The sequence below is a fragment of the Trachinotus anak genome, unplaced genomic scaffold (genome assembly GCF_046630095.1).
Source record: "Trachinotus anak isolate AG129_WGS33_773 ecotype Australia unplaced genomic scaffold, CSIRO_AGI_Tana_v1 ptg000013l, whole genome shotgun sequence".
NCBI classification, from domain to species: Eukaryota; Metazoa; Chordata; class Actinopteri; order Carangiformes; family Carangidae; genus Trachinotus; species Trachinotus anak.
Genome location: NW_027273864.1, coordinates 19,155,689 through 19,705,580, shown reverse-complemented (window position 1 = coordinate 19,705,580; position 549,892 = coordinate 19,155,689). Strand labels below are relative to the sequence as shown.

At 39.9% G+C, this 549,892-nt stretch overlaps 15 protein-coding genes and 2 long non-coding RNA genes across 36 annotated transcripts; 9 read left to right on the top strand and 8 right to left on the bottom strand.

The window, feature by feature from the left end:
- The first annotated feature begins 34,872 nt into the window (after nt 1–34,872).
- slc6a1b (solute carrier family 6 member 1b) lies at nt 34,873–50,449 on the top strand. The gene is made up of 15 exons (XM_071493654.1): nt 34,873–35,281; nt 36,770–37,214; nt 37,525–37,656; nt 37,898–37,998; nt 38,535–38,644; nt 39,118–39,250; nt 40,213–40,347; nt 41,183–41,286; nt 41,865–41,989; nt 42,358–42,470; nt 42,683–42,814; nt 45,114–45,216; nt 45,387–45,487; nt 45,890–46,057; nt 47,819–50,449. The coding sequence occupies exons 2-15, from the start codon at nt 36,971–36,973 to the stop codon at nt 47,930–47,932; spliced, it is 1,815 nt and encodes a 604-aa protein (XP_071349755.1). The 5' UTR covers nt 34,873–35,281; nt 36,770–36,970; the 3' UTR covers nt 47,933–50,449.
- A 43,139-nt stretch (nt 50,450–93,588) lies between these two features.
- Nucleotides 93,589–99,361, top strand: hrh1 (histamine receptor H1). The gene is made up of 2 exons (XM_071495428.1): nt 93,589–93,744; nt 96,068–99,361. Exon 2 carries the CDS (start codon nt 96,314–96,316, stop codon nt 97,952–97,954), a length of 1,641 nt encoding a protein of 546 aa, XP_071351529.1. The 5' UTR covers nt 93,589–93,744; nt 96,068–96,313; the 3' UTR covers nt 97,955–99,361.
- Nucleotides 99,362–102,579: 3,218 nt separating this feature from the next.
- atg7 (ATG7 autophagy related 7 homolog (S. cerevisiae)) lies at nt 102,580–158,163 on the top strand. 5 transcript variants are annotated; one of them, XM_071495422.1, is made up of 21 exons: nt 102,580–102,671; nt 102,967–103,089; nt 103,876–104,087; nt 104,289–104,343; nt 105,325–105,442; nt 105,570–105,647; nt 105,762–105,878; nt 106,680–106,826; nt 107,176–107,264; nt 109,756–109,877; nt 110,315–110,371; nt 111,032–111,122; nt 111,246–111,390; nt 112,853–113,011; nt 116,724–116,918; nt 118,650–118,895; nt 120,552–120,667; nt 122,286–122,361; nt 127,176–127,256; nt 132,287–132,409; nt 156,842–157,013. In XM_071495422.1, the coding sequence occupies exons 3-21, from the start codon at nt 103,916–103,918 to the stop codon at nt 156,872–156,874; spliced, it is 2,220 nt and encodes a 739-aa protein (XP_071351523.1). In that variant the 5' UTR covers nt 102,580–102,671; nt 102,967–103,089; nt 103,876–103,915; the 3' UTR covers nt 156,875–157,013. The 5 variants fall into 5 exon arrangements, with proteins under 5 accessions (XP_071351523.1, XP_071351525.1, XP_071351528.1 ...); XM_071495424.1 differs by having other exon boundaries at nt 103,863–104,087; XM_071495423.1 differs by lacking the exon at nt 102,580–102,671 and adding an exon at nt 102,709–102,865.
- Nucleotides 158,164–161,536: 3,373 nt separating this feature from the next.
- vgll4b (vestigial-like family member 4b) lies at nt 161,537–199,303 on the bottom strand. 2 transcript variants are annotated; one of them, XM_071495430.1, is made up of 6 exons: nt 199,070–199,303; nt 197,109–197,182; nt 175,996–176,233; nt 165,152–165,419; nt 164,658–164,775; nt 161,537–163,834 (listed from the first exon to the last, which is right to left on the bottom strand). In XM_071495430.1, exons 2-6 carry the CDS (start codon nt 197,170–197,172, stop codon nt 163,578–163,580), a joined length of 945 nt encoding a protein of 314 aa, XP_071351531.1. In that variant the 5' UTR covers nt 197,173–197,182; nt 199,070–199,303; the 3' UTR covers nt 161,537–163,577. The 2 variants fall into 2 exon arrangements, with proteins under 2 accessions (XP_071351531.1, XP_071351530.1); XM_071495429.1 differs by lacking the exons at nt 197,109–197,182; nt 199,070–199,303 and adding an exon at nt 182,119–182,546.
- Nucleotides 199,304–200,349: 1,046 nt separating this feature from the next.
- On the bottom strand, nt 200,350–208,192 carry tamm41 (TAM41 mitochondrial translocator assembly and maintenance homolog). 2 transcript variants are annotated; one of them, XM_071494882.1, is made up of 9 exons: nt 207,801–207,831; nt 207,551–207,643; nt 206,429–206,611; nt 206,077–206,169; nt 205,772–205,922; nt 205,161–205,306; nt 203,148–203,313; nt 202,011–202,073; nt 201,076–201,303 (listed from the first exon to the last, which is right to left on the bottom strand). In XM_071494882.1, exons 2-9 carry the CDS (start codon nt 207,554–207,556, stop codon nt 201,212–201,214), a joined length of 900 nt encoding a protein of 299 aa, XP_071350983.1. In that variant the 5' UTR covers nt 207,557–207,643; nt 207,801–207,831; the 3' UTR covers nt 201,076–201,211. The 2 variants fall into 2 exon arrangements, with proteins under 2 accessions (XP_071350982.1, XP_071350983.1); XM_071494881.1 differs by lacking the exon at nt 207,551–207,643 and having other exon boundaries at nt 200,350–201,303; nt 207,801–208,192.
- Nucleotides 208,193–216,058: 7,866 nt separating this feature from the next.
- Nucleotides 216,059–291,102, top strand: syn2b (synapsin IIb). Of its 2 annotated transcripts, none has more exons than XM_071493899.1 (13): nt 216,059–217,077; nt 256,033–256,090; nt 258,157–258,248; nt 263,683–263,839; nt 264,180–264,269; nt 276,834–276,896; nt 278,626–278,768; nt 279,315–279,389; nt 280,633–280,735; nt 283,889–284,065; nt 284,398–284,464; nt 287,799–288,654; nt 289,094–291,102. In XM_071493899.1, the coding sequence occupies exons 1-13, from the start codon at nt 216,638–216,640 to the stop codon at nt 289,245–289,247; spliced, it is 2,475 nt and encodes an 824-aa protein (XP_071350000.1). In that variant the 5' UTR covers nt 216,059–216,637; the 3' UTR covers nt 289,248–291,102. The 2 variants fall into 2 exon arrangements, with proteins under 2 accessions (XP_071350000.1, XP_071350002.1); XM_071493901.1 differs by lacking the exon at nt 216,059–217,077 and adding an exon at nt 244,949–245,164.
- Nucleotides 264,785–276,790, bottom strand: LOC139630445 (metalloproteinase inhibitor 4-like). 2 transcript variants are annotated; one of them, XM_071493902.1, is made up of 6 exons: nt 275,479–276,790; nt 275,001–275,320; nt 268,174–268,271; nt 267,457–267,571; nt 267,065–267,189; nt 264,785–266,674 (listed from the first exon to the last, which is right to left on the bottom strand). In XM_071493902.1, exons 2-6 carry the CDS (start codon nt 275,137–275,139, stop codon nt 266,477–266,479), a joined length of 675 nt encoding a protein of 224 aa, XP_071350003.1. In that variant the 5' UTR covers nt 275,140–275,320; nt 275,479–276,790; the 3' UTR covers nt 264,785–266,476. The 2 variants fall into 2 exon arrangements, with proteins under 2 accessions (XP_071350003.1, XP_071350004.1); XM_071493903.1 differs by lacking the exon at nt 275,479–276,790 and having other exon boundaries at nt 275,001–275,448.
- Nucleotides 279,396–284,972, bottom strand: LOC139630446 (uncharacterized). Its single transcript, XR_011693158.1, has 5 exons — nt 284,835–284,972; nt 284,016–284,072; nt 281,536–281,703; nt 280,654–280,730; nt 279,396–280,519 (listed from the first exon to the last, which is right to left on the bottom strand). It is a non-coding gene; the product is annotated as an uncharacterized lncRNA (long non-coding RNA).
- A 6,014-nt stretch (nt 291,103–297,116) lies between the features above and the next one.
- On the top strand, nt 297,117–332,978 carry pparg (peroxisome proliferator-activated receptor gamma). Of its 5 annotated transcripts, none has more exons than XM_071493721.1 (9): nt 297,117–297,365; nt 314,261–314,554; nt 314,918–315,084; nt 318,930–319,068; nt 324,659–324,858; nt 328,452–328,569; nt 329,145–329,338; nt 330,146–330,389; nt 331,533–332,978. In XM_071493721.1, exons 2-9 carry the CDS (start codon nt 314,263–314,265, stop codon nt 331,778–331,780), a joined length of 1,602 nt encoding a protein of 533 aa, XP_071349822.1. In that variant the 5' UTR covers nt 297,117–297,365; nt 314,261–314,262; the 3' UTR covers nt 331,781–332,978. The 5 variants fall into 5 exon arrangements, with proteins under 5 accessions (XP_071349822.1, XP_071349821.1, XP_071349818.1 ...); XM_071493720.1 differs by having other exon boundaries at nt 314,258–314,554; XM_071493717.1 differs by lacking the exon at nt 297,117–297,365 and adding an exon at nt 297,883–298,021 and having other exon boundaries at nt 314,258–314,554.
- Nucleotides 332,979–341,227: 8,249 nt separating this feature from the next.
- LOC139630472 (telomeric repeat-binding factor 2-interacting protein 1-like) lies at nt 341,228–347,517 on the top strand. 2 transcript variants are annotated; one of them, XM_071493947.1, is made up of 9 exons: nt 341,228–341,347; nt 342,299–342,544; nt 343,131–343,276; nt 343,536–343,750; nt 344,293–344,385; nt 344,491–345,049; nt 345,178–345,281; nt 346,242–346,676; nt 346,847–347,517. In XM_071493947.1, the coding sequence occupies exons 2-9, from the start codon at nt 342,315–342,317 to the stop codon at nt 347,066–347,068; spliced, it is 2,004 nt and encodes a 667-aa protein (XP_071350048.1). In that variant the 5' UTR covers nt 341,228–341,347; nt 342,299–342,314; the 3' UTR covers nt 347,069–347,517. The 2 variants fall into 2 exon arrangements, with proteins under 2 accessions (XP_071350048.1, XP_071350047.1); XM_071493946.1 differs by lacking the exon at nt 341,228–341,347 and adding an exon at nt 341,477–341,613 and having other exon boundaries at nt 346,847–347,210.
- A 373-nt stretch (nt 347,518–347,890) lies between these two features.
- iffo2b (intermediate filament family orphan 2b) lies at nt 347,891–376,176 on the bottom strand. 2 transcript variants are annotated; one of them, XM_071493949.1, is made up of 8 exons: nt 375,323–376,176; nt 358,367–358,427; nt 356,403–356,498; nt 354,768–354,938; nt 353,663–353,811; nt 352,909–353,080; nt 352,666–352,764; nt 347,891–351,281 (listed from the first exon to the last, which is right to left on the bottom strand). In XM_071493949.1, exons 1-8 carry the CDS (start codon nt 375,787–375,789, stop codon nt 351,048–351,050), a joined length of 1,449 nt encoding a protein of 482 aa, XP_071350050.1. In that variant the 5' UTR covers nt 375,790–376,176; the 3' UTR covers nt 347,891–351,047. The 2 variants fall into 2 exon arrangements, with proteins under 2 accessions (XP_071350050.1, XP_071350049.1); XM_071493948.1 differs by having other exon boundaries at nt 350,906–351,281; nt 352,909–353,110; nt 375,323–375,929.
- A 1,640-nt stretch (nt 376,177–377,816) lies between these two features.
- Nucleotides 377,817–381,238, top strand: mrto4 (MRT4 homolog, ribosome maturation factor). Its single transcript, XM_071494501.1, has 8 exons — nt 377,817–377,916; nt 378,542–378,600; nt 378,710–378,813; nt 379,284–379,365; nt 379,472–379,539; nt 379,621–379,772; nt 379,881–379,957; nt 380,058–381,238. The coding sequence occupies exons 1-8, from the start codon at nt 377,889–377,891 to the stop codon at nt 380,202–380,204; spliced, it is 717 nt and encodes a 238-aa protein (XP_071350602.1). The 5' UTR covers nt 377,817–377,888; the 3' UTR covers nt 380,205–381,238.
- Nucleotides 380,883–385,587, bottom strand: akr7a3 (aldo-keto reductase family 7, member A3 (aflatoxin aldehyde reductase)). The gene is made up of 7 exons (XM_071494500.1): nt 385,063–385,587; nt 383,617–383,804; nt 383,304–383,408; nt 382,979–383,075; nt 382,237–382,336; nt 381,961–382,090; nt 380,883–381,091 (listed from the first exon to the last, which is right to left on the bottom strand). The coding sequence occupies exons 1-7, from the start codon at nt 385,352–385,354 to the stop codon at nt 380,930–380,932; spliced, it is 1,074 nt and encodes a 357-aa protein (XP_071350601.1). The 5' UTR covers nt 385,355–385,587; the 3' UTR covers nt 380,883–380,929.
- megf6b (multiple EGF-like-domains 6b) lies at nt 384,813–449,031 on the top strand. 3 transcript variants are annotated; one of them, XM_071494493.1, is made up of 38 exons: nt 384,813–384,985; nt 389,451–389,585; nt 390,579–390,688; nt 398,444–398,548; nt 417,158–417,280; nt 425,089–425,211; nt 427,629–427,754; nt 428,521–428,643; nt 429,060–429,182; nt 429,296–429,433; nt 430,601–430,723; nt 430,974–431,096; nt 432,115–432,285; nt 433,466–433,597; nt 433,724–433,852; nt 433,978–434,106; nt 435,839–435,973; nt 436,544–436,678; nt 436,760–436,885; nt 436,975–437,106; nt 437,505–437,633; nt 437,762–437,893; nt 438,608–438,736; nt 438,847–438,975; nt 439,308–439,436; nt 439,532–439,660; nt 441,484–441,612; nt 441,745–441,873; nt 442,515–442,643; nt 442,766–442,897; nt 442,995–443,123; nt 443,221–443,349; nt 443,567–443,695; nt 443,872–444,000; nt 445,034–445,162; nt 445,265–445,393; nt 445,925–446,053; nt 446,343–449,031. In XM_071494493.1, the coding sequence occupies exons 1-38, from the start codon at nt 384,867–384,869 to the stop codon at nt 446,405–446,407; spliced, it is 4,824 nt and encodes a 1,607-aa protein (XP_071350594.1). In that variant the 5' UTR covers nt 384,813–384,866; the 3' UTR covers nt 446,408–449,031. The 3 variants fall into 3 exon arrangements, with proteins under 3 accessions (XP_071350594.1, XP_071350596.1, XP_071350595.1); XM_071494495.1 differs by lacking the exon at nt 384,813–384,985 and adding an exon at nt 385,963–387,497; XM_071494494.1 differs by lacking the exon at nt 384,813–384,985 and adding an exon at nt 387,539–387,874.
- Nucleotides 447,301–531,162, bottom strand: kcnab2a (potassium voltage-gated channel subfamily A regulatory beta subunit 2a). 4 transcript variants are annotated; one of them, XM_071494498.1, is made up of 17 exons: nt 531,065–531,152; nt 523,360–523,458; nt 500,058–500,225; nt 497,905–497,946; nt 466,336–466,379; nt 465,993–466,030; nt 465,616–465,695; nt 460,350–460,394; nt 459,759–459,803; nt 459,461–459,504; nt 459,102–459,188; nt 457,448–457,533; nt 457,093–457,213; nt 456,327–456,421; nt 454,839–454,959; nt 452,459–452,547; nt 447,301–451,243 (listed from the first exon to the last, which is right to left on the bottom strand). In XM_071494498.1, exons 3-17 carry the CDS (start codon nt 500,132–500,134, stop codon nt 451,154–451,156), a joined length of 1,104 nt encoding a protein of 367 aa, XP_071350599.1. In that variant the 5' UTR covers nt 500,135–500,225; nt 523,360–523,458; nt 531,065–531,152; the 3' UTR covers nt 447,301–451,153. The 4 variants fall into 4 exon arrangements, with proteins under 4 accessions (XP_071350599.1, XP_071350598.1, XP_071350600.1 ...); XM_071494497.1 differs by lacking the exon at nt 523,360–523,458 and having other exon boundaries at nt 531,065–531,162; XM_071494499.1 differs by lacking the exons at nt 497,905–497,946; nt 523,360–523,458 and having other exon boundaries at nt 531,065–531,162.
- On the top strand, nt 512,115–531,597 carry LOC139630789 (uncharacterized). The gene is made up of 2 exons (XR_011693223.1): nt 512,115–522,756; nt 525,279–531,597. It is a non-coding gene; the product is annotated as an uncharacterized lncRNA (long non-coding RNA).
- On the bottom strand, nt 531,400–537,260 carry park7 (parkinson protein 7). Its single transcript, XM_071494502.1, has 6 exons — nt 537,081–537,260; nt 536,446–536,547; nt 535,286–535,345; nt 534,116–534,185; nt 532,345–532,431; nt 531,400–531,929 (listed from the first exon to the last, which is right to left on the bottom strand). Exons 1-6 carry the CDS (start codon nt 537,168–537,170, stop codon nt 531,769–531,771), a joined length of 570 nt encoding a protein of 189 aa, XP_071350603.1. The 5' UTR covers nt 537,171–537,260; the 3' UTR covers nt 531,400–531,768.
- Between the last annotated feature and the right edge of the window lie 12,632 nt (nt 537,261–549,892).

The following is a 549,892-nucleotide window of genomic DNA, read 5'->3' as shown; positions in this document are numbered from 1 at the left end:
GCTGGCTCAATGTCACACTGTTATGGCTTCCTGGGAAAGTTGAGCAGCACAGAGTTAGTGTTAATGTGGTTAGTAACACTTGAACTTTTTCTACTATAAGTCAAAAATGTGTGCTATGAAAAAGGTCCATTGAAAGGACAGGGTCACTTAATGCAGATATCTAGATAACATGTACACAGCAGGTAAGAATATGTCATTCTTGGTACCTCATATGTATTTTCAGAACTATATGTGCTAACAAAATTATTATAAGTCTGGAACTAACACAGTTCAGTTCCATGTCACACCTCCTTTGTATCTCTTTTTTTCTTCTGCATTTCTGTATCTTTACTATCACTATCAAACAAAGGCAACATGCCAAGAAAGAAAGAGAAAAGAAAGTAAGAAATTACAATACTTGTGGCTCTCTGTCATCTATGTGTCTTATGAACTGATGCACCCTCTGCCCTATCCTCCCCTGCCACTAGAGGATTTCTGATTACAGCCTAGATGAGTGCAGGGCCAGCCCTCAGACTAATTATCAAAACACAAAATAACCAAGCTTTTTTCGTTGTATATTACTGTAGCACAGATTAGATGGAATCCCAAATATGTTTCTGAGCCTCCATGCGTGTGTGTGTGTTGAGCATCTAGTGTGCTATTTGTGTGTGCATGTTCAGTCATGCGCGTACATCCAACTGTCACACTTCAGAAATCAGCTTTAGTTTCTTTGATTTGGAGGTGACATCTCGACTTGATCCCGTAGATGATGTGAAGTAAATCTTCCTTTGTTGTTGTGTCACGTTGCCGCTGCATGAAAACTTCTGCCAACACTTTATGGGCTGAAAATGTTTCTGGCCAAGCAAACCCATTCATAGAGTCATGTGAGGGTTAAATGGCTGTCAGCGGGGAAAGCAGTCCCTCTCAAATGCTGTTAAACGACTTTTGCTTTTCTGTTTTTCCTTTTACAGATAAGCTTTATCTAAAACCTTTATCTAAAACAATGTGGCTGGCTGACAGGCATATACTGTATACAATGTAAATAAAATTTCCCAAGGCAAAAATGTTTTATTCCAGTTGAGCAAACTACACTTCACACTATATATACTTCACCAACTCATATTTGTGTCTCGCCTTGCTACAGTAGGTATTACACACTGGGCAAAGTACCCCAGAATCCAGAGATGTAGTTGCCTTGATATTGCCATATATGATGAAATCTGGACTGGACATGCTCCAAGCACAGCACTGTAAGATGTTATTTCAAAAAAATCTCCAGATATGCTCCAGACTCTTGCAAGAACCTAAAAAGGATATCTCCAGATTCTTGAGGTTTTGGCACAGTCACATGTCTTCATTAGCTAACCTTGTCTGCTGATGAGGGTGGCTCAGAGATTACTATGCAAATGAAAGTAAACTTAAGAATAAAAGAAGATTATTTGCACAATAGTAGCCTTTTTCAAAGTTATTTTTACGCCTTTATCTGATAGGAGAGTGAAGACAGTGACACAGAGCAGGGATGCTAGGAGTCATGCCAGCCAGGAATCAAACCAGGAACTTACTGCTTGGGGCAATGGTGCCAATATGGTATGCACCCTAACCACTCAGTTACTGAGTTGATCTTTATATACTTTTGTTAGTATGTTAGTATCAGAAATACTGATAAAGTACAGGTTCGACTCATTAGCTTGTACATACAGAAGAATTGACATAGATAAGCAGACCAGAGCCATTCAGAGGGTGACAATAGCATGAAGAGAAACAATCATGTAGAGACTTGGCAGTGAGATCATGACAAGTAAACCTAACCAGGCTAGGTGAGAGGCAGACAAGCAAGCACATCCCATTATATAACACAGTAACAATTATACAGTACGCACAGCACTAATAGGAAGCCTAACATAAATTCAGATTTATGGGAGACACAGACTGATACAGATGCCACATGACAGACAAGCACACCCGAGACAGCCGATAGAAGAGCAGTCAGAAAGAGAGAGAAAGAGAGAAGCTGCATTCTTCCCTGCAGTTATGGAGAAGGCATAGCAGATTAGCTGACTCACGCACAGTGTTCTGGGGCATTGCTTCAGGACAGAGCCAAGATAGAAACACAACGCACTAAAAGTCAGTCTTGCCTAAAGATCATAGCAACCTAGATTCTTATCCTAATCCGTTGATAAAGAGCGAAAAGGGGAAAATGTGCAAGAAAATCACTTCACTGTAAATGTATAGATATCTTTGATGTTATTTGATGTACATCTTCTGGGGCAAATGCTACACAGGAATTGGCCTAACTTAAATGACTTCCATTTTCTTCACAGTCCCACAGTAATTAAATCTGTCATTAGAGTCAGTTTAGTTTAGTTTTCTTGGCAAATAGATATTAGTGTATGGACCAATGATTGTCTGACTGTTTGTGTGCAAATCTAGACCCAAAAAAAAAAAATTCCTGCCTTGATAAAGGTACTACTACTACGACTACCTCAGGAGGTAGAGTGGGCCATCCACTGACCACAGGGTTGGGAATTCAATCCCCAGCTCCTCCTTCTGGGCACCCATTGAAGTGTCCTTGGGCAAGACACTGAACCTCAAACTGCTTCGGAGGGGCAGGTCAGCAAGTTTCACAATAGCTCCCTGTCATTTGTGTGAGTGTGTGTGTGTGTGTGTGGGTGGGTCAATGAGAGGCAAATTGTGCTGTGTCTTGTTCTTGTCTTGCAGAGGCAGGACACGGGCAGCATGAGAGGGATAGCAGAGATGGAAGGAAGGGACAAATGAAGAGAGGTGGAGAAATTAAGTGAGACAAATACTGAAATGAATGAAGTGCAAATTGAAAGGCAGAAAGCAAACTAACAGAAAGGAGAGCAGAGAGACTGACAATGTGGAGTGTGAGCCTCGTAGAAAAGAAATAAGTTTGTGTTTATAAGTTTGTATTTACACCTTTAAATAATCACAATTAAAATCCAGAATTATAGATAAACATGATTCCTCTGCTTCGCTTTCTACCACCCGAGGGAAGCAATTAAAAACAACTTTCAAGGATTGTCAATGCTGCAGTAATTTCCAGCGGGGGGTCAGTGAATGAGTGAGACCAGATTATTGCGAAACATTTTTGTGAAAAAAATGAAAATGTGAGACAATGTGATTAGGAACAGCCTTATATGTGCAGTAATAAAGCAGGAGTTCATTAACATTTCATACACTGCATAAAGCTTTGATTACACTATGGCTCAGCCAGTAAAAATCTGCCAGAGGTCGTGTTATTGGTTCTTTAAAAAGACTCTGCTTCCACAGTAAAATGTAATAATTTTCTGTTCCCTTTTGATCCCCTGCTGCTGCGACATGGAACTGGAGTTCTTCTTTTAATTTCAGCAGGGGGCAGCAAATTCCAAACTACCATTACTGAACAAGCTTTCACCAGGTGAAAAAAACCACAGTGTGTGCATCTGTGTGTGCTTGTGTATGTGTGTGTGCAAACACCTCTGCATGTGACCTTGTGTCTTTTCATGAGTGGGTGTGTAAACATGCATGCATGTAACTGTGTGAGTGTGTGTGTGTGTGTGTGTGTGTGTGTGTGTGTGTGTGCGTGTGTGTGTGTGTGTGCGCGCAATGCATTTTTCTGTCAGTGTGTCATATGTCAGTGTGTTCAAGCAGCACATGCCCCTGTGTATCTCTATTATCACTAAATTAATAGCTTGCATGCTCACAGTGCCTGACATGGCATCACGTAATATCAGGTATGGTGCATCCTTTGCACGTGTGATGCTGACAGCCTTCCCATGTTGTTGCACATGCATGTATTGCTACATATATGCTCATGAGACATTTCCTGCATGTATCTTCTTCATTGAGTATAGGAATCATGCTTATCATGACATCCCACAGTATCACAGGCACACAAAAACAAAATGAGAGGTGGATGGAAAGTCGATGGACAATGGTGGGTAATAGATGGGTGAAATGAAAAAGCAAAAAAGAGAGGAAAGAGAAGGGTGGGAAAAGGAAATGGATAGGGGAGGGGCATTAGTGAGAGTAATCTTGTGTGTAATGTAAGGAGGCAACACAGAGAAAATGGTTTCTGTACCTGGTGAGAAAGAGAGTGGAAAGGCTGGACAGGTCAGAAAAGGTAACAATGTCCATTGTCCATTGTATGAAATCACCAGACACTGCTCCCAATAGCAGCTGATAATAAATACCTCCATTGCATTGTTTTCAGACAAAAATATCAAATGAACATATTGTATAGGATATCTGTTTTGTGAAAAAATCTGTTTATCATTCAGTCACTATCTCTAAAGCATAAGTACTCACCCATGAAATATTGCTTCATTTGTCAGTTGCAAGCCTTTAAAAAGCTCCATCAATTATCTATTTGTTGTGTTTTGTCCAATGTTATGTTTGGTTGATTTGTCATTTTGAAAAAAAAGTAGGCAAATAATCAGAGAATAAAAAGGTACACAGCCAAACATGAAACTGGGCCATGAGAGAATTAAAGTCAGACTCTGAATAACTCTGGAAAATGTGACTTAAAAAAGCAATTAAATTATGTTACTAGAGCCTATACCTTCTGTATACATATTGATGTAGGGGGAAAAAACTCCAACTCCTTTCCTTTCTTCTTTCACCTCATTCTGTCTACATATCTTATGTTCATTGATCCATTTTCCCCAAAGGTTCTTTGGCTGACCACTGACAGGGGTTATGACTTATTGGATTTCTTAAGCCCATATAACCTCAATTTCCTCTGTTGGATGCTTAGTTGGATGGTGAGCCAAATTCCACTCATAAACCTGAGCTTATGGTTGCTAAATGCTTAGGGTTTATCAATGATCTTCTTTGTCAGTCTTCAGGTTTCTGAGCCATACATCTACTGCTTTGTGGATGTAGAGATCTACTTTCTGTCTATGGTCTCATCATCTCTGTAACAAGGCTACAGAGGTATTTATAAGCTGAAACCTGTTTCAGGGAACCTACACCACTAACTAAAGAGAGAGGCTATCAGCAACTGCTAAGCTAAAGAAACTAGCAGATCTGAATAGCATGTAAACAACAAAAATGCCAGAAACTGGAAATGAGACAATACACTTACTGCAGCACAGCAATTAAAGCCTAAAGAATTATAAGGTTTCTGCCCCAGAAATGCTTGAGGACTTATAATTTTAAAAAACTTTTGCAGTAACTTTAACACAGCAAACAGGAGCGACTGAAAACGAGGCTTCATACCAAAATACCGCCATGATGACTTACTCATATCAAACACAGGGAGGTAGAAATAAAGACCTGCCTGTGATACAAACCTGCCTCAAATAAAAGTCTGTTATGTTCTGTATGTGTGCGCTGTGTGAGAGACAATAAGAAAGATATTCTGTCACTTCTAAATCTCTCTGAGTGATCATTTTATAAGTAATAGAAACCAGACATTGTCTTTTATTTATGTGTTTTAATTTGGTGTTTGGCTTTTGTTATAACATCAGGATTTGACCATAGGCGGTCCAGCCACATACTAGGTTTACAGTATCCCTGCTGGTCCCTTGTCTGCATGTTGAATGGCTCAGTCATATGTTCTAGTTTTATCATTCTGGCTTGAAAGCGCTCGTAAAACACACAAATCACCCACATAAGCCTTTCCAGTATCCCACTGTGCCTCTAATTTATTAAATCAAAGATTTTATTTTGTTCTTTTGTTGTTGTTGTTGTTGTTGTTTGTTTTTAGAGTAAAAACTACAATATAGAGTCCCTCGCTACAATTGTGCTTACATTTAAAGTGTTGCTATTTGATCACAACATGACCTTTCACACTGCAATCCTGCTTGTTCATCCCACAGTCTCTTTTTTCCACCCTGTATTGTATAGGATTTTTGTTCTCTAGTATGGTGTTATTCAGTTTCTAAACTGATCAACCTTTTTGGATTTATTTCAATCACTTAAAATAGTCTTTGTCACTGAGAACAGAAACTCATATTCAAACATACAGGACTCTGGTGTTGCTCTATGTTTAGCATATTTATTTAAAGAGGGAATTAAAGGAGATGACATCCATCTTGCTACAAACAACAACAACAACAACAACAACAAAATTGTAATATTTCATTGTCAATCAGTTCATTTTACAAATAAATAAAGAAGTCATTCAACCAGTCAGTCAATAAATCAATCAATTTCCTTTTACATGAGATCAGTCTAATTGAAAGGAAATAGCACTGTTCGGCCTCTGCTGTGGAACAATAAAAGTTCTCTGACACAACGTAGTGATATGCATTCAGACACTTTTGTCTCATCTATGTACATGTCCTGAGCTGCCTGTATGTGTTCTATAATAGACACATTTATTTCCACTGACATTATTAAGAGTCAATGAAAAGCTATTACAGTGCATGGTGAACCTTGACCCACATGTCAACATTTTCTCTGTATAATGACAGTGCAGCACACATTAGCATTTTGTGTGTGTGTGTGTGTGTGTGTGCCTGGGATAGAGAGAGTGGAAGTGTGTTAAAGGGGTAAGGATGTCAAATGGGACCCGACTTGGCACCTTCTTTGAGGTCTCAGTTCATGGGTCAAAGGAGAGGACGCCTGAGGACACCCAGACATCTTTCTTTCTTTCTATTGGCAGTAAATGAAGTGTGAAATACTCAGCTATGCCACCATCTATTGCTATCATTACCAGCATCTTTGATGCAATAGCATTTACTTAATGAAAAATGCAATTTACAAATAACCAAAGGGGCAATCCAGTGACAGAAAACAGTGACAGATAATATTTCATTTTGTTTTTGTGTTATTAAGATAAATTTCAACCCCTGAGTATCAAAAAATGTTTTCATTATCCTTATCTCTTCACCTCATTGTTGCTGCCGTTCTCACAATTTCATACTTTGATATGAATTACTATTACAAAAGCCAGGCCTTAATTTTCTACCTGTGCGCATCTAGCATGGATGAATAACCATGAAACTGGCAAGGGCCTGCTGCGAAAGGTCAAATTCAGCTGTGTGTGAATGTGGGAAGGAGGGAATTTAGGCGGGTCAGAGGAAGCATGACTAGAGGGCTGAGCATCTTTTAGAAAGCTTTGTTTTTTTCATGCCCGGCTAAGATCTGCTTACCGTAAATTTAATATCATATGCCACTTTAAGGTTTTCAGAGTCTATAAACATTGAGTCAGATTTGTTGTGGTTGATCCTTGTGGTAAAGGTGAGAGAGGGGTATCTCTTTGCTAGTTTGTGTTTCTATCTTTTGCTTGAATCATGCAGAGGAGTGAAGAGAGCACTATATACCTGAAAAAAAAAGAAATTTAGACAATAAATACTGACTGGCAGAAAGAAAATAAATCACAGACGATGATCACGAGCATGAAATGTATTAGTGTCATGCCTGTGCGCTGTAGTGTGTGTCAGTTTATACCATGTGCTCTTTTGTCCATGTGTCCATTTATGTGTCCTTTTTTTACAGAGTGTACTGTATATACACAAATACACGTCGCGTGTGTGCCCCATTTCATGTGTGTTTGCTTAGTAGACTCAATGAGTGGTCTATGCCCATTGGGTAGGGCCAGCGTTACACGGTTCTGCAGTAATGGGTTTTGGCAGCTGTGTAATTTCTGTTGATTTGTCCCTGACCTTGGAAAACTCTTCTTCTGCGGTGCAGGTGTCATTTGTAAGACATACTCCCACACATATTCAGTATATACACACACAAAAGACAAATAAGCGAACATAAACAACAATTTTAATGTACACAGCTACACGATTTTCCCATCTCCACATGTACATCCACTAGCTCAAATTCATACACGAACCCCCACCAGCACCCTCCATCCACACACGTTCACACACACATGCACACACTTGGTGTTAGTAGGTCAAGTCACCATTCAGGGACCAGCCAATGACAATGTTTCCAATTTCACTGTCAAGTAGTGTTGACTGGTTGAATGGGTCACTGGTCAGATGGGACACCAGCTCTGTGGTATTTTAGTAAAGGCACAGGATAACAGCACTATTTGATCTAATATGCCTTGATTAATACAGCATAAAAATAGTATATATCTGCACTATGGAAAGTAATATTAAAACTGTTACATTTCACATCACTACATGTCTCAATTTAATCATGTTTGAATGTATTATCCATGTATGATTTAGTTTTTCTTCAAAATGCTTTAGTATCACAAACATGAGCCACTCAGAACGCTGTAAGAATTTAATGGTATTAGATGTTCATCAGAGCTGATTGTATTGCTCCCCTGGTCTTTCTCTCACTCTCTTCTGTTGTTTTTTTTTTTTTTTTTACGATCCTCCTTTCCACTCCTCACACTTTTCTGTAATTGATCATCAGAACAGTCAATACCTTCTGACTTGTGGTACCACCATTATCACACCTCCCACTGATGGAACAGCATGTGTGTGTCACTGAGACCTGATCGGTAGCAAATAGTTGAAGGTAATAGAGGAGTAAACTTATCGCACCTTCATCATGATATCCAGTAAACAATGGCAAAATGACAAATGAAGTAAAACGACATAGAGAATGTAGAAAGACACTGTTGATGTTTAAAATTATTCCGGTGAGCATTATGATGTATGACAACGAGACCATGGTATATATATGAACATGGTATATATAGTTTGCTCACAATGTCTGGATAGGTTGACCGGTTGAAAAACATTTTTTTAAAAGACGTCTGGGGGTAAATCTTGTCTGGATCTTTCACTATAACACTGATATCTTGTTCCATATGAGATTGTCCAACCAAGAAGCAAGAAACTTCCTTGTGTGACAGAAGGGGTGGTGGTCTTAATCCCTAAACTATGTCCAGAACCATCTTCATATCTTTATTTTCATCCACAGTTACTGTGTCAATCAGAATTACAGCCAACTTGTCCTTTTTTTAATACACTGTTCAGGTCAAGATATCATGTTAAGTGCCAAAGTGTTCTTTTATGAACGTGCACATATAATTCTTCTAGATGTTGCATGTGTATGTGTGCGCTTTTAAACAAGATTTTTACAACCCCAACATCCCCCTCTCACCATCCTTTACTGCTCTAATGTTCTTTTTATGGTGCCACTCATGTTCCATCATCCAACCCCCTACAGGAGCGTTAAACAGCTGTGACTGTCCACTGGACTTCAAGACTTTAGTCCCAAGTGTTGATGATGTTTTCAAGCAACACCTCGTGTACAGTATCTTTGTGCAATTGTTAAATACAATTCAAATTTTACTATCCTGTCACACCGGTATACCTGACATGGCAAATCTGTCTCAATTTTACATGACAATTCAACAAACACCAGCACTTCTTCTGTTTTGATAGAATTGTAAAAGCTGCTATCCATAGTGTTTCAAATTAAGAAGTAATTTGTACATCGGTCTGCCTGCATCACTTCCCCTGTGTTGTGCACTTTATGACTTGCAGTATTTCAGTGTCTTCATGAGTTTTCTGCATTTGCAGTGAGTTTCTCTAAGATGCATTTATTGTGCATTAGTGCTTTCTAAAGCTGCTGTGTCATGATGCTCAGCCACCACAGAAATCACAGTTTGGAATAATACACAAACCAAGGAGAAAATGATTCATAAAATTCTATTGTCAATGATCTGAATGACATAAAGTTTTGAAAATCTTGTTAATAAAAATGGAGTATATCAGTTTAAATGAAATTCATGTAAAATTAAGTTGTATATCATCTGCATAACAGTTGAGGCAAGATTGTCTCCCAGGTGTAGCATATATCTAGAAATCACAACTGCACCATTACCAGAGCCCTGAGGAACTCCAAACAGTATCATGAGTCACCAAACTCATAATAAACTCAAATCTGTGTGAAACTAGGTTCAGTCAGACTGAACAAAGGTTGACCTTGTGTTATTTCACCTTTCACTGTGCTTTTAACAACTTAACAACTTAACAATTTAACAACTGTATAGGCATCAACTCTAGTTAGCAAGCTACATATGTGTTTGTGTGATGGATTGGCTTGATTGAGTTCAAAACTCAAGGGACCTATCAGGAATCTTTTGGGTAATCTTTCTCCATCTATTTTTACCTCCATATATTCATGAGTTGGAATCTTAAAGTTTTTGCAGTTTTAGGGACAGTAGTGGTAAACACTGTTACACTGGATAAAGAAATACAACAGATATGCACGGAATGTAGCTGAAGCTAATTTTCAGCCCCTGGCCTGGTGAGAAAAAGTCTATTTTGGTATTAGTGTCAACAGAAAGGCAAGTTAAGACATGTTGAGGTTGAGAAGAATCTGAGCTCTGGGCCCTTTATAGACAACACACACATTGGCTGAATCTAAAGCAAGCAACTGTGTGGGGTCAGGTGATGACAATGGGTAAAGAGCGAAAGGAGTAAGACAGGGCAGAATTAGTCAGTGAGAGAGAGAGAGAGAATGAGAGAGAGAGAGAGAAAGAGAGAGAGAGAGATACTATGTGTCCAAAAACACCTCTGGCTATTCTAAAATGAAACTCCTCATCATAGCTGTGACCTCTAGCCCCTGTTGTAAAGCACAGGGTAATTGAGGTTAACAGTTTAATTTGACCTTTGAAGCTTCTGTGTCACTTATGTTGAAACATTTCCTGCTAAACTGCAAAAACAAAAGAACTACCACCTTTTAAATATTCTTATCTTCAACTCCAGAAGGACTGTAATGTGAGGCAGTGTGTTAAATCCATGCCACAGAGAGAGAACATCACATGGAGGGTAGATAAAATGTTTTAGAAAAATAAAATGGACTCTGAACTGAGAGATTTTATTGGCAAGTGGTATGATGATGCCCTCTCTCTTTCTCTCTTGCCCTCACATGAAACAACGCTCAGTGCTCTGTGTTAAAATTTGTTCCCCCTCTGTAAATATTCATATTATCTAATGCATTACACTTTGTGGGCCTCGCCAATTCACATTTTCCACCCCCCCCCCCCCCCCCCCTTTCACTTTTTCTTCCTCCCAAGAGGACATAATAAACTATGTGCATCCACCTTTTAGCTTCTCTGGAGAACAGTGGTACAAGAGCCTGAAGCACTACAAAGCTGCAACACTACACAGAGACATCCATACATGCACATGGACCCCTGACACCTAAATGACCAAAAAATAAATAAGAAATCACAGAAACACCCAGCCATGAATGTGTGGCACAAAGAACACATACTCAGACTGACGCACACATGCACACACAGGCACCTTTTGGAGTCCAGGGACTTGAAAACATGCATGTCGATGAGTTTGGCTGCAGGCACAGACACCTCCCTGTGAGTCACTTTTCTTGCCACCCGGTCCCAGCGCTATGCACCTACCGCTTAGAAAGGTCACCATGTAAAGCCAGCAGCAAAAAAATAAATGAAGTTGTTCCTTGGGGTGACATCAGTCTTGAGGTTTGGGTATGTGCTGTGGTTTGGGTAGTGTGTGTGTGTGTGTGTGTGTGTGTGTGTGTGTGTGTGTGTGTTGGGGGTGTGAGGGGGGTGGGGGGGTTATAGTTTTTAATGGTAATTTGGTTGTGATAACCAACAGTTTAGTTGATTAATTATGTTGTAATAGGGAAGATGCTTTCTGGATGAAATAATATATCTGGAGGAAATTACAGAATTATGAAAGCAGCAATGTTGCCTGTGATGAGGTTTAGATAAAAGGAGATGGGGCTAATAATAAATATTTCAAACTATACATATATAGATATAAACCAAAAAGTACATTTTAAACGTGATATATGTACGTTTTTGCTATTGCTACATAGCCAATGTTAGCATGAACAGCTGTTTATTTACTAGTATAGAAGAAACATTGTGTTGAGGTCAGCATCAAACTTCATTCCTTTACTCACAACCTGTCTCTAGCAGAAACATTAGTCAGTACTCCATCCAAATGTCACATAAATTGAAAATTTTACAGAAAACTGGCAAAATAAATGAATGTTGCTAATTCTCCACTGAACCTTTGTTGACCAATGTTAGGTTTAGTTGGTATGGCACTAAGGAAGGCAGTGTGGGTTTATGAGTCACCCAGTTATTCGGACCTCCACTTCGGTTCCAGACTGAAAATATTTAGCAGATTAACATGAAATCTTACAGATACATTTATTAAGACGAATCTTATTGGCTGTGATGATCCTGCAACTCCTCCCTATTTTTTGTTACTATAGCCCCGTAATGTATTTAACATATATAACATTTTGTCAAGGCTTTCTTGCTTTGTATGATAATATGAATTACAGAAGTACCCAGGGTGATGACATGCTGCTTTACTGAGAACTCAGATTTATGATGTATCTCAATGTAAGTGAACTTCTTCATGGCGAGCTGCACTTTCACCTTTAACACCCAGAGTCTCTCTTCTACTGACATTCTCAGATTTTTCTTCTCTTTGTTCCCCTCTGTTTATTGTGCTGTCCTTCTCTCTTGCTGTCTGTCATCATATTTTTATCTCTTTTTTCCCTCACTGTTTTCTTCTATTTATATCTCTCTCAAATTAATATCAAGGAGAATACATCCCTGCAGCATTTGGCAATCTGATAAGAAACTGCTCTAATTTTAAGATTTTAGGAAAAATATTTATGTCTGATATGTTGTAATATGCTGAGACGTGCTCTTCGAAAGACCAAATAGAGAGAAACAAAAGGACTGCTTGCAACATTTCTTTTTCACATGATCTAAAATACTTTTAGCACTTGTTAAAAGAATGAACGTCAGTGTGTAACATTTTTGGATTTGCATGCCGAAACATGTCTGGTGAATGGACTTTCAAATTCAAACTCACGTCTAAGAAACTTTTGAGAGATTCTTAAGGGATATTCATCATGTCTTTTGGGAGATGAAACACTGAAATGAATTCAGCTGGTTGTAGTCAGACGCTTTCTGTCCACCCACAGTGTCTGTGCATTATCTGAAAAAAATAAGATGGAGGCAAGATGGTGCGAGTGTGTTTGTATGAGAGAAAGAGAGAGAATTGATAGCCTGAAGATGAAGTGCCTCCCACAGTTGTGTTCAGCAGCTATAAAATCATTATGCATTCAGTTCAACTACAGTAGAGCATCTGCATGACCATATTTATATGTAAAACACTCTGAAGGACACACTGGGTGCTACAGTTTGGACTGGTGAGAGCAGAGTTTTAAAATGGCAAAATCTGTGAACTATTCATGATTTAATATTTACTGGAAACTGAGATTGTAGAGCTGGGGGAAGTAATTCCACAATGAAGAGAAGAGCTAATTCTGGTGACTGACTGCTTTAAAAAGATTATATATGTGTCAGAAGAAAGTCATGCCAAAGTGAAATATCATTTAAAACCACCTTGTCATCAAAGGGACAAAACTTTTTACTTGATTCAAATTTAAATTCTGAAATCCATTAAACTTGCAGTACTCAAAGAATTGGGGCAAAGGTGCCTCCGGTCTCAGTGCAGTGAACCATGTCTACTAGGTCAGAGGAAGCCAACCTAAGTGGCACCATCAAAGCTAGAGGACCCCCACCTCCTCTGTAGGTTCTTTTAATCAATTTCTCCTTCTTGCTCTGATACTTATCTCTCTCTCTCTCCCTCCTGCCCCACCCCCCAATCCCTGCCTTCCTCTTCCCCTGTCCTCCCTCTGTGTCTGCCTCAACTCTCTCTGTGTCCCACTCTCTCTTGGTAATTTTCCTCTCTCTTCGTGTCATCGACAGTTTCCCCACTTTTCCTCCTGTTAGATAGTGAATCACATGGTGCGGTTTTGCTCCATTAATAGAGTCCTGTCATGTAACGACTCACCTAGCATCATCAAATCAGAATAATGAAGGTTATTAGTCATTTTTAACAATGCCTCAACAGCATACTTTCATTAAAAAATGGCCTCACATGTATAGTTCACTTCTTTATTCCTCATTTTCTCATTTTCTCACTACATCCGCTGGGATGGAGGAGATGTCCATGAATCTACAAACGGTGGTATAGCACATTACCCAAATTCCCAATGCCTAATGGTGCGTCAACATGGATAGGCTATTAACGTATAATGATGTGCTTTGCGATAACGAGTGGATTATTTGGTTTACTATGCCATGAGTGGCTGCATGGAAATAACATGGGGGGGAGAAGAGAGGAGGCTAATTCGGTCCTAATTCGATGCCAAAGGCGATCTTATCCGTTTTGTTATTGTATGTATCAAGTGCCTCTCCTCTCCTGTGAGTGCAATATGGTGAAAAGCTATTTTAGATCCCGTGGATGCAGCGCGAGCATCACATCCTTTCACATTTCCTCAGCACACATCAGATAGTGGACAAGATATTCTTTCCGCTTAATTTTACTGCACACTAAATGTATCAGCAAATCCCTTCTTCTGTTCTTTAGTGTGATCTTATATGTTGCTTGTTCATTCATGTCCCATTAGACTGATATAAAAAAAAAAAAACTGCAGTTTAGGTTCATTCAGTTTAGGCTTATTGTAAGTGATATTTCACTTTTTTACATCTTCATTCTCCAGTACACTGACCTTAATGTGACTCTGCATCGACACTCATCATGTCAGTGAGGTATACATCCACCCCAGAGCCTTTCTGGGATCAAGTCATGCAAAAATAAAAATTTATTGAAAGTGAAAGTGTGTGTCACTTATTGTATGTTGCTATGTCTGTCTGCCTGCTAGTCCTGCAGGCTTCACTAAAGAGGTTGGAATCTTTGTAATTCTCACATTTCCATTTGATTTTGAGTCTTAGCATCATGATTCAGTTCAGAAATCCTGAAAATCCTCGATTCAAATTATTATTATTATTATTATTATTATTATTATTCCACTGCATTGTTTTTAAATCATTCACTTGTGTTTTTAGTCCATTGAACTGCAAATGCAAACGCATTCATTCAGTTAAGCTAAATGGCTTTAATTAAGTTCACTGACCAGCCAAACAGAAAAAGTATAGAAACATTTGATTTAATATGCAGCTTTTTTATTTTTAAAAGTTAACTGCAATGATTTAGAAAAATGTGGGTCCCTGAGTGATAACATGTGATGTACTCACAAACCAACTCAAATCCTTCTTTGAAAGTAGGACAGTAAAATAAAGTCAACAGGCAGGCAGCAATATTCTGATAACTTGGCCTTGGAGAAGACAACAAGAGGAAGTATACCTCTGATTTTAAGAAATGTTTCATTCATATTTACAGTAATATGCAACAATGACTTCACACACTGCCTCAGAGTTGGAGACAGCTATTGTAGTAATCGCTCCCCTTGAGGCTATTCCTTATTTGTTGCATATGCTGAGATGCAATGGTGCACAAGAATGAAAAGATGCAAATTCTGCACAACCATCTACTGTTGCATGTCCGGGTTGCTCTAAGTGTCTGTCGGCATGAGCAAATGGGTGCTCGACTATGTGGTACTATAGGTTGGGAGGGCTCGCTCTTTAAACACACTGAGGTGAGGTTGTGTAAAGAGGGGCAGCTTTATCAAGGTATTGTTTCATCAATAAGACATGACAGAGATTAAACACACCGCGACATACTTCTCTTCTCCACCCAAAGGGCCTTTTCACTTAACCCTAAGAGAAAGTGTTTGGAATACAATTCAATGCTAAACACATGGTAGATGCATGCTGCATGCTAGCAGAGTGAAGCTATGGATGGAAATGTCTTTTGGTCACTTTGGTGCAGATTGAAATAGCTCAACAACTGCTGGATGGATAGCCAGGAAATTATGTACAGACATACACATTCCCGAGAGGATGAAGCTCTGACTTTGGTGAACCCCTGACTTTTTTGTTCATCCACTGAAATATTGTATTGTTGCATCTACTTGATGGACTGGTTCAAAATTAAGCACAGACATTTATGGTCCTCAGAGGATGAATATATTTTCTCCCGTGAATTTAATAATAGGGTGTTAATAATAGTGTGTCCGAGGTTGACATTTTTGGTTTTGAGTGAAATGAGGACTGGATGGATTGTCATTAAATTTGGTGCAGACATCTATATCCCCCCTCCATTTATAAGTCAAAATTACAATTTGCACTTTATGACCAAATAGCCAATCACACTGAACTAAGAATTGCTAGCTGTAGACCCTTAGTCTTGTCATAGAATGGTTGATTCTCTGTCACATATCTACATTTAACAAACCCAAATGTGTCTTTGTCATCTATTGTTTTATTCTAAACAGAATCCCCACGGGGAACTGAAGTGTGTTTAAAATCCATGACATGTAACTCTTAAAACTACAAAGCGATTGAGCCATCTTATCTTTAAATTCATTTCGGACTGTAAAGGTGCCTGCATTTGAACCCATTGTGTTGACCAAGCAGCCATGCATTTCAGTAACCTTTGTTTCTTAAGAAAAATCCATTTGCAAGTGTAGATGTATTCACACAGTATACATCACATGATATACTGAGACATGAAATTGATTTTTGATCATTCTATAATCACCTTAAAATTCATTCATGGTGAAAGAGAGAAAAAACGATTCCCAATCGTTAGTTCCAGCAGAAGCAATCCACTGCCAATCATTTAGCAGAAATTAGCATTGAGAAATTGATATACTGTTATATTGGGGAATATATGAATTGATTGTGGGCTTTAACAGCTTCCTGGATGCTTCACTAGAGGCACTAGACCGACAGACAAGAAAAAATGACACTACACTGTGGCTCGAGGCAGCAATATGGAGATCAGAGTCCAGTTTAGCTTTTCATCATAGAAGAAAGAAAAGAGAACATGAAATGCTACACATAAATTTGTCTCACTAATTCATTAATGTTTAGATATTTCCTAGATTAGTCAAAGGAACTCTACAGCAGTATTTTGAGGCAAACATTTTTTTTATGTGAAATAGCTTCTTCTTATGTGCACCTACCTTTTAAAAACATATTTCTTTGGCCAAAAGGCTTCTTTTTGTCAGCCTCAGTTCCTACTATCATATACAGTAAGTAGTCTTTTTATCTAAGCCCATGTGAACCAATTTATTTTGGATGTTTTTGGTTAAAGCTATGTACAAATGTAACTTAATGTATACTTAATTTTACAGGACATATTTGGAACCAATTGAAGGAGTGAACTGAAATTTGTAAGATGAAGCAAAGAACAACATCACAACCTACTGATGTCCAAGTATGTCCTCAGAAATATTTCAAAGTACAACCACAAATAAATAACACAATGACAGTGCACAACAACCAATGTCCTTGTAAAGACTTTTCATTTGATGACATGATAGAGAATCATCAGCGCGCTTTTTAAGGCCAAACTTCCTGTGTGGAACTTTTCCCATCAGTATGTACAGTAGTCTATAGTGCAGTTATCAGCTGGGCCCATTGTCCTCTTCTTACCCTTTCTAAATGGCAGTGTGACGAGCGCTGTTACTCCAGGACTAATGACTCAGCATCATGCAATCATCGGTGTTCGTTTAAGGTCTCCATGTTGCCCTCCCCTCTCTCCCTTTATCTTTTTTCTCTCCGTTATTCATCTCTCCTCCTTATCCCTTTCAATCTCACTCCAATTTCCACCTCCTTACTTATGCTTCTTTTTCTTTTTCAGTCTCCTCTGTCTGTTCTCCTTATTTTCATTTCTCCTACTTGCTGTTTATGTCCCTTTCCCCTCTCTTCCTCCTCCTCCCCATGCTATGAGTAAAGCATGCCAGTCAAAGCCTAGTAGGCAGAACTGTCAGTACTGTTCATGGTAACCTTTCAGTGATGGAGACATGCAATAGTTAAGCCAGCAGCAGTGCCAAGCTAATGTTAATTCTCAACTGCCTGTTCCCCCTCCAACCCTTCCTCCTATTCTCTGTTTCCTTTCGTTATCTTCGTTCGTGTATCTCTTCACAAGCCATTTTCGTCTCATTTATGTTCCATGGTTGTTGTTTTTTTTTTTTCATTTTTCCAGTCCCTCTTCACCAAACAATTTCACTGTTTGCTCCCCAGTTCGCCCCTTTCTGAGCCACTGAATTAGCTACCTTTCTTACTTTTTCTGGCTCTCCTCAAATTCTCTCTTGCAATACTCTCTCTCTCCGTCTCTATACATTTTTCCGCTTGTCTTTAACCACCAATTGTGTCTCTGCACCACTGACCGGAGAGCGTGAGCAGGCATCCATAGCTACAGCATGGGAGAGACATTTTTTTCAGTGTCAAGCCATCCTCCTAAAGATTCCCATTTCCATAAATAGGATAAATGAGAGAAATGGAGAGAGCAGTCATTAAATTCCCTTTACGATAAAGGGTCACTGTCACGCATGTGGTTCTGGTTAATGAACCAGTAAAGAGGAACCTGACCCATAGTAACAGCTCTGCCTAATCACCCTTACCTCTTACAACTGGACCAGACAAAGACAGATCTTGTAGCTCTGCTCAAACAAGACATGTGTAGTACCGAATAATTTTCATGCAACTGGCATCATCACAACCAATGAGCTTTGATTATCCATACTGTACATTACCTGGAGGATAAAGAAACTCCAGTCATATCTGTATCTGTTTATTCTGCAGTTATGAATTATCATGTTAAGTGTTATTTATGATATAATAGCATATATGATAAAATTTGTGAAAGGAGGATAAAGATGGATACTATCAGTCACAATTAGGCTAAATAGGGAACCATTGTATAACACTATGAGGCCTTTAGGACCTGTACTGAGTGTTAATGAATGAGACCACAAAATAAGAAAGAAAATTTCCTTCACAGCTGTATGTGTTTCAGTAATTATCAGGTATGTGGCTGATTATCATTACTAATATGTTCAAGTCCAAGAATAACAATTTGTCTGGATTCACAGGTGGGCAGCTGCTAAGGGAAACATTCTTGTAGCTGAGCTAAAGGTTGCTGGTTACTTGGGGCATTTTCTATCGTAGTAAAAGAGCTTGCTATGCAAAGTACAAAGAGGCAGCTGCCAACTCCATAGGGGCACTCCACTCATTTTACACATAGAAGTGTAAGTCAGTTTATTTATCATGGTTTGTACTACTCAGCATGTGAAAACAGCTGTATAATGTCTTCTGTGTCAGGCCTTGAGACTTCAAACATTTGACAGCAAATGTGATGAAAGTTTGGGTCATGAAGTTTCAAAAATGAAGGCATTTAACATGCAGGGAAGGTCTAATAACAGATGCATTATGATAATTGTAGAGTTTATGAGGCTTAACCTAAGCTAGGGGGTTAAAGTCGGGATATCTCTTTGTCTCTGCTGCATCAATTTTCACCATTCTTTTTGTGACAGGTTTCTCAGATGTCAACCAACTTTATTAAAAATGTCTGTTCTCACAGGAGCAAAGACAATGCATAACAGTGTGATTTTTCTTGTCAATTAATAAATAACAAACATGCAATAAAAGTTATATTTAGTCCCATAATGGGGATTTTTGAAGGCATGACATCGAAATGGTACACTAAGAATTCAGACAATCCTGAAATGCCATTTACTGCATATACCTCGTTAGGTAGCAAATAGGATGCATCTATGGACATGTATTTGCAGAGGTGTCGTTAATCTTAACTCATTCTATACCGACAGCACTCATGCTGGTTGTCCCAGCACACTCTGTATATATACTCTACAAAGGTGAGTCTGTCCTGCAAGAACAGTATTTTGCAATTTATTTAAAAGTTTTAACTTATTTTAGTTTTATATTCATTTAATGGGCTCAGTGTTGTAAGATGTCACAGTACATTACACTATCTGGCTGTACCCCTTCATAAGCCTGTAGGTTCTTCAGGCAAGGTTAGCTCGGTCCCCGTGTGTGTTCTGCTTCAGCGGGTGGCTCAGCCACAAAACACCCGCTGGAACCTTTTCACTTGTCATTGTCAGTCTACATCACAAGTTGGCCAGACAGACAACAATCCTGAGAGCCATGTCACAATACATCTGCTCCTCATACTAAATGTCTATTTAGAAGCTCCGATATGAAGAAATGCTTGTCTTTTTGTCAAGACAGCTTTCACATTTCTCTGGCATTGACATAAATCTTGCGATTGTCTTTTGTATTTGATGGTAGGAAAATGGCACAGTGCAACATCTGTTTGCCACAGGGGTGTGATGTGCCTTAATGCAACCTGTCATCATTCAGGGACCTGCGCTGTTTTAGTATGTCAATAAGGCACTCTGAAGATCATTGCTCCTTCATCTGTTTCCAAGATGCCCTGAAAGAGAGTAAGGACTGTAAAACTTAATACCAGATGAAAAAAAAAAAAAAATCTATGCTAAAGCTTATGAAAGCTGTACAAGAATCAATATGATATATAATGATAATAATCCCACCATAACATCACGAAATGCTACCTTTCATTATCTAGACAGAATCAAAACCCAGTTTCATTGTTGATTCCTAAGAACAGTTCATTTTTTTCCCCCTTTCTTCTGTAAAGTGAGAAAATCTCTCACTATGTTCTGCAAGAATATGTCTTGTGACCAGCCTGGACTCTGAAGGTATAAATGGATTTCAATATATCCTTATCCTAAAGACTGAATCCTGAAATAGGGCAGAGAGATGATGTTCAAAGAAACAAGTGTCACGCCAATTATCCTTTATCTATGTTTTGATGCCTCTTTGCCATCAGGCTATTATACGCGATCATCTTTGATCACAGACTCAGAGTTGTTAAATCACTGATAAGATTAAAACCTTCCTAAAACCCAAGTGCCAGTGTCTGTTTGATCATTCTCTTTTCTTTCCACCGTTATTATTTCTTCTTCTTCTGTCTCTTTGTAAGGACAATAAGAATTAAAGACTGACAAATAAAAAAAGTAAATAGAAAAGGAATGCCAATTATTACATTACAAAAATTACTGCTGAAAGTCCATAGCAACTGCTTCAGAACCAATGATTGGCCTGGCCAATGATTGCAAAATTTTAGCTGCATTTTTTGTAAACAATAACACTATTGTGAGTGCTCCAACATTTGTGGTTGTCTTTATAATTTTGATATCTATCTTTTGCTACTTGTATTTAGAGCTGAGTTGGATGGGTCTAGAAATTACAGTATATTTTCACTTCATGACTGTCTCAAAAGGAAAATACTTATCTTATAACTTACACTAAAGAATACTCAATAGCTAGCATCTTCATCATAAATAGATTCATGATTGAAAACATGTAGTTTGATTTGTTCCTCCTTTTCACCAATAATCCATATCTCTTTGTGACTACTCATGTGTTCCTTGGAATTGACAACAGCGTAGTCCACTCCATAATTATAACTCTGCATAGCTATCGACCTCTGTATTCATATAATGAACATTTAGCATGTTGGAAAAGATCAATATACTGTTTAACACCCTCATATAGATCTCTAATTGGCAGGATTAATTGCCATTAAGAGTGGGACTACTTTTATGAACATGTTTGTACATGCTTCATCTGCATCAGCATTATACTATGATGATGGACTAAATGATTAAGTCAGAAGAAAGGTCCAGGCTGCACTGTATTCTTCATTGCAAAGTGCAAACCAGAGAACTTATAACAGAAGAGCTGCAATATCAAAGACATCTTGTTGCACCACAATAAAAGTTTTTTTTTTGTTTTTTTTTTTTTTGTCTTAAGTTAGCATCTTTTTTTCTTGACCACTTGTTCGGAGTTTGGGGTGGATTGACCTGTTGATGGATGGTGGTGATTGTATGTCTCTGTCTTAAGAGACATCCCAACATAGTTATCAGTCATGCATCTGTCGAGAGTCTACACACTCTAATTGTCACATATGCTGACAGAGACAAGCTGTCACACTAAGGACAGTGATTTTCTCCTGCAAAGCTGTGTGGACCACTACAATTCCCTGTCCTAAAATCAAAGGTAGTAATCTCTGCAATCTGTTCCTTCCTGTATATCTATCTAAGAAAAGGAATATATCTTAAATTTAAAAAATGTATTCAAACACAAACACACCTCCTCAAAACCACAGTATTGGAGCTGTAACTGAAATGTCAGTGGTTTGCTGGTGAAATATGCCAAACGATGGACATACTTAATGCCTAATGTCTAAAGGAAAAACTTCATCACGTATTAGTAAATGGTAATTCATACTGTATAAGTAGGTAAGATAATCCATTATCAACAGATTCTGCAGACAGCTGTGAACAACTTTCAATTGTTAATGATATTTTTCATTGAAACATTCTAGTGAAGCCTTTTCTCTGCAAAGCCACCAGACATGAATTACAACTAACTGGTTGCTGTCAGCAAGTTGTACACTGCTGGCAAAGCATCTGTATCGATCAACAAAACACTTATCATAGACCGCCGCACAAAAGCTTGTTCATCAGGAGGAAAGACTAACAGTGAAGAACACTGCACACGAACACCAAACAAGAACCTTGAAACATGGTGTAGAATCCTAGCATGGATAAAAAAGTCTAAGGTCAATGCCATGTCTTTAGTTTACCTCACAACAACCCCTCGACATTTCACACTATAACTCTCCTGTATTTTCTGCCCCCGTCAGTGAATGCATCACAAAATGGCATTGCTGCTACACACAACAACGCTTCTTCACTGTCTGACTAATCATCTAGCACACATCTCAGGTGGTGCATACATAACTCTGGGTCTGCAACACATGACAACAGCTTGACGATGTGTGAAGCCCATATCTGTGCAGCCTGATACCATAAATATTAATGCATACTCAGTTTACTGTGACGTGACTTACACTGGCTCTGTTACTCTTTAACTAGGTCTTATAGGAGAGCATGGTCAGCCTGAGGTGGAGCTGTCCACTTCACTGCAGTGCTGAAAGCTATGCACAGGCAGAAGCTTGTTTTCCCTCCCACTATTGGCACATACAGTCAAAGGTATAGCTTGCTTAATTCCAAGAAATGTATTTATGTATAAATTTTGAATTTATGAATTCTGTACTGTCAGTAATTTACAATTTCAGTTTTAGAAGTAGCTAAATTCCTGGCTGTTAATGTCTTGTTGGATTTTAAAAATGGTTTATGTCTTTTTAACCTGTTGAAGATGACAGCACACCATCTTCATTTAAGCATATTGACCGTGTAAGCATGTAGCTGGTCTTGCACAATTTAGGAAATATAGCAAAAGGTGTTTGCAAGGTATTACAGAAATTATCATAAGAGAACACACATTTTTAAAATTCCCACTTTTAGTCTTTTGGTATATTAAGCAAGTGTCTTTATCTCCGTGTTAACAATATAAACATGTATAAACAAAATATTGAGGGATTGTATGCACTTTTTCCGAGCTTCCATACATTGATTGATATATATGTAATATGGTAATGACTCCTGGCAAACATTTCTTGTTCCAATTATCTAACTACTTTTTTCTAATGCTGCTCTGCAAATGAATCTAAGTTTGAAAAGTGGTGAAAATTGGAGACCAAGAGCTTTCAAATCCCTCAGTGATATATTTCATACATACAAGGCTTTGCTCAGTTTTAATTTACTATTATTTCCTTGAGCGGGTGTCCATTATGAAGCCAATGACTGGTGGATTGGCACCAATCATCCATGTGGCAATCCATTCATTCGTCACCATAGAAACAGCCTGGGTGAATAGGGGATAAGTAGGGGAGCATGGAGCGATTGCTGACACCTGCTCTCCTTCATTTCCTATCACCACACACACACACACACACACACACACACACACACACACACACACACACACACACACACTGTATAAATTCCTTGCAAACATATATACATTATGTAACTGCACACACACACACACACACACACACACACACACACACAAACTGCTTAAAGCAACATGAAATGTCAGTGTCAAATTTGTATTTCCTTTATTGTTATTATATTTTTTTATTCTATGCACTTCATTAACCTGAAACTGTTTGATTTCACATTTTCACATCACATTTTCAGAGTATATAGCATGGTGAAACGGTTTCATACGGTTCTTCTCAAACATGATGATTTGATTTGAAAAAACAAATACATGAGACCAATATCTTGTATTAGGGAGTTACCAGAAATTAATGTTTCGATTTCTATGCTTTGACAAAGTCACTCTCCTTCCTATGTCCTGATGTTATTACAGACATATCTGAACTTGCCTCGGCCCCTTCGTTGATGGGAAATGTGAAAAGTGTTCATTAAAGGCTTAAAGGCTGCTATTCAGTTTTGTTTTTGTTTTGTTTTTGTTTTTAATTACCATTGTTGTCTAGAAATAGGAAGTAAACCACACAACATCCTGCTGAGTCAGGCTCTGTCCTACAGTTGGATTATTGCTTATTTGCATCACTACAGATGTCAATGGGATTTTGAGACTCCCAGAAGTTCATGTTTAACTTTAGCTCTCTTTTGACAGATGTCAGTGGTTTCGTTCTTGCTCTGTCAGCGGCCTACAAACAGCTCCTTTAGCATGATGATGCTGTGCTGCATTTTTTTTCTTTATCACACTCCAGAGCTCCGTCTCATGGTTCTCGCTGATGCATCATGTAAAAGATGAAAACCTCTCATTTCAGCATGACTGAGTTAGATTTCAAGTCTGAGGTACAGAGGGTGAACAGGGTGATATGTGTAAGTACAGCGGGATGCCCAGGAATGATGATAGTGCAGTCCCCTGGAACAATGTTGTACTACTCCTTAGCTACAAGTCTGACACACTGCTCAGGCAGGGGACACACTGTTGCCTGTCTGGATAAATAATTCAGGACAGTGTGGTAAATCAACCTTCCATACAAGTAAGTTTTTTCTCAAGCAGTAGTGGCAGGGTGAAAGCGGAAGCACAGGCTGACACACACTTGAACACCAGGTGGATCAAGTTGTGATGTGATCCACCAGGGGAGACGGAAACTGTATTCACCTGATTATATTCAGCAAGCAGAGACATTTGCATAATAACATATCACGGAAAATGTTTAAACTCAATGTCACCTTAGCATAGACATCTCCTTTTAAATTGTTCTAATGGAGCAATGCTGCAGCTGAAGAAAGCTCTGAGGAGTTAGTGGTGTGTAGTAGGTGTGTGATTGGATCATTACACAGCCAATTATGCTGAACTAACCTACACCGACATCTGAGCAGCAAACTCCTGGTACTGCTAGGATAATAAGGCAAGAAAGATAGGTCTGAGAGCACTGCACGGGAACGCTTAAGAAAGCTAAAATATACTTTGGAAGCTAAAATTTTATATTTGTTACTTACTTTTTTTGCATTAATATTATTGCATAAATTGGTTTCTCAGGTACTCCATTTTGAAAAGAGCAAAATATTCAGTGTCCCAAAAGGGTAACATCCCATTACATAATCATCCAATGAAGTAAACATCTTTAGTAAACACTGATTATAACGTGTATAAGAGGCAGTGCGTCTTCATTTGGACTCTCTCAAACCTATTCACATGCACCATGTGTACATGCATTTTTAGCATGTCACAAACCCCAGAAACATTGTTACCAGCCAGGGATGCCCACATGTATCCCTTGAAACCCCAAAGGTCCATTATGAAAGAACTGTGCTATACAGGATTGGATTATAAGAAGCCATATATAAGACATGTTCCAAAACATTCCCAGTGTTGAGTGTGTTGTGTTGAGAATACGTACTTGAAACATCAAATATAAATGGAAGCAGGGGAAGACTTGATGAGGATATGGTTGCAAAATAGAAAAAAATAGAAAAAATGCAAATAATACAAATTCCCCTTCACAGTAAATGTGTATAAAACAAGAATATTCTAAAGTCTGAAATTACAAACTGAACTAAATCACTTGCAGTTATTTTGCTAACGTGGGATGCATATGTCAGATGAGTTAAACACTGCTAGAAGCCATCTATCACATCTAATATAGATATTGTTAATATTGCCTTACAGTGTTTTTTTTTTTTTTTTTTTTTTGCCTTTTTGGATCCTGTTTGTAGTTGCCTACACATTTTTCAACCCTTATCTAGAATCTGTCATAACTGCAATAACAAAATTGAATCACTTACACCGCACACAATATATGGGGAGTCCTCCATATAGTAGCTTTTAAATTTTTTTTTTTTAATGGTATTGAACATTCATTTTTCAAAATAATGTTGTTTTAAAATGAGATTAAAAACTTACTCTGATCTACTAATTTGCATCTTGCTTGAATGGTGCGGGACTGTGTGGATTGTATATAGTACTACTAATTTTAGCAATCATGAGACCATGAAAGCCTACAGGCTTTAAAAGAACATAAAGCATTTGATGGAGCAAACCAAATTCGCATTAACCCCCAGAAACCTCATCTGAGGATGCATAATCTGCATTCAATGAAACTTAACGCAGCCCGTTTCAGCAGCTGCTGCAGCAGTCACGGCGGCCCACAGGAGCTGCACCAGTTCTGACGCTGACTGTAGCCTCAGCCTCTGGTTCCCTATTTCAGCCCTCTCCCTCAAACTATCTGGCTTACTCCTCTGCCCCAGAACACAGACGTAACCTCAGTTCTTGGCCCTCAATCCAAACATCAGCGTTAACTGTCTCCTTCACTCTAGCAGCCTATTTTTCACTCGGATGTCAGGATTTTCACCCACTCTGGATGCTCGTGGCTGCAGCCTCAATTGAGACTTCACCTCAGAGAGCTTCAGTCTATCAATATGCTGCCCATCTTCCCAAGGGCAGTCAGTGCTTCAGTCCAAGACCTTTTGCTAACCTCATGCAACTGCAGCTTGCCTAAATGCAAAACTTTTTTCCTCTGCAGTGTTCTTTATGAAATAATAGTTAATGATCAAATTCCCTAAATTCTTGCTCCACAATTTTATGCCTATCTCTCTTAAGTGACCGCTGTCTATGACCCTTGCCCTCAAAGTGGTCCAGATGGATGTGGTTGAAAGGCTAAAACCAATCAAGCAAACAGCTCACTGCTCTGTTGCCTAGCAACACATCAGTGAATATTTCATTTATCACAGCAGAGATTTGCATTTAAACAGTTGTGTGAATTGAACTGATTTACTTTTCTCCACTTGCTGGCTTGTTTAATGTTGGAGCCTTTTTTTAAACAGCAATTTAAACATGAAACCTTTTCACCTTTGACCCAATTTAATGTTGTCATTCAGTGAATATTTCTGATGACTGTCTCAAATTACAGTAGTAAGGTTACTGTAAACCATCAAACTTCACAGGAAAGAAAATAGGAAAAGGTGTAAGAGAAATCACAACCCCCACTCTTTCTCTCTCCATTGTTCCCTCCCCTCTGTGGAGGCAGAATCAGACAGCCACGTGTGGAGGGTGCAGGTGGCGGCAGATGCAGATTCTCAGAAAGCCATTAAGTCTAAATATCAGTCCTGACTTGTGCATCACATTCTGTCTGTCTCAATTACACTGACTGTGGGTAACTACCCACAAAAACGGTTTTAGGCATTGAAACCAACAGAAAGGACACACCTTCTAATCCCACAGCAGTGTAGGTTGATATAATGAAGATGCATGCCCTAAATTTCTGCTATTGTTTGAGTGTGTGATAGATAACAGTTGGTACTGTACTCCTAGCCCAAATGCAATGCCAATGGAGTGTTGGTTTGAGGTTTAATTTGTCAAGCAGCACGTCTTCATTACAAATACATGAGATTCCACACAAACCATCTGAGTGGAACATCCTAGTTATAGCTCCAATCACTGAGTCCTCTCTCAGTCCAGCGAGATTGTCCCTCCGCTGATTAATATTTCTGTAGCTTTGGCAGCTCCAAGCCACAAACTCAGTCATCCAGCATCCAAAGACAACCCCCCTCCACCCCCCCGTTCAGCTCTGACATTGTAAAAAACAACAGATTGATGTGAAACATTAATACAGAGCAAGAAAACTGCCCTCTGCTGTAAATTATAGTATAACCAGAGGCCAAAGCATATTGATATTCCTATAACACAATCCAACAGCCCTTTGGACAAAAGAACAGCATTTTGTTTTGGTTTTTAATGGTCTGTCAATAATTCTTCTGGTGTGTTCAGCCAAAACTGATACAGATCAATTGTTTGACATTGAACTGTATCCTTTTTGAGAGAAATACTATATTCTGAGGTATTTATATTTCATTTAATTCCTTTTTTAAAATTTATAATAAGCTGATACAAATAAATTATGTGAGAAAGGTGACCAGCAGGAGAATTGGCAGGTTTTGTGTTGATTCATATTTATCCTTTTGATGTATTTTTGTTTATCTCTTCGGTTTTTTTTTATTTTTATTTGCTAGTTTATGAAAGCTTCCTGGATTAAGAATAAAACAGTGTCACTCTAAACATCAGTGATTTGCCAACGCTTCTTACACAATGTACACAACATATTGGAATGGCTGGAAAGTGAGACTCCTTACCTTTGTTTCTTTGATAACTTATGAACCAGACATGCAGGATGTTTTTACAGGCACACAATGTAGCCACTAATCCACCAAGTAGGCAAGTCATTCTCCCTCTCTCTGTCACTCTTTATTGGTTTAGACAGGCAGCCGATCAACAGAGGTTTCCTCCTCTCCATAACAAACGAACCAAAAGAAACAACAAATAAAGCAGTTTCACTTTAGAAATCGGTGATTCACCGATGCTCTTCAGTGGACACAGGTTATCTCAGAATTGATGTATGGACATTCATGAATGGCTGGGATCTGAGCTGCCATTTGCCTGGCTGTTTTCTCTGATAACTTAAAACTTTGAAATCCTTCATCGGGTTAAAGTACATAGTTAAAAAGAGCATCTTAAAATGTAAAACTTCTTCTGGCAAGCAACTGCAACACTTTTTTTCTTTAAATCTTTATTGAAAAACATTGAGGGGAACCATGATGCTGACACATGTGCATAGGGGATATGTCATCATTGACAGGTGACTGAAATGGACTGTTACAATAATTAAAATCACTATTTCTCTGGTTAGTGAATTGCTAGAAACATTTGGGAAAAGGTCCAAAGTCCATAACTCAAAAAATACATAACATGGGTCTCGTCAATTTGACTGTGGAAAACTTATATATTATAACTGTAAGTTTTATTTTACTCAAGTTTTTTTCTCAAGAAGAGTAAAATTTCACATTCAGGAAAGATGCACAAAATTAACTTTCCCATGATTGCACTATGCAGTAAAATAACTTCCCAACTCAGTCAATGCCAGAATCCCATTGGATGCACATTGTGGAAGTAAGTGTATTTAGGGTGTACTGGCTGTATAACCTGATGGATAATTTAGTGCAGAGCCTGTTGTTATGAAAGCGCAAAGCTCTTTCTATTGCAAATATAGGCCTTTCTCAGAGCAATATTGACCTTGCACTTTTGGTTTGAAAGCCCTGTTAGTTGTTACTAGATGATGGCTGTACGTTTGAGTGGTACAGTAGCATATATACATTCCAAGACTGACAATTATAGAGCTAGCACCAATTGCTTATGTAATAATACTTATATTTCAAACAATGGCAAGTGGTTATCATAAAAAAGCTGGACATAATACAAAACAGACCACAGACGTACAGTTCTGTTTCTTCTGCAGTGAGTGTCTGCAATCGCAGGGGTGCTCACACGTTTGTCAGTGCATACAGTCCACGAGTACAGCCACATGGTTTCAGAAAGTATATTTTGGATTTGCTCCAATCAAGAAGGTTATAAGAAACATAAAGTAATTAGTCAGTAAATTAACACAAAGATATAAAACCTGCTTTCTAAGAGTAATTTATAGTTCAGTATTAATTATATTAGAGTATATTAAGTGTCAAAACTTAATAACCCTAAGAGATTTTGATTCAGCCAAGAAAACTGTCATTCAGTGTCCTCCCTGTTCTACATCTGCCCTGATGTTGGGATGACCTCCTGTAATGACTGATGATGCTTTCTGCAATTCAGTGTTACACAGATGCCTACAAATAATAATATGCTTCAAAGACAGTACAGCGGATTGCACTGAGCCTGGATATATCTAAAAGGACTACCACCTCCTCAGAATGTAACGCTCTTAAGGTAACATACAATCTCAGATATATATGCAGTTGCGTATTGTACAAATTCAAACATCCACGATTGATCCAAATTCGGTTTGTCTCTGTGTCTCCAAGCAGTGCCAAATGGGAGGTGGCGATGAATAAACAAATATGGAAATCTAATTTAATTACCATTTTAATGCCTCATTTATTCATTCATAAACTCTTTCATTAGTGTGTAAATAAAAGCATATTAGTGACACAGACGTGGCCACATAATGGGCCTGTTTTAAATGGGTCTTCAAATATTTTTAGCCACGTAAGTGATTCTAGGGTCCATCATTTTAGTTGAGATTGAAATATATATCAACAACCATTATATGGATGGTCATATGTGCTTATTTTAGTGACCCCTGCCTTTTACTCTAGTGAAACTACTTTTGGTTTTTAGTGTAAACAACTAATGGTTGTATTGCCAGCATTTCATCAGTGTAGTATTCTTGTAATACTCTTTCATCCATGCTAGTGGTTTGACTCTGAGAATGGCAGTAATGGTTGGCCCACAACCTTAGTTCAAACTTAAAGGTCATAGGTCATGCAAGCAGCTTACAACAACACATAGTTTTATTGGTCGGTAAACTCGAGCAGCAAAGCAGGAAGTAGGGTGATGTAATATCTAGAGCGACAAAGTCTGCATTAGGAGGTGGTTTGGGTCACCAAAACACAGGACTTTTGAGTGACTTCTGAGTTTGTTCCAATCTTTTCCTAAACCTAAGCAAGTAGTTTTAGTGCCTAAGCCAAACCGTTCCACAACCTTAACCACATTTATTATTATTATTATCATGAAGGGCCTGCTGCTGGTACACTCTTCCGGGGACCAATGACCTATATGGCCGTTTAAGTTAGAGGACTTATTGAATTTACACAACACTTCTAGCACCACCATGATATTTGTGGTTTTGAATGACATTTCTTGACAACTATTGTATGGTTTGCTCTGAAATTTGGTGACATTCATGACCCATGAAAAAGACATGCAATAACCTATGTCATCATGTGGTCAGATTTTTTTATTTGTCCAATACTGTTGTTTATAACCAAATATCTGCAAAACTAATGACAACTGCTAGCATACAAACATGCTTATCTAAGATATGTCACATCAGCATTGGCATCATCAGCATGTCATCATGGTGACAGCATTTATTTAAAAGCACCACTGTGCCTAAGTGAAGAGAGCCACCATCATGGCTTTATACTCTTAATCTTGTTTCTTATTCTTTTACAATTTGGAGGAAAAAAAACTTTGAAAGCCTACCTGAGCAGCCTCAAACAGAAACAGCAGATCACTTTATAATCTGATTTATGCTTGAGTAGGATGTGGGGAAAAGGCAACATTATTTTTGTGGCAAAATATTAGGCACACTTTTCCATTGTTCCATTAGTTTTACTCTTGCCTAGAATACACAGCTTAAAACTGCAGCTTCAAAGAAAGCATTCCCTGCCACAGGTGGTTCAATTAATAATTGCACCCATATTTGCACGATGATACAGTTAATTTAATATGACATATGGTCGCTATGGCTGTCATCAGTCATGGAAAATAAGTGTTTCTGTCTTAACTGACCTTTTACCTCATACATTGAGAATGACATGTTGCATATTCAAACTGCACCTTAGTAACCTTTTGCAACCCCTGTCACTAATATTGCAATAAATCATGACATGGGTCAAAATAATGTCACAGCACCTTTAAAGACAATACATCACTCATCAAATGTACATACATCTCTACTGGACTGAGCTGTCTCTGATCTTTAGGCCATGACAGTTATTTAATAGTAATTGATGAGGGAAAAAAACAGAAAAAGAGGAAAGGGATATATCAATTTATAACTGCCTTTTGGTTTAAAATCACGTGTAATTCTGGGATTTTTTTCACAAACATTTAAATTTTAGGGAATAAATCAAGTTTTCTATTATGGTAGCTGCTAATTTCAAAGATGATACTGCATTATGGTAAAATCTGGCCTGGCAGGAACAGTTTGGCTTCGCTTTTCCGCTATACTCTCTCATCGACTTCTACATTTCTCCCTGACTGTGAGAAGAGTGAGGGAGGCAGGGAGCGAGGCCAGTATTTGTTTTACTTTGCTGCTGTGTTTCCACCCTCCCCCCTTTTTTTTTTTAGAAATGCACCCTGGGTTCTTTTTGTGAATCACCCGGCAACAGACACATCACTTTGTCTCCATCTTTTCACTGGGAGCGGAAACGTCGCGCCGAGGCTCTTCTGGAGAGGCCTAGCAGCGTCCTACCTGACTGACTTACCAATGAAGAGCCAGACACATTCTATGGGTCTGCAGTGTTACACATAACTGGTCCTGACAACAGTCCCTCCTTCTCTGCACCACCCGAGAAGAAGAGAAGCTTCTTAGGTTTAAGAGACATGGAAAAGCTACAGCATATAGTGCTCTTGCTCCCTCTGTCTGTTTGTCACTCTGTCATTCTGTCTTTATCTCTTTCACATGCACCAACACACAAATTAATTTCCATGAGCTCTTAAGTGCAAAACCAACATACAGTGATGTACAGAAATGTTACTTCTTTGTTCATATTTGAGATGCTAAAGTACACTTTGAATTAATTGGCAAGCTTTGAAATTGACTTGGAAGGTGACTGCAAATGATTCATGCCTGTCCCACGGATTCAGAAACAACATGGTCTACCGGTGTGGTAATACCATAAGACTGTAATGTTATGCAGTTACGGTGATAAGGAGACAAGCAGTTTTGCCAGGTTTTGACCCAGTTTGAAGTGTGCTATGGGTGCAAAAGGTCACCACTGAAGCAGTAAAAGTGTTTGCTGCCTCAAAGGGTAAAAAACAAGTTTAAAAAAAACAAAAACAAACACTGTTCCAAAAATAGCATGGATGTTATGTTTTTACTTGATGATTATACTTGAGTGTGTAAACACATCCTGTGCGTTTGCACAACGCTACAGGTACGTTTGAATTTTTAGCCACGCTGTCGACATAGTCTAGTAGGTGCACTGGTCTAGGCTGAAATAGCTTAACAACCATTTGATGGACTGCCATGAAATTCGGTACAGACATTCATGCCCCCCTGATGGTGAAACATGTTAAACATCAGCATATAATATTGTAAATGCAAGCATGTTAATGTGCTGACATTGGCATTTAGCTCAAAGCGTCACAGTGACCCCACAGAGCCACTAGGATGGCCGTAGACTGTGTGTTAATGCACATGCAGACATTTCAGTTTATCAATATACAGTATTCATTTGACATAGATTTAAATACATCCTGCTCAAATTACAGTTTTCTATGAGGTACATGTGAGACGCTGTTATTCGTATTTATATTACACAGATTTATGTTTCATAGAGAGTTGCACTGTGTACGCAAAGCCTCACAGAAACACTTAAAGTGAGAGGCAATGTATTTCTAAAAGGCTCTGTAAATATGCCTACATTATAAAATGCATCTGTCATCATTATCACCGTCACCATCATCATCTGCATCACCATTTTGTCTTTCTCACATGAGCGATAATCTGTTCTACAGTGTCAGAGCATCGTTTTTGTCCCCCACGTCTGAGCAGTGGCACTGAGAGGGGGACAGCTGTCTGCCTGTGTGTTTGCCTGTACTCTACTCTCTATTACTACCACCTCCTTCTGTAATTACAAGCTCCACTGCACACAGGCTCACCATCAGGTGGGGCCAGGGCCACAAGCGCAGCACCACCAGCTCTCATCAGTGTGGCATTTTGAACCCCCCCCTACCCCACCCCGTGTGAGAGCTGCAGGCCAACAGGAGGCTTTTTGCACATCAGAGGTGCCACAGCCCGCGGGCCAATCAGCCAGTTGGGATTAGAAATGCTAAATTTTGTTTTGTATCATTAGAAGGTTAGCTCACCCCTCATTGGTTCACCATCTGGGCGTTCTTTCCTTCGCTCTCAGTGGTGTGGCTTTTCAGTTGTACTGCATCAGCACTGCACAGCCTACAGCAAGGCGCACGGAGACAAAAAGATGGAAGGGAAAGATTTGGGAAGATGATCACAGGAAGGAAGGGGAGGTTGGGGGGGGGGAGGGCTAGAAAAGGAGAAATAGGGAAGGTGTGGAAGAATAGGAGAAGAACTGAAACCAATATATAGGAGAAAATGGAAATAGTAGAGGTTAAGGGGTCCAAAGTTTTTGATACACAGTATCTAACTCATTACATCTAATGACACTGCGCATAATGTCACCTGATATTATAATATATATAAATAAAGCACCAAAATATCAAAAGTCACAATAAGGTGTCACCTGGCAGCTTTGTGACATAATAACAAATACAGGAGAGATTAAATATACCGTCACAGTTTTCATCAGTCAGGAGTCTGTCATTCCCAAAGGCAGAAGAAGAATTTTTTTAAACATTAACATTGGTTTAATCCTTACTCTCTCTCATGACTCAAACGTTATCTGTTAAACCGTGCGAGAGTCTAATCTCCCACCGAGACCCTAATAATTTATCTCGATGTGGGAGTTAAAGTCTGCATTAAGACTGTTCATTTGGGATGTTCCACAAGGGTATTTCATTTTGGAAGACAGCGGGCTAAGAAGATTATAAGCACAGTTTTCAATTTATCTCACACACCCTGACTCCCTTTATTGGCTGGGACCCTCTTATCATGTTTTGCCAGGAGCTGGAGCAGCCATTGGCATCTTCCACTGTATCTGCTACTTTGGAGTGGCTGCATTTGATGGAATATTACTTTTTCCACACAAGATGTTTCACATTAGTTACCCAAATTTTGAATAACTCTAGTGAACAAGTGTTGGTTAAGAGTTTTATTTATGGCAACCTGATGGAATCTAGTCCTCTTTAGAAACTCACCTCAAAGGCAAATAACCCACAGAAGTCTTTAATATGCATCAACTGGTCCTTGAGTGAGTCAGAAAGGGGGAGAGGGAGAGAGAGAGAAAGAGAGAGAGAGAGAGAGAGAGAGAGAGAGAGAGAAGTTGCTGATGTAAAAAAAAAAAAAAAAAAAAAAAAATCAGCAGGAGTAAGGATATAAAACCTTGAGACAAGAGGATGCTCCTCTCTCAAACCCGCTGCCATCTCAGTGGTGGAAATGTTGCAGTTGGGGAGGGTCGACTTTGAGGTGACATTGACGCTGTGTAGATGAGAGTGAGGATCCTGCGCTGCATGTTACGTCTCTGCTCGCTTCAGCTCAGACGGCGGCAGCTCCTTTCCCCGTCTTCTCTCCCCTCCTCTCTTTCAGCACCACTCCTTTAAGGACAGCACCTCGCTCACAAAGACGCATTTGTCCACCATCCTCCCCCCCCCTCAGGATCATATACTATTTGCTCGCCGTCGTCGGATGCAAAAGTTTCACACTGGTTTTATTCTGTAAAAGTACGAGGAAGTAACTTTTTTTTTTTTTTTTTTTTTTTTGGAATTTGGATTTTCCCATCGGGGAAACAATCTGGCACGGAAAGGGATTTCATTGTAAGTATTCTGTTATACTTTGTGCATTTCATATAAAAACAGAGAGTGATTTGTGTTTGTCGACATACTTATGAAAACTAAGGACTACTGAGGAATTTGGCAGAGAACCGTGCAGATGCGCTGAATCTGGCACTGAGCGCGGATGTGCAGCTGCACTTCACTTGATGGCGACGCGGATTTATCTTAAGAGGGTCACTGACGTATTTGCTCCTTCACTCCTGCAATGACAAGTTTAAAATGTGTCAAATGTAAATGTGTAATCTGCCTGCGTGTGTGTGTGTGTGTGTGTGGGGAGGGGGTACCCATAATTCTTCGTTCACCAGATGTCAGTTCGTCTTGAGGTTGTGTCTCTTTGAAGTCAGGTGAACCTGGAATATTCACAACGGATAAAATATGAGATGTCTCCAATGGAAATGTGAAAAGATTCACTACACAACTCTGACTGTAACCATGTTGCTTCATATTCTGCCTCACAACGACGCAGGCGAGCTGATGGACAGCGCTCATCTCGTTTGAGCGGATGTTTAGTTCGCATTTGAAAAAAAAAAAAAAAAAAAAAAAGTTAAAATATATACAAATAAGAAACGTAATTTTTTTTTAATGCGGGGTCTTGATAAAACTGTGTTATTAGATAAACTGTGTGTCTAATTGCTTTTTAATTAATAGCAGTTAATCACAAAGTGAAATAAAATGTATTTTTTTAACTCCGTCCTGTAGCCTATTTGATTAAAAATATCAATTCGGGCTGTGAACCCCGGTGAATTATTGGCCTCTCCAGGTGATTCATTAGACATGATCGTCGCGTCTGACTCCTAAATGTGTTTAATTGCTCTCCTCCTGTACACTAGCAGTGGGAAGTGGGCGATTGAATTTAGAGCGTAATGAATCAAGGAGCTCTAAATTTCTGCTAACATGCATTCACTCCAGGCTATTAAAAGTGATTCTTATTGCATGAGAAGTCTCTATTTGATCCCGTGGGGTTCACGGATCGTGGAGCAGATTGTTTTTGTAATTTTTTTCTCTACCCCTGAAGAAACGTCATACAATTAAAACGGATGCATGCATAACTATTCTGTAAAATTACGTTTTTATCAATATATTATCATCATTATTCATGATATTGTCAATATACAACGTATTTTTCAGCACAGGCCAACACAATGTCCACCTGTAATAAGCAATTTGGTCACATATTTAAAAAATTAATCTTAAAAAAATGTATAATTATTATTACTAGTATTTACTTCCAGAAACAAATTATTATTCAGTTGAAGAGGAAAAAGTAATTCCACTCTCAATGAACTGAAATTCAAAAACGGTTTTTGAAAAAGATGAATTACGCAAATGAATCTCTCATTATTCAGACAATATTTCAAACAAGTAGGTTTTTCATGAGGAAGCACGTAAAATTATCTCATCTAAAAGAGGTCTTCTGATTTTATTTTCCTGTGAAATTTTAACTCTACACATGTTAATTTATATCTCCAGGGTGGCTGGACTGCTGCTAAGGTGCCTCGGCTTCTGCCCCTAATCACTCTCACTGCCCCGATTATTCGTCTCCACTCGGCTGCTGTCTGGGGGCTGGCTGTACAGGACGGAGAAGCTGCTGTTTGTCTATCTGTCTGTCTGGACCGGTGCTGAAATCCCCTCCTCTCCACTGGTCAGGACTATCCGACACGCGCAGTGACCATGGCCACCAACGGGACCAAAGCCTCGGACGGACACGTCTTAACGGAGACGGTGAATGACGCGCCTAGCACCACGCCAAACGACAAACCCAAAACCTTGGTGGTGAAAGTGCAGAAGAAAAAGGAGATACCCGAGAGAGAAACGTGGGGCGGGAAATTTGACTTTCTTCTGTCTTGTGTCGGATACGCAATCGGACTCGGAAATGTCTGGAGATTTCCTTATTTATGTGGAAAAAACGGAGGAGGTAAACAGGAATTCTTGGCAATTTTCCATACATCCACTCACCAAAAGGAGTGCAAAGATCCCGACATCAAAACCTGCCAGTTTGTTCCCGGAGGTTTTTAATTGAAATAAATCTTAAGTGTAATTTCCCCCTCCCCCGCCCCCATCGTAGCCATGCGTAATTGCGCACAAACGAGAGCCTGCATGGTGATCTGGGTGCAGTGTGAAACCAAATAGTCCTTTTACCAAATATATCATCTGGATTATGTTGAATGTTAATAGTTTATGGTTTACCTTTACTTACACACCTTTACGTCTCACCTCTCATTCAGGGGCCTTCTTGATTCCCTACTTTTTGACCCTCATATTTGCTGGCATGCCCCTGTTCTTTCTGGAGACGGCTCTTGGTCAGTACACTTCAATTGGAGGGCTTGGAGTGTGGAAACTGGCCCCCATGTTCAAAGGTAAAAAGACACTTTTGTTTATTGTCTTGTTAATTGGCTGCTTCATGAAGGCCAGGTACAATAACAGAAAAAACTGGATTTTTTTTTTCTTTTCCAATGAGAGATACATAATAAAGAGGAAAAGAGTCTATCCCACATTAACAACTTAAAAAATGAAAAATTACAAATGGTATTTTTGTTTTATTTCAAGACTTATTTCAGCAGAATATAACACCATGCCTGTACTCTCCCATTGTTTCAGGTGTGGGTCTGGCTGCAGCTGTTCTCTCCTTCTGGCTCAATATCTATTACATTGTAATCATTTCCTGGGCTATTTACTATCTGTGGAATTCCTTCACTGCTGTGAGTATTTGATACTTATATTCATGCTGTTTCCACATAAAAACACTGTGCCCTGTGTGTAATAGGACTTGAATACCATTGAAAAATTTAGGAAGGAGAATCCTAAAGTAGTCTGTTTTTTTTTACTGAGAAATCTCTCACAAGAGGCCCTTTAAACCAGAACAAAGCACAGGTTTTTCTTTCTCCTTTCCCAGGTTGTATTTTTACATAGTAAACCTTTTAGTTATGTGGCAGTTTGTATTTGCCAGCACCTCTTATATAACAGTACACAGCCCTTAACAGAGTATGACATTTATTACTTCCTTTCCCACATAATTAGCGCCTTACACAAGGTATTGATAAATGCATTTGGCGATGAGGCATTCACTCCTCTGAGAAAACCATGAAATCACAATGTCCCGAATGAGTATCATGGTCTTGGCTGCTCGACAGCCAGAGAGAATGGGACCCGGTGGTGGGAGAGCGGTCCAAGTAAAAAGAGCTGTCTGTGTGATTTTTTTCTTCTTCTTCTTCTTTTTTCCCCCCTTAATTTTCAGAATCTGCCATGGCAGACTTGTGGCAATCCCTGGAACACAGACCGCTGCTACACCAACTACAGCATTGCAGACACCAGAAACCTCACCAGCGCTGTGGTGGAGTTCTGGGAGTAAGCTGGACATGATAGTCTTTTTAGATCACAAGGATACTGCTCTGGTGTGAACAGTTTAGCTACAGAGAAAGGTCATCTACCCTGCTCTGTATACACAAGGGACAGATCAGGGGTCAGAGTCTGATATGGCCATTTGCATATAGACTTCCTTTAATAACTATTTAAACCAGGATATCACTAGCACAGAAAAAATCTGCACATACAATAAATGGCCTCCAGCAAGCCTAAAGAAAACATTTGATGAGTGAAAAAAAATTGCGTGTAGACATGCGTGCATGCAGGCATGACTTCCCCTAACTGCAGTGCCTTAAAAAAGCTTTAGGGGTGAGAAAAGAAAAGCGTGGAACGGCTCTTTGTGAATATCCAGACACGTGTATGCATATTTGTGCATGCACCCATGCGTGCTGCATGTATGAGATCAAGGCTGCATTTGTGCGTTGATGTAAGACCACTTTACTCCTTCCCTGCAGACGTAACATGCACCAGCTGACCGATGGTCTGGAGAAGTCCGGAGAGATCAGGGTCCCACTGGCTATCACACTTGCTATTGCATGGGTTCTCGTCTATTTCTGTATCTGGAAGGGAGTCAGCTGGACTGGCAAAGTAAGTAGAAGGGGAGGAGAAAGACTGAAACAAGACATAATGGAAAAAACAAAATCAGCTGTGATTTGAATTTGCATCATTTCACTTGTAGGATTCTTCAACAAGACTTCAGTTTCACTGCTGAAGGTCACCAAACTGGCACAATGACATGGTGGATTATTGTTCAAATAAATAGATTTGTGATTACATAACTTCACTTAAACCTTTATTTATCCAGTTTAAGTTTTTTTTTTTTAGTTTCCAATTAGTGTAGGATGATCTTAAATTTAAGTTCAAGACACAGCCTCTTTATGGTTTAATATGGTTTACTCTCATAAATATTTGAAAATCGTAGAAAACATCTATATGACAACTTCTCAAGTTAAACAATACAGAGGCATGATTTTACATGCAATTTCCCTTTAATCCTTAGTGAGCAGCTACATTTTCCACAAAGGAAGACAGAGGCCTAAACTTGGCTGCTGTAATGTTACCCAGTGAGCTATAAAACGATTAATAATGACATTTGTTTTGCTTTCCTTTTATATCAGTGTTGGTCTGTTTCCTTAATGTTAAAAACAAGAACATGACTGATTTCCAGATTTTTAGAACAGTGTCAATGACTGACTCTCTGCTAGTTCACTTCTTATTCTGGAGATTTTATCATGAATGATCTGAAATGTGTTGATGTTGATAGCACAGCGTGAAATTAGTTCATATAAGGAGGGAAATAGCGCACTGGGAGTGTGTGAACCCAACCATTCTGGGGTCATCTTGCCTCAGGGGAATGGCTGACTAGGTCACTGTGCTGTGCTGTGGGGATGGTGCCGCAGTAACACTGCTGAGTGTTGAGTTGAACAACTTTGCAGTTTTCACTTCCACAGTTTTGTTTCCTTGCGTGACAAATATTCTAAGTATAATGCCGCTTGAAAGCAGTGTGACTTTAAAAGTGAATTATGGCGTTGTCACTTTGTGTCTTACAGGTGGTGTACTTCTCAGCCACATACCCTTACTTCATGCTGTTCATCCTGTTTTGTCGTGGCATCACTCTACCAGGTGCATTTGATGGGATCCTCTTCTACATCACACCAGACTTTGAAAAACTTAAGGAGTCTGAGGTATGCTCTCTCTCCTTCCTCTGTTCTCTCTTCCTGCAGGCCCAACTGTTTTTGTTCAGAATAAATCTGTCTGCAGAGATTACGATGAGCCCCAGTTGAATTAATTTGGGCTTTTTTTGGCCAAGGTTGCACTGAGTGTTTACAGGATACAGTTACACCATTGTAGAGCTCTCTTACCTCCATATAATACTGTAATTAGTCACTGTGTGCAGAGGTGCAGAGCATAAACTTATATGAAAAGATTCTGAATAAGTGCACAGGCAACAGTGACGGATAATGTTTGTAACATTCACTGTCAAGTGCATGGGCAGCAAAACAGCAGAAAGGATATGTATTACCACATAGCCATAAAAAAACAAAAATATTACGATTTATGTATTTTCCAAACATTTTCCCTTGAGCCGCAGAGCAATAAGCTCATAATCAAATTTAATTTCTCTGATGGATAGGTACATTTGTATATGTAAAGTTTACTAAGTGTCTCAAATAGCTGTTGATAGGCTGAAGTGTATTTAAAATGATGCATCTATGTCCAGAAAAAGAAAAGCCTATTCAAATGATTGATTTTTAGATGATGCTGTGTTTTTTCTGTGAATACATGACTTAGCCACATCGTGAAAGTTCAAGTAGTACATGAAATGAGGCCAGATCAAGATGGGATCGTGTACTGGGATCAGAGTGGATCAGGACTATGTGAGACAAGACAGCGCTTAGGTGTCACAATTTCCTGTAACAACTCCCCGTTTGTGCCATCTCATCAAAGATTTATACACTTTGCTGGAGCTTGTGTCCACACATGGTTCTTTAAACATCTTTTGTAATCTGTGTGTGTCAGGTGTGGCTGGACGCTGCCACTCAGATCTTCTTTTCTTACGGGCTGGGATTAGGCTCTTTGATTGCTCTAGGAAGCTACAATACCTTCAACAACAATGTATACAGGTAGGTGATGCGTAGTGTGGTGCAATTAAGGTTCATTCATCACTTGAGGTAAATAGGAAATATTACTGTCTCTTAAATGTCAGTCCAGACACATCCTTTATCCTTTTTTTAAATGTGACTCTGCAGACGTCTCTTCCTGGGATTATTTTTGGTTTCCTGGCAACATAGTGTCTGGTCTAACGTCTATTTTTGGACTATTTGAGCCTTCAGCTCGATCAGCGTGTTTCATTGTTTTGGCTCTATCCCCTGTTTCACACTCATAGACACAGTCTTTGGTTTGGTTCAACCAGTGTCACACTGTAAGGTTATCGCTGGTCAGCAGCCCTTCTACTGTGCATACATTTAGGGGTTCAACTATTTTGAAACTGCTGGAGCTCACAGCCATTTTAAAAGAACAGGTCAATATAAATGTATTCAGCTGCTGTGCTGCTGCAGGATGCAAAATGGCTCTTCGCCGCCCCACCCCACCCCCCACCCCCCCATCCCACCCCCACGCCTCTCCACAATGTGTGACGGGTTGATAAGGAATTGATATAGGCGTGACAATGGCTGCCTTGTGCTTTGTCTCTCCCCTACAGAGATTCTGTCATTGTCTGCTGCATCAACTCTTTCACCAGCATGTTCGCTGGCTTTGTCATCTTCTCCATCGTGGGATTCATGGCCAATGTTACAAAGAGACCCATCGCTGATGTGGCAGCCTCAGGTAATTGCAATCAATGTTGAAACCCGATAGTGACAATAGGCACAGGCAAGAGATATTTGCAACTGTGCAGAAATTAGCCCTTGATTTTGCTAGATGTGTTATTTGTGAGTCAGAAAGGAAAGGTTTTAGCCTGTCACTATATGTCAGTTCTGGTTTCTGGGTTTATTGGAAATGAAAAATTGCTCAGTGACTTTGCAAAACTCTCTTTCCTTTGTAAATACTTAAGCTTAACTTTCAGCACTTTGTTTTTTCTCCCAAGGACACAGTTTCTTCTTGTCTTATCCAGTATTGCATACTCATACAACTCATCTTTTATTAGTGTGCCATTTAAAAAAAAACACACGACTGTAATATTTATCCTTTATCAGGACCTGGCCTGGCGTTTTTGGCTTATCCTGAGGCTGTCACCCAGTTGCCCATCTCCCCTCTGTGGGCTATCCTCTTTTTCTCCATGCTACTGATGCTGGGAATCGACAGCCAGGTAAAGATAATGAACCATTATCAGATTATAATGAAAACCAGAAAATGAAAAAAAAAATTGTCTCACTTGTGGATTTTGAACCACAATTATTATGTCTTACTATTACTCTTTTAATTCATCTAAGTTCTAAACCTTAGCAACTGACCTCATGTTTATATTGTGACAAGCATATTACGTAACACAGTTTCGACGTGACTCTGCAATCTCTCCAGTTCTGTACTGTGGAAGGCTTCATCACTGCGCTGGTTGATGAATTCCCTCGGGCTCTCCGAAACCGCAGAGAGATGTTCATTGCAGCTGTCTGCCTTGTTTCTTACATTATTGGACTGTCCAACATCACACAGGTACATACTTCTTTCTTTCTGAATAATCTGCCAAGTTTCAGAGACATCACGGGCTAGTTAGTTCAAGAACACTCACAACAGCCTCACACTGACTGATGAGGCTGATATCTCTTACCATATTCAGAATAGTGTGACTATATTTCGTAAGTTTATAAAGAACAAATCTGCTATCTCTTCATCATGCGTTTAATAAAATTGGCAGAATCTAGTACAAACACTGCATAAGTCGAAGAAGTCCACTTTTAATCAGCTAAAATGCTTAATACTTAAAAATATCTATTTTGCATGTATTACAATTATTATTGTTATGTCATACTTCACATTGCTGGCTTTGGCTTCTAACCTGCAATCATCTGCATCATTAACTCAACCACCACTTTGGTGGTTATGTAAAATCCAAAGAGCATCAAAGTTGAAAGGTCAATCGGTCAGACTCCCTCTAAGAATGTATATACAAGCCAAATTGGTACAGGTCATTTAGCATCACATTTCAGACACCGCAAACATAAACAGCATGAAACAGATTTGCAGCCATGATTCCATTTTACTAATTTTCCCACTAGCTGCAGGGCCAATGGATGGGTGGATGTCCAGCAATTCAACACTTTGGTCCAGAGCAAAATGTCTTTCATCTACAGGCCAGATTGCCATGAAGTATAGTTTCTTTGTCAATGGTGCTCTTACAATTATTCTTAATGACCCTGATGACCACCTGAGCTATTGCCTAGTGCCACCATCAGGACAAAACTTATCCTTGACCAACACTTTGGTCCATGACATGGTATCTCTGATGGCCGTATTTCCATACAATTTGCTGTACATATTCATGGTCCACAGAGGATGAATCCTAATGCTGTTAGTGACCATCTGAGCTTTCTGTTAGCAAATTGTTCACAAAAGAACATTCGTGCCATCTCGTCTGGTCAAGATATCTCAGATTACCACTAAATTTGCTGAGCACATTCATGTTTCCAAGAGATTAAAAACCTTTTGTTTTTAATTACCCCACTGCATGTCCTCTAGCGCCACCCTCAGCGCAATATTCAGATTTGTAGACTCACTCCTGGTAGGACACTACCAATACCAAAATCATCATTATGTATTTTTCTTTTCTCTTACTTTTTACTCCTACACTTTTTTGTCTAATTTTTTCATTATTCAAAGCCAAGATCAAAATGTGAATTGTCTCTAAGTCCACATTTCCTAAGGGTTGAGGCGCACTACAACATTTTATTCCAATTCCAATCTACATCAGTTTTAAAGCAATTATGATTGTAATTAGAGATATTAGTGTCTCTGAGAGAAACATCTGTCATTGTACCTAATGAGAACTTTTCTATCATGATGCCATTAACATTTTGTATTAAATATGAATTCGACTCTTTCAATAATCATTGATTGATCAGCTGTTATAGACAAACATACTTATAACATATTTATTTACTTTGAACTACGAGCAATAAAAATCTGAACTAATGAATCTTCATATAAGAATTATTAACTTTTTTGTCCTGAGATGCATTCAATAATTTCAGAATCAGATACTGGCTATCTGAATTATAGTTTACAATGTTATACAATGGTATAAAACAGGTCAAGAGATGTTTAAAAGCATTTTTGTCATCATTTTTTTTACCACTGCCTTATGAAATTACATCTAGCAACTGCTACACAATGCACAGCAGCACTTTTATTTGAAACAAAAGAATACAAAACGTGAAGAAACCAAAAATTCAGCAAAAAGTAGCTAAGATCCTTTTGCGTCTATCTGCTCGGGAGCTAAAAATCACTGCAGGCCAAGGTCATGTTTGCCTATGACACTTGAAGACTCCGCATTGTCCCTCTACTTCTGCCACACTGGATTCCCATCATGCCACATGCACAGCCCCGTTAGAGTGAGGCAGTTACCCTAATCACTGCTGTGGGCATTATCAAAGTATATCAAGGTTCACAGAGTAGGAGTGGACGAACTGTGGCAGGTCCCTTTGAGCTGATCCTTATATTTGTCTGATTGTGGACAGACATGGTGTTTTCAAGGAGACATTCGATCTACACTGGTCCTGTCTGTGCCACACTATCACAGTAATGCAGTTTACACCAATTCTGTCCTCACCAATGAGACGTCACTAATAAGCACCGGCCAAAGCCGCTGGTGCTCGCGGCCTCAATGTTATTCCACTTGACTAGTTTAGTACTGTACAATACATGCAATACTATAATTGCTTCTTTTATGCTTTTCTCCCTTCTCCATCATCTGTCTTGTTGTATTCTTTTGTTTTCCTCTTCTTTCGTCTTACAGGGTGGACTCTACGTGTTCAAGCTATTTGATTACTACTCAGCTAGTGGAATGTCCCTGCTCTTCCTGGTCTTCTTTGAGTGCATCTCAATTTCATGGTTCTACGGTGAGCCACACTTATGCCTCGTTAATCATAAGGATATTTTTAATCAAAAAGCATATCTGTGGGGTAAGGGGTAAACATTTCTGAACAGAAATAATGAATCGTGGACTCTATCTATATTTACACACAAATATAGAAAAATGTTGCTGATTTGGCTTTATCTTTGGTTCCAGGTGCAAACAAATTCTATGACAACATTGAGGAAATGGTTGGCTACAGGCCCTGTCTGTGGTGGAAGGCCTGCTGGGTCGTTTTCACTCCGCTCATTGTGGCTGTAAGTGTTATTTGTAGGTAACACGCAGGATTTAACCAACAATGTACAGGGAAAATAACACCCCATCCAGGACAATATGCAGTATTTCGAATGCCCAGCTTAAGGTAGAATTTATACTAGGAATGACTACAAAACTATGTGACCGTTTTCCTATCACTGTAATTTGATGGCCATGTGCACACAACCAAAAGCAGTCTAAAAAGTTTGCCTGATGTGACCAAGGATCATTTAAAACTAAAAAAAGACTTTTATTCTGAAGTCTTATTGTAGCATTTCTTCATTTAGCTAGAGCTAAGAATTTGGAATCCAAAAAGCAGTTTATGTACATGCATTCATGATGATGATGATGATGATGATGACGATGATGATGAGATCTGCTCCTCCTGTCTCTTTCATGCACAGGGAGTCTTCTTGTTTAGTGCAGTGCAGATGGTTCCCCTCACCATGGGTGACTATGTGTTCCCAGCCTGGGGTCAGGGGGTCGGGTGGTGCATGGCCCTTTCCTCCATGATTCTCATCCCCGGCTACATGGGCTACATGTTCCTTACACTCAAAGGCACATACAAAGAGGTAAGATCAATGTGGATTCTGTTGTAGTTGATGCATTGGACATTGTACATCAGAAGCAATAAATACTTGTACTAAACTGCACAGAATTTAGGTGTTTTCCTTATAAAGAAAGCAAATAGGGTACACAAAGGCTTATAACAAATGGTAAACATAGAGAAAATACATATAGATTCACGCAAAGAAAGTATTATTACACTTGGTTGGTGTATTGTGGATATATAGCCACATATTTCCTAAAACATATGCATCACTGTACCCACCTCTTAGCATTTCACACATCTATTAGCTGGTTTGAATTTTAATCTGCAGTCGGCAGTGAGGCAGGATCTGTGTTAAGAGTTTCAAGTGGATTACTTGGTATGCAAGATTTTTTTTTTTTTGGGCTCAGAAATATTATCATATACTGGATGGCAGACCTGATGTTGTGTGAGGATAATGTAATATAAATGTGATACACAAGCCCTGAGGATTTTAAAGAAGAGATCAGTTTTAAGCTTAAATGAACATTTAAGGTCACCCTGGAATTTTTTTTTTTACCAACACAAACTGGCTTAAATATGTTTACCAGAATACACTGATCCAGAATTTATATCAACTTCACTTCATTTACAACATTTACATATGGCTGACAATGGAAGTAGTACCTGATGTGTAATTTAGCAGCTTCACACTGGATGTGAAAATGTGCCGGCTTAGCCCAATGTAATTTTGTTCTATGCATTAGAAATGCACTGAGGCACTGTGATTCAATGGTTTTGTAATGAGCGAACACACAGGCATGCTGGGTAAGACGTGATAAATTGCCATGAAGAGTAGAGCGGTGATAAAAGGATTAGTAAAATAGAGTTTCTAATTAGTTCTCTCAAACAATTTTCGATGCCTTTTTACTATAACAACCACTGAGTTCTTAGTGAATTACATTTGTACATTTTATGATGCATGCATTTGTATGCAGCAGAATAGCGCACTGTATTTTTAGTGATCTGATGATCCTAATCAATAGCAGATAATACCTCTTCTGGCATGCCATTTACATTTAGAGCTTTTTGATTTGCAGCCATCCACAATGCGTAGAATAATAGCCATACATCTATACAGTCCCTGGTGACAGATATAGCTTCATAGCCACCACTGACAGAATAAATGGGCCATAATTGCAGACAGTGCAGCAGAGGCTGTGAGAGGCGATGTGCAGGTGTCAGATCCTGCAGTACCATCAGATGGCTGATTGTCTAATTGTAGCAATCAGCTGGCTGATTAGTGCTCTGCACCCAGGCTGATGCTTAGTTTCACAAACACTCCATGTAATACCTACTATGTCACAGAGCCCGGGTCCAATACTATCCATAGTTTAGAACAGAAGATTTACCAAAGTTTGAGATGTTTTGATTTAGATGTGTGGGCTCAGTCACTTTGGCCCACAAAACATATGTTAGTGTCAAAAATAATGGCCTTCATTTTCCTTTGTCAGCCATATTGCAAGCTGTGTTAATCAATATATCTTTACATGACATGTGGGGAAATATATAAATGTCTTGCATCTTGTAGAAGAATGTTTACACTTTTCAGAGCCTGAGGCTATGCATTCATCAAGCTCACAGCTGTGTAGCTGGTGTGTTTTGTTTCAGCTTATGTGTTTGATCAACTTTGCAGCTGTTATCATCACTACTAATGGTATATGACAGAGTCTCATTGTAATTTCATTTTCAGCCATGTGGTATCAGTGGTGTCACTGCTCCCCTATATGTTTTTCCCTCTCAGCGTCTGCGGATGATGATCAAGCCGGTGGTACTGATGAAGGCTCAGGAAAACGGCCCGGACCAGCAGACAGAAAACCAGAACCAGAACCCTGCTAATGAGGAAGCCTACATCTAGAAACCTCTGCATGTCTCTGTCTCGACAGCCAGACTGGCGCTCTGTTACAGAAGAAACGTAATCAAGGTTGGGAACGACCACCAGACTTCCATGTCTGCTTTTATTCACCTACCTCCTGGGGACACGTGAGACCAACCTGATTACACAGTTATTTTTAGGGGTTTTTCTGTTTGTTTATTTGTATAATACAGAGTTATAAAACTTAAAAGGAAAAACAAACTACCCAGCAAAGTTGTTGTGATATTATGAATTTCATTATGCAAAAAAGTTAGTCTTTTTAGTAAAGGAAACGTGACTTAGGAAATTACTGTATATTGAATATATAATTTAAATTTGGAGGCCCACGTTGATTCAATAGTAGGTATTGTGCTACTTTGAAGATATTAATTAATCTACTAAACTACAATTACTGTACAAAGAAAAATATTGGTTAAATGCATTTCGCTTGTACATGAAATAAATACATAAAATGAATGCAGTGTAGTAGGGGAAAAATGCAATTTGAAAGTTTGTAAAATGAAAATTGAATATTGACCAATTTAAGGCAAAGACAATATGGGAATGTGCAACAGGTAAGGCCAAATCTGCTTGTATGTGTAAAATATAATTTAGTCAGACTATCACTCCCTTGCAGGATCCTGCAGTTCACCTAAAATGTTTACCACCCATGTCTGGGGATACCTTTGAAAAGCACAAGTAAAGTATGGAATTTGAAGCGGCCAACTTTGTTTGACTCGATTGAAACCTGTGACCACAGCAAAAATAACTTACATAGGATTACATAGCAAGAGACTGTTATAATTGTTTCTTTGTTTTCTAAAGAACAATAACTTTGTATGTTGTCTGAATCTTTTTTGTAGGATCATTTTTAGGTCATTTTCTATGTGTGAGAGTGAGAAGGACCAAAATCATACTCAAGTTTGAAAGTTCGGTGCAGACGTTTGACCCGCTGACTTTATCTGGATTAAATCAAGCATCCCCCTGTTGTCTCACTAGAGCATCAGTGTAGTAAATACAGCATCCGCCTACAAGCACAATTTGGATCTGTAAACTACCACCTCTAACAATAAATGTGTAGCCATTACAGAAATCCCATGTTTGCACTGTACGCACAATATTTCTGGCTGAGGGGGATTATTTGTAAAATGTAGATTTTCCTTCTCCTAACAACCAGTTAAGTGGAAAGTGTTGCAATAAGCCAGTGCTAATTCAAACTGTGAATGGATACGTTGCAATTACTGCTGCATTGGAGACTGTGTGATGGATTTCTATGATAGCTACCACTATTCTGACTGGAATCGTTTACTTGTATATCTGTTTAGTAACCCACTCCTCAGGAACAAAGGTGGACGTGACCAAATTCTCTCAGATACTACCATTATACACTGAAACAATTAATGCTATATTATAAAAAAAAAAATGCAAACATTGTCAAATTTCTGCTAGTTTCTCCCAGTTATCCAACATATTACATTAAGCAGCAACAAAACATGAACACACGAATCAGATAAATAAACATACTTGGGCACACTCGAAAGCTGATCCAAATTGTTGCCTCTTTTCTGGGTGCTATTCAGCTAGCATCACATTGTTTTCAGTGTAAATGAACTGTGATGGCCGTCACTCAATCATTTTAGTAGAAGCCATGGTGGGTTTCTATCCTGTGGCAAGTGCAGATTTCCAAACTCAGACTCGGAAAGAGAAACTTTGGCTTAGTCAGAGGACAAAGCTGGAACAGGCACTGTTAACACAACAGGACATAGCCACATGCTATATAGGCCAACACCACTGAAACTCCTCCTTTTCATAGGGTAAAGGAAAACCTATTATTACATATCAAGTTTGTTCAGCAATATGAAAATATAACTGTAGAAGCTGACTTTGTGACTGACCACAGATATCACTGTATTACTATGAAGAAAGATTAAGAAAATTTGCTTCTGTGGCAGCTACATGCGACAGGAATCAGGTTGAATCAGTCCCGTTTCTTTTCTTTTATTTATGTTTTTCTCTTCTTTTTTTTTTCAAAGATATGTGAATTAAAATGTGCAATGACAAAGGGTTCCGTGAATTTTGTATAAAGTTACCATACTGCAGTTTTCTCTCTTGAATGATGTTGTAAACTGGACTGTGTAATACATGTATCTGTGAATGTCCGTACAACCTGAGTTTTTCTTTTCTTTTGTCTAAATGTTGAACAAAAAAATGTGATATTATTTGCTGTTTTCTGCAATAATATTATTATCTCAGAAACTAAAGCACATATCTCTCTCAACTGTAAAAATTATAATTACGATAACAGAATAGAGTAATAATAAAGATGAAAATAATAATAATGTAATAGAAATGTCTAGTCAGAGAATATTGTTTTGTATATTTCTAGCTGTTTTATGGGCCTAATGTAAAATATTCTATGTAAAAAAAAATATAATAAATGTCTTTAGATGGTGTTATATGAAAAAGCATGATTGCAATATATGTTATCTGCAAAAATAAATAAAGACCTATAGATTATAATGTCTGTGTCATGTGATCTTTCTGTTGGAATTTTGAGAAGTACAAATAGCACTTTATTTGTTAAATGGATGTGACTCTGAATATCTGCAAGTGCTATGGAAATGCTCTTCAAATATGCTTTCTTCATTGTTGAGTGAGATGGTTGTGCACTGACGCTGACCTGTTCTGTTATGCTAATGCTCAATTCATTACATAAGTGGAAATGAATATGCTGTTAGCTCCATCACCGCAGGAGATGCTCTCTGTAAACTCAGCTGACAGTTTCCGACAAAATGGTTCTTGCCACAACAGTATCCTTGTGACACCTGCACTGAGAGCTGTGCCAGAATACACACTGTAGCTGGCTGTGGCTGACAGCCAATCCCTCCCTGCCACAGTGCACCAGCCATCTCCCTCCTGTTATGCAGTATTAGCCCATGTTTGCTGTATTCCAAATAGCTGCAAAATCATCACAGAATGCAAAGAGATTTATAAAAGTACAGAATGTATGGACATCTTTTTGACAAGGACTTTTTAAAAAAGGGGAACAATAGAGTAAAAATCATGGAGAGGCAGATGAAGTAGGAGGAAGCTTGAATTAAATAACAATGTCTAACTCTCCAGATGACACAGATGGATGCACAGATATAAGAAGGTACTACAACCTCAAAATATGCTGAGCTATGCTGAGTGCAATGCTTGTGTGCATCTAATCAATACATAGCAAGGTCACATCTATTCCATTAATTCTACAGTCTTTAATATACTGTATGTGTTTTTGATCAAAGCAAAAATATTGTTTCTTTGCAATTCTTCTTTGTCTCATTGTTTGTATTGCTCAACACCTTTGAACATAAAGTGTGGCGTCTTGTAAGTCTGTAAGTCAGACAACACTCAAGGAACAGATGTGAGTGGGTGAGTGATGCAAACGCATTATATCTGCAGAGAAGCTCAAAGATTAGGAACTGACAATACAAAAATCCCCCCAAGGTCTCAGAATACTTCGAATGAATGAAATAAAAAAGAAAGAAAAATTTAACTCAGGGTCACATCTCATTGTCTAGAGCATCAAATATATATGTTGCCTTGCATGTTGTTCTGTGTACTATTATTTTACTGTTTAAAGATTTGCTTTATCTCACTGCTTTCTGCAGTTGGTCCTCATGTACATCCAGTGGGATGTCTCATAAGTCTTTTATGTCTTTTTCCAGCAACAATTGCCTTCAGAAAACTTTAATGGACAAAATTTGAATATTTGATTGGGGAGTGACCAGATAATACCAGAAGGGAAACTAAAGATCTCTGTATGCTTCAAACTAAGTGCTAACACCAACTGAAAAACCCCTCTCCAACCACAAAATTACAGCAGGCTGTTTCCGTCAAGTTTGACATTTAAGGTTTTTGAGACAGACAGTCCGACAGTCATGCCCATCTACAGAGGTGTGAAAGTAGGTGGTGTTTTTTTTATTTATTTTTTTTTTTGTCAAGCTCTTTTTTTTACTCTTAACACAACCAATTCCAACATCCTTTGTAGTACAAAACCATGAATGCCTTCAAGGAGACACTGTCCAAAAGTGCAACATCATCCCTTCCAAAGGTTGATGCTGGGTTTGAATCAGATATGCTGTATGAAAAGAAGTATGATGTTGTAGCAGTGATTGCAACAGCTTTCAGGTTAGCAATGCAGTAGCAAGATGACAAATCAAAAGGCTGAGCAGCGCACTGACAGACACTGACATTAGAATACATGTCATAATGCAAAGGGAGCATCGGATATACAATAAAGTAAATATTGAGTGTCATGTTAGAGTAGCAGCAAAGTCCAGCTATCTGAACTGGCTTGCAATATTTGTTCCATTTCAGTCAGCCTAATCACACAGAACAGATTATTATGTGAATGCAGAATATGTATAGAGTTTATAATTGGTATATGAGCTATGACATCATCATTTCTTGCAAGCAAATACAAGCTCAGCAGAGCAGAGATTGGGCAGCGCTGATAATAACGTCCCTCTAAACACTGCATTAGACACAGTGCTCAGCACCAGATATTATGTGGAATCTATAATATGCGAAGCACTTGAGGAACACTTCTTGCAGGCATTTGCCTAAATAAAATCTCAGTCCGCATATCTAGTGAGCGCTGGTTCTGGTGTAAGGCCCAGTTCTACACATTGGCCAGGCAGCAGTCACTGTATGGCTCTTGGCATCATGAGGGGAACATGATCTGACATGAACTGAGATCAAATCTGTAAACCTAGCTATCAAATACAAGTGCAAGGGTATCAGGTTAAGCTCTAGTACAGCTGTAAGCGTAATAATTATTCTAAATATAACCACTTTCAGCAAATAATACTGTACATAAATAAGATATATTACCTCGGGTCTGTGTCCTCCTGAAGACAAAAATACATAAAACCAGGAAATTACTGTTTGGTGGCACAACACACATTAAGTATGTTTACTCTAAACCTTGCCTCTCATGTGTCTCTGGTGTTTGGATAGTATGTAAACATCTTTGTTTTAGAATTAATCATTTCTAAGCATTGGAAACCACTGGTGCAAGTTATAGAATAGTGGATGGTATGGTTGTATGTTTGTGTGTATGTTGGAGCAAGAGGGAGAGATTTAGACAGGAGGAGAGAGAGACGATGATTTTATACCTGGTCAGATCCTCAGTTGTACCATAGTAGTGGTTTAAACTATGTGTGAGTCTGTGTACATGCGTGTGAGCGAGTCAGCGTGTGCTTGTGAGCATGCATATATATACACACACATATATAGGTCTGTGTCTGCTCGTCTGAGTACGCGGCAGGAGTGCAAGTGTTAGTTGTGGTGATGACACAGCCATGAGCGGAGCTGCTCTGACAGCTCTAGTCTAGCAGAGGTAGTAGCAGCTCTGAAGTCAGCTCCGGGGCCCCAACAACACACACACTGATGAAATGGTAATCTGTTTTCCCTCTCGCCAGCTTGGCCAAGGCTCCCAGTAGCATGCACACTCTCCAATCGCATCACAATCACTGGCCACTGACATGCGCAGCACACTGGGGCAGAAAAAAAAAAAAAAAAGTTTAATTAAAGAAAAAAATAAAACTCTGTATTTTTCCACGGTTGTTTCATGTGAAAGATGTAGTGAGGTTATGCATTTGACTTTGCAATATGAGACAGCATATAGTATTGGATAGGCATACAAATGGAAGTATAGGGAGGAAAAACCCAGCTGATCAAAAACACTCACACCCCCTTCTCCTATGAAAGTAATTGTAGTAACAACAATATCTTGTTAACAATATCTCTTCACTGGTTACCAGACAGTGTGTAAGACTGATTAAGAGATTTTACTGACTACAACATGGGCAATCACTGTTTGTTCCCTGTTTTCCAAATAACAGTCAACTGTTTTTTATTTATTTATTTTTTATATTCATGACCATACTTGTTATCTAACCTTAACCAGGTGGCTGTTATTGTAACCATAACCATGAAGGTACCCTAACCTTAAAGTTGTTTTTGTGACTAAACCTAACCAAACTTTAACCATGTCATGTCTTAAAACCGATTTATTTAATGTAATGGTTTTGTAGGGTAGATTAATAGTGTTAGTTTTGAAAACACTTCTATGTGTCAATCTTCAGGGCAATGACAAATGACACTATATATCATTCGCTGTTTAATTGGAATGGAAGAATAATTTCGGAGCAGCTGTTACACAGAAACTGAACATTTAAAGGCTATCTCGTATACACTGCCAAGCCTTTCCTTCACCTAGGATCCTTTTTTCTCCAGCTGACCAAAGCTGAATCAGAATATTAGTGAGCATTCATGGCTCTCCCTCTGTTCACCTTTACAACGGGCTACTGATAGCATATCTGCTCCCAGCAGACTGACAGACAGAGAGGCAGTGAGAGGAGCAAATGCTCTTATCACTGCCTGCCATATGATGGGATTAGCTGGAGTGTTGTCTAACAAAGCATTAATGAACAGTTTTAATTGCCTGCATGTCATACCCTGCCAAGCACTGCCTGAACTACACACACACACACACGCACGCCTCCTCTACAACACAGGGTTGACGCATATTTGTCCCATCTGAAATGGCGTCCAAGTGATACAGAATTTGTATTCATCCCTGGAGTACAAACAGACCATTACTGCTGTCATTCCAATCCACTGGTGTTCAATGGGACAGAGAATAAGGGTTTGAAGACATTCACTTAACTTTAACCTCTTTCACACAATGCAGACAAAATCAATAGATGTTTTTGATTATCTTGTATTACAGTGCAGCCCCACTGGTGATCACAGGACCTCAGCACTGCTGTGACCTTAAACCCCCTGTGATAACAGCAGGGCAGAGGGCGTTTCAGCCTTTTGACTTAACTAAATTTTGGGAAAAAATATCAGCTGTACCTGTTGGATGACTGGAATCGTCATCAGGGTGTAGTAAGGGGCCATATTGTTCTAGATCAGTAAACATTTTATAAACACATGTGGCAACTTCTCTGCCTATTACTGTCTTTATAAGTAGCATATCTCAGGGATTTATGCTTTGCAGTGACACCCATGTGTTGAGCATAGTCAACAACAACAGCATTTTTGGTTTTCTTTAATATTTGGCAAACTGGTAGAAACAATCCTCCAAACAATCCTTTTTTTTCCATTTACCCACATTGCCATCAGGATTTACTTAGAGCCCCACTGAAATACAATTATTATTAGAATAAACATTAGACTTACAGACTAACAAACATAAGGAAGACATTCTCCTCCAATGCTATGTAATTGGAGCCAGAGCTTTACTGTTGTTGCATGCTTGTTGTACAGTGGCGAGATGAATCAAAGCTAATGCATTTCAAACCCGGTTTTATGATCTGACGTGGCATCTTTTAACATGCAGAGTAAGGCACTAACATTTGCATGCACTCTCTTAGTTAGCAGAGAACGAGCCAAGTAGCTCCACACAGTTTTATACCTTTTGCATCACAGACATTTTGACTTGGCAAACAAGTACAAATATCTGAGAGTGGTCAGTAGCTGCAGCACTCCACCAATCATGCTAATAGTTAATCAGATTTATATACTATTTTCTGGTCCTACCTCACAGCACAGGACGACAGAGTAAGTCTCACGGACCAAACACTGGCCCAAGAAGAGGCCCAAAGTATTACACATTGCTCAATCAACTCAAATTTAGAATAGTCAAAGGTGAGGAAAAAATGACTGGAGGGAGCCGCTGTACAGTGTGGGATCTTGACTGACCTCCTGCCTAACAGCACACATGTCCACATAAAGTAAAAACTGGGGATGATAAAATGTAAATGAATGAGTAAAGTAATACCAGGAATGCATAAACAATTTATACAGTGATAATTCTGTATGAGCTATACATACTTGCAGGTAAGCTGCAGTACGAGGCTTGAATCAAATGGTTTCTTCAGACCCTCTCTGTGTTTTAGTGATGAATGGAGACAGAGGAGGTCTGTGTGACAAAACAGGGAGCGTGACTTCCAGCTGGAAACGGCTCCTTTCTCCAGGCACAAAAGAGAAAAGAGCCCCAAACAGAGCACAACGCTCATTCTCTTTGCTCTCTTCCTCTCCTTGCTGGGTCTCTACAGCCTCTTCCCCACATATCTTGTCTTCCCCACACATCTTCTCTTCCCCAAACCTCTTCTCTTCTTTTCTCTTCTCTTCCTGTCTTGCCAGAGCCTCAACCAATGAACCCATCCCATGTCTTCCAGTCTCTGGGGCCTTTTGCCACGCCACATTTATCACCAAATGTACCAGGAGTGCGCTGGTGCGGAGCATCTCAGAGGCAGCCCCGTTGTGGCATCTTCTTCCACAATGAAGCAGAGAAAAAAATAGTACCATAGGAAGTATTGTATGAAGGACACATACTTTTAATTCCAACTGCGAAGGAGATGTGCTAAGTGATGAGCAGACATAAGAGGTCTTGACTGACTCTGAAATCTTTTTATTGAAGAAGGTTTAATTAAAGTTCAATTTGCTGTCAAGAACCATCACCTCATCAACTCAGTGCTCTCTAACTCAGCCAGGTTGTCAATGGTCTCATGTCTCTCCAGAAACATTATGTACTTGACACCATTTTCTGAAGGGTAGTACCCACACAACCAACAGAAAAGGCCAAAACTGCATCAAAAGTGCGTCTATTCAGGATGATGCAATGAGGGATGAGGGAGGGAGAAATGAAGAGTCCAATGCCTTGTATGAGAAAGCAGCTTGTATGAGATTTAGCCACAGTCGTCACCCATGGGAACACTGTGAAATCTTCCTTCACAAGTGATTCGCATGTGTTTGCTTTTGTAAAAGGTTACAACATCAGCTCACAGTATGATATAAGGGTTGGAACATACAGTTTTATTTACCTAGAACTGATGTAGAACTGCGGCAGCAAAAAAGAGTTTTATCTCTGAATCTCACAGAGCCTCTGCATCCTGGTGGCTACTGAGAAAATTTAGTATTCAATCTAAATAGGGATTTCAGAATAAAATCATAAATAAAACAAGTTAAGCTTATATTCATTCTTCTAACTGTAAAGGATGTAGAACAATACTGATAATCCTTCTTTTTTTATATCCCCATTGAGGAAAAATGTCCTCAGGACAACAGAAGTCAAAATTACAAAATAACAATTTATTAGCATTATTATAAACTATTAGTCTAGAGAAAAATATTTTCAAAGTATAGTCACTTCCTGCTCCTGCTACTGAAAGCAGAAACATCAGGAGATCACCAACATCATTAGGGTTCGTTGTGTGTGCAAATATTTGTGCCATCCATGAAGTAGATGTTGAGACATTACACTGGGAAAGTGAAATACTGACCTGCTGATCGTGCTACATGGAAAGCTAGGGGACCACCAAAGTCAATCAGATTCATTCTCTGGGCATCTGCATGCCATTACCTGGATGCCTGGATATATATATAGCTACACTATAGCTAGAATGCTAGTGAGGCTAAAATCTAGATACAATGTACAGTTGTCCCTGACTAAGGCCAGCAAGTGACATGACTACAATGCTTGAGCCAATCCTCAATCAATATTTATCACTCTGAGACACCTCAAATTTAAAGGTCGGAATATACAAACCCAATTCTAGGAATAAAATAAAGATGCTAAAAAACTATCCTTGAATAAATGTCCTCTACGGTGCAGCGATTCATTGCTCAAAAACACGACAACCAACCAAGGATGCATCATATGTCAACACCCCCCTCAGTTTCTCTCCCTCTCTCTCCCTAATGCTGCTTATGCAGAGAGGAAGAAATCTGATGTCATGCCTGCCTGCACTCGGCTGTCAAGCCCTCTGACACACACAAACACACATACATACACAGACAAACGTTATTTACAGTATAATTAGTTCCATGACAGTTCAGATGCAAGCCCATCACTCAGTATTATCAAACTACTGAGGCGTATAACAGTCTATATATAATACAGATGGAAAAAGCTATGAGTTCTGTTACAGATCCACACACATGACCAACAACACAGCCACTGTAATCCATCTGATTTCTACACACAAAACGATTTCTACAGTCATCTCAGAAAAAAAATGTTGACTGATGGAGTTTTTTTTTTCCCTCATATTTGAGCCTATTTGAAATTCCAAAAATCCTAAATTCATGGAGTGACTTTCAATAACACAAACAGAATAACCCATCAGAACTGGATACTTTTTTCCTTTCCTTCTATATCCAATACATTTCAAATTCAGGCTAGTGTGCAGAAATTTGCAGGGAATAGCAGGCAGGGGATATTTCTATGGGTTTCTAAAGGCTACAGTTACTATGCAAATCAAGTGTAGATGACTGAGTGATTGCACTCTCCCATCCTGCTGGTCTCTCTCCCTCTCTCTCTCTCCCCCATAACCTGTGCCACCGGAGCAGAACATGCACTTGTCTTTGCGTCATGCTTCAATTTTAACGTTGCCGAGGGGCGTGCTGAGAGAAATCGGTTGTAATTAGGTGGATGGATGAGAGGCAGTTGGATATTAACATGGGTTTCGCCACACGACATGGTGTTGAATGCCAGGCGCTCATCTCCTGCAGTCACTTTATTTTTGCAGACAGATGTTCTTCAAGGCCCCCCACCCCATACTGAAATTGTGGGACATGAGTACAGATAGTAATTCTTTTAGTACACATTTATGTGATGTGATGTAGTTTGAAAATAAGTTTTTACTTGTTTCTCGCGTTGGGATTCGCTTGGTCATAAACTTTAAAGGCCAGAGAACTGCACGTTCATGAGCTGCAGGGGGCTGCTGTTTATTTCCAATGTGAACCGACAATCGACGTTCTTTCTTATATCAATGACTGTTCGACAACCTTAACCATGTGCTTATTATTGTGACAACAAAGCTCTTCTCACCTTAAGAAAGTGCATATTTAAACCCAAACCAATTTTTTTTTTCCCAACCTTACCAAGTATTTGTTAGCCTAAACCTAACCAACTGTGACAGTTCCACAACCTTAACCACCTGTTTGTTATTGTTAGCATGACAATGAAGGTCCAGTACCCCGGCTGCTGGTATGCTACTATGGGTCATATCCGAGGGTACAGACAAACAATCTATATGGCTGTTTAGGTTGGAGGACTTGTTGCACTGTGAGTATTTTGGTACACTGACGATAGCATTTATTTCAAAGCAACTCTGTGCCGAAGTACAGACTCAGTGTCACATGCATGGCGGTAGACTCTTAGTCGTGGGAATAGTTGGCGGGATTTTAGTTGCCATTAGTGGTAGTGGCCAAAAATGCATGTAGGGATTTAAACATGAGCTACTGTATTTATAACACAGAACTAATAATTTATTGTAACGCCTTGCTCTGTAATAAATACAAAGGGCAATTGTGTGACAGTGATTATTTTCTTTCTTATTTTCTTTTTATTTACTTCGAAAAGTAAAGTTCTTGTGTTGGGAGAGGCCTTAGATGGCAGACAGTCTGAATGTTATTTCTAATGTACAGCATTTATAGCCTAGGTTACACTGCCACCCACCCTCTACCCTGTCTGCTGGCCCGTGGTCGGGCCTGTGCATGTGGTTCTGAATGAATGAGTACATGATTTTTTGTCACTACAGGCATGCTATACCTCGTTGGATTGGTTAGAGTCTCTTATTGTGTCTCTTTCCTGTTGCATCAGCGCTGTGTGTTCGTTAGCTCTCTGTGAACACACTGGGAGCCTCCTTGTAAAGATCAGCTCAGATTTCACTCCACAGTGAAAGGGTGAAGACTACTAGTGTACTTGAGTGAAAATGCGATGACGCGATTCTTCGCGTAGGAGAAAGCACTGCTATTGGTTACTGTCTTTGGCAGGCATGCTAGGTTGAAGCCAGATGTGTCACGTTTCCAATGAGACCAAACCATGGACAAAACAAGAGGGAGTGGGTACTTCTTGGGCAATGCAAATGGCGCCTGAGAGGAGCAGAAAGGGGAGCCTGCAGGCTGCAGTGAGAGCGACTGCTGTGTTAAGAATGGTTTCAAAAGGTTTTTTAGGCATCAAAAGGCTTCAGTATGTTTTCTACTGTTTCTTTTTAAAGGGTTAAAGCATGTTCCCACAGTTTTCCTTAGTTCATAGTTTTTGTATAAAGTATATCTTAGTTATTGTTATCAAATATCACTTCTTTTCGTGCAAGGATTAAAAAAAACATGTATGAGCTGATGTAGTTTAGGTTGGGTTTTAGTCACATGCATGACAAGCACATTTTCAGAAACTAGCAGATGTTACCTTTCAAATATGTTACCTTTCATAAATGCATTTTAGCCTTACAGCTCTTCTGTTATAAGCTTATTATGTTTACATAGGCAAATGTGTGGAAATTAGGTTAAAAACAGGTGGATCTTAAGACGCTACACAACAGACCACTCAGTGTTTTAACATATATGCCGAGGTTAATATTAGACACCACAGGTTAGGTCTATCAATGAGGTAAGGCTCGTAACTAAGAGACACTGATAGCTGGGGATCTGCATCTGGTATACTGTTGGGTTTCACAGTTAGCACATTTGTGAGTTCAGTTTTCTTTGGTATTTCTCACAATATCCAGTTACTCATTGGCCATATTAGTCGGGATATAAAAATGTACATGCTGGTATCCTGATTACTAATTTTTATGTGAACAAAGCCGTGATTGTACACATTACATTTTCTATACATTACATTTTTTTGGCATTAACAAATATATAGTGAACGCCAAACCTTAAAGCTTGAGACTTAGAGTCCTTAATGTAACCATTAAAAACAAGACCTTCCCACCAAAAAGAACACAACCCCTTTCTGTGGCTGTACCAAAGGAGAAAGTCTTGTTGCCATCTTAACAAAATATTTACCGTTTGAAACTCACTGACAACAGTTTTTTTTAAAAGCAGGACCACAATAATTCAGGTGTTTATCATTATAATTATTATAACAACAGAAGACCCTTAACCCTAACAAAGGAGATATTTTAACTATGTCCTAACTAGGAAAAACATAATGCTCAGTATGAACATTTTGAAGCTTACACTTACTATACATGTTACCTCATTACCTCATTGTGTTGATTAGAAAAGTGATTCAGGAACAATTATGTTTCTCATTGCTAAAATAAGCTGTATATAAATAAAATAAATAAATAAAAAAATGGTCTGGCACGCCATGATTTTGGCATGCCAGACCATTTTTTAGGGCAGCATATACAGTATGGAGCATGGAAGAGACCATGCCCCATTATATATATTATTATACATAGATTTGCCAACATGGTTGAAGACAGCAGTAATGGGTACCGCATATTATGGTCAGGGGAAAAATTTGTTTTATAAATCATCATGCCTTATTAAGCAGTTGATAGAAACCAAACAGTGTAAGATGTGTAACCAGATTTATAAGAACAGTTTCACCACTCATTTACCTAAGGCCAACAAGTCTCAGCTAGGTAGCTAGCTTGAGGAACATAAGACTGACACTAACACACACACACACACATAAAAACCTGAACAGGACATGCTACGAAGAAAAATGGCAGAGACAGATTACAGATTAAGCGTGCCACATCCAGCTCTCTAACTCTCCTCTCTGTCTCTTTTCTCATGGTAAATGCTTTCCTTTTCTCTGTTCGGAGAAAGTAGTGGGAAACAGTGAGTCAGGCTGGAGTGCTGAGAGCTGGACCTGACTGTTAATGCTGCTCAATGAATTAAGAGTTGGTTCTGCTGGTTTACCATTTGAATGACTGGGAGGCTTGGGAAGGTGGCGAGCTTTGGACACAAAGAGATGTTTCACAGCCCGAATGCACTTTGGTTCACATCTACATGTCTAAATATTTGCTTCCAGGAACACAGGATGTTGTGCATAAGTGGAAAGACATTATACTGTACAACAAGACAAACAGAAAAAAAATCTAATTTTAATTTGTTGTTGTGTCTAATTTGGTTTTGCAAGGGGCCTAATTATCTTCAGTCCACTTTTAACAAAACAAATGAACACAGTCTCTTGGGCAAACTTGTCATTTACAAGCAGTATTTTAAAAATGTTACAAGAAGGCAAATCAAAAAAATGCTCACAGATGTTACTAATTAACACATTTTTTTCTACCTAAAAAATAAAATAGGGAACCATTATGGACCCAGGTGAAAAACCATAACCTTTAACTAACCAATTTTAATACAAATACATTAATGCCCACTTTCTCTGCCCTGAAGTTGTTTTCTCAGACAAAGCTCAATTCCAAGCTGTGTATTGCCTGTTGCATGGTGAAACCCCACCTAGGTTAGTTGTTCACACAGTGATTCCACTGCACATGGGACAATGTGGGCAGTAGTGGTTCACATAGCTCGAAGTGTTACTGGTTTGCTTTTGTATGGTAAGTATGGTAAGTCGCATGCTGGATTTAGATACAGTGTCCATTTTTATAGCTGCTAACCAGGTGGAATTACTGGGTCCGTCCTGATTGGCGCAATGTCAGCTGCCCAATAGAGCTTTTTGAAGGGTCCAAAAGTGCTCACAGAACCAGGGCTACAATATGTAACCACTCATTCTTTTTTCTAGGGACTTTTTTAGGTACTGATTGTGGGTTGTAGGGTGTAGGATGGTTGTGTGATGGAAAAGTGAGTAACCCAATGCAGGTGAGCACTTGATTCCCCAGTAGGCGCTTTCCTCATCATCAGTGAGGCGAGCCCATCAACCTAGTCCTTATTGCAGAGTGCGTACTTTACTGCAGCCTTCTAGGAAACCCACTGAGGGTGCTATTTATAGAACACAAATGTTCAAGTCACATTTCAGAGTAACTTTTCAACGTTTATAGGGGATTTCAAAAAGGCAGTTTGTGATGTTACTCTAACAAATCTCCAAGTTAACCATGGAGGCCATACTCAACATGGTATCTGCTTGTACCATTACTGTGGCAAAAGATGACACTATACAGATTTTATTAAATGCACACTGGCAAACAAAACAGCTGTGGCAACTGAAGACAGACACACACACACACACCACTGCTCAGTAGGCGTACTACTTATATCAACTTGTTTTATTTAGTCTGATGTCATTTTCAGATGCATGCCACAGTCAGTTAATAGGATTGTGTTTACTATGTTAAAGGATGGGAAACGCATTCTTCTCGCAAGCACTGCTACCCACTTATTGGACAGGAGGTTATTTAACATTAGGACTAAAAAGAACGCTGAAAAAGAAGTAGATAAAACAAACCACATATAAAATTTAATGATCCCTCCCTGAAGTTTGTGCCATTTGAAAAAATGTTTAAACCATGAATTACAAAAACAAACATTAAGATGTTAAGAATCTGGATGATCAAAATAGAGTGGAACTGGTTGCAGTTGCTAATGGCACAATTAATCATACAGGCCACCACATGTGTCACATACTAGAACAACACATTCTTTTCATTTCCACATAGCACAAAAATTCCCCTCTCCAACCAACCTCGCTCCCTTTTCGGCGGCAGGAATATCTCCAGGCAGCCTTGCAAGACAATGCCACACAATTACCCCGAGCAAAAAGCTCTGTGGCACTGACAAATGTAGTTTTTACTGAGCAGCAGACATTATGTTCTCACATCAGAGTTAAATACCTCCTATTTATCTCAGCCAAAGTGAGGGAGAGAAAAGAGCAAAAGGGAGAAGCAAAGCAAGAGGGAGAGAGAAAGTCAGAGCGATCAAGACAGACAGAGAGAGGGGGAAGTAAGCCGTGGGCTGTGGAGACATAGCAAGACGTTCCATGACAACCGAGCAGGAGGATTCTCAACCATTTCGTCCTATTACAAACGTCTCATGCCAAGTGAGGAATTGCACTGTGAGATGGTGCAACTGCGTAATGACCTACAGCTTATTTCTCACACAGAGATAAATGGCCCAGGCTATATTGTGCAGCTCAACTGAATTTAAACTGATGCAATTCAGAAAGATTGAAGGACATTGTCAGGTTATGAGTTGACTGAAGGTTTTGGACTGAAAAGTCTCAGCACTGCAACACGTTTCATCTCTTGCGTCGGTAAGCATCCATCTAATTTGAAGCTATCTTGAAGCTTCTTTAGGCATAAAAAAAATGGTTATAAGATAAGGAGTGTTAATGTCGAACATTACATCAGCTATGGACTAATAAAGCCATTAAAACAAGTCACAGCAAACTAACTAAATACAGAGCTAAATACAAAGAACATGTTAAAACCTAAGAAACAAACACACATTTAAACAAAGAGGCAGTAAACCAACATACACACACATACAGAAAGATGCAAAAAAGAGGCGGCATAAGCACAATAATGAAAGAATATACACACACACACACACACACACACACACACATATATATATATATATATATATATATATATATATATATACACACACACACATGTATATACAACAGGCATTATTTGGGTATTACAGTCATGAAATGTATCCTTAAGAGTAAATCAACACAAAAACAGTGTTATGATCCATTATGCTCAACCCTTCTGCCATAATTACATTCACACACAAAGACTAATTTGTGCTAATGCAAGCAAAAAAAAGATAGAATGAAAGAAACGTGGTAAGTTTGCTGAGTTTTGTTGTTTGCATTTTTTATTATTTGCCAAAAGTTAATCAAGTCCTCATCTTAATTTTTTCATTTGAATTTGTTTATGCATATGCAGTATTTTATTTATAGAAATGCAGTTTCAGCATTTATTCAGTCAATGAGGAATTAATGAGGCTTTATTTAACTTCAAATGTAAAATAATGCATTTTCCAAGAGAAGTCAGTTGCCTGAAGTAAGCTTAAACACGTCACATGAAATATGTCACAAGACCTGGGAAACATGCAAAATGAATATGAAATGAAAATAAAAAAAATGCATTTCTCTATTCCTTTTATTGGTCTAAGGAAATAAGCTCTGAATTACATTTGTATGACACTCCATGCACAGTGTCACACATAATGCAAAGTTGCTGTTTGTTTGCTTTGAATGTATCATGATTCTAATCAGAAATAATGGAGACGTGAGAATTTAGACTTTGATGCTTTGTGTTTACTTTGTTCTCCCTGTATTTATGTAGGTTTCATCCAGCTACACAATTACCATTTAGGGACCCAACCCACCTTTGCCCTTGACAAAACTACTGGCTTTAGAACTAGAGTGAGGACACGTCAAATGTAGAGGACAAATTTCCTCATGGGAGCTTATAAAGAAAGACTTAACTGATGCTCTGGAAACCCACTACACAGAAACATGTAGGTACATACCCATAGTGGCTGGTTTAGTTTGGGGTTTCATGCCCAATTTGCAATTCTGGAAAAAAACAACTTAAGTGCAATCATTGTTGGTGATACCATATTTACTGGGGTTGACCTCATGCCCCCTCCTTGCTACCGCCGGACTCATGAATCAAGGTGTTTGTGGTGACTGTGACCATTAGTCTGGAAAAGGGTCAGGATGGGGGTCACGGGTTATTATTTTTAGGCTCTGCCTCCACAGGCTGTGAATTATAGCTTTCTTTGTTCAAATGTGGACTGTCGCCCACAGCTTTAAGTCAATCGTAGTAAGAAAGGTGTTAAATATATCCTCAACCAAAAATGGAAAAATGTGCAAACATACATGTATGTTAACGTGTACAAATCCAGGTGAAGTTTTTTATATGATTTCAGATGTATGGCCCTTTGAGTCAAAGAAGAATATGATGATGAACATGACCTGGTTGTAATCATGTTATTCAAACTAAACAACAAAATTAAGTGTGTAGGGATCCCATGAAACACTGATAAAGTGTTACGTTATTGAACTTCAGTGTGCTGCAAACACTTACACAACCAAAACACCTTCCTGCAATATTATCATCACATGGTATCTACGTTCCCTACGAGCCTACGTTATAATTTCAAACGACATTTAATACACAGAAAACTAAATGCATCTTGCTTTGTCTCCAAACAGCTGACATCAAATTGAATGTCACGCTGGAAGGCATGACTTGATTTTCTGGAGCAACCAATTTCACAGTGTAACCATAACACTGTGTCTTTGTGGTCCTTCATTTGTGAAGGTTATTGAAATAAGACTGAAATGCTTCACAGACATGGCTCCTGTTTGTGTTTGGTTGCTCTCCAGCAATCAGACGTGCTCTTTCTCTTGTCTTCTTTTCATTTCTGAAGCCCAGCAGTGATTGTGTAAGTCTGGCCCCAGTAAATTACTGGGGGTCACTGCAGGTTCAAGGTCAGTCAAAGCTCTGAGCGAGGTCGAATGGAAGGGATTCAGCCCCGTCTCCACCTTGCCCACCCCCCTCTGTAGGAGCAGCCCCGGTGATTGCAGATAATTACCTTTGCAGTGTGCAATGTTTAGGAGGGTCTACTATTTGTCTCAGTGTGTGCTCTGGCTTATTTTTTACATGCACTTCCAGTATTTGCCCTATTCCTCTCTTCCGTATTTTATCATTTCATTACGATCCTTTATTGTGAGTTAAATACATGAAATATGAGGCCAATTGTTATCATGTTTTGTCATTTCAGGTTTCACTCTGCAAAGTTTGAAAATAACTAACCAGAGGCAAATAAGTTCAATTTCCATCTGTGTCTTCAGATGCTATTAATTTATTCAAGTTTTCCTTAAGCACGATCTTATGAAGTACCCAATGGAAGAGGTGTGTATCTCCCCCCATGATAACGTTCATGTGTATTTTTTTGTCGTTGGCTTTTTTTTTTTTTTTTTGTTTAACAATGCTTTTTTTTTATTTTTGCAAAATCAGCTACATTTAAATTGTAACGTAAACGCCTACAGATACTATATACCAAATATACACTTTCCGTTCCCAGAAAAACTGACATTTGGCCATTATCAAGCATTTTGCACAATGATCATCTTCAGTACAGAAACCCGTATTTTACCATCTCTGTGTCACTGTGTCAGAGTTTGTAGGGCTCTCAGGGCTTTCTGTGAGCTGAGGCATAACGCAAGAAGAAGCTGAAGGCAATGGGTATGTGAAAAGAAAGCTCTGATAGTATTCAGTCTTTAGCATTTAGAGCATTTCATAGTGCAGTGGGCACCGGGGGCTGGAGGAATTAATCCATGGCCTCTTTTATAAAGTTAGTGAATGCCCTGAGTGGCGCTAGGAGAAAAGCACAAGGCCCGGCAGCGTTGGGAACTGATGATCCATGATGCCTTTATGCTATGTTGGTCTGCATCACTATGCCTTCTTCTTCTCCCTCTTCATCTGCTGGAGCTTTATCTGCTGATGGAGAGAACCTGACTGCACTCCATGAATACTGAGAAGCTGTCTTAGTTATTACCAGAAAGCATCTTCTCAAAGACCCTCACAGCTCACAGTTCTTTGTCTTTCACTAATGCATGACGGCGTTAAGTGTTCACAGTGAGGTACATTAACCTCACTGAAAACACTTCACAGTACTTGAGCAGTAACAATATCAGATATGCTATAAAGTTACTATAGAGGCCTGAGAGGTTTTCACTGGAAACAATTGTGAAAAGTGTGAAAAGACTATTGGACAACAAATGGAATGGATTCACAAAAATATAGACAAGTATATACAAACAGTCAGAAGTTATGTTGTCCCTCATGCCAGGAAAAAACAAAGTATCTCCAAAATCAGTGAAATGGCCACATTCAGTCCCCATGCACACAGTAGCTCATCATCATACATAGATAGATAAAATACCTAATTAATCCCTTGGGCAAATTCAGAGAGTAAAAGAAAAAAAAAAGTAAAACATGTAACAGTTAGTCCAGTTAATTCAACATTTACTTGCAATGTTGTCTTAGCAACAGGCAACAGGAAAGCACACTTGCAGTGTTTCAAGGTACTTGGCGTGTGGGTTGTTCCAAGTATCTTTAAGAAGTTGCCACAGTTCCTCTGTATCATTGTCTTCTGTCTCTTCATGTAATCCCAGAATCCCAGACTGACTCCGTGATGTTGAGATCAGGATTCTGTGGGGGCCAGACCATCTGCTGCAGGACTCCTTGTTCCTCTTATCACAAGGTAGCTCTGTATAACCCTTGCTGTGTGTTTGGGATTGTTGTCTCATGCTGCAGAATGAATTTAGGACCGATCACACACCTAGCCGAAGGTACTGCATCATAGATAAGAATCTAAATATCTAAAGTGCAAAAAAAAATTGTAGTATAAAAAAGAGACTTTTATCCCCTACTAATCATTGTTGGTAAAGAGGCCTTCTGTATTTGTGAAATAGCCATTAGCTTGTAGTACATATGATAGCAGTCCTTTGCACATCTTTGATTTTTATTAATTTCTTTGATTTTGACTTTGATTTCTACATTGTTATGTCATTTGTAATGAGCTGTGGTCTTGTGCCTGCTGTAACATCCCCTCACATGGACATTACCCTATATGGAAATCAGCTAAATACGATATTAGTATTTCATTAGGCTGTGTGGCTCTGTCAACCCTCCCCCGCTTACGTTGTCTTCCCTCTTAGCTTTTCTAATTTCCCTGTATTTCCTTTAGGCTTGTCTGGTTGCTTCAGCCATCTCTTTCTATTTCTCTCTCTTTCGCTTTCTCTTGTTCTCTGGAGCACCACTGAACCCTACTGCAACCTATTTTTATATTACAAACACAGCTGAGAGGATCACAATGGCTTTAATGTGAATGTGCATTTGGTATCTCAGTGTGCTGCTTTAAACACAGACACTTCTTGAAATTTCACCATTTTTAGACCCATTGACCTATTGTTAGTGGATTCAAAAAATACACCAAGGCCAGCAACCTTTTTTTTCTGCTGAAAGGCTTACAGTCATAGGCAGGCAAAGTGTCCTCTCAGTGCACAGTACACTCGCAGTTACAGCCTCCATCACAAAATACACAAAGAAGAAAATACTTCCTTTCACTGTCTATGCCCATGGGCAGAATTAAGTTGATATTAGATAAGAGTTCTTTGTGGTGTGTTAGGGTTTGTGTAACTAAAGTCTATACCAGGCAACAGTGCTTCACTCAAGGAGGATACACTTCTCTTTTAATCTACAGAACACGATTTGAGTTTGGTGGAATTTTCAGCTGACATAAGCCATTTCCTTCATTTCAAATGGTTTCTGAAAGCTGTGAATCCCACAGATCATCAAATGACCTAAATGTGGGAATGAAATATCATAGCATTTGTTCAAATAATGGTCATGAAAATGTTTTGTCTTCGTGTCTGACAGCCTTACAGATAAAACATCATTTGGATGTCAATGCTGACAACAGTGTCCCCAAAATTGATAATGTGATACATTAAACACTAAATTATCTTTACACAATAATGTTGAGAGCAAAGGCAGTTTTCTCTTTAAAAAATCAATTTGGTCTCACTGGAGGACAAATCAATTAAAAGCCCGTTCAAACAACATACATCAGTAAACCCCCATCTGTTTTACTCAACATATTTGGCCCCATGTGGTGAAAAGCACAAGATAATTGTTTCATTTTTCCATCATCACAAAGTAGTATCAAAATTGACAATTACATTTTTCTAATTTACAACGCATAGACATAATCATGAAATCAGTAAATGTGGCCTCATGATGCCTGAGGCACAGCAAGTCAGATAGCAGCACTGTTCATTTTAATGATTTCATGCTGCAGTTAACTCATTACTCTTATTATTGTTTGCAGGCTGCTGTGTGTTCCAGGCTCACAGGACCTTTGCTGTAGGCCAGTGTGCAGAAACTAAACTAGTTGGAAGTCATCTACAGTATGAAATTGAGGGGCTGTGTCACATATTGTAAAGTACATATTTTCCAGTTGGCCTTTGCTGGTCGGGGCAGATATTATCCCAGTGTGTATGACGAAATTTAGTGAGTCACCAAAGAGCTGCATGCGGTCTGTCAGTGGAGCATCTCCCTAAATCTGTGCAGCTTGAGTCTTAACTAAATTGAAAGTTTCGTATCGAGTGACTTACGGGTCGGACGTGTAGTCAGGCAACAAGTGTCTCATCACTTCTGACTCAAAAGCAGACCATGCTCTTTTCACTAGTAATTATGTGAAGTGAGGTGGTGGTGAGGCACCAAAATATGAGCCATGTCTGACATTTAAAGCAGAAATCGTGTCTTGGCCAGTTCATCCTCAGAAGTATATTTTTAGTCCACTCCATTAGTACTGTGCCTGTCATACACTTCCCTACTGTAAGTCGCACATAATATGCCAAGATGTCACCTCAGCCCTGAGTGGTAGGTTATGTAATGACATGTAAAAACTTGATATTTTGTACCGTATTGGTGGATAGAGCAGACATCCGGTCTGCAGTAACAAATGGAAAAAGTACTGCAAATTGAAAATGAGCTGAGTGTCCTGTCCCTCTACCAGCCATCTCACCTGCTGATATCATGAATCTCATCACAGTGTAAAAGACTTTTATCTTTTAGTCAGTTTCATTTCACCCCTGACACCGATCACCCACTAAACACTCCTGTCAGAAATCTGAGGTACATCATCCTAAAATTAGAGAGATTAAATCTCATTTAGTTCCCGAACACAGAGCGAGCCTGTGGGGACCATTGTTTGTAAGAAAGACAAAGACAATTTTCCACTCTAGTGGACAGTAAAGTATTCTATGCTCTTCTTTTCTAAACCTTGTCAAATTTGTACCCCATGGCAATGCCATATCAATTAAAGGGTCTTTGGCTTTCCTAAAATGATTGTCTTTTCTGACTTACTCAAAATGCATTATAATCAATACCTTGAGGAATTTACAATTTTGCTGTCACAAGAAATAACACAGTGCTTTATTTTCAAGAGTTTTAAAACTCAGTCCTTGCAACATTTTTGCATCAAATAGTCAGATTGTATGAATTTCTGCACATTTTTACAATCACATTTGTTTTTTTGCATAAAGTAATCCAACGCAGACACAACATCTGGAGCCCAGTTTTTTACCTAAACATTTCAGCTTCTCTGCAGATGCATTATTGCCTGAATTGACCGACACAGTCAGGTTGTGTATCACGCAATCTCCACCAAACAATGGCTTTTTTGTTTTTTCTCAAAAATCACAACACATGTGAAGGAAGCCTGTGCTAGATGACCTAAAGGTGTGACTGGATTTGAATGAAAATTTCCAAAGTTAGTGAGTAAGCCCACATTGCCTGCTTACTCAGTGAGCTGTTGCAGAAGCAGACCACGAGCTATAAAAGATGAGGGCACTCATTGTGCCCTGGGCCCTCATCAGGTCTCAGACCCTCAATCTGTTTAGGCACTTCTTGCCTGGTTGAATCTACCTTTGATTATTCACATGCCAGAAGCAGTTGTTTCTCAGCAGTTGTATTTGGTACTCAGCACTTATTTGAATTATTCAGTGGATTCTTAAAGTTGCTAACTCTCTCACTAGATCAAATACATATATAAACACATGCTACTAACCACATTATATGGATAATCATTCCCAGCATGGCTAGCTAAGTAGCTAATGACAATGTGAAACAACAGTTCGTAGGCAATACCTAGTCACAGTCTTACATATTTTATGTTGTCAGATCAATAAAAAAGGTTAGCCTACAAAGTTAGCAGTCTGGTGGTTTGCGTGAACAGGGTGGGCTGGGATACAAATTCCTGGCCTGAATTGTTGTGTCAGTCCACCCCTGATTAGAACATAACAGTGATTATGTAGTAGTTGCTACAATTTGTAAACTGCTGTGTGTTCATTGTTACTTTATATTTGGGTCTCATGGAGCTTTCAGATACCACGGGCAATGAAAATCAAATATAGAAATGTGCTGTGCTGTGTCATTATTGGAAAATGATGCATAGAAAAAAACTGATGTTTTGTTGATGTTGTTCTACCAACATTTTACTCAGTATGAGCTTGTCGCCGCTCTAAACATTTGCTGTAACAAGCAGCCACAGAACATAAACAGTACATGAGAGGAGGAGAGGTTATGGTGAGCAGAGCTAGCTTAGTATAGTGGACAGGAAAAACTGAGGATAGGGTTTGATGGAAATAAAGAAACAGAGGAAGATAAAGGGGTGTGGGCAGGGCGAATGTCATGAGTCAGGCTGTAGTGTCAAACATCTTTCTCTCTTCACTTGAATGATGCTAATCAGAGGCTATATGTGGATAACTGACCTAATGATGACTGTGCATGTTTGGTGTGCCATAGAATTATAATTAGTAAAACTAACAAGTCATGTAGTTCAATCCATAAAAACTGTCACAGTAACATAGTAAATTAAAGAGCTATACTACTATATATACTATAATTTGTATCCCTGTACTCAGGCATACATTATACTTGAATCTTGACTCACTCAACCCGGCCAAAGACCCAGCAATATAGGTAATTTATATTCTCAATAAATGGATTCATTTTATGAATTATATGTATTGTAGCATTAGACATGTAGGGAAACTCTGTGTGTATGTGTTAAGTATATTTCTACATGGAGTCTGCTGGAAATGATTCAGTTTCCAATGGACCAAAGCATCCAGACTAGCCTGACTGCCTCTGACTCATAGAGAGAGAGAGAGAGTATAGAGAACATGACCTCAAGTCTCCCCTCTATCCATCTCTCACCATTCATCCAACCATTCTTAATGGGATACTCTAACCTGGCTGTTTAACACACATTAACGTCAGAGCTTCCCTCAGCTGGAAGTCTGGCTTTGGAGGCTTTTGGCTATAATAGCCTGTTTGGAGGGCATTATCATATATGTTTGGAATGTCATTTTGTTGATTTGTCACAGATGTAAAATGTCCGGGCATATATGAATTGTTGTGACTTGAAATCAGTGATTTTGAGAAATAGATGCAGATAAATGCATGCATGCGTGTTCATATACAGTCCAAGATCTTATAATAAACATGTATAAAAATTTATAAAAATAAGTTATAAATATATAATATAAATACATTTTAATAGTAAAAATAAATTGGTGTACAACAGCATGGCCAAAAGTTTGTCAACACATAGCCCATGCACATTTCTCACAGTGGACAATGTAATTTGTAAAAGCTTCATCACTGCCACTAGATGTTGCACTAGACAACCAGCATCTCAGACCAAAACAAATGCTTTGTTGGTAACAGCAAGTAAGCTAATGTTATCATGCCCTCTGTAGCCAGTCACTAATAAAAACAGACAATCAACAAGCCATAAAGGCACTTTAACATAGAAGAGATCAGTTCTGAGTCAAGCTGGAGGCCTTTAGCAACTCATAGGGCTCTCCATCTCCAAGCCAGACCAGTATTGCCTCCAAGGTCAGACAAATTTTACATCCTTATAATCAAGCTGAGGAATATTGTTCTCTCTCAGTATGCTCACTGTATTCACAGTATGCTCAATGGTGTAAAGTGTGAATTTCAACAGGGTGGTGTTCACCCAAATCAAACGCCACTTGACTTTTACTTTTCGTTTTACTTTGTGTCATGTGACATGGAATTTACGACATTTCTTCATTCCTTGATCACCATTTTCACTAAGTGTGTAAATACGACAACGGTCCCTTCCCCGTCTTCTACGTTGCGAAGATGGTGACTGTTGAGGGTGAGAAGTGTCCACTGTTTTATACCCAAGTTTTCGACTGTATACCATCCAGTTACTTGTAGTGCACTGCATGTTGCCATATTTGTTAACAGAAATGCACTTATGCACTCAAAATAGTGTATGTATGGAAGCAGGCAACCTGAGACATAGCATACATCATTTCTCCTACCTCTTGTTTTTTGGGGTTAACTCCCTGCCTGATGATGACCAAACCCCACATGTGATGTCAGGAATTATGTCATGTGACTTTGATAATGTGCTTCCACAGCAAGCACAAAGTGCCTTGACTTAGTCGTTTGAGGCCAGAAGTACAATGCTGGCTCCTTATGCTGTCTGAGTTTACCTATTAAAATGAAGTGTAGCATTAGTGTACTCATATAACCTGATAAAAAGAGAGACCTCACATCTGTGTCAACTCAAAACCACCGTCTTTTAATGATCTATAAACAGACTTCAAATTAATACTAATCCACAAATTGTTTGTAATAGTAGGCCTTATAATTTGGTCAAATTAGCCTATCCCTTTAATTTTCTCAATAGCGAATAATAAAGCGTAATCCAAACATTTAGTATGTTTAATGTGCAAGTGGGTGTATCAAGGTATTTAGTTTAATCAAGCAGCAATGTTGGTGCCTGTTGATGCGTTGCCTACAGAACCCCTGTTTATTCTGTTTATTCCACCCCTATCCATGATGGATTTAAGGCCTATTGCAGAATAAAATGGCACCCAGGAACTAGGCAAATTTAAGGAAGGAGTGCAAGGGAGGTAAAATAGAGAGAAACTGCAGAGAAAAAGTACACCTAAAAGGGGAGCAAGGGATGAGCAGGCCACAATAGGTTTCAAGGATTCATGCAGAGACACCCCAGTCTCTGTGGAGTCTAGGCTGCTTGCTTGAATTCAACTGTTGTGGGGCAGTGGTTCAAGACCTATGGGGATACCATCACTCTGCAGCCAAGATGTACAGGCAGTAGGACAGATCTCTGTTTGCGGTAAGTCTGACCATTGACAGAGACTGACAACATAGGGACTGCAAAGAGGAAAAATATGTTGACTGAGATGCTTGCCCCTGAGCTTGACATTTCCTCGACAGTTAACCTGGTCCTGCCAGCAACAGTTGAGCTAGATGTGTATACCACCTTTGACTCCACAGTGGCTCCTTCCACATTTATCCGACTGCTGATACGACGCCTCCAGAACCCAGCAACATAGTCAAGGTGAAGACAATCAGTTTTGATGATCATCACACTACCTACCCAAAAATGCCCCTAATCCAAAAAGATCCAAGCTCCTACATTACAAGTGAGATGCTTTGGCTATGTTCGAAGTGGAGCCAAGGGAAAAGGGAAAATGAAACAACCCAAAAAAGAAGCTGAAAACTGATGTGAATTTGTGCAGCATTTGTGGAGAAAAGTATGGTGACAAAAAAGATCTGCAGAGAGAAGGTGAGTGGATGTCCTGTGGTGATTAATGATTAATGTTGATGAATCAAATGTGAGACTCTGAAAGTTCAAGATCCACATTCTGACTCAATGACAAAATATTTAGGCTACTTGTTGTAAGAAATTAAATTTTGACAATTTTAATTACTTTATGAAAAGATATGAAAATGTTTTTAAAAAATGTAAGTGTTATTATTTTCTTGTCGAAAAATGCAGAACATGGACACACCGAAGACACTTTATTCTCTATATTGCTGACAACGGTGAAGATAGCTGCACAGGTTGAAGTTGTGGTGAAGGGTTCCAGTGAGCCGAGGGGGGAAGCAGGCAGGTGAGGGACAGCCAGAGCAGAGCAGGTTACTGACTTCAAGGCGTTACCATGATATTGCGTTCACAAGGCCAAAAATGTGCTTTGTGAGGTCACAATGACCTTGACCTTTCACCTTTAGCCACCACAACCTAATCAGTTTGTCTTTGAGTCCAGGTGAACGTTTTCACCAGTTCATTCTTCAGTCCAAGTGAATGTTTGTGCCAAATTTGAAATAGTTCCATCAAGGCGTTCTGAGATATTGCATCCACGAGAACGGTACGTACGTATGAACATACATAGAGGCGGACAAGCCGAAAACAAATATGCTTCCAGCCCTGGCTGTTGGCCCTGCTGGCGTGGAGGCACAAAAACTACTTTCTTACTGTCTCCCTTGAGTCCCTGAAATGTTAGCTTTCTGAAGTTAAGTAGAATGAAAAAAAATGAAAAAAAATTATTAAGATTGTTGTTGTGTTTCAAGACACATCTTACCCTGTGTTGAGACAAATAACTAGCTTGACGACAGTAAACACATCCTTTTAAATTTAAATACTGTAAACATTCAAAATCCGACAACAAAGTAGAGTTCGCATTAGCACAACCACTAATACTGCGTCAGCCACAGCCACTTGTGAGCTAACAAACAGCATAAACAAATAAATGCTGACTGCGCTAACTGTTCTGATATGTCTGCTAGTCATTGAGTTTGGTGCACAACAAACTCCTCATCTGAGTGTGGGTCTGACTGAGGTTAGCCACTGTGTTAGCCACTACCAGTTACAAGCTAACAAACTAACTAACCAATTAACTACCCTTACCGTTCTGATTTGTCTTGAAGTTGCCGATTTTGGTGCACAATAAACCGATTCTGGGTCTGACTGAGGCTCAAACATATGGCTGACTCTCTCCGAGCTTTCCTCCGCTAATCACATTGATAAGCATGGGTCCAGATTGTTCAATGAGAAAGCAAGCATAGATGTGCTAACATACCCTGTTTTTGATTTTTTATTTTTCATTTTTTGTGTCGTAAAACCATGTTAAACAAAGTAGTTATCATAGCAGAGTATTTTTACATTAAAACATGACTGAAGGGAAATTTTAATTCATTTGTTTTTATCTTTTCTTTTAAAATGATTCCTACAGTTTTTGTCTGTGTGCTGAAGTTTGATGCTATATTTCCTGTAATGCACTTCATAAATGGCCTTTATTTGCATTGCCATTCACAAAATTAGCAGTTGAGCAGTCCTTTAAGTTATCTAAATGATTTGTAAGCTGTAGAAGTTGGTCCATTTGTATTTAAGAATATGGTGGGCAATGGGAAAGTGGAAAGCATTATTCAGTTATGGGATAGATATAAGGTGAAAAGCAACATTATGGAAAGTAATATGATATTAATCCTATGTAAAAATAAAAAATAAAAAAAAGAAGAAAAAACCTACAGTTACAGAGTAATTATTTCCTTACAGTTACATCAACCAGCCTACATTTTCACATTAGGATATTCCTTTAACAAAAATTAATATTTGTGCAGTTGATAAAATGTCAAGTTAGCATCACAGTGAAAGGTTTTAAAGCAATTAAGAATTCCATATAAAACACTACACCCTAAAGCAAGCAGTGAGGTAAGACAAGTTCCCATGTTTGTTTATGTGTTAATGATGAATATCCATTTACTGAGTACAAAATGAAATGAAGTGCTGCTTGACACCAAGTTCATTAATCTGTAACGAGAAACAGTAGGAGAGTGGTTATTGAGAACATGGCTCCCTGCTGTTAGGAGGTTCTGGCTCGCAGGCATAATGATGTTAGTTTTACATTAACTTGATAATATTCTCCCCCAGAGGCGCTACAAAATATGCTTCCATCAGGGAAGACTGCGATGAAACTAATTGTGTGGCAGCAATCACACAATTGTTATCCTACTCTGCAATTTTTTTTCTTCCATATGTTTTTCGGCATGCTACTTGTCCTACACATTTGTAGTTAGAAACATGACTCCTAAGACATTACCATCCTTAAAAGTTTGTTGCTAATTCTGCCATTTTATTCAACATACTCTGAAAGACACAACTGATTAAATAAAAACAGATTGTTACCATTTCACAGGGCGCTTGTGCACACATTTATTCCTATAAATTACAGCCTGGGCTTTATTGAATTTAGATCTTGCAGTTGTTGTTTTTGTCTGTATTGCCTTTTTCAGCTCATGTTTGATTAATTTGACACTTTGACTTCCGCCACCCATGGGGACGGATACTCTACTATATTCAAGGTTGAGTAGAAAGTAGCAATTAATCTGTCACTTTCAAAACAAGTCCTCTGTGTATCAGAGGGGCCAGTGCCACAACACCCACAATGCATACACACACAAATCCCTGTGCTACTTCAGAGAGGTTACCTTCTGTGAGCCCAGCAGTTAGTAATGTGTGTTATTGTTCCAGAGAGAGACAGCGGCTCCCCTGGTACCCTGGCTGAATGGCCCCCTTTGGTTTACGGCAGGTTGCTGCTCTCCTCTCAGGCCGTATGATTAATGGTTTACCACCACAAATGTAGGTCACCAATGACAGCGTTATTATAACATTATGTGAATAGATTGCCATTATTTATTTTAGGAAAATGAGTTGTCTGTCTGGGAATATTGAGCAAGTAATGCAAAATGGCACCATATTTTATAATAAGGTAAAGCACAAAAGCGAGTACCCTGCCTGTAGGATCATTTATCTCAGTCTTCCTCTGGTGCCTCATAATTGGTTAAACCTTGCTTCACTATTACCAGTGCTTGGAAATATATGCAGTAAGTTAATGCAATAATTTGTGTGATGACAAATAAAAATTTGTCATCACACAAATGGCCTTTTTAATCTTTTGCACTCTGTTGTTAAAGCTCCACAGTGAAAGTTTTTCATGATTATGTGATTTAGGGGCATGCAACGGCTTAGTGTTTTTTAAATGTAGATATGTCTTACTAATCAGAAATAATATGAGTTACTGTACATCCGTCATAACTCAAAATCTGTTGATGATTTTAATGGTATATCTCATCATATATTAGGTTAGTTAACCAATGTGCCAAACGCTTTCCAAAAACCTCAGCCTAGTCAAAAAAAAAAAATACAGGCATACTGTAAGCTCCATAATAGCAGTGGTTTTCAATCATGTGCCATTGAGGCTCAAGAGTCTGATGGTTTCCGTTCCAGCCAACATCCAACACTATAGTAGCTGATTTCACTGATTACAGTTTCAAATGAGTCACAAAGCAAGAGGCCTTCCATTATGTGCATTTTGTGGCATTTTTAAATCCATTTCAAATCCATTTCAAATCCATTTCAAAGATTTTTTAAATAATTCTCATCAAAATAAAAAGAAGAGTAAAGAAAAAAAATGAAATTAGACCACATGACATAATGTTCAGCATGGATAACAATGAAATAAAGACAATGTAAATAACCTTTTCTATACATTCTCCAACACAGATTTTAAAGCATTTTAAAGCCCCCATGGCTGTCTCTAGTGAACAAGTCCAAACATTGATTTACAACTTAACCTTTTTTTCATTTTCATATTAATGGAGCCCTCCAGCATTTAACAGGCCCACGAGTGTGTGCGAACATGATGTTTGACCCTCACATAATCCAAAAGATCAAGGATGGTCATTGTTTGAAGTTGAAACAACATAGAGAAGGCATCACGAAGTGCAGCAAATAGTGCGCGATTATGTCCACTTGAGGTTTCTTAAATTATAGAATCAACACAGTATTGAACAACCAACAACAGAAAATGACAAGTAGCTCATTTCACTTGTCAGGGCATGCTGAAAAAAAAAAACACATGAACATTTTCTACTGGACCAATGGTCAAGGTTAGGTTAAGATTAGCAAACCAAAACACTTGGTTAAGGTTTCAGTGATGGCTGTTGTACTGATGTGTTGTTTAAGAATTATCTAACCATCCTGACCTCCACACTCTCACATTTCAATGTGTAATAAATATATCAAACTACCACCTGCTTTGAACTTGAACTTAGGTCACTTTAAACTGTTTTGAACAGATTATCAGTACTTCCATCTTCACAGAACAATCTCAAGAGCACGTACGATGGTTCGCCCCCCCCGCCCTCCTGCAGTGGAGGCTCATGTGGTCTCTGACCTCAGGCCATGCTGACCATCAAATTATTTTGGAAGTAAGAAGGTCAGGACATAATTTTACCCCTCTATCTCCTGACTTGCAGGACAGCTGTCACTTCTGGTCATGTTCATTTTAAAAGAAGTCTGCCTGCAGAGAGCATTTCTCATTGTCTAGTCTTTAAAAATAACAACACAGTCAAACCAGTGTCCTGAAAAGCCACATCATTAGGGCCCCACATAAGAGCCAGTGCAATGACTCATCACTTTTCTCCCAAAAACATCGACAACATCAGTCGTTTATAACAAGTCCAACATATCCTCCAGGTCTCCTGTGTGAATTCCTGTGTTTTGACAATCCATCCACTCCAACCTCCTCCTAGACTTTGTCTCTCTTTATACTAAGTCACCCGACTTCCTCCTTTGCCTATAATTACTACAGCTGCTAGAGGTCACCTAACAATAAAATGTAACTGTACTTGCACAGATGACCTATGAGCTTGTTTCTCTTGCCCATTGGAGGCGGAAGAAATGGTGCACCGTAGTTATAGATCCACAATATTCGCAGAGAGAGGAAGTTGAATCGGCCAACAAAAAGAGTTAGATGACAGGATCAATACCCCTTTCATATCTGTATGCTAAACAAGAAGCTAGCAAAAACAGGTGGCTAAATTAGCTTGGCACAAAAACTGGAAACGGGGAGAAAGTGCTACTGTCGAACTGGTCAGTAACTGGTTTGTCTCCATTCATTTCTGGGCAAATGGTTTTCTTTGTGCTAAGCTTAGTTAGCATGCTACTGGCTGCAGCTTCATATTTAGCATACAGACATGAGAGGGGTATCTTCTCATTTAACTAGCAAGGGAGCAAATAAGCCTATGTCCCCAAATATTGAACTTTTTCTTTAATAAGCTATTTCAACCTAAGCCATGATTTTTCTCAAACCATAATCAAGTGTCTAAACCTAACCAAACTTTAAAGCGCTGTCTGATCAGAAAATAGTTTTATCTTTGTAATGGTGATTTTAAACAGTTTAAAAGGCTCTGACAAATCTCATCCTGCTGATAAGGCTGTCAGATCAAAAGTCGTTCAGGCAGTATGTGTCCTTCTGGAGGGCAATTATTTTTGCTTTTAAATTTGTAGGACTTGATGAGTTTGTCTGACTTGATGGACCTCATGAGGCTCTTGGAGTAGGCTACAATATAGAAAAACAATAGTTTTTGTTCCCTTCTTGCCCTGCTTCTCAAATGTTTACATGATGGGGGGACTGACTTGTTCCTATCTCATTTACCTTTGTTGTCTTTGTTCACATGCTTAATGTTTCTTTCTTGGCTTCGATTATTAGTGGGTCTTTTTTTCAACAGTCATTTTTCATGTTGAATTCATACTGTTCACTTTTACAAAATAAGTCACAGGTCTGAATGTCTAACCATTTAAACACCTGTGACTTAATTATTCAACCATTTAGAAACCTACTCACACATTTAATCCGATGTTCAGCAGTGTACTTTCATATCAACTTTATTTTTGTGCACTAACTGTGCATGTCAATGTTATGAGATGGTGAGTCTCACACAGGAGCAAAATATTAACAACTTTACAGACACGTCCCAGTCCAGCTGACTCTCATGATTCATCTGTTGCTATGCAAACTGTCTTTTATATTTTCTTTCCCTTGTCAACACAAGGTCAAAATCACAATTGGATAATCTCAAATCCATCATCCTCCTCATTGTGGCGCTAAACAGTCAACATAAAATGTGCTGAACGCTGTACTGAATAGCACAGGGGTGCCATTTCTGGATGACAGCGCCATTGTTGAGCTGGAATAAAGCTATGAAAGGTAATAACTGAGTGTTTCCTGCTTTTTTCTCAGCCAAGATCTGGGTGCAAACTGCCACACAAGACGCTATAAATCAAACTGTCAATCTGTAGAGCAAAGATGAATTTGATTGCACGGTAAGGATCACTGACTCTGAGTGTGTAACAGGAAGAGAGCAAGAGTGTGTGTGTGCATGGGCATGGGGGGGGGGGGGGGTCTTGTGATATATTTTGTTCGGTAAATATATGTGCGTATAGGTGGGCTGCTTCTCTGTATGTGTGTGTGTTTGATATAAGGATTCATAAGCATCTCCAGACTTGTATTTAATAGGTATATTACATTGCCAAAAATAAGTGGACACCCATATCTGATTGTTGAACATCTCATTCCAAAGCATGGGCAATACAAAGGGTGGTATAACAGCCTCTGCAGACCTTCCACAAGATTTTGGGACCTGGCTGCAGGGCTTTGCTCCCTTTCAGCCACAGCAGGATTAGTAAAGTCAGCCACTGATAAGACCTGGCTCACAGTCAGCAGAGAGGTGTTGGACTACGTTAGTGCTATGTGCAAACCAGACAAGATCTTCCAGACCAAACTGAGAAAAACAATTCTTTATTGACTGCACATTGACTGCACATGGTGTGTGCATTACCCAATATGTATTAATGTATTAACCATATTTCTTTATGTGTAAAGATTTATTTCTTTCATAAAATTAACTACAGACAAACATAATAACATTTTGAGAAAAAAGCCTTACCACAAGATCAATCTAGCAGCTTTTGATCATATCACATGATCCTCATCAGGAGATGGACTTTCCCAGATGTCATGGAATCGAATGCTCTGCAACAGCTACTAAAAGGAACTTGTGGTGTATTCTCAATTGCAGATAATAAATGTATGCAAGAACAACTTTAAGCAGCTAAGCTGCTTCTGACACATTCAGAGGTAGGCTAGTTATAGTGGCAAAGCTGTACCCAGCACCAAGCAAGAGTCACCTTATATAAAGAAAGAGATCAGCCAGGGGAAAAATAACTACTACTTCAGTTCTGCTCTTCATTTTGCATCACAGCAGTCTCATGTCATCTTGTCTCTATGCATAAAATAATTTGTCTTATGAAATGAATTATTTTAGTTAACAACTCAAATGTACTTGCTAATTAAAGTAAATTCTCATTATGGTTTCCTCTCCAATGAGAAAAGCAAGAAAGTAGGAGAGATACAGAGACTCAGAGCGTGGAAGAGAAACAGAAAAAAATAAAGGGACGATTCTCAACAATAAATGCACCAACAACAACCACTTCCTCTGCATATATGCAGACAAAGAAACTGTACCATTTTTCTTTCCTTTCTTTGGCAAGTCTTCAAACATCAATAAAATGTGTTACGAATATCTGTCATTTTACAACATTTGTCACGGTGCTCTGCCATAACATTTATTTTATTTTTTTTTTTTTTTGCAAATGCAAAGAACCCCCCCCTCCTTTTCAAACATTACTGTAATGAATTGGCATGAATGACATGAAGGCAGTGTAGTGAGAAGCTTTCTTGTCTCCATTAGCAGGTCCTGTGTTTCCAGAGAGCATCAAAGAGAGAGGAGCAAGAGAACGCAGGGGGGGAGGCAGGCTGTAAGCTTCAAGCTGCACACAGAGATAAAGACCAGACATATCCGTGAGCGTGTGTGTGAGTGTGTGTGTGTGAGAGAGAGAGAGAGAGAGAGAGAGAGAAAGGGATTAGGCTGACTTTGACTGGCTCTACTCCATTGTGACAGCAGCTCCTAAGAAGCTGCACACTGCCACATGACGGACAGGGCTTGGAATTGCAAAGATAACGTATGCCTCTCTCTCCCTCCCTCCCTCAAACTCTCTCTCTCTCTCTCTCTCTCTCTCTCTCTCTCTCTCTCTCTCTGTGTGTGTGTGTGTGTGTGTGTGTGTAGTGTAGTGTCTGTGTGATAATGTCTTTTAGCCCCAGGACGCTTGAGCTTTACAAATTTGTGTGACTGGAAAAACATGCAGAATGGGCCCTGATGGTCATTGGCTATTGAAACTGTGCAAATATATACATTTGGTGTTTTGTATAGGTGTGTGTGTGTGTGTGTGTGTGTGTGTGTGTGTGTGTGTGTGTGTGTGTGTATGCACGAAAAAGAAAGTGTCTACAAAAGGAAGGGTAAAACAGAGAGCATGCATGTCATGACAAAATGTGTGTTTTTGCAAAGATAGGGTACTATTGGACTTTGTGTGTGCTGTGAAAGCAGGAAAGAAAGAGGAAAGACTGGAAGGGGCAGTTTGAAGAAGAATAAAATGGTTCATGTAAGAAACAGACTGAACACAAGAAAAAGCCAAAATGAGGATAGTGTAGAGACATCCAAATGTAAAAAAAAACAAAAAACTGCCCAGATAAAACCCGCCCCTTCTTGTTCTCTTTGCATAGCTGCATTAGACGTTAGTGTACAATGAGGTTTAAGAGTTTTCTGCTGTGCTTTCGTCAGAATGACATAAGCTTGTTTCCCCATTCAGAGTTTTTAATGTTTGACTAAAAACCCTCTGCTAAGTCCTGCCATGCCTGACCCTCATTACCTTCATCACTACATGAAATCAACAGTGACACGCTCTGAAATACTTTTGCAGTGTAACCACGCAGTTGCCAGAAGATATTGTGTGCTGAGGCGTCTTTTCCTTTTCCTCCTACCTCTCCCACATGAATGAGGGGCTTGTCTTTAGGTAGCCTAGTAGGTTTAATGTATATGCTGTTCAAGAGGTTACTAATATTTGCTATTATCTCACTATTTGAAGGAATTACTGCTGCTGAGTGCCAGGGTTTACAAGGTATATTAATGATCAACCATCTCTATTTGTAATTTAATTTTCAACAAAATGCAGCTTTATCCAATCTGATATGTAGTCCATCCGTTCAGATTTAAAGGGGCTATTTTCAAAGTTTTGCGATTGCTACATAGCCAACGTTAACATTAACAGCTGTTTATTTACCAGTCCAGAAGAAACCTTTGGAGTTCAGCATCAAACTTGATTCCTTTACTTGTCAAGAGCTGTCTCCAGCAGTGGAAAGCAACTCACTTGATTTGATTTCTATCGCTTCTGTTCTTCTTCTGAAGTTAGCATGCTAACCAGCTAGCTGCCGCCCAGCCGGGCTGTCTCATACTCAAACCTTGTTTGAGCGAATCCAAAAATAACACGCTTTGTTGAATGCCTAATTTGTAGCGTATTGCTAACCTCGCAACATCTCAAATAAGCAAAATTTGCCTGTAAGATAACGTTGAAGCTGCTTGATGACTTTTCCAGATCACTGCTATCAAGTACTAGCTCTGTCACAAATATGATGGCAGTTGAAAATCATTAACTCCACTATCTCCCAGTGTCATTTCATTGTATCAGTGTCATCATGCCGCCTCTCCAGAGGCTCATCATGTATGGCTTTATTAGTGGTGTTTGACATGCAGCGTAGCTCTGAGCTCAGAACTGCAGACTCTTTGCTTGAAAATACATTTCAGCCTGCCAGCAATTGCGTGACAGCAAATGAGCATTGGCAGCAAGCAAGTACTATCAGCATCATCAGATCAAGGCGCCTTTCTGCTTTGATGTGAACTTGAACATGTGAACAGCTCAACAACAAACAAACAAACCAAAAACAATAATAATAATAATAATAATAATAAGATGTATTATAAGATGGTTGTGTTGGATTATATTTGCAGAAAACTTGCGCTTTTGTCAGTAAATAATAAATAAAAGTTCTTATGTGGTGTTCAGCAATTACAATTTCTCAATTGCCGATATGAAATTTTACTGTATGTCACACAATTTAACCAACAGAGACTCGATAATAAGCAAACTAATATTTCTTATATCATGCTGTTATTAATGAAATGTTGAGGTTCCGCTGAGGAGTAAACTTTCAACATTTGATGTGATAAAGTTCAGGATTTTGGACATTGTAGGAACGAAAGTTGTTTCGTTTTATTTACCTCTGGGCATCGGGTCAGATGCTGTCCTGAGGAAACCTCACAGCTGTCATGCCCAATAAAACACCAAAGTAAAGATATAAAGATGTAAAAAGTCTCTGCAGGACATTGAAAGTATTTTTACAATTCCCCAGCAGCCCCACTCATCTCTAATGTAATTCAAAGAAATTATAGTCATATAGTCACAATATATATATCATTGTGGATATACCGATTATGCTCTTTTAACTAATTTAAACTAACTAACTAACTAAACTAAACTTAGATCTGAAAAATAGCTTTGAAGGAGGTATGTCTTTTTTTAAATTATTTTAATGTTTCATTCTTATTTTCTCTCAGATCCAACTGCATGTAATATGGGGACCCATTTAATTCTTATATCTTCTCATATATATGTAGAGAGGAGCTCCAAATGTGAAACAATGAGGCTGTGTGTGAGCTATTAAAGCCCAGAAACTGTTAATGGGGCCTGCAGGGTCTTGCTGTGTGCATCAATGGGCATGTGTTGTGGGTGCATGTGTGTACAATGCATGGCTGTGTGTAGCAACATGTATGCATGTTTGTCACTCTGTGTGTTTGTGTGTGCTGACGTGTGTGGGAGAGGGCAAGGCTTTTGTCTGTGTCCAGTGCAGTGCATTATTCTTCATTAGAAACAGATGAGTGACTCTGTCTATTCCAGGACTGCCCCTGGGTTCAAGTCAATCCACCACCCAGGCACCTACACACAGACACACACAGACACACACACACACAGACAGACAATCAAGTTATGCACAGTGCCTGTTACAGACAGCGAGAACTGAGTCAGACGCTCTGTAGAAATTAGCATTTTGGATTTCGGTTGTATCTCAGCCAACATGTCAGTTTAATCTCTGTAGATAAAAACAGACAGAACATGGTAAGGAACATTTCCCTGAACTCCTCTCTAATTCTATAACTGACCTAATGAAAACAAAGAGGATTAAATGTTCAACTTTGTGGAATGGAAACATCATGTGATAAAAATGGCCAAAAATACAGTGCAAATAAGTTGTGCAAGAAGTCCTGTAAGTAATTAAAGTTTCAACATTATCTTGGTTTTTGATCATATTTAAGGTTTAAATTTAAAATCCCCATCGCTTTTGGTCTTTTAATTAGCCTAAGTGACAAATTATCTCGTAAGAAATAAGCCTCTCGCAAAAAAAATGAAAGGTGAATGCAATCCACACACTTTTGCAAATACAATTCAAAATATCACTTCCACTCTATCTTGAAATAAAAATAAGTCTTATTTAGGATGTAACACGCTAAAATTCCTGAAGTCCCTCAGTCAGCCAGTTTGCATTCAGACCAGGTTTCTCTGAGGTGTAACTGGAGGAATATAAATTAAATTTCAGGATGGATAGACTTGCATGATGAGCCTCTCTGCTATCTATCAGAAGGATTTGACTGAATATTGCCTACTTAGACATTGCTGACTATTTGCTGGGATGGAATTATCCAATATGCTTTTTCTGCTTAGTCAGGGAGGATAAAGCAATTGGTTTGTTTGTTTGTTTGTTTGTTTTTACCAGGATATGAGACTGTATGCACCTATAATACTCTTGAAAATATTATAGATTATTATGTTCATATTTGGTAACAGAAAAATCACACTGCAACATCATAGATGAGGAAAAAGCTTCTCAAGGCAATGTGTAACTGATTTCTTTGACAAGTAAACAACAGGCCCCATTTGACAGCATACAGTATCCAGCTGTGTGCATAAAAGTGCAGACATGCAATGACAATAGGATTCCTCCACATTAAGACAAGAGGTGAATTTGGCTTCTGTAGCTTCCACACCATTGTCAAATTAGCAGCATTGTTGAGAGAAAGACAGACAAAGAGAGACTGTACGGAGAGAGATTACATAAGTCCTTCACCTCACATGCCTGACTATGTGACTGCAAAATGCCCAAGAGGCCGAGGGATGGAGGAAGGCAGCGAGAGGAGAGGGAGGTGGGGGAAGCGGAGTAAATTGGAGAAAATGAAGTGGAAGAGGGGAGAGAAGAGGGATTTGAGAGAGAGACAGGGTGAGCGAGAGGGAGAACGAGCCAGAGAGAAAGAAATAGAGAAAGAGAGAGAGAAAGAGGCCGATGAGAGGTTTATAAAAAGGAAAGTGAAGATGATGTAGAGGGCGTATGAAGTGGGCCTCTGTCATTCTAGTTAATGCCAGTCGCCTCGCCTCAGCGACGGCAAAAAGACTGCCGCTGAAGAGGGCTCTGATATGCAGCCTGACAAAAGCACTTATCAGATGTAGCACAGCTTGAGAAATGCTGACGTGCCAACAAAATGTTAAAATCAAGTCCATTGGAAGGCAAATTGATGACCTTATTCAAACTGTCTGGCTGACGCAATGTGTCAGAGAATGTGTTTTGTAATCATTTTTTACTCATTTTGGAAACTGCTGCATTCATCCTGCACATTTCAATTAAAAAACAATTTAAATAATGTGATGGAAAAAAAAACCCCTCCATATGCCCTTTCTGAATGGTTTTAGATAAATGTGTCATCAAAATAACATGACTAAGTATTGAAATTAGAACTGTTCACACGGTTCCTTTTTTGAAGAGATTTGATTCATGCTCTGCAGCTACACTGTTACGAATCCAAGTCACTGGTGCTGGCAAGGATTAAGTGTCTTGCTCAAGGACGCATCAGAAGGACATGGTTTTTTCCATTTCCTCTGGCTGAAAGGCAAGCTCACTACTGACTGTCCCACTCCAGTAGTGGAATGTAACTACGCACATTTATTCAAGTGCTGTTCTGACATTTCCATTCCAATGAATCAATTAGTCAGGCAATGTAAAATGATTCTGCAACTATTTTGATTGCTGATTATTTGCTTAAGTCATTTTTCATGCAAAAATGCCAAACAGTATCTGTTCTCAGCTTCTCAGATGGGAAATTAATGCATTTCTTTGTCTAAAATTGCAGTAAACTTGATAGTTTGCTGGTTTGGACAATTGGTTGGACAAAACTCAAGATGTCACTTTGGTCCCTGGGTAATTATAATTATTTCTCTCTGTTTCCATGATAAAATAATGAAATGTTGCTGTCATTTATAATAATAGTTAGAATTTCATAATATACATATAGCATAACAGTCACAGGGTCCATTTTTCTGCATGGAGTACTTTCACTTTTAAAGTACATTTTGCTTATGATATAATATTTTCAATACAGGAGTTGATTTTAGTTGATTTTTTTTCTCAGAAATAATCATAAATGCAATCATAAATGCAATCATAAATAAAGGGACTTGACAGGTAGCTGCAGTGAAAGAGGTGAGGAGGTCTCTAAATAAATAAAATAAATAAACAATATAAGAGAGGAAGAGGAAGGAATATTTGAAGGATGAGGACAGGATGAAAGCAGGGGAAACAAGCAGTACTAGAATGATTGAAGAAATGAAGGTCAACCACACTTCCCTCAGTAGATATTCTAAAATACAGAGGACGTCCCACTGTCCCACTGAATGCAATGATTGGATTCTCCTTCACCACTGATTTTAAGGTTCACCTTTCTGGTTGTTAACAGAGGCTGGAGAAAAGGTTGCAAAGTCAAGTCGGAGTGCTAATAGCAGAGTAAATCCCACATGTGAAGGGAGATTAGCCGGGGATTTTCTCGTCTTATTATTTTTAGAGACACTGATCTACTGGTGAGTGCGATTGATGGTGGAGATTATCAGACCGGCCTTCAGTTTACAGAGGCATTACAGGAGGTTATGTGGATTCCAGCTACTAAAAGGAGCTTTGATCCTTTTCATTAGCTTATAAATGCCCCACATATTGCCACAAGCGAGATGATTGCCACATTGCCGCCTCTCTTTTATAGAATATTTCAGTATTTACAAAATTGACCAGCAGATGGCACTGTTGACCTATAAAACACACATGACTTTTACATGTTGCTATGGCAAGAAACCAAAAAACAGACCTTAAATAGTGATTATTGTACAATAGAAAATACCCAATAGTAGAGCTGTTATTTAATTTATTGATATTCACAGCTAAAGTCAAAACCAGTCACTGGCCTGAGAAGCATATAAATATTGAGTTTAAAATTTATGGGAATCAGTCGCTTGAATAATAAAACTGATTTGTGGCCAATGATTGATTCCTATTAGAAGCATCTGGCTTTAGTTGAAAGATACTATCACCCCATACAACAAGGCACTGTAACTGGCCTGTGTCTTTCCCCACAATCTGTAATCAGAGGCCATTAAGGGCTCCCACAGTACAGATTTACCTTAATGGCATTAGGAAGACCTCTGACGTACTCATTCACACACACAAATTAGAATATACACATTCTCACATGCATTCTGTACGCACGGACACGGCAAACAGGGACCCACACACAAAAGAAATCTGATTACTGACACACAGCTGTGGAGCAGAAATAGATGACCCTTGTCACTACTGCACACTCATCCCACAGTCTGTCAGTTTAAATCTTTGTTCATGTACAGTTAGCATCATGGTGACTGCGTTTAACACAGATCTTGTGTGGATATTGGAAGATAAACTTTGATCATCTCATAAAATTTCCCTCTAATAATTGTCCTTCTCCTCATAGAAACAAACTCATTTTTTCATTCTTCATCCAGAAGAGCAAAATAAGCATCCAGGCCGTTAGGAAACTGTGGCCAGCTCTCTGTTTTCATGAATATATTCAAGCTCTCCAGTGTATGGCCACAGAGCAGCTTCACACAGCTACCTTGATGGTGTTTGTTGAAAGCAAGGTTTTTCCCAAAGGGGTCCAGGAGTCAAACATACACAAACTCCTGGTCTCTTTCTTCAAACTTCCCTTTTTCATCTCACCCTTCTTTTCTCCCTCTCCCCACCCACCCTCTCTTCCTTCCTCACTTTATTTTTGTCACCTCTTCACCTGCAGCTTTTCCTGTGGGCGAGAGCAGGGACGGTAACAGCACTTTATACATTTTCCCCAGCGTTCTTAAATGATTTTGTTTGTGCATCACCTGCTTGTATAGGGGCAGGAGTAACGCAAAATTATACCCTGATGCATTTAAGGTCCTGCACACCTAAAAAGCTTTCCATCATACGACAGCTTCCAGCTTTTATGCAATCAATGCAGCTGTCTACGCCAAATGTGTAACTCTTCACACATTACACAAGCTTTATGCACGTTAACAGTGACCCAGAGCCACTTTTAACATTTCAGCTGAACTCTGATGGTAGAGTCACAGCTTGCCACTGCTGGTGACATGTTGCTGTCGCAGCGCAGCCCACGTGTAGATAATGTGTTCGTCTGACTGATTTTGACATCTCAGGCAGAAGTTCGGCAGAGTGATGTTTGGTTTTTTTGCTAAGGTCACCAGACTCCAGACTCCTGAAGACATAATCTGTCTCACCCTCACAGGTGCAACAGAACAAACAGCGTGAGAGTGAGGATAGAGATGTCAATGAAGCACACTCTGTAAATGCCCACACAGTCCCTGAGGAGACATCTGATCAGCCCAAAATAACTGAAAACACCTGTGTGGGAGTGAAATGGATCCAACGCCTAAGAATCAAGAGACTGTCAAAGTAATACTACTTTTTTTTTTCCAGGGACAACACACAATGATCAACATCAATGTAAATGTGCTAGCATTAGCCAGAAGGCTAATTTACTACTGTTGTCCCTTGGCAAAATGTTAAAGCCATTAAAACAATGATAAAACACACAACATGTCAATTTAGAATAGCAGAGAGCAGGCGAAGACATGAAGCAGCTGAATGGACTGGGGAGTTTATTGGAGTGAGGAAAGTAGCATGCAGATTAGGACAATGATGATATATGACAATCAGTGTAAGCAGTTAATACGTAACGTCATATTATCACAACACATTACAGGAGACAGGTGGACGTTCATTCTTGCATAACTAAATAATCTAGGCTCAAATCTTAATTTACTATCTTTTTGGTGCCTTCAATCTCATCTCACAGTTTTCTTTAGCCAGGTCAGATGTCACCTGATAACAAGCGGTGAAACAATGTCAATATCAATAGAGCTACTTTTGTGTTGTCACTGTGATGTGAAGATTAATGCCTTGTATTACCCCCAACCCGTCAGCACAAGTGAGTATTTCAATAAAAAACATTTTTACTGTATGCACAGTGTATTTCTAATGCACTTACCCTCTGCACATAAAAAGTTCAGCACACTGAATTATTCTTCTTTTATAAATTGCTAAAAATATCAATATGAATGTGATTCCTGCCAGAGTTTTTACACATCGGCCATCAGGCAAAGCTGAACAAAACGGTTCATGTGTTCATTTGTTATCTCAAGATAATGGAATCATTATATCTGATCTCAATAGGCTATGACAGAGTTGAAACATAGCACAGCTGCTCCCAGCTTCCTTATTGTCCTGCACCATTTGCTTTGCAAACACTACTAAGTGTTTTTCACACATTGTAAAAACAATGGGTGAATGTATGGCTAAGGCCCATAAATTATTGTAAAGGTTGAAAAACTATAAAGACATCAAGGTGTGGTGCATTCAAATTATTCTAAAGACTGATTAAATACAATAGGTGAATGTATTCTACATAACAAGAGCAATAGTCCAAGATGGCCTGTAGCAAGTAAGTCTTAATGAGGTTGATACATAAATACTATAGATGTTTGATTTTGTGACTTCATGTAGCCATATAAATTATAAACTATAGCATGAAATTCAGTACACAGTCCCGTTTACAAGATCTGTTGACTTTAACAACACTGGGTCCTTTCTTGTAGCATCATCATTAGGTCAAAGTTACTATTTTCCAAGTCTGTATTTCTTGATCCTGTTACTTAGATACAGGCTATTAAATTATTCACAGTTCACCTATCCAGCTGGAATAAACATGATCTCCAGCGTTACCCTCCATGACGCTCTCAGGCTCACTTCTGAGTTTTTAAATGTGTGTCCTCTGACACCTTATAATAAACACACGCTTCAGTATTTCCTGTATGCATAATACTTGCAAAGAAAAGAAAGCACTTGAGTTTTCTGACCCCATGAACTTCCCCCTGCAGTCACACACACAACAGACTTCCCTTTGACCACGTAGCCATTTCGCAATGGTTCTAAGCCCAGAAGAGTCCAAGAGGAGTTCCAGACCAACTCTCAGAATCAGCACAATGGCGAGATCATTAGGAGCGTCATCACGACACTGCTGTGAGATGTGCTGAATGTCATCAAACATTTTGTCAGCGCTCCCCTGCTGTGCAACCCAGCTCTTTCAAGTGTGGGCATTGTTCCAACAGAAGAACAGAGTTTACAGTCGACAGATGTCGTATCGGTTCAGACAAAACTGGGGGTATATTAGCTTTTGGCAGATGAGGATGTTTGCACTGTTTAAGGAGCAACCTGCTCTGAAGCTGCAGTGTGAAGTATTAGATACTCGTTTGTGTTCGGGCTGTCAGCGATGGACACTGCATAAATCATCTCAATTCAAATGAAGTTATTTACATTGAAAAAGTAGGACAGAATTCATGGATCAGTTGCAATAAAACTTTAAAACAAGTGTCATAAAGTGTTGTGATAAGGTCCAGCAACTGTCCTTCTATCCAAACTTTCACTTTCTCTGCTGCTTTGACACATTAAATGCGCATTTCTACAGTTGTTATTTTTGTTGTAGGTTTGTTGTTCCATAGATCCTTCCACAGGAAATGCATCTGATTCCAACGTCACAAAATATACCTTTTTTAGGATGAGATATGACTTAAGTCCAAAACAGACTGATGGCATACACCCAGTCATCCTTTCGTTCTCTGCAAACCTACACACTGGCAGCAGTGAGACACACATTGGTGCTGGTGGATTCGCTGCCTTAGAGAGTTGGTGAGCAACATTCCTGCAGACTCTTGAAACCAGGTCATCAACATCATTTCCTTTGTGCTTTTAATATAGATTATGCACCAGCATATATAACATATATAAGCAGGTGCCAGTTCTATGCTGGAGTCAGCAGTGTGTTTGGCACTCTACTTTTGAAAAACAGTAATGCTGCCTGGCCTGTTGTACGCTGAGTTTCATCATTGTAACTTGTGTGTCGTGATTGGAGGAATTCATGGTGTCACCATGGTCTCCTGTAACCGCTGTCCAGTCTCCTTTACCGAATACAGATCCCAGCATCACCTCTCTCTGATGCTGGATTTCCATAAAATGGCTCAGCGGTAAATACAAGTGAGATGTTTCAAAAAAGTGAGATTGTAGACCTCAGTATTAATCGCATTCCAATAATTTCCACATATCATGACACACAGGAAGTTAGATCCCCTTGCTCACAGTTTGCGTGTAACTCTATAGTTAATCCCACACACTGAATCATAGCTCTGCGAATTACAATGCACCACTCCATCAGGTAAAACCCCGCCGTTCCGGCAACATGCTCATTTTTATGCCTGCACTTGTTCAGCGGGATATCATGTGGACTCCAAAGTCTGAATTCACTCCTCGGAGGGAGGGGGGGAGCGGGGCGCAGAGCTGGAGAAAGGTCGGTGGTGGGGTGGGAGGTGGACTTCTATCCAGAGCAAACACCTTCTCTTCACTCGTTTTCTGATTTTCCCCGGGAACACAAGCTGGAATAAAAACGAATAAAAGCGGACCTTCCTGGAAATTGGCGTTCAGTGCTGTGGTAAGTCTGCAATTCTCCACCTCCAGACTACTGGTCCAGGCGACCATAAAATCATTCATAAACTTTGTTTTTCTGGGGACTGACAAAAGCCATTTCATTGTCTAACTGTTGTTTTTTTTTTTTTCTTTTAATATTTGCCTATGGTGTTTACACATTTTAAAAGCTTAAAAGTTTTCATGTGAGATCCTTCAGCTCAACAGGTGGCTCTCTGCGCACCGACTTGTAGTATTTCGCATGAGAGCCATTGATCATTTTGATAGATATGCTCCATCAGGACGCAAGATAGCACGATTAATCTGTGTCCGGTTCGCTTTTCTAATTAAATCAGACAGACAATGGTTATTACAGATAATCATATTGAACAATTAGTGTCAGATAAATATCCTGTCCTTTTCTGGTGCGATGTGCAGATCTTTCTCTCTTTTTTTTTTTTTTTTTGTTATCAGTCCCTCTTTACTTTGTTATTCTTTTGAGAATTCGGTGAGTAATAAGGTTCCTAAATATTTGTGTTGCAGAGGCGGTTACTGTGTAAACGCAGAGGGTATAAACAGAGCGAGAAAAATATTTACAGTCACCCATTTCAGCTCAGATAAAAAGCCATAAGGATTTATGAAAGCTAATGATAAATCATGATATGTCTATTAACTGAGTTAGGTCTATTAAAGCTAATTATGTGGGGCTAAAAATATGAACGACAGCATAGAGGTACAACATTGCGTGTAAATGTTGGTTTTAGTTCGCCCTTCACATTTCCTGTGATTGTACATTTGAATTGGATTTTTAGAAATGCCATAAAATAGGCTTCACAACTAATTCAAAGCTTATATCGCTGGAATATGCTGCTGCCAGGGTCTTCACTTGATTAAATGACTTGTAACCTGAAGCTGGAGGGCTTTTGATAAATCCTCTGAACTGAGACTTAAAAATCCATCATGCAGCATCCACAGGGTAATCCCATAGTTCATTAACTGCCTCAGATACTTTCAAGCTCTCTGGCTTATTCATTTATTTATTTACTTACTGAATTGGGGGAGGCAACAAAATGTAAAGGTGGGGGCTCATTAGAATAAAGAAATCATTAGTCTTCCAGCATTGCCCCATTGTAATATCAAAACCAGGATGATGGAGTGAGTCATTTTCTGAGGATGCTCTGCTAAAAACCTTTCAGCCCCCATTACCACTGTGAGTGATTTGCTTTTTCCCACTAAGCACAAAACACTTGAGCTCTTTTTTCATTCCTCCCCCTGGTTGTGTGTCATCAGTTAGTAAGCAGACAGACAGACAGATAGATAGATAGATAGATAGATAGATAGATAGATAGATAGATAGATAGATAAAATCACAATGGTGAATCACCTGTAGTAGATGTAAGATGGTCTTTTTTGAACGGACCCTTACCGCGAGGATGGCCTCCTTTCTTCCAATCACACACTGTCTCTGCTGCTGTGTAGTTGATGGGATTTGCCACCCTGCATTCATCTGAGTGTTAAAGGAAGCCAGCTGGACAGTGAGAGAGAAAGAGCGAGAGAGATTTTAGCCTATTAATATTGCATATCCAAACCCAAAAAGTGAAAAGATTGCAGGACATGTTGAGCGTCATTTTAAAGATACTATAAGTGAGAATGTGAAGCAGCTCACATGTATGTAGCCTGTGGACTGATTTCTACGTAAAAGCCTTATCATCCAGCTATGTTGACATTGATGAGCCTGTTGGTGAAAGCTAGACGAGCACCGATTGATAAAGCTAGCTAGCTAGCTAACACAGACCTATAAAAATGTAGCTAATATATAACGCAATGAGAATGGGTTAGCTCAACAATGTCACAAGCCTATATTATGCAAGCTAGCAAGATTATAACAATTATTACACTTTATAAATCCATAGTCTCATATTATCTCAAACTGTAATCACCATACTTTGTTTTAACACTGTGCCAGCGCTGGAGAGTCAAAGCGCTGGAGAGTCAAATATAGTCTATAGTCTCAAACTATAATAACACCGTGCCTTTAGTTGTTTAGCCAGTGCCCAGGATCCTCGCCAATGCTTACCTAACAGCCACCGGTGTTATTAATAACAAGGTTTTTCTGAATGATACACATACTGTAGTACCTTTAAGTTTCTCTATGTAGGCACTTGCGTCTTGTCTTTTCAGTTTATCACTCATCAGTCTGCTACCTTAAAGATGCTTTCAAAGCATGTTTTAAGACATCTCTAATTGTTTTTCCACTGTAAAAAGTAAAATTGTTACAACTTTTCGGAAAAGAAAGAAATGTGACATAATGTAACAGGAGCCTAATCTGTAATGTTCTTTATGTTTTCCAGGTATTAATTGTTTGGACTTAGGTGACAAATGGACTAAAGATCAACACGACACTTTTCCTGTATTTAAAGGATTGCCTTTCTCCCATTGGTCATTCTGTTTTAAATGTTGGATCCATACTGATTAAATACACCTTCCTCATAATACAAACCCACTGGTTCGTACATGTTTTGGCCCACAGTTGAAGAGACATTGGTAAACAGTTTTCCACGATGTGACTGGATCTAGAGGTGGCCATCTCATCTACCATGATGGAATCTGGTCTGTCACCTTCCACAGACCTACACCTCAACACCAGCAGCTATGTCAATAACAGCAACAGCAGCTGGAGTGGGCTCCTTGACGGTGACTCACTGAGGAGCAATCACACTGTCACCCTCCATGATCACTTCCACAACGCCCTGCTGGGAGTCTTTCTGGGACTCCTCTCTCTCCTCACCATCATTATGAACCTGCTCGTTCTCTACGCCGTGAAGAGAGAGAAGAGCCTCCACACCGTTGGGAACCTCTACATTGTCAGTCTGTCGGTGGCAGATCTGATTGTAGGGACCACAGTTATGCCTCTGAACTTGGTTTATTTATTGGAGGATGAGTGGAAGCTGGGCCGTGCTGTCTGCCAATTTTGGCTTATTATGGACTACGTGGCAAGCACAGCCTCAATTTTCAGCTTGTTTATCCTGTGTTTAGATCGGTACCGCTCTGTCAGACAACCGCTGAAGTACCTAAAGTATCGAACACGGGGAAAAGCTAGTGTGATGATTTCTGGAGCCTGGCTGCTGTCAATGATGTGGATTATCCCGATATTAGGATGGAGGTCTTTCACACATGTAGACCTCAAACCTGAGGAGGAGAACAAGTGTGACACAGATTTCCGCTTTGTCACATGGTTTAAGGTTATTACAGCCGTCTTCAACTTCTATGTACCCTCAGTTTTGATGCTGTGGTTTTACACACACATCTACTTAGCTGTGAGACAACACCTGAGGGACAGAGAGAGAATCATCCGTCCAACCGATTCATTTGGGGAAAATGAGAACAGACAAAATGTGAAAACACTTGAGAAAAATGAGTCCAAATCACTCAAGAGGGAGTGTGAGGCTCCAATCAAACTATCTAAAAAACAACGCTTGCTGGACCAGAACACTTTAGATCAGACATATTCCTTTGAAGATACTAATAAAACCAAAGCTGCTCTCTCAAGCTCTCACAGAAAGACAAAATGCCAGCAGACATCATTGCTTGCCATGACAACAAAACGATTCACAATGGCACGGAAGGCCAAAAGGTGCTCCTTGTCCCCTGAGGAAAAGCAGCCAGATGCTGAGATTCCCCTCAGTCGACCCTCAGTTTCACAAGAGGTCATTTGCTCAGAGGGGAAAAACGAGAACAAACTTCAAGCATCTTTAAATGAATGTCATGTCACAGTACCAAACTCAGTTAGCGGTGTCTGTGATATCAATCAGGTTTCAGACGTCCAGAGGTACACGTCTGCGCTTTATGACAACTACGACCCCAGTCACGCTCTACCCTGGACTGAGGAAGGGGTTGAAGATGCCAAATTGGACCCAGCTAATGCGGTGACTCTGAGAAAGACGTGGCAAAGGTTTATTGACCAATCCCGTCAGCGTATCCAAAGTCTGAGGATCCATAAAGAGCACAAAGCAGCCAAGCAGTTGGGCTTCATAATCGCTGCTTTCATGTTGTGTTGGATACCGTACTTCATAGCTTTCATGGTCATGGCGTTCTGCAGAGAGTGTGTGCACCATGACCTTCACATGTTCACCATATGGCTAGGTTACATCAACTCCACTCTCAACCCTTTCATATACCCGCTCTGCAATGGGAACTTTAAACGGGTCTTCAAAAATATTCTGAACATTCGTTTGTGACAGATTGTGATGGGAAAATAAGCCAAACAAAGTCAGAGGTGTTTAAATGCTGCTGATATTCATTGATGAGGAGGGGGCAATAGTCAAACAGTTGAATGAATCAAATGTCTTAGACACTCTTGTCGGCTTTCAAATTGTAGATAAAACCTTCCATGTATTTTGAGTGTACATTATTTGTGTTTGTTCTGGGTATTATTTTGTAACTTACTGCACTCCACAGATTCATGGCACCAGTTGAGGATGATGTCGGTCTCTAATGTTATTTATTTTTTCTGTTTTATGCTAGAATGAATAATATGTGTCTAGGGGCAGAGGCCATGAACCTAAAATTTGATCTCTATCCAGGGAAACAGTCTTGGTCTGATCCAGAATGAAGGAAAACTGTGTTCAAAGAGTGTTTTTTGTTGTTGTTTTTTTGTTTTTGTTTTTTTTAATGTTTTTTTTATTTATTTATTTGCACTATCAATGTAGAGAAACAGAGATTGAATGTGATACAACAAGATGCTTCATGCTGGAAGCGCTGCCATGCATTTTGGAGTATTTTTGTGACTTGTCACATTGTCATTAAAACAGGATATGAGACATCAGTCAGTCCAGGGAAAACACAAATCTTAGCTGATGTCTTTTGTTGGAATCTGTTCGATTGTCCTTTTATTTAACTGTTCTTTTGAAGGTTTTTAAACATAAAAGCTTTACATGTTTTTTAACACATTGAAGCCATCATCTTAACAAATATAACATAGAAATCATCTGGTCTGGTTCTGTCTGTTTGTGCTTCGTCATCTCTTTGCTGCCATATAGATACCATATAGAGTAGGTGAATGAAGAAATAATATCAACTGTTAACAGAACAAATAATATTAATTTGTATCTACATGTACACTATAAACTCTATGCAGTAGCTAAAGTTTGGATATATATCTGAATCACATTTTCAAAACACTACAGTGTGTGCAGGTCAGCTACTTAAATCCTGCTATCAAACCGCAGAAGGATTGTTTTTCTTCTAACAAAACTGCCCTTTAGCCACTGATCGCTAAGCTTTTCACACTCATCTGTTTTATGATGTGATGTAAAACCTCTTTTCATGTCATTAGACAAGAGGCATCAAATATAATTCCCCAATGCTGTGGAAAAGCAACCATAAATTTGAGACTCCTGTAATGCATTTGTATTGATTAAATATTTGGAACAAACACACAAGGTGCATCCTCCAGGCTCTAGAGACAAAGCATCGCAGTACAATGACAGTATGCCTCAAATAATAGAGGTTAAGCCTGCAATCCTGCTGTGAAAAAATCAAATGGTGACATTATTCACATTTAACCATTCCCATAATATAAATTTAAATGTGTTCAGATTTTCAGAAGCGGTTTATGTGCAATAAATAATGTTTTTCTCATGTCAGAGGCCTATTGCTCATTCTGCATTTTAATATGTGAAGTATAATGTCTGACATAGGGTGCAATGTTTTACCGTAACCAAATGTAGATCAAGAAATGCATGTTTCTTGTGTACAATGAACACAGACGGGTTGTGAGTCACTACTTAGCCAAATCAAACACATCAGAGGGGGTGGTGGAACTGAGCTGGAAGAGGTGATGATGTGAAGAAGCATGTGTGTGATTGCACAAAGTGCATCTCTGACAACAAAATTGAGCCAGTGTCAGGCTGGTCTTCAGGAGAAACGGGTTTTAGATGTTCTTTTGTAAAGTTCTCACAAATCAAAGCTATTAAGTTCTGCCAGTAGATATAAATAATTGCTTATTTACTGCATATTCTGACCCATGAGACGATGCTCACATCATGGTTCATAGTTCCCACTGAATGTTTCGATGTTCTTGTGAATCATGGACATCATGGAAAAAAGTAGTTATTCAATTTGGACACTTTTGTGAATAAATTCCAGCTGCCGTCTGGCTTCATTTCATTCCCTCAAAGTTGTATTGCTGGTAACACAGAGAAAAGGTCTTGGTGTCACATTCTATTTATCAGTTGATGGCATTTAATGGTGTTTTAATAATGCTCTTTGTTATCACAACATGAGCATATCTGTCATATAGTCACTTATTCAAAATGAGCCAATACTAAACAGGCACAGTCTCTGTGTTGGAATATACTCTATTACACTTAGTTGCTGGTTTATGAGGCACACCTAGCTAAAACTAAGGCAGTAATACAACAGCCCTCCCACCTTTATTAAGAACATAAGGTTCAGATTTTGTTGATTTTAGAGAGGTGTTGATTCAACTTTGCGATCAATTTTGGAGGTATAGAATGAATTAATTTTAGCTAGGTGTACCTAATAGTATGCACCACATAAGCACAATTAAAAAGAATGAGGGTATGGACACAGGACATGACAGGTTGACATTACCCCACTACCAAATGAGAACATTTGATAACGTTGTAGTATAGGACTCAGTGGATTATTGTATTATAATGGTGCAAACAAATCTGAAAGTAATCAAATGACCAAAAAAACCTTTTTAGGGCCCCTTGGGGTCAGTGTAGGCCTACTGCAGTCAAGCCAATTTTATTTATGCATCCCACAAATCACAAATTTTGTCTCAAAGAGCTGTATCTGTACAACGTGCATCACCCTCTATCCTATACCCATACTCTTATCAACATGGAAAACACAGTTCTGTATTTTCATAGTGGCTGAAGAAACACCACCAACAGGAAACAGCCTTATGCTGGCTGTTACCATGGAAACAATAAACCAGCACAGTGACAGTTGACTCTGACAAACCTAGTAGATCCTTCACTGTAAGGCAGAACCTCAGCATGAGCTGTTCAAATATAGCCCACGTGCACCAAGTTGCCAAAACCAACACTGGTAATAAAAATGTGGAAATTGAAACCTGAAATATGGGCTCTATGCCCAGTTTAACTCACTGTAATTCACTGTAAAACTACTTGATATGGTGAAAGTGTCAAAACTGTTAGCTTGGTTTTTAGGCCATCCATACCTTAATGACAAGTCTAACACTGTAGTACTACATAACTTGGCAGTGGCATGAATAGAAATGTTTTATATTATACAACCCATATTATATATACAGAGCATAGTGGCCATAGAGGCTGAAACCCTTCAGCTGAAATGTGTCCTTGACCAAACAAACATCACTGTATTTCATTATTATTACTGTTATTGTAAGAAAGCCTGCCAAGTCCCAGTTCAACAAGCGATAACATCATCACCTTTAGTGTCAGCACTGATTCCTGTCAGTGGGTATCTTGGGGAGGACCTTTGCACTTTTTACCTCTTCATCATTCTTTTTTTATGCATGAAGAGAATGAAAGATGTTCTTTATTATTTTGTGGTTGATTTATGATAGGTTATTCATAGTTGGGAATCCATTTTCGCCCTAAACCTAGGGTGTTCATAAATCAGGTGCTTGTACAGTGTGCCATGTTGAGGCTGTTAGAGGTACTTTAGTTCAGTCAGTGTGTTTAAACTGTTTGCTTTGAACACTTGTAAAGTGTAAAAAGGGCTTTTTAAAAATTCATTCATGGACACTCAAATATGTCTGTCTACATCCCTATGAGGTACTTATCCGTTTCATGGATTTCTGAGGTGGATGTCACAGGATAATTGTACTTATTTGTCGAATAAATCTTTTTCATGTGTGAAGTATAAATAGGAGTGGACTGTATGAGGGAAATGTAGCTGACACGGTATTGCTAGACATTTGCCATACCTGCCAGTTGCTAATTGCCTTGATGCCGCATTTATAACAATGTGTAGATTTAGAAATAAACCCCTCTGAAGCAGTCCCATTGAATTCTTGTGAATTCTACTGTGACTCAAAAAAAGACAACAGGACAATGATTAAAGGTGAACCAGAGACTGAAATCATACAAGCAAATATATTGTGAGATAAAAGGACTTGTAGACTAACAACAGAAAAAGTAACGATTCATAGTTTGTTAGTTCTCTATTCGAGTGAGGAGAAGGCTTTAAAAGAGCTTTCACACCGTCATGCTGGGCATTAAAGTTACAGAAAATGTATCTGAGCAGCTACAATACATTTACTCATTTGGCAGATGCTTTTATCCAAAGCGACTTACAAGTGCAGTGGGAAACCTTGGTATAAGTGTAAAGCACTACATCTGTTTAATAAGTGCAAGGAGATTGTATAAGGAGGTGTGCCAAAAGTGCATAGTAAGTACTAGCTGTTTTGTTTTTTTTGTTTGTTTTTTTTGGCAGATCAACTGATATATAAATTATCATCAACATCAAATGTTCAAAATAGACTAAAACTACTTTATCTCTAATTTTCATTCATGCTTATGAAATAATAATTTGTTTTAGTAAGACCAAATCCTCCATAATGGTATAGATATATCTTTATAAACTAGTTGGTAGATTAGACTTAAGTAGTACAAACTATGTTACAGATAGTGTTAATGTCTGAGGACTCATTTTATTTGTATGTGTTTGACTGCATCCTTGTAAATTAAAATTTCCAGCAAGACTTATCTGTGTATTAAGTGGCACAAAATTGTAACATTAATTAATATTTACAATAATAATAATTAAAAAGTCAAAATAAGTTTAATAATTTTTTATTCTTCAGTTTGTGAGTGGGAGCTGGACGTTTTTCCCCAGCGGTGTAGTTTTGAGACGGCCCCTAAATCATTGTGGCACAGCGTCCTACCCAGATGGAGCCAATTTCCGATGTCCCAGTAACCATCCTGGTTAAAATGAGTTCGTAGCATTTCTCTTACATTCCCGTCGTTGTAGACTGTTTCCTGTTGTGATACAGTTACGTTTGGCCTGTGATTTTACCGGTTGAAACCGGGGGTGGTGCGGATTGTGAAGCATACAGACGCTACTTGCTGCTGCCTCACAGTCTTGCACAGATCTGTTCAGTCCGACATGAAAAGAAACGGCGCATACAGGTTTCTGTCTGTTTTCTCATGCTTTATCGTTTGTGTGTTCTTATTTTTATTTTGGTTCTTCATATTTTACTCAATGGTTCTTGCACCTTAACAAAACACAGAGACATATCTCTGTACCTGCTAACCGAGGCTAAACTGACAGGCTACTTACCCATACTGCACCGCTTTATTGACAACTCCCCGCTTGTCACATGATCAACTCCACTAGGAAGTAAAGACATCTGGTAAGTCAACAGAACTCAGCTTGTTAAAATTTGACAAAGAAACGCGTGTCTGGTTTGCTTTATGTTAACCTGGATTATCCGGGTTGAGATATTAGATTTTATCGCTTTATTGTGGTGTGTGTTGTGGAGGTGCTGGTCGTGTGTAAAAGCTTCAGACGATTTTTAGATGCTACTTTCATGTGTGTCTGTGGTAACTCACTGCACAGTAACTTAACAAGTGTGGAAGTCCTGACACAGTAAACATGTAATTGAAACAAATCAACAAGTGTCTTGCTGCTACATTTTTCCCCCAGTAAGAAATAATCCAAATAAAACAAGACCGGTTGGACTTAACTTTGTATTTTTAGTTTCTTCTGGTCTAAAATGTACAAATGTATGTTTACATCAGTAGTGATTGATGTTATGTGCAGATAAAAAGTCATTTAACTAATGAGATGAACTAATTACTCTGTGATGTGTCAAAGGCAATGGCAATTATCACAGGTTGGCCTAAAAAAATGTGTAAAGCTGAAACAATTAGTTGAACAACTGATTTTTTTTTAGTCCTCATAAAATTCACCAGCAGCTATTTTGTTGATGATCAATTAATCATTTAAGTCATGGCTAGAATGCCAAAAAAATTAATATTCCTGCTCCTGCTGTGTGAGGATTTTTCTGTTTTATATGATTATAAACTTGTGCTCGTGTTAAGCCTGTTAGTAACAATTTATGAATGTAACCTTCTACTTTATGACAGATTATAGTGTCTGCAAATGTTTTGTAACCTACAACAGTTTGATTTCACAGCTAGTAGAACTTGGCCGTGCAGCCTGTTAGTGAAGTAGTGATGGCATCTGACACCAGTGGAGCAGCATCCTCCGCTGCAGACCTCAAGCTGCAGTTTGCTCCCTTCAGCAGTGCTCTGGAGGCAGGGTTCTGGCACCAGCTCACTCAGAAGAAACTCAATGACTATAGGTTGGATGAGAGCCCCAAATGTATCAAAGGATACTACTACAACGGTGAGCAGTCTGGTCAGATGGTATCATTGTAATGATGACTCTCCAGCTCCTGTTTTTTTCACTTTTTCTGACAAGTCTGTGCATTATATATACATATTTTTATTATGTGGTGTCACACATGAAAACAAGTTGCACAGCGGAAGCCAAATCGCTAATCTAGATCAGTAGGTTTCAAATAACAATAACATCTCTCTTCCTTAGGTGACCCAGTTGGTTTGCCCACACGTCTGACTTTGGAGTTCAGTGCATTTGATGTGTAAGTAGGATGCAGTACATTGGCTGTGTAAACATTATTCTAACCCTAAATTCTTTGGTTGCTGCTAAGTGTTTAAAAGCACAATGCATAATCTAAATGTAAATCAAAAGATTGTGCTACCGACAAAAATCAAAACACAATTTAGAACCTGCTACCTCAAAACAGATGTGATTTGGAAAGGCGCACACCTGTAGGTATAAGTTCTCACAGCTGACAATGCATATCAGAGCAAAACCGTAAGGTGGAAGGAACTGCCTGCGGAGCTCAGAGACAGGATCGTATTGAGGCGCAGAGCTTCAATTATGCAGGTGTGTGCCTTTCAAGGTGTAGAAACAACAAACAAGATGATCAAGAGAAATGGGAGGCACCTGGGCTTAATTTCAAGTGTCATAGCAAAGGGTCTGAAGACTTATGTCAATGCGATATTCAATTTTTTTCTTTTTTAATAAATGTGCAAAAATTTCTAAATTTCCATTTCCAAGTTGAGACTGCAGCATAACAAAATGCGTAAAAACCGAAGGGGTCTGAATATTTTGCAAATGTGCTGTAGGTAAAGATCGAACTTCAGTCAAATCATACATTTAAGTTTAAACTTTTCAAGGGTCAGAAAAATACAGATTGGGTCTTATGTGAAGCTAATAAATCTAATGAATCTCCACAGCCATGAGTAGCCCATGTTTTAAAAAAAAGACAGGACACACTTATTTTAGTCTAATAATTATCAAATCTGTTTAAAGGAACATATGTACATATATATATATATATATATATATATATATATATGAAAAGCTGAGTGAAGTTTCATTGTTAAGAGAATAATGAATGGGTGAACTCCCTTTAAAGATTAACAGCCAGGTCAGATAAGGTTTGAGCTAAATTTGTGTCAGCTCTCATATCAGGTCATTTATAAGTCTGCAATAAAGCAACTGTGTTCACATTTACAAAATGTAGCAGCTACAGGACATTTTTTTTTGGTGTCAGGGATGGTCCGACCCCAGCCCGTTGCTGTCCTGCTGTTGGAACACTGTACAACACCAACACACTTGATGCCTTCAAGACCACTGATAAGAAGGCTCTGTTGGAGAAAGAAGCCAAGGAGGTAAAAGACAACCATAAACAACATTCAAATACAGACTCCGGTAGAAAATTCAGTGAAATAGACATCATAAATGGTAAAAATAAGATAATTGAATGAGTGTAATTTTTCATTTCCTGCTGTCTTGCAGATATGGGAGGCCATACAGTCTGGGGCTGCGTTGAAGGACCCATCCATCCTCTGTAGATTCATTCTGCTGACCTTTGCAGTGTGTATAAATAAACAATAAATGTGTTAGTTCCATATAGTAATGACTTTAAGTGTTACTGTCTTTCTGGGGGTTTTTTTTTCAGTTTTTTTTATTCATCCCATCTGTTTTCAGGATCTGAAGAAGTACCATTTTTATTACTGGTTCTGCTTCCCTGCACTCTGCTTCCCAGAGGGGATAAAGATTGTCCAGCAGCCTTCTGTCCTTGAGCAAGTTTTCTCAGCAAAACAGGTTGGTTCTTAAAAAGATCATTATACAGTAACTGGGATTAATATCTTGGACAGAGATATCAGTGTACAAAAGTGTTGATACTCAAAACAAATTCTAGACATATGTTGTACAATTGACCTGCTGTGTAATCAGAGTAAACACTGTTAGCTGTTTTCTCATGGTTTTTTATTATATGTTGCTCCCGTTTCCTCTTTAGTTTACTCTTTCCTAACACCAACCTGACACTCTTCACATCTTTCCAAATAAAAATGCAGCTCCTAAAAGTAATCTTTAATGCTAATAAGCTGTCTAAAAATGTAAAGGTTACAAAACAGTATAATGAAGTGAAATGGATCCAAGGAATGAAAAAGCCTAATTAAGAGAGAATCAGAATGACTCATGAACAGCATGAGGCTAGCTGCAGGCCACAGCAGTTGCAGTTTCTCAATTCTCAAACACCCCTCCCCCCATCTCTATTGTCTCGACTAAAATAATCAGTGCTCTGTAACATCTTGTCAATTCATAACTAAGATTCGTAACTTGCTCAAGTTCAATCAGTGCAGCTCTGACTCTGACAAACTGTTGTGCAGCTTACGAAATGCAAAGACTGCTAAAGCATTTTTCTCAGCCAGATGGCATTGTTTATGTAACTTGAAGAATATACACTATAATTAAATCATATCATGTAAATTAGAATTAACACCAAGAGTTAACATTTTAGAGTTGCGGATATTATCCCTCTGTGTGTATATGTGCATATAGTTAATGTACAGTACAGAGCTTTGCATGCATATTGCTGACACCTCATTGTTTCTGTGTCAGATTTCAGCTTTGCAGGAGGCCTATGATGGACTGTTGATCAAAAGAGGGACCAGTGCAGTTCCTTACTTTCTAATGAAGTACACTGATGACACTGTTCAGTTGGCTCCATTTGGGGACTGGGATACATTCTTCACTGATACTAAGAAGGTAGTCATGTTTCTGTAGCCCAGAATGTTAAGTTTCTATTATGTGCATTTTTTTTTCATATATATTTTTCATCTTCCAAAGCAACAGATACAAACATTTTTGCAGTTAGATCAATACAGTATGATTTAAAAAATATCTACGTTTCCCAACTATTTACTGAATCTGTGTTAGTTTAAAAATGTTTGGTCAGAACATTTTTTTTTGCATGTGGAAGATTTTTGCCATCTTTCTTAGATTCAAGTTGGATTATTTTAGTGTCTCCGGTAGAGTCTGTTGTATTTCACACACACACACACACGCACACACACTCACTTTGGTAATGTAAACACACCTTGTTTGGTTTTTATAGGTTACTGTGGGCGTTTATGATCCGTGTACTCTGTCGCAACATCCGGGCTGGCCTCTGAGAAATCTACTGGTCCTCTTAGCTAACCAATGGTAAACCCTACTTCTCTCTGTGTGTGTAAAAGATGAAGTTTTCTAGAGGGCTTGTAGGTCCTCACTGTTCATTTAAAAACACATGTTGTTATTAATTTCACTATGAATGTTTTTCACCTGTTTGATTTAGGCACAAAGCCACAAAGTGAAAGACAGGAAACCCCTGTTTAACTGATTTCCTGACTCTGAAGTGTAGGGAGCAGGTCACAGACGTCGGTGTGATTATGGATACTGTTATCAACTTCCAAAGTTGAGGGCATTGCTTAAATAGCTTCGTATCATTAAAAAAAAAAAAAAAAAAAAAAAAGAATCAAACATTTTCTGTGACAGACTGAAAAAGCACAGTCTGGCTGCTGCTGCTGAGTCACAATGGTGTCATAAGAGTTTAGCGAGAAAGAGGAAGAGATAAACTTGAGTAATTACACTTGTTCCTTGATGGATCACTGACTTGCACAACATGAGTGCTGCTGCTAGGATTTCACTCCATGTCTACTGAGCTGTATATGATAAACAAGATCCATTTTGCCCAAAACCTTACAAACTTTTGAAAAAAAAAAAAAGTGTCTTGTCATCAGTGTTTCAACTCATAAATCGCTGAGTGTTGTCTGACTCACATTGGTGCAGAAATGGTGGTGGTATGTAGATTCTTGTATATATTTTGTAGATAAATTTTACTGAAGTGTTTACAGAAAAAATATTTCAGCACACCACCGGGGAGTAACGGGCGCATCAGATTTATTTCTAAACATTCAATCCAAGCCTCCTTATCTAAGCATATTCGAATATTTACACAAAGATAAAGTGCTGTACGCTTAAGTTGTCGTTGTTCTTGTGATGCAGTTAATATGCTCTGAAAACTAACATTTCAGCTTCCAACAATTGAAATCTGATGGTAGATGGAAGAAGTGAAAACAAAATATTTAGGCCAAATTATGTTTTTAGATTGCAAATGGGAAACGGTTTCAAAAGACTGATGCAATATTAAATTAAAAGATACTGTTATCCATTGATAGGAGAAATTGTTTAGCCACCACGCGTGAAGTAGTTTCAGGTTTATAATAAATTAAGCAGGCCGAAGCAGTATAAACATGTTTATTCCATTTATGACAAATCTCTTACATTTTATACTAGTGCAAACTATTTCCAAAGCAAGCAGCAATGCTTTATATTTATTATGATTTTTTTATTTTTTTAAGATTCTGGGTCGACATTGTTTTTTTCTATCATGTTCAAGTTGACTGGTAGATCGCAGTCTCAGAGAGGACGGGTTTAAATTGTTTTGCACACTGAGAAAACAGTTCACGCATAGACAGCACACATAAACACACATACTAAGGACATGAGAAAAAAAAAGTTAAACTAAACAAGTGTATCTTAAATTTATGCTTAAAAAAATAAATAGTGCAGGTGCAAACCTCAAATCAGGAGGAGGGCTGTTCTTCAGGAGCATAAACACTGAATCTTCTGGTGCCAGATGTTGAATGAATAGTTGTTCTGCCACCTGAGTAAAATCAAGGTCAGAGTTATGTGATAATGCAACTGGCAGCTCAGATTGATATAACAGAGAACAGCAACATGATTTGGACTAAAAATAAAACTCAACATAATCATGACAAGAACAAGCAACTACCACAGTGATCTTTCTAAGTTGATCTTGATACAGTGTAAGAATGAATAAAAACCTTGTTACATCACATTGTGCGTCATCATCCAGGAATGTGTAAAATTATTCCTGGATTCGGTGTTGCATGTTTCACTGCCAGGTGAAACAACCACTTTGGATACAGGCATGCTGTCTATAAAAAAAGTTTAACTCCAAATTCAGTTCCACAATCAGTCATTTTTTGACACACTTTTCTCCAGAGAGCTTAGTTTTTTTTCCTGGTATTTGTGTTGCTATTTTAAAAAAGATTTTTATTGCATAATTATTTAAACAGGGAACTCTCATGGGTGCCAGTACAGCAGTAGTGTTCTGTGATACCAGCGGCTTATCAGCAGCAAATTCTTTGAGAGGGTTTAGGCTTCGTGGGCTGCAGTCCGAGGCAATTTTTATCCAATACAAACCTCATCAGTCTTGTGCATGACTATACTTTCAATCAGTGATAAACATAAAGTGTTGATTCTGGCTTAGATGGGAAAAAGATTTAGAATTACAGTGCAGCCACAATGTCTCAGTTGTTCAGTTGTTTCACTAGGGTTTGTAATCAGCCATTTCGAACCATATTAGGGGAAATGGGATGGTGTGTGGATGTGTGTGGACTATATTGTTGTGAATGCTCATTTAGATCGTTGTTTATTGTACAACAAGGGGAGACAGAGCATTTTTCATGTTAGTTTCAGTATAGCACACTATTATCTGAGATTTTGGGTGGTATTTTCATTGTTTGACTTTCACATCTCCTTTGTGTGTGTGTGTGTGTGTGTGTGTGTGTGTGTGTGTGTGTGTGTGTGTGTGTGTGTGTGTGTGTGTGTGTGTGTTTGTGTGTCTCAGGGGCTCTAAGCTAGACACAGTGGAGGTGCTGTGTTTTAGGGACAGAACTCTGCAGGGAAGCCGCTCCATTCAGCACAGTGTCATCTTCCAGGTCAAACTACCTGATCTTCCTGACAACTCAGGTAATCTTGTTTCCTTCACGTGTGTGGTCGTATTTGTGCACGTGACAGTGTGTAACATGTTTGTTGGTATATCATATATCTTTGTCAGTATATAGATTGTACATGTTTGAATGTGTGTGCACTTGAGTGAATTTATGTGTATATTGTCTCTGATATGAATCCCCAGTCTTAGTTCATTCTCCACTGAAGCTATCTGCTTCCCTTTCAAGCCATACTAATCTCACACAGCTTCTCCATTATTCCTTTATCTGTTGATAAAGGGATGAAAGTAATTTAAATGGTAATAGCAGGATGGGGAAGGAGGTAGCTCTGTGATCTGTGAAGGTTTTGTTGAGTTCAGATGAGGTGTCTTTGTTTACCTCAGCCTACCTCTTCAGCACATTGTGGGTTTTAATTAATTTACAGACAGTATACTTATGCAGCAAATTTTGATTCAGCTTTCATGCAGGGACGACCCTGCATGACTGGACTGAATTCCCCTTCTATTACTAAATGTAAGTCTTCAAATCAAATTTTAATTTAAATAATTTGGGCAGTTTGAAGGTATGAGTTCTGTTCAGTCTGAAAGAATGTATTATAAATTTTAAAAGGGGAAATGAGTAATTCAAATCCACACATCAGTAATACTTTATAAATCTGGGAAGATGAAAGTGTATGAACAGGAAAGCGGTCAGCGGTTGCGTGCATCTTTTCTTTCACTTTTGTTCTGTGGTTTTTTGTTTATGTCACAGGGCAAGTTGTTGTATGTTTAAACAGTCATTTCACCCAAATACACTCACTATGTTTGACACGTTATTCTTCGTTCTTATAGGACTATTTCTTCAGGACAAAGTGGTTCTAATGAAAACTGTTCACAGGGTGGATTCTCCAACATGACATGCTTTTTAAATGACATTTTTGTGCAAGCACCACAAACTAAATTCAGTTTACTGTCATTGTACTGGAGGAAAGTCTGGATCTATGATGTAAAATTTTAGCAAGTAAAACTAAAATGTACTCATGGGTAGACACTTGATACTTGATGTAAGTGAGAACAAAAAGAGAAAGTGATTTTTTTGCTAGTAGGGTGCCCTGACATTACCTGTTTCATTGGTTTCTCACACTCTGTAATACATCTTATGCTTATTTTGCAGTATTAATTGCTTTTTTCACAGCGTGTCCTAAGAGTGTGGGTTGGGAGAAGAACCCTAAGGGGGCCATGGGACCCAGGATGGTCAACCTAAGTGAATGCATGGACCCTAAAAGGTAAAATACAGAATATAAATGTGTTGCAGTTTAAGGGTGTGACTGGGCTTTGCTGGTCTACAACTGTTAGGATCTGTTGCAGAAGATGTAGTCAGGTATTTTAATTGATTTGATTTGATCCAGGCTTGCAGAGTCATCAGTGGATCTGAACCTGAAGCTAATGAGATGGAGGCTGGTTCCTTCCCTGGACCTGGACAAGGTGGTCAACACAAAGTGTCTTCTCCTGGGAGCTGGGACTCTGGGCTGCAATGTAGCCAGGACTCTGATGGTAAGGGTGGAAATACGAAGTGATGGGAAGAGTGATGAAAGAATACTGGAATTTGACACACTTTTTTTTTAGGATCCTATTATTTTGTAATAATGTTTAAAGGTCCCTGTGGAGTTTTTGACTGTCTACGGTGTAGCTCACTACTTTAGTGTGACCCAAACAGTAACTTATTAGACTAGTTACATTATTGTTCCTTGGACAATACTGAACCTCAGTAATCATGAGAATCTATTGTTCCAGAAGAATGTGTGAAACAAGGATATTAGCACTGGGGAAAATTGTCTGTTCTGCATAAAACTCTACCAGTGTCTAATTTTCCCCAGAGATTTTATGGGAGCTCAATTTACTGGAATAATCCTGGTGCAAAACCTAACAATGAAATCAAAACTGTACTCCTGATGGAGGCAGAATTTCCTGATCCAGTTAGCAGTTAGAAGACCTGGAGGAGAAATAAAGGTGCAAGTCAGAATCTCATTGAACTCTTTAATGCCTTGGAAAACTAGAAGATCAGATTATTAGTGAACCAGGACTAACTGTTTACAGAGTAATCAACATGTTTGACAGATTCTCACAAGTCAATACTATTTGCTCTGGAGATGTAAGAGCAGATATCCTTCACCCAAACATTTTGATTTACAGTCAAACTAATGATTTATCATAGTCTTATCTCCTCCCTGGCCACCCACCCCCAGGCCCTGCCCATCGTTCACTGGCTGAACAAGGCACTGAAGTGTACCATGAAATTTGCTGTATACTGTAAATAGTTTATGTTGTTTTGTCTCGTTCATTTACATCATATTCTCGTATGTCATATATTGGAATTTATTTCCATATGTTAAATTATTACCCTAATAAAACATTTAGTTTTCTCTTGATGTGAATATTTGTTTAGATTTATAACATCATAATTTAGGATCCCATTCCCATTATTGTATATAATAACATAATGCTAATTTGCGTGAGAACCTTCTGTCGTTCTGTGTGTTCACTCTTAAAATCTGACCCCCAGCATCAAATAGATGTGCTCTATTCACTGACCAGCTCCAAAAGGCTGATAGTCTGTAGGTTTTTTAAATATTTTTCATACTCCACAAACTGCGAGTTAGGAAGTCACCTTAAGACATGGACAAATATTTAATTTTTTAATTGGGCTGAAATTTGATCAGATTCTCAGCTATGGTGTAATGTACCTTGTATTAACAGAGGGTGATGTTAATGAAAAGCAGCTAGAGTAACTTCAAGCTGTGCACAGTGATGCATCCATTATTTCAGATTGAAAATGGAACTGGACTAAATATTAATTTGTGAAATACACACTGGGCACAACAACCTCCCACTCATTCTCACTGACGCTGCTTACAAATGCTGCATAGAACAAGGTTCATGTCAATAAAAAGTGGTTAAGTATTTCAGAATAATAGGCATAAACATTTCTGACTTGTGTTTTCCCTTTGTTCTCCAGGGATGGGGAGTGAGACACATCACATTTGTGGACAATGCCAAGATCTCGTACTCCAATCCAGTTCGGCAGCCACTCTACGAGTTTGAGGACTGTCTCGGAGGAGGGAAGTCCAAAGCCATGGCAGCTGTTGACCGACTCACCAAAATCTTTCCTGGCGTGGTGAGCACTTGAAGTCAAATAAAACTGCTCAAACTGTGTATATGGTGTTTTTTTTATCTCACCTTTGTGAGCATTGAGTCCCTGCTTGCTTCTCTGAGATCAACTTGGATTTTTTTTTTTATTCCTAAAATTAAATACAATGGAAGGGCTGCAGATGTTTAGATTCTCTCTGTGAGTTTTTGCAGAATCTAACTACTGTACAACTGCACTGACATTTTAGCAATCTGAAAATTGGTAATGCTAGACTTTTAATCATGTTCCTCTTTGATTGGTCATGTCTGAGATGTGATAGCCAAACCATGCAGAAAATGAAGAGTCGTGTTACTTGCATATTAATGCTAGTGGTTCCATTACTTTGTTAATGAATGAGCAGGTTCTCTGGAGGGGATAGTTTTCTGTTTTGCTGTATTACTAAATGAAAAAGCAGCCAAATATTCACAGCAGGCCTCTGGTTTGGTGTGAAAGAGGGAACACATCTGTTATCAAGCCACTTGGAAAACCATAGAGTGAATGCATATTTATGCTGTGAATCATGTCTACACCTGTGTGCTGACGCGTGTCAGTTTAGCTGGAAAAGAAGCTGTAGGCAGTTCATACTAAGATGGTTCACTTTTCGTTCTGCTTGCCCTCTCACTGTCATGTAGTGCTAGGATTAGCGAGCTCACAAAAGTTAAAGTTCAAAGTTGTTTTACATTTGTGCTGTGAGGCAGTGGTAGGCAAACTGGAGCCCAAATCCTGTCCTCCAAGTTTTCCCTTTTTAGTTTACATCACAGCCATTACATAATTTTTCATAAATCTGCTCTGCCTAACAAAGTAAATACACTACTCACTCAAATCCCAATAAATATGACCTTGTAACATCTAATAATAATAGCAATAAATGATTTGCATCTCACACATAAGCAGAACTGAAAAGAAATGGCATGCTGATTTTTTTTATTTTCTTACAACAATATTTTTTTTTCAGTCAACCATAAATTAAGAAGGCAATTTAATTCCTCTACTGCAAGCAGACATCTGCACGTATTAGTCTGTTTCTTTGCAAATTAGTATCGATGTAATTCTGCTACAACAACTCTACTCTAACTTACCAGTATAAAAAAAACATATTTGCCTTCTGATACAATCCTAAAACAACCAGTTTTATGAATCTGTTTTGTTCTTAAATGGAATAAAAGAAAAAACCTTACATTATCTGCCACACCTGTAAGACTATGTTTGCCCCTGCGCTCCACAGTGTTGTAAAAAAACTGGCTCATGTTTGAACCTAATTGCTGATCCCTGCCAACCTTTCTGCAGTGTTCAACAAGAAATTGTTGTTAAATTGTTTAATGTGAAGGAATTGTTCGTGGCCTGCAAAGGTGTCAGTAGCTCACCTTGATATAGAGGCTAAAACAGTGCAAAGTCAGCCACAGTTTTCTATACAGCTTTTTGATCTTGTGAATGTTTTGAAGCATCACATTGAATTCCTATGAATCTATGAGTTTTTTTTTTTTTTTTTTTTTCAGCTTTTAAATCCATGTGGGGAATCAGGAAAACTGGAGCACAGTCTGTGTAATGAAATGTTTACACCCTCTGGGCTTCTAGTCAACTTGTCAGTTTTACCTAAACTGACTAAGAGCAGGCATCACGGAACTCTCCTTCCCCCAGCTCGCCTGTCTCCTCATCCGTTATATCTCACAGTGTGAATCACTCACTGTCTGACTGGTACGCTGTGACGTAATCTGCCTTGACCTCGGTTAGACCGAAGCTTCACTTTGAAGTTACTGAACACGCAAAGCTTGGTCAGAGTTTAGTGTCAGAGACAAGAAGACGCACATACACGCAAACGTGCACTCCCACACACAAATAATTGACATGTCATGACGTCATCAACTTGATATCCAAGCTTCTCTCTCTGCTCTCTGTTTTTCTCTCTCTGTTTCTCTCTTGTACTTGCCAGAATACAATAGACTGTAAAGAATAGAGGCGTAACAGTTGATGTATGGACCTGTGCTGTCATGATGGGTCTAGACTCTTTGTTTGTCTATCCCCTGTACATCCCCTGTGCTGCATCCAGACCTGCCCTCCTATTTTTGTCAGTGTGGGTGTGGATCCGGTTCACTCTCCCTCATGCTTTTTTTTTTTTTTTTTTTTTAAACACGGGGGCATCAGGTGCCAGTTTGAAACAAAGAAAGAAAAAGGAACACTGTGAGCTGAAAGCTCTGAAATATATTAATTGAGTTATGAGGACCTGGTTCAAACGGGGTCACTATATTGAAAATGTCAGAAGCAAATTTCATATTTTGTCAGGGGACAAATACTGTCGAGTGACATTTCCAGGATGCTTCTTTTTTTCTCCTTAAATTTTGTCAACAGTCAGGTCAGAGCAGGTTAGAGATATCAACAGTGGTATTTTTTGGATTGTCATGAAATGTTGTTTATCTTTTCAGGGAAGCTTTTTTCCTCAGTCAGTTTTTTTTTTGGCTGTAGGTTGAGGATGTTGAATCTGAAATATGATTACCATCTCTGCAGCCTGAAATCACCCTGTGATTGCTAAGTAACACTAACGTCATAGTGACATGTAAATTCAAGACTTGGTTAACAGCTCCCACTCTTGAAATGTGAAGAGTGAAGGCAAAAGATCCACTGATTCAGTAAAAGTGGCATTTCTTCTTGTTAAGATCTCACACCTCATCTTTGCCCTTTTCCATCCTTCTCTTGACTATGAAATTACCCCTGAAATTTCCATTTGCCTCGCTGTCAAGTCTGCAACCCTGCAGATAGTCACAGTAATACAATTTTGGCAATGGACAATAAAAGACATTAAGTTATTGAATCTGCAGAAGCCCATCTTAACCCATTTCATTTGACCTCGTCGTATATTTAAAAAAAAAAAATATATATATATATATATATTTTTGGAGTTGGAAGTGGTGATTCAAAGTTTCCTTTTCATACTATCAACTTATACAGGAAAGTCAAATCCACACTGGACCAAAATCAGCTGTGCCGCTGATGTGATTACACAGTACACTGAGGCAATGTTTGGTGACTGCATCTACTATGCTCTCACTTATTTGTCTCGATTAGTATGTCAGACAGCCAGCAGCAAGCACGCCAAAAGGACATATTTGGCCCAAGTTTTGTTTTCAGCTTCTAGTCTCACATACAGCAGCTGATCAGACCTAGAAGTTCTAGAAATGTATTGAAAAGACGGTTTCAGATTTGCAGATTTTCTGATCTATATATGCATATATGCACCTGTAAGAAAAGGAATAGCAGCAGTAGTTTGGATGAGTAGATGTTGCGATGCTGATGTGCACCGTCTAGGCACAAGGATAATAAAAGCTTTTTGATACTTGTGCCACGATAGGTGTAGGTATTTTTATTTGTCAATAAAAGAGACACTCCCAACATTTCCAAACTTTGCAAGCTTCTTTGGCTGTCCAGAAACAACAGTATTTAAAAATTTTACAGAAAATATAATTTTCATTATATGTTAAAATTCTGTAATGACATTTTCATGTTTGCAAATGCACAGATACTGCTGACTTAAAATCCAAACATCAATGTCCATAGAAAAGAAAAGGAAAGTGAACATGAAAATTGAAAACGCCATGGAGTATTCAGCCGCAAATATTAGTTACTGTACATGTCAAGTGAAATTGTAAGCAGTCTTTCTTTTCCTGCCTTTCTTGCTTCCTCTCCTCTATTTTCCTACCTCTTTCAGATTTCAGAGGGTTACAATATGAGCATCCCCATGCCTGGCCACCCAGTGAATTTCTCTCAGGCCACTCTGTCCCAGGCGCAGAGGGATGTCGAGCAGCTGGAGAAACTAATTTCAGAGCATGATGTGGTTTTCTTACTAATGGATACGAGGGAGAGTCGCTGGCTGCCTACAGTGATAGCTGCCAGCAAGAGGAAGGTAAGAACAGTATGAACAGTCACACTGTCACTGACTGGTGGGGTTGGGGTCGGAGGTGGGGGTTGGCAGCTCTTCTGATAAACGCATAGGCAATTATGTTTTGGCTTTGGGTTTGTTCACAGTAACTGTGTTGTACAATGCACCACACTAATCAGCCTTCCATTCTAGCAGCAGGAGGCAGCTGTTGTCAGCTAAAGAGCTCCAATAAAGACCTTGCACGACCTGTCCAGCACCAAACAGCAGAGAGAAAGTGACCTAAACAGTGAAAGAAAAGAAAGAATACTACCAGACTGAGTAGTAGTAGACTTAATCGTAGTACCTGCTAGACATTTAAATAGTTAATTGTTTTATACCATACACTTATAAAGCAAAAATAAGTCAGGGCTGGAGTTTTTTGAGCTTGCAGTGGGGTTTGACGGAAAAGAGTGGTCAGAAAAATCTATTGATCCAACTGTTGTTGGAAAAAGTAGATTTACTGTTCATTACATCAGCTCAAGATTCTGGCATGAGCAACCACCTGTCTGAACAATCTATATTTCAACTTACAATAACAGATTTTTTTTTTTTGTTGAGGGCAGCAGGAACAAGTTGTGAACACCTCACTGACTTTTTAAGTTGATATGGTGTTAACTAAACAGTTGCATATTTTCGCATCCAGCAGCAACATTAATATTCATTGGGTGTTGTGTTTCTGGCCACCTGACAAATGTGAGTTCAGTACTTGCTCTCTTTTTAGGTCCTTCCTTTCTGAGGAAACATCTGGCTCTTTACCTGCTAAATGCCCCACTATGCTCACCAGCTGGTCATAGGTCTGCTGTTTGGTGCTGTGCAGAGAATGTGCAGTCACCTGCTGTGGCTGGAAATGGCACAATGAGAGCAATGAGAGAGTTATGTCCTTGATTGATCAGTCATTTAACATTGCAGTCACAGATATGCAAATATGTATACAAACATGTAGAGTATATTTACTCTAAGTAAGACTGACACTTTCAACAGATACGTTTTCTCAAAGAATACAATGAACCTGGAGTCCCAGCGCAGCACTATGAAAGGAGACATTTATGACAAGGAAACATTTTTGACTTTAACCTGGAACTTGAAATTTGGAAGCCATTTGATTTCTCCTCCAGGAAATGGAAATTGCTCAATAACGTGTTCTGTCTATCACATGGAATTGTATTGGTTGAACATTGTGTCAAGGACTTGTAATGCCTCCAGTGGTATCACTGATGCAACTCTTATATGGCTATATCCACTTAAGTGTGTTTTGGGCTGCTGATTAGGTTTTCCTCATGGCCTGCTCAAATGAGAGGTTGTTTGGCCATTTGTGCCGTGGGGCTGTTTCAGACACAAATTGTTTTTACAATTTATTTCCATTACTTCCCTGAAAGTCTAGATGCTTTCAACATTTTAAAGAGCCTATTAAATGTTTTATGTCATTGTCTTTCTGAAATGATTCAACACATTGCACCATGATTGCTTGTGTAAAACAAGGCATATAGTTAATTTGATTTGTGTTGTTGAAATGTGCTCTGTGTGTGTGTGTGTGTGTGTGTGTGTGTGTGTGTGTGTGTGTGTGTCTGTGTGTGTCTGTGTGTGTGTGTGTGTGTGTGTGTGTGTTCAGGAGAAATGTGGAGAAATATCCCTGTGCAGGCCAAAGCAATTTTTTTTTATTGTCACTGCTTTGTGCATACCTTATATCACCATGACTTGTTGTGTTTTACTCTCCAGCTAGTGGTGAATGCTGCTTTAGGCTTTGACACATTCGTGGTGATGCGCCACGGCCTGAAGAAACCCCCTGTCAGCCAGAAAGTTTCTGCAGGGACAGACTCTTCCCCTTCCTGTTCTTCTGCCTCTTCTTCGTCGTCCACACCAGCCGGCTCCGCGCCCTCCATGCCAGGATCCTCTCTGTTCTCCAACATCCCAGGACACAAGCTGGGCTGCTACTTCTGCAATGATGTTGTGGCACCAGGAGATGTGAGGAAAACGCACAGATACCAAGCACACACCAAACTCATTCACTCACTTTATGCCCTTAAAAAAAACGAACATGAAAACAATGAAAACATAAGAATAAACACAAATCAGATAGGATTCTTTCAGATGTTCGCCTCAACCAACACTCATTTTTAAAGCTGTGCTCATGAACTTCTTTATATTAACTGATCAAATGCCTGCTTGGGTGTGAAAGGTGTTGCTCATGGGGACGAACCTACAAAGAACCCAACTCTGCAGATCTCTCTCAGTAACAGATGCTGCAGGCAATAGATAAATCTATTGTGCGCTAACCTACCCAGCACCAAACAGTAGATAGTCACAGTCAGCGACTAGCTGGTGAACATAATCGAGCGAGTAGTAGCTAAAGAGACAGATATTGCCTTCACCAAAACAGAGCTAAAATTGATTATTGGACTCACGTCACGACTCCACATGAACGCTGATCTGTGCAACAGTTGCTAACATGTTTGCCACAACAACTTTCACAAGGTGATAATATGTCATGTGGAGGCAGCATATATGTTTTATATCAAAAAAACTATTGATGCCGGTTTAAATTGCACAGTTTAGTCCAACGATTGTGAGCATTTTAAAATGGTCTAAAAACATTTTCATAAGCTGGAAAACTCATATCATTGTGAAAGCCTATATTTAATGGCGATGTGAGAGCCACATTTTCTTGCCATCCACATTCTACCTGTGTCCATTTTTTGTAGTCCTGACACTCTTTGTTTCTCTTGGTTGTCATTTTCTCCCCCATGCCCTTTTGATATGAGTAATTTCTGAGAGCCATTCATCAGTTAGTGAAGGCCACAGCCAGTTCTTTGAAACTATGCTTTTCAGCTCTGACTCCTGCTTTAAATGTTGTATGGCTCCAGCTCGCCCTCAAAGATTATATAAATATTAACATTTGAATTAGAGGTAGCCTGCAGCCTCTCTCTGAATTCTAAATGTTAGATATGATTATGGGTCTGCTGAATGAGTGAACAGAAAATTGTAAATAATGCTAATGATGCTAGTGGTGCTTGTTCATTCCTGTGAGCTATGTTTGTTGGTTGAAGCAAAATGCTACTGCAGATTTCAGACACATGTCATCTGTCACTACAGCGTCACTGATCAGCTGTTAAAACAAAACCAAACTAGCTGAAAATGTAAAATTTAAGCTGTGATATCCTTTTTTTTTATTTTACTGCAATGCTTAAACTGTAAAACTCAAACAACTATTATATGAATAACGATGAAATTTGGTTCTGATGAAATTTGTCAGTGTCTGATGGTACCATTCATGAAGAGAGTCTGCCATTGGCAAAAGACCACTTAACAGGACTCCCATACCGCCCACATTTTGACAATAGTCTGCGATTAAGACAGCTGAGAATTGCTCACTCAGCCCAAGTCATTTTGGATAAGAGCATCATCTAAACCTGTTAAAAATAAAATGAATCTGAACTGGTGAAACCCCCCAAAACCTGTCATCTCCTCCTCTCTCCTTAAACTGGAGGAAACCCTGTCAAGATTAAGGGATTGAATCTGACTTGCTCGGAGGGAATCGGGACACGATGCCTGAGGTCGTTGCTATTCTGTATTGCCAGCTGTTTATGTCATTGTTGTTGTGTTGTTTTATTTTGTGAACAGTCTACCAGGGATCGGACTCTGGATCAGCAGTGCACAGTCAGCAGACCAGGCCTCGCCATGATTGCTGGAGCCCTGGCTGTTGAGATGATGGTGTCCATTCTGCAGCACAGTGAAGGGTAAGAAGAGTAGACTTATAAAAGTTCTGCAGGTTGGTTTTAATGGAATCAGTACTAGTGTCAATACTAGTAGTACGAGTGGTAGTAAGAGTCTGGCCAAACATTCATAGTATAGAGTCTTGAGTTGAGTGCATGCGCTTGCTTTGATTCACCAAGAAGGGAAATTGTAGAAAGTCCGTCTTATAGCTCAAATAAGGTTTTTTCTATTTAATATCTCAGCTGACAGGTCAACAGTTAAATAAAATATTATTAAATAAATATTCTAAACAAAATGCACATATTCAGTTTTTATGTGAACAGAAGAACATGAAAACGGTGCGAGTATGAAAACAGGACTAATTGCAGCCAGAGATGTACACCACTCAGAATCGTGCTGATAAATGCTCACTCCTTAACAAATCTTTTTTTTTTGACCGACTCCACATTAAAATCACAATCCAATAAAAGATCCTTTTAGAGTGCTGCAAAGTCAGACACCCACTTACCTCAGTGAGCAGCCCCGATCACCAGTAGGTGCCTGACATCCAGGCACCTACCGCTTCATGCTGGTACCTCACTCCAGGCTTGAAACTAAAGACGACTATGCCTTTGAGGCTCCTCAACTTTCAGGAAGTTCTACTTTTGCTTTTTGATGGAGCAGCGCTGCAGGCAAGGTCTTAAAGCACCACAGGTAGTATCCGTCCTTAATTTGGTTGCAGCACAGCCCGCCAACTTTACTTGAGCCACAGAACTTGTGTTTACTGTAGCGGCTTTGTCATAAATCCCAGTCCTTCTCTTACTTTTATGCTTCAAAATCTCTGCCGCTGCAGTGCAGTCAGCTCTGAAGTTTACTTGGAAAATCTGTAGCAGCTCGATATTCTCGACTCTTAAAAGTGTGTTTCTCATTGCTCACAATGATGAGGATGTTTTCATGCCTATTAAGTGTGTGTTCCTGTGCACGGGAGTGTCTTTGTGGAAATGTAATTGCGTGTGCCTGTTTCGGTGAAAGTCATAAGAAAGTGGCTGCTTGCTCAGCCCGATAAGACAGCCATTTTCTCTCAGTGTTTTGAGATGTTGTAAGCTGTTGCAGAGCTGCTCTGCCTATGCTGGATAAAAAGCTTAGAAAGAAGCAAAGGAGAGTTTTCATGTACTCTCTGTACCATTATCATTGTGTGACTCCTTCCTTCACAACAAGATCTCCCTCTCTTGCATCTGCCCTCTGTGTGTCCTTGTTTTTCACTTCATAACTGTATTTATTCCTGTCTTCCATCTCTTTGTCCCTCGCGAAGGCCCCTGCTTTCATGCGAGATCTTACTTTGTAACAACTGTGGGCTTTGGAAAATTGTCACAGAGGGATTAATGTTGTGTCAGTTTGACAGACATTTCTTACTTTGCAAAACCACTCTCAGCTCAGTGTGAGACGTGATATTTTAGTTATTTTTATCCAGAGAGAGTCAAATATTTTAAACCTGGTTAGATTCACTGGTAAACATAAGCTTTTTGATCTTATTGATAACTTTTAATGTTCAAAAGTTTTAATGTTCAAAAGTTATTAGTTATTTTAACAGTATGTTTGTTGTTTACCTTCATGTGCAAAGAGGCAAATGAAAACACATTATTTTTCTCTCTCTCCATCCAGAGGCTACGCAGTAGCCAGCAGCAGTGACGATCGAATGAATGAACCTCCCACTTCTCTGGGTCTAGTGCCACATCAGGTCAGACACAAACACACACACTTCAACACGCTTGCACAAATCCACATGTTTAATACTAAGAACACCGTTGCTGTGCTGTTCACCCATTCACCTCTACTTGCCAACCCCCTCCAATACAGAGTGTACCTGTGCTAACTGTTGCCCTATATCTATGAGTGATTATAAGGCTGAAAGTCTGAAATATATAGTACATCTTGTACTGATGGGGTTGCAGTAAAAATAAAAGCAGTTCTCTCAGGGATGAACACTTTGTTCTGTATTTGTATGTATGTATGTATGTATGTATGTATGTGTGTGTGTGTGTGCGCACACTTGTTTTAGTTCAGACAACAAGGTTTGAGACAACGCACCTGGTTTGGCTTCACTGTAGTTGCATCGACCACAAGCAAAAATGGTTCATTTTTGAAAGAGGGGAGTTTAGCAACGAGGCTGACTAATAAGGTTATAGCTTTCAGGGAGTGAATGTTAAGTACTGCAGAATCTCCAGGAGTGTGCTGAACATACACTCCCTGGCCACTGTATTAGATACACTTAGACAAGTTATTGCAATTCAGAACAACAGATCTGCGTTTGGCAAGATTATAATGTTCAGTTTTTTTTTTTTCATACTGTCAGAGAGATGTTTATAAATGGGGTGGACTATACATTAGAAACTGATGTGTATAACGCACATCAGTTCAGCACCACTGCAAAATTTAATAATAACTATATAGTTGAATTAATACCACTCTGACAGTGTCAATTAAAACTCAGCATGCTTAAGGTAAAATTCATGGCTGAGGTGCTCATAAAGACCAGTAACTCCAAACAAATATAGTTAAATGTGCAACTGAACTAATAGGATTATTTAAAGAATAAAATATATACTACTGCATTGATAAATTAATTCAAAACGAAATGGCATCGTCTCAGTAGCTCATAATTATATGGTCCACAAGAAGACAGATAAGTTTAGTTTCCAGTTTTCAAAGTTAAGCATGCATCTCTGGTGGATGCTGAAAGTGTTCAGAGGGAGGCTGAAGAAAACACTGCTGCTTGTTTATTTTATTTATTGTTAGAATGGGCAAGAATTTGCATCCTCAGTTTGCAAAACCCTCAATGACATGTATAGGGTAACCAGCTACATGTTTCAAGCCCATAACCAGTTCTTCTTATAATGCAGTGCTGCATAATACAGCCCTGCAGTAAATAGTGCCTTACTTAAAATCTTATGTTTTTGTTAAGACCTCTACTTCAGTTGTTGGTTTGGCATCTCCTTTCTGTGGCACATTTGAAGATCATTTGAAGTAGCAGTGATGCTGGTGCTGGTTTCTATTTTGGTCATTTGATGTGTTTAAAATGAAACACCTCAAACATAACTCAAGATTCCTAATAAAGCCATCATAATTAATAGAAGATAATCTTTTGCCTAGAGTAAGAATCCCATTATCTGTGAGAGGAAGATGTTTTATGATATGCAGACTTTGGCTCCAGATGCTCAAAAGTAGAGAAGGCCCAACAATAAAGCCATGTGGCTCACCATAACATACCATAACTAGATTTGAGGCACTGCTGTTGTGGAGAATAAAATTCATTCAGTGTCATAGGTGGAGGAGCACTGCTGTCTGAGTCAGATCAGAATTAGCTGGAAGCAGTGGGTTATTCAGCTGTTTGGTGAGGAAAATAAATCATAAGCAATATAGTACTATATCAATATTGTAGCTAATACTCCCAGAGGAGAAGAGGTGTGTGTGTGTGTGTGTGTGTGTGTGTGTGTGTCTGTGTCTGTGTCTGTCTGTCTGTCTGTCTGTCTGTCTGTGTCTGTCTGTCTGCGTGTGTGTGTCTGTCTGTCTGTGTGTGTGTGTGTGTCTGTCTGTCTGTGTCTGTGCGTCTGTCTGTCTGTGTGTGTGTGTGTGTTTGTCTGCATGTGTGCCTTCATGCAGCCATTTTCCTGTGGTGTGTCCTTGGCCGTAGTGGGAACAGACAGTTTTGTGGAGCAGCTGCTGTTTGTGTCCAGTTTTAAAGGTCCTTTCCCCAGAACTAGGGACGGGGAAGAGACTGGATGGATTTATTCCTAATAGTCAGTGAATTTCTTTCACTCATCTATTGGTTGATTTGACTGAAAAATCTGTCAAGTGTGAACATGTCGTATGAGGTCAGAGATGTGACATTTTCCAGTGAAACCAACAAATAGAAACACAAAAAAAACCAAAAACTTTCATAGTTGATCAAGAGCTGGAGGTCAGCCCTGTTGAAAACTAAGTGGTACTTTAGTTTGGAAAACCTGTATTTAAGTTCATTTTTTTCAAAAGCATAATAAGCATATTTGAAATAATGATTATATACTCTGGACGAGGTGGGGGAAGCTATACAAACTGTGCCCTTGTTGACTGCTGTCACATTCCTAAGTATCTCACCACCTCTGTTTGCATCAATATCAGTATTCATCACAGACAGAATGTGAATTTCTGCCATTTGTGCGACACCTCAGCTGCTCATGGTATTTCAACCAAATAATCCAGAGAAAAATGGCATACAAATGGGCTGCTGCTTCGTGTGTGTGTGTGTGTGTGTGTGTGTGTGTGGAAAGAGAGCGAGTGAAGGTGAGGAAATTAGATAATGATCACCGGAGAGAAATGCAGAGTTAATAATATGCATGAGAGTGTGAATGTGTGTGTGTGTGTGTGTGTGTATTTATCCATGTATGTATGTGTATATACATACACAAACAGTACCAGTCTGGAATGCCTTGTCCACCAGCAATGGACTGGTAATTCAACACACCCAGCTGAGTAGTCGGAAGCTGCAGGCTGTGTTTTCTGTGGTGCCACAGTGACAGCTTGTGGTGATTTGTATAAACTACATCATATTTTATTTTTATTTATTTTAAGGTTGATTGAACTGTAAGTATAAGGTTTAACTAACCCCTTTTCTCTACTAAATGTAGGATTGTCTCCACTCTCAAGTTTAGGCCCTGAAATTTGTTTTTTAGTCTGGAAAGAAATTTGAACCTCTGTCACTGAAATCCCTCACCAGTCTTTACAATCCAGTCAAATGCTCTGTGCTTGACAAGGGATCCAGCAGACATGCAAAAGATGTTGTGTGTATAGATTAAACGAAAATGGCTAAATTAAAATATTGGAAATTCAGGATGACAAAATTATAGATTGATTGTAAAGATGTGTGAAGAAGAAGATCAGGCAGGAGGCCGAGCAACTGCTAGGTGCTGCCAAACAGTCACATATCACTTCTTTCAAAACTAAAAATAGTCATTGTCAAAAGCTAAGATCATAGATTTTACGGTGAAAGTAACTGGTCTTTAATCCAGTGCTGTAAATCAGTTTGTAAACAAAGGCAGCAGTTTGAATCCAGGACTCCATAAAGCAGTTTCTGAGTTGGACTCCATAAAAAACCCAAGTCTACAGTGTCTGAACAACTGTCCTTCATTTCCATGTATTATTCCACAACATAAAAATGAGACCTTTGCCTATGGCTGTCTGAATAAGTACAGTAAGAAGCTGAAAGCACACTAGCTGGTTATATTTATTCATCATACACATGTACCTGGGCTCTCTGTAGTCAAGGTATTCTCTCTATAAAGGCCGTGCAGTTTTATCTCACTTGCTCACGCTCGGCCACTGGTCTGACTCACTTATCCACTCACCCCTTCATTTGTTAATTTATTCACTGGACATGTTTGCTTGGTCGGTTTTCTTCACACATTCATGTTATATCTGTGCTGCCTCTTACTGCATTTAGTCTTTCAATCCGTCCGTCCCCTTTTCAAGCCTCTCTCTGTGTGTCCTTAAATCAGTTTGATTGAAATGATCAGCACACAGAATGTAAAACGAGTCTGCGGCTTTTGTGCAGTTGTAATAATTTACAGTGTTGTACGAGATAAAGCACTTTACCATTCTAATTGCTTATCAGTCACATAGTTTGAGATGTACATCTTAACCCAACAGCCTTAGGTTACCACGCAGCCTGGGCTGAGGTGAAGAGAAACGTCATGTAGCCAGCACCCAAATATCCCAGCCAGGAACTGAGAGCTTCTAATTTCCATCCCTGTTCACTTGCTGCACGTTGTGCGGTAATTGGTCACAAATGTTCCATGTATTTGTCACTTTCACCACCAGATAATTATAGTCAGGAAGTCATTGCATCCTCTGGTCTATGTGCGTCACCAGAAAACATAATGAGTGAAGCTTTTATTAAAAAACAGGAGGATGTGGGTACAAGAGAGGAGGAGGGAGGCGATGGGGAATATACTGGTCATGAGTGGTGTTTCAACACGTGTCGCGAAAGAGTTGTTAGAGTGTGTGTGTGTGTGTGTGTGTGTGTGTGTGTGTGTGGAAGAGGCTCTTTAGTCAGTAATCAAGGTTAATTAGCCATAATAACTGTAGCCATAAATAGGAGAGAAGGCTTTCAGCAGTGAGGGATGTGCTGAAAATGTTTCACAATCAAGCGTTTAGCCTGTGTGGCACCAGAGGGCGCTGTCAGCTTGCTTTTAAAATGTTTAAAACACAGAAAGTCAAATGCTAGATTTAATGCATGCTACTCTGCTACAGTTGTTTACGAGAAATAAAGCTGTCAAAAAGACTTTCTCTCACAAATTAGAGACACTTGTTTAAGACCCAAAAAACTGCTTATTGTCCTCCTCAGTTGTCTTGTGTTTTCATCACCTTGTGTCTCTGGTTAGACTTTTTTTTTTTGTCTTCATATAATTCAAATGTGCAGTGTTTTTTTTAAATACTGTGAATGTGGGTTTGACAAGAGAGTGTCCTGCTCCTCTGTTTCATGTCAGCTAAGTTTGTGACGTGTTGACTTCTCCACAGATCCGAGGCTTTCTTTCGAGGTTCGACAACGTCCTGCCTGCCAGCCTGGCCTTCGACAAATGCACTGCCTGCTCACCCATTGTAAGTGGCACGAAGTGTAACTGAATGATTCAAACTATGTGCGCTCCAGTCCATCATAGCAACAAGACGGTGTTTTGAGGGTAAACTCCAGTTTGTCAGAAAGATTGAAACATAGATGAAGATAGGCAGGCTCTGATTTACTTATCGAGATTAGATTCTGTTACTATGCAGCAATTTTGTTTTGAAACACAAATTGCAGCTTTAGCAGAAATGGGGGGGATTCCCATCTCTCCCATTTCCACATTGGTAAGTCAGTGAAGCTGTGTTGAAATGTTGTTCCTTGAGGAATACAGAAGAAACACACACATGTGCGCGCACACACACACACACACACACACACAGAAAAAAGCTGGTTAAACCATATGGTAACAATCATGCAGCAGTTGCTCATTGATGTCATTGACTGTCGTATGAGTGGAATTAGCTCCCACCACTGTGCAAGCGTGTGTGTGTGTGTGTGCGTGCTGAGTGTGTAGAGACCGTTTGTTGAAGGGTCTATGTGTACTGAATTGGCCAAGTGGGGTGGGAGAAATTGCCTTTGCGTCTTTTTACCGTATTGTCATTGATGTCCACAGCCAAAAGGCCAATCAGCGTCCCAGGTGGCCCTGCGGTTAACAGCATCCACCAATGTGATTGGCTGGTGTTCACTAGTGTAAGACCAGGGGGGAGAGAGAAAAAAAAACCCCACAACTTAGAGAGGGAGAAAGCGGCAAAAAAGGGAGAAAAGGCAGAAGGGTGGGGGGAAGAAATAAAGAGTGGAAGTGCAGGGCTGAAGAAAGGGTGTTGTGATGAGCGGAGGGCTGGTTCACTCTCCCTCTTTCTCCCCTGATCTCAATGCAGTCTTTGTGTCTATAAAGAGGTCATAAAGCCCCAGATCTATCACTTTCATGTGAAGACAGAGCGAGAAACCAAGAGGCAGAGGGGGGAGGGAGCTGGCCAGCTTGTCCTCTAAAAGTTTAAACTTTTCTCCACCTACGCTGCTTCTGAGAAAGAAGTATGACGTTCCACCCCATCTTAAGGTGTCATGTTTCTGCCCGTGTGACTGATGAGATTATTCGGTCTGCACAGAGGGCTCATATGGTTTGATAGGGATTGGGTAAAGCCTGTGTAGTCAGGAACAATGAACAACATGATTTAGGAAAGACGATCCTTTGCTGAGGCAGGGATAAAGGTTATGTAGTGAAATTGGTGAATATGTTTCAGTTCCACCCACACATCTTTTCCCTCTCTGTTTTACATTTGCTTATCTGTCTTTCACTCTTTTCTTTTCTACCAGCCTTCTCCTATTTCACTTCTCTCTCTTCCCTGCATCTCTCAGCTCTGTCTTTTACCTTCTCTCCCTTCCTGTTCTCCCTCCCACATCTCTCTCCCCCCTTTGTGTGTCCCCATGTCCATCTATCAGTCCGTTCACTGTAATGTGTGTGCCTCTTTGTCTGTGTGTGCATTTGTGTGTGTGTGTGTGTGTGTGTGTGTGTGTGTGTGTGTGTGTGTGTGTGTGTGTGTGTGAGCGAGTGCGTGTCTGTCTGTGTGTCCTCCTGCTGCAGTCAGCTGTGTGCTGCCAGGTCACTATGGAAACAAAACAATTCAGCCCCTGTCTGGGCTGGAGCAGTTCCTGTAGAGTTGGGGCTTTTCACTCTGTGTTTGTGTGTGTGTGTGTGTGTGTGTGTGTGTGTGTGTGTGTGTGTGTGTGTGTGTGTGTGTGTGTGTGTGTGTGTGTGTATTTCCTAACTCCTTCTGGGGCTGCAAGCCAATAAAGCTACACGCCAGAGAGTAAATCACAGCTGACGTGGCTTTGTCTAAAACCATGCCAGACACCTCTTACTACAACTACTTGTACTAACACTACCAAATATGCTCCCACTATTTATAGCCAAATTGTTTTCATTAAACCTTTGAATCATGTTAAAGATTAAAATCTGATTCTAGAATGCAGGTAACTTTTTGTTGCAATTGTGTATCTAACAGTTATTGATCCCATTGTTTTGATTGATGTGCCTATAGTTACCTATAGTAACATGTGGTCTGTTATGGGATTTATATAATTACCCTGAAGGCATGTATCAATATTATATCTGCTTTTCAGTGTCCTGGCAGTCTCACCATGAATTCAAAGTCCTTCCAATTTTGATTAACTATTCATTTTAGAGCTGAAACAATTAATTAATCAGTCGATCAGCCAACTGACAGAAAATTAATTGGCAAAGATTTTGGTAAGTGATTAAGTCAGCATCACTGTAGTACGTAGTAGCATCCTTCATAACAGCTTCCACATTAAAAGCTGGTAACACCGATAAAACCAGGAAAACCTGAATATTGCATATATACTGTGTGTTACACATTGCATCAGTGTTTCACATTCATCAGTAAAACTGACAAGTAGTCAAGTAGATTAATTGATTAAGTGAAAGATCAAGCAAAAATGCTTTTAGCCTCTCAAATATAATCTTATATAATCGTTAATTACAATTCCTCTGGATTTAGAAAAAAAACAAAAGGTTTCAGACAAAACAAGCTGTTTAAAGAGCTCACACTGGGCTGTGGGAATATTTTCTGATGATTTATAGACTAAACAGTCATTTGATTAGTCAAGAAAAAGGATGTTGATGATGGTGGGATTTTTTATATGCATTTTATCAATATTCATCTGTCAGAAATTTCTGAATTCAGATTTTTGTGTACTGTATTGTTCATTACAGTTTTAAGACAACTTTAATTATCATCGATAATGCCCTTCTCATTAGTACCAGCATTTATTTTTACACACATTTTCGAAAATGACTCTTTTCATACTGTTTTTACATATGCTGTTGACACATATGTGTGTACAGCAACCACAGTATGTTATCTAGACATACTTTATCACCTTTTCTTCCTGTGCAGTGGGCCATTTCTCAGAAATGGTTACTTGATGAGTCAGTATGGAGTTTGTGTGTTTTTAAGGCAAGCGTCTAATCTGGCATGATGACCAGACATACTGATAGGGGAAGTCAAGGCCACTGAGTCACCAGGAACTCTTTGCTCATGGTAGTCACTGTAATGTCAGTGTCTGATCATTGCAAAACCACTAACTAGGACCCTCCCCCCCTCCCGCCCCACATCCTTATTGCTACTACCAGTAACATCTGTTACTGATGTTTGTATGTTTACAGCTGAAGTTAAAGACCCCTTTAGCCACCAGACCACCCCGTGTATGTTTGATATGTTTAAGGATGCTGTGCAGAAACACGCAAAAAAGCTCACACATAACGCAGCCTGTGGTGAGTGATACTTTCAATTAATATCCACAGTATGCTGGATCCACAAGCAACTTCAAATAGACACATCACCCCTGTCAAATAAATACAGAGGGTAGGCATTTATGTGGCTTTATGAGGAAGGAAGCTTTAGGACAAGTGCATTTGTGCATGCGTATTCCATATGTGTGTGCTTATGTACAAATTTGTAGCACACCATGTAATCCAGATGTTGATAACTCTGTCAACAGCATGTGATCACTCCTGAAACCCATCAGTGTCTGCAACATCTTGTAAAAGTTCCAGGTCTCTTCTGTTGTATGTATGTCTACATATGTTTGTGTCTTTATTGTATATTTCCCACAGTGCATTTGTCACAGTGATGCTAACTTTACAGTTCAGTTTAAATTAATGAAGTATTAAGAATTCAGTATCAACTGTACAAGGAAGTAAGAGCGCTATTACACACACACAAAAAAACCAAAAAAAAACAGCGTATCACATTTTTTTGTGATATTTTTTGGTCATAGTTCACAACCCCATCTGCTCTCAGTGGTTTTCAATTTCAGTTTTCCTCATGGTCTGCTATAGAAATGGACATCAGTGAATGATGTAAGTGTGTTTTGTGTGTGTCACTGTGTGTCTGTGTGCATTGCTTGTGGTGACTTTATTAACGTTATCACAAGATCATCACAGTTATCAAGTTTCTGTGCCGTGAGCAGCTATATTTCAACAAAGTGGGTTTTGGGCCGTTGGCGTGTCATGTAACAGATCCCATAGATGGAAGTGGAGAATCAAAGAAATAAAAGTGAAGGAAGGAAAGAAAAGACAGGTTGAAAAGATGAACAAGGGGACACGTCAGTGTGTATTGTGTGCGGTGTGTCTGGCTCCGAGACTAGACGCCAGGTCAGTCTGCGAACACGCACGCACAGGCAGAGATGCACGCAGAGTGTGTTGATGTCTGAGGCAGAGGTAACCCTACACCTGCAGAGGAGGGTCTGTGGGCGTCCATGAAAGGCTTGGCCAAGCTCACGAAGGCAGTCAAGAGGGCAGAGGATCTGTGTGTTGTGTGTCTGTGTGTTTTGGAAAGAAGGTGTGGGTATTTGAAGTCAGTACTGGTAGGAGATCAAAGTAAACATTGTTGAGTTGAGGTATTGCAGGGTTGTGCCTGAGGACCAGAGCGACAGAGAAGCATTTTTATTTCATCCAGTTGAAATATTATTATCTGCTTTTGAGAGAAAGTTGCCCTCCTGCACTGCAGATTCAAAAATGACTCTCACCAAGCAGGTAATGTTTGGTGAGGAAAAACACTTTGGAGATATGTGCTGGTCAAGATGTGATATTTGACTTGAAAGTTCAGTACAAGTTGAAGAGGTGCATCTGTGTTAGGGAACGTTTTTATCCTTGTGACTTTGATTTCGGTTTCAACTTTCGCACATGAGCAAATTGAAAGGGCATCATCTCTCTGGTTATGTCATTTACTGTTTCAGGTAGGGCAAATGTATAGCACCTGCCTTGGTAAAACAAAGGACCCATAAACACAGCTATGTATTTTCCTCTCTTTTGATCAATTTTGCAGTTACTCTGTAGGTTGCTGTTGATGATACATTCAGTAAAAAGTATAAGTATAAAACATAGGCTCTACAGTGTGATTCTCAACACGGATCTTGGACCAAGACAATGGTATAACTGTCTGTAGTGTAGATGTGTGGACGTATTGTTACCCTGGCAATAGACATTACATTTCCTGTTAAATAACCTGTAATTGTCCTTTGTTCATGTTGCTTTTTTGTCCAGGTCCTGGACCACTATGAGAAGGAAGGTTTCGACTTCCTTTCCAAGGTTTTTAATTCTTCCCACTCTTTCCTGGAAGACCTGACAGGGCTGACATTGTTGCACCAGGAGACACAGGCAGCAGAGGTGAGTCCCACCCTCATATGCACCTGCGCCAACAGGTAGAGACATGCTCACAAAACTGCTGCAGTAAGAGACACAGGCCACAGTGTCAATGTGTATGTGTGTACATGTACACAATGTCACAGTCAACGCACACACAAAACAACACTGTTTAGTCGAGCGTTAGCATGTTTGTATTTTGTATAGTGTGTGTGTGTGTGTGTGTGTGTGTGTGTATTTCTCTCAACCCAGTTTTATGAGAAAAAAATGGAGAATTAGTGCCACCAGCTGTTTATCTTGATGAACCAACTCTTGATATTTGCAGTGGATAGAAAGCACACAAATTGGCACTTAACCTGCTGGCACTATGACCTAGTTAAGTGGGCTGGATAAGCAGACAGAAAAAAGGCTGGAAAGACCTTACCATGGTCCTTCAGGAGTTGAATAAGTTTTATGACCCTGCAAAAGCCATACAGAATTTTTCATACAGTTTGAAAACAGCTTTGTCGTCCTCTTGAAGGTCTTCTGTAACAATTTCGGTAGCAGGAGCTCTCTAATTAAATTTTGAACAGGAGAAACACTGCTTTAATTCAAAGGCAGGGATATTTTTGTCCTGTAACCTTCTGCTAATTGTTGTGTTGCCATAGCACCTCACAGTTGTTGTCTATGGAACAACGAGCAGCATAAAGTTCCAGCAAACATCCAGAATACTTAGTGGTGGAATATGGGTGGTTTTCCTCAAGACTCCCCTCTGACATGAGACAGAGGGGAGTGGAGGGAAAGACAGAAAATGAGCGTGTGTGGGTGGTGGGGGTTGGGTCCGATCCTGCCGAGCTGTGGGAAAATCCCACGTACTTTCTCCCCAAATGCAACTCATAACACACAGATGGAGAAGAGAAAAGCATGGAGGCAAGAGGGATATGAGAGGGGGAAAAAAGAGGTGTAGATAAGAGAAACAGTGATGGAGGAGAAGAAAGAATGGAAGAGAAAAGAAGAAGAAGAAAAAGAAGGAAGAAAAGTGAAAGCCAGTGAAGAAGAAAATAATTTCAGCTTTGTCTATCTTTCCTCATCTTTCTCCCCTACTCTCTCTCCCTCCCCCAGGCCTCTTTCCTTTTCTCTTCTTGTTACTGTATGACTCATCCCCTCTCCTGCTATCAGCTGCCTCATTCCCAATCATTCTCTCCATCTCTTGGTGCTTGTTCATTCCCTCTCTAGATAGAGAGAGCGAGAGAAAGAGAGTGTACCGGACGTTTATCCAGTCAGGATTGTAGTGTGCAAAGAGGGAAGTGATTAGAATATTAGATAAAGAGGCAGCCCAACTGCATAAATGCCCTGAGCAGCGGGAAAGTCATTCTCCTTACTCTCTTTCACACATTCATTGTCTGTTCCCCATAATAATGCCCATAAAAATAACTTTTAAAAAAAAGAAGAAAAGGTAAGTCCCAGTTTAAAAGCAGTCAGTTCAGGTGATCAGATATATTCAAATGTTGTGGTAGTCCTGGTGTGCAAATCGGAGAGTGTTAAGAATAAATAATAAAGTCAAGTTTAGTCCACAATGTCAGCTGGCCTGGCAAAAGCAAATGAATTGTAGAGTCTGATAGCAACCGACAGGAATTGCTTCCTGTATCGCTCCATTACACATCAGGGTTGAATAAGTCTGTTGCTAAAGGTGCCTTTAAGCCTCACTAACATGTTGTGTAGGGGGGGTAGGAGGCGTTGCCCAGGATCGCCAGCAGTTTTGCGAGCATTCTGCCGTCAACCACCTCCTCCAGTGTGACCGGCTTAGATCCAGCGACAGACCCAGCCTTCTTTATGAGTTTATTCAGTCTGTTGGCATCCTTTGCTGTGATGCCTCCTCCCCAGCAAACCACAGCATTGGACATGTAGAGCATCTTGTGGCATGCATTGAAAGACATGAGCCTTCTATTCACCCCCCTCTCCCTGATGAAGTGTGTAGAAGAGTCTGGCGCAGGTCCCTTTCTCCTCAATCAGAAGATGGAGAGATTGTTTTGATTGCTCAGCCCACATAGCGCCAGAAGTCTTAGCGCCTGTTTCCTGTACACAGATTAGCTATTCTAAAAAACTACTGCTCTTGGAGGACGTCCCTTCAAGTTTTTTTTTTTCCAGTTCCAGGAAGGGACAGAAGTTATTCCCTCGCTCGTGAAAGCATATTATTACTTATTTCATGCGGGAGCCCACTAGAAACAGGCCTTTGGCTCATTTCAGGTCTTCACCCGTATTTTAAGAAGTACTGGCCTGAAATAATGATGATTCTCAATGTAAAAATTAGGGGTTTAAAAAGCCCTTTTTTTTATGTGTATGTATTGGAATTGTATACAGCTATGAGTCATCATTGGATGATGATTCCCACTTCCAGTGTCTTTTTCAATAACTTGCTGCTTTGAGAAGGTTTGAGTTTATCTATAATGTGTAACAAGATGATTCAGAGTCTTTTGTTGTTAATTTATTTGCCTTATTCCTGTATCATTTGTTTATAAGTTAGACGTACAGTAGGTTTGTGATTTCAAAACTGTGTCAACCTAAATACTGTAGCATTGTTCAGGCTTGGATAACAGTGGACTTCTAGGTTTTTATTTTCATCAGTTGTTATTTTTACAATGTTCTCGTCTTTCCTTAAAACATTTCACTGAATTCATTACAGGCCATGTGTGTAACTGTGTGTGTTTTTGCTCGTGCAAGCGTGTGTAACCATTCTAAACTATAATCTACGTCACCAGATAGCAGTACTATGTACTTATGGCCTATTTTGGGCGAGTTTGTAACCTGAGAACTACTTTTTATGCGGTCACCACAGGGTTTTGGGGGAGTTCAAGTTCGGTAAAAGTTTAGACTGTGTGTGTGTGTGTCCGTGCGTGCGTGCTTGTGAGTGTGTGTGTGTGTGTGTGCATGGATTTCTCTGTGAATGGTGTCTTTGTGAGATCAGCCCTGTTGAGATTTCAAACTCTGGAAGGAGCATGGCAGGATGGAAAATATAGTATGAATCTGGCGTCTGGCAAATTAGTTACATGTATTTGAAGCTTTGTTGAACATTTGTTTTAGTATGCAACGTGCTCTATCTGTGGCCTCATGAGACCGTTTATTTTTGTGGCAAGGAAAATCAAACTTGACAAACGATTTTTAAATATTTATGACCTGATCTGCACTTGTACTTGATTTTTTTTCCCCCTGTTACTCTATAATTTGGTATGGCCAGTTTCTCTTGTGTACTGCAGTCCTTGTAACTATAGTGATTCCTTTACTGTTTGCCAATTTAAGTCCCCAGTATACTTAAAATTAAGTGTTTGTTTATCTAATAGTTTCTGAAATCTCCTTAACTCCACGCAAAATCTGACATTCATGCAAACAAACCTCGACGTTGTTTGACCTTGGCATTTCGACTGCCACTCATCTCGACTTATGTACATGTTTTCTTCAGCCACTTTTTTTTCTTCATTTCACTATTGGTAAGTTAGGTGGTTGGTGAAATGGAACATTACAAACATTAAACATATTTACCATGTCTAACAGAAATATCCGTTCCCCAAATCCAGCCTGTCCAACCTGCTTTCCACCAGCTCAATACCTGACCGCTACAGCAAGTGTAAGCCGAGACATTGTGCTGGTCTAAAGGGGGTATCGGGCAGGTTAGTTTAACTAAACTCAAAAACTCAACCTTGGTCTGAATTCACAGCTATTTTAAACCAGGCAACTGTGTCATACCGCAGATACGTGTCAGCATGTCAGAACAGGGTATTGTGTTGGCTGACTGGTCTTCCTGAGTATAACCTTACTGTGTTGGGCTGGCTCAGACAAATCAACACACACACACACACACACACAGATAGAGCCTGAAAGGAAATGAGTGTCTGTACAGGATGCTGTACCTCTCCTCTGACGCCCACCCACTGTCTTTGGCTCAGCAGATTAAGTTATGTAAAATACTGTATATATTCATCCATACAGGCTAATCCGTATTATGTAAGAAGACAGAGAGCAAAGGAGATGAACTTTTATTTTATTGAAGGGCTATACCATAATGAAAACCCACACACAATTATTATGTGGTCCCTTTGGCTTCAGTACAAAAGTTCTGCTCTACTCGCACAGTCAAGTAATGTATGGTATGAAATTATACAGTAATTGTAGTGGGGGAAATGTTACATCACAATCTGTTACTTTCTCACATTAAAGTTTCTCAGATGAAATTACAAAGTAAGTCAGTTAGATCAGTTTTTGTATTTGTTGTTCGCAGGTCCTTTAGGAAGAAAGATGAGGTAGTTAAATCAAGCTGTGAGATTTCCCCCTACAGAAAATGTCCTACCTTTGTTGTTAAAGATGTACGCTGCCATGCTGCTCTTAAGTTATTTAGATTAAATAACATCACTGAAATTGAGAAAAAGTGTGCGATTACTGTATTTCCCAGTGATTATTTTCAAGGTCTAATGTACTTGCTTCTACATCTGATCTCACGGAAACCCCATGGCCATTGGTCATTCTTGACGTTATGTCGTCCTATCGTCATTTTCAGTAAGTGATGCTATTTGCTTGCGTGTATTCGTGTGTTCCCACACACATTAATCTGTCCGACTGTAAATGCCCCAAACAGAGGAAGTGTGACCCTCCCAGTACAAAGAGTCTTTCTACAGAGTTCATGCTCCACTCCCTTCCCACCTACTCCAACTGGCACTGCCAGTAAGTCACAAGATAGAGACGTTTGCGTTGAACTTAGAGAAGAATGTGTCACTTGTCACCCTGTTCTCTTTGGGTTTGATCTTGTGACATGAATTTTCTCGTCCTCATTTGAATACAGTGACAGCTCCGCAGTTTTTCATCAATGGTTTTCATAACAATTTTATGACAAGGGCCTCATATGTAAGGGACACATAAGGAGAAACAGTCCCGCACTTGAGATTTAATTGTGCAAAAACACTCTAGAGGGTGTAACCTGTGTTTTTATAACATCATCCTCTCGCTATTGTATTTTGAAGTGAAATCATTGTGAAATTACCTCAATCCCTACTTGAGAATATGGAACCTTCCTGGAAATTGAAGCTCGTAGGACTCCTTGGGGTCTGAGGCCCCTGATTAGGGAGCCATTTGTTTTTTAGCTGTTACTCCAGATATGCAGGGTGACATATCATGAGTCAGCATCTTGCTTAAGAAGAGTTCATTTACAGTTGGGAGGATTGAAAACACGATGGACAATTTAGTTTGACAGCAATCTTTCTGCCGTTTACTAAATTATTCTGGCTTTTACTAGATGATGACACAAGTCTGACCCATACTAGACGTCCAGCTAAGAAAATCTTAGTGTTGATAAAAATCTACCTTCCTCTTTTGGCTTGATTCCAGTAAAATGTGTTCAGTAAAATATAGTCAGTCTCTGCACCATCAGATGCCACTAATTAACACCTTGAGTCATACCCATACCCCGAAGGAGCAGAGGTTACTCAACCATCCCAGCTCTGCCTTGCTCTGCTCTGTGCTTCTCCACGTAAAACACTGTGCTGGCGATAAAGATGATTTTAGTTACGCTGGCCCGCAACCCAACAGCTTGGAAAACATACAAGTGGGAGCATGTGCGTGCACAGCAACACACACTCTCTCCCCTCACCAGTCCCATGCTCTCTCTCTCTCTCACTCTCACACACACACACAGTTACTCCTGGAGCGTCAGAGGGCCCCATGTATGTCAGAGCTTTATCCAAACACAGCTACGGTTGCTACATGCTACAATTATTACCAGATGGGCTCGGGGAAAACATATTAGGTCTGCTTTTTCATTAGCACACTGCAAACCCGCCTGAGAGATGGAGGGAGATGTTTCAAAATGTGTGCTTAATTTCACATTTTAAATTGAGCATAACTGACTGCTCGTCCCCGAGGGTTGGATATTTCCATTTCCATTAATTTCACAATGACATGATAACTAATTTTTCATTTGCTGTGTTGTCAAAACATGTGTGTTTTATGTCTGTTTATATCAACATCCCACTCATTCTTCCTCTTCTCCTTTTTTATCATACACTCGGAGTATTTAATGGGTCTGGTTTCTGGTCATTGGGATGTAATTACACAATGTGATCAGGCCAACCCGCCAAATAAAACAGTGGTGCTTCAAGTTGATTCACTGATTTGTTGATTGTTACATTAATTTAAGAAAAATCCCAAACATCTGGTTCCAGCTTCTCATTTAGGACACGCTTTGCTTTCTGTTCTATCATGGTAGATTGAATCCCTTTGAGTTTAGAACTGTTGGACAAATCAAACTAAATGAAGATGTCGCTTTGTGATCTGGGAAACTGTGATGGGTGCTCTTCGCTCTTTTTTCCCCATTTATAAAATTTAGACTAAATTATGAAAGGTGCAGATGATTGAAGCACGCCCCTCCTCTGCATCCTCTTCCCTTTCTTTGCAAATGGGCTTGATGGAAAAACCGAGTGAGTTTCAAGGACAGAGTCAAGACCATAGTGTCAGTGTAAATTCTGGATTCTCTGTCTTGCTTACATCTCAGATCATGTCCCCTTTTTAAAACTATATCCTGAGCCAACATCTCGTTCCAAGCAGAAACCCCAGAAGAAACTAACAACTCAACACCATTTCTTAGGAGCTTTTAATTGATTTATAGTGTGCGTTAGAGTAAGACATAGTGAGAATTGAAGGCGTTTTATATTCAGTTTGGCACAGAGTAACCAGCAGCTGTCATGTTGTAGTTTCTCAGAGAGAAATATGTCATTTGGTCCTAAAATACAAGCACTGCTCTCAGAAAGTTAGTGGAGTTAGTTTGTAAGTGATTGTTAATTTCCTCATGGATTTCCCTGACAGAACCCAAGTAAATATCCATTCATTATTCATTTATTATTGGAAACTTTATTCCTCCTTTATGTTGAATTGTAATCTTTTCAGCTGAGAATGTGAAAAATAGTCTCTTGGGTTAGTTAGGTCACTTAATTAGAAAAGATTAATTTGAAGTCAATTGAGCACTGATTAAATTTGTTCCGTATTTTAGTTCTTCCCAGGAAATTATTAGGAAAATATTTTGACATTACAGTCTCATAAAATACCGAATATATTATCTTCTCACATGGCGCTTGTATTCCCACATGTTAATGATGGTAAAGTGGGCATACGTGCACATACATGCCAGTGCGCATCATGTATCACTGCTCCCTAAGCACGTGTGTATTTATGTACCGTATGTAAGCTAGCTATGCCTGCTTGACATCTATTGCACTGCTAATTATAAATGTGTGCTCCGCTTGCAGGGATGCATGTCTGCTATGTACAGACACATCACACCTCCTATCCTTCCTTTCCTACATAGTTCCTATCGCTCATATGCCCGTGCATATACACACTCACACTATACATAGTTAGTCTAAATCTCCCCAGTTCTTTACAGGCTAAATTCAGAAGCTTTGTGTCAGTCAGTGGCTTGACTTATAACCTCAGTTGCTAACCTTCCTAACCCTCTGTGTTGGAAGGTCATTCCCTCTTGTGTGTGCATGTGTGTGTCTGTTTGGTAGTAAAGATTCGTGTGCACAATTCTTTACCTGTAAACTGTCATGTTTCTGGAGTCTCCAGGTTTTAACAAGCCTCTTGTGGCGTCCAGGTTAAAAATGATCCAACATTTCTTTTGTTATCGAGAAATATGTTTAAAAAATGTCTTAACAGTGCGACTCCAAGGGTGGGCTAATAGTATGGGATTCTGCAGTTACTACACTGAGTACCATGCTAGCCAAATTAAATGATATCAATTTTAACATGTTTTTATGTTTTATTATGTTTTTACTGTTTTTAATTAGCTGTGCTTTTTTAATCCCTCTTTTCCAACTTTTTAGAGACTATGTCTTCATCAGTTGTCTGTATCTGTGAGCTTCTGCCCAAAGTCATATTTTTCACTGTGTACTCTAACTACATGTACACAAATTCTTTTCCTGGTGGACTGACGTCAGAGTGAGCAATGACAAATGTATACAAACAGAAATCAAAACATTTTAAGTAAAAGCAGTTGGATGAATGTCAAATAAGTTTAAGAACAATAAAAAAAAAAAGTGTTAGTAAGTTTTCTGGCATTTTCCAACCTTAAAATCTGAAAAATAATTGAAAACTCACTCCATCCAGTCATCGTGTTAAATAGCAGACATTCTGTGTCAGGGCAGCTTCTCACTCAGGACTTAGGTCAGGTGGGACAGCTATGTCATCATTCCTTTAATCCCCCTATCCCACCTTTCTGTTTCTGTAGCTGAGGTAATAAGAGTCTCAGAGCTAGCATAGCCGCTAGCAGGGTGCTATCTTCAGCAAAATACCAGTTAAATATACAAACCCAGGATACATACAGTGCATATAAAAAAGTATAAATATTTAAATATCCAGTCAGTGATGTATCTTGTTTTCTTGTTGCTATATAAGCAAAATATTCCTATTTTCCACTCTGCATATGTTTAAGTTTGCTATGTACTAGACTACCTATTACTTTATATCTATCTCTGCTTTGCATTATTTATATTTAGTCTTTTTTTCCTTTAGGCTTGTCCAAACAGTAGGGACATAACTGAGATTTAAAAAAAAAAAAGATGAAGGGATCGTGTGAAGAATAAAAAAGATGAAGGGATAGTGTGAAGAATAAAAAAGATGAAGGGATCGTGTGAAGAATAAAAAAGATGAAGGGATCGTGTGAAGAATAAAAAAGATGAAGGGATAGTGTGAAGAATAGCAGGTGATAAGATCTCAGCTTCTTTTGCGAGCACTCTACTGGGATACTACTTTGGTGGGCTGCATATTATTAATACACTTGTACACAGGGCTGGAGCCGGTGAAGAGGTGTTCTGTAGGTGGGGGGCAAAGGGGACACATGGCACCCAGGACAGCTGTCCCACATTTTTAATCTAAAGGGGCCCATACAGCATTACCAATCATCAATCATAGGGGTATTATTTTCATAAGACATATTTAGGTCCCATAAAGCCAACTTTTCCCTCGCTACATGGGAAAACTTGCAGCGGCCCAGCGCCTATACATGGCTTCTGCTCCTGGCGCCAGTCAGTCCAGAGTGATGCCAGCTGGCTGTGTGCATGGACAGACAGACAGACAGATGACTGGGTTGCGACAGACTGAGTAGTAGTCTTGACGTCCCTGTTTAGCTCCTACTCTTCTTCCTCTTCGGCAGCTTTTAAGGACTATTTCTGTATCTGTGTCAGCGTTGCACTTTTAGAATAGACTTTCACTTCCGAAAGCCCCAGCCCCACTCTCCCACTCACTTGCGTATCATGGAGATCATTTTGTGAGAGAGGCTGATCTTTTAAAGTATGCAGCTGATAATAATGAAAGTGCATTCTTTCACATGAACATCTTGATGTAAAGGATAACCAACACATTTATTTTCAGACATTTGAAAATAGCATTTTTGCTATTTTTACCATTTTATTTTACAAAAAGAGGTGTTTTGAATTACTCGCTGATATCCCGGACAGATTAATAAACACTGGACAACAGTTTATAATACTGTGAGGACAGATTTTAAAACATAAAGTTAACATGCTCATAGTAATTTTATTCTCCGTTGCCATGATCTCAAAGTAAGTGGTGGAAATGCAATGTTCATGTTACCTGGAATGAACACTTCTGAGCACTTATTTGATTGTCCAGTGCAGCACCTTGATGTCCCACTGCAGGAAAAAAGTTGAGCCATTTTCACAGATTGTGTGACAATCAGTGTCACCCAATGATAATTATAACTGGTCATAGTGGCATTTTAGTACGAAGCCTTGTTTTGATCCACTCTTGTTTAAGTTACTACATAACCGCTTTATTTCTTACAAGGCCTTTATTGCTGTGCTGACGTGCGTCAGTAAACATATTGTCTCATTTCCAGTTGCTGGAGTTTCTGTTGTTTATATGCTAGTCAGATCATAAAATATCAGTTTATGTCACCTATTGTTGCTCAAGTAATGCCTATATTCATTTTTTAATAATTATTTTATTTTGGTATTTCAGTCCTCCATAGATTTCCAGTCTACAATTCTACAGAAAAAAAATAAAATCACACCATAGCTAGAAAGTTTTAAAAATAGTTTGATAAAGTTTGTAGATACCAATGGTAAAAGATGGAGGATGTTTACCCGACTAACTAGTTCTTGGAGGTCAAGTGTGCCACCTGCATCCCACTGTGTACTGCTGGGGAGGTGATAAATCTTTTCATTGAACACTCAGGAAGTGAATGTTATCAGTATGTGGAGCCTACATTGTGTCCTGTTAGTGTTTTATTGTTTGTGCTCAGCTGACAGTCTTAAATATATCAAGTGAGTCTTCGTTTGCAGTGTATCAGAGTGTGTAATAAATGATGGTCAGGAATCCCAGCAGCCTAAATATACAGTATAGTCCTAAATATGAAGTCTGAGTATAAAGTAATTATTATTAATATTATTATTTAAAGCTCCTATGTGAGGTGAATGCCTACTGAGTGCAGGACTGTTTATCCCTCTGTTCCTGGCTGAGCTAATCTTTGATACAGAAAAACTCTGCAGCTGCATCAAAGACATAGATAAGAACTGGCTATGTGTGTGTGTGTGTGTGTGTGTGTGTGTGTGTGTGTGTGTGTGTGTGTGTGTTTGTGTTTGTGTGTGTTTGTGTGTGGGGGGTCTCGGATAGCCTGACTCTGGCCTGCTTGGCTGGTCACAGGTAATCTGCCCTGGAGCTCTGGCCTGAAAAAGAAACACACACATACACACAACTGCGCACACACATTTGCACACAAACACAATGCACATCTGGTCACAGTGCCAGTTCTTATCTTTTTCCCCTGATGCTGTTCTGCCCAGCACATGGAGGGCAGTGATAGCATCGAGCCTCTGGTTCAGATAATTTCTCTCTCACACACACAAACAGAAATAACACACGCACATATGTATATATGCAAGTTTGCATTTGTGTTTCTGCTGTGTACTGCATACGTGCGTGTGTGCCCCCGTTTCTCTGGGGCACAGGAACACTTTTGCTGTTTTTCACGCACGTCTGTGACTGGCATCATTTCCTCTGACCTCATTTTCCAGTGAAAACAAAAGGACTTTAATTAAGTAAAAACAAAAAAAAAAACTGCAGGTCAGCCCATAATGAATATGTGAATATAGTGTGACACTGAATATTGAAACCATAAGAAAAAAAAACACAAACCGTATTTGTATTTCACTATTTAGGAACATCTATGCGTAGCCTGTGGAGCCTCATGGTCCCCAGTAGTCAAAAAGCTCATGGCTGATTGTTTTCTCTCGATTATGAAAATGGATTTGGTTTGTTTGATCAACAGATGAACAAGGATTGTTTTTTCCAAAATCTTCTGTCACAGCTACCGCATCTCATTTTAAAACCTCATCTCTGAAGTGTTAAAATGTAAAGTTTTGGTTGTTCTGTGAAAAGAAGTTGCCGTCAGTGATTGATTCGCAGTGTGAAGAAGTCTTTTGTAATGAAAGACTGTGACTGTCTGGTGTTCTTAGCATCAGATCAAAAGATTGCCTTGACTGTGGTTTACTAGGCACTTTGCCCTCTTTTCTCCAGTGTGTGTGTGTGTGTGTGTGTGTGTGTGTATTTGCCAGGGCATGTTGCTTCATAAATATTGGTTAGTGTGAAACTGAGATCTTTTAAAACAAGAGAGAGAGAAAGTAGGAAAAAAAGTTTTGATTTCATAATTTTTACTCCCTTGAAGGGTGTTGCATGTGTGAGAGAGTGTGTATGTGTATGTGTATGTGTGTGCATGGATGCCTGAATGTGCATGCATGTGCTTGTGCACGTGCCCATGGGGCCCTGCTTGGGCTACTTGTATTTGATTGCCCCTCTGACCACATGTCAGTACGTCAGTTGGCTTTGACTCACAGTTCTAATTAAACCATGGGCAGGTCTGAACTGGCAACGCAAAAACATACACACACACACACACACACACACACACACACACACACTCTGTCTCTGAAGTTGATCTGTTATTGCCATTTGGTTAGTTCCATGCTCAAAACGGTTCATTAGGTAGAGTTTATACTGGTCGCTCACACGCACACACACACACACACACACACACACACACACACACACACACATTAATGCTTCACCAAAGACAACAGCTAAATTAAATAGAGGCTTCAAGCTGTGAAGGACTTTTATTTCATATTTAACTGTGATACGAACAAAGAAGCTGCCGTCAGAATTATGGAGGTACAGATAACTTATAGGATTATGAAACACTTGAGTGACTCAGAAACTGTGCTGATAACCCTCTCTAGTGTACAGGAAATGTGTCAGAGGGGAAAGGGGGCCCAGGGGGAGATACAGAGGAAGAGGGAAGGGAAGAGGGAGATGGGGACTGACAGATTAAGTGAGAGAAAGAGCAGGAAAAACAGAGCGAGGCCACACTTTTAAAAGAGAGAGGATATGTAAGTTGTTTGACAAAGACAGTTAAAGAGCAGTACCTAAGAAGAGAGGGATTCATTCAAAGGAAATCAGAGAAGAGGTCAGAGGAAAGCAGATAAGAGTTGCCCCCTGAAAGGACAGGAATCCTGAGAAAGTGAGAGCAAAATGGCTAAAGATTTGAGAAAAAAAAAAGGAAAGGACACGGGGGGGGGGGGGGGGTTAGGGCGAGCAGTCAGTTGGTGTCTCAGGAGAAAGAACAGGACCCAGCTGTTGCTCCGCAGGCCACCACACCCAGCTGAGAGAGACTCCATTTGTTGTTGTAGCTGGCCTTTATGACTTTGAGAGAAAAAGACGGAGAAAGGGGTGGTGGTGTTGGTGGTGGTGGACAGGGAGTCTGACTGACTCTTAGTAAAGAAAAGAAAAATAGGGAAGAGGAGTGAACGGCTGCACTTTTATTAGGAAATGGGAAAAGGAGGGAAAAGAAAGGAGGATGCTGCCTCACTTCCTAGTTTGCTGTTGCTCTGTTATGATGTTTGGTTCCAAGCTTTGCTATCTGGGCGAGTGTTGTGAGTGTCGGTGCTTTGTTTGATTACCCCAAGACTCAGGAGTTTATGAAAACACAGCCAGGGGACATGACCTCAGCTGGGACCTGGACACTATCTCTGTTCCCACCAGAGCTCCACTAAACCACCTCTTTTCCTCTTTTAACCAGCGTCCAATCACTCTCACTCCCAGCCATGTTATCCCTCACCCTCCCTCTGACGTTACATTTCTATGCCCGTCTTCAACCTTTTGGCCTCATCTCCTCTGTCAGTCAGCCTTTCCCTCGCGTCACCCTCGTACCTCCCCTCTGCCTTCTAATTTTAATAGTTAAATGTATATTTCAGAACGTGAGCCACAGGTGGTGGCGCTTTATTTTGCAGGACAATAAATACCTTGTGTGTGGTAGGTACTCAGAAACAAACGAATGAAACAATGAAACAAATGAAACACACATATCAATGTAACAGCTCTGTATAGTTAAAGGGGAACTCCTCTCATTTTACACATTAAAGTTGACACATCTTGGGGGGTACTACTGCATATATGGTCGAAAAGCTGTTTAAAGCCTTAAGCTCAAGGCTTCATTATCGGCTACCAGCATAATGCACTCAAACCGCTGGCTGAACTGATAGCGGTCAAGTTGCATTGTGGGTACTGTAGTTCGCAAGGTTTTGCCAAGGATGAGGAATCTGTGGATTTAAAAAACAAATCTCTCTGTCTCTGGTTCTGCTGCATTGATTTTTGATCATGGTTTGTTTTAAATCAAATATGTATTGTCTTTGTTGCCACAGCCTGATGTACCTTATTCCTCTGTGCCACTGAGCTCCATTGTTGTCCAAAAGCACATCATTGAGCCACACTGTTGCACCGGCTGATGTGTTCTGTTACTCTATACATATGTGACCCATTTTAAAGATTTATGTCCTAAACAGGAACAAGTGGCCTCAGGGTTGAGAGCCACACACAGGGTAGGGAAGCGGGGAAGTGTTAAGGGACTGACCAACACATTGTAGCTTCTGGTTTGTTTGGGTTTGTATTATATAGAATAGAATTATACTTTATATAGTTTTAGTCTTAGCTCAGTACCTGTCATGCCTTTATGTGTTTCTAGCCTTTATAAAGCACTTTGCTGTGGTGGTGAATCAAGAAGGTTTTAAGAGGCAATGATTTCATTTGTTTTCTTAAGTTCAGAAAAACAAAAACACTCAGAAACAGGTGTGTATTATGTGGAATCGACCACACAATTACAGTGTCTAACACCATGATGTCATACACTTTTTATGATCAATATGAAGCTGTTGTCCTTGGCTTTTGTGTTCAGTGTGGGTGTATGGGTGAGTTTTTGTAACCCTGAGGACAGAAAATGTGCTGCTGAGAGAGCAGGTTAGGTTAGTGGGTGCCCCTCCTCTTCCTGTCTCCACCCATGTCCTCTTCCTCTTCCTGTCTCCCATGCACACACGATTACACACCAACACACTCTCGCCTGTTCATTGTGTTTCCCCCTGAGAGCTTGTAGCCCTGGAACAACTGGAACCAGAGGGAACACAGAGGATCACTGAAAAAAGTGGAAGAGCACAAAATGATCCTTTTAAAAAAAAAAGGTTTGAGCTGAGGTTTGAGGTTTGAGTTATTGACACCCTGAGTTGTTGAACTCTTGATTATGATGTTTTTAGGGTTAAGGAACATATACTACATAACGTTTGGGCTCCACTGGATCACTTGTGTCGTAATTTGTCAGCAGAGACAATGGAGACACTGCCCTTCAGGCAACAGGACACACATTACAGTTGTCCAATATGTGCTGCTTTCTGACAGTCAAGACAAACAACAGTTGTGTATTTCGGAGGAAACAGTTGTTATGTGTGGGATATGTGGCATGTCAGAAAGTCTGTTCCCGGTTTTAGGGGACCCCCTCTACATCCAAATGGGACACACCTACAACTTTGAATCTGGATCACACAGTTCCAACATCTTATATCCATTGAGGCATCTGGAACTACTTTATCAAATGAGTGTTTTTACTGCCAAGCAATATTAGCTAAAGCTCTGCTTATTGTGTGGAACTGTATATGCTGCCTGAGGACATTACTTTATTAAACAGAAGGCATTAGAGGATTTAGAGTCCTTCAGTTGTATGTTTTTACTGTTGGATGGCTTTGGATAGCCTGAAGTGGTAATGAGTAGAAAATGAAGGCCTGAAAAAGCAGCATACAAAGAACATGACGGCTCTCCTGACATGGACTCCGACTTGTGTCACCTCAAAAGACCCACAGTGGGAATGTTTAACAGATTACTCATATTGGAGGCATGTTTTGGATTAGAGCATGACTTGCATAGGGAAAAAGTGTTTGCGATGGACCATGACCCCTGGAAGATCTTATTTCTACACCTCTGTTTTATATATGTTTTTTTTTTTGTTTGTTTTTTTTTTAACTCTACCAAGCCTCTTACCCGTTGTATACTTTTGGTACTGCAGTAAGCCCCATGTTGTACACAGAAGATCAGCATCTGCTTAATTTATATTAACACATGAAAATGATGTGAACCATGTGCTATGGTCACAGTTACCAGTTACATATCTTCCAGAAGAATAGATTTTCATGATGCTTGAAAGCTGTTCTAGCACCTTGTGGTGTAACATCTTACTCAGGAACCTAATGTCCATTTTTCCTTGAACGTGTCACTCATCTGTACATCAGAGTTGAATACTGGACATTCATCTGTAGGATTTGTTTCATTGTTTTTCTCTCATTGTGTCTTTCTTGATGTCCGTGTGCCTCTCTCCGTCACTACGAGGCTCTCATCAGCCTGAAACGCACAGATTCCGGTCACAGCCTCACTTTTTTTCCCCTGACTTTGTACCGGATTTGACCTTTTACCTTTTCACCCTACATTAAACTGCCTCTCTGCCAGTGAAATCACCACACTGCAAATTCCCGCCACATTGTGCAGGAATGTCTGAGGGGAATTCAGGAATGCAGTTGGGAATGCAGTGTGCTGCAGCAGCAGTTGGTGTTGTATTGGGCCGCATGAGGTCATTTTCTCTGCTGACATAGTCGCCGATGCACTAATCAGGGTCTGTGTCTGAGAGCATTTGCTGCATGTACTTGCACATGCGTGTGGGAAGATTTAAGTGTGTTACTGGAAGAGGAGACTAGGACACAACAGGGTTTACCACCCTTAATCCCAGTTAATGTTTTTACTGGAACATGACACACTGTCTTCCCAATATTTATTTAACCAATTACATTTCCAGCAGTGTTTCATTATAATTGTGTGAGAGACATAATGGATCAGAAATACTAGACAACTGGATTATTAGGGCCTTGAATAGACTTGTTGCCAGCCTGTTGTATAACCCACAAAAACAAGAGACTGTTCTCATATTTTAGGACCCAGGCTGTTAAGATTGTCTTTTTTCTCAAAACTAAATTCAGCAACACTTTACACACACAGATACATAGCTACACAGCCCCACATATGCATATACAATATAATATAGAAATCTACATATTATTAGATAATAACCTAAGATCCATCTCACATAAGATGGTAACATTTTTAAGGGGTAAATGGAGATGGCATCAAGGTGATCCCAAAACAATATGTAAATGAACAAATTCTGCTGAGCTTGGAGACCAAATACATCCAGTGTTTGCACACATCCTGGGCTAGAAATGGACCACTCAGATCTGCTGCAGAGTCACAGTCACTCTTACAGGCTTCCCACATTACTCCAGATAACAAGCAGCACCTCCATCCTGGTGACAGGTGCTGCTTCAGCTGGACAGGGTGTCACAAGATGGGTGATATCTCAGGCCTGTGTGTCCTTCTGCCTGCCATAATTATTCTTGGTAATAAACACAGCATCATAGAATAAATATATGCTGTACAAATGCAAAATGCATTTCAAATTACCCTTGTGGTAGTTCTAGATGACAAGTCAAAGGATCACTAAAGTTATTAGGACAACAGACGTTGCTATCCCTGAAATTTAATTTGCCCACCGCAGACGGGCCGTGCTTCAGTAGATGATGCACAAAAAAAGAAAAACTTTGTCTGCCACATGAAAATGACAAAGGCAGCAAGAGTCTCAATGAATCCAGTCACAGGGGAAATCCTGCATTCAATAGATAAAGCTCCCGCTGTTTTCACACACTGGTACCTAGTTTGAATTGAGCTCAAAGTTAATATTTAAAAAAAAGAATAGCTAGGTGTTTTTTTCTTCTTTTTCCCAGATAAAAGATTCAGGTTCCAGCCAAACCAGATAAAGGTTGTTCCCTCAGGTGGTTGTAGACCTTATCACACCTTTGTACTTCAAAGTGTTGCCATTTCACAGCTGAATACTCGTCCATACCGGAAACCGAATCCTCAGAAAGGCTACACCCAAACTACATTATTTATTTACATCAACTGGCCTGACTCCACAGCTCATTTGGTTGTGTGTGTGTGTGTGTGTGTGTGTGTGTGTGTGTGCACGTGCTCATCAGTTGGTGTGTGAACAGGATTCATGTGTATTGCCAGGGTTGTAAAATTGTTTCAGCATAATAAAGTCAGCAAACACACACATACACACCTGCTATTGTTGTTTAGGTAGTTTCCAATGCAGCAGTGTTTTGTAGGTATTACAAGTGTTTCCAGGATGAGTGGATTGTGGTTAACCAGTGGAGAGGACGGGAATATAAAGGAGAAGAGAGGAAAAAGAAAGAAGGAAGCTATAAAGGGGAAAATAGATGAAGAGGGGAATCTTTCATCTCCAAACAGTTTTGCCTTTATCCTCAGCTGCCAAACTGTTGAGCTGAGAACATGTGAAAACGTGTCTGTTTCCTTCTTTTATTGACTTGCCAACAAGTTCATCTCTCTTTGATAGTAGAAGTAGCTGTGCGGGTCTTCCTCCCCCTTCTTCATGTAAAACCTGCCCTCAGGGGGTCTTATGGGGGGGATGAAAGGGGAAGCATCCGCCCCTCTTTAACACAAATCATCAAATGTATCCCTGTGGGTAACAGATGTTGGTTCATTTGTTTGAGGAAACAAGAATTTCCATGGCTGCCACCCCTTTGTTTGAAGTAATTCCCCTGTGCTGATATTTCAACAGCATATTTCTAAGGGTTTTCTTATAGATCAGAAAGCAGGAATTAACACAATTTGGTTTTCATTGAACATTATTGATGATTGTGCAGTTTTCAAGAAGCAGACAGTCTGAAACACCATCACATTTCCATATTTAACAACTGTAAAGAATTAAAAAGGAAAAATCATTCTCAGTCATGTTTTGCATACATTATTTCTTAAATCTGAATATGAATGATTCTCTGCCAAAGCTTCAATTAGTGTTATTAAGAATCAACAAATTCTGGACGTTCTCCAAACGCAGCGAATGTATTAGCCTTCACTTTCACTGTGCTAGTTTTTAATTCACTGAAGTGCTGACTAAAGCCACTTTCAGACATGCTCCTCATCATATGCAGTAAGCGAACAAGTCATTTTTTTTCCCTTAAAAGTCACAATGGAAGTCTCAGTCCATCAGGGTTTCTAAGATTTCCATAACACTTCCAACACGGCACAAGTCTGAGCTGAATGCTGCCACATTGCTTTGAAGGCCACAGTAGCTCAAAGTCACATACACAGAAAACTGAAATTAAATATGCATCTTGTTACATATCTTGTTACAAAAAAAAACTGGCGAGTTTTATATTCATAAAGAGATTTTTTTCATGTAAACTGTTATTTTTCCCCTTTATAGTGCTGCGCAAGACAGGAAACAACCCTCAAACATAATAATAGTCAAACACTGCCTCCCTATATATTCAGTTTTCATTCAAATGAATGATTATCCACCGACACACTTTACATACAGCACAAAAGCAAATACAAAAAGCCATTACTTTAACAGACAGATGGAAACCAGCATGGTTGTGGCTCCATATCTGAAAATAGCTCAAGTTGTATTATCTTTCCAGTGAGCAGTCTGGATGACAGCGTAGCTCACACTATTTGTAATGACATATCAGTCGTAGTCCCTACAGTTTCTTCAGCTTCGTAAAAACTCACATAAACTATCCAAGATCACAAGAATTAAAACGTGCATTCACTTTGACAGGATGCCTTACTTTTCTTCCTCCATGTTCAGCACACAGTTCAGCACACAGTCACTATTGTATCCAGCAGCCGTAAACCACGTCACTCTGTGTGGTCCACTAATTGCATATCAGATGGAGCCAGTCTCCATGATGAAAGCTTGACTTTGCGCTTTGTGCTTTGGTGTCAGGTCTAATATGTAAAGCAGATGTGTGTTTAACAGCAAAGCCCATCAGTGGTTGTGTAGCACTGCCTCGCTGAATGGCTTCAGAGGGTGGATTCCCACTGGGGCCACCCGCACTTAAGATGTATTCCTGTAAGTAGGCTCAGTAAATTTGTATCAGCTCGCCTAAGGAGCAGCAACCCTGAGCCATGTGCCTGACACTGGTAATGTCATTGAAATCCCACTGATCTGAACAGTTGCTTCTTAATACACTGTCATACCAGACAGCAAATATATTGTAGTTGTGGTGTTACTTTTCCAGAAGCAGTGCTTTGACACAGGCCTGCAGAGTGGTAAATATTGCTAAAGACTCTCATGCTGAGGCTTGTGTTGTATTTGCGGGGGAACAATAATCAGCAGCAGCAGAGAGTTGGCTGTGACTCCACCGGCCGCGGCTCCCAGCTAAAACCTCCTCTATCTGATCAGATCCCAGCCTTGTTTCAACAACTAGCCTGGATTATACTTGTCATATCAGCCGGAGCCCAACTGATTACAAACACAAACACATTCACACAATGATTACATGCAGCTTACTGTTGGACTTAATGAAACATCCAGCAAGCCTTTTTTTTCTTTTTTTAACCTGCAGTGGCTGAAGGTCCTGAAGCGATAAGGCTGCTTCAAAGTTGAAGATGTGTTGTTGATTGTGTGTCTGCCAATCCCTTTGAGGTGCTGTCATGGTGTGTATGTATGTTGGTGTATGTGTGTGTAGTGTGGGTGTCAACCACTTAGGAGACATTTAATCCAGGCTAGGGCTGCAACTAGCACTTTGTTTTATTGTTGCTTAATTTGTTATTTTTCCGGTTAATTGTTAAGTCTTTGAAATAGTTAAAAATACACATCTAAATTTCCCTGGGCCCAAATCGACATCTGCTTAGTTCACATACTTGGACAAGCAAGACAGTATGGTCCAGTTTTAATGTTGCAAGAGAAACGTCTCTGAGGACGAGGACAAACCCATGCATCTGACTAATGCAACGCTAGCTGGGATGATGCTACGTCGGGGGACGTCAGCTGGGGTTGCTGGAGTGTAATATCCCAAAATTGAGTAAAAACCATGTCAGAGCTCTAGCTAGCAGACATATCCATTCTCGAAGAAGCTATTTGTAAGTCTTGCTATAACTACATAGCATTAACAGCTGCTCACTTAGTAGCCTTGCCAAGAGCTGCAGCCGTCATTGAGGTTACAGTACAAGAGGTGATGATATTTCCTCTGAGCAGAGCTACTTCTTCGGGGCAGACTGGACGCTACAGTGATTCAGTATCAGGAAAAAGATGACAGGGTGCAGCCAGACTGGTGCTAGCTGGTTAGCATGCTAACTTCAGTAGAAGAAAAGGGGTGATAGTAATAGAAGCAAAACAAATGGGTCACTTTCCACTGCTCTTAGTGAGTAAAGGGATGAAGTTTGATGCTGAACTAACGATGTTTGTTCTTGACTGGGAAGTAAACAGCTGTTGATGCTAATGTTGGCTATGTAGCAATAGCAAAGCTTACAAATAGCTCTTCGTTTTTGTCCTTTTGGTTTTGGAGAAGCTAAAAAGCATAGACACTATTCTACTACTGTAAACATATAAAAGCAGCAAATTCCCATTGGAAATGTCACAATCAATTTTATATGCTTGATTTTCTGCGAAACAACCATTGGATTCAGCAATTATTCAAGCCTCCCTAAAACAAACCAAGCCTTACAGTTTGATTACTTGTTTTTCATTGGTTTACATTCAGGTCCACATTATTGGTTAACTTGAAAGAAGTTGGTGATTTCAGTAAGCTGCCTAATCGGAGCGAGGAGAGAAGTGATTTATTTTGATCTCTGCTTTGCAGAAATCTGCTTATGCATTGCGGCAACAGAGGTAGAAGGTTGAGAAACATCCAAAGTATTCAGTCGTTCTTGAAAGACTGTAGTAAAGTTGTTGGCTTCAGTTTGCTGGAGCTATTCACGTTACATAAGGTCTCTCCTTTCTCTCCCCCCTGTCTCTTTCATTTTGCACAAAAGATTTCTCAAAACACACACACACACGCCATCAGTGCGGCATGGCAGCCGTCCAGAGAGGGGCTCCAGTGTCGCTTCATTTCAAAGAGCTCTTTGGTTGCTGTCCTTTTGATGCTCGCTCCCCAGCAGCAGTGGAGCAGAAATGCTGAACATCCAGCTTTGATATGAATTTGTCCCTGATTCTCCACGCTGCCCTGCAACTCTCCAACTACACACAGTTTGTAAAAAAAAAAAAAAAAAAAAAAAAAGGCTGCCTGAAGACTACAGGGACCTAACACCAGAACAACACACAGTTTTAGTCTGTACTGCGGTAGACTGTTGCTCAGGTCGTCATGCTACAGAACAGGTTAGACAGCTTTTTGCAGAATTGCCTCTCAGGCCAGAGGACTGGTACAAGTGACCACAGGAGTGCCCAAATGCAAACGTTAAGCTAAAACCAAAAGTGCACCAAAAACATTGAAATAGATTCAGAGGCCCAAGAAACAAACTAAATAAAATGGAAGAATCTGACTTGTATTCGCTACTGCTGTAACAACTTAAGCTTTTAGCTGAAGATCCCAGCGTCCTCTTTTCACTATTGGAAACAAGTTCCAAGAGGGTGAGGTGATGAAGTCAATACTAATCTAGCCTATCTTAGCTTAAAAACAAAGCAGGGAGAAACAGCATCTCTGTAGCTCATGCTGTACCACATTGTATCTCAATTACTTAATCTATACACAAACTTACACTTTCGTTCTGTAAATATTTCTTGAGAAACAACACCAGATGCAGTGACTGGCTGGCACAGTGAGATTGCCAGGTTTTGTATCATTGTGCCTGCGTAGAAACCAACTGTTAAACACTAAAATCTGTGCTTGTATTGGGCAGCTCACACCACCATTTAAGATTTTGTACAGACGTAGCGGGCAGATGGATAATCTGCTGTTCATCGAGAAATGCTCACAGCACAGAAAACGTCCCCTAATACCACAAACTGCAGCTTCCACTTTTCTGTTTTTCGGGCCAACTACGTCCGTTGAGTCTTTTCATCACTATTTATGAAAGAATTTCCCCAAATATTGACCAGCTCCTTTCCTTTTTATGCATTGAAGCTCCACCTGTGACTTCATTCATGCTCCCCACACATTTACATACGTTTTCATACAGAAATATGGATTTTGTGCGGCCATGATAAGAGCATCCTGCTTGAGCATAACACTTTGTACAGTTGTCAGAAGTTCATCTCTGTTTTAATGGGGTCGACGTGCTGTGAGGTTTGGACTGTTCATATTAAATAGATTTCTTGCATTGGCATAAACCTGTCAAATCTGGCTCCACAAGAATAAATAACTGAGAGCTCCTGGCATGTGCTGCCGAGGACATGCGCTGTGCTTTGAGCAGAAGTGGCAGGGCCATTACAGTCCCTCCACGTTCTGTTCCCTTTACCATGCCGTAGTCATTCACTGCGAGGCCCCAGTGCGTCACAGTTACTATCTAGAGTGTGTAATTATAGCCTCTTTCTCCTCATACTCCAGCCTGTCTTCACAAACACGACACAGGAGCACAAAGAGCTTAACAAATGCATCAGGGTAACTTTCTGCTTTTACTGATCGAAATACTTTCTCTTCATACATGTCGTATGCTTGCCCACAGACACTTTTTTGCATGTTCGACCGAGTTTTCGTGCACTGCCCAGGAAACTTGTTATTATTTGGGGGGGGGGGGGGGGGGGACAAAACAAAAATGAAAGTGTTGTCAAAAACAGTTTGGAAAACCTCTCTGTAAACAATTTTTGTTCATTTATAAGTTTAACCGTACAAAGTTTAATTAGGTTTCATTTTGATGTATGCATGTGTGTCTAATCATCAGTGTGGATTAGTTGATCAACAACAATTTTGATAATTGATCAATGGATTATATCACAGTTAACTGAATATTTTTGGGTTTTGGAGCGTAGGTCTGACAAAGCAAGACATTCGATGGCATTGTCTTGTGGTTTTCTGACTTTATATAGACCGAATGATTGATTGAGAAAATAATCTGCATGTTCGTTGCGAATGACCGCAAAGTAATTGTCAGTTACAGCCCAACTTTGGTCGTTTGTTTAGATGGGTTTCGACTTTTCCGTGTTGTAGGGAATATTATACAATGTAAGATCAGGGGGGCTTTTGGCTGTATTTGTCGCACTGGAATTCCCATGTCAGCTCCTTGAGTAGTGAAGCAGCACAGTCAAAGGAATCCTGCATGTATGTGTCAAAACTGTGTGTGTGTGTGTGTGTGTGTGCCTGTGTAAAACATTCCAGTGTTAGAAGTATGTGAATTACGTCTTACAGAGCGAGAATGTGAAGAATCTGCTGCCATGAGAAAGCCACTGTTGTTTACTGACATAGTATTGCAAAGCAGGTTCGTGTGTGTGTGTGCGTGTGAGTCACATGCTGCTGTCACTTCCTGGTAAGAAAGCTTTTAGCTGTCAGTAATTTTTTTTTTTTTTTTTTTTGGTGCATATAGCCAGGAAAAGTTCTCTGAAGTGCATTTTGTTGTAACTTACTGGTCACTTGTTTACAGAGAAATGTCTGTTAGTCCCATTTATCTGTCTCCTCCTGTTTTTTTTAAATGAAATCAAACATTCATGGCTGTTAGTAGACATGTATTAAATCCATGCGGTTCTATGGATCCAATGCTTTGATTTATTGATCCGTCCTGGTCTGTATTATGATGTGCTGGGGTTTGTGTTATATAATTCTGGCGACTGAGTGTGTGTCTACATGCATCTTTGACTCCACCACTTGATGCCAGAACAACAGTTCAACAAGGCTGTTATTGCACTGTTGATGATACCTTATGACTCTGTGTAGTGTACAAACTGTACGTACGCATGAATAGACCACATGTATTAGACATAGACATTAAGTGTGACTTGTTGAGTTCATTCTTGACCTTGGCAGAAAGCTGCAACCAAGCAAGTTTCAAACAATGCATGATATTAAATATTTCAACATTTTCAGAAAATCTTTGCAGATGTTTCATGAGGAAAGAAATTAACTCATGTTTGTTCGACCTAACACACAATGGTCGGTGAAAAACTAGTGATTGTAACATGAAAGTAAACATAGCTTTTTGACTCAACTGAAGCCTGCACAAATACACGGAACTTGAGTTAAGAATATTTGGTTCATGGCATCTGTGTTAATTGTATATTTCAACATCTTTTTTCTGTTGTGTGTTTTTGTGCCTTGTCAGATCTGGGATATGAGTGATGACGAGAGCATCTGAAGACCCTAAGCCACCAAAAGGCCGGACACTCCAATCCATGTTTCTGTCTGTTTCTTCTGAATGGATCTTACATTTACAAAGGACAAGAGGAGTGAATGGCTCAGCGAGGGCTTTGTGGACAACACTGGACACGGTCACAAAATTCACATCATCAAAACCAAGTACATTACAGAGGCTGCTTCAGAAAAGTTGCTGGAAAGCTTTAAATTTTGATCCTAGATCAGCCAAAGTGTTGGATTCAAAATTCAGGTCAAATTGATTAACAGCGATATCTGATATCTGATTCAATGAACGTCTGTTTTCCAGTGTGACATTAGAAACGGGATCAAGTCAATATTCCACAATGTGTGTGTGAAGTTGTATTTAAGGGAGAACATGCCTGCTCTTATTACTTAATGATGTTCTCAGTCACATTTGCTCACAGTTTAGATCAGCTCAGCTCTCTGAGCTAAAACACAACAAAACACCCCACATTTGCATAAAAAAAAAGCTTCACTAAATGGTCATAGGTTCACTCACCCCCTACAGTCTCTCCATCATCACATTTAATGGATTTGCTGAAGAGCGTTTTGGCAAGACTTTGACAAACTACATCTGCTCGCTCATTCAGTTTGAAAAAGCGCTTCAGGTGAATTATGAAAATAGAAAAACACAGCCGACAACCGAGCAAATCCATCTATCTCCCTGTCTGTTTACTAGTGACAGTGATACATACTGTAAGGTTAATCGTAAGACCAGCTTTATTCCTTTCAAAGTATTACTCTGAGAAAACCTGCACAGACGTTACTGTACAGCAGCTCAACTGTGGCTTTTGATATAGAACCATTAGAAACAAACCTGTAGCCCAAAACGACAGTCTAATCTACAACAGCCAACAGAGAAAATGAAGGTCTTAATGGTTTGTTTGTGTTGATGCATGCAGGTGCTTATCTGTGCAGTTTTTTCTTTTTTTTTTTTTTTTTAAACAATGTGCTCTGTATCTGTTCTGCTAACATGTACAATATTTTCAATGTGATGAAATGTATTTCAAAAGCAGCTTGGCTACATCTGGAAGAGGATTAGTGCCGTGTGAAATAGAGAGTGAAGAATTGTGAGGAAAATACAGAATTTGAAATGAACTCTCAGAATTTAGACTTTTGCCTCCAGATTTATCCTTGTATGTGAGATTAAACTCAGGATTCACACTTTGTTTTCATAATTCTGTCTTTTCCCAGCTGTTTCTGTTGCCCTAATTCTCTTCTTTAAGTATTTCAACAAAAACTGGAATAAAATGTCTATTTCTCTGTTTACATCTGTGAGCTTTAAATTGCTGTGATTCAGATGTGTATCTACATTTGTCTGCTCTTTATTACCTTTGCACCTTTTTCATTCTCCAAAATAATCATCCCCTTGTACCATTGGTCTTAACCATTACACAGCATCAAACACACACAACACAGTTACAAGACAGAAGCCCACACACTCAGACAGTGGTTTAAAAGCACTTTATTGTTCATCAAGGCTACTTTACGTACAAAAAAGGTGGCCTGCCAAAACCTTTTTAGTAGGAGGAGACACAGAGCCACAAATTGACTGTTTTCTTGATACAATTTTTTTCTTTTACAGTTCAGAGTACTACTACCACTAAGTACATGCTACTTCCACTTCAAAAAGGACCTGGAAAATGTGGTACAGTCAGAGTAAAGACCAACTCCTCTGATTTATCTGCACAGTTTTCATGTTGTTTACAGTTGCAAAATGGCCTCCACAGATGGGAACCGTGACGTCCCCACAGCTCATTTGCTGCTTTGCTCATCTCAGCCTCACTTACAGGCAATGACACAGATGAGCTTGAGCACAAACTATGACTGAAATATGCTTTAGTGTTATGATTTCAATGAGCTTGTAATGTTAAACCAATTCTCATATAGACTGGATTTACCTGTAGCTCAGTTCCCATCTGTAAACCAAAAGCAGTCACCAAAGGACTTTCAACACCCAGTGTGTATTGTTTACATGCAGTGGTGGAAATTTTACCTGCCTGCTAGCCCAGGACTAATGTACATTTTTTTTTCTAACAGTTAAATGGAAATGGCCGAAAAGATGCACGGGGCTAGTGGCAATATCATTCTGTTCCATCGATGCAAAACATGCTAACTGATCACTGCCTGCTAAAAAAGGACTAACTCCTTTTGTGCACAAGTCAAACTTTTGTTCAGATGTCTCAGAAGTCACATGATTGAACACAATTTAAATGATTGCAGAACATCGGGGACCAATGGAAGTAGCGATTGTCACCGACACACCAGTGGCTTATTGTGGTTTCATACATTTATTGTGCTCCTGCACTTGAACCTTTACTCTAACAAGACAAACTCTATAAACAAAAAAGATCAACTTTTTTCACAGAAAAGAAAATGTAATGATTACAATATAAGGACAGGGAAAACAACAATTAAATAGCTACATATCATTAACAAATTAATTGTTCCTCAAAAAATACCTACGATTTTTTCTCTGTACATTCGTTACGCACAGCGTAATGATGGTCTTATAGTTACCTATTATAAAAAAGTTTTTTTTTATTAAGTGATTTTCCTACAGTGTGTAGGGAGTGTGTGCCGAAGCAAAAAGAGAGCCTCCTACCTACAGGGTGGTAGTAAAATAATAATGAGAAATAATAATAATAATAAAAATAATAGGAAAACAAAATGTTCTGGACACCGAGCCCTTTTCCCTCGTGTTTTCTAGCAAGTTGCTAACTACATCCAATCTCAATCATGGGTCAACTGAATCTGAGAGGAGGAGGAGGAGGAGGTTGTGTCACTATGAAAAGATTGAGTGGCAGCTGAACGTCTTGTGGCTCACAGACTGTGCTTACAGGAGCTCAGCTCCTGAAGCTCTGCTCCCCCCTCCCCCTCCCCAAACCTGCTAAAAATCACCATCCAAACCACTCTGATCCTGTCATAGAAAGCACACTGAGACTGGAGAAGACTCATTTGTTATGGAAACTAATTCACTGGCAGTTGGGTTATGATTTAACATTTTGGGATTCTACAACATTTACCACCACTTCTGGTTCTGTCACATCTGTTCTAATCGTAGAGGATGGAATGTGTCAACTTTCTAGAACACTGACATCCTGTGTAGAAAACTCTGCAAAGGGTGTAACAAACCAATATGAACCTTGCCACCTATAAACCTCAACTCAGAGACCTGAAATAATTTGGTATTTTTACTACTGAATGACACCAACCTCCAACCCCAGTTCATTAAGTTCTACGCTCTGAATGTCAAAAAAAAGTTCTATGGCATTGGTTGTTCCTTTGTCTTGTAGTATGGATTTGTGGCCAAAACGAGTAGAAGTGGACACCTTGTTGTTCCGGTAAAGATGCAAGAAACTGTGTCTGCAGAGTGTGTATGAGGCCTGAACAAAGTTCCCTATAGGAGGAATGTATGCCACCTTGGCGCAGGCTCTTTTATAGAGTAAAATTCATTTCTTCAGACTGCAGCAGTCTAGCTTAACTGCAGCAACAATACAATGTTGTTCAGAAAAGAAAGCACTGAAATACAAAAATAAGTCTGGACACCAAGTCACGACACAAAAAGTCAACTGCTAAGGGCTGAGAGAGCTTTGACAGCACATCATAAATTCCGATAACCAACAACCAAGTGTTGTTTTGATGGCTAGCTTCTCTCCTATGTTTTCCAATGCTGTTTTTGTGGTGTTATTTTTTGCTCTTTCATAGTACAAAATCCTTATTGTGATCATTTTAAGACACTCTTGTTACAGTCATAAAGATGTTTGAGAGCCGTCAACTCTAACTCTAACAATACCTCGATTCCCAAAAGCTTCCTAGCCTGCTAGCTTGTCCTCTACCAAGTGCTTTTTGGACTGTGGCAAGAATGTGGGTGAAGGAGATCATAATTATAAGATGGCACCCGACAGACTCACAGGCTAAGCTGCTTTTGTGGCAAGCAAGGCCCTGCGGACTAATTTGTGTCAATTTGGTGTCTCAGCTCAGTCATGCTGAAGGCTGTAGCATCCTGTACCACCGATGGATCAACATCTTAAGAAAACCATGACGGGCTGCATATCCCAAAGCCAACTCGACACTAGAGCGATCACGGCTCTGCTGCGGGAATGAGCTAATCGATTCGTGTGCCAAGATGGTTTTGAGAAACGCAGCTCTCATCATTAAACAGAGCCTGTCCGGAGGCTGTCCCACTATAGATGTTTGTTACCATACTGATATTAATGGAAAACAAAAATACAAAATTGTAATAATAACAATAACAATAATAACATGGAGTACAACTGACCCAGCAGTGAGTGTATAGTGTCTATGTCCGTTACTAACAACGAAAGAAGTAACAACTAACGTCCGAATGAAAAGGATAATAGTAGTTAAGATTGAAATGCTTAAAAACACTAATAGATACCAGCTATTAAAAACAAAACAAAAAAAAACATGCATCTGTAAAAGCATTAGTTTACCCTTCAAACCTTGTAGAAATCTACCAAACCACAGTGTGTAGGTGAGGGAGGGAGGGAGGAAGGGAGGGATAGCAGGGTGTAAGCCAAATATAATTACAACACCCATGTTCAAAGAGTTACAAAAACAAAGGCGTGTTTGAAGAGATCTGAATAATCTTCTCTCCCCCGGTCGAGAAACCAGACTATTTTCTTTTTTTTTTTTCTTTCAACCACAAAATGACATGCAGTGTCATCTATCCCCTCATCACTGTCAGCAGTTAAGCCTGTGAAACACATCAAAGCACATTGTTCAGCAAAGACCAACCTTCAACACAGTGCAGGTTAGACAACTGTTTTCCGTCTTAATCTCCTCTCATCATGGTTGTGATGTCCATCAACACCACAGTTCACTGATTTCAGAACCTGACTGTGCTTGGAAAAATCACCCTGCAACAATTTGGCACAATTTAAGCAGGTGAACTAATTTTGTATGTTTCTAGTGGGGCAGCAATATATTTATCCATGCTGATACCGATCAACACTGATTAATCCACATATTGGATGCATGTGTAGTTGATCATACATATGGTGAAGAAAGGTGGGTCAAGAAACTAATTCTGGCCACTACATCCTCATACTGTCCAGTCTGAATTGCAGGCTGGTGAAGTGAATTTAAGTTGTTTTGTCTTTCAATATTTTATACTTGCATATAAAATTGCATTTTCCTTACACTTTTCATGGCAACTGTAGACAAAATCACTGTGAAGTTACTCTAAAAAAAGGTGAGACATGAGTTTATCCACAATTCACATGACTTGTTTTGGGGATGTTATCCAGGGAAGTGGGACGATATAGCAGCTGGGTGACTAATGCTTCTGTCAGTATCCATGGTGATGGATATTTACTTAAATTGAAGAGCGGCCACTTCCTCCCACAGTGTACCTGATTGTTTATACCCTTGCCCTAATATGGAGAGCTCTCTGCACTGCAATTGTGACTTAATGTGGACTGATGCTCTGTCAAGTGATGATGGGGAGGGATCCATTTAGTTAACGGTAACTAAACACAGGCAGAACCAAGTGATGAGCACACAGTTAGGATACGGCCTGGTTTAGACAGTCAGACCTGGCAAAAGAAGCAACCTTTTTTCACCCACCTTCTCTCACCATGCAAACATGTTTTTTAACAGATGTAATAATCAACATGCAGTGATGTGGCAAAATTTGTTTTATATTGGAATAAATTATCCAAATCCAAATTACTTTGCATATTGATTTTATACTGCCCAACCCTGCTGGTGTGTAGTTTCCATTTTTCAGATATGCATAATAATTATGCATGTACTGCTTGTCATGGCCAGGTAAACTTTAAACAGGAATTAATGGGAGATCAAATAGAGGTCCAAACTAGTTTTAGCTCAGCTTTATCAGTCCCAGTGTGCGCAGTGCCAGATTGCAATACTGACATGCTAGCCTTTACCCTCTACGGCAGTAGTGCAAATCAGACCAAGTCGCTCGCTTAAGTATACACATACAGTAACATAATCACCTGAACACATACACAGGAGAGAGCGGGAGAGAGAAGGAAGGTGAGAGAATGAAGAAAGAGGGAGGGGTTTTACAAGATGGCTTTTTTGTTGTTTTGTTTTTGATGTGGGCATTGATAAACATCAGCCTCTAAGGTTTCTTTGGTAGCACAGTCAGGTGGTTTGTGATTATTTTCTCCAGAGTGTTTCTTTCTTATTTTTTCTATCAAATATCAGGCATCTCATAATGCAGAAGCAGTACACAAAACTACTGTTAAAGAAACAAAAACCAAAGAAGAAAAGAAAATTAATAATTAAAACACCGCCTTTCCTCTCCTCTTTTATGTACATATAACTACAGACACTTGCTCAGCTCCAAGCTTGATATGCAGGGATGATGAATGAATAGAAGGAGCAGCTTGATGCTCCTGTCAGTCCCCAAGTCGAGCCCTCATCACTCATTGCTGATTGTTGTCTGGCATTAACATACCAGAGGAGAGAAGGGAAAATACAACCTTTTTGTTATTGCTTGATTGATCCTCTATGAGTGCATAGAGAGAGCAGGCTTGAGGGCTGTGGATGTTTTTAGCAGACCAGCAGGCAGGCATTCCCTCTGGGATGCTGGTGACAGACCAGGAGTGACGGGGACATGGATGTTGGAGCCGGGATGATTGGGAGGGCTGGGGAAACGGGGGTAAATCCCTCTAAAATCCCTCACCCCTTCAGGAAACCACAGAGGGGGAGTGGTTGTGATTGACCATGTGACTGTCGGGGGAGGAGTTTGGGCTACTGCCGGACGACGAGGGACTCCCCTTATTTTTGATCTGCAACCAGGTCTCGCCCAGCGCCTTGGCAAAGTGGTCGTCCACCGAGCCTGTGATGGACACAGAGTTGGTGGCGGCGGGCTCAGGCTCCTTGTAGTTCTTCCCGAGGCTGCGGCGGAAATGCTCTTCAATCACTGGGTCACAGGCTGTGTTTGCTAAAAGACGCAGGATAGGAGAAGGCAAGAGAGAGTTTTTAGTTCCCATAATGAAATGAAAAACATCTCTAAAGCTCACTTGTATAATATTTAGTGGGTTATTTATTGCCCAACATCAGTTTAAAACACTGGTAATGTGCATTTTAGGTCAACGGAAAAATACTAACTCCAACGTCTACTTCACTTTTTCATTGCAGTTTTTTTATATTAAATCACCGTTTTAAATTTCACTGTTAACCTCAATGAGATCATAGGGATTTCACTGGTATTATAAAAACAGCCACAGTAAAGTTATCAACCCACAGAAAACATGACTGACACTCACAGACAGGACGAATAAAACAGACGTGTGTTTGGCTGAGGCCTCAAGTGACTTTAAGTACAGAGATAACAGACAAGGCAGTAAATAAAGCAGTTGATGTGCTATAAACAGAAACGCTGTGACTCGCTGAGAGAAAATTGGGATGTTTTTTTTTTTTTCACATCACTAGTTATATAAGTCATTCTGAATGTGGAGAGTATGGGCTGCTGTGTTTTCTCTGGAGAGAGATTTGCTCTTGTGGTAGTGTTTCCCACAAACTGTAGTGGGAAATTAGTTTGTTTCCAAAATTATACCCACTTTTAGAGACAAATGCACCCAATAAAAGTCACCTGGTAATCAGTATGCATAAATTATTGAGATATCATGTTTGCCCCTCATTGCTCCTTAAACCCAACCCACTGAAAAAATATTACTAATATAACAGAATATGAAGAATTAGGATTTCAAGTCTGTGTCTTTATGTATGTGTTCATCCAAATGCATTTGCATGAGTGCACTCACTGTTGATTCTCCTGTAGTTGTTTGTGAGGCTTGAGCAGCCATTATGGGAGACAGGACAGTGAGACAGGTTGCAGTTGCGGTTGTTGGCCGGGGCGCATGTGATCACTGAAGGACGATTCTGAAACACAAAGACAAAAATTCAAATCATCATACATCAAAACCAACCTGAAAATCCACTCTTATTATAACAATAAAACAAGACTTGTGAAGAGATGAGAAGCATAAATAAAAAGAGAAAAGAATTAGTGTGGGAAACATTACAGTAAAGAATACGGTCAGAAAGGAGGTTTGAAGTTCGAGGGAGAGGGAATGATTCAGTTACCACCTGGGTTTTAAAACATTTTTGGTTTACAAGCCAAACAGGAAATTTCTACTCTCAACCAACCACACAGCTAGGCTGATGAAAGCACATTAGTCACATTATGAGGGGACCTACCAGGGTTGAGGTTTACCCAAAAAATTTCTGAAAGATGTAGTCAGGATGCGCATGTTACCTGCTGGCGTTCCACGGCGCTGACTGTGTGCGGCACTGTGGTCATTGCTGCTGTGCTGCCACGTGCAGACTCCACCATGCTGTTTTTGGTGAGTGCCAGTGGCTGGTCCATGGCAGCTAAGCTGGCCAGGTGGTGATGGTGGTGGTGGGCGTGACTGTATATGTGATTGCTGTGGACTCCCAGACCGCTGGGCAACACCACGCGTTCGATGGGGCTTCGGCTACGGTCCTTTGAGACAGTAGAGCTGCGATAGTCTCCATTAGGTTTCCTGGGAAATAGAGGTAGAGACAAAAAGCCACATTAATTTACACAAAGCAGATTTATATAATGTCTATTCTATTAATGTCACAAAAGATACTGTTCTATAAAACTCAAGACTTGGAGTTAAAAAACATTTTTGTATTATATGTATTTAACCAACATGAAACAGGTTCCAAAAACTGACTATCAAATACCCAAACAAGATGAGGGAAGACTGGTGGCAAACGGAGTGAAAATGTACCAAGAGAATAGAGCAAAAAGATGAACAGTTGAGACAAATAAAGACAGAGAGGTAAAAAGGGGTTCAGAGAGCGAAAGAGATGGGATGAAATGAGGGTGAAAAGAGAGCACATAAACAAAAAGACAATTGTAAATGGGGTTCTGTGCAGGACCATTAATAGTGACCTCATACATACACTCTTACGTCTCAGATTCCAGGAGAGTTTGATAAGACTATTTTGCAAAAAGACGTGCTCACACACACTCACTCTCTTTTCTAGGAAGGAGGAAGGAACAATAACATTATCTAACGTGGATGGACTCCAAATTTATCCCTACAGAGGGGCAAAGGGGCATGAAGTTCAAAGTTTTAAAACGGTTTCCTCAGTAAGCAAATCAACTTTATCTCTCCAGTGAGCCTGCAGCCAGCTGCACTCACTGCTCTCAGTGAGTTCGCATAGATGTGAACTAAGCAGTTATCTCTAGCTGCAGCTCACTGTCGACATTTGATTAAATCTGCCAAAGTTGTCATTGACGTCTCTATTTTTTTAGGGGTTTTTTTACGTTTTCTTTCCCACAACACCCACAATCACAACCAAACTGAATACTAAAGGTGAAAGAAGATGGGCTGGTCACAAACTTTCCATATGGAAGAGAATTACTTCCCATCACAAAGAAGTCCTGCTCTCTCCAAACTGTGAGCTCATATTTTAATCATTGAAACAGCAGAGATAAGGATAAGGGATTAAAGTAACGACAGTTTAACACAACACAGATTTTGGTCTCTTTCTTTCCCAGCTCCCAGCTCTGATGATAATGACTTTAATATGTAGTGAAGTAGTTGTGCCTGATGCTGTGCACACTTGCTTGCAGTTTAACAGGTAGCAATTATTTTGCTCAGTGCGTCAAATGTGGTCTGTGTGTGTGTGTGTGTGTGTGTGTGTGTGTGTGTGTGTGTGTGTGTGTGTGTGTGTGTGTGTGTGTGTGTGTGTGTGTGTGTGTGTGTGTGTGTGTGTGTGTGAGTGAGTGAGTGAGTGAGTGAGTGAGTGAGTGAGTGAGTGAGTGAGTGAGTGAGTGAGTGTGCGCGCGCGACTGTATTACACCCTTCCACTCCCCTCCTACAATTTGAGGCCCAGTTACAGGGAGCAAGATTTACTGTACTCGCCTCTCTCTATCTCTTCTTTTCTCTCCAGTTTCAAGCACCCACATTCTTACATCCATCCATTCACAAATCAGCACATATACACTGACTTCCTCCTTTCTACACAGATATATATGCTATACATAGACAATAAAGCTTCAGCTGGGGAAAAAAAACTGCACTCATACAATGGTGGACAGGACACAGCATGATCGTGCATTTTTATTCTTCACCATATACCGTGTGGAGGCATTTCCCTACCCATGTGAAAAAGTCTGAATGAGAACACACAGCAGACTTGAGGGGAAAAGCTGCAGCAGCCCTTTAAAGGTTTGTTTGGATGCAAAACAACAAGTTCAGGCAAACAGTTGTAGAGCCATGTGACCAGGCAACCTGACTGCTGGGTCAAGCATCTGGAGCCCACAGCACCGTCCTCCACAAATAAACAGTCTCCACGGAATACAGAGAGGGGGAGAGGAAAAACTGGGGAGAGGTGGTCGGGGGGGGTGGGGGGATAACATGTGAATGGTTCGGACCTCTACGTTAAGAAAGAGTGAGGTCGGTAGTTTCCTTCATTTGTGCCGAGGGCTTACATTAGCAGAGACCCCCTCTCTTTTTTTTCTCTCTTTGTCTTTCTTTCTTCTTTTTCTCTCACAATCGGCAGCAAACTTCCTGAAGGTTAAAGAGGGAGAGACTTGGCAGCTCTTACATAAACCCTGGCCGACAGCTCCCCAACAAGCTTTTATGTTTTTCCCTAGTGGCATCAATTTTCAGTTTCCTTCTTTATCAAATCGTCAAAAAATAAATAAATAAATGCCTTGTGGAGTTCATCAAATGAAAAATCTGGTTATAATAGTCACAAATGCTCAAGGTAATGCCCAAGTTATTGTTTGAATTACTGCAAAAGGAAATGTCAACTTTCAATCAAATGATACAAACCAAAGTCCTCTTGTATAACGCTGTTATCTTCAATTATAAACAAACCTTGATTAGCTAAAAGGCAAACAGATAATAAAGGTCTTTCTCTCTCGTCCCCACTCAGCAGCTGGGTCCTGGGTTAGGTTGTGGAAGTTGTTCCAAACTTTAATCATTGCCAAAGAGCAGACATGCCCACATCCTCACACAAGAGGGGCCGTCGCAGGAGCCAGCGAACGGGATCAACAAATCTGACCAATGAATGGTGTAGCTGTCGAATCCACCACCGCCCCCGCCTTCCCCTCGCCTGATTGCCCACCAAACCCTGGACCACAATTCATGCCAGGGATCAGGCATTCAAAACCCACTTTGTGTCTTTGTCTCTCTTACTCACCTCTCAATTATTGTTGGGGTCGCAGCTGGGGAAAGAGGGGGAGGAAGGAAAGGGCGAATGGTGAGGGCTACACATCACAAGAGATGGGCATGGGGGTGGTAACTAGGGCTAGAGCTGAGAAGAGAGGGTTACCAGGTCCGAGGCTAGAGGAGAGGATGAGAGCTCAACGTGGGAGACAGCATTTGAAAAGTAAAGAACTTTGAGACTTGGCACCTACATGAGTTATGGGGAGACAAAGTGAATGAAAAGAGGCAAGAGGAGTGGAGATTGTGGAGAAAAGACAGGGGAAGAGGTTGAGGATGCAGCTTAAACAATTTTCACAATAAATGTTCACTGGGTTACTAATCATTTTTAGATCAAGCATCAAATATGAAGTAAACGCCACGCAGCACTGGCTTGCTCTGAGGTGGGACAGACAGAGAAAAGGAGACAGGAGCGCTGATTTAATGATGTATGGTTATATTTAAGAGAATGCTGTCAGTTACATAAAAACCAACAAGCTCTCGTTAGCAGCACTTTAACTGCTGGCTTCTAATTTTTAGCAATAACTGTTGCTTTTGCCTGCTGAAGTGACTGTGCTGGCAGATTTTACCAGTTGGCCAGACAACAAAATGAAACTTTTGCCTTTGTCAAGGAGAAGTCAGCCCCATCCTCACTCTCAAATTGTCTGAATATTGGTGAGTCCCAATATTTTACAGGTCAAATCAATCAGACTGAACTCTTCTGACAGCAAAAGCAATCTATAGCAGGGAGTGAGTGCATCTTGCACCCTTTCACACTTGGCTTAAAGTGTAAGTCTTTCTGTAGCATTGTGATATTTAGAAAAACCTTAATAGAATATGTTAATTACAGTGATTGGCTGCGGTGGTCCCTACAGATCGTAAAAAGATCTGGGTTGATTGTTGGTGGATTTCAGGGAGTATGGTGGATTCAAATTCACAAACAAAAACTTTGGAACACATTTTGATAAAATATTTGTTCATGACACTGTCCTTGTTTGACCGGTTTAACTATTTGTTTTGATCATTCTAACTTGAATCGTGAGAAATACTGTATGTCCATGCATCAGAAAACTCAAACAATTTTAGCTTAAAATCATTAAAAAAAAAACAAGAAAAAAAAAAAACAAGCTTAAGTAGGGATGATCATTTGGATTTTGTTGACCGATAGCTGACGCTTATTAACCAACAAGATTTAAATGTACTACTTAGAATAGACGAGTGGCTGTACCTGATAAAAAATTATCAAGGCGGAACGGAACAATTTGGAGTGTGTAAACAGAGAGCAACACTGACGAGCACACAGACAGGCCATTCCAGCAGATCATCACAAAAGGCAATGGCCCTTTTAATTTCATCCTTGCAGAAGAAGCGATGCCCCGCTCATACAGGAACACATAAAAAGCTCTACATTATAAATTTATGAGGTTATTATAAAAATCTGCTCTATGTGTGATTAACAAAAGAGCAGAGGAGCAGAATTGCTTTTTGATCGGAGCTTCTGGTTTGAATAGCCAGACTACTGGTTGTGCAACACAGAGTCGGACTGGCATTAAACCCGACAGCTTATCAACTGGTTTTTATTCAGAAATAGCAACATGTCAACATGTTGTGTGGTTAGTCTGGTGCTCAGTCTCACAGCAAACAATACCTGCTCATGTCTAAGGATAGTTTACCTGTTTAACTGAAAGTATGAATTGGTCAAAATTCTTATTGTCAGTTAACGATTAATTTATGAACAACCGACATAAGAGTAACTGTTTTGCATAAGTTGTGGAGCACCTCTATTTTCAATGTGATTAACAGTACAAAGAGTGAGAGGGCTGACATTTCATGTGTGACATTTTTCTCCCAGTTGAAAATGGGAACAGTGTGACTGACATCAGAATGGATAGCTTGACACAATGAAATAGGGAGTTGACCTATTTGATTCTATTTTACTAGAGTCTGGGTTATGCGCAGCCTGGCATTAGTGGTAGTCACTGTGGTGGGCACTCACTAACAGATCCCTTAATTTAAAACCCAGGGAGTCCAACCCTCAATACATAAATGATATGGTCATATATCTTGAACAATATTACACTACTCAGATCTGTCATTAAGTGCTGCCTTTTAAGTAACCATTCACATGACACTCTGTCTTCAACTTAACCTCAAGTTAAAGATCCTGACTGTGATCATGTGTTTGAAAACTTAAAAAGGACTTAAAAAAAAAAAACAGCTGTATGTCTGTTTTCTTGTAAAATGTGAAAACTTGTAATTTGCTCTTGCCAGAATAACAATAAACTCTGTATGTGTCAACATGTCTAAATACCACAATGAAACTAAATAAAACAAATATAAACAAATGAAACAAACTTTAAAAATATGGTTTAGTTTTCAGAAGTGTGCCTGTTTTAGCTCTATAGGAGACTGCAAATTTGGTGAGTTAGTTATATTTTACTTTGAGGCAAAGATACAGGAGCTATAAAAGTGCTAGGCTTTTTCTCACAATTGTGCTCCAGAGTCTTCAGAAAAAACCTCACTACAAATCTTTGGTTGGGCAGAGGCTCATATCCTACTCCTTTAAGAAATGAATAAAGAAAGGGCAAGAAGAGAGAGAGAGAGAGATACACACAGGAAACATCTGGGAAAAATCAGGGTGTAGAGAGAAGACGACGACAAAAAAGAAAAAAAAACAGGAGGAGGATGAAGGCTCAACCACAGGTTACAACCAGGCCCAAGCTCTGCGAGGTCTGCAGAAACCCACAAAATGGATATATATACACACACACACGCACACGCGCACGCGCACACACACACACACGCGCGCGCGCGCACGCACGCACGCACACACACACACACACACACACACACACACAGAAATTGAGCCACAGGGCTTACCCGGGCTATGTATATAAAGTATACAAACATCTCAACACAGATTAATCCACTCAGTCCAGGCTGTAGTAGTGAGACTGAGCGGAAGCTGGCAAAAATATTTGCATCCTTAGAACTGAATTGTTAAACCCCACAGGAAATACACCTCAGTGTGAACTATAGAGCGCAATTTGTATGATTAACATACTTTATGTAATATTAATATTATGCCTACCTAAAACAAGTAGACAGATACCCTATTTCCAATGAGATTTTAGCGCAGCCCTTTTAAATCTTTCAGATTTGCACTCATGCGGAAGTACTGATAGAAATCAAGCACATATTTGCCAGTTAACTGACTGCAGAGAGAGAGAACTGAAGAAAATCCTTTGTTATCAAAGCTGGGACAGATCGGATATGGGAACAACCACAACAAGAAGGCAAAGAAAACATGTGAACACACACACACAGAAAAAAAATATTATCACCCACATGCTCTCCCTCCTTCCCTCACATGCTCACACACTATATAAATAGTCCCATGTAAAACAAGAGGGTAACAGTGACTTAACCAGCTTTCGCCATGCTCACACACACACAGAGAGAGAGAGAGAGAGAGAGAGAGAGAGAGAGAGAGAGAGAGAGAGAGAGAGAGAGAGAGAGAGAGAGAGAGAGAGAGAGAGAGAGAGAGAGAGAGAGAGAGAGAGAGAGAGAGAGAGAGAGAGAGAGAGAGAGAGAGAGAGAGAGAGAGAGAGAGAGAGAGAGAGAGAGAGAGAGAGACTTCCTCTCTCTTATTTTCTCCCCATTTGGCCTCTGGAGAAACTTTCATGAGAACAACTTAGTGATGAAGTTCCCAGTAAAAAGCAGCTGCAGTTTCTGTATGCTACAGTACTTACTGCCTTTCAGAGTAGCATTGCATGAGTGTGAGAGACAGAATATGTACTACTAAAAGCTTCATTTCAAAGCTCTGAATGATTTTTTCAGCGATTCAAATAATGACGTGAAAACAAATGGCAATTGAGCCTAATTATTCGGCTAAAGAATGAGACCAAGAACAAGAAGAACGTGAAAAAGAACATTTGCTACAAACAATGACTATCAGGCATAATTTGGTGGAAATCCTAAATCAGGCTCATCACAATCAAATTCAGTAGCTATGTGTTGTAGAAGTATGTAAAGGAGTATGTAGTATGTAAAAAAAACATACATGCAGTATGTTAAAAAAAAAAAAAAAACACACACACACACAAAATTGTTGCGATGAAAAACAATACATTTTTAATTCTGACATACTATCCAGCTTTTGTTATCTGACAAATAAAACCTAGAGCCCAGTGAGTCGTATATAATAGTTATAGTTATATTCCCCAATTAAGAGCTCATACAAAACCTTGCTCTGTGACTGGCTCTTATTTTTAAGGAGGAATGACACAGCGGAGCAAGAGGACTTTTATACTCGAGGGTGTACAACTCCAGAGTGGCGGGCAGGCGAGCAGGCAGCAGCAAGCTTCCAGCCCGCAGGCTCCAGTGGACAGGATAAGGCTTCTTTGTTCAAGACTCCTCCTACTCCTCAGAGAAAATGAGAACGTAGTCCCTGCTGCCTGACAAGGAGCCCACTCACCACACACACACACTCACACACAGACAGATGATCACAGATGGGCAAGCACACATGCATGTATAGACAGCACACATGACACATGTGCATACCTGCACAAACACATGCCCACTCAGTGCAGACGTGCATATCAGCCTGCCACTAAGACTGTCAATATTTCCAGTTAGACCTTTACATGCAGAATTTACCATGCCATAAACTTTAATTTATCTTGCCTGTTAATACTGACCCACATTAAAAAGAAGCCTGACTTGGTTCAGAGTTTTTCTCTCTCACCCTCTTCTCTGTACCCCCCTGACTTCAACTTAGACAACAAAGGAGACCTGAGCTTCCACCTTTACGGCCCCGCCCAATGTCTAAGGTATCAGGTATCCATCTGTGTCAACGCTCACTGAGGATATAACTGAATTTACCGACAATAGACAGCCAACGAGAGGCAACTCCACAAAAACACACATTATTTAGCAACTGATGTAGTCAGCACACAGGAAAACTGCCATTCAAGCAAAACAGGGAAAAAGTAAAAAAAAAAAGAAAAGGAAAATGAAGACAAAAGCTTCTAAACATTCAGAAACAGTCGACATTCAGCAGAGCAATCAGTGCAGACAAAAAACGACAGCTACACAGACAGAAGCAGCCAGCAAAATCCAACAGCTAGAACGGCGTCAGATAACCATCTCTGGTGTGTGTGTGTGTGCGATGGTAGTGATAGAGGGGTTTGCAGGGGTTCTTTTTCTGGTTTACAGTCTAGATTTTTCCCAAGAACTAAGTCCATCATTTTCAAATTACACCTAATCATTGTTCCTACCATTGACAAATGAGTTCAATGAAGCAGAAAACTCATATATGTTAAATAAAGACAAGTCGACTGTGTAGGGCCCTACAATGTTTTCTTTTACCCACTATTTTTAGCTTTTTCGGTAACGACAACCGATCATTCTCCACTTTAGTGTAATCACTGTTCTTTGGAAAGGCACACAGGAGGAAAACTTTTCAGAGGCTGACTCTGACTGCAGGTTTCAACAAGTCACTCGGCAGTTACCTTTGCCAGGGAAAGAATGCCCTCAGAGAAACCTCAAATTAAATGACTAAAATAAGACACTTTTAGCATGGCCCTGGGGCAAAGAGGTTTGCAGGATGAAAAAAATATCCTGATAAAGCTTTGTGAAATAGAAAGCCCTGAATTTGGCTCACAGCGAATCAACTAGCAACTGACTGTTGTTGGGTAGAAACCTACAGATCAGGGAGTCAAATGACTTCAAGGTCATAATTAAAATGAAGATTAAATAAAGGGATTATGTTTTATCATGGGTTACTTCTAAGAAATAATCATGTATGGATTAAAAAGCCTTAACCGTAACAGATTTTGTTCTTTTTTAAGCTGCATCAGTTTTATTTTTACATAACCTAAAAACTGCAACAGAAAGCTGATATGACAATAAGTCCCATTGTACTGTGGCACAGCAACTAACAAAATAAAATCCAACTTGTGATACATGAGTAGGAGCATTTGCTTATCAATGTATGCAGAAGTTAACCACATGCTGCATGAAAAATATCTCCCAGAGCGTGAAAACCAACTGAGACAACAGAATAATACACCGAGTGGGAAGACGGATTTACTGCCTGGTTTGACTGCAGAGTATAATGTTAATTCTCCCACCACTGACACATCCATAACAGAAAACAAGATGAGTCTGCACAAATGTCACAATGCACAAGCTAATCCTCTGTTATGTGAGCCCCAAGGGTCACAAGATGAAGGAACAAAGACCCTTCCCCTTATATCACTAGAGCAACTTCATTTAACAGTCATTAGATTCCTGCCTGTAACACAATATATCCCTGCCTGGTCACACTATCAACTGAATATATACATTGGTTGTGTAAAAGCCCTTCAACTATTGTGGAATAAACTGGATCCACTCAGGATCTGGTAATTTATGTATTATCTATCTGCTGCTCAGTACATTCCAGATGGCTGTTTCTTCACCAATTATCAGGAAATACACTTCTACTGGTAGAGCTTTGGAGCTATGAAGTCACATTTCCTGTGACAGGAAAGTCGTGTATATATTTAGTGCGTTTATGTTATGTTGTAGAGCTTTAGAAGATACTGACCATACAGCTCATTGGCAAAGGAGAAGATTATACTGCAGGAGCAATTTGAGAGACTGAGTCTCCATTTCCGTCCTTTGTAATTTCTGTGAATACAAACTGACTACAGCTGCAAACATTTTTAGAATTTAAAGGTGGTAAGCATTTGGTGGTCAGAAGAATTATGTGGAGTGTTCCTCCAACAATGATTTCAAATCAGTTATTTGCTGCAGTCATTTTGTTTTCACAAATGTTCATGTGCCACCATACACATATGACAGTGTGTGCTACATGTGCATCCAGACATGCATCTGTGTGATGGCAAATGCTTAGCTACATAAATATACTGCCAGTAAATGTGCTCTACTCTTAATCCAAGGCTTTCAGTGTATCCAGTGCAGTATCCATTGTGTCACTGCACATTCATGTGTAACAGGTGGAAGTGAAGTGGCATTAAAAAAAACACCAACCACTAATTCTGGATGTTATCTGTGTCTTCATTAACGAGCTGTATTAATAAGAGCTAGCATGCATGAAAAACTGCACAGCTCCACCTAACACCTTCTTGACTGTGTCTGTAATAAATAGCAATGGCTGGAGTCCCATGACTGACTCAGTCTGACCGAGAAAGAGGGAGAGAGAGGGAGAGAGAGGGAGAGAGAGAGAGAGAGAGAGAGAGAGAGAGAGAGAGAGAGAAAGAGAAAGAGAAAGAGAGGGAGAGAGAGAGAGAGTTCTGACACCACTGCCCCTGGCCCCAGTACTTCTTCACCACCAATCAGCGCTCCAGAATCTCTGGAATCTCTGGAAGTGGGAATGTGGGAATGTTGGAGATGTGAGTAATCTTTCTGTTGTGCAGTCCCTGTTTCCAAGCTTTCAGAGATCTGTGGCTATAAGGAGAACACTGTGGAGCCAGCTAAACCTGGCGTAGCACCCTGGAGTCCAAACTGGGACTTCTGAGAAAGCCTGCCTGTGCACAGCTTCACCAAGCAAGGAGCCCACAGACACATGGCCAAGAGAAACACTTGCATACACAAGTAAAAAATGACTTCTTTTAAAAACAGTGAGTTTTATGTGTGCACATGTAGCTTCTTGTGAAGCAAGGTGAGGTTCTCATAGGCTACAGTGTGTTTTTGTGTTTAGGAAAGAGGCAGACAGACAGAAAAGAGAAAGGAGCAGTGATAGAAAATTGGAGATCCATATTTTATTACTAGCACCTCCGGAAATGAGTACAGAGAAAATAACCCTTTTCCAATGTCACCATAATGGATTTTATTAGAATGTGTGCAAGTGCCTGTTCACTCATGCAACTACAAATGTGTATGTTTCAGTGTATGTACTCACAACTGTGCGGCAAACAGTCGACTCATCTTTGCCACATGCTCGTTGTCGTCCATGTCACTGTCCCCCTGGTCCCCGTTCAGTTTCCTCTTGGTTGGGCTGATGGGAGGAGGGCCTGTCCTGTGGCTGGAGATGGACGAGGAAGATGAGGAGGATGATGACGAAGAGGAGGATGATGAGGAGGAGGACGAGGATAGAGACAAGGACTGGAGTCTGGGGTCCCCCCTCAAAGCTGTTTCACCTGAGGCGGGAGGACAGCATGGGAGAAAGACAAAGAGGAGTTTTTAGTAATATTGAAACTCTTTAGCATGAAACAGAACACAAAAAAAGAAAAGAAAAGAACAGTATTATTACACAATTAGAATATTCATTAAGATTGTAAAACAACAGATGACCATAGTTAAGGTAATTTCAAACATTAACTGAGACTGAACTGACAGCTGCAAAGTTACTGTCAACTCACATGCTTACACTTTAAACAGGGTGCACAGCCATAAATGTAAATTATGATAATTAGTCAAAATTATGGTATTTTCAAGTAGAAGGCAACGGTTTTATTTCCTCTTTAAACAGTCTGACCACAAAAACTACTTCATGACAGTGTTTTACTGTACAGGCTGTGTTTCAGCTCAAATTTTGGATTTTGTTGACATACAGTTTGCTGAGAGAGGCACAAACCTCTGGCATAAGCAGAGGAGTATCTGGTTATGAATGCTTTGGAAGAAATAGTTGTGGATGGGTTCTGCATATGTGTGTGTGTGTGTGTGTGTGTGTGTGTGTGTGTGTGTGTGTGTGTGGTGTGAACTATTTCTCTCTCTGTGTCTGACTCTCTCTGCTTCCCTCCAGTCCCTGGTACAGAGGGCCTACAGAGTCGTCAGTGAGTGGGAGTAAGCGCAAAAGAGAATCAGGAAAACTACCACTGGCTCTGTCTCAGCACGGGGACTTTCCACTGCTTCGGCCTCGTGTATCTGTCTGACTTTTCCCAAACAAAACATAAAGCCTGAACTAAAACTCCCGTTACAACTCACAGCTTTCTCTATAATTACAACCATACCGAAAAAACAAGTTAATAACACTACACCACTAATCCCCTGCAATGCATCACCAGCTGGTTGCTCCTGCATCTTTTGAAATTATTTCATATTAAAAACCCATATTAAACAGAATTATTTATTTATCTTGCATTAGTGCTGCAGAATCGAAAAAAATCTCCACATCAGTACTGAGTAGCAGCACAGTTGAGATTTTAATCATTCAAACAGTGCAGTGCATCATACATAAATAAAAGGAATCAAGTGGCAATGAATCTACTGCATCTTAATCAAGTCTTAACCCAAAGAGAAAGTTACCTGTTAACTAAAGTTTTCTTTCAGAGTAAAAAACAACAACTTTTGGATGCATGAGGTCAAAAAATCTTGGTACAAACCAGTTTAAACCGCTCTGAAAACAAATATTCTTTCACTCATTCAGAGGACAGTAGCCTACACACACACACACACACACACACACACACACACACACACACTCTCTCTCTCTCTCTCTCTCTCTCTGAAAAGACTGTAATGAAATGAAATGTGAGCTCTATTCAACCACCGTTCCTCATGTATGTTTAGTTTTAGCATGGCCTCCCAAACACAGAAGCAGTTCCTCCCCTCTCACTCTCTCTCTTTCTGGCATGTTCCTGCTCGCCCCACCGTGTACCATGGCAACAAGGGTGACATCATTGTTTTTGGCAGGACAGAGAGGTGGCAATAAAAGAAGAGAGACTGTGACACCACACTGTCCAATCAGGATCCACGACAGAGAGGAGCTTATTAGAGGTACAGGAGTGAAGCGCTCAACAAGGGATGAATCTGTGAGTGTTGACCATATGCAGCCAAACACTTGTACAACTGAACATTACATTCAATTACTTACACCTATCTAACACTGACTCAGCCCTGCAATAAACCCTACATTCATGAAGGATATCATATTCAGTTCACATGTTGACAGGGGTTTAGAGAGATGACAATGAAACTTTTAATAGTAAAATGTGTGTATTAGTGTTTCTGGAGTAGTAAAATGTAAACATATGACATTCTGAATATGACAGCAGCAGGCACAATAAAATGCAGAAATGGGCAGAAGGACAGAATGGCAACGCTAGATAGGACCGAAACAATTTGTGCAATTTTGTGCAATTTATGCCTAAAATCAGATGGGAACAAGGAAAGAAGGTTAAGGCCCACTCACACAATCACTGACAGGAGGACAGGCTCTGTTATATATGAAAAAGTCTGCTGTAGTTTATAGTGTATGTATGAGAAATAATGAAGTAACAACTCAGAGTACAACAGTTTACACGCATACAGTATCTAATATTACTACATATCTGCATTTTTATTCAATACATGAAGAACCCTGCAATATTAGGAGATTTTATTTTCCTTTTTATTTTCTTGTTAAACCAGCAGGCAATCAGCAGGAGTAGGGCTGTATCACAAAAGTAAAACTCCACTCTCTCCTTTTCCCCCTCTGCTCTCTCAGTTCATTAGGTCCACATGATCAAAGCCTATTTGTCTTGACAGAACTTCAAACAGCTTGGAGTCAGGATGAGATTGGATTACAAATGGAGGTGAACCTATCTATCTCTCCATTTCCCCCTCTTTTTCTCTCGTTCTCTCTTTTAGATACTTAAAAAAGATGAGCCATAGCATGTCCTCTCTTTTGTCTGGATAGTAGCAAAATGATTATTTTTGGTTGAGTTTCTTGGTAACCTGGACTTAGCCCTCTGAGTTGCTTTTATTTTTTAAGTCCATAGAGGTTTTAAGCTTTAAATACTCAAAAGGACATACAAAAAAGCTCTTTCACAGAAGTTCTCATCTGTGTGATGTGATATCTCCGGATGTTAGATTGGTTTGATCTCTGACAGTGAGAGAAAAGGAGAGCAAAGCAAACAGACAAAGAAGGAGAGAGGCAGACAAAAGTGCATAGCTTTGAGGAGGTTTTCAATCTTGTTTATTTTGTCCTGTTCAGCAGCAAAAAGGGACAGTCAGCATTCCCCTGCAGCCCTCACTGTCAGGTCTACAACTGATAGTAGCTTTTCAGTGAAAAAAAGGGATAGCAGAAGAAAAGAGAGAGACAGATAAACATATTGACAAATAGAGAAAGGGGGGGCAGGGTGGTAGAACAGTGCAGGGTGGTCAAATAGTACATATCCCCTAACAGTCTAACATTTATGCCCAGCTAGAAATTCACCTTTTTGGTCTATAGCATGACAACACGGTTGGACTCCAGCTCTTCTTTGCTGCCATACTACCTAGCATCATAATCACTGGTTGCCAGCACTTCAAGGCCAATAACAATACACAAATTTCACAAATGCTCCTATGCGTCATGCATGAATAGGGTTCAATACTATTTATCATTTAGCATGAATTCCCAGAGCTGTTTCCCATTCAAAACCAATTTTAAATATGCAAACCTATTCTAACCATTATCTTGTGAAACATCCATTCATCCACCAAGGACTACAACACAAGAAGGCCAAATGTTATTTTTATAAACCCTGAACTGAGATTAGTTATGGGATACAAACAGAGAAGGTAATAAGGGCCAGATAGATGACAAAGAATAGATACCGAAGACGAACGTCACTTATCTCTTTTATCAACCAAACTTTGTCAGTAAAATTAAAGGTCAGAATCAGGGTTACTATAATGTGACTAAGATACCAGGAGTACTATCAACCTTTCAATTCATTATAGCATATAAACACTCAAGTATGGTTCTGTTTGTCATTTTATTTTACAATCATGTGCCAGAAAAATTCACTTTTATATTTTGTATAATGTCACTTCACATTCTTCCAAATATCAACCTGATTCCCAAACAAAACATTAAACCTTAAATTACTGGAGAGTCAATCCAGCTATTACTTTAACATGGTTATTCAAATGAATCAGACTGTATAGTGTGCATGTTTGATTGTGTCAAGATAAGGTGTTTTTAAAAATTGGCATATGTACCACACATAACATTTTCCCTGATAAGGCTGAACATGTGTGCATGCACATGTATGTGATCTGCACTTGCTAATAAATGCTGTTCTAAGGACAGTCCATCAGTATATATGACCATGTATGTTTGTGTTTGTGAGGGAATGTATTTTGAGTATGAGTGCCCATGCATACAATAACAAGTCAGCACACCCACAGTATCACAAAGCCCCTCAAGCCTCCTCTTGGCTCAACAAGTTTGAACATGAAGGGCTTTTCTTTCACTCTTTTTACTGATTGGCCCTTTTCCCTGTTATTTTAATCTTTGTTTTCTTATCACGAGGCACATGGAGTCAGATTTTAGCTCAGTCAGCTAAAAACAACACACACAAAACACCCAGAAAAACAAATAATGGGCTAATCCTGCAGAGATGAGGCTCCAGAGATAGAAATAGAGCATTGTGTCTGAATTCATCATATCAAAGAGACACCCGGAGGATATACAAGGATAAAAATACCACTAAAAAGCAGCCCCCCCTCCCCTCTTCACTCATGTAATTTTCTTCCCTGAGACAGACAGGATGAAACCTGAGAAAGGTGAAGCTGTGCAGAGACACAGATACCCCCCATTCTGATTGGCTTCAATCCCAGGCCAGTGGTTGTCTTATCTGCTACGCCATCACTGCACAGAAGAGTGAGCTTTAAGAAAACTGTCGCTAAAATTTCCCAAGAATGACATGTGTGGCCAAACTGCTGAGCAAAACCTACCTAAAAGTGACACCCATAAAAGCAAGAATCTTACCTGCAGTTTGCCAAACAGGAATTACAACAACACAACACTTTTTCCCCCAAAATGCATTAGAAGCAGACAAAAATAAAACACTGTTGACAGAGGCTTTAATCACATGCTCAACCACTGATAAAACTTCGTGTGCCTCTGCTGCTCATAGTTTCAGTTGAAGTCAGCCTCAACACAGTAACTCATCTCCATTTATCATGTTGCAGCTGGCTGTTGCACTTGGCCATCTGCAAAAAATACCTCTCTGACCCTCTTTGCAAAGCTACAAAATGGTTTTCAGTCGCTGAAGGATTGCTATTACAAGTTCATTATATGCTGATGGAGCTGCTTGCTTTTTCCATTGGGTCTTGTGTCCATATACAAATCTGAAAAATTTAATTTACATGTGAAGTTAAAGAAATGTCAGTGCTGACCGAGCTGCATACTGCTGTGTGATCCAGGGATAGGTCAGAGAAAGGAAGTTGCATTTAGCCCCCAGAAAGACGAGATGATATTACAATGGCTGACATGTGAGCGCTAAAGGCAAAGGAGAGGAGGAGAGTTGCACTACTCCAAAGTCAGTCACTTTGGAAAGATGTGGAGGTTCCTGCTCTGTGTTCATGACATAACACGAAATCCTGCACTGCTTTTGCTAGAAATAACTCAAGTCCACGAAGAGAAGAGAAGTCTCAGCTCTTATCAAAAAGACTCAGATTTTTGTTCGTTTGTTATTGGATTACAAATCACAAAACAACTCCCTGTCAGAATATGATTCAACTAAAGGCAGACAATTAATCACAAATATCACAGTTAGGAATGTAAATGGTTCCTGTGAACAACAAGGGAGCAGAGAATCAGAATAACTGAGCAACTAGTAATACAGAGTGAGTCAGCCGTAGGAGAAGAGCCATGAAATTCACACATCGCTTACGGACTGTTAGTTCAGCCTTTGATCTCAATCGTTAGCCAAGTCTTCCTTTAGGGAAGCAGTCAATAACACAGAAAATGATAAGAGAGCCTAATAAACACATTTCCGGCCTTGGAGACAACGAGCAAATAGTTAGAAATGAAAATTCAAGCGAACGTTGCTAACGGTCAAAACGTTAACTACGCTCCGTGGAAAAATAACGTACGTTGGCATTAGGTTCAAACTGTCGTAAAGTTATTTCCAGTATAAGTAGAGGAGAAATAAAATTAACCAACACGTAGTTCTTAAAAACAGACAACTTTTATTTGCCACGCTTGTGTGAAAATTAAAGCGTGACAAATGAACTGGAGTGAAAACTTGGACCTACAACGTCGCTAACGCTCACTCGCAGCCTAAGTTTTAAAAACAACCGTCACAAAGACACAAACATTTCCCTTTACCTTCGTAGCAGAGAATGCCAATGTTGTTGTTCATTTTGTCCAGGTACTGGTAGTTCAACAGGTCCATTTTCGTTAGTAGCATTTATCGAGTTTTTACAACAAAAAAAAAAAAAGAAAAAGAAAAAAAAAAAAAAGACCAGCTTTTTTTTTTTTCCTTCTCCGCTCAAGCGACGGTCAAAAAGCTAAAGGCCCAGCCTCCAACTTAAGTTTTCTACAAACCCCCTTAATAAAATAAAACCCCACGAACAATATCGAAACCGGGTTCCCCAGTTATTCTACTGAGTTTAGGACACTTTTTTTTTTTTTTTTGGAAACACGGGTATGCGTATCAATAAAGAGCAAAAATTAAAAAAAAAAAAGAGTAGCGTCAGTTCTCCTCACAGCCAGCTGTAAGTCGACTGCACTGACACGCAGGCTATGCTTGGTATGACTCCTACGCTGCACCAGTGGTTTCCTCTGCTGCTGCGAGGGGCGCACTGGGCATGCTCGCTAAATCCCTTGAGCGCCTCGAATATCAGGGATGTTTTACGCGCAAGATCAGCCTCTCCAAACACATCCAGAGAAAGAGTAGGGTGGGGGCTGCTGCAGTAATCTCCTTTTTTTCTTTTTTTTTTTTTTTTGTAGGGGGGGGGGGGGGGGGGATATATAACACAGTTTTAAAAAGTATCACGGTAGTCCCGGAGCTGCAGTTTTGATAAAAGGATATTACACATGCCCACGATTGATTGATAAGGTACAACAGACGCACACCAAGTCCCTCTAGAAATATAAAAGTGATAACTGAGGAGATTAAAAGGCGTCATAAAAATATGTTAAGGTTGATATAACCTTTATGACGGCGGAATACTCTATCGATAACACAGAAGCTATAAAGTTTGATAAGTCAGTATGGGAATAATGCAGTGATAGTTTAACCGGGGAGATAAGAAAAAGAAAAAGAGGAAAGGAGCAGGAAGAACTTTAAAGTCAGTCACAAAAAAAAAGACCCGGAAGGGGGGGGGTCAATATTTCTCTTTATATCTTGTTTCAGCTTATAAACCTTTTCTTTTCATAGACTAAACAATTTAAAACCAATCATCAGATTAACTGATAACGCAGTCACAATATAATATAAACAGATTTTTTTTATTCCCAAGAAGGTAGTGTATACATTCTATATGCAATATGAGAACATGCTTGTCAATAGCCTGTAGTACAAAAGGAAGGAAAAACAAGCTTCACTGTGTCGATTTTACTGGCTAAGTTATCCAAGGCCCAGTGAGGTCTCCTCACATCCAGCATGGCTCTCTTCTGCCCCCTTGTGCCTGAGAAGGGCTAGACCTAGGATTTGTCCTCAGTGAAAAAAGGGACTGATGTGGAAAAAGCAGGAGACAAATGGGATGAAAAGAGGAAATAAGTATGGGCCTCATAGATGAATAGAATGTCAATATGATGTGAATATGACAGTCGTCGGATGTTTTTGTGGGGAGAGAAGAGAGCATATTCCTCAGGGTATCTGACTGAGACTATAATGACCAGGGTGTGGCTGCACATGAGAGTGTGAGTTAACACGCAAACACACATTGAACATGTGCATGTTTTCGTGTGACACTTAACACGCAAACACACAGACCAGGAAATGAGCAACATTGTGACAGGTTCAGACAAAAGACTAAAATACCTGTGAGCTGTTATTGCAAACCCTATAGGTACAAATGATCCAGTTTTGAAGTCAAAATGAAATATATATAATGCCATAGATACTGTGGCAAAAATGGCAAAACAAAGCGTCATTAGTGGCCTCTTTCTAGGCTTGTATCACCACTCCTGTCAGAAACCTAAAGGAAGCTTTGTAGCAGGTGGGTTAACTTCAATATCCTGGGCTCCATGCTGGAGACTACATTAATCAGCACACTGGCTGAGCTCTTATTCAACCCCAAAGTCACGGCTGCTTTGCTTACTTCTGTCTCACTACATAGGCCTCTCTTAACTTCAAGCACTGCTCAAAACTGGATTAACAGACTAATTATTCAGAGGAATTTACCCCCTATCTCTCACCCCCTCTCTCATTCACATGCACAAGCCACAACTACAAAACAAACACAAATACAGTGCATATGCATCCATCTAAAAAACAAAAAAACAACAACTAATGCACCCACTCTACCCTGCTCCACAAACACACATCATTCTAGACACCTCCCCCGTTCTTTCTTGAACACACACACATACACACAATGGCCTCTCCCCTCCTCCCTCCAGACCTCCCCCTCTCACGCTGGCTCAGAACTAAGGAACATGGTTCTTGTCTCATTGGACAGCCATTGTTTCCAGTTTCACATACAACAAGGCAGAGTTCAGACAGAGAGTCCATTCAGTGGTACTGCAGCTACTACATCTGGTGCTTCATGTTACAAAACAAGCTTAAACTACATAAATGTGCATCTAAAAAGTAAGAGGCCTGAAACTGAACTTTGCTGACTAAAGCTCAGCTTATAATGTATTATGTACTATTGTGTAACAACCAACAAACAGTTATTTCAGGGGGTAAATATTTTGTTTTTGTCAGCTTTGTAAAGCTCTGGCTTGTTCAGTGTCACAACTTTTTTTTTTTTTAAATGTAAATATCAGGGTGAGAAGGTTGTCTTGTATCTGGGCTGCATGTACCTCAGTAACAAAAAATGGTTTAATGTAAAGCTTTGATCAGCATCTGCAGACAATGAGCTCATAGCCAGAGTAAAAACTGAGAACAGGATATAAAATTTGAACGATGCAACAGAGCAGATCTAACACACGTTAACTGAGTCCTTGACAATGCTTGAAGATGGCTCATTGAAGCTTCTACAAAGCAAGATAAAGACCTTCTCAGACTATTAACTGTCAAAAATGACTAGAATGTAACATTGAGTGCTTTGGTTCCTCAGCTGCCTAAAATGGACTCTTTCAGTTTCAGTGTCATTTTAACTTTAACTCTGTGTCTTTCATGCATTAAATTAGAAAACCCAGTAATGGACTGAGGGTGATTGTAACCTTTTATTCTAGAAACTCTATTAATCTCTCTGGACTAATAAAGTCATCATAAATAAAATGACCATTTAATTTTAACACTGATCATCATTATTTGTTCTACAAAGTGCTTCATGTCCTATTTAACAATTAACCAAGGCATAGTTTCTTGTGTGTACATCAATCTGGCCTATTCCCTAATATGCCAGGCTGGTTTTACTTTAACATACACAAAAACCTGACTTAGATTTTACTTATAAAAGGCAAACAAGCTCTCTAACACAGTGTCTTTGTTCTGGCCTAGCAGGCTGTGAGATTGAATAAGTATACTAAGGAGATTAATGGTTACACAACAAATTGGTGAAATTCCACTTCTTTCCTCCATAGGGACAAGTTCTTACACATAACTTAGCCTACTGTGGTAATAACCTTTTCTTCCCACTGGTTCCCCAGCTTGTTTTCTTCAGCATGAATCACAAGTGTCAAAGTCAAGAGCTCGCTCTGAGGGCTGATGACTGACAATGATGTCAGCTGTAGGAAAAGGCAGGCTGTGGCATTGTCCTAGTTAGAAAAAACATCTACTTGATTACATGCAAACTTTTGTGGAAAAAAAAAAATCATTGCTATTAAATCTTAATTATATCAATGAATAATCCAATTAACACCTACAGACATGAGCTGGTTAATAAAACATCCATCCTTTCCAAATATGTTCTGCTTAAAGTCAGACCCTGGTAATCAGGTTTGAATTTTGCTCAGTAATAATTTAGTTTCTAACTAAAATGAGTAAATGATCCACAAGCGCATCCACCTATACACCCATCTTTCATTCACTGCAACCCACCATTCTTCTTTCCCTCTCATCACCCCCCATACTTCCTGGCTGCTATTTATTTGTCTAATCTATCAGGACAAGGCGCTACCAGTCCTTCTTAATCTCCTGTGGTGTCATGTGTCTCTTTTGGAACAGGTCTGGGCTTCTCCAGGGAGTGGGTGTGTCAGGATAACAACACCGCACAGGCCAGGTGGTGATTCATCCTAATGCTTTATTAACACGCTGCAGTGTTGAGACACAAACGCAGGCAGGAAAAAAAAAAAAAAAAAAGACCATAGGATGAGGGTAGAGTGTAAAAAACAAAAGAGAAAAGTGGAATTGCTTTCGCTTTTCTCACCTTTCCTGTTTTCTTACTTGATTTCACTCTTTGTTTATTTATCTTATGACATTATCTTTATGAGTCATTGAAAATCAATGAAGAAAGAAAAATTTTGTGTTTAAGTGTAAACATGATCTTAACACGGAAGGGTGGTAGAACAGCTCTCACACTGGCAGAGATCAAAGGTCAAGTCCTCAATTACTTTATGGCACCAAATACCATCACATCATTACTGGCTTTGTTTACATGGTGACATAATGGACTGAAAAGGTTTATCCCCTCTGACATTTCATGTCTCAGCTCTTGGTATCAGGGCGGTTACTTAACTGTGACTTCTCCACAAACCTTGAGGCTGTAAAAGGTTTGATTACATGTATTATGTCTACAAACACCTGGCAGACCTGTATTTCAGGTTATGATCCTATAGGTTTTTTTTTAACCATCTACAATTAAAAGAAAAAACTCATATGGATTAATCCAATTATTCAGACAAAAACATTAACAAACAGAAGATCAGCTTTCTGTGAAGACATTCACCTTTTTCCGAGAATTGAGGGGCAGAAATACAGAGATGCAACAAGATAACATTACAGACAGTTTCTGGGAGTGTTTAGATGACAATATCCTCAACACTCACTCACAGAGGAGGAAATATCAGGTTGCTACACCATAACAATGACAACAACAGGTGATTGTGAGGAAGCAAATTTCCCACCTTTGTGTTCCCTCACATCTCACTTGCGTTCAATTTCAACCATCATCCAGTTTGCACCTACTAAGATACAAGAGTGGCCAAACTAACACATTTAACCCTATATAATGAATCTGTATCATAATATGTCACAGTGGCAGATAAAAGATAAATTCTTGGTAACATGGAGATGCAAAACACAATGCTTTCTTTTGTTTTATTCCCATCAAATATTAGTAAGACTGTTACTTTCTAGACTGTAAAATGCTTTATATTGTTTGTTTTCTGTTTAAATTCAGATTATTTGTGATATCAGATATTTTTAGCAGTGATCTGACAGCTTATAGTGTAGATATAGACAGAAATATTTAGAGAGAGGAGGTTGTGACAAAGATCCCTGGTTGGAATCAAACCTCAGACACTGAGGCTATATGGTCACTTCATGCCTTCACCATAGGCCACAGGACACACCCTGTGAGAGTTCAATCTTCATTAGTGACGGTATTTAAGTACAGTAGATCCATGCTTTAGGTTTGTGTCACAGATTACTGATGGCTGCAACCTCTGAAATATTGGTGTCATAATGCAGTTCTTCTATATTGTGCAAAAGTCCCAATCCATGATCAGATATCAGTCCAGTCATGGTATCCAACTGAAATGCCAACCACATGGGCTGGACACCATTCAGACCGGGGATTAACTGCCCTGTCTTATAAAGTTAAAAAACTGTTAAGCTCTTGCAGGGACTTCACATCTCTACTATGCCAAGTGAAAGCATCTGTGTCGTTTTCTTTAATGTCGACCCATATTTTACAGCAGTTTGAGATGTTCTAAGGTTTATGCTTTGAGGAACTCTGGGAACCACATCACCTGTGAACTACTATCAACAATCATTATGATTTCTCAGTAATCATGTAATCTACTGTAACAGAAACAAGATCAGCCAGCTGTGGCCTGTGTAACATGTGCTTTTGCAGCAAAGACATCTACTGTAAGTCATGTGTGGCCTGTTCTCTCTCATAGCACATCTGACTCGCTTCTCTTTTGCCATTTGAGCAAACTCTCCAACTCTCTCTCTCTCTCAAACTGACCCTCAGTCTATCTGCACTTCTTTCCCTATTGATTTAGAAGAGGTCTCGTGTTCTCTTGTAATGCAATAACCAGCCTGTGCAGCCTCCGTCAATCCTGACCCTCTTCTCTCCTTCAGCTGCTCTCCTCTACTCCTCGCCTCCCTCGCTTTCCTGCCAAATTTTGTTGACAACATAAACAAAACCGACATAAGTGGTGGCACTCTCACATTCTAGCGAGGCAAAGTTGGATATCAAGTGTGTTTTTACAAGTATGCTACTGACCGGGACACGACTCAGATCTGATTGCAAGATGCAAATATTTTCTAAGCAGCAGACTGAGACTGAGATCCCTCATATAGTAACAAGAAAGGTGCACGTTTTCCTGTGCACAGCAGTGACATCAGCTTTCAACACAATATTCACTCTTTTAAACTTAAACAAATATGTTATCATACTTCGACAATGAGGCTGTTTAATTTCTGTTTGATGCTAATTAAAGGACGATTAAGCCTTTCAAATATATCACAAACAGATCTTATTTCTGGTAATGGAAAATGATCGCTGCTTCCATTGACCACTGGGACCTATGACAACATTCTTGTCGTGCTAACAATTAACTGGTGGCAAACTGACCTCAGGGGTTTATCATTTATTGGCCAAGACTCCTCCTACATGGGACAACAGGCTCTGTGCCACTACCACTCATGTTCTGCATCTGTGCCTGTATTACAGCCTCGGTATGCTCAGATGTCATCAACACAACCTTATCACTGAATGCCAAGGCTGCAAATACAATACATACTTTTCTGAGAGGAGCAGGTTCACAAACTGTCAGGAATTACAATGTACCACCCTTCCCATCTTCTTCAACCTTCAAGCGGTCAACTGACTTCACTAAAAACGGAAAAAATCTGTATGTCTCAGCCATTGTACTTTTTTTTCTGCATTATAAAAGGCAAACTTTTGCTTTGTGAGAGCCAGTGCCAACCTTTTTCATTTCATGCTGAGTAACTATGGCGAGTGCTATCAAAAAGAGAGGAATGTAAAGTATGTGTGGTCAGCACAGCTCTGAGAAAGTTGCCTCACTGAGACAGCAGAGCTGGTATGTGACCAGTGAGCGTGGCATTTACTGAGAGCAAAATGTTGGATACTTCAATATTTTCAGTCTGGGTGCCAATATGAAGAAAAGCTGCTTTGACCAGGGCCCCGGATTCAAGCAACCACTGTTAACTATTTGACTCAGGTCCTTGTTAAGGAAACTTTGATGTGCAAGTGAGGATGGAAAACTCCACCTGAGCAAGGTAATAATTTAAAAAAAAAAAAACAAAAAAAAAAAACACCATACTGTTTCTTCTTTATGCCCTACCAGAGAATCATGTCACTGAGAGGTGAAAAGAAGCAGCTTGTGGCAACAACTGTATCTAAGAAGCATGAGACCGTCTACACCCTCCCCAGGCCAACACAGGCTTTTGCAGTGATGATGCCTGCAATGATATTAAATGTACCATATCAAATCACTCAATGTTTATATCTAAACATAAATGGAATGATAAACAACTGGTGAAAGTAAATCACTTAAACCACATCTTTTCTAACTTGTATGGTTTAGAGAGAAAACCACTGAACAAATCCACTGTCATCTAAATGTACATGTGGAGGAAAAACAAGAAAAAAAAAACGTACGTTCTCAATTCAAAGTGCAAAACAGAAACGCTGTCTGCAGAGAAAAACAAGGGTCGATTGTATTTAACCCTGTGACTTGGCATAGTGACCCTTTGACACTTGACCTTTGACCTTGTGACCATGGTGACTCCTTGCCCCTCTAATCTTAATGGCTGCCCGCTGAACCACAACACTAACAAAGCAGTGACGGTGACGTAAGTGCCTATGTGCTTGTCTGTGTGTGCGTGTGTAAGTGCGCAGCAGTCAACGGACAAGTAAGCACAATTGCAGAGGGAAGCAAAAAAAAGATGAAGTGGGAGGAGGGTAAGACAACAAGAGACAGACTGATGGTAAGGGGAGGTGACTGGGAAGCTGTCACTTGTCCCAACCAGCTTTTCATACACGTTGGGTGAGCACTTCATGAATTTCTCTTTCCTCACAGCATTCTGACTCACCAGCAACCAGTGAGTTGCACGTTTGATAAGCCTTTCTTCAGCCTACTCCCCGTTTTTTTAAATAAAAATCAAATAAATACACCAGTAAATAAATAAATGCTCACTTGGTCCATTTTACTGTAATGTCATGTATGTAAGCTGCAGTTTAAGTTTTTCAGACCAGGACCAGACAAGGGCAAAATGTTTTGTTATGTGCCAAATTGCAAGAGCATTTACAGATAATTAAACATGGCGCTGCCTCCTGGACAGGTGAAACATTTAAACAGTGAGACTGCAACAGAGTTTGAACTCAGAAGCCATGAAATATGTCATTGGAAACTCGGCCTCTTGATGTTGACTGTAATTGAGCAACCAATCATATTAATAAAACAAAAAAAACACAGTGACAGAGGACTGTACACAAGACAGAATGGCTTCAACGAAGTTCTTGTGGGCAGTCTAACGCTTACTCCTGCATCGGGAGCACCCACTTTGTGTTTCATTACTGCCAGAGCCAGTCAGCACTTCCTCCAGTGTTTTTTATTACACGGACACAAATACATTTTTCGTTACAAATTATTGACAGCCTTTCGTCAGCTCTGTCCATCATAGTGCTGGACTTTGATTAGTTACATTGCAACCCCTGTTATATTTTGTCATTTGACCCATCTACTCCTGTTCTGAGGCTTTGGTCAAAGGTAATGACAGGATTCCTACAGTAATACCTCACATACTGTAGATGTCATTTGTGATGAGAAAAAAAAAAGATAAAACGGGTGTGAGAGAACAAGAGCATGAGCATAACAATAAAGTAAATATAGGACAAGAGGTACTCTGTGCATCGTCTGTACATCACTTTGACCCAGTCATCCATAAGATCTTTATGACACTGATAAAAGCTTTGCTGATAACAAACATTTATCTACTGCAGACTCCTTGACCCACACACGCACACACTGATAGAAGGTGGTATGTCCAAAAGTGTTGACACTTAATGACATAGTCATTTGAAAAGGCAACGGCCACCTACTGCAAAACAGATAGGACACTAGGCAATAAAAACAGTGGTGATATTTGAGACAATAGTGCATACAGTCTTTCATGCATACACTTCAGTTTTGTGACTTTTATTGCACACAGACACAAATTTGAGCGCACACATGAAAGCCAGTGTATTCAGTGTGAACTCAGTCACATTAGATATCAGTGTACTCCACAATGTTCCTCCCTCTTTTGTTTATGACTGTTATGTTTGCTGCAGATTTCTACCATAAACGTCCAGTCATAAATTAACGCCAGCCAATCGCTCAGACAATTAGTAGACAGGTTAGGGTATGTTTGATCATTTAATAACAAGACAGGCTTTAGTTTGTTCAGGTGCGCCTGGTCCAATGATCTGACAACAAAAATGAAGTTCATTAGTGGTATTCCAGGAAAACACAAACTGACAAATATAGGTGAGTACACACTAAAAGGGCTGATGTGTAAGTTGTGGTACAACTGTGCCAAGAGCCTAAATACACATGCAGTAAAAAGTGCTGTTGACAACTTAAATCACTGCATTTTATTCAGTTTAGTATCTCAATCAACTGTCAGGTTCAAAATAATTATTCAGTTTATTAATCAAGAAATGCAGAAGACTAATCAGTGTCATCATTATGGAGGCTTGTAACTTTTTGCCAGAGACCAAGACTTCAAGTTCAAGACTTTGAAAACAAAGTACAGTAGAGTAAATCTTCCTGTGTTTGAAGAGTCAACACTGACAAGACCTTCACTGGCAGCTCTCACACTCTGGACTAAGTGGTATTATATCAGAATGGGTCACTTGGCTTTAAGTATTTGTTTAATATTCACAGTTACTGCCTTTAACATATTCAAGTAGTAAAGGTACCACAGGTGCCATATCTTGTTAAAGGAATAGATCAACATTGTAGGAAATATGCTTACTTTGTTGCAGAGAGTTCGATGAGAAGATCGATCGCACTTTCATATCTGTAGGATACATATGAAGGTACAGCCAGAAGACCATAGCTGACCATAGCTATCTTAGCTTAAAGTAAAGGCAGGTAAAAACAGGAGGACACAGCTAGCCTAACTCTGTCCAAGAACATCCAACAACCAGTGCAGCTAAACTCACCAACGTGACCAATGTGCAAAAATGACAAGTTGTGATTTTACAGGTGGTTATGGCCAAGACTTCTGTGTCAGGGGCAGTGATTTCCTGGGGTCCTGATATCATTGTGAGGTTGCCAACCCACTAGCAGACATGTCAGAAAGTAGCAAACAAAGACATGCAGAGAAGTTGAGTTTCAGAGATGGAGTTCTGCTGTTGGCCATCTGCACACATTAGGTCTAGTTTTCATGTTACACGGGATGCACGGAGAGAAATCTGTCAGAAACCTGCACAGGCTGGAGGGCAAATCCACTCCTTGCTGAGGAGGCTCCAAACACACCCAAAAACCCAACCCATCCCACCCACGGGCATTAATGTTCGGTCAAATTACCTCCCACATAGAATGCTGTTTGCCTCAAGTTAGGTTTAGACAAAGTGCCATGATGCAAGGTCTCCGATTTCACTTTCAGTGTTCATCTGAGTATACACCATCAAGCACCAACAAGCTCCGACTGGTCTCCAGTGCTCGCTTGCTGAGAGGACTACAACCCTGAAAGTCTGATTAACCAAACTTTAGTTCTTACTAATGCAACTTTAAGTGTGGACACCAAAGGCTAGGATGATATTACCTCTGCAAGTCTGAGCCACCTCAGTGTGGACCTTGCAGTACATGACCATATTGACCCGATTTATTTCCAGTTTGCCTGTCCCATATAAAAAATCTTTCATAGCTTTCATAATTTCATAAAATCTACAGACATGAAAATTATAAACACAACAACACTGCCCAAATTTAGCCCCCAAAGGATGCCATCCAACAAAAAACATAATGAAAGGGCTGAAAATCCAGCAAGGACAGCACAGGCTCGGTGTACAGGCGGAGCTTTGTGAGGAGTAAGAGTGTACAGCCATGGCAGCAGGGCTGTGATGCTTTACGTGATGTCTGCACAAAATTTCGTGGCAATAGTTGTTGAGGTAATTAGGTCTTGGCTAAAGTGGTGGAATATCCAATCGATCAATAGACAGACCAACACAGAGCCATGCTGCTGGCATAGGTTAAAAAAATTAAAAAATCATGGTTTCATGCTTCTCTTTGAGCGATCCAGGAAAAACATGTTAGTGCATGGATACGTTTTAAATCATGTGGTCAATCTTAAATCAAACTAACCACATTTAACTCCGATATTATGCCAACTTAGACAATGGGGATAAATGATTTACTTACATTCATCCAAGACCAGATATTTATACGGGAGACGGCAAAAATATCAGGAACATCTGGCAAAAAGAAATCACACAATCCAATACAAAAGCTTTGCAATGAAAACTATTAAAACTCAGAATGTTCAGTTTTTGTCAGGACTGATCTTAAATCAGCTCTACGGCGTTTTTAAAGGCTGCAGTTTGCGGTTTTGTTGCATCAGAATGCATTATACTGCAAGGTGTTCCTGTTACTTTGTCCATCACCTGTACTCTCTGTTTGAGCCTTATTCAATGCAAGAATGACAGAAAAGAGCACAGAAGGGTCTGCTATGATGGACTGCTTCCCTTAGACCAAAACCTCTCACTAAGAGCTAGGAAAAGACTGCCGGTGTTTGAACAAACCATGGAAACTATAACAATCAACGGGGGATTCTGTGTGTGTGTGTGTCTGTCATTGTGTGTGTTTTCTCTAAACAAACAAGCAGTATTTCTGTGTACAGAACTAGAGCAGAGGGCACTGTACAGATCTCAGTCGACCACCTTCTCTTGGCACTGATCCTTCTTTTGTTGTGGTTCCTGTCAAAAACAAAAGGGCCAGATTTCATCTCTTCTGGAGGGCCCTAAACCGCTGGCCCTCTTCGGAATCACTGGCTTTACTGTAACATCCAAGATCCAAGTAGTTACTCATAAAATGTATAAAAAATGCTGTATTTTAGAAAAAAACTAAACAAAAAAACACTGCGATACAAACAAAAATATTTGGATCTGTCCTGGCAGCTGAGTCTGTAGTGCAGTGCTGATTGTTTGAGTTCGATTTCAAACACAGGTTTGCTTTCAGGAAGGGTGGAGCACACTGCAAGATCTTCCAAGCAGCCACCAAAATTGCTATAGAGGGGTGAGGGCAAGTATTAAGGACTCACCCACGTTCATCATTGAATATAAGGCACAGATTACTTCACTGCTTTTTTAGTAAGTGTGTAATTACTCTATATTCAAGGTCGGGACTGTTTGACAGAAGAACCTGTGATTAGTGCTGCTCACAGACAGCTTGTCCTTCAACCGGGAGGCGGGAGTGAGAATCGGCCCATCTGAAGTGTGCACATGTATCTGTGTGTGAGAGAAAGTGTTGTCTTTGTCTGGGAATACATCACATTATCAGACCCAAGTGCAAAAACCTTGACTTGATCAACATCTGCTCTGATCTGTGATCCTCTTTCTTCAGTCCAACCATCTTTGCAGTTTGCCTGAAAGTCTTTAAAGCAGCTATCGTCAATATTTTTACAATAACAATGAATCAAATGACAATGCGTGATGTGACAGAAGTCACTCATAGTGATGAACCCACAGAGAATTATCACCGACTCTACAGTTCCCCTCAGCTCAACACTTGTTACCACTGCTCCCAACTGGCCAGCTGCAGGTTTAACTTGATACACTTTGTACTTTATTTACCTAATATTGTCTTTCTGTTTCTCGATATTCTAATTTGACTACTGGTATTTCTGTCTACTCTGTGTATACGACACCTATTGCATATCTGTCCATCCCTCTGCTTTGTTGTTGTTGTTGTTGTTGTTTACTCCCTTTATTTTCTACATTAAACCAGAGTGAATCAGATGTTGTTGGGATAACTAAATAAAACTGTCTTGATTTGGACTTGCAATGCGTGTAGAGATGTAGGTCCAAGGTTTTACCATTTCAGACACTTCTAATTGTGGGCTCAAAAAAAAAAAAAAAAGCTCAGTCGAGAAAAAACACATTCTATCAAAAATGAATGCTTTTCTTTCAAAGAGTTTTTATTCAAACCGCCTTAATTGATTTGGGCCGAGGCCAACAATTCTCTTTCAGGGTATTACTGTAGTATATTTTCCATTTCAGAGCCAAGCAGTGCAACCTTGGACCAATACATTATTCATGTGCTGTAATTTCACTTCCCTTAAGAAGGCATTTGTGTAATTATCTGAGAAATCCATGTCCCAAAGAGATGAGTTATCTGCAGGGGTGTGGATTAAAGAAATTAAACAATACTTTTCGTTTCAAGCTTTATGCAGCACTGGCCCTGACAAGCCCCACTCAGGCCCTCTGAGTTTGAGCGGCTGTTGCGAAGGCAGGCCCAAGCCTCTCCCTGTTCTGTGGCAAGTGTCTGGTGTCAAGTGTTGCACAGGCATTACAAAGGCTTGTCATAAATGCAAACAAACAGGCAGAGCTTACTGACTCAACCGCCTGTTGGGCCTTGTTGGTTGACAGACTCCTAGTTAGTTTGGCAGACTAGCTGGTTGGTTAATAGGGTGGCTGGCTCACTGGTTCAACCATTTCTCCTGCGCTATTGTGGAAGCAGGTCGAGTGCATTGTCTTTGGACAAAGAGGCCATGCACGACCCACAACAAAAAGTGACATCAGCGCAGAGGAAAAAACAAAAACACCGCAGGGGAGCGAGGGAGCAGAGGAGGAGCATTGGAGAGCTCCCATGCCATTTTACTCAGAAGTGCAAGGAAGCTGATATCCAGCTCATTTAAGCCGAAGCTTTATGGGAACACACTGGTGACATGGGAGACATCACAACTCAACTCTCTATAAATATTCCCAATCTCTCAGTGCACCAGTGAACACAAGTGGTTATCTAACAGTATATTTTCCTGTATATATGCCTAATGTTCAAAATCTTAACATGTATTATGCAACTTTTCGGAACTTTCGGAAAGAAAACTTGTATGTTTTCTCAAAGCGAAATGGCCTTACTCAAGCATCACTCAATTAAAATAAACGCTTTTCTTATTTTAAGAATTCAAACTATAGTGTCCCCTGATAGCTTTAAAAGCCTCCACAGCATAAACAAATTCATAAATCCACCTGCTCATCGCTCCTAACTTTTTCTCTCTACAATAATGCATTAGGTCTAAGTGCTGCAAAGCCAGACAGCAATTACTAAATACCTGTCAGACAATCTGCAAAGCTGATGTAGAGAATACTAAAAACATAACCGCCACCTCCAGACAGTGAAGATCAATTATCAGTGGTATCCACTGAATGTTAAGTGTCCTTGTTGGTGTCACTCAGCTCTAGGGCCTGCTGGTTGCAGAGAGACCTGCTGAGAAGGACCGGCCATTTCTCCTTAATCTTGGAAGGAATTTTTTTTTTTTTTTTTCAGCAATGCCAGAACTCCTTAGACCTGATTAGGAGAGGAGGGAGGAAAAAGACAGTAGAAGATGGAGCAGGAGATGAAAGACTGAGACCGAAAAGGGATTGAAAAACAGGGGAGGATAGAAAAAGATCAACAAAACAGTGACAAAGACAGAAAGCCAGAGAAAGTGAGTTAAAGTAGCAGAGAAGGAGGCAATAGAACAGCAAAGAGAAAGGGAAACACCCCACCCTGGTTCCAGTGAAAGCAGGTTAACACAAGCAAGCAGCTGGGTAAAAAGCAATGCTGATGGCAGTTGAGTGCGGTTGGTCTTATTTGCCTATGTATCTGCAACTGCAACAAACAACACAAAGACGCGTATTGTCTTATGTCAGAAAACAGGGCTGAAGCTTATGGCCGAACATAATGTTGCACTTGATCGATTTGTAACGCAACTGACAGAGTGGGGGGGGGTGGGGGCGTTGAGGAGACATGTCTCTCAACTCCTGTTCAACGGACAACAAACACAAGAGGAGCCATAGCGTCGTGTGGATACTTACTCTCTTCTTCATTCGCATGAACAAATGATGCTGCTCTTGACAGAACATCCAGTGGGGTCTCCATGCTTGGACACCTGCAGGACAGGGGAGAGAGCACTGTGTTGAAAATGTGTTGACTTGGCTTTTTATGTAGTCTTTTACATTTACTTATCAAAGACTTTTTCTGTATTTTTGGTATCCTGTGGCTTGGGGAAATAACTAAGCACATTTACACGTGTTCTGTACTTTTTCAGGTAGTTGTACCCATCTTAAGTATTTTAATTTTGTGCAACTAAATTCCAATTTATTTCCAAATAATCTCGGAAGAACCATATAATCTGGTAGTAACTACAGGTAAAGTGAAGAGTCATCAACTGGTACACTTCAGTTACTTCTAAATGCCAAGCTAGCCCAACCTTAAGACTTTTATTCAGAGGTTAGCAGATGATGTGTCTTCAAACAAGCATAACACAACTAACTGAACTAACTTACATAAAAGTCTCAGATCTTAGGGTTAGAACCAAACAACATCCTTTTTTCAAGAAACTTTCAATAAACTGTTGGGAAATAAAATATTTGCAAAATAAATAACTGCCAAAAGACATTTTGCAATATCTGCAAATATACTAAAACCATTTATTTGTATGTCTTGTCGTCTACATGTCTTGTTTTGTCTGGCCAACAATCCAAACCCAAACATATTCACTCTACTATCATATCAAAGAGAGAATATTTGAGAAATTTTGCCATTTTTGGTTAAAGAATGGTTAAAATCTGATTATCAAAATAGTTAACGATTAATTTTCAGTCAATCTACCAATGGCCAGTTGTTGCAGCTCTAATTAGCCACAATATTAAAATGCTGCTGACACCATAATGCACCATCACTATTAGCCACAACAACAGTAGGCTATAATAAAGAGTAAGCCTGTACAGTAAGACTCAGCCTTTCTGCACACTGATATCTACAGTAACTACACTTAGCTCATAAATGTTTGCACTTTTACTTTAAGCTTTGAATGAAGGACTTTTGCTTTAAAATCGTTGTATTGCTCCTTTAGAAGGATATGGCTACGTCTCCCATCACTGTGGTTTCATTACAACTCTTCCCCTTTATTATCATGACCTTCCTGTGATGTTTGAACACTGTCCTTTACTTTGTTTTAGCGTTTTTGTTTTGTTTTTTTTTGGGGGGGGGGGGGGGGGGGGATTTGTGTCCTGCAATGTTGAGCCTACAGTCTGGCTGTGCTATGAAAGGTATTTCTGGATTTAAAAAAAAAAAAAGAAAAGAAAGAAAAAACGCTCCAGCGCGCTTCTCTTCCCTCTTTCTGCATTCCTCGGATACCTTTCCCTCATTTCTCCGGGAAAACTGTGCGTTCCGAGCGAGAACATAATTACAAACCTGAAGTAAAACGCAAAACACGTCAGGTTTGCTCTCCCTGCGCCTCTGACGCACACCGTCCGCCTGAAGACATGCGACAAACTTTAGCGTGTTGTGACCCGACTCGGACACATTAGTAGCAAGTGCGTCCATGTTTATTCTCACCAGCCGTGTATAGTATTTATATCAGCCTGACTCAGTGTTTCCTTATCGGCTCTCCCTAGGAGAGTATCCAGGAAGGTCTACGGCAAAACAGCCTGGCTGGAACCTGAACCTGGCTCAAGGGAAGGAGAGATGCAGGCTACTTGAGACAGCGACATGTCCCAAAATCCGCAAAAGCATGTGGTAAAGAGGAGGAAGGAGGAGGAAGGAGGAGGGGGGGGGGGTCTTGACATGAGAAAGTTTGGGAACCCGCCAGTGCCGCTTCATATCGTGAATGAAATTTCAACTATCACCTTCGCACATCCAGCGCTTTCCTCCCCACACTGTCCCCATCCACAAGAAGTTTAACCCGCACGGCTCAAACGCAGAGCGCACCCCTACCCTCCAAACACGAAACAGTGTCAAGTCAGATACAACTTCACGTCTTAGCAGCACATACCTCCTTCAAGCGCCACTTTGGTGTCTTCCAGTATGATAATGTCCACACAAGAGATGAAGTCAAACAAACAAACAAACCAAAAAAAATAAATAAATAAATACACGTATATATTCCACAGAGTTATACACAAAAAAAAAAAAAAGAAAAAGAAAAAAGAAGACAGCCGCAGACAAACGGTGCTGTGCGAGGGAGGACAATAGTAGCAGAGCTGTCGGAGCAAACTTGGTTGTAAACGAGGAAGAGGAGGGAGGGAGGGAGGGAGGGAGGCAGGAATGCCTGGAATGATGGAATTCAGTTCCTAGCAGGTGGTGAAAGTGGAGCAAGCTGATTGGTGGAGGAGAGAAGCAGTGATATCAGCATACATTATGATAATGGCGCATTGCATCACATCCTCTGAAGGTGAGGCCGCTGTCACTGGGTTTGAAACCCCCCGATGTGATGAAACATGTAGTGTGATGAAACAAGCCGAGTCAAGTAACGTTCAAGCACCTCGAAACTGCACGTAATTACATTACTTGAGTGTATGTGTTTAGTTTTGTTTTTTTTTTGTTTGTTTTTTTTTGCACCACTCACAGCACAGTTGGACTGTGTGTGTGTGGAGCTGTAAAAATGTTGACCTGAAAAGTGGCATAGAGAAGCATGTGTGCTCAGCAAACAATCCCAAAGTACATAGAGATTGTATAAAAAAGAGCGCAGTGCAGGCTGGTAGATTGCTGGAGGGAAAAAAAAAAAAGAAATTAGAGGAGGTGATGTGAGCCTGCCTTAAAATAATTCATGTGTCCATGACTGATGACATTCTCCAGTATGACTAATGATGCAGTGGTGAACACAAAGGTGGATAAACAAGACAAGTGACTGGAAGCAACTGATACTTTCACCTGTGACTGTACTACTGAGTACTATGATGGAATAAAGTTGACTTTTACCACAGAACTGACTTCATTCAAATGTATCATTTCTGATTATATCTTGATACAATGACATTTCCCAGAAACATTAAGAACAGAAAAATGGTGCCATCTTTGTTTGTCTTTTTGTAAATATATCTTAACTCTAAGAATAATGTGCTGTTTATAATCAGAATGAATGTTTCACTTCAGTCCGCCATAGTGAAATATTAATCCTCCTCAGCAGTAAATAATATGAATTAAACTTTGGTATATTATCTTGTAAATTCAGTGTTTTGTGACATATATTGTATATTTTCACTATTTCACCTATCACTTTGGGGTTTTTATGGACTAAAGAAATCTTGGTGCTGAAGACAGAGTAATGAGAGATACTGTTATATTAAAAACTTTATTAAACCCATTTTCAAAGTGAACCAATCGAAACACCGACTGGGGGCAGAGAGGTCTAACGGTTTCTTTTAACAATCAGGAACATTTTCAATCACGGTAAAGGATAAGACAGACTCCTCCAAAACGGCTTCTCAAAAAGCATGACCCTATCTTTAGTTTATGTGCACTGGCTGAGATATGGAGTTAATAGAGTTATATATATAGATTTAAGAGATGACAGAGTTCAGATCTTTGGCAAGGAGATGAGAAGTGCATGCATGTGTGTGTAACATGTAACATTACTCCACAGCTATATGAATCAATCAATGCCTTTCTTTGAGCACACAGATGAAAATTGCCCATAAAAATATCAAGTTCTGCACTATCATGTCATTTGGGTAGCACCTGTCACACGGAAAATGACACATAGATGAGAATATTAATTATTTCTTCATTATACTTGTGGTACTTGTTGCAGTGTGGGTCCAATCAGCAGTTCCTCTCCAGTCACTGTGTCTGTGTGTGTGTGTGTGTGTGTGTGGGTGTCATCATCCAGAAAGGTCCAGTGTGTATTATTCTGAAATGTCAGCCATAATACAGTCTGTCTCGTGAAATGTCATCCTTTATTCTACAACTTTTATGAATTGCTTGATAAAGGGCAGTCGCACAGGTGATTCTAAACTATTCAGACAGCCTTACACCTCATCAGTGATCCCTTTCATACAGACTATGGAGTGACACAACCAGAGGTTAGGGGACGTTTGATCCAGCCACAGTTTGTCAGGGTAAAAGTCAAAGGATGGACGTCGATTGTCAGACTGACACTCATAAAGACAAACAGGTTCCTGGTGAACAGACTGGCTCAGGACATCTGAGACACAGACGGTTTCCTCCTCCACCCTTTCCACATCTTCATTAGTTTCTTGGAGCTGTAAGACACTGTCTTCCACAGGCCTGGGGGGGAGCAGGACACACAGGGCACTGCGCATTAACAATCAAATTAAAACACAGCACAGCTAAATAAAGGTGAGAGGCACGTTTAAAGGCCATGTTAAAGGAATCGTTTGACATTTTAGTTTAACAAACAGAAACTGTCATTTTTACACTTTGATTTCTGTACAGTTTAAACGATATAACACATACAGCCCATACAGTAATAACACAATCTGACGATGTCAAAGCTATTGCTGTGTCTCAAATCACACACTCCCATACTCACACTTGCTGTTTTGAGTGCATAAGTGCATTCACACTGACAAGCACGGCAACATGCAGTGCACTATAAGTACCCGCATGATCGTGCACTCAAAACAGTCAAGAAGTAGTGGAAGAGGGAGGGGCTGCCAAAGTTGTGAAAATGACAACCAAGGAGGCTGTAGCTGTCATGGTGGACACTGCACCAGACAAATGTGAGTTACACATTCCTACGCTAATGTTTTTGTCACAGAGTACCACTACGTTGTTGTCGGGCAGAAGCCATTAGTAGCACAACGGCCATGTTGATTTGAGACAACACTACCCTGTCAGAATCCACACACTAAGCCAGTGAGTATACTGTGTACACAGTGTACTACATTTGAGTGTGCTGACTGAAGTATCCGATTAGAGACACAGCAAAGGATTCTGTCAAAATATCAAATGAAGAAAAAAAGAGTTGTTACCTGCTGTAGCAATGCCTTTGATACTCTGTGTAATACTAGAGGCTTTCACAATAGATGAGATACCTGAGGGGAAACAAGAGCATGTGTATACATGCAATTAAAAACACATTTAATGAGTCATCACTTTGCAATATGACTTTATGACTGCCGCTTATGAGCAGAGCCTGGATAATCCACTGACAAGAACATCTACCCCTGCAGAATTCATTTAGAATTTATTGTTTTGTGGTCCTGTTCATAGGCTCAGAGATGGTGGCAAGATGGAGCCACACAGTCATCAAGCTGGGGAATGGAAATCGATGAATCTTCCTCCATCCTGTTAATGGTTTACTCAGTTAACTACAGTGGCTGCCTGTGAAGAACTGACATATTGGATGGGAAACAGGTTAGACCTGTGCTGCACCAAATGGGGGAGATTTACCAGATTTATTACAGGGCTGTGATGCTCTCTAAGGCACTTCCTATTTAAGGTTAAAAAAGAGTTCTTCCACTAAAAAATAAACTCTGGCCTGTCATGACTGAAAAGTGATTACCACCATGCAGGTATTTTAAACCTACCAAGTTCAACTTAGAGTGGTGCCCCAGACTTCCAACCAGCACAGTTTGATTTTGGCACATAGGTCTGTAAATTGTTCTTGGTTTATGTGATGTTTTATGTCACTCATTAAAAAAAACTAAGAAAATATTGTTTTCAATTTACTCTATTCATCAGAATCCATCTGGACATAACCTTTGGATATTGACATCTAAAGGTGACTATTAATCTGTCCATTAATTTGTTATTCATAATGTTTGAAAGAAAACAGGAGGGACGATGAATCTTGGATTTGATTGGGTGACATGGGATGACATTTTCTTTGAATTACTACTCATTTACTTAGCCATCCGTGTATTACTCTTGAGAAAATACTGGCTGTATTAGTATGTTGGTATAATGGATTCCTGACATCATTCGTTTGTAACACTATCCTACTTTCCAGTATTTACCACACTAGATATTGGCCTTGATCCATACATCCACTGTGCACTGTATCTCAGATCCCACTGAGTGAATTTTAATAAAACATTTGGGAGTGATTACTTTTTCCATCAGTCTCTCTCTTCCATCCCTCCCTTCCATCCCTTTCCTTCCTGTACCTTGCTGTACAACAGCTCCACAGTCTGGGTCCTGAGCCACCTGCAGCAGGATCTCCTCCACGTCTCGGTTCTTCCCCGGCGGGTCGACCAACTTTGTGATCCTTTGCTGGAGGGTACGTGGCAATGCCATCAGCTGAGTAAACTGGCCCTCTGGGCTTTTGTCTACCTGCAGATACACAAGAATACTGTGTTGAACCTTCTATCACACAGTATAACACCTGTAACTTCTGGTTATTTAACATTAGCAGCGGAATATTGTAAACTCAGTTAGAATCAGTTTAACTTTGGAGCCCAGATCCTGTGTAAATGTATTCCTGAGCTTGGACACTAATTAATTAAGACTAGGTCTGAACAATATGCTAAAATATTATTTTGGCAGATATTACAATTGCGATATGAGTCATAATTTCAGGAGTGGTCATATTTACATTTAATTTTCACTGTGGAGAATATGTTTTGAAAGTCAGGGCATCTCTGTAGCACCACAATGCTTCATTTATGGTATGTTGTAACACATTTGACCTGCGATTTGGATATTGCACTTGGCCATATTGTGATTTTGTTTTCAATTTATTATTCAGCCTTAATTCAAAACACATCAATATTCATGACATGTTTAGCCTGTCCTTGATGTCCTGACACAGACACAAGGTCACCTATTTTGGTTTCATACTACAGCTCTACAAAATGGACTTTGAGCAGGACTGTAGTATTAAAGTATTAGTAGGTTTGATATGTCAAACATTGATGTTGTATCTACCAAATACATATACATATAAACATACATAACAATACACTGGCTGGTATTCATCCTAACACTAAACATATAACACACATTAAAGAATCCCTTAAAAACTTTCTTTTTAAAGCATTTCTTTTCTTACAGACAGGTACCGACACAGACATTTTACAGCAAATAAAATTTGTCAGTGCTCTCATTTTTTCTTATCGTTTGACTTCAAACTGCTTCCTGGGGTGATCGCAATAAATAGGACTTAAGAAGGTAACATAGAGTCTGAATGTAAACAAAGCAGAATTTAAAATGTTTAAAAAAAACAGCTTTCCCAATGTTTTATGAGGAAGGAAATGCCTTCAACACATTTGTTAGACCTCAGGGATGCACATAAATGCTTTCTGGTGAGCAACAGTAAATATAAACATAATTTATTTGTTTGCAATAGAACTCCACAGGACAGCTTTAAATCCACCCCACATAGTGGTGCCACACATAAAAACTATGATAGCGTATTATACTGTGCTTCCTCGGGGAGCAGGATTTGGCTTGGGTGGTCAGTGGGAACAAATAGAGAGGGTGAAATTATGCTAAGAATATTTGGTTAATGGTGTGACACAGCCACTTAAATATCTTCTTGCCACACGAATCAAGTGCACATCAGCTTGTGTGACTTGTGCCGCACTGCCTAATAACGCACAAGAGCACAAGTGTATCCCTCACATGCATGGCTCACAGTGCACAATTCCCCAAAGTACTGCTCATTGCAAGAGGTATTACTCACTTACATGACACAAACAATAGAAACGCAGTGCTGAGGTCTTAGCTGCTCCTCCTAACAACTTACTAAACATGTTATTCCAGGATGGTGTGATGCCTGGGGTGACGAGTATTTCCTTGGTATAACAGGGTGCGGTGGCAGTTAAACAGTTAAAAAGATAAAGACAAGAGGAAACTGTACACTGAGGAGAATGCAGAGGAAAGTGTATTCATGTCATTCAATATATACACATGCAAATATACTTTATGTAGAGCAGGTCACAAGAAAATCTACAAACCGCTACTGTAGAGGAATTAAAGTTGAATTTTTCACACTAATACTTTCCTTTTTCATTATACACCATTTTGGTCTAATGGTAATGTAAAATGGGTACCAAGGTAAAAAAAGGAAAAACTGTAGATGCAGTACATGATGTTCAAGTTGAGATGTGTTGCATAATAACAATAAACATAATATAAGTAGGTCTGTGTTCTGTATATGAATGTTTACTATGTCTTACCTCAAGTTTTCCTTGCTGAGGTTTGTAGACCACTTGAGGGCAGTCCATCAGGATGTTGCTATACAGAATCCTGAAGTGCTGAATGTTGTCTTTGACGATGTTGGCCACCTTGGATTTGTCTTCTCCAATCACCATCCTAAAATCCCCTTCAGAGGCAAAGACAAAATATTTTCCCTTCAGTGTTCATATATTTGCTGTAATATTTGCTTTACAGTTTATTACCTTTGCTGCAGTGCCATAGCAATAACAAAGTCTGAGACAGCAAACTATTTCTGGTGTTCAGTTTCCAGCGGAAATTTCCTCTGATTCACCAGGCATTACCTCCCTACCTCTGTTGTGTCGGGAAGCGTCATGGCAACACTCCCCTTGTTAGCACGTTCTCAGTCAGCATGTAAACATTTGTAGGGTTAGCAAACAGGGCATTAATTTACCTGCTTCTATTTCACTACATTACATCTGAACTAAACTAGAGCCTACCGCACATGCATATCTATAAAGTACACACAGTTTTTAAACCATACGGGTATCTTCTCTGCTGTCTTTGAATAACAACGGTTAAAGGTGCATGTTGTGTGTTTCTTTAGGTTTATGTAGTTGTGTGGGTTAGTTACCGGCATAGGAAAGGCCAGCTATCTGCAGGAAAAGGTCCTCTTCAGTGAAGCTCTCTGGGAGCATGAGGAAGGAGGCCGTCACAGCACTCTTCAGGTTGGCCACCAGAGCAGCACGGAGCTTTCCGTTCTCACTCTGCGCCAGCATTTTCACCTGTACGGCATGGGCAAAAGCACCTGTGGTGAGGTCTTTTTGAAAAACATCGTTTCTACTGTTTCTACATATTTCAAATAATGTTGTCAGAAGCTGGAAAAAGTAATAGATTGGACTGACAATCAACAGTTTGGACAATAAAAAGGATACTGACTGGTTTGTGAAGGCGTCCAGCAACATACAAGGTCTTCCAGTGCATCAGGTCATCTATAAGGGACTCAGTGCTAATCACACCATATTTGATTATCTGTGAAGAAAAGGAGAAGGTTATAGATGTATGTGGCTCATGCATGTAACATCGAGTTTTAGGAGAAGGCAGTGTTTATACTACCTTTTCTACATTTATGAATTTCCCCTTAGATATACAAAAACAATGTTGTTTTTAATTTGCATTCCTTTTTCTATTTAAAGACAAGAGTAAAAAGTAAAAAGTAAATTCATGTGAGAAGTCAGTGTGAGCTCAGTAGGCTTGGGTGAATAGAAAGATGCCAGGACATGTCATTTACCCTCCCATCCACAGGCACCAGTGTGTTGTAATATACCGCAGCCCCATGTTCATTTTGTATGGAGCTGATCATCGTGGGCCCCAACAGCTTGAGGATGGAGTAGTGTTTGCGATTTTGCAGCAAATTCATGGTGTGCCACGTCACCGGGTCGTCCACCGCAAACACAAAGTCCAGCATGTTCTTCTGTATATATTAAAAGTGAAAATGAATTTTTAGTGAGATCTTATTGTGGTGATATGATAACTGCAATACAAAAATTAACAAAATGAGTTATTGAGTGAGAAGTTTTGTCTGATACAATGCATAACTGTGGAGCACAGAAAAACAAGTTCATTATTTTACACTACAATTCTTAGAAAAGATATTTTGGAATATTGAGATGCATATTAGAAATGTACTGATATTAATATAGAGTTATTGATTTCAATTATCCATATTAATATGGTGATATTGATTTGCAATATCAATATTGATGTAGTGGCATTGATTTCAAACAGATTGCCCTCCCCTTCATGTACTAACACTGGGCTTTACTCCTAACAATATGCAATTTTCACTTTTCGTAACACATGGACCATTACTCTGACTTTACTTATTAAAGCATGTTCAGGCTATACTAGAATTTCACTGTAACAACGTTATACAGTTCACTTACAGTGCAAGGCCAGGTATCAGAGAACAATTTATTAAGGGTTTAATAATAAATAAATAAATAAATTAATTCATTCATTAATTAATGGATAACTACTTATTTACTATAGCTTTGTAGAAGTGCTGTAAGCTACTATTAAGAACAACTTTTGGGTTGACAAGTTGTGGAAAATCCTCCTCCAGCATGATAATCTTCTTCTCTTGTCTTGGGGACCTCCAAAGAATTGTTTGATCGCTCATCCTCCAAAAAAAGGGCTATGAGCAGCCCATTAACATTTATAACTATAGATTTGATCAATTATTTCAGAAACCTTTATTAATGATTTATTAAGGTTTATATGTGACTACGTTTTGCTGATGGCTTATAACAAAGTGAAACACCCATTAACTTTTACTGATGACCTGCTAACGTTTATAACTGCGTGCAAGATGACTTAGTAGAAAGTGAGAGACCCTTTGTTGATGACTTACTGTCATTTATAAACTTGACGGTTTGGAGGGGTCTCCCTTGTGAACTCGAGTGCTTGCAAAGTGTCATTCTAGAGGAGGAGGATTTTCCACAACCTGGCAATCCAAAAGTTATTGTTATTATTGGCTTATATGTAAGTCATCATTCATTAACCATTAATAAGGGCCATTAATTAGGCTACATATTATGACACTTCGGTAAATGGTGCCTCATCAGAAAGTTTAAGTTTAGAAACTGACAGGTGTCTCTTACCTCCATTTGACCTTGGCTGCTCCCATGCTGTTTGAAAACGCCGGACCCATAGGCAAAAGCTAAGCTGATGTCCTGGGGAAACTGTGACAGAATCCTCCTGTAAAGCACGCCGGTGTTGTGCAAAGCTGGAAGAGTCATTTTGAACTGGATAGGGCTGTTTTTCAGCAGCAACGCCAGCTGGTTTATGAGCAAGACAGTCGATTGAATAACGGGCAAAACGAGGTTTCAGACGCATGAAATAAGAGAGACATTTCAGACGCAGGGACTCGGTGCCGCCGAACACCCCCACAGCCCCTGGATATCAACAGGTCTGTCACTTTTATCGTTTAACTACGTCCGTCAGATCAGTTTGGGTCAGCTGCGCGGTTTGACAGTCGACTAAAATATGCGTCAGAGGTTCCGCTGCGGGTTGAGGGCTCACGGGAAATGGAGTCAGAGGTGGAAGGTGAGCAACGTGAACCGTGAGACTGCCCGAGTAATCACTACCTTGCTGCTTGTTTTGCATGCAGCTGCACGCCATGGTTGCATTTTGTCGTGAAATGTACGCTGAGAAACACATATTGCTGTATTTTAAAATTAAATGAAATCTGAGCGACTCTAAATTCAGCCGGCAGAGGGCGGTTTTCTCCCAGGATTAGCAGAGGGGCAGTGAGGTTGTGGTATTTTGTGAGAGGTGTTGTGTGCAATTGAACCAGGCATTTTCTGCTTCATTATTCTTGATGAAAGTCCTATGAAAAAACAAAATAATAATAATAATAATAATTATAAAATGATACTGATAGAACAGTCCTGCAATAAATCCTCTCTTCGTGAAGGTTATAATCAGTTTTTCTTTAACCTGTTTTAGAGACAGCTGCTGTACGGTGCTGTTGAATTGTATTGCATGATAATGGCAAGTGTTTCTTTAATTTGGTCCACCCCAGAGGTTGATGTTAATTGTGAGAGTATTTAAAAACGCACTGATACATTTAGCTTATAGTATTTGTTGTCTGAAGTTTTCTTTTTCATGGATCAGTTGCATGTGAAGTAACCAGAGCAATGATGAAGTCTGTTTTATTTGTCAAAGAATAATGAAGGCTCAGTGAAAGTCAGGACTGACAAGTCTCATCTTCTGGGGTGTATACATTTCACATTGTATTACACATCTTTAAAAAAGAAAAAAAATCTTTGTGAATTTAATCATCCTTAGCAGATGATGACGATTGCTCTTGTCAGGTCCCAGACGTTTACATTTGGACATCAGTTCTGGACTTGAACCAATGCATATATTTAAAAAAAACAAAACACTGAAAGTAAAAGCAAATATTTCAGTTTTTGACAACTTATAAACTTTCTACAAAGCCTAAAACAAAAGACACCAAGAACACCCATTGTAGTAGAATTATTCTAGTGTGAGGCTCATGTGAAATACTTCTGCAGCAGTAAAAGCAAAAAAGATTGTAAGGCCATCATCAGTCCTCACCACACCGTTAGTGGCGAGTCTTATGGGCCCAATGTGCACATTTATTTGAATGAATAAATATTGAATGTAGATTCATGACAGTTAGCAACATGTCTGCAGCTCATTATGGAGTCGTCAAGAGTGGGACAAATATTATCTTCTAAGTAACTGCCCTGAGCCATCTTTTCAGCCAGATGAATATTGATAAGGTCACTGGATCCTGACTAACAAGCCCACTCACTGTGTTAAAGTGCCTCGTTAATTCAGGGACAGTGGAGCATCAATGGTATTTTTTTCATCCTATACTACATCATATAAATGCTGTATTAACACTTGTGATCATTGCTCTAGAGGTGCACATTAGTCCTTACCCTACATGCATTCTGCTGACCTCTGGCTATCCCCCCCCCCCCCCCCCCCCCCCAATGCATTACCTTATGAATCCGTAATATCATCATCACTGGATACATTCCGTTTTTCTATGGTCAAATTGTCCTTATTTAGGTATAATTGAGGAGCGGTTGTTGTAAATTTGAATGAATTAAGTAGGTTAATCCACAAAGCTGTTGAAGATAAACTCAAATGGCGAACATATTAACAGTTTCCTATTGACACATCGAACAGAGACTGTGCATTAGCAATTATTTGGAGTTGTGTTTCTGGCCATCACATGTAAGTCCAATGTTCATTCTCCTTTTTGCTCTGTTTTGGTTTCCACCAACTCCCCAGGGAAATTTTTGACTGTTTAGTGACTATGTTAACCTGCTGGTCTCTGTCAGCTGTCTCTGGGTAGGTAACATGTAGTGGGTTAATCAACTGGAAATGAGGTTGATGAAAGTGATGAGACTGAACCAAAAGTGTAAAATTTTGTGACTAATAGACTAAAATTCTCCTTAGAGCTGAGGGGAACTGCGGAGTTGAGTGATAATTTTCTGTGGGTTTGTTTTTATGAGAGACATGACACATAATCATTTTTTTAATGTACAAATATTCTTTAGTCCAGCTTTTAACCTGCAATAAAGTGCAATAAAGTAGAATCGACAGTTTATTTAGTTGGTAAGACAAACCTGTTGTCCTAGTAGCGTATTTATACATCAGCAGTTACAGAGCAATGTAATCAAACTGATAATATTATGATAATGATAATATTCTGCAAGTAGATTGCTTGATACATTCTTATCACAAAAATATTTATTATGGCCACATTAAGGAAACTATGCAGTCAACTGTATGTGAAAATTAAGGACTGAAAGAGACACCTTTCATGCTCAGTGTTGCTAATGTTTAATAAACTTATTGTTGCACAGGGGAAGTTGGCTCAGGTAGTGAGGCAAAGAAGAAGGTTGCAGACAAGTAGACAGGAAGAAAAACTATAAAAAATATATTTTTCCAACCACAGTGAGAATTCTCCTATCGCACCTTCATCTTTCCTCATGGTGTTTGTGTGGGCCAGTGTGAAAATGACTGCAGTGATAGGAGTGAAAGAAAAGGCTGCCTGCGTTAACTGTCTGGAGCAAGAACAACTAATTAAACCGAATCAGTGTTTGTGGTGATTGCACATTGATTTTCCAATTTGAAGTGATTTGGACGATGTTTCTGTCTCATGGTTTAGTCTGAAGGTGCCACATGATTTTCAACTTAGAGTGCCTCTCCTAGAGTGTGAGTGGCTGCCTCAGGAACAATTCATTTAGATGTCAGCAGCTTCGATAGGTATGACTTGGCAAAGACCAGGATTGCAGTTCAGATTGCACTTTATGTTTAGCTGGTTAAAATCTAAATATCTATCAGCTGCTCAGTTTATAGAAATTTCAGAGGGCAAATTATAATCAAACCAAACTACATGTAGAGGAATATAGATGAATACAGAATCATGAAAATCCTCAGAGGCGGTTTAAAGCTCACCTAATATTAACACACCACACACACACACATCCTATGTGTAATATGATCACACATCACACACATATCACATATCGTATGTGTGTGGGTACAAACACAAACATGCACACACACACACACACACACACACACACACACACACACACACACACACACACACACACACATGCACTAACTAGGAGAATCTTTTCAGTTTTTGCATGCCTGTTGCCATGGAGATTCCCATTGCTGTCCGTGCCTTGTGATGGAGCATCAAACGAGAATGCACCATTAACCACACACACACACACACACACACACACTTGTGTAGATGCACAGCTGCTCCAGAGCCCCACAGGAGGAGGGAAACAGAGGCAGCTACTTTTATCTTACTACACAGAAGGGTTACGGTGTCACCAAGCAGGGGGTGAGCCAGTAATGTTCATAATGTGGGAGTCAGGAGCGAGTGAAAGCCAAATTAAACTGCCCAGTCGAGGTAAAAAGAGAGTTTGAGTGACAACATTAATACCAGTTTTAATCATAGTTTGAAATAGTTTCAGTTGATTTGTAATGGAACAAATGTAGATCACACTTTATTTAAACAGTGTAAACAGTGTATGTGTTAGTGAAAGAGTTCATGTAACCATCACATGAGGACACTTAATAGAACTGCCATAAAATCAATAGGTGGTTTCAGGCTGGATTGTTTCTTAACTGTTTTTAAAGCAAGCAAACACACACACACAGACGCACACACACACACACACACACACACGCGCGCGCGCACGCACACACGCACACACACACACACACACACACACAGATACACATTCATCAGACCCAGTGGGCCATGAACTTTCTGTCTATTTCAACTGGCAGGTGCTTGTATTCATCCTCTGTCCATCCATTAGGACTTAGAATCTATGGCTTTATTGTATAGTCAATTTTACATGAAAATACAACAAATATCAGGTTAGTGACATACATTAGTGAGTACACCAATCACCAGAAAAAATTCCTCATATGTGAAAACATACTTGGCAATAAAACTGATTCTGATTCTGATTCTGATCTTTATTTATCACAAAAACAGCAATACAGTGTTATCTTTTAAATTATATTTCAAGCATGGGTATGCATCTCACTTAGTGGTAGTGATTACAGTGAGTTGGACTGAAATGGTTAAAATGCATAATAAGTTTTATTAAATCATTGCTTCTAACTTCTTTGCTTGAAATGTCCTGCTAATCAGTTTGCTTATCATCTTTGTGGTGCTTTTATTGTTGTGCTTGCCAAGCCAGCTTCTGTTCTACTTGTTGCCATGGCAGTTTTGAATCTTGAATGTCACGCTGTGCCTAAAATATACAGTACAACTAGGCCTATCACAAATGTCAGCATCAGACTCTTCAGCACTGCAACACACTCTGCAGAGTACGTTTTGTTGGATGTGTGTGCATGCGTATGTATGTGTGGTGTACAGACTCCTGGATGAATGGTGTTTTGGGGGATTTGCTGTAGATATTTGAGTTGTGTGTGGGTGTTTTAATCTTGTAGCTCCTTCCATCCACACAGCGCTGTTAAAGTTCATTTAAAGAGCAATTTTTTACAATAGCTTTTCTGAATCTACTCTATTCCCTGAAGTTGCTTCAGAGGCCACAACAGACTTTTAACATGTTTTTCCTTGCTTTCTTTCTGATGTTTTTTAAACTGAACTTGTAACGCAAGAAACACAGTGACATGACTTCTGTGAATGTCCAGCATTGTAAGACCTCGTGTTAAGACAGGACTTAGACCATAGCGCAGGGCCAGAATAAATCTGTTGCTGTGTTGTGCTCCCTGTGTTTTCAATTAACCTGCCAGTGTGTCTGACATTACTCCCTGCAAGGCAAACTTCAATTTATTCAGTTTTTATTCTCCACTATAGCAGCCCCATTACATCTACTCATTAAAAAGACATTTATCAATCTAATAAAACCCAGACTGAATTGGAAATGAATTGAATAATTTGAACAGTTCATTAAGATACTAGAATTTGCAGTTATGTGCTGAGGTTGTAGCATGTTTTACACCATGTCACAAGCAGCTACAGCCGATGCCAGATGTGCACATGGCCTAAATGTTCAAATCTTTCATGGATTATCCCAATTGAGCCAATGAAGCCACAGGAGGTTTGACCCTTGCATACTCACCCACACGCACACTCTATCTGCAGCAAATCCTCTAAAGCAGCATTTAACCAGGACTGTGTGCACTATACACACACACACGTCAACAAATCATGTAACGTGTAAATTTACTAACCCCCACCAAAAATAGTTTTGTATTATAAACCTGTGTTCCTGTGTGCGGTTGAAGGTGAATCACATTAATCAATTTAATTACTGAATGCATTCAGGATGGGTTTGACTGTCAGCATCTGTGTTTATGCGTGAGGATGTGTTTGCACATGTGTATTTGAGTATGCTCTCGTAGTACATTTGTGATGACGGATGAGTGATGTCCCTGACATTGTGGATCTGCTAGTTTACTGTTTCCCCCAGAGCAGCAGCACAAGGCAGATTACATCTCCTCTCTAAGCTACGCCGTACTTAAAAGGAGCAGACCTGAGGAAAGTTGGAGAGACATAATCTTATTGTAGTTAGGGTACCTCTTACTTCAAAAGGGATGATGCTATATATTTGTACTGGAGTGTATCTTTGTAAATGGTAGTGCAGAATGAGCTTGAGCTCCCTATAATGCACAAAACACCACTGTTTCATCTTAACACAAACAGTGTTTTTCTTTGACTGTGTTGTCTGCCTAATTTCATGAACATACTCACAGTATTATGTAATGGCTGTTATGTGTTGTGTATGTCATGAAAGATGTAGGCCAGGATGAGCTTAGGATGCTGCTACAGTTCACATTGCAGCTCTGTGACTCACTCCGGCTCTCTTCTGGTTGACTAAACACCCCCCACCCCCAACCCCACTGGGCTTGACTCATCGTGACTTGCTACAAATGTGCATCCTGCATTAGCTCTGCAAAAAAAAAAAAAAAAAAAAGCACTTTTCAGGACTGAGCACTGTTCAAATTTACGTGTCCTTGGACATGTCATTTTTTAATGACAGTAAAAGCAGGATATGTTTTTCTGTAATCAGCACATTTTCTGTCACACTCCACGTAATATAAATTTGGATGCACTGTAGCAGCAATGGTCCTCAATAAATTTAAAAGCGCAGCCCACGGTTCTGGAGCAGTTTTATGATCAACAAGGGGTGAATAAAAGGTGAGTGCCAGAGGCTGATGGAATCTGGTGCAATAACGTCCAGTAATCGATCCGGTAACAATTTCTCATGTGTACAAAAGCATAAATAATGAGTCACACAAAAATAGCTGAGGTTCAAAAGAGGTGTGGCCTTATGAGAGGTTTAGATTACAGCTGAAAAGCAACCTCTCAGTGGCATAAAGGTCAAGGAATTTATTTCCATCAATTGAGATATAATTGAGTATATCAGTGCCAGCCAAATCTGCGTTGAAAAGGAAGGCGGAGAGTTGCCAGAGATGCCAATGCTTGATGTTGAATGAGCAGTCAAATCCAGTAAATGGGCTGCTGAATATCTCTAAATGAGCACCTCTGGAGATCCTGTAATGTAAGTCTATTTTTTCCTCTACTGCAGTCCTCTAATGCCAAGCTGTTCTCCTCAGTGTGGTTCAGACGTGTGTGGAATTTTCCTCCCGCGTGAATAATCTTCTCTCTCCCTCTTTGTCCTGTCATCTTGCGGCTGTTTTTTTGAAGTAAAGCTTAGAGCAGCAAACAGTTCAGACGCAGCCTGCTGCCGCTGCTGCTGACGGCGTTTAGGAATCCTGTTCTTCTCGTGCCTTGAAATAGTTGAATATGTAATGGAGCAAGACACAAGGAGGAGATGTTTGTTCAGGAATAAGAAGTGAAAGAGACAGAGGCAAACAGTCTGAGGCACACAAAAAAGCTGTGTCTACTTCTTTAATTGAAAGAATAAATATAGATTTAATTATGTGGTTGTGTGACTTGTTTTTGAGTTCTCTGTGTGCTGAACCCGCAGATTTGCAGGCTGAACATGTGTAGTTAATCTACCATTTTGGGAACCCTTTAATTGCTTCTACTTTACATGCTAATACTGCAGTTCCCTCAAGTGTAATAATTTGGAAACCGTGACTGCACTAGTAATCATTACAGATCCTCCCACAGAGATCAAAAAGTGATCAGACTGATCACTACAGGGTCTCTTCAAGCTTGGTTACCGTTGGTCAGCACCACCATTACCGTCATGTGCTGCTGTCTGAGGCTGCAGAACACATTATTGAGAAGCAACACGTTCCACTGGAGGTAATCATTCGACTAATTTGACTAAAGCAGGAGGGATAGATGGATCTCTGTCCTTCTCCCCTCCTCCTTTTTCTGATTTACTCCTGTCTCCTACCTAAGCCTCCTCATCAAAGTGGTCTAAATAACAAATCGACCCTGCCCTCTGTCATGCCACATGCACAAGGGGGTCTACGAGAATGAATGCACCAGGAAAATGCATCACATACATGAGCCCACAATTGGAGGGAAAAGAGATGAAAGGAAGACAGGTTTGAGAAGGAAGGTTCAAGAAAAAAATGGATGCGTGGACAGATAGAAAGATGGCGTGTGGAGGAGGTGGGGCTTGCAGAGCAGGGTGGATGGTGTTTCCATCTGTGAACTCCACCTTATGCGCTGTCTCAGGAAACCCCTTCCACTGGTTGCACACGGCACGCAGCGCTACAAGGTTGCAGCACGACCAACACACACACACACACACACACACACACACACACACACACACACACACACACGTAGTCCATGATGTAGGAGGATGATGACAGGAGAGAGGAGGCGAGGGAGGGGTGGGGTGGGGGGGGACCGCCACTGAGCATGCCAAACGAGAGAGTGAGTGAGAGAGTGAGTGAGTGAGCGAGAAGAAAAGGGCAGAGGGAGCGTGAGCGAGTGAAAGAGGGAGATAAGCAGAGAGAGCAGCAGCATCTCTTGAGCACATTCAGCTTGCAGCGGTTCAAGAGGCGAACAGGCAGAGTAGAGGGGGGAGAACACCAGCATCTCACCAAAGGGGACGACACCACACCTCTCTGCTGCAGACACACACTCTCACACGTCACACACACACACGCATTTGTGAGGAAGACGTGAGGCTCGGGAGGAGGAACACCACATAACACGCTGGCTGCTGTTGTGCTGGTTTAGCTGCGCTTTGGAGAGCTGTCTCTTGAAGACTGGACCAGAGCTGTAACCATCACTTCATCCATCCTTTGCTTCCTGCTTTCCATTTCCTCCAACCCAGAAGCAGCTCTCCGTCCCCTATCCCTCGATCATTTGGACTGTTTGCTGTCTGTCATTCATCTAACCTCTGACCGGTGTGTTTCTCCCTGTCTCTGCTCTCGTCCATTCAGCCAAGAAATTTACAGACACACTTAGGAGAGCAGCTGACCGACCGCCTGAGAGACCCACCTTTCAACCGCAATCATGAACTTCCTCCGACGCCGTCTCTCTGACAGCAGCTTCATGTCCAACCTGCCCAACGGCTACATGACAGACCTCCAGAGGCCTGACCCACCTGCTCCTCCTCCCCCCACTGCCTCCTCACCTGCCCCGCAGGGTGCACCCCCTGCCACGGCGCCCGTCCCTGCCCAGTCCCCGACCAAACCTCCAACACCGTCCCAGGCTCCAGCCAGCTCCCCCGCAGCTCAGGAGCGGCGCCCGACCCAGCTTGCTCAGCAGCCTCAGCAGGCCCAGTCCTCCTCCGGTGGTTCCTCTGGCTTCTTCAGCTCCTTCAGCTCCATCACCAACGCGGTCAAACAGACGGCTGCGTCCGCCGCCGGGTTCGTGGAGCAGTCGGCTCCCTCTCCCTCTCTGTCCAAGAAGTTCAAGATCCTGTTGGTCATTGATGAGCCCCAGCATGAGTGGTGAGTGTTAAGACACAAGCAACTTTAATGATCGGTTGAGTGTTGTTCAGTTGACTGACTGCTAGTTGATGTGAATGGTGGTCGTGCTGAATGAATGAAACAGGAATATTTAGTTAACCCCCAACAAACAGGAACACAGTTTCTACTTTTTTGGGGATGTTTGGTGTTAAAATGTTTGGTTTACAGTCAGCCAGAAGGAACATGATGATCTTTTAATTTAAAACTGGCTGTGTTGGTTTAATGCTGACCGACACTAATTAGAGATGATGTTGATGTTGAAGATGTTGATTCATTTGTGCGGCCTTTGATGAGATCAACGTGATTAAATGGTTCACATTTTCCAATACTCACGTAATTATGATTGATTTTCATCTTGCAAGAATCATGAAATTAATTCTTACATCCTTAAGTCACAGTCTGTTGTCTTTGTTTGTGCCTCACGTCTTTATATTGAAATGTCCTCTCTCCTCTCACTGAAGCTGCTCCCAAAATAGAAGCAGCTCCATTAATCTGAACAGACAGGACAGCGTCTCTCTGGGGTTCAGATTCACACATCCCACCACCCAGCACTGTCACCTGTCTCTATTTTTGTGTGTTTATGTGACTCTTCATGACGCTGTAAGTGTGTATGCGTGTGTACATGTGTGTCTGAGTGTGAGTATTAGAGAACCAAGAGTAAGTGTTTCCATCCCTTGACAGCACAAGTTGGCTAACAGGATATTATCCTTATGCTTTTAACTCATACATCATACACTGTTCAAGAGCATGTAGCTCTGAATAAAACATTGCATTCTGCTTGTGATATGTGAGCACTTGGCTCTGTAATAATGTTGCTGTCCCACTCGCTGCTCTCTGTCCCTGCAAATCACATTTTCTGGCTATAAAGGTTTTCTGCGTGGATGTTGATGATGGATTTTACAGCCATAGGTGTAGTTTTATCTTGTCAGCCTTGTATTGAGGTCTATGTGATAAAGTGGAAGCCACATGAGACCCTTTTGACCTTTTAAATTTAATGGACTTTGCTGAGTGTTGTCATATGGCAATTATTGTTTGGTATCCCACATAACTGAGCGTTGTTATGTTGCAGACAAAAACCATGTGATGTGGTTGAAAGCATAGCAGAACAAGTGAATAAGTGGACCTTGAGTTGAGACCTTTGCTGTTTCCAATGTCTCGAATGAAATGGCAAGTCATTAAACTAACATGGATGAGGAAGTCCTAAGACTGTACTGTTCAGTGACAATGGAATAAACTCCATTTGCAGATGAAGATGACCATGGTATGGTCAAAAGCATCAGAACAACTGAGACAAACCAAAAAATTGGAGCTCGAGTTGATATTTTGTTTTGTTTGCTAACTTTGCATGGGTTTGTAGATATTGTCTATATTAGGATTTTGGAAGCTGACTCTACTCTGCTTGTAAAAGCGTCCTTTTAGTTGCAAACATCTGAAAACATTCATTTCCATTTCTAGGTCAGTAAATCTTTGGCACATGAATATATTTAAATATGCTTTAGTGCCAAAAAAGAATACAAGTACACCTTTCTTTGGGATCTTGCCTTTGCAGGTGTCTGAGATTCAAGTGTCAAAATGTAAAATGCAAATGACTATAAATGCTCTGTCACTATAAGTAATTTTTGCACAAATTCCAGTTTCTTTGCAGGGCTTATGTGCAGTATCCTAATGTTATAATACAATCCATTGCTGTAGTACTGGCGTGTGTTTTGAAATAAACTGGTGCCATGTACAACTGATGGAGCAATGTCTGAGTTACAGGAGCTTGAAAATGGACCGAATGGTTTTCACGGTTTAGTGGAGAAGATAATATTTTCATCGCAATCAACACAGGATTATCTCTATAAAGGTGCATTATGCATATCTGCCTATAGCATTCTACTACACTGTATTGACTCAGTGGGACTGGCAGCTCTACATTATGGTGATCTTGTATTGCTTGCTGTGAGTGTTTCGGCGGATTGGATGGCTTCCACCCATGATGTGGCGACATCTGAAAGTGAGACACTGCAGCCTACATTCAGAATCCATGCAATCCTGCCTCTTCATTTTCCTTGTAATGACCATACTTCCGTATTGCATATATATTTGAAATACATTAAGAGAGTTTTGGGTTTACAGCTTTGCACCTGCCTGAACACATGAGTAAGTGAAAACTACGTAGCCACTAAAACACACCATAGCTGCCATTTGCAAATATACTGTAGCCTTTGAAGTCACTGTAGCTTTTTGTTGCTGTAACCTCTCACTGTGTTTAACCACCGTTTTAAGTGATTTTTAGCAACTACTAACCAATCACATGATATATTGTGGTTTAAGTGTGAGCCATGCACAGCAATTATAGCAATGTACTGTATATTGAGTGAGTTTGAGTGTGATGACATACAATACAAATGTGTGCTACGTGAAGACTGTAAAATATAATACATAGATGTAGCCAGAGAAAGACATGTTTTCATCCTTACACAATCTCTGCCACACCCTTGCCCTGGTCCACACCAGAAAAGTCCCTAAATCCTTGGATACAAATGAAAGTTAGGTACAGGACAAGTGCAACTTCTATGATGCCAACTAAGTAATATAATTTAACCTTTAAGAAATGTAATGCAACAAATTTGCATCCTCAGTGGCATTATTTTCAGAAGTCCTCCCATTAGATGTGTGAACTATCTATCATCCATAGACTTCAACATTAATATTAATGTTTATTCTCTGAAGGCATACTTGCAGACAGAGCCTTCCTTAAAGCATCTGGGCCAGAGAGGCATTCTGCTAAATGTTATTGATTTTCCACTCAGCAAAGAGCGGGACTTGAGGTTCTCAGTAATATAACATGGAAAACAGAAAGTGCAAGTTTCCCCTCTGTAAAGATTCTTTATATCAATCACATCAAGGCTATATTCTGATCAATTAGAAATAAGATATACCTTATCTGTTTGACTTTTTAATGTTTTTGAGGATAGGACCAGCCCAAAGCCTGAAATGTACTTGGTGATCCTCTTCGTTATGAGACTTCTTTATTTCATTTTGCATGAAATTACAAAGCTCCTGTGATAAAACAGCACATATATGATTTCTGAGATCTGCCATTAGCTGAGAGGACATTTATTTATAACTACTTAAATTAGTCTAAATTAAATTCATTTGGAAGATACTTCAGTCCAATACATGTATTAAATGTCCTTGAAGTCTGAGAGAGCCAGATAATAGACTTTATTTTTATAGCACTTTTAAAAACAAATGTCACAAAGTGCCTCACAAGGCAATAAAAACAAGATAAATTAAGCAAAAGTAAAAACAGTAAAATAAATTACTAAAACAATATAGTAGTAAAATGAGTGATAAAAACAAGTATGTATGTCCACACATGGATATATAATCCACAGGAAAATGAATATATGTGTAAAAATACACTCAGACACACACATGCAGCTGCACACAGATACTGGATTACTTTATTCACATGCTACATAACACCATAGACTGTATATAAAAATAGACGTAAACTCTGGGTCTTATAAGTGAAGCCAGTGCAGAAGTGCCTTAAACCTTCTTATAGTTTAGACTATTGACATCTGTGTCAACTTTAAAAAGATACGTTTTTTTTAAAGTTGACACAGATGTCTAAACTATAAGAAGTGAATTCTAGAGTTTGAGGGCCCAAAACATCAGAAGTGCAGTCCCCTCTGGTCACATCACTGGACCTGGGAACAGCAAGAAGTAACTTATTAGATGATCTAAGACTCAGGCTCATATGTTAAGAGGTCTTCATATTATAGGTCCTGCCCAAATTTCGCTTTAAAAGTAAGTCATACAATTTTAAAATCAATTCTAAAATGTATGTGGAAAGCTAATGCCGTTTAGAGCCTCGAGTAAGACAAATTATTACCATGACTTAATTGCATGATTTCGAAAATCTAACAACACTTTGATCAGGCAGAAAGTTGATCTTTGAAATCTTTGGTAAACAAACCAAACATAAATTGAACTTTTCAGACTGGGAGACACATTCAATCTTTAGGGTTTTCTATGAATGAATCCAACAACCCAGTTTAACGCAGTGTCATGGTATTACTGAGCTACTTGTCATTTAAGAACCTAACACAATCAAAGCCCATGTTACACCCACGCCAGTGAATTATAAGCAATGTTTGATGAGCAGATTGATGGCAAGGCTAAAAGGGAAGGGCATGCAATTAGTATTAGTCATTTTCCACCTGTCAATTACAATTAACTGAGATAAAACATCCTAATAAATGTCCCTCATAGAGGTTTTATTGAGATGTCCGGAGTGGATAATAATAATGATGCTTTTACTTGATCTTGCTCTGTCTATCTTCTGTTAGTCCTTTGTACCTCCATATGTCTTTTTCCGAAATTAAACTTCTTCTAGTCCACAATTTAAATGTCCCTCTCTAAATCATTGTGACTTCGCATCTTGAAATAGTCTAAATTGTGCATAATTGTGCATTTGGCATGAATTGCAAATTGAGGAAAGCTAGACATGCAGATACAGATGCAGCCTGTAACTCCCAATAAAGTTGGCATCCCCTGTTAAATGTTGGCTGGCAGTTGCATAAGCAACCACAGGTATAATGAGTCTCTCTGCATCTGATGGCTTACTCTTCAAGCTCTCAAATATCAGCTATACTACTGTGGCTTGCTCTGACTGCCACAAAAAAAAAAGAAAAGAAAAAAGAACACACACAACAGGAGTCCAGCAATGAAGCCAAGATGAAAGAGTGAATGTATTTTCAGGCAATTCAGAATGTGTGTGTTTGACTAGCATTGTGTAGTGTTTATGTAACAGACCCGAGCCCATTGAGATGGGTTAGGGTAGAGACGGTGTCCTCCAAGGCTTTTCAAGGTGATACCAGCACAGAGGGGAGGATTTAGGAGGAGAGGGATAGAGAAGAATTGGGAAGCTCCCTTTTATTCTGGATTTCATTGTGATGGTCTTTCCTGTTTGTCTCACCCTCTCTCTGTAGGGCTGTGTTCTCCATCTCTTTCCTCTTTCTCTTTGCATATCTGCCTTTTATCATGATGGTCACTGTGTGTAGCTCTAGAGAAAGTGCTCTGGGTTCATGATGCGATGAAATAATGAGAAGAGACATGGTGATTCAGCAGTTTCAGCCCAAAGGCCACATCTGCTCTCTTTCCTTTGCTCTCTATATCTGTCTGTCTCTCTTTCTCTCTTTTTGCTCTCCCTTTCTTTATCTCTCTATGTATCCATTGAGTATGTACTCTGCAGTTTCTGCCTGAGTACCAGTGAGTGAATTTACCACCTATATTGCATAAGTGTCCATCAGAGGAGATTATTTTGGACTGTTGCCTTTTGAATATGACTCACAGTGGAGGGCTTTTTTGTTTGACTGCAGGTTGACGCACAGCTCCGTGATGAGCAGGGGTTCATGCGAGTGCCACCCAGTAGCCCTGCAGTTGTAGCTTGAGTTTTAATAATGCTGTTTAGCCAACTAGCAGCAGCATTTACAATCGCATCACAGAAGTGGTAGGGGTGTAAACACTCTTTTATTCTTACTGCATCAGTGGTTGCAAAATGCTGCCCTTTTCCCACAAACTGACTGGTGAGCATGAAAAACTAGCACAAGACAGTTTACAGAGTTTACAGCCATGTAAAGATCCTTTTTTTAAATTCAAATTTATGATTACAAAGGACAAAAAAAAGAGAGACCAAAAACCAACAGCACAATGGAGAGTAAGCCAGAAAGGTTGCAGAAAAAAAGCAAAAATATATAAATATAACATACTTTTTTAGGAAATCATTGCATCACCAATCCTTCCTGTCAGGACTTCAACGTTCAACATTGGAAGGTTCAGGCTTTGTTTCATGAACAGTCAAATCATTTCTTAAATTAAATTTCTCTCAATTATATAGTGTTTTTAAAATGTCCTTGTTCCATCTAAGCTGTTATCTTTAGAAAGCCCCTGCAGGCCTGAGGCTGCACGTTTCATCATTATCAGTTCTATAAAGTCCTTTAGCCAGTGATTCAAGCAAAAACAATTTGGTTTCCTTTCTTTCCTGTTGATATGGTCCTTTTCACAATTTTATGAAGCATTGTGTTACATCTATTCTAACTCCCAACAGGTACACTTTTGGCTGATACGTTCGTATTTAACATATTTTGTACTCCTGCCCAAAATTGTCTTGTTTCTGGGCATAATATGTGTATTAAAGATCTTCTCTCTCCACATTCATGCAACGTAGATCTGACATATTAGGATTAATTTTATTGAACTTCTGTAGTTATATAAATTCAATATAAAATCTTCATCTGTATAAATTTATATCTAACACGTTCTGGTAAACATTTAGTATGTTCCATAACTGCACCACCATTGCTAACTCCACCATTGCTCTGGTGGTGAGGTGTTTTCTCAAATTGCTTTAACTTTATCCAGGTCATTTCTAACATTTCTTATATAATTTAGTTCTAAGTCTGATGGTGGGACTAGATGAAAAGACCCCAATTTATTCAAGGCAGTCCATCCAACACTTGTTCAGACATTAAAATCAAAACCACAAATGTCAACCTCATGGTGGTGCTATAGGAAAAATCAGGATATCACCAGAGTCAGTATAATTTGCCCTCTGAGAACCATGAATGTCAACGCAATCGCTGTTGAGATATTTCAGTCTGGATCAAAGCAGTGGACCAACCAACTGATTGACTGCCATGCCCCTCACTTGGTTATTTGGTTTCCTGTGACTGAACAGCAAAAAGCCCACTGTTTTTACTCAGTCACAGTTTTGTGACATCAGTCAGTGACCTGAATTGAATGTAAACGAATGTACACAGTTTGTTTGTGTATGTCTATGAGACTGAATTCAAGCATGCATTAAAAAAGTCGTTCTAATTTTCTCCATTGCTGGTTGAGACAGGCGTACACAGTGAGAGCAGGTGGGGAGGTGGAGCTTTGTTTATTTCCATCCACATCTCACAGATACAGTACACACACGTTTACAAGCAGCACCTGGATTCTCTTTCTGTTTTCTGTCACCTAATTATACATGATAGAAAAAAGTTTTTCCCACAGAATTCAGTATTTTCTGGGTGATTTACTACGGAAGGTTGGTTTGGGAATAAAGTGGTTTATTGTTAAAAGTTAAAACAACACATCCGTATACAGCAAACAGGTCAGAACATTTTCAAGGGATTTTGCAGGATGTAGGTTTGACTTTGTCAGTGATTAGGAATTATCAGTGGCACAAAGGTTCTCATCTGCAGGTCACATTTCCAAACGCACAGGCTGAGATCTGACCTTATTACAGCCTGTGGCAACGTCATGCTCACTATGTAAGGTGCTCTTGGTTTCGACCTCCTAATGTCTTGTACCTCTCAGCTGTTGGCACACTAGACTGGTGGCATTTTCAGCCCAAGGGTTGATACAGAAACAACTCCAGGGTAAAATTTCCAACCTTGTAACTTCAAAAACAGGACATGATAGCTTTACAAGTTTATTGGTGTTATGTGATTTAACCTGTTTTTGAATTTAAATGACACTGATTGGGTTTTCTTCCAATGGTACATGATAAAACCTGAGTGGAAACACTAATCAAATGTGAAATCTATTAAATATTTGTCATTGTCTTTGAACAGTCATTGTCATCTTTTACTTAATGGTAGAATTACACGCTGGTTTTATTGTACAGCTTTCATGATTAGCATTTTTATATATGCTAATTTATATATATATATTCCATACTTTATCCATAATACCTAAATAAACACAAGGCTCATGCTTGCTCCCACGGGAGCAGGATATTGAATGCAGACTTGAGGCACTGGCTATGTCAATAACGACTGACTAATAACCACCATCAAGAAGAGCCGTTATCTGTAAGGCCTGTTAGGAGTACAGATCACCCATTAGATTTGTGGCAAGAAAAACAGTTAGCCTTTTAGCTAATTTGAATGTGACGGAAACTATCCCCTCTGTGTATTGGTAAGTATGTACACTATGTTTCCCTTGCTGTTTCCCGCAAGGACAATTAGATTAGGACAGCACTTAATGTCTTTGCTATTTCCATAAAGTTACACCTCAACAGGCTGTTAAGCTAAAGGAGCCAAATAACTTGAGAGGCTTTATTCCAAAACAACTTAATTTATCCAAGAAGCCGCAGCCCAAATGAATGCAAAAGTGAATTGTTCCAAAACAAAGCTATGAGCTGATCTCTTACCACAACGAGGAAAAGGACGTAACTGGAAACCAAAACTTTTGACATTCTCTTGAATAGTTTATTTTCACTTTGCTTAAACCCATAAGTAAATTTGTGCCAATACTTGTGTTTGGCTCCTTTGAATCAAATCATGCTAAACAATAGAATATTTACAAGTGGACCCCTGCATGTAGTTGTTAATTACCACTGTCATAACCATTGCTGATGGGTTGCTGGGTTGATCAGGCAGATTTACCTCTATCAGCTAGTTACATCAACTAACATGTTAGCTGTCCAAGCCTGTTTTTCCTCACATTACCACTACAACTATTTATTGCTAGCCATTTGAGAAAACATTAAAAACATTAGAAAACCTGAAAAGTATCTAACAGAGGAAGGTGGCGGTACTAAGAGTAGTTTTGTTAGCTACCTGGGCTAACTAAAAGGTATCTCTGTCCATTGAAAACATGATGGATTGAAGGACAGCAGAAGCGAGACATTTGTCATTAATTTTGGGTTGTCAGTTTTAATTTAATAATTTTGTTGTATCATTTACTAGCATTGTTTTGTTTTTCTTTTTGTTCTTTTAAATAGGGGATATCTCATTTCGATTGAAATGTTTTCCATGTGTTTTACAACATGCTATATGTCTAATGTGTGTCTAAATGGGGGCTTATATAATATTGATGGCTGAAAAATACCAAGCCTATTTTAGAATAACATGTTTTTTAGGACAGAAAATCCATTTTAAAATTGAAACAGTCCAGCCAATCATATCTTGTATCAATACATGACACATACCACTATTAAACATACATCATACATTAATATACTTATGTATTATAATCGAAAATATATCTGCAATATACTTACATACTACCCTCAGAGGGTGAAATGGAATACATTGCAGAGTAAATGCATTCACGTACTGCGATTCAAAATGTATTTTGTGCACATTAGTAATCAGTAATGATGTCAAAATGAACTTATATCCAATCATGAGGGCGTCAGTTGAAAGATCAGTGCCCCAGCAGACATGCCAGATATTTCAGGTTTATTTTAATTTAATCTTTGTGCATTTTGACCTTTAGTCTGATTGTTGCACAAACAGACCTCTCAGATCCTCTTCTATTAAATAGCCTCTTCAGTAGGATGAGGAGGTACTATCATCACTGAGGCAGTGCGTAGATTTATCCATTGAGGTTATTATGTGAAAGCTGCGACTCTTATTAATACAAGAAGTTTGCATTGAATTTATAACTTAATTTAAGGAGACCAAAATAATGTAAAATGCAGTATACCTTAGGATTTATGTCTATGAAAACCTTCTGTTTTATCAACCAAGATGAACTAGAGGTGATGAAGCAGTCTGCCTTATGGACTCTATGGATCGATTGACCATCAGAATGACCTTTACTATCAGCTGTTTACAATTAAGAACACATAGAAAAAGGGAAACTGGGAAATGCAATTTGTACAATAATACAAAGAAATTAGAAGTTTATCGATCATCGCATTCATATTACTAATTGTTTGTAATTTGTTTTGACTGCTTCTCTGACTCTGTAAGCACTTTGAATTGCTATATGTCTGAATGGTGCTTTTTAAAAAAAAAAAAAAAACGTGCCTTGCCTCTGCAGTATTCCAGAGAAAAACCTCTTACTATTCATGAGGCATACAGATACCTAAGAGGGCCATAAACGAGACCAATCAGCTCCACAACTCTGGTGAAATAGTCCACTGTTGCTATGGCGACAGGTAATCTTAAAAATTTATGGTGGAAAAAAGGCACTGATGTGATTTTACCACAAAGTGTGTACAGTTTATATTTAGTTGTTTTTTTGTTGTTTTTTTTTTTTTTTGCATCATTTGCAGAGATGAGTAAGACAATCGAGAAATCAAAATTGTATTTTCAAAATTGTACATTTATACAACACACGAACTCTTTCTCCGTTTCTTGACGTCTCTCTGTGTCTCTCTATATTTCAGTTAAATTAGCCTACTAAGTACAACAAGTACAAGTTGGAACAAAAAATCAGTCTATTAATAATAACTTCATATATTTACATGCATTTCAGATTTCTTATATAATTTAAAGATATTTCAACAGGTCACATCTATCTACTGGCTCCATGCTCACGTGAATGTAAAGAAAGTTATAAACTGACATGCCTGTTTGAAACCTTTTTAATTCAAAAAATTTCTTCTACTTCATTTTGCAATGACTGTTTTGCTTTTGTTTTTTTGAGGGGAGGGGAAGGGGGTTGCCATAGACACCATGTGACTGTGGATACATAGTCATTGTGATGAGTGCCAAAATCATATCACAGCTAAGGGCTGAATAATGCTTAAAAATACATGCATGTACAAGGCATCGTCAAACCATGTCAGAAGGTAAAAATGTTTGTACTGCACTATTTCAAACAGGCACACTTAAAGGTAATGGAAAAAGCCTGCCATGATACACCAGTAGGAGACATTTCTTTTATATTTAATCCGGTAAACAGGAGTAAAAGCCCACAAAAGTAACAGTAAAAAGAGTAAAATATATAGCAGTCAGCCCAACAATAACCCGGAGTTACCAAGGAGCAATAACAACATATTAGCTCAAAATAGCTAATGTAGTTGTTATTCCATTAGCAGTAAACTGATAACAGAAAAAGCTCTAAATACACTCTTGATAGTTTTGTGTTATTTTTTAGTGTGGAGTGCATTGTATCGGCATTTTCTATTGATTCTTTTTAAATGTCCCTGTTTGTAGCTTCGTCTTTGTTATGAAAGCACCAAATGAAACTTGCAGTTCACACACTCATAAATTTACACCCACAGTTTCACTGATTCTCCACAAGGTTGAGTTGTTAGGTGTTAATACATTTTTCTTTGCAGTCATCACTGCCAAGGACCTTGATATGAATCAGCCAAAATGCAGATGTGTTTACTGTCACAAGTTGTGTACACAAAAAGGGTAAGTTCCGACCTGTCTTACTGCTGGTACTGAAAGTGAACTAGAGGAAAACGTGCTTCATTACTTAATACAGAGATGGCATTTTCCTTTTGCATATGAAGCTTCTGAACAAGGAGAGAGAGAGAGAGAGAGAGAGTGTGTGTGTGTCTGTGTGCTTTTCTGAGAGAAAGATAGTGAGAGAACAACATGTTGGTACTTGCTGTGATAATATCACCAGCAGAGGAAAGGGAGTCATTATGTCAACACAAATATTTAACTAATTTCTTGGGTGTAATTACAGCTGAGCAAAACCAGCAACCACATCCAGTATTGTTTTTAATAACTGGACCACATGCATAGGTGTTCTGTGTGAAGGAACTGATGTTGTATGTCCTTGTTAATAAAGGTAAAGCCATTAAACTGAGGGTGATAACTGTAGGTCTTTAATAACATTTTCAACGAATGAGAAATACACTTCTTAGAATATGATTTTTAAAAATATTACTACGGACAAGCGCACACAAGCACATACGTACCCACTGTCACACAACACATAATGATTCACCATTTCAATATTGACATGTGGTAATTATTTCTTCGTATCCAATTCGATTTTTAAGATGGATGATTAGCAATAAAACTGTCCCCTGGCTTATAGGCATGGCTGTAGTGATTAATCACACATTTCTGACGAGGTTTCCAGGCAAGTAGAGGGGTCACTGCTGATGTTGTAGGCAGGGCATCCATATTATTACTCTTCATATTAGATAGTAAATAGTAAATCCCTCCTTAGTATCTGGACAGTTCTGCTCCCAATGGGGGGGACACACTATTTGACCTCACTGGGTAATTATTTGTCTGTTAATGACCCAATTGAGCACAGGTCATGAGGGACTGCAGCCAGGGTACAGCAGCTGAGGTAAAGAAACTATTCAACGATACTTTTTTTCTCACACACACAAATATAAAAAAAGAAAAAAAAAGTGACTCGCTTGTAACTAACTGTTTATATCAGATCTAACAACAGCACAAACACACACACGGTCCATCTCTGCCATCCTGGTTGCTATGGAAACATACTAATTAGATTGTTTTGCATTTTAGAGCCTGGCACACACCGTATTGTTGTGGTCATTAGTGTACAGTTGCAGCCTGTTTAAAGTGCTCGGAGTGCAGCACAGTTTCTATGAGCGTCACATAAATCGTGCTTGACTTGTTCTCAGAGGATTAGCACAGACGTGTATTGAGCCATTTCCATCACATGATGAAATTTTCCACGTAATGCCTGACCATTTACTGCTCTGTAGTTACCTCTACACATTTGATTTGATCGTTTGCATAATCAATAGGTCTAAAATTGCCATATAGGGCTACCTGTTGTGCTCCATTTCTGGGTGACATTCATTCACAAAAATTTTACCAGAGAGCAAACGATGAGTTTGATCTTATAGACCTGCTGTCGGAGACAGAAATTTGCTTAATATCACAAATGATCTTAAATCACTTGTATGTGCCACTTACCAACAAATTTGTTCATGGAGTGGTTCTTGCATGAGGCCCAGTGTTTTCCTTGGATCAAGCAGCTTATGCCATTACGTTATACTCTAATTGTACTGAAAGTACACGTAATTTGATCAGCTCAGCAGCAGTGCAATGCAATAAGCTGACTGAGCTAAGGTTTTTCCCTTGAGCCTTCCCTGTATGGACTCAGAGCACTGTACAAACCTCTGGAAAGAAGCAGCTAGCTAATGGCATATAGGTCCACTGTTTTATTAAGTACAGGGCTGAGGGCTTCCCAAATTAATTCTGAGGTTCTGTGTATTCCCTGTGGCAGAGTTTAGATGGAGAGTCACATCTTCTCGGTGTATCCCTTTTGTCTGCGAGCTGTGAGAAGAGTATCTTCAGCCGGCCTTTGTTTGTCCTCCATTAAGCGAGGGTCGATGTGAGGCACTGCTAGTTTTGGAGTAAGCAGGGAATCAGGGGTGTCTGACAGAGGAAGCAAGGAGCAAAGAGGGAAACAGAGAGAAGCTGGTTATAGCAGAAGAGGAGAGACAGACATGAAAGAGAGAAAATGGAGGGAAAATGAGCTCAGCAGATGGAAAGATTGTCAATCCCTGTATTCCATCCATAACGATTAGCTACTCATGGTGTATAAGAAGAAGCTGTATGAAACACGGCTCTAAGCTTGTCTCCCTTGGTAACTATCTCTTACTGTCTGTTGCTCTCTCCTTCTTGCTTTCTCCCGCTGCCTCAGTTCAATCCATATAATGAGAGTTTCCAATCCATCACAGGATCAGATAGGCCTAAAGTCAGTCTGAGTTGCTCGGCTCACTACTGACTTTTGGTGCGTAGTTGCCAACTGGGACCTTGTTTGCCAACAAGTAGTGGGATACAGTACAAAACATTTACTATGCCCAGTGGTTATTTATTTAACCACGAAATCTCTAGAGATAAATGATCTTTTTTACAAGAGAGATTGTGCAGGAATTACAGCACAGAGTAATCAACACATAAGAACACACACAGTCGATTCCCACCATTCACATACAGTGCATCCAGAAAGTGTTCAATATTTTTATGGTGCAGCCTTATGCTAAAATTAAAAATATTCATTTTTTCCCTCATCATTCTAAACTCATTACCTCATAGTAGCAAAGAGAAAACTGAATTTTAGAAACATTATTAAAAAGTGAAAACTGAAAAAGCACAGATAAACTCTTGTTCCACAGTATTTTTAAGTTTATACTGTGATACAGATGCACAATTTATGGTGATATAGCAATTTGTATAGGTGGTGCACAGTGTGCTGTAAGGACATTTGAAGACAAATGAAGGAACTTCATGATGTTCACTAAATCCAACATTGTCATACAGTCCCTACATGTTGGCAATTGTCATTTATCTGCAGGTAGATACAGTATATTCAAACTTCGTTGACATTGGTAGCATGAAATCATAACTTCCACAGTGTTTGAAAGGTGAGGTTCTATAGGCACTACCGTCACGTTGCAGTGTTAATCAGTTAAAGTGTTTTGTGAGAGATGAAGTGGTTTAGATAATGAGATAGGTCTGACCTTGGGTCCGCAGTGTTTTTGTCATCATTTTCTGCAGCAGGCTACATGCCATCCACAAAGAGGACATAAAATACCACACAACAGCAGGGAAACTGCAGACACCACACATATGCTTGTATACAATACAGAAGCTGTCTCCCACCCTGAATCTTTCCACCATTAGTTCTGCAGTGTCGCCAAATTTAGTATCTGCTGAAGCCTCTTCTTTTCTGGATTGTTGTAATGGCCAAACAGAAATGCTTCACTGTAAGAGAGCAGTTTCTTTAAGGTAAGCAGACGTTTTTGCCATACTCTCTGGTATGACAACAACGCAGTAATCGCCCAATAATACAGCGGCAATAAAGAAGAGGAAAGTGGGACTAGTTGAATAGCTGTGACATTAAATTCACTGAGGCCTGATTCGCTAGCCAGGCTTTTAGGGTTTTAGCCAACTGCAGTGTGGCCATAAGCAATAATTCTCTGAGGTCTTAAATGGCTCAGTTGACCATATGGTGTAAGGTCCATTGGTGCATTTTGGCAGGAAAGACAGAAAAACACACACACACACACACACACACACAGATGTATATGTACTCATATATATGACTTAGCCCCTAACCATGTCTTAATCAATGAAACTATTTGTCTTAACACAGATTTTGGTCGTCTGCACTGAACGTAAGTACACAGCAATGCAATGAGCTAAACACACTTCCAATAAAGCTGAAAACAGCTGAATAATTGTGATTAATCTAGTAAATATACTCATAGAGTCTGAAAATGTAAATAAAAACATCACAAATTGGCTATGATAAAGTAATAACAGTAAAGTTATAATGAAAGATTTCCTATTGAAGACCTGTTCACATGTCTGACAAAATGGTGGATGCACCAATGTCAGTTAAACTGTAACTGCTAATGAACTGACCCAGCAACAGCTGATAGAAGAACAACTTAACCTTAGCCAGAACCTAGTTCCAGTCTTAACCCTAAGCCGACCCAATCACCTCCTTTTCCTCCTCCTTCCTTTACCTGAGCATGTACGCGTAACTTGTGCCGTGGAGTAGACGGCACGCACGTGTAGCTTAGTGCCCAGTGACACCTGAAAGTGACACAATTAAATGACTTAGTGTGAAACACAGTATGTGGTGCTGGAAGCTTGATCGACAACTGGATGACCACAATTCTGCCTCACGACTGACTCTAAACCTCGTTTTTCTGGAGCATGAAAATGTTGCAACAAAGCTAATATATACAACTCTCCATGAAAGCACCACGCAGCTAATCCATTGATTACTCATAAATGCTGCTGTGGCTGGGAAGTTAATTGGCAAATGGCCCTTTGAAGAAGTGAAAACAGGCTAAAACGTGCTCAGTTTACAAAAATGTCCTGAGTCTGTAGACCTAAACTTCAAACTGGGCTCCAACATCACACGGAAACAGACTGAATAACGCTGCTGTACTTGCTACTTGTTTCTCTTTTTGGCTCCCTGTCTCTCTCTCACACACACACACACACACACACACACACACACACCCCACGTGGTGCGTAGTTCGCCCATTACGTGTCGCTCTGTAGTAGGTGTAAGTGTCAAACTATCAATATGGAGACACAACAAACTGCAAAGGCCAAATGGGAGCTCACTTCCTCTTCACTTGCACACGCAACATGCACTTAGTATCTGTAAATGCCCACACAGAGAGACACAGACGTGACGTTGTACCAGCTATGTAACTGTTAACTCAAACCTGCTCTTGGAGGAATCAGACAGCGCTCCAACCTTGTGTTCTCAATTATTTCCAATCAAGACTGATGATTTCTTGATTGGATAAGCCACAGCTCTCTCTGAAAACAACCTGAAATATTCAGTGGCACATTCGTTTCTTTAATTCCATCACACAAGATAAGACTTAATCAATCCCCAGGGGAAATTCATATATTACAGCAGCACAGAGACAGATTCAGAGGTTAAAAAAAACAAAAACAAAAAAAAAAAACAATTATATGTGAATGAAAACAAGTACAAATTAAAGTAAGGAATTAAACACACTTAAAGTAAAAAAAAAAGCGATATGCAGTATAATGGAAAATACCTAAAGTATATGATGTTATATAAACTACAAGGAACAACTCCTCCTCCTGCTTCTTTTCAGACGCTTTCTAACTGACAGTCATTGTTTGAGTGTCTCTGTGCTTCTCACAGTTATTCATCCTGTCTGCAAACACAGGCCTTATAAATCAGTGGTTAAGTAATGGAGCTACTGTGTGCGATAGCTGGGAGTGGATGTGACTACACCTAAACTATCCTCCCAAAGACTAATTACCGCTACACTGAAGAGATTAGGAGAGAAGAAGGGGGAGAGTCAAAGATGCTTTTTTTTTTAACCTGAAAACTAATTGAGGGGGCTGCTTTCTGGTCTCTGTAGATAAGTGTGTGTCTGTGTGTGTGTGTGCGTGTGCGTGTGTGTGTTTCCATATGTGTGCACTGTAGGTGTGGGCTTGTGTGGGAGGGTTTGCAGTTACTGACTGTGTGTGGTGTTATGCTGAAGGCTTCCTTCTGCATGTACGGTATATCCACTGTTTACGTCCTTGCATTTCACACCACCGCAGCAGATGTCACGTGACACGTCCAAGCTAGCGCTTTTCTAAAATGGCTTAAAGAATTACAGCAGCAATACGTCACCACTTAGCTAAACAGGTGTGTCTGTGTGTGTGTGTGCGTACGTGTTTGCATGTGAAGAGTGCGCTGCCTTTGAGTCGTGACCAGAAAATATCCTCCCTCCCAAGCTTCGTCTCGTACACCCACAGTGGGGGTTTGCTGCTGCTGATAGGGAGCTGCAGTAAATTCTGTGCTGTGCATGTATTCGCTTGGCTTAGTGTAAGATGTGACAGGAGTAAAAGGCAGAGAGGAAGCTCTGGTGAAACACTGGACAACTCTCTCTAACACCACAGGGATCCTTAAAACATCAACTTCCAACTGGCAGAACACCCCCGCCTCCCCAGCTCTTAAGGCGGTGTTGATGAGGCTTGATTGGCCCCATCATCTGCTTGCAGCCCCTTCCTCACAGGTGGTGCAGCTGGGTTTTCTGGAGCGATGCTTTAACTCTCCAGAGTGCAATAGAAGGTGATTTATCATGGACAGGACGGGTGTGAAGTGTTCCTCTAGGGCCAGACTGAGGTCCAGCCTGATCCACATTTCACTTCACTGGCTTTTGGCCACAAGACAACAGCCAGTGCGTCTTATATATCATCCCTGTCAACTGCTTCTTTACCCAGCCTGCATATTTTGCTCTTTTTTATAATCATCAAACTCCTCCACATCCTTTTTCAACCCAGTGGCTATAAAGTCAGGCATTGTCACACCATGTGATAAAGAGCTGCAATAAAAAATAAACGAGACAAGAGGGAAAAATCATTTTCAAGCTAAAATATTTCTCACCATCTGCAGGGGGTGTGTTATCTTTCTCAAAATCCTATTCTGAGGTCCCTGTGGGATACAGTTTGGAATGATTGATTGTAATGTAAGTCGTTTTAGGGCAGAAGAAGATTGAGCCACCATCCAGTGGCCACTTGATTTTGGAAATCATCGAACTGGCTGGGACACATTCACCTCCTCATCTACAGTATACTCCTCATCTGTTGCATGAAAAGAATAATTATCTCCATACATTTCATTTTATATTTTTTGTTGCTTCTGTGTTTTTGTTTTTAAATCAGTAGCAAGGCTGGATCTAAATAATGTTCTTCCTCCTTATGTTGTAACTTTTTATGTAGCAACAGGCTGTGTTATCTTTCATCATCAGGATTATTTCACTTTTCTATTCACAATTATTTCACCGTGACTCCATCGTCTGGCTTAGAAGGACAGAGCTTGGCTTCAGTGAGTATCTTGGTGTCATGCTCAACATGCCAAATTTGCCTTAAGAGCTGTAAGAGATATACTTTTTTACAGTGAAGAAATACAAATATCTTAAATCACTGGTGATTAACGAGACAATTAGAGGAGCCACACATAGCAGAGGTCAGGGAAAGTTAATCTTGTTTGATCCCCTGGGACAGTTTACATAATTTTCTTAAATTAGGGTTAATTTGGCACAGACTGGAGGAACCTCCTCTGCAACATATCAGGCTATTAGGTATTCCCTCTCAAAAGGCCAAAATAATCGTACTGACTGAATAGGCCTAACTTTGAATTCACCGTGATGCACTTATTTGGGATTTATCTTCCACCACTTCACTTTTGACGAGTTCATTTTAACACAGTTTGTCGAAAAACAAATGAGAGATCCCTAAAATAGTAAAAAAAAATATAAACTTGAACAGCTACAGTTTCATGACAGGAAAACTCCTCCTGCTGAAGAAGATCAGAAGATCAGCGACAGCTGAAATTTATTCATGTTTTGTCAGTATTTTGGAAATTCAGATTATGTCGCTTGAGGTAAATTTTGTGCTTTAGAAATGATCCAGTTGATAGTTGAAGCAGAGATGTCAGGAGAGATGTGAGCATGTTTTAAAGATGATACCAGTGTTGTGTTTGGTGATTTGCAAGGTATAAATGGTTGATGTATATCTGCTGATCTGTTCAGAGGCAACTGAGTCATATATTTTAATTTGTGAAAAAAGTTCATGTCTATCAAAATAGTCAGTTTAATGTTGAAAAAAGGTTATTAGGTGGAATAAATTTCATTCTCAACACCTTCAGGCACCTCATTTGTGAAAAAAAGCCTCAAGTGCAAAAGTGACAAATGGTAAAAGAAAACCATTGTATTACATTTGTTGTCGACACAGATCTTGTGGGCAAAAAAAAACACTTCATGTTCTGTGAAAAAAAAAATGTGGTGTGGAATCAATAGTGTGAAACAATTAAGGCATCAGAGGTGCCTGGAGTCATTTTTCTCCTATGTTGGTATCATTGAAAATAACAACATACAAAGGCATGATTTTTGAAAATATGTACACACATGAAAGTGTTGGCGTTTTTGTTTGGCAGGAGATCGATAAAATTCCCTGCTTTGTTATTGGGGATTTTTAATAGCTGACAAATAAACCTGAGGAAAAAGATGCCAGAACGAAAAATAATTACTTTGCTGAAGCCTTTGGCTTCTAAACAGAAGTGAACAGAATATTTAACATCAATGTCTGGTATTGTCTTGTGGCTTATAAGTATTCAAAATGAATCATTTCAGCCTCTAGGATAGAGAGAGGAAGAGAGAGAGAAGACTGAAGAGAGGGGATGATAACCGGAGAGCAGAAGCCAGGATTTAAGGGAGGAAAAAAACATGGTGTGGAGGGTAGGATGGGGCTTCACCTCCCGTCTGTAATGTCACTGAGTGTTAGTAAAATGGGAATAGAGGATGATCGGAAGTGAATGGAGGACAAAAAACCTCCATACAAGGACATGCTTTTATTTGCCAAAGTGTGAGAGAGGATCAGGCTGGGGAATCAAAAAAATGTTGAGAGGGGGAGATGGTGGGCTGAGACAGAAATACAGAAATAAATGAAGGGAGACAGGGGAAAAGAGAGATGCTGCGAAAGCAACAAAGAGCAATAAAAAGAGGCTTAGAAGGACATAAAGGAGAAGTGCATGGAGAGAAAATGTGTGTGTATGTGTGTGAGAACAGAGGGTTAGGTAAAGAGAGAGAGGTTAGTGCTGAATGGTAACCGGAAAGATCTGTGACACGTGTGTCTAACGTCCGACAGAGCACCAAGGCACATGACTGCCCCAGGGCTGCTGCGCTCAGCCATGTCATGGCTCAACGATCTCAACACACACACACACACACGCACACACACACACAGATACACAGTATGGGAGCGACATGAGGATGAGGGGGCGAGAGAGCGGGCAAAGAGAAAGAGAGAGAGGCAGAGAGTGAGAGGTTACAGGACAAAGAAAATGGAGCTTGACGTGTAGAGAGATGTCAAGTGAAGGAGTAAGATAACATGGGGGAGAAGGGGCGGCAGGTGAACGTGGGAACGTCACGCCTGCGAGGCTGAAACACCCTCAGATTCAGATGCAGACGCACAAATGAAGCAGGAAAATCAGTAGTTCCACTGTGCTGTACAGTATGTGTGCACCAAACACTGCAGCTACGCTATTCCCCGGACTCATTTATTATTTGTGCACAGGTGAGCCTGAATGTCCTGCTAAATTCATTTAAATCAGTGTGACTGGGGAGGTGGAGTGTTTGTTTAGTAATGAGAATACAGCAGGTCTCTGTATTTCAGTGGGACTGCTGTTGGGCTACAAAGGCTAAATTTTTATTGTCCCATATGTGTTTGATGTCCTTTGTTCACTGATTGTGAATGCCACAGCCTGAAGAGAGGGATGGGCCTTTAGAGAATATTAGATTAGTCAAACTCTTAGTGCACATACAGAAATCCTGTACAGCGGCCCTGTGATATTCAAATTGTGTGTTTACGTCCTATATTTAAGGTTATTACCTCTCTGTGTTACTTATTTTCAATATATTTTAGTATTTACACTTATTAATATGACTTCATTTTATGAAATAATACTAGTAATAATGCTGTTATATTAAGAAAAAGCACAAGAAATCATGTTGACTGAATTTGTTGTTTTCTCTGCAAACAAATTTAGAAGAGCTCCTAACTACTGTGCCAAGATTTTTATGGTACCAGAGTTTTAGAAAAGGATACAGCCACATTAAATAAATATTGTCAGGCTATAGCTGTACAACAGAAGTTATTACCTGTGGATGTATTGGTAAAGTTGGTCTTATTCCCAGTTCTAATATCACAAAGTCTTTGAGCCTACTAGACTAGGGCGCCCTTTAGTGACTCACTGTTGTGACAGCTAAAGTAGACTTGAGTCCTCTGAACATGATGAGTCATATTTTTCACACAACACCCCAGTCTTGGCTTAAGTGCACTTGCTGCTGTTCTTTTAAGAGATTTGTAAAGTTCAAGTCAAAAAGTTAAAAACTAAAGGTGATCAGGCTTTTGTGATACAGACTTCCACTTAGCATCAAATGAGGCGACAGTGTCTCAGCTTTTAAATCTCATCTTAAAAACTCTTTACAGAATGGCCTACTGGAAAAGCACTTTCAGCCTCTTGCTTGAAAAGTTATTATAGTATTGTAAAATATTATCATGGTATTTATGTCCCCTTATTTTGTGAGTATTTCTAATTGTCTGTGCTAATTTGTCTCATTATCTGACCTAGTCAGATTAGCAACACAATTTTTCTTTGAGTATGTATGTAAATTCATGAAAAAATGACTGAATGAAACCAACCCAAGTAGAAAACTATACTTGTTTTCATAAGGCTTTTGTACTTTGACTATAGTGGAGCTGTGGTTTTTGCTGTGGTTTGGAAACATTAAAAGTAGATAGGAAATATCAATCAAAAAAAGTGGAACATATTTTGTGCGCTGGGGTCATTTCTGTTTGGCAGGGGGACTTCTGCAGTCTATTGTTATCCCCTCTCTAGTATGCATCCTGTTTTCTGACCTCCTCTATGCCAACACACACTACTACATAACTTAGTATGAAGTGCAGTGCATGCACAGTCTGTGTGATCCCATGTGTCAATCCTAATTCCCGAAACTCTCTTTAATCAAACACTACGAGCCCTGAATTGAAAATGTAAACGCTGTGCTCTGTGTAGTTAATTCTATAAACACATTATCAGAGGGAGGAAGGAGGGACTCAAACAACATCTCATTGACATTCGGTGCAGTCAGTGTGATACTCTGTCTCCTTTTAAACTCTTTCCATCAATCTCTGACACACACACACACACATACACACTCGTGCCAGGTTCCCCTAAGATGCATTTAATGAGTTGCTCTGAACCAAAAAGAAGCAGAGGTCCATGGTATCTCCACTACGTGACAGGCTATTATACAGAACAATGAAAGAGAGAAACCACATTACAGGACTTGGTGCCTTTGCGCATGCGCTGTGTGTTCAGGCAGAGCTGAACAGCCTTAATGGCTGTTTTGCTTTGGATCTTAACTCAAATGATGACACACAACAGACCGTGTGTGTCACTACCTGTCGTTGTGATCAGTTTAGTGATTCCCCTGTGTTCCTGCTCAAGGTATCAGGACAACGCTGGATTGTTTCTGATGTTTCCATATGGCACGAGTCCCTGATGCATGATGTGATTCAAGGCGACTGAATTTACTTAGCTTGTGGTCAGCGTGAAAAAAAAAGCTTCTGTCTTAAGGAGAGGTTGTGGTTTTACAGGAAGTTACGTGTGGCCACAGTAACCAGCTGGAGTCTTGTTGCATGGCAACCAAATGGTGACGACAAGATGCCTTTTCAAGTGTATGAACCAAACTATTTGGTTAGGGGAGCTATTTTAAGGTTTTGCTATCGCTACATAGCCAGTGTTAGCACTAACGGCTGTTTACTTACCAGTCTAGAAGAAAGGTTGCGAGGTCAGCATCAAACTTCATGCCTTTACTCACCAAGAGCTGTCTCCAGCAGTGGACGTCAGAGCCAGCGTTACTCTTGTCTCTATCATGTCTTTTCTTCTTCTGAAGATAGCATGCTAAATATATACCCTCACTCTAATCAGGCACCTGATCAACAAGAATTTGATTCATTGACAAATCGTTAATCTCTCCGTTTGTGTGGTGCAGAACATTGCAATCACACAAACTGGTACATTTATCATTGCTGATAATCTAAACCTATACTCTACTACTGATACAGATGAGGTCGTTGTGGCTTTTCAGGTCACACCCGTGTGTTAGGGTGTGTGAAGTTACAGGTTTTATCTTTAACTGAAGTGTTAATTTCAGTTTGTGCTTTATAGGTGAAGAATCTTGACACTATTAATTTGTACTTGTTTTGTTGTGGACTGTCTGACAGGGATATAAACAATAATCGACATCTGAATATAAGCCTCAAAATAATGCCTTATAATGTATGTTCCTGTGTGTGTGTGTGTGTGTGTGTGTGTGTGTGTGTGTGTGTTAACACAGTCTGTTAACTGTAAAATTAACAGACTGAGGGAGAGATACCCCCCCCCCCCCCCCCCCCCCCCCCCCCCACCTTTGACTGTTAACACCTTCTCATATGCCTCTCCTCTCTGTTGGAGAGTTCAAACAAACCAGTGAAGGATAACAGTATCATCTGTTAAGTTACTTAATTAGCAACTTGGGGCCTATGTAAGCTATGACACCTGGGTAGATATAGATGCAACGTTACACTGAAGTGATAGTGCGTGAATAGCTGCTTGAAAATATTACTACCAGCATCTGTGATACACAGATGACCTGCCATGCATTCACCTACATAGACAATAAACCAATAGCCCCTTCCATCACATTCACCCCAGTTTCTACATTTAATAACATAAATGAAGAAAGAAGAGATATCACATTCATAAACTAGTAGGAAACATACTTTGGATAACTACATTGCCTGTTGTTCGTATCCTCATATTTCATATAGATCTCAGGAAGGTGAACTGATTAAACTGTGTTAAATTGTGGTCATAGACTAGCTCTGAAATATAGTTAATGGTATAAATATAAAAATTTAAAAGAATCATCTCATGATTCATTTTAGACAGGATTCAATTGCCATCATGAGGTGGATGAGATACCTGTAGCCTCAAGGAGTAATCCATCAGTACGTTTTGTTCTGGCACATACAGGGCAGACTGCTTAGCCATGCAAATTATATTTCGGAAACAGATGCCACATTAACTAAGCACGGACAAGGAAATTCATGTTGGTGAGCACTTCTCCTTTGCCAAGATAATCCATCCACCTGCCAGGTGAGGCATATCAAGATGCTGGTTACACAGCATGATTATTGCACCGGTGTGCAGGGATGTTGCAGGTTACCAGGATATGGACTGATTCACTCACCAAAAAAGTAAAAAAAAAAAAAAAAAAGAAAGAAAGGAAAGAAAGAAAGACAAAACGATATGTTAAATCATGCCTGCAGCTGGTTAATTTGAAATGTCTTCTAGCTTTAATCACTACACTTACACTTTTCAAACATTATTTTATTCAACTTTTGAGTTAATTCATTTTTGCATAACATTTTATGCAAATGTATTCTCTGCTTTGGAAGCTTGTTTCTTTCATAAAACTCATCCCTTTATCTCCTCAGTGTCTGAGTAAACATTGATTTGTCAGACCCCTGTGGTAGGTCTGGTAAGGTGGAGGAGGTTTTTACTCCAGGGAGACAGTAATTGAGAAATCGACTGGAAAATGAACAGGCTAGTTAAAGGTCTGGATTACTGCCAATACTCAGGAACGACATAGGATTGATGGTGGTCTCTGCAATGGAGCAGTAAATTGCCGCTATGCTATATCACTGTATTTTCTGTTTTTACAAGGTACAAGTGGCACTGGGATTTATCAGTATCTTTTCCTGCACAATATACTGTTGGACTACTGATGGATGAAGTATTTCTGTTTGTTTTAGCGTTTAAAGATTCTGTATGATAGAGACTGAGAGATAAAAACTGGACAGGAACAGGAAAATAACACAGGTGATAACTTTAAATTGCAACACCAAGAACACATTGGGTACCATTTTAGTGCAGATGCGACGCTCATGATGAATAGTATGACTTTTCATTTTGGTAATTTTGTGGGGTTTGGTTATTTTGTGCTCCAAATAATCTTGGATGTTCCACGTTAGGTGTAGTGATGCAGCAGAATATGTGTTTGTGTAGGTGGTGCAGTGCAGTTTTGGTGCCCATTTAGATATGAAACATGATTGTGTTTTCCTCCTTCCACTTGATGTAATATTTTCATTTCATGCATACGCATATGCCTGTGAAATGTTATTTTTTAATGTTATTTACGATGTATACTAACGTCAGTTTATGCAAGCATTAAAACAACTTTAACTATTGTTTTTCTCTCAATATATATTTGTAAATGAGTCGCTGCTGTGTCATGTAAATAAACCCAAATATGATGAAACTGAAAGAAACATTTTTAATTAATTTAGTCAGGTAACAGCTATGAAACTGTGTTGAGTTATGGAAGCACATTTTATTTTATTTAGGTTACTATACTGTAGTAGTCACCTAGCTGTTCATCTACCTTCGTCTTTAAAAATAAACACAGTAACAGGAACTTCAATTATGATGTTCCCTTTTAACTTTAAAAAGGGAACATCATCTGTCTATGGAAGCCCATTCTGAGTGCTGTATATTCGTGCTCTGGGACTCTGCACCTCCAAGACAAAAACAGTTTTCTCTGAGGACGAGCCAACCAGACTTCCCACCTGGCCCATTAGGAAAGAGTCTGCTGCTTCTAAAGATGGAGCTGATGTCATCAGGCATTGTTGATGCCTGTCCCAGCTCCACCTGCTGATAATATATTCCCCCCAACTAACAATGTGAAGTGTTCATATCGTTCCAGCCACTTCTTCATATTGCACCATATTGCGCCAAGAATGCTTGTGTCCATGATCAGCAAAACTGGAAAAAGTAATGTGGTTGCAGGAAGCCTTGTGCCGCGTGTATGCAAATGGGTTTTTTTTTTTTTGCCAATATGTTTCCAACCTTGTTAAGCCACAGGTAATTCTAATATATGAAGGAGAGAAAAACATAAATTCTGCTTGTCCACCCCTCAGGGGCAAAACACCCAGTTCAGTGCAGCAAAGAATACACAGACCTATACACTGGGGAAACAAAACAACCACTTCACAAGCGCATGGCAGAACACAGAAGAGCCAATTCCTCACATCAGGACTCGGCAGTCCACCTGCATGTGAAGAACAAGGGTCACTCATGTGAGAACTGCAATGAACACATTTTGGCCAGAGAAGGCTGATGGTTTGAGGAAGGAGTAAAAGAAGCCGTCTCCGTCAAACTGTAACAACCATCACTTAACAGAGGAGGTGGCCTATGACACTACTAATCAGCCACCAACAATTCAGTCTTGAGATCACAAATCAAGCTTAACACCCATCCACACCATGACTCAGGTGACCCCGTCGGCTGGCATGATGGCAACGACTCACCTCAAGGTGTTAATGACCCCACAAGAGGTTAGGTGCCTGCAACTCCCCACTCGTCAATAGTTGTTTGTTTGTTTTTGTTTTGTTTTGTTTTGAACCCCCAGACAGGCTAAACATCACACATTTGACGTGGCTAATGTGTTAGCAAGCAGTTCACATCCAGCAAACACAGAGCAACATGAGCATTCGTTTGGAGTCGTGTGTCTGGCAACTTCAAAATGAATGTGAGACCAATATTCATTCTCCTTCTAGCTTTTAGCTTAGTTTCCAAAAACTCTCAGAGAAAGATCAGGCTATTTTGACCTAAATGCTTCTCTATGCTCACTATGCCGGGCAAGTCTAGTATAAATCTGAGGGGTTTCAGAACTTCCTTGCTGAAAACTGCTGCCTGCTGGTGCTGAAAAACAAAATTGTTGAGAGCATTGAAGCGGAATGAAAACAGTAAATTACAGGCCACAAAACTAAAACAATTAGCTGACAGATGCTACAGTAAAACCCTTTTGGAGCTGACAAGTAATGCAGAATACTTACCGATTAGTGACTATAAGTGACTCCTTGTACTCTGTGAACAGCCAGCAATTTGTTCGTTTAAAGATACTGATGGAATGATACCGCTTTATGCACTGTCGTAATTCATAACTTTTCACTGAATGTCAAACTAAACAGAGTTGTTCAGTCCATTAGTATTTCCATAAGCACCAATGACTGTTTAACTACAACTATTGCAATCAGTCTGTGATGCACATCATTGCTGTTCCCTGTGCCTCTCGGAGTCGACTCTGTGCCAAATCACTGCAGAAGGCGCTTGCTGTAATGCCTTAAGTTGAATGATGGCAACCTTAGTGAGTGCATCATTTCCGATATATCTCCTCTGTGCTGGCTTTTCATCCACCTGGCCGTGGTAACCTGAATTTTTTTTGTGACTCTTCCTATTAGGCAAAGTGCCAGTAGGTGGATCAGCGGTTTCTGTGCCTTCTCTCGCTGCCTCTCTGTCCGTCTGTCTTTCTCTCTACCTCTAAAATTAAACACTATGCTCCAAGCATTGTCACGACAAAAGGGCAGTGTGGGCGGTGGATGAATGCACACGCGCACACACAAACACACATGAAACCACATACCCATCATACAAGACAGGTTCTCAACGAAGCAGAATAATTAGTGAAGTGATGATGACTTTACAAACAGCGACATAGTGGCAGTGTTACGGTGATGAGTGTGTGGGGAGTTGTTTGCACATGTGTACGTTATTAATTTGTATGTGTTAATATGTATGTGTGTAAAGAGGGAAGTGAGCGCTTCACTTCACCGGCAGTTATAATCTGTCAGGACAGAGTGAAATGACACAGAACATCAACAGGACACAGAGTAACTCCTTGGATGTTGACCAAGTGAATTTATCAAGAGATTTCAGTTTTGAATGGTTTTAGAGTGCTAACCACCAGAGGGTTGTAATCTTTAAGGTCTCCGTCACCTGTGGTTACCATGACAACAAGTGCAGAGTTGAAAAGTGGGAGGGGCCTCTGGTTCCCAAAGTGTCTCAGGTGCCACTGCTACGGAAAGAAGCAAACTGAGACGAGAATCATGACTGTAGGGAATTCAAAATGCTTTGTCATTACAGTTGTTAACAAAAGGTGGCACCATTGCGTCTGAATCCATCAACACTCAGCCAGATGCAGCTGCAGATTGTGTTTTCAGTCGTCGCAACACTGTAATCTTTAGTCAATGTGACAAGCACTGTAATTGGATGTTTTTAGCCAAAATGCACCTTGGGAGTTGTAGTTAAGTCAAAGAGCCAGATATTTTGTAAAGCAGTTGTTCATCATTCGGACTGATGATTGAACCAGGAGAGTTTTCATGTCGGACCAAGCTGTGGAAGAGTCACATAATACTGTCTGGACTGAAGTCAAGCGGGTCACCTTGCTGTACACGTGAGTTATAGGCAATGGCTGTGCTGTGGTTCGGCTATATTTACTTGTAAAATGATCACTCAGAGACAAAGTCTGAAGCTCATTCACATGAGCTGCTGTGCAGTCAGCATAGAGAGGTATGTCTGCAGAGGGAAAGCTGGACCTTGTGCTCACAGGACAATACAGCTGACTCTTCTAGGAAATTAGGTAAGATTTCTCCAAAAAGTCGTATGGTTTTTTTTGAAAAGAAGTCTCTAAAATGGGTCTGAAAAGTCAGATAATGTAGTGACAAAGTTGTGAAGTTTTCATTACTGCTTGTTCATGCCAAATCATTTTGAAAGCCTAATGAACAATGGGGAAACTCAAACACTTGGCCAGTCGACCAATGGTGCATTCGGCTAATCAATGGCATAACTTCATCACTCAGTCAGTCAGTCAGTCAGTCAGTCAGACATTTGTTTTTATAGGGCTGGTCCCGCTGTTGCATGGTTGATTAAATTAAAATCCTAAATCCTTAGACATGTCCCAGTGCTCCTCCTACAATGTCCTCCTGATGTCCTACAATGAGTTTGCCCCGAGAGCGCCTAGTTAATCTGGTTCATCTTATCACATTGAGAAACAACAATAAATATGAAACCTGAAGCGAGACTGAAATCCTGTTTTCATTCAAGTGATAACAAGGAGCTGACAGCGGATATGAGCCTGAACATGTTGTCAACAGACAAACTTAAGTGCTGAATTACTGACACCATTTTGTACCAGACTTGTTCAAAAGCCATAAAATAGTCCTCTTGACTGTGACTAGACAGTGTTTGTGTGTGCATTTAAAATAGTCTGTGCTCTCAGGTGTGTCCAGACTAATAGCAGGACAAAGAAGGAAACAACAGCCAGATAGATATCTAGACAAAGTGCACATAAAGTCTCATTTGTGCCAAGCGACAGCAGGGTTGTCTGCAATGATTTATCTGCTTTGCATCTTGCTGCAGACAGACACTCTCTCAACCCACCATTAAAGCACTCACCTTAGTTTCACCTTACAAAGAGATGAATCAGTGCTTGGCTGTCATTTCGAGACTGCTCAACTTATTACAAAGATGAGAGGAAACAATTTTACTCTTGGAGATTGTGCACTCAAGTTTTTTGACTTGTGTAAGTTATGCATCACCCTGCTACAATGGGATCAAATTGTCCACCCAGTAAAATTTGAAAGAAAGAAATACGATAATGTCTGGTACGTGTAACGTACGTCTTAAAATTTGATTTTTCACAGACTCTGTTGCTCCATCCCAAGACGACCTGATTAGATTGATGCTCTGCTTCTCCTAGACAAATGAGTTGTGGAGAATCCTTAGATTTAAACCCCTGTCTGCTCTACCCTGTATCCATCTCAGCCGCTCAATCAATAAATAAAACATTGAGCAGTAGTGGAAAGCCCAATCTTTATAGCTGAGGAACACAACTCTCTTAATCTTAAAAGCCAACAGTGACTGGAGGGCAATTATCTTGGCTTGGTGAGAGAAGTTTGCCCTCAGGGATTTCTGCCAGAAAGCCTTACTGGCAGAGAGGCTTCCTGAGCTTCAGTTCTCACTCACAGTTCGGTTAGGTTTAGGCAACAAAACTACTTAATTAGATTTAGGAAAAGTCATGGTTTGGGTTTAAATTAGATCCTTTCACAACAATAAACACGTGCAAAGGCTTCCTGGCAGAGAGCCTCGAATGCAAACCTCTCCCATGTGGCTCCCCTGACAGTTCATGTGTCTTACTTTTGCAGAGTGAGTTGAATTTTAGTTTAGCCTATAAGGTTTTAATCAGTTGTAGTCAAGAATTCTCCTGAGTGCATCCTGCTGTACATGAACACTTTACTCTTATTTTTGCATGTCAAAATAAGACCATGATTAACACTGATCACACATCAACAGATGAAAACTTGGAGTAACCTCAGCAGTGAAACAAGTTATAGCCAAGTTTTCATAATAGAGACAAGTGAAGTAGCTTATTAGAGCAGAAATGAAACAATAATATGTATCTGATGGAATCTATAGGACAGAGATATCAGCACCAGGTGAAGTAATTCTTAAATCATTGGTATAGATTGATTGAGATGGTACGACTCTCTCAAGACCTCAAAAAGTTGACACACTGTTGATATTTGGTGCTATCAGACAGAATTGCACCTGTGTATTGTCTGCTGTATGTGCATTACCAAATAAGCATTCTGTGTACAGCTGGATTTTGTACAGACATACATCTCCCCCTCAGTTTATCAGGTCAATATTTTATTATCCAAATACCAAATACCTGCATTCAAGTCATCTTCATCAGCCTTGGCTGTATTCAGACAAAACTGTTACACATTCTTTGGTTCTAGCTTCTTAAATGTGCTGCTTTTCTTTCACATATATGATAATAAGCTGACTTTGGGTTTTGGACTGGTGTTTAAATAAAACAAGGGATTTTAATTAAATCCACATTAGGCTACTTGAAATTATAGTGGACATTTTTCATTATTTTATAGGCAAAAATATTAAGCAATTAATCAGGAATAGAATTGGCAGATTAATCAAGAGGAGAATAATTGTTAGTTGCAGCCCTAATCTGCTGTGTGTATTTTAAAGATTCACTGACAAATTCGAAGTCTGGTATTATTGACTTAATTAATTAAACGTGAGGACAGGTCCTGGCCTATGTTGTTTTTTTTTTTTTTTATTCTTTTGAGGTTTCTTTTGGAAGACGTAAATACAACAGTCCTAATCAGACCATGTTACCGCAGTCATAGGAGGCTTTTCTGACACAGCCAACAATTTGCAGTAATGAGGAGGCTGGTTTTCTTCTGCCTGCAGAACCTCATTTTGAAATGAACAGTCATGCCCCACATTTGCCAGTAATTGTTTGGCTTTGTCACTCCCCTTAATTAGTGAACTGAAAACCAAATACCATTGCATTCTGCCTGAATGGGAACAATACAGGCTAATTGGCCGTTCAGGTCACACTTTGACAGGCACGAGGATGGCAGAATATTAATACTATGGAACCAAAGCAGATGCTGTTGTTCACATGTTAACAGACTTAATCATTAAAAATCCAATACCAATAAATCTTCTGAGATGAGTAAGTGTACGTTTTTGATTTTGTCTCAGAAAAACGTCAGTGTTTTCCTTATTACCATTCTCCCTCTGAGTGGATTGCTCAGTGACAGTTGGCAGTTTCTATATTCTCATGTTTATTCACACATTGCTTTTAATATTAGTGACTCAAAGCCATAATGGGCTGACAGTGTTGATCAGTGATGCCTCCCCAGCTTGCCTCTCTTTTAATCGAGCCACTGTAATTACAGATCTATCACACGTTCAGAATATGCAGGGCTTTTTTTTTTTTAATTCCTGAAATGTCTTTAGTGTAGGTGAAATTAGAGATTGTTTCTGCCCAGGCTGTCATGTTTTCCTGGTTTGAAAACCACAGACAGATTCAATTCTGGGGACTTGCTGCTGCTGTCAGCTGTCATTCAAAAGTGGAAGGTGAACATGGTGAATGCAAGACTCTTGTTAGAAAGTAATAACCCGGTACTTTTAAAATCCATTAAATCCATATCGAAAGTTCACAATATTTTACCTGCAGAAGGATTTTTCCTAACAAAACAAGTTAATGACTTTCTTGTCCAATGGAAATGTCCGTCTGCTCTGAGAAATGTGTAAAATAATAAGAAGGTAAATGTGAGAGAAACAGGAGACAGGGAGAGGCAAACTGCGTGTTGTTGGAGGCTGGGCGAGGAACAAGAGGAGGAACAAGAGAAAGGCGATGTAAGCTGCAACGCTGAGTTAAAACAAAGCTGCCAAATTACAGGGACAAGATAAAAAAGATTACTGTCACTCCTGCCTGCTTTCCAAGGACACGAAGCACAATAACTACGCTGTCGTACAAACACAAAACTGATTCACACAGCACACACACACACACAAAGTTGAGTAGCAACTCTCTATAGTATCTAGTATCTGCTGGCGGGATTCAGTGAAACCTCAAGAAAACAATCCACTCTGCTGTTAGTTTCAAGATGTTGCCTAGATGAGCCTTTTTCAATAAAGCAGATGTGCTGTCAGTGGGTGCTCCAACACACACCCACACCAACACACGCACACACACACTTCTTAGTGTGCACTTGTGTCTGCATGAGAGCCCAGCCTGCCTTGCGGGTCATTATTTATCACAGTAATGTAATAAACCCACAGCAGATAACCACAGACACTGATCCCTCTACCACCACAAACACACGCGCACATCTCTAACCTTCATCTTTTACAAACAGGAAATTAGCGTCTCATGTATTTCTGTCTTGTAATGTTCAAGTGTATAGCATATTTTAACATTAGAACTTATTCATAAATTTGCTAATGAAGATAATAATAAGACGTTCACTATGAAGAGGTTATAAGTTGTCACTAATGGTTTTATGTGTGGTTGACAAATTATTTTGCTAATGCTTCATAGATCAGTAATAAACCCTGAATCAGAATGACTTTACAGCTTCCAGGTTGAACAAAAAAAAAAATCCCTTTGTCTTTATAGCGACCCTGCAGTGGTTACATTTACCAGTTAGTTTCTGGAAAGGGGCTGCAGTGCATCTGAATGAAAATCTGATAACCAACATATTGATATTTACATCAGCTGGGTCAATTCATTATTTAAAAAATACATAAAATAAAAAATAAAAAATCACTATAAGTTTAGTTATTACAGATTACATATGAAAAAAGATTATATTATTTTACTAATTACTCAACAGCAAAAAGTATAGTTACATACCACTAAATCCACCACAATAATTACAAATAGGTGCCCAAGACAACTGATAAAACAGTCCATGAGCCAGTCATGTTGCAGGCTTTAGTGACAGCAGGTAACATCAGGTGCACTGAGCACAACAGAGCTGCATACATACATTTAAAATGACCAGTGACAGGACATTGGATTTTAATAAGACTTTGTGAATTTCTTTTATTTACTCAAACTCCAAATTCTGTTGCTTTTGGTAGTAAACAAGCCAACCCCATAAAACATCCAAGTAATAATGCAAGAGGAAGAAGTGTTATAACTACAGACTATAACACCAATGGGTCTGTCACTCTCTAATAAGCTATTAGGTCTAAATGTGATACAAAGTCCATCTTTGGGTCTTTGTGATAAACCATCAATTCTGTAAAAAGTTATTAGTAAGTTAAATTATCCATTGTATCACTGGATGAAACAGTCAAACCTGCCAAAGCATTTGTTTTTCAAACCTGGCAACCCAAAAGATAGCAGATTTGCTGTTTGGGCAAAGGAGGTGCAGTCTCAAGGATACCTGCATTCCTGCAGGGCTGAGAGATAGAGATAATGGCAGGAGGAGGTGTTATGGCCTCCTGTGCAGCAGCTGAATAATTCAAGCGACATCTTCACCTCAGGCAAGAATACATGAGCCAATACCACTCTGATTTGAAGCTTTGAATGCCGTGCATGTTCAGTCAGCACAGCCAATCAGAACTGTGGTTCCTCTGGCTAATTTTTTTCTTCCACACATAATGTGCACAGAGGAACAATCAAACGTTAACAGACATCGAAGGACAAATGTGGTGCTGAATTCTGAGCCTGTCTGAGTGACTTACTGTGGTCCTCCAAACTACTGTGTCATCACAGGGCTGGCCTGCCTTTACACAATGTCAGAAAAAGCTTGGAAATGCATTATGAGATTATGACAAAATTCAACCTGGGCAGTGGAGACTGCACCAGTATAACCAAGTAAAGATTGTGATTGTGAGGATAACTCAATTACAGGAAAATTGGTAAAGAGAACAAACGCAATTTTTCTTGCATATGTCTGTCTGTAGGTTCCTGGTTTTGTTCATGACTGTTACCTTTACACCAGCCTGCATCCACACTAAACATTATCTTTTTATTTGCTTTTTATTGTTTGTGTTTCTCATGATTTAATCCATTTCTCCTTCAGTCCAACATGAATGAAAAACCTCTGAGCCTGGGGTGTCATGTTGTTTCTCACCATGTACAATATTATAAACCAGCCACCCTTCTTAAGCATTACTCCCTCGCTCTTCCTCCTCTCTCTGACTGTTACCTTTTAGAGGAATTTATGATAGCATATGGAAATCCCACTCTGTATTGGTTGAAAAGCTAAAGTATGTTGTTCCACTAGCCACATCCCAACCAGTGATTTCAGAGAAGATGCTTTCCATCTGTTATCAATAGTAAAACACCTGTTTCACTGACTGGGGTGTGGTCTGAAGTGCACCCATGTTTAAATGTTTCAGTCCACAGACAGCAGTGCAGCCTCCCACCCTATGACATTCAGTATAAAGGCTTTACTACTGGAACAATTTACAGTAACGGTTTGCACACAGTTAGAAAGTTTCCATAGAAACTGAAATTGATTTCTGGGTCTACATCCAGCACAGTTCACCAGCCCCTGTGTTATTCCTTCTACTGTACTCTCACTTTCATGCCCTGACATCTACATTGTCTGTCTGCACCCACAGAAACAGCATGTCAGCCATCTAGCCAAATAATTACACTGTCTCCCACCACACTAGAGATGACAGAACTCCTCAAACACTTTTTGTGCCCTTTCACCCCGATAGTCAGATTCTTGTTTTACACAGTCTCCACAATGAGAAGGTATTGCGTTGCCAGAGCCATTGTGTGCTGCGCCAGAAAAGGGGGATGGTCATTTCTGTATAGGGTTTAGTTTGTTTGCAAATGCTGCTTTACTTTATTCCTTGACTTCTTCAATCCTTGCCATTGATTCTGACAATTATGTCAATATGCTGTTCCCAAAGACTGATGTTTTTTCTACATTTCAAAACACCATAGCAACACTATCTGCCTTGTGCACTCACTCTTGCCTATTAAAACCTATTAAGATGCAGTCGCTTATCACGCAAGGCTCATTTGTATGCATACATTTCGTTAATGTGTGTTTGCATTGAATCGATCATGACAACCAGAGAGGGGAGAGAGAGACAGATGGGTGGGAAAAATGATGCCTTGAAAGGGAAAGTGGTGAAACTATAGCGATGCTATGAGAAAGAAAAGGAGAGAGAAATAGCAAGGAAGTGTGGGAGAGAGTGACGAGGAACATTACCTGTCATAATGTGAAGTGTATCATGCTTTAATGGGCAGCAGACACAGTCATTACACCCTGATTATGGTGCCTGTTCTTGTCTGCTGCAACTCATGATATGATACAGGACTTTGAGCCATGAGAAACATAGCTTGAGGAGGATGTTTCCTGGGTTCTTGGACTCATTCTGACCATTTGATTAACTTAGGCAACCAAGCATCCATGTGAAGTTTATGAGTTCTCTTCTCGCAGAGTTTCTGGGAACAGAGGGAGTCAAACCAAATAAATATAAACCATTTCGCAAACATAATTATGTGGATGTATTTAGGTTAGTAAGGCTTCACTGTAGAAACTTGAAATCAGAAATTACTTTTTAATTAAAATACAAAGCTAATAACTATGCATAATTTGATTGCTAATACCCAAGTCCACTGCAGTTATTGCTCATTATTTTGCATATTTTTTGTGTACCTATTGTATTGTTGACACTCATTCTTCTTCTCTGTATTTTTGTCCCCCCATCTCTTTCTCATCATTTCTACTTTGTCTCACTCTCTCTGTTTTTACGATGCACCAATTTGAACGGCTCCATTTCTGCAGGACTGTGTTGCTGTCTCAGACTCTTAGACTCCACAGATCAATAGCGAAAGTGGAATCGCATCAAATGACCCTGAAAAAAATGTAGTCAACAGAGGTCAGCTGTTGAATGTAGTCATGTTGTTTCACTGGCATCCTGTTAGCTCCACAAACCTGCCTCAGAGGTATCGTCACATGACTTGTGCATTATATTCATCCATGGGATGTCATAATAGGCAAAACATATAAGGTTACTGAGAGAGTGGTGCGTACAGCTCAAATTCTGATTCAGTAGCTCCACACCAGCCTATTGAAGAACAAATCAATTTAGCATCACTTTACCATAAAACCATTGATTATTCTTTTCTAATTATTTTCAGGTTTTCCATTACAGTTATCATTCCAGTATTATTTATTTTGTAATTCTCATCCTCAAACCTCCAACCACCTCCATTCATCAGATGTTTCCTCCAGATGTCTCTGCATGACCCTCATGAATTAAAGAGCATACTCTGCCTCTCAGACTAGTTTTCCACCCTGCACTCTGAGTTACTATATTCCCAGTTACATTTGGATAATAGCTAGATTAAGATCTAAATCCTAATATCACCCACATGTTGCCTGAGCAAATAAACAGGTTTTCTGTAGTTATAAATTAGGATTAGGAAAAAAAACCAAAACAAACATTATAGGCTATCAAGTATTCATGACATGGTCTAGGGGTGGAGGCGGTGGGATTAGCAACAAAATTTAATTTGCTCCATTTTGAAATCCAGTTAAACCATAATTGAGTTTACGCTTGCACAGTATCTCAGTTTATTTTCATTTTGTTTATCTTCTGTTTATATGCTTAACACCTGTGTTTGGTTTATACTTTTTATTACGCAGAAAACATTTTTTTTTAAATATTGACCTCTGCTGCAGCACATCCCAGCAGTGTATTCTTTCAAGTGTAATGTATATGACATACTATAACAAAACAGCATCTGGGAGTGTATCAACACTTCCCTAAGTCATTTTGATTGCTTAAGTTTAAGCTTTTTGCCTTGGTGAAAATACAAAAAGTATATTAAATGCACTGAGTCGGTCTCATGCTGATCAGATCACACGCCAACACCGCCCTGAATAACAACTTGACATGATCTTAGCCTAACAGGACTAATATCTGTAGTAGAACACATTTATAAATGAATGCTAAGGTTGATGTGTGTCTGCTGGATGTGTAAAAAGGCAAGTGTTTGTTCACACCTTCACAACATAGTAAGATGACAATTTGTCAATGTTTAGTTCGCAGCTTGCTCCACTGACCCCACATGGCCAAAACATTTAGTAATGCAGCTTTAAAGCAAAGGAGCGTTATGCAGATGTCTGCTAAAAGGAGCTTTTGTCAGTCCTCAAAATTAAATATAAAGGTTGTGTTCTTTTCCCTTTTGTGACAAGTGCTTTTGTCCTGTGAAAGCCGTGTCTCAGACATTCACAGCTCTGTTAGGGTTCATATTTGTCAATGGTGTGTTTTGCTATGTGGCTGCCACATTATGCTTTTTGATGAAATTAAATGAGAAAGCAGCCTTTCAGTAGAACACTATAATTGTCCATTACTGTGTTGGCCTGACATCCCACGTCTCTGTGTATTGTTTTGCATTGTGCAGTGCAGATACTGAACTCATGCTGAATGTGGAGCCTCATTTCCTAGACCCATTCAACAGCAGTGCAATAAAGAGGCTTTATTTTGCATTCAACTTCTAAGAGGATGTAATGTAAATGTTGAACTAAAGTCAAGTTTGAGTCAGAATGAGGATGTTTGTTGTGTGTGCTGTTTGTTTTTTATGATGCGTGAGGGGTTTCAGGGGCAGAGGTCAGGGTGTCATCATAGCAACCTTGTGATGTGTTAAAGCAGCTGACCATGCTAAAAAAAAAAAAAAAAAAACACACACACTGACAGAATTTTACCTTCTAGCGGGACTGAAAAAGACTTATTGTTGCAATACTAAGGTCACCAGTTTTGCTGGCATGGTTATTGATAGTTGGAAGTAACAGCATCATACCCACAGAGTGCTCCTCTCACAGATGGTCTGATCCTAATGAACCAGACTAATGAGCCAGATGCTTCTATGCTGCACTACGCAAGGTCCTATGAGGTTGTATGGAAGGAATCTTACATAGATTTTAGTTCACGGTATAGAGAGGAACAATGAGCACACACACACACACACACACACACACACAGTCTGACTGAATTTCAGATGGAGGTACATAAGCTGGAATGCTGTTTGGAGGGGGTAAATGATTTTAATGGAGGATTCAAGGACTTGCTGATAATTAGAGATGTCATATTGTTTGTAGGATAAACCCTTTGAGATGCATCAAATTATTTCCAGGAGAGTCCTGAGAGATATTACATTTTACAAATTATTCTATACTATAGCTGGTGCATGAACAAAAACAAAGACAAAGAAAGGGAAAAGAGTAGGACTTTTTGAATGCTAACATGGTGTAGAGTTATAAAATAGAGTTAATAATAATAGGTTTTATCAGCCTGGACTCACACTCATGGTTAGTGCTCTATTTAGCGTCAGTGTATAGGATGATGAAGGCTGCAGTATAAAGCATCTGTGATTCATCTACAGTGTGTAAAATGAAGCATGAGCTTTTTGTGTGTTTATATTTTGGCCGGCAGTGTGTGTGCCTTTCTGCTCGTCACATTCTCTCCATCAGTCTGTCTTTGTCTGCCTGCCCGAGTGTTTATGTGTTTGTGTGTGTGATTGTATGTGTGTGTATGTGTGTGTGTTTGCTTGTAATCTATTGCTACATCACTCTTGAGCGAGTGGCAGCCAAGATATTAGGAAGTTACCATCAAACCAAACTGTTATTGGGTACATTCATCATTCAAACTGCAAGACGGTGCTTAATATTTGCAGCAGAATTGCAGCTTCAATCAGAATTTAATATTACCGCCCATTGACACGACACTAATTGAATTTTTGATATGGCAACACTAATCTTTTGCTGTTCAAAGGCCCATTAGAATAAACATTCCCCCACAGCTGAGAAAGTTTGGCCATTAAAAGTGCGCAAGCAGGCATCCATTTTCTTTCTGTAATTTGTTCCACAGGGAGTGTGATGTCCAGTAGAGGGCAGCACAGACAACTAAGAGCTTTTGAGTGTACAAATGGCAACCCTAAATCTCTTCTCATCTCTTTTCTTCCAGGGCCAAAGTGTTCCGGGGAAAGAAGGTCCTTGGGGACTACGACATCAAAGTGGAGCAGGTATAATATAGATTTTATAGATCTATAATGCTGCAGAATCATTTATAAAAAAAGTGGGGAGTGATCATAACAGAGATGACAGTGGACTGAGTCCATATTCATTTTTGATATGGAAATGCATACATTTTGACTGACGAGGTGAGACACTGGTGCCCAAGCACAAACAAAAAGACAAAAAAATTCAGATAAGCTCCAGTTGTCTTTTGCTTTACACAACAGGTCTTAAGTAACTTACAAGAACTAAAAAGCTATAGTGTTGTTGTCTGTGTGGCTTATTGCAAAACATTGTCCAGCACCAAAATAGGGTTAATCTATTTGAATGCCTACAGGTACGTGTTTGTAGCCATGCTAGCACTGTGGCTCTGCGTATGGCAATGTTTTTTCCAGTTGGTTGGTTGATCCAGCACTTTGGTCCAAACTGGTATATCTCAGTAACTACGGGATGGATTGCCATACAATTTTGTACATGCATCCATGGTCCTCTGAGGATGAATTGTAATGCCTTAGGTGGTCCTCTGAACTTCCCACTTAACATCACAGTGAGATCAACTTTTTCACATTATCAGTGAAATAGCTTGACATCTACTAGATGGATTGGCAATAAAGTTAGTACAGACATTCATGGTTCCCAGATGATGACTCCTAATGATTTTGGTGGCCTCCTGACCCTCTTCTAGTATCACCATGTGGTCAACATTTTTGGTTTTGAGTGAACTGTCTTCACCACAATTGGATGAACTGTCATGAAATTTGCGACAGATATTCTAGGTCCCTAGAAGATCAAATTTAATAACTTTGTTGATCCTCTGACTTTTTCCTCTAGTGCCACCCTCGGATCAAAATTATTATTTACCCAAGTGTTTGGTTTGTCACCAAATACCTGCAGAACTAACAACATTCCTGTCAGCCTCAGCTGCACTTTGTGTTTAGTGCTAATTAGCAAATGTTAGCATGCTAACACACAAACTAAAAAGATGAACCTGGTAAATATTATCTGCTAAGCTAGCATTCCAACATGCACTAACATGTTGATGTTAGCATTTAGCTAAAAGCATTTGAAAGCAGTTAGCATCACTCTTGTTTCACACTGGAAGTTATAAAGAACGTCGTACTTGTCAGAAACCTGTGTCACAGTGGTTTGGAGCCTCATGTCTTTTTCTGAAGATTCTGTGCTGTATATGTTTAACCTTGAATAAGTAACCACGCGTTCAAAACCAACAGTTCTTCACATGTAAAACAAACCAGAACCTTGGTAGTATCACAGTGTGGTTGCTGTATGTATTTAAATTATACACTAGCAGTGTGCGACATTTTGGTTTCATATTGGTTGAACCTGCAAACTAGTTTGCAGTACTTGGTTACTGCAATTGAAATGACTATTCTCGTGGGTTTCACACCAAACAGTTTCACACCTAATAGATGTTGACAGTTAAATTACAACCTCAGGCCTCACCACAGAAACAAAAATAGACGCCAGAACAGGAGCCGGCAGCTATGAGTCACAGAGACATCCTCACAATGTTTGCTACCACACCAAAGATCAACATGTGCAGTATGTTGAATAACTATATTGTTTATGTATACCATATAAAACAAATGAATATCGCAGTGAATACAAAGTATATTAAGAGTATACAAATAAATATTAGCTGCAAATGCGTACACAGTGCTAAAGCCTTTCTTTTCATCTCTTTTTACTGCTTCTGCAAATGAACTTTCTCAGAGGAGGAAGCAATTCAGTACTTATTTTGTTTGTTCTGCTCCCAGTACAAGTAAATTCAAATGAAAAAAAGAATAATGTGTCTGGTATGAAAGTTACTGTAATTATGGTATAGAGTTGACATATTACACATTCTTGCACAATAACCTTGAACACTGACAATTTGGTTTTCTGCATCTTCTGTGTGAGTTTTTTTTTTTTATTGTCGGAACTGCTTACTAAATAGATATGTGATTATGCAACATTTACCATTTAATAGGATTCCTGAGTATTTCATCAGTGTTTATCTCAAGACAACAAGGTTTGTAACTGATAAAACTGTCCTGTGTCCTCTCCACCCTCGTAGGCCGAGTTCTCAGAGGTCAACCTCGTCTCACATTCAAATGGAACCTGTAATGTGGACATGCAGGTTGTCAGGGGTGGAACCAAAGTGGTCAGGTCAGCACCACACACACACAACACACACATATACAGTACACACATTGGTTTTACTGTGTGTGAAAACAGTCTTTATTTTGGAATCAAATCCTACTTCAAACCCTAGCAGCTATCCTGAATTTGGTGGCGAGATTACTCCCAAAATACAATCAAAAAATAAAAACCCCACCCCCACCTAAACTTCCAGCTGGATCTCATCCACTGACACTGAATCTACCCCAGAAAAAAACCTTGGTTCTTTCCAAGATGGCCCTGTTTGGATATTAATTTTACTGTTTGTGCAAGAACATTTGGTCCTCATAAAAAGGTAGAAGAGCAGCCTGCTCTTGATGATAATTAAACCTCAGCTGTTTTACTCTCAAAACTAACTTTCTGTATCTTCCCAAAATACAGCCAAGAACCATGAAACTAATCTCATTAATCAATCTACTAGCTGAACCTAGTCCCCTGACCCTAAATATAAAAGATCAATAACTGTACTCGCACCTTTTGACACAACTTGCCTTCATGGCATTGGATATCATGCATTTTAACTTATTTCTTACATTACTATATTTTGTATTTCTTAATTTTTTTATGTGTGAATGATTTTGATGTGCATTTCTAGTGCCTCAAATTTCCCTGTAAGGGACAAATAAAGAATTTTAAATTGAATATAAAACTTTGTGAGCACATTTGTTCCTTAAAATTAGGTAACACATGGATTCACATCAATCAGTGCTTTTAATTTGGCATATTCCACTAAATTAATCTCTACCCCAGAAACTGGGTCCTCACGAATGTGCCCCCACTTTGCAGGTTAATTTTATGAATGTTTTGAGGACATTTGAGCCTCATAAAGAACATATAGACTTGCATCAATTTTCAAACCTAGTGCTACTTTACCATGTTTATGCATCAGTCAATGATGATCCAAAGACTGTATGAGATCAGACAGAACAACCTCAGAATGCTCTTGGAAATAATAAATAGACTTGTTTACTAAAACTTCTGATTGGTGGAAAAAGGTCAGAGGCGTATGACCACAACCATTACCCACAAACTGGCACAGTAGCTCTGCGTACAAACATGTGAAAGTACTGTAAACCAGACAATCACACAGACACACTCGCACACCGCAAACCACACAGACAGCAGTGTCCCAGCTAAGACCGCCAGTGATTAAGTGAGACAGTAACTCCCATGGTTCACTGGGAAACAAAACCTACAGGAAATGAAGACGGCAGCGTCAGTCTGATAATCAGCATCTCTGCCCTGCAATTACACTTTATGACGGGCTGGTCCTCACATGCTCGCACACAAACAGTGACGACCGCCTGACGTACTGTGGAGTAAGGGAAACTTTGATTCATAGGAGTAGACAGACAGATTCACATTCACCTGTCCTGACAATGTCATGTCCACAAATGCCTTATTCTTTTACAACATGTGGCGCCTGAGCTCCTAACAGACCTCTCATGTTGTATCGTGGTGTAAGTCTCACCTAAATATGGACTTGCTCTCGAGAAAATGTATGAGCTTACATAACGTAATTATCAGTCTGTCTTGTTCTCTATCTGTCTGAGTTCAATACACTTGGACATTTTCTAATTATCTACATTTGTCTCTGTAATTGGGCTGTGTTCATTGATTTCAAATCAGAGCAGTGAGTCCGTAAACAGCCTGAGACTTTGTGTTGCTGAGAAACCCTCACCCCAATGGAGGACGTAAGCTTTTCTAAACTCTGAGTGTGTCTCTACACAATCAACAGCTCTTCTTATATTACTGTATGAACCCTGGGGAATGTTTATAGTGTAAAACTAAACTAAACTAAGTGTAAACTAAAACACACTATATTTAACTGATATTTTACAATAGGAGCCTGAGCAGAGGCTTTGGTGTTAAAGGAGAGGAAGAAGCTCTAAACCATAAAGTATTATAATATTTCATCTATTATACTGTTTGGGAATGGTAACACCAGCAAACAGCAGGGATTTAAAATCGTATCTTCAGTTGTGTGACTGCAGATGCACTCACACTGATTTTGGCTCAGCATTACTCATGGAGCATTTGCTAATCTCTTCGGTGCATGCATGCATGGTTAGCTTCCATATGCTCAGCCACTCTCATGTACATCCAGGTCAAATGAGAGAAAGAAACGTACAACGACACATAAGTGAAAGTTACATTTAACAGAAGGAATTCAAGAGACCTTTAAAATCATGTTTAAAATATTGACCTTGTTGTTTTTCTCTTACTCTTGAAGGATAAGGCCAACATTATTATATCGTTTTCGATAAATACTGTGAAAAGACAGAAGCCAACAATCTCTTAGTCTGTCTCTCAATACTTTCCATCGTTGATGCATCTGGCTGTCAGCCCCATGCCTGTTTGTTCCTACTGAAACATGAATCTTTAAATACTGGTCACAAATACATTATTATAATAATAATAATTATTCAGTAATTTCCTTTAACAGCATGGCACTGTAGTCTCTAAGAAACGTGACTCAAAAAAGAGCAAATGGTGGACTATTTTTAGCGGTGGATTAATACGCTTTGGTTGCTCTAGTGAGCGTTTACTGCAGGAGGAAGGTGTTTGAGGGAGTGACTCAAAATAAACTACAGTGCTCATACTACGTCATAATAAAGTAACACACTCGTTCATGCGTTTTTTTAATAATCAGTGAACAACAATGGACGTCTATGACACAGAGGAATAAAAATAATTAGAAGTAGGATCAATTTATTGTTGGTTTCAGTTTTTTCTTGAGATTTGTCGGGCTTATAGTATCCATGGAACCTCTACTCTTGCTAATCTTTTTGCTGCATGCATGGCTAGCATCAATATACTTAGCCACACACATGTACAACCAGGTCATATTGAAGAAAAAAATTAAGGACGTTGCTCAAGGGACTATTGGAAATTGTTGTGTTGTTGACCTTACTGTTTTCCTTACTCCCTTTTTAAATCTTAATTTACCAGAAAAATGATAAAAATAAATAAATGTTATTAAAGTTCATGTTATTAAAGTGAGCTGTATCTTGATTTCTTCTTGCTGTAAGTGTTTTGTAATTGGTGCAGCGCATAGTGAAAACTAAAAGTGAGAAGTGAAAAACACAAACTGAGAAGCAGTTCGGATGACTGTGACATTGCTGGCAACACTGATCTCAGGTATTAAATTGAGGGTAGAGTCAGGACCATGTTGATCTTTGCTGCTTACTGTCAGTAATGAAGAGATTACAGTCACATAAATTGCTGTGTCCTCCCCACCGGAGTCTTTTTTTAGTTTCTTGGAGTGCCTGATTAGTATTCTCAGTGCATGAAGGGCTGGTGGTGGTCACGCTGTGCCAGAGTTTTCTCTTTCTGTCTGTCTCTTTTCTCTCACTGCGCTCTACATCTCTTTTACTCTGTATTTTCTGTCTCTGTCTGTCCTTCCCCCACCCTTGGCTTTGCTCACATTCCCTCTCTCTCCTACACATATTCCGAGACAAAAGGGAAAAAATAATAGAGTCATGCCCTATCACCATCAACCTTTCATTGAGCTGAAGTGTACCAGACCTGTGGTTTTTAGTGTTTTGCCATGCAGACCAACAAATTAAACTTTTTTTTGGTAAGAGATCATAAAACCCAAAACTTATTATCTAACATTTAGCAGTCGTTTTCAATTTATTTGCGCATATTTCATCCCCCATTCTCTCTCAGTTGTTGATGCCCAGTTCCTTCTGCAGTGTGCTCCTCGTCACTGCTCAACTCTGCTGCTGGGAGGACTGCAGGGAGCCACCTCTGTGACACATGTCACCAGCAGCTTCATTGTTTCATCTGCCAGTGATGAGGTTACCCAGAAGGACAAAATGTGTGGGTGGATCACACTACCCCCCTCCCTGCCCAGCTCTCTCAGGGCAACCAGGGACAGACAATAACAGAAAATTTGCTCTCTGTCTGATATCCAGTAATTCCAGGAGCAGAACTGTCAATGCCAGTACAGATAAAGATACTTGTTATTATTAAAAGTGGCAAATGTACAAACAGTTTATCAAATTTATCAAATTTAATGGCACAGTATATTGTTTGTCCCTGCCCTTTAGAATACTACTGAGTACTTTGCTAAGGTTTAGGGAGCTTTGTCATCATGGTGACAATAATAACCATGAGGTTAAGGTTATGGACAGGTCGTGGTCATAAAAAAAAAACACACAAACCACCATCTCCTGTGTTTTGTTGACCCATGCGTCCACCCCAACCTTCTCCTCCCTTTGGACACATGTCATTTTGGGGCCTGAGGAGCCTGTCATTCTCCTCCCTGAGAGACACTATGATAAACACTGTTAGATGTGAGTGTGCATATGTGAGAGTGAATTATAACTCTGGCCGTCCCCTGCTTATCTGCATATTGTCTTACTGAGTAAAAACCTGAAGGATCACCCATCATTTTGCTCAGTTTTATTAAAGCTCTCCTAGATCGCCGGGTTTCTGTCCATGCTCACTATTTAAAAACACAAGTGTGCACAAAAAAGCACAACATTACATTCAACTGAGAAATGTCTGATATCGTCCAAAGCAAAACTCATCTCTTGCTAAACTGTGTAGCTTCAGAGGAGGGAGCATGACTCGCTTGCCGGTGCAGGTGCTAAAACAACAACAAAGCTTTCACCGCTGAGCGTTTCTTTAATCTATGTTTTGGATATTTTAGAACAAAACCCTGTGTGAACTGTGCGAAAACAGGTGAAGCAGTGACACGCTGGCAGAAAGCAGGTCAGACAAATGGTTTCAAACATGGAGGTGATGCTTGTTTATTAAACTTCCTTTATAAATGATACCAATCATGTTATAGATTTACCTCTGACTCAGTGATGTTTGTAAGATTGTATCTTATAAAGTGACATGATTTAAATAGTTGTGCAATTTTAATGACATGACAATGAGAAAAGAAATATAACATTAATTTCACACTCCCAGGCTTCAGTTACCATCCAATTCATGTGTTCAGCATCCAAGCAAAATAAAACTCTAATGTGACTTCAATCCAAAACACAAAGCTTATGAAGAATCCTTCACAGATGATGATCTATTCTAAGGGGAGAGACGTGACCGCTCCATTGTCCTTTCTTCACTGTCCAATTTTAGTTATTTATGTTCCAGACAGACTTGTATAACCTCTAAATAATCTCTCACTGCCACAGCATCCACAGACAAATGCACTATCAGGACCCGTGTTTAGTGCTTCACCTTTATCTGCACATCTACAGGCCAGTGACACCTGCATCCCAAAATAACTGTTTTTAACTAACAACAAAACTCAAAAACTTTGGTCCCTTTGCTTGACCAAATGAATTATTTGGATTTTATTATTACTCTGATGTGACGTAGACTGTGCAGGGCAGTGTTCATGTTCATGTGAAACAATATGGGAATATGAATTGTTAATTCAACCTAATTTAATTTTTCATACCAGGTCTTTCAAGCCTGACTTTGTCTTGGTGCGTCAGCATGCTTTCAGCATGGCCCAGAATGAGGACTTCAGGAACTTGATCATCGGTCTGCAGTATGCAGGCGTCCCCTCAGTCAACTCTCTGGACTCCATCTACAACCTCTGTGACAAACCTTGGGCTGTAAGCAATTTCAGCAAAACTTAAGTGCAACAACCCACACAGTGTTTTATTGACTGTAGATGTTTTTAATGGAGCCAGTGGCTGTTCACTTCAGTTTCAATAAAGATCATTTATTTTCATTTCATTTCATTTTCAGTAAAAACACAATGACAGTGGCTATTACTATTAGAATAATATGCATATACTTGAATTATATATATATATATATATATATATATATATATATAGTAGTGTATTGCATGCTATAATGCATATTACACTCATTCAGTCCTCATGTTTAATTTGCTGTCAATTCACTTTTGCTCCATGTCTCGCTCTCTGTTCTCCTTCTTGCCTCCAGTTTTCCCAGCTGATCAGTAATCAGAAGAAGCTGGGTTCGGATAAGTTCCCTCTCATTGATCAGACTTTCTACCCCAACTACAGAGACATGGTAAGAATATATATATTTTTTATTTTTACACATTGTTTCTCATCAGTAACCCTGCAGCAAACTCACGTCTCCAAAATACCAGCTTTTCAACTGACAGTGTTTCCATTGATCATTTAGAGGTTTAGTCATTCAGCTACTTTTCCCTGGGCAGTGAAATGTTTTCTAAAAGCAAGAGACAATGTTTTAACATCTCAAATGCTCCAAGGTAGGTAGATGTGTTGAGGTTACCAAAAGGTAAGAAAAGAAGACAATAGTAATGTGAAAGAAGTTCAAAATGATAAAAAAAAATTAATTGAGTATGTTACTGTATATTACACTCATGAGAAAGGTATTTCCTTTATGCAGTTTACTTATGCATTCACTAGAGCTTCACTAAGAAATGTGCGTAAAATACTCTAATCTAATATCAAAAAATCCTCATTCAACCATGTCATTTTTTAATGTTTATGTCACCTCTGTGCTCTCAGTGAAGTAGTATGAGGTGTCTTATTTTGTAACAAAAGAGTCAGTGACACTTTATTCCATTGAGACATTTTATATACAATCTTTTTTGGTACATGGAAATAGAAAACTCTATTTAGACAGAAACAGAGACATAAATACAAACCCAAACAATTCGTTCAGTATAAAACAAACATGAAATAGTTTTATAGCACTTCACTAAAGCCATACAGTTATTATGCATTATGATCGTATCAGACACGAAAAATGTAACTAACATATTTCATAATGTACAAGGATAATGACTGCACTGTGCAGGTGAAGTGAAACCCTTTTATTGTCAAATGTGACCCTAACATAATCTTGACATATTGGCTAATGCATGAGAATAACAAGTGATAATGCATTCTAATCTGTATAACTTCAGTGAAGTAATCCAGTAACAAGACAGGGGTCAATTCACATTTGGGTTCTTTAAATTAATGTTGAGTCATTATATTTAAATAATGTCTATAAAAATAACATTTTTAATTATTAATTATTATTCATTTATGAAAAGTTATTTCTCTTTTTGTTGGTTAACGTCTTGTGGCAAAGTTTCTACTTTAACCTTGAGGAGAATCCACTTCCTGTTCTTCTTAAGGAGTTAAAATAGTGAATTGAACCTTGTCCTGTTGCGTCATTTTCTTTAAAGAGAGGGAGGGAGGGGGCTTGGCTTCTACAGGTGGCAGTGCTGTTGTTAAAGCGCTGGATTAGATTTTTGGCACAGGAAATAGTACAGACTTCAACCAAGGAAACTAAACACACAAAACCACAAGATAAGAACCTCTATATGCTAAAAGACAAGATCTGGTTAGCCTTTAAAATGTTAATTCTCACTGAAATACAATATTTACAGTCTCAGAAATTTGAGAGTTTAAACTGTTATGATTTAGATGGACAAGAATTATGATTATATATAATTCCTGTGTCAGACTTTGTCAAAATATAATTAATTGGGGAATGTCTGGTGCTGCCTTGTTCTATATACGTATGTACAGTGCATATTCACTTGCATGGGGCTGTTATTGGATTTGTTATTGGATTTTATATAAAGGTAAAACTTCAGCACTAGAATGTGTGGAGAAAAGGTGGCAGTGCTGCAGTCTACCTGCAAGAATGTGTGCACAGAAGATTTGTTTGCAGCATGTAAAATACATATTGTGGCAGAAGTTGGCATCTTTTTTTTTCTACAATTTTCCCCCTGTTGTTTTTCAGTAATTATCCAACTTATCATACTTCTTTCAGTAAATGTATAACCTAAATTACTACATAACTTATTGTAAGATATGCATAAACAAATATGAGGTCCTCAAATTATTCTCTTTTGTGAAGGTTATGCATTTACTGTCAGGCCCTCAGAGAGGATAGAAGAAGATTCACTCTAGGTTGAATAATCTGCAGCGGATCATCTGCTGCTATTCTTATTCTGTCGAAAACAGCAAGCGAAGTGGAATGTGTGGAGAGTGAGAAAATGACTCAGAGGAATGCGGAGAGCCCCTGCAGATTATAAAACTTTTCCTAGCATTGCTGTAGCAACCACCTGAACTCTGCTAACAGAAGCTCAGCAGTGAGTTAAGCTCCCTTGAAAATAAAAATCAGCTAATTTTTCAGTGAAATCAGTTGCTACATTGCACGCCAATTTTGAGCTACATAAGACAAAGCAGGACTTTTTTTTTTTTTTTCTTGAGGCGTTACAGGAGTCAACTCAATGTCGGGATCACAGGTCAAGGGTCAGTCATGTCCAGGAAGTCTTTCTCAGGTGGAGGCCCACCCCGGTACCAGCTACAGGTTGTGTCAGAGCGGCGGATGCAGGCGTACTGCCGAGCTTGCTCCCCATTTAGGCTGTTATCCAGCAGCCAGTCAGTCCACAAGCACTCATTTTCTCCTGTAGATGCACATGGCACTGTGTAACACGTGTTGATCTGAGGAGAAAAGAGCATTCGATTTATTCTTTCACTTGTTCACCCATGGCATTATTTGTTCCCAAAGTTGGTCTCCCCTGCACCGTGAATAAGAGTTTTGCTGGGGTGAAAGTTAGAGGAGACTCTGTGTCTCTGTTGTGACTTTACACTATGAGCTATGAATTTAGATCGTCAAAAACGGTAGTAGGACATGTGAAAATCTTTTGTGCCAAAATGGGAAGAAAGTCTGAGACAGAGCGAGAGTAAGAGATGAGAAGACCTCTTTGCCTTAACAGCTCAGTTGCTTTGTTTCTTGAGCCGAAGCTCATGTAGGCAGCTCTAAGACAGACTGACAGATGAGTGGCACAAAGATAAATATGTATGAAGAGAGTAGGAACAGTTCTTACTCACTCTGCATTCACAGCCCATCTGGTATCTGTAGTTGAGATTCTTCTTTTGTGACAGTGATAAGTTGTCCCAGGACTCGACCAGATCACATTGGCCTATGGAGATCCTCCCATCGCTCCACATACTCCCTGTTCAGTGACATCACAACATCACTCAAATTGTAGGGATTATAGTTAAGTCTGTTTTTAATAAAGATATAAAAAAATAAATCTAATAAATCTAATATAAAATTGTTGAACTAATCCTTTAAAAGAAAAACCCTGCCATTATCCCGCTGAAAACAACACTGATGTACCAGTTTGACATGACTGTGCACAGTCTGCCTTCTATTGGACAATCTGCTGCTTTTTCCAACTGACAGTGTGATATAAAACCCAACCACTTCATAACTATACCTGAGAGGAGATAGCCTGCTTTATTGTTGGAGTCCAGTTTGACCCCACACAGAGAGGAGAAGACTGGAGTGTACACGTACTGGATATCCTTGGCCTTGTCAAAACCTTTGAACATCTGAAAACAGAGATATGCATGGAGAGGAGAGTGGAGAGGTTCTAGTTTCAGGAAAAAGAGGTATGAGCCTGGCCTTATATAAACTTAACATAGTATAAATGTGGCAGTAATGTATGAGTGAATAATGATAGGACTTAAACAACCTTTATATATCCCTAAAATGCAGCATGATGGATCTTAATGCCTCAGTCGTCTAGTTGATGTGAGATCAACTCTAAAATGTAGAAATATGAAGTGGCTGTAAATCAAAAAATATACATTTTGGATATTAAGCAGATACTCTTATCAAGAGTAGCTCATAAACCTGTATTAATTCTATATAGATTTTTACTGTAATAGCATAAAATCAGGAGGAGACAGACATTTGCACACATTTGAACCCTGTGAACAAGACTTCTTCTTGAACGCTGTCATCCATGTACATTTAGGAGGTCCGAACTACTTGTTGCTGCAGCCAGTTAGAATTTCTTTGCTACTTTTCCCGAAAGATGGTATGCAGACGATATCCACATAAGCCACACAGCTATACACAGCAGCATAATCAGTCAAAATGATGTATGTCTGCACCAGCAGCAGCTGTTACTGCTGTCCGGAGATCTCACCTTTATCATTTTGATTTCATATTGGATCATCTTCATGTAGGGTGAGGAGCTGTTGCTAGGTGACACAATCTTCTCTCCAGAGACCTTTGCCCTTATCACTGGCAGAAAAAAAAGAAAGATTATCAAAATGCCAAATAAATGCGAGGGCCAATATACTGTATGAAGGTGATTTACATGCCATAGATAGATAGATAGATAGATAGATAGATAGATAGATAGATAGATAGATAGATAGATAGATAGATAGATAGATAGATAGATTTGTCTCCACAGATCTCCACAGAGACAGTGTAGCAGTCCCTCTCAGTAGTGATACAGGATGTGTCCCTCCTCTCCTCTGGGAGCAAAATCAAAACCCACATGGAATAACAAGTAGTTCTCTGCTTGCACACTCCCATTAACTGACTCCACACACACAGACACACACATATTTATGTATACAGTATATACCACACCACACACACAGAGAGAGACACACGCACACAAACACACACAACAAGCACAACATGCACAATTAACTGAAGCCAAACCATGTCTGGCACTCGGCATGATTTGATCCCATACTGTAAATCAAGTAGAAGGGTTAAGCAGCAGGATAATTGGTCTGTGGTTCTCTACAGGAAGGTAACAGTGAAGTTGTATAATTTTACAGTCTGTCATTTAGAGAGAAAATACTCATTATAATCAAATATTATTAACATCGTAGGTTTTATTCATTCAGACCACAACATGCAGCCCACACTGTGCCAAATCAAACCTTGTTATTACAGACGTCATCGCTACCGACATACTTTTTTCCTTCCACCAAAGCCATGAGACTGGCACTTTTGGACATCTGCATTATTCATAACGTTAACTGACAAATTAATACCACTGTCAGACGTTTCCTTTAAACTAATAACACTGCTGTAGCTCAATACATCAAACATAATTGAGATTACTACTACAGCTGTCTTTCAGATCGAGTCTCTGCGTTTTCCTAAAACATCAGGTCTTACAGTCAGACAGCTGCATTAACAATCTGAAAACCAGTGGCATAGTGTCAAAATATTGCACAGCATACTTGTCATGTAGGGTGTGTGTGTGTGTGTGTGTAATAACTGAAGTTTTTATACTGCCAGTCATGGACTGGATACGTAAAGATGCATAAAAATGCAATATACTAAAATATCTTGATTAGTATTTGACCTAGGGAGCAATTTAATTTGGCTTTTCCAGTAAATCGCCTGTGAGAAATATTCCTGTCAGCACTGCTAGATAATTGTCATTCCTCTCCCTCATTTCACACTGTATCTCTACAGAGAGAAAAGACTCGCCTGTAGATTCACCAGAGGGAGATGGAGAAAGACAGAGAGGCAGAAGTGAAGTGGCTGACCTTGGTAAAGCCATGAAAGAACGAGAAAAGCTACAGTATTAAGGAGAGGGAGAGAGCGTGTGACCCAGCACCCCTCCTAACCCACTCACCCTGTCACAGCTAAGCAAACCACCCCCTTGTTTTTGCTTCTCGCTCATCACATAACTACACCACGGTTTTGTCTGCTGGTAAGAGGAGGAGGAGGAGCTCAGCGTGCTCTGTGAAATCGCTTCAGGAAAAAAAAGAGACTTTTTTTCCTGTTGAACATGCGAGGAGATAGAAAGGCAAGGCAGCAAACAAACGCACAGACAGAAAGTTAATGTGAACTTGTGTGAAGTGTTATAGTTTAATCAGAATGCATTGAACCGCCCACAGCAAGATGGCTAGTCCAGAGACCTTCGCTTTGTAGAAAATGTCAGAGAGCACAGTCCTAGATGCCTGTTCAATACAGCTTTGATATACTCCATTCTCTCACTGCATAATTCATAGCCTGGGGCTCAAGTAGAGCATGGCAAAATATCTGAAAACATTAGACCTTCAGATTGATACAGTAGATTAATACAGTGCCATTGACGTCATCCAAATGAAATCGAGTCTATTAAAAATGAGGTGCAAAAATAGGATGGGCAATAGGGAAACTGCCTCCTGGCCTATAATGTGAAACTCTAAAGAATAAATATAAAATGCAGCAAGCACATAGATGCTTCATAAAAATGCTTGCAACAAGTACACTGGAGAATACACAAAATAAAAAAGGGATACATTTGCGTAAATCTCCGTCAAGTTCACCAAATGTGGTGTTGGCATACCTTGAGCCATAAAGTATAGTACTTTAGTACAATTTTGAGCTGTTTATAATTTACTTGTTTATTGCCATTTTATGCATGTTACATGGAAATGCTTTACTTTTTACTCCACTTCATTTACTTAACAACTACAGTTTTAAATCACTTTGCAGAGTTTTTACATGCTAAACATATGCTAAACATAAAAAAAAATTGTAGTACTTGTGTAGTAGCACAGAGGTTTGATCTAACTCCTGCTACAACATTGAAATGCCACTTAAAAGTAAATGGATTAACAATCTCAAGCCTAATGAGTACATGATGAGCATGTTTAGTGTCAGTATTGAAAACACTTTTGCTGTTAATGAAAAGATTGATACCACTCTCATATCTGTTGTTAAATATATCACCACAGCCAGTAAGCAGCCTGCTAGCTAAACTTATCTTAGCATAAAAACTGAATTTAGAAGTTGACAGTGAGCTTTAGAGGTGCTGGCAGGTGATTGTTTTTACCTATGGACAAAGCCAAGATGGCTGTTTCCCTGCCGTTGTGCCAAACTAAACTAATATGAACTGGCTTCATGTTTGCCACACAGACATGAGAGTGGTATTAACCTCTCATCAAACTCTTAACAAAACGTGAATATTTGTATTTCCCACAATGCCTTCAGGAGTATTTCTACATTACAGTATTTTAAAAAGGTTTTTAATACATTTTCCACCACTGGCTAATGGTGTTTTTAAAGGGTGATGCCACATTTACGATCAGTACATTTACATCTCTACACCCACCTCCTCAACTAACATTATATCGCCTGCCAGTCACACTCAATACGCAGAAATATTACACTGTACCAATGATCACATTATTGCCTTCTTTCTTCAGTTCAGCTCTTTGATCTGCACTTTCTTTGGCAAGAAGGAACATATCTTAAAGGAGATGAGGTTAAATTAGCCGCCCCACTTAAATCTGTCCTTCTGAGCTGAGTAATGGGTCTATGTGGCCTATTAATGGTAAGTAATACACCAAGGCATAACAGTGCTCCGTGTAAGGATCAAATACTTGGCAGTCTGAGCACTGGCCATACATCAATGCAACATGGAAGAGGACAGAAGTTTCTATGGCCAATTAGCTAAGAACAGTACAGTCATTTTTTTTTCGTTTTCTCATTACAGCAGATCAGTGGTTTTAATCATTTATAAAGACAATGTCTTCTCATGCCAGATAAAACTAACAAAACCCTGTTTGGAGCATGTTCCACACTAAATAATTTTTGTAGTGCATTTGAGGTTGCAGGTAATTACTGAACTGCAAAACTCATTTTATTCCAAGTTTGCTGTCTGTTGATTCTCTTGGCCCTGATTCTCTGAAATGTTTGCCCCCTACCTAGACATCTTTTGAACTGCGCAGGCTAGGTTAGTCACTCAATTCAGTTGCTGCAGCTGTGTAACAAACAGGAATAAGGACAGGCGTGCCTGCAGAGTGAAAGTGGCTGTGCATCTGCCTCACAGCTATATAACCAAAGAAATATTGCAAACTTGTACCATGAGAACTGATGTAGTAAGAAACTTCCCCCCGCCCAGATGAATCGGCACCCTTGTCATGCTCACAAAGCTGGACTGTCAGTGGGCTTTCACACTGATATTGTTAGTATGCAGCCCATTAGACCAAGCCTATAGACATGGAAATGAAGTAGGGAGAGCAAGGGAAAGAAAGAGAGAGAGATGGATTAGGCTGTGTTGGCATGGCTTGGCCTCTGTCCAACACACGCACACACTCTCTCTCTCTCTCTCTCTCTCTCTCTCTCTCACACACACACACGCACAAAATGTCAAATACACAAACATGGCCAGAGAATCGTCCAAGGTTTGTCCAGATGGGATATTACTCAGATGTACAGCTTTATTCAAAGGTCTCATTGACTCTGACAACACTTTCAGGTCAACTAAAGGCCACCACCAGTCTATCCTCAGAAAACAACCGGGACAGTGAAACCACAGATGTCACCAAATGAAAAGTGCTCTTAGATGCACTTATTGTAAGTGAGGGATTATCCTTAGTTCTTATTCATGGGTCCAGAAAGTTGCATCCTACCTGAAAAGAGACCACTGACTTTTGTGTCCAAATCAGGACTCAAACATAAAACTAGGCCCCTTAGCAGACCCTGAGGAAATGGGACCTAATTACAAAAGAACCTGTGGTCAATTGGCCATGTTCCAAGCCCCACCCCTTTATTTACTCTTGCTACACCTGTCAAACTTTTGCCCTTGCACAGGACATATGCAATTTATAATATAATATAAAATCATGTTATAATGGTGGCAGATTTACCACTTGAAATTAACAGCTTTTGAAACAGTAGGTCATTGATTTCACACAGAGGTTAACAAAAGCTGGTTTCTCAGCTATAGCCAACAGCCGTCGATTTTGCCAACTTAACTGACAACTATTTTAGAATATTTTACTGTAGCTAGCTAGCGAACTAATTAGCATTAGTTGCATGAGTGGGTTGAAATCTCTTTCTGTCTGTTTGACTTGTTGTAAAATGGAAACCCTATAAACATATCTTAAGTAATCAATTGGTGAGCACACTTATACAATATTATGTTAAAAGACTGAGGCAAAGACTACAGAGTCAAACTAGTTAGCTGTAGTATTAGCCTACATGTAGTATCACATTGGTCATACAGTATGATTTTGTGCTTTATTTAAAATATTTTCAAACCGTTTGAAATTAGGACTATGTGCATAACATAATGCTATCACAAGGAATGATTGTGCTTGGAATGTTTAACTTCACCGAATCAGGTCAGAGCTACCAACATTGCTAACATGCTAACAAATGCAGCTTACATTTGAGCAGATAAACATGGTTTAATCCATTCTTTACACATTCGCTCTTGTGTTTCTGGTTTTGGAAAGGATAAAAAAAGACACAACCCTCCAAACTCTTAGTATGCCTTGTGTTGGCCTTACTGTAGCCCCATGCCCACTGCTTTAACATGTGTCTTTAACAAATCTAAAGCTCTGCTGTGCCTGGTTGTAGATGCGAAGCTATAATAGGATAATTGCTTTTCAGGGGCAGGGTTTAATAAACTGTCAATCAGAGCATTTTGTGTGGGCCCATTGGTTCAAATGGAAAAAGTTCAGATAAAAATGGTTCAAACATGTAACATTGACTAACATGCCTATTATTTTGTATTAGGTTTGTTCAATGACACAGTTTCAATTTTTGAATGTTGGCTACATGATGTAGAACAACATACAGACTAATTTACTTGCCTATCATGTTATGCAACTGTTTTGGGACATTATGGTTTCCAGTGGAAACCTACACTCACAGACCAAAAGACTTCTGGTTATAAAATTCAACCTAATGCTATGCTTACATAGACCAGTGAGTCTAGATTGAAAACTGGTTTATGTCTGTACTAGTCCAACTCATCAGGACTTTGCAGGACAGACCTGTCTGAAAACCTCAAATTCTTCAGCTGGAGAAAAACAGAATAATCATACTTGCAACTCACACATGGATGACAAATTTTATATGTAAAAGTCTGTCCTAAAAACACTGCCCCAAATAGGCCTAATCATTGTGTTCCCATAACCCAGATCTAATTTGGCGTTATGGAGGTTTTGAAAACAGGTCTCAGCTTCCATTTCATACTGACTATTTTTTGAGACACATTTTCAAAGCACTTTCAAGGAGCCGACCCTCTCTAAACCTGAAGGGAGATACAGACCAATTAGAAAACAAGACTGAAAAAAAGGCAATTTCTTCTTCTACTTTCTCTCTCTCTCTTGCTCTCCTCTGCTGGAGTGTAACCTTTGACAGAAGCACATACTCCAGCTTTCCACAGTCTGGAGCCAAGTACTCAAAGTCAGAGCAGAGTGTTGGTTTTGGCCTGTGCTTAGACAAGAAAGAAGTGGATGATGGGGGGCGTCAGACAGAGAGACAGGCAGACAACCGGACAGACAGACAGACAGATAGAAAGTAGGCCGGGGCCACTCAGTGCTGACTGTTTTTTTGTTTTTTTTAGAGTTTATTTTTATGTGATTAAGCGCAAGAAGAGTCAAATATAAAACAGATAGCCCTGTTTTCAAATAAAAAACCCATAAAGGCTTAATATAAGAAATAGAAAATATAAGAAAAAGAAAGGAAAGTCTGAGAAACAAGGGTTCACGTATCTCTCTTCTTTTCACTTTCAACCATTTAGAAAACGAAAGATAATGTTATAACTTATATCAATCAATAATCCGTCCACTAACCACCCCGCCACACAAATATTTTATATAGCCATCCTTCTTAGTGCTTTAACAACTTAGACAACTGATTTCTATGAATATAATCAGAAAAAGCCACAATAATAAATCAACTGCCAAGAAAAGCTCAGCCATGAAACCCTATTGATTAGTTCTTGGCATAAATGTTCACTCCGTGGATTGGAATTTTTTTCCCTCTTAGAAAATCTCATTAAGTTGATCAATAAGCCAAATGATCAATCAGTTATTTGGAAGGAGGGCCATTCCTCCCATTTTAAAATCATACCCCCCTTTTTGGTTATTGCATTCACAGTCTGAAGAACTTAAAATCAGTTTTCCACTGTTATTAAATGAAGCAGCTTTTATATTTTTAACTTTTATCTGTGTGAGCACAAACTGAATTGATGTCCAGTCAATAACTTACCGATCTCGGCACTGCAGAAAAGCTGCTGTGGGTGTGCTGGGTGGCAGCTACATCCCTCCACAACTTCCTCCATGCCTGCACCAAGCAGAAGGAGCACCCAAAGCCCCAGACACGCACTCCGCTCCTGGGACATGGCCATGACGACTCTGACTGCCTCTGACTGCTCCACCACTCGATGAAAGAACGCTCGGCACCCTCTTCTGATCCCGTTTAGTTCCCTGGGAAGCAAATCAGGCTGGCAGTCAGCGAGGGAGGGAGGGGGGCCAGATAAGACAGTGGAGTTGAAGTAGTAAGATGAGCGCCGCTGAGCTGAAAGGCAGCTGTGGATAGAAATGTTTTCATAAGTTTAGAGTACACCTCTGAATTTAAGCAATTAACTGGAAGGGTAGGCTGCTGCTGTCACTGCTCCCTCTCTCTTCTTTCCCTCTCTTCTTTCTCTCTCTCTCCCTCTCTGTAGACAACACACAGAGAAACTTACAATAGTTGGATCCCCTCACACTCTGGTCTTGAATGCTGAGAGGGTCGCACACAGGGAGCCTCTTATGTACTCAACAATTTAGGGACAGCCTCCTCAAACGCAGGGAAAAAAAAAAAAAAAAAACTGCCATCCTTTGCTTCTTCTTCTACCCTCGTTTGATGTCCTCACTCTCCTCCCATAGGCTGCTGTAGGTGTAATCACTCAGTCATAATTGTTGTGAAAATTATGACTACATTTTAGAGAATCAAATCAGCTGTGGAGCTTTTCTTTAAAATTTTTGTCAAATTCAAGATTAGTGTTGTAGTTCTTGCTTTCAGAGGCAGGTTGTGTGATCATCAGTGCAACATATGCAAATGATTATGAAAGTGACAATTGATTCATGCTCAGCTGTAAAGTAGAAGTATTGCTGGGTTGGTGGGAAATGTAGCACTTACGTGTCAAAGACTGTCCTTCATAACTCATTTTGAATAAAATGAGACATTTTGTATTCTGAACGCATGTCAGTAAAGATTAAAATGAAAGCTCTGATATCTTGGTAAATTACAAAGTAAATTACACAAATTTAATGTTGTAATACATTTTTGAATCAGATTTTCAGTAACAGAGTTGCATACATCAGTATAACAATATATATCAGCTTTTATTTGGTTACATAATAATTTGGCAGATATATTAGTGTGTATGTTGGCTGAGGTGTTTGAGGTAATCAGGAAACATGGCATGATATGGAAATGTGTCAACAACTGTTGAATGAATAGCTGTAACATTTTGCCCAGGCGATAATGGTCCCTAAGGATGAATCCTAACAGCAACTGGAGGAAATGCTATATTATTTTCAGACATCCATTGTGCCCAACAAAAACACAGTGTAATAATAATGTATGGGATCCTTACATTTATGTTAAAAACTAAATTTAGGGTGAGATATTGTTATCAGGAAGACTTTATTAATCTATCCAAATATTGATATTGGTATGGACCACAAATCCATCATGCTGTATGCAATAATATGACCTCAGCAGATTTTTCTTCACACATTTGTATCAGTTTCCATGTTTGAACAGACTTTTTCTCTGTCAATATGTTGACCGCAGAAAATTGCTTCCGTCACAAAGTATTAAATATCACAGTCTTTAAATCTTATTTTTGATAAAGCCACTAACAACAAGCAACAGAAATGGCGTACTTAGCTAAATACGGCTGTGAATACTGGAAATGCAGTCACTTACTAACAGTGGCTACTTCTAAAACTGTTGTCACGCCAGGGTTTTTCCAATGTGTGGATAGGAATAACAACTGTTGTGATTCTGTATTGTTCATCATTACTCATCACTGAATTATACTTTTCTTTTCAGATTACAACACCAGGCTTCCCAGTGGTGGTGAAGATCGGACATGCCCACTCTGGAATGGGAAAGGTGACGTTGGCTCCTTTACAATGATGCTCTTGTCATTAAAATATAAAAAAAACAAAAACACGTCTACGTGGAAAATGAATTGACCATTTTACTTTACTACCTTAAAATGCTACATTGATTTATCGTCTACGTTCATGGAAAGCTTGATCTCCTGAAATTAGCTAACAACATTGAAGTACTTTTTGTGATCTAATGACACGGGCATTGAGCCGTTATTGTCTTGTTTTAACTGAAGACACATTCACGTAATAGAAAATAGCTGCATGTTGGAGTGGAGCCCGCTCATTAGACCGTTGCATCATTTGACAAACTGCCATTTGGAAGTGGTTTAAAATCTCTCCATGTGCCCAGAGATAGTTGAATGGCTACACAAAGCAGCACCACACGTCATTTGTACTATGTAAAGCTTTCTCTGACACACACCACCACTGAATATCCTCTCTCTGTCTTCTGTTTTCCTCTTGTCTGACTTTCCTTATCTGTTCTTCCTTTTGTCACGGCAGCACATCTCTTCATATTCTCCCTCAGTTCACCTCCTCTCATTGTGCTGTGATTTACTGACAACTGTGTCCATATTTTCTGGGTGAAATGAGAGTGAGGTGCTTATTCTCTTTCTACCACACATCATCCATCTGAGCTGCTCCATCTGATATCATGTTACTGTCCTTCCTCTGTGTCTGACTGGGCCTCTTAACAGCTTGTAGCATTTGCCTTCTTTTATCCCTCTATCTAATCTGTACTTGTAGTCTACTACAGACATAACTTTTGTAAAAAATTCCACTATTTTAATCTTTTTTTTTTGCTTTGTTGTTTCTCCCCAGGGGGGATAGTTTGAGATAGACACAGTCATTTATGATAAATACAGGGTGAGAGCACAAGTACAATAGATTCCACTGTGGTTTTTGAGGAAAGTGGACCATGTCACTTCTAGGACATTGACTGTGGCTCCTGCAGAGGCAACAACAGCATTGTTTCATTTCTGGACTCCATACTGACCCAGATATTTGCTTAGGTCTGTATTATTGATGATATACGTGTATTTGGACAACATCAACACAGAGAATGCAGATTGTAAGCAAAATGCTTCGCTCAAGATGATAGGTCTATGAGTTTGTATCATTTCGATAACTTTTTGGTCGTTGTGCAGAATTATAGAAGAGTCGAACAATTTGGGAAATACTTCTTTTTCTCGCAGGGAGTTAGATGAGAAGATTGACACCACTCTCATATCTGTATGGAAAGTATGAATACTAGAGCCAGCAGATTAGCTTTGTTTAGCAAACAGACTGGAAGCAGGGAGAAACAGCCTGGCACTGTCCAAATGTTACAAAAATCTTTTTTTTTTCTTTTTGCACTTTAGTTTGTGTTTATTATTGAACTTTAGAGGTGCTGGTAGGAAGATTTTTTATCTTTGGATATGGCCAAGCCTGCTATTTACCATGTCCTTATGTTAAGCTAAGTGTTGAGCTAACTGTCTCCTTGTTCTAGCATCATATTTAACTCACACATGTTCGAGTGGTATCAATCTTCTCATCTATCTCTCAGCAAGACAACAAACAAGGAACCTCCATTTTAATAAAGAAAATTTCATTTTTTAAATCGTTACAGAAAAATAGCTGCAGTATCTAACTGGTTTTTGTCTGAAATATCCTCCAAAGCTAGAGTTAGAGCAAAGAAACTTTTATATGAAGTGATTAACTGTATTTCTACATGTACTGTTCCTCTGTAGGTCAAAGTGGACAATGTGAGTGACTTCCAGGACATTGCAAGTGTGGTGGCCATCACTCAGACCTACTGCACTACAGAGCCATTTGTAGATGCCAAGTACGACATCCGGGTCCAGAAAATCGGCACCGACTACAAAGCATACATGTAAGTGTGGTCTTATTTGTTAGACAGTTTAAGGGAAGAGCTTTTTTTTTCTTCACATATTGTATATGTTCATTTGTATACTGCAGTATATACACATTGAATTCTGGGCTCTGGACAAGAGCATCACATCAGTAGACATTTGCTTTAACAGAGCATAAACTTAACCCAAAATGTAAAGCCTACAGTTTTTTTTTCATGCTCTTTGTTGTGTGTAAACCTGTATTTGTTGTGTGTAAACCTGTATTTGTTGTGTGTAAACTTGTGTTTATTGTGTGTAAACTTGTATTTGTTGTGTGTACACCTGTGTTTGTTGTGTGTGAGCCGGTGCACTCACTGTAAAACAAAGACCGTTCAGTAGCTGGCCTATTTTTCAGGATGCTGATCAAGCCTGATAGTCTGCATCTGTGCTTGTTCCCTGACTACACAGATTTGACATTGCTTCAAGGTTGTCTAGTTCTGTCTGCCTTTAATTTCCTGTATTTAGAATTTCTACAAGTGAAGGGTGTCTGCAATAATTTAATGCACAATCTCCTCTTCTTCTTCCAGGCGAACATCTATTTCTGGTAATTGGAAGAGCAACACCGGATCTGCCATGTTGGAACAAGTAGCCATGACTGAAAAGTGAGCACTGCTTCCGCATTAGTGATGCTCAGGCTGCCCTGATGTCACACATCTCTCTCTTGTGTTATGTCACAGTCAGTCACATTGTACTCGCACAGCAGATTTATTCAGCTGAAAGCTGTTCACATGGGGTAAACACACAGATGTTTGGAAATGAGTTGGTATTTTTAGTGGGTTGATGATGCACTGTGCATTTATTTTTAATGTGTGTGTTTGTGCGCACAGACGGAGAGGAAATTGAGTTGCCATGAGCTGGGCTTGTGATAATACATGTTCTTCCTTAGGAGGCCAAGGAATTGCACTATGACCTGTCACAGCAGGAAAAACACAGGTGTTATTTCTGACATTTATCATACTTGCAGCTCACAGGCGTGCCTTACACCTCTGCTTCTTCTGCTATAACAAGTCAAAATGTAGAGTATGATTGTGTGTACTGCATTTGCTGCACCAACATCTGTATGGATCCACGAAATGGATGCATTGTAACTTGAAGTATATGAAACAGTACCAAAGTAGTTATTGTCCTTTTACATACATTGTCTGATTTGTCAAACTGTTTTTTCCCCAGTTTGTCAATGCTTGATCTTTTGAAACCAAACACTGCCACCTTAAGTCCTGACAGATTGAGGAAGTATTTCCCACTTTTCCTCAAAGTCAGTCTTGTCATCTGTGACAGCTAGTAACAGAGTACAGTACAGATACTTTAAACTTCCAAATGTGACTCTGTTGAGAAAGGTAGAAATGTACAGTTACGTTATCCTGATCTGTCTGTTTGGCTTTAGTTAGATTTATACAGTTTTTACAGACAGTATGTCAATGAGGCTCATACACACAGCAAAGCTGAGATGGGCTGAGATGAGCACCTTTATCAGCTACAGCCGACCCCGCCTGGAGCTAGAGAGGATCTATAACAGGCTTACTGTCAGGTTAAACGCCCTGAGGAGCAACATTTGCACTAGCATACTGTGCTAAAGTGATGAAGTCAATATGAGCAGTGTGCAAGAACAAAATTTATTTACATACCAAAGAAGATGGTGTAAGGCGAAAAAGGTTCAGTTGTCATCACCATTTCCGTTTCATACAGCAAAGTAAAAACTCTTCCTGGCCTACCTCAAGTGCCACTTTCATATCTGCAAGAAAGTTATTGTACATAGTAACTCATTTAGTAGTTTTCTGTGAACAGATTAAAACTTTTATGTGGCCAGAGCCAGTCAAGATGTCATGTCTGCTTTCTTTGTGACAGGTATAAGCTGTGGGTTGATACCTGCTCAGAGATCTTTGGAGGGCTGGATATCTGTGCCGTCAAAGCCATCTGTGGCAAGGATGGTAATGACTACATCACTGAGGTGAGAAAAGCATGCGAGGGAGGGAGAGATGGAGGGAGGGTAGGAAATTCAAAAGATAGTTGACAAGGCAACCCATCCAACAATCACAGTTTGTCCAGCTTCCACATTGTATAATCTCTGTATTTATTGACTCCTGCCATCTGTTTGAAATATTTCACCATGTTGACATCAGCCTGTGGGAGTTGTGATTCATAAGAGCACCAGTAAGGTCTTTGAGTCTTAAATTTAGCTTGTCTGGCCTAATTTGCACTGCGAGGGCCTTAGATTGTCTGTCTGGGAATAAACTGATTGAACCCAACCTGAATACACATTATGAGTTTGATACTTAAAGGCTAAGTATGGCTATTCTCTCTGGCTATACTTACCACCTATCTCAGTATGTATGTTTATGCCGATCTGTCTCTCTCAACAAGCTGCTCTGTCTGGGTCTTTTCAGCTAGCCTGTGTCTGTATTAGTCTTTAACTCTGCCTTTCCAATATTTTTTAGCATATTGGTTTCATGTTTCATAGTCTTTAGTCTTGAAGTCATGACCACAATGGTTGTAAATTACACATTAATATAAGAATGTGCTTTACTGTAATAATATGTTTCCTAAAAATTGAACACTGTGACATTTAGTGGTTATGTCTCAGTATGAAAAAGGTCTAAATACTCCCAGCCGTCAGCACTGAAAACAAAAGAGGTGGGTGAGGTGAGTAGGCAAGGAGGAGATTGCATCAAGATAAATACAAAGACTGGCAAAGCATACAACCGCAAGATTGAGAAAATGTCACTGTGCAGAGGAACAGCATCTACCCACCTTTTCAATTGTAGCTGTAGGCAACAGAAAGCTGGACCCAAATGCAGACTTCATGACACGGCTGGTAGAGTTAAATCTGAGGACGCGGGTCATGAATGGACAGGTAATCTCATTTCTCAAGGTTGTAACATAGAGCTGGGCTGCAGTGCCAGTGGCCAGGATGAGTTCCTGGGCAGTGAAGAAGCAAGTTAAATAGAAACAAATTGAATGAAAGACATGGGATGATGAATGGAAAAAAAACTGTAACAGACACAGGCAGAGAAGCAGAAACCAGTTTCGGGGTGAGACAGTTCTAGGCTCAGATAGAGAGACAGGTTCAGACTCAGACAGATTCAGTTTCATGTGCAGGCCGAGGTTCAGGCTCAGATTGAGAGAGAGGCAGTCAGGCTCAGACAAGAGTTAGTCAGTTTAAGTTCAGCCAGAGATTGAGGTTCAAGATTACAGAGACAGGCTCAGGTTCAAACTGAGACAAGCTCAGAGACAGAGACAGGTTGGGATCTGGCATGGAGGGGATTAAATAAATAAGAAACACAGACTCTGATGGAGGAACAGGGACTTTGAGAAGTAGCGGATGACAGTGGAGTCTCAGGGCAGTCCAAGCACCACAATGCTGGGTGATGGAATGACTGAATGATCCTTGGAAACCAATGAAACTACACTTGCACCAGGGGCTATGAGTTGGTAAAGATGTGATCTTACAAATTATGCTTGCTGGGGCTCAGGGTAGCTGTCCCTCTATGCCCTAGGGAACAAGACTGCATAGGTTGAGAGGATGTGCACAGGGATGGCTTGCATAAGGTGGATCAGCTAGATATCCAAAAGGGCACAAAGGCACAGGATTAGAGGGTGGGGAAGCTAGCTTTCAAAAAAGTGAGCAGTAAGGTAATGAAAAATGAAATTCAGGGAGTAACCAGGCAGGAAGTGGAGAAGAACTGGGAGACTCTGGATCTGGAGCTAATTTGGCCACAGGATTGAGTGGATAATATTTCTGCCAGCTCAGGCAGCATCTTGACAAACCAGGGTTTGTAGGACACAAGCTGGACTGCTATGGTGAGAGCTGCTGCATTTTGCATTTTGGCAATAATTACAGAGCCACTTGGTGTTGTAGATCAACTCAGCCCCCTCATCCCTGGAAAAAGCTGGATCGATTTTTGTCAAAATTCTGGTACCTGGCAATGAGTAGCTGGACCAAAATGGAGCAATACTCCACATATGGTTAAAGACAGTTTGCTGCATTTGGGAGTCAATAAACAAGCTTGGATTTGTTCAAGGGCCGGCACTTAAAACAGGCAAACAAGTTCAATGGTGCTGATTCAAGATAACAAGGATTCATGAAAGTAGAAGTTTAAAACAAACAGATAACTGCTACTGTAACTGAGCTGTAGATGAGCTGGGAGTAAAGAGTGATGAACTGAGATTTGCTTTATAGAATAAACATGTAAGACAGGTAGCTGAGGAGATCATGTGACTGGCAGGAGCAGGAAACTCAAGTAGGGCAATGACTGGAGAAGTCAGGCATGACGAGGTTTAGAAAATTACATTACAATTACAAACCCCAGTGAGAGTCTAAAGCAAACAGAGGGAGGAGTAGGAGCCACACTAACATGAACACCCAGTCACTGTAGTATCCAAGCCACGTTTCTAAACATCCCACGTAGCCTGACTGTCAGAACCAAATATTTAGTACTATGATGAAGGGTAGATTAGATACTTTAGCGGGAAAGATGTGAAAAACATGTCTCTCATGAGTCCTCTCCACTGAAAATCGTACTTTTCTATAGTGATAAAATTGTTGAGTGGCAATGTATTTACATGGATGTTGATTTCTCCTTAAAATATATATCTCTTAATCTTGTTTAGCAGCAGCCTGGCTGCTACAGCAATATGAGATTTGGGTGGTGAAAATAAAGATGATTCCCATTTTTATGCAGAAACTGGCTGTCAGTGTGTGTGTGAGTGTGTGTTGAGGGGCATACACACATTTTTTTGTTATTCTATTAGACTGCTCATGTGAGGTGGGACAGCGTAACTGAAGAACCTAGCAATACAATGCAATCCTAACATCAGAAATTACCATATGTTTAAATATATTAATGTCTTACTATATGGGTTGTATCCAGTGTCCGTAAAAATGGTGGCTATGCATGTATAAATTGAAATCTTTTAAAAGTGAAAAGTCCTATTTCCCTGTTATTGGCTATAACCACACCAGTAGTCCTGACCACCATGCTGTTTCACCTCTCATTGACTTGACTTTGTTATCCAGTCTGGGTCGTGAACATCTCAGCCAAGTCATCTTTCCAATACAAGAGCACACATTTTCTAATACACTGTCTGTGCTCTCTTTGTCCAGGTTGTGGGTTCATCTATGCAGTTGATTGGTGATCACCAGACAGAGGACCGCCAGCTCATCTCAGAGGTGGTGATCACTAAGATGAACCAAGCACTGGCTGCCAGGTCGTCCAGTGCTTCCCGCTCACCTGCTCGCTCCCCTCAAGGCCAGAGGCCAACGACTGTGCAGCCCCAGCAGGTAGAAGCTGTAGGGAAACTACACTTAAGTGCGTTGCCAAACATAGTCTGTGTTTTCATATAGTGCAACTTCAAATAAATATTAACAATAACACAGGTTCATACATTATTTGCTTCAGTTCTCCCTAATAATAAATAAATTCATGCTGGTTCTCTAAGTGGCATTGCTTAGAAAGATTTGAAGCTGTTAATCCCTACAAAAAAATAATTTTATCGTAGCCTTTTCACAGCTCACTGCTGATTCTTTACCAAAACCTTCATGTTTTCTTTCTCTCCCACTCTCTTCTTTGTTTTTTTTTCCTGTCTTTCCCCCGCCCCCTCACTCTCTCCCAGAGTGCTGCCCTTAAGGAAGGACTGGCAGATCCAAACAGGACGTCAGGCCAGCGCCCTCAACCTCAAGGTTGTCTAAACACTGTTCTCCATTGTAATACAAATGTTGCCGCTGTAGGGCCAAAGCATGTCTAGGAAACACTCTCTGAAGCAGCTGTGGGACAGTTCACGCTCAGAGATTTTACTGAAATTATGTATCCAGTATTTGAAAAATGTAACACTTTCTCTGTCAGTATTTCTATTAGTGGAAAAACTCCCTGGGAAATGTTTACTGTTAATTAACAACAAGAATCTGAGGAAAGAATATGTGGTGGTTTTCAGTCTGCTGAGATATGTAGGATTTTGACTCTGACATACAGTGTTGGTAAAAAAAACATACTGTATGATACATTTTTCACATAATAAATGGAATAGTTTGACATTCTGGGAAATACACTTACTCCGTTTCTTGCCAAGAGTTAGATGAGAAGATTGAGACCTCTCTCATGGGTGTACAGTAAATGTGAAGCTGCCGCCAGCTTTTGGTTAGCTTAGCTTAGCATAAAGACAGGAAACAAAGGGAAAAAGCAAGCCTGGCTCTGTCCAAAGTTAACAAAAATCTGCCTACCAGCGTCTCTAAAGTAAACAAGTTCTTGTATCTTGTATCTCATTTACTTAATTCTTACAAATCCGAAGTGCAAAAACAACCTGGGGTTTCATGGTTGTAATACTACAAGTGGTTACCTGGCAACCAGCACATGATCCCTTCTTAAAACCACACTTCAGTTTTTGTACAAATTAAACTAAATTAAACAGATTAAGCTAAAACATGTTAATTAGTGAGCTTTGTATAAAGCCAGACTAACTATCCCCCTGTGTCCAGTCTTTGTGCTAAGCTAAGCTAAATATGAGAGTGGGTTTGATCCTTACATTTATCTCCTGGCAAGAAAATGGCCAAGTATATTCCTTTAAGAGTAAGAGCAGTTTGTATTTTGTCTGTATCCTGATCTCTGTTCCTTGAAGGCAACAATTTCTATTATCATTGCCTGAGACTAATGCACTGGTATCATGTGGGATGTTGAGAGCAGTAGTCTGGGTCCAAGAAAAGAAAAGGGCCTCTGAAGGACTTTTAAGCTCTTCAACTTGTGACTTGAACTAACAACAGTCAAATGTATAGTACAGTGCACTTAACCAGCGTGTTGAGTTTAATTGCTGCCATAGCTTCTGTGTTAGCATGGAGATATTTGTGCTCAGGGCTGATGTGTTAAGACTAAATGTGCCGACTAAAAGCTGTGGTAAAACTGTGACTAACACCATAAATTGACAAAGCTATCATTAGTGGAGTTGCACTGTTTGTCAGTGAGTGTGTGTTTGCATGGTCGTTCATTATGGTGTTTGATTTTGCATGGATGTGTGCGAACGCCTGTACTCCATGTGGTGTTTAATATGTTGGTGTTGGTTGTTCCTGGAATGCCAGCTTTCTGTGTTCTACAGGAAATATTACAGATTAATATGTGCCTACGGTGTTAAAATGTGCAAATCCGATTGTGGTTTAATTTATTTGAATCTAAATTAAACAGCAATCTGGCCTTTCAAAGAAAATAATTTAAAACTGTGAAAAATGGTTGGATATTGGCAAACATGCTTTTTTATAGATGGATGTTCTGCTTGCCTTTAATATAACACTTTTCACATTGCCTTCATAATCACTTTGTAAATTAAGTTTTGCTCAGTTCAGCTGGGTTTTTGTTGTTAATTATCGGCTTTTGAATCCCTTTAAAACATTGTTATGGTCCAAATAAGTTCATGGTAAACAAACAGACTTCCTTCTGTCAAGCAACAAAGACCCCTTTGCAAGATCTTAATGTTTTGTGAAAAACTGCTTGGTGTTGTCCTCGGTCGCAAAAGAGCTTTCGTTGTTCCGTGTTATAATACCTGAAACAAGACAAAGTGGCTTTACACAGTACACAATACATATTATTCTTGGGAATTACAGAACCTGGTCATGTGTTTAATGAAAACTTTCAAAGAAAAGAAGCTTCTTTTTCTTTCTCTGCATGATCATTTCTTATTTGCTTGGATCCAGACCATTGAATTACTGTTATTTGATCCTCATGCATCATTCAGCTACAAATACCTTCAATTTTGATCTTTCCTGATTCATGTAAAGAGATATTGTAAAGTTTAAACACAGGTTAAAGACAACCAGTTTGTTGACTTGCATTGCTTAACTGCCTCCTCAGATAAAACAGTCACCCAAGTAAGAATCCAGTGTAATAGCAGTCAACAAATATAATTAACACAGTATATGATGAAGCAGAGATAGGCAAACTACCTCCAAGCAAACTAAAGAATGTGTAATTCAGGGTTTGCATCCAAGCAAATTTTTACTGTGTCACCCTTTACAAATTATGTTTGTACAAATCGTATTTTCTTTGATTTTTATGCGTCGTGAGTCCCAAGCAACTATTGGGATGCTTAATGACAAACTCTGATAAAACGTAAGACTCTCTGAGAATGTCTGGGATGAATTTTCATGAAAGTTTTGTAATGGTCATATCATGTGCTCATCTATGATCATGTACGTTATGTCATTAAAATCTAAATATATACAGTAAACATAAATTAATATACTCTTTCCAAGTTGTCCTCAAAGAAACCTTTTCAAAGAGGCTTTCACATATAATCTATATACTCAACCATAATCCTGCATCCAGGAAAGTAAATTATCAGTCGTTGGAAACTCATCCCTGCCTCATCATTTGCTACTCAGCATGCATAATTACTTGTTTCTTTTGTGTTGCATGAGAGGTTGCTTTGCTGCCTGTGTTTGAGTCACTGAGCAGTTTCATGCCAATATTCTCTTTTGGTTTTATAATTTCTCCTTTGGCTGTTTACTTTCTTTCATTCTCATCTCCTGGTCTTTTCCTCTCCACTCACTGCCTTTTTTTTTTTAAATCACCACACTACCTCCTAACGGTCTCATGAGTTAGTGTGCATAAAAGCAGCTAACACTTGGCATGATTGGCAAGTCGCCACACCTTCTCCTAACTGTCAATCTGTTGCCCTCTGCTGGTCATTGCAGTCTAAACATTCAGAGCCTGCTTTGCCCCAGTCTGTTGTTGACAGATTTGCTGGTTAGGATTTTTATGAATGTGAGAGGTCATTAGGTGAATGGGCATGTTTAGACACTAGTTCATTATCTGTATCATGTTCTGCTTTGGTCTTTAGTGAGTGTTACAGATGCCTGATTTTCTAACTGATGCATTAAAGCAACAGGTGCTAAATTTATAAAATGACAATGCTTATTTATTTTATTTCATATCCTCTCCCTTTGCTTTTTTTGCTTTTCTTGCCTCTATGTGATGTATAGGTTTTGAACGATGTGAACAATCTAATGTAACTATCTTATCTCCATCTTTTAGGTGCACCAGTAAAATCACAGAGTGTGGACCCATCATCAGAGTCATTAGCTAAGAGAGCATCTGAACCAGTACCAAAGCCTGGCCAGGCCCAGAAACCTGGTCCAGGTCCAGCTCAGAAACCAGCTCAGGCTCAGAAGCCAAGCCCAGTTCAGAAGGCTGCCTCAGTCACAAAACCTCCAGTGCCGAGGCCTCCCCCAATGACGAGAGCCCCATCCGTCGCAAAGTCAGCCCCGGATTCTGCTTCCACCCTAGCCAAAGCTTCACCATCATCCCCAGCTAAAGCAGCAGCAGTCGCAGCGACTCCAGCCTCCCCTCCAGCCAAAGCAGCAGCAACAGCAGCAGGCAGAGCTCCAGGCTCCCCTCCAACCTCGGCTCCAGCCCCAGCCTCTCCCTCAGCTTCAGCTCCTACAACAGAGCAGCCCAAGCCCCAGCCCCAGGGGTCCCCATCCCCAGCTCCCGGCAAACCAAAAGAGCTTCCTCCCAAACCCACACCACCTGCAAAGCCCATCCCACCTGTACGCAGGAATTCAAAGCCACAGCTCCAGCCAAAGCCGCAAACCCCGCCTCCTCCTAAAGCTTCACCCAAACCCCAGCCCACTGCCCAAACCCCAGCACCTGCTCAGACCTCAGATACTGCCTCAGCCCCTGCCCCAGCACAGGTTCAGTCCCCAGCCAAAGCCAGCCAGTCCCCACCTAATGTCCAGTCTCCAGCTAAGGCTCAGCCCCAGGCCAAGCCAGCCTCTCCTTCTCCAAACCCTGAGTCTGTCCCAGCTGAAGCAGCTGCGGCCCCTGCTGAGGCCCAGGGCCCTGTGGAAGAACAGCCAGCATCCCAGCAAAAGAGCCATCCTCTGCTGAAGTAAGAGCCATATTATCAACGCACTGTTGATAATGCAAAGACATGCATTTCAAGGGCCATACTTGTGTAGTAGGATACAAAAGCAATTATTTTGTGCTGTAGAGAGATAATTCAATTCCACATTTTGATAACATAACCCAATCATCCAAAACACTTAGATTATCAATAAGACATATGCTCTAAAAGGTCTTATAATGTGACAGTCAAGTTGCTAACCGGCTGAAATTATTTATGTGTAATATTTCTCAAGGACTATTGTGTATGTGCCCTCTTAAACATTTCCCAGTCTGTCTTTGCTCCTCACTTTACCCCCTCACTAACTATTAATATTCACATACCCCTCTTTTCCCTTCCTTTATACCTCTCTTATCCCGTCATCATTCCCTCCCTCACTCCCTTGTTCTCCTCACTCTCTTTTTCCTCTCCCTCCGCTTCCCAGTAAGTCCCAGTCCCTGACCAATGCCTTCAACGCTTTCAGCGATTCTTCTTTCTTCCGCGGTGTCTCAAGCTCCGGAGGCGACGGCCAAGACGAGGCAAAGGCAGAGACCATTCGCAACCTCCGAAAGTCCTTCGCAAGCCTTTTCTCTGATTAGACACAGCTGGACCGTAGTCAGCCCCTTACTGATTCTGGCCCCCCCTTTTATCTTTGGCCAGTGATAACTTGATTGACATTAAATGTGAACCAGTCCGAGATTAAACTTTGTGTGTTAACTGTACTGTATTCCCTCCATCCCGGTCCCTCTACTCCTCCACTTTCAGCTTCTGTGTGAGTAACAGTGAGGCCTGCTGGGTAGGATGTTCAGTGAATGATGCCGTGGCAGATTAATTGTACTGAAGGAGTTACGTCATTGATACAGAAGAGAAAAGATAGAATCGAATTTTAAAATTCTTTATTTTTCCCAGAGCACACTTTCTGAAATATATAAAAGTATTATATTCAAGACTACAAATAGAATGTACATACAGTATATATATACAGAAAATAAATATAAACATATATAACTATAAAGGGATATAAGCCACTATTTTAGAAAAAGAAAATCCAGTTGCATTTTTCAATTAGCTTTTGTCAGTGACATAACTCTTTCACTCAGTGGCTGGATTTATACACATTTTAAAAGTTAATCAGATATTCGACATTTGATGGTTTCCCCTCACTGTGAATGGATTTTTGTCAGTATGTGAAAGTTTGTGAGTAAAAGAAGAAAAAAAAACTACATCTTTAAGAATTTGTGCCTGTGTAAATCCAGGAGGTTGTCATTGCTGCCCCTTTTCTGTGTCTACAAGCTACGAGTTCATTGTCGTGTGAGGGAGTTGGGAATATCTGTATGTTCGTCTGTGTTCAGTTGATATGCATGGCTCCTCCAAGTGGTTCGGTGTGACTATAGGAGCAGAAGGACAGTGTTGAGTTTTGCCCTCCATTGCCTCTCTCTATCTCTCTCTCTCTAGATGTTGTAGCCTTATTGTGAACATGTTTTCAATTCACAGCTACGTTTGTTAGTTGTGTAGACCTGGGTCGATACAGCTCGAAATTCATTCATTTACTTCTGTTGCTGTTTGAATAAGTAAACGACTGAGGGCAAAACTGTTCTAGTTTTGTGAGCTTTGGGATTGGTCCTAATGTGCCAGACTGCATAAATCAATCCTAAAAAGTAAGTGAATGCATTTCAAACAGTAACTCATATCTGTCATTGTGACTGGTGATTTCCTGTTTCACTTCTGTGTAGATCTATCAACAGTATTGTAATTTGTTGATTATTCTCATAAAAAGACATTGAGACAGTAGTGCAATAACACCTCGACATGACTGTTGAGTGCTGTCATCCTATTATACATATAAATATGATTATACATACAGGACCTGTGTATCTGTGAAATACCTTATTCTTACATTCCCTGTAAGATTTTTTTTCAGTGGTAACTTTCCAGGTTGCTTTTTACTGCAGTCAGATGCTGGGTTTCAGATTAAAATGCCACATTGAAGTGTTGGTTTTTGTGATTAATCCTATTTGTATTACAGGAATGAATTTAAGGCAACCTGGAATCAACCCACCCTGAGCCTTGACTGGTCATTTTCAGTTCAGTTGCTGCATTTCAAGTCCATATGTGTAAAAAACAAAACAAAACAAACAAACAAAAAAATCTCAACACTTAAGAACTGCATATCAACCTGTCTGCTTATTCATCATGAGTACTATGTTGCCAGTAAATTATAACATATTGTATTTCTATGTATGTATGTATGTATGTATGTGTCATCTCAGGAGTTTATTTTTTTGTAATATATTGATTGATTTATTTTTTTGAGGCTCCATATTTATGGTACAGTATATTCTTTGTTTTGTATTGTGTTTTTATTTGTAACGCAATACTGCTTTGCATGATCTGGTGACTAATGTTTTTTTTTTCTGTACAGATAAAAGTTAATAAAGATGTGGTTCCATCATTTCACTGATTCACTGAGTGAAATTCATGTGGATGCTTGTGCTTTGGTTTGAGGAGCAGTTTTTTTTTTAAAGGGGTACTGCATTGATTTCACACACCGCTATTACTTTGTCAAGTTTGTGAATATAACCCTGATGATGTCAGCAGGATTGGGCTTGAAGACGGCCGTGTTTTAGCAGAAAGCATGTGTTATAAACTAAAAGTTGGAGATAGGAGGCCTTTTACAGTAAGTACAAAAAGTAACACAAAGCCACAATAAGATGATAATTAACTATGTGACAGCTAAACTACGATTTTGAATGAAGTTGAGGATTATGGCTGCCTCTCCATAGGAGTGAGTCCTGGCCCGGTGGACATCTTAAAGGGAACAGGAAGTAGCATGCACAGTCTCAGAAGTCTCTCAGTATCTGCCCATATGCAGAATTGCTGTAATTTTGCAATATAACGAAAATAGAGTTTTCATAGTGATAAGTTGATAGTTGTGGTAAAGTTTATTAATGCCATTATCATAAATATGCCATTAGACTACAACAGAGTTTTTAAAATACACAGAACTATAGGGTACATCTGAAATTATGTGTAAACAAGATTCTGAGCTGCGCAAAATAGATTTGACTGGATCTGTATACTGTCCCATCATCAGACCTAACCCTGTTAAAACTCTCAACTCCTGTAAGTGAGGACTGATTCAGCACTATTTCCTTCTGCAGTTTGGAAGGGCAAACCAGGTTGAACAACTTTCTCAAAAACATGAATTAAGCTCCCAATTAAGTCATCAGACCTTTTCTTCGACATCAACAAAAATTTTATGTAACGTTTTATTGAGCTAGATGAGGAAATTTCTTTTTTTACTTGCCCCCCTCCAGAGAATTAGGTGTTGGGTCAATGCCAACTCAGTTTGTTCTGCGTTCTTGCTCGAGGACACATCAGAAGGGCAGGTGGGTGATGCCTAGAAAAGACTTTGAACCTTTCCTACAAGCTGAAAAAACAATTTACGGAACCACAAAGACATCTGTGAATTACTTTACCATATCTCATTCACATTACAGCAGAGAAAAAGAGAGGGTGCTTTATATCTTACACACCAAAACCACAATATCGTGTAAGAATAACCCTCGATCTCAGAGACTGTGTGACAGATCTGTTGTTGTCTGTTGTTTTCCAAATTCACATTCATATTTAAATGTCTGGATATTGGGTCATCAATACCTGATTTGAGCATAATTAGCTTATTGTGAGTGTCCTGTGGCGTCAACAAGCCAGTTTCAAAAATCAGTGTCTCTTGCTCCTTTATGAAGGAGGGATGTGTTGAAGTAGCTTTGCTGAACCAACAGATGGCACTATATACATTTTGAAACACTTCGAGTACATTTCTCATCTGGAAAATATTTGTTTAGAGATATTTTGTGTATCTGTTGTAAAGTGTTAATAAGACAGAGCTATTACACTTAAAATACATTGAATATCCGAGTTGAAAACCATCACTGATGCCAATATAGCTCCTATCTTCATTATCTCTGTTATTACTATAAGGTGCTGAGAGACAGGGTTATAAGGTGATAATGGTGATGATCATAATCATGATTATTATTGTTACTTGTGGCTTCTTTCTTTAGAGCCACATGTACAGCTCAACTCTCACATTGTAATTGTCATACAACGTCCTCCTCAAACCATCATGCATATCAACACACTTGACATAGTGTAACACGCTGTCATGCACACATGACACATACTGTATACACACACACATCTGATATGCAATCAAAAGCGCCCTGGTTTACACTTCACATCACGTGATGTCTCTGTGTTTCTTTCTTTCTTTTCTATCTTCCTTTTCATGTTTCCTGTTAAATTATTTGATGTCTTTCATTTTTTCACATTTACATAAAGCAAAGGGGGAAAGGCTTTTAGTATGTGTCACTAACAGTGTTACAACTTTAACATAAATCACGCCATTTGTGAAAACCACGTGAAATTGTATGAAACAGTGAAACAGTATGTGTATGTGTGTAGACAAAAAACTGTAACAAAGTTACACCTTCAGGTGTAACCAATCAGGAAGTATATTAATAATTCATAGTGAATTTAACAAAAGATTTTAAAACATTTTGTATTCTGCCATTACAGATAATGTGAAACACACACATGCAGATGAGAAGACACGGTTTGAACACAATACGTACAGAGCAGACAGAGGAAATACGCTCTGCTTGGTTCTTGGTCCATGGGACAAGCTGTCAGTTGAGATCTGTGGGAACATCTCCATCATACTGCTCATAGGGACGTGGACGTGGGCGGCTAATGCACCAAAGCAAGCCTATACTAGCCAAACCCTGTTTATCTTGGTGTTCATCCCAACCTGCTGGAGCCAGGCTGAGAGCGAGGGAGGCCAATCATTACGCTGCTTAAACGTCATAATATCCAGATTTAGGTCTTATATCATCCAATATATATGAGGATGAAGGGGAAATTGAGCCCTCTTGGCCCATTTCCTGGTGTCGAGCACCATTGCTGATGCTGATTTCAAGGGTTTCATTTTCATCACCACACTAGCTTGCTCCCCTACTATAGGCCTGAAACATGACATGTCAGTTCTACTTTATAGTAATCATCGTGTCATGACAGTGTAGGAGAGTCTTGTAAAGAAACACAAGCGCTTTGACAATGAACATTTTCAGATACCAGAGCTCCAGTCCGCTGGGACTCAAATGAATAAACAGTCAGAAATTATTGCTCCATTTTGTTTGTGACAGCAAAACTCTCTAGGGTGTCGTTTTTATTAGTTCAGCACAAAGAAATTCTGCGTGGGGAGGACCGTTGTGCATGAGAGAGACTGCGAGAGAATGTGTGTGTGTGTGTGTGTGTGTGTGTAGGTCTGTAAATAAGCAAAGTGTGCCAGCTGTCTTAGTTCACAGTATCGAGTTATGATAGATCAAAGACATGAAATCAAGCTGACTGCTGCACAGTGAAAGTAACATAAGTGAGCTACACTTAAATTTTGCTTCTTTTAAAAGTGATCACACGAGAGTGTATGGGAACTTTCCAAACAGTGTGTAGTAGGGTTTCACATCTTCTGTATTATGTTTTAACAGGTTGAAAAGCTACACACAGAAGTGTAACTATCACTTGATCTGTGATAAGAAACATTGTCAAGTATCTTCTCACACTCTCAGTCTTCTGCACAGTCATAGTCATTTTTTCTCACCTTTTGGGCTTGTTATATAAGTACTTTAAACCTTAGGTTCTTCCTAGAATTGCTGAACTTGAAAGTTGAAGACTGTGTTTCTGTACAGAATAAATGAATTAATATCTGTTTGTGGCAACCAAAGTGACTCAATACCAACCAGAGAACATCAATGAAATATGGCCTGTTCCTCTTAAAATAAATTCCCGCAAAACCATGAAGGCATCCTTTCACCTACATACCCAACCACCATCATCCAGTGTCACTTAGGAGCTTCATCACTGGAGCAGACAGAAGGTCACAGTCTGGTCAAGTGACAAAAAAACAAGAACATTTATTTCTTCATGGACTGAACTCTTTAGTTGGGGAAACATTTCTTCAGCAGGCTGCTCTGCTGCCTGTTGCATGTGCCCATGTGCTACCGGAAGTTTAAAACCAAATCTAACCAGATTTTGTCAGGTTGTAAGTAGAACATTTCACCAGTCGAGCTCTTGTTGTGCCTCATCATGTCTGAACATTCTTACAGGTTCATGTTTTTAGTGAACAACTGATGATAACTACAGCTCGAGTGCCCAGTGAGCAAGCTGAATGTTGTGATCTTGAGAAAAGCTGCTTCTATCTAATATAATTAACATACTTGCAAGAACAAAAAAAACATCCGATCTTTTTAGATTACGAGATGTGATTTCGAGATAAGAGGGTTGAAAAAAAGACTGTGAAGAACCACGGCTGCTTTCAGGCAACGCAGTAAAAAATATACCGTGTATATTTCAATGTCTTGTTATAAATACAGTGAGGTTTATGCTGGGGTTTCTCTAATGTTTTAAAATCTACAAGAAAGTCCACAGAGATTCAGTGTGTAGGCAAATTACTATTTGTTCTGCATCTATTTTTCTGTGATGGTAAGCAGAGTTTTAATGGTTATACAGTTGGAGGAATCTATTTCTGATTCAACCTATGATTGTTGACCATCAACAAGCAGCCCTCCACTGACCAAAGTGTTTCTCATGATTTAATTGGCGATTGTTTTATTCAATTCAGGATCTGCCAAATCATCTCTCTCTACTATGACTGTCTTTCATTGGGTGAATTCATTCATGTTTTACGAGAAAAGCATGCAAGTAAACATGACTGACACCAGAGATGTGACTGTAAGGACCCCATTAGCCATCATTGGTCTACTAATTAACTAAGAGGGGGTAACCCTTCAATCAGTCAGCCAACAAAACAAGCAGTCAGTTAGTGAAAGGTAATTATTGTCTTGGAGAAAAAGCTTAAAATGCATACAAGTGCAATAATCTGCCCAACAGTATAGGAAAATAAGTGAAAATTAGCTTCACCATGAAAAGAATCGTAAAATGCTACTGAATGCATTAGTAGACTATTAATAATCTAGCAAAATATGTAACAATCACATGGGCCATTCTTCTGCATTATGAGTGTGTTTATTTATAATACTTTACCTTTTGCTGATAGTACTTATGTACTTTCACTCAAGCACATTTAGGGGTGTCCCCCACCTAATGTTTGTTTGATCTGGTCCAATTCAGTTGATGGGTTTGTACACTTGTAGCATTTTCCTCAAATTCAAGTGAACCAAGACGCATCATTACAAATCACGTAGGAGCATTCACTACGCTTATTGGTCAGATTGTCTGGCAGCAGGAATGTAAACAGAGGAAGAAGGTCCTGCGCTCTGGACTGTGACATCCTACGCAACATAGATCATCGTCAGAAATGACATTTTTTCAGAGCTCTAATATGTATCTGGGCCATTTATCAACATACTGTCCAACACCAGAACACCGATTCACTTAGGTACGTCCTCATAATGCTGTGAGGACAAGCTACTGTAAGACGTTTGAGAAGGATGGAGCTAACTAACGCTGTGGATGTACAATGACATGGTAACCATCAAACTTTCACCACTTAAAAATATTTATAAATTTCTGCTATTGCATTCATAGCCTTTGTTAGCATTAACAGCTGTTTACTTACCAGTCTAGAAGAAACATCACAGTTCACCATCAAATTTCATTCCTTTACTCACCAAGATGTCTCCGGCGGTGGAAAGCAACACCAATGTTAACTTCTGTTTCGCATCTATCACTTCTGAAAGTTAGTATGCTAACCAGCTAGCCCTGTCCTGTCTCTTAATACCACTTTACAATAATGAGTCACTTTAATGTCCAGCCCGCCCTTAATGTAGCATGAGAGGATGAAGAAGTAGCACCTCTTGTAAATGCAGCTCCCGGCAAGTGACCATTATCATCACCACCCAAACGGCAAAGGACTTACTGAAAGCACCTTTACCATGTTATATCTTACTTGATTCATTTGTAGAAACACTTCGATGTAAACATGACAACTGTTTTAAGACCGCCTGTTTCTTGGCGGGAGCTAGAGCCTCCACTGCCTGGCAGCCAAGAAATAGTCATTAAACTATAACACAACTTGAGCTTTTTCATCTTAGGTTAATTTGTGAGCTTTGATGTGCTGGGAGGTGAATTCCCCCCCCCCCCCCCCCCCCCCCCCCGCCAGCTTAGTATACAGTTACAGCTTTTGAGCAATAAAAAAAAATAGGCAAACTCTTCCTTTGAGTTAATTTGAAAACTCATTGTTAAACAGTAAACTAACAATCTAACCTGTAATACAAAAAAACCTGCAGCGCCACTGACTTAGAAAATCCCCAAAATTGAGTTCAAATGAAGCAAATCGGAGGTGTGAAGGGTAATTTGATGCCTCCGTGTGTGTCCTCAGGATCCCGGGCGGTTGTGTTGAGAGGAGGGAGGAGAGAGAGAGAGAGAGAGAGAGAGAGAGGCAGGCAGACACCGACCCACCGACCACAGGGGCAGCAGCACCAGCAGCAGCGGCAGCAGCAGCAGCATTAACAGCGGCATGACCAGGAACCTCCGCGGCGCACAGACCTGACCACTTTGACGCTGCGCTCCGGTGGAGGCGACGCGACGAGACGAGACGGTGTCCGAGGCCTGACACGCAAAGTTTCTCACCGCCGAGGAAGGCGATCCAGATCCAGCAACAGTAAAGTGGGCTCTGCCTGCTCAAAAACACTGATCAGGTCAGTCACCTTCCGCTCGGTTCACAACTCGCTGCTGGGTGTCAGAGAGAGAGAGAGAGAGAGAGACAGAGAGAGCGTGTGTGTGTGTGTGTGTGTGTGTGTGTGGCTGCTGGCACAACACTGGAAACCACCTCAGAAAGTGTATTTAAATCCGCAAACACCGACTCTGCTTTTTTTTTTTTTTAAAGGAGTACACGATTTTACTGAATCTGACACTATCTGATATTAAATAATAATAATAAAAATAATAATAATAAAAAAAAGCAGCAATTGAAGTCAAATACAGAAACAGATTTACACAGAGAAATTCAAGTGGGAAACCTCCTAAGTTGTCAAAAATGTCCCCTTGCTTTCAGCTGAGAGTGAGAGTCTGCCGGATGTAGCCTAATATCTTGTTAAAGTGGACACTTTTTGCAGTGTGACAGACTGCCAGTGGCATACAGATGGGGGGGGTGGGGGGGTGGGGTTGGTGATGGAGAGAGTGGGTGGTTGGGAAGTGGGGGGGGGGGGGGGGGGGGGTGCGGCCACAGGACTGACAACTGGCACACAGTCAGATGTCGGTCCATAGTGTGTCAGCAGACCACAGTGTGAGTGTGAGTTTGACATGCAAACACCAGGCAGAGATTTTAACCATCAAAGTGGTCACAACTTCTCAGGTAAGTCAAGGACACTGTTCGTGTGTCACTCAGTTTTTATGCGTAACTGCATTAGATGGATAGATTTGTGTCAGTGAACGAGACCTTCTATGGATTTTATAAATTCTTCTTTCATGTCTCTCTACCTTCTGTGTCGTGTGAGGAATTTTGTAGATGTTGCACAACGTTCACGCAGGTCTGTGTTTTTGAAATGACGGGAAAATCTTGGTCGTGACTCAGCAATAATGTGGATACAAGCTCTGGGGCAATGCTGATTTATTGCAGAGATTACTGTGTGGCTCTTTGGGAGCTGATGTGAGTTGTTAATTGCCCTAATGCAGTTTTATTATGATGTAATAATGGCACTTGAAAGGAGAACTTATCAGTTTGTTGTACAAGGCTCAGACTGTCACTGCCAACAGTGAGTTTGGTTGTTCACCCTATCCATGGTTGACTTTCATTCATGACTTTGTGTGGTCTTCATGTCGATAATCAGATAACACAAATTTGCAGAATTATTTTGGTATTTCTAAACAAAAATCTTTATACATATAGTATCTGATATACATGTCTAACATGTTTAAAAGATAGATCTAATGGGATAACTCAGCTTATTTATATATTTTTTTTAACTCTTAAAGAATCGTGGAGTGTTTTTGCCTGTGTTTGGTCCAGTTGCTGCCACCTTCCAGGCAGCGATTCATTTTCAATAATTTCACTATTCTATTTAAAAACTATCTTGCAGAGTCTATATATTTGCTTGAGATATATATCCTTTAGCGCTACGCCTGCTTTTATTTTAGTCAGATTTTATGTTTTTGTGGTGATGCAGCAGAAAGCACAGACATATTTACTTTATCACAGAATAAGATATGCAAAGTTCGCTGCAACAGATTTCTTTTTCAGGCAAATTCAGTCTCAGTAAGTCTATTTTAATAGTTAATTCATCAATAAAACGAAATTCTGCCTTAAAGATGGGAATCAATCTATATATCAGAGTCATGCTGTTATGTCTCCTAATACTCAGTGATTATAAAGATGGTGGGAATCAACAAGTCAGATGAATCATAAAGGAAGGTAGCTGTCTTTTACCAGAAGTAAAGATGCTCTCTGACATTAAAAGCTAGACTGTTAAACATAGATGACAGAAAAAGAGAGCAAGTCACAATCAAATATTTGTTCACATCTCCAGAAAAAAAAATACTTAGAGTTTGTACAAATAATCCCATAATGATAAATTAACATTAGGGACATGAATCACTATCAATCTGATTCTATAATTTCTTTAGTTGTTCACCAGAATGAAATCATAGGTGTACAGATCACTGAAGGTTGAAATGTCAGCACTGATGTAACATGGCTATTTTAAAGTAGCAGAACTTGTGATTAATTTGTGGTTGAGAAATAATCTGTTGTGAAGAAGTCGTAAAAGGTCGTTTTACAATGCTCATGTGGATTAATGTCATCACATCCCTCTGATATTTTAGTGCAACAATTTGATTAACTTTCATGTTAATTGGGTAACAATGTGTCAATAGGGGATAACTGTTTGTGTCTTGTGTTTCGAGCATCCAGTGTTGTTTGAGTGTTCGGCCTTTTCTGTACAAAAGCCAGACCATTGTGTCAAGCCCACAAATGGATTAAAATCTCAGGAAACTTGAATCAGTCACAGAAAAACACATGAGGTCAGTAAAATCATCTTGTCATCTCTGCTTGAGCTGCATTAAGTCTGGCTGAGTGTGTTGATACAGCACCAGCCGGTGAGTTATTGCCTATCAAGTTATGTAATTCCTAAAGAGAGAGGTGTGTGTGTGTATGAATGACTGGGGCAGATTCGGACTTTGTTCTGTTGTCATAAATGGAAGGAGTGTCTCAAGATAGCATGCTATGTTTATGTTGTCGCTCACATGGCCTGAAAGTCATGTTGAACTCTCTGTAGACAACATACTTCACCACAAAGCTTCATCTGAGTTGCTTTAAAGACATAGTTCAGAAACCTATACACCAGGGTTCACCTTGGTTTTTGAAGCTCTGTGTTGATTTAAATCACCTGAAGAAGCAGTTGTCAGTCCTCTAAACGTCTGTTTGCAGTGGCTATAAAAAGTTATATATAAAGCCTCTTCAAGAGCAAAACATAATCACTGCATGAAAGGAAGGAAAATGTTCCACTGTGCATCAGTATCTGTATGAATATACAGATAAAAAGAGAGTGGCACGCTCCACTTCAGCCCACAGATAGCTAACCACTTTTGCCTCTATACCACTGACATCCTGGTTTGTTTATTGTAAAATCTGGTTTTCGTATTTGATATTATGGACATTTTTCAAAAAGCCCACATTTGAAATGGTTTTATCAGATGACATTGATGTAGTTTAGCCTTAAGGTTATCTATTTGTTTTTTAAATAATGTGTAATTATTAACTTCAGTGTCAATCATTTCACAACTCACTGTCTTGCAGCATTTTTGGCTGTAGAGTTGGATTTCTGCAAAGAAATATGGTACCCACGCAGGGTGTTTGTAGATGACAAATTGAGCTCCGCTAGTTAATCTTTTATGTTTCCATGATACTCTGTTAAACCACGATATCCTCTCTTTTTTAATGAACAACAATGAGGATCAGGATTTAGATGAGCAGGATCTTTTCAATGTGATTTTTTTTTTTTTGCAGTATTGTAGAGTTGGATCTCACATCCAGTAACTGTGTAGTGGGAAAGTCAATAAGAAGGAGTTGAACAAAGTGATATGCATTGTGCCGTTTTCTGGACAAACAAGTTTTCATTCGTTTGATTCAGAAGTTGAGCTGGGGCACACTGGTAGCAGGCTGAGTCCTTACTGCAGCGGCCCAGGTTCAAATCCAGCCTGAGCCCTTTGCTGCATGTTCTATCCTTTCTCTCTCCTTTCTCTCCACCATCCAGCCTTTAAAAGGTAAAAACGCCACAAAATAGTAGAAAAAAAAAAAGATTATACTGCATTTGTTTAGTGGTTTTGTTTTTATTTTTAATATACTACCAGCAGACAACCATTTTACAAAAAATGTAGCCTAATATTTACGATTTATGCATTATAATTGCATATACGATTTTCATCCGTTTTAATTACACAGTTTTTATATAAACAAACTAAAAAACTTAACGTGATGAATATTTGTCAGTCAAACATAAAGGAAACAAATAAGAGTGAGATTTATGCAATCGTACTAATAATCCCAATGTGTTTTAAACACACACTAGCCATGTTTGTAATGCTTAAACCTGATTATTATTAGTGGATTAATGGATGGAAATCTTAAAAGCAAATAAAATACTAAATGCTTAATATTTTTGAAGTGAACAATGAAGGTGTTGCGAAGAGGAAACGCCACCTGAGGAGAGACTCATGTTCAGTGCAACATCAAAGCAAGTTTTCAGTTCTCATGTCTTTACACTTTTGTTTTCAGCCTCTCTCTGGATGAGAGTTGGACACATTTTAATGTAAGGTCTAAACATGATGGCTCTCAGGCCATGTTCATGCTTTATTGATTAAACTTGAAAGCACATTTATTTCTCTGCCGTTGCCTCCCATTCACACTTATTGTAAATGGTATTTTTGCCTGCCCAACACACGATAGGGTTCTGTGTAGAAGTAATGTGTAGAAGCCAGTTTTCTGTTGTCCTATTTATTGGTAAAGAAGTTACAGTAACAATAGTAGAATCTTGTTTCTTTTATCACTCTAATTCATTTCCACCTCCCTTTACAAAAACATTGCTTTGGATTTTCAATGTGAAAAATTATGTCTCATCACAATCTACATGGACTGCAGATAACAATTATTTTCGTCATTGATTAACTGGTTAATTGTGTTTTTGATTGATCAGTAAATTGCTTGGTTTATAAATGGTGTATAATTAGTGCAAAAAAGCCCATTACAATTTCTTCAAGGCGAAGGGGATGCCATCAAGTGCATGCTTGGCTTCAGTGAACTATTGATCTAAATGTCTCAGCTCTACAAAGCAACCTGTGCATTCTGTATGGATGTAAAAAACAGAAAAGAGATAGGTGGAGGAATCATGTTAAGACCCAAATCATCTCAGCTACTACTCTGCTTTATGGGGCATCCTCCCAAACCATTTCACAAATCCACTAATAAGAAGTTTCTTGCCAATGCACTTTAACATAGATATTAGTCAACAGACTGCAGGGACCTTTGTCCTAATTTCCCTTTTGGAAAGATGTGGGAGCAAACAGCAGCTCCTCAGGTCAAAGCCTTTGCCTCAAGAGGAAACTTAAGACTGACTCAGACTTGGTGTGCACATGCTTCTCCATGGGTTCACTGGATGTGGCACTGCCTGAGACATCGTCCCTTCAGGGATGGGGCTGGGGATGATGTATGATGAATGTAATCCACCCACTCAATTTAAAATTGGCTAATAATGGTTAAATGGCAAATGACCATGGTCACAAAAACAGGAACAAAGACTGTTCATAGCTTTCCCTGTCTGGAAACTTTTTTTTTACCTCCTCTTTTAGTTCCAGTCGCATTTATCCCTGTCATTAATTCCTTGATGAAGAAATGTGTTGCCCCTCACTTGTAAGTTGCTTTGGATAGAAGCATCCACTAAATGAGTGAATGTAAATGTAAATGTAAATCTAAAAGAACTGTTTGCTCAGTAGCATCCCCTTAGTTATTACTGATAAGCTTGTCAACTGTTCCATTCTAGCATGGCACATATGCAGTTTACAGTGATAGTGGGGCAGATTTACCCCTTGGAACTGATAACAACAGGGTCCTTGAGTTCAGACAAATGTAGACAAAATCAGGCTTATCATTAACGGCAACTGTTGACTGCATATTTTACTAGCTGTAGCTAGCTAGTTAAAGATGCTAACTTTACTTCCACGAATTAGTTGAAAACACTAACATTTCAATGTTTTCAAAAATGAGAACCCTGCAAAAGGGGGTTTAAATATGCACTTCCTGCTAAAACACTGAAGCTAAAGCTACATGCCCCAGGCAAAAATCAGCATCCACAACAGCATTGTTCTTATATTGCAGTATAAAACTAGGTAGACTTAGGCCCTGCTCAGACCTGGCACCCGTGGACAGCTCTCAGTACAGGTGTGAACGCACCCAAGATGAATTGAGGACGCATTTGTGATCAGATCACTCAGACCACATTCGGAGGTGGTCTGGGCCACATGTGGCTACATTCTTTTAGCAGTGTGAATACACTGAAGGACCGCCTACTCTACTGATGTTGTCTGGCACAGTCTAATTAGGCCCAACACAGTTTCATGATGAACTGAAAATATTTTACTATTTAAAAAGGCTAAAACCTTATTTCAGTGTAGAGCAGTGTGCAGAGCATTGATTCACTCAGCCCCTCCCTTCTCTCAGCTCTCTCTCTGTTGTTCTCCCTCTCTTATGAACACATTGACAGCGGACCCGTCTGTCACAGTCAGACTGGCTAGAAACAACAATGCTTATGTGTTTATTTGCATATGGAGCGGGGAAGTGAGATCCGATCACAAGTGGTCACTCGAGACACGTGTGGAGACGCTTTCTAATGCCAGGTGTGAACTGATGAACTTAGAGCTGTCCGATCGGATCCCTGAAGAGCCAGAAATGCCGTGTTAATGTCAGGTCTGAGCAGGGCTTTAGTGTTATGAGTAGGCTAGCGAAAAATGTAAGATCAGACTCTGGTTTCATTGTAAATGTGTTAGCTAATGAGCTACTTGAATAAGCAAGACAGAGGTTTGGTTTTTTCTTTGTTATTGTTTGTATTTTCACAATCTATGTCTCACGTTCATGGATAGAAGAGAAGAGGCTTTTAAGATGAGGACTCACCATTGTGTTTGGTAAACATCATGTGAATGAGGCAACAAACTAATGTAGTTAATGATATGCTCATTCATGACCTTGGACGTACCAAGATAGTTACTACTACAGGTACTAAGCTAGTTACCCAGACATTGTAACGTTTGACAGGCCTGCTGTGCTTTGTTAATGTCGCTAATCTCTGATTGGACAATCAGTGCTCAGGTGAAGGGGTCAGTGAACGGTGAGTTGTCAAGCCAACTCTGACACTTATTTTGCTCATTTCCCTGAACCTTCCTTTATCGTAGACAATTCTAGATCCGTTTCTTCCACGCACACCTTTCCCAGCGTACGTATTTCCAGTCCGTTCTGTGAATGAGATTCACGTCATGTGTTGTTTTTGTTATTGTCCAGCCAAACTGTAGCTAAAGGCAGCACACTCCCGTCTTTTCCTCTCCACTTTGAGGAACAGGGCATGACCCTTCCCCACATTGTACCTCTCCCTCTTCCTATTGCATAGCCCTCCTCTCACTCCCCGTCTCTGTCAAAACACAAGTTGAGCTCTAAATCTTGTCCGCTGTGATTTCTCGCATGAGTCGAGATGACATTAATGTAAAGCGATCACGAGCCTACGTGACGTCATCATAAATTATTGTATTGATGGAATCTGTCGCCTCAGACTCTGCCTTTCCCATCCTCATCCTCTTTCTTCACCCTTTCTAACCCGTGTTTCAGGCTCAGAGGTGTGTGTGGGACGGGGTATGCAAGTGTGTGAGACAAAGATAGATAGAGTTTGACTTTGTTCTCTTGTCATAAACTGAAGGAGTGCCCTGAACTACCCTTTGCTTATGCTGTGCACACATGTGTCCTCATACATATGTCTTTCAGTGTGACAACAAAGCACATACATGTCTTTGTATGTGCTGTGTCTGTGTGTGTGTGTGTGTGTGTGTGTGTGTGTGTGTGAGGCCTTGACAGCATCCACCACTCCTTCCCCTTATCCAGCAAGGAAGCTCTTGAAGCTCAAGGGACTCATCAACCATAAACTCATAACTATTTAAAGGAATTAGGTGAAAGTTCATGTCCTTAGACTTAGATTATTAGATTGTGAAAACTGCAGATTCCCAGATAGCAGCATATGGAGCAGACACACAGATAGAGTTGATGCTCTCTCTCCCACACTCTCTTTTTCCATACGTTTACTGATCCTTTTGTGCGTGCGTGTATAGCTTTGCCTATATCTCAGGTTAGTCTTTACCTTCCAGGTTGCTTCCATGCCCTCGCATGTGAAAACAGCGTCATTTGTGTGCCTTTGTTTGCATGAAAGGGTCCGACATCTTTCTTTACAATCCCCCAGAGTGTTGTTCAGCGGCCACTTCAGTCACCCTGTCGTCCTGTGATACAAGGCCCGCCTCACGTCCCAGTAACATTATGATTCTGAGAGCAATGTAGAACACATCCTGAACATCAATGTGTGTGTATACAGGTGTGTGTGAACCTGGCAAGCCCATTCCTCTTAGAATCACAATGGATAGTTATATTTTTAGACAATGACCGAAAGGCGGATTGACTGATTGAAGAGTTAGATTAGCTCGTTTTGTTTGAAAATGTTTGCAGCCATGTGAGCATGTTAATAAAGTTGTTGAGCTGAGTATAGATATGACTTGACTCGTGATATAACCGCGGATCTTTCCAGCCAAGATCAGTCATCAGAGTTGGAGAGAAATGCAGCCAGAGAGTCATGATGACCCCATGTTGACCTTGCAGTGTTATATATAGTTAATTTATTTCAGCAGGTTTAGCACAGAGCCACCACTCAGTTCAGAGGAATAGTGCAACATTTTGGGTAATACACTTATTTGCTTTCTGGCAAAGAGTTAGATAAGAAGATCAATACCATTCTCTTGCTTGTCCACCAACAACTGAGCTGGTGCCATAACTCCCCATCAATCCATAACTGATCATTTTTACATTTCTCTTTGTATTTGAAATAAACAAATGAGATACAACAGGTTAACTGCTGAGCTTTAGAGGAGCTGGAAGGTGTATTTTCCCACCTCGGACGTGGCGAGGAAAGCTGTTTCCCCCTGTTTCCAGTTCTTATACTAAGCTATAAGATAGTTGCCTCCTGGCTGTAGCTCTGTAGCTAAAGCATATTCTCATCTAATTCTCAGCAAAAAAAAAAAAAAAAAAAAATGTGAAAAGGCATATTTCCTGAAATGTTGGACTACTCCTTTCGGTTCACCTAATACATGTTTTGGTTGTGTTGTTTCTGCTGGTGCAGCCTCGTGGTGACAACTGTCAGAGGGCAAACAATAAGCAGCCACCAACCACAGTGCCTGCCGCTTTTTATGCATCTTACAGCGCAAACACACAGTTCAGCTCAAGTTAGTGAAGCTCAGCTTGGACCCATCAGAGGTGAAGTCTTTGTGAAGACGCATACGTCTTGTGTTTACAACTGGGTGTGCAAGTGCGTTTTTGTTCACTTTGACTTACTGAAAACCAGTTGTTGGCACTCAACACTGACATTAGTCACAGGATGTTGTGTTGGAGTCCCACTCATTTTAAAGTGAAGTCTATAATTGATTCTCTTTGGTGCATGATTATTTTCAGCACATGCAACATAACACAAAAATGCACAACACAGTGAACGGAAACACAAAAAACTAAGCTCTTGGTGGATGGAAAAACAAGCGATCTGATGAGTCATTTTTCACATTTTTTCCCCACAACTGAGGTTTTTCAGATTCAACTTGCACCTGAGGTCTATGCCTCCAACCTACAGCACCGTGGCTTCTCCAGACTGGTAAACGCAGTGGTAGATCTGTCACGGTGTGGGCAGCCACCTTGTGCACAGCTCTGCATTGCCTTTAAATGGTGCAGATGTTACTCCCAAAACTGTTCAGTGCGGATGAAATTCAGTGTCATGAACATGAGGATAACATATCGGCTAGCTAGCAGTCACCTCGGTTTTGTTTGTTTGTTTTGATCTTTCAAAGAAGTGAGACTTTCCTTCATGGGGGACACACAGTCTCATATTCTCTCTGTTTGGCTCTACATCGTTAGAAGGATCAGTTGTTTTCGCGGTGACAGTAGAGTTCAATCTACTGTCAAGCTAATGTGAGACCTACCTGTCCAACCTTGACCTTTTCTGCCCAAACAGCACAGTTGAGAGTGAATGATTGATGGTGGCAGACAAGCTGAGGCTCTCAGTCTGCCCGACTCCCCTGTCTCATTTCCTTCATTTCAGGATCAATTTTGTCACGTACATTTTGCTTTGTCAATTTTTGTGCATCCCTGCGTAGTCACGTAACTTATTTAGAAGTTCAAATGAAGGCAGAAATTTCCCGTCGTCACGGTCAATAAGAAGAAACCACTTCTCTCTTGTTTGTCCTGGGAATGTGTGCGAGCGTCACTGCGTATTTTTCCTAACACAACTTGAAGACATTTATAGTTGCTCTACAGGATACTGCTTTATGCAGAATTCTTTGATCATCTGGCAGCTTACGGCCTGAACTGTGCTGCCTCAGTTTATTTATTTGTTTGCTTTGATTTTGAGAGGGCAACACATATTGATCAATATCAGTGTAAATGTGTCAGCAATTTTTCGGCTGCTGTCCCCCAGCTCTGTTAGTAACAGTGAAACATACCTTACACTAGAATGTAGTGTCAAGGTAAAACAGACAAAAAAACAAAACAAAACGGCATTCACATTATGATTAAAAATTGTAACCATTTAGTTTTTTAAAAATAAAATCAGAGAACAGTTGTGTTGGTATTGCATAAGGAGGCAGAAGTGAGTGCGTCACTGCTGTCACACACTGAGTGACTGTGCGAAGGAAGAGAAGTGCAACCAGAGAGGCATGATGAGGTCGCCTGTCAGAGTGAAGCAACAGGAAATCATCTGCATCTGATGTCTACCACCTAACACACACACACACACATACGCGCACACACATACACGCACACACATACACACACTCCAGCACACACACTGACAAACATGTACAAGAAACTTGTTTAGACACAGGGGCACACATACACCAGTTTATACTATACAATTACTCAGAGCCATTACAAAATGAGGTATGAAAGAGACCCACAATTGAGCACGCGCACACACACACACACACACACACACACACACACACACTCACACAGGCACAGACACACATGCTCACAAACACGGACCACATGATAGTTAGCTGTCTGAACTTCTGCTGAGCCCAGACTCTGTTAGAAAGAGAAAATGTGTGTGTAGTTCCCTTTCTATGGGTCATCACTTCCTGAGGAAAAGCATGACCACACACACACACACACACACATGCACACACACACACACAGACACACACACGCACACACACACTCACCAGTCTCCTCACTGCCACTGTCACTTAGTTGCAGGTCAGTGAGCTGACACCAAAAGCTTGGAAACAGGAGAAAAAGGGTGAGTGGACCCTATGTGTGTGTGTGTGTGTGTGTGTGTGTGTGTGTCGCTGTCAATCAGTTTGTTATGTTGAATCAGTGTGTGTCAGCGGTGGATAGGTACGATGAAGCAAAGATCGGTCTACTGTTAGATCTGATTAGGAGCTTGAGGCTGGCAGATAGCTGCAGTGAAGACGTGTGTATATTTCCACTTTTAGTCATTTAGGTGCAGACTTCAGTGCTTATCAGAGAGATACTGCAGGTCAACCAGTCTTATTTGGTGTGCAGTATGGCCTCTCTCAGACAGTCAATCTCCTCATAAGCTTGCTTAGGTTTGTGTGCAAGACTAATGTTGTCATATTTTGTGGCAGCAGAAAAGCCTTTAGTTAGGGTTAGATTTTCTCTCTATTTTCTCTCAGTCAAATGAGCAAAAAATTATTAGTAACTAGGTCATGTGAGGCAGCTCCATATTCTCCATATTTAGACTGTCAGTCTTTTACTTTGTGTTCTTGCACAAACCATGTGCGCTTTTGAAAAATAAAAACACAAGGTTTGAGTTTGAGATACTTTAGGATTAAAACTCTCCTCATCTTTATAATGATTCACACCTCTGTGTGTATGTCTGTAAAATTCAGAGAAGAGTGTGCTAATCACATTTTCTCCACCTCAGTGTAACCTCAGGTTGACCTGATCCTGCTCTACTTTACAATCTTTGGAAGTTAATACACAAAAATTAGATAATAATCAAATAGAAATCAGAGACAGGTTGTCTGGGTGCTGTTTTACTCAGAGCTGTGCCAAGCAGACAGAGATTGTGGTTTGCAACCTCCCACTTTGCCAAGCTTTGAAGTTTCATGAGTAAATTCAGTACCAACCAAGCAAGTGGGTTTTCAGACGCGGAGAGACTCTCGTTTCTGTCGAGAGGACAGTCCAGACCTCTGGCTGACACTTCGGGTGCACTGAGTTTTCCATTACTCTCCTGTTTGATCGTTTAGGTGCAGACGGGGAAGGCCCGTACAGGTAATTCTGCCCATAGTGGCTTCACACCACCACAGTGCCAGTTTCCTGAAGAGTGAAGGAGGATGATAACTTTTTTTTTTTTTTTTTTTTTTTTTTTTAGCATTTACACTGCGTGCAGCTTTGTACACCCTGCTGCTCTTGAGCTGAACGCCTGCACCCCCCCCCCCCCCCCTCCCCCCGATCACTTTTAATACATTCAAAAATAAACCACAGCATTATCACAACAAGTGATCCAGCGCAGGACTAAGCAGGCAAAAATCAAGCACGTTTTATCTTTTCAGAGAAATTGTGGGGGACTGTGAGGCAGACGTGCAGGCGGGCATATCTTTGTTTTAGTCACTGACACTGAACCACATGCTGTTTTACATGAAGAGGTCAGGAAGTCACAGAGCTCTGAGCACTAACTCACTCTCTGTCTGTGTGTGTGTGTGTGTGTGTGTGTGTGTGTGTGTCACGCATACACATTCATATACACGGGACAACTGTGATCATACAGATGGCTTACTGTGCAAAACAAAAAAGAAAAAGAAAACCGTGCCTTCCCCTGAAGAGAAATACTCTGCAACATGTCATTTTGTCTTCAGGATGTCATAAATGCAATAGCAAGAAAGTTTGTCTTGTCACCCTGAGCTAAAGTCAACAGGGCGCTTATTTATGTTTGTCTGTTTACAATTTCCTTCACCTAGAATGAACGTATGAACAACCTACTGTATTAAAAAAAAAAATTATGTTGTTTTCCTTTTTTGTGCACTGGATCCAAATTTTAGAGTTTCAGCACAAGAAATACAAATATTAAAATACATTTCCCACAGTGCTTCTGATCTAGTGATTGTCTGCTTTGCCATCAGTGGTGTAGTTCTCACCCTCAGAGAGCGAGCAGTTTTTATTCACACAGAGAAGATAAGAGCGTTGAAGCCTTTGAATGCAGCAGGACAGGTTCTGCCTTTTGTCTCTCACATTGCTAAATAGACCAGACCAGCTTCCATGTTGCAGTCTGTCGTGTCCTACATTACACCTCACTTTGTGCGTTTTTCTTTGCCTGACTCTTAAATGACTCCTGCTGTGTAGGAGTGTAAGAGAAGAAGTGATGACAGCACTGGATATTTTCTGACTGCAGCGTTTATTCATTGTCAGCTTTTTTTTGCATTCGCTCAGTCTATCTTTTGTTGAGCTGTGTTTTTCTTCATAAGCACTTTATGTATACAACCTGACAAAAAAAAAAAAAAAAACGCGTTACAATCGACGAAACTCCACTTTGAAAGGTACAAAAAAGGATCTCAGCCACTTTCTGTGCAGTAACCTGATCCCAAGCCTTTGCTTCAGTCCATTTTGGACCGAGTCATTGCCGTTGTGAGGAAATATGAATGTTAAAAAACATTTAATTCGTTTTGCAATGTCGTCCCTGAAGGAAAGATTTCACATCTCTTGGTTTCACCTCATTTTCCAGAACTGCTTCTTTCAGGCTGTGAGAACAGAATCATTACCACTCCCAGAGTGAACATTATGGTAATTTTATTTAATAATCCAGCTTCTGTGTCAGCTGGTACTTTTCCCTCATGCTCATTTTGTTTTGTTTTTTTGTTGATGGTTGTTGCGCTTCCTTGTAGCACACAGTTCCAGGTTCATCAGCTTGCCCGACCTGCCTGTCAGTTTGACGTTGGCCCTTTTGTTATTATGTCATGACTGAGGAAATAGATGATAGAAAGTACTCCTACACACTGTACTCTTACCTGGAAGACAAGTTCTCACATGTGGAAATCTGAGAACTGGCAGGAGACACTAGCTAAACTGTCACACACATGCTCTCCTACACACACACGCAGACACACACGCAAACTTTGCAAGCACAATACTCACTGCATAAACCTTAGTAATCATCTGTCACCTTTTATAGTGTCTGACAGGTTGTTTGCCCACACAGCACACAAACATGTTGAATTCTGTAGATTTTGTACTACAGCATCTCCATGGACACTCTCAGCCTACAAACTTGTTTCACCTTGGATTACAACATGATTTAAGTACCGTGGTTTAACTGCCAGGCTGCTGTGGCCTTCCTTGTTTTCTTTGCAAGTGGTGTTGAGCAGAGAGCATGAATTTCCTAAGATAAGGGGTTTTTCTTCAAACCTCTAGAGTGCCGTTTGATTTCTTGAAGTGGTCTGGGGACTCGCTCTCTGTCACCTCTCTCACTTTATCTCCCTCACTCTTCATCTCTGGGGCTCTCTCTCCCACTAGATTTCTGGCTCCATATGATTCGATGCCAACCAGGACACAAGTGGCCCCAGAGCTTTTGTCTATTTTAGGTTCGGATCACCTGGCGAGCAGCCAACAAATGGAAAAATAACCAGGTTTCTCTGGTTATTAATAGTCAGCATTTTCCCCCTCAGCTGCTTCCAAGGCGGTGGAAGCTACTGCCTGTAGGGAAACACACACACACACACACACACACACACACAAACACTTTCTCTCTCCTGTTCTGAAACAATGTCACGGTCGGTGTGAATTTTAAGTGGATCCCCCCGCTGATTTTCGTTGCCACATTCCAAACAAGTAAAAAGGAAACAATGAGTAGTTGAGAAAAGAGGATGTTTGCTCCACGGGGATGTTTTGCCAGATACTTTGGAGCCGTGTCAAGCAATTTTTATACCTGGTGCTACCGTGCCATCTGAGTATCGCTATTTTAGTTCTGTCCTGTTACATAATTCATCGCATTCTTTGTTACCAAATCAAGCACTCGAGGTTGATTAAAGGAGGTTTATTTTGAGATTCAGTCTTGGTTACAAAAGGTTGTTTGGCAGGCCATGTAGTTCAGTACACAGACCTTTTATTCTATTGATTATTTATAAACTGGTTTGTCTTTTGCTTTTCATACTTTCTTTAGTTTAAATCAGGGGCAGAATTCAAGCATGGCTTCCTTCCTCTTAAAAAAAAAAAAAAGCGTGGGAAAACTAAGCAGTTTCCAGCATTGATATATATATATGTATATATATATATATATATATATATATATATATATATTATGTCAACTTATTTTTAACATGTCACTGTGTTACACTGTGCCATTTATTCTTGGCCCTAGTTTCTTAAAAATATTTCACTATTTCTCGTCGTACATTGAAAGAACTTCAGGAATCATGTGAGGTCTGAAGTTAAGAAAAAACACTTTAACAATTAAATACGTCCTAAATAACAAAAATATTCTGCTAATTGCTGCATCACCAAACAACTCTGTACAAACTTAGCCCTGATTGTACTGTATAGCTTTGTATGTGGTTGGCTTTCATTTGGCCTGAAGTAACCTCTGATGACTGGACTTTGACCATCTCGACTGACTTCCCTCCTCCAATGACTGACCATCTGAGTTAGATATTGAAATGACTGATGAGCCTCAATTCATTTTTATCAACACAGAGCCGAATATCTAGAGTGAACAGTGTGGTAGAAATTTGCTTTCAAGACTTAATGACTGTTGATTAACCTCATTTTCAGTACATGATTCAGGTCAATATATTATTTTTTTCTGCAGGTAACTTTATCTGCAGGGTTTTCTGCAGGAGTTAATTAAAGGGTAACATTGATGATGTGCTATATTTTTCTCAGTGTCAGCAAATCCCATGAAAAGATGAAATCCAAAAATGTATCCGACCAACCAATATTGTCTGTGTTGTCAGGAGCTGATAGAGCCTATTCCATAGGTGTTCAAAAAAAGACATCAGAGCCACACCACTGCACTGGCTTCGTTACAGTGTACATGGACAGGTTATTTAAAGTCAATCTCATATACATCGTCCTGCTGCTGTAAATACTTGGTAGAGCACTAAATTCCCGCTAAAAATAGTCCCCAACTAGGAGGGCACTCTGTGTGTCAAACAACATACACCAGACTTTAGAGAAATAAAATCAAATTCAGAGTAAATGATCTGGATCTGCCCCAAAATTGAATGGGTTCTTCCTTGACCTGTGCCCCATCACTCCACCTGGTTCAGTACAAATCAGTTCAGTACTTTTTATGTAATCCTGCTCACATACAAACAGACCAAGAGACACGGGAAACATTACCTCCTTGGCAGAGGTAACAAATGCACTATTTACGCCAATTTGAGTAATGTTTGCTAAAGACCACAGTGCCCAGGTATTAAGTTGTGCATCCTTTTTTTTATCAATCTATAGATTTCAGCCACAGACAAGGAAGGGAAGGCTGAAAGTACTGGGAGAGAGACAAATGAATTGTAGATTTGTTGTCAATAAGAAAAATATAGAAAAACAGTTTCACACCATAATGATAACCAAATCACAGCTTCTCCAGGAGATAAAAATAAAATCCCTAGGAGTTGAAGGCGGCTTGGGATGGCACAGTGTTACTGCAATTCTCATCGCCAACACAGTGTCACATTTTAGTGTAACACATTGTAGCACCCAGAATGTGCAGGACGTTCTACTCCAAAAGTCAGAATCCTATATCCTTGGCCTCAGACAGACTGAGGCTCAAACCGTCCTGCTGTCTGTGTCCTTTGGCTGGGCAATCACACAGTGAGCCACCCAAACAGCAACAGAGGGAGACGGTGTTTTGAGCAGAAGAGGCATTCTTTACTGCCAGAGTTCGTCCTGTACTCCCCGTGACACAATCTGCCTCCCTGTTTACTAGATAACAGACAGACTGCAGGAATGAGCCAGAGGAGCGAGGGGACTCATCATGGTGTTGGCATGGGAGTGTGTGTATCCAATGTTTATGTTTAAGACTATTTTCAACTGATATATTTAATCATTAACACCACGTACAATGCTGCGTGTGCGCTTGGCTGTGCACATTTTCATTGTTATCTTTCTTTCTCCCTTCCTGTTTTTCTCCTCTTTTTTTATCTCCTCCTCCCTTTCTCTCTCTCAGCCTCTCCAACTTTTCCTCTTCCTCTCCTTCTCTCTGGTTCTTCTAGTGTTGTTTTCTTTTAACAAGGCCACATACGGTCAACAAAGGATATTGCATCCGCTGACTCATCACTGCCTCATCTCTCTCCACAGTAGACATGGTGGACACCCAGCAGCTCCTAGCCTGGCCTGTCGGTTTCAGTCTGAGCGCCGTGGACCTCTCCGAGCTGGACGACAGCTCCCACTCCCTCGACATGAAGCATTTGTCCACATTAGACTACACCTCCATCTCCTCCACCTCCATCCCTTCCTCCCTGTCTCCCCCGATTGTATCCTCCATCTCTTCCGTTGGGGTGGCCTACGACCCCAGTCCACCGCAGAGCGAAGAACACCTGACCAACATGGACTACACAAACATGCACAGCTACAGGGCGGAGCTGAGCACACACAGTAAGTCGGGTCTGTTTGATGGGTTAACCAGAGCCGAAGCACGTAATCTACTTTCTTAGCTGAGTAATCACTTGCAGGAGGTACAGCCTGAGTCATATGCAACTTTTTGCAAGTTCTTGCACTAGAATTTGTTAATGTGAAAACGCTTCAGGCGTATCACATTAAGAGGAGAGCTGGTTAAAATATTGATTTGAACTTGTGCTGAAATCATCAGAATAGTGGTCATAGCCAGTGAGAGACTGTTTGAAGAAACCAGGTTTAACAAACAGGCCATTAAACCTAAAACTGGATGTAAAGTCAGAAAGTTTTAGTTTTCTCCGTCTGCCTGTCTCACCTGCCTGATTATTATCCTTCTTCTATCAGATTCAATCAAACTGGAGCCAGAGTCGCCGCCTCAGTATTCTGACAGTCCTGTGTTCTCCAAGCTCCAGGATGATACGTCGGCGGCATCACTAAACATCGAGTGTCGTGTGTGTGGCGACAAAGCCTCGGGGTTTCACTATGGCGTCCATGCCTGTGAGGGCTGTAAGGTACGACTGAAAGATAGCATGAGTAAAGATGAAACTAAGGCATTTAACCAAATTGGGGAGGGTTGATATGAGCAGTGTTTAAATACCAGATTGCATTAGACTGTAGCTGCAACTAACAATTATTTAAACAATTTCAATTTATCAGCTGGCCTGACTGACGTGATTTTTTTGTTTGTCTAACCAGCAGCTCAAAACCCAAAGATGTTTGATTTACCACCACAAAAGACAAAGTGATGCAGCAAATCCTTACAATTTAGAGGCTGGAAAAATGACTTAGATGATAAAGTCAGTTATCAAAATGGTTGCAGATACATTTTCTGGCAGCTAGTCTTCGAGCTCTGCACTGCACATCACAGTGAGCTGATTGATCTCAGCTTTGTGGATGTTCAAAACTTTAAAACTTAAATTTTTTTCTTACAACAAGCACTTCCAGAGATTTTAGAAACATTCATTATGTCTTAGATAACAATGCACAGCAGTGGGGAATGATTGATGCTGCTTTCAAAAAGTAATGCTCAAGAAAAGAAAAAAAATTGACAGTCATACCACCAAAGAGTCATGCCAGGAAATGGTAATGGGTGTAACAAGTTTGACTGCAAAGTTTTGTTTCTCTGCCAGCCTTCCTTTTTCTGTCACCATGTGTCACTCTGAGGTGAAACATGTCGGTGGAATAAAAACTCTATAATGCATTGGAGAGAATTGTGCTTTTTTTTTTCAACTTTTTGATGTCTGTCACTCTAACCACAAGCCCCATACATTTTCCATCCTGCAAAGGCTCAACAAAGGCTTGTGCTTCTACAGACATAGAGCCAGCCCGTTAAACTCTCTGTCTGTCTATCTCTCTAGAGTATAAATAACTAATAGAGTGCGTGGTGAGGTTTCATACATATTTCCATTTTCTTTGAAATATTGAGACATTATAAGAAGAGGAGCTATAAATTGTGACATTGTCCTAATACGTATGAGACAGATTTTCAGAAACAGCAACAGTTCTACGTATGCATTATTCAGTTTTGTTCCAAGATGTTTCCACCGGTCTGAAATTATTCCAGGAAAAATAGTAAGAAAAGCTGCTATATATGCTCTGTCTCTGAAGTGAAAGAAAAGCCTAATAGAACTTAAAATAAAATATGGTAAATGTTGTCAGATGTGATTAGAATTATTATTATTATTATTAGAATAAAATAAGTTTTCAGACCATCTGAAAACTTGTTCAAACAAGATAGTCTTCTGTTATCTTTAATGCATTAATATCTAGATATTATTATAGATAGAAATAGAAATAACAGATTATCGGAGGATATTTTCTAAATGTCATGAGTTATTTAGGGATATAGTCATTTGTAATACTGGAAAAATCGAAATGTTTAGACTTAAAAACTTCACTTTGTTACCATCAGAGAAAAAAGAAACTTTAAAATGCAAAGTATAAAGATCCACATGAGTGATCATAAAACAGAATTACCTGCACAATTAATTATAATTAGACCTTACCTAAATGATAAGCCTGGTGATATTCTACAGTCTTCTTATTGTCAATAAATCCCATTACATGTCCAATTCCAACAATACATTAATTCTAATAAACTAAGTAAGTAATGTTTTGTGTTTTTTTTAGTCTGATATTATTTATTCCTCTATGCTATAGATATATCTATGCATTGTGCAAAAACTATTACAAACACATACATGAGCCATGGTGCTTTACTAGGTGACATGTTTCTTTATTACAATGAACGTGGACCATCTAGTTTATTTTGAGTTGGTGGTGCATTAGTCTGAGTCATCTGATGTAGACTGTGGGTCTAAACCAGCCTGTCAGCTTTGCTGTCACTTGTATTCTCCTCTCCTCTGCTATCTGCTTTTTACCATTTCCAAAATCCCCTCGCTACAGGAAACAACAATAACCTCTGAGCTAGAAACTACATGATGAAAATGGCAAGTTTTGACGAAAATTTGAATCGTACAATCACACAGTCGAAAAACGTCTTCTACTGTTTTTGTGGCGCTTTCTTTGCGGGGAAGCGGCCATTTCGATGCAAATGTTCCACAATAACAAGTTCCCCCTGACACTATTTTGCAGGGGCACCGTCACTGCATCCTGGGCGTAGAGCTGCCCACATTGTGATTGGTTTAAAGAAATACAAACAAGCCAGAGCATTTATTACCCAGTAGCAGAATCATAATTCTTGCAGGCAAATCGGCCGCATAATATAGTTCTCAACAAATACACTGCTTACACCTGTCTGAGTGACAGTTTCTTAAAACTACAGTTCCCAGATGCTTTAGGAAAGTTTTGCATTTTTAAAAAATTATCAAAACACATGTCAGAAAGTGAATAACGAACACATTGTTGGTTTTGGACTTTTCATGAGATTTGTTGGCATTTTCTTTTCTTAGAGATGGCCACTTCTGTTGTCTGTATGTTGACTCAGTTGTACAATCAACTTTGAGGCTTTATATTCTGGTAGTGTTGTACAAGACTGTTTTATATTGAAATGTATTTTTAATATTATTTGACCTTATCTGCACAGTGGCGCAACAAACATATAGAAACAAACGATTTACAGTGTATTTCAGCCGAATACAACACGACCACTAACTACAGCCTTCAACATGACCATAGAGTGGAATCAGCACCTCTCTGACACTGTCATGGCTGTTGGGTTGGATGCATTACAATGTGCAGAGGTTTCTGTTTTTCTGTCCACTTAGTCTACATCATACTGTACCTTCAGAGGCTGAATGAAGCTAAGGTACAGTAGTCATTGTTCTGCTAAAGTCTCGGGGGAGACTCACCAGAAGAGGGGGTCAGCCAAGCAGGCAAACACTTAATTGTTTCAAAACAGAAACCATTCTTTATTGAGGTGGAGTCCTGACCCCCTTTAACTTCCTCCTTCTTTAAATAACCTATGATTAAAAAAGGAGCATCTGTGGATTGTAGGAATGCAGATGCCAAACGCACCAAGCCTCCAGCCACCTGTGTCCAGATGTGGATTTTTTCATACTTTGACTAAAGCTCAAATACAATTATCCTATTAGAACCACCGCCCCTCCCTGCTCTCTTTTTCTGTCCCATTCAATTCTTTCTCTTTTTTTCCATTAGCTTCCTTAGTCATCTTAGACAAATACCACAGCCATCAACAAACCTGCGTGACTGTGTGTAGGAGTGAGTGTTTGCGTGTTTGACCATGGCTGCGGACTTAATAGCTGAGATAAGCACAAGTCTTATGGCTCCTTTGGTCCTAAGGTTGAAAACATCAAAGCACAAATCCACCCTAAAATACAGTCTGCTTTTAAATCCAACCGTGGGCAGTATAATCAACTTCCTCACAGATTAGACAGACCCAGGAATCTAATCTGCATCTCTCAGCCAATAGACACTTGTTGCTGCGTCACCAAAAATTCACTTGAAATCAGACGATGATTTTTTTTTTTTTTTTTTTCAGAAAATTTTAAAACTAAAATGATTTTTATGTTTTCAGGAAAAATCGAATTTCTCCTGAACATATTATTGTGATTTATTTTTCTCTGTTTTCTGTAATATCCCATCTTTTCCTCTATAGTGCTGTGTTTATAAGGCACAAACTTTTTTCTTTATGTCAAATCATACTTTTATTGTCTTACTTACCTGTCAACCCAACACAGTCAGTCTACTGAAGAAAATAGTTACATTAGAATAAGTGAGTGTACATTTCCTGCACTGTTGTGGCACAAATCTCTCACCAGTTCTTAGAAAAGGACCGCAATTACTAGAGTGGTGCAAATGTTTGAAAAAAAAAAAAAGACAGATGTCTGCAGTAACAACATCCGCCAATAATTTTCTTGCACTTTCTGTCTCGTAGGGTTTCTTCAGACGCACTATCAGGCTAAAGCTGGTGTACGATCACTGTGATCTTCACTGTCGTATTCACAAGAAGTCCCGCAACAAATGCCAATACTGTCGCTTCCAGAAGTGCCTCAATGTCGGCATGTCACACAACGGTAAGACTGTGATATTGTCATGCACACATCTTAGAAAAATTAGTGTACAATCACAGTATGTATCACATGCTTGATTTATTTGCCACTATGCACACATTCTACATCTAGGTTTTCTCTTGCCCGTTCTTCACATAGGAGTTAACCCTCCATTTACACTCACTATAAATTAGCAGGTGTAGGTAAACAAGACTGATTCTTCTTTGAAATTGTGACCAAGGAAGCGTCTTCTTGTAGACCGGCTCCTCTGCTTCTGATGCCCTCCGAGAACAACACACACAGCTTCACCACACTGTTGCCAGTTTGGTCTTTGAGGTGTGGTGGCAGTGTGTGCAGCAATGTACACCACTGCCTTATATGTTGCCAGTTGCTTCTGTGGTACACAACCTTTGGGTCATGTTTCAGTTCCCAGCGCTTGTGCAAAAAATGTACCTGCAACTCTGACAGCACAATTCAAAGATGAAACCGTGGTCGAAGGGTAACTTTAACCTCTCCTCCCCACCCAAAGCCCTGAATTTCTACCTGGCTTTGTGGCTGTCTATATTGGGCTTCCCAAGGCTCCTTTTGGCAGAATCGAAACAACAATTGACAGCAACTGTGTTCACACTCTGATGAGTGTGAACCAAAAAAAATGTGGCTTAAAACCCCCACAAATATCACACCATGTGCCCTGTCAGCTTTGCTGTCTTTGAAATGCGTGGAAAGTTATGGTTTGCAGTGTTAGTTCCGCAGGGCCACTGCTTATTGTGCACAGTAAGCTTTTACATCAGTGATGTGAATGGACCGGTTTGTGTTGTACGTACAGTGGGGTCCAAAACACGTGAACAGTCATGGTGCCTTCATGGGCCTGTCAGACTTCCAAGTTGAGCATGCCTGAACAATATAAAAAGTGAGTGCATATGACAGATATGGTCAGGATTTTGCAGACCATATCTATTGCTGAAACTTTGTCCACAGTTTATTTGTTATCTGTACACTAATTATCAATGTTGGAAGTGCACCAGTGTCAGCCAAAAGGCCGTTTTTCATCTGTGGGCCTTGGACAAATATTTGAAAATCACCTTAAAAATGCAGTGAGATTAAAATGAAAACAGTTACACAGTACACACATTGTCAATATAACAACTTTGAGGTTTTCAAACACTGCAAAGGTGTGAGGAACTGCCAAAACCTCCCACGCCCAGGCTCGGTTTTCTGCTGCTCCTACTGTTGCTGCTGTTTAGATTTGCAAGCTACCACCTCATAGCAATGATCTGAGGTGACCTCATGTATGACTGGTTACTGCACTAAATACTCTCTGTGCCCTGGTTTGAAGCAAGTGGAGTTACCCACTGAAATACAAGGTGAAAGCTATCAGATGACATCAGAGGTACAACATCTAGAGAAATTGTGTACTGTATTGTAAAATTCTTTCTCCAGTGGAACTCTTCGCCCTCACCCATTACTGTTCCTCTGTAGAATGCCTTGTTTTGTCAGCCTTTGTTGGCCACTGGAGCACATCACCTGGTAAAGCCGTAGCCCTTTTCACATCAAGTACTGACTCCACCTCTGCAGGTGAGTTTCAGCATGGCTCTCATGACTGTGTAGGCGTGCACAGGTTGTGCCTGACTGACATCGCCCTGACTCTCCTGTTAGTTTTGTTGCACCTGTTAGACTGAGGCAGCTTACAGCTTTTGACTCTGATTGAAGGTCTTTGGTGATCTCTGAAAAGTCTCAGTGTATGTTTACACAACGTGAGTCTTAAAGTCATGTCATTTACACACTTCCCACCCTGAAAAAGGCTGCCATTTTACAGTTATGGTAAAGGCTGTGATGTTACAGTCACAGTATATGGAATAAATCCTGACCAGAGCTCCTGTGAACATCGGATCAGCTAGTGTAATATGGTATAATATTGTACATAGTCCAATGGATTAAATTTGTCAGATACTTTAGCCGAAGTCAGTGAGAGATAAAGGAGGTATTTGCAGAGATTAATGCTAGTGTGACTACACCGGAACGCTGTCATCATCCAAGATGAGATAAGCTCGCGTGCGGAGGCAAGAAGCTGGTGGGGTTGTAAATTATACAACTCTTTATCAAACACTTTACTGTCATTACCCTCTATCATTTTGCATGCACCTACTACAGCCAAACAGCATCCCCCCTTCTCTGCTGCTGATATTATTTAGCCATACAGTTATATAAAAAATCTAAATTCTCTGAATGAGAGGTCAATCCCACCCCCCTTTGTCAAATCAACTGGCTGGACCTTGGACATCCTTGTGATGCTGCATCCAGACGCAAATTCTTCTCACCCTGCTCCTCAGTTATAGTAAATGAATGGGGAATGAAATCCAGGGGGACTGCAGCATAAGAATGAAGAACTGAAAGCACCTGTGTGAGACCTGTAGACCCCCTCCACATCTGGTTTAACATGACATCTGTATCTACCACATATCTGCAGTATGTAATAAACTAAATATATTTGTTTTATTGTATGGTGGGCATTTAAAAGTCATCATCATGATCACTGAGAGGTGTAGTGTTGCATGACAGTTTTTCAAGTCACTGTATAGTTGATATTGACACAAAGAATTTGCACACTCAAATATCATGGGGGGCAGTAATTCTAATAAAATACATGGTAAATATAGGGAGACAAGTTCTGGACATAATCCTATTGTACTGTATTGTTGACTGATTCAACGCAGATTTCTGCTTTCATGAGAATATCTGTCACACAGGTGTATGAACATGCGTGTGGCTAATTGGAGTCAGAGTCAGGATACTGTGCCAAGCAGATTTCCTGGCGGTGCTGTTGCTGAGCTGTTAGAATAGATGCATCTTGACTAAAGCCGGGCAGACACGATGCATTTTTTCATTAACCTTGTAAGGATCAATTGACCAGCAGGACATAAGTACTCACACTGAACTCACACTGACAATTCCAGTAAAGTTTATCCAAATAAGTCCTCAACGGTGTTGACAGAAAGAGAGAAAGTCAGTGTGGGGTGACTTTCTGATGCAGACAAAATGGTCTGTCTGTTCTGCAGTGCTCAGTTCAAGTTCAGTTTGATATCACAGCACTTTCAAGACTACAGTTTTAGCCACATGTAGAATAGTACTTCAGGACTATTTATAAGTTCAGTACAGTTTATAACAGATCTTTAGATGGCAGCCATGTGCCAAATTGGACCGTGAGCCACTAAAACTGCAGTCAGTCAGTGAGATATCCAAACAGTCATCACAGAGCCAGACCATTGATCATAAAAGCAATTAATCAGAAGCCGTGCCTCCCCTCAAACTGCATGTCAAATGACTAACAAATTCGGCCCATTACTGAAATTGGTCGGGGGCTGTCAATTCAGGGTGAAAATGAACTGAAGCACTGTCATTCAGCTAAAGATTTTCACCTTTTCTAGTTCATTAAAGTCTTTTTTTTTTTTTCAAACATGGTTGAACTTGAATGTGAGTTCTGTGGATTTGAAGCTCAACAGCACAAACAGTTCTGGCATCTACGATCTGTAGTCTGTTTGTTGCTCCAGTCCTGCCGCTTTATCTCTGTGTTTCTCTCCCTGCCTCCACCTCCCCTCGTATCTCTGCGTTATTTCTGGAGGTACAACCGGTGCTTTGAAAATCTGCTGTGTGTTTTTACTTTATCAATGATTGACATCTTGGAGTACATAGACCTTAACTGATTACTCCAATCTGCTGTGTCACCGCTGTGGGCTCGTTGCCCTGTTCGTGGTATAGGGCCACTTCAGTTTGTATTCATTTGCTTAAGGTGTGCATTCATTGCACGGTCAGCATTACACAATCGCTCTCTAACACACACACGCACGCTACAGTAACGCAGAGCACAGGCTTGAATGGAAAGATAATTAATGACTTTCACTAACAGAAAAAGAAAGTTTAACCATTTCACAACTTAGCATCACATTTCAGGTGGATTAGAACATGTTCACCAAACTCACCATAGGAGCTAGATTATAGTCATACCTTTGTCTGGTGTAATGCAACAGGGATAAATTATTTATAACTTGAGTCATGGAAAATCATTTGGAAAAATAGTACAATAGGTATCCTCTTTCATAAAAAAAAAAAAACTTCTCTAATGTCTAACCTATTTTTATGATCAACAATTCAGAAATATGTCATAAAATAAATCCTACAATAAATATTTCAAAGTCTGGATAAATCTTGTACAAAAAAGATAAAAAACTAATGGAAAAACCTTTGTTGGTTGCATGTATTTGTAAATGCACTGCAACATATTATCAGCAGGAACAGCTGGAAAGGTGAGAGGAGACTTGGTAATGGAGATAGTTTTTCAGGTTTTGCAGTAAGCTGTAAGAACACCAATACATTACACAAAAACATATTATCAAATGCAGATAAATTTTGTAATAGCTTTATGAGACACACCTCATAAAATAACATGAGGAACATGTCTTACGTGTTGTTGCCAGTGGATTTTCCCTTTCAGTGAAAGATGGTTTGATTTGTGTGAGTCATTTATGAATTTGTCTGGGCTCTTTACAGGACAGTGAAGTCTTTTCAAATTTAGAAATATCACATTTCCAGGCACAATGCCGGAAAACTTTCCATTCTACAAAATTTCTGGTGCCAGTATTTCAAAATTATGTTTTAACATGCTGACATCTGGGCAGTTGAAAGGGTTGTTACTAAATGGTGGGATTATGAAAAGACAAGTTCAGAAAAATTAGTCCCTAAAGTATTCTTGAGCAACGGCTAAAAAGACATATTTCACTCATCAGAACTGAATTGTCCCAGATTTTAATGTCAATCATTCTTTAACCTTTTTTCGCTGCTATAATTAGAAATAAGGTGTGTTTGCTCTAGATAGCAGGTCATTTTTTGGACATCAGCTGGTCGATCCGATTCTGCGATGACTGTCCGAATTTTAGAGATGTGTTAAATAGATTGAACAACAACTGTCGGGCAGCCAAAATGCTCTGCAATCGAAACTCACTAGAAAAATGAAAAGTTTAGCAATAAGGGGGCTAAGAGGACACAAAGCAAACTAAGTACACTAATGCTGTTATCTTAAATGTAATTAAAATAAGACATTCACTGGCTTAACAACACAGTTACACATTGAAGGCTTTACTGTTTCTGAACAGTGTTGTGTTTCAGGACCTTTATTGTGAACATTAAGGCTAATGCTGTATGGTGTGAAATGGCTTTGAGATTTTGTCAGTGTTTTGATGTGTTCCTGCATGAACTAGAATTTGGGGGCTGACATTAAGCAACAACATCCAGATTTGGACTTGAATGTAACATGTACACTGATGATGACTTCAGGGTTAAAAGGAGGGAAGCATTTTAATCCTTCTCTCTCTTCATGTGACGTGGTTTATGCTGCAACCTGTTACCCACATGTATACACCTGATATGTCACTGCTCCCATTTATAGTTTAGTTAATAGAAAAAGGTGTATTTGCGTAAGTGAGTGTGTCTTCATCAATCAGTGCGATTATTCTTGCTTTCACTTATCTGTCTGCGTGCTCCTGTGTATCCGCCTGCCTGGCAACCTGCGTCTGTGTTTGTCTATTTGTGTACTAATGTATGTTTCTGTTTCCTTTCCCAGCGATTCGTTTTGGCCGAATGCCCCAGGCAGAGAAGGAGAAACTGCTGGCTGAGTTCTCGTCTGACATGGAGCACATGCACCCGGAGGCAGCAGATCTGAGGGCTCTGTCCCGGCATCTGTACGAGGCCTATCTGAAATATTTTCCCCTCACCAAGGCCAAGGCCAGGGCCATCCTCTCTGGGAAGACTGGAGACAACGCGGTAAGCTGCATTGACTTACAGTCTTCTACTTCACTTTTTTTTATTTGTATGTATAATGGGAGGAGTCTGCATCTTGCCTGCACGAGCCCCTTTCCATTACTTACTTCTGTTATTGAATTTTGTATTGAATTTCACAGTATTGTGAATTTACAGCACTGGCACTTAGTGCAGGCATACTGGCTGCATTAATAGGGTAATTTTTTTGGTGAAGGAAACATTTAGTTGATGATTACATTTAGATATAAAAATCCTATAAATATAATGTCATAGATTATATTTATAGGATCCTGCATTTAACATTTCAGCAAATCATTTCAGGTGTAATTTCATGTTTTAGAGTTCAAAAGCTCAGTTCTCCTGTTACCTGATTTGACTGACTGCATTCCTTTAATAAGTTATTTGCAGTGTGCATTTGGCCCTCGGTTATCTGGATTCCAGAGAGACATCAACCGTGTCATCAACATTAACTGATGGCTTACTGTACCTCGCCCTGCTCTGATATGAGCTGCTGGACAAGTTGCTCCATCCTGTCGGCATTGTCTCCTCCATATTTGAGATGCACTGTGCAAATTGTATATTTTTATAAGCTGTTGTGGTTAATATGACAAGCAAGCCAACCACCAAACACAAACCAAACAGCACATGTTGTACATTTAGTCATAATGCTACTGAACAGACTGAGCAGATAGAGGATATAAAAGCCGGCCTAACTATGAAAATGCCTGTATATTGCCTTCCACAAGTATTATCACAGATCAAATTAAACAAATGTTCTCTCATGTGCAGCTTTAAGTTTTAAATGAAACAAGCCGCTGTTTAGGGAGAAACAATGCAAGTTTGAAGCGAAGGAGTTTAAAAGCTTTAACTTGACGTAGTTCATGTGTTAACATTTCTCGCAAGGATTTTCTTTGTGTTACCACAAAAGTGGATTGCCTGGTTTCTACCTGTCTTGGCTGTTAGAAAATATCTCAGATTACAGTGGTCAAGCTGCAAAACAGGATGACGTGGCTTCTCAGCAGCCTGATGCACAGTACAATGGTTTCAACTTTCCCCCTCAAAAAGTCAAACTAATTTATTAAGACATTTGGTAATTTATACAACTGGACTGTAGGAAAATGTGTTGGCTGGATGCATGAAAAATGAAAAATGTGAGATATTATCTGTATTTGTCTTTTTATACTTAAGGTTTTGAGATATTGAATCTCAGCATTCAAAAGAGACCTAATCAGCGAATTTCCACATCAACTCAATTACAAGTGGCAGATTGAACTATAAGAAAACTGCAGTGAATATTCTGTAATGAAAAACATATGACCTCGACATGGGATGTGGAAAATCTGAAAGATACATGCAAAACTAAATTCTTTTATAGTGCAGTGTGTAATTGAACATTTGATCACTTAAGTGTTGACCAACTCAAATCAGGATCAGTGGTGAAACAAGCTCTTAGATCTTTTACTTCAGTACAGTAAAAGTGCCAATGCCACAATTTAGAAATGCCCCTTTCAGATGTTTCTAATATTATGTAATGAATTATGGGATTAATATTACTAGTGCTTTAACAAGTAACACTCTGATGCTTCAAGTGGACATACATTGGAAATAGTAAAGTGCAAGCAACTCAAAATAGTGCTTAGGTACAGAACATGAGCAAATGTTACTATCCACAATTGCGCCACCAGCATATTATCTTTCAATATACAGTCATTTTCAGCTGTCAATATGAAGAATAGCATCTTGCTTTGCAAATATTTTCAATGTGTGTTGATAATCCATCTGAAAATAAAACCTGTAGTTATTTTCATCATCTCATTAAAAGTAAAATTCATAATAACATCTATTGCATTACATCTATGATTTACAACCTAACCTTTGCAACTGAAATAATTCAGGAAATTGTCATAATTATTACAAAGAAAGTTATGAAAAAAAAGGATGAAAATTAACCAAAATGTCACCAATTACAGCTCTTCAGCCCTCTATTATTATTGTCATTATTATTATATCATTGTTATTATTATTATTGGTTGTATATTTGAAGACCAACTCTACAAGCATCTTGAGCTTTTTCATTTTCTGTTGCTTCTCTCTTGGTTAAGTCAAGGCTCAAGTTCAAGGCTGCTCCGCATCTCATTTGTCTGCTTGTTATGACTGTTCATCTGAGTGATAGCAGCCAAATGGCACTGAGTCATCTGTTTGTTTGAGGGAGTCCTCGGTTATTCACTAAACCACCACAAACCTCCTGAAAGAACTTCAGAATCACTGATTTTAGCTTTTGTAGAATTTTTTTTTTTTAAACATGCAAGGCCTTGATGTGAGTTGATGGCTTTTTACTTGAACTCCAGTTGCACTTGATACACACCATCAGAGGTGAAGGAGTAAGACAACTTTGTGTCACCCTTTTGTGACTGCAGTGAATTGTGGAATTGGTTTGTAAAAAGGGATGATGTTTTTTGTGCAATAAACATTTGATCAGTCCAGTGTTATGGACCAGTAAGAAATAAACCCATAGCAACCCAATGCCCAACCAAATTCACTTATAAAAGGCAGACATGGCAAATTTTGCCAAATTTCCAAACAGTGGAAAGTTGTCCTTTGATTTTTTTATTTTTTTTTTCTCAATTAATCTTTGTGTTACTGATGCATTTTCACTTGATTCACCTGATTTCTGTTCATTATGTTGTGCATGTTGCTCACAGAAAGCAAAGGAAACTTCAATTTAACTAAAGCTTTTAATTTAACTTTAACTTTAATTTACTTCATTATCTTTAATTTAACCTGCTAATCAACAGCTACTTTGGCTGCAAGCAGCAGGTATGAAGTGGCTCAGTATTGTCTATTATACAACAACATTTGTCTAAGGTTTGCTAAGACTAGCAAACATTAACTAACTTAGACGAGGGGTCACCAAGTAAGGCTGCAGCAGCATCCCCCGAGTGCATATGAACTGAACAGGAGCCTGAATGTGCTATTTCTTCTTTTAAAAGTTAAATGGTCTCATTTTAAATTGTTTTTATCCATATTTTGAATAGATTCCTGCACAGGAAACATAAAACAAAAAAGCAGACACAGTTGTTCTGGCTACATTTACTTTATTCAGTCACAGGAATTAATGCTCATTTCAGAACTTGCTGTAATTCCCTGTAGGACGTCTCATTATTCATTTTACCACTATGAAAAAGGAAGATTTCATTGTATGAATGGCACTATTCATCTTTCAGGCCACTGCATGTCTTTGCCAGTGTTGTACCAAACAGTAAGCTCGACTTTAACTCAGTTAAGCTTCATTTCCCTGGAATTGATGTTTTTCTCTGCCTCAGCCTGCAGTTAAGATTTATTTACTTTGCCCATCAGACATATGAGATGTGCAGTGTTTGCTTTTGCAGGTGATGAATGAGCCTTGACCAAAGTGCATAGACAGTATATGTGATTACATCTGTGGCTCTCATGTCCTCAGGAGCCCTAAGGGGAGCTGACGTTGTTTCTTTTTTTTCCCTTCCTTTTTCCCTTTTCTCTCTTCCAACCCTCTCTACCTGCTCTTTCTTACTCCCACAAATCCTTCTTCCTCCCTATTCTCTCCTCTCTACCTCCAGCCTTTTGTCATCCATGACATGAAGTCTCTAATGGAAGGAGAGCAGTTTATTAACTGCAGGCAGATACCCATCCAGGAGCACCAGCAGCAGACCTCTGCCCTCACAGCCGGACACGGAGGTTAGTAGCAACAATCCAAGTCCTGTGAAATCATAATATTTTGTCTCTCTTTTCTTTTCCATCAGTTTTCTAATTATCAGTCAATATAAGCTGATAATCAGATCAGAAAACAGAACTGCCATTTTATTTCACATTATTATTCACTGTATGAATTTCTGGAAAAATCTGAGATGGGTGAGGATTTGAAAGTTTGGAAAGAGAGTGCAAGACATATCAATCAGAAATGATCAGAAATGATAAGACATTTTGTGCGTGCTCCACAGAACAATGATCTTTTTTTGCTTACAAAATAATTTAATGAAGTCAGCAGGAAAAAGTCACTGATGAAGAAACACATTTATATTCTCATTCTTTTTTTCTTTTTTTTTAAATCAGGCAAATTCCATTTCCTGCTTGTTGATATCATCCCACAATGTTGTGTCCCTGGAGATATTTATATTATTTATAAATATTTTTTTTATATTTAATATATTTAAAACTTTGCAGGGGTTGGTTAGTTTCTCTTCCAACTCTGCAGCTGAATTGCCCCATCAGACACAAAAGTTATTTTCTATGCACATCTGATTTGATTTCAGGGGTCACAGGAGTTCACATGGGGTCAGAGTGTGGCGTTTTTGGAATGACGGGCGTCAGCGGACAGGGACCAACGGACGCCCTGGAGTTACGTTTCTTCCACAGCTGTCAGTCACGCTCGGCTGAAGCAGTGAGAGAAGTGACAGAGTTCGCCAAGAGTATCCCCGGGTTCGTTGATCTGGATCTAAATGATCAGGTGAGAGACAAAGATGCCTCAGCTGCTCGTTCATTCATTCATTTTTGTCTTTAAGTGATGACACTTTTCATGTATTGAGGTGTTTCATGACGATGACGCCATTGAAAGCTAGATTGGCACTGAGTGGAGCCAAACAATCCCACACATGTTTTTTTGTTAGGTAGCTTTATTTATTTATTACCTTTATCTTTACACATCACAGCTGTATTGTTTTATTACCTGTTGTGTGAAATGAAGAAATTATAATACAGCTTTACAACTGTCCATTGCTATGTCACAAGCGCTATTGTTATTGTGTAATTTTATTAGTTGCATGTTGAATGAAATACTGCTAAGCATTCATAAATCTTGCTGGTGCCATATCCACCGCTACTCACTATTGATAATGAGTACCACTCAGTGTGTAATGTGGATTCAGTATTTTCTTCCACCTGATTTGGATTATCATCTAAATCTGTACAAAATCATAGATCTCAACACAATTAATATGTGTGATGTTTTACATTAAGATCCATTACAATACATTACATTATTTCCTAAGAAACTGATGGAAGATGTCAAAGAAATTCCCCATCTCATAATGTTAAGGAAAGTAATTCAAAATTCCTGCATCCGCCCCTTAACCAGACCTGCACCATAATTTAATTAGGTCTTCCCTGGCCCATGTCCCATCCCTCAAAGTTTAGTGCAAATCAGTTCAGTACTTTTTGTTGTTGCTGACAAATAAACAAAACAACAAACAGGAAACCAGCTCTCATTCCTGAGGATCTAATGAACATCACCTCAACCCTTTTACTCTTTTCGCAGGTCACTTTGCTGAAATATGGTGTGATAGAGGTCTTGATCATCATGATGGCGCCTCTGATGAACAAAGATGGGACCCTGATCTCCTATGGACAGATCTTCATGACGCGGGAGTTTCTCAAGAGTCTCAGGAAACCTTTCAGTCAAATGATGGAACCAAAGTTTGAGTTCTCCGTTAAGTTCAACATGCTGGAGCTGGACGACAGCGACATGGCGCTGTTTCTGGCCGTCATTATTCTCAGCGGCGGTGAGGCACTCTTTTTGCTCTGTTTTTTTTGGGGGTTTTTTTTGTTTCAATAAAAAAATTGTTGATCAAAGTAGCTTCGGGGGGTTTTAGTTGTGTTTATTCTTTACTTGCTTAAAGTGCAGAGTGCTCTAAATGTATAATGTCTTTAAACAAGTGACTGTAAAGTTTTCACATTTGTGTACATACAACAAAAAATGTTTTCTGGCAGAAATGTAGCATCAGAACAATTTAGCTGACTGTGAATGTAAAGCCTTGTAAGGTGGCTGCTGTTGACAATCTTAGTTAACCCACTGCAGTTTACACGCGATCTAGTGCCAGCCTTGACCTATTTATCAGTTTGCTTTGAGGCACAGGATATTGTTGGGAAGAAAGTAGAGCAGAACTAAAGGTGAATGAATCAGTTTCACATGATGCCAATAAACAGCAGCTACATCATGTAGTAAAAAATAACAGCAGAATCGGGGTTTTGTTGACAACATTTTGAATTGAGGTTTCGCAGGCAACCCGATGACTGACTGAGAAATACTTAACTTTACTTGTTGAACCATGTTTTTATTGAAGAAAAGTATTTGCGGTAGGGGACGTGAGAGTTTTGGCTTTATATTACTCTAATGACTTAATAGTAAAGTAAACAACTGGCTTAAAATCCAAACTTTAATGCTTGCATAACAGCAAACCAAACTGACCTGTGGACCCATGAGTTCTCCCACTTACTTCAGTACTTACTTATTTCTGAACAGGACCAAACTATTTGATCTAATATAGCTGGTTTGCATGTGACTACTTGATAAAAGCCTGGCCTTGAACCCGATCATGATTCAAATCTGATATTTAAGTCAATTATTAACTTAAACCACTAGGATTATACCTTGAAATAAAGATAAGCAGGCTTTTGTAAATAGCATTAAGTCAGATAGGTCTGGTAATAAGGGACCTCGGAATTAAGGGACTCTCCATTCACAGAAATTACCATCTAATAGCTAATAGGTAGGAAATTTTTAGTTATTTGCACCTCACATTCCCATTTCAATTCTGAACATGTAGACCACCTGTCTTTGTTGTCTGTCTCTTCCATACCTCTTCTCTCATGGACCTTTAATCACACTGTTTCAATGTGTTTCCATGTCTGTGTAACCCATCCAGACCGTCCAGGCCTTCTGAACGTGAAGCCTATCGAGCAGCTTCAGGAGACAGTGCTTCATTCGCTGGAGCTGCAGCTGAAGCTAAACCACCCAGACTCTCTGCAGCTGTTTGCCAAGCTGCTCCAGAAGATGACCGACCTGCGTCAGATCGTCACGGACCACGTCCACCTCATCCAGCTGCTGAAGAAGACTGAAGTGGACATGTGCTTACACCCACTGCTGCAGGAGATCATGAAGGACTTGTATTAGAATTTAACAGGAGAAGAGGACAAAAAAAGTTGGAAGTACAAATTAAAGAGAAAATGAAAAGATTTTATTTTTTAAAATCATGAGTTGAGATGAAGTACTTTGTGTTCCTGGTGTGATGAAAAAGGGGAGGTAGCCAGCCAGACAGGCTGACCGACTGACTGAAATTGAGAAAGAGATGGGGGAAGAACAGGGAAAGAGAACTCAAGGAAAGACAGAATCTGAGTGTTAGACCTTGTCTAGACAGCAGCATGTGAATAACTTGCGGTGCACAGTCATTTAGCCACTGCTGAGCCTGGACATTTTGCTATGAGTAGGTTGCCAACTTAAATACGAAACTATTGCACCAATCAGGATGAGTATTTGTGAGTAACTGAAAGAGTGGGGACTTTCTTATTGGCAAGCTCAAGCATCAAATTGTGAATGCTCAACACGGCCTGCTTCAAGTGCCTTAAGGAGAATTGTATCACTGTGAATATTGTACACCTCGTGTCGCACAGTACAGTATGTGTTGTTCATGTGCAGCTTATCTACATGTTGCGTTACAACCGTCTTAGGCAGCAGCAGTGTGTACGTGCTTCAGTAACTCTGCAAACGCACAAATGCGTGAACACTCACACACACACACACACACACACACAAACAAACAATGCACAGACAGTCGTTTTCTACGTTGGCATCGGGGTGAAGGTGCTATCTCTTTTTAATCAGCTTTATCCAAAGATAGAAATCAGATTGTTGCCTGTAACATATTTTAGTCTCTGTCACCTGTACAAACTGTGAGAAAGTGTTAAGCCAAATAAGGGCGCATTACCGTGACAATGTCAGGAAAATGAAACAGTACATGCAATATTGTGCTTTTAAGATTTGATGTTTTTCTTGTGAAATGAATGCCATATAAAACATATTATATATATTATACACATATTATGTATAATATATGTAGTCCCTTGTATTACTTTAATATGGACGCCTGTCAAAAGTAACTGGTTTTTCACCCTTAGTTGTTTTATTTCAAATTCTGAAAAAATGGTTGAGTTATAATTTTTACTATGAAATGATTTTGTATCTATGCCAAGTGTCAACTATGTCTGACCAGTCAGATGTTTTTTTGGAGAGGGGGGTGTCTAGACAAAGGGATTGGATAAACACAGCTAAGGGAAAAAGAAATTTGTTGTAAATAAAATATTTTCTAACTTTTTATTTGAAATCTGTCTCTTGCTTGAAGTCATCTGAGTGTACACTCACATGTACCGTCAAAAGCCATTACCAAACAATGTCCTCCTTGAAAGCTTTCCAGTCACCCGAACACTTGGAAATGTGCTTTAAAGTCATTACATCAGCTGTCCTCAGTATCTCTTGCCAAACGCATACACACACACACACCCTGTTGGAACGATTGCAACATCTGAACTCTGCTGAACCATGCTGGTAGACCGAAGTCTGTGGATACAGATTTGATCAGCAAGCAGGGAGGCGGTTTTATTTTTTTTAGAGTTTAACACTGTTTGGACATAATGCTCGTTTTGAGGGGGCATTACCTTTTGCCCCCTTTTTTAGACAGATCAATTTACAGAGCGACCTGGAAAAAACACATTTCTTGAGGGGGGATAGTGTGAGGATAGCATGAGGATAGAGTGGGGAAAACGTGGGGATAGCGTGCAAAAGCAAGGTCAGAGTCAAACTCATGACATCACACTTTAGCCCACTGAGACATCAGGTCACCTTAACACACGGCACAGGTTCATTAACTCAGAGATTTTCCATTGTCTGGCTCTTTGCCAAGTTACAAGTCATTCAGCGCATGATTACATGTTTTCTTCCTTGCTCACAGTACACGCTTTTCTTCATATAGGAGAAAAACTAAATCCACCTTTGGGACCAAGTTCTATGAATTGTAGGATAAGTTGAAATTAGAGTCTTTAGGAGCCACATTAACAAGACTGAAGTAATGTGTACATAGATTATGCTGTACATGTATGTTATACACTGAGAGATGTATTTTATCTATAGGATACTTACTGTAGCTAGGAGGTGTGCAGTGCTTTGATTGAAAAAGATTAGAGTCTACTGATAATATATCATTAAAAAAGATATTTAATAAAAAATAATGATTTAGGTGTTTGTTTGTTTTTTCAAATATATTTTCTGAACCCTGCTTCCATTTTTGTGGTTTCTCATTCTGCGTGAAGCCTCAGCAAATAACTGTTTATGGTCATGAAACAGGTAAAATGGGCATCACATTTTCTGCACCCTGCATTTGTATACTAAATAAAATATAATTATACGTTTTTATGCATTTTTCACATCTTCCTTACTTCTTCTCTATTCCAACATACACTCAGCTAAATTCCGTTCATACTGTCACAAATAGCAGACGTGGATCATTTTTGGTGTAAGAAATATACAGATTATTCTGTAAGGGCAAAGACTGTGTGGTTTCTGAGTGTTGGCTCTAAACTGGTGAAACCTGATTGTGAGAATCATTTTACATCATGATACTTCTCCTTTACCACCTACATGGTATTGTTGTGACAAGTAGCTGAGCTGCACCAACCGATCTGCTTGAGGAAACAAATGAAAAACAACAAATGAGGAAAAATGGGAAAGTGACCTCAGACTTTTGGTGTGCGCTGCAGATTGGGAGCAGACACACAGCAACATATCATTTCATTCACTGTCTTCTTAGCTCTGTTTTGCTCTCCATCAACTCCATCACAGGAAAATCTGGCTAAATCCCCCACTAACTTTGGCGCTAACTTTGTCTGTCTGTCATTTGTTGCTGGGCAGGCAGCAAACAGTGAGTTTTTAGAGGTTTTTCTCTGAAAATAGCTGCCAGCTGCGTTGGGAAATGACGCCTTAGAGCAGTGAGAGCGAATCAAGACAGTAAAGTTGCACCAGAAAACCCAAACGAGCTGTAAGAAGTTAAACTCTAGGGACGAGGTGAAGTGGATTTACAAGCAGCCCCTTTTGCCACTCAAGTAGTGATGTCGTTTATTGTTAATAGCCACTTTAAAACATGAGTTATGTTCCTTTAAATTCATGCTCATGCCTTCCTTGATTTAAAGATATAAAACAGTTACATTCATCTTATCCTTTGGTGAAGCTGTGCTACATGTGGCTCTGGATCCTGAACGGGTGTTCCCACCTAAAATTACACTGCAACATTATACTCCCTTCAGCTGCTCTTTTGATTCATCAGAAACATGTCCTCAGATGTTACAACATTATTTTGTAAAAAGGAGGGGATAAGGGTCAAAATGACTTTCTGTTGCCTCAGAGCAGCAATCAAGGGGTAGGGGACTCTGCAGGCAGTGGAGGAATATAACGAAATACATTTACTAAAGTATGCTATTTAAGGACAAGTTTGAGGTACTTTTCTTGAGTTTTTCCTTTTAATACTACTTTATACTTGTACTCCACTGTCACAAACAGGCTCAGTTAATGTGACAAGCAGGGAGCCCACGAAAAAGTTGTACTAAAAACATATTATTTATTATTATAGCTAAAAGGTAAGACAAGTAAGCAATGGGGTGTGGAAATCTGCGAGTTTAGCCATGAAAGCCGTGCATGGATGAGTGGTATACCCGCTGTGGAGGAGTTGCATGTGCAAAAACAAACAGTAACGCCAAAATAAATGCATGTCAGCAGCTGGAAGGGAGAGGAGCAAGTACGCACATGGGCCAGCTTTTATAGTCCAGAAGGCCCAGGTGAGCTGCATCAGCTGACGACCCTCCCATGTCGACCAATGGCCCGCTGAGGTTGACCAGGACACAACCTCCAAGGCAGTGGGAGAGAAATGTGCCATTTTTCCTCCACTACACTATTTATCATAGTTCATTTGCAAATAAAGATTATACAATACATCAGATGAGCTTGAATATGATATGAACCATTGTAATATCATTGTTTTTGGAGTAATTCAGTCTGTTCTGCCTTGAGTTTTTGAAGAGATCTTTATCAGCTTTTAGCTTCCTACCTTCCCTGCACAAGCTCTTGTTTATTTTAGATTCATGTTGAACTGAGTATATGTAGGTAAATATGGTATAGACATATGAGTGTTTTTGTGCATGTATATTTTTATAGCATTTTGTTTTTTACTATACCAACGAACATGTAAGCAACATGTAAACATGTAGGCAACATTTTTCTGTTGCAGTTATCTCCACCAACAGCAAACTCCAGTTTTGTGTTTTTTTCATAATTCTTCTCAAAACTTGTAATAGAGTATTTTTAGAGTATATTATTTTTACTTAAGTAAATCATTTTAATACTTCTTCCACCACTGTCTTTTTAACATTATGGGAACACACCAATCTGATCAGGAAAAAGGGGAATAGTTGCGTGTGTGTGTGTTGTAAAAAGGAGAAAAGATGAGACAAGGAGAGAGTCAGTCGCAAGTGCTGAGGGAATAGCTGGAGGAACGTGAGAAAGTAGCAGAGTAAAGGAGAAGTTTGGCCCCTAAAAATAAGCCTTTTAAATTGGCAGATGATGGTGGGGGGTTTCTGGCTTGGGGCCGGATGGTCCTCTTGGATGGTTGATGATGATGGTAATTAAATGTGTTCTTTATGTCGAGTCAGCATATCCTCACTTTGTTATGGCCAGTCTCTGCTGACCGAACCCTGCCAAGATTCCTGAGCTAATCTGCCAAATAATTTTCTGAAAGTATATTTCTGCTGTTGTCTGTCCACACAGAGCCAAGTCCAAAGATAGCGTTTGTGATTTACACAAGGAAGTTTTGTTTTTGTTTGAGTTCCTTAAGAAACAGCAGCTTGGGTTCTTGTTCTCTTTTGTTTTAGCATCAGAGAGGAATTTTACTCCCACCAGTGTGTGATACCTGATATGTGTGTGTGTGTGTGTGTGTGTGTGTGTGTGTGTGTGTGTGTGTGTGTGTGTGTGTGTGTGTGTGTGTGTGTGTGCACATGTCCTTGTACAAGGCTGAAGTGATACACCTGCCACTGTAAGATGAATATAACTTGCAAAAAAAGAGTTTTTGTTTAATCTGGTGTTTACACAGAAAACACCCCAGGAATTTATATTAAGGTACTTTATGTTCTTGTGAGCACTGCCGGAAAACATTTTAGACTTTCAGTGGTAGAAACAATGCGAGTTAAACCAAGTTATAAAGAGAGAATTAGTTCCGATTATAAAATAATTATCACAGTTCTATAACATAATAAAATTGGTGTTAATATACCTTAATACATTATTGTGATTTTTATTTTAGTTGTTTAGTGTTACTGTACTTTACCCAACTAAGTTCAGAAATATAGCTACTCCCAAGGTTCCTGCTGTAAGATATGCATCCTTAGTATTTGTAAGATTATAGTTGTGTGGTTCTTTGTGATGTTTTGTCATGTTGGTTATTCTAAGGTTTGGATTGTTTTATCTGTTTGTATGTGTCTGTTCTGCTGGGTTTTTGTGAGGTTTCAATTCTCTTGTATGTACTTTAATGTTGATTTGTCTGGTTTTTGTCTTGCACAAAGGCTGCAGATGAAACACATTCAACCGTTTACATCATAATTACTTTGTGTTGATCCGGTTTAGTAAATAAAAAGAATGAAGAGAAATTTGTCAGTGCCAGCTCATTGGACTGAATTTGTGAATAATGTGATGACGTTCAAAATGAAACACAGCAGTCTTGATATGAAAGCAGGCCTGTTCATAAATTAAGTAAATGTTCTGTTGCAACATCGTGATTTGAAACGTCACTCTGTGCTTCCGCCCACCAACATTTTTCAGACATCGTGTGACTTCATTTTAATGATAGAGCTTATCCTGCATCACTTTACCTTTGTTAGTTGAATTTTTTCCAAGTGATTCACTCATTCACTCGCACTTTACCACCTCTAATTGAACCCTGAGTGGAAAGTTAGTGCAATACTTTGAAATGTCACCTGCTTTAAGCTGTCGTTGCCTCAGCTGAGGGCATTGCTGGTGAAGGTATCATCATCGAATCATTCCTGATTTGTCTAATCAGGTGAAAGGACTGACATTTTTAGTTTACCTACAGACTACAACATTTTTAAATTCTAACATAAGTTAGAATAAAAAATCAAAACATTATTATGTGATTAAATTGACTGAAGTAGCCACAGGTTGTTGTGAAATTTTCAAACATTTTAAAGGAGTAGTTTCACTTTCAGGGTAATACATTTGTTTGCTTTCTTGTGGACGGTTTCTGGGAAGAATTGCTAAAATGTGCCTGAAACCATGGCTAAAATCTCTCAAGGGAGAGCTTACACAGCCTGACAAGACAGGTGCAGACTTCAAAATATTCTCCAAGCCAAGCAAGAGTCAGGCTGGGAACACTAATGATGAGTCTAAAGGGACACAGCATCTTCTATTTTCCATCTTTTTAGATTGTCTGCTTACTGCTGGTGGCAGTGCTTCTCCACTGTGTGTGGCTATAATGAAGGTGAGGCCTTACTCTGGTCCAGCATGACCTGGGACGTTTCAACCTGTAGATAAGTTATTTTTTAGCCAAGCAGCACATGGACAGGGAGGATACCAGCAAAAGTGTGACAAGGCGAAACCACACTGGCACTGGAGTCTCGATGTATCTCTCTGGGAAGCTTCCATTGGTGACTCACAGACAGTCATGAGGTCTCAGCAGCGGTCAAGGTCATGTCCGTAGTCCAGTAGCTAAAGATTCACCAAGTGAGATGTTTTGTAACGATGTGTATGTGAATAGTTTCCAAATGCACTTGACATATGCACTTGACCGAAGAATGTATTCCAATACACTTTATTTTTAGATACATTAAGAATATAAATCCATTCCTCTGGACCATTATGATCATCAGTAATACATATTGTTTGATCAGCAGCCTTGCTGTTGGGTTAAGTGGTGCAGTGTCGCCCTCTGCAGGCTGAAACAAGTGCTGAACCTCATAGCAGGGCAATTTCCCTCTGCCAGAGCCGAATAAAACCAAATTGTGTTACGCTTTGGTGACCTGTACACACATTAATATCTGCAATCGCTGATTCTAAGAGGAAAAAAAAATAAACTCATATAAACATAACAGCTCCGTAGTGTGATGATGGCTCAGGAATGAGGGGATTGTTTCAGGGCAGAGGATGGATCACAGTCAGCTTGCAGGAGTGAATATCTTCATATCTATTTCATTATGAAAAGGTTGTCGACAAACATAAATTGATTTGGAGGAGTTGCACCACTGGCTGTTTTATTGTTTCAGCTGGTTGAGCTGAAGAGGGAGAGGAACAATAGAGGCCAATAACAATAATGGAGCTGTCAGGGCTGTGAGGGAGGCAAGGTCAGCGAGGTGATACAGTAAACACGCCAGCCCAATTCCTTCCCATGGCCTCCTGGCTTAACTCAACAACGAATAAGCAAAGTTAAAGATGTAGCTACTGCCTATTTCACAAACTCTAATAGCTACAATTTCGGTAGGAAAACGTTAAGAAGTCTCGATTACGTTTTAGCCTTCAAAATGAAACTGTAGCATCATAGGACAAAATCAAAATGAAAAGCATCAATATGGTCTATGGATTGTTTTTTATTGACTTTATTCCCAAGCTCTTTAGTGTACAGAAAAATTAATGAAAAAATAAAAATCCACACATACCACAAAGTATGTGAAGAGAAGAAATAAGTTAAAACTCTGGAGTCTCATGTGAATCAATAGTAACATAACTTTATTTATATGTCATGTAGCAACAAGCCATGAAAACCAGTGCAAAATGCTGATGAGGGGCTTTCTGTAGAGTATAAGAAAGTGTAAATTATTTTTATTTTTATTTTTATTCAGTTATTTAAAATGTCACACATAGACAATGAAAAGGGCATAAAAACTATTTAAAAACTATTTAAATATACTGTATAATGGTTTTATGTCTTACATTTTCTTGTGTATTAGTGTATATAAATCAGTGGTGAAAAGTAAATAAGTAGTTACAATTACTCAAATGCAACACAACTTTTTTTTTCTCAAATGTGCATAACAGAAAAAAATGTATATATCCACATTTAGAAACAAGGTGGAGCTGTGACTTTCTAATGTTTAAGAATCAGATTAGACATAAACAAGATAAAAATGAGTGGATATCCCCTAAAGTAAGTTAGTTCCTTCTTTAGTTTTGTTTCGATCATAACACTGAAAAACTGACCGTGTGCATTTGTGCAACATTTTTTTTGAGCGGTGGAACTTGAGAGTAAGGTTGGTGTTTGTTTACTAAACAGTGATGTCCATGATCAAGTTATTGGTGAAATCCCCTGAATACAATCTAAACAAACCAAACATGTTCCTGACTTATTCATCATAAATTATATGCGAAACACATGTCAAGGTTTGACCGAGCACATCAGGTTTAACTTCATGTAACCGCTATGAATTTCTTAATGAGGTGCTGAAATCAGGGCAAAAGTTATCCATCATGTCTCTCACAAGCGGCACCTGCCTCAGGGGGACAATCAACTGATCAGAAATAATATGTCCCACTGGACTTTCACTGTTTATGTGTTTGATTCCAGAGACATAATTTTTCTCTGCTGGAGTAACCTCAGTGCTCAGCTGGGTTGTTTATGCAGGAGGCTCGTTAGTTTGTGTACTTGTGCACTCTGACTGTGTGTGGTCCTGATCCTGTATATCATTACCACTGCCTGGAGAAACTGACTCAATTTTTATTTTTATTTTTGTTTACGTTACAGCACATATTGTATTTTGAACGTTTCAATATAATCTAATATTTTCCATTTTCAGGCCATATTTTTTAGCTCATGTGTTGCAAATAATTGGATTTTTGCAGTGCTTTCCCAAAAGTCTTTTGCAAAGATGTTATTGATATCTCACTATGGGAAAAGCACAGGTGTAAAACATAAAATTAATAAATTTATGGTCACATTGCTGTGCATGAAGTCACACTATAATTTATTACTGTCCCTTATTTAAGGGACATTCGATGGAGCCGCTGCTACTCTGACAAGTCAGTGTAGACAAAGGCCATTTTCACACCAGTTCTTGATGTACTTCATTTTTCTACTTCTTCTTCTTCATCTTTTTAAACTCTGGTTTCTGTTCTTTTCATGAATATGTGCTGGCACCATATCTTTTAAGTTTCAGTCAAGGAACTGTGGCTATTTCTCCAAATTTTAGACCATTAAGCCCATATTTTAGATGTAGTCAAAAGGAGTCACTGTGAAGTGCTGCATCCATCACTTCATTTTTATGGGTGCACAAAAGTGACATAGGAAAAAAAACAAAAACACATATGAGATTAGAGATATGAGATGAGATGTATTAATTTTATTAACGTATTGCTCACATATTTTAATCATTATTTTTGCATTCTTTTATTTTGTATTTTAGATTAAGTATTTTAGATTTCCAATTAATATTAATATCTAAATTCATATTTATTTTACTTTTAGGAGCCGATAAAAGAGACACAGATAAAGTGGCTTTGGATTGATTAGATTTGGATTGAATATTATAGATACACACAGAGGGGGGCGATAATGCCACATTAAGAGGAAGCAATTCGCCGAAGAAGAAAACATACGGAAGTGGGACTTGTTTTGTTTTTATTGACGCGGCGGGAAAGCTCACGGTAAATTTCACATGCAGTGCCCAACATAATATTAGTGGCGTTTTTTAAGTAAGCATAACATCATCTGTCTGGGCAGCAACTCCGTCCACATATCCGCCTCTAATTAGGCTACGTTGAAGCTAAAGGTGCTAACAGACTAGCTACTGTTACTGACGGGAACTTCCTACCAGGTGTTTGTTTGTGAGCGCAGAGGAAACGTGACTAAATATTATCTTGAATTATAATTTCATTCAGTTTTGTGTCGCTGCTGTTGAATCTGTTTCCCGGTGAGTTAACTGCTGTTGTTGGTTAGCTGTAATTCACTAACTTACAACTCTTAATAGCAGTGGTGGAAGAAGTATCTAGATCTTTTGCTAAAGTAAAACGTGTAATACACTGTAAAAATGCTCCATTACTAGTAAACGTTTTGCTTTGAAAATTTGACTCACGTAAAAATATGGAAGAACAATCAGTTAAATGTTTTTAAAGTATAAAAAATCAAATTTAACTAATGCAGAAAAATACCACCTGTGACTGTTGCACGATCACATATTACATATTACATCATTAGACTATTATTATTCATGGCATACATGCATGAATGTAAATGCAAGATATTACTGTTTTAGTTGGTTTAGCTATTTTTTTACTATTTTATATGGAACTGCAACTAATGATTATTTTCATTATGGATTTATCTGCTAATAATTTAAAAATTTAAATTATGTAAAAATTCAGAAAATAGTGAGAAATGTAATCCAATCAATAGTCAATTCTCAAAATGATTAAAAATTTATAAAAAATATTAAAATTATTTAAAGGAAAAGCAGGAAATCCTCACATTGAAGAAGATGGAATCATGAAATGTCAACAATATATAATATTTTCACATAAAGAGATGATTTAAACAACTATATAATTAGATTATATAAGAATTATTTCAGTAACATGTATGTATATCTCTTGCATCAGGTGAGACATTCTGAACATGTCGCCCAAACAGCAGGATGTGGCCAAATCTAATATCTCCCCAGTTCTCTTCTCAACCGTGGACGGTGAACCCATGTCTTTCTTCCTGCGACCGGGTCCTGTCAAACGCAAGCTCCAGCCGCTCATCATATCTGGAGGAGGGATGTTGTGTAATGTCCAGCAGCCAGGTGCAATCCTGCTGATTGACCCAGAGGAACGAGGCTCTATCTGTGAAACTACTGCTCACTGGTAGGTGCTGGCCTGGGATGCTGTTTACATTAGAGGGAATATAGCCACACATATAACCAACAGTAGCAGAGAATGACACGTGAACAGGTAAATAGTGGGGAAATTTGAACATGGAGCTGCCAGTTCCTAAAACATTTCAAGTTTTTAAATATGACAAATAAAATGAGTTTCAATTAAATGTTGCATTATTTTTGAATTGCAGTGTAAACGACTTTCTTGGTGAAAGGATAAAAGCTGTGTAGTGCTGCTTTAATAACACCTTTATCAAAGTATGTTTTATTCTGTATGGGGGGACCTTTGTCAGGTGAAAGACAGCTATTGTTACCAGTGGGTATATAAATGACTTGAGCAGAATATTCACTGCCAAGATTTATGACACTTTAATTATATATTAGTATTTTTTGTATTAAAAAAACTTACTGTATGCAGTTTTATTCCACATTTTTAGAAGCAGAATACCTTAGCACAGTAAAGCATTGCCATGTAAATGTACATGATCAGTGAAAGATTCAATTTGGCGTAAGTTGTTAAATTAGAAAAAAAAACTTAAACACAGAAATTAAACCACTGTTTGTTTTCTCCTCAGGTACGTGTCCACCCACTACATTTATGACTGTGTTGAGAAGAAGGAGCGGTTAAATATAGAGGACTACAGGTTAAATCCCGAAGTGGTCCCGAGACACTCTGCTAGACTAAACAACAGCAAAGAGGTCCCTTCAGGAGTTTTAGGAGGTATGATGTAAACCACATAATACTGCTTTTTTGTCAGGATTTATTCTGCCATAGATTCTGTATTGATGAGACTTGGTGATACCCAAAACTGTAAATAAAGTTGTTAAAGTCGAGTCTAATCAACTGCTTTTGTATTATACACACACACACACACACACACACACACACACTACACAACATACACATACACACTAGGGATATATGTATTTCTGTTTGTTTTAAATCTGTTGGTGTACTTACCGTCTGTCATTATTTTTAGGCAGGGTTGCCTACAGCCCTGAAGATGATGCAGCCATTTTGAGTTATGTCAGCAAACACAAGACTGAGACAGGAGGAAACCGGCTTTGGCAGGAGATGGAGAAGCAGTGTGTGACTAGTCACAGCTGGCAGTCAATGAAATATCGTTACAGAGTACAACTGGCTAAGAAACAGCCTGAGGTTGAGGAGGTGAAAACAGCAGAGGAAGACACCAAGGTAATTTACCTGGAGGGTGTTACCAGGGATTTTGTCATCCATATACGTATCATCTATAGTCATCATCTATGTATGTTTTCAATGTTACATTGAACATTATCCAAATAATAATTATTAGAAATTAATCTGTGCATTAGGCTTTTGTTGCTTTTATATTTGACTGGAAAATTCAAAGCATGTTCTCGATGGTTCAACTGTGTAAAGAACAAAAATGTTCTTGTTTTTTTTTCACCAAAAACTATGGTTGATGTCACAGAGGCTTTAGGAGGGAGTGTATTTTTTGATACAACCACTAGAGGGTGGCACATTAAAAAAAAAAAAACAAACAAACAAAAAAAAAAACTATTATACACTCTGCACTGTGACTTTAATCTTATTATTAAGATAATCATGAAAACTTATACAGTATAATCTAGCAGTCTTTCTTCACATACTCTCTACTGAAGTACAAATGAGGCTTTGGAATAGCTCCAGACTTTTCATTGTGTATTATTTATTCTTATAGAAATGTTGCCTGAAGCTTCTTATCTGTCTGCTTATAGGAGGCAGGAAATCAAGAGACAGATGTTCAGAAACCTTCCAGTGAAGATGCTGCTTCTCCTCAGACACATTCAGCAGAAACAGAGCTAACACAGGTACAGTAGACAGAGCACATAGGTATTATAGCCAATGATTCAAAGACTAACGCTTGTATGTGATTTAATAATGAACTGAGCAGAACAAGTTTGGTGTTTCTGCAGATAGATGAGCAGCTCGTACCAGCTGAAAGCACACAACCAGAAAATCTAGAGGCTGAAAGATCAAACTCCCCCCAGCCTGGAGGGCCTTGTTTGGACCCACAGACTGATGCTCAACCCATTCCAGCTGAGAGCACAGAGCCAGAAACAGCAGTGCTGCCAACAACCACCTCCCCACAGAAAGAAAGCGTGCCAGAGGACTCCCTGCAGTCCCTGCCCAACACTTTAACACCAAAAAGTCCAAAGCAGCCGAAGAAGAGGGCCTCCCCCGCGCTGGAACAGTCACAGCGTCGATTAACACGCAGGCAGCTTGAGCTTGAGATGTCGTCATCGCCTGAATCTTACAGCAAAAAACTCAGATCATCATCAACTGCTGCTGAAAAACTGTCATCATCTCCCCAGCCTGTAAAGAAAACTAAATTAGCCGTTCAACCTGCTGTGCAAAACCACACAGCAGACTCACCACCTTCTAAGAGAGCCAGGGGAGAGAGTGTGGCACCGGTGGCAGAGAGTCTGCAAGAGGAGAGTGAAGAAGCTGCCGTTTCTGAAACACCACATACAGGTTTGCCATTCCTCTGCAGACAGTAACTCATCTTAAACGAGCTTTTATACCACAGAGATTTCAGTATCATATTCTGTCAGGCAGAGTGCATGATCTCCTCTTCTCTGTCTCCATTGTACGTTTCTCAGATGAAGAATCTAACTCAGTGCAACAGAAAGCAGAGAAGCAAAAAGAAAAGAAAAAGCTGGGGATTCTGGAGTTGGCTACAAAGGAGTTTGAAGATGAAAGTGAGGTGCGACTACACTACACAGTTGGGTTTGAATGTCTGACAGATCTCAGGTCATCAGACAGTTTGTTCCAGAGAAGCTGGACCAAAGTATCTTATTATTATGGTCATAAAAAACACCCTCTGATGACCTGAGAGGTCTGAAAAATTCTATAGAGTATCAGTGTGGCAAAGACTTAGATGATCTGTCATGTTAAAAAGAGTTGATGGAAATAGTAATTCCTTTTTTGTGTCTGTATATGTCGTATCAAGTATAGCATTAGAAGCATATTGACTATATCATGTGTAGAGAAAACAGTACAGAATTTATATACTTTATTTAATTCTAGCTTAGTCATATTTACCCATCCATTCATCCCCTGAAAGAGATGTCATCATTCTACATGAGTATAGCATTGTTTATTTAAAAAAAAAAATTCTCCCAAAAGATAATGCTGTGACTTCATTATGAGCCCTATTTATCAGCATTTAAATTATCCATATTTAGTGGCATTTGAATTTAAATTGTTCCCATTTCCTGGTATTGTCTATTCACTGTTACAAATCTGTTAAAATTGCTCATTAATTATTAGTGAATAGAGATTCAGCAAGCAGCTTCAAAATACTCTTGAATGTGTCTTTTCATACCTTTGGTATGAAATTGTTTTTTGTTATGATGTTATTTTTAAATGTTTAATCAAATGGCAGTAGAAACAGTACATTATGATACATACTGTTAATGAAGACTATTGTATCAGTATGGGATTCAAATTCTTATTATTTTTATTGGTAACTGTAAGATTCAGTTGCTAACTGCAGATTGCTTTCTAGATTTATTTTTTATAAGATTTTAGAATAAATGAAAAATGGCAATCTCTATTTCCTAAATACCCATTATGGGCTTAAACACAGAGGCAGGATCAAAGAGCCATGTTAGTTTCATACAGCAGTATCATGAGTTGTTTATACTGTTGTGTTGTCTCTTAGTCTGCTGAGGACGAAGCTCCAGATCTCCACGACCCAACTGAAACAGCAGCGATAAAGCCCACATCAGCAGAACCCCTCCCCCCACCTTCAGACACAGCTGCAGGTCCTGCCTCCACACAGTCCAACCCTGAAACTGGACCCAGCCTCCAGGAGAAAGCGCAACAGAATCAGGCCCTCAGCAGTAACTGTGCACCAGAGACAGACTGCCCTGAACCTGCAGCTTCTGAGGCTGCCCACACAGCCTCCAGGGCCCACCTGTTCATATTCGACAATGAATCTCAGAAGGAAGACTCTCAGTCCCTTATTGGTGACAATACAACAGCTCTGTCTAAACCACCGCCACCAGCGAACAAAGATGCTGCACCTTCTCTGACTCAGGTCCAGTTAGAGGAGGACAAACAACGAATCAGAGAGCTGATGAACCAGACAAACCAGGTGAGCTTTCCTGTGTGTTGACGCACCTTTTTTTTTCTTATGTGATTTAGACTTTTCTCAAAAAATTATTGAACTGCCATTAACTAATTAATTGTCTTCTTGCTTGTTTCTTCCCCTCTCCGTCTGTCTGTTTCATCATTTCTAACCTCAATTCATGGTTTGTCATCTAGGACTTAGCTAGTGTGACCAAAGCCCTGTTGAAGTCCAGTGGAGACTTCTCTGCTGCGCTGGATCTGCTTTTGGATCCCTCCACCATTTCTGGACCATTTTGGAATCAACATGATGACGGTCTCCTGCTCTCTGCTGATCCTGTTGTCCTCCAACACCTGCAGGACAAATACAGTGAGGAGGAAGTGGCCAAAAGAATAGTGTTTCTCGAGGTGGAGAGATGAGAGAGGGGATCTAGACTTATAGAGCATTCACATCAATATTATCACAACACTGAACTAGTGTGAAATCAGCGAGTTAGTTGGCTGACTTTCATCATAGTTTGAATTTCCACGTCCATTCTGTTTCTTTGTCGGTGACCCTGATTCCTTCAACATGAAAACTGCAAATTCTGTGCTCCTTCCTTAGTTATGGCTTATTCTGACAAACCTTGAAGACATAAAATCTCAGATATTTGAGGACAAATAAAAATCCTATTAATGGTTTTTACATGAACTACATAGCAGCCACTGTGCCATGCTCTACTCAGTTGTTTAGGGACTCTGGGGGATCTTAATGCATTTTAGTATGAAAATACTCCATCATTTTATGTGTATTTTTAATGTTTCTGTTTATTTTCATTAAATTGCAAAAAATGTGTCATACTGTTTAATAAAATAGAGAGTCATCTTTGGTTTTTTTTGGTTTTTTTAAATGTGTGGTGTTTCACCAGTGAATCTCTGAACAGATTACATTGGGGTGGGTGAAAGACATTTCAGTCTCATTAAAAAGTAACCTGAATGTGTGGCAGATTTCATCCTTTCCAAGAAACACACTCATACATGAACTCATACGTTAACAGCTTCAACACACAAGCATCCACATATTGTACATTAACTATAAGACCTACAGTATAATGTGTGGCTTACTTCAAGTACAACATAAACTATAGATTATATTAATGCAAACAAAAACCACTGAGCACATGAAGCCTACTCTAGATATCAAAGAGGAATATATTGAATTTAACTTATTAAAAAAAAAAAAAAACAAGAAGCAAATTAGTCTTGATTTTTATCCAATCCACCATTTTATTTCATTTTACCCCAATATCAATTGACTACATTCATAATTTTGAAACAATCAGCCCCAGACCCACATGAATACATTGTATCACTAGTGTAATAAAAAAAAAGAAAAAGAAACGTAATTAAATTAACCAACCACTTTAAATGGATCAACAGGATTTGACCTGTGATGCAAATGAAACACAAAAGACCAGTATCCGATACACATCAGTAGATATTACCCAAATATGGCCACAAGTATTGCTGCACCTTTTTATCTCCCAGTTGTGTTTATGAAACTAAAAGTGATAATGACAGCAAACAGGTATGCAAGTGAACATGTAAAACTGTGTGTTGACACAACAGTTAACATAACCATATAATCCCAGTGCAACGCTGATAAAAACCACTCGTATAAAACCTTTTTAGTATGAAACATTCACATCCACCAGGACCTATTTCACATACACCTAGGTCACATACAGGTAAGAACCTGTTTAGTAAAGCAAAACATACCAAGTTCTCCATGAAGTAACAGCACACCATATATCCCTGGATTTAAAAAGCTACATTTTTTTTTGCTCAGCATTTACTCTTAAGGTCTTTAGAGGATGCCTCCAATCAAGCTACATTCAACAAGAAGGGTTGCTACAGTATTTTCAACTGATATATCTGGAATCTGACCTGCTTCAAGTGATGGGAGAGTGGCGATAATACACTGAATGTCCAACAGTTTGCAAGAATGAATGACTCTGCAAACTAACACATCTGTGGTAGGCCTGTACAAATACTGAGACTGAGTTAGTAGGACTCATAGCTTGATTTACATCTTTGTCGTACGTTACTGTACATATTTGCTTTGGCTGGCTGGTTAGTGTGATGGTCAGAGTGATGTGAAAGACGGCATAGTGTGTTGTTAGACCTGCTGTTTTTTGGATGTTACAGCCATACAATCGATAAATAATGTGTTTGATGTCACCGCTGCAAAGTACAGTACCAATAAACGAATGGCTCTTTGATACTTATCAGGCTGGTTTTACATCAACTCAAACAAAAAAAGCATGTGGCATTTCTCTGTGAGTAACACTGTTCCTCACTCTTGTCTGATATCGTCAATTGGTTTTTATTATGGGTGATCTGATGTGGTCAATAAATGACCAAACCATGTGGAAAAAGTTTAATATTACATAAAATATAATAAAAGCTGAATATGGCGACATTATCACACCTTTTGGTTAACATAAAATGATTAAAAACTGTGAAAAATACATTTTCTGCCACAAATACAATTAATCAATGATTAGGATAGACACTGTTTTGATTAAAAACTTAGCGCACAGTCTGCATTGCAGCTATTTAATTCAAAAAATAATGGTATAAAAAAAGATCCGTAGCTCTTTTTCTCCACAGAAACATGCTGAAATAACAAAAGGCCTGTATTTTAACATTCTGCTTCTGTAAATCTTCAAGATAGAAGTAGCACTTAATCTTTGATCCAGCAAACCATACGTACATAATAATACAAAGAGGTGATAAAAAGATCACTTCTGTCCCCATGCGCTGATCAGTTTCTACGCTAATCCAGTGGAAGCCCTGAAAAGCGAAATTGTGAGACATCTCAAACTGTTGCAAAAGACTAATATGAACAAAAAGGCCTCTGGGGTATACGATCACATGCCTACAGCTCTCTATGTACAGTCTGACACTTGTAGCCCCAATTCAGAAGACACAAAGCAGGATGTGCCACCCATCTGGAACAGAGTCCCCTGCAGAACAGCAGGAAAATTATAGTAACACCAAAAATAAACAAATAAATTTTTCTCCAAAATACAGTGAATAAAAATTATGATTGTGTATGAATGATTGCGTGAAAGGGAAACTTTTCAAAATGATTCCTTTGGTTTTTCTAACAAGGTTTCAGAGCCTTGTTTGGCTTCGATAACTTTAATTTATTTGATTTCTTTCATAAAAACAAATGCATTTTGGACATCTAAGATGACATGTCTTGATGTGTGCAAAATAAACTGTACAAGATGAAAACAATGTTTCCCCAGTAAAGTAGATCTGAATCAGAACAATGCACTGATTGTTTTCAATATTGTTTCAATAACAAGTAGCATCTATATTATCATGAATAAAGATTTTTGTCCCTTGTTGAGGGGGGCGCTGTTCCAGTTTTTTTTTTTTACTGTTGGTGTCCATGAAAAAAACAAATGTCCCATACATAAATTTTATTCACACTTAAATGCACACAAAAAAAACACCTCTCAAAATGATACATAGAAAACACCTGCTTTGCTTAAAAGGCTAATTGTATTGGTTTTAAGAGAAATGATGAAGGGTGAAAGCCAGTCTGAAAGTAAGGCCAGCTAAATTGCATAGAACTTCAGTAGTGCACTGATGCATCAAAAGGCTGTGCTCCTTTCCTCTGTCAGCTTTGGCAACCCTGCAGAGTTCCCTCAGAAACCACCAGAACTCCAACACCATTTGTCTCCACTTCTTGTTTTGTCTCCTTGGCAGAAGACAATCTGGATCGCAAACAACCCCACCTGGACTAAAATAATACAAAAACAAAACAGTATTCCAAACAAGGGGAACTGACTTTCTGCATCTAAAATGAATATTAAAATTCAAAAGATGGATGTTTTTTATTTTCTGTGAATAATGTATCTGTTGTTCACCGAACAAGAAGCACAATATGTACTATTTTCAATTCCTTTAGAAAAAAAGGACTTTAATAGGGTAAGAATTTGTAGAAAATACTTCTCAGCCTGTTTAAAACATTTGAGAATTTCTTTTTCTCTCCCAAAAAATGATGTGAAGCTCTGGACAAGAATCCAGCGAGGCAGCAGTGAGGAAGAAAGCACAGCTCGGACTCTATATGCACCCTTTTTCTCTTTGTGAAGCAAAGACACCACCTCCCCGCACCCTGACATCCCCATCCACCACCACCACTTTCTAAACAACAGAAATAGTATAAAAGCACCAGTTTTGGGCCCGCGTCAGTGAGCATGACCACCAGAACTTAAACAGGTCAGACAGGCCCAGATTTAAGTTGGTCCCCCTCTCTAGGAGGGTGGAGCTCTATACACATTTAACCCCCGTGACAACAAGGGGTGGTCAGGATGAGTTGGGACAAAGCCCGGTTATGCAGCCATCAACTGACAGAGACTTCGGCCTCCACGTCCTTGTCCGAAATCTCGTCCTGGATCTCATCTGTGTTCCCTGAGTCGCTGCTGGCCACAGAGCTGATAGAGGGAGAGTTCCTGCCACCTTTAATCATCCGTCGACAGGTCTCCATCTGCACGTCCAGGCCTCTCTTCATGCTGCACATCTCCATGTACTCATGCAGATGTCTGTTCATGTCACTCTTTGCTGTGGCCAGTTCCATCTAAAAAAAAGACAATGGATAAAACATAAAGAGGGGGAATCCTTTATGTTAATTCCTTAAGAAATGCTCCTACCTTCTACATAATTTCCCTTTTCTTAATTCTGAATATAACAAGTGGGTATGTAATAACTGTATTAGCTAACACTTTCTCCATTTCCCTTATATTCAACAACAAATTACATAGCCCTTTAATGGAAATTATTCTAGTAATAACGACACTTAATAGCTCACTTTTTTTTTTTTTTTAAAAAAAGCATTTTAAATAGATATTTCCCTTGACTTAGGTAAAAAAGTTAATATCTATACAAAATAAATTTAAATGTATTGAATTGGTATGGCTTGTAAAACCTAATGTGCACAAAGAATTTAAAACGGTGTACCACAAGGATCCATTCTTGGGCCTCTTTTGTTCAACCTGTGTATGGTCTTGGCCATATCATGCAAGAGCTCAAGGTGGCTTTTCATAGCTATGCAGACAACACACAGATTTATTTAGATCTTTAACACAACCGATGTTGGTTGATTGACTCTTTGAGTCTGTGCCTTCAAAATCTGAATGGCTGGATGCAACAACACTTACTTCAATTAAATAGAGACAAGACTGAAATAGTGCGATTTGGGAACAAAGAAGGAAGATTTCAACTTAGTGCCTCCCTGGAGTCCATAGTATTAAAGACTTCAACCCATGTTAAAAATCTCAGTGTAAACTTAGATGGGGATCTTAGTTTGAATGACCACATCAAAGCTATAACTAAATCTGCCTTTTGGCATCTCAAAAACATCGCTAGGGTTAGTGAGATTGTGTAATCAGGATTTAGAGAAACTCATTCATGCCTTTATATCCTCCAGAGTTGTCTATTGCAATGCTCTCCTCACTGCTGTACCAACTAAGACCATTAGACAGCAACAGCACATTCAGAATGCTGCTGCAATTTCCCACCCTGATAACTTTCATACAGCACTTGAGGGAAGTGAGTGAAAAGATGGAATATTATCCACACTCAATGTATAAACAAATATATAATTTCCCATAACTTAAATCCTTTTTTTCATGACCAAGCAATGTCTGTGTATACATGAAAAAATAAAAATAAATAAATAAAAAAAATCACACACACATATATATATATATATATATATATATATACATTTATATACAATGGGACTGGGCGACAATTCAATATCTGTATCTGTTATCAACTGTAAGTGTAAGTAATTATTATTATATTATACTATATTATGTTATAATTGTACAGTTCTGCTGCCTGAATAAAAGATTCAAAGCAAATTCTAATAAACAAATAAAAAACTAAGTACAAAATGAATTATGTAAGGTCTTGTTTTATAACTGATTCACACACAAAAACACATATAGATTGTCTACCTCAATCTGGCCAATGGTCTCCTGGTACTCCTGCTCTCTGGTCTTAAATAGTGACTCCGTTTCATCAATGAGGCTGCCAAGACTTCCATCCTGGGAGTCCTTAGAGAGCACAGACAGAGGCCTCATTCATCATGCATGAGGAGATGTCTTACACAGCATCCATAGCAATGATCTACACTCTGACTTGCATTAGCCTGAAAACCATATAGTGTGCAAAGGACCATAAATGCAGAGAGGACTCACTGGATCAGCGGCTTCACCGTTGCCTTCGCAGGGGGTGATGGATGTACAGGTTGCTGCAGCCATGGCGCACGGCACGTTGTAGTTCGTGAAGTCCTCCCACAGCAGCAGAGTCTCCTCGTTTTCCTCCCATGTCAGACTGTCACAGTCGTCGTCGATTTCAAATGTCTCGCGCCTGGCAACAAAGGAGTTATCTGAACAATGTCTGTGTAGGACAAGGACAGAGAATGGAAAGAAGAAGAGAGAGGGAGGAGAGGGAGGAGAAGTATAACAGCCACCAGATGCAGCAAAGGTCATGCGCTTATACAGATGATGAAAAGAAGGAAAGGAAAGATTTTATAGAAACCAAAAGCAGTCAAGCATACTATATGGTCAGCAACTGAAAGCTTGTTTTAAAATATTTTAGGGGTTAGTGATTAGTAAAAAGGTTTATCCAAAACAGCAAATGTGAAAAATGTTAGACTGGATTCAGAAAATAAGCACTGTGGCCTCAACAGAGCAAATGAATACCCACAGTATTAATATCTGCTGGGTTTTGCTGAGTGAGCGAGCAGTGTGTTAGATGCACCACTCCATATAAACGCTAGAGGGAGATGAAGGAATACACAGAACAATTCCATCACAACAACTTTGCAGGAAACTACTGTGCTGGTATGGCGCAACTGCAAAGCATATGCAGTTTCATTCAAGGCAGGGAGTGTTTGGTTCTGGTATGTGTATGTTGCTGGTGCATGTGTGCGTGTGAGATGTCGCTTACAGCTGGTTGAGCATGCGTTTCATTTCGTCCGTGATGTTGAGTGATCCGGGGACCTCCTCCTCCGAAGGGCTGGGCTCGGCATCCATCTCTGAATTCTCCTCATCCGACACCACTTTACGCTCTTTCCTTCTGCAGCAAGCCATGGCCCCCTGCGAAGCACACACAGAAACATGAGCACACACCCAACATGAACCTGATGAACCTGAACCCTGAGGCAAAATGCGAAGAAGACAACTGGTGTCTAGTGTGGTTATTTATCTTTCACCTTATCTGTATCCCTAAGCCAGTAAGAATACTTTACTGGCTTAGGGATATGAGTGCTGGTGAATGCTGAACATGCAGCATTTTCTTTAATTTGTTCATTTAACTTGTAAAATGACAGAAAGAAGAAATGAAACAAATGTAATGTATATAGGATGTGTGGCTAAAGCTAATTTGCAGTCCTCGTCTCTGGTTCAGATTTTAAAATCAGGTTAAAACAACTAAACAAACAAGTGGAAAGTCAAACGTTCATGTGTCTATGTATGTGTTGTGCATACTTATCTACATTGGTCTATCGATGACACACTTGTATTTTTCTTGTAAATAGTGTAAATTTAAGGCAGAGACCTAAAAAAACATATGACATAAAAAGAGAAGCCTCCAACTTGATTCGCAGTGGCTTGATACTTGGGCTTTAGCCAGTAATGTCGGCGCAATGTGATAACCTTGTGTGCAGCGAAGTAACATCAGCATTTCACTTTTCCGTGTGTGTGTGTGTGTGTGTGTGTGTGTGTGTGTGTGTGTGTGTGTATTTGTGTGTGTGCATGCATTTGCAACAGTCACTGCTGTAAGTATACTGAATGTGTATGTTTGCATGTTTGACAGTGTATTTGCGAACATGCAGACATGCATTCCTGCGCCTTTACGGGGGGGTCACTCGGTACATGATGATCGGCTGATGAAAAAGCAACAAAGTCACGGCACACTATCAGCCACTGGCGGCTCTGATTTCATTTACAGAGTGCTGACTGTTTCCCTCACAAAAGAATTCATATGTTTTCTGCCATTCCTGTCAGCTCCTCTGACAAACTGTGGAGCAGCAGAGGGATGGATGCACGCCCACCTTCTCTGGCAGCGACCTGACTGGACTGACGTTGAACATCTTTGACATGTCCTCCGAGTTGCGTTGCTGAGCCACATCGCACAGTTTGGCCGTGATGTCGATCCGCCTGCAGATGTCCATGTCCACCCGCCTGGCTTTCTCTTGAATCTTCGAGTCCAGGTCAGTCATTTGCTGCGTGGAGATGGATGGAGATTTTAAAATGACATATGCAACTCAAACACCTTCTAACACTGCATAAACTGCAGTATGTGACCTTGATTCAAATGTTTAAGTTGACTGATACCAGCTGATTGTTTTATGGTCATATTACATCTTTCAGTTAGTTGCTGTCAGTTAACTCACCTCCATACAGTGCTTGTCCACTGAACATTTAATCCACTTAGTGATGATTTATGTAGCTACATGTTTAAGTTTCATATCAAATTTATTTATTGTTTTAGAGAGCAAAGGGTATTCCACCCATCTTCAACACTAAGGTCAGTTTACTTGAAAAGGAGTACTACTCAGTCAGAGAAAACTGTTAATGTATAATGTCCTCTGTGGCTTTGGTGAGAAAAAATAACCCCAGTGATGTCATCGGGGTCATTTTTCCCTCGGATATGGTTTGAGACTTCAAATTTATAACAGAAATTAGTTTTCTACTGAATAAATAAATAAACAAAGAATTCTTATTAATGTGTTTTCTGTTTTAAGTATGTACTTGACCATTTGGCTAGGATACACTTGAATTTTTTTTCTCAACGTAGCTTAGCAGGTTAAATAAAATTATCTTAAAAAAACATAATAAAACTTCCATCTGTTTACAATACTTGCATCTTATTTTGTCAACATAAGAAATATTCAAATACATCTGTTGGAATCTGTTGGAATAAGACTTGATGGGGCAGATACGGACTCTGCAAACATCTCACATACATTATTTCCTCCCTAGTTTTAGACCACCAATTTCTCTGGACAAGGGGGTCACAACCATAGCCACAAAGTACGGGATGTCTAGCTGCTACTTCTATAGATAAAATAATCTACACATCCTAAGAGATCCACTGCTGCTACGTCACTTACCTGTCTCTGGATTCACACATTGAGGGTGAAGTAAAGCACAGAAAATAACATGAAAAATCTACAATGTACAAATGCCCAAGTGAAGATAAGCAGCATAAACAAAAACATTATCTGGCTATATTTATCCCTGAGCAAGCACAAGCTGTGACTGGGCCCACTGCAGTATATTACAGCTGTATATCACACTAGAGCAGCCCTGCCAGGGAACAATACAGGGCTGTACAGAACAGGAAATGCTCTTGATCTACAGCTGCTATTTGAGCTATTTTCAATGGACGCTTGTTTTAGAGGCTTTCTGGCATTATACTGTATATTTTTCCTGAATCCAAATAAGGAAGGAAGGGTGTGTGTGTTAAGTATTGTTCCTCAGACCTGTCAGAATTACAAGACTCATCAGTGATGTTTAGGAATGTGCAGGACAACAGTTGTACATGCTGAAACATTGCTGCTGGAACGATTAACACAAATGCTTTAAGCATGGGAGTCAACCTAGCACTTTTTGTACAACGTGAAAGCTTTGTCAGACTTGGGGAAGTAATAATGACATCACCCTGGCGCTGAACAAATACTTACATCACTCATCAGGCTCTTGAAGACCACGAGTTCAGCCTTCAGTCTGTCCACCTTCTCGCTCAGCTCATCCTGGATCTCTGATGACTCCTTGGCACTCTGAGTGAAGGACACATGAAGGTAAATAAAGGTGCTTATGAGGTTAGTGGAACCACATAAACTCTGCTTACTAAAGTTTGTGAATTAAATTTGTTAAATCACCACTTCTAAACTGGTGTAAATCTTTATAACAAACATGTATAACACACATTCGCTAGGTTTAGGTTTATATACAACACTGTAATGCATCTGCGAAAGCAGCACAACTTATCTGACTTTGCCAGGGATACAACAATAAAGCCCTGAACTTATTTCCATTATTGTCCCTGGTGTTTACACAGTCCACCAACCAACAATTGATAAAAGCATGAAAGTAAAAGTGTCAAACACAAATTAAAAGGAGTCAACATCATCAAAGACATTGGTTGTTTGACACAGGTCAAGATGTAAATATCCTTGGATTAAAATGTAGCTACAGCCCCAGTAGAGAAAAGACTGATAAGGCCCATGTAGGCAAATAAAGCTTTTATGCTGTTTTATATGATCATGTTATACTGTTTTATATGGTTACTGTCTGGCTCTGTACCCAGAGGTCGTTGTTTAGTTTCCTCTTCATATTTACCTGATGCAAATGTGGGCCTTTACAGAAAGCATGAAGTGATACAAAAGATGTTTTGTAGCTGTAGCTACCTAAAGGAAGGCACTGTACTGTACGTTAACATACACAGAGGTAGATCATTAGTGAATTAGTTCCAATGGGCTGAAATTTAAAGGAACAGTTTGACTTACTGAGAAAAGCTTATTTGCTTTCTTTCCAAGTGTTAGATGAGAAAATTGATATGACTCTTGTGTCTGTATGGCAAATATGAAGCTAGTGCCAGCAGCTGGTTAGCTTAGCTTAGCATAAAGACAAGAAACAAGGGGAGACAGGTAGCCTGGCTTTGCCCAAAGGTAAAAATCCACTTACCAGCACCTGTAGGGTTCACTAATTAATTAATGTTATATCTCATTTGTTTAATCTGTACAAAACACACAGAGTAAAAATATCAAGTTATTCTTTTAAAATAATACAGTCACTGCCAGGCCTCACGTTTGTGGTCTCATAAACATTAACCTAAATAACTGAGCCCTAATTGTAAGATAACTGGCTTTTCTTCTGAGTTTTCAAAATAAAACTATTTTGGTTCTGTAGTATGTCGACACATGGTAACAGTCCTCTGGCTCCGGGCCCATAACAATAACTGGCTGTTTTTATTGAATTTACTGTGCGAGCATATTTCCGGCTCTCCCATACACAGCCACATCTGCCTGTGTGCTCTGAAAGGTTGAAGCCCCCCCCGGGAGGATGGCACTCCACCTCTCTATCTGGGGTTTTGCTGACCCAGAATCCAAGACAAACACGCATGCTGTCACAGATCGATTTGTGCAACAGCAGATAGAGGGAAGGATGTCAACTAGATGAGGTGCTCACACCAGCTGGGTTGGTGTACATGTTGTGATATAGCCCCAAGGTGTGACACTTTAAATTGATTTTGCCTCTACATCCATTTCTGTTTGCCTGCGCTGCACACAAACATAATGGGAGACTGCTGGTGAAATTTGATGTTTATATCTGCATCTAGGCCAGCTGACTCCTCTTGATGGGTTTGTAATATGGTTTTTCTGATCTGACACACTTCCTCCTGGCTGTCCAGCAGCTGCTTCTAGTCAAGCTGTATTGGGTCCACACAGCATAGAGCACCATGAGGAACTGAGCTATATTTAACTGCTCATACATGTGCTGTAGTGGCTATTTAGAAAATGTATGTGTACACACGCTGCCCCTCAGATCTTATTTGCACTCCTTATCTGCATGTGGTAGATGAGCTTTCAAAGGTCTGTGCATGAATATGTTAATGGTATATATTTTATAGTTTATGTTTCCCAACCTGCTGCAGGGATTCCACCGTGGACTCCAGCTGCTCCCGTTTGGACAGCTCCTCCTCCCATCTGCAACACAGAGCACAGAGTTGGGTCAGTTACTGCTGGCCCTGGTCCCCTGGGGGCCACTAGACAGGGTAATGGTACTTTTGTGGGGATAATACTCCCATCTCTGATTACAAAATGCCCTTGACAGTGTGGGTTCACACCCATTTCCCCCTCCTATTTCCTATCTTTTGTCTCTTTTTTCCTTTGTACAGTCATCTTTACAACCCCACTGCCTCAATAAAAGTTCCGTCCTTCTCCAAATACAACAAACATTGCTCATGAATAGTGTCTCAACCTTTGAGTGACTGCAGAGGGACATGTGAGCTTGAACACACCCAGAAGGGTGGGGTATCTTTGCTGCAGCCTGAATTCCTTCATGCTTTCTGCCTCATCCCTCATGAAATCACAGGAGTAGGAAATCTGTTTACAAGATCTCACTGGCAACAGCTCAAAGCACAAAAATCTCCATTCATGCTTTTGACAGAGATAAAAAAAAACCTAGAGATACAAAGTTAACATGTACTGAAGCTATCAACCCGAGTACAACGCCATTCATAGCAATCCCAGTATTTACTGAAGATAAGATTGAATTATTCATCACATCATAGTCGCCAGTTGGGCAGACAAATCACGCACACACAGAAACAAGCAGCTCACATTATTGGTTAAGGACATTTGCAAGCAACAGAAGATGACAATAAAGAGTCTAGCGGCTGTGTGCTTCAAGCTATGGCAATGTTTACATGCTGGTGTTAAGCAGGTATTGTGTTTACCATGTTCACCACCTTGGTTTAGTGTCTTAGCATGCTAATTCTAGGTAATCAGCTGAGGCTGATGGGAATGCTATTAGTTTCATAAATCTGTTGTTAGCCTGTGACCTGATAATGGCACTAGATGAAAAATCAAGGGATGACAAAAGTTCAACCTGAGGGAGATGTGATTGTAATGAGATTTTTCAGTCTAGACAAAAGTGGGGTATGAGAAAAAAAACCAACCAACATTACTATTCCTAAAGCCATGCCAGTACTGTAGCTAAAAATAAAGTGCCAGACCCCCCACCCCCCACCCCACCCCCTACTGGCTGGAAGCTATGATTAGCAACACAGTTCTATTTTCCTCTGGTTATGGGTCATATCACTTCTCTACACCATGGCAGCCATGTATAAACAAAATTAGGAGCCCCTTTAATTACATTGCAGTATGCATCACACTCGAGGCACAGAGGACTCAGCCTGTACTGCATCAGTCAGTTTAGCACGCTCCTAATACACACTCATCTGCTTCCCTGGGAGATGAGATAGCCGGCATGCTGAGTCACGGATGCTTCCCAAAAGACTGTACGAGGTTCAGAATGGACAAGGAGCTCATTCAGGAAAATGAAGTAACTGCGCAGTTTCAGACATTCATGTGATGGTGAGCCACTGTGGGCCACATGCATGGTGACGGTGGATGATAAAAACAGAGGGGGTTTCTGTGAGCGAGTGTGTAGGGGAGAGAGAGACTGGGTGAGCCGGTGGGAAAATGTTTGCGTGCTGGTGTAAGGTAGCACATGTCTGGGTATATATGTTTACTGGAAGGGAGCGAGCTGACATCTGATGACCACCATTGACTTCTGGGACATTAGCTTACCCATAGGCATTACCACGGAGACACACAAACACAGCCAGAAGTCACTTCTGTACCACAACATGCGTCACTAGAGAATTCACTTTCTCAACAAAACTCAGCTTGTTTCCATTCAGGACCCCCTAAATGTACACTGTCTAATTAGAGAGAAGTATTCCTTGGCAGGGCGTGCCAGCTCGCACTGTGATTGAAGCCTTGTTCTGAAAATGCTGGCAGTGCTGCTTTCCTGTGACCACAACACTCCGCCAGTCTGCCGCAGGACTCCGACTGAGGTCACTGGAGTTCACAACTGCATCACATCCTCTGCAGACACAAATTCGTTTGTCACAGCATCTGCATCACTTGTGTTGTCACTTCCTGAACGGCCTAAACAACTTTTTCTGTCGTGGGTGATAACTGGACAACATAATTAAGTCGACCTACTGATGCAGGGAAAGCCTATCTCTGTCAATGATATTTCAAGGCTATTTATGTCATCTATCAAAGGTAATGGAGTCAATGGAGCAGCAACTGCTTCCACATTATTTGGAGCAGTTACAATTTAGCAGCCCATAAAAGTCAAATGGAAAATCACAGACTGTTTTCAAGCATCCAGATATGAAAAGCCAATCCAAACAAAGATGACACTACAGCACAGCAAAGGTATTCAGTCTGGCCTCTCTGCCATAGCTGTGGCTCTGGTTTTCCTGTACCTTTGGCGTGACTCAGTCAAATGAACACACCCGGAGTCTCCTTACAAGGACAAAGACAGCAGGAGGGTTGGAGCCTGCATCCACTCACAGACATCTGTTTACTGTGAGATATTTCCTCTGAAATCTTGCACTAATAAATCCAAAACTGTGGTCTTACACACGTGTTAGCTCAGCCTACAAAGCCAACTGAGATTGCAGCAATAAAAAAAAAGTGGTTTCTTTTTCATTTTTAGGGCAAAACCAACATTTAATGAAGTTGTTTTATAAGAGCTACATGAGGGTACTTTCACTTTTACTTCTTTTCGAGAAAATTAAAAGCTTTTAGAAGAATGAATCATCTGTTTGTTTAATCATTTATAACATTACATCCAATCCAATCTAATAATGAACAGGTAATTGTTTTCTTAAAGTATGGCATCATTAACTGAGGTAGCACTTAAGTAGAATTGCTCAAATGAAAAGAATGAAAAAAAGAAAGAAAATTTCACTTTTCAGTGGATGCAGAGAGATCACAACTGTGTTTTGTGATGCACGAAAAACACTGATTTAAGAGGAAACTGCAACACTGAGAGGAGAAAAATGAAGTGTCTCATATCAAACAGACATTTTCTCATACATTTTTTTGTCCGGTGAACAATAGCATTCCAGCGGCGCTTGCCAACTAACACTCCCTGCCTTGTGTGGTATGTCTGGGAGTTACGCTTGCATGCAAGCTGCCTCAATGTTTTCCCGTCACTGCGCCTGAGGACACACACATGCATGATCTTGATTCTTGATTCTTTTCAATGACAGTGGTCATTGTGTTAGTTTAATGGCTCATAATCACTAAACCTTGAAGCATGATTCATCTTTGCCAGAATCAAAGAGGGGAAAGTGACTATCAAATGATTACCCACTACTTATCTGATGTTCAAATTCAAAAGTTCTTACAGAATGACCACTATACAGTTATGAACAGGCTGTAAATACCAAAGGAGCGGAGGGAAAACTTTGAGGTGTGGTTGCGGCTCATTCCACAAATCCTCTGTTGCTCACAGCAAATAAAAAATCTGAGTCAGATAGCACCCTCTTTAAACTGCATGATGCACTGGAAAGTTTTATCTAAAGTAGAATTACTTCGTAACCAGACGTCAGATTACGAGCTCAAAAACTGATCCTGTGTATTAGAGCAGATTAACACTAAAATACATAAATGTAGAAGTCATATTACACATTACATATTTTTTATATGCTTTTTATATGCTGAAGAGTAAAACGTTTGCTCTTATTTACCTTTGTCACCTTACTGAAATCTTTTCTCTTGTCCCCTGATTGTGTAATTTACCTAGCAACTATGTATTTACAGTATATTGTACAGTATGACTGTTGTGATGCATGTCCATATGAAGATCATGATGATTATGATGATGATGATGATGACAGTGTTAAAATACCAACATTTCTGAAAACCATTGTCTTTTTGTTATGTTTTTCTTCAAAAATGTCTTAAGGGTTTATACAGGAAAAAAAGGGTATGTACTTTTGGCAAATTACCAAAGGGTTAGGAGGTCTTTATAAAGTGAATGGAAATAAATTATTATTGTGTTGTCATAATATTATCACATCCCACTGATAAGTATTTCTCACCATAAATAGTAGTAAAACTTATCTCCACTAGGTGTTGTATTGTAAATAAAAATATTAATCTGCTTTATTTCCATGTCAGTAAAGCATTCATTTAATTTTCCTTGTAAATCATCATGCATCTATTCTAAAACAAGACTGCAAAATAGACCTAAGTTGAAACTGTATAAAGAGATTTTAATAGCACCATTACAATTAATTCTCATGAGGGCATGCAATAGTAAAACAGGAAGTGTTACATGATAACCGATTGAAGGATCAATACATCAGGCTACATGCAGGACAAACACTCCCATTCAGCTCAGCCGCTCACATGAAATGAGGCCACTGACAGCTTTGATAAATCATGTCTGAGAGTCCAGAGCGCACGTGATTCCTCCCCTTGGAGCTCTATAGGCGTCTGTATAATGTCCTCTCCATGACAGCAGCATTCCCCATCTTCTACATGCAATAATACAGTGCACAAGTGGGCCCCATAATTCACTTTCAGCACAGATTCTTCCAACAATCTTGGCTGGATAGGAGGAGCGTGATAGGAAGGAACATCTGTAGCACGCTGATGTGAAATAGTGAGTAATGTGATGCTTTCCTCGGAGGAAAAAGGGGGCGGTATGACTATAGTAGGTCATCGATTGAATGTCATGATGCTCCGTAATATACAGCCTCCCAAGACCCCACAGAGAAACATGTGTGCTAATGATTCATGTGAAATGGATCGTGCTGGCGGGTAAAGCAGCCCAGCAGCCCAGCGTCTGGCTTCTCAGGAGTCTCTGCTGACGAGACAACACGCCAAAGTCAGAGCTCATTTCATTTCTTTGCTCCAACTAACTCCACCTCGCTCCCTGACCTCAATCCATTTTCATAACACAACCACGCACAGACACACAAACCAGTTTGTCCTCCATCACCGCATCTTCTCAAAGCATCAGTAAGTAGAAATGGTGACAATAACCTGCATCACATGTGCAGGTTGATTATTTCCGGGTTCACTCCATCGTGTAATCTGCACACAGTGACTCTCTGCTTGATGTTCCATAGACATGGTCAGTCTTAAATATAGACCTCCTAACCCAGACAGGACACAGACACCACCAGGCCAAGCACGAGGACTATCGGTGTTGCTAAGTGACCACAGACATTTTCCCGAGCCACCATTATCATTGGCCCTCAGGGAGAGACCAAATATTGTAGTAGACAGTGTTAAACACACTATTTGTGATTGTTTATTGACTCCTCTAAAACTAGTTTTCCATGTTTCTTTTTTTTAAGTCACAGATTATAAAAGCATTATAAATTAAATTATGAAATTATTGGCATTAGAGCACCGTAATATTACTGGGTAGGGCCTCCTATTGCTCTCAAAACAGTCTTAGTTCTTCCTGGTAAATATTCCACAGGATGTTGTAAACAATCCTTTGAGATTCTGCATGTTGACATGATTGCATCACATCATTTCTGCAGTTTTGTCATTTGAACATTCATGCTGTGAATCTCCTGTTCTACCACATCCCAAAGGTGCTCTACTGGATTCAGATCTGGTGACTAGGGAGGCCACTGAAGCACAATGAACTCATTGCCATGTTCGTGAAATAAGTTTGAGACGACTTTTGCATTGTGACATGATGCATTATCATGCAGGAAAAGTAGCCATTAGATGATGGTAAATTGTGGCCATAAAGCAATGCACATGGTCAGCAGCAATACTCAGATGGGCTATGACATTCAAACAATGATTGATTATTCTTAAGGGGCCCAAAGTGTGCCAAAAACACCATCACACTACCATCACCACCACCAGTCTGGATTGATAGACCACTGCAGCCTCTGCAGATCTCTGTTCTTGGCTGACAGGAGAGGAAACCAATGCGTTTTTCTGCTGTTGTAGACCATCTGCTACATGTTGTTCATTGTGAGACATTAGTAGAGTTGATATATGACTTACCATAGCCTGTCTGAGTTACTGTAGCCTGTCTGAGCTATAGTTTAACCTTAACCAAAACCAAATTAGAACCCTAACCCTAAAATCAAATTTTAACCCTAAAAAAGCCGTCTCTACCTGTAGGGACCTCAGTTTTTGGTCCCACAGTGACATGAGTCCCCATGGGTTAGTGCATATTCAGGTTGAAGTTCCAACAACACACACACACACACACACACACACACACACACACACACACACACACACACACACGTGTGTATATATAATCTTTCAATGTCTTGTTTGCAGTCCAAAACCACAACATATTCAGAGAAAAACAGAAGCCAGAACCGAAGAATTTTTGGTGTTTATTTACTTTCCTGTCAACCAACGCATCAATTACTCAACTAACCTTTTTCGCTCTAGTTGTATCCTTGCCCCAGTCTATGCCTCCTATTTATTAGCATAGCATTAGCATTTGGATCACAGAGTTTCTCTTTAAGATAATTAACTGGTGAAGATTGAAAAAACCCACAAGGTTGTTTAAAAACACTTAACGCTGCTCTTAATGCATTTGCAGAATCCCCAAAGGACCTTCTAGTCATCTAGAGGAAAAATATTCCATCTGCTGAATGAGAAAAAAATATTTCAAACCCATTTGCCAAGTTGCAACTTCTCTGTGACCGGAAAGAATGCTAACACGTGAGCTGCATAAACCGGGGCTGGTTGTAGATTGTCCAGCCTCTCAATGATGGCTCTCTGCTCAATATGCCATGTTCCAATACAGTACACACTGGTTACTTTTATGATTGGATCGTATTTATACAGAACAAAAGGGAGCCAGAAAACATGTGGCAAAGGCAGAAAATGTTTAAATTTGCCCTGGAGTGAAAGAAAAACGTGAGTTTGTTAACTATATAGTTTACCTTTTATGAAAAACGCCAATGTGTATGTACGTACATATTTATATATTATATATATATATATATATATATATATATATATATATACACACACACACACACACACACACACACACACACATATATATATATATATATATATATATGTGCATTATTTCAATTTAATCTGCATACTTTATGCACCATAGTGCAGCCCTTAACTTGCAACCTATGTTGCTACCTTGTCTTTGTATTTGTCTTTGTATGTGTATTTTATGCATTTATGTCTTGTGTTACCTGGTATGAAATCTATTTTTTAAATGGCAATCAAAAGCCATATGTTTACAATATCCTAAGAACCTACTGTATTAAATATCTCTTCCAATGAAGAAAGCTGGTTTAAGCTAGACTTCAGACCATCAGGTTGTGAAATATGGCAACGGTGACCAAAAAAGGTCAGCTTTCCTAGAAAATACGATGACTGCATCCTCCCGTCTCCTTATCAGCCTGTAAAGCTCGCCTTTATCTAAAAGCTTTTGAAATTGTTGGAGATATCTTTCACTGAGCATTTTCCAGTTATGAAATTGTTCCTTCGGGGAAGAAGTACGGACAGTTTTGATCAAAATCTAGGAGGTTCAAGAGGAGAACATTCCTCAGGGCTTTTTAACTCATTAATGTTAATCTGCTGGCACATATGAATTTATGCCCATTTTTAATATGAATTTTTGCTTTTGTCTTCTCTACCCTCAATTATGGATTATATGGATATTTTGAGTATTTCCAACATGACTGCACCACATTTAATAGATGCATATACAAGTATTCATAATATCACTTATTTTTGTGTTTCTCTAAATGGGAGGAAAATATTTTGTATGACTATGCAACTACAGTGTATTTGTATGTCAATAGATATACAGATGTGCATATGTACTGTACACAGATGGATACAGATACAAATGTATGTGTATACAAATGTAACTGTACAAATGTATTATTATTATCATTAAACAAGTGTATTTATTTTCCATGGGAATAATGTGGGCATATGTGTATATGCATGTGCATATGTGCTGTATGTATGCATACATGTACAGTTTATGATTTTTTAAATGAGTAAAATTTAATTTAAATATTATCCTCAAACAAACAGTCAGACTGTCACATTAACATTAATATTGTAAAGTATTACAGCACCATGAGTGTATCTTATTCTGATCTGATATTATGATAATTAATAGATAAAAAATTGAATATTTTGGGGCAGTAATGATTTTAGACAACGTGACCTTATTTTGCAATGATTTGCATGAATAAGTTTAATGATATTGTTCAGCCAGTGTTTGCAGCATTTTAGTACATTAACATTAGCTATTCCATTTTCCAGTAGGATAATATCATTCAGTAGACACTTATACTTGGAGTATGTTTGGAACAGACTGGATAAAATAACATTAACACTGAGGATGAGAGGTTGTAGACACTGGGAAATGTAATCTGTGAGTTTGATGAATGTTCTATGTCTTAATCCTGGCACCTACTGCTTAATTAAAGTTCATCCAACAGCAATATATTTCTGTGCACTCAAACAGGGATAAAGCTTCTACAAGCTTTGTTTGTCTTGGGGGATCTTCGTGAATCATTAGCAGACAAAACTTCATATTGTATATAATCTACTTTCGCTCAACGAAACTACTTTCTCTCGATTTCAACATTCTGAGAAGCAAGTCGGGGCAGACAAACAACATAGACTAGCTGCAACACAACACGGAAACAACTATAAAAATATAGCCTGAATTCTGTTCCTGGCGCTCTCTGGAACAAGGTGAGACCATAACAAAGTCATTAACACCGATCAAAGCATCTGTCTGAATAATGGGTTTGGTACAAACCTGTGGATCCTCCCTTCATACTGTTGGACTGATAGATAATTGGGATCCACTGTCGGAACATGTCTAATCCTCCCTCCTGACCTGGCCCCACAACGTTGCCACACTGACTTTTCCTGACAATATGGGTGTGAGCTCAACTTGTTTGCACTGGGCACATGCTTTATCTAATTGCTTAACTCCCAAAGCCTGTCCTAGCCCTCTTTTCTCTCGCCTGAGGGATCTTGCTCTCAGGTTAGCTGCAAACTGTATCGGGGAGATGACAAACACATAGGTCTTCACATGTAATTACCACTTTTGTTTCCAACTAATAGGTATGACCTAAGTGCACCCTGAAAAAAAATGGATAATTGCTTTTAAAGGAACTTATATAAGAGTTTGTGACAATGGCAGTTCGTTAACTGTTAATCCTTGTAGCGACATGCAAGGGTGTTCCCACTGTGAAAACAGCTGAGATTAATAGTTTGTTTATGTTTGTAATATTTGGCAGCTAAACGTCTTTTGCTGGCAAAATGGGCAAAAGACTTTCTGTCAACTGTCTTGTGATAAGCATCTGGAAAGTCAGATTTTATCGCAAACACTATTTTATTAAGTCTTGAACGTCACACAGGGGAACAAGGAGTCATTTATTGCTTATTTGTGTAGTCTGCAGCGGTTGTGAGCGTTGTGACTGAAAATCAGTTTTCCCCGCAGTCTTCATCTAAAATCAAACTGACCCCACCCATCTCACAAAGCACACTCCTGTGCAGTTATGTTATTATGTTCTCACTGATTTCATTTACTGCGGTCCACATTATAGTGCTTTCATAATAGCTCTGGGCTCCTGGTTATTTATCTAACATACAGCAAAAGTATCAGACATTAACGGCATAAAAACAGTGAACACACAACTTGTAAAAACACTTGATTAAAGAAAGCTATAGTTGGCCTTCCTCACAATCCTGTAATGACTTTGAGTTGGATGTTCTGCTTGACAAATGACGTGGATTTGTTCCATGTAAGTGTAAGAGTGCAAACAACGGTCTGCATGCCTGGGCCATGTTAGGGTGGAGCTGCACTGGGTGTGACAACCCATTATAGAAGAAAATAACATGAAGATGTTCAGTTCTGGCACAAATCCTCACAGACCAGGGTGTGCACAGCCAAATTATGTGAGACAAAACAAAGCCATGAGACATTATCGCTAGATAAATAACTTTTGTACCTCTGGGTACACACACCTGTAGGATGAACCCAAGGAGTGACTACAAAACTGAAAGAGCTCTATTCAGAAGAAATCTGGTTTCTTGACCACAACGATTACTCACAATTACTCACATACAACAAAGTGAAATTACCAGCCTGAGGGCCAGATCCAGCCCACCAGACAGTTTCATAATCCTTCACATGTTTAGATGTTGTTTTTGGTTTTTTTTTTTTCACTATTTTATTTTTGGTAAATTGGCTGCATTTATTAAAAAGCTTTTATCCAAGGTGCTTTATGATACATTTCTCATCCTCATCCACTAAACACAACACAGTGACAACACAGGTGGCAGCTAGCTATCATGCAAGGCACTGGCTCTTTGTGTTTGAGACCGTGGATGTACAGTATTTTTACACAACAGTGAAAACCCCACAACACCATGAAACAGTGTATATGTATATGATACATAGCTTAAATATATGTTTTCTGTGTGTTGATCAACTTGAAAACATGGACCTTTTGATACGCAGTCAGAAAAAAAACCAAACACTTGTTAGCCTCTGTACTAAGAGGATTTAGACTATTTAGAGCATGGACTGCACCTTTAATATGGTAACTCTTCTGCTGTAAGAGCCACAATGAAAATGATACCACAGGAGATTAATGCACTTTATCTCTTAATACATGAAGATTTCCTGAGAGCTCGGAGGAGAGGCACATCTGGTTTGGTTTAAAGTCAAGTATGCGAGAGCACAGAGGCAGATTTACATTGCCCCTGTGAAATCTCACACACCTATCTGACACATGCATGGCATAATATACTGTCCAAAGATATATGCGTGTGTTTGTTTGTGTGTGTGTGTGTGTGTGTGTGTGTGCGTGCGTGTGTGTGTGTGTGTTTGTTTGTTTGTTTTTCAAAGGTGTCTGGCAAACCAGCATTTCCACTGGAATAATAGGCTTTTGAAATACAGGGGTTATTAAGTCTGAATGCTGTGTCAGCACATCCAGATCTTTAAAAAAGGTGCCACAGCTTTTCAAACAGAGCAGGTCTGGACAGAGAGGCACTTGATAAATTTACTAGGTGTAAATAAGGATTAGTGCTGATGATTATGGACTTAGCAGTAACATTTACCTGACCTAACAAACTGTACATCTGGGGCTTTGCATCGGGCCACAAGTGCTGCAAAGTGTAGCGGTGCTTTTCCAAAACAGTCCACCGACCAAACTGCACAGTTAGTACACTCTCCTTATGCAGTCAGTGGTTACGAAGGACAGGTGCATTCCTGCACTTTTAAATCTGGCAACGCGCCACTGGTCTCAGCTGTATCGATACCCATGAATAATCAACCACAGCTGCACAGCACAACAGCAGCTCCAGACACAAGAGCGAGCAAAGGCACAAAAGCACTGGGGGCACACATCCACATCATGCAGATTTTCCTTCCAGTTCGATCAATACTGAGAAACAGAAACCACATTTTCATCTTTCTTTAGCAGATGTTACCAGAGTTGTTGTTTTTTTCTTGTCTTGATAATGTTCTGAGTCTGGGAACAGCTACGTACACGTGTTCCCTAAAGGACGGGGCTGGCTCTATTCTGTATTTTTGTCCCAAGAAAAGACCAAAGCCAACAATGCATTTGTTCCTACTGAAGATATTAATCTTTAAAAAAAAACAGGCCACAAATACAGTATATTGTTTTGCATTCGAATCATGATTAGTAATTTCCTAAAACAGCTGGTCAATGTAGATTTTAGTGCATTCTTTTGGGACTATTTCCACTGTGGATTAATACACATTGTGTGCTCTGGTGCAGTGCCTTCCAAGCCTTTTTGGTTTGCTTGCCCTTTATAGCCAAACAATGCCTGCGCACATCATCCCATCACAAGAAGCATATGTCTGTCAGCTGTGAGCAGTTCAACCAGATTGTTCTGTTTCCCTGAAGAGCTAAAACACTTCCATATTTCACAAGAAAAGATGCAATGATTTGAGGAAATCCAGAAAAATGACTGTTTTGTGTTGCAGAAATGTGCTTTTTTCCTCTTTTCCTAACTTGTTGCTTATGTCAGGGTCCGACAAATGTATCTTGTGACCCATCTGACCCCCAGCTTGCGTTAGTGAGTATTTACAGCAGTAGGACGGTATATGTGATTCACTCAAATGACAGTTTCCATGTCATCCAGTGAAACAGTGTGGCATTGATGCATTTTTAATAATTCCTGCCATACACGCTCTCGGTGTAAGGCAGAAATAAGCTCTGAGGACATCCAAGTTTGCTGATATCTACAAAATGAACACTTGGTCTAAACAATGAATAGAGTGCAATTTGCCTTGGAAAACATTTTGTGAGCTCAAGAGAGCAGCACCACTCAGAAAGGAAGAGGGAGTAAGAGAGACACAATATAAACTCTAATCTGGAGCTCAATGGTTTTAGCTCTCTCTCTCTCTCTCTCTCTCTCTCACTGTGTCTCAGCAGCAGGACGTCTTCCACTCTGAGAGGCCTCAGTTCAGTGCAGCGGCTGCGTGCCAGGATGTGGTGCAGGGCCGGCTGGAGGTTGGAGCCTCGGTGCTAGGTGACGGCTTAGAGAAAATCCCTCTCCTGAATAAACGGCCTGGATTATATAGAGGGCAGGTCAGCAGCACAGACAGACAGAGAGAGGCTGAAGAGCTCATCAATGCAGTACGTTGCACTTCATGTGGAAATATGATATTTGAAACACAGAATGCAGCCTCCAGCTCTGGAATCACACTTCACTTCACCCTGTAATTAGTTAATTCTTTATTACGACAAGCCCGACCTCTTACTTTCAAAAGAGATGCTCTCAACTTTGCCTTTCACCTCTCTTAAGCACAGGAAGCAAGATCAAAGCCGCAGAAAAGAGCCTTTACTGAATTTTCAAAGCATTGATCCACACATAGCTAAATTCAGCTGTATGTGAATTATTCATGTAGAGGGGAACATGCCCAGGAGCCCCGGAGACTGTTCTGCTTCTCTAAAAGTCTTGTATCACTCACACTGTGATCCAGCAGGACAGTTTTTTGGCCTCAGCTCAGTGATGGATGATGATATGATGACGACAATTTATTATTAAAACACTGCAGTAATCATTGCACCTAAGAAACGGAATAATACCTCTAAACTGCTTGTGCAATCAGTTCAATAGCAGCTACCTCCTACGGCATCTCTATTCCACAGAAATTCATGTAAACTATGGTGATATCCGTTTCAATGAACAATGAACTACCTGTACCTTTATTTATACGGCTCTCTGAAAATATATTAGCATATTACTGCAAGTATAACTGCTGTCTTTTAGCAGTGATCCGTCTGTTTGTGCAGTAATCTGCATAAAGGATAAGGCTGTCGGCTATATCTCCGCACCAAAAGTATAACATGTAAATGTTAAACAAATGGGCACTTTGCCTTCTCGGCCACATAATGGCAGCTGTCATAGGCACAAAGTAACAACAGTTTCTTTTCATGGTTAACATGCAGTATGCCAATGACTGTCAAATGTGTTCGTCAATGTCAGCCTCTGTTTCCATGGCCTCTTAAGCGCTGTTGCATGTTGGTGGCAATTACTGGCAGAGACTCACTGACTCCCAAGTGATGCATTTCACAGTGATGCAAGACAGTGGGATAAAAACAGTATGGATGAGGACAGTGGAGTTGACCTTACCCCTTTTCCTTTGCATGGTCGTTTGTCAGTGTGAAAGGTATGTAACCTCACAGTCCAGCCTCTGAGGCACTAAGTGGACATTCATTTAAGCTGGCTGTGTGATTTATGAAGCCTGGTGGTGGTCATGAACACAACAGTGTTCTGAAAGCAAAAAAAAATCAGATAAATTAGTTGAGAATCTGGACTAAATCGGTTAAAGAGCTTTCCCAGAACAAGAAGTACACCCAGCCACTCTGAAAGAGCCGTGTTGTTCTTTATCAAAAGCATATTGTATAATGGAAAGCACCTAATTTGGAAATATAATTAAGGACATGGTTTGTATCACCGGAAAAAGGTCAAAAACTGTATATGGTTAAGGAAATATCTGAATGGAAATAAAGAGCACACAGGAAGCTAATTTCTACTATTTTGTGACAATGCCTTTAAACCTATTAAAAGCTCATGTGTCTAGTCAAAGCTGAACATCATCATCCCTTATCAGCTCAAAAGCCTCTTATTCAGATTTTTTATTCTTACATGTATTTCATAGTATAACATTTGTCTTTTTTTCTTATACACTGGGTGGTGCAATACAGTTTTCAATATTCACAACACTATACACGGTCTGATTCGTAGATATGTCTACAAGCATGATTATCTTAATAACTGAAAAATCAATTAAGGGTGCACAGCAGGTTCACTCATTTCCAGATGTAAAAAATGTTTTTTTCTAACTTTAAAGTTACTCATAGGAAGAGGAGAGAGGGGTTTTTTTCCACTGGAAAAAAATCAGGGGTCAAAAGTTTAACAGTTTCCTAAATTTCTTAAGAAACATTGTGAGTTTCATCCTGGGGAACATTTGTGAATCTGGCCCCTGATCTTTTATATTAGCTAGGTAGCTCTCTGATCCTGGCAAATATTTTTCCCATTACACTGGAGCCTTTTCATGTATTCAAGACCCCATATGAAATAACTTCAGAATGCAACTTCATAAGTGACTGTGTTACAAACAACCATGTATAGCAAACCACGCTTTTTCGCCTCAGAAAATAGTTTCTTGATCAGAAGGAGGCGTACCTTAAAATGACAGAGAGTAAACAACTGTGTATTTCATAGTGTGAAGGCAAGTGGCCGAATCAGAAATGGACAAGCTGGTCATCCATCTCCTTGTGTGTGTGTCCGCACTTGTAAAGCTTTAATAAATCACCAGGGTGGTGTGGGAGCACACGGACGGGGGGGCCTCCGTCGGGATTGAGGATACCTTACAAAGCAGTCTGCGTGTTACAGACAGGAGCGGAGGGGTGGAGCAGCGGAGTGAAGGACGAAGGAATGGCTGAACACAAAGAGCACAGAATAGAAAAGCCATGGCGGGATGGGGCGCGGGGATTGAATGCTGAAATGTGACTGTAGTAAAGAGGATTTAGACTGGGAGACAGAGAGAAAACAACTGGGCGGTGAACTCAGTGGTGATGCAATTACTGAGCTTGGAGCAGATTGATAACCATGATTATTGGCCAATTAAAAGGGGCAAGGAATGCGTCTTATTCCACAGCTCTCTCCATGTAAAAACACTATAAAGAACATTAGGGACACTGACACTTGTGAGTGTCATTGATTTAAACATAATGATGTAAACATAACAATGTATCAGTGTACACATACTGAATAAACTGTAGAAATCATGTTCTGTCTTTTTTGTTTACCAACGACTCAACAACCTCTATTCTGAGACACAACCACATATTTAAAGAGTGGATGTGCAAAGTGGAGCAACTGGATACATTTTGCTAAAAGCCTAATTAAAAAGCAACCGAGATGGCTGTTTCAATGACTTATAAAGTCAAGAGCTCCTGTTTTTGCTAAAGGGGATCCAAATTTTTGACTTCAGCTGCAGCAGTTTTTAATTTGGCTGCCGTCCCAGTCACTGCTGTTCATCTTCTCAGACAGAAGTGCACAAAAAAGGATATGCTGGTTACTAGGAATGACTGGACAGGATATCCTGATTCCCAGAGGAGTGGGAGAGCACACACATTCTGTGTCACTGAGTAAGTGCGCTCAGTGGGAAGTCGGCATTCGTCATAGCCGACCTCACCGAGCAGACACAGGCCTGTTAAAATGCCTCTCGGCTTGAGTCATGACGGCAAACAGAAGCAGGCGGTTGCTTGGCATGTATCCCTTCGGTAGCCAGCCAAGCCGGCCAGCAGTGATGTGGGTCAGCTTGGGACGCTGCACTGAGTCCTCAAGGAAATGCAATTAATATGACTAAATGAGAAGAACAATTGGTGGAGAATGAGCCATGCAAAGGAATTTCCCTAAATGTCTGTGAGAAACAGAATCAATCCATGAGAAACGTCTTTGTGTAAATGCTGAGCAGCTGACCTCAGCTCTGACATCCTTCATGTTAAACACTACCTCAAGTGCAACTCTATCACTGTGATGTCTGTCATCTCTCCACTATACCGTCAGATGAGCATCTGGGGACACTGGATAATCACAAACACATGGGAAGAAAAGTGAACTCTGATAATTGAGAGGTGATAAAGTGATGGGTAGATGAAAACGGCTTCACAATCACACCCATCAGGTGTCCCAACTGACTCAAAGATCACTGTAAAAATGTCCATCATGGTTTCTCAGAGCCAAAGGTGACATCTTCAAATTATTTTGTCCCACAAAAAGTCCAAAACCCAAAAATATTCACTTTAACACTGATATCAAACAGAGGAAATCAGTAATTCATCACATTGAGGAAGCTGGAACCAGTGAATGTTTGGCAGTTTTGTTTGAAAATTATTTAATCATAAAAAAAAAGACATAATAATTATAAATTTAAAAGAGTTTCTGATGTATTTTCTGTCTATCAACTAAATATTGGTCTCCAATGTGAACAACTTCACAAGCAACATTGATTATGTGTCCAGATCTAATGCAGCATTAAATTAAAGCAACTTCTTGGCTCATAAACTGCGACATCTACATTGAATGACTAAATCTGTCCCTGAACTTCTTGCAATTGAGTGACTGGAAACTGCTTGAATCTTCCCATAAAGTTCATACAGGGACTTCAAGTGTGTCTGCGATGGTCTGTGGTGCGTATGTAGTGACATTTCGTACTCATCTCAAGTCTCATTCTTATTTCTGTGATGGTCTGTGAGGGCAGTAATGATATGGGCCCACAGCCCATTGACTGCCAAGACATAGGGGGCCCATAGTGACACCCTTTCAGGACCCTTACTTGCTTGCTACTCTCCTGCAAATGACTTATACATGGTCATAAAAAAATCAGGGTGTTTCCCGGCCTAACACTGCTTGGGCTGCTAGGAAAACGTCTCCAAATGTCCAACTTTGTGTGAGAGCTACCGAGAGCACATACATTCAACACTAGTCTCAGTAGCCTGCACAGCCAGGCTGACTCTACTCACCTTCTCTTGTACTCGTCCCTCTCCCGCTTGACTTTGGCCAGCACATTATACAGAGCCCTCAGCTCTGGGGTGATGGTGTCTATTTGGACCCCAACTCCGTCCGGATGCGTCCACGTCACCCCGGGCCCATGCAGCGTCTCAAGGCGCTCCCCTTGCCTCCGGACGTGGGTGAAACTCCAGATGGTTCCCGGCAGTCGCGACTCGGGACCGTCCGTCTGCACCGCAACTTCGCGGGAGTAAAGGTGGCGGTACTGCGTTTTCTGCAGGGCTTGCTGCAGCCGGCTCTCCAGCAGTTTGTTTCTCCTCTCCAGTTCATGGACTTTGGCAAGGAAGCAGCGGAATCGCAGGTTGAGGGTTTTCAGCACATGGATGTTGGAGCCCAGGTCATTCCGCAGGGCGCTGGTCGACCCTGTGGGGACGCTGCCGACCGGACCGGGCGGAGTGTCCGAGAAAAACATAGAATTCATGTTGGTAAACAACGACACCTGGTAATCCAACTATAGCTCTGTCTGGTTTGGATGCAAAAACAAAAACCTGTAGTTTTTATCTCTGCATATTCCTTCAGAATCACACTCCCCCTGGACGAGTTTCTCTTCACAATGCAGATGCTGAGAGTGACGGGGCGGCTGGAGATGGGGTGGCCATCACTGTCCCCGCTGGATGTTTACCCCGAGATACTAACATGGACCCCTGCGGCATGGGTGTTCACAAGAGATTAATAATAAACCCAGAAAAGTCCTTTCAGAGGCAGCGAGGGCATCATCTCCTGAAGCTGCGAGAGGTTTGACGCAGACCGCAATAGGCACCAGCATTACTTTCCGTCACCCTCATCTCTGCGTTTGCTTTTGCTTTGTCAGGAGCAGCTGATGCTGTGCAGGTTCATATAGCCGGCCGACAGGGAAAAACGGTCCACCTTCTTTCTTTGTCATTCCCCGTTTGTTGGAGCTCTATTCAGTTTCCATGTGGTGCGGTGAGACGGCAGGACGCAGCGCCGCAGAGCCCGGCCTCTCTCTGCTGTGCGCGGATCATGTTGCAAAGCGCTAAACTGGGCACTATCAGCTACATCAGCACCTCCCACCTCCCTCCCTCTCTCACCCGTGCAGACAGCAGTGAGAGACATAAACACGGGCCTAATTAATAGGGTTAAGTAGACTGTAACAACAACAGTTCATTTTTGTCTTACACGTTAGATTGAGGCCTGTTATTTTATGAATTATTAAGCTGATTAATTGTGAACTTTCCCACGATAGCGATGTTTCTACAGGACTCACAAATATCCACTCTATGATTATGTTATAAGCTATTACACCTAGCCTACTTAAAGTGCACTGTGTCCTTTTTATACTTTGAGCCCCTTTAAATTCAAATTTCCAGTTTTTCTGATGTTGATATGTGTTCTGTATATTATATTGTCCTATGATAGCCCATATTTTATATACTTAAATAAAAATAGTACATATAGCCTGTATAAGCTACATAAATACACACATCCACTGTGTGCCTTTATAACTTATAGCTTTTATTTAACTTTTTTTTAACTTTTGGTTCATGAAGTTCTACTATTTCTTCTTTACTCTGCTCTGTCCTTAATTCTAACCGGCCTGTTTCACCCCCCCAATGATCAATAATGTCTTATCACATTTTGTTGGCGAAATGTAAAATTATTTTATTATATATATATATATATACTATCTCATCTGGCTGATTTGTGCATTAGCAGGATATATTGCCATTTATGTAAAGTGTGGATATATTGTGAGTGTCTGATAACAAAGCTTTGTTATCAGAATGAAGGCAAATAAAGAGCTCTCCTTGTGCCTCTGCAGCTTTCTAACATCAAATGCGATTGCGTGTCTATAATTAAATTTGAAAAGGGACTCAAACACCTTGACACCTGTACTTCCAACAGGGCCAATACTCCACCTAAACATGAATCTTTGAGCAATTTGTAAATCAGTTTGGCCACTTGTACCATGTAGCATACTTGCATGTTCTTGCTTTGGCTCAGGAGACCCCTAGCGGGTTAATCCATTCATAAACCCGGTTACTTCAGACAATTCACAGCCACCCTGGCATGTTAAACATGTAATATAAATTAGTAGAAGCTAGAAATGCACAAAACATGTGGTTTTAACGGAAATACTGTCCCCCAAAATAGGTGAAATGCTCATAGTAGGCCATGCAATTTAAGAAAGTCCAGTATTGTTAATTAATCGTGATATTTTTAGGCTGTTTTGGCTCATTTCCGCCTTCTGGCAGAGCACTGCACACATACAGGAGAACTTATCAAAAACGTCAAGATGATTTGTGATTAATATTAGTAATATTAGCTTGAAACAACGCCAAAGCTACATGCCTCTCCCCTCAACTCATGTTTAAATTTATTTAGGAGCTGCAGCAACAGCGACAAGTTACAAATATTTCAGTTAATAAGTCCTTAGGCCTATTTTAGTCATTTATTTTATTTTGGCTCAGGCACTTCGTGGGCAGCTCCATCAAACAGAAACATTTGGGGTCCTTTTACTTCACATGTGCGTCTGCTGCTCTGCCATCGTGAGGGGAAACCATGCCGAAGTCAAAGAGGGACAAGAAAAGTAAGAAAATATCCGTTCAGGTTGTTTTGTGTACAAATACATTGAACTGATAAGTTTGTTTACTGGCTGCTTGTATGTAGCAGCTGTTGGAAAACTAACGTAAACTAACGTAAACGAGGGAACAGGCTAATGCTAGCTTCTCCTGCTGAGGGAAATAGTGAATATGCACATTACACATTACCCCGAGGTTAGCTTCTGATTTACAAGTTTCACTAATCTGAAAACGTGTTTTAGAAAAGTATTTAGGCTCTCTGAAGTAATGTGGTCCAGGTTTGACAAGTCTAGGTTTAGTGGTTTTTGATGTAGACCTGGTCAGATGTGGTGTGGATGGGATAAAAACAGCAAAATTGTCTTTATTTTTAAGCTTTCGTTAATTAAATGAAGGGTTCATAAATCTGAGAGTGGGTTTCAAACAGTTATGAGGCTTTGACCAGGATGTCTAACACTATTTAACTACACAAAGATTTGGGAGACATGTCACCTTAGTTTCCCTTAACCTTCCACTTAATTTCTGAATGAGAGGCTCATGATACAGGGATCCTGTAACAGGATCTGACTGAAATAATACTGACTGAAATAAATTAAACTCATTGCTGACTGTCTTTTCACATGATCCTCCCCCCAGTTTCATTAACGAAGACAGCCAAGAAAGGACTGGAGTTAAAACAGAAATTAATCGAGGAGGTGAGTGTTTTCTGCCCTGGTCTACTGTCAGCTATACTTGTATGTTAATCAGATTGCGCTCAAGCTGTGGACATGTTTCATACTAAATTCTCCCCGTTTGTCACTTTAGTTACGGAAATGTGTGGACACCTACAGAAACTTGTTCATATTTTCTGTGGCCAATATGAGGAATAACAAGCTGAAAGACATCAGGACAGCATGGAAACACAGCAGGTATTGGCACCTTAACCAGCCTGTTGGCTTTACATTTCAGTGAATTTAAAGATCTTTACACATGGAGGTGAGTTTACTTGTCATGCGTGTGGAAACCATTGTATAATGTCTTGTCTAATGCTCTGAGGAGAGTTTTTAAAGTTTGAAAAGATAACTGTGATAATATGATCAGGGCTTCCTTGGAGACTATACATTTATATAAGATAGGTTGTGTTAATAACTGGGGACATGCAATTTGAAAAACATGGGCAATTACTAGTCTGGGAGGATCTAAGTTAAATCACTTTCAAGTTGTATGTTGCTTGAGCCACCTTAAAAACAAAGTCAGGATATCTCGCCTTCTTCTGCTTCTCATTTTTTTACTTTCACAATTTTCCCAACGTTAAAAAAAGTTAATAACTAAAAGTAGGTGTGCTCCTTGCACAGGGGTCACGGGAAACAATTTAACTGGCCTCTTCTTTGTTCCACAGATTCTTCTTCGGCAAAAATAAAGTCATGATGGTTGCCTTGGGGAAAGGAGAAACAGACGAATACAAAGATAATTTGCACAAGGTAAGTAAGGACTTAAGGGGTGGAGGGGTCAAGCTAGAAAATTTCGCAATAAGCACAATAAGCTGTTGCATATACGTAAAATTTTCTTGCCTTTGATAATATGCAGGTCTGCAAGTATCTGCGGGGAGAAGTGGGTGTACTATTCACAAACAAAACAAAGGATGAGGTACAAGAGTAAGTACCACTTCATGAACTGTGGTTTCAGTGATTATCAAATTGTTTATACATTTTCTAAATGATTCTTTCTGTTGATAGGTATTTCAGTCATTTCAAAGAGATGGATTATGCACGGGCTGGTAACCAGGCACAGATGGACATAACTCTGGATGAGGGACCCCTGGAACAGTTTCCTCACTCAATGGAGCCCCAGTTGAGGCAATTAGGACTCCCCACTGCCCTCAAGAAAGGCAAGATTAAAAATTGTTTGAATGCAAAGAAATAAACTTAGTGTTGTCACTTTAACAGTCAGTGGATTTTGGATGTAACGGTCACATTTTTTTCTACTGTTATTCCAGGAGTGGTAACACTGCTGAAGGACCATGAAGTCTGTAAGGAGGGAGATGTGCTATCACCTGAGCAGGCTCGTATTCTGGTGAGTTCCTGGCTGTTTCGTTTCAGGAAACGTTCACAGCGACATACAGTATTATAATGCATTTGACTGACCTTCCCATCTGGGCCCTTGTTGTCCACAGAAACTCTTTGGTATTGAGATGGCAGAGTTCAAGGTGCAAATCAAATGTATGTGGAACTCAGAAACAGGCGAGTTTCAGAACTTTGCTGCCGAGGAAGAGTCAATGCAGGAGAATGAAGATGATGAAGAAGATGACGATGCAGAATAAAACATCTGCATGGGCAGATGCTTGTACAAGTCTGTTTTTAAAAGTCATTTTTTGCCAACCATAACATCAGAGGGACAATGATGTTGAAACCTTTCATCCTGACCTCCTGTGCTGCCCCTGGACTCTGTGTTAATCTCTCTCATCTGTCCTGCCTTCACCCCAAAACATGAACTGGACTGAATTGTTGTCCAGGAAACACTGGTGACTGGAGTCAAGACTCAACAATCTTGTGCATGTAATCATCTTGATACCACTTGCTTTAAGATTTGTCAACATTTGTATTGCATTCAAGTATTTTCCCATGCAGCCAAAACAAATAAGCACATACTGTTTCATGTGTTAGACCAACCCATTTCCTGCATTTTATCTGTAAGAAAAACATTTTGTTGATGTGAGAAAATTTGTTTTCTTTTTAATGTAACAGTTTAATTAAGGCAAGCTCCAGCAAAAGTTACTTCTCCTTGAAAAATAACTTGTCATTTTTACATTTATACATCAACAATGAAGTGCTCTTACATATGAACACATAATGGTTTCCAACTGATCCAAAAAGAAAACTAGAAATTTTAAGTGTGATTTCAGAAAAACTTTTAAGTAACTAAAACTAATGGGGCTTTAGCCAGCCAATCTTATTTTCTGTATAAACTTGAAAGATATTTGATTGGACTGTAGTGGAGATTTTGGTCTATATTTAAAAAAAAAAAAAAAAAAAAAAGGGGGGGTCCTCATCTGAAGTAGTTTGGACACTCATGGGCTACGAGATTCCAGGCTTCACTGAAGGCAGTGACCACTCTCTCATCCAGAGGACCCTCCTCTGCAGCAGTCAAGTTCTGCTGAAGTTGCTCCATACTGGACATGCCGATGAGGACTCCATCTCCAAGATCACCCTGTAACCGCAGATGATGCAGTAGTCAGAGAAAAGCGATGCTGTCAAACCACAATGTGGTTGATGAAGATGTTTCCTTTCAATTTGACAACCTTTGACTCTGAATTGCTGAGCATAGATACAATAATACATACAATAACTGACCAGACACTTTCAGATGTTAAGAGTTAGGATTTCAGCATTCACAATCCACAAATGGTCAGTAAGAAGTTATGACCAGCTATAATTTTACATTTGGCTAGCTGATGTGAGGTCATTCTGTAAAATTACAAAGAATATAAACACAGACTGTGGACAATTGAATATGTCCATATAATTTAAAGTACTGGTTATAAAAAATGATTAGATTTTACTTATATGCACATCCAACTGTAACCTGGCCAAAAACTACAGAATAGGGCTTTAAATCATCATTAAAAATGAAGACAAAATAATTGACAATTATTGTACAAAGTGCTCAATATGTGAAGTATCATTTGGTTTTTAATGATAAAGTACTATACTTGACCACTGACTTGATGCAGTAATAATAAATATGTATTTCACATGCGGAAAGACAACACTGCATGATAAAAACACTTAAGTTGGAAGGTCAAGTTTAGTTCGTATGTACTCAGCTTTTCAATGCTGGTAAATGCCATTTGAAATTTTACCCTGCTCCAGCAGCCTGAACAGGGTGCCATGACAGGACCAATATTTGTTGAGTAAATGCATAAAAATATAAAATCTTGTCAGTAGCCAGATACTGTACCTACTTTACCCTGAAAAGTTTAGTTTAGTTTATATCATGTTGTAAATTGTAACCTCTCCAAAATTAAAAACTCAGAACGTAACCTCAAGCCACAGCAGCTTTCTATTCACAGCAGGTACCTTAAGTTGGGAGTGGTGGTACATCCAGCGCATAGCAGCAGAAGTCAGGGTGGGTTTTTCTGAGCCATACACCATCTCCAAGGCCTTTAGAACCACCTCTATGGCGTGGAAATGACTTTCCTTCCAGTATCTTACACAGAAGAGGACAGTCACCGTTACCCTCTGAGCTTTATCAACACCCATGTACAAACCACAGACATACCTAATATGCAATGACTTAAAACATGTCGCTTGTTCTCGGGGAAAAATCTTGAAAACAAACTGGAAGTCATTCACCTGTCTCGATACGCTGCGGCCCAGCTGTTACCAAAAAACCGCCCAGCAGGCTGGGAACCCTCTTTGTCCTCGTAATGATACTTCCCTGTCAGAAGGCCACCTGGCAGAGGACGAGTCACGTCAGAATTCAAGCTTAATGAGGTTCTACTATTTATGTACTCAGTGCTGTCAGTTATTTAAAATGATATGTATTGCAATGCTAATGTCAGTATGTCAGTACATGCTGGTGTTAAACAGGTATACTGTTTACTGTCATTCCATCTCCCATTTATTTTGTCTGTTAGCATGCTAACAATTGTTACTAAGTGCTAAACACAAAGTACAATTGAGGCTGGTGGGTCATTTGATTTTCCATTGTAAACCAAAGTACTGGACTAATACAATGTCCAACCCAATAGTGCCAGATGAAAGGTTAAGGGAACAAATGAACAAATGTGACTGCAATCCACCCCACAGTTGTTGAGACATTTCATTCAAATTTAAAAGTTGGGGGATCACCAAAGTTAGGATTCATTCTGTGGGGACCATGAATGTCTGTGCTGAATTTTGTGGCAAATTATATGGTAGACGTTGAAGCATTTCTCAGGATGTTGAGATATTTCTCAGATATTGACCTGCTGGGGGTCTTTACATTAACATTAGATTTCATCATCCGGGGACCATGAATGAACGTTAAAAAAACTGTGACTGGCTATCCACAGTGCCAAGCTAGGATGCACCACAGAAAGCAGATGAACAGCACCTGCTAGAGGATTGTACGCGTAGAATCTCATTCCGTAGTTTCTCAGACATGGCAGCAGCTCCGTCTCAACCTGTCTTGTAGTGGCATTGTACATCCCCTGTAAAAGGTTGTAAGAGTCAAAGTTAGGATGCAAGGGATTAAATCAAAGTGAAAGTCCTACTATGCAGGATGCTTAACTACTCTGATATTAACTACTACAATTTCTAACACATAGCTACTCATACTGAGGGATGCAACATGACATACAGTATATTATGAACCTGTTATATTCTAAGATGACACAGCTGATGAAACAGAGATGAAACATTAAAAAGTGGCAGAATACCTGATAAACAGTGGGAGCGATCCAGTTGTTGTGTCTGCAGATGCACACAATTTCAGCCACTTCCCATGATGCATAGTTTGACAGGCCGAACTCCTTGAATTTTCCCTGAGGGGGATGTTTATAACATTGACTCATTTTTAATGAAATACTGTCAAGTAGGAAAATAATACATAACGTAATAGGTATAGTATCAGACTGATTTTATATTTGTTCACTGCAGACAAACGTGTGTGGTGTGTTGTGTTACAGGAGAGGTCTCAGCAACTTCCTCAGAGTTTTAACTCATAGAAAATAGGGTCTCTGGTCTTTTTACCTCTTTGTGGAGTTCATTGCAGGCCCTAAGGGTATCCTGGATGGGGTTTTGGTGGTCGGGGGCATGGAGGTAGAAGAGATCCACACAGTCAGTCCGCAGCCTCTGAAGGGAGGTTTCCAGCTGGGAGCGCACACTCTCCGGTTTCAGTGTCTTCCCGTCCCAGGGGTTGGCCTTGGTAGCGATACTTACTGTCACACAGAAACAATGAAATGAAAATATGACATATGAAGGTTTATTGCAGCAAAGAGAACTGTGGGTTGTCTTTTTTTTGCAAGCATAAACCTAACATCAAAACATTGCTAGAATGTTGGGAGAATATTATATAAACCCTGTGACAACATGCATAACGTTAAAGGGGCATCCAGTGATTGCTGACAATGTTCTCAGGCTTATATCAGCTTGGCCTTGTGACTTTTCTCATCTAAGCAAATCTGTAACCACTGAATTGACATTTTCTTGGTTTTGCTTTTTACAAAAATATTTGTTCTGTTAGTTTATCTAGCGTATATTTCTTGCTGACATGCTGTGTGTGATGTACTGCTATGTGTAATTATGTATTACGTATCCTGTTTGTTTAGTGATGGTCTGTCACCATGTGTATGTTTGAATTATTACCTGCAGATGAAAATTGGCTTCATGCTCACTCTGGTGGAATATATCAAATGGTAAAATGTATGTTTGATATTCTACATGGTCTCTTACAAATAAAATAAATGGCCCCAGGAAATTGGAGGTGTAATCCAAGGCTGGATTACCAGTGACCCCAAGACCCCATGTTTTCTTAATCATTTAGATCTACAAATTTAATAAATCTCAAATTTGCTAGAAATTTGAACCACTTTATCAGCTAAGATGGTTCCTCAATCTTGTGACCCTAGTTTTCTTGTGTGTAGTGTTTGTTTTGTCAGAGTTTTGTTTTATTGAATTGATTCATTTTTGTGTGCGTGTCAAGTTACTAAATTCACAGAAAGCCTCAGACAAAGAACTGTAAAGCTGCAACCAACAATTATCTTTATTATCAATAGGTCTAATAATTAACGCCTTTAATAATTTTAAGTTCAAGTTCAAATATTTTTTGTCTGACACACTGTCAAAGATGTTACTATCATACAACTGGAAAGAGCAGATTCAGATGTCCTTTTTTTTTTTTTTTAAACTTTTGTTATCAAGTGTGTTACCAATTAACCAATTAGTTTTCTGTCATCAACAACCATAGTGCCCTAAGTTTTGGTGGTCAATAGAGGCCCGACATGGTTCATGGTTTTACCCTTGAAACAGTGAAGGGTCAACTAAGGCCCCTGATTGGAGGGGGTTTGGACCATTTTTTTGTTCCCATGATTCCAAGCTGGTGCCATCTGCCAACCAGCAGGTAGGTTGTCCAATTAGGGACACTTTGGTTAGTTTTGTTTACTTAAAAAAAATCCAGTATTTCTGCCTCTGATATACCTGTTTTGGGGAGATTCATGCCCCCAATGACGGTCTCTGACTTCCCATCCACGTACATGAAGGCTGTGTCCAGCTGCTTGTGTCCCCTGCCCAGGAAAGCCTGCACCATCTCCAGGCTCTGCTCGGCGTCGGCCCGGCCCCCGAACGCCATCGTCCCCAGTAAGGTAACCGGTCGTTTCGCTTGAGACGACATGTTCCGACGAGATACAAACCTTGGCAAGTGTGTTAGCACGTCTGTGGTTATGTGGCTCTGTCGGAGGGTGCACAGTCCTCCTGTTATTACCCACTGCATGCTACAGAACTGCAGCGAGTTACGCGACGAAGGGCAAAGGTCGTGTTGGAAGTGGTGATTAGGGAGCGTCGTAAAATTACTTAACCGGTTCAAAACGCAATGTGCGCTATAAAAATCAAGCTGGCTGTTTGGCTTCTTCGCGTTCTCCGGGTGAATCAGTGCAAAGTTCGTTTTCTGTGACCACTTCCTGTTGTTTTAGATCTGCATGTTAATGTTTGTTCAAGTCTCTTCGTTGCATCATGTGTAGGGCACTTGTCACACTCTTACCAGACGTGGTTTGTAATTCTTATTTTTAACCACAAGGTGTCAGCAAATCACCATCCAGTTTACAGTACAGGCTCATGAGTTTCTCCTGCCTTAGGCATATTGCCCAGATATGGTTACAATAGATGTGATAAAATAAATACTGTATGGCAAGTGAAAGTAAATATTATTTACTTGGAAAGTGTAGAATAATCCAACAAGTCTGGCATCAATGACAAAGTAGTTTTTAATACACCCAAATTTAAACACTTGAGTGTGAGGCTTTTGTGATAGGCTGTACACACACCAACACATTTTTCCCAGAGTGTCTGAGACAAAGCAGTAGGCTGTTTTCTCCACTGGAGTACCTAGCTATACTGGTTAAGGCTTGCTGTAACTTAGTTTGTGGTAATTTAATTGGATGTAAATGTGTTTGAGATTATACACTATAATATCAACTGATATAGCCTATATATTAAAAACAGACATTGACACAGGCTCCCTGTCCGAGATGAGGCTCAAGGTTATATTGGTAAAAATGCAAGAGCCTTTTACCAGTTTCATATTCATTGTGTTTTAGTAGGACAGACAACCTTCAGGGCCCTTAAGGGCCTAGGGTCTCTTGTAATTATTTTTAGGCAGCTTAAAGTATTTGGAGATTAGGAAAAGTTTGCCAATATGGTTAAAAGAATCCACTGATAACTTCAGGTTGTTATTTTGGTACTGCTACTTGCAGCAGTTGTTCAGAGACCACTGGGGTTTTTGGTGCCAGGGCAGGCAAAGTGGGCAACTGCCCTGTGGCCCCTGAGGCCAAAGGTCCCTGAAGGTACAAGTTTCACTGCATGTGAGTTTGATTAATCTGCATGGCAATTTGCACCAGTAAGGCAGGCTACAATATCAACTGCATTGAAGGTCAATGTCTAGTTTTTAGACCTTGTTTTAGTTTATGTATTCATTTATATTATTACAGAATTTTATGTTTAATAATTGCATAAGAGTTAGTGTAGGGTCCAAACAACATATTTTTGGTCCTGGGCTTCTGAAACGCCTTCATGCAGCCACAGATATAGGGGTTCTAGGGCCCAGAAATAAACAAGCAAAGCAATTTCATCACCATATGACTCACTGTTGCGCTGAAAGACTGACTCTAACGTTGGCAGCACATATCTTGGATGAGCGCTGATCCGTCAGATCTAATTAAAACAACATGCTGTATTGGTGCTGTCCTCCGAGGGTTGCACCGGCAGCGGTGACCCGGGACTCTGTGGGGTCATGAACACACATGCGCGCAAATGGAGGCTTTGTTTAGAGAGCAGCAGCAGTCAGTCCTGCCGGATGACCCTTTGACCGCACCATCAGCTGTTTGCCCTGCAGAGTGACCACTAGCTGCCTCAGACCCTCCCCTGCTTCAACCCCAAACATCCTCTGTTGCTTCATGGGCGATTGTATATCACCCCGTCTTCCTGGATGGTCCCACCTACCATGAGCAGCTTGCACCAGACCTCTCTGCGCATCTTTCCATCGTTACTTGCTCATTGAACCTAATAAACGTTTATAAATGTGGTAGTTAAAATACCAGCAAATTTATGAGCGCCGGTCTCAAAGGAAACATCATCGGGGTTGCTTGTGCTACTAATTAAATCTGATCCCGAAGAAAACTATTTGTCTCCAAGTCTCTTTAGTTCGTCAGTGCACTTTTTTTTCTCCGCAGGCTGCGGGGTGTCTTGTGTGAGCTTCAGAGGCTGCTGCCGGAGCTCTGAATAATAGATGGCACTCTTTGCACCCCCACCCCTCCACCAAACCCCTGCCATCATTATCAAGTCAATGGAGGGAGGCAGAAAGCGCGCAGCCTCTATGAGTCTTTGCCCGTCAGTCCAACATCTGCAGTGAGGAAGCGTAGGTGAGCTGCGGTTTTTTTTTTCCCAGTCAGTGTCACAGAGAGCGAGAAAAAACTCACCTGGCGTGGGATGGCTGTGCCGTTTTTGGTTAGTTTTGGTCATTTCCACACGGAAGATCCTTTACGCGCCTTTTGCGTTTACTAAGGACTGCTCGGATTTCTTTTATTTGGTTGTTAATTTATGACATTATTTTTGTTTTGTCAACGTCTGAGTCACACTCATGAATGAGTTTGCCCGTGAATCACTTTTTTTTTTTAAAGCTGTAGTCTAATCCGAGAAGAAAAAAAATGGATATTGTTATTTTTTCTTTTTTCCTAATATTTATTAATGAGGCTCACACGTTGCAGTATGGCGTCGCCAACAACCTGCAACCCTATATGTGAGTAACCTTTTTCCTTTGTTTTGTAACTTGCTTATATTTGCTTAGTAGACAGATTCTTTGGTGATGATGTTTACTCTTCATCTTTACGAAGATGTTTTAACAGCTTCACATTTCCTTTGAAGTTTGAGAAAAGTGCTGCTTCACCTGCACATGCACAAACTTGTGCCAAAGACTCAACCAGAGGCACAAAACAGAGGCTCCCGAAACTGTTTTCCTCTTGTTTCAGTTGTATCAAACAGCAGATGGATGACACATCTATTTTCTGAATGCTGGAGGATTCAGTTTGATCTTGTGCACTCTGGTCATGGTTTTTATTTGCCTCCATGCATAATATCCCTGTGATTTACATGATTATATATTGGCTCCATGTGGATGGTCTAACTTGCATTCCTGACTCAGTTAGAGGCTGTTTGTTATAAATCCTTCAAAGCAAAGAGCCGGTCAATCATAACAGGTATTTTAAACCCCATAATGATAAATATATAGCTTGAATTGTGTGAGAAGAGTTACTCTGCTGTTACCTGCCACTAACAATGAGGTCTTTCATATACAATTATGTGTACAGGTGGAGGTGATGGTGATTACTGTTGTTTATGTGATGAGCAGCTGGATGTTGTCTTAGGATTCCTGCTGATCTCCATATGCCCAAGCCTTCCTGTCTGTCCTTGGAGAGTTACCAAAGGAGAAAATGTTTCAGAGATCGTGTTGCACTTTTTTTTTTTTTTTGGGTCTGAGCCTCCTCAGTCTGTGTGGTGCAGCGGATGGTGTGAAGACATCAGTGGCACCTCAGCCTGTTGAACCAGACAGATTTTGTGTAAGAGGGACATAACATAACAGCTGAAGGCTTACCGTATTTTACCTCAGGGTGAAAATGTTAACTGTCTCCTCTTTCTGCCGACATTCAGTCTCATATGCATACAAGTGAAAACATGTATGTCCTTCTGTATTTCCAGAGGACACACCATAAATGTTTCATGTGAACTGTCTTGAAAATTGCGGCATGGCTTTGTTTTATTCATTTTATTTTGAAAATATTGTGCAGTGAAGTGGTAACTGGTTACAGAGTTTGCATTTCATATGCTTTTGTTTCCCAGCAAACCTGGATCACATCTCAGACATTTTGATCTTGTCTGGTTATGATTTTTTTTATTTGTTTTGGGTTTTACTTTTGAATTTGAAGAAGACATTTTTTTTTTCCACTTTCATGTCTCTGCTACCCCCTAAAAGACTTTTTGGTAACACATGACAGGTGACTATTAAGTTGAACTACAGGCAGTCTCTTGCGCTTTCTAATACAGAGTTCTGCAAGGGGATGTGTGAGGAATTCCCCTTTTTAAATGTTTAAAAATACCAAAACCAGACAGCATAAGCAGCCTTACACCTCAACACAGGTACATCACTGACATCTAGAAAATGCCTTATTCAAGCCTTGTCTGTCTATCTTTGCTGCACCATTTCTTATAGTGCTCATAAATTCCCCCGCTGCCATCTGTACAACAGTAAAAAAAAAAAAAAAAAAACGCAGCAGAACATTTTGACATGTTAAGTATTTTTACCACTGTTTTCGTTCCAGGCCGAATGTGTGCGTGGAGAGGGAGGTGACGCTGGTTGCCCAGAGGCAGCCGTGTGTGCAGGCCTTCACACGCATGGTTAAAGTGTGGAAGCAAGGCTGTGTGGGGCAGTCATGGTGCATGGGATACGAGAGAAGGTGGGTAATACACCTCATTTGTAGTCTGTCTACGCCTCCCCTTCTGCACTCAAAGCCTCTGACTCTGTTCATATGCAAACACTCCCAACCTCACCTGCAGGGGATGTAGTGCTTTGCTGATTAAGCTCTGGCTTCAGCAAAACATTAATTAATGGTTCTGGGTAGTTTCCATGAGCCATGAAACCAAAAGAATTCATCAGAGAGGCCTCGATACTTCATTTAACTCCATCTCCAAACATTATCAAACAAGATGATGTCTCACTCCCTGATCTCCTCCTTCCTTTTACCTCTTCATCTCTCTCTCTCTCCTGTGCTATAATCACTGCTTTGAACCTCTCATACAGTTAAGTGCAAGGTGTAGCCCCACTTCACCATCTATTTAACACGCAGACGGCCCTGCAGCCAACATTCCTTTGAAGGAGGGTCCTAATGCTAACATTTTAGTCTTAGTCTCTCTTTCTCACTGAGTCAGTTTGAGGAGTTTGTCACTGTGCCGCTCACACTCGCTTTCTCCCCCCCCCCCTGCATTATTTACCGTGTTACCATGTCAAACCCTGCTTTGAAGGCAGTCAAGGCCACAATTACTCGCCGAAAACAAAACGTGTTCCCACAATGCGTAATGATTGTGGAGCAGAGGGGTCCCAAAGTACAGGGATAGGCACCGTTCTCTGAAGTAGAGTCTGCCAGTCTCACCCTTTCAAACGGTGCCTTAAGAGTCTGTGAAAATGTTTGCTGAACATTATACTGCATGTTACTTAAAAGACCTGGAGCCGTTTGAACAGATTACATGTTTATTTTTCTTAATCTACTGACATTCAACCACACGAAGCATCGAGAATGATATGTGCCAAATATTAAGTCGGACAATCCCTATGTAACTCTCTCTCTCACACACACACACACACACACTTGCTCTATTGTTATACAGTGGAATACTACAAAGACTCTTGTTTGATTGAAAGTTTTTAACCCATTGTTTGTCATTTTTAACAGGACGGCATACTACACAGCATACAGACAAGTGTACAGACAGGATTATCAGACTGTGTATAAGTGTTGCCCTGGATGGTCTCAACTTAACGGAGAAGCTGGTTGTCTTTATCGTAAGTTCCTTCATTCCTTACATTTTCCTATTTTCTATCACTTGAAAAGCTAAAAGAAATTCACATTTATCAGCAATGTTTTTGCGTGAAATAGAAAGAATGTGCAGGTAGGGATGTTTACTAAAAGACAAGTATGTCTTTTCCTGACTCAGCAGTGGGACGGATGCTTCAAACATCACCTCACCATTGGTGTAGACCTCTGAATAAAAGCTTTTCAGAGAGAGGTCAAAAGGGTCAAGAGGTGCTTTGCCCATCCAGACTCCTCAGCAGATGTTATCAGTCAGTGCCATGTCCGCAGCACTTGTGTTGTTACAACGGTCCCACAGGGTTTAGATGTGGACGCGGGGAATATAATCCCCCAGTGCTGAAAGAGTTCAAGTGTTAACATTCTCCCTCTAATAGGATTTGCACTGCACTATCTTGTTCTGCATGCAACAAAAAACAATTACAATCTGAGTGAGGTCATGGCTCTGCAGAGCTTAGCAGTGGCCAGTTACTTCACAGTGTACAGCACAGGTCAAAATGTTTAGATCTTAGCTCTCATCCGCACAGTCACGCCACAATCCTTCATTCAGAGGTGTGACATGGTAGTGCAGGTTGAGAGGACTGAATTATGGAAATGAAAGCAGAGAAGCCATCAGCAGAATGAAGAATAACAAAAATGAATCTCCCCACTCTAACTCTGACTCATAAGTCCATGTACGGACAAGTGGTTCTGTTGGTCACACTGTAGCTGCCAGGAGCTCATCTCCTTGTGGATCAGCTTAGCTTCACACCGCTGAGACCAAGAAGCCTCCTTTGATGGGATTTTACAGCCAGTGATCCAGATTGCATAGCCTGCATACCATAGAAAGACCCTTGGCAAAGCCCTCCTGTAAACAGTTTGTCCCCTGTCCAGTTAACTGACAAGTCAGTTCCCACTTTCCTGTCCTCCGAGCCCTGCCTGGGAACACAACATGTGCTTAACGCCCAGCCCTCAAACCCACGGTACAGACACGTTGCTCTGTGGGAGAGCCCTCTGATGGGAAGTGGCTGGGCTGGGGAGCAAGAGAAGATGCGCCTTTCATCAGTGTCTTATTATGGCATCAGTGCCCTCTTCAAAGAGCTCTTTGTGTCCAGAAGGAAGGTTACAGTATTAAATTATACAAGGAAGCATCTTCAGGGAGTCTGGTTTGTTTTAAAACACTCATGAAGAAATGTCTCACAGAGACATCCCTCAGGACTGCCCAGTGTTTCCCCTCACTTAAGTAGACGAGTGGTGTGTGTGTGTGTGTGGGGGGGGGGTTTGTTTCTCTTTTCGCGTGACAATGGCTGCTCTCTTCGACGTGAGGCAGGGCTTTTATCTCTGTAACCAAAGACGTGGCAGCACTTTGAGATGGGACAAACTAATCACCCTTTTCTCTGAGCCACTGAACCAGGATAAAAGGAAGCTCACACCGCAATCCTCCCTCTCCCACTCCTGCGCACTTTGCTATGCTCTATCTGTACTGTACCTCAGTCAGCACAATACAATCTGTGGGGCTGTTTTCAACAGCACCTCCAACATCCAAAAGGAAAAATCTGCTTTGCAAAATCTACAGCTTGAGAAAATCCCCTGAAAACCCCCGAATGAGGGTAGAGTGGGGAAGATGGGAATGCTTTGTGCTGAGATAGTGATTTAGTGTCTTGCACTTGTTGTCGTCGCTCTTGTGTGTGTTCCCTAATAAAATGTCAGTGTAAGGAAATTAGGCTAATGACCTGTGGTTATTGTGAGGCGGTCGAGCAGAACCGAGGGTCAAATCGTGTTGTAGATGCCGCGCACACAGTGGCTGAGAAGTGGCTGCAAGTTGTCTAGTTGTCCTTTCTTCAGTTCAGCTGTTTACTTTCTCTCGCTCTGTATCCGCACTTTGTGCAGTTGCTGACGTCGTCCCTCAGTATTGTAATTTATGGGCTCAGTTGTTGTGCTCTCCAGCATTCTTGGCTTAGCATAATTAGTCGCATATTTGGAAAAATAATGTACCACAGCACAGCAAACGTCTGGTTGTTTTCACATATTTTTCCACTGTTTTGACCCCCTCCCTCTTGTTTTCCATATTTGTGTTTCAGGCTACTATCATCTAATTATGAAGGTTTATGCATTTTCCATTCACACAATAGATTTGATTTAGAGTTCCTGAGTTTTTTTGTTTTCCAACTTCAGATGTTTTCCAGCATTATTGCTCAAAGAGTGCTCAAAGTGGGGAGTCAAGCAAAAATCCTTGCAGTTCTATCAATGTATAGGGATGCACTTGTGCAGAAGTGAAAGTTAGTGCCGCAACTCATGAAAAATGTAAGCGTCAATTATTCAGCAAATTAGCATCTTGAATGATCTATTAGTCTATAAAATGCCAGACAAGTGAAAATTGGTTCAAGGTGATGTCTTCACATGCCTAGTTTTGTTAATCGTTGGTCCAAAGCCCAATGTTACTCAGTTTACAATGATACAAAACAGAGATGCAGCAAATCCTCACTTAAGAGAAGCTGGAACCAGAGATTGGTTAACAAAAATGCCTTTAGAGTAAAACAATTAATCGATTATCAAAAATTACATTTCTATCCTGTTGAAGATCTTAGAGCTACAACTGTTCGAAGGTCTCACAACACAGTGAATGACGTCTTGTCCACTAGAAGTCAGCTAGTTGACTTGTGGAGGCAGAGCGGACTGTTTGAAGTATCCCCTAGCACAACTGAGGTGACTTTTGTGTGTTTTGTAAAGACTCCAATTGGCTCGATGACTATCTGCTTCTCCCGAAGGTGAAGAGCTCTTGACTTTGTGATGGCGACTTCCTCCACTTAAATGTTTGGAGGACCACTCAATCAGTGGGTTAAACCTTTTACCTCAGCCAGTAGCCACGGGCCGGGTGAGGATGGACGGGGTTAGCCGGGAGTGGAAACAAGCAGTTATGTTGATTGATAGCAACAATAAGCTTTGTGACAGGGGCTGAGGAGCAGGGACAATGGCTCCTCCAGTTTGTCGTCCTCGTTAACTGCTGAATAGGAACTGGCCCCCTTTTGTGGTGGGACCAGGCTGGCGAAGGTAGCTAAATGTGAAATAGGCCCAGTAGCCAGAAAAGAGGAAATGGTCCTCTGTATGTCCATGGGTGGTCTTTGTGTGTGTGTGTGTGAGTGTGTGTGTATGTGTGTCACAGAACACAGCAACAACTATGTCATCGGTCATGGGGACCACATCGTGCATAGCTGAACACAAATAGACGCAGACCCAGACGTATACAGAGATCCAGACAGAAATCAACCGACTGAGACATAACATGGAGCATTACACACCAAAACACACCAAAACTGTTTGCTCCATCAACACACAGCCACTGGTTACACCGACAGAGTCCTTTTGATCTAAGGAGTAATGTGCAGCAAAGAAGTAAGGTCAGCAGAGTCCTGAAAACAAAGCTACCACATTTTTTAAAGTTTGTGGAATTGCTGTCAGATATCAGCAAATACCAGTTTACTCAACAACTTGAGGCCTGTTTAAAGGTGTTCACGCCAACTGTAAGAACTAATGGGAACAGACCGTAGCATTGGACTTTAACTAGTATGAGACTGCCGAGCAAACATAGCTCTCATAGACTTCAGATAAGGAAACACCGACCCAAAGACATCACATGACATTGCTGAAATGACAGTCGCAGATTTGGACCTCTTCCAAAGACGGTGAACTTGGCTGTGCGGATATTGATCAGGATGGCCACCTTGTTAAAAGTGCAAATTGATGCTTGTTTTTCAATTTAATGATCTTAATATCCTCATGAACTGCTGTTGAATACTAGTCAATCTTGGTGCAAATACTAGGCTTTTCCACTTCATTTAATGGTGTGTTTGCCAAATGGAGGCAATATTATCAAGCTGCAGACATTAAGAGGGAAAATGGTTTTAGGACAGACAGACCCAACCTTTATACTGGTCATGCTGGGGATAGTTAGGTTTAGGTATAACAGTTATACAGTTTGTACAGGTAGTAAAAATGCATTCAGTACCATGACATTGTTTTTCAGTTAGACGCAATGGCGAATGGGGTGCAATAAATTAGGCTGCAGAAAATTAATGGCATGTTTAATTGTCCATTCAATGTTTCATATGTTTTTGCATATACAAACTGTTTCCTGTTTAGTCTGAGTGCCATGAATACCATTACCCTGTCTAAGTCACATCCCTGGAACATTAGAGAGGAAATGTATCATATCAATATTTCACCCCTCTACTTGGAAAAAAGGATGACAGGTGTGTTATGTTGACATACAATATGATGTTGGATGCAGGGAAAGCCGCAGATATTCTAATTGCAGGGACTTGCACACTAAGACATTTTTGTTCCTCCTGACCTAGTGTCTAGCTCAAATGGTATTTAAATCTTTTCAAAGAAACCTGTCAGAGATCATCTGACATAGCTGCCTCTGGTTTTCACTGGAACTCTTTGAAATGACACATTCCTCTGCGAAGCAAAACATGATTTGTTGCCTTAAAATACAGTGCTCGGCTCGGTGCGCAGCAATTATGGCAGCCCTGAGTGGTGGGCCTTTGTGTCTGTGAATTGCCCTAAATGTGGTCTCTCTCTGGGTTGCACTCTGGGGGTTAAACAGATCGACAGAGCCTAAACAAACACAGGGCTGCCTCTGTGTTGATGTGGTCATCCCCTTCAGAAGCTGTAAGGGTGACACCTGCTCATTGCTTTTCAGTCTCTCGGCACGAGTCGCTGACCCCTGCTCTGTCTGTCTCTTCTTTTTGTGGAGGCTGCTAATCCTCTCAGAGAAGGTGTCTTTGTAATAGAGTTGAGACATTCACAGCGACAGATGAGAGTGAGTTTTATGCCACACTGCATGCCACATTAAGGAATTATTTCAGGGAAGATTAACCAGGGGCTCAGGATGGGGGCGGCCCAAAAATGCCCTGGTTAGCTGCCAACAATCCTGTGAGTCTCACATCTCAGAAGGGGGAATGTACATTCCCCTTGTTGTCTCTTAGCCATGTTACCCTGAAGTGACTCTGAGAGACATCTGACCTTTTACTTTGTTGCTGGTGATTTAGTTCATTTAAAGCTTTTTCACCACAATTTAGGAATGTCTCATTAATTTGATCTCTCACAGCCGGTGGTAATATCATTGTCCTGAGGAACTTGGATCTAGTTGAAACTGTGCAATTAAACCTGACCACTCAGAAATGTTTTTTTTTTCTTTTTCTTGCTTGTCTGTCATCTGTTGCTTTCACCACATCAAAGTTCCCTCACATTAGATAATGACAGAGGGGGTTATGTTAGTTATGTTAATGTATGCTGAAGCACTACAGTGTATCATAGCTGTTGTAGCCACACAGTCTTGAGGAACTGGAAGTCATCATGGGCAGATTATCAGTGGTGAGATGGTCTTCCTGTTGGAGGTAGGATTTCAGTAGCTTTGCAAATTTGGGCAAAATGTTGGGTTATTAGTTATTGAGCACAACACAGATTCAAGATGTTTGGTCTATGTTATGTGTGGGAGACAGCGAGAGAGACATATTGGTTTGTTTTGGGTTGTGTTTTGTGCAGTGTGTGTGCATGTATGTGTGTGGGTCATTTGTTGTAGTCTCTGTGGATAGACCAACTGTTGAGCAGGTGTCGGAGGATGGGGCCAGATGACAGGCGGATGTTTAGGCTGAGCGCTGGTTTCCAAGGAGCCCTTCAAATCTGTTGAGAGACATGGATGAAATTACTTGGGCTCATCTGTGATTATTAGAGATCATCTCTCAAAGTCCTCCTCCTTAGCTTGGAAATGTTATGTTATTCCCCGTGGCTGACATGATACAGTTGAAGCCAGACTGCATGTGCACTTGAGACAGCTTATATTTTCACACCCTGAAGCACTTTCCCATTTCCTCAGCAGAGCATGGTACCTTTGCCTCTGTTTAAAAGAATTTGGAGGAGATATTTAGATGTAATTAGAATTAAAAGTAATGTATTTATTTTTTCTAAAAATCAAAAATGTTAGCCTACAAATGTCAGAAAATACTTCTTCTGTGTGTGTATGTGTGTGTCATCATGGTCCTGGGGACACCTACAGTAGCAGGAACTACCATAGAGGCAGTTTGGAGTACTTTGGCAAGTGTTTATATGTTTATATGTCTGTCTGTCTGTGGACGTATTTTATCATCACGATAGCATGACAACTGTGGAAGATACAGTCATGAAACTTTACAGGTGTGTAGTTGAGATCAAGGTGAAGGCTGACTTCAAAAATGGGCGTGACCCATATGACTGAGTACTCATGTAGTCATGTAGAAATATAACTACTGAGCACTCAGGGGTTGGAACATCAACATGTTGATGGGTGTCATGGCTGATGTGGGAAATTATGTCTTTTCTTTGACATCCAACATTTACAATTAAAATAAAACAGAGGAAGGCAGCAACTCTCTGTTGCTGTAATATGAATTTACAGCTGTCCTAGAGGAAATTAATTGTGCAGCACGGCAGAATAAAAATAGAAAATATGAATAGAAAATGAAAGCCCACTCCATACAGAAAACACTCGAAGGTTCATATAATAGCAACAAAAATAGCAACATTAAGAACAAAGATAAGATAAAGTTCAGATCAGTAGAAGCTAAAATTACACTGTTTTTGTTTGAGCTGCCCTGGGCGCACTGATACCATCACTATGACCATATATGGCCAATAAATGGCATCAGAACTGGCAGCACCTGGTGTGATGATTGGTCATGCCGCCTCTGGTTGGATTAGATGGGCTGAAAAATGCATGTCTGGCTTTCAGAGGACGTCTCCACAATCATACATTTAAATTCCTCTTGTGATTAACTGGACCACTCCGGGTGTCCGCATGTTGCCAGTCAGGAGGAGCAATGATAGACATCAGTCCTCTGGACCTGTCATCACTAAGCACTGTACTCTGCTCAAGAGAGCGCAAACAACAGGCCTGGCTTAAACAGCTGTCTTACTTCACAGGGACGTTAGTCTCAAAACACATCAGATAAGCCTACAGGCAGGCAGACTGTAGCACACATGTACTGTACGTCCACACACACAGTCGTAGGTGAACTACTGTCATGATTAATGTGAGTGTATGGAATGCGATGGTACACCTCTGAGGTGGATTCACGTGTTCTGAGCTACCTAGTGGCTCTCACTGTTTATAGAGCCTGGATTCTTTGAATTTCACATCTTAATGAGTGAGAGCAGTTTGACTTGCAAGGATTTACGGATGCAGGGCCACCGGCTCCAAGAGATGGATGAGCCACACTTGCCCTGTGGCTCTCTGATTTTTTTTTTTTTACCTCTTAACTCACACAGACACATCTGTATAATCACTTCTTGTGACAGTGATCAAAAGTTCACTTAATCGATCCAGGTCATTCTCAGGTAACATTCTGAAACTATGCGGGAAAGAGGCCACCTTTCCTTAAAAGTCACACAGGCTGTTATTGCCACTCATGTTAAACACTCTGGTTTTATAGAAAAACTGAGTTTAGACGTTTCTTTCTCTTAGCCAGAAACCTGTCTCTCTTCTCAAGAAGAGCCAAGTGGTGGATTCCTCTTACATTGGTTAGTGTGAATGAAGGAGAATCAAGGCTCCTCTTTAGTCAGGAGTTAACAGGCCGATGATAAGGCTTTGATAGAAAGAGGTCAGCGTTTGAAACTGCAGATGTTGACATTTCATGGCAACAGCCAGGTGTCTCTGCTTTGCTCACCTATTTTTTTTTTCTCTCTCTCTCTCTCTTCCCTTGCTGCCATAGCTGTGTGTAGCTATGGTGTGTGCTTCAATGGGGGCCAGTGTCGGGAGGGATCCACCCAGCTTTGCGACTGCCCTGCAGGGTTCAACGGACCCAGCTGCCAGTACGGTGAGTAGCAACATCCTCCTACACTGTTGCGTAGTCTTTTCTTTGAAACACCCTCTCAGCATTTCGCTCAGGTTCATTTTCCATCATGTCAAGAGATGCAGAATGAAGTTTGAAAAATAGCCCACAGTAAAAGTTGGAATCGTGAAAACTCTTCGCAGGCTAATTTAAACCAATGGCAGCTTGCCATTTGATTCAAAACACCTTTTTGGCTCTTTGCTGGAGCTTACTTTACTGATCCGTTTCAGTCGGCTCTCAAAGCCTCACTGAACTCTGTTTGAGTGGTCGCCTTTTGCTTTGACTGAACGGGAACCTCCTCACATCAGCAGTTGTCTTCTTTGCCAACAGCCCAAGTATTTAATCAGCAACTCCATTGTTGAATTTGAGCTGTTGAAGTAAAACAGTGGAGGATTCTGTTGTTTTTCTGATAACACCACACGACAGGAAATTCCTCATAGTGTCAACTTTTTACCAGAATCATCCATCTCTCCCTCGAGCTAGCCCCCCCCCGACAACACAGACTTTTGCTGCATGAGTCAAGTTCAAACCACAGGGACAACTGAAAACCTTGGTTCCATTTTGTAAACATAGGCAGACCTGACTTTATGCTCTCTGGCCAATATCGTGTCTCACCAACATTTCCATCAGTGCATAGGTTTCTCAGGAGATGTCTGGTGCGACAGATGTAGCTTCGTGACACCTCTTAACATACAATACAGCCACCGCCTGCTTGGCTTTTACAGGAGTCTTGATCAAGCCTTGGGAAATCCAGCACTGACGGCCCCTCCATATGATCAGAGCTCTCTGTGGCAGCTAAGCTGACCTGGCTTACTTCTGATTACTTCATGCTTGAATGAAAGACTTAATCATAAGGACGGAGGATCCATGAACACACATGCTAAATGAGGTGCTGCCGAGCCCAGCTTAAAGCCACCGGGTGCCTAAACAAGCAGGATCTGATGGGCCTAATGGAGGTCTTTCAGAAGAGTGAAACCATCTGTTGAACATGTTTGCTGATCAGCGTTGCAAAGGAAAAAAAAGACAGTATAGGTTTACCTAAGTTTATAGACACAGTTAAAAGTAGCAGATTGAGCATCAGCACTGAGGAACCATGTGACTGGGTTTTAGTCTTCTGTATTTTCAGTGGGTGAAATTATTTATGTGAGTGCTTACATGTAGTGCATGTATGCTGTTTATGATGGGATACCTGCCCTCCATGGTCTCCACAGTAGCAGCTCATCAGTCACTGTGATCAGAGCAGCGCTGCATTTTTCCCTGACACATAATGATGCATCATTGTATGGAGTGGTGAAGCAAGGGCCAGTGCGCACACTGGGATACGATGCCCCTCATCCCTCAGTCCTGACCATGAGAAACAACGTTAAGATCCTGACCTCTGCTAGACCCTGCCAGACCTAAATCATAACCGGATGTTGAACACTGACATGTTCAGCAAACCATAACTTCGTTGAGGGAGAATACATTTGTAGCTCATCTTGATTCGATACCAAATATAAACTAGAGCTTCACCGTCTGTAGTAGATGTAAGATGTATATTTGTAAAAAAATGACGGCTATAGTTTTGTGTGTCAGTGTGACTGTTTGGAGAAAAGATAGTGAGTCAAGAGTGGTTGGCATTGGTAGTAAGTGAAAGTAAAAGAAAAACAAAAGAGTAGGAAAGAAAAAAAAGGATTTTATTCATTCATTTAGTTTCTAAGTAGGATTTCTGTTTGTAATGTCAAAATTAACCCTGAGATACCAGGAAATTAACATTTCAAACACATTTTTTTTGAAAGAAAATACTTTCATCACTTCCAAAATAAATGATTAAATTATATTAAATGAAAACATGTTTCTTCTCTGCAGGTTTGGCTTCAAAAAATATACATTGTTGCTGAAACTGAAACTGTCTTGCTCATCCTGTTGCCATATTGTATTACTTTTATTTATGTTCTCATTTTGAAATATCAACTAGAACATAAATAACGCATATAAAAATGTCGTCCGGCACCTGTTGTGTTTCCAGTACGAGGAGTACAGTAGGGGTTCTGGCTCAACTTCACCTTCTTGCAAAGTGCATGAAGAGGGGAAGCGAAAGATCAACAACACTTGTAGTATTGAGAGAAACCTTATTCTGAGACAGATGTATTTTGCCCATCTCATTCATCTGGATCATGTTTCCGAAAAATGTTTCCTCAACACACCTGCTTTACACACTGTACTTGTCATCTAATGTGTATTTCCCCCAGTGAAGAAGAAAAATGGCCAATAAAGCCAATTTCAGTAAAGGAACTTGAAATCTGCTGATATTTTTTTTTATTATTATTTTTCATTATCATTGCTTCGTTTTTGTTCAGATCTTGGTGGGCATTTTAAAATTTTTTTTTTTTTTTTATATTCACTCAACTATTTTTGTATCAGTCCCCATCCCATTCAGTTTTGGTTCCAGGCAGCCTCTGGGCGACACTGTTTAATATCAGTGCAGACATCAGCTGTCCCCCTTCCCTTTCATTAAGATCTGCCAGCATTGTTCTGCACTGTGAATGATAGCTGTCACCAATGGGCACCTAGGGGCCCTTGCTGGTGGAGAGCTATGCAGCAGACTCCCACACCCTGACCCTCCCTCTGTTGGAGGCTATCAGTCTGTAAAGAGTCTGGCAGTTATATTGCCCTGTGATTGGCACTGAATGGGCTGCCAAACGAAGGGTGTGGGGCTGCGAGTGACTCCGCCTGACCAGGGGCAACACTTTGGGATGATGGGAGTCGGACACAGGCAGGAATACTCTCACAGCTGTCCCTTCTTTAAGGTCCTGCATGTGCAAAATACAGGTCACGTCAGAGTCAAGAGTCCTGAGGGCAAAGGGAATAGCTGTAGACTCAGTACAAAGTAGCTCATTGGAGAAAGAGCAATAACATCACCTCCAATGAATGACTGTCGACTGAGTGACAGCTCTGATATATTGTTCAGGCATTATGAGGAACTCAGTGGTGGTCAGGCACATACCATTTTGTTGTAACGCTGTCACGTTCCTGAGTCCTGGATAAATAACTTTCGTGGTTTTGTAGATGAGAGTACTCCGCTTACACGAGCTACTGTTATAATTGAGTTACAGCTGTGGTCCACACGCTTCACACAACTGTCAGTCACTGCTTGTTCTCTCTTGTCATGTTTACGCAAAGGCTGAAGCCACAGCGGAGGATGTGGCGGAGGACGAATGCGTGTAGCCGACACTTCACTCAAAGAGTCACTCATCATTTGATCACTTCAGACGGTTCTCAGCAGCATTCCTCCGCGATCGCATGTGGCGTCATCCCCTTGAAGCACTTTTGATGTGGTTCGTCCGTGTTTGTGTACAGCAATTGCTGTGTTTATATTATTCAAAGGGGCCAATAAGTGCCCTGCCCGCAATAGTTGTATGAGGCTGTCATCTGTTTTTTTTCTTTTTAGTACCATCATGTCTCTCTGTTTTGTGTTTTGTCACACAAAATGCTGTAGTCGCCGTTTTGAAGTGGGTGGGTCTTGGTTCGAAAAAGATGATCTCATGTCTGTCGATCAAAACTGATCAGTGTTTTTGGGCTGTCCGTCTGTCCTATTTTTGTGAGAGGTCAAGGTCATCGTAACCTCATGTCCGTCCCATTCTATCGATTGGATAAATCAGGAATTTCATTGCATCTGGCACAGACATCCACCTGGACTCAAGGATGGTCTGATTAGAATTTGGTGATTAAAGGTCAAAGGTCACTGTGGTCTGGTTGGAGGAGGCGCACAACCATGAGGTGTTAATTCTAGCTCAGTCTTAAACTCATTTAGTTTTAAATATTTAATGTTGCAGAGAAATATTTAAGATTTGAAACCAAGTTTCAGGCTTTGATGTTATGCCATCTTCAGCTTTATATTTGATATTGAGCTCATTACAGAACTGGCAACTGGCTTTTCTGAAGCCACAGGCACCTTTGAATACAATGTTTTTGCTCTGAAGTCCCTTTTAAAACACTCCGTCTTGTCTATATCTAGTGGGATTTAGTCACTTGGTGCCTGATGTACTTGGTATTCAGCCTGTCATCAGCAGACAAGTGGTATCCTCTGAGATACCTCAACAGCTTCCAAGGCTTTTAGACCTCTGGCAGGGCAGATGTCTTCATACCAGCTGACATCTGGGCTCAGCCACAGACAAACAGACCGACGGACAAACAGAAAGGCAGCCAGACACTCTTTGTAACATGAAACTTTACTGTCTTTGTTCAGGAATCTTAATGCTGCCTCGTGTATCCTGTTCTGAAGTGAAAGGTAAAAAAGTTATCTCAAACACATAAAACTGATGGATCATGTAAGATCTTTCTAAGAGTTATTTGACACAAATATGAGGAATCAGTAACACCAAAATTACATCCTTGATAGCTGAGGGAAAAATGCTCCATAATGACGTCACCCAGTGGGTAAAATACTGAATATCTCTTTCCACCATAGGCTCATATCTTGGCTGGGTTTGGGGTCACTGCAATGCCAGGAGGGCCTAGTGGTTCTAGGCATCACTCAAGACAGACCCTGTACTGATGGCTATCATCGTTACTCTGTAATGTTTGCTTCAAAGCAGGCTCACAGCCTTACTTTCTCAGCCACAGCCATGTTGAACTTTGAAGCAAATGATACTATATCAAACCATCTGAAAAGTTACTGCATTAAAGATGGCTGAGTCAACTAAAGAGTCTGACTTATGCTACCAGTTTGTACAGCTAAAACCCTTATCGGAAATAGGATATTTTATTGAAAAGGGAGGGAAAAAAACTAAGCACAAGTGTTTTTGCTCACTAGAAACATCACATAGACAAGTGAAAAGGAAATTTTCAGTTCTATATATTTTTATTTTATTTCACAGCAAAGGAACAATAACGATCTGAGCAACAGATCTCTTTATGTGAAACTGTATTGTTTGTGACATCAGTGACACATTTTCGCAGTAATGCGTTTTCTTAAGGACTCCAGCCCACCATAGTTAGTGTAGGGATGGACGTTGGAGCCTTTTTCCAATAAAGATTAGCAATACTTATGTTTTGAGTATGATGTCTTCTGGGTTTTAGTTGGGCTTATAAACAGTCAACTGAAGCTCTAAATAATGAGCTCAGTTATGTCTATGGAGCCTGTCAGAGCATGACGCGAATCCTCCACAGTCTAGTGGCCAAGGTGCTGAGAAAAGACTCAGTGGGAACCCAAAGTTTTCACAGAAAATAAGTCGAAAATAACTCATTCACATTCACTGAAGTATTGCACCTGAGTGCATTGTTGAGATGCTTCTACTTTCAGTATTACCCTGATATTTTACTTTTTATTGCCTTCATTTTTTGGACAATTGTAGTTAAAAGTATTTACAAGATAAAGATTTTCACATATAAAACATCCGCTTATATCAGCTTATGAATACATTATTGAAGATGAGCTACCCAACAATACACAAAGTAGTTAAGATTATTTTCACCTTGGCCAATTTACAACAGTAAAATGATGTATCAGTAATAATAATGCCATCCTTTAGGGGCTGTTATGAATTATTTTGCTTTTGATACTTTAAAGTGCATTTTGCTGATTATACTTCTCTACTTTTATTTAAATATATTTTTTACACTGTGGTATTTCCCCTTTTACTTGAGTAAAGGATCTGAACAGCACTACATAATTACAGTAACATGAACCACAGTTTTAATAAAGTTAGGAGACCAGACTGATCTGGATCTGAACAGAGGTTTCTCAGTATTGCTCTAGTGTTTATTCTGTCTGTCTTTGAGCCACACTGTGAAGGTGGATGCTTGTTAGCATGGTTGCAAGGTCAGGGCAGCAACCCTGGAGCTATTGTGGGAGTTCATTGTCTTGTTAAAGGACACTTGTTGAGTTGTACACAATCTTTTGATGTTTGTCTGGTTGAGGGACTAAATGTAAGAAACGTTTCAAGTATCAGCCTGTGATGTGATGAACAAAGGAAGAAAAAAAACAAATGAAAATATCACAGGTCCTTGTTTTGCAGTTAATAAATGATGTGAGTTGAGGAGTGGAATTCAGCTTATGGATCCCTTCACCTAGTTTTTTTTAGCAGGTTATCTAGTCATCATATAGGACAGCTTACATGAGACTTAATCATATCTTCTTTCTGGTTGTGTCTGTCGTTGTCTCACTGTCTGTCTTGATTGTGTAGACCAGCTTTCCAGAAAGTTTCATGTGACTGGAAAGTATGCGCTTCAGTTTATCTTAAGACAGGCATGAGTTTGCGTGTACAGTTGTAGTCATTGAGGGTGATTTCAGATGTTGCTCTTTGCAGCACCTCTGTTCCTGCTCTAATAGCTGTCCTACTCTGCAATTACCTAAAGTTCAACAGTGGTCTTTCCTCAGTCCAGCGGCCTGTTGTAACCTGCCTATCCGTCACCTCTCCTCTCACCCCACTCACATGTAGACATAGTGAATTGTCTTAAAGCCGGTCATTGGAGAGGAGGCGAGGATTTTGAAAAATGTGCATCTTTCCCACTCACAAACATGTTTTTTTGCTTGTCATGCATGCATGGTTTACTCCTGATTAGTCATGGTAACCACTGTAGCACATTAAGGCCAAATGTGACCAAAAATGTGGGTGGTTCTTGCCTCCCACACATCAACTCCCAGTTAACACATTAGTGGCATGTTGGGCAGAAGCTTATGTAAGTGTTGCTGTTTGGATGAAACAAAGCAGTGATGTAGTGTTAGCTCGTCTTTTCAGCCACTAATTATGGTATTATTAGTGTCGCTGTGTGCTTAATTAAGCTGATTTATGTGACAGCAGTGAATTGTGCTGTCTCCTTATGCGCTGAAGATTGCAGGGGAGCAGAAAGGTCAGAGGTCAAGCCGGCATGTGGACCCAGTCTGTGGCTCTTCAGAGTGCGCTGGAACATCCAGAGCTGGACTCAGTGGTTATGAAGAGCAGGGATGTGACATGACATCACTGTCTCTCATCAAGTGATTCAGTGAGCGACAGTGACAGGAGGGAGCACTGACGCAGATGGTACATGTCATGTTTAGGGCATGCACATGGGGTCATGTTGTAAAAGAGAACATCCCTTTACCGTATGGCGAACCCATCTCACACATGCTGCTCACCCTGGCAAGGGTACACGTTTGATTGACATTTGATTAGTGAGGAAACTCTTTTGATTTTTCTTTGGCTAAACATGTAGCGGTGTATCTGCTCCCTTCGTGTCTGAGGAATGTTATGAGAGAGGTGCTTTCAGTATGCCGGCCGCGGGACTCTCCCCATTGTAAAAATAAATCCCTGAACTCAGAGTCACATTGAATGGCTTTTACTTGGGATCAAGAAAAACATTTGAGAAACCTCCATGTTGAGCTTGCTGAGCACTTAATTGAAGAAGTGCCCTAAAATGAAAGACACATGCGTGCATTTTCTTCGCTTCAGCATTAATGTAGTACGCGATCCCATTGTGATGATTAGCCAGTTGGGCAGATAAGTTTATCGCGCCTTCTCTGAGAAGGAACGGTGAAAGAAGGCACATTTTTTGGGGCGTTTTGTGGCAAAGCCCATGCTCCAGAGGGACAGAGGGTTGGAATAGATCCAAACATGAAAAAAAGGAGAATGTGAGATTTACATCCATGTGCTACAGATGGACAAGTATAGTACCATGGTTTTATTTGATAGGCTTTAATAAAAAATTTGATTTACAAAGTAGCTGTGACCAGTGCAAATCTACTTTCACCTTTGGCAGCTTCATCGAAAGGTTTCCAGGAATATCACATCTTACATTTTTCCTGTTGTACATTAGGACTGGGAAGTGTTGGCTGTGTTAAAAGACTTTTTAACATTCGCCCATAATTCACCAGATAACCTTTCATAGTGGTCAGCTACTCAGTGTGAGCATGAAAGACTGTAAAGCCATGAGATTGTAAAGGCGTGAGATGGCCAGCTGCAGCAGTTTGTCACTCGTGATTGGTATGTCCATCCTCCACTGAGAGAGGTCAAAATGTGTTTGGCATCAGGGCGTTAGGTTATATAAGCTTTGTATAATGATTACCACATTTACTTTATCTTCTCAAAATCTGGCTATTAGAGTGGTAGAGAAAAAGTTGTAAAAGTCAAATGGCTGATTATGGGATAGTAAATGTCTAGAAAGATCACTAACTGTCTAAACCAAGAATTCCCTTTTCCTCTCTGATGGGTTTTACAGGCTACAGTTGAAATTGCTGTGAACAGGTTGACGTCTGCTTTTTTACTTTTACTTGGAGAGAATTACAACGTCTTAGGTTCTAACCCTAAAAACACAAACAGAAAGTGAAATATTTGTAATGAGAGCTCTTTTAGGAGCAGCGAACAAGGTCAGGTGGTGGCATAATCTTGCTTTTCATAACTTTTGATGTTTTTAACCCCCCCAGTCCCCACACCCCTTTTTTGGTTACAACACAATTTCTCCCATCAGCCATAAATTGGAGTTTAAATGGACCATTCACAGAGTCACTGACATGTTTTCTGTTTCTTTCCATTTGAGGGTTTAATCCCGTTCTTTTGAGTATTGTTAGCAGCCAGCATAGCGTGACTTCCAGAGCAGCTGAAATGAAGGAAGCCATGGAGATGTAGGCACTGCTGGGAAAACTGGAAGCTCCTAGCAAATATTTTCCCAAACATACTCAGAGGTTTTGTCCTGATTTCCTTTTGATTCTGTTTCAATACTTCTTTCTCCATTTCTATATTTCTCTCTCTTCCTCATTCTTCGCCGATACTTTCCTCTTTCAAACTAAACAAAGGGATCTGTCTTACTGTGGAAAGTCATCTCTTCTGAGGGTGAAACTGATGATTATTTTCCACATTAATTAATCTGTTGATTGGTTTCAGAATAATGGATTAATAATTTGGTCTATAAAATATCAGAAAGTTATAGGAAATGCCCATCACTATTTTTTTGGATGGATTTGTGTGTCTGGCCGAGAGTCCCAAACCCAAAGATGTTTGGTTACAACATTACATAAAGTTACAATGGAAAGAGAGAAAAGAGAGAGAAAAGTTGAGAAAAGTTGCAAAAGTTGTTTCGGTGAGTAACAGTGAATGTACATAACTTTGTCTACAAGAAAACCCAACCTTTTAAAAAGTCATCAAAATTTTTCTCTTAATTTTCTGTTGGTCAACGAAATAATTGATTTGCTAATCGTTTTACCACTAATGAAACACACTGAGGAGAAGAAGTGAACTGAACTTAAGGACATTCAACAAAAAACAGCAATGATATTGTGAAATGAGTTATTTCTTTCATGCTACAGCAATTGTTTGGTAACCGTCGAAGCAAGGATCTTAAAAGTCAGTCAGTCGTTCCTCCTCCTCTTTCCACTGTCCCATCCCGAAATATTGTGAGCCCTATAGGCTTCACCACGGGGGAGAGAGAGAGACTGTGAAGTCTGGAAAGGCCTCTCTAATGAGAGGGAGTACGTTGCAGTCGGAGGGTGGGGTACATCCTTGCCCTCCTACCTGCCATTGCATCCTGCGCAGCACCCTAATCTGCCATAATTGTGTCGAGTCTGGGCTCCCACCCTGTCTCATTAGGCTCTTTACAGCATTCCTGATGAAAGGTCGCTCCTGGTCACACTGGGGGGGCGAGGGCATCAAGTTTGTGCAAATTGGCAGTGACAAGAGTTTGCAAAATACAATTAGAGGAATAATCAGCGTGGATTGATCCCTTGATCTACCCTGCTTCTCCTTATCTTAGCTACCTGTTAGTTCACTGAGCCCTCTGTATCTTCTAATTTTACTAAATCTGCCTTGGCTGCCTTTGTTCCTCCTTATCAGCGCCTCATGTATTCCACTGAGCCAAACACTTCACTTCTAATCTGTTTTCCCTCTATCTACTCTGTTGTGTATTATCTCCATATGGAAGCCACTTAGCCTTGGAGAACATTCAGCAGCGCACAGCCAGCGTCCGACTGATGTCTCGTGAGGTGTGAAAAGCAGACGCTAATCGAAACAAAATATAATGAGACAGGTTCAGCCGACTTTCACGTGTCAAGGTTGCTTTTGTTTTGTTTTTTTAAACCACACCGTAGTTTGAATCTTATTAAAGTGTCTTCATCTCAGTACCCACTGCTTCTCTGGCATTCCTCCAATTGTCACATTAAACTTGTATTTCAGAAACGGGCAGAAACAGCTCTGCTGTTTGAGGGAGCTCTCAAAGAAACTGAGCAGCAGCAAGGATACTGCTGCTGAGGAGGTATGGAGGGTGGATGAAGGTGCTGCAGCAAACAGCATGAGAGTATCAGCAGAGTAATAGTGTTAAGTTTCAGGTTATAACAGACGCAATGTATATATCCATGAATAAAGCATGCCAGTCCGGAAGCATAAGTCTGATCTCAGTGCTTTGCCTTAATTAACACAATGCTCCATTCATTTTGTGTGTAAATTTAAATCTATGGTTTCCAGTCTTGGAGTGGGACTCCCCAGCAGGGGTCACAAGTTGAATCTGAGGGGCCAACAAATGAGGGGGGAAAAAAAGGGTTGAAACATTTGATAAATAGAATTGTTTGATGTTTGTGGTATTTGTCCTTTTCTTTTTTCTTGTAAAATACTGAATACTGTACGCCTATTAAGAGATCCAAATGAAACAGACTGATTCCCACCTTGCTTGAGGGGCTTGCAGTGTGTAGAAATAAGTAACCTTTGTTGACAGATGTCAGTTGACTTTGTAAAGGTTAGTAACCAATGATCTTAATGCCTCTTCTTTTTGGAGAGTGCTAAGAATGTTTAATTTTGCACTGTTCAACATTATTTTGTAGCTATGTTATTAAAAAGCGTACTGCTGCACCATATTAAAATATCCTGGTGCCGTGCAGCTTGAGCTAGTGTATGCCGTAAAAATGGAGCCTATTGCCCCTGAACTACACATACCTGGGGTTATGTACTTGACTGCTGTTCCTTTCATCTTTAAACAACTGTGAAATCATGTAGTGTCACATTTGAGCATGTGAAGCAATAATCAGAATCTCAGTGTTTATTCCCCCTTTACACCTTGAGCATGACAGTCTGTCATGTATCTGCCACCTTTTGCCCTGTAGGTAAAAGGCTCTGGGCAACTTTCCGTCTGCTATGGCCCAGCACATACCACTGCAGCATATCTCACACATGTGACTGAGATAGAGATAGAGAGAGATAGAGAGAGAGAGAGAGAGAGAGACTGGAAACCACAACAAGTAATTTTTGGATTCCTGCTGGCCTCCATGTGTTGTCCCAGGCACTCAAAACTCCTGGGTCAAAGTTGGAAGAGACAGGCCCTAACAGGTAGTGCGCAGAGAGAGCACACGTAAAGGGTCAGAGGGCAGTCCCCTGAGGTCCTGGAGGTATTTGTTCCTCCTGTTCGTCTGTGTAGGTCATAAAATGTTATTTTGGATACATGCATAGGTTCATGCAGCTGGCCTACTTTTCTCTGGATTGCAACCTGTAACTTTTACTGACAGTGAAAATGAGCGACAGAAGTCGGGAACCTTTGGTTATCCGCAAGCTTCTGAAGGGATGAGATTTATGGCTCTGTCAGACACCTTCTGTCGGATGATCATGTGGCAAAACGGTCAAAACAGTGCTGTGAAAGAAATTTGGGATCGTCTTTTCCCAGCATACAACACTCAGATTTCCAGTCTGAGGTCTGTGATTGCTGGCACGGCCTTGTGACTGTTACTGTCGTGATTCGAGCTGGCCGTGTCTGGAAATGAAGGAGTAATGGTACTCACAGTCAGCTGAAGGGAAGAAGAGAAAAAATTAAAGCTTACAGGAATGAGAGGCAGCTGGCTCTTAAGAATGGGGTATGCCATAACATATAAACATACACGAGTACCTGCACGGCGCTCAAGCACACTCACTGTGCTGACTGAGAGGCTTACCTTGCAGTGCAGTGAAATGGATCATCAAAACAGGGATTAGAGGTGTTTAGGACTCAGTAGAGCAGAATGTTCACTAATCAAACTCAGACACTGGATTTTTAGTGTCTTTGATTTCACACATAATTCCCTTGTGGTCAAACATGCACAAATAATAAAACTTAGCGATCAGGGTAATAAGCTGCACAGAGACTACTGAGTTGCCTGATTGATATTTTTACAGACAGCCTCTCTCTGCCGCTTGTCTGTGGTTTCTTGTTGACACTTGCCTTGAGAAGAAGAGTTGAATAACAAGAAAATACAACTGTTTAAAAAAGGTGATAAGCAGAGAATTTAGTCTTTGCTCAACTGCATTTTCACATGGGAAATAAACAACAGAAGAAAAGCAGTTTAATAGGCTGACACTCACCTCAAGACTGAATTTTACGAAGATTTAAATAAGACGGGGGCTGCAACTAACAATTAGTTTCATTTTTGATTAATTGTTTGATCTGTAATGTCAGTCGAAAATTCCCATCATAACCAACAGTCCAAAGCCCTAAAATATCCGCGTAGTGTAAGACCAAGAAAATGAGAACATTTGAGAACTTGTAAACATCAAATTAAAAACGACTTAATGGTTATTGATTATCAGAATAGTCAGAGATTAAAATTTTGTTAAATTAATAATTGATTCACCGACAACTTTATACTTCAAGGAGTGTTTCTTTGTTGACTTTAGCACAGTTTGAGTTTATTTGGAGTGATTAGAGGTGCAGCCTGCTTCAGCTTCACCACTGAGATGTGCGGTTGCTGCCTAATTGTAAGTGTCTTTTAAAAAACAGGAAAAGGAGCCTGTAATAGCCTTTACGCCACAGTACGCCTTCTAACTGCAAACTTGAGATGGATTGTTAATGATTTCATGGAAACATTTGAGGTTTGTGAATTGAGGTGCAGACGTATGAAACGTCAGTTGATGCACACCATAGACGTCCGTTTGTGGTCACCCCTTTGTCATTAAAGGGGACATTTTTTTAACTTCTCTGGTTCCAGGAAAGCCACACCACGGCCAAATGACAGTGCCACTTAACAACAGCTCGGCTGCCACACTCGCCACAATTACAGGGCTTCAGGAAGAAACCCGTACCCAACACTGGCACCATGAAAGCATCAAACAGGACTAGGGGAGGGAAATTATTGGATGCTTAATACAGCATGCATAGTTTTCTGGTGTAAGTCAGTGCGGTGAACCAGAGTGAAACATGTTTTACAAGAGAGGGCACTTTGACAAGTGACGTGTGGTGTTCTTTGCCTTTGAATAGTGATATTGTGGCAGCTGTGTTTTAGTTATATGATGAATGAGAGCAGAGTCGAATCAAACAGTGTCAACTTAATAAACAGCCAGCCGCACATCTGGCCTAGTATTGATGTAGCAGGAGACTAACAGCAGGGGGCAATGTTGAACTTGAGCTGATGCCTTACAGATGAGAAGGAATGAGAAGAATATCCAGCGTGCAGTTTTCAGTTTTGTGTCATATGACCAAACAAATAGTTTTCTCCAGCAGGTTTAAATATATTTATTGTCTAAATCTGTTGTGTATCATCCCAGTCAGCCACATCTGAAAATCTGAACAATCAGTGCTGACAGTATGAATCATCAGTGTTTTTAAAAAACAAAATATTTGCCTTCTGAAAAAGTGTGCACTATTGCAAAAGAAATTATTCTGTTTATTGATGTTGACTTATCATGAAAATGTCATTGTGTGCCTCATTTAATTGCACCTGGCATGAAAGTGAGTAGATGTCTTTGTTTGCCTGCATTAAAAAGCATCACAAAGAAACTCGAGAGCTAAAGTATTTCCACCATGTAGACGCAATGACCCAAACGGCAGAGGTAACGCTTGGATAAAACATTTTGAATGCATCTTTGGGATTCACATGTTATCTGACTCCAGGAGCTGAATATCCATGTGAAATCCACAAGGAGTTTATGGAGTCCATAAAATAACCTTTTATAATAACTTTTGTGAGCCTGGTTGAAAATATTTCACCAATTTATATGTTTCACATGAGCTTCTGGCAGAAAGCCTCACGGTGCTGCCTGTCAGACAGATAAAGGAAACGTGTCCTCTACAACAAACATTTTAAGGTTAGGGTACACTTGAGGTCAAAAGTGAGGATGAGTTTCCTGTGAAAGAGCGTGAAGCTCCGACCGTCGGTTCCGGTTCACAGATGCCTGGTTTGTTAGTCAGACGCTGTTTCACCAGCCCCCAGATGTGCAGGACAAGTCAGAGAAATCCTCTCCTAAGTCACTGTCTGAATGAAACCTCTGACTCAAACATGTCTCACGGCACCTCAAGCCAATCCTCATCTTTATAGCACCTGGTAAATGAAAGCAGCTGTGAGGACTGCAGGGAATGCAACCAGGAATGAACACTACCAAAGCACATTATTACACCAGGAGGCTTTTAGATCAGGGCACTAAAAGGAAACAGGTTAGTGTTATCCTCAGCAACCCCCTCGACTCCCTCCCTGATTCTCGATGAATGCTGCAATTTTCCGGCCCATGACCCCCCTGAGATAATATCAGAGGTCTGGTGGTTTTCGTTGGCCCAATCTTAGCCCCTTGCAGTCTGCCGAGACATTAGCTTCGTCCTCTTGGGAGCAGTGGCGGTCGTCCTTATCACAGGAAGTCACACAATACGGCAGAGGAATGTAAACCCAGAGCTTTGCTGCAGCTGAACTTGCAGAAACGCAAAAGTTTTAGCAAAGGTTTTTTTTTTTTTTTTTTTTTTTCCTATTTTTCATTCTTCACCTGATTGCTTTGGAACAGAGTGTCCACTACAGGGAGATACACATTTTTACCCATTTTACAGATGTTTTTGTTTAATAAATCACCTTACGAGAAGACATAACAGCGCTGTGCAATCTGGCTCTCACTCATAACAATGTCGCTGAGATCTTGTTGTCTTCATAGAACAATGCACAGAAACTCCACCTTCGTACAGAGACTACAGGAGGGAGACTCATTTACCAGAAACATTCCCAGTGTTGCTACCCGAAAAAAATGTTTAGCTGATGTCGTTAGCGACTCAGATCCCAACAATCCTGATGTTTCGTGAGCAACTTAGTTGGTGCGTGACGGCCCAAACATTATTCACAATAATTACACTGTATGGCATTTGTTGTGTGAAATAAGGCCTCTGCTCTTTTCCCCTGAAGGTTACTGTTTTGTTTCATGAAAATACATATTTTTATAAGCAGAGGTGGTCTTGGCTTCAGGCAGTGTGGCCCACCCCTGCTATAAAAGACTGCATGAAACCCTGAATATATTGCAATAAAATACAAAACCACTAACTGCAGCCTCCAAAATGTTATAAGGATGAATCAGCTCTTCTCTGGCGGTCAATGACAATTGGTCAAATCATTGATTAGTTGACGAACAGAAAGTTAATCTCCGATGACTGAAATTTGAATGAAAAACAAGTGGTTGTTTGAGTCATTAATGAAGCATAAATTATAATTATTTGCTGTTTCCAGACTCTCAAATGCCAGAGTTTGTTGTGTTCACCAGTTTTACATCATTATAAATGGAGTATCCTCTGCTTTTGGACCTTTAGTTGGCCAAAAAACAAGTCTTTTAGGATGTTGCCTTGGGTTCTGGAAATCTGCATCTGGGATTTTCAATATGTCATAAGATTTTATTGACTGGAAGATTAAAGAAATAATTTGACATCTTGGGAAATACTAACCTTGCTCTGTGCAAAAGTAGTAAAATCCACTTACCAGCACCTCTGAAGCTTGGTTTACATTTGGCCAGAGGCAGGCTAGCTGTCCTTTTAACTGAGCAATAAAAAGAAGAATTGACGGATTAGATTAATTGATAATAAACCAAAAGCCAAAACAGGGCTATTGTGTTGGAGACTGTAGGATTGTTGGTAATGCACTGTTCACTCAGTGTGTAATGTTTCACTGATAATGTGTGAATTCTTCAGGGCTGTTAAGGACCTATGGTTTGTTTACCACTTGCCAAAAGGATTATTTTGCAGATATAGATCTGAACGTGCACCACATGGTGAAACAGTCCCGTGCATTTCTCTCTGCATGAGTTCGACCCTGATCCTTGGCCTCTGACACTGACCTAGGGCATAAATTGGGCTCCAGACACAGTACTTTGTTTCAGGCATCTGATCTCTTTTTGCAAAATGTGAACACCAACACCCACCCCCTCCACCCCACAGACACAGGTCAGGGAGAAGAAACCTTGGTGATCCGATGTTCACGGGAAGGGGCTGATCTCAAAACACTCCTTGTTTTTAAGGAGGCTACAGCTCTTGTTTTGCGCCTTTAGTCGTGTCTGATCACTCTGCTGGAGGCTAAGTCTGGTGACAGATCGTTGGACGGGTGAGGGTGACGTATGGTAAAATAATCTCACCGTTGCCCCCTGCAGTCAGGTGAGAGTGTAGCCTCTGCTCCAACCCCCAGAGTCACTCATGTCATCAGAGGTCATTGAGTTTAACGTTCAGGGAAAAATGAGTTCTGAGGCCGGGAATTTTTCTTTTTTGAAATTAGCTTACATTAGTGTAAATAGTAATGTAGCACGGAGATGATGATGATTAGAGTAAAGTTCAACCACACAGTAGAGTTTGGAACTATTTATTGATTTCCAATATGGTCCTCATTGTAAAACAGAACAAAACAAAAAAAATAGATAAATAAATAAACAAGACAATGTAATTTGAGACACTAACACAATACACAGGGGTTCCACAAATGAGTTTCTACTGCACTCTAAACATGATTTTGGATTCAGTAAACTGAATTCCTGATGGGCAAATAAAGAGAAATTCCACAATTGCAAGGCCATCATTTTAAAAGAAACAAACTTGCAACTGTGCAACTTTGTCGATCCAAGGTAGACATTTCCACTTCTGCGTTTCATATTCTCCTCCTGACCCGAAGCAGTTCAACATTCCTGTGTGCTTATTGGGCAGAAAGACTTGGAGAGTGATGAGCGTGACACTGACCCTGGGCAGACCCCTCCTCAAGCTGCCACACAGGTGTGTGGCCTCAGGGGGGGAGATAGACATTTTCACACACACACGCACACACAGAAACACACTCATGCTGCAGATCTCACTGCAGGATCCCTCAGGGTCTTTAATCCTGGCCTTGACTTCAGGTCGCACTCTGCTCAGTGACCATCACTCGTCTTCTTCAGTCAGCAAGTTTCTGTGTAATTTTCTTTAAATCTGCCGTTGTGCTGCTGCTTATTTTACAAATTAAATGAAGTGAACTAACAGGCAGGCACTCTCTCTCACCCCAGGACCCAGACTCATTAAATCAAGCTCTTGTGACGCAGTGCTCAAATAAAAATCAGTGAGCATCCCAAATTGGATTTTTAGCTGTAGTTTATCTAGTCCTGCTAAGAAGGACTGGTGTAATAAATTGATTGGAATGATGTTTCATAGTATAATAAAATATAGTCTTGATGTTTAAAGTAACATTTCATTACATGTTGTATGCAGTTCAGGATTTACGGCAGTTTTTAACACTTGGCAATAGAAAGAGTGCAGTGTTTTCAGTGTGAACATTTCCAGATGTTGTAAACTGAGAGGGAAATTGTTTAATTGGCTGCTTAGACGCTGGCATCGCAATACACCAAAATTTGCTAGAAGGGGGAAAATGTTCTATAAAGCAATTTTCTTTGCGTTCGTACTCTTCCCTCTGTACAGTAACTCTCTTCTTTTATTGAGATGGAGAAAGTTTATGAGCTGATTAGTGCCAAGTGAATTCTCCCTTCCTAATTTTCTCCGAGACTTTCAGTTTTCAGTCCAAGATTCCTTCCTCTGGCATGGCAAATGAAACAGCCCAGTGTCATCAAGTTTAGAACTGCACCGTGAGCATAATCTCTCCTGACAAATTCCCACATGAACGAAATTCAGCGTTAATGTGGGCAGCGTGCATCTGCATCCCGAAACTGCAGCGTAAAGACTGAACAACACGTTATTCCTTTCATTCTCAATTTGAATATCTCCTGATTACGCAGAATCTCTTCAGCTCAAATTATGGTATATACGCTGAACTGTCAGCACCTGTATCTGACCTGAGTCATTATGTGTAGTCAGGGAACTGAAAGGGAAAGATTTTATCTGGTTCAGCTGATGACAGCTTTGGCAGCAATATGCAGCTAATGGAAATGAAATGGAAAAACTGGGACTTCGTGTGGAAGTGTTTTTGGAGATCCCTCTGTAGAACGCTACTCCTGGTTGATGTTGGAGTAAAGTTAGAGGCAATGAGGAAAAGATGTTACTGCTGCATGTTTCCTTTTGTCCCACTCTATTTATCACTTGATGTATTTTTATCCTGTTTTGGATGTATAGTGTATTTTTCCACTTTAATTTTCCTTGAAGTTGGTACAGAGGAGCCGGGTTGAAGGATGGAAACAGCACACACAGTTTCCCACAGTAATTCTCATGAATTTCCAAGTGCTTGATCATTTTCCACAATTTCAAAAGTTGGATACAAATTTGTTCATGGAGAACATTTAAAAGAGACATGTAAAACTTAGACCATCATGAAAAGGAAGATGCATTCTTTCTTCATCTTCACTGCACAGAAATAAAGCCCACTGCTGTTTTTAACCAAAACACTGAGCATTTTAAACATGTTTGACTTTGTTCTTCCTAATTTCTGGTTTTGTCTGTGGTTTTAGTGGCAGCACAATTAACTTTGTCCCTGTCTCTTCCCGTCAGATGTGAATGAGTGTGAGGAGACCAATGGAGGCTGCGAGGCTCTGTGTTGTAACACCATCGGAAGTTTCTACTGCCGGTGTCCTCCTGGACTAAAACTGAATGAAGATGGCAAAACATGTCAAGGTGAGTACTCTGGTGTATTTGGATGATGAGCCGTTTATGCCGGGCTGTTTATGAATTTAAAAGGGCACTTCATGAATTTTACACATGAAGATCACTTTTCCCATCATGGGTCGTACATTTAAGCCTCTGACACAGTTGTATCATGTCCTCAGTGGTTCTGGAGGAGAATCAGTGTTATATCAGTTATCTGTGTGTCACAAACTGGGGTTTCATTTTGTTCACATAGCACCTTCAGTCCAGGTTAGTGTAGTTCAAAGTGCTCAACAGATGTTTGACAGTTCAAATTTAAACAGTAGAACAATAAGACTGACCAAAAACCAAACAAAATAGATAAAAGACTGACAAATATAATTGACAGGGATGAATAGAACATTTTTAAACATGAATAAAATAAAATAAAATAAAATAAAATAAGTGATTTAAATAAAATAAATAATAGCCATAAAAAAGCCCAGGCTTTAAGTTGACATTTTAAGGTATCAGCTGTTCAATAGTTCTCAGATCCTCAGACTGTTCCAGCGGCTTGGAGCATAAAAAGTAAAAGTCTTCCACTTTGGAACGAATCAAGACTTGTGCTGGGAACCGGAGAGATTTGTGATTCACAGATTAGAAGCATATTAGATAAATCGGCTGGTGCACAACCATGAACAGCTTTATAGACAAGTTGATAAATTTTAAAAGTGGGAAACTGACATGCAGCCAGTGTACAGACTAGTGTAGAGATAGGTGTAATGTGTTCTCTCCCTCTGTTCTTAGTCAGCACTCACAGATACGAATCAGTTGTAACTGGCATAACTTTTTTTCTTTGGCCGACCGGATTTGAGGACATTGCAGAAGTCTAGTCTGCTGGATATAAAAGCATTAAAGCATTAGTCTCTGTGTCGCTCAGAGAGAGGAAGAGCTGCTAGCAGCTATATTTTAGAGATGATAATGAGCTGATTTGAATTTAATGAAATGTAATACTTAATCGGTGGAGAATATTATAATATGATACTAGATATGACAGCAGATATATAAGTGTTCTGGTCAACATACTGTACACTTTCAGCTTTTCAGATGTTACTCAGCTGTTCTAGCTGAATCATTTTTGAAATCCACATTATCAGTAATGTTTTCTTAAAATTTTAAGTTATTTTCTAAAAACACACGTTGTCATCCCCAAGATATTGTCTCGCTATTGAAATATTGGAAAACAGCCAGTGTAATATTTTATTTTGACGGTTTTGCACAGACTGAATTGGTAGCATTTAATTTTACTTCCAAGTCTCACCTCACCCTGATCAAAGTTCATAAGGCTGACAAAATGTTTTTGGTCTTTTATTCCGTATTCGTTCGCTCACATTTATGTTGCCATTAATGGCGGTTTGTGTTCATTTTTATTTGTGACTCAGTAATTGTAGATCCTGCACTCAGTGAACATCAAAAACCAGATCACTTAACCTCAAATGAACCACAGTACCACGACTTTTTAACTTAAACACTGAAGAAGATAAAATCATCTTGGCTTTTGCTGTTTTCTTTTCTCAGACTGTATTTGGAAGAAAGTGTAGCTACCAGTCTATCAAGCCACAGCGAAACCAAAACGGAGCTTCTTCCCAGCATTCTCCCATGAGGTTTCTTATTGCTCCATCATAGTTTGATGTTTCTGATTAGGGAACCTTTGCGAGTGGTTGGTTTAATCAGAGTAATGATTCCTGTGTGCAGAAGCCAAGCCTAGAGGAGAGATGCTGGAGTGCTCTGCAGCAGCATGGCTGTCTGCTGGAAGAACCAGTGAGAGATCTGATCCAGGTCACGGTTATTAGGAGAGTCGATGGGAACGTTGTCACAGCTGGCTTTCATAGCTAACTGCCCTCCGCCACTGGTGTATATTGGAGGAAAACGGCAACCCGCAGCATTAGTATCCTAATTATCTGTAAATGGCAGGAGTTATTAACAGAGGTAAAAGAAGCTGGGAGCACGGCATCTGTAGAGAGCGATCAGCTTTCTTTCTTCATGACAGCCTGAAGCTGGGAGAGCCGCAGCTCAAAGCCCATATTAGTCCGGATGAGAGGCAACATCCATTCACTTAGCTGTTAATAATAAATAATGATTCAAGGGAGCTGGACCGCACACAACCACATTAATACTTTGGGGGATTCCTGTCCTTGGCAACAAGAAATACTTTTTTTCAATGAAAGACATCTGCTGTGGGATGTTAATATGCTGATACTCCTGGCATCAGCAAGAAATGAACAAATACATCTTTTGTTCAGTACAAAAAAAATAAAAACACAAAAATAAATTTACGGTTTAATCCCTTGTGGTGAGTTCCCTGCATTTAAGCTTCTGGTCAAAATCCATTTTATTTGTGCATTTATGTTCTGGTATGAATGACCTGCATTGATACAAATGGCACTGATCAGTGCAGAGGTGGCCAACATCAACTGCTGTCCTGCTGTGTTCAGTATAGCAGTGACAGGATTTTAGTTTAGTCAGGCCAAATGAACTTCACAGCTCAGATCAATGCGACCATGAAGATGGCGGTAATGGTCTTGCCAGTTCTTGCCACCTGTCATAATGGTGAGACACATTTTCCAAAATCAACAGGTGTTATATGATCTTGTTAACCCTGAGAGCAGGACAGTTCCTGTGAAGAAAAACATCTCACTGTTGCTATGTTCTCTCCTGAATTTTTCTGGTATTTTATGCAGATTCCTTTGGTTTTTTTTTTGTTTTTTTTTTTTTCTCTGGTGAGTTATTTTCCAGTTCTGGCTGTGAGCCTATCGTCTGTTTTCCATTCTTTAGAGAGCTGCTGTTTCTCCCTCACCTGGCTGGCATCATTGTCCTCGTAATTCTGATGTCTGCACAAATATGCATTTTTATGCACGATGTGTGCAGAGCTGTGAATATCCTGGCATGTGGCATCACAAAAAGGATCCGCATCAGTTTTCTGCTGGTCTGGCTGAGCGTGAGTACACCTCAGATGGTTGTGGCCTGATGTAATGACAGTGCAGGCGTATGTTATAGAAGCTCTAACGTTGCATTAAGTCATAAGAAGTGGAGTTCCTAGTCGCTGCCTGTTGCAGAGGTCTCTGTGGGCCGTTTCTGTTGAGATGAGGGAAGTGATCATGACCATGAACATGCTTTGCGCTTTAGAAGCTGTCGTGGTTCTGCTGCTGTGTTTGGATGTATGCGTTGGCACCAGATGAAAGAGCACAGTGCTTAGCTCCTGAATAGACGATTTCAATGCAACGCTCATTCCTTTCTCAGATGTTTGGATTAAAAATACTGAATTTGACTTCTGGCACTTATCAAATTTGGCGTTCCTTTGGTAGCAGTTTTTTTTTTTTTTTTCTTTCTTTTTTATACATGTCAATATCAAAAGAAAAATATAGACAGCACATCCTTCAGTCTGTTCACATGCTTTGTTCTCCAACACCTGAATGATGTGCAGTCATAAATCCTCACTTTTTATCTTATAATGTTCTTTGAAGAGGCAGTAAAATTGAGCAATATGTGGTAAATCACTGAGGGAAAGAAATAAAGCTCTGCTGGCTGGTAAAACGCAGAATTAGTTATCTGTAGGTTATGCAGATGTACCTTCAGTGTGAGAAAGTTAAGGCTCAGGGTGAGAGGAGAGTGTGGGGACAAAGGGGGGGAAGAGAAAGAGGAGGGAGAGGAGGATCTTTAATGTGATGGACATTTAGCTTTGGTAGATGGGAGGGTGAAACAGAGAGGGAGATGGAGGGAGAGAGGGAGACAGAAAAATCAGGAGTCAGAGTGAGTAAGACCTATTACCATGTTACTTCAGAGCAGGAGTCTTTACTAGAGAACTGGTCATTCATTTAAATAGTTCATAGTTAATATCAACAAAAATATTTAGATACTTTTTTTTTGCAGTAGATTTTTTTTTAAGTTAAAATCTTACTTTGATTATTTTGTGAGACTTTATTCTCGAGCCATGGCTTTGTCATCAGGATGGTGGATTTTCCTCTTAGTGTCAGTTGGAGTGATGGCATGTCTGACATCTGCTGCAAACTATCCACACAGTTACTACAGAAGGATTTGCTATAGGCCACACTGTTACCATGGATACAATGGCTACAACCCAGCCTACCTGGCGACAGGTAAGTGATGATTTCACAGGCATAATGCAGCTGCGCCGTGGGCCCATCTTCAAGAGTGTTAGTTTGTAAAAATGTTAAACATTGAAGAGAGTGAGGTTGTCACTGTATATATATATATTTTTTTTTGCAACAAACTGATTTTACCTTTTTCAAAAAAGTAGGAAATGCTACCTAAATGCTAAATACATTTTTCCTTGCAAACCATGAGTTAGTTTCACAAAGGATTATAACTACATAGTTTTTATACAGAGTAGGACTCACAATAGTGAGAGTGTTCGGATGTGTTGGGTCACGGCTCAGACAGACTAGTTAATCAGTCCCACTGATAATGAGTCTCCTGTACGCGCTGTCTGGCACCGTCCAGATAACTTTGTCTCTGATCGGAGCAGGGGAGGATCACTTTTATCAACAGAGATTAAAGCACGTGAAAACATTAACTATGAATCATGAGAGATGCTTTGTAATGCTGACACAACCAGGGCTCGATACCAGATACACTCTGCACAGATTATGTCAATATTATTATGACTGAATATTTCTTTTCATGTTCGGCATGACTGCAGCTCTCAGGGATGAATGCACACGATGGAACATGTTTTATATGTATTACTGCCATATTGCTGATAATCCCTCTGCTGCTTTACTTGGATGTCATTCTTGGAGATGAATCAAGACTGTTCAGAAATCATTTATTCTCAGCTCACAATAAACAAATCACTTATCGGAAACCAACCGAAACAGTTTTCCACGCAGATGACACCGTGCTGTAGGTGGCTGCGGGCAGAGAATTAATATGCCTTCTGTATAAGCCAACGGCTGCTGAGGCTTTGGCTCCGAGCTCCGGAGGGATCATGTTCTGGATGTAGAAACCACTGACTGTGCACTGCAGTTGACGGAGGAACAGTGGCTCCGCAAAGCTGGAGAGGTTTCATGAAAAACCAAACCAAAGGACAGCGTTGCAGCAAGGATGGAAAAATGAAAGGAGGGCTCCTGCCAGCTTTCCTGGATGAAGCGAAGCTGGAGTTTGGCAGCAGAGAGACAAAGAAGAGGAAAGTTTAGAAGCTCATATCTGCCCCAAACACTGTAGTGGATCAGTCGAAGGATATTTCTGTAATTCAGCTCTCTTGGGCAGGTTTCACAGTATCCATTAAGCAAGTAGAGTTTAGTCCCCTTATGCTCATAAACTGCATTTTTGTCCTCATCTTGATCCTGTCCTTGTTTTTACTGTGAACAGTAGAATGAATGTTCCATTTATCATATTAACCACTAAGATTTCATAATTTACAACACTGTTTTTTCCCCCCATCATGTACCATAACATCAGGTTTATGGAGTTTTGGGCCCTGTAAGGATGTAATTTATGTGTAAATCACAGGTCACATACTGTTTGTGTGTGCAGTGGGAGCATGGAGACAGTGATGTGGTGGAATGTGATGTGGACAATGAGGCTCGGATGCAGGTTGTCCTGCTGCCACGCTGCCTCCATCCCAGATGAGCACTACGGAAGCCAGACTCAGTCCCTCTGATAAAAAGACTTGGAGATTTTTATTCTTCCACTGGCCATGAAAAATATGTTTAAAGCTGCTATAATCAATATTTTTATATCAACAATGAATCAAATTATTACTCGTATTACTTGACAAACCCACAGATAATTCGCAAAATCAGCTGTATAATCCTCTGTAGGTCCCTTCAACTCTACAGAGTTTTTTAGCATCTTTCAACTTGTTTTTGTTTTTCAGATCGCGACTAATCTTATTTTTTCCTCATTCTGTGCAGTCAGCTGTTTTAGTAAAAAAAAAAAACAAAAAAAAAAAACTCTCTGATAAACCCACTATGTGCTGCCTGCCAGGACCAAACAGCACACAGACAGTTAGAGACCAGCTTGTGAACATAGTGGAACGTTTAGAAGCTAAAGAGCCAGACTTTTCCCTCAGGAGATGCTGGAGACCAAAAACAGAGCTAAAAGGAGAGTAAAAATTGGACTTAGATTTCCACCAGGTGGAAAGAAACACAAAATATGTGCTAATGTCGCTCTGATTCTGCTGTAACTAAGCAACTGTTTGCTAACAGGTCTGTAATGTCAACATGAAAGGTAGTGATATGTCACTGTTGTGTTTAGTAGTTTGTACAATGTGGTCACAAGTCTCCGAGGGTTCTCACAAGAACAACAGCAATAAACATAAACAATAATTAAAAATCACATAGTATCATAGTATTATTGGCTTTTACAAAGGAGACACACAGTAGTTCCATGACATTGCAGCTATATGTATCTATCTATCCATTATCCATAACAATTATCAATAACTAATTAGTCTTTGAAGGGTTGCTACCACAACTTACATCGTGCAGGAGGTCAGGTGCACCCTACAGACAGACAACAATTCACACTAATTTTCACATTCATGGGAAATTTAAACTTTTTAATTTCCCCCACCATGTTTTCGGTCTATGGGAGAAAACTGGACATAAATGTAAATATGTGCATGTTATTCAGCCCACTAATGGTGCACGACACAACTGTCTATTTATTCTTTGGAGAGAGTGGGGTTTGCACTGTGATGAATGTTGAGAGACTATTTATGGGATTTGTTTATACTGAGCTGTTTAATGACTTCTTTACAACACAGAGCCCAAACACAAAATGTGTGGTCTGTGGTGAGACAGTCAATCTCTTGACAAATAAATAAAAGTGATTTCCCCATATTACTCACAAAACTAGTTCTTTTTCACTGGACTTCCTCTGAATTCTTGAAATGCTTGTTGCAGAAAATAGCTGCCTGGAGTCAAGTCTATATTGAACAACACATGTCTCAACCAGACATTTGACTTGGCACTGACTAATAGTCTTTTATGACATGTTAGCATTTTTAAACAGACCTCGACCAGCAGCCAGAAGGCTTTCACACTCACCTATTTAATGTGTCGCGTCACTTGTTTCAGTCAGCAACATTTCCAGTAACTCCTCCAGATAATTTATTTTATGTTGAAGCAAACAGGTGACTTGCCACTGACTTGGAAGGGAGGTGGGTTTGACTTTGTGTCCTAATTTTGCTGATGATGATGATGGCTGCAGACGGGCTGTAAGCAGAAGACCAAACAATCAGCTCAGAACTCACAGGGGGGTCCGCTGTGAAACCCGGAAAACAATTTATTAGTCTCTGACCCCTAAAATAAGAAGTGTTTAGGAACACTTCGCCTCATTTGAAAGCTGGTCACACAGTGAGGCGGACATGTTTCGTTCACCACCACTTTCTCAGATGAAGAACCCCCTTCTTTTATTTGTTTATAATCTCAACGCTCGGCTGAGAGGAATGTGTATGTTTTGCATCCTCCTGATTTAAGTCTCCATATGTTTGCTGCACCCAGCAGACTCTGTCAAGAAGCACAGGAATTTAAATTTGGTTTTAAATGTTCAGTAGTTGTTACCACATGGGGGATTTGTTTGTTTGAGCTGCAGTGCACTTGTAGAATACTCTCCCTCCTCATCCATCATCTCCTTTCTTCTGAGAGTACATCTTTATCCTAAAGCCTGCATTAAATTCCTCTCTCATCTTGGCAGCTCCTCTGGGCTTTATTCTTGTGAGCAAAATTTTTTTTCTCTTAATGAGAGGATTTAGGCAAATTACACTCATTTCTCTCCTGTCTCCCTCCTTCTGTCTGCCTCTGCCTTCCTCTTTTCTCCCTCCGTCCCCACAGATATTGATGAATGCCTGGTCCACAATGGAGGCTGCCAGCACAGATGCGTTAACACCAGGGGCTCCTACTACTGTGAATGCCGCCCGGGCTCTCGCCTGCATGTGGACGGCCGCACCTGCCTCGGTGAGTAACGTTCCAGCTCTGTGGCAGTGCGTATGTCTTTTACACACTGAAATAATACTACTAACGAGTATCTTGATATCATTTGTTATAATGATGGGATTAAAGCTGAGATTAGAGCACAATATTTGTCAGGTGGGCTCCATCCATATGAAAAAGCTGCAAACATACATAGAGTACAAAAGCATTAAAGAGCAGTAAAAGCGTAAGATTAAGTAACGACGACAACATGTTGATGGGAATAATTTGAGGTCTCATCCTTTATATAATCCAATAAGAGACAGAGTATGAAGACACTTTGTAAAGTAACCTCATTTGTTCAGTACTTACACAAACAATGAAACACTGTTTTGAAGGAAAGGCTGGAGGATTTGACTGTGACTATAAATTTTTGGTCATTTCATTGAAGTTCAGCCACATATGCTTCTTGACATGGGCACCTAATCATGTAAACCACATTCATGATGTTGCAATAAATGACCCCTTTGATTGATTCCTGGAAGAAAGCCCCATTGTAGGATGGTTCAAATAACATTTGCTGGTAAAACCACACTGACTACAGTTTGTGTCTTTGAATTCCCATCAGTGCGTATCTTTCAGAAGCCCCTTTTGAAGCAGTTTTCTGTGAGTGAAGCAGCTCCTTGTTTTCCTGTTGGACATTTGTACTGGAGCTGCAAATAACATTTCTAATAATAACATAATCAGAATGTCAGGAAATTGTAAACAGTCCAAGGTGTTATATTGCTTGTTTTGTTTGACCAAAAGTCCAAAACCTAAAGACATTTAGTTTATTATCAGGTAAAAAAGTAAAAAGTGAAGAAGTTATCTGTATTTTTGCTTGGAAAATTTTGCAATTTATTGATCATCAAAATGTCTACTCTAATGTCTTAATAAAGGCACAAAAATGCTCCGAAAAATCTTGGCTTTAATAATCAATGAACTGATTAATCGAGTTATCTACTACTGCTCTCTACTGCTCTCTCTACTGCTTCTACTTTGAAAACTGTAAATGCAGGAGTTACAGATTAAAAATGTTCACAGATTTCATGAGATTGTTTTAATTATGACAAAAATAATTTGAAATGTTCCATATTTACATTATATAAGTATTTACAATAAATCAAAGGGACAATTATTATAAGAGAAAGTGGAAACTGCGGTGTCCATGCCTCTGTTTAGTTATGAATCCAGCCTTTCCCTACAGTAAATTCTTCTTGTGCGTTATTAAAATAAGCTTTCATTCCATAAATCTGTGTGTTATCCTGTCTCTCTTGACCTCTGCAGTGTTAACTCAGTATATGTGCATTGTTTCTGTTGTACCAGATACATTAGGTTTTAGTTTTCAGAAAAAGCTGATGGGAGCATCTGCTTTCTGGAGCCAGGAGTGTATACAGAGTGTCCTGTCTGACATTTACAGTGGAAATCATTGTGTATTTCTTGGCTCCATGAGGCAAAGTAGTTTCATTGTCTTATAGAGCAGATACCATAGCTGGGACCCAACTGTCCCTGAGAGGCTCTTGTGTGACAGCTGCTGCGTGAAGAAATGACTGATTGAACTAATAATCTCAGTGCACATGTGGACCGACTGAAGCTTATCTGTGAGGCTGCATATCTGTCTGCTGACTGAAAATGTGTCCATGTTCACAAGTGAATCTGGCACTGAACTCTAAAATCTGGCTCTCCGTACAACCAGCATGCAGCCAGCACCGTACATGCTGAATATAGGACAGCACATACCAATCAGCACACAGTCATGAGGAGACAAAGAAGAGCAGATGTCCTCATATCAATTCTTATCCAGCTCTTGATCTGCCAGCAGAGGTCAGATGTATCCCACACACTTAGCGTGTGGCTGCATAATATTTGAGCTGGAAACCACTCTGTGGTTTGACATGTACTTGTGATGATGGATCTTGACTCCAGCTTTCAAGAATGAAAAACAGCATCTTTGAGAACGCCAAGCTGTTCGCCCTCTACCTGTTGTTTTTCTCTGAAGAGATGGAGTCCAGCCCATCTACCGTCTGTTGCTATGAGGGAGAGAAACACAGACGGGAAAGATGATTACGCTGGCTCTGCCCTCAACCTCATCAGTGGATGAGTGTTGTCCACCACAGAGGCCCATCCATTCAAATCACTCTGTGATTGTTGGAGCTCTCATGGCTCAGGGCGTAGCAGGTTCTCTCTATATGCAGGAATGTCAGTGCAGTGGTCATGGCCTGTCTGAGAGAGATTGCTGTAGATGTGACAGTGCCGTGAAATTCAGACTAATAGGAAGCTGCAGTTTGGGCATTTGGAAACATATTTTTTCAGCCAAGATGCCTGATTTTCTCATTCTGTGTGAATGCCTCTTTTTAAATACCTGCATCTCATTGTTGCTGGCTTTTTGTATTATCACCTGGTTTTTCCTTTTGCCCTTTTAGCCGTCCATTCATGCGCCATCAGCAACGGAGGATGTGAACACTACTGCGTGCAGCAGTCTGCCGCTCATTTCCGCTGCCGCTGCAAGCCAAATTACGTGTTGGCAGAAGATGGCAAGCACTGTAAACGTAAGTGCCCATGTTTCCAAACTCTGGTGTAAGGCAACACTGAATACACATCAACACACAAGACAGAAAGCAGGAATAATAAATGAATGGGTGACTGAGGAAAGAGTGCCAATAAAACTACTTTGAAAGATTACGGAGGTGTGATTCTGAAGATTTGATGATCACATTAAAAACACTGTCTGCGTCTGCTGCCAGTTGTAATTATGTGACTGCATGTCTGCACTGGAGCAGGATTACCCATCACCCACGGGGATGAGACATTAAATGAAAGTTAATCACAGCAGTCTTCTTCATTGTTATTTTTTTTTTTTCAGATTATTATTTTGACATTCTTCCTTTTTTTTAATCTCTTCAATCTCTGAGGCCATGTGTGAGTATGTTTCTCTAGGGGGTAGGAAATTATACATATATGTATTTTGAATCACTGTCTTTTAGATGCTTTTACTTTGTAATTGTTGGCTGTGAACAGCTTCCTCTAATTTCTGCTGAGCTGAAGGTTCTCATCCCAGATGCCAGACAGGCATACCGAGTCAGACGCACACATATACATACACACACAACACAACACAGCTATGCAGAGAGAAAACTAAAGAGACAAGGTGGAGGTGAAGGGTGGCAGTGTTTGATTTAAAGCTCTCCACATGCTCTGCATTAAGATGTAGAGAGTCAGCTCTTACAGTTTTCTCCTCCACTGTGCCAGAAGTTTGCTCTGCTTGACTGACATCGTGTGGATTTTCTGTTTGAGTGTATGCTTTCTGTGTTACAGTGCAGAACCCCTGCGCAGATCAGAACGGAGGCTGCATGCACGAGTGTCGAGTTGATGGTGGCAAGGCTCACTGTGACTGCAAAGTCGGTTACATCCTGGCTGAAGACGGGAAAACCTGTGAAGGTAATTTCACCAGTAACAACAGCAGTGACTTTATAATGGAGGAGACTTATAGGAGAAACATATAGAAAATGGTCAACAAAACAATCTCACCACATTTAGCTGCTGCCTAAATTGGTTTCCAAATTTGATCTCGAAAAATGAAAATTTGTTTGAGAGGCAATTTGGAGAGAAATATAATGATTTAAGCAAGTATGGCTTTTAATAAAAAAAATATGGATTTGTAAGTGAAAAGATGGCACACAATTTGCAAGCCAATGTTTCCACTGTCAGAATCGACTAATACTGAGTTAGAAGTGTGCGAAAGAAGGTTTTCATTTATGAGAAGCACATGGTGGCAAATGCAAATGGAATTGTGCTGACCAGATGCATTTCTTCTTATAATTCAGTGTTTTTTTTAAACCACACTTTTGTCACAGATATTGATGAGTGTGAGACTGAAGAAGCCAACTGCGCTCATGGCTGCCACAACACTCTGGGCTCTTACGCCTGTGTTTGTAACACTGCCTATGAGCTGGGATCTGATGGAAAACAGTGTTACAGTCAGTTGAAACCCTCTTATCTCAGTATTATAATGTGCATATATTTAGTTGGCACTTGATATTTTAGTCCTTTAATCAACACGCATGCTTTTCTCACCGTCAACTTGTGACAGGAATCGAGATGGAGATCGTCAACAGCTGTGAGAACAACAATGGCGGCTGTTCGCACCACTGCCAGCATTCAACCAGCGGGCCCGTCTGCTCCTGTAACCATGGTTACAGACTAGATGACGACCTTAAAACCTGTGTTGGTAAGAAATTGCAATACAGTCAAAAGGACTAATAAACAGGGTTACAACAAGATATAATGCATTCAGATGCATTACGTCAGTACTCATGAAATTATATAATAATTGATGTTTTATGTATTGGTGTTTATGAGGGGTTAAACAGCTGGTTTCATTTTGGAGCTAGTTCTTTTTTTTAAACTTGAGTTTCAACTTTCGATTTTTTTATGTGAGTTATTTATGCAAAGCCGTCAGCAGTGTCTTTGTGATCGGTTTTATAAGCAGTCCACATTTCATTAAAACTCAGCTTTTTGAATTCTCAGAACATATGTGAGTCTTTCCATGTTGTACATCTTTCTATCCTAGATCAGGGGCACCATCGCACCATTTCCTTGCGATTGATGCTAATAGAACTTTAACAAGGTCTCAGTCCTCATGTAGAATATTGTCCTGAGCCACGTTACCTAAATATAGTATAACACATGTTTTGGGTAATTCATAAGCTAATGCTATTTTTGACTTTACCCATACATCATCGAAATACTGTCTTTCTTTCATCTCTATTGTTTTTTTATAAGGAAAGTTTCAGCTCTTAAATTTTCACTTAAATTGTTAAGAGCTAAAACAAATATATTTCATAGAGGTTTAAAATGGATTTGGATTCACTGAGAAAACTTTGATGCTGGATTGCTATTTGATTAAAAAAAAATTTTCTGAGCATCTACCTATGAGAGGTCGTCTCACTGAGACTGATGTTGTGCAGTGCAACTCCCTATGACTCCCCTTACAATGCACTATAACTCTACTATATCTACTGTTCCTATTATTAATGCACAGGACAGCTCAATCAGTGTCAATGTTCATTCAATACAGCTTATGCCTAAACCTCTGAAGTGCCGAAAAAGAGAGGATTTAAAAAAAATCTTGCATCTCTGATCTACGATGCCAAAATGCTGTTTTTGGTCAGGAGGTGGAGGATAATATACTCTCTAGTTTTTGCCTTTAGGATATGCAGTGAACATTGTCTGAAGTCAGAGTTTATAAAGGAAAAAAGTCGTAACTTTGACCTTTAGTGGTTGTTAAACCTGTAGAATTTACATTATCTCATAAAAGGTTTCTCTCGTTGAGCAGGGGAGCATATCACCATGGTCGGATCATAACTTTTGTCTTCCTGCTTGTTGTGTTTGGCAGACGTCGACGAGTGTGGAGAGCAGAGCTCCTGCTGTGAGCAGGACTGCACCAACTACCCCGGGGGTTATGAATGCTACTGCTCCGCAGGATACAGGCTCAACTCAGACGGATGTAGCTGTGATGGTATGTTAAGCTCCAACAGTGGATAGCACTCGCGCTTTTATGAGAGCGAATTTTTATTTTAGTTGAAGTGGGGCGAGTTCCAGTTTGACTCATAAGACGTCAACACAAACATACACAATGCTGTCTTTGTTTTTGGTTTGATGTGTAAAGTGAGCTCCATTCAGCTAAATAGTTTTGGCTTTTCTTTTCTTAGTGTCTCCTCTTGATGAAGGAAAAGCATTTGAGTCTGTGCTGTGTCTGTGTTGTTCAGATGTAGATGAGTGTCTGGCTGCTAATGGCGGTTGTGATCACACATGCCAGAACAGTGCAGGTTCCTTCCAGTGTTTCTGCCGCCGGGGTTTCCGTCTGGACGAGGACCGGCAATCCTGCATCCGTGAGTATCTGCAATCAGGGGAAAGAGAGTGGGGGCGAGTGGGAACTGTACCAGACATATGCCATCAGAAAAGCTGGAAAACTGTGTCTGTCATACAGAGTCATTCAGTCTAACTTGTGAGTGTTGAAGTGAATTGTGTAGACTAGGGTTGGAGTTTGCAGTTTGAGATGTTCAGTGTTCAAACATGGAACTTGTATGTTTTGTTTTATATGTTACTTATTTATATGCAACAGAAATTGTACCATTTGAACAAGTCATTCTGAACTGGCTCACAGTTTGATGTCACAACTGGAAAAAAGAAGATAAGGATGCAGGTATAATAATAGTGGCAGCCAATCATAGTCGGCGATTTTGAAAAATAGGCATTTCATATTGGGAAAAGTACAGGAGTTACGATTAACACGAGCAACAACTCTGTTCTGTTCAAGTGTCCCAGTGAGACATGACAGTGAGCTGGCATGAACAACACCAGGACACTGAAACTGAATTCACCCATCATTCATTGTATTACTTACAGTTTTTCTTTCAGTGAAAAACGACTATACCACTAACAGCATGTTTCATTAGAGCTGGGACAGAGCACTGGAATGTTTTGGGGAGGATGAACAAACATGGAGGAAATGTCTTATGTGCTTCAAAAATGTACAGAATTTGTCATGAAAATAAGGAAGTGTACTCCCTCCCTTTAAAATCTATCTTTTCTTAATTAACGTCTGCCAGAAAACCCACCAGTGGCGTGCCATAGTTTCAGTTGTTGCCACTTTAATTTTATGTTGATGTTAGTCAACCTAAGTCAAGTCAAGCTAAGAGATTTGATTATTTCCTTCTTTTTTAAATGTTCTTATTTCATTGATTTTAATGTGCTATCATGGCCTGTTGCAAAAAATATAAAAACATAAGTTACTTTTTTTATAAGTATATAAAAAGTGTAAAAGAGAGACAAAAAAACTAGTTGACATGCAATGTGTATTTTTTGTATTGTGTGTAACCTACTTTCTTCGCGTGTATTGCTCCATAGTGCTAGAGGATGCAGTTGAGGCCCTCTCCAGCGGAGGTGCCATCGAGCTGCCTCTCATTCGCCCCCAGCTCACCTTGCTGCAGGACTACAGCCAACCTCTGGAGCGTTATGACGACTATGAGGACGATGAGGGGGAGCTGAGGGCTGAGAGTAACCTGGCAGAGAAGTTTGGTGAGTTTCTTCCTAAACCATTAACCACCCATTATCATTAACAGGAACTTCAACCTGTATCTGATTACCTGAGTGTGGCTGTGGGAGGTGAAGCTGTCGGACAGACTCATTTACTGCAGGCAGGAACAGAGCATGTGGTGGGGGTAATTGCTGCTCTTCATGCTCCCAGACTGTTCATACATACTTTAACACCACAGCCTCTCTGGCAGGAATGCTGAGGTTTACAAGTACCGGCAGCTGGTCGAGGTCTGAAGCAGGACGTTAAAGACTCTGAGTTCCCCAAACTTGATGGACTCATTTGACTGCAGAAGTGGTTGAACATTTTAAGTTACTTCAAAAAATTGGATCAAACCTTAAATATATTTAAATGGACAATGTTTTGATGAAGATAACTTAATCTTTATTGTACTTGAAGGGGAAATTTGTCTTGTGCAAAAAAAGCTGCATACAGTGTACACAGAAAATGAAACAAAGAATATGGTTTCCAAGTGAACAACAATAAAAATGAAAATCAGATGTGCAAAAGAGGCCAGGTCTATAATTTAAATTAGATAACTAAGTAAATGAAAAAAAATTAAACAGCGTTGCTCTCTATATCAGTGAGCAATACACATGAGCCCATATGGTTCAAATAAAGAAACGTTAAATGTTAAATGTTAAGTTCATATTTAAAGAAAAATAAAAACAACTACAAGAGAATAAACTAAGACTAAAAACAATAGATTGTGACGTGATCAAATGAATAAAATAAAAACAATAAAAAAAGTGAAATCCAGGTGTGTGAGGAGGTAATGTAATCTGCTGATTATTGTCTCCATTGTCTATAATGTCCACAGTTTTTAACAGGGCAGAACCCTAAGATATTCATTTTCAATCATATATGACAAAGAAATACATCAGATCCTGACATTTGAGAAACTGGAACCACAAAGAGTTTGTCATTCTTACTTTGAAAAATGACAAAAACTATTAATTGATTATCAAAATAGTTACTAATTAATTTTCTGTTGATCAATTAATAGCTCTAGATGTGTGCATACTCACTGAAAGTTTTAATAATCTGTGTCAACATTGACACAATTATAACCATCTGATATCCAATCAGTGCTCTGCCCCAAAAAGTCAAGCAAAAGATTCCATATTTTAGTTGGTTGTTGGTGTTAAATTCTGTTGTTTGCAGTGTGTTTGGACGACACTTTTGGGAACGACTGCAGTTTGACGTGTGACGACTGCTCTAATGGAGGAAAATGTAATCTGTGGAAGAATGGCTGCGATTGCCCCGACGGATGGACAGGCATCGTCTGCAACCAGAGTGAGGACTGGCTCAACACACACTGACACTTCTGACACACATACGTACACTGTTGCCACTGTATCAGTTTGTAAAGTCAGACCTGAGAGTTTAGCAGTGATAGACTTTTACTTTTCAATCTCACAGCGTGCTCCGAGGGGTATTTTGGTAAAAACTGCTCCTTTCACTGTAAGTGCAAAAATGGTGCCAGCTGTGACCCTGTCACTGGGAGCTGTCGCTGCCCGCCGGGAGTCAGTGGAGACTTGTGTCAGGATGGTGAGTGAGACAAAAATGAATTTTTCCCTTTGGTTTTTTTCTTTTTTTTTTTTTTTTTTTTTTTTTTTTTTTTTTTTTTGGTGAAAACATCTTGAGTGTATTGTAATTTTTTTTTGCCTGTGCAGGCTGTCCAAAGGGCTTCTACGGAAAGCAGTGCAACAAGAAATGTAACTGTGCAAATAATGGGCGCTGCCACCGAACGTATGGAGCCTGTTTGTGTGATGCTGGACTGTACGGACGCTTCTGCCACCTCCGTAAGTCCCACTGTTCAAACAATACCAGACCCTCACCCATGAACTTGGTCAGAACCCAGGAAGCACTGATCTGTCACTGTGAATCGTACTAGCGTTACAGTTCTATTCTACGTTAAGCCTTGTATCCACATACAATAAAATATTGCTGTGTTGTAGTAATCCGATACTTTACCAAAGTAAAAGTGCTAGTACTACACTGTAAAAATACTCTGTTACATGTGAAAGTGTTGCATTCAGAATCATAAAGTGAGAGCGTGCAAGTACAATCAGAATAATGTACTTAAAGTATTATCAGTAAAAGTAGTTATTACAATATGATGTCCCATGTAACTGTTATACAATTATTAATACTAATGCATTAATATAAAAGCAGCATTTTACTGTTATATATGTTTAATTATCTTATAATTATGACTGCAACTAATGATTATTTTCATTATGGATTAATCTGCTGATCATTTTCTCGATTGTTTGCTTCATCAGAGCCCAAGGTGACACCTTCACACTTTTGTTTTGACCAACCAACCCTGAAAAACAATTGAAAATAAATGAAAATTACAATAATTAAAAGGAAAAGGAGCACATTGTCACATGGAAGCTGAAACCATGAATTAAAATAAATAATAAATAAGCTCATCATATGTTTTGTATATGAAAATCATAATTTGTAAAGTAACTGTCAGATAAATGTAGTGCAGTAAAAAATAGTTTCTACTCTAAAATGTAGTGAAGGAGAATTATACAGCGGCACAAAAAGAAAATAGTAGTACTTAAGTACAGCTCTCAAGTAAATGTACTCAGATTCCATCACTGTCTCATAGTTGTCATAATATTAGTGTCTTGTCATATTTAAACATGAAACCTTGGTGTCATGTTTGATGACCAGTTATCCCTCTCCGATAATGTTGCATCCGTCTCCTGGTCATGCCTGTTTGCACTATACAGTATAAGAAAAATCAGGCCTTACCTGACTCAGTACACCACCCAGCTCTTGGTCCAGGCCATGGTTATCTCTCGCCTCATCTACTGCAGTGACCCTCTGGCAGGTCCCCCTTCACGCACAGTCAAACCTGTACAGATGGTCCAGAATGTGGCAGCCCGTCTGGTCTTCAGTCTGCCCAAAAGGACACATGTCACTCCACTACTCAGCGACCTACACTGGCTACCCATGGCCCGCTTGAATCAAATTCAAGTCACTAATGTTTGCCTTCAGAGTGACTTCTGGGTCTGCACCCATCTACTTGAACTCAATCATACAGCTTAAGCTTATGCTCCTTCCCGGCCACTGCATTCCTCCAAGGAATGTCGTCTGGCTTTACCGTCCCTGCACACAAGGCATTCTCAGTCCAGACTGTTCTCATCTTTGACTTCCCGACGGTGGAACAAGCTACAGAATGCCATCAAAGCAGGGGCGTCCCTCTATATCTTCAAAAATCTCTTAAAGACAGAGAGAGCACCTCTTCTGCTAACACCTCTAACACCCTAACATGCATAACTAGCACTTACTATGCACTTTTTGTGCACTTCTTTACTTGATCTCCTTGCACTTATTAAATAGATGTAGTACTTTGTACTTATGCCAAGGTCTCCTACTGCACTGAAGCTTTAGCGCTGTCCCTGACTCGTAAGTCACTTTGGATAAAAGTGTCTGCCAAATGAATAAATGTGATGTAATACTTCTCACACCATCTGAAATTGTCCTTTCTTAATCTTCTTTGTCCTTCTCCTCCAGCTTGTCCTAAGTGGACCTTCGGACCAGGCTGCTCGGAGGAGTGTCGGTGTGTCCAGCAGAACACTGTGGAGTGTCACCGTCGCCATGGCACCTGTGTCTGTAAATCTGGTTACCACGGCGACACCTGCAAGGAAGGTGAGCACACTGTCAGAATGCTGTGCTCATCGAAAGGACATAAATGTAGGCGATTGTAGTGATGATGATCGTGATGGTGATGATGGGGATAAAAAACTTGAATTATATAGTGTTTTCCAAACACACAATGCAGTGCTTTACAAAGTAAAGTAATGAAGAAATGAGACAACACTTCAACAACAGTAAAAATAATAAATTATGTTTAAAGAGGAGGAAAGTAAATTTAAAAAAAAGGAAAATAATAACAATAAGAATAGTTTGAAAATGTATAAAAAATATCTGCTTTGAATAATATGTATCTGATATGGTTTTTACATAAAAAAAATAACAAAAATTGGTTAGAAATTCTCTCTCTCATCTTCTCCCCCTCACTCACTGAAAAATCTATGAATGTGCAAATATTTGTCATTTCTAACCACATGTGTCTTTTCACCAAGTGAAAGTGAAAGTGTTTGTCAGTGTGTACAGCAGTTTGCGTTCTGCTCTAAGGTGTTGTTACCCTACACTTACAGTGTGTATTAGAGTTGTCTTAACATGGAGAGTGCTCCCTCTCTCCTCCTCTGTCTCTAGAATGTAACCCAGGTACGTACGGAGCCGGCTGTGAGAAGCAGTGCTCCTGTCCACCAGGAGTGTCCTGCGATCATGTGACAGGAAAATGCCAACGAAAGTGTCCTCCTGGTCGTCATGGGGAGAACTGTGATCAAGGTAGGAGGCCCTACAGAGGACATGCTGTACTTTTTGTCTGCCTGTTTTAAAGACGAACCTCTGCTGTGTGTCTTGTGTCAGACTGTCCAGAGGGAAGGTTTGGAACAGGCTGCGTTCATCCCTGCAACTGCACCAGTGCCCCATGTGACAAAGTGACAGGACAATGCAGGTGTCCAGCAGGAACGTCAGGAAAGCACTGTGAGAATTGTGAGTGCCAACACATTTTGACAGGTCAATAAAAATAACCACCCACATTTCTCTTAAAAAAAAAAAAAATGAATATTAAACTTTCACAGTGTGTCCGGAGGGATTCTGGGGTCCAGGCTGCTCAGAAACCTGCCCCGCTTGTGAGAATGGCGGCTCGTGTGATAAACATAATGGATCGTGTATCTGTCCTCCAGGATTCATGGGAAGACTCTGCCAAAACTGTGAGTATCTGCTGTGTGCATTTTTTTGGGTTAAGTTTCCATAGCAACAAGCATTAAACAGTCATCCAGCTGAGGAGGCTGACAGCACTGTGGAATATTGAAATTGTGCAGTTCAGACAAGAAATTGAAGCAACATGCTAAAAGACAGAGGAGTAGTTTTTCTCAGTGTTTGTCAGCTGAAATCCTCCAGCAGTCAGAAAACCGCCTCAGACATATTTTCACTGGGAAGAACAAATATAATTCCATTTAAACCGACCACTGGCTCTTAAAGCCTCACTTGACGGCTGAATCGCAGAACAGAAACCGTCATGGGAACTTGCTGTGCTTCTCGTGCGATCTGGTGGAGTTTCTTACGGTAGATTAGTCCTGACGCTTTAAATAATTTTTTCCTTGTGCAGCGTGCCTGAGTGGACATTTCGGCGCAGGATGCCAAATGAAGTGCATGTGTGAAAACAATGCTCGCTGCGACCCGGTGAATGGGCGGTGTACCTGCGCTCCTGGCTGGACCGGACACAACTGCAGGAAAGGTAACAGTAGTGGAAAACGTGCGTCACTACTACAAACCTACACCTGAAGAGAATCACCTGATAGAGATATATTTGTGACTGAGAAGGCTTGTCATGTTTGACAGTCAGATGTGATGTTTGTGTTGCAGCGTGTGATGCAGGACACTGGGGAGCTGACTGTGCAGAAACCTGCGACTGTAGAAACGGGGACGGCAGCTGTGACGCTGTGACGGGCCTGTGCAACTGTGAGGCTGGTTACACTGGGACACGCTGCCATCATAGTATGTTGGTGTTTTTGTTTGGGCCTTTAGGGAAGTTAATTCTGTCATAATTTCAAGTCACTGGATGTGGACATATATGTAATCATGACGTCTTTCAAGATGCTGATTGTCGAAAAATGCTTTCCCATCCATTCAGTGTCATTCTACCATCAGATGGTGCCAAAATAAAGATTTCAAATCCTGCATATAGTGGCTTTAATATGGTCCAGTTTTGTCTTTGATTACCATCAGGTTCTTTTTTGCATTTTACATCTGTTTCTTTCATTCAGTACATATTTAGTGTTTTAAAGCTATGGCTTTGTGGGCAGTTGACCTCATGGTTCACTCAATAGTTGTTCTTGAGTTTCTCAGTTGTGTCATTTGAACTTTGCTTTTCTTGTCATGGAAATTTAGATTTTCCAATTTCCATTTTTTTGGAAGACTTAAAGGACTTAGCATCCACCTTGGTTTAAAAAATGAGATTAAAAGCTTATTCTTGACCTTGGAAACAACACTTAAACCAATCTCAAGATCAGAACACTACTGAGTGAACCATGTGCTGAGGCTAAGTTGTCAACCTCTGTTTCCAAGGTCAAGAATGAACTTCTCAATCTTAACCATGTCTGTGTTGTGTCGTTTTCTAACCAAACTTGACCTGACATGTTCACTCTGTTTTGAAACTACAAGTGGCTGGTCTGTCAGTCTTAATTGTGTGTGTATCTGGTATTTCCTCAGAGTGCCCAGCAGGTATGTTTGGTCTCGGTTGTCGCCATCGGTGTCAGTGTGACAACAAGGCATTGTGCGACCATGTGAGCGGAGCTTGTACCTGCCTGGTGGGATGGACAGGAACCTTCTGTGAAAAGCGTAAGAGAAGCTCCTTGATCACAAAGGCAAATTCACCTACTGAATATTTATAAATGCTATTAACAGGTAGTCTTTACGTGTGTGTGTGTGTGTGTGTGTGTGTGTTTCAGCGTGTCCTCAGGGTTTCTATGGGCTGGACTGCCAGGAGAAGTGTTTGTGTCTAAACGGCGGGAGCTGTGACCATGTCAGTGGAGTGTGTTCCTGTCCTGCTGGCTGGATCGGTCCGTTCTGCAACCTGAGTGAGTGTCAGGTCCTCAGAAAGTTGACAGGTGCTGGCATCACTCTAGTGTTACGAAGAAAAGGTGGAATCAGAGGCTCAGATTGTTCTTTTCAGGACATTTCTGGAGCGGCATCGAAGCATTGAGTCTTTTTAACGCCGACTGACACTGGAACGAGAACATGCTTGGTTTCAGAGCAATTTGGGAAAACCCAGCCCAGCCACACATGAGAAAGTAGAGGGTTGATGTTCCCCATGCTGTGGCCTGTATCACTTACCAGATCCTGGAATTTCCACTTTTGATCAGCAGAGTTCATGAAGAGGTAATGATATTGTTTGTCCCTGTGCTGGCAGCTTGCCCAACCGGTTTCTATGGGGAAGGATGTAACCAAACCTGTAGCTGTCGTAACAACGGCATCTGCCACCCGGCCAGTGGGCAGTGCGTGTGCACGGCAGGCTGGACCGGACCCAACTGCACAGAAGGTGAGTTTACACAATAGAGCAAAGTGATTATCTGTACGATGGTTAAATAAGAGACCACAAAATGGTTTTACCTGTGTCTTTTTTCTTTCTCCCAGAATGCCCTGCAGGGTTTTATGGAGCAGACTGTCGGCAGCGCTGCTTGTGTCAGAATGGAGCCACCTGTGACAAGACCAGTGGAAAATGTACATGTGCCAGTGGCTGGACGGGTACAGCCTGTGAACTGGGTAAGACTCAGAGGTGCTGTGAGTAAGAGTCTCCGTATGTGTTACCACAAAACCACATTCAGATGGATCGTCGAAAGGAAAATTCTCATTTGTTACAACTTGGGTCCTATTTTTGTACTTCTGGCCGCCATTTATAACAACATTGTACTCAGACCTGGGAACACCAACATCGCTGTGGCAAAGACCGATGGGGCAAGAAAGAGGAGTCGATCAGATGGGTCATAAACAGGCCAACAGTTACATCTACACCTTTTCACCAGATGTGATAGTCCCTTCCTCTGCAGGACAACTGTGTGCAACCAAATCAATTAATATAGTAGTATAAAGTACCTTTTAATCAATGGTAATTACATTTTGAATTATGTCAGACAACCAGAGACTTTTATGGTGTTGATTCCCTTTAATTTGTCCTTGCCACTTTTATTTATAAAAGTAAGTCTGGCTGACCTGTTTGTTTAAAACTTATATGATCGTCTGACTGCTTGTGTTTCTTGTTGGACTTGTTTTTAGCAATTTCACCATATTCCCATATTTCAGCAGTTCATTTGGTGAGTGCAGTGTTTTTATTATCGAAGTGAACAAAGGACAAAGCTACAAAAATAAGACCCAGCTGGTACAAAACCAGAATTTCCATGTAACCACTGCAACCACTGCTTCTGTCTGCTCTCTACATGCAGCACCATGTGCACGGTTTCCCTCAGTTTTGTGCTGAAAATATTTTTTTGTCACAGTTTTTCTTATTTCTTTATCCAAATCGAGGAGGTCATCATATGTTGTACAGATCGTAAAGCCATCTCAAATCATTTATGAAAAATATAACAAATCAGTGTTTCTTCCTTTTACTTGATGATTTTCATTCTAAAATCTCACAATGACAAGATCAGAGCTCATATTTGAATTACTGACGTACAATTTTCAATACATTTCAACCAAGGGAAAATAGACACAACAACTGCCCTGCATCATGCTGTCCATCACACCGTTACTAAACGGGACAAACATATCCCTTGTGAGGCAGCATGACAAAGCAAATATGTGCACTAATGTGTAAAAAATGGTTATTGTTACCAAGGTAACGCTGATTTTATCTTGATATAGTCTTGAGGTCATACTGCTCACTCCTACAAACTCACATGAACACTGGACCGATCTTCTTCAAATCCATCTGGTTAAAGCAGCAGGACTTCTGATAGTGTAGAACCACCGTTTGTCTGGACAGAAAATGCTAAAGAATAACATTACCTGAACCTTGAAGTAAACATTTAAAATAGTGGCCTGTGGTTGTTTTTACTGCGTTCAGGAGATACATCAGCCTGACTTTAATGTGCTGCCTTAGCTCATTTGTTTTTGCCTGGAGTCTGGCTATTTGCTGGCAGAGTTTTGTTGCTGCACCACAACTCTGTAAAAGTCTCCTTCGACCCGGCGATGACATTCCAGCTCTTTCTCCTTCTGAGCTCCACATCACACACTATCCTCCCTCTGAGGCTGTTACAACCTTTCCCTGTCGATCCATGCCAGGCCCAGCCTCCTCCCTCCTGCTCAGGAAATCTCTAATCCTGTTGCTGGAATGTCTTTACCCTCTCTACTAGCTCTGACTGCCAACTACTTATTTATAGTTGGACTGCGAGTGATGCAGTCCAACTATAAATTATTGGAAGAAAAAAAAAAAAAAACATGTTGCAGTCCTCGGCAGAAATGTGAAGGAGCAGGTTTCCCTTGTCACATGTGTTTTCTCACATCACGATGTTTCTGTTTTCTCTCTCTCATGTCCTGCTTCACACGTGTGTGTTTCTGCTCGTGCATGCTGCCCTATGTTTACACAGAGTGTGTAGCGGGTCGGTTCGGAGCGGACTGCCAGCAGCAGTGTGAATGTGAGAACGGAGGTCAGTGTGACAGACAGACAGGACGGTGCAGCTGCGGCGCCGGCTGGATCGGAGAGCGCTGTGAGAAAGGTGAGCCAGTGAGTCTCTGCTGTATAACTGAAGCAGAACTAATGAACCTGCTGCACTGTGGAAACTGGGGGACTGGCCATGCTGTGTATTTTTGTTAATTATAACTTCTAATTTGCACCTTCCTCTGCTCAGGATGTGACACAGGCCTGTTTGGTGCTGGCTGCGAGGAGAGATGTCAGTGTGTGCACGGGGTCTCATGTCACCACGTCACTGGAGAGTGTCGGTGTCCACCGGGGTGGAGAGGAAAACTCTGTGACAAAGGTACAGACCTGCAGTTACAGACACTGTGGAGCTCTTGCAGCCCCTGGTGGACAGAGTTTGTCTGGTCTTTTCAAAAATGAAGCTTTTACATTTTTAAAACGCCAGAATTCATGGACAGGATTAGAGAAAACTTTGACATTTCATTTATCACACTAGATATTTACCAAGTATGATCTATTATGCACTTATGCACTTGATATTGTCATTCAGTTGCTCTATATTGTAATTTTTTTTTTTTTTTTTTTAAACTTTATTTTTTAGGGTTTTTATGAATTTTGGAACAAACTATCATAAACAAACAACAACAAGCACAGACATAAACTGGGTCCAAAAATACTAATCCTCTTTAACTTACACATTGTGAAAAAGCAAGAAGTCTAGGGTTGCTCTGACAAGCTAAAGAATAAATAATAAAATAAATTAACATAACACAAAATACCCAGTTATTGGGTGCAGATTTCAGACTTTCCCTGTTGTGTCTCACAGATCTATATTGTAATTCTACTACTACTTCTACCTGACTTGAGGTTTTTATCCTCTTCTCATTAAAGGCTTTTTATGAAGCATTTGTGGTCAGTGAATTGGACTAGTGAGAGATGAAATGTGAAATGTGATATTCTTTGGTTTCTGTTTTCTTTCAGCATGTTTGCCGGGTATGTATGGAAAGAGCTGTATGCAGCTCTGCAGCTGTGCTCCGGGCACATCGTGCCACCATGTCTCTGGGGAGTGTGGCTGTCCTCCTGGATTCACTGGAAACGGCTGCGAACAGAGTGAGTCCTGCAGGACTAATGTCCACTGCTGCAATTGGTTTTGAAACGGAAGCAGCTTCCCTGGCATTATAAACTCATTAATGCACTGATAAAACACACTGAAGGACGTGTTTCTCTATCAGCTTGTCTTCCAGGAACATTTGGGCAGAACTGTAACCAAGTCTGTCAGTGCTCAGAGACAAACCAGCTCTGCCATCCGGTGTCTGGATCATGTTACTGCGCCCCAGGTTTCCAAGGTCCCAAATGTGACCAACGTAAGTAGAAATGCATAGTGATAAACAAGCATTACAGCAAATAGGTGAGTAAAAACCATTTTAAGTGACTTAACTCTTGTTTGTTGTTCGTTTTTAGCTTGTGGAGAGCAGCGGTATGGTCCTAACTGTGTAAGAGAGTGCAAGTGTGAAAATGGAGGCACATGCATTCCTTCCACTGGAGCCTGTGAATGTCCAGCAGGATTTATAGGAGCAAGCTGCAACATCAGTGAGTCCATCAGAAGCTGTGAAGGTGACAGTGAATAAATAAATGAGTGTTACAGTATGGGGTGTCAAGTGTCTGGTGTGTGTCTTGCTGTTGACAGCGTGTCCAGCTGGACGTTACGGAATCAACTGTGCTCGGGTGGCAATGTGTGGAGACGGAGCCCAGAATGACCCAGTTGCAGGTCGGTGTGTGTGCATCCCTGGACGAAGAGGAGAGGACTGTGGACAGGGTGAGTCGCTGGCACCACTGATACAATCAGAGGAAATATTTTAGCAGGAATTATTTTAAAGAAAAAAACACAACTTTTTTATCATCTTATATTTGTAATTTGCCTGTTTTGATATAATGAAGCTTCGATGTTTAGTTGTCAGTTTGGAGTCAAGCAGGATGTTTTCCTCACTTTAATTTGAGTGTGTGTGTGTTTGTGTGTGTGTGTTTGGCCTCAGGCTGCCCTCCAGGCTGGTTTGGGGCGGACTGTGTCCAGCGTTGTAACTGCAGTAATGGAGGAGTGTGTGACTCTGTAACTGGCAACTGTACCTGTGGCCTGGGCTGGACTGGTGCACACTGTGACAGAGGTGACGACACTCACAGTTCACACCACATTTTCTCATTGCAGTTAAGCTGATTTATTGCATCAGTTTCTGCTCATTACTGCGTATATGACCTGCTGTGGCATGCTGAACCTGAACATAGGGACAAGCCTTAAGTGATGAATTTGAATTTTTTCCTGTTTTATTTGTTTGTCTCCCAGAATGCCCTGCGGGCAGATTTGGTGCCAACTGCCAGCTGAAATGTAACTGTCAGAATAATGGCACTTGTGACAGAGTGATGGGGACATGTCAGTGCGGGCCAGGCTACTATGGACATCTGTGTGAACATGGTGAGAACTGAAATACTCTGAGGATGCATCCTATTAAAGACCAACTGACAGTGAATTGATTGTACTAACACATATTGTCTCTGCAGCCAAAGCCTGATATAGCTTATTCCACTGAGCCACACACCTCCACTGTTGTGAAAAAGCATTGCTCTGGAGGACGTGTTCCTTCATTATGGTGAACAGGAGCTGTAGTTTATTTTGAGTTGATCCCACACACACCATCCTGCTGCTGTCTTGTGTACTTGTGATATACTGCATATTTTATTGAAGCTCTGATATTATTCACACGGTTGCTGCAGACGTATGCTTGAGTTTTGCATAAAACAGTCAGTACACGAGAACGTGAAGCCTGATGTACCCGATAACGTGTACAAAACAGAAATTAAAAAAAAAAGCTAAATAAGAAATTTGGGGATCTAGACGGATCTTCTAAGAACTCATGTAGAGTGAGAGTTACCATTCTACCTGATAAGGACTTCTTCCAGATAAAGTGAGAACCAATTTTTATCTAAAATCCACAGGTTTCTCCTTCAAAGTAAATCTGATTCTTTTAAAGCTGCATTGTGCCTAACAAATAATTTCTGGTGCCGTAAAATTCCCACTGGAGCTGAAATTAGTTCCCAACAAATTCACCATTTATTCTTGTTAAGGTAAAGTTTGCTAAAAACGACAGTGCCCAGCTGCTTTGGGAAATGATGTAGTCTTTATTTAAAAACCTGTAAGGATTTAAGAATTCAATAGGAATTAACAGGCTTTTAGTGGTGCCACAGGAGCCTAAAACGTCATAGGTTTGGTCCTTTTATGGAATTTGTTGACAGTAAGAAAAATATAGAATATCTGCAGCCTTGTCCTTGAAAGAATGACTGGGTTACTATGGTTGTGATACACAAATACACAAGAAGAGCAAACAGTAAAGAGCTGTCAGCGTGACTTTAACAGAGTTAAACTCTGAGTTTTATTGCTAATCCAGTGAGAACATTTTGAACCATAAAGGTCGACTTCAACTCTTGTTCCCTGAATCCCTCGCCCTCAGCCTGTCCTCCTGGTCTCCACGGCCCGCTGTGCCAGCTGCAGTGCGACTGTATGAATGGAGCCTCCTGTCACCCTGTGTCGGGCCTCTGTATCTGTCCTCCAGGATATTACGGAGCCAAATGCCAGAGAGGTCAGTCTAATTACTGCTGATAACCCCCAGCAAAATAATGGGATTACTGACAGTTTGTATCTAATTTATCCTTTTACTGAGAACCAGTTTCATGTCCCTCAGTGTGTGAACAGGGTACCTTCGGTCAGGGCTGTTCCAAGGTGTGTGACTGTGAGGACGACACTCCATGTGACCCTGTGACGGGAGGATGCCTCTGCTCCTCTGGAAAGACTGGACCCAGATGTGACATCGGTAATCCTCAATGTTTTTTCACCAAGCTTTTTTTTTTCTACTAAATGTTTTTGTCCAACTTTCCTTCATTAGAGTGGTGTCAAGAGGTTGTTTCAGGTTTCTGTAGAAAGTCATATTAAACTGGTGTAATTGTAATTTTAAACAATATCTGTCAGTTAAATGTAGGAGAGTACAATCCAGTCCAATATAACATGAAGAAAGAAAGTGTCACGCTTCCCTCTGAACTGCAGTAGGGGAGGAGAATGAAGTAGCATGACAGAAGTACTTCAGGAAACTACCTCATATTTGTACTTTGAAACAGATTAAATGTATATAGTTACTTTCCACCACTGTCTGTCAGTCCATCACTCTGGACAGTATATAACTGCAGCCAACCTCAGAAATGACCCTGATGAAGCCAAAAATGTTTGAGTGGAGCATGGTGAACTAGAGATGAGTTGAATCTTTTATCCGCTGATGTGCAGACGTTGGTGACCTGTCTGCCATTTTAATAGTAGTTTAATTCAACCCCCCTTTTGTTTTTTGTTTCAGACTGCAGAGCCAATCGGTTTGGACCAGACTGCACTGAAACCTGTGTGTGTGAGAATGGGGCACAATGCGACCGGCGCAACGGCCGCTGCAGCTGCCTGCACAGCTGGATCGGACTCTCCTGTCAGGAAGGTACATTAATGACTAATGCACATTCACCCCTGCTGTCTGAACAATTATCTCACTTCATTACATCCACATAGACGGCAGGTGACAAGCTTTGCTGACTCTTGAGTCAGAGCAGAAGTGACATTCTCGCTGACTGTGAAGTAAGAGTAAATACCTGGTTTAAGTGCTGACAGCATTCAGCAAGTGTCTTTGTTTGGGGGCAGAACTGCAGAGGCTGCACTCCTTACTTTCGTTTATGAATGCCGTGCATTTGCCGAGCTGGACTTATAGCTCTTTGTTTGCATTTCCTCAGGTGGACCTCCACGCCTCACCTATGGGAGCAGCAGAGGAGACTCACAAGACAACAACTCATTATAGCAGCTCCGTCTAGCTGGAAACCTTCAACAAAAACTGGGACAGATCAGCGAGTTTTTACTGAAGTGACTCAAGTGAGTGAAAGCTTGTGACAGGAAGTTGTAGAAGCTGGAGGATCTACATGGAAATAGACTCTCTGATGAGAACTGCAATTCCATGTTTGGACCTGAGCTGGACTTTTTTTTTTTGGCGTGCCAAAGTGTCCTTTGAACTGTCTGACCTTGTAGCAACAGTATGACCTTTCACCAGTGCATTGTTTCTTGCGCTCAAAGTGGAACACCACCTTTAGTCTTCAGGATAAGAATTACGCCTCAAAAACTACATCCTCAGAGTGCAGTGTCAGGAGATTGTGGTTGCGTTTACTGCACTTTTTGTTTAATGTTTTGTCTTCAAAATGCCTTTTGCGGGTACTGTATATAAAATAATCTCTAATTTTGTAAGAAAATAGATCATATTGCTGGATATGATGCAACCTCTAACACTGAGGCAACCATATCACATTACTTGCCAGTACTATGAAGTTGTTTTTCAGTTTATACAAAATGAAGTACTACCCTCAGTCCAATGGTGCTATGGTGCTTTACTGTACTTCAGATGTTTAATAGTATAATCACAGTAAAGCACATTGCTGTTGACTAAAGCCTTAACAGATAGCTGGAATTTCAATATATATCACTTAAGATTACACAGCTAGCCTTCATTTTTTCTACATTTTTCCTTTTGGATTGATTTTGTGTATAAATTGCTTCATATTTATATTTAACACAGTTGAATATACTGCAAATTTAAAATGCATCTTGTTTTCACTGGATAAAAGAGACTTTGCAGCTCTGCCAAATCTACAACCCAGATTGAGGTTTTACACATAAATGCCAATAAAGACAGACACATAAAGGTTTGTTTATCATTCTTATTTATCATTATTTCATTTTCATTTAAGATCGAAGCTGTACATCTTGTCTAAATTTCAGATTCAAGCACAGTGCAGATAGCGACGCCTGCAAAAGAAAATTAAAAAAGAAAAGAGAAAAGGCAAAGGTGATCACAACCAGAAATATATACAAAGGTCAAACTATGTACAGGAGATACCAGGCGCTCACTATGTCGTCTTCAGAGTGAATTCAGTCCACCGTTGCATTCACTTCAGAGCATTCCTCATAACGCATACACAACACAAAGAAATTGCTTCTTTTTGTCAGTCCTAAAACTGATACAATACAGATAGGAAAAATGCAGCGTGATGAAAAAAATAAAAACAGGTCTTTCAATTCTCTCTACTGCATTAAAGGCTAAAACATAAAAAATATATTCTCTGTATAACCTAGAACCTTCTGTAAAATAAGCTCTATCAATCTGTGGGTCTGGTTTCATTTCTGAACTAGTCATGTCAGAACAGCAAATATGATGAAACTAGGACCACTTAAAGCACACATTTCTCTAACTACACTTAAGCCTTAAAACACTGAGTTATTTCAACATTGTGTGTTTACCCGTAAATAGCAAGAAACAAGATCTTTGCTGGGCAGGTTAGCACAGTGTGAAATAACACTGATGGTCGAAAAAAATGCACAGCGATATCCTTTAAAGGAGAAGTTCGATTTTTTTGGTAAATGTGCCTATGTTCTTTCTAGCCAAGAGTTAAAAGATTGACAGGACTTTCTGTCTGTTCCATATGAAGCTACATCCAACAGCCAGCTAACTGAGCAATAAGACTGGACACAGAGGGAAACAGCTAGTCTGGTCAAATAACACGTTATATCTCATTTGTACAATCTGTACATAGTGTAAAGACATTGATGGGGAAATTAAGAAATAACTTGAATAATAATAATGATAATAATGAAAAAACAGACTCCTTTTTCCAAAGTACTGTATTCTAACCATGAAGTTTCATGCAAATGTAACTAAATATTAACCTGACTTTAAAACCATAAGTGATTCCTTTTGTAGTGAATCTGTCATTTCTGTATAAAAATTTTGTTCAGTCTGTTGCCGACGTAATAAAAACCTCATTATGTCATTTTCAAGAATAATTTTCTTCTAAGAAGTATCCATTGCAACAGTTTAAATAACTGTCAAACTCAGCTAGAGGTGGTGAAGTCAATCCTCACTGTATCATTACTACTGATGTCTTGTTTTGTATTGATTCTATTGATGCTAGTGTCTACACAAAAGAACGAGGAAAAAAAAAAAAAAGATCCATGATAGATAACATCCCTATGCTAAGCTAAGTTAGCCAGCTGCTAGCTGTACCTTTATACCTAGCACAATGACATGGGAGTGGTTTCACTCTTCTCATCAAACTCTTGGCAAGAAAGCGAATAAGCAAATACCCAACTATCAAACTTTGCCTTTTAAGTCTCAAACTTCCTCTCCACTCTCCGCAGATGAAAATATTAAGACAGAACTCCACAGACTAATGAACAAAATGTTCTTTGCTTTTCTTCTTTTTTCTTCTTCTGAGAAAACAGCATCACTTTGCGCCATTTTAATTCACTCAGACAAACAAGACACAGCAAATCAAATGTATACAGGGATCAACTAATGCAACAGGCTTAAGCAAGGGATTAGTTTAGTTGTCCCCCCACCACCCCCCCACACACAAGATCAACAGCAGAGACATGAAATCACTTTACTGTTGTTAAAAATCACCGAGGAGAAGACTGTAAACCTCATCAGCACAAATCCCACACAGTGACACTCACTTTGATTATTCCCTCCACTTAAACTGAGAAGCACCTACATCTCTCTTCATATCATCATTTGCACTGATGTGGTAGTTTTCTTTATCTGTAGATATATTTTTTTCTGCTAAGAATCTGTAATTTCAGCTGTTAGTAAAGATTGTTATCTACATGTGTTAGTAAGGGGAGTAGCATCACATTGCTTGTCCCATAGGTACTGTAGGCTGGGTGAAGAGAGTCCATGCTTTGAGGATGTATCACATGCTATCCACTTGTGCTTTAATCACAGTAAGAGAGCACCGAAAGGAGAAAGAATGATACAGGGTGGTGTCAAATTTTGCAATTATACTTCTGACACGTCTCAAGTCGTATGTCGCTTGAAACGAACCTTATGATCCTATAGTATTTAGCTGTACTATGCATTCTGTATATGAAGGACATTTGTTAACTAGTATAACAGCATGGTCAAGTAAAGATATATATGGAGTAAAGTCTGTACCACAGATAACAAGCTGGACAGCACATGCGTCAAGATGAGTTCTATAATCTTGCAGGAAGTGAGAGTGAAACACTCAGGTGTGTCATCAAAGAGAGAAGAAGAAGAAGAAGATCTTTGGCTCAAGCCACGCTAAAACGTCACTGGTCCTTCCCAGTGTCCACACATGAAAGAAAGACAGACAAAGTAAATACAACCTCCTGACCACGAGCTTGCCAACACACGACTAAAAACCACCTGCTCCATTCCCTGAGCTGCTGCCACTCACTGATTAACTGGAAACACCACCTCTTCCTCACAACAAACGCCACATCAACCAGTCAGCGTTCCCGCATATACTGGGTACACGGGACCAGTCGGCCAAAGGGGCAGCTGTCGAGCTGTTTGTCTACGCCAGAGCCCACAGCACAGTCTGATGCAACTGTAAATAAGGCAAAATACTTGAACAGAATTTGATCAAGGAGAAGTTTCCATGAGATGTGGATCCAGCACTGATATGACCACCTCCTGTACAATAAATCCTCAGCCTGAAAGACAGAACAGAGGCTGGGTAACATAGTGAAGCAGGACACTGCATTTGATTTAACACGACTGCAGCTCCTACTGTTAAGGATGAATAAATAGCTAATCTCTTCAGTGGCAGTTGCCCAGATGAATCGGCCCACGGTCCTGACTGGTCATCAGGGATAGTTCACTGGTCAGGACAGAGGAGGAGGCTCTCAGGCAGAGGACAGTCGTTACAACTCGTCCTCTCAGCCCAGTCTGATGCAGGAGTGTCAGAGCATCAGGCTGGACAAATACACTGCCAGTGAAGACACAGTGGGAGGATGAGGAGAGGGAATTATCAGGAGGCTATGTGATTCTAATAGTGCAATGGCTGTGATATAAGACTATTGTAATACCCATCCTCTCCCCTCCTTATAACTACCCTCCAACACCTATACTGACAATACTAAAGTGCTGATTGTTAAAGCCCACGAGAAGGCTCGTACACTGATAATGTCGACAACACAAATAAATTCTTTCAGAGAAACCGTGACGGACTCATACAGTACACAGGTGCTTGTAAACAGAACGCCCGAGGAACAAATGCATGGCTATGGTACATGTGCAACAGGGTAGTTCTCGTGTATTCATACAATATGAACTTAATCTTCCTTTTAGTTGCATTCAGTTTTAGAAAAAAGCAGGAAAAAAAAAAGAATTCTGGCTGCCAAGCAAGCGTGTGCTTATTTTTTTTTTAAAAAGGTATTTTTCTCTACGGTTTTAAAATACGTTCAGCTGAATTGAATGTATAACTGATTTAAGTATGAGCGCATATCCTTCTTCCACTTTTGTCTTTTCTTTGTCAATCCCTTTCTTTCCTGTGGAGGTGACTGTATTTTTTCCCCCTTTTCTTATCTTATCCCTGTAACTCTAAATGAGGTGCCCTGGCTGGCCTTGGTGTGGCCAGACTCATGCGCCAGGGTCTCACTCAGTAAAAGCTCAAGCAAACAGAGGATCAGGCAAAGGTGGGGCACTGCGGCTGCAGGCCGGGTGCAGCCCTGCCGGGCGGTGCCGTGCTGCGCGTTAGGAGCGGTAGTCCTTTTTACTGTACGGCTTGTTCCCCAGGATGCTGTCCACCTCGTGTGTGATGGAGGACGACAACTTTGGAAGAACCTGTGATGGGAGAGAGAAACAAACAATGAACATGTTCTATTTTATATTTCCTGCCAGGGCTTTGTTTAACTGTCCTTTACAGAAAATCATCAGAAGTTGTCTGCATTTTCACATCTCAGCCTCTAGATAGTGCTCAAGGGTGACTTTAATTTTTTTTTATTGGTGTCACCAACATCTGTAACCATACATCATGTTTTATAAACTGATAATAGGTTTTGTATCCATAGCAAAAAAGTGCATTATTTTCCCCTGAAATGTAGTGAAGCATGGAAGTAATCAAAGTGCACACATCGATTTAAAGATATTGCGTGTGGGATTATATTCTACTGGTAAATTCATATTGATTCTGAATATTTATTTTAATACATTTATTGGCACAAAAGAAAGAACAAATGTATATTAGTATGTCTATAAAAACTGTAAGCTTTCCCTTAAAAGGAGTCCAGAAATGGTTTAAATGGACAAATAAACAAATTAAATTAAATTAATTTTATACGATGTAATTAAATGTAAACTATTCCCATGTAGAAAACATAAAAGATCATTTGTTCTAATTCTCTCTTCCCACAGAGTAGACATGAAACAAATGCTGTAGTAAACAGAAAACAGACTATTTCTATTTCAGGGTCTGTGATGTAAAATTCCCAGTAAAAGGAAAACTGCAGAGCCCTGGGGAAATGTGAGCATAGCATTTCAAAACCAAAATATCAAATGTGCTAGGGGAGAGAAAACATATAGTGTGCACACATCTAGTATACTAATGTATACATATGTATGTATGTCTACACACACACACAAAAGCCTACACATAACGTCAGAATGGAAGAGTGTAGCAATGCTCTTTACTGCAGGCCAGACATAATGTGAGGAGAAAATAGACCCCCACCGGTCTGAAAACCCCATTAGAGGAGTGCATCTTATCAGGAGAGGAAGAAGTGACCATAAGCTTGCCTCCAATCCCCCTGGCAACTGATACGCCGCTGACCTTATTAACTCGGTACAGTAAAGCACCCAAGCATGCAGCAACAAACTGCCCATGAGGCCGAGCTGTACCCAGGAGATTAGGATTCTGTAAAGGACTGAAAGGCACGGAAATGGGCCTGATGAAACAGGTCAGGTCACATTTTCACAAATTAAACCACTGATCTGCTCTGCAGAACAAGAGGCACGTGTATGCACACAAACAAACAAAATACATTCATTTTGTAACCTCACCTGTATCGCTCCTATGTTTTCCATCAGCTGGTCAGTGTTGGATGCCCCTAAAAGGACAGAGCTCACCCCCTCGTTCCGTAGGCACCACGCTGCAGAAAACCAGTAAACAGCAATGACACCCCCACCATGGCTATCGACACACACACACATACACACATACACACACACACACACACACACACACACACACACACACACACACACACACACACACACACACACACACACACACACACACATTCACAACATCCCTGATTCAAACATGCTGCACAACATCTCTCAAACCACGCATCACAACCGCACATCAGTTTGACTTTCTTTTAACACGCTAAATGACATTTCCTTTACAAAACCCTGATAAAACATCAAAGTTACTGCAACACCTGTCTAAAATCATAGCTTGCTACAAATCTTCACACTAAAACCCTTCCAGTGTGGAAGAAATATTCAGCTCAGGTAGCACTACCACATCATAAAAATACTCAACAAGTAAGTTATATCAACAAAATGTACTTAAAATATCAAAAGTAAAAGTACTCCTTGTGCAGCAAAATGTTTATTTACTACGGCTGCAACTAACAATTATTATCACTATCGATTAATCTGGTAATTATTTTCTTGATAACTTGTTTAGTCTATAAAATGTAAAAATAGAGGAAAATGTCCAGCCCAGATTCACAGAGGCTGAGGTGACATCTCCAAATGATTTGTTTTTTCCAATCCAAAAGTGAAATATCTTTGGCAAAATATTGGCATTTTTGCTTGGGAAAAATCAATCAATTACCAGAGTAGTTACAGATTCATTTCCCGTTGATCGACTAATCAATTAATCAGTCTTTTCAGCTCTACGACTTACAGAACATATATAATTTTATTATTACTTATGAATTAACATGTAGTCAGTATTTAAGTAATTAGGTATTTAAAAAAATCAATATAGAATTAAAAAAATGTAGTTAAGTAGAATAAAACTGTCATACTGAAGTGCCCGATAACTAGTCCACAGATTATCTTTACACTAGTACTGCACTCTGCTAATATTATGCTGGGAATGAGCTTTCTTTGGTGATGTCGCTAAAGAAACCAACACAAAAAAGCTATTTCTGTTTGATGTGCTATTATAATTGTGAGTTGTATTATGTAATACAAGGGCATGCTTTTGCAATTGAGCAGAATTCATTTGTCAACAGATTATAGCATAAAAGGTTGCAAAAATAGTGGGATTATGACTCTACATAAATCTTCCACCAACAGGAGCATATGGCTAAAAAAGACAACATTTGAAGGTCTTCAACTAGACTGGTGGAAAAGCAAACCTTCCCCTAGGCCACCGAGATGCTCACAACATATTAACTCTATTCTCCCACTCACAACCACAGTCTGATCCCTGAATTTACTACTTGCTCCAGCAGGACCAGGCCTCAGCATCAAGCCAAAGGCAGGAAGCAGTCTGTCATTGTTATATAGTTTTCATTCAATACTCTAGTGCCACAATGTAGTGTAGAGGACTACATAGTAGATATAAATCTCTAGTGTTGCCTTCAGGAGCGCTAGAAGGATTTATGGTAATTGGGAGAGGTGAGGGTGTCCACTAATGGTCCGTGAAAACTAATCTATGACACTGCATTACTGTGAGGGTGAAAAATCTGCTGTGATCTGTGCTGAGATATGAGACGAGTCCCAGATTTACTCGCTGCGTCCCTGAAGACTGACGCTTTAACAGCCCTCGCAGGAGTGTGCGTCTTTGGGGTTTGCACATTCTCACTTTCCTGCCCAGCAGTGAATCGATATTGGTCACTGACTAGATTTATGTCTGGGATGCTATTTTAATGCTGACACAGGAAACTGTTAAATACATGTTAACACCAGGGAAAACCACAGACCTGCATATACAAACACATACTGTAAACACATCTACATTCCATACGTTGATATTTACAACATCACTGTCTTAATGTATTCAAGGAACTGTGCTAAATTCTTGTTTAGAGGATACACTGTATATTAATGTTGTTGCTTTTCCTATTGGATCTGGAGAGACAATGAGATAGGCTGTAGATGAGTTCACGTGTCTTCACCATACACATTTATTTATTTTTTTATTTTCTTATTTCTCTGTTGTCTAGTTTCCTATTCCATTTTATCTTCATTTCTAATTAAAAACAGCAGTAGATACAATACAAACACACGCACACGCACACGCACACGCACACACACACACACACACACACACACACACACACACACACACACACACACACAGCACAACACACCAACAGTCAAACCAGACAGCACCAAAGGTGCTGACCTCGGCCCATCCGAGGCAGAGGGACGGACAGACAGACAGAAAGAGAGAGAGCGGCAGAGTGTATCTGCGTACCGATGGCGAGTTGGGGCAGAGTGCAGCCCAGCCGCTCCGCGATTGCCTGCAGCTCTTTCAACTTCGCCTGCTGACGCCGGCCCTCCTCACTCAAGATCTTGTCCTTCAACCACTGGTAACCCTGTCAAAAACACAGCACACCTGCTCAAAAACACAGCCCTGCTCACACGGCTGCGCCGCAGCTCCTGTGTCACCAGGGCCTGTTTTTAAACACGTGACTGTCTCCTGCTGTCTACACCTCAGCCAGGGAAACATATCTCCAGCTACGCTTACTGAAACACTGAATATTTAGTTCATTATATCATAATTACAAAGTTACATTTTAAAAATTCTGTATTTAAATAAACCATTACTGTACTTGCTGAAATTACACAGTATCTGTTTGTCTAATTTTTATACCTCAATGTTAGAACTAAAAGTATCAGAGATCATGAATTATACTGTACCACAATGCTAATACTCGCACATTACAACCAGTAGGAATAATCACTGAGTTAAAGAGCCAAGATACCACAAACATCCACAGGCAACACTGAACCAAACAGGAAGCAGCACATTCCACACAAGTCACCAAAGATACTGCACAACACCAAAATGGAGAGCTAGTTTCATGAACCAGGAGAGGTCTAATCGACAGTCACTGACACACAATCCACAGATACACAACATGCCACTCCATCACAGGGACAGATCATTGCATTGACTCAGGTGTTAGCTCCTGTGTAACACAGATGTTCAGTGGGTTATTTTGTGTTATGTTCAAAGTTGTGATGAGAAATGCCAAAATCTTGTTTTCAATAAAATAAAAGTAATTTGACATAACTGGAAGAAGTGTGTTGTTGCTGATCAAACCATGTAACTGCACACTTCCTGAGTTCATCTGTCACTTTAAAGAGAAATATTCCACTGGGTTTCTGAGTGCTCACTGAACTAAATCATGAAGTGTTTCTCCTCCTCATTAATTTTTGGTTAATGTGACTGTTTTGTTCCCTCATGCTTAGAGCAAAACAAGCCTTTCAAAAAAAGATAGTAGATCACAAATGAGTTGTCTGGAATAACATATTGAACTGCTTCTTGATTCATCTACCAATTTGATTATTTAGTTTCAGTTTAAAAAGTGTTGGTGTCCATTGTGGCAAGTTAAAAACAATTTGTTGGTGTGTATGCACATGCTATACTGTCATGGTTCTGCATGAATGCATTGTTGTGCACATGTATCGTGTGGCTCATGTGCGTTAAGCTGACACCAGCTGGCAAACAGTGTCCGACAACACTGCTTGTGGAAAGGTACACAGTGCATGGCGTCAACATGGCACTGAAAACACACAGATATATGTGATGTTGCACAGTTACAGAACCTGAAAGACACAAACACACAATAAGCAAACAAACAACCAGCAATCAGTGGGGAAAAAATCACAACTGCGACACTAGCACAAATGATCAAAGTGGGATAAAGACGGACAACAGCCAGTGAGGTTTGTCTACCTTCAGAGAAGCCCGAGAATAGGGAGGCACCCTGCCGTCGTATTTCCCTGAGATGATCCCGCAGGCCAGTGGTGACCATGTCATGGCCCCCACACCTGAGAACACAAATTTGATCATCAACATCACTGAAAAACAGTAGCTTACTTTCTCTAAGGATTATAATATAAAATTTGGTCTTTAGAAGAAAAAGCATATTAGTAACACTACATTCCTGCTGTATTTGAATGCATTTCTTCCTTTCAATCTGGACTTTAAGACGGGCCTGTTTTTGTTGACTTGGTAGATTGCGTACAGCAACTGGCTAAAGAGAATCTGCAATGTCAGAAAGGATCCCTCTCATCTGCCACTCAAGCCTCAGACTGTCAATTGTTTGTGTGACAACTTATATAGGATTCAAACCTGGATGAAGTCGGCTCATGTGCTATAGTTTTAGATGGACAGTGACACAGTGTCACAGCCACTTAGCTTGAAAACAGGAACTGAGCAGGACTTTATATATTCATGTTTATTGAAAACTTGTGCTCGTCATTTGAAGAGATTTGAGAAGCATATTATGATGACGAACCCTGTGACAAAAAAAATTCACTGATCTTCTCAGATCTGTCAGTTTTTGTGAAATAATTTCTGTCCGGATTTGTATTTAAAAGCATTGTTTGTACAGAACTTATGTCCAATATTTTGCAGTCAATTTCTCTATCCCTACTGTACCTCAAAAGAAGACTTAATCTAATAATCTATGCAAAGACACAAATCCATGACTGCTCACCTATCTTATGGAAGAGCTCAGGTAGCTGCACCTCCACCTTCTCTCTCTGGAACATGTGGTACTCGGCCTGCTCACAGATGGGAGGAATCTGGTTGAACTGTCGCGCCACAGAGTACGCTTCCTACAGGAAGACATGGAAGAAACAAGATTAGGCCCATATACAGGAAAGTGCAACATACACAGACCAGCATTAAACAGGAACAGATAAAATAAAGTGAAGTAAGAATTAATTCCAACCTTGTGATAGAAGGAAATAAATCCTAATGCTATATTGGAAATCATGTTCCCTAAAACTACACGTTGTGTATTGCTGATTTTTTTGGACAGTCATCTACACAGATAAATTAAATCTCACCATTATCTCCATTGGGCTCCAGCGGGATGTTCCCCAGTACATGGCCATGCCTTGATTTATAACATGGGTCATTGCTCTAACCGTTTCTGTGAGTAGAAATACACAAAAATGTTAAAATGATGGTGTCAACCCGCTGTGTTTACAGAATAGAATTATTACTACCTTTATCTGTCACTGTCCTGAGTGTCTCCTGTATGTGTATCTGAGTTCTTTATTCTTATAAAAGATGTGTGTTATCATTTGCAATCCAAATGGACCTGGCCATTTAGCAGAGAAGCGGAAAAGCTGATTATGTGAATCAGAATGGTGAGTGATTCATTCTGAGGAGGATGACATCTATCCACAACAAGGCACACATGAATGACAGTAACATAAAAATCCATCTTTTTTTATCTGCAACATGCTACAAAATTGAGGCGAATGAAATAAATTAGAGATGACAGGCATGTTTGCACCAGTTCAAATCTTTGGTTATAGACAAAACTGGACTACAGCCTCTGTATTTTAAGCATAGAAGATTAAAAAAATACCTTTGATTCTACAAAATGAAAAATATTTTAAGGATGATTTTTTTCCATTAATGTGCTGACCGGGCTTTACTGAATGTTAAACAAAGTTTATTCTCATGTTCTTCTGTCAACACATCACTATATTTTATTTAAAGCCATCAGATAGGGATTTAATTTTACTGTAATATCTGACCCTGTGTGACTCTGAATTAAATCTCACATTATCAGACTGTAATTTCCGTCTTTTCGCTGGTCGAAGCAACCAACTGTCAGTGGCCACTGACCAAAATATCACACATGTTCGATAACAATCAGGGTGTCCCTGACAAGATCAGGAACCCATGAGAGCAATAAAACAGGGGTGTGTCAGCTCTCAGTAATCCTCCATCCATCTATCCACTCCTCTTGCTGATGTGCTGTTTCTGAAAACTCTCTTGGCTTAACAAACCAGCCCTCCCATCATCTAGTGGGTCTTGGCCTAAGAGGGTTTCTCTGTAAACTGATAGAACAGCAGTTCACCTCCTTTCCACCCCTTCAGCTATAGCCAGAATAAAATGCACCAGATGGTTTTACCGCCATAGATTTTAAGGCATAGACTAAGAGCTGTCCATGTGAACTGAAAATCTTTTAAAAGGGCAGATGGGCAAAAAAATCGCTTCGACTTTTACATCAAACAACACCTGCTACTTCTGACTAACAAGACATTAAAGTATTGTGAAAGAGCCTGAGCCGGTGAGGCATCAAACTGAAGGCAAGAGGATGACCTGTAACCGAACTGTAACCCAAAGAGGAACTCTGACACAGGAGCGGATGGATACAGTGTGACCAGCTGAACCCACACACAGTTAGCCCACTGCCATTTAAAGGTCTCCAGCATCAGTACCCATCTATCCTCATTCTGACTGTGGAGGTGGAAGCACCAGGACGACATGCAGCATTTAAAAATAGATATTTCAGTATCAAGAGGTTTATATATCCGAGTCTTCACTTCGCAGTAGTCATAGAGACAGAAAAGAGGTGCATTTGTTATGTGCAATATGACAATACATAGGAAAACATTGTTTAGAGTGTTTGAGAGGAAGAGGAAAAGATAGATGGCTAATTAAAACTAATAAGAGATAAAAGAGAAGCAATAGAAGCATTACCTTCCATAGGTGTATTAGGGTCTGGTCTGTTGGCAAAAACCACATCCACATAGTCTAACTGCAGTCTTTCTAGAGAGGCCTTTAAACCTAGAAATAAGTACCACAATAAATAAGTTGTTCTTCATAAACACCCAAACTACAGCATAAACTGCCAAATAATTAGTGCATTGGATTTTCAAACCATTTATTTTTACAGTGTTATTATACAAAAAAGTTTTCTCTGCAACTCCAATAAACCCAAGAGTATGTCAATTATTAAAATGTAGCCTGTTTCCCTTGAGCAAAAACAACTAATTAAGAAGTATTTTGTTATTGCTGTATCAGCATTTAATCCTATAATCTACAGCACTGCTGTTTACCTTCTATAATGTGTTTTCGGGATAAACCTCTTTCAGTCTCCGCTCTAGAAAAGAAATAAAATAAAAAATAGATCTTGGTTTATGAACAGTTATTTGAAATACAACACAACCTGCCCTTCCAGGATGATATAATATCACATATCCTTTGTGAAATATGATCTTATAAATGTTTTACTGCTTTACTGAAAGTGCCTGACAACAGATCAGTTTGGATGACGCATGATCCCATTACCAGGGACATCAAGCAAGTCGAGAAAATTATACGTTTCTCATTTGGAAGCAACCGGATGAAACTTACTTTCCACCCCAGAAGATCTTTGTTGTTATCACCAGACTTGAACGCCTGAAAGTGGGAAATGAAAACACATCTGTTACATCACCTGCCAACATGGAGAGTTATAGCAAAAAAGCCTCATGTGTTGGAGTTGGTGATATCTGAGGTCTACACAAACCTTATATTATATGTATTAACAGGATGAAAAGCTCAGACACATTCACTTGGTAATCATGCATTTCTACCTTACTCCTTCAATGTCACACTCACCCACATCTCACAGTAAGTGTGACTGTGCCAGAACTTGGCCAGCGCCAATGAATGAGTGTTGTAGGCGTATAACCTGACAAAGCTATACAAATGCCAATCCAGGACAGATAAAGTAGAAGACAAGGCACTAGAAGTTCATCCATTATTCAGCATCGTTGAGGAGGGACACAGGAGTGTGGGCATGGCACGGCGGCCCGCATTAATCTTTCATCTGCCTACCTTACCGTTCCAGTTCACAACACACAGCCTCCCAATATGCGCAAGGAAGGAGATGATACAAGATTAGGGAGGCTGGCTGGGACGGAAATTAAAAAACACCAAACCTAATTTAAGTGTGCATCATACCTCCATCCTTTCTTCTTTATGATGTTGCCAAGCACCACCTCTGCCCTGCAAAGGAGATGGAGAGAATGCATGACTGAATGAAGACAGTCTTAAAATGATATGAATGTTTACACCCAACTGTCTGAGAGATGGTTTCAAGTCATAAAATTAAAAAGAAAACGTAATAATAACACACACGCACACGTAATAATAATAGCATAATAATATATAAGGTAGCTTTCACTGGAAAGTACACCTGTTTAGGACTGGTGAGCGTGACCTAGCTGCCAGGTCAGAGTCAGTGGGGCCTGGGTCCAGCTGTGCTGTAGAGGCAGCCATTAGCAGCCACAGGGATACTAATGATTGGCATTACCAACATGGGGCTCATTAGGGCCAGGCAGAAACCTGTCAGTAGGATGTCTCTCCAGTCCTCTCACTCAGACAAATAATGAGACACCTCCTTGTAACACAGTTTCCCATTAAATTATTTGGGCAATTCTGAGAGGTAAAAAAACAGCAACTACTACAATTTCTTTTGAATTCATTTTTGGTGCATTGATGATGTCTAACTTATGCAGTTTTCAAATAAATTATGTTTTGTTGTCAAAAGCATGTTTAACTACAAGGACTATAATTCATCTCATCTATGACAGTGCATTAGTGCTTGTGCCAGTCACTGCGTGGCTGTGCCGACACACACTGAGTGGTGGTTTGCGGCTGTGGTAATCAGATGGAAGTTTAACAGTCAGCTCAGCTAGAAATACCAACAATTTATACCACTGACAAACTGACATGCCTTTATAAATGTCACTCACTGGGATTATTAAATAAAACACTGAAGAAAATTCACGTATTTTTTAACCTGGGTCTTATTCTCATAATTGTTGACATTCTGACTGGATTAATCTATCACAATGCAGGTAGCTAAAATGGGTAATTCAGGGGGCTGATTTTTGTACTTCCGTTTGGTCAGTCTTAGAGACAAGTGTTATTATTAATTTTATGATCATTTTTGTTTTGTAAAACTGAAGCCTGAGTTCGACATACTGTGTTCCCCAAATAACCCCTTTTGCTAAAATTTAAAGATTACAGAGTCATAGAGATGAATTGGCCAGGCCGATATATATAATTGATATAATATACCAAATATTGATATGAGTATCAACCTCAAAACTCCAGTATCAGTTGAGCAAAAACTAATAAACAATGGGCAATACAGTCATTTGACCTGAGTGCACTAAAAAAACTGTTTATTTCATGCAAAATGGTTTCATTGTGAGGCAGTAACTTTTGTTTTGAAAAGTTCTGTATAGATGTATGGATTCTTATAAAGGGCAAATGAGGTAGTAGGAAAATTGATCAGAATCAAAAATATATGAATCCATATTACATTTTTAGGACATTAAAGGCATTAAGACATGGTTACCGTATTTTCCGGACTATAAGGCGCACTTAAAAGCCTTTAATTTTCTCAAAAAACGACAGTGCGCCTTATAATCCGGAGCGCTTTATATATGGATTAATTCTGGTTGTGCTTACTGACCTCGAAGCGATTTTGTGTGGTACACGGCGCTCACGGCGCTCTGTCAAAATGTTTGGTAAACTACAAAGCCGCACCGCTTGCAGCATTACGGCTATCGTAGTCAGGAGCGTCGCGGAGTAATACATACTGTGCTTCACCATAATATTACAGTGTGTGTGTCTAAGGACCTATAAGGAGTTATTGTGAATACGCTAACGTTTGATTTAGCGGTATCAGACTGTGTTTTTTTACGTGTTACAACTGAACAAGGTTGGGAGTTATTGTGAATACGCTCATCAAGGTTTGAACAATGTTGAGAGTTATTGTGAACGCGTTAAATAAAGTTTGACTGACTTATCTGACTGTTTTGTTTCGCTTAATGCGCCTTATAGTCCGGTGCGCTTTGTATATGAAAAAAGTTCGAAAATAGACCATTCATTGACAGTGCGCCCTATAATCCAGTGCACCCTATAGTGCGGAAAATACGGTAATTTTGAATTTCGATTCTTGTTTGTTTGTCTGTTTGTTTTTAAGGGTCCTGCATGAATATGTGTTTTTATAATTTATTTCTCTTTGTTTGTTTAAAGGTAAATTCAATAAAATATTAACCCCCCCCCCCCTTTTCCAAAAATAAATAAATAAATAATTCTTCTCTGTACTCGTGTGTATGTTCCAGGTACAGCTTGCTGATCCAATAAGCAGCATGAGTACAGTAGGTGCTGCACTTCTACTAGCTGTTCCAGACCTGGCCAGCTGGACTCACACCTTTTTAAACAACAAGCACGGAAGCACTCCCCTGAGACCAATAACGTGTGTGTTTGAGTGAATAAAAGTATGTGTATGTGTGTGTCTTTGGCAAATACCCACACAATGATCTGTGTGCATGTAGGAAATGTGTGTAAGAGATAAGGTACAGTGTGCCTTGAGCAGGTTAACGTTCTTCATCCATTAACTACGACTTTATCCCAGTGCTAAGTCAATGTTATGACTTACAGCACAAGGAATGGCGTGATGCTGCATTATTCATGGATTTAAGATATTTTATTACTTTAAGATTTCTATGTAATTATGCTACCAATTTGTCACTGGTCTCACACAATATCATGCAATTACTATGCAACTAGAGCACAATGTATGAGCCTGAAAGAAAATGAAGATGGGATTTCTAGTCTGCCAATTACTCACACACTTTTAAATGCTTTGAAGCCATATGTGTTTGCTGATAACAGCAGCGAAAGGGGATAAGCAGAATATGTTTATTTGTGCAATTATACATATTTATTTATATTTCTCAGAAACAGTAATCTGTATATTGGGATGGATATGCTAGTTAAATTTCACCATCAATATTTAAATATCTCTATATATTGAATGTTTGTTTTGTGACCGTTTCTCTGTTTTGTAGAGCTAAGGCCGAACAAACATGCCAAACAAACGGCCAGAAACTGGGCAAGGAGAGTGAGCACAGCTTACAAACCTAGTTTATCTGTCCACTATCGCGACACAGAATCAACATTACAGCAGCCGAATGTACAGCCACCAGCTACCACTACATGTTTTCTGAGTCTGACTGATGAAGGAATCACAGTAAGCCAGAACCAAGGACTTCACATGAAAGCTTTCTCCATTCTGATGTGCAAAGTGTGAGATTTGTTCTACTCCTGCATGTGTATGCGTGTGTGTGTGTGTGTGTGTGTGTGTGTGTGTGTGTGTGTGTAATATAAGCTCCTCAGCACTGCTTTGAGCTGGAAGCTGTCAGGATTAACACCTGTGCAACACATATTGAGCTGTGTGACATGCTGTCACAAACATTTGCACGTGCCAAACAGATTTGTGCTTTCTGTTGAATTGAGGTTTGTTTTATGGCAGCATGATGATAAAAGCCAGAATTGGTAAAATTTCTGTGTCAAAGATCAACTATGTGCATGTTATTTTGGCTTACGCAGAGACAAACTGATTATTGAAAGCTCCTCAGAACAATGGAACATGTAGTGATGACGTCAGGCAGACAACAGCTGCTGAGGAATTAGTTGAGAAATGAGGAAAACCACAGAGACCTACTGCATGTTTCTTGTCTTTTTGTTTTCTTTTGATTTTCTATTGTGAAACACTAGCACTCTGAACTATCTCCCCAAACATTATGGCAAAACTAGAATATTCTTGGGAGGATTGAAAAAGGACTTGGTGCTGTTAATCAGAGATACTGTTTGCAAAGGATAATCCCCTAGATTATTTCAAAGCACCCAAGTTACTACAAAGCCAGATTAATCCATGCTGGAATTGAAACCATCATTACATACAGCAATAAGGCATCACAGGGCTGCTTTCTAAGGTTAAAAATATCATCACTTGCTGCCCTATATATTTAGACCAAGACTATGAATATCTGAACCCTCATAAATGCTACTGCAACAATGACAAGCTGTTGATAAAAAGGACAGCCCTAAATTCAGGTCTGCATTCCAGCAGAGACACATTGATCTTTTGTATCCATTAATAGCTCATTGGAACGACTTTTTGCTGACGGAACAGTACCGATGAAAATTATGGACAGTAGCCAAGTTTCCACCAAACTTTAGTGCCACATTCAAACTAATTTCTTGAAAAATAAAAAATGGGAATTGATTTGTGTTTATATTAGGCTGTCAACGAATATTTTAAATTCGTTTATGTAATTGAATTGTATATAAATTTAAAACAAAACAAAACAAAAAAACAAACGATACTGCCTGAAATACTGGGTCAGAAATTGATGAGTACATGAGTTTATGCACAGATCCGATACCATGTAATGTATTGATAAGCTTTATAGCTTCACACCCAAATAAAAACAGAGGTTTTGCCAGAAATAAAGTCTTCTTTGCCCGTTCTAAAACAGTAGCCTACACAGGATGTTGTGCTGTGCTGCCACTGGTAACTACAGTGAGTGAGATACACACATACAGAAATGATTCTGTCCCAAGCTTTCTGATCACTATAAGAGCTTTCCTCTGTAATAAAAGAAAGATCCCATGGCATAGAGGCATTTGTTCATAATTGGTTAAACCTAAACAATGACAGCAATCATATCACATCCATATAGGGTTAGTAGTATACAGCTGATACAACTGTTACATTTTTTTGAATGCATTGGTATCAGCTGGTACACAAGTTCAGGTTTTGGATTCAGTAAGGAAAAAAATTGTATTGGGCCATCTCTAAAAAACAGACATTCGATTGTGAAAATTAATATTTGATTGTGGAAAAAAGAGGAGCACTACAGCGGCCGTCTGCCATGCCAGTTCTTGTGTGGGCCTTGGCAGCTGCACTGAATGCAGTACACGATGGACAGGAGTCACAAAATGTTACTTTGATTGAAAATGAAATGTAGGTCGAACTGAAACAAGCAAATAACTCAACAACCATGTGGTTATTATGGCAGAGAGTTCACCACGCAACTTACTGATGCTTGTGAATTACTCAGAGGACTGTGTTCCTATAGTAACATTACAATTACTGATGACTTTTCAAGAGTAATTTTTCCAATGCTTTGAGTAGCTTGTATTGGGTTGGCCACTACACATTAAACTGAAGCTATCTGCATGGCTACACACCAATAAAATAAATTAAATAGTATGTTTTTTGAGATAAAGGTGAAGTGTGGACCTGACAACAACACCCAAGCATTGGAACTAGTCTATAATCTCTACCTGGTGACTCAGCAGCTTCTTAATATTTGGTGCTACTGCCGACTGATGAGAGACCTGTGGCACAGGATATACTTACTTCCCAGCAGCGTAGACCTCTGCTGTGTCAAACAGATTGATGCCATTTTCATAAGCCAGAGTCATCAGCTGCTCTGCCATCTGTTGAGAGAACAGGGGAGAAGGAAGAGAGAGAGGAAACTATGGGGTGAGTGATCACTGATGCGAGGTGTTAGGGCTTTTCAATAATTAAAACTTCCTTCACAGGACTAAAGAAGGATGCCATGGCTTTGCCTTCCTTTAACATATGTTTGTTCTCTGTTGGTTCTCTCTTGCAATATGTTGTCACTAAAAGCAAAAATAGGCTTCTTGAGCAATCCAGGATATGCCAGATCATATGCAGGGTTTCCATTCCCAACCCTTGAGTGATGGAAGATGACAAAATCCATCTGCTCTCACCTCATCCGTTATCTGTCCACCGAATGTCACCCATGTTCCTAAAGAGGATGGCAGGGAGGTACGTGTCAGTGTAGTACATAAACACACATATGCACACAGATGAGCAAGTGAACAGTGATACTATGTGTACTGCACAAGTGATACTGCACATACTGTACAAGAAATGAGATCTAGCTGGTTTATAACTTCTGCAGAGTTACTAGAACTTGTGACAAAACATTTTCCCACACTCTTCTGGAGTTAAAGGACCACGGGGTTATCAGTTTGCCTTACAAATCTTTTATACAAGTCTTTGGGGTGCAGAAAAATTCTCGGTGTGTCCCATAATCTAAGAGACTCTTACCTAATCCAAGGCAGGACACCCGCAGGCCTGACTTCCCAAGGTTTCTGTCAAAACAGAGAGAATTACATCAACATTAATGCAGTGCTGAGGTGGCAGTGATTAGAGATATTTTGCACTCAGGCGATGGCTATGACCATTAGAGAAAGACTTTAAGCCTCACTTTGATTGATTGATAAATATAGAACAACCCTATCAAACTTTTGTAATGGAAGAAAAGTCTGTTCTTAAGGTTCTTATAGGAGTGGAAGCTTAAAGTCATGGAAGATGAGAAAAAGAGCGCGTTGTCTGGATTTGAAGCCAGCCTGCATTTACTGCAGCACTGACACATGTCGAGTGGATGAGTAAGGAAGGACAGTAACACGTGTGCTGACAGTGAGAGCATGTGTGCATATATGCTGCATGTGTGTGCAGAGAAATGTCAGGAGAGAGTAGAAGAGAGGAAAGGGGACTTAAACAGGCCCACCATGACATCCACTGAAATTTCTCACAGCACACCAGGATCCCTCAGCCGCTATCTGAGTAAAATCCCCTACAGCTACAGAGAAGCTTGACTACTCACAACAACTTGCTCCTAAAGCTGGCATCTCTGAGCCTATCACAGTCCAGACAGACCCCTCTGCTGACAATCGCAGCTTTGGTTAGGTCTTTGATCCTTTTGTACAAGCTTTTAAAGTTTTCTGACACGTCTATGGTTCCTGCTCTAAAGGCTACATCATAACAGATTTGTTATAATTACTGAAATAACTGATTTTTTTTTAATTTTCTGATTTTTTTCTGATCAATGAAAACTTTGAGACCTTAATAGTTCAATTTCTTCAGATATCTCTGATCTAAGAAATTATTAAACATACAGAATGAATTGTGCTGCGTCTGGTCACCCTCCTTTAAAAGATATGCTGGCAGTGTAAAAAGATAAAAGAAATGTGGCATCAGAGATGATGTAACATGAGCAGGAGTCAAAGTCAGTGTGTGGGAGGACATCTAATATATTTTTACAAGACTGCCTGTAGAGATTCAGTTGAAATAAAAAGGAGTAGAGAGGTAGACAGGGGATAGGTGTGTGTGTGTGTGTGTGTGTGTGTGTGTGTGTGTGTGTGTGTGTGTGTGTGTGTGTGTGCGTGCGCGCGCAGATGTATGTTGCATGACTGTGTGTGTCACTACATATGTGAGTGGTACTGTGTATATGTGTGTGTGTGTGTGTGTGTGTGTGTGTGTGGGGGTGTTTTGTGATATGATAAGACTGCTGAATTGCTGGAATGACTAACAAAACACTTCTTTCAATGTGATCTGAACACCAAGTCCAAAAACACTGACTAAACTGTTTAAAATAAATATGGAAATCTCTTCAGTATCACATCCCCTTTAAGTGGGCTAAGAGAGATACATTTGTCTTGTAGTGGAAAAGGAAAAAAAAAAGCTATTCAAATGCTTTAAGTTTCTTTTTGATGCATCTCCACATACTTTCTATTTTAAAAGAGTTAATCCAGTTAAATGTTCACTACATCATCAAACATCATTAGTTCCGCTCTTACTCTGCTGAACCACCATGGATGCTTGGAGTGTGTCTCCTTTCATTTAGATTCTTTGACAGCATATCACAGTAAAAAATAACCCTTTTTGGAGCCATCTGAGGTTTCAGTGAGATTGAGTGATATTAAGAACTAATGAAATCATATCCACTTGTATATTTTGAAAGTAAAGCATTTGTGTCCAACTTATTCTCTACAAAGAGCCTCATTAAAAAGATCTGATGGTCAGTGAGGTCTATAATCGTGTTACAGTTTGAATCCAAGAGCCTGATGACGTCACATATAGGAACCTACTGACTTATAAGCATACACAGTGTTCCTCACAGTCATGATGGAGAAGAGAGAGTGATAAGAGAATCTAATGGGACTATGTGCCCTTGTGTTGCAACATGGGGACAAGGTTAACACAAGTTCCCTCTGGCAAACCACTGGAGCTGATCTACAATTAACTGCCTCTTAATTGCATGAGTAAAATACCCCCTCGGGGGGGTGCTGCTCGGCATCATAAACAGAGATAACTGAAAATAAAAGCAGCTTACTCCCTGAAATTGTTAGTGGAGCGTGTTTGTGTGTTTTTAATGGTGGACATTTGTCGAATGACGGTACCAAATACTTTCTTCACTCAAAATTCTGCTTGACTGCATCGCCCTTTAAATAGGTTGTAAACACGTTAGAGTTCATCTCTAGAACAAAGTGGTGTTACTGTACATTCAGCATAGAGTGTGTTTGAAGCGTTTCACTGTTCCAGGATATACATGCCTGTGATTGAACAAATTCATTTTGCTTAATGTCTTAATACATGGTTCACAAGCATGTTGTGCACCAATGACATGCATAGGTAACTTGTCTAATTAGATAAACTAGGAACAACTGTAAAAAAGACTGCACATCTAGTACCTAGTGTATTTAAGCGCTTCCCCAAACCTAAAAATAAGTAACGAGGGTATCAGAATACACAGCTCTGCCCTTGCCATTGTTCTCATTGTAAGGATGTTTCTTTGTCAGCACATTGTTGTATTCAATATTTTACAAGACTGGCCTTGAATACTGCATTGTGCATTGCTGCAATGACCCTCTGTCAGGTCCTGTAAGTACAAAGGGGTCAGGTTCCCGCTGAGCCTCAGCAGACATGAACCTCAACAGTAAAGTCACCTCTCACACCCTCCTCAATAATGAAGGAGACAGGTACAGAACAGGACTGCAGCAGCAGAGACAAAGCCAGATGGATCCAGTGAATAGAACATGTAGTGACCATAGCACATGTCCAGTAGGCTGTTTAATTTGAAATACTAAGTAACCTTTCACTGAGGTTTCTACTGACGTCACCCTTCTGATCCAATCAGCACAAAGCCCAAGGGGACCAGGCAAGAGTTTTAATTTTGGTATGTTGGTTTATTTGATTACAGGTGGCTTGGATATCTCTTTGGGGCTTGTTTACACACAGATTGCATTACACTTTATTTGACACAATGAATTCTCCATGTCTAAGTCCATTATTTAGCTCTGCAGCTGACTCTGGAAAATAGTGGAGCAGCAATATGTTGTCTTTCTATCAAGGTCAGCATAACAAAGGGAATACCAGAGTTCAGCGAAGACTTTGTTCCAGTTATTGATCATTGATATGTAATAATGGACATCAACACAACCATAAAAAGGATGCACAGATAAAAATTATTATCTTAACATTACTGTACATACCAGTGCTCAGCTACAACTATGCCTATTGGTAGCTTAGCCATTGTACATCTGTATTCTTCTGTTAAGGATATTTAAGCTAACTGCATGAGTCACCTTGTTAGAATTACATCCAAATTTTATTTTCATAATACCCCAAACCTTCGGGCAAGAAGTAATATTCTGAACAGTGAAATATAATTTACTAATCACACAAAAACAACCCAACATACAAGGACAGAAAGTCGATGGCAAGCATTAATAGATGGCCGTCTTTGATACATGGCACCACTAGACCACACTGCACACAGGGGAACTGAAGTGTCAACACTGAATAGCCAGCATAAAACCAGCTGCTTACTCTTGTACTTGAAAAATGCCAAAAACAAACAGTCTATTTTGTTCCTGTAAACACTGATATATGAACAGACCTTTGGGTTTGAGGTGAGAACTGCTTAAAAGTATTTTGACACAGTACATAACCCTTGTAACCTCTCAATAAGTAATGAAGAAGAATAAGTGTAACCATAGGTACCGGGGTCTTGAATTTGTAATTTCCTATGAATGACACCCTCCTCAGTTGGGTCAATCAATTACTCTAATTACCTCTAAACAAACACTGTGGTGACCCCTTTACACCAATCAATACAATTTTAACTAGAATTACAACTTGCTGTTGCATGCCTTTGCCAACCAGTCAAACTGCAGTTTACATTCATGGCTGTCTGGGCTCATATAATATATGTTGTGAAGAGTCTGTAGGAACTCAGTGTTTTGTCATAATTAGCGTATGAATTCTTGAGTCAAAAACGTCTTTTGTGAGGTCACAGTGACCTTGACCTTTGACCAACAAATTCCTATCAGATCATCCTCAAGACCAGGTGAACATCTGTGCCAAATTGGAAGAAATTCCCTCAAGGAGATATTGTGTTCAGGAGGAGGGGACAGGCAGAGGGACAGCTCACATATGCACAGTAATGTAATCCATTAATATGCCTTTTGCCCTCTAAATCTAATTGATGATAAACTTGTTCTGTTGTCTCATGAAAAGACTAAGATCACTCCTCCTGCCTGAGCAAAAACCACACTTTTTAACAAATTCCCAGGATGCGAGATAGTGATGAGTTCAGTTTATTGCTGCACCCTTTAAGTCATCATTTATACAGGGAATCAACTAAATGCTGATCATGTCAAATCGGCTGTAACTATGTGTTTTAAAATTATGATTGAGAGGAGGATTTAGATGGGTTGGTCTTTAGTAATTCTTCTCCAGTTATCATTTCAATACCAAAAAAATCAGTATAAGCACATAGAGTGAAGGACTAGAGGCATGGAGTAGGAGGACTGAGTGGGAGAAAGGGCTTAAAGTCAGGGTGAAGTCAGTGGACAGGACAGGGTGATGAATGAGCAAACAAGGTCACAGAGCTGTAAAGAGAAACGTGTTGAGAGATATGTTCACTGAGCTGAACTATTAATACTGCCTCACCCGTGGCTTCAACTTGGGAAAAATGCACACACTGAATTCCACTAACTCGTGTTGGCTGCAGGTGGTTTCCTCCTCCATTCAAGTTTATGTAACATCCATTCCACTAAAAGGAACGGGAGGGAGGGATGGAGCGACAGAGGAGAACTTAAGATATTGGATTAAAATTGTCCTGACTAAGCAATAAGAAAAGGAGGAACAGGGTGAACCACTTTGCCCAGAAAAGCTGCTTACACACATTATCAGCAATTAAAGGAAAATTTCATTAATATGTGCTTCTCTGTATCATGTGAAATTTTACAGTCATAGAGCCCATGATCTCTATTTTTCTTATGAACTCCTATTTACCTCAGTATTTACCTCATTGGTTGAAACATTAATGGTTGTGCTCTTTGTTGTGCACATCCTCCAGCATTCCACCACGTGTCTCTATTCACTTGCTGCCAGCCTGGTGACCTTTGTCAGTAACTCTACACAAAAAGACTCAATTCTCGTTTCAAATAAAGGCTGAGATGGAATTGCGGGGGTGAGTTGAGACTGGCGGTGAATGAATATGGCCTTTTTTTTATTTTATTTATTTATTTTTTTTATTTTGGGGGGTGGTGTTGATGAAGAGGTATGAAGCAAGAGCCATGAAATGATTAGCTAAGCTTAGATTAGCATAATGACTGCAAACAAAGGCAAAAAAGCTAGCCTGGCTGTGTCCAAACTAGACAAGAAATAAGTCTACCAGTACCTCTAAAGCTTGTCTTTAACTGGTCAAAGATGTCATGTGATTAATACATATTTCATCAAAGTCCCACAGTTATAGTAGTTTCAGTGTTTACTTCTTGTTTTGGGCATTTTTTTTATACTTTCTGTTGCCATTTCATGAAAGCCATTAAATGAACACACACTCAGTTATACACTGAATACTGGTGTTTGTTTGCAGCATTGTGTGTGACAGCAGCTCGAGAACACAATGTCAAATGTGATTTTGTTTCGTCTATGGAAACGAGTTCATACATACAGCAGCCAGAAAGATAGAGGCATTGGCATTGAAGCGCTTTAAGACAGTTGTCAATGGCAGTTTTTTTTTGTTTTTTTTTTTACTTATAAACAGATTGTTGGCTCAGAGGGTTTTCCTAAGGGTGAATTTGTTTTTCTTCCAACTTGGGCGTTTTCAGCGGCTCTTTTCTGGGAATAAATCTGCCAGTGCCCACAGCAACGGAAAATCTTCTGCTATATGTTGGAGAGGAGCGAGAGGGAGACTTACTAACACCTGTGGGGGATTCCAAGTCTTTCATTTCTTTTTTTTTTTCTTTGACTGTATCTTCAAGCTCTAACATCCTGACATCCTTTTAAACTGAGTATTGTAGCCTAAGGACACTGACAGAGTGTATTCACTGATAAAACCAACAGACTGAATTTATTTTATAATCCCAAATTTGATGGGAAAATTGAGTAAATATCTTTAGAGGTAATAAATGATCTGAACTTGGATGAAAGTTGCAAAAAAAAAATCACAAATAGAATCACAAATAGAACTACAACAAATTGTCAATGGTGCATTTATTGATGTAGATTCAATCAAGAAATCTAATAATTTTCTCAAATTCTTGAATATTCTCTGGTTTTCTTAGTCTTCTATGATTGTAAACTGAATATCTTTGGGTTTTGGACTGTTGCTCAGACAAAAAAAAAGACTTAACCCTTTTCACTATTTTCTGGAATTTTATAGACCAAACTGTTCATTGAGAAAGTAATCACCAGATTAATCAATAATGAAAATAATAATTTGTTGCAGCCCTAATCACAAATAAGCAAATCAAGGTTAATACAGATGTCCAAACTTCGCTAACAAGCCTTTAAGAAGACATCTTGCTGATGAAAAAGAGATTGCATTGGGTAGTGTATCTGTTCAGAGAAAATTGGTCCATCTGCCTAATTTAAAAAAATGTAGATATAATGTCAATATTCATAATACACATGACCAACCAGGATGCTCTGGGGTAGATGGGATTTTTGCCTGCTGGCCTGTGCTGTAGTACTTCCTGAAGTAAGCTAAAGCCTCATTTCTATTTGTTTTACATCACTGACTTAGACATTACATAACATTCAGTTCAAATGCTTCTCATGCAGAAAGAAAAGCCAAATACAAATTTCACTGTCAAAACAAGTCTCTTGATTCAGCGCTCATTTAAAAAAAACAAATCCCTCTCTTTACTGTGTGCACAATAACAGTCTGTAACACTTAAGGAAAATAAAATGCAATCGAAAAAGTCAAATAAAATGTCTGCACACATACAGTATGAAACTGACTGACTACAACACAGCACAGTGTACGACAGAATTAATAAATCTAGGCTATTTCTAGAGCATTTAAGAAAATAACATGCAGAGAGAAGTGAGTGGTGCTAAGACACACACACGCAATACACGCAGGCTCTAATTAAACTCTATCAGTGAGGCAAAGAAAGAACAGCTGTCTTCATGTTCTCCTTCAGCATAACACAAGTGTCTTTCTCACATGCAGACACGCTTATAGACACATAGGCAAAATAATACACAACAAAACCCCCATCTGACTCGCTCTCTTATGCACCAACACAGACAAAGCCTTAGCGCATACAGTGAAACACAGGCCTACATCAATAAATGCACCATCCCACCGTTTGGCAATTTCTCTCCACATGCCCAGAGCAAACAGATGGCGAATGTTCTGTGCACATTTAAGATGGTACCTAAAGTGGCTACTGTGGCCTGAGATCTGTGCTGTGGATGAGTCTTAGTATTTACATCAGAGTGGCCAAAGTGTACTGCTGTATGTGTGTTCTGTTCAACTACCATGGTCTATTTATGATTCATATTTCAAGGGGGAGTGAAGGCTGTGGAAAGCTGGCTCCCTGATGATGAGAGCCCTCAGAATGCAGGAGAACGTCCCAGCATGCACCCACACTCACGACGCCCCAAATCTCACACCCACAGCTTTTGTCACCCAAGCCTGGGCGATGCATGCTTTTGCATTTGTGTAACAGAATATTGGAAAATCGATGCTCAGTTTCATCTTTCTTAAAAAAATCTTGTATAGTGATAATTCATGTGCAAATGTTGCAAGTTTCACTTGTAAATCTTTGACACGCTTCTCACATTTCTCTCTCTGTTATCTCCGCCATCTGTTACATCAACTAACTTTAAGGTGCACTGAACAAAGATAACTCAGGGGGATGGTCTTTTTTTTTTTTTTTTAAACAGTGTTTTATCTCAGTCATTGATAATTATACGTCACAACCTCACACAATACTGTGGAGGGATTTAAATGCCATCCTCTTACACAACACTGCCAGTAGCAATATATTGGGGCTGTGACTCACTGTCAACTTTGCAACCAAAAGTGGACCTCTAAAGATGTGAGGAATCCTACTGACAGTCTGGGCTAACACGAGTTACTTGAACATTTACACTGGGGGAGGAGGTGAGTCAGCCCTGATTTACATGGTCACTGCAGTAAGTGATACTGAGTGCAACACAGCATTATTTTCTTTAGCTGATAATGAAGTGTTGCGAAAAACAACAGCGTGCTTTGACCAAAAAAAGAAAAAAGAATTTCTTAAAACACAAACATTATCCTCAGCAGTTTATGGTGAGCTCTTAAATTTAGTCTGCAGAAAGCATAAAAATTGTAGTCGAACTGAAAAGTGATATGTATTCAAACTAATTCACCTCAGCATTACTTTGAGGCAGTTTATTTGCTACACCGAAGCAAAAGTAAAAGTGTATCATTCCCTGAAGATCCCCCCTGGGTTTGGTTGATTGAGAGAGGAGCTGATATCGGACTGTGAAAAGGCAGTGGTCTTATGGGATTGACTCTCCACCTGCGCTGCCTCCCCAATCTCACAGATATTCTTCCATTCCCTCAGCAAGACTACTTTACATAATCATAAGCCATTTTGTGTGCATCATTAATTCAGTCCTGACTGAAGCCATTTAATCATTCCTTGGAGGAGGTGCGGGCTCTCGCAGTCAAGCTTGATGATTTTAACCAGTCATGCCACGCAGACCCAGTGTCACATTACAGAACGGCTCAGTCTGTGGTGAGGCAGCGCACTAAAGCTGCCGCAATCCCTCCACACCTTGAAAAGATGTTCACTATGATGGTTTCCTTGGCCTTGTGAGTGAGGTCACTTTGAACCTAACATGCATCCTTGCCCACAGATGCAGACTGACAGTCTTGATTCAATATCAAGGCTGCCATTCAAGGAAACAGAGAGGACTGAATGCAAATGGGGCTGATCTGAATTTCACACTGTCATTCTGCAGCGTGGATAATCATGGAAAGTTTTGTTGAGTGGATAAGACAGCTTTAACTGTATTCTTTTCGGGCACAGTTATAAAACCACTCACCTCCTCAGTTGTCAAAAGGTCAAAATGAAAATTTCAAACTGAATTAACAGAAGAAAAAAAAAATCTTGCACTCAAGGATGAGAAGAAAAATACATGGCCATGTTAAATAGCTTGCAAGATTCAACTCCAAGAGGCACATTTGAAACACAGTGACGTGAACACAGATCACTCAAACCTACTGTACTTCCTCTTGGGCATACCGTGTACACCAGCATTAATCTCAGCACTCTCCCAGCATTAACCTCAGCCCTCTGCCTTTCTGTCTTTCACTCTCTCTTTCTTTCCCTTTCATCCCTGTTCTTAAAAAATGCAAACACTATAATGTACCCTCAGTGCATGAATCTCTGAGCCTCATGCTACATTAACAGCTGACATACCTTCAGTGTACATCAGATACAAGCCTCTGTTCACAAACACAGAGCCCGTTATGTACTTTGGACCACACAGCAGAAGCGAAGAGCACAAACAGCCGCTGGCCCCTGAGCTGAAAAATGATTTTACTCATTCAATATCATTAGCCTCAATAATGACAGTGTGCCAACATGGCGAGCCTGCCGCTAGCAAATCAGATGCTGAGGATTGTTATGTGCTTTCAGACAAGAGCACTGAGGACGGGTAATGTGTTTCCTCATATTGACCCCAGTGTTAATTTCTCAGTCAACAATTAACATACCATTCATTTTCAATTTGAAAAAAAACAAAACAAAACAAAAAAAAAAGGATTCTTCTTTAAACTACAATGTCACCTTTCACTTTTTCTTCTTCAGGTTTGCGGCTTAAAAAAAACAAAAAACATTGATTTCAAAATTAACAGTTCTCTAAAAATACATTTAACGCTTGCATTACAATCCCATAAAGGTCATAGTACAAATACCCAATGGAATATTTTGTCCTTGTGATTATAATGTTGGGTAAAAGAGTATATATATAAAGTGATAAATTGATTAAACAAGCTTTTGATTAAGCCCCTATATTGTGATATTTCTGCTGCGGTTTAGATACCACTGCAGAAAGAAATATCTGTATACATCCCACTCCAAGACGTGTGTTTACTGTATTCATTGTCTATCACAATGACTAACAACATCTTTTAGCAAAAAGACAGTACACCTTGGTAACGCCACTACTCAAGGTGAGTAGTGAATGTTACAATACTAATCCATATTTTCATACAACACACAACATACTGAACAACTACTACTGTATTAATTTAGTCATGGCTGCATGCTGCTAGAATGCACTACTGTATGCGGAGGCAGGTTTTCGGTGAAAGCGTGCCCTTTTTAATTGAAATTTTAAGCAAAACAGTTGTCTATGTGAGAAGTTGAGTTGACAGGTGGGGAAAATATAGAATATATAAAATATAGACTGCAGGTTATTATTGCACAATAACTCTAAACGTGACAGGGTGAATGAAGTCTGCGATGCAAAGCGGATACATTGCATTAATGGCCGGCTTGCTGCAAATCATAATGCCACTACTGTACCATGCTGGAAAATAATGTGACTCTTTTCCTCACTGACACTGCCTACACATTTGTTGTCCTCCAGTTCTGTTCAATTTGCCATTCACTCCTCTCCCCTCAGCACCTCAATATGCTTTAAAGATATTCCACTTCATAATCTTCTTCTGCTCTATTTTCCAGCCCTTGTGTAAAAAAACGGAATAATTTGAATAATTCACCACACAATTAGAAGACATTTGCATTTTGTTACAAATGCTTTTCTGCATGTAAACCTCTGCTTAAATGTTAAATGTGGGGTATGGTAGATAAAACATGGTCATTAGTTTTCATGTCCCTTGGGGTTTCCACATACAAACAGGCGATATAATTTCCCTTTCGTAAAATACGAAACCTTTTATCCACCACGGCAGAATAAAAGAAAGTAAAGCAAAGTAAATGCTACAATCGAGCAGTAATCAGTTATCATCTGATTGAAGAGGTGGGATAAATATTCAATGCAGCATCACATCAACATACAATGTTGTGGGCAAAAGCTGTCATTATGCAAAGTGTCAATGTTTGTTCTCTTTCCAATTAGAGAGGCTCTTTAATATGACAAAAAGATTAATAATGACAATTGACTTATGTTGCTTTTGATTTAATGACCAAGAAAATCTGAACATCTGCTATATGTTTAAATAAACAACTCCAGTGATAATTATCAATATAAACCCACACTATAAGAAATTCAAGACTAAGACCAGTCAAAGGTCACCAAACACAGAAATGGGGTTTTATGAGAACAATACTAGAAGATTAATCTGGGAAAATACAAATTAGTTTTGCCATTAAACCTGAACAAATGGGGCTTACTGCACTCTGTTGTTTTTGTATGTTGGCTCCTGCACACAAAAGATTAGACATCCATTGGCACTAACTAAATTCAAATTACATGCCAACCACTTAGGTGTAGCACTTCAATACAAACATCAGATGAAATTACTGCAAAGCTCTAGCCATTTTTGAGATCCTACTTGATAGACAAATTAAAGTTTGGGGAGGTGTATTAATTAGTTACTGTCATGATGAGGCACTTCTGTTAACTGTCATAAATCTTAAACTGGTGGGGTTTGGCACTTTTGACAGAAAGGCGTCAGGAAGATAAACTGGCTTACAATAGTTAGTCTATGCCAAAGTGGAAAAACAGGCCGTCTTCTCTGTGATTTATTGTACCATGAGCCAAAGTATTTGATGGTCATCTGTTAAAATATACTATACCAGGAGGTGAAAATCCTCCAGTTTAAGATTCCTTTAAATGCTTAATATTAGTCTGAAAATTTTGGGGCCAAATTTAGAGCTACCAGTTGACAGTTTTTACATGCCCTACCTATACTTCATGCCAGTCTTCATGCTTTGCTCGCTGGAGGAAGGCACACTCTGAACAGAGAGTTGTCCAAGACTGCGAGCCACCATTGCCACTGCTCTGAACTTGCTGCGGGTGCCTGTGTTGGGGCTGTTGGCATTCTGTCGGTTTAGCCGCTCCTCCGTATTGCGGCTCACCCCCCCACGATGGTCCGTGCACACTAATGACACCTGCATCCTGGATTTTGACCGTCTGTCCCAACGGCAGATAGTCCCAAAGGTGGAAAGTCTGAGGATCCACTAAAGAATGTGAGACTGTTCAGTCTGTAGGATGCAAACACTCCGAATCCAGCCTCAAAACCTGTGTACCACTTCCCAATTGCTTAAAGTGACTGACCGCCTCACAATGTTCAATAAAAAAAATAAATAAAAAAACAGGAGGGCAGAGGGGTGGGAGGGCAGATCAGAATGTATTCAAACACAGAAGGACCGCTGATCAGGTGAAAACAAAATCCTCTCTAAGGAAGTCCAAATCCAAGCACAACATTACAGCGCTTCTGCCTCAGCTAGTGTGACAAACAAATCTGCAATCACTGCAGACTTCAGATACATAAAACGCAGTTCCAGTGCAATGCAGAAAATAAAAGAAGAATCAAAATCTTCTACAAACCAGAGTCCAAAAAAAGCAGGGCTTGTGCGGATCTCCCTCTGCAAGTTTTTCCTTGATTCATCCAGCTGTTCTTCTCTCGCTTTATCTATTAATCAGAGGCTCATCAGAGGCTGACAGGCAGATTTAGAGTCTTGCAATTTCCTTTCAAAGCTGAGCTCAGTGCCAGAGATAACACCTCTTGCTTCCAAGCTTTAAGAGTGGAAATGCACAGATCCACACAAAGAGAAGGAGAGAATAAAACACGACAGACAGTTCCAAGAGGTTTTCATCTCCCTCTCTGAGCCCACCTTGACAGTTGCGCTGGCTGCTGAATATTCTACTGAATACTACTGCATGTTAGCAAAAGGGCAACCTCATATTCACTTCCCAGCTCTGACCGTTGCCTGGATTAAACTTACATCTGTATGCCTTGTGCTCAGCATAAAGCGGCACGGTGCACACAGGCAAGAGATGGGAGGAGAGAGAGAGAGGGAGGGAGGGAGGGAATGTGGTGGGAGGGATATGAAGAGAAGCTATGAGGAGGAATATTCAGAGAGCTACAGCAGCGTGAGAGAGCATTGAAATCTGTTGTGTTTGCAGCAGCTCTCTTGAGAAAAAAAAAAAAAACAGTAGTGAATTTTTTGTGTTCCTCTTTGTCCGTCTGTTACCCTGCAGTGTGGTTTAACGTAGTTTATTCTGTGAGGAGAAAGGGGGGAAGCTGCATGCTCACTGGTCAGGACTTTGCAATAGCCTATGGCCCCAGAAAAGGGGACTCTCACGTGGGTCTGTTCAACTGCCCATGAAATATTCATTATGTAACTTTATCTGTGACAATATATGTCAAAGGCAGACACAGACATATCTGAGATGCTGTGTTTTTGTTTATGTCTTTGTTCTTAAACTCGATTATTGGAAGTGATTAAAAGAAATAATTGAATGTTGCATATTATCAACTGAGTAATTTCTTTTTGATCAACAGAGAAATAATAAAGGTGATAACGCTGGACTAGCCAACTACAATAAAACATCTGTTATTATTGGCTATTAGAAACTAGTCTGATAAACAATAATAGCATTCTTAGGTGAACAGAGTATGTGCAGGTAACAGTGAACAGTAAAAATATGATAATGGTTGGAGGCTGAAAGTAAACACCACAGTAATTGGACTCAACGCAACGGTGGCTTCAGATTGAAGAGACAGTAGATGAGACACCCGCTTGCAGTAATATAATACTGAAGCTTATCTGAGTGGACCAGCTAGTGTGCCAAGGAGATAATTGAAAGAGATGCCATCAGGAGCAGTCATGTATAGTGAAGCAGTCGAAGAAGCAGCCTCCATCAAAGGAATCCAGCAAACAGGCTGTTGCTAACTGACAGCCCTATTCTTGGAGCTATGACCTTTTGGTCCCTGGACTTAAATAGAACCCTGAGGGGAAAGGTGGTTTAATTCAACTGAAATCTGATTTAAATTTCACAATGTGTGCAGAGAGCAGACAAGCCAAGCTCAAGAGAGCCATTTGAATGCTCCTTATTTAAACCAAGACAGAGCGGGGAGTTTAGAAGGGATGCCCTAGCTCCAACACTACACTGGATGTTTGTTTGCATCAATATGAACAGCACCGGCAGAGGACACCTGCAGGGAAAATCAATGGGCTCTTGTCACCATTGCAGAGTTATGTCCTGCACTTTGGGTCAGGGTGTTGGAGAACAGGTCTGGAGTGGGTGCCATTCCCTCCATCATTTGTCTGTCAGAGTCTCTTAATGACAGGGTATGGTCCATGCACACGCCACCACCGCCGTGGAAACGTGACGCCACAATTCACTCCCCTATGCTTCAGGGCCCCCCAGAAGTCGTGTGGAAGGTACTGAGCGGTGGGAGAGGCCAGAGAGAGGCGCTCAGGCTGCACAGATACAGTGTCAGTCTTGTGATCCATGCTAAGCCTAACATGCCTGACAAAAATCCAAAAGCCCCAGCTAGAAATGGAAACATCCACCCTAAGGCATGCCTAATAATATTCAAGTATTGGTATTATTAAAGCATAAGCAGCATATCTTTGGGGCCCTACCCTGCCATGGCTTTTCATGGCTACTGAAACCATGTGACGACTGATGTCTTGTCATTACCACACTATATAACTCCTTTGTTGACCCTTGACTTATCTCCATCTGAAAATCTACACATTTATTGACTGGTGTGCAATGCAAGGTACAGTAATCAATACAAGCATGCATCATCCGACAGACTAGTGATCCATCACCAAACTGAATCAATAGAACAACCATTTTTTACGTCTTGCACCATGAGATGAAAACCACACTGCAGGAGTCTATATTCTCTGCTTATTATCTTTATTCACTTTAACAGTCTTGTGAAAATGTCTGAAATAAAAATGATACAAGCACCAACGCCTTGTAATTAATAAATACACTAGGAGATATAAACAGCTACAAAAATATTCCAACAGAGTGAGCAACAAATATGCACAATCCAATAAGGCATGCCTGTCACACTTACTATGATTTAATAATTCAGAACAGACACGTTTGCCAACTTTCTTCAGATTGACAGCATGCGTTTCATCCCTTCTGACTATATCTGGAAAAGAAAAAAAGGAGCCAAAGACCAGATAAACAGAAGAGACGATCACTAAAGATGACAGACACCCTATCACTGCATGACGACATGTATAGTTCTCTTGAAAAAGATCCCAATGTTAGCAGGCATTACTGTGAGCATGCCTGACCGACATTTTAAGAGTCTACACCTACTGCTGTCACCAGAAAGGATGGTTAGTGAAACCTTTTACATTTCTTTTGTTAGAAACCTGTGACCTTGTTCTACATGTGCCCACTTATCAACATGTGACACTCTGGCAGCACAGTCATGACATGGCTGAAGGGGAGGCGTTTCATCTGCGTGCCACAACATGTTCCATAAATTACCTCTGCGTTTATGTCATTACTGAAGTTTTAACTAGCACGACACATTAAATTGCACAGCAGAGGACACGCTGCCTCCTGGCCTGCTAGTGAACCCGGAGTCAAAGCTACTCTGAACAAATGCTTACACACTTCCATCAGGGTTTCCATTCTCAACACTATTATCAAGTCAATAAGGGCCTGAACCATGAGCTGCTTTGTGTTCAACCAGCAGAGTCTGCTGGAGCAAATTTGGAATGAGCCTCTATTCATTGTTAGTCACAAGTTACATCAGTTACACAGGATGCTGAACTAAAAATAAGAAACTCTGATCTTTACGTAATGCCTTAGTGTGCTGCTGTTAAATTGCTAATTAGTGACACTGTGTTTATGGTGCACAAAGTAGGGTGACTCAGAATATGCTCATAATGTTTGTATCAATGCAGTGGGAAACAATTGAACAATACCTGAAAACCAAATCCAACCAAATCAGTTCCAATGGTGAGTGTAGCTGATTGTTAGAAAGCAGTGATGAACAAACCTCAGTGTAAAGAAAAGAAATCCATCTCCTCCCACTCCACATATTATCACAATGTCTTCCCTTGCGTCGTGGCCTTCTCCTCCTTGCTTTGATTAAGTGCCTGATTTGTGGTTATCCAAAACTCTACTGAGCTGCTAAAATCCTTCTCAGACACTCAATCACTGTGAGCGAATGCAGAGCACTGATAGGGCCCTGCACTTCATTCAGCATGCGGGGGAGGAGGAGAGGAAAGCTGTATATATACGGCTGAAAATGTGTGTTTCACTGATCACGACTACAGCAGAGTAAAATTCATACCAACAACAGCAGTGCTCTTTGTTCAGGAGTGTATAGACGGAGAAAGGAAAAAAAGACTTGAGGACAACAATACTGAGATCCAAATTCACCATGTAACCCAGCAGCTATACTGTAAACACAAGCAAGCAGTTGTAAAAACGAGCTGTGGAAATATATCCCTCTTATCGTCAATTCTACATCCCTTATTACCAATACCAGAAACCTGCAGAACACACACACACACACACACACACACACACACACACACACACACACACACACACACACACACACACACACACACACACACACACACACACACACACACACACACAATTAAAATGATTGGGACAGGGTTCTGGCAGTCAATGATGCCATACTATAATGAAGCCTCTGGAGTCCTTCCTCGTGGTACAGGAGTTTCAGCTAAGACAACTGACCTCTCCCAAACTACAGCCCACACACTGCAGCGAGGGAGCACAGTGGCAGGGAGGGGAAGACAACAGCTCTGATCGACAGAGCATTAGAAACTTCTCTGACCACAGAGGTACTGTGGGGTACTGTCATGAGCAGTGCTCCCTCCCCACCATGGCAGCATTAGCTCTAAAAATAGGCACAGCCTTTTTCAATCAATTCTATACAGTGAGCCTTTAGCAACTGAAAGGAGAAAAGGACTCCCAAATTTGACATTTGTCCCCACAGTGAACAACTCATGCGGTTTTTCACTAATTTGTTCTCAGGGGCAGTCTGGGGACCTCCATCGAGCTGGGATTGGCACATGAACTGGCATCTAGAGATGCTGTAGGGTGCAGGGCCTGATCTGTCCAAGCTAGTTTATCAAGAACTGGCTTCCTGCAGCCCTCTGTAGAAACTAGTGCACACATCCTGAAGAGAAATCCTTGGAAAACTGCAATTAAACATGGGTATTATATCTGAAAACAGAGTCCTCCAACCTGGGTAAAAAGAATAACCTATACTCATGAATATTAAGTCACAGATAGGTCAGCTTCTTATTTTCACTCTAACTCAGCCTTCTTCTCTGCACACCTCTCTCTGTTAACTTAAGGAAATTTCTCCTGGGGCCAACAGGCCAGGAGACGGTCATTTGTGGCAGGTGATGAATGTTAGTCGTGTATAACCGCGCAGACAGAATGAGCACAGTTGTATCGTGCAATTGTCGAGCAGCTGTCCAATGGAGGTTTAAGTTCCACTTACTGTGAGTTTAATTGAACAGCATTAGTGAGGACTTGAGTAACCGAGTGAAAGGGATAACATCCGGGAGATGGGGGTTGGGAAGGCAGAGGAGTGTGTGTGTGTGTGTGTGTGTGTGTGTGTGTGTGTGTGTGTGTGTGTGTGCTTGTGTAAGTGAGTGGGTGAACAGGCTTAAAGGAGTTAATGGAAAGTGATGTGAGGTCAGACAGCTTGAAGTGTTGATCGACAGATGTAGTAATGCTTTTCTAGCAGCTTAATGCATCCTAAGGCTGTGTCTAAACATTTCTAATGGCTGACTGTTTCATCATTGTCATGAGGATGTAATTAACTAAAGCAAAAAATAACATTTACGTACTTTAGTCAAAGAAAAACTCTTAAACTATTCCTGATCTGAATGATCTCAATTGAGGAATTGGAGGTTTTACACAGCTGTTGTACAAATACAAATAAAGTAGAAAGGCAAAGGCTAAATACTATTTCAGTGATTCTGGGAATTCATGAGGAAACAGAAGAGTGAAGACAGACACAGGTCACATCTGTGAGCAGCGAGTGCTGCAATTCTTAATTCTCCAGTGAACATGACAGATTCCCTGCAGATAGCAGGGCTCAGGAGGAGTTGTCGTTTCAGTTGTCCCTGCTGACACATCTAACAGAGCAGGAGAGCTTAAACAATCAAAAAATAAAGGACAGGGAACCCCTGCTCTTATGTAATATAATGTCATAATGATGCCTTTTGGCTTAAGCTAAAGATGCTCTGTAATAAAATAAGCTGTTTTTAAATATGGGAAAATTGTGAACATACACAGTATTTCTGCAATGTTTAGCCAGATAAATATCTATGAAAAAAAAAAGGTGCTTCTGATACAATGTGATGAAGTACATGCACGTGTGAGTTTCAGTGAATATGTTCCCTAACAGCCATGTAGGGATTTCAGCATCACAGCTTGTAAAACAAAGTGTGCTTAACAGGGCTGAGTTACACAGTCCCAGGGAGCTCGCTCACTAATCTGAAGAAAGAGAGAGTGAGTGGAAGGAGCGGAATAATCTGTCCTGTTCAACGGAAGATTCTCCCGCCTGCCTGTGTGCATTTGTCATACCTAAGGGAATGTTCACACAGAGAAGCATTGCTCGGCAGAAATGCTTTCTACTGCACGCATTTCAGTGGAAAGATGCGGATGCTTGCACTTGGCACGCTGACATGCTGTGTCCAGACTGTTTTAAGAAACTTGAGTTCAAATACGGGTGAAGAGACCTGGTCTAGACCCTTAAGCTTTAAAATCATCATCATTACAACTCATGATTTCAAAACTCTAGACTCTAGAATCTGATTTATTGAGCTGAACATCACTGAAAATGTTCTTGGGGTCAGGTTGCTCATCTATGTTTTGAGCTTTTATTGATCTTTAATGTGTCTTTGACAAAATCAATTATGTAAACATTTTTTTATTAAATAGATATAGTACTTAGGCCAAGGTCTCCTACTGCACCTAGTGATGTCCCTCACTTGTAAGCCCCTTTGGATAAAAGCATCTGCCAAATGAGTAAATGTAAATATATTTATATGAAATTGCATATCCTTTCATATCTTTACTAATATACCATTTTATTCTGTTATCCTATCTTTTATCCTATCAGTAAGGTTGAGTGAGAATACCTCAAAAACAAGTACATTTACTAGTACATACTCACACAATTTTGGTATAAAATTTAGGTAAAGTATACTATATAGAACAGATTGCAAATGAGCAACCGATTGGAAATGTAATGAGAACCATTTTCAGAAAATCTACTGGTATTGTTATGTTCTTGACAATCAATAGCTCTGACATCCAACAATGACTGTTTGGAGCCAATTACCCATCGCTTTACAGCAAATGCCATGTAAGCTTAAGCTTTTGATGGTCCCAACACATACTAGATAAAAGGGGTTAAACCAAGCTTATGAAACAGATGCTCCCATTCTGTTGCTGGCTGCTGATTCTGTGACCCTGAATGGCCTCTGTGTGTAGAACGTATAGAAACAAGGCAGCTTTAGAATTTGGTCAGACTGCTGTCAATAAATCTGTGACCTCACCATTTTGAGAGATTAAACCAGCTCTAATCTTTTGCTTGTAGGTCATAATATACACAAATTCGTGTATGTTTCTTACCAGCAGAGACCAAGAAGTAAAACGGAAAGACAGAAAAACACTCAAATACAGAATAAGAAGACAAGCGTAGATTTGTTTGTACAGTGAAAAATTTGGTCAAAACTGTAGTTTTGGGGAGGTAAATCCAGCCTGACTGGATATTATGTATTCTCAATGATAATACCAATAAATATAGGGGCCAATATGTCATCAGCTGATTCTATGGTGCCTTGAGAAATGTGAAAAGCGAGGAATGAGTTTCCTATCAAATGTACAACAAAGCAATCAAAGGAAATTTGATTAATTTGATTAAAGAGAAAGTAAGCTGAAAAAAACTTCACTTTTAAACAGTACGTGCATTTTATACACTGTAGTACAATAATACCTGCATCAAACCCAGTCAGGACCTGATTTTTCTGCATTTCTGAAAGATCAGTCAAGTGTGAAACAGAAAATTTCCCTCCGCATTAAATTTGTAAGAGTGGCCACAAAACCACAGAAATGTACTAAAAGCTTTGATGAACTTTCCCTCTTCACCAGAATAACCTTAGCTTAGAAACGCTTTGGATAAATATTCCCTAACCACACCCTACACAGGAACTTGCATGTTAAGGCTTACATCCATCATATTCTCTTTTGCCTCAACACCTGCTGTAATTTATTGTGAAAACACCATAATGTTCTATAATAAAGGCACAAAAGCCCAAAATAATAATAATACACCATAATGGACAAAAAAATCAGATCAGGATTTATGCCAAGTTTAACACTGATGCAGTACATTCTGACATGTAATGAGAAGTTTATGAGGGAAAGAAAGCAATAGCCATGGCCCTAGGAGAACAAACAAAACTTCACATGTTATTCAGAGATGGAACTTGACAGTTTAGGAAATATGTGCTGAATGTTGTTAAGTAACAACTTATATGGGATGCAAAGTGACAACCACACAATTCTAAAGCCTGAGCGTCTAAAGGGCTAAGGACAGTGGAGAGGGCCTCCTACCTCCTGTCACTACTGGATATTCATACTCAGTACAGAGCAATCCTCCTGCAGCTACCAATGACGCACACTAACATACACACAGAAACACACGCTTTAAGACAAAGAAAAAACACACGGTTATTGCAGAAAGGCATGAGAATTAACAGAGGTGTAAGGCATGATTAGTCATGCCTAATTACATAGGACACGTTCCTAAACAGTGCTTCCAGCTAATGTTTAGCAATATGATGATGGAGAAAACTGGTAAAAAGGTACTCTAAGTTTCTACAGGCCTAGTGTTATACATGGGGAATCAACAATTTCTAAATTGAAAAAGAATCAATACAAAAACCTGATTATCCAGGACATAATCACCATTTGAAAAACCATCCAACAAATGGTGATCATGATATTGATTACACCTATAGAAATTAACACTGGGAGGAGATGTACTTCAAAGACCTCTTATTTCACAGGAATTTAGTGGCCTCTTGTCAATTCAAAGTAACAGTGACTATATGTGTGACAAGGCTGCACTTCTTGACATAAACCAGACAGCTGAGGAAAAACTATGGTGTGATACAACCGAAAACAAAGGCTTACAAATTAGAAAGTTGCCACATTGTAAATCACTGTGATGACAATGGCTAATGACACAATTTAATGTCAAAATTATCTTGTGGCATAATAAAAGGTGGAAATTCAAACTCATGGTAAATTCAGATATCTCAAAATAATGCAAAAAGCTATAAGTAGGGACCATGAGTATATCTAGCTGATCTGCAAGTAAGAGTAAGTGAGAGACACTTACACTGAAATACAACATCAACTAAAACAAAACAGAATTGTGTAATCTCTGGCATTCCCACCTCTTGTGCCCACACTCCATTTCTGACTAGAACATTTTGACAAGCTGTCAGACTAGGCCAGCCAGAGATAGCTCTAAGAGGAACTGGAGAGGTCACCACTGGAAACCAAATCTATATCACTCCAAATACCTAAACATCATGTCCCACACTGGTGACAAGATTAAGTATAGCCATCTCTGCAGCTCTCATCAAATTAGTATGACTGAGAGGCAGTGGGCTTGAGATAAAACAGCGGATGAACAGGTTAGGCTGCAGCCCATTCAGCTGTATCCAGCTACAGCTGTGGATACGAGTTTGTTGCTAAATTTAGCCATTGAGTAGGGGATTGCCTCAGGAAAAACATCACAGTCGCCCTGGCTGCAGCACTGCTGAGATTTAGTAATATTATAACTGTTTAATGCAGATTTATGTTCTCACCCAAAGGTTTGTGAGTGTATCTTAGAGAGAAATGACAAAAACATTGGTAAAGTGTGTGTGAGTAGGAAAAGAAAGAGACGCATGTAAGAACATTAAGAATACATGTTTGAATCAGGCTTTGAAGCAGAAGCAGTGAACTAAAGTAATAACTAACAAAATAATAGAAATAAGAAACACTCCTCCATGCTGCCACCTTGTGACAGGCTGCTTTTTAATGGATTTAGTCATGACTTGCTCATGTTCCAATACCAGGCTACGCTCAATAGAGACAGATAAATATTGAAACTAGCTGGACAGGTTGTTCAACAGTGTGGGAGTGCTCGAAGCTCTCGCTGTGTTCAGTGAATTCATGATCGCAGTGAGTGCAGTGTGAGGAATTTGAATTTTGTGGTACTTTGTATCTGCTCAGCTGCTAAAGAGGAACACCTGCACCATCTAGTGGAGATCAGCTGCTATTAACAGAGAACTACTCAGTGTTCCAATGACCACATTCCACTGACCACTGTAACATACAGTATAACACACTGAACATTCTAGAACTTCAAAACATTCTACAGCTTGCTTAACAGATGTTTAGAGCTTGACTAAGTAATGAGTTGTGACACTCTTTAGTTGCAGCTCCTCCAATGTGAGGATATTCTGCTTCTCTCTGTTTTCTATCACTGTAACTAACAGTTGTTTTCATTATAAATCAATCTGCAGATTATATAATCGATTATTGTATCCATAAAATATCAGACCACAGTAAAAAATGGCTGTTATAATGTCCAGCAGCCCAATGTAACTTCTTCAAATTCTTCTTTTTGTCCAGCCAACAGTCCGAAACCCAAAAATACTCACTTTAGTATCATAAACAAAGAAATGCATCAAATACTCACATTTGAGAGGCATGAAACAGCAAATATTTGATTTCACTTAAAAAATGACTACATTTGACTATAAAAATAGTTAAGGTTAATAATCAATTTTGTGTTGATTCACTGATTGATTTATACCATTGCAGTTCTATCAAATATATTTGGGTTTTGCACCACTGGTCATGCAAAACAAGATGTTGTAATATATCATCTAGAGGTGTGAGAGATTGAGATAAACACTTTTTCAGTGTTTTTTTTTGTTTTTGTTTTTTTTTTTTTTACATCTTTTAGACTAAACTAATCATTGGGAAAAGAAATTATCTGATTAATCAATAATCAAAATAATCATTAGTTGCAGCTCTAGCCTTCATTAATCACAATTTTTCCTGGCTAACAGTGAATTAAATAACTATTGTAGAAGTGCTGAAATAACCAAAAAAAATTTAAAAAAATCACCCTTGAAGCTCTACAGAGCTTTGTTGTCGCTTTTAGTACATTATTTATGTTTACTGCCCACAAACTTACTGTGTGGCCGAGCCTAAGAAGCTAAGCCTATCAACTCTAATCAACTCTATGAGGTAGATGTTCCCCAAAAAAGGGTCAAGGTAAACGCATTGCACACTACCTAACCATTACCATTTATGCATACATAAACAGCCTATTAATGAGCCTGTGATGTGTTCACTGTGTGTGTATCAGCTTTTTTTGATGTTCTTCTGCCCCCTAGTGGCCAAAACATGAGTAATGCATCTATGCTGTCAAAGCAATGGTTTCAAAAAAGTTATTCCACCTGCACATCAAAGCTTTCCACAATGCAAAGGAAAGCTTAAGAAAAGACACATCAAGAAACAGTTTTGGTCAAACATAGCTTTGCATGTATGAATGCCTAAGTGGAGGTCATAACAATGTCCATTAGTGTTAAGTCACTCCAGAAATCTATACTCCCCCAGGTCTTCCTCCATATAGCTCTAACATGAGACATGAGTCTTCCTGTCTCGCCTGACTGAACTCTAGCTGGCTCCTTTACCCACTGCCTGGCTTGTTCAGTCGGAGGTCATGCACACTAGGGAAAGTTTTCTGGTTTGTCCAAATGGGCTGCTGAGTGGTAGTATTCTGTTTCAAGGGCAACATAATAGAAATAGAGTAATCCCTTACATCAAGTTACACGATATTTACAACCTTAAAACCTTCATAATCAAGAAAATTGATATTGCTAGGATGAAGGGTAGCTTAGTACCTGCTAATATTCATTCACTGACCAGTATCTGAGCATTAGTAGAAAGACCATTCATAATGTGTTACTGAAGAACTGTCAGTTAAGTTAATTTAGAACATGGTTGTGGTGTAAAACAGTACCTCCCCTTAATAGCATGGAGTATTTTAGGAAGTCTGTGTTTCTTTCCTGAAACAGTATCTGCAAACTTGCAAGCAGGAGAAAAAAAAAGAGACTTTTTAGCCAAGTTTGTGAGAAAAGGTAATGGCACTGCAAAGCTGGTTAAATCTGGCTTTGTAGCAATGCTCCTTCCTGACCACACATCTGAAATAATGATGAGTTTGAGTCAGAGGTTGCATGTACTTACTGACCCAATTGCAGCACTAATTACAGAATTGCGGTTGATCATGATACAAGAAACAGCAGATCCTGGCAGGATTTCCTCTGCCAGATGAGCTAATACTCCTGTGGTAAACCAATACCATTGCTTAAATACAACACCACAAAGAAATATGATAAATCACATGTAGATTTGTTAATAGAATCACTAGATTGAACAGAAGCAACACAATGAGGTGGATTAAAGACAGCTTTAGTGTTGATGGTGTGTAACCAGTATTGATAGTGTAGGAGGCTCTCTGAGGTTTGTAAATGAAGAAAAACCACACATGCTCTTTGCAATATTAAACTCCCTTTCCACATGCACACTCACAAAGCTGCACCCAAGCCTGTCATGGGCCAGTGACTGAGCTTTACACACCACGGAGGTAACTATGGGCAAGGTAACATGCCAGCAGCGGTGACATACAACACTGCCTGCAGACAACAGTAAAGCTTGGTCACCCCAGACATGGTAACAGCAGCCAACTAGATCTACGTTCTAGTCACTGGTCTCAGTCAAAAACAGCAGCAGCCATGCCTGTGTTTGATGAAAGCTATCCATGTCCACGACAATAACAACATCAGTCAACACAACAGCCGCTAAGCCTGCTGCACTGGCTCAACAGCAACAGTCCATAAAACAGCCTGTTTAGTTTCCTGTCACTGTGTTGATGGCACAAAGAAGGCAAATGCTTCAAATTTTATCTCTTATCTCACTGGCGGGGTGTTTCATATTTATTAGTAATGCATCTGTAAATAATTTTTGAAGATTCATAAATATAAAAACTTAAGTCTTAGCTTTTGATTTTTGAAATGAAGCTTGTTGTAATGACAAATTCAACTAAACCTCGATATAGTATGGACAATTCTGTATATGACTGTGACTGTAAAATCCTTTTATCTCCAAAAAACTTTGAATAAGCCAAATTAAACAGCCTTGTTTTTAGCTTTGAAACAATGCATTTTTCAGACAACACAAGACTAGAGTAAGACCAGCAAACGCTCACTCCGATCAAGCCAATATTTAAACCAATATTACAGTCATCATATATCATACACAATATCTAATCTATTATTATTATTATTACATGTATATTATTCAAACCTTTCAACTGTGCTTTGACCAGGCTTCAAGTAATGAGTTATGTTTGTCTTTATGAGGCAGAATTCTCTGTACAGTAAATAGGAAAGTGCAGCTGGAGAAGAAGGGAGAGTATCTACATGATCAAGGGGAAAAGGAAAGAAATATCTGAGTGAGATTTTAAGGGGCCAGGTAACTCCTTACGGAGCAGTCTGTCCTTCCCATGTAGTTTGGCAAATATGTCACCGACCTAGATGATTAAAATAAAACCTGAGCCCCAGTACCTTTGCATGAGTGCAGTCTGACCAGAGGACAGAGCAAGTCTGTAAGGATTTTAACAAAGAAGAGGTAGAGAAATGTTTTCCTAACTGCTCATCTGTTTCTGATGACAGCAAATATCTAAATAAAAAGTAGCGACGGTACAAAGTATTGGCTTCTGAGATGAACTGAACAAACGCCAACAAAAACCACACGATCACTCACAAGGTGGGTCAGTATCTGACCACCTTCGACCACAAAGCCGCTCTCACCTGCTGATTTTCAGCACTCACAACTGTCCAGATCTCATGAGTATCTGAGTCCCTGTCAAGCTTTCCCCTCTCTTACCTGTACTTCATGCCTGTCTGATAGGACACACACTCCTCCAGGGCCAGGCCATTCATTTTCAGGAAGTCTTCCATGTTCTTAATCTGAGCAGCAACTCTCTGTTCCCGAAGTCTCTGTAGCTCAGCCTGGTCAGTGGGCCTGGCCGGCGGCTGATTCAGCCCCTGGTCTGAGTGGTAGCGGTTGATCCCACTCCGGATGCTCTCGCTGTATGACATAGACAGCATCTTGCCACTGCCACTGCTGCTGCTCTTCCGAACACCACTGCTTGGCGCTGCTGGTTTGGGGATCTGCAGGTTTTCAGGAGGACAGTAACTGGACTTGCACCTGCCAGGAGGCCCCCGGGGGCCACCAGCGTACCCTCCCGCAAACATGCCCCCCCCCCCCTCTCCTCCTCCTCCTCCTTATGATGTCGAGACGATCCGTGCAGTGAAGAATAAAGTAGGGACACGGTCGAAGCGAGGAGCCGACAGGGCACAGCCACCTACTTAAATAGCACCTGCTCCCATAAAAAAAGAGCTCTCCTGCTTGGGGCAGCACAGGGCCATGCATCCTGTAATCAGAGTAGCACAACATAGCCCAGCACCACCCTCCCCTGACAGGTACACAATGGCAGCGTAACACTGATAGGGAGCATTCAGGTGACTTGCTGGTGATTAAGGAGCAGGACCAATGAGGGCACATGCTGGCTGGAAAGGGGAAGCATTCAAACATGCACCAAACTACAGGAGGGGACATCGTTCCTGGTCTTACTTCTGATTCTTACTGGACTAAAAAGGAGAGCCAAGCGGCAAACTTCCTGAGAATAGTCCACAATATAGTCTGAGTGCCTCCCATAAAAAGGCACAAAAAACTCTAAAAGAATCTGGAAACAACTGCATAATGTGCACTAGCCATGGACCTTTGATGCAAAGGTTTTATATCTGATTAGAGAGCTTAAACCAACTGTTATTTTTAACTTCAGAAAGTATTTGTTTTAAGTATGAGGCCGTCCTTCCTCTGTTAAATGCACACTCATTTCTGTTTAAATTATTTCAGTCCCCTATTATTGAGTTATTCAAAGTGTGTTGTTCTGAATTTAATCAAGAGAGGGCAGCACTTTGTCAGTTCCACCATCACTAAAAGAATGCAGCTTAATGCTAAATCCACCAGTGAGCACTGACCACAAAGCCTCTTTCTTGGTAAGGACAGTGTGTAATATTGAGACAGCAATTTTATATCAATACATTATTAATTATAGTGTGATATAATACTCAGACCTGCAGAACACCATTATAATGGTGATACAATATATGATATAAAATGTTAAATACACCTACATTACATACATTATAAATATGACTTCCATGAAAAATAAAAAATGTAATTAAAAAAATTAATAGAAATAAAATAAATAAAAATGTTAAAGTTTAATGATTTTTTTAAAAATATTGAATGTTAAAAAATGGTAAATAAATGGTTGAATTTAGATAGATCCTGAGACTACATTTCAGGATAATCTCTCTTCAAGTTATATCTCATTGTAGAATACTCCTTATCCGTGCTCATGATTTTTAAGAATATGCATTTATTACTAAATTAGTCATCTAATATTAAAATAAGACGTGATGAATAGTTTCTGGCCTGATAAGACTTAATTTACTGATGATAACATTTACATTAGCATATTATTAAGGGAAATTCCATATGCAACAATTAATTTGTAACTAGAATTACTCTCAGTTTGGGTCACTGCCAATCCCTCTGAGTAACCACCTGAGAATAAGGAAAAGATATTTTACTGCTGGTTTGAAATATCTTGTCAGGTCTAAGCTATATTGATCCTTTAAAAGTCTATTGACAAATACAACACTTGAACAGCACTTTCTTTGTCTATGTACAAAACAGCTCCAGAGCCACCATAACAAGGACATCACTCCCCCCTCCCCCCTTAAATCTAGGATTTGGTGAAGTGGTAATAAAATAACATTCTAACACATCTTGTATTAATTACCGTACACAGACTGTAAATAAAACCAAGAGTATATGTTCAAAAATTCTAAAATGGAATGAAAAATAAGTCCAACCCGTTAATACCTTCATGACATGATGCAGGTCTCTCCCATAAATTCCGTATTAATTTCAAATATCATCAAAGTTCTTCCAAGCAGCTGGTTTCCTCGCATAGAGACAGAAGACATAAATAAAGGAGGAGACTCCAAGCTAGGCAGCATGCACCAACCCACACACACACGCACATACACACACACGCACACATACATACACACACATACACATACACACATCATCACTCTGACAACCCCTCACACACAAAACATACACACTTCTGATGTGGTCATGACTGAAAATCTTTCCTCAAACTCACCCGATTTCTTGTGGGTCGGCTCATGAGCGAAGTTGTGGGGTGTCAGTCTGCTCTTTTAAACACACACTGCCGACAGTGATGAAGCGGGTCCACCCAAACTGGGAGTGTCTTACTAGGAAACGTCTAAACCAATTAGTGAATAAGAGAGTGCATCCCTTCCCTCCCCTCACCACTTGGACCATACTCTATCACCACAACCAACACCTCTCCTCCTCCCCTCCCTGTGAGATCTCATGGAAGAAATCCATTTATGTCATTTAGTGGCCCGTCTTGTTTCTGCTAACCGCAGCAAATAACATCAGCCCTGAATTATTCACCAAAGCTTTTGCACTAAAAGCCTCTGATTGTTGTTCCACAGGAAAGAATACTAAGAGCTGGACAATAATGAGCGTTGTGTGCACATGAACGCACACAGTGTCACGCAAACATATACTGTACATATACACACACAGAGAGACAAAGACAAACCACCAAGCACGTTCAAGTATTCTCAAACCAAGGCATTATGAAAACCACACTGGTTAAGCATGCTTGCAGTAGCTCAGTAGATGTGTTCAGGTCAAGGTCAGAATCAGATCTCAATCAGAAACCTGTTAGGCACCTAAATAAGCCACTGGAGTTACTCTATACTGAAGTTATTTGGTAAACAGAGGAAAGCATCCCATGTACTTACATGAAAGGCCATATTTAGTTCGTCATCTTAATTTCTGACAATAAATCAAACCCTACTGGGCACTTAAAGTCCATATATTTAATACAAATGTATTAAATTACAGTAACAGTCATTGATTTAGTATTATCAATAAATCCATATCCACATCTCAACATACACTAAAATCACAGAACCACATCATCTGCCTAATACGCATTTTACAGTCATACTGGCCAGAGTATGGCGTTAAGATGGAAAAACAGAAGGGACAATATGGTCTCAAGTTATTTACTATATTTTGTCAGAACTTCCCAACACTATATAACAATAAGTCCTAATAATAAAGTCAATTTAATGAATGTAACCTGAACCTGGATAAGTGGCATAAAATGGATGGATTAACCGATGAAAATGATTATTTCATTGATCTTTTCTATGATGAGCTCCCTAGCTACTGTGGCTAGCAGTAGTGATGGTGTTTGGTACAGGTCTGACGGTTCTGATTGACCCCACAAAAAAGAATTGAAGTGCCTCCCTTGCGCACAATCTACTGTCAAAACAATCACACTTTTGGTTTATAGGTGCATAACATCTCCCGATTTCACGATTTATCACAACACCGTACTGTATATATTTCACTCTACCCAACCCTCTTGCATATAGTGTGGTACACATACATTAATGACTATAGCAGGTGAGTTTGGATATGCTGCCATTGCCCAAGTGCACATGACCTACCGAGTCGATGACTGCAGCGTTAAGAGAGATCTTGCAATAGCAACTCTGTGAGCTAAAACAATTGATTCAAAAGACTGAAAATGGATTTCACACATAAACATAGTAATTTACCAAGCTGTTACTGCCTTGTTCAGTTCTCTGGTCAAGTTTTGGCTTTCAGATGTCAACCTTTAACTTGTGTAAAATGCAAAGAGAAACTCAAGTGCATGCCTGCTACTGTATATAACAGTAATATCGACTCTAAAAATATTTTTCAACAAAAATGGTTGAGGGGTTGAAATATGAGCCATATGAATGCTAAACTGTACATATACCTGTGACACCTGTAATCCATCCTTAATTCTTTACATAAAGCACTAGCTGTAAGAATTTATTTTACATGATCTACTTACTTCTCTGTAATCTATACATAAGAGACATATAGTGGTCAAAAGTCAACGACCCTCGCTGTCAGGAAAGCACTCAGTCCCCTGAAAACTATAAAATGGTTTAATGATAGCCAGAGCCGGAAATACTTTACTAAAAGCATTCTTAGTAGAGAATCGTAAAAGCTCAGGCTCTGGACTGGCCATGTCATGTTGCAAAATCGTAAGGATCTACAAACGATGCTGGAAAACAATGCAACACTAAACACAATAAATATAATACTTCATCAAAATGTACACCACATACAGCATAATGATCACTGTAAACTCAAGACAGAGGTGAGACAAAGCAGTACTTGCATTCCATCATACTGGGATAAAACCTTCAGAGTTTATTTGCACCCTGGGTGTCAGCCTTCATAGTATTAATGTTTGTGTGTGTTACAATGTTGAGATGACTGAAAAGAATAAAACTTCCCTTCCCAGCATCAGTCTGTGAGGCTGTCAAGAGTGACAGACAGCCAGAGTTAAGGGACTTAATTGATTCTTCCGTACGTAGGCCAGGGGAACAGCTAGTGGGACGGTTTGCACTTTAAAAGGACAGAAATGTGCAAGGCGCCAAGATAAAAATCCAATAGTGAGCTCATTACAAGCACATCCACATAGTCAGGGGTTTTTATAACTGGATCAGCAGAATAAGGCCTGATATAAGGCCATAAAACATTATCCTAGTCTAAAGCAGCAGAAGGACTGACCATCTAAAAGCACACAGCTGGAGGAGTGAGTACCAGCTAGCACAAGAGAACATCATCTCATCCCTAGTGCCGATCGAAATGATCTCTCTGGCTTTAAGAACAAGACAGATCATGGTGAACTCCCAAGAGGTCAAAAAAAAGATGTACTTTAACAAAAAATGATGAATAAAGGAAATTACTATCTGCTAAGTAAAAGTGTCTAGAATGTGTCTAGAAATCAGTTCAGTTGAAGTTTGACAACAACGACAGTGGGTGTCTCAAGTGTCACTGCTGAGAAAACTGAAAAAAGGAAGAAAAAAAAACATTTGAACCCGACAATTATTGTTGATTCAAAGGTTTTGTGAGCAACCTTGCGACAAAATCCATCATCGCCCCTATCAGGTTTAAGCTGGATAGTGCATTGCCAGCTGAATAGCAGATGATAAGTGTTATCTATGCTGCAGAGGTTTACTAATGGAAGGATGGTTTTAAATGACAAAACAGCAAGTCTCTACAGCAAGGTTATTACAGTGAAACACAAATAATACAAAATATAAAATGCTATAAATACACAGTCCACAAACATAGAAAATACATACTTTACACACATACAAACAAACACACAATGCACATAAAGAAATGGCTCAACTTTAATAACCCTGCTCTGCGACAACAAACAGATTGGCAGAGACAGAAACAGACAGGTACCTGTAGAACTGCAGCTGTCGTTTGGGGCTCCCATAACGAGCGCTTAAGATGTCAGGGGAGAAGAGGAAAAAGGAAAGCTTAGGTTAATAAAAGCAGGAAAAGGAAGACGTTAGCAGTGGCGCAAATGTAGATGCAATTGCTTAGGTGACAAGGGATATTGACTGTTAACCATACACAGAGCAAGACGTGGAAAAGTTCAGTAGGAGGAAATAGAAATACTGCATTAGAGGTGATGAGTGCAGTTCTTTGTGCATATTTGAGGACAACACCATAAAAATCTTACAGATATTTTCCAGATCTGAAAATAGTAAAAAAAAACAAAAAACAACAACAAACAAACAACAAAAAAAAACAACTTCCGAAACAGATACCTGCTCTCGGGATTTATACACATGACCAGATTTTCAGATCAAACTTAATTTGGATAAAAAAAACAATTTCTGTATATTTTTAGATATTGTAAGAATTAAATTAAAATTACAAAAGTCAAACAGCGCTCCATTCTAAGTCTTGAAGTAAAGTGTATGCTATGCACAACTAGCACAAGACAAATTCCTTTTCAGATCAATGTTATTTAATCTAATTTCACACATACAATACAGTTCCTAGTTATAAGGAAAAAGATTCAAATTGAGCCCTTTCTTCTCTTTATTTTTCATATGGAGTGGTTCTCTTAAATTACTGAGAAAGTAGTATAAAAGACACATATGTATGATTAACAAAATATACTTCAGAACAGACGCTTATCTCAGGGATGTTAAACAGAACCATGGAACTTCTTCTTCTTTGTGCTATAGCTTAAGAATAATGATTGATCAATGTGCATTATAAACTGTATGTTTTAATCAATTATTAGTATAGGTAAATGCAGATGTTACGCAGAGACTTGCATGAAAAACTGAAACATTAGCGGATGTGAGCTAGTATGAAGGAAATTCTGAATTGCATTAATGTGCTGAAAGCAGGATGCTATACTATGTCTCAATGTGACAGATCTCCCAGTGAAGGCAAATCAAAATCCACTTTCATTATTATATTACTCAGGTTTATAGAAGACTCTCCATTAGCTTTACAATAGCTTTAGTTGAGTATCACAAAACCTGCAGCTGACAGCAACAGCACCCCATCTGGCCTTGGTGGAGACAATGTAAAACACAGCCAGAAAGCTGCTTGAGAAGAGGAGTGGAACAGATGCTCTTTAATGATGCAAGCTGATGAGACTTTGGCGCCACATACTGGTGAAACAATACAGTGCAAGATAATCTAACTATAAATGGAGGAACGTCTGGTCCATCTGCCTGTCTGTCTGTTGATTTTTTTGACAACCGCTTAGCCGGTCCACTTCATACTTGGCAGGTGTATTGCTAAGGACCAATGAAAGTAGTGTGTGGATTGTGAAGCTTTTTGAATGAGAGGTTCTCAAGCTTCAAACTTTGCTTTTCTACATCTTATCTGACATGATAAGAAAAACTACACTACGAGGGCAGTGCAGCACCCTGACAGTTTACAGTGTGCACATGCCAGGGTTTGCTTTCATTGTGTAACATTGTATTTACTGTGCTTTTCACTCACAAGCAAAGTCATTTAAATGCATGGATCCACAGGCATAGTTTACAAATCTGAGAGCACGAACTATGAATCTGAGAGCCCAGCTTATAAACTGTGCACACAGATTTCTGAACTCAGAGCCATCGCCTATGTCACAGTTTTGGGGGACCATTTTCAGACTTCGCCAGTTGTGTCATCATTATAGTTAGGTGAAGGTTAAATAAAGGTTAGGGCTGCACAGGTAGTGGTTAAACCTTCAGGGAATAAACATGAATCACAATGTCCTCAATAGTGATAATAATGATAAAGTTTCTGTCTTAGTTTAGTACAGAATGCAAACAGGTTTATTTTTTCTCCAAACTGTATTGAACACGATTCACAACAATACATTTTCAAAGCAAGCAGCTTGGCAAAGTGCAGCAGCATCAGCATGATAAAGTGACAGTTATTAAAAGAACTCCTGCAAATTATGTATTGTAGTACTTTGAATAAAAAATTTAATAAAAATAGTGTCTTGGTAGACACAGTAACTGGCATACGAGTGTACATGCAAATGTACAGTCATGTGTTACGTCTGTTCATTTGATATATGTCCATCAACTCACCTGTAGATCATACCGGGTGAGCCAGTCTGTCGGAGGGAGAGGCGAGCAGGGGAGTCTGTGGTAGATTCAGGATACATGGAGGCAGGAGGGAGGGGGTGTGGCCAGCCTGCCGGGGATGGTGTTCTTTGAACAGAACCAGAGAGTACAGTCTATCACTGATCAAGGCCTCTGGAAAGGACAGAGAGAGAAAGAGAGAAAGAGAGAGAGATGTCAGTCAGTGATCGGGTTTTTATTTCCCCAACAATATAACCTCATTGTTTCCTTACAGTTAGGCTATAGTTGGGCAGCATCTTTTAATTACACTTGGCCCACCCAAGTGTAATTGAAAGAGGGCCGTATTCTTATGCTATATTTATTTGTTTATTAATTACATCAAAAACATACTACTCTACAGTATACATGCTAAACTATAGAGATCCCAAGAGCCCTAGCTCTAACCCCTCACACTAGTGGGTAACAGTGCACCTCCAGGTCATATAAACATAATTCTCAGATGTTTTCTGAGAAAAGGGGAAGGCTTTAGTTACCTAAAGCCATGTTGTTCAATACAAATACAATGATATGACAATGATATGCTGCAGAAGCATCCTAAGAATGTGGTTGATTAAGAGATCCATCAAGTGTTTGTGCTTCCAATTTTTCCAGTCAGAAAATATTGAATGTGTTGTTAGCTGTAATGCTAGTGGATCTGTCTGAAACTCAGATCACAAGAACTGTCACTGGATAGAACTGTCAGTGATCAAAGATATCATTTTAACCAGTCAATTCTCATTAGTGACAGATTATATAAATCACAGGGATAGATTGTGTAGACTGCATAAGACACACAAATATTGTTATGCTGCCAGAGGACTGACCACAAACCCATCTTACTGCTGGCAACAGAAACCAGCTAAATGTTTGACTAGTGCCCATGAAAAGATCAAGTGTATTTGATAATGATCAGCACGTCCCAGACAAGGTCAGGAGCATGAGAGGGTAATTAAACAACAGCACGCCAGCCCACCCCCCCAGCAATGGGGTGTGAGGGCTCCATATTGACTCTGACTGAAGGACTCAACCCGCAGTCCTGTTGATCAGTGGTCACTTGGTGCAAGTGTAGTCCAATAAGGAGGGGCAGTAAACTGCAGCATAGACCACAATGTTTTGGCAGTTCCTGACTGCAAAAATTCCAAAAACTTTTCTTATTTAATATGGAACTGCACTTAAACATAAAACTATTTTAAGTCAAGCAAAAGCTTGAAAACAGCAGTCTGGAAAAGAAGGGTGAGTATTTTCGACATATTCTCTCCTGTTTCATAGGACTGCTACATACTTCCACCACTAGATGGAGTGATGACCTCATTCTGCGGACATGAGCTGAATGAATAAACCATCAGGCAAATGTAACCTCTGTAGTTTCCTACAGCTGTGAGTTAATGATTTTAACATCTTCACAGTAAAGGCTATAGTTAGCAGCGTGGAATAATCTGAACAACCACCTAAAATGTGGTAAAAAGCCAGACAGAGACAACAAGCAGCACACACTAATGCATTTTGATACTGCTTCATGCTGTATAGTGTATGTGTGTGTGCATGACAGCAAACTGTGGTCGATCCACTGCTTCGAGCAACTCGATTCTATGAATAATTCAAAGTGTCTGCCCAAGAAGCAGGTTACTGCTCTAGAGAGGGCTACAGCAAGAGAGCTGGGCATCAGTGAGGGCTGGGTGGGAGGTTAGGTATACATAGATGCCATTAACACACAGTTAAAATACCTCATCAGGACGTTTCAAGTTAACATCATGTCATGGGAGGGAGGGGAGCAACACTGCTGATGTTTTAGCCCAGTTTACTGTAGTGTATAAAATAAAATGAGAACAGCGGAGAGAGTGGCATCTATGTCACCCTGACAAAGCTGTGAGCTGAGCACCTCGCTCTGCCCTGTTTCACCAGTGGCTGCACTCACGTGAGTCATGGCTTGTAACCGGCATCGTAGTGATAACATGAAGGTGACTTTCTCCTCCCATCAATTTCCCTGGCAGCGAATAAGGAGTCCCATATTCCCAAGGACTCATTTAACGGTACCTGCCTTTTCATTTCAATCATGGCAGTACGGGACACAGGTCACCCCTGCTATCAGGTGATGATGATGGCATGACCCTGATGGGTAAAACGCATGGCAGTAGATCTACTACAGAGCACAGTAAAGTCCTCCTGGATCATTTGTCACTGATGTGGATTAGTGGACGTGGTGGGCTGGTTTTGGAGGGGGGGGGGCTGTGACAGCATACTTTTCTCACAGAAAAAGCTTCTTGCGGTCATTTGTTCCAAGTAGGCTTTAGGGTATTTAAGCTGATACCACCCCAGTTGGACAGACACTGCTAAATATTCAATATCATCTATGTCTTATGTGTTTCTATAAGTTTACTACTGACAGGGGCTGGGCTCTAAAAAGCCTATGCAACTGTATAAGGCAATAGTCTTAGGAACATACACATTTGTCAAAAATCATTCCTTAGGTCCAGTCGCTGTGAGGATTTGCTACTTTTCTTTGTCTCATGTGGTAGTAAACTGAATATCTTCTGATTTCACACTGTTGTACAAACGTGTACAAATGAAATGATCATAATTTGAGATAAGCATGAGCAAGGAAAGGTGTAAAATACTCAGAAAAAACAGTTCTGTCCTTTGTCTTTCAACTATTAACTGTCCACTGATTTTAAGAGCCACAGATTGCAGAGAGGAATAATAGGACAGGACAATAGTAATGTAACAGTAAGTGAGGTCATACACTTGGCCTATACTAACAACTAAACTGAAACAACCATCGCTTTATCACCATTGATGGCAGCACCACTAACATTATAAAAAGAAAGTAATACAGAGAAAGTGTACAGTCAAGTTTTACAGAGCAAGGACATGATATCGGTCCCAATACAAGACACCAATGACTTTAACAAGTCAGACAAAATAACATTCACCAATACAATAAGAACATAGAACTCATGCAAACACTGATTGGTCAACACCCCAAATTTTGGCCTAACCCTAACCCTAACCCTAACCCTAACACCAGCTCCATTACATCACAAAACTAAAATCAGTGAAGCACATTTCAAATGAACGGTGGAGTGGAACCTCACCTGCCCAATTAACACATGGTTGCATAAATTAGGAAAACTACCACATGGGGTCTCTAGGCTCAAGAGTTCTGCCCTTTCTGTAGTTTGTTGTAGTAGGTAATCAGCTGTTTTAGCCCATTTAGATACTGCAAAAAACATTTGTGTTGACACCTGATCAATGGCTGTAGCATATTGTAGAGCAATGCACCAGTCTCACAGAGATGCCTGTAGTGAGCTGCAGTTTGAGAGGATGCTGCTGCTGACTGCAGCAATGCGGTACACTACAGACTCATCCTGGCTCAAGTTAGAGGGCTCAGATTTACTGCACTAATGGGCCAAGGTGCACTTTGCAGATTAAAACTGCAGACACAGAGAGAAAGGGAAGTACAAAGAAAAGTACAACCATCCTGTGTCCAGCTATTTGGCTCGTGATTTATAAATTGTGAGACTTGTGACAATAAAAAAGGAAAACAAAGGCTGTAACAGCTACACAGTTATGTACCTTCATAAAGGCTAAGAAGTATTTCTATGTTTACTGTTTAGAAAAGTCCTCTATGCCCCTGTTAAAATTTCTATATTGTACAATGTTTCTTGTCACAAAGAGGAATTTGTCAGTGACTAGGTGCCCATTGAGCCTTCAAAATGAACTTCCTGGTCTGTATGTTATCCTCTCACCAGTGCCCTGTAGCAAGCAGCAACACGCCCACACCAGTGCAGCCCCTGGCATTTCTGATGCAGTGTTTTTGTTGATCCGAACACAGCCTGAAGCATCAAGACTTGTACAGTGTACAAGTGTATATTTACATATCATTTCAAATAATTTCACCGCAATACACCAAACAGCAATGTACATTGTTTATTTTATTTGCCTAAATAAAAAGTGTAAAAAGCACAATAGCATTTTGTCCCCAAATCTATGCCTATGATGCACATGTTTATATTTCACATTAGCATAAAATACCCTGCAGTTTAATCAGCTTAAACAATTAGGATAATTTTACTTGATCAGTTGACACTGATCAGGTTCATTACATCGTAATTAGTCAACCATTTCCATGAACTAATTGACTGCACTTAAACATAATTTTACATATTAGTTCTTTGTATCCAACTGTCAGTAAGGCTCATCTTTGCAATAACTCAGTATTTCAACTTGTCTGGTTTATACAGATGTTTGTCCAAATAATGACTAAAATCACTATTTGCTTTTAGGTGTTAAAATATTTGTTTGCTCAGACTTGGAAGAAAAAGTGGTGCTTCCAAGTTGTTTTGAGTGTCTGTTCTATATAATTTACTAAAAAGATAACAGAAGAACATGATAAATGGACTAAACTGACATTATGAGTTGTACTTCAGTGAATTACATTCTGATTAATCACCATCATACAGTATGTCACGAAAACACATTCCAAAATCATACTGAACAATTTTTGACAAACAATTGCTAGCCTGAGCAAATTTATTGCAACTTTCAGTTAATTATCACAAAACTAACAGGTGACATTATGTCAGTATCAGCTTCAAAAATCAAGTCAGGCTATAATATAATATATATCATAAACTATAGATTTATTTCATTAGAGCAGGACAGAGGCACTGATCAGAGAGGAAAGATTAGATGGACTGGGGGAGATGGTGCCATGTTGTATCAGACAAGCTGAAGTCATGAAAAAATGTTCATCTCCATAGCCTCTGTTAAGCTTGTCTCATACACCTCAGTCTCTTCTAAACAAAATGCAAAATTGAGTCACAAAAGGTTGTTCTTGATGCTCTCTATCCATAAATCCACCTACACCCGGCCTGAGTGAATTCCCTCTTGAGACAGGGCTTACGTGAGCAAGGCAAGCAGGCAGTCAGTGCTGGCCTGGAAAGCACAGCACGGTGTTGTGTAGTATGTTGGCAGCTGCAGAAAACACACATGGACCCGAGCAGATGGCTGTGGAAGAGGGAGACAGGCTAACAGACGAGAACTGCTGGGGATATCCTACATGGGAGTTCAGTCAGGCAGAGAGAGAGAAAAGCTAACTGTGTTCTCCGACAGGCTACAAAGAGGATTCAGACGGAATCTCCTCTTTTTTTTCCCAGTGACATTCATCACAGGATGAAAGTCAAAACCATGTAAAGATGTGAATCCATGTCAGTGTATCGCCTTTCCTCTCTCATCATCAGAAAGACAGTTTGTGGTTTTATAAATGGGCTCCTCTCTGTTAAGCTGTGGAGGGCCCTTGATTACAGAAACAGTGCAGGTCACTGGCTGCCAGCAGAGAAAAAAAGCTAACAGCAATTTGCATAAATAGCCTATTTATACAGCAAACTTCTGATACAAATTCTCCTCCCCCCCAGTTAAGAGAAGTTAAAAGCGCAACTGAGAGCTCTGCTGTCAGAAATCATTAAATCCTAGGACAGCTGCAGATGTTTTACACACAGACATTTACCACATATTATAATCAAACTTTAAGCCATGCCCATCATCTGCTGCCATGACTGGTTCTTCATAGATTAGAGTTCTGTTGCAAATGTCTAATGTCAGGAATTATCCATTGAAGAACCAATACATTGAAGTTATTGGTTCTTGCTTTAGATTTTAATTATATTAAACTCTTCTATCATGCAAATACAATGACCCACCATAACAGCTAAGTGTGGTCCGGTGAAGCCTGTCGTACAGTTTCTCTTTAAAATTATTTTCAGTATGTTTGGAAACTATTTTGAAACCTTTTGTCAGATAATACTATATTAACTAATATACCTCATTTTTAAACTGTCTAGATATTCCAAACTTACTTCAGGGAATGAGGCAAAAACATGAACAAGCTTTTTGCTTTTGTGTATAAATAATACATGAAGTATCCTCATTAAGTCCTCTACAGCTCCGACTACCTGGTAAGTATAGAGTATGAGATGTATGGTCCCAGGTTGCTTGTATCACTGACAGCATGAAGATGAATCAGCACTCTGTATGTCCTTGCTCAACATTTCGTTCATGCTCTTGGGCAGATTTATAGTCAGTCCTTAACATTAAAACATGGTGGTACAGACAGAAGCTGCTACAGAAATACCATCCACTACAAACACAAGTCAAGTTAACGGACCATCTGGAAATATAAAAAGAATGAGTTGAATATTACAAGCTGGTAGGCAAGGGAATGTACAGCTGACTTGGACCTGTGAAAGCGAAATGAAGGCGAAATGAAGGCGAAATGCAGGCGAAATGAAGCCTTCGTGAGCACTGCAGGGAGAGAACATGCTGCAGTGAACCAAGAGCACTGAGCGGCACACTGCAGTAGAAATATGAAACCATCTTTCTTTTCTTCTGGTTCCATCCCTGTTCTCCCTCTTCACACCACGGACAAATAAGGGCAATGAAAATTAGGCCTGGAGAAACAAGTGAGATGTGAGGAAGTGTTTCTATGTTGTGCTGGCTTCAAATTCCTAAACATGACACATGGTATTTGACCATTAATACTGGACAAAGACTGAGGAGCTTTATGTTGAATCATGGTGTTAGGCTGACCTTTTTATCATATGCTAAAACCTGTCAGCCTATTGAGTCCACCCCCAACATGCACTTTAAAACACCAATATGTTCAAATGAACTGTGTCTCCTTGACTTTCTGGCAAGTTCAAATGCCTGTTTAAATCACAACTGTAAGCAGCCAGAGAGAGAAATGTAAGATTAATAATTCATCTCACTTTTTTTTTTTTGGCATGGCTGCCAAATCCCTCCCACTACACAAATGACTTCCTCTAGCTTTACATTGCAGGAGTTCATTAGGTTACTGACATCTTTTCCCTATGCATAGCCTGTCCTGTTTTTTTAATCCTTGTTGAAGTACTACATATCAGTGCTATCTGCATCACTGCACATGTAATGACACATGGGCAAGGGCAGGCTGTACCGTAGAGTTTTTAGTTCTGCATAGGTGAGCAGAAAGCATTAAGTTGACAAAAACAAAGCTGGGCAGAGGGACGCAGAGTGGCAGAGGCGATCAATACATCTAAATACAGTCAGTCATTAGGGAGGATCAAGAGGACAGCAGCAGATCAGTAAAAGCTATATTAATACCACTAGTTTAATTCTGCACAGCACATTCAGTAACTTTAAACAATATTTCTGCATCTGCAGGCAACGACAATAATCCTGTGTATATCAGATACTCAAGAAGACATGTAAAGGTCTGGTGTTTTGCTGCTGTGGCCAAGGTAAGTATCCATAACACTTCTACTTGATACTGCATCAGTTTTGTCCATACAAGAGATTTTCATGTTTCTTTAACGAATTGATGTGTGTGGGTTCTGGTTAGGCCTGGCTAGAAACTAGGCCTCTGACATTTTGGTACTGCCTCACTGTAACAGCCTTACCCAAACACTAAACCAGTGAGTGAAGTGAGTCTACCCAGCTCCCCATATGAAGGGAAGGATACTATGTTTCTCAGGGAGGTTACTGGGTTGATGCAACAATAACCATAAACACAGACATTATAGCCGGTGGTGGTGTTTAAGTTATCTGCTGGATTTAGCTTTTGTGTAGTCAGCTAAGGATTCCTTGGAGTCTGTGCAGATGGCAGAGAGCCATTGCAGCATAAGATGAGATGTTCAATACTCAGCTTCTGGTGCTGGCTTTCTATTTATACAATTGCACTGATCATTTAAATAGATTGTTCAATAATTCACAAGTTTTTTTTTTTAATGCATCGTCCTAAAGTCTTCACATACAAGCCCTTGATACCTCTAGTATTTTATTTTACAGCCACACAGGACTCAATCTTCTCCCTCGGGGTGTTACCATGCTACTCTGACAGATGCTGTTTCTAACTGACAGGGAAAACATTGAGAGTATGGTCCAGAGTTCCTAATGAAATCTGGCGCAAATGCAGCAAGTGGCTGGCGGCTCTTTGAACAGAGTCTGAGAGGCCCCCGGGAGCAGCAGCCTGCAGCGGCTAGCAACCAATACACCCCATGTGAGGAGAGAAACATCAGGGAAAAACATTGCCTGGAAATAAGAAATGGGTAAAGGAGGCGGAGGAAAGAGTATGAGAGAAAACTGCAGTAGAAATTGTGGGGAAAAAGCTGAGTAGGCACTAGAGAGCAAGATGGTCCAAGGAGGCACTGTGGTGCAAAACAGCAGTGCTATGCATCACTTCTTCCACTGAGGTCTCTATCGCAGACCTTCACTTCCCTCCTCTCATGTTCTGTGGTAATACTTGACACTTAGTGGCAAGGACCCTCACTTTTCACACAAGTAAGGAAGTTAGTTTACTGTTAAAGTAAACTTATAAGTAGAGAAAACGCTGTCGGTCACCTACAGATATTTCTAAAAATATTTTGAGCTTATATTTGACATCCAAAAGCAACTGAAAATAAGCTAAACAAGGGTTTGGTCTGTGTCTTGCTGTAGAAAATTCTGGCAAATATCAAACCTGTGACCTTTAAGTAATGTGATCCTCTCGATACAGCATCCTGCTGCCACTTCAGTGGAACGAAACATGCTTTTCCTATTCCTCTATGTGTCATCCTAACCAGTGCAAGGTCACTGAAGAACTAAGTGAGAAGGTGTAAGAGGGAGGTGATGTTTCCATGGTATTATCTTGCACTTACTTTTTACATTTCATACTGCTGCAAATGTGCTTTCACACATTTTGTTTCAAGTCCTGTTGTGGTGTTAGTATGGTCAAGCATTGCACAGGAAGGAAAGCACCCCCTCTGTCAACTGTGATGCAGGCAAGCTTCTGTTCAGCAGTACAGAGCATCAACACCATCTCTGAGCTTTAGGTTTCAAGTTTCAATCGAATTTAGTTGCTTATGGGATGTCCTTGTGTCTCGGGGTTCAAGAAGCTGACTGTGATCACAACATCCCCTGGTTGGAAATTTTTGTTCATGTCATCCTCCCTCTCTCACTATCCCCACTTTCTGTCCCTACTTACTGCATGTTAACTTAGAAAGATCAAAACCCACCAAAAAATATTTTGTATTGTATGTATTCCCATTATAGGGGCCATTATGTTTTCACAATATGATATTCAAACAAAACATTCCCTTCTGACATATATTTATGTAAAAATTAGCAATATGGTATATTAAAAATAATATGCTTCAGTTATCTTTTTTAAACCATTTTTATTAACAAAATTAGAATATTGTATGAGGTTGCCATTCATATATTCACCAAATAAAAAAATTGGGATGTCTCTTCATTTGGAGGTTTGACATTGAACAAAATGTCAAACCTTCAATATACTGTACATAATAAAGGAAAATTTAGCTGCCAATTGTCTCGCTGTAAGAATCTTAAAAGAGAAAGTAAGAAAACAAGTTGCAGCAAACATCACCTTCACACCTCCCTATTGATTAATTGTTTTAACCTGCTTAATCCCATTCTTGGTCACAACATTTGCAGCCTATCCAAGCATGCAAGGAACATCGTGAGGACTTAGTACAAGAAAAAGAAAAAGACACCAGACATTCTTCATTTTGTCAGTAAGATCATACAATTTGATTGAAATTTCTTAGAGGAAAACTTCATCTAAATCTTTCAGTTCACAATGAGCCATTGAAAATATTTGGATTCATCAATGAAACAACTAAACAACCTTTTTATTCACATTCATATTAGAGAAAAAAAGCAGAGCAACTGATGTAAATAAAATTGTAAAAGTATTTGTGTAGGATGGGCATGTGAAGACAAATTAAAAAGGAAAAAATATAAATCACAGCTCCCACCTAAGGTAATACGTAAAATAAGTTCCCATTAAATCCCTAACTCTTCCTCTGTCCCCTGTACTACAGCATCCTGTGCAATGGCTGTCAATGTTTCACATGATTTAAGTGAAGCATTGTGACGAACTGACAAATTACACATACAATATAAACACCCACTCAACCACACTCTTCAACCCATGCTACATTGCCCACCTAGTGTGGTAATGTTGACAAGGATGACCAATACACTTAGTCACACCAAGAACATACTGTATATGTAAGAAGGTGCATTCAGTAGAGTGCACATTGATTAGCTTTGTGTGCAGGTAAATTAACAGCCACCGAAAGTACTCTTGGATTATGCCTTTCATGAAGTAAACTGTTATTCCAGTGTTATTACAGATGATATGCCAGCACCAAATATGCTTGTTTTTAAGATTACATACCTACAGTTGTACAGGGGAAAAATCTTTGGTTTATCATTTTTATCAATTATTATTTGTTCACTTTTATGTTACCTAAATACCCAAAAATAGAAAAAACATATGGGGGCATCATAGTCACCTTGACCTACAGTCAGTCAAACCACTGTTAAACAGAGCTTGACTGAGACATCAATGGGTCAGTTTCATCAACACATTTTAACTGATTGCAGATAAATCAGTATCAGTTAATTAGTAAGGACAATAGGTGAAAAGAAATTAAAGTAATGGAAAGCTAAAAACACATTTAGCACAGTTACTTTGAGTTACAGTGTCATTACTGTGTAGTTTTTCCACCTGAGAGCACTGTGACTGTGCTCAGATAACTGCAGAGCAAACAGCAGTTGTGAATCTGTGTCTTCATGGTAAGGTGCTCAATCTGACATGCAATACATTACTTACTTCTGTATAATCTAAATAAGCCTGACAGCAGTCGTGTCAGCCATGTCCGGTGTTGCTAGTTTTACAAACTTGATTTTACGTTTATTTGTGAAACAGTCTGAAAGACAGTTCTAGCAAGTAGATGAACAACATCATTTTCTCCCTCTTCAGTATAGCACTGACCGCGATATGACACAAGCTAAAAGTTTAGATGTTGCTAAACTAGTTAGCCACAAAGCTAGCTAATGCCGTGGCTTGTATGAGGAAGACGGCTCATGACCTGAGTTACATTCATTCTGCCAATTGGTTCACGAGAAACATGTCTGATTTTCACTGAAGATGTTATACCGATAGTCACAAAAGTTTTGACTTTTCAGAGTTAAAGTTATAATATGCAACTTTTCCACATAAAAATGTCTAAAAATGACTACACATATGTTGGCATTGTGGTTGCCTACCAGAAGCTCAAAACTGACTTGTATCTAGTTCTAAGCCACATATATATATGTGTGATATATACATATATATATATATCGTTAGCCTAATAGCATAGTTGCCTAAGTCATATTTGAACGTTTTTGGAAAACAAGAAAAAGGCAAAAATGCCTAAGTCAAAGAGATGAAGGCAGACAGTGATTTTAGACTCTAACAAGCGTTCTGATAGGCTGAGGACACAGGCAATAAGGCAGGGTGATGCAGCAGTGGTAGGAGAGTAAAGTTAGGCAGATATCACAATTTGGCCAAAAAATGACATATATATATATATATATATATATATTTTTTTTTTTTTTTTTTTTTTTTTTTTTTTACACCTTGGTCTTTTTCAACTATAAACTTTTACTGGATGAAGGATTTTAGTCATTGGACATCTGGATTTTAAATTATCAGAGAAAAAAGCCAGGCAAATGTTGAGCACCTAAGCTCCCATGAGACATCCTGTGTCTGCCAAAGAGCATGGGCAAACCTTTAATTCTAAAGTTACAAAGACCACTTACAAAGGTAAAGCAAAGCTGCTTTATTCATCATTTCTACAGGTCTTAATCTGCTTTACAATTATAATCTACCAGGTCTATTTGCTATGGAGAGAAAGAGACTTCTGCAGATAATTCTGTGGAGTTTGATAGTAGTATTGGAATCAGAACAACTCTAACAATTATCCTGTTTATGAGGTGGTTTGGAGATTAAAAAAAAAAAAAGGAAACAGTGTTAAAGAAAAAAAAATCTATGCTGACACAGCTACCATATCAGGATATGCTCAATGTTAAAAGATGTGCATTAGTGTTTGGGACATCCCTTATGACAAGTAAACAAAAGAATTATGTCACTTTTGCTGGCAGACACAGACAATTAAGACTACTGCAGTCCAGCTGGGCTCCATACTGTGCCTTTGAAACCCTGAAGATTTGTGGAGCACAGGCAATCTGCCTGTCTGACATAATATGTGTGATTCACACAGACTTTAAATGCCAGCTGAGGGAGGTTGTGGCCTTTACTGTGGTTATCAGCCGTGAGACAGTGACGGTCTGCAGCATTAAGTCCTCCTTTAGCCATCATTGTAACCCCAAGATCACATTAAATCTTCCTGTATGTAAGCATCAAGTGCACAGGATTCCATCCTTCTGATCACATACATGTGTGCAGACCTGACTCACTCATGGATGACTTGGCAGGGTCACTTTACACACACACACTTCTATCTTTATGAGGACACTTATTGACATTAAGCGTTCCCTAACCCCTAACCCTAAAACCAAGTCTTAACCCTCAAACTGCCCTTTGAAGTAGTTGTGAGGACTGGCCAAAATGTCCTCACTATCCCAAAATGGTATCACAACTCAAACTGGTCCTCACAAAGACAGAAGTACATACGCACTGATACCACCTCAGGACACTAGTGCAGCTGCTTTTTTATAACAAAACAGTGCTCCATATAGTGGCTCCAGAGTGAAAACATCATTCGCTTATCTTTGCGACTCCAGGGGGCACTGCAACTGATTGCTTGATAAAGTTACTTTACATGTACTGTAGTATTGACTGAGTATGCCTGTTGTAAACACAAAACTCCTGTATATCAAACAACTGGTCACTGGCTTGTTTTGCTGTGTGTTATGAAAGCAGAATCTGTGTAACGACACAGGAGCTATAGTGCAGTAACCATATAAAATACATATAGCTTTTCATTGAAAATAGGACAAACTTAATGGCTACATGCAAGTGCCCACATAATGCCTGTATGGTAGTGTATGGATTCATCTAAGCATGCTTTAACACTGCAGCTATTTGAGTTTCTATAGGAAGGCAGAAGAAAGATTGACACCAATTGTTCATCGCCCTCTTCCATTTTCTACACAAACACAAATACACACTCACATTACATCAGACAACCTACACATACCCTTAGTACTTGCGTGGTCGAGCATGAGAACAGCACCAGGTTTCCTGAGGCATAAAAGGTTAACGTCATGCTGTTTATTCATGTCCACATATATGCTGTTGGCCTGCCCATAGTCTGTGTCACAGACAATCACTGTAGAAGTTCAAGTGTTTGTTTACTGACTGATTTCTGTGTCCCAGAGGCAACAGCAGCTACACTCGAAGAAAAGAGGGTTTCAATGCGCACTTAGGTAATAGCACTTGTTTTGATCCTGTGTGCCAGAGCAATGTGTCCAGGTGTTACGGTGAACCAATTTGCCATCTGTACTGTTATTTTAACTTTGGTAATCTGTGAGGCTAACAGCAGGGAATGTGTAGGACTGTGAAGATGTGAAATACTGCTAGGAGCAGTACTGTACCATTGGATGTGTGCGTTTGCTTCAGGTCAATTGTTAATATTCTATTATTACTTCTTCTCAGTACTTCCTAATCCAATATTTGACTATTTTAGTCAAGAGATTGATTTGATGTAGCAATATGCATGCAAGGCAAGTCACAGACATTAGATTAATGTTTTCTATCACCAGAAAATGAACTGATGACAGTTTATCAATAAATCATTTAAGTCCTTTTTCAAAGAAATCCTACACTGTTCCTGGGTCCATCTGCTCTAATCTGTTTTTTCCTGCTTCATATCACATAGTATGTTTAGGTTATTGAACTGCTAAAGAGGCTGGAAAACCAGTTTGTAGAAGTCTCTTTAGGCTCATGGGACTTAACTGATTTGTTACTAGACAAATAAAGAGCACAGTATATGAAAATATTGTGATGAAATTAAAATAATCATTAGTGGCAGCCCTAGTTTTTATTTAGTTTTCTTTTCTGACATAACACAGTATGTCACTGTTAGTAGTTTCCTCAAGACTCGTCCTAATCACATTCACAGACTGCAACCTCATCAGGCCTTATGTTTATTTCTTTCAGTTTGAAAATAATGCTTAAGAGGGGACAGAGGTAATGTCCCATGTCAATGCTTTCCATCTTTATCTATCTCAGTATCTTAATATCAATATTTTGTTTCTGTGTCACCAGTCGACATTCTCTCTGCCTCCTACAGTGCTGTCCATCTGTCTTTCAACCTGTTTTAAGTAGCCCTTCCCAGTACATATCGCTCTGCCTTTGCCACATAACTGTCTCTTCAGAATAATGTACCTTATTTTATACTGTATTTGTCGAATTGCTCTCATATGATATCCTCCTCATCATGCTCATTAGTGAATATTCAAATTTCTTTTCTAATTATTTCCCTGATACACAAAAATGTAAGATTTTCCATGCGTGTAATCTAAAAAATTAGGCATATTCTACAGCTGTACTTCAGGTTAATAAAATGCACCACGTAAATGTACATTTTGTGACAATATCAATACATAAGGAACATATCTTATACCAACAGCATTGTTCAAACTGTGATAAACAGAAGTCTGCTGGTTTGTACAACACATTCCTATGATTTAATAATTGATTGATATGCAACATAGCATTGAAAGAAATTGAAACAATTACAGCTGCACAGATGAGAGTGAGGTGGCATCAGATTTTAGCTTAGGTTCTGTGGTGAACACAGTTTAAACTTACATGTATAGAAGATGACAGGTCTGAATTCCAAGAGTTAAACTTAATATACTCTGTCAAGTTTTAAATTTGCTGTATAGCAGTGTTTTCTAATTACAGGCAAATAGCAACAAAACAACGGACAAGACAAAGATTGTCTGCACAATTTCAAGCATCTTGCTCCACACTTAACACTTAGCATCAGTCTCCACAAAATTCATCTCAATGAAAAACTATTATTGCCACCTGCTTGGAAGTTGTTTCTAAAACCAATATGTAAATTCTATAAATCTTTTCACACCTAACATATGCAAAACAATCTATTTGCAAACTGCAACACTTAAAGTTAGAGTTACAACCACTTCATATTTCATCATGCCGTCTTGTCGTTTTGACATCTCATGTGGTTCTGTGGGATTTGGACAACTTAAAGTTAAAGCCACTCAAAGTTATTAGACAGAGCCCTTTCCACATATGCGAGAATCACTACAACATTGTTGTTAGCACAACAATCTATATCATTTAAAGCTTCAAAACAAAAAGGTCCCACTCCTATCTGTTAACAAGAAGACGGCAGAGGACAAATCAGCACCAAAGCCTGGATGAGCAAAGAGTGGAAAAACTTAAACCTGTCCAACAGTTTCCAAGTTGTGGTGTGAAGTGTTGATGACGGGGATTTGTCTATTCTGCCTGGTATCATAGGCCCAAGCTGGTACAGGGGGTGTGAATATATATTTTTGGCAAGCATTAGGCCCTTTAGTATCAAATGAGCATTGTCTGAATGCCACCACTTACATAAATGTTATTTCTAAATGAGTGCATCCCTTCTTGGCATCTTTCTCCAGGGCAATGTTTCCTAAGCATGACTTTACTATAGTTTACACCAAATGTGCCCACATTGCCAACACTGAAGCTTTGTGATGAGGCTGTATGTCTGTACGTCAATGTGCCACCACAAAAGCTGAGGCTGCTGTGACAGATTCAAGTCAGACAGGGACCAGGGATGAATCCAGGCCTCAAACTGTTCTGGAGGCCAAAGTGAACCTGCCAACTAAAAGATATACCATGGTAATTATAGTTACCATGGTATCCCTGATTCAAATCCATTGACTCAATGCTTTGTGTCATTGTGAAACTACTGCACAGCAGATGAGTGCTCTGACAAAAATCACTGCCATAGCAAGATCTGACTATCAAATTTTTTGGAACATTTCACTTCAAACCTCACAATGTCGCAGTCCCACCTCTAAAGAGCACATTTTATATCTACTGATATCCCTGCTAACCTATTTATCACAAAGGTGACCTACATGACTGTGAGCTGCCTATGAGGGTAAGTATCTGCCAGGGGCATAGAGACCTACCAATCTGTAGGTGGTGGTGTCTATTGTTGAAACAGTGTCATACCAGGGATTATATTTTCATGCTGGTGATTTTTATTACTTTAATTACTATTTATAGCAATTATAAATAATTAACAATATCAATAAATATAATATTTCTGCTACTCTTCCAAAATAATTCAAAGTTAATGATTATTATTCTTTTATTGATCAATATCCAAGGTGTTGGGTAAAATATGTGCTTAATTGGGGTTGCTTACAGTGCCCTCTCCGGCTCTCCTAAAACTATTTTCTAACAAGTGTTGCACTCAGCGGATTTCTGTCATTTGTAACTAAATTGTAGCATTATGTCAATGCGGTGGCACTTTATCATTGTCAGCACAGTGCACCGGGAAAGGCAGTGATTTTTCTTTTTTCAACTGATTAAATTTAGTCTTCAAAATGTCATGAAATAGTGAAAAATGCTGTGTGTTTATTATTGTCCTTTGGGAAATTCCTTGGGATTCACTAGAACGCCTAAAATATGTTGCTTGTGAAAAGTGTTTGCTTGAATCAGCTGAAGGCACCATACACATGCACCTGTGTGCACACGATCAGGATGGTACTGCCTCAGCATCATTTTTGGCCAGGAAAAAGCATGTCACACGCAGACAATCTGATTGAAAATATGGTGGTAACCAACACTCTGACACAGTACAAAGTCAGAGAAGATGGATAGAGAAAGTTTTAAAGGAAACAGTCTTGAGATCATAAGCATCTTGTCTCCAAACGAGGCCATCCAGAGATCTAAAAACTTTAAGCCACAGGGGTAACACAGGGGCTCAGAAGTCAAACCTGCTGTCATCACCAGCCAATCAGAGGGGCAGGCAAGGTCCTTTGTCTACAAAGCCACAGTATTTCATGGATGGATATAAAGAAGCTCACTACAGGAGTTACTCAGCAAGAAACTCAACCCCTCTTTCACAAACTCGAATTTTCATTGCACTTACAGGATTTTCTTATTTACCACTGTCAAAGTTAATACGTTCATAAGAGCCTTTGACAACACTAAATAATTAAGTAGAATTTTGTCACGGTATGATTGTTTGAAGAGACAGTAAATAATATCATTACATTATCACCCAGCTCCATCTGTTAACTGCAGATAGATACTGAAATTAAAATCAGGTACATAATCGACCCTGATCTTGCAGGCTAGCTTCTAAAGTGTACATTCGACAAGTGTTAAATAAGTAAATACGTGTATTGACAGATTTGTCTCCTCTCCAAGTGCTCCTTTTCTCTGCATTTCTCTTTCCATTAATCTATATTCATCCTCACCCACTTCTTTGTCTGAGAGCTGTGTGCCAGGTCAGCCAGCCCTCTGCTCTCACTGCAGCACAGACAACCATTAGGACTGACAAATCTTTAACAGAGGGATGTGATTTCATTTATTTGTGTTCAAGATTTGTTTATCAATAATGCAACGTTTCTAATGTGTGCTTGATCTTATTACTTAAGATTTGTGCTCACTCATTTCAACCTTGTCATGTGTGAGAATTAACAGCCTTAGATTTCTCTCAACCTATTTTTCTGAACTATTTACTCTTTTGGGGCTACCTAATGGAGATGGGCCATAGCCTTTTTTTAGTCAGTGGCTGGTGCAGCCCACATAAGCTGTGGAAAACTGTAGGACCGTGAAGCAGAACAGACATAGCCTGGACCCGGGTGAGGGGCTTACACACTGAAAAATGACCAGGCAGTGACACCATCCAAAGCATCTGCTCTCTTAGCACTTCCCCCAATGTCCCAAAGACTGAAACACAGCACAGAGCACACTAACATGTGCACTACACTGAACTAAGCCAAAGTAAGTTAACCTTAGGTGCAACATGTTAAATAAACGGTTAACACACTATGGGCGCAAGTCAGTGATCAGTGCTAAGGTGGGAATAAAGTGTTGAAGTTCTACTACTATAGGAGCCAAGAATCAGGACAGACAAAATCCCACACAGAGCTCAGGCTTCAGACTGAGACTTTCTTATCAATCTCAAGTATTTGCAGCAAATACAGACATGACCCCAATAACTCAGCCATCACGAACAGCACGATGTCTCATAAGTCACATACACACGTCAGCCTCAGCAGTCCATTTTAAATTGTTATTCACACTTGCAATATTGTTGCTGTAATTCACATGGAGTGTCCACAAAATGTTGCAGTATATCATGATTAATGTGGTTTGGGCTTTGTCAATCACAGCTAGACTCACAAATCATGTCTGACACACACAAATCACTTAAACAGAAGCCCTGAAAAAACAAACATGGCAACATAAATCTTGATGATCACACTGAATCTTTGTAAGATCAGAGAACATCAGAGAAACATCTCGTGGGAAAACAGCCCCAGTGTATGTCAACACTGACCTGTGTGGTCTAAAAGTAGCTTGTATGTGTGAAAATGAGTGCTGTGCTATTCGACCTGTGATGTTTGTGGTCAGTTGTAACAAGAAGGCAACATGTAGACAGTACGTCACAATTTGTTATTTGCGTGTAAAAAGATTTTCTTATACTGCTGAAAATCACACTGCTGTTTATACCGGAATAAACAGAGACACTATTTCATAAAGCACCTATCCAATGAGTGAAGATTCTTTTTTTAGACCGTCATCTTGTTGCTAAATTGATCACAAAGGGCAAAATATATTACATTACACACACACACACACACACACACACACACACACACACACACACACACACACACACACACACACACACACACACACACAGAAAAAGTTTCCCCTTGGTCGATTTTGGCCTGACTTTCAGGGGTCGACATCTGTCCATCTTTGGTTTTAGAGGGATTTATCACACTTGTTGGAAAGCTTTTATTGCACTTAACATAACGAGTTGTCAACCTGTCTCTCCTCTGCCCTGCTTTGTGTGTGTGGGGAGGGGCTAAGAAACACACACGATGAAACATAAAGTAGTGGAAAGGGGAGAAACATAGCTGTAAATGACAGCAAAACTGACACCACACACCTTTTTCAAACCCAGACCCACCACATTGTGAGAACACCAGAGACAAAAACAGCACAACCCAAATGCTCAGGTGAAATAAGCAAAACTGTTTTAACTTTGAACATAGAAAGCTGATAGAGAAAATATGTTTTCAGGGGACTAAATCTGAATCATGGCTTCTACAATTAGAAAAGTGCATTCTTTCAAATGTCAATATGATGAAACATGTAGCCAAGCTCCACCCTTATCAAGACTAGTATAACCATAATTTTCTCTTTACTCAAGCAAAAATCAATTCCAAATATGGGAGCAAAAAGGCAGAAAAACCATATGCTAAACAAATGTTTGATAATTTCACTAAGGTCCTGTGTGCTTGTGTCCATGTGAGTATGCATGCGTCTGATACCCTTTGGGAGCTCCAGAACAGGGCTAATGAAGCTAGACAGGTCACTAAATCTCAACTGCAGAATGATTACTAAGCTCAGTTTAGGAAACACCCCCACTGGAGCATCCAGCAGGCCAAGCTGTAAAAACTACAAACACTCAGGACCTACATTAGTGACAGGGCTGAGTGAAATGTCAAACATGTTTCAGTCACTTTTGTATAGTAGCTGTCTTTCTGCCTAAAGACTTGCATCACACTGTGTGTTGTGTATGTAATTCCCCCAAAGAGACTTTTAAGTCCTTAAATTTTTCCCTATAACACGTCAGCTATGTCAAACGCCTCTCTACAGATTACTATGGATTAGACCTCAAACAATACGTCAAGTTGTCAATTGACATAAAATGAGTCAGCAACAATTTTGATAATCGATATCATTTGTCACTTTTTTAGCAAAAATGTCCAACATTCACTGTTTCCAGCTTCTCAGATGTAAATATTTGTTAACTTTCTTAGTCTTCTAGGTAAGAAAACTGAATTTTGATTTTGTATTGTTGGTCTGACAAAACATGCAAATCAAATATTTCAACCTGTGCCCTGGGAAGTTATGATTAATTGAGACCATAATCATTAGCTTAATCAATAATGAATATAATTGTAAACCTTAGCCTTATTATAGATGAATGTATCTGGTGCAGATTCTGATATAACTTGCAGATATTACTGTTATGCTGGTGAAGTGCTGCTTTTACCATGTGTGTAGACAAGAGCTGTGTCCCAATTCAGGGGATGACGCAATCTACGAAGGCGTGGTCTTCATAGCTGTCATAGACTGAAAGGGACCAAAACAAAATGAGATGGTCTGGTCTACGGAGGATTTCCATTTTGTGTCACCAGGTGTGCCCATCCTCACCACTGCATCGCAAAGTGCCACTTCTTGAGGTTTTACGACCCTTGGTTTTTTACCAGTTCTACCATTAGTTGTTCACCTGAGCTGAAACCCAATGCTTAAAGTGTGACCCTGAGCGGAATCTCAGGCTCCCTGTTGTTGTTGTTGCTGCTATGTTATTTTCACTACCCATGCACAATGAATCACTGGAGAAGAGGATTCACCTGTTGGAGCCTTCGTTGCCCAGGAAAAGAAGGTGGCATTTCTCAGCCACATTTGAAGGAGCCTTCGAAATGGGACAGCCTAATCACGCCGCTTTGAGGCAAGCTGTCTTCAAATGCAGCCTCTGAAGTCTGAAACCCCTGAATTGGGACACAGCTAAGGTCTTAGCTGAGCTCTACCCAATGTGCCTCAAAACAATTCTAAAACTGTCTTTTTACAAATTATATCTTTTGTATTTAACATGTAGAAAGAGAAGACATTGTAGTTTAAGAAGCAAGAATCTATGCAATGAAGCCATTACCAAAAACATTTGTGCCAGAAAAGCACAGTATCACAATATGATAATCATAAAAAGGCAAAATATCTTGTTTCATATCATCCATATTTTATCAATAAACCACCCAGAATGCTGCGTGATTTTGAGAATGCTGTATGTTTAATGTATTTTGTGCTCACATTTGGGAATGTCACAAGAACTGATACTTCGGTGAAAGTTGATACCAAAATCTGTAAATGTGACGGTACTTGTTTTTCAACAGTACTGTAAGTACATGTCGGAAGTACTAGAGATGTGATTCTTCCAGATCTGACGAGAACAGTATAATAACGCAACAAGTGTTCTAGTCTGACATCAATCACGTAGAGAAGAAGGCAGGCACAGTAAACAGTAACAGCATGTGGAATGACAAGAGCAAGTGCAGGTGCAGCAATGTGTCCGCGGCAACTTCTGGAGGGAAAAAAACAAAAAAACAAAAAAAAAAGAATGCCATGACTGGTGTGAGGAGATATTTCGTTTTTTACGTGGATCATCCGGTTAAGTTATAGATGACCAAAAGCAAGTATAGAAAAAGTGCCACAGCTCAAAGACAAGCAGCCTGATCTTTACACAGAATTCGGGGTGAGTGAGTTTCAGTTAACATGTCAAAATGTTCATGCAATGTCCTGCCCACAGCACCATCTGATTGGTAATAGCCTATCAACACTGAAGGCTACTGTGTACACAGACAGGCACAGACTAGAACAGCTCCAGTTGGCAACAAGAGCTGCATGCCAAAGGAAATGTAGAAGACATCGCTGAAGTTGTATATCACAATCGTGTGGTACTGTTGAGTTGTACTGCATTGTACAGAGAGGTGTTTCTGTTATTTAGCCTACCTTCATTGATATAAATGGAGTGGACAAAATCATATAAACATCTGGGTGCCACAACAAGTGTCCTTAGTAGTTTTGTGTTGGCATATCAGTTCAAAATATGAGTCATTGTCTCCCTGATTACTAATAATCGGCACCGGAATCGGCCCAGTATGCATGCATGCATACTGTGCAGTAACTGCTCGAAAAAAATGTGTCTACAATTTAAAATCAGCAGGTCCAGTATAATTGCAACATCTTCAAAAAAGTAGCATCTTCTTTGTTTCTAGCATAACAAATATGAGGAATGACATCTAACCAAAGCACTTCTGCAAATTCCAGATTAATCAGCCTTTCCTGTTGTCACTGAATGTCACATACTGCAGCCTTTCTTTGAGGGGATTTTGTTTGAAATATTGATGGTAGTATTGTTTGCTGGGCCTCATCAGTGCCTTTACCTTAAGTGCAAGTTAACAAATACAAGATATCGAAAAAAACTTGTTATTGTTCTAGCACTGTAACATTAATGTCTGTTTTATCAAAATTATATATCAGTATTAACAACAGCAAGCCCACTCTGTTAAAGAGATAGGCAAATTTAATGCAGACATTCAGAAAAAGCCAGACTTCTTTGCAATATAGATGTAGCAGCCCAGTGAAAGGACACACCAGCAGAGTCTGCCTTTTTCTGCTCCTTACAGAGCATTCAACAGCTTACTGCACCAAACTGAACCCCTGCAGCCTGCTTTCCTCTTGGACCAGAGCCCATGGGTAGGCAAGCACATATACTATATACAAGAGAGCGCACAGACACACACTAACACACATACACACACGTGTACAAGCACTCACAGGCATGCAGAGATACTGGCCCACAACAATCAGCCTCAGCATGAACGCCCACACACAAACACATTTAAATGACACGGTAACACATTCGGCCAGGCACAGATGACAGTCACAACCTCTCAGCAACACACATCACAACACTGGAGAACAGTTAAGCATCGTTTCAGGGTGTTGCTGGCGGTGGCAACTGCAACAGATGGAACTGCAGCAGCAGCAGTAGGGCAGGTAAGGTGAAAAGGAATCGAACCTCCTGCATGAATGCGCATGTGTGGATGTGTATTTTTGCGCAAGTCTGCACCTATGTCTTTTACCCTGGCTATTTTAAGGTGGTTCTTTATAAATCCTACAGCATGGCCAAGTCTCTGGCAAGAATTCAAAAGGACAGGGCATGCATAAAACATAACAGACATTCAGACAGAGGAGAGTAATGGAGCAGAGACAGAAGAAAGAGAGCAAAATACATGCCAGTATAATAAGGTATGCAAAGACAGTTTTCAATGCAGCAGCAGCACTATCAACCGTTATGACAGCTCTGAGACAGTCAGGGTGATCTGGAGAGGTAGATATGCTACCTCGCTAGCTCAGTGTGTGACAATGTTAAATGCTGCTGCATATAGATAGTACGGCATTTGTTCCCCTGTAGGAACACACAAGCATGATCATCCCGACTTTCATTGACAGAGCAAAGTGGGAAAAGAGGCAGTAGGAGAGAGGGGTGCGAGAGAGAGAGAGAGAGAGAGAGAGAGAGAGAGAGAGAGAGAGAGAGAGAGAGAGAGAGAGAGAGAGATGGAGCCTCAGACCTAGCGATGATGCTCTCAAAACACCCACCTCAGTCTGCTGCTGATTCCTGACGCAGTGAGCAGAACCAGGGAGTAAATGTAGAATACAGTGGCTATGATGGAGGAGCAGCAGCCAAAATCCAAGAGACTGAGCAGGAAAACAAAGCGGAGAGGAGAAAGATGAGGAATGGTATGAGACTAGTGAATGTGAGGTCCTGTGTGACCAAGATTATGTACCCGAGTAAGATGAGCGTGAACGTCTGACAAGTGAAAGACAAAAATACTGAAAGACAGAAAAAAAAAGTGACACAAGACAAAGAGAACACGAATGGGAACCAAAGGTAAGAAAGAAAGAGACGGAGAGAAGAGACTGAATAAATGTGTGAGCTTGGAGAGTCACTGAGCAGAGCAGATGCATTAAAAGGAAATGCCCCTCCCTCTTTCCTCTACACACACACACACACACAGCTCCCTTTGCACTGTCAGCATGCGAGTAAGCATGCATTCAGTGAATCATAGTGAGCTGTAAATGGTGAAAGAGAAGAAGGGTGGGCCAGAGGAAAGCAAGCGAGAAGCATGTGTGTTCATTTTAAAATCAATGACATGACAGTCTTTCCTCCTACTAAGAGATCCATGGTTTCCACTGAAAGTGGCTCAAAGTTATCGGCCGCATAACAAGTGGACACAGGTCAGAAAGCTGGCTATGGCTCAAACATAGGAGGGGTTACATGATGTTTCCAAGCTCTATGCAAACACTGAAGAAAAACCCCTGTAAATCCTATGTCCTGTTATGGCAGAATGTAACATAGACATGCACCCTTACAAAAAAAAGATAAATAAATGTGTTTAAAACAATCCTTCAAGTAGGTAGCAACCAGTATGCGGCAGTATCTTCCTCTCAGGTCCAGGTCTGTTAACAGCTATGCTCTCATGCAGAGGGCGGTCAAGTGAGAGGATTACTTCCCTACAAGAATCAATAATTTGTTACATAATGTCGTATTTTACATCAAATCCAATACAACCTTTTATACATAAGATGCCTATTTTACTGTCCTGAATATAGTTTGAATAGGAATATTTTTAATGGGAATGTGCAAGATATAAGATACCAATCATACCACCTGCTAACCAATTCCTATGGTCCCATGTATTTGCAAGTAATGCTCTGAAAAAGCAGTGATGGAAACTTTACTTAATGCTATTGATATTTAAACAACATCTATGAAACCAACTACCTGACTACACTTAGAGTACAATTAGATAAAGAGTGAGAGCATGAGACAGAATGAGTAGGGCGGGATGAAGGAAAATTTAATTGTGGTTACTAGCAATTGACTAGTAGTAGGAACACTAGGGGCAACTTTGTTTGCTAGTAACCATTGATAACTAGAAATTCAATATGTTCAAACTGGTTTTTCAGTACAGATTGCTATGGGCATCAGGTAACTAAACAGGTGGCTGGTAGCTGGGTTCAGAGATGAAACCTTTTGAGTGAAACACTTACCAAGTCCCATAATGTGTTTCTGACTAGCCTCAGCCAAGGAAATATTTAGCAAATCGAGTATAGTTGAATTTAGTGCACAGACAAGAGAATTGAAAGGTATAGCACAGTTGATTTTTTTCAAGACATTAAGAACACAGACAGTCTGAACTTATGTAATTAGACACAAACAGCCAAGTAAACTAATTTATCACAAATCATGTGTGGTGCAGTATGCAGTAATGATACTGCTTGTGAAAATTTTCAGCAAAAACAATGAAAAATCAGTTATTGCATTCTCTAACCTGTTTTGGGTTTCTAAGCATTTCTACTTCCAAGAAATAATATTCTTAGATGTGATCTACCTCAGTCGTTATTATTGTTTGTTGTTGGTGTGGTGTTAAGATCAGTTTCTTTAGAGTTGTGTTAATGGATTTACCTCACTCTGCATGTGAATGTGTTTGTGTGTGTGTGTGTATGTTTCCCAGAGCCTGGGGGGACAGCTACAGCTTCACTGTTGCGCACCACTGTCCCTGGCCTTTCTTTTTGAGATTAAGCCCAGTCACGGCATCTCCAGCTTCTGCTTCCAGCCAGACTACAGCTCTGCAGCTCGCTCTTCTCCAGTCATGATGACACCAAGCATGGTGCGTTGTCTGCCAGACAGTCTGATGGGGCCACAGCAAGAGATGCTCAGCCACACCCAAACAGTAACTACAACCTCTGAAGAGTTTCTGCAAGTTGAAGGCACGTCCACACGAACTCCATTTAGTACTCCAAAACAATCATACAAAAACATTCAGTGATGCATTTTACGAAATGGATTAAATTGTTTGATTCTGCAAGTGGTAGCAAACATAGCAAAAAATAACATGAACTCAACTACAAAACCCACTGTCCATAGACACCCATAAACACACTTACAAACGTGACCTTCCAAAATTTCCTACCCACAATTCCACATTCATACTGAATGGTGAGAGGGTTGGGAGGGTCTGTGCTTGTGTATGCCTAGTGCAGTAAGGCTGTAGTCTGCATGTGACACTCTAGAGCTTTGCCAGACAGTTGCATAAGGGAAGGGTGCTGCTCCTGTGATCATGCCAGGTGCTTGAGTGTTTGCCCTCCTCAATACCAGCTGCTGGGCAGTTCAAGAAACAATCAGCCCATTAATGTTAACCCATATGCGAGGCATTGGTTGAGGCCACAAAACTGGCTGCAAGCATACCAAAATCTCATTTCACAACAATGTACCACAATAATCATCCTTGCTTTTTCTACACTTAACTATTCATGTTTAAGGTCACTGGGTGTATACCAAGACAATCAATGCTAATTAAAATGGCCCAAGCCAATCTGCAGGACAGCTATTTGGGCAGATTTAAGCATTTTTAATGGACTACTATCAGATATATAAAGCCTGATCCATTATAAATACTTTTGTAATTGTAACCCACTGTGCTCCAGGTACACCTGCTGTACTAACAGAGGCCAGCAGTTCAATTAATGATATTCACAATGACTGCAATCAGAGTGTGTCAACAAGCAGACCGAACCTTCTTAGATTAAACTGTCTTTCTTTGCCTTTGTCCCTGTTCAGACATGGCTTTAACATGCGTCTTCAGTTATCCGATCACAAGTGGCCAGTTCTAAGTACATCAGTTCACACCTGGCATTAGAAAGCATTTCCACATGCATCTCAAGTGACCACTTGTGATTGGATCTCACTTCCCTGCTCTATATGCAAATAGAAATATGCATTGTTGTTTTTAGCTAGTCCAACTGTGACAGATGGGTCCATGTATTTGTGTAAGAGAGAGCCAGGCAAGGAGGGGTTGAGTGAATCGATGCTCTGCACACTGCACTACGCTGAAATAAGGTTTTAGCCTTTTAAAACAGCTTGTGAGACAAACTATATTTTCTTAATCCAAAGCTATCTCCTGTCAAAAATACATCATCTAAACTGCATTGACTTTAGTAATTAATTTGAATATGGATCTGTATGGCTATATTATATAGTCCAACATAAAATGAACAGGTGAATCCAGGCAGAGTGGAGAGGCTGTAGGCCAGTGAGTTATTTGCAAAGTCTTATGGGAACATACAATGCCAAATCCAGTTGTTTCAATTGGAGCGTGACTGCTTGAGGTCTATAATGTCCATTATCAAAAATGTAAAAAATAAACAGGAACTTATACAGATAATTATCACTTCATTAACTGCACCATGTGTATATGATGTAATTTTGACACTTGGTGCAGAATGATGAAACACTGGAAAACACATTTTTATCAGTGCCTCTCCTGATTTATTGCTAGATACTACTTTTTACAAGTTTCATCAGTCACTCACAGACAAATGCCGAATACAACACTTATTTTGTTGGATTAGTTAACTGATATATTGCCAAAGCTGTTGGTGTTTGGTGGTGTATTTGACGAAAACTACTTTTGGAGCAACCACATTTCCAGATGTGTAAGCCTTTTCGTATGATTTCGAATTCATGGGTCTAAATAGACATAGCACAATATTTGGAAGCCACAAATACAAAAATCCCCAATTATCACAAAAACATAAAGGTACAAGAATGGCCTGAAAATTATTATCACTCTGCATACAACACTTAACACAACTGTTTACATGCAGTTGGTTATTCTTTCAACCCCATATTGAGTTGACTCTGATGTCCTTTGGGTATTGCTGAGGAGAAGGCCATTAAGCTTTTAGTACTACAGTCTCTGAGCGGTCTCACTGGGATTACCATGGACAACAGAGCAAGTGACAGGCAATAAGTAAATAAAATTACAGCCACTGAGGAATTATTCTGTAACTTCTTGTACAACACAGAGAGCCACACAATCACCAATCAGCTCCTGACCTGGTAGATGAGAGAGTAAAGATGTAGTAGGCCTACTGACAGATGTTTCAGACACAGAAGAGGGTGGTGATGCCATGCTACTATTATAGGTTTAGAGTCCAAGCCTCATATATATATATATATATATATATATATATATATATATATATATATATATATATATATATATATATATATATATATATATATATATATATATATATATAGAGTCAGAAAGTCTAAAGACAGTCTCGGATCTCACATCTGGAGATCATAGCAGACAGAGAGTATGCCACAGAAACATAATCTAAATACACTGTTTTTCGTGACAACACGGTGGATGCCTGATGTGATTGCCAATTATTCCAGGACTGAAGAACTTCAGCTACAGCCAACACTTGATGCTGCACACCTAGCAGGTCACCATGGAACAACACAGCATCTGCACTTGTCCTTTTTCCCCCACCTTTACTGACATACAGGAGACAAAGAAATAAAGTTCTTCCCTACAACAAACAAGCTAAATAAGGTAATATTCTTCCCATTTTGGTTTAGGATTCTCTTTTGTACCTCAGGTCAGACCTGTTTAGTTCTGCTACTTGTTCTTGACCTAAGCAGAATATGATGCAGCTACAATATGATGTGTATCGGTCATCTTCATCTGGACTATTCTCCATTACTTTAAAGAAGTCAGTGCAAATACCAATCCAGTGTATGGCTACTATGTATGTACCAATACATAAAAACATACATGTACATCTATTTAGATGAAAGCTTGTATGCTTGTCCACACATACCCCTGAAGTCCTACTTTGTTTATGGAAACACTAATTACAAGAGCAGTGCAGACAACCTAATATCAGAGTGATAAGTGTAACTTTTGACAGGTGAGTTCACTGTTTCTCATTAACCTTTGCATTTGAGAATGTTCTAGATAAAAGTCTGAAGTATATATGCAATTAACATGCCATGTTCTCTTCTAAAAATAAACTAACACAAATTAAGTCTGTACTTAATACATCTGTAGATGCCCATCACCGCTACTTATTCTAAACCATCTTTCTGGCAAACAAAGTCCCCCAGAGGAATTAATTGGGGTAAAATGGCTGGTTAAAACCAAACGCCCCTAACAATCAGTTTAAAGCATATAATGTGACGTTGCATTATGATGATACACACATGGGTATAAGTGAATATGATGAGAGTTATCTTGCAAACTTTACAGACCAATTTGATGTAAAATGTCTATTCTATTCAAAAGTTAAGACTAGGAATCACTGACCAATTGTGGTCCCAAATTGTATAATCACCAAGAGCAATATTTCAAATCCCACATTGGGTGAAGTGCTAGAGATATAAAAATCTATTCATTTGTTAAAGATGGCACAGAAAAAAAATAAAATAAAAAAAGTTCATGTTTGACGTGAACCCAATTGCTTGCAAACTGTCTATTACCTTCTGAAATGTATCTGCTGAAGCAACTCACGCAAGAAAATTCATTGTCTGCAGGCCAGTGCAAGTAGGGGATCTAATCAGGAGATGCAAAGTGCAGCACTCTAATTGCATCATTAGCTAAACCAATGACTCAGTCACAGTGACTTCAGTCTCACCCCCCCACCCACCACCACCCCACCCCGCCCCCCTCCCTCTTCTGCCCCATCCAGAAATAGGGAGTCAAGCCTCAAGCTCTTTACTGTACAGCTGCTCAAGCAGAATAATTCTAACATGTTATGTGCAACAGCGCAAAATGTTAACGTTCCAGAAATATCTAACTTAGAAACATACCATTAATGAGACTATGCTATACAACCATCATTGAGACAGTTGTCTGATGTTTGTCTTCCAGGAAATGGCAGATTAGTTCTTAATGTTGAAACACAGAAATAAGATATTGTGCTCAGGCGCACAATGTAGTGATGTTGCCTCAACATGACAGACACAGCCCCATCTAAAATGTTGAAGACTGTCCTAGGGCAAACAACTAGCCTGAACCTTTTCGTAGTGCACCCAGAAGTAATAGCCATACACAGGTACACATTCATGATTTTGATTAATTGGATTTTGATATGATGTGATTTTAACAGTAAACAATGCCCTGTTAATGCATTGCAATGGCAACACAGCCCCACGGTCTTTTTTAGGCTCACTTTTGTTTGGTTGTACAATGGAGGATGAAAAATCCACTTGAGTTGCCCTCCTACAGAATCTGGATGACCCCTGACTTGCTGTGGTTCTGCATGCTTTGCTAAGAATGACTAAGAGGCGGTTTCCCAGCAATTGAAAACGCAGCCTGCCAGAAAAGAACTTGCACTGTGTTTCCTGTCTATGCAAAGTGAAAGAGGTGACGATAACACTTCTGGTTCTTCCTGTTTTAAAAACTCAAATTAAAATGATGAGTATAATCTTGACAGGCCTAGTGGTGTCAATGAGGATATCTCTATGGTGAAGCAAATTCATGTTGCAAAATGCTGCTGCTCCAGGCAGAGAGGCTCCACTCAGGTACTTTCTTAATTTTAATAAGACAAACTATGCATGTCTTTATAAAAACAAGTCATTCTAATGACAGTTATTATCAATATCAACGTGACCTTAACCTCGACGTTAAGGCATTTCCCGTGGTGATGTTTTCTTTGAGACATGGTTAAAAGAAAAAATAAATAAATTTTAAAAAATTAGGTTATGATATTGTCAGTTTGCACGTGTTTGACAGCGTTTTTTCTCGCTGTCACGGAGATGTCTCAGGCTGATGGAGGAATTAACCATTAACCTCGCCTCTGCCGCACTGTATTAGCTACAGTCCGTGTATGCACCACAATCTGACTGCAGCGGCTGCTGCTGCTGCTGCTGCTGAGGACGGAGAGCTTCTGGGACTGACGTCTCCATGTCGGGTCGCATCTGCAGAACGCTCTCTCAGTGATAAGATAAGGTTTTAGCCTGATTTCAGTGTGTTTCGTGTGTGCTCAGTCTCGACGCATCTCTGAATCGTGAACATGGTAATGAGCGTTACCTCGGGCTAACGTTATAACTCTGCCGGGTCAATTTGAGCCGCCGATGTCAATCCATTATGCCATGAATTGCAGTGAACTTGAGGCTCACCACTCAGCACACTTAGCAGGCTAATCACGGCTTAACAAAAAAAAAAAAAAAAAAAACGATTGCTAGTTTCAAACTCCCACTCCTTAAATGATGCAGCTAACACTTGTCCATGTTGCTGTCGTGTTATTAACTAACGGCAACGTTACAACGTCTCGTCAGTTTCGATACCGTTAGTAGCTAGTTACCGTGATTAACGTTGCGTAAACTGCTTTACCAACACCAAAACAGCAGACGTGAGAATATCTAAGCGCTATTAAACCAATTTCGGAGGAACACCGTCGTTGGTAAAAGTGTGAATAACCCACACAACACTTCCGAGTTGCTTACCTTTGTCGAAATCCGTCTCTTCCTTTTTGACTGAGGACCCTCTGGATTTTGTTGCTCTGACACAACTACCACGCGCTGCATTGGAGCCCCGCCCTCCTGGCTGCGGGCGGGCCGTCATTGGTCAGTTGGAATACAACTGCAGCCAGGCCGAGGCTTTTCATTGGCCGGCCCACCTGGCAGTCTATTCGGATTCTGCTTCCCGCGTCCTAGGCAGCGCTCACAATACATTACATTATGCAGCCTATATTTAGGCGTCAACAACCACTGCAGGCATGTGAAAACAAGTCAGAGTGACCTCCAGTATTAATATACAGTAGAGTAAGCCAGACAGAGAGTCGTCACGTAAATGTTTTAATGACAAGTGAAACAATAAAAGCAATCTGAATAATGAGCAAGCAATTTGTGGAAGAAATACAATGAAACAAAAATCGATTTAATCTCATTTGGAAAGCCTGTGCAGTGACTTTCCATATTGTATTTCAGTGTATAATAACACAAGGGTGCCTTTCATTGCAAACTGAGAAAGACTAAGGGAGGACAATAACCTGTCAGAACAGAAAAATCCTTATGTCCCCTAGGGAGAATGATTAATCACTAGCAACTTTGGCTCTTTGTGCCAGCTACATTGGGATAGCGGTCTCAGTAATGGCAGGCGTGTGTAGCAGGCAGTGCTGCTTGTAGGATGTAAGTGAACACAGCTACATTCAGTCTTTCATAATAAGAGGAGCCTTGACTTGAGCTGCAATCTCAGCCCCCATAAGTTCCTCTACAATTGTCAGGGCAAACTCGAAACTGGTTCCTGGCCCACGGCTGGTGATGTAATGTCCATCCTTCTGTACTCGAGCCTCTGAATATTTATAGTGATCTAAAAAAAAACCCAAAAAACACACACACATACAAAAGACTGTAAAGATAATCATAAAGATAATCACAATATGAAAGCTTCAAACCACAAGCTGAAAGCCAAACACACAGCGTACCATAGCACTTACACATAGATAATCTATCACTATTTCAGCTGACCCAGTTCTAGTATGTTCTGTCAAATTCCTGCATCCGCTTTCACCTCTGAGTGGTGCGCTCTCCTCTACTGCATAGTGACATGATTTTCTATAGGCAACATAGAGCTAGTACAGCACCATCTGCTGCATTTTACAAATAATTGCAATTCCTTCTGTTCTGGGTTAAAGCAAAAAAAAAAAAGCCACTAGCTGCACATTTCAACATATTTTCTCCCCCTTTGTTTGCATGACGTTGGTTTTTTTTTGTTTTTTTTATACCTCCGGTCATCATCTTCTCCTTCATGGCAGGATGCGTAGTGACTGTGCTGCCGTAGCCAATGCCATGTGCCAGAAGAGCAGTGGGACCTGCAGAGGAGCAAAGCTGGTTAAGGTTCGTCTTACAGCTTCCTCTTATAAAGTGACACTCCAAAATACTGTGTCCTCAAATCATTGCCTTCAAGCTAAATACAAAATATAAAAATCATACAGCCAAAGAAAATCAAAATACAGAAAGTGGTGCACTTGACTTTAGGTACTGCAATTAGTATTTTAAATGACATCAGTACAAAATATTTGATGACAACACTATGTCCTGAAGCTGTCCTCAACTACCATTGTTTCTAAGAATACACACACATGCAGTATCCAGTGTCAGGCTCTTTCCAAAGACTCTGCACTACAGTGAAAAGAGAGGAAAAAAAAGCAGAGGCTGAAGACATTGACTGCTGCTGCATTAACTTTGGCAGCGTTCTAGCACTGCAGTGGGCTCCTCCAAAAACTGTTAATAAATAGAAAGGTATTGATTATGCTCCTTGGCAGTCTTCCCATACAGTCTAAAGATTACACTTTCCCCTGGCAGAACAGCAGTCTGCCAGTTAAAGCCAAGCTACTCTTGTTACAGCAAGTCCCCACCCAAAGGACGCCAGTCTGGCAGAGGGAGAGAACCAGAGACAGACAGCGCGGCAGATGTGGAGAAAAGGGTGATGATGATAACCATCTTTCTATCATCATATGAATTCTAAAAATGATGTATTTGTGTTTTGTGGACATGAACCCACATCGATGTAACAAATATTACCTCAAAGAGAGAACTACACGATGGTTATCTTATCCTGCTATTTTTTACACTTATTATTAATCTGGTTTTCAATCAAGTCCTTTTTGAAGAGACTTTTTTCACATGTCACAATAACAAGTTTCATGTTACAGAAGAAAAAGACGAAGTCGTCTTGCCACTGGCCCTCTTGCTGGCAGGTTCATTAAACTGTATATTCCTGTGAGAAAATCAGTCATTTTCTAGGACATCCTTCAATCCACTTTGCCGCACTGGTCCCCTGTCCTATTCAAAATGTCCTTCCAATGTCCTTTCTCTGCATACATTGGCTGTCAAATAAAATGTCAGTGCTCATGGGTTCACTCAGGGACAGTTATTAATCAAAGCCTCACTTTTTCATTTGCCAAAGGGGGTCACAAATGACCATAAATTAATGAAGCACATTGTTTGTTAATAGTGTATATTTTTCAGTATGTGGTTAAGGTGTATGGTTAACTCTTTTAAGGGCACATCCAGTAACTAAAATACCAGATAATCCCCCAGATTCAGTGCCATGTGCATTGAAAAACTGCACCTTTTTTTCTGTCCAACATCTTTAATTCCAGTTTCAAGCAAATCCAAATCCCATTTACTGGCACAACAGTCGCTTGATGCGTTTAAAACCAGAATATCATACCCTAAGCGTTGTTTCTGGGTAGAAATGTTTACAGGTCACAAGGTAGTTATGTCACTAATTTGTCAAACTGGTTTGATTTATATGGAAAACATGAGCAGTATTTATCGCTCAGTTACTAATGACAATGCTGTTTTACGAAGCAAGCACCAGAATAAGCTGCCCTGTGTAGGTTGGGTAATTTACATCTACTTGATTAAAAGCATAACATGGTGGTCAAATTTGAGGTCACGTCATATTCAAACTGTACCCCACAGAAAAGCTTCACTATCAGATGCTGTTCCTGTAGAATTATGACTTTGGTTTGTTTTCACAAACTGTACCTGCACAGATGGCTGCAATCAGGCCTTTTCTGCCATCTTGATCCTTCAGCACCTCTTTCACAGCAGGAGACTGCAAGAGAGCACAAAAACCAGATGCACTGTGAGCCATCTGCAGGCCATGCATTTGCACAGTGTGCTGACTATGATATAATCATGAAAACAAACTGGCAATGTTTTAAACTCATCAAAAATAGCTGTTCTCTGTTTCCAACCACAGATTTATTAAACTAAAACACTAACAATAATATCTAAACTAAACATGGTCTTTACTAGATCTCGTCTATCAGATGAGTTTGACTAAAACATTTAATTTCAGAATATTAAGTTTTACTTTTTTAGAAGAGAGTCCTTTATGCCATCCATGTAGGAGAGAAGGACAGAAAAATATTACAGAATATTTAATAAGTGGACTTAGTAATTTTAATGTACTCTCAATTGTCAGCAAAATGAGATGCTAAAGGGCCAAACAACACATTCTTTTAATCAGCTTCTTACTATGATGAATAGGGTCCTATGTGAATACAACTATTGGAAAAGTTCTGGTTATTTCACATAGAAGATTTCTATATTTGTGTTTTTGTCTGAGCTCCTCAACTATGATTGATCGGTACTTATTTAGTCACGTATTTAAGGTTACAGAGAAATATTTAAAATTTGAGTTTTCAGCTGTATTCAGGCAATAAATGTCCCCTATATTATTATTTCATTAAAATAACATTGAACTAACAATTCAAATAACATTTTTTTTTTTTTATTATTAATCAGTTATTGAATTGTTTATAAAATATCAGAAAATGGTAAAAGAAACCCTGTTATATTTTCCCACAGCCCAATGTCACAACTTCAGATGTCTTGGTTTGCTTGACCAACCCAAACATATTCAATTTGCCATCAAACACCAAAGAAAAGCACTGAATCTTCACATTTTAAAAACTGGCACCAGTTAACTTTCTGTCATTTATGCTTAAAAAATGACTGAAACGACTGTTTGACTATCATTATTACTTTTTCTTTCAGTCAACTAATCGATCAATCAACTAATCATTGCAGTTGCTCCAAAAGGGGGCTTTGTGACAGACCATGGGTCTCGTCTGTGTGTCTGGAACTCTAGCAGATGAAAACACGAAGAGACTGAACCATTTAGATGCAGTTTGTCTGCATATTTCTCACCTCTGCCAGATTCTGGGCCCCTGGCATCCCTCCTGGCAGAAGCACCACATCATAAGGGCCCTGGGAAACAGACCATAATAGATGGAGACTGACAAGACCTAACATTGCATAACACCAGCCATCATCTATTTGGCTGATGGAGTTAATCAAACTAAGCATACAAGTACAATACAAAAAAATAAATAACACAATAACGGCTAACATGTAATGACAGTGTTGTGTGTGCAAAACACTGCGAACTCCTGGGCAAATTACATGTTGTTTTTTACAGTGAAAATGAGTAAAAACAAATCCTGCCACAGACATTTCTAATGTCTGTGGCAGGATTTGTTTAAAAAAAGTCTTTATTTAAATGTTAATGCCCTGTTACTTTTTATTACATAAACTTAAAAACCAGCAAAAAAGGCAAAGAAAAAAAACTGTAATTGTGGCATGTGCACAAGTTTGGCCACCCTGCTAAGTCAGTATTTAGTACTCCCCCTCTTTGGCAGATATCACAGCTTGCAAATGTTTTTTTTCTGGCCAGCTAAGAGTCTTTCTAGTCTTGATTTATGAATTTTCACCCACGCTTACTGCAGATCTGAGATATTTTTAGGTTGTCTTGCACATACAGCATATTTAAGATCTACCCACAGATTTTCAGTGATGTTCAGGTCAGGTGACTCTAAGGGCCATTCCACAAGTCTCAGCTTGATTTTCTTGAAGTAGATTACAATGGATTTTGAGGTCTGCTTTGGATCATTGTCCTGTTGTAGAAACCACTCTATTTTCAGTTTCAGTTTCTCGACTGACTGCAGGACATTCACATCCAGAATTTGCTGATATGTAGTGGAATCCCTTCTTCCCCCTGTCTGTGCAATGTTTCCTTTGCCACTGGCTGCCACACAACCATGAATATCCCCTTTCCCCATATTTAACAATTGGCAAAGGGGGTGTTACTCAATACTGAGTAGAGTGCCCATACTTGTACACATGCCACATTGACTATTGATTTTTTCTATTTTTAAGTCCATGAAATAAAAAATAACATTTGAAGACAGGCTCATTTTAATATCCGTTTGCTGCAGGGGATGTGCTGATTGAAAAAAAAAAAAAAAACGATCAACAAAATATTTACAGTGCCCATTCTTTCGCATGCAACTGTAGCTACTGTGCCTAACCTGTTTGCTGGCATCTTCCAGGCTGGCATCAGGACAGATGACGACGTTTCTGCTGCACTGGACTGGCTCTTTTCCCGTCAATCCTGCAACCGTCACTGCAATCTACAGGTTTGGGTAGGTAATGAAAAAAAAAAAAAAAAAGTACAGAATTACCATAGTTGCAAGCCTTTGCATCCTGTTTGCATATGGCTGACGGAGACTTTTATTTTGAAAGCTTTCCAATGGCGGAGAGGTGCAATGGCGTTGGACTTTGACATTTAACTTGGCCCCTGTCTGCACTCACTTTAAAGGTTGTGTGTGCGTCATCAGTTGCCCAAACAAGTTATTAAACTCTGGCAAAAATATAAAACTGTAAATAATCGAGTAGTAACTATTCCTCCTGTTAGTTCAACAGTTAGCAGGCTGGTTCATGTTAATGTTAGCTCGTTACTAATGCGGCTCATCATCGCCCCAGTGAAAGCTGTTGACACCAATGAAACATTACATTGTACATGACAGTTCTGTGACCTGACTGAGGGTTTGGCTAAATTTAACCAAAGCTAGCTGGCTAAGTTGTGTTGCTCCGTGCCAGCACTAGCTAGCTAACTGCTAATAGACACAGCATGCCATATAAAGCCTGCAGACGAGTTACGAACCCCAGCTCTACGCATGATGTCCACAGGAATAACAGTTTCCATCTCCTCTGCACCTTTAGACAGGATTACTAATGCCCTCTTTCCTGCCATGGCTAGCTTGCAGTTCTGTTTCTAGCAGGTGCAACGACGCTAACTTCAGTGTGCAACTCCCAGCAGGAACTGGCATGCACTGCTCTGTGATTTTGATAGGAGCAAGGTTGCCAGATTGGTCGCTGTACCCCCCTTTCAAAGAGGATGCTCCATCGTACTCTAGCTCTGTACGCCCATACCAACACACCTCAAGTATGATCTCTTATTGAAGAGAGTGTAAAGACTATACTAATCCATGGTTTAGATATAAAATAATAAATGCACAGAGAGTAAAACAAACACAAAGAAATGACACTTACATTGACTGAGTACAAAGACCAGATGCAATGCATCTGCCAACTGCGTGGAAATAATACTGGAGGATAAACTTTCCAGCTAGAAATTGGCAGTTTAACTGCTTGGTTGCTGTACTGTGAAAGCAATATCATTATCCAATATCATTAATTTGTTGGTTATGTTTTAAATTGTTCAACAGCTCATGATAAGAATTATGTGGTGTGTTACAAATAACTTTGTTTTAATAAAAATGATCATTTTCAATACATGGCCATGACTTTTAACCTTTTTGGCCTGTGACAAAACTATGTCTATTACAGCCTCTTGTCACAGTCTATGATTTGTGAACAAAGTCATTTTCCCTCTTTGATTAATTTACTGAAATAAACTTTAGTGGCATAAGTTGGTAAAAAAAATATATATATTCACAAGAAAATAAGAGGGAAAATATAGGAGAAAATTTAAACTTTGTGGTGCAGAAATATATTTGTCCTGCTTTCATATCCTGTTAATCACCTTGTTATACCTGTGATTTTATGCTGCCAGCTCTTGCTGACCCCCAGGTTGGAAACAATGGAAATTTTAATGTGTTAAGGGGATGTTTCCATGATAGTTTGCACTGGCTACTTTCGGTAAACACTATTTACAGTGTTCATTTTTAGGCCCTAATTATTATGTATATTATCCTGTCAAAATAATGTGTGTGAACTAAAAAAAACAGACAGTACAAGACAGTCTAAACAGGGAACTGCCTCTGGTGCTATTAAACACACACTTACAAGGCAATACAGTTACCATTACTGTGTGTTATATCCCGGAAATTATTTTACAGTCAAAGATAGTTCTGCCTTGAACAGACTCAAATACATGGCCCCTAATAACATGCAGTACATTCTTTACTCCAGAAGGTGGTAGCATTAACCCAAGATTCAGCATAGGATATCAAAGGAAACTTGAAAAAGAAGTGTACCCTAAACACAAATGTTCACCAGAATATTGAAACCAAAGGTAAAGTGTCACTTTGACATGCTGGAAACAATATGAAATTAATATATTTTTTTTTTTAAATCCATAAACCTCTTACTTAATCACAGTCTTATCATCGGAATCATTCAAGGTTAATTCAGTCATGCAATGAATGTGGTTTTTAAAAATAACACCAGGCAGCAGGTCACCAAGGTCACGAGTTCTGCAGCAAACTTCTGCAGCAAACTCTTAAGACAGTTAGAGAATCATATTCCAGTGTAAATCCTAGACTTAATGTGTGGGGCTTTAGTGTGCATGCACCTATCCTAGTTAATGTGCCTCTGTGCATTCTGCTGCTGAGACTCACTTTCATATTTGTGCGTCAAACTAGAGCCCAGTGAAACGGCAGATTAGACAAAAGCGTAGGGGGTGCTGGCAGCAGGTTGTTTATTGCGTGCCTGTGAGTGAATCCAAGAGGCAGCGGTGATTACCAACATATGCAGCTGGGGATCAACTGAACCAGACCCACAGTGGCACGCAGGCTAATTTCCATACATTAATTCACTTATATTAATTTACTAATTTCTTTCACTATTTAATCATAAAGTGCATGATCACACTGAGGAAATGTTTCAAAGTGACTTGTGACACAATAGTAACGATGACAAGGATGACAATTACTGTCTGAGACTCTGAACACAAAAGGTATAAGCAACAACTGACAAATAAAACTAACTGTTTGCAGCGTGTTTCATCTTCTCATCTCAAGCAAGGTTCAAGTCTTAACAAGTTGATTTTTATACAACACAAAATGAATAAAAGCAATTTCAGGAAAATGATTTTAAAAAACACATTCAAGGAGACGGTTGGTGAAACTATCAATAAATTGATCCTTCTGCAAAGTGCAGCCTAGCTATCCAAAGCCTGATATTGATTCCCATTTGCCATCAACCTCCACTGTTTTAAAAACACATTATGAGCCTCACTGTTGCACAGGGCAAAATGTTCCTTCCTAATGATGAACGTGGGCACTGTAGTTTATTTTGAGGTAGTATCATACACTCTGTCCCGCTGCCATAAATGCTCACTAGGGCATATTAAGCCACGGCTGAAAATAGTCCCCAACAAATGCACCATTTACCTCTTTTTAAGTAACATTTGCTAAAATCTAGAGTGCATTGTTGTTTTGGGAGGTTTTTTTTGTTGTTTTTTTTTAAATGAAACTCTCTTTTTATATCTTCCATGGGAAACAAAAAGCTTGGTTCTGAGAATCACAGACAGGGTAGGGAGTTTGGTAAGTATTGAGAAACTAACAAACACATTTAGTTTTGGTCTTTTTATGGGATTTTCTGACAATAGAAAAAAAACATACAGAATAATGCCAAACTTATCTTTTTAAAAGTTAAAAAAGCACTACAGCATTAGCTTTATGCACAGATTTTAGGAAATTTGAAAAAATATGCAAACTGGTATCATCCCGTAATGTGGCATGGACAAATGATCATTATGTGCATATAAGTGTATATTCTACTACTTGGTTTATGTGAGATTGGCCTGTGGAGTAAAAGGGTGCTCATCAGTGGATTCCTTTGCGTATTATTATTTATCTTCCCCTCTTTCGCTCCCTCTTGCCTGCGTCACCAGGCCTTGCTCTGCTTTATCTGTCCGTTCACAGAGGTCTGCTCAAAAACCTGAAGGGTTTCTGGAATCAAACCTCCGGGGAGATGAGAATACAGAAACATTTTTTTTTTTTTTATATAAGACGGGGACAGAGGAAAAAGAAAATCCTCAAACTGAAATGAGGGAATTCCACAAATTACCGTTTGTCACAAAGTAATCCTGTTACTATTGCAAAGAATATGAAACGGTGTAAACATGGAAATAAACTGCCAATATGGATGTAGCTTACATGCACAGGCTCTGTTCAGTTGAGATATACAGCTGCAAACCCTGTTTCAGATCCCCAGTAAGGAAGAGTGCCACAATATTCAAAATGGTTACAGAAAATTTGCTTCTACAGGGAGAGATTAAAATTTTCAGATGTTTTTTCTTTCTATTTATTCTTTGCATTTCCACATTCCAACTCATTTTGTCCAACCCTGTGCTCACCGGTTACTCTTCCCAGACATCTAATGGCAGCATTCAGGGTTTGCATTGCTGCAGTCAGAGAACTGATGAATATTTAGGAGCATTTTATCTTCCCATCTGTGCACAGGCTTTATCTTGTGTCTGTTTCACACATTGTAAGCCACTGAGTGCATGGGATGAGTGACAAGCATATAATCTTGATTGCATCTTGATGCTATTACCTTATGCTGCCAAGCGCTCAGGTGACAGCTGGCGGACACCGAGGAGGTCTGGGGAGAAAAGGTGACATTGAATTTTATGCACCTGTGTCGGCAGCAGGCAGCCAGCAGCCACGCACAGACACAAGATGGCGCCAGTTGAGTGAGTTCAACTTTGTGCGGGTTAGTTCAAAAGCAAGGCCAACTGTGTGAGGATATTTTCAACAACAATCTCTGCAAATAGTAAAAAGAAAATAACACAAAAGTTGACTTTGTAAGGCTGCAGCAAAGGCAATCAGATGTCTTTTTTTTTTTTTTTTTTTTTTGGAATCAAAAGTTTTCAGATGTATAGCATGTATTGCTAACTAAACAGATAAACTGAACAAAGATACATGTGGATGTATGTCTCAGCATTCATTAAACAATTTGTTTTAAATGCTCTATCCAAAATGAGATTCCTACAAATCCAATGCATGACAAATTGTTTTCAACCACAGAGGCAGTATTACAAATTAAGGCAGCACATTAATGTGTTGTTTAGATTATTGAGTATGTGTAACAACATGAACCAGAATTGCCTCACAGTCATTTCTGGTTGCAATAATCTGCCTATCCTCAAATTATGCCCTTACCCATATTATTTTACAGGGAGGGGTGGAGGTTGGGGGGTGGGGGGCAAAAGTGACTCTCCTTTTTCTTTATTCTCCCTCTCTGTCTCAGTGAGTATCAGTTTGTTTTGCTCTCAGCTTGCGTCTATTAGATGCCTTAATGCTGTACAGCATGGCCTATCTTCAAACAGGAATGCTGATGATACTGGCCCTGCAGCGGTGCTCCCCTCCCCTCCCCACCCCCCCCTACAGCCCCATCCCCGGCCTGCTCTTCTACACAGAGGGCAATAAAGACACAAGGAGGATTAGTGTTGTGTGCCTAACAAAGTGGTTGCCAGAGAGTGAGAGGGCCATGCCCATGGGCTCAACCACAACCCCGCTCAGCTCCGCTCGGCTCTGTCGAGGTCCCCCCCTGCTTGGGCTTCCCTAAGGTCCGCTCTCTCTCAGGGAGCTCTGTGGATGTGTGATAGACTCTGAGTGGGTGAATTCATGTTGATGCTAAAGAGGCAGAGGACGCAGACAGATAATCCATGGCTTAAGCAGTGCTGTAGTAACTTTCCCCCCTTAAACAAGGGAACATATGTGCAAACAGTTAAATTTAATTCAATCACATACCCGCGCTGTGCATATTTTTCACTAAAGACTTTCCCACAGTGAACTCAGACAAAATTTCCAACTCTTGACTAGTAGGCGCTGGAAAATTACCATCAATAAACCCAGGATCATGTAGTTTAGCCTACACAGCAACCTGATGGTCCACAACAAGGGTAGTACAGTGTTTTTCTGTGTTGATTTCTCCCACTCACTGTCCAATGGGAAAACATAGTTTGATACAGGACATAGGGAGGCTAAAGGCTGTACACTATGTTTATGGATATCTCGCTCACTGTAACCGGTGTGCTTATACAAATGGAACACCATATAATTGTACAAGTCTGATAAACAGAGGGGCTGTGGTCTTGTAAATGTTGTCACGTTAGATAGGAGTGTTACATCTGAGATTACTGTGGAGGAACATGTCTATGGGTGCAGGCCTGCGAGGACAGTAGCCTCTGGTTTGATGGAGAGCCGTGTACAGGACAGGACAGGTGAACCAAACAGCTGCTACCCCCGTTTTTCCTTAAAAACCCCAGCGTGACAGATCAGGCCATGGCTCTCACACATAACGGCCCGCTTTTCACACGGTTGCTGTCTCAGGCCACGTTACACACGTCCTTTAGATGCTCCATTTTGTGCGTCGGGTAATGAAATTTGCGCTGGAGACCCCTGGAATATGCAGACATATGGTGGCTATTAATGCTCCCTACTCCCTTTTCAGTTGCAGCCCTCTGCCCAACAGTATGGTCTGTTCCCGCCTGTCTGTTTTGGGTCCTCTTCACTCCTCAAAGCTGTTTGCCTTTTACCTCTGTCACGCCAACCAGGATTCACACAGCAGCATGAACTGCTGTGTCTAGAAGAAAGGCCAAGTTCTGTTAATACTTGGCTAAGTTTACATGTTCATTCACACTTGATTATGGGGGAAGCCCTGAGTTCTGAATGGTTTCAGTATGACAGAGAGGCAGCAAAAGGAAAGGGTTATCCCTCAAACAGCCGATACATCCAGTGGGAATCCAGTATTAAACAAAAATGTTGTAATATTATTTCCACAATTTAAACTATTCTTATTCAGGAACTCATATTCCTGGTGTTAAAGTGCAGAACAGAGCAACATAGTTCACATGATTTTTAGAAAAAAAAAATTACTTCTGTTTTATGAACTTATCATATGTTGTGTTTTTGTCTTCATGTATTTGAAAGTCAACATAATTCATGGTGCAACAAATGTGGCAAAAAATTCTAATTCTGTTCAGGTTTTTCCTGCTCAGGCCTCTAAAATGATGGCGGCTGTATGCTTCATTCTTTGAACAATGTACCAAAGCCACTCTGAAAACTGATGGTAAAATACCCTTTTTCCATTCCTTGGTAATGGAAATGGATGCTCAATACTCTACCTCTGCAAAGTATTATGAAGGTAAAAAGGCATGCAGGTGTAGTCTATTTTTACCTGCATAAGCCTTTATAGATTAATGCAGTTTACCAGTCCCTGCTCAGCTTTTGGTTCACTATCCTAACTCTGAAATTAACCGGATTCCACTCACTTAATCCCCTACTTTTTATACAAATGCATACTGCATTATCTGACTTAATGTCTGAGACGTTTCCAAACAATTTTCCTTTAAAACTTCTTCGAATCGGTATGAAAACATTCCCACGAAAATGATAGTTCCTTTATTGTTGTCGAAGGGGATATTTGCAGCTTGGAGTGTAATTTTTCCGGGTTTTGGAGGAGACAAACTACCTATAAATAAATCCTATGCAATCTCAATTATGTCTGTTTTTTTTTTTTTTTTTGCCTCACTATTCCCACACTTTTGATTTCCACTTTAAAAGCAGAGTGATATACTCCTATGATTGGAAATGTTCAATGCACTTCTGGAAGAGGGTGCACTGTCCTGTGCAGATAAGGTTGCGAATGCAAGATCTGTCTCTCTGAAATAGAAGCCTGACAAACAGTGCTGTCTCTTCCAGACACAGTGGGAAAGGAGTGTGCTCGGATGGGAGCCTTTGAGACCAGCCTTTTTAATATCGGCGCCGCTGTAACATCAGTAAGGTGACATTTCGGCAGCACCATCAAGATCCAACAGTGGCCATGCTGCTTCGACAATCAATTATCCATGCATAACATCCCGCCAGTGTGTGCGACATGAATCAGTCCTGGACCAGGCTTCTCCTTTGCCTTGATTCTCAAGAAAAGAGAGACCTTTCATTCGACCCTTAAGAAAGAGAGAAATGCTCTGTGTGCTGATAAGGGAGTGAAGAGAGGAAAGTTATGAAAAAAAAAACAGGCAAATCAGGGCTGATATTTATTTGCATTATCTTGAAAGGAGCTCAAATTGGTTTCATTCCGGTGACTGTGAATTGTGATCCAGAGAGCACAATGGACATCTCCAAGCAGAAGCCAACACTGCGATTGAACAGGCAGAATACATTCTTTGTGTTGCTTCGTGGACTACAGGGAAGAATGCATATTATCTGTTGCCCAAGGAGAAGGAAATACATTTCACAGCACATATTGCTCATATCAGTTTTTGAGACCAGTTTAGTTGTTATATGATTGTTATCAATGTAGTGGCTGTATGTAATTTACTTCCACAAATAACTGACATGAATGACATCTCCTCAGCAGACTTTTTTCCTCGACTTGTGTCCGTTTTCGCTCAGAATAGGTTCAAAATGGAGCAGTTGAAGGGCATCTGAGGGAGAAAATTCTATATAAATTCTAGAGCATACATCAGCAGGCCCTGTGGGCCAAAAACCACAGGCACTGTAACATTAGACTTTATCATTGCTTATACTGAAGTGTTTCTCATCTTTATGTGTCTAATGGTAGCAAATAGAACTGTAAGGGCATCGTGCTGTTTTGCAACAAGCTCGTGGTGAAAAGTGGGATTTCTTCTTCAACTCTCTGATGGCTGTGCAACATATATATCTTGTGGTAATCAGATCAGATAGAGTTTTAAGTTCAGCCTACATCTAAAATGTATGACAACTGTGTTAAGTATAAGATTTCGGGTGCTGTAACCTCACAGTAAGTGAAGTCAGAGTCAGAGGACCCAGTTTGGCGCAGCAGTCTACTCCCTGAACCCACAAGCTCTCTCCAGTGTTTGACAAACAGCACCATTCCCCCGCTCGCCTTCATTTCCATCTGTATGCTATCACTTGGCTGTCAGCGGCCGGATTGGCCTGTAGTTCGCAGGATGAAAGGGAGGGAGATCCTGTTGAGTGAATAATCTTGCCAGTTTACAGAAGAGAGTGGATGTCAACTTGACAGACTGTGAGTAGCACACAGATTTGGGATTCATGGGCAATCCCATAGTCCCTTTAAGTCCGGACGTGTGAATGTGAAATCAATAGTACATCCATACAACAGTTTGTTTGCTGGACCCTGGAACGTTTTGTTATGAAAATAAGAGTCATGGATCGTCACCTTACGGATTGAGGACACAGAAAAGGGGACTATAAACATGGGATTTCAGCATGAAAATCCTGATATAAAAAAAAAAAAAAATTATTACTCTAAATGCAAGCACGCACTATTCAAATGCATCTATTTATCATTACAATGTAGTTTAAAAACAAGAAGCCGGTACAAATGAGGAGGTACAATGTTAGTGTTAATATGAAATTTCTTGTGTGTAAAATTTCTAATTATATTCTCTGTGAATGGGTTTGTTTTAATTACCATATTCACCTGTGCTGCTTCAAATCAAAAGTGTCACATGCTGAAGGTAAAGCTCGTCAATTGAAACATCCCCTCTATACACTCCATATACAAACCACTTCAAACCTCAGACACTATGTCACCATGATCTGTATCATAGGAGATATTCAATAGACTTCAGTGGCACCTTTACAGACATATATGCAACGCCGTGTACATATAACATAGCTGTCTGGGTTGGCACCGCCATCATGCCCTGCTGTTTATTTGATATGCAAAGGAGTGCTGTGGAGCAGCTCCACGGTCTCTGCTAAAGTACTTTACTCCTCACATAACCCAAAGTGGCAGCAGCAGCATCAGGATGAGCTCCAAGAGCGAGGTGGCTCCCTCTCAGTAATTTATAATGCACTTAACTCCTCTACCCTGTTGATTGTCTGCATTACCAAGAATCAAACACGAGGCAAAACAAATAAAAAATGCCACTTTTTATTCAGGTTTAACATCGTCGAAAGCACAAGTCTTTCATTACGTTCCCGCTCATTCACATCAGGGTCTGTGTGGAACAGAAACAGGGATTACGGTGGCAAAGGAAAACCACTTCAAAATGCTTCCACAAACACCATCAAAGAAAAAGCCTGGGTGAAAAAGAATGAAGAGGGGAAAAATAAACATAAAATGTGTCAGTTAAAGCGTGGTTGAATTCAACAAAGTTTGGAAAAAAGCCAAAAATATCATAATTGAAAAGACTACGGCCCTGTTAGATTTCTGCAACAGACACTGCAGGGACCGTCACCACACCCTTCATGCCATTATGACAAGCATCAGCCTTCCCAGAATACTGCACTGGTGCTCCAAGCATAGACTCCAGCCTGCAGTCAGTACGGCTGCCCATCGCTCGGGGTGGAGACCATTATTAAATGTGCTCTGTGGAGGGCCTGCAGGTAGCTCCCAGGATCAGACACAGGGAGAGCAAGAGGGGGCTGTTTGGCTTAAGTGTTTTTTATTAGGATAGATGGAGGCCTAAGCTCCGTAACAGAGCTTCAGCCCTTTCTCCCAGACGGGGACCCACTTTCCCTTCTCACTCCACACAGGCCCATATCAAAACACCGGCCCCTCACAGACATGCCGCACAAAAATGGCATGTTCTCTTTTTTTCACTTGGCTCAGCTTTCTCCCTGTCAAAATACAAAACGCTCTGTGATGGAATTCTGCAATTTCCTTTATCATCTGCAACAAGGCCATTTCACAACTGTTAAACCCATAATTATTGTCATTGGAAACAAAACTGTGCAGGGAGACCACGTTAGTCCATGCGATGTGTATTCAGTGTAACGTTAATGACATACTTATGGGAACTTGTTAAACTCTGTTGTAGGTGCCTATGGTGTGTCTGAACCCTGAACCCAAAGCAAGAAATACTGTAGGCAACTCAGCCAAATTTGAGTTTTGGCTCCACCCCTGCTCTATATTTTTCACACAATACTGTAGCTCATATTAGAGCCAGCTGGCCCGATGACATAACTTCCTCCTGCAGTTGTAACGATATGGTGACATGAACATGTGTAAGCCTGCTTTTACACTGCCCATCACTGACACTAGAACAACTCGAACATCTGCTCTGAACAAGGACAGTAAGTCGGGGAAGAAGTCTGCCTGCAAACACCTTAATTTGATGACCAGGACCAGTTGTTAAAAACCTCCTTGATGGAAAAACTTTACGTGAACTGTACAAGAACTTATGCATAGCACATGTGGTAATGTTACTGTAGTTTTATATGTATTAACCATCTCTCTGTTATGAGAGGGAAAAGTTCTTTCTCTATCTATAAAACGCAATCAAAAGTATGAAGAAGTATTTTATAGAGGATTTTACCTTGTCTTGACCCTGCTGTTGTCATCAGAGGAATGCTGTGAACCCAGAAAAAAACATTCCCATCTGGCTTGCCATCACTCCAACTGCTGCTGTTATTCGTGTGGGAACTACAATGGTCTCCACTGGGCACAGAGAAAGAGGAATAGAAGGAGAGAAGGATGGATTCAGTTGAAAGATCCAGCTGTTAGACCATCTGAACCCTGGGAAAGTCTGATATTGTTTTTAATATATGGGTGAGCCCATCAGCCTGACTTATAAAGCCTCCTTAAAAAAAATGTAGGGAACAGGTGGAGGGGGAAGTTTGGCAAAGGGTGAAAAAGGCCGAGTGCCAGGTCAGTTCTCACTGCCAACATTATGGGTTGCTTTGAACCCTTTTTTTTTTAACCTCCTGCAATGCAGTAAATCACTTTCATCTTGTTAATTTTTTCATGTTCTCCTTTTAAAAGCTATTCTTCTTCCCAATTATTTCTCCATCGTAAATTTCTCCACATTTTATCACATGCTCTGTAAGTTGTATGCAGTTGTTTGTGTCAGTATAGGCAGGTAGATATGAAAAAGAAAAAAAAAAAAAAAGAAATAGTTCCAAAGCTTTAATGTGGTGCAATGCGGGTGAGGACTGTACAGCAGTGTGTATATTGACTTCTCTGTTTCTGTAATGTTTCATTGAATAAAACAAACAGACAGCCCCTCAATCCAGTTTTATCCATAACCTCTGAAATGAGACTTTATGTTTCATACAAACGGCATCTCGGTTACATCAATAATCCTGCAAATGAAATCGATTTCCCCTCCCGCTCTTCCAATTCTGATCACAGCTGGGTTCCCCATATGGAGTATTAATGGGGTGGAGCACCCTGAGCCTGATCTAAAGCTGGAGAATTCTGGGCACACCACAACATCAAATCCCACTGTAATTACCTTCATGCAAACACAGGGGCCCTCTCTAACACAATATGGGTTGAAGAAATGGGATTTGTGTGCATTGTTTTTGATGCTGGAATTGATCTTGAAAATTGTTTGGTACAATTTACCAAGATGCTTAAGAAAATTGAGAGCACTGACTGTGCACCATACAAATGTCTTGTTGTGATGAGCACAATATGCAAGCTCTAGGTGACTCATCTACATTTTTGACAGCAATGACTTTCTGGTGCAACACAACAATAGGTAATCATTGTGTTTTCCATAAATTCAAATTATAGAGATCATTAATCTTGACAATCGTCACTCATCTTTTTACTTAACGAGAAATTCTCCAAATCAAAGATGAAACCAATTTTTACCCAATGCGGATGGCTAAGCAGCTGGTTCTTCTCAATTAGCTTACACGTGTATTTGAGGCCAATTTTGACAGAGCAAATAAAATGCCATTTTGTCACTAGATTATGCCATCTGACATAAGGCTATTGTCTTAATTCCCTTAGGCTGCGGTGTAGAAAAATCACTAAACATACAGAGGGCCAGGCTATATCCTGTCTTACAGACGTCCCTATCCCATCATGCACACCCCAGCCTTCTCTCTCCAGCAGGTGGGGGTGGTCATGCACCACGCAACACGGTTATGGGTTTAAGTCTGAAATCTACATACTGAAATGACTTCAGCTCTCACGCACAATGCCAAACTTGCTGGAAGTCTGATGAGTTTATTTAATCAATTCTAGAAATGCTGCAGAGAGAGAGAGAGAGAGAGAGAGAGAGAGAGAGAGAGAGAGAGAGCGCGAGAGAGAGGGGAAGAGAGACGGACAGACAGAGAATGAGAGATGGACAGAGTGAGAGGAGAGAGTCTATTTCTACATACAATGGCCTGTGTCCATCATTCTGTGTGTGTGTGTGTGTGTGTGTGTGTGTGTGTGTGTGTGTGTGTGTGTGTGTGTACGTTTGTGTGAGTGTATGTCAGTGTGTGTATGTGTATATGTGCACTTATATCCCCTCTGCATACAGAGGTGTGAGTGTGCAAGTAAGTTTGATGTGGATCCTCTCTGCCCTGTGAGTAGCACAGTGACTGCTGTCCATCTGCTCCAGGGTCTCAGGTGTGTGTTATCTCTTCCCGTGCCCCTGGGAACTTTCAACAGATATGCCAGTCAGCCTGGGCTGAACTGCTCTTGTAAATTACTCACTAAACAGCCCTGCCCTGGATTCTGCATTCGGGGGAAAATCAATTATTTGACCCCCCCTTACATTTCACAGTCCATTTTCAGCATGCTGGGGCCAATTACACCCAGCAGAAAGACTACTCTTTATGTCATTCCCACGATGACCTCCATCTTGCAGCTCCACACGGAGCACTGTTAATGCACCAACTACAAGCACTTGTGCCACGAAGGAGCGTGCTAATGCACTGGTTACCCACACTTTAGCCACACCAAGCGCACAAATACAGCAGCTGAGAGGCAGTACCACAGCCGCGCACAGCCAGCTGTAGTGTCTCTCAACTGGGAGGTGATCATCCCGTG

Excerpts from the sequence above, each read along its gene's own strand:
- slc6a1b (XM_071493654.1), top strand. The coding sequence starts at position 36,971 with ATGGCCACCAACGGGACCAAAGCCTCGGACGGACACGTCTTAACGGAG. Across the intron at positions 37,657-37,897 it reads ACTGGCCCCCATGTTCAAAG|GTGTGGGTCTGGCTGCAGCT; the intron begins GTAAAAAGACAC and ends CCATTGTTTCAG. Across the intron at positions 46,058-47,818 it reads TCAAAGGCACATACAAAGAG|CGTCTGCGGATGATGATCAA; the intron begins GTAAGATCAATG and ends TTTCCCTCTCAG.
- hrh1 (XM_071495428.1), top strand. The coding sequence starts at position 96,314 with ATGATGGAATCTGGTCTGTCACCTTCCACAGACCTACACCTCAACACC.
- atg7 (XM_071495422.1), top strand. The coding sequence starts at position 103,916 with ATGGCATCTGACACCAGTGGAGCAGCATCCTCCGCTGCAGACCTCAAG. Across the intron at positions 105,443-105,569 it reads TGGAGAAAGAAGCCAAGGAG|ATATGGGAGGCCATACAGTC; the intron begins GTAAAAGACAAC and ends GCTGTCTTGCAG. Across the intron at positions 105,648-105,761 it reads TCATTCTGCTGACCTTTGCA|GATCTGAAGAAGTACCATTT; the intron begins GTGTGTATAAAT and ends ATCTGTTTTCAG.
- vgll4b (XM_071495429.1), bottom strand. The coding sequence starts at position 182,200 with ATGCTACTAACGAAAATGGACCTGTTGAACTACCAGTACCTGGACAAA. Across the intron at positions 176,234-182,118 it reads TGGCATTCTCTGCTACGAAG|GTGAAACAGCTTTGAGGGGG; the intron begins GTAAAGGGAAAT and ends CTCCCGCCTCAG. Across the intron at positions 164,776-165,151 it reads GCGCCGTGGAACGCCAGCAG|AATCGTCCTTCAGTGATCAC; the intron begins GTAACATGCGCA and ends TTTGTGTTTCAG.
- tamm41 (XM_071494881.1), bottom strand. The coding sequence starts at position 207,938 with ATGACTCTTCCAGCTTTGCACAACACCGGCGTGCTTTACAGGAGGATT. Across the intron at positions 203,314-205,160 it reads CTCAGCAAGGAAAACTTGAG|GTAGACAAAAGCCCAGAGGG; the intron begins GTAAGACATAGT and ends GTGTATCTGCAG. Across the intron at positions 201,304-202,010 it reads CAAAGGCATTGCTACAGCAG|GCCTGTGGAAGACAGTGTCT; the intron begins GTAACAACTCTT and ends GCTCCCCCCCAG.
- syn2b (XM_071493899.1), top strand. The coding sequence starts at position 216,638 with ATGAACTTCCTCCGACGCCGTCTCTCTGACAGCAGCTTCATGTCCAAC. Across the intron at positions 263,840-264,179 it reads TCTGTGACAAACCTTGGGCT|TTTTCCCAGCTGATCAGTAA; the intron begins GTAAGCAATTTC and ends TCTTGCCTCCAG. Across the intron at positions 284,066-284,397 it reads CGACTGTGCAGCCCCAGCAG|AGTGCTGCCCTTAAGGAAGG; the intron begins GTAGAAGCTGTA and ends ACTCTCTCCCAG.
- LOC139630445 (XM_071493902.1), bottom strand. The coding sequence starts at position 275,139 with ATGGCCATGTCCCAGGAGCGGAGTGCGTGTCTGGGGCTTTGGGTGCTC. Across the intron at positions 267,572-268,173 it reads ATGAAATCAAAATGATAAAG|ATGTTCAAAGGTTTTGACAA; the intron begins GTGAGATCTCCG and ends CTCTGTTTTCAG. Across the intron at positions 266,675-267,064 it reads AGATGGGCTGTGAATGCAGA|ATCAACACGTGTTACACAGT; the intron begins GTGAGTAAGAAC and ends TTTTCTCCTCAG.
- pparg (XM_071493717.1), top strand. The coding sequence starts at position 297,970 with ATGCAAACACCAGGCAGAGATTTTAACCATCAAAGTGGTCACAACTTC. Across the intron at positions 328,570-329,144 it reads CCTCACAGCCGGACACGGAG|GGGTCACAGGAGTTCACATG; the intron begins GTTAGTAGCAAC and ends ATTTGATTTCAG. Across the intron at positions 329,339-330,145 it reads ATCTGGATCTAAATGATCAG|GTCACTTTGCTGAAATATGG; the intron begins GTGAGAGACAAA and ends CTCTTTTCGCAG.
- LOC139630472 (XM_071493947.1), top strand. The coding sequence starts at position 342,315 with ATGTCGCCCAAACAGCAGGATGTGGCCAAATCTAATATCTCCCCAGTT. Across the intron at positions 343,751-344,292 it reads CAGCAGAGGAAGACACCAAG|GAGGCAGGAAATCAAGAGAC; the intron begins GTAATTTACCTG and ends GTCTGCTTATAG. Across the intron at positions 346,677-346,846 it reads TGATGAACCAGACAAACCAG|GACTTAGCTAGTGTGACCAA; the intron begins GTGAGCTTTCCT and ends TTTGTCATCTAG.
- iffo2b (XM_071493948.1), bottom strand. The coding sequence starts at position 375,789 with ATGAATTCTATGTTTTTCTCGGACACTCCGCCCGGTCCGGTCGGCAGC. Across the intron at positions 358,428-375,322 it reads AGGGACGAGTACAAGAGAAG|ATGGGAGGAGGAGCTGTCCA; the intron begins GTGAGTAGAGTC and ends TCTGTGTTGCAG. Across the intron at positions 353,111-353,662 it reads AAACGCATGCTCAACCAGCT|ACATTGTTCAGATAACTCCT; the intron begins GTAAGCGACATC and ends TGTCCTACACAG.
- mrto4 (XM_071494501.1), top strand. The coding sequence starts at position 377,889 with ATGCCGAAGTCAAAGAGGGACAAGAAAA. Across the intron at positions 378,814-379,283 it reads ACAGCATGGAAACACAGCAG|ATTCTTCTTCGGCAAAAATA; the intron begins GTATTGGCACCT and ends TTTGTTCCACAG. Across the intron at positions 379,773-379,880 it reads CCCCACTGCCCTCAAGAAAG|GAGTGGTAACACTGCTGAAG; the intron begins GCAAGATTAAAA and ends CTGTTATTCCAG.
- megf6b (XM_071494493.1), top strand. The coding sequence starts at position 384,867 with ATGGTTCATGGTTTTACCCTTGAAACAGTGAAGGGTCAACTAAGGCCC. Across the intron at positions 439,437-439,531 it reads CGGACCCAACTGCACAGAAG|AATGCCCTGCAGGGTTTTAT; the intron begins GTGAGTTTACAC and ends TCTTTCTCCCAG. Across the intron at positions 442,898-442,994 it reads AGGTCCCAAATGTGACCAAC|CTTGTGGAGAGCAGCGGTAT; the intron begins GTAAGTAGAAAT and ends GTTCGTTTTTAG.
- akr7a3 (XM_071494500.1), bottom strand. The coding sequence starts at position 385,354 with ATGCAGTGGGTAATAACAGGAGGACTGTGCACCCTCCGACAGAGCCAC. Across the intron at positions 383,805-385,062 it reads CATGAATCTCCCCAAAACAG|TAAGTATCGCTACCAAGGCC; the intron begins GTATATCAGAGG and ends TCTGTGTGACAG. Across the intron at positions 382,337-382,978 it reads CGCGTACAATCCTCTAGCAG|GTGGCCTTCTGACAGGGAAG; the intron begins GTGCTGTTCATC and ends GTCCTCTGCCAG.
- kcnab2a (XM_071494496.1), bottom strand. The coding sequence starts at position 478,448 with ATGCAGGTGTCATTAGTGTGCACGGACCATCGTGGGGGGGTGAGCCGC. Across the intron at positions 466,380-478,236 it reads AAGACTGGCATGAAGTATAG|AAACCTTGGGAAGTCAGGCC; the intron begins GTAGGGCATGTA and ends CTGTTTTGACAG. Across the intron at positions 466,031-466,335 it reads GGTGTCCTGCCTTGGATTAG|GAACATGGGTGACATTCGGT; the intron begins GTAAGAGTCTCT and ends CATCCTCTTTAG.
- park7 (XM_071494502.1), bottom strand. The coding sequence starts at position 537,170 with ATGGCAGGAAAGAGGGCATTAGTAATCCTGTCTAAAGGTGCAGAGGAG. Across the intron at positions 534,186-535,285 it reads GGGCCCAGAATCTGGCAGAG|TCTCCTGCTGTGAAAGAGGT; the intron begins GTGAGAAATATG and ends GCTCTCTTGCAG. Across the intron at positions 532,432-534,115 it reads GATTGCAGCCATCTGTGCAG|GTCCCACTGCTCTTCTGGCA; the intron begins GTACAGTTTGTG and ends GCTCCTCTGCAG.